The following is a 514,031-nucleotide window of genomic DNA, read 5'->3' as shown; positions in this document are numbered from 1 at the left end:
TTATTATTCCTGGTGTATTTATTTGTGTCCTGGACATAGTACAACAAAGAAATGGGTCCCCTAGGACTCAGAGCTGCAGAAGTCCAACTCACAGGCACCTTATCTGTGCTGGAAGAAGATGGGTGGACAAGATGGACCTCATTCTGTGAGTCCACCCGTGGGTGCCCACTTGCACCGTAGGCATCCAAGCTCCCATGTAGCCAAAAGAGATCAGATGGAGCCCAGGGGGTGATTCACCCCCTCTAAAATGCTTTTATTTGCTCTGCTTTATACCTTCTGAGAAGACCAAGGGTGTGGAGGACTGTGGACATAGAGCCTGTTTATACCAGCACGGAAGGGCAGCTGTTTATTAAAAGTTAATCAATTTTTATGTGCCCTCTGCAGACTCCACTTGCTGAACCAAACATTTGCAATGTGCTCCCCCTCTGTGAGCTGTAATTTTTAGCTGCAAAGACAAAATGAAAACCCACAGTGCAGCTTTAGATGGTCACACATCCATTTGTGTTTCAGACGGTCATCGGCACCTCATTTCTATCCCTGAAATCCCTGCACAGAGCTGAGTGAGCGTACAGCCCACCCCCACCTGCTGACCCACACCTTCGCGGTGAATCACTTTTTGCTACTTCAAACCCTTCCACGTTCTCCCTTGCTCCTTTCAATGTGGAAAGAAATGTAAAACAACAATGGGCTCAAAGCGCATTTCATTCCCGTTTGTGCCTCTTCAGCTGCTGGCATTTCCAAACTCACATTGTCAGAGCCTGTTACAAAGAAAGCATGACGCTGAGCTCTGTCTGGCAGGTCACCCCCGTGTGGGAGTTTATGAAATCTTACACTTGAGAAGTGTAAGATGTCCGTCCTAATTCCTTGAGACACCTCTGAGCCCGGCTTCCTTGGAAACAAGGCTGAGGTGATCGCATCCTGCCTGTGCCTGCATCTGTCTGTCTGCTCATCGTCCTGATTTTTAAGGAATAAAGTAATAACTGGCTGATAGCCATTGGGAGGCTTCAACCAAATGTTGTGAATTGCCCGGCCACAGGAGGATTTTTATAGTCCGTTAATTAGAGCCTTACGAAATGCCAGGGGACCCAATTAAGAGCTACAGCTCTGTAGGACATCAGGCTCCGGCGGCTCTGCTGATCACTGCCCACCTTGTTCACTTACATGGTTCATCACACTTTGTGGGCAAAGCTCACCACGCGTGGAGGCCTCGTATTCCCGTGTCATACTCAAGAAAAACCCGAGTTAACCCCAGCTATCTGACAGGCAAACCCAGGCAGTAGAGGGTGCCCAACTCACTCTCGTCTTGGGAAAGAGCCCCTGCACCTTTGGAAAGACCGTGCTCCAGCAAACGGCCTCCAAGCAGAGAATGGGGCCAAAATGTGGCTGCCCATATCCCCAGCAGTTGTCCCAAATGAAACTTGTCCCAACCAGAACAAGCACCCAGCCCAACAGGCAGCCCACACCAGGAAAAAGAAGAGGTTGGAGATCTCAGCATGCATGAGCCCAGTCTTGAACCCATTTTGGCATCTCCTGCCGAGGGCTTGGGGACCCACCGTGGCCTGCAGAGCTGCCAGATCTCAGACAGCAGTGCCTGGTCATGGTTTTAAGTTGAGAAATGCTGAACTGAGGACACAGAGCAACCCAGTGAGGGCACTGATGTGTTGGACAAGTCACATTCCTCTCTGAGCTCAAACACCCGCGACCACCCTACCCTGCCCATGACCTGCCCGTGTTGGCCCTACCCTCCTCTTCCAAAGCCTTCCCTATTTACGACGTTACCCTTCCCTTTCCATCCTCTTCTCAGCTTCTCTTCCACTGCATTACCCTTTCCCTATTTGGTTCTCGTTTCTCCTCGGCGTGCCCACGATATGCCAACACTAACTCCTTGATCTTTCGCAGTGACTAACGCTTCCGTTTTGCCAACCGTTGTGAATCACCCCGGCTGGTTCAGCACATATCCGTGGAACTGGCACACATCATTATTCCCGGGCGCAAAGTTAGATGAAGGAATTGCGTCCCCTCGGGTTGCTTTTCTAGTTGCCGTTTTTGGCTACAGGATCACCCGGAATGTGCATGCGAAAAATATGGTAGCCAGCGTGTTGTGGGTGTGTTACAGTTTTCAGTAATTTTATCAGCATGATTTCTGTATCTTTCCATCTGTGAAGCAAGATGCCCTTGGCTTATATATCTGTAATCCTCTCTGCTAAGATTTTAGAAGCTTGGAAGTGGTCTCCTTCGACAATGCAGGAAAGCCAAGTTCAAGATCTGCTGTCGCGAGACAAAGTCCACCTTGGCTGACCCCTCACCTGTAGGAGACCCTGGAGTCCCACCTCCTCAGAAAGTCCTCTTTTGGGGTTCATACAAAGCACCTGCTTTTTGGGTTAATTCGCTATGGAAACAGAGTTGGATCCTAAAGGCTGAAATGTCTTTGACCTTGGACAACCATTGGGAAGCAAGAGGGAAGACTCCACACAGCGCGGATAAGTAGTGAGGGCACTTCTCTTGTAACATTTTGCCAATAACAGTCTTGTAGATATGGAAGCCAAATGTTTAACTAATTTATTAATTAACTAATTAACTAAGTTTCATTCGGGGATGCAAAGCTAAAGCCACCGTTGCTGTAGGTAGCATTTATGGTCCATTGCCGGTTCCGACTGCTCTGCTTGTTACGGCAGCCCAGGTCTTCCTGTTTCCAACGCCCAACTTCAGCTGCTCAGAACTTTTGCCAAACAGTAGTTGTTTGGACAGGAATTTTCTGGGACAAATGTCTCTCTCCAGCTGAGATTTTGTGTAAAGTTTCGGATGAAACAGCTCTGTGGTTTTCAGGAATGAGGGGAGAAAAAAAAAAAAAAAAAAAACCATGTTGGTTGGGTGGATTAAAAGGCATTTTGGAGCGCCAAAAAATGTGGGATGATCAGGGAGATACCCATCCCGGGAAAATCCACCTGAAGGTGCTCAGGTGGAGCATTTGCCTTTGAAAAATCTGGGTTTTTTCCTTGTGTTCAAGGAGATTTATGGCAACTTTGCAGGCATGATCTAAGAATGCTTTGCCCTGCAGGACTGTATCTCAGCCTTCCACAGCTCCTGAAAGTGAAGAGCACAGGTTTCTGCTGCTGCTCCTGCAGCATGCAGGACATGTTGGGAGTAGAGGAGCTCGGGAGGACTTTTTGGCCAGTGCCAAGGATGAGATGGGCAAGAGCTGACACGAATAGCAGGAGCCTGTCTGCCTCTGCCCAAGGCACCACGGATGGGTGAGGTACGTGTCTCTGATACAGCAGGAACAATGGGATGGAGGAGGAAAGGAGACCAGGAGAAAGGAAACAGTTTTGACAGAGTCTGGTGTCATCCTGATTGCTTCTGGCGTTCCCAGCTTGGGGCAGTCTGTCCTCTGGTGTGCTGTGCAGGCTGCAGGCAGATGCTGCTTGTATTGCTGCAGGAAAGACCCCTGTGAATGGCAGAAAAATTGGAAGCTGTGATTACAAGCACTCAGTGTACACATTGCATCATTTTCATTCCAAATTATCCTGATCTGACAAGTGCTAGGGATAATAACGAAGAGCTAATGCAGACATTCTGGCAAAGAGCACCGCACGGTTTCAGCCGGTGCTCGGGGCTGAAGACCTCAGCTTTCGGTCTTCTCTGGAAGAGTAACTCAACCCCAGCCAAGTTTCATGAGTCAGGGCTTCAGGCGGTGTCAGTCGGCTGGCTCGAGCTCCAGGCTTGGCCCTGTGATCCGATGGAAATTGAAATGTGATGGAAATTGAAATGTGATGGAAATTGAAATGCGATGGGAATCAAAACGCAATGGGAATCAAAATGCAATGGAAATCGAAATGCAATGGAAATCAAAATGCAATGGGAACTGAAATACAATGGAAATCAAAATGCAACACCCATGTTTCATGAAGCTAAACATGACAAAGGGGGAGCAAAACCTGACGATCAGAAGCAAGCACTCCACAAGAGCCTGACATTTCCAAACCGGCGCGGCATTTTGCTTAACACACCAGCGAGGCATCAAATGGGATTAATCAGCGCTCTCGGTGACTGCGGAGGAAGCTGGAGCTGCTTCCAGCGAGGGGTCAGAATCGCCAGCGAGGACAAGGAGAAAGGGCAGAGCCACAGCTTCTGATGTCGGGCACGTTCAAAGCGTTGCCTGCGGATCGCTGCGGGAAAGTCGCGGCTGTGCCGACAAAGCGCAGCCTTGTTTCATCTCCTCGGAACACCAGGCGTGTTTCTTCCCCTGAAATGTCCACGCTTCCAGCACGATGTGGTCTTTCGACCTTTTGCTATCACCGATTGAATCTGAATTCTGAAAGGAGAGGGGGGAAAAAAAGAAGAAAATGTCATGTGGAAGTGAAAGTAGCGAATATTAGCATGTTCCATGCCAAAGCTGGCTGCATTTCAGAGGTAAGATTAAATGTTTATGATTGTGTTCAGCCCCTCAGGACAGCTGGGTTATGCCTAGGACAAACTGGGAGATGAACATTTCCTGAAGAGCAAGCTTTATTTACTTCATCAGGGGAGGAGGAAAGGAGAAATCAGAGCGAAGAGTCATGAAACAAACAAACCAGATACAACGTGAAATGCCTCTGAGTAGAGCCTGAGATAGAGCTGAAACCTCCCCAAAGTGCTGGCACCCTTAAAGCCAACACTGACGATCCCAAGGGATGTTCCCACAAAAGTTCACCCCCATCTCTCCAGTGGCAGCTCGTGAAAGACCTTGGGAGGGGACATGCACCTCGTTGGCCCTTCCCAAACACTCAATTAACCTGTTATTGATGTTATTTTATTAACACAAATGTTAAAAATGTTTAATTCGTGTGTGCCCTGAAAGGATTCTCTGGAGTCCCAGACAGCCAGACCGGGTCACTCGGTGGCCAGGAAGCACAGGGCCTCGGGGTGTGGGGTCCCCTAAAATGTGACCTGCTGAGAGAGGGATGCACGCCAGCTGAATTTGGGCAATAAAAGTGTTTTATTAGGAGCTCAAATCTCAGCTGGTGAGAAAAGCTGCAGATTCCAGATGGTGATTCAAAGTGCCCAAATTTGCAACTCAGCTAGCTGGAGGTTTTCATGCCGGGATCCTGATCCCTCACCTGACCATGAAGGTGGGGTCAGCGGCTCTGACTGCATCCTCCTCCCTGGATATTTCCTGGCCGTACAGGAAATAAATGTCTATTTTTTGAAGGAAGGCATCAATCTGGGGGTGTTTCCTGGGCAGAGGTTTAAAGCTGTGGCAATGACGGAGGTGATCCAGCTTTAAAAACGTCTCCGCTCACCAGCACAGCTTTTTATTTTTATTTATCTATTACCCCACAGTTCCTTGGAGCAGACTCAGCTCCTTCTTCTGCTTATTTTTAGTTGCAAACTAGAGCAGTGAGGGAGAAATTGGTGTGAGCTGAGCATGCGTCTGTCATCGCTCGCTGTCACAACACCAGGGGCACCACGTCCGTCCTGTGCCTTGCACCCAGTGCTGTCCCCAGCGATTACATCCCACTTGTCTTAAAAAAAAAATATATATATTTTTTTAAAATAGAGAAATAAAACAGAGGAAAAAAAAAAACAGAGGTCCACCACACTGATGGGCTGATGCTGGCTGCAGCTGGCTGTTGGCATCAGGACACCCAGACCCTGCCCAAAGCAAGGCAAGGTCCCCCCTGGAACCAATCTCCTCTGATGTGTGGTATTGGGGTGATTCATGTTTATAGGAAAATTTCAACCCCATCCCTTTCCAGCTCAGCCTAATGCTCCTCTACATCTTCCTCACTACATTACTTACTGATCTGTTCCCAGCTCCAGAAGATCCTAGTAAAAAGGTGATGGATGCATGGCCAGAAGGCATCGGACCAGGAGGGGATGCGCTGACTCCTTCCCTCTCCTGCACCACAGTATTTTTCCACGGAGAGGGTTTTGGGGTAAAAAAGAAGCACTCTAGCAAATGTATTTAAGAGTGACACTTTTCCATTCATGCCTGGGTTGGCAGGCAGGTGAGAAGGGAACTTCTGCTCTCATTGCTGAACGGGGGCACTGCAGAAGAGATGCAGCTTGTATTAATTTGCACAAAACCCTGCGTTTAATAGTTCTCCTAATTACATGCCAAGAGGCCAGAGCAGTCAATTCGCAGGGTTCCGTGGATTTCCACGCGCTTCCAACCTTTTGGCAAGAATGCCATCAAGTTTCATTAACGTAATTAATACTAATGGCAAAGGAAAAGCCTCCCATCATTTCACAGTCGTATTCTGGATGTGGGTCGAGATCACGATGCTGTAACCACAAGCAACAAATCAGAACTTGATAGATGGATTTGCCTTCTCTAGCAGCTGACGGTGACAGCCTTTAAATTTACTTGGAAGGAAGAATTGATGGCACAGAAAGCCGGCTTCGGAGGCTGACGGTTTTATTTCATGGAGAAGAGAGTTAATAAATCTTTATGCTGCTCTGATTAATGGTTCTGGAGTGTGTTTCTCTGGAGTCTTGGAAACATTCCTGAAAAGGAGCTGGTCAAGGAAGCGGGCAGCCCTCACAAATGAGGAGATTTGGGATAAATTCCTCACCCTAAAATCAGAGGGGTTGGGAACCACGGCGGGCTCGAGGGCACGGCTTGCGGACAGTGCTTGGAAAAGCTTTGGCCAATGTCTCTGCAACAAGCTCTGTTTCTCCTTGGTCATGTCACTTAGCTCGTACCAGTGGGTGTAGAAATGGCTCTGATAACTTGCCCTCTGCCAGCAGCACCTCTGCAGCCAGCTCAGCTCTTCTGCATCCGTCCTTAGGGGATTTTATTGCAATGGTTTGTTAATGAGCAGCCTTATCTGATGGCAAGGCGGCTCTGTTTCGGGTGGAGGGTGGCAGTAGACGTCCTTGTCCCTCTCAGGACATCGCTGCCACATTGCTGGCAAAGCCAGAGCCCCGTGATGCTGGGGATGTCCTGGGGGGACTGAGAGCCCTGAGGGAACCCCCCGGTGCTGCTTCATTTCGGGCATCGAGGTCCCGGTCAAGGCCCTCTGGAAATTCAGAAGTCAAAAATAAACCAGCCCAATGGTTCAGTTCAAATATTGTTTTATTAAAAACATACAGATTTTTTTTTTTCTTATAGAGGTGGTTAAAAACCAGTGTGAGAGCGAGTGGAGAAAGGCTTATTTGGGGCTCCGTGAATCATTTCATCCAGCCTGGAAGGAGGGCTTGCTTGAAGTGCCTGCAGCTTGCCACTCGACGCACCGTGGCGGAGAGACTCGTAGAGAAAAAAGTGAATTTGGAAAGAAGTTGAGGAAATCATCTCCTAGGGCTTTATTACAGGGAAATGTGCCCACCACAGAGTCCCTGTGCTTGTCCTGAGCCCAGCTGATCGCCCTGCCCCTGACCAGCGCACGCAAAACCCACGCTAAAAATATTGTGGCCAGGATGTGTGAGAGAGCAGAAACGCTGCTTCTGCTTCCCTGCGAGCTCTTTGCCTTTGGGATCCATTTGGATGTGATCATTCGGTGGGTTAGGGGGGCAGGAGAAGAGCTGGTTTCCTCCCAACCTATTTTTAGGATGAAAAGCTCCGTTTTGGCGAGCTGCTCCGCCGTCCTCGCCTGCTCCCGGGCTGCAGGGAGCAGCCACGGCACCCGAATAGGAGGGATTTCCCCCCCAAAGCTGTTAAAAAAAAAAAAAAAAAAAGCAAAGATGCAGGAAAAGCCGTAAATATTAAGGTTGGGAAGAGGCGGCATCGTCGCTGAGCGCCCGCTGAATATGGTGATGTGCAGCAACATAAAACCTGGAGGGCGATAGCCATCCGCCCCGACCTCCCGCCGGGCTCAGCTCTGAAATTCCAGCCAGCTGCTCCTCCCTCGTGCCAGGTAACAAAAAAAATAAATTAATTAAAAAAAAAAAAAAAAAAGCCCTTTTGGCAGACATCTTACGGAGCCTCACACGCTGTTCAAATCTGCTGAAGCCACCAGGGGAAGGATGCGCTTGGGCGAAAGTCCTCGGTGGTGGCACGGGGGGGAGGTGGAGGTGATCCTCTTGACTTTTTGGTGTCCTCTCCATCACACGAGCATCCCCTCCGACCTCTCGGTGTCCCCTCTGTCACAGAAGCATCCCCTCTGCCGAGCAGGGACGAGACTGGCAGCAGGGCTGGTGGCGTGCCAGTTGCCATGGAAATGCGGAGCAATGCGTGCTGGTTTTCCTGAACGGGGTGATGTACATCTCCCTGGAGGGGTGACACAGGGCAAAGAGGTGAAATCCAGAGGAGAGACAGCGACCCATCACCGTGCCACCTCCAGCAGCCACCCCATGAGGGGTCCCTGCCCCATCCCGTCTCACCATCCATCCCCCCGTGAAATCCATCACCAGCTTCAGGATGTGCTGCTGCTCCCTTTTCCATCTCCAAGGCCCAGCTGAGGGAAATTTGGGGTGGTTTATAAAGGAATAGCATCGTCCCCTGGTGTTTTCTTCAGTTTTGGTGGGGGTGGTTGAAAGGAATCGCAGAAGCAGCTTGCTGAATATTCAGGACCAGCAGCTCAGGTGGTGGAGACACCTTCTCTGGTGGGCAGCCAGCAGGTTCATCGCACACACCTCACGGGGCTGAGCACAGGCTGCCAAGGGCTTAAAAAGCAATTGGACAATGGAAAAAAATCACAAAGGATTTTTAAATACAGGTCTGATGCAGAAGAAGCAGGAGACAGGAATACCTGGGATGTGGGAGAAGACGCACAGAAATTATCCCTTTCCCTGCGTGTGGCATCACCACGAGCCACATTCAGTCCATCCCTTTGGAGAAATGATTTCCAGCCTCAGCTCTGTGCTGCCCAACTCCACTTCTGGGAAGCTGGGGTGGGGATGGAGCTCCCCAAGCCTCCCCCAGCTCCTTTCTGGCCATGGCAAGGCAGGGCAGGAGCAGGATGATTTGGGAGGAGGTGTTTTGCCTCCTCTCCACAGCACCTTCTCCCTCAAAAAGGGCTGGGAGTCCCAGCAGCATCCAGCCCCTTGCTGAAATCCCCCTGGAGCATAAGGGAGAACCCAGACCAAGCCCCCAAAGGCGAAAGCTGGGGGAGAAATGAGACAAAACCAAGAATTTGCACTTGATTTCCATGCTATAGCCCCGCTGGGCAGGGAGGCAGCTTGTCGCGATGATCTGTGTGTCGCGGGGGGGAGGCCAAAAAAAAAAGGTTGGGGTCCAGCTTGGAGGAAATGCCTGGGCGGACCAGCAGGCACCGGAGAGGAGCTCGCCAAGCGAACATTCTGGCAATGCCAGAGCAAAAGATCTGCTCCTTTTGGGGTCATGGGTGGCTGCCCCAAGGGTGCAGGCGGGGAGGGATGCTCGGATAGCAGCCGAACCCTTTCTCCTTGGGGCAATCGCCACGGCAAGGTGCACGCACGGAGCTCACAAAGTGGTTTCCAAACCTCTTCCACGCCAGGAGGGCTTCAGCAGAGGCTTCTGCAAGGAGCAGAGACAGCGAGGACCTGCAAATCGGGGGTGAAATCTGTTATCTGCCCGGGTGCCTCCGCAAGGCAGGAGGGGAGCTGGCGGCGGCGCATGGATTCCCTCCTGTCCCCGTGTGACGACACGGAGCGCCACAGGAAGGCTATCCCGTGTCCTCCCGGCCAAGGACCCTCCTGGGCACCGAGGAGCTGTGCCAGCAGCTGGCCCTGGAGCCTGGCTCCACTCCCAGTCACGTTTTCTCTTACCTCATGCGCTTCTCTGGAGCCCTTGCTGGCAGCGTCCCCTCCCCACGGCCGGAGCTGATGCTCCCCTCGCTCCTCAAGGGGAGCTGCATTCAGAGAGGGTCATTTAGAGACTGATTTACAAACACAAGAGGGGTTTTATTTCTCTCAAGCTAAGCAAAAAAGAAGGAGATGGTAGGGGAGACCGTACCCAAACCACCACAGCCACCCCTGGATGATTAGCAGGGCTCCCCCAGGCTCACATAAACAAGGCACCGTTGTTTCCCTGACGCAGACCACCACAATTTTAGGATCAGCTCTCCGCATGGAGAGAGGTTTCCTAGGGCTGCCCTCGCCCCGTGGTGGTGGCAGGGGACACGTGGGGCACGTCAGCCCTTGCTGCTGCCATCCCATAAAGGTGGCACAGGTTTTTCCACCTCCAGGAGAAAAGGGACTCGGGCTGACCGACGCATCCCCGGAGAGACACCCAGGGCAGGAGGAGGAGGACAGGAAGGACCCCGAGGTCCATCCCCGGGTTGGGTCCCACCAGCAGGCAGCTCATCTCCTGCACAGGAGGCTGTGGTTGTGCCCGGCAGCCACAGGCAGACTGTTTGAACCCATTTGTCGCTCTGGTCTCCGTGACGTCCTGAAGCCGTGAGTTTCGGTTTCACCAAGCCCTGCAGGGCTAAGCATTGCCTTTGGCCTGCCCCAAACCTGCATTGTGGCCATGGCACTGGACTTCCCCAGCTCCCAGAAGCCAGAAAACAATGAATAACCGTGTCCTGCTCACCATTTCCACCAGTGACAACATCCTGCCCCTCTCTCCATCCCCTCTTTCGTTTCCAGCCTGAACCTCGCAGCTTGTCCCCTGACACTCCCTGAATCACCAGCCCGGCTGAACGCCTCTTTGCACCTTTTCTCCGGAGATTTCAGCACATTTTACAGAGCAGCCAGCGTGGGGAAGCACTGCTAGACACATCTGGAAGTGCTCTGCCCGAGGTGAGGCACTGAGTCACGGCCCCAGCCAGGAATAGCGCTGCGCCCTTGCCGGGACCCCGCTTGGTGCCAAGGATGCTGTAGGTGATGCTCATGGACCACATCGACCTCCTCACCAGCTTCATTCTGCCCAGAAGTGGTGGGTTAGCTCCAAAACCACCTGTAATTATTGTCCCACACGTGTTTTGTGGTGGGCTCTGAATTGCCTGGAGAAAAAGTTCCCCTTTTTGGCCAAACCGCCCGTGCTCGATGCCGGCTGCCCAAAGCATCGCCGCTCTGCCGGGCTCGGCTCCGGATCAAAGTCACCCTTGGAAATTTGGAAACCTCCAAAATCAAAGCAGGACAAGCAGCAGCCTCCACAATCCCTTCAGTGGATGCTTCAGGACGCTCAGGGCACCGAGGCAGCAGTGGAAGGAGCCTCCCGAATCGCTGCTCCCACCAATTTCCATCCTCACAACGTCCCCTTTGGATGCGCCGGGGGGGGGGTTGCGGTGTGGATCTGCCCTCTCCCAGCCCAAATCCACACTGATTTTATTGGGGTGGCCAGGAGCCAAGAACCAGGAGGACGGGGACGCGGCGAGGGAGCTGGCCTCAGCGTTTGCCTTCTCGTTTTGGCAGCTCGCCCCCATGGCAGGAGAAGCCGGCGCAGCCAGGATCTGCTCCAAACGCAGGATGCCAGCAGAAATTGGGAAGGAGAAAAGGAAAGGGGGGGGGGGAAAGGAGGAAAGGGGGAGGTGAGGGAATCGCGAGCCCGGCACCTTTCACGCTTCTAGAAGGAACAAGAGCAACAAAAGGCATTCACGGGGAAAAAAATAGCAGAAGGCGAATCAGAGCCTGGGGAGATGTAAATCTGGAAGAACAGCAGCCCACGTTGGGAGGGGAGCCAGAGCCCGAGCGCTGGGGGAGAGCCGGATCCTGAGCATCCCCCTGGCCTTGGGGATGGTGACCTGAGGCCGGAGGAAGGCTCAAGCACATCTGGGTGCTTGCACGTGTGTGTGCACGGGTGTGGTGGTGAGAAAGGTGCAGGGGGGGGTGCAGGTGGGATATGGGGGGGATGTGCACGCACACGGGGAGGGTCAGGGCATAAATGCAGACACACAGACAGGCACGCAAAAATGAAATGCAGGCGCAGACAGGCGAAATGCAGGGCGCACACCGAGGCACGACCCGCTGCGGCCATGCCGTGCGCCCCCCCCCGCCCCTCCCCAAAGCCCCCGGGTGGCACCGCGGGGCCTGCGGCGATTTGGTAAAAATATCGCGATTATTAGGGGGAAAAAAAATAAATAAATAAATGGAGAGAAGGAGGAAGGAAAAAAAGGAAAAGAAAAAGGAAAAAAAAAAAAAAAAGATTAAAAAAAAAAGATAAAAAAATAATCTGGAGAAAAGGCGGAGGGAGGGGAGGGGGGGGGGAGGGAGGGGGCAGCAGCGTCACGGGAGAGATTTCCTTATTGGGGCTCCCTAGCCTACATCCTGAGTCCATATTTGGGCATTTACGTCACGGCAGCCTCGCTGGGGACTCCAGAAATGGCTGCGGCGGAAGGGTCGGAGCGGCCCCGCGGCAGCTATAAAGGGGGCGGCGGGGAGGGCGAGCCGGGAGTCCGCACGGGCTGCGCTGCTCCCACCGCCCCTGCCGCCCCAAGACCCCCGGGCACGGCTGCCCCAGCCCGTGGCCCCCCCGAACACACCGCCCCCGGCACCCCGGGTACCCCCCGAGGCACCCCGAGCATCCCCTGGATCCCCCCGAGCATCCCCTGGATCCCCCCGAGCATCCTCCAGATCCCCCTGAGCATCCTCTGGATCGCCCGAGCATCCTTGGCAAAAATCCGGGTACCCCACAGCATCCCCTGGATCCCCTCAAGCATCCTTTGGATCCCCCCCGAGCATCCTCTGGATCACCCCGAGCATCCCCTGGATCCCCCCGAGCATCCCCTGGATCCCCCCGAGCATCCCCTGGATCACCCCGAGCATCCCCTGGATCCCCCTGAGCATCCTCTGGATACCCCCAGGCATCCTCTGGATCCCCCTGAGCATCCTTTGGATCCCCCCAAGCATCCCCTGGATCCCCCCGATCACCCCTCGCACCACGCCGGGTACCCCTCAGCATCCCCCGGCTCACCAAAAGCATCCCCCGGATCGTCCTGAGCATCCTCTGCATCACTCCGGGTACCCCCGCAGCATTCCCTGGATCACCGCGTGAGCAGCCCTTGCACCACGCCGGGTACCCTGCATCATCCCCCGGATCACCCCGCAGCATCCTCCGGATCATCCTGAGCATCCCCTGGATCACCCCGAGCATCCCTTGGATCGCCCCGAGCATCTTTGGGACCACCCCGAGCATCCCCCGGAGCATCCTCGGGCTCGGCCCAAGCTCCCCCTTCCCCGAGCATCCCCCGGCTGCTTTCCTCCGACCCCGTGCCTCCCGGGGAGATGCTCAACGTGATGGATTTCTCCTGCCCGGACCCGCTGTACTCCAAGTACGAGGAGAGCTGCGAGATGAAAGCCGGGGAGCTGCAGGGTTTGGGGCAGCCCGAGCAGCAACTTCTGGCGGAGGCCGAATTTCTCGGAGGTAAGGGCAAGGGGGGAGAGCTGGGCAGGGATGCGGGACCCCTCTGGGCGCATCGTCCCCTCCTCTGCCCCCCAAATCTGTGGCTGGGGGTCCAGCAGTGCCCGGGGGGGGGTTGATGGGGGTCCTGCCGTGCAGGGAGGGGGTACAGGGATGGGGACCACGCGGTGACGCAGCTCCAGCACCCCGCTGTTCCCCCTCACCCCCCCCCTGCCCATCCCAGCCTCCTGCCATCCCTCTAACAACCGTCCCCTCCTCTGCGTCCCCCCCAGGTGAGCTGCTGGGCGCCCCGGTGAGCAGCGGGGCTGCGGATTATCCCCCCCAAGGCAGCCAGCCCTCCCCCTCGCTCAGCTACACCGGCAGCTTCTTCATCAAGGCGGTGCCGGAGCACCCCCAGGACCAGGAATCCCTCTTCAACCTGATGTCGGGGATCCTGGGCATCTCCCCCTTCGCCCCCACCGAGGGTCACCAAAGGCACCCGGACGCTCTCTACCCCTGCCCCGAGGTGTCCCCGAGCCAGCTGGAGCTCTACGCCGGCTGCCAGCCCGATATCAGCGGCCCCGTGCCGGCCCCCTTCGGCGAGCAGGGCTACGGCACCTTCCCCGCCGCCGAGGCCACGCACCCCCTGCAGCCCCAGCCCTCTTTGGGGAGCCCCTCGCAGTGCTTCTTCGAGCCCAAGCTCCTGGACACCAAGCAGGACATCAAGCTGCCCCCCGGCTCGCCGTCCCTGGAGAAGTTCAAAGCCTCCTGCGCCCAGTGGGATCCCGTGGCCCAACCCCAAACCTATTTGCCCGCTGGCTACCATTCCCCCGAGACCTTCCCGGCCGGGGAGAGCGGCCAGGCCATGTTCCACCCGCTGGGCTCCAAGATGGAAAACGTGCTGGCCGTCAGCTGCCAGTCGGAGCTCAGCAGCCTCGCAGAGGACCCCGGCTGCTTCCCCGGAGCCGCTTTGGGATTCGGCTGCGAGCCCGAAAACTTCCCAGCCCGCGGCGGCGACTTCGGCGACCCCAAGCTCCACAACCTCGCCCCTCAGCTCCTGCCGGATTTCGACTCCTCCTTGGCTCAGCCCGAAGTCCTGCCGGCTCTGCTGAGCTCCGGCGAGCTCCTCCACCCCCACCCCTCGCCCTCCGTCCCTCCTGCGGACTTTTTGGGCCACCCGGCCCCGGCCTCCATCCCCTCGCTGCTGCCCGCCGCCCCGCCGGCCTTAGCCGAGCCCAAAAAGAAGCCGCGGCGCACCAAGTGCTCTTCCAAATGCTTCTGCCCCAAACCCCACGAGAAAGCCTTCGCCTGCCCGGTGGAGAACTGCGTGCGGAGCTTCGCCCGCTCCGACGAGCTCAACCGGCACCTGCGCATCCACACGGGCCACAAACCCTTCCAGTGCCGCATCTGCCTGAGGAATTTCAGCCGCAGCGACCACCTCACCACCCACATCCGCACCCACACGGGCGAGAAGCCCTTCTCCTGCGACACCTGCGGCCGCCGCTTCGCCCGGAGCGACGAGAAGAAGCGGCACAGCAAAGTCCACCTGAAGCAGAAAGCGAGGACGGAGGAGAAGCTCAAAGGCTTGGGCTTCTTCTCGGTCGGGCTCTCCTTCGGGACGCTGTGAAGCCCCCGCGTTGAGCGCTGCGAGGCGGCGTTTTCCCAAAATTGGGACCCTCCCCCTGAGCATCCGGGGGACGAGCTGGGCTGGGAACACCCTGGGGTGGCCCTCGGAGAGGACGGCGAGCCGTGCCCGGCTGTGCCAGGAGGAGAGCGGCGCGGCGGAGAGGGCCGAGGAGGTGCTGGGCCACGCTCTGCACCCGTGCCAAAAGGTGCACGGAAAGGAATCGCCACTCGGATGTCCTACACCCACGGACAGCCCGGTTCTGGGCTGCCTTTGCAGCGCCCGGGCCGTGATTTTACCCCGCTCCTGGCGTGGAGTAAATGGTGTAAACGAGCACCTCTCCACCACCCCCCCCCCCGGGGACGGGACGCGGCCACCGCCTGCCGGTCACGGCAGGGGTCCCTTTGGAAAGGTTGATGTGGTTGTTGTTATGACGAATCTTTTCCTCTTTGTAAACAGGGGATATTAGAGAAGCGTGTCTATTTTTATAATTAAAGGTTTGTTTTGATCTGAGGCCTCGTTGAGCTCGCTCTCTGCCTGCCGAAACCGCGCGGTGCCCAGCGGCAGAGGGGATTTCTGCTGCGTTTTCACCTTTAGCTGCCAAAAGGTGCCCAAATAATTAGCAGGGAGGGAAAATCCATCAGCGGGGGAGCCTGTGGGCTTCATCCCTTACCCCAAGGCGGGCAGCTCGTCCCGGGAGAAGGGTCCTGTCCCCAAATGGAACGGGAAAAAGGCCCCCGAAAAGAGGACGGTGGCTCTGGGCTTGTTTTGCAAGGAGTGCCGGGGCCACGGATGCTGGGCAGCCCTGGGCAGCAGCCAAATCCTGCTCCTGGAGGGATTTGTCCTACTTGGAGCCCCGGAGCCAGCTCAGACTCAGGTCCCCAGCCCGCCAGGTCCCCGCGGCTGGGGTGGGATGAAGGGAAGGAGGCACGGACATGGTGGGGGTGTCGGGGTGAGCAGCGGGGTGGAAGCGTCCCCTCGGCTCCAGCGGGGCTTGGGCAAAGGGGGAACAAAGAGAAATCCCAGGAGAAACCGGGAAAAATGCAGCCCAGCAAAAAAACCTCTTTGGAGCTCAGGGCTTGAGGTTGTTTTCCTGCCCTCTCCCAGGCCAGAAAAGCAGGGATCTGTCCCCAAAACACCCTGGGGAGGAGAACCTGCAGCCACGCACCACGGGTGGGAGATGGGGAAGGGACAGGGCTTGGGGTCCCCCGGGGCTGCCTCCAGGGCTGGGATGGGGCCAGACGTGCTGGAAGGGGCCAGAGGGAAACCTGGAGGAGGGGGAGTTCCTAAATATCCCCCCAGACCTGGCCCTGAGAGTGTTTTTGCCATAGGATCAGAGCTCTGATGGCACCAACTGCAGTGCCACACCAGGGGGGGGACACACACCACGTCCCCCCAGCTGCCAGTTTTGCTTTAACAACGCTCAGCACCCCCAATCTCCCCCAAATTCACACCAAAACCTGCGGTGAGGAATCCCACCCTTCTCCTCTGCTGCCATCGAACCTGCAAGCCCCGTGGGATGCAGAGGGCCCTGGGCACCAGGAAAAAAATGCATTTTTCTTGGGGAATAAAATAACAAGAACCTTCCACACCATGCAAGATACACGAGGCCGTGATTAACCCCAAAGTGCATCTGTTGTTGATGCTGGCCCCAAAAGCTCTGTGAGGGCAGAGCTCCAGCCGGAGCACCCCAAACCCCAGGGCTGCCTGGGGATGGGGACAGCCACTTGTCCCCCCAGCTGGCAACACCCTGGTCCCTGCCATCTCCACCTGCATCCAAAGCCACGTCCCCACCAGAGATGATGAAATATTTTGGTGATGGGCGGCTCCAGCACCAGGGACCACGCAGGGGTGCTTGGGGACAGGATCGGGACCGAGCTGAGGTGCTCAGGGGACACCTCAGGACCCCACTGGGGGACAAGATGAGATGTTTGGGGACCGGATCATGACCAAGCTGAGGTGCTCAGGGACCAGACCACGACCACGGTGAGGATCAGGACCAAGCTGAGGAGTTCGGGGACCAGCTGGGGACTGGAGCGGGGTGTTTGGGGACTGGTTCAGGATGAAACCAAGGACCTAGCCAAGGCGCTCAGAGCTGGGGATCACCCTGTGGTGTTTGGGAACCTGGCTCAGCACCACACCGAGGTTCTCAGGTTCTGGATCAGAACCAAGCCAGGGACCAAGCCCTGGAGCTCGGGGACCAGACCAGGACCGGGACCGGGTGGGGAAGGAGCCGCGCGGGTGCCCACGCCTGGAGGGGATGCTCCGGGGTGATGCCAAGCAGGAGCTGCCAGGGGCAAGGGCATGGATTTGGGGGGCACAGGAGGGGAATGGCAGGCAGGGGGGGCGCAGGATGAGGCCGCATGGCAGCGGCAAGGCCCGGCGGAGCTTCGTGGGGAGACAGGCAGAGGGAGCTGTGCGGGAGGAAAGCGGCAGCGAGGAGCGGTCCGGGCTCAGGCTGCAAAGGAGAAGGAGGAGGAGGAGGAGGAGGAGGAGGAGGAGGAGGAGGAGGAGGAGGAGGAGGAGGCTGCCAGCGCTCGCCCTCCCCTCCTTCCCTCTCCCTCCATCCCTCCATCCATCCCTCTCCCTCCCTCCATCCCTCTCCCTCCCTCCCTCCTTCCACCCTTCGCCATGCGCAGCCCCCCCTGAGCCCCGCAGCGCCCCGGGGGTGCCCAGCATCCCCTCTCCCCACCCCGGCGGGGGCCTTCAGCCTCTACCCACCTCCTCCTCCTCCTCCCTCCGGCCTCCCCCCTCCTCCCGCAGCCCTCCCCCTTCCCTTCTGCCCTTCCCCAGGGCTCTCCATGGAGCTGCCGGCCGCAGGGAGCCGGCTGCTGCCCGAGGGGCCGGGAGCCCTCAGCTCTCCTCCCACCGCCCCGACCAAGCCCTGAAGCCTCCTCCTTTGTGCACCGGGGCGGGTGGGAGCTCTCGGAGCCCCCCCTTCCCTTCCTCTGCTCCCCCCCGGAGGCTCGGTGGGGACGGGGAAGCGGCGGAGATGCTGCCCTGGCCGCAGGAGCGAGGAGCAGGTAGGAGGGATGCTGATCCCTGGGGGGCTGCCGCCGGTTTTGGGGACAAAGCTGATGCCATGGGGGGGCAAAAGGGGACCCGCTGTGCCCTGATCCGGGGGGGCCCGGCTGCCCTGCACCCCCCCGTGCTGTCACTGCAGCCCCAGCTGGGGAAGGATGGGGACCGGCACCCTCCTTCCCCGCCGCTCCCCCCTGGAGCCTGCTGATAATTCCGTATTTTATTTAATTTAATTTAATTTTATTTTATTGGGAGGGAGGTGGGAATTTTTATTTTTTATTTTTTTATTAAAAAAAAAAAAAAGCCAAACAATGCGAAGAAAGGATCCATGATGGATCGGAGGTAGCAGCCCAGGGATGGGTTTTGCTGCTGCTGCTGCAATCTCCCGGTGGCCACGAGCGCTGCCGGGCTCGGGATGCTGCGGGCTTGTAGGGCGGCCACGGCGGCATCAAACCCTAAATCCTGGTCCCTAGTGAGGGGAAGGAACCAGGAGAGGTTTTTTGGAGCTAGGGCTTTACCCAGGACGAGGGGCGAGGCGCTGTGGGCATCGCACCCGCCTGGGTCGCATCCTGCCCTGGCTTAGGGCTGGAAAATCCCGAGCGAGGCAAATCGGGGACCCCGGGAGATGCGGGCAGGGATCCAGGCCTCAAATATCAGCAGCACGATGCCGTGGCCCTACGGCCCTACAGCAGAAAAGCGCTTTATCATCCCCCCACGGCACCCGATGGAAACCCAGAGCTCCCGGCCCTGCTTTGTGCTGCCGGCGCTGAGCCAGGAGGGGTGAAGGGGAGAGGATGGATGCGTTTTGTAACTACCCCAAAATACAAACCCGGCCAGCAGACGGCTTCGGGAGCAGCCAGGCAGCCCCGTAAATCCACCCAGCACATCTGTGTTCTTTTTTTATTAGTATTCTCCGCATGGATTTCTTTCCCTTAGTAATTTTTCCCTAAAAAAAAAGGGTTTTGAGGTGTGCGCTGAGCCCCGGGGGATATGGGTGGCTCTGAGCCTCCTGGGCGGAGGAGGGATCAGTGGTGATTTAGCCCTCTTGAAGGTCCGTGGTTTTTGGGGTGCAAAGGGGCTCAGAGGGGTTTTAGGGTGCAGGGAATTGCCCTCTTGCAGAGGGGTGAGCCAAGGCTGCTCCCACCCATGGGTGCCCTCGGTGCTCTGGGGTGGGGAACAGCCACGGCGTCTCTTTTGGGGCAGAAACGTGGGTGTTTTTTTGTGTTGTTTTTTTTTTTTTTTCAAGCTGGAATCCCGTGCCCGGCCAGCGGCTTGATGCACGGAGCCAGCCTAAAATAATTAAACCAAATTCCTCGAGAGAGGAGGAGGAGATAGCTGGGTGCTCCCGGCCCTGCGCGGGAAACATCACGGTTTCCTCTGGCCTGCCCTGTTCCCCAAGGGTTTTGCTTCCCCCGATACCTTGTAGGGTTTGTGAGGAGGGGATAAAACAGGTCCCCATGGAAACACGGCGTGGGGAAGCCAGCTTGTCCTCTGCAGCTCCACAGCTCGGGGGTCCCACAGCCCTGGGGTCAAAAAAAAATCATGAGGAGCAGGATCCTGATGTGGAGCCACGAGGTGACCCCAGTTGGCCCCTGGAGATGTCTCATTCCTACACCACCTCCCTGGGGACATCTTGGGGCTTTGTGGCCAAGCCCCCATGGGTTTGGGTTGGTCTGGGAGGACCAGGAGGGAAGGAGGAGCAGGAGGGAAGAGGTGGACAGCCCAGCACCCATGGGGTGATCCCATCACAGCCACGGGAATTAGGAGGAGCCACAGCTGAATTAGGAGGAATTTCTTTTCAGATAGAGTTGTCGGGTGTAGGGATGGGGTGACAGGGAGGTGGTGGAGTCCCCGTCCCTGGGGGTGTTCAAGGAAGGTTTGGACGTGGTGCCTGGGGGACGTGGTTCAGTGGTGACAGTGGTGGTAGGGGTTGGTTGGGCCAGATGATCCTGGAGGGTTTTTCCAGGCTTAATTATTCGGGGATTCCATGACGTGGGCTATCAGGACTGGGTCACCCTTTGCTGGGAGGAGGTGGGATCCAACCACGGGGATGCTCCTTGGGCTGGAGACCCCTGGCACCACAGAGGCCCCTTGCATGGTCTTTGTGCAGGAAAGCGCACAGGACACCCCTCTGCAGCAAGCCCAGGGCTGATGGGCAGAGATTCCCCATGGGTTGTCCACCTTCCCTATGGCTGGGAACCTCCCTAAGGACTGTGCACCTCCCAAATTGTTGTGGGCCACCCCAAAGGGCCATGGATCTTCCCAACAAGAGTTGTGGATCTTCCCAAGGGTTGTAGACCTTCCCAAGGGGTGTGGATCTTCCCAAGGTCTGTGGATCTTCCCAAGGGTTGTGGATCTTCCCAAGGGTCATGGATCTTTCCCAAGGTCTGTGGATCTTCCCACGGGTTGTAGATCTTCCCAAGGGTTGTAGATCTTCCCAAGGGTTGTGGATCTTCCCAAGGGTTTTGGACCTTCCCAAGGGTTGTGGACCTTCCCAAGGGTTGTGGACCTTCCCAACAACAGTTGTGGATCTCCCCAATTGTTGTGGACCTTCCCAAGGCTTTCAGACCTTTCCCAAGAGGAGGCTGATCACGTCCCCAAGGCTTGTGGGTCTTCCCAAAGGTTGTGCCAAGAAGAAGGACCAGGGAAGGACTTTTTGGGGCCTGGCCATCCCCGTGTCACTAACCCCCCTCTCTCTTCCAGCGCCCAGCACCACCCGATGCTGACGCCCCCCCCAGGACTTGCCGGACCCCTTCTCCCACCCCAGGGCTCCCACCCCACCATGTCCCAGCGGAGTTGTGGCCCCACCATCCGGGCTTCCCCCACCCATCCTACGCGCCTCCCGTCCGTCTGCCCCGCGCCATGAGCGGGGCCGCACGGTTCCCCTGCGTCGGGGCGCGTAGCTGAGGGATGGCCTCGCTGGACCTTCCCTACCGGTGTCCGCGGTGCGGGGAGCACAAACGTTTCCGCAGCCTCTCCTCGCTGCGGGCTCACCTGGAGTACAACCACACCTACGAGACCCTCTACGTCCTCTCCAAGACCAACAGCATCTGCGATGCCGCCGTCTTCCCCCTGGCCGCCGACGGGGCGCTGCTGACGCCGGCCGCCCGGCGGGACTACTTTGAGAGCACCTCCTTCCAAGGCAAGGAGCAGCGCTTCTCCTGCGACCTCGTCCCCGCCGAGGAGCTGGAACCGGCCCCGTCCTCCTCCCCCTCGCCCCGCTATGTCCACGAGATCGAAATCCCCCTGACCGAGATCTTCACCCGGGGCAAAGCCGTGGCGCCGGCCCCCACGCCGCCGGCCGCGATGGACGCTGCCTACGAGGAAGGGCTGGCCCGGCTGAAAATCCGCGCCTTCGAGAAGCTGGAGGTGGACAAGCGGCTGGAGAAGCTGACGGAGGAGGTGGAGCAGAAGATCGCCTCGCAGGTCGGCCGGCTCCAGGTGGAGCTGGACCGCAAGAGCTCGGAGCTGGAGAAAGCCAAGCAGGAGAGCCTGCGGCTCAGCCGCGAGAAGCAGGAGCTGGAGGACCGGGCGTCCGAGCTGTCCCGCCAGGTGGACGTCAGCGTGGAGATGCTGGCCTCCCTCAAGCAGGACCTGGTGCAGAAGGAGCAGGAGCTCACCCGCAAGCAGCAGTGAGTCCTTTGTTCCTCCTTCTTGCAGTGGGGTGGGGGGACATAAACCCCGGGGATGAGCCCGATGCTGTCACCAAACCCTTTTGCGCAAGCCCCTTGGCATCATCACTCGTCATGGTTTGCTTCTTATCCCACTTACACTTGAGCTCCTCCGTGTCCGTGACCAAGCTGCCACGGCACGTCAGGCCACCCCAGAGCCACCAGTGACCCATGGCATGGCCAAGCTGGGGATGCTCATGGCCATCAGGCTGAGGAACAGGGTGCTGGTGGATCTAAATCTCCCTAGAGAAGCCCTCCTACCCATCCACCATCCCCATAAATCCCCCAACTCCTCCGGGGACAGACCATGAGCTGGCAGCAGGCTGGGGCTCACAGAAGCCCCTGTGAAAAGCAGGGTTAAAAAAGGAATTCATAGCAAAATAATAATAATAATAATAATGTGTTGCCATTTTTACGATTCTCCACGCCCCTCCCAGCTTAAATTAATATTTCCAGTCAGGCTTCATCACAAGGTGTGGAGGTTGCAGGCTAAATCTGCACCCAGCCCCTGTGCCTGGTGACACCCAAGAGCCGTGGCCGGTGATGTTTGTTCCCTGCAGCCATGGGCACGGGGAGGTTTATGGCACCTCGGCTCCGTTGGCTTTGCCAGGGGAGTTTTTCCACTCGGTCCACGGGAATGAGAGAGGCAGGAGATAACCATCAGCATCCCCTTACGCTGCTGGCCGCGTGCCAGCGCCCCATTTGCCTTCCAAATCTCAGGGATCCCTCGCCGGGAGCCTTCCCAAATTATTACCGGCGAGCTCCCCCTGCAAATGGCAGGTTTGGGGGCAATTAGTTGGTAATTAAAGGGCAGTAATAACCGACAGCATGAATGGCATCGCTGTGGGCTGCCTCCTCCTCCCTCTCCTTCCCCTTTGCACTCCAGGGCATGCGTGCAGCCGGGTGTGCAAGGCTGGGTGTGCACAGGGCAGGAGCACAGAGCTGTGGTTGTGCAGCTGTCAGTGTGAGGGTGGTTTTGTGAGTGTGTATCCATGTGTGCACCATCATCTGTGCATTTATGGCGGGGGGATTTCGGGGAGCCATCGGTGTGCACGCAGCTGGGTGTGTCTGGGTGTGCGTGTTCACGGGTGTGCACGCTGTGTGTGTGTGTGTACCAGGCTGCTTTTTCTTTCTTTCTTTTTTTTTTTTTTTTTTGCGTTTCCATGGTGCTTTGGCACGTAAGAGCGGCTCTGCACGTGGGTGTGATGCTCCTGTGGGTGGGCGTGGGGTGCGTGTGCCTGGGTGTGCAAGCGTGCGGTCGTGGGACGGGCGCGTTTGCAGGGTTGCATGCCCCATGCACGTGTTTATGGGACACACGTGCTCATGGGGCTGTGAAGGCTGAGTGTGCCTGTGCGTATCCACACGCATTTTTGGGGAATCGGATGAAGTCAGCAGTGGTGTGCGTGCCTGGGTTCACGCACGTGTGGGGTGAGAGCAGGTCACCGTGCACGCTGCGTGTCGGGGACAACATCGCGGTGCCTCAGCACAGCAAACCCCTTGCCAGGACGCATCCAGAGGCTCAAGGCTCTGAACTGTTAATTAATACATTAATGAAGGAGCTGAAGGTGATATGGGATATGGAGCTGAGTGGGGTTTAAGCGTTCAGGCTGTCCTTGGGTTCATTCCCTTAAATCTGCCCCTCTGTAATCCTTCAGCATCATCGTCCTCCTCCCTCTGCTCTGCCATGCCCGGGGGCCTCACCCCAGTCCTGGTAGCGAGGGTGCCTTCTAGAAAAGGTGCTGGAGACACCATCCCCACCAAAAATAAGTGGCTGCATCCATCCTGCGTCCCCATTGTTCCCAAATGTGGAACCATCCGGGCTGGGAGACCCCCCAAAACGAGGCTGATGATGGACTGGGGATGCGCACGAGCATCCCTGCCCAGCTGCCACCTCTCCCTGTCCCACCTCCGCGCAGGGAGGTGCTGCAGATCGACCAGTTCCTGAAGGAGACGGCCGCCCGCGAGGCCAACGCCAAGGTGCGCCTCCAGCACTTCATCGAGGAGCTGCTGGACCGGGCGGACCGCGCCGAGAAGCAGCTCCAGATCATCAGCAGCAGCTGCGGCACCACCCCGAACGGCAGCCTGGGTCGCTGCGGCACGCCGGGCGCCAAGGCCATCGGCCGACCGGTACCGGCACGGGCACAGGCACGGGCACCCCACATATTTGGGAGCGAGAGCTCGCGTGGTTTCTGGGGTGGCTGCAAAAGGGTTGAGCGGGGACGCGGGGACACCGTTTTGGGACGTGGGTGACGCTGGCGAGGGGGTTCCCAAAGGGTCTTGGTTGGTGTCCGGGTGCCACGCGGTGGGTGAGGTGCGGGGGTGATGCTGGGGGTGTAATTCTGCATCCCGTGTGGGTATGGCCCGAAATATCAGTGGTGATGGGGGATGTCTACCTGCATTCCCCACATCCAATGGGTTTCTCCACGTTGGCTCCTCACATCCCCTCTCCCCACAGAGAGAGCGGCACCCAGGACCAGGGCCGGCCGTGCACGGCCCCTACGCCATCCCCAACCAGCGCTCCTCCTCCAGCACCGGGTGAGTGTGCCCATTTGGGATTTTAACGGGACGGGAGGCACCCACGGGAAGGAGATTCCTGTGGCAGGGCCTGAGGTTGGACACCTCCATCCCCCCAGGGCCTCGAGCAGGGCGAAAGCGGTGTCGCAGAGCTCGGGCTGCTACGACAGCGACAGCGCGGAGCCGTGCCCCACCGACGACACCGCCGACGGGCACCCCTACGCGGCGCGGGACGGCGGCCGGGGCTCGGGGCTGCGGCGCCAGGCCATCCAAAATTGGCACCGCCGGCCCTACCGCAACAGCACCGAGGGCGAGGAGGGAGACGTCTCCGATGTAGGGTCCCGAACCACCGAGTCGGAGGCTGAAGGTTGGGACCCGGAGGTGCCCGGCATCGCCGCGTCCCGGCACCCCGGTAGCTGCAGGCTGACTGGTGAGACCATTCTGGGGGGATCAAGGATGGGGAGGGAGTGAGGTGGGGGACAGGGATGCCACCACCGTGGTGCGTGGAGGTTTTGGGTTGCCTTTTTCCTTTCCCCCGTCTCCGAAAGGAGCATCCCTTCCCCGGCTTGCTGGCGGTGCTGACGGCACACGTCCCACAGCCAGGTCCGAGGGGGCTATGTGCAAGGGGGGCCGGCTGGAGAGGGGCAGCCCCGGGCACTCCAGCGAGGTGATCAGCCCCGAGATCCTCAAGATGAGGGCAGCACTCTTCTGCATCTTCACCTACCTGGACACCAAGACCCTGCTGCGGGCGGCCGAGGTGTGCAAGGACTGGAAATTCGTGGCCCGGCACCCGGCCGTGTGGACGCGGGTGCTGCTGGAGAACGCCAGGGTCTCCTCCAAGGTACGGGGACAGGGGTGAGGGCACACACACACGGATTCACTCCTGCACGTGCATTTTCACATCATTCTGGCTATGTTTGTGCATGAAAAAAAAAAGGATTGTGTGTGTGTGCGTGTGCGGTGGGGTGTGCACAGCCCTGCCCCAGATAGCCAAGGCTGGGTGGCACGGGACATCACTCAAAGTCCCCCCCCCCCAGTGACAGCCACCCCTGTCCCCCAGTTCCTGGCCATGCTGTCCCAGTGGTGCACCCAGATGCACTCCCTCACCCTCCAAAACCTCAAGCCACGCCAGCGGGGGAAGAAGGAGAGCAAGGAGGACTACATGAAGAGCACGCGGTGAGTCCCCGCGGCACCGGGCACCCCCCCCAGCACCCTCCCAGGGATGGTGATGCTCCACGAGCACCGATGACCCGTTTCCACTCATGGCCTTTCATCACCCCCCCTGGCTCCTGCCGTGGGTTTTGGGACCCGGCATCCAACCCCAAGGGGATCTAACCCATCGGGGGTGGTTGCAGGGAGCGTGAGCAGGGTTCCCCGTGCCTGATCCTGCCTCCGTTCCCCGCAGGGGCTGCCTGGAAGCGGGGCTGGAGTCCCTGCTGAAGGCCACGGGCAGCAACCTGCTCATCCTCCGCATCTCGCACTGCCCCAACGTGCTGACCGACCGCTCGCTCTGGCTGGCCAGCTGCTACTGCCGGGCCCTGCAGGCCGTCACCTACAGGTAAGGGCAGCTCGTGGGGAACATCTTTGGGACCCCTCTGGTGCCCGTCACCATCCCCTGTGTCCCCAAGGAGCAATTCAAGCTCTTCTTGCAAGCTTCATCCTCTTCTGGCGTGTTCCCAAGTTGGCGTTTCCCTTGCTGGCCCGTTTCCAGCTGGAAGTGTGTCTGGGGTTTTGGTGCAGGGATGCTGCTTGATGTTAGAGAAGGGCAAAGGAGGAGAGGGGCACCAAAACAGGGTCCCGGTGGGGTTCTGCCTGCCTGTCACTGCCTGCTGAGGGCTCCTAGTCGGGAGCAGAGCCCTCAGGGTCCCCCCGTGCTGGATACAAGGACTGGTGTGCTAGGGAATCACCAAAACCCACCGTGAATACCCAAGGGCAAGGACACGAACCCTGGGACCGTGCCCAGGTCCTGGAGGAGCTCAGGGGCTGCTCCTGCACCTTGGCCACCTCCCGAGGAGGCTCTGCCTCCTGTGGAGACAGGATTTAGTTTTCCTATCCACTTAGGGAGGATCTTTGCTCCATTTTACTCCACTGCCTCCTGTAGGAACCACTCAGGCTCAGCACCCCACATCACCTTCAGGCACTGGGTCTCCTCATCCCACATAGGATGGAGAGACTCTTGGGTTGGGCAAGTGTGCCCGGGGCAACCCCACAAGTTGTACCAAGTTCTTGGCTGCTGCGGGGACCCCACACTGCGAGGACTCGGCCACCAGCCCTTCGAGGGCACATGGCCAACCTGTGACTCTGACTCATGCCCAATTAACCCAGCGCACGCCCAGGGGGCTCTCGGCAAGCACCTTCAGTGCAGATGTGTGAAACGGTCACGATAACACCCCCTCGCTTATTTTTAGGCTCGCCTGAAGTTTCGAAGTAGGTCATTTGGAGTTAGGAAGCCTCAGCCCTCAGCAGGGATCAGTGCAGGGACGTGGCTGGAGACCTCAGCACGAGCTGGTGGCCTCGGGACAGCGATCCCTGACATCGCTGCTGCGCTGCTTTGCTTCAGGGAGCCACGGGTGTCAGTGGGAGCACCCCTGAGCCCGTGGCATGGCACAAATACCGGGTGGGGAGGTATTTGTGAAACCATCCCAGTGGGATCTGCAGGGGCGTAATGTTTGCCCTGCATGGGCAGTCCCAGTTCAACCCCTTGCGCCCATCCAAGCACCTGAGCACCACGCGGCTGATGTGCCACCTTGTTTTGGAAGACTTCAGCCTTCAACCTCGCCTTCCACCATCAGCCTCACCTCCAAATCCAGCCTCAGCCTCACCTCGCCTTCTATTTTTCTAGATATTACGTGTCTGTAAGCCCAGTTCCTGATGGAAATGCCTTCAGCCTCCTTAAATGTGTGGGTGGTGGTTCCTGGGCGAGCTGCAGGCTGTATGCAGTGGGAGCAGCCCCCCACATGTCCCCTGTGTCATTCCAGGAGCTCTACGGACCCCGTGGGTCATGAAGTCATCTGGGCCCTCGGAGCAGGCTGCAGGGACATCATCTCCCTCCAGGTCGCACCTCTGCACCCATGGTAAGGGTCCTGCTGAGGCTGGAAGGAGCCAGGCTGAGCACGGGGGCTGGAAGGAAGTCGGGTCTCAGGTCCACATTTTCTTGTGGGATCCCTGGGAGCTGGATCCTGGGGGACCAGGAGCTCAGCCCCATCCCTGGCTGCAAAAAAAAAGGGAGATGCTGGGTGTGGGAACCTCCCTGCCAGCCAGGAATGCCTCTGGGGAGACTGCCAGACCCCAAATGGGGTCTGTGATAGCTCTGGTGGTGACACTGAACATGACTTATGGCACTGAACATGACATTTATCCCTGATGACTTATTTCTTCCCTGGGGAACACCTCAAGTGGCATGTAGGCTTCTCCACCTGCTGCTAGTTCGATCGCTGCAGGCAACAGAGCTCGGACCTCCAAAGGGGAAGGATCTGGGGCAGAGGGACTCCGCTGAGTGCATGTTCCTGCTCTGCCCTGGTTGTAGGAACTCCTGGCTCCTGAACTGTCCCGGTTGTAGGATCTCCTGGTTCCTGCTCAGCCCAGGGTAGCTGCTCCGATGGAGACATCTGCCCTGGGGCCACCTCCTGCCAGCGTGGCCACGCCACCCGCAGGGACGCTCGTGGTGGGAGGTGAGCTTTTCTGCCAGCCCTCCCCAGCTCTTCTTTCTTCTTCTTCTTCTCCCCAGCCAGCAGCCAACGCGTTTCAGCAACCGCTGCCTTCAGATGATCGGCCGGTGCTGGCCTCACCTGCGGGCGCTGGGCATCGGAGGGGCAGGCTGTGGTGTCCAGGGACTGGCCTCCTTAGGTAGGTGCTTCTCCTCCCAGGGGACAGGGAGAAGGACCCTTGGGTGATCTCAGGGCATGAATCCACCCCACGGATCCCCGAGGACCACGGGTGGATGCTGCTCCTCCTTGCCCCAACCCTTCTTCCCACCATCCCGGTGGTGTTGGATGTCCCCATCCCTTCCTGGGGCTGCTGACCGTGGGCTCTTTGTCCTTCCAGCCCGAAACTGCATGAGGCTGCAGGTCCTGGAGCTGGACCACGTGGCGGAGATCAACCAGGAGGTGGCAGCTGAGATGTGTCGCGAGGGGCTGAAGGGGCTGGAGATGCTGGTGCTGACCTCCACGCCGGTCACCCCCAAAGCCCTGCTGCACTTCAACAGTGAGTAGTCACTGGGTCATAACATCATCCGCTGACCAAAATGCCACCACAAATCCATAAAGCAGACCGTTCCAGCCAGTCCCACCAGCAGGAACACGCCACCGACACCACAAGGTGCTGGGACCTCTTGTAGACCACCATCCTCCCTGTGGAAGGCTTGGTCACCAAGAGTGGGTCTCCTCCGTCATCAGGATGAGGTTTTCCCAAATATTGAAGCTGTGAGGGGCACAGGATGGGTTGTAGGGCCAATCCCAGCCGTAGGGAGGCTGTTCCCACCAGTTATGGGGTGTCTCTGCCCCCAGGTGTGTGCCGGAACCTGAAGTCCATCGTCGTGCAGGTGGGCATCGTGGACTACTTCAAGGAGCCCCACAGCCCTGAGGCCAAGAAGATGTTTGAAGAAATGGTGAACAAGCTCCAGGTAAGGGGTGATGGTCCCGGGTCACCCAGTGAAAAACATTTTGGCTCTCTGGGGGACATCCTGAAGATTTACTCTGGTTCGGACCCAAGTCCCAAAGGCTAAAACAAGATCTAGCATGCTGCAGTTCCTTCCCACTGCCTTAATCCTTCTGCTGCTCTGCAAGTTTGTCCCTCGAGGACAGGAAAGGGCTGTTAATTCCACCCCCCCAGCACAACTTAAGATCCTATCTCTGTAAAATCAGTTAAAATCGACCCATAAAAGGAGAAATGGGGGTAATTTCAGTTACACGGTGCTGCAGAACTTGGTTTGTGATGCTCGGCAAGGTCTGGGCTGTCCTGGGTCTGGGCAAGGTCTCCAAAGCAGATGTCTCCACCCATGCCCAAGGGAAAAAAAGAGGAAAAAGAGAGGTTCTTCCACTTCTCTTCATCCTCTGGTTGCCTTCATCCTGCAGAGGGCTGGGCACAAGGTGAAACGCCTGTGGGATGCAGGGCAGGAGGTGCGGATGGAGGCCCACCAGCACACCCAGATGGGGCCACACGTCTCATATGGCTCCTGCACTGCTTATCCCTGGCACAGGAGCACCAGGGGGCAGAGACCCAGACCCACATCCACCCCTGAGCTCGGGGACACCTTGAGAGGAGTTTTGGAGTCCCCCTCCTTGCCCACCACCACGCAAATGGCTCCCTGTTGATGTCGCCTGCCCCTAAGTATCGCTGCCCCCTGGAGAAGGTGCCTTAAACCAAGCAGAACCCAACCCCAGAGCTGGCTTCAGGGGCGTTGAGGCAGTCCCACAAGGGACCCAAATCCCCACGGGGTGTGGGTGGTGGGGTGGCACCAGGGCAGACCCCTTCCCATGGCTAGGACACGAGGTCTTCTCCCCTTTTCCCTCACCGGCCCCTTAGGGGCGGCGGGGCCTGCCACATCCCACCCCAACCCCGCTCCCTGCTCCTCCTCCAGGCCCTGAGGAAAAGACCCGGCTTCTCCAAGATCTTACACATCAAGGTGGAAGGAGGCTGCTAGACCTTCAGGGACCCACCAAGCACATTCCCTCACCCGCCCGGCGGAGCCTGAGGCCCCGCACAACCGAACCCAAGCCCGCCGCGCTCCTGGAGCCCGGAGACGCCGGCCACATGCACAAAAAAAAAATAATAATAAAACCCAAAACTCTCCAGGCCTTAGTGAGCAGCCTGTGCTCGCCCCGTGGCCGGCTCCATGGCCGTGTGGCGGGCCAGAAGGTGCTACTTAGGGGAATTTTTCAGCTGCCCAAAGGGGCAGGCCCGTGCTGTTTCCCCGGAGGGAAGACGGCTTCGAACCCCGCGGCTGCTCATCGCCAAGGATCCTTGTTTGGGGAATGTCTTTTTCTTTTGAACTCTTTTTTTGTTTTGAGGGGGGGTTATTTATTTTGTTTTTGGTTTTATTTTGGCCTTTTGTTGGTGTGGGAGCTGAGGATGGCTCAGGCCACCACCCCCTTGGGCCCTTCACAGAGCGCCGGGCCCCGTGGGTCACCCCCAGACCATCCTGTCCCCTCCGTGGGCTGGTGGAGGAGGGCTGGGTCCGTCCTCTGCTCGCTTTCATCACATTTCTGTGACAGAAAACCCAAAGTTGGGTCAACGCTGCCCAGAAACCAGCAGCCACGACAGCACAAGCACAGCACAGCTGCGTCTGGAGGACACCAGGAGAAGGCTGCTCGTCCAGAGGCCTCCAGCCTCGTGCCCCCTGCACCCAGCCCTCCCTGCCAAGGCAATAAACCAGCCCCAATGTCCTCGCCCACCAGGATACAGGGGTCATGCTCCCATCCCCACCAGTGCTGACCACCCACCCGAGCTCCTTCTGGAGCCAGTTGTCCTGCGTGGAGAGAGGGACTGGCACAGGACACCCAAATCTGTCCTCTCCTCACCATCCCCAGCAGCCTGAAGGAGAAACCCAGGCCAAATCAACCCCAAATCCAAAGCAGCTGGAGGAAGCACCAGCCCAACTGCCCTGGTAGAGCCCCTATCTCCATCCACCGCTTCTTTTCTAGCTCTGCTTTTGTTCTTCTGGCTCTCTCCTTCCTGCAATGGCATCAGCCCCCAAACCCCCTTCTTTTTTCCAAAGGAGAAGGTTCTTGAAAGGCTTCCAGCAGGGTCAAGCATCTCCATCCTCAGCCCTAAGAGAAGACCCCAGGGGACCCCCGTCACAGCACTGCCCACAGCAGGGACCCGGTGCCCTTATCCACGGCCCCAACCAGGTGTGCTTGGACCCCACGCCTTATGCCGAGAGGAGCCAACTGGGAAGAGCAGATTTGGGAAGGATTTGTCTTCTTCTGGGCCACCGTTGAAGGTTTTGGTGCCTGTTGGCCAACGGGGCAACCCATGGTGCATGCGGGGCTGAGACGAGCCGGCTCTTCCCAAGCATCTCCCCTTCCTCCAGCCCTACCAGGGTGCTGGGCTGCCACCGAGCATCCCCTTGGGATGGAGGAGACCGCAGGCCCATCCCAGTACCGCCTTCCCTATCCACACCACTGACCTCAGCCAGGAGCTCCGACCACGCTGGAAACCCATGGGGACCCCAACGGAAAGCACCCAAATCACCGAGGCCGACGGCGGGGTGGAGGCAACTCCTGGTTCTCCGACCCCATAAGACCATTTCGTCCCCTCCTCATCCCATCTCCGCTCTCTCCTCCGAAGCAGGGTAGGGTCGTGTGCCTTTTTTTTGGCCATAACCCCCGACGTGAAGCACCTCCACCCCCCCGCTGACTCCCCGTGCGCACTGAGTGCGGGATCCCCAAAAATTGCCTGCGAGAAACCACCACGTCCTGGGGACAAGCTCCCACCATGGGTTACCTCCACCCCGGAGAGGCTGGGACACGCAGAAACGGGGGCACAAGGAGCGAGGGGTGCCCCCACCAGCAAAAAAAAAAAAAAAAAACACCCATCAAAGCCACAGCCCCCGGCCCCGTGTGCCGCTGTTGTCACCATCCCACAAGCGTGGTGGCCCTGGTGGGGACGTCCCCATGGGAAACGGCGCAGAGACTTGTGAAATTCCCTTCAAAGAAACAAAGTAAGTATTTATTTCTATTAAAAAAAAAAAAAAAGAAGGAAAAAAAAAAAAGAGGTTTTAAAGGAAAATTATATATTCAGCATGTTTATACACTCTATGCTTAAAGACTATCGTGTCGGAGAGTCGTGGCCTGAGGCTGAAGGTGGCTGCCCCGATGTGCTGCTGGACCCTGCTGGCTCCTGGAGGCTGTGGGAATGGGGCTGGGGAGAGGCTGGGGAGATGTTGAGGACTTGGAGAGACCTTCGGTGCCCACCTGAGTGGCTGCTGGTGTTGCCGGTGCACATTTTGGCTTGTGGACATGGTGCTGTGGGGCATCGTTGGGTGGTTTGGCTTTGTGTGACATCCCTGTTCCCCAAATCGGTGCTTCGGTGCGTCACCGGGACCACACCAAACCAGCTGCCTCCCCTCGGGGCACTCCCCAAAAGTCCAATTTCTGGCTTGGCAAAGCCCCTTTTTTTACAAAATCCCATGAGGACACGAGGCCTTGAGTGGGTTCAAGGCTCTGAAGATGGAACGTGAGGGGTTTTTTTTCCCCTTTTTCTTTTCAATGCCTGGGCTTGGACACATCCCTTCCTCCTCCTCCTCCTCTTCCTCAGCCAGGGATGAAGGCATCTGCCATGGAGTGACGTGGGCTTGGTGGTAATGAGAGCCCTGCATCCCCGCAGCCCTCCCGGGGGCTCCTAATTGCTGAGTTGTTAATGGCAACAAGCTCATTAACGGCGTCTCGGTGATGGTTTCCCTGCTGGCTCCCAGTCCCACGGGCACGGTGCCACCGGGTGCCCCGCAGCCCCCATCACCCACCCTCTTTTTCCCCCCATGGGTGCTCAGTGACGCTTCTCTCGGTCATGGGGCTTCAGCCCCAATCCCTCTGGAAACGATGGAGACCAAAAATCCCAAATCCCCCGGGAACACCCCAAAACCACGCGGCGCTTTAGGGTGCCGGCAGGGAAGGGACTGCTGTAGCGTGAGCTCAACCCCATACCAGACCCTAGAGAAGCCCCACTGGGGCTCTGCGATGACAATCCCCAGCCAAAGCTCCAGGGGCGAGCAGCTTTCTTTTGGGGTTGTGGTGGCTTCCCACAGGACCCGTTTTGGGGGATTTCTTCCTTTTCTAGCGAGCTTGCCCAAAGTTGTCCCATGGCCAACGTTAGCAGCGTTCCCCTTCTCTTGAACCCCGGTGCTGGGCAGGGGCATCAAGAGGAATAACACCAGCAAAAGCCAGCTCGGGGGCCAAACTCACCCCAAATCCATGTTTTTTTCTGCCTCCCTCCCTCGTCTGTTGGGGTTTTTTTCTCCAGGAGAGGAGAAAAGCCCCCTGTTGGCTCCATCCAAGGAGGATTTCGATTTATCCAGCAAGCGAGGCGGATGGCAAGGGAAAAATATCCCAAATGTCACCATGGGGTCACAGCCCCGGCTGCCACCCAAGGCACGGGCAAGGCCAGGTCTTACACAGCCGAAAGGCTCTGAATTAGGTTCAAAAGAACAAAAAACAAGCAAAATATGTGAAAAATGTTGATAAAGGCTCTTAGGCTCTTCTCAGAGCAGACAATGAGAGGTTTCCCTCGGCTCTAAGAGGAGCCACGATGAAGCCAGCCCCAACTGGGAGCTGGCACGTGGCTCCAGCCTCTCCTTTTGGGTTGAAAACCTGCAGGTTCGGGTGGAGCAAAAGCGGTTGGGAATTGGTGCCAAATGACAACATGCTTTAAAAAATAATAATAATAATAAAATAAAAAAGCGGGGAGCAGGGTGATTTCAGCAGCTGGAAATGGTTTGTTGCAACCAAAGCGTGGTGTAGGGTGAGGGGGGCGATGCTCGGCCGGCCCTGCCAGCGGGAGGAGAAGCTGCTGCAAACCCCTCGGTGCTGCACAGCAGCAAGGAGAGGGGAAATAAAAAAAAAAAAAAAAAAAAAGCAGGAAAATCAAACGGGATTTTCTGAGCCAGCCTCCAGGACCCAGCCCCGAGGGGGCAGGATCCGGGCTGGGGCCGGGGCCAAGCGGGTGCAATGGTTGGGGGGCGGGCGGGGTGGCTGTGGGGTCAGCACACATTTGCTTCGAGATAATCAGCGGACGGACGGATGGACAGACAGACGGGCTCCCCGAGGGACAGACACACGTCCCCCATGGCAATCGTTGCCCTACAACGCTTCTCTTGGTGCCTGCTCCAGCAGAAGCTCAGCCCCGAGGCGCTCTGTACAGTGACCCCCTCCCCTCTTCCCAAAAGGTATCGAGTTTGCCTCCTCAGTTATTTTTTTAAACACTCTCGATAAATCTAGCTCTATTTTAGTCTCTCGCAGCGATGTGCCAGTGTCTGGAGAACCAAACGTCCCCTTTTCCCCCCGCCCCCCGATGCTAAACTGGGTCCCCGAGGCTGGAGGTGCCGGAGGAAAGGGGGGGGCGGCTCCGGGGTCCCCCCTGGTTTTAGCACTTTGGTTGGTACTATCACCTGTAGACGCACTTTGATGTTGTTGCTTTGAAACTTTGCCGAGTGTAAACAATGTGTATTTAAAGAATTATAAAAAAGAAAGAAAAAAAAAAAAGTGTGTAAAGAGCTATTTTATGACCTGGTGTTGAATAAAGACTCTGGAGAGCGAGGTGGGGTTTTTGCTCGCCCCGGGGCTACCCGAAACCCAGGGCAGAGGATGTATCCCCAAGTCCAGCACCAAACCAGTGCGACCAGTTGCTGCTCCAGGCTAACTGGAAGCAGCCCTCATGCTCTCACTTCCCTCTCCTGAAGAAGAGAGCTCAAACCCAAACCCAACTGCCAGGGGCAGAGGCTGAAAACAGCCAAACTTCTCACGAAGGAGAAGTTTTCAGCAGCAGCCACATGTGGGGCAGTTTGCAGGGATGTTAGAACCACCCCCAAATCCACACCGTGCCCAGATCCTGTTTTTACCCCTCCTGGCCTGACAGCAGAGGTGTTTTCTCTAAAAAGCGTTGATGTTTTAACACCCAGAGTAAGGAATGGCAGGAGGGTTTTTACAGAAAGGCTGCAACTGCCCCCATTTTTGCAGTACGACCGCTCACATGCTGCCCAGAGCAGGTAACAAATAGGAGGACGCAAGGAGAAATGTCCCCGAGCGGTATCGATGGGGAAAATGGGAAAAAAAAATGCTTAAAAGGTACTCCAAGCTTAAGATACCACCCTGTAGAATGAAGCAAGCGGCAAAGAGAAAGCCACCACAGCCCGCCATGGGTTTCCATTCTTTTATTGAGCCTGGGTTCAAACCCCCAGCAGCAAGACGTATAAATACAAAGAAACCCCCAGGCGTGCTCGCTGCGCTGCCTGCCAGCAGCGAGGAGGGCTCTGCCCGGCACAGCTTCCACGGGGCGAGCCTCGGGGGATCAGTGCTGTGTAGGAAATGTTGGGGCAGGGCACCTCGCGGGAGGCTGCCACCGCCGCCAAGATTTGACTCTAATTAAACGAGGCCAGTGGTTGCCTGTGAGCCCTCCGAGTGACCATCTGGTGAAGGGGCTGTTAATTAAGCTAGAAATCAACTCGTTTCCCATCCACGCGCTCAGGAAGAGCCCCGGCCGCGTCAGGAAGCCCACAGGGAGTGGGGTTCAGTGGTTATGGGGCCTCCCTCGGCCCCGGCCCCGGCCCCCGGGTGGGGCATCCACGGTGGAGCGCGGGTTTTTGATGGTCTCATCGACGGACACGATGAGGCAGGCGGCCTCGGAGGCGGCCGTCAGCGCGTTGATGCGCACGATGGCCGGCTCCCACACGCAGGCCTCGAAGTTGTCGGCGATGTCCTCGTTGTTGACGTCCACGCCGTACCACATGCCGCCCTGGCAGGAGAGAGAAAAAGAGGAAAAGGTCTGGTTATAGGGTGAATCGGTTCAGGGTCTGCAGTCTGAGAAGTGAGGGCATGAAAACACTCAAGGAGACAAAGATTGGACCTTGCTTTACAAAGGAGGGGGGAAATCTGAGGAGAACACACGGAAAAAAGGCTCAGCTGGCTTCCAACAGCAGCAGCAAAGCCTCACAGAGCAGGAAACTTGCTCCATTTCACAAAGAAGCTGTCAAACACTTCACAACCGACTTCCACCTCGCTGTTGTCTCATCCCCTTACCCACCAGTCATCCGCAGCGTGACGCCACAGCAACGTGGCTGCTGCTAAGAGGCACGAGCAGCAAACCCAGCCCCAGCTGCCTGAATTAGGACCTCACGTGCACACACACCACAAGATCTGAAGTGATGGCAAGTAATCAGGGCCTGCAGTCCGCAGCTCCTCTGGAAAACACACCGCCGAGCCAACTTCCCCACTAATTATTTTCATGTTTAATATAGAAGCCTCCCTCCTGACAACCGATGCATTTTTAAACGAGCAAATCACAACTCCCAGCTCCAAAAAAGTCGCCCGACAGCTGCGATCAAAGGGAAAACAGATCATTTCCCTTTATAGCAACCTGCCGCAAGCCCGCACCGCGTCTGAAAACAAAACGCAGCGTTTCATCAAAAGGGGACACGAGCCCAGCGGAAACGTAGCGGAATTAAGAGTGGTTCTGCCCGAGGGCAGGCACCCACCTGTGCGTGTTTGGCTCGCAGCTTGTTCAGGATGTTGGTGGCATCGAAGCCGGCGTTGTCACAGAGCTGGCGGGGAATGATCTCAAGGGCTTTAGCGTAAGCTCCTATCAGCAGCTGCTGCTTGCCCGGAATGGTCCTGGAGTAGTCGCGGAGGTATTTGGAGAGCTCCATCTCTATCGCGCCACCGCCGGCAACCACCGAGTCGTTCTGGAAGAGAAGGGGAAAAGAGGTGATGCTCGCACTCCTGTCCCAAAAACGCAGGCACTCGGGGCCCAGGGGAAGCCCCCAGCTGGGAAAATCACACTTCAGGAACAGGTTGAGACCCTCAAGTGGCCCCTGCCCCATCCCGTGGAGCTGTCCCAGGAGGGGATGGCAGACCACAGCCTCCCTCGTGCTGCACAAGTGTCCCTCGTTTTCGTGAAGCCTTCAGAACTGAAGATATTTGCAGCAGCACTCGGCAGCCAAGTCCTCCTACCAGCTATTTTTTCCCCCTCCCTATCTGCTTCGGTAGAGAGAGATCGGGATGTTCTTTCTAAAGCCAGAACAGTTTCAAACGTGTTGACATGCTTCCTTCCACGGGCGCTCAGCCTCACAGGAAAAAAAAAAACACCACACATGACCACGTTATCATGCACAACCCAGGAACAGCTGCAATTCGGGAACACAGGACCAGGAGCCCTGCAAGCACAGCACAGCCCCACGCACCTCAGACCCCCCTCTTCACACAGGGGGGTGGTTACCAACGCTCACCCCTCTGAGAATTCACCGAGACAGGGAGGAATGGGCTTGTAACAGATGAAATTCAGGCAGAAAAATCAACCTTGCTACTCACATCCACTTCAGAACTACCCAGCACACCCCACAGCCTGCTCCCTGGCAGGGTGAAGGTGTTGAAAGACCAGGCAGCAACCCAGCGAGGACAATTAAGTTAAAAACTAAAGAGGAGACAAAGCCAGGAGTGCCTGGAAAGCAGCTGGCAACGCTGCAGAGGAGGCAGCAATCGAGTTATTCAGTCAGACACCGCTCGTCTGCACACTCAGCCTACAGGCTGGAGCTCCTGGGTTCAGTAGGAGAGACCTCAGCTGGTGCTGGGGGGTGTGAGAAGGCTGCTGAAGGCGTTACGGCTGTGCCAGGGCCTGTCCCAGCCCAGGGAGGTAACCCCGAGCTCCTTACCTTGATGGCTCTCCGCACTATCATGATGGCATCGTGCAGGGACCGTTCCGTCTCCTCCATGAACTGCTCGGCGCCTCCTCGCAGGATTATCGTGCACGTCTTGGCTTTCGGGCAGCCCGTGAAGAGGTTATACCTGCCAAAAGCACAACACGGCAATGGTTGAGGCAAACAAAAAGGGCAGGGCTGCTCCTCGGCAGGCTTAGCACCAACACGACACAGCACGAGGACGGAGAAGCTCTTTTTATTCACGAGTGACACGCCTGCTGACCCCGGGAAATCTGCTTTCTGCTGCTAAGGGCTTTGCGCTAAACCGGCGCTCTCATTTTCACTCGGCAGGAGCACAGCAGATGTTAGGAGGCAGCCCCAAAGAGGATTTCTCCTCTAGCAACGGGAAGAACCCCACTGCAGCTTCACAGCTTCATTTACGGAGTGAAGTGGCACCGTGGGACACCAGGCGATGCCACCACCAGGCCCAGGAGGCGCAGCTTTAAGTCTGAATGAAACACCACCAGGCCTCCTACACTGCACCAGGGGAAAGATAGTTAAGAAGCATAAAAGAGAGGTAAAATAAGCCTTAAAAAAGAGTTTACTGCTGCTCCTCAGCCTCACACAAAGCAGTAACGATGCAGCCTTGTTTTCAGCATCTCCCAGAGCATCTCACACCTGCCACCACTCACACCCTCACTTTTCCAGCTAATATTGGAGCGTTTGCACAGGGCTCCAGGCTCACAGCCGGCACATTTACCTATCTCCTCCGATCTGAGTCTCCTCGAAGAGCTCGCATCGGCCCAGCACGTCGTCTGCCAGGGCGTTCACGCTGGTCTGAATGGATCCGCCGCAGGCCTGCACGGGAGGAAGATAAGCGTGGTGTTACCAGCACTGACAAACAAGACAAATTTGCCCAGCAGGCTACCGCTCTTCTGAGACAGCCCAGCCTTTTAGCTGATGCAGAACCACCCCGCAGGTCAGATTCAAGAAAAAACACGATCTACTTTCCTCCCATCTCGAGTATCTAGGCAGGCTACCAGCAAGAGAAGTGATCCTCGACAGCAAAATGAGATTATGCCTCTTCTAAGTGCTGACTCACGGGCTCTGGAGTCCAGCAGCTACACAAAGGCAGCTCAGAGAAACCCACTCACAACAGAACGGGCAAGGAGCAGGGAAAATAAACTTCTAGCAATGCAGTGCGCAGCACCTAATATGGTGTAACACCAGGGAAATTAAAAGCAGCACATCTGCAACCAGTTTGTGATCGGTCACTCCACCAAGGAACAGCTTTGTCAGTATGCTACAACTTCACACCGTGACCATTTCCTCAACGAAACCACGCGATTTTTGTTTTAAATCTTCATGTTTAGTCACTGAATGAGCCCTGTTTTGGGAATGGCATGACCAGCCTGGCACTATTCAAGCTAAATTCCGAATCTTTACCCCAGGAACAAGGCAGCTCACCATCATGGTTCTCTTGAGATCTTCCTCCGGGACACGGCCAGCACAGAACATGTCTCTGTCCGCGAAGTACTGAGTAGCCACGTCGCCGATGGGAAGCTTGGACAGGACGACTTTGGCTCCCGACTTGTGGATTTTGTCTAGCTTGTCGTACAAAATGTTCCATTCGGCGTCCACGATGGCCTGGTAGTCCTGGCAGGGAGGAGAGAAACGGCCAGCAGTGGTGTTAGAGAGGATTAAACACAGCCCACTGCACCCGGGCTCTTCTAAAGCAAAGGCAGCAGTGACGCTGCTCCGTGTGGCCGTGGCAGCCAAGTGCTTCCCAAGACTCAGAGGCAATTTTAGGTCGCTTCATCTTATGACGAAGAAGCACATCTGTTAAAATACTGCCGGCAGCAGAGCCAAGTAGATAAAGGGGTTGCGTGACCTGAAGAAAAGGTAGCTACAGCTTGAGAGAGAGAACACGAGGAGGAGGAAGGGATTATACTGATGTCAGAGGTGTTTATAGAGCCGTGCAAGGACACTGGGGCGAAGAAATTCAGCGTTCTCTCAGAAAGGAAAAACAGACTTGGAGAAACTCCGTGCTTTAGCAGCGTGCCCGTGCTTGACAAGCCTTACACACGAGCCTGCCGCGTTCCAGCTCAGTGAAGCAGAGCCACGGGCAGCTAGGAGAGCTTCTGACAGCACACAGCAACACCACACACAGCCGCTGAGTGCAACGGGAAGAGTCACGTTCACCGAAACAGAGAGGAGAGCTTCAAGGAAACAACTCCTGACACCACAGCAGGGCCAAGACCCAAAACACAAAGCACACAGATTTTTAGACACTGCAATCATGCAGGAGCCAAGCACAGGCAGCACTTTCCAACGTGGTCGCTCTCTGCCACCTCGTTTCTTAAGGTTATTTATTTATTTCCACGAGTTGGAAAGAGATCTACTGCCTGAACAGCTACCTCGTTGGCTTAAATACACGCAGGCTTTTTCCACATGTAAAGTGCCACTTAATTAAGACTTCCCTGGGAGGCCACTCGTTCAGCATAAAGAAGTCACCACCCAGCTGTAACTGAGAGCAGAAAGGTGCCCTAAAACCTCTGAAATTTAAGGTCTGTTACACTTCCCCCAGCACAGGCAGCAGGGACTCTCAGGAGGATGCAGGCAGAGCAGCCAGCTCCCTGCCATTTGCCCCGAGGCAGGAGAGGCTCCCCCCTTTCAGCTCTTACCTCCACCGTGTTCACTCTGACTTCGGCGTTGTCCTTCTCCGCTTTGAGCTCCAGCTCCACGTTCAGCAGGGCGATTTTGGGAGCCTGGTACTTCTTGGGCTGCATCTCAAACCCGGCGTAGGAAAACGTCTTCTTAAAGGCAACTCCGGCCACCAGCTGCGAGTCCTTGAGGAGAGGGAGTTTTGTGAGGCTCAGCCTCCCAAGGTTTTCTCTGCGGGGTTAATTACCCCCCCGGGAGACTCCCTGCTTCTCAGCCCTCATTTACAAAGCGCTCACCAACAGCTGTCTCCTTTGATTAACCCACTTTTAAAGCAAATAAGCAGCAAATATTTTCCTCTCTCTGTTCACAACACCAGCTTCTGTCGTTTCCTTCCCATCCCTCAAGACACTGCAGCAGGAGATGCTACACACAATCTCCAGATCAAGGGATGGAGCAATCTGTTCTCCCTCTGATGTCTTTCCCATTTCTGCCCTTTGAAGACAGACACTTCTCATCCGCAGCCCCACACCTCTTTTTTTTTCTTCCCCTGTTTTGTTTCTACAAGCTCCACCACCATCCCTAGGACTGCTCTGCAGCAGGACTACCCTGCCCAACACTGCCCCCTGCAGTGAACTTCTCGACTTGGTGGCTAGGAGAGAAATTGGCACTAAATTTCCTGCCCCACGGGCATCAAGTCTCACTGCAGACTCAGCTCTGCCCAGGGAGCATCCATCATTTCACCCTCCTCAGCCAGGAAAAGCTCAGATTTTCCGTGCTAGCTGACAGGGCGAGGTGACCAGGATCCACCACGAGCCAGCCCCAAAAAGCAGCGTGCTAAGTTATCTGCCCCAGCCACAGCCACCTCTCCAAGGAGTTTAAAAGGTGAATACAAGGGCAAAATGATACCGAGCAGGTGGAGCTGCTTCTATCCAGACAGGGAGGCTCCCCCCTGCCCAGGGAGGCAATTTCTGCAAGCCCCAGAATACCACTAGGCCCAGACACCAGGAAAACAGTTGCTGAAACATCCCTAATTCAGGTGTCTCGGCAAGATAATGGGGTATTTTTGTTTTCTCTCAATGAAAATGCTCGTGCAAAGCGTTTACAGACAGCAACAGCCACAGAATAATGATTCAGTGACTGTGGCAGGCTTTCCTCTCCAGCAGGAGCAGCCCAAGAAGCAGGCCGAACCTCACAGGGGCTGCAGTCACTGCCCCCTACCCTCCAAGGCAGGTTCCCAGAGCACTTACTTCCAGAGCCCCTCCTTGCACCTTCTTTATCCCGATCATTTTGAGCTGCAGCAAGTCGTCCAGCATCATGACAGCATCCACCACCATCTTGGAAAAAAAGTCCTTGCTCTGGGAGATCAGCTTGGAGCTCAGGGCTGTGGCTGCACACTTCTCCAGCAGGCTTCTCTGCTCGCTGCAGGGGAGGAAAAGACAAAGCCTTGTTGCTGATTTCCTTTCACAAAACCCCAAAACATGTATGACAGACCCACTCAAAGGGACAAGGATCAACTCCTGGCCACGGATGGGGAAAGCAGGGCATGTGGAAGCCAAAAGAGACTTGTAAATCCTAAACTCAGACCTGTACCAGTGGGGCTGGCTGGCTTTTAGATACCACATGCCCAAACAGAATAGAGGGGCTCGAGCACCCTCGTCTTCATCCCAAGGTGGTATGGAGTTTGGGACACCTTCAGAGGGATTCAGGTTCTCCGAGCGTTACCTCGGGTAACATAAGCTGTGACAGAGTTCTGCTCTGACAGAAATTCCACTGAAGGTGCTAGGAAGGTCTAATCAAGTAGATAAAAGCATAAAATGCAGGGAGAAAATCATCTCTAGCATTATCATCTCATTTCAGTAATTATTTCATTAACGTTCTCAGCCGTTTCCCTTCATGTACTCGGCAGCTAAGAAGGGATTTGATTTTAAGGGAAGCACCGAGCATTTAACACTGCCAGCGATTCCACCAGACGCTACAAGTCTCCGCTGTCACTTGACAGAAGAAATGAGGCCACTTATTTTGGTACCCAGCCTCCTCCAAGTGCTCAGGAAAACACTGCCCCACTTTGCTGCAGCAGCAACCCAAGCGAGAGCACAGCCCCTTCCCTGCAGGAGCAGGAAATTCCAAGAGCTCAAGAAAAACCCCAGTGTGGGGCCACAGCTGCTCGTCCCGACCTCAAGAGCTCAGCCAAAGCCCCAGCAGGAGGCAGCAAAGCCTCGCAGCCACCAAGCGAAGCCCAGCTCCACAAGCAGGTCACCCACCAGGGAAACTTACTCTTTATCTTCCTTCTTGACGGAGACAGCGATGTCTTTGATCTTGTTCACAGCCTGCCAAAACACAAGCCAACAGCTGGATTAACGATTCCTGCCTGTGAGCCGAGCAGATCTCCAACTTCTCTTTGTGTTTTATGCCAGCTTTTATCCCTTCCTTCAATGTAACCCAAGTTTCAAGCACTTCACAGCTGTAAGAAACCCAGCAAGTGTAAGAGAAAGGGGAGAGGCTCCAAGCTGCACTGCTGCTTTCAGCAGAGATCTGGGAAACCCCATCCACACACACACACACACACACCAGACAACCAGCACATACAGCTAAAAACGTTTATACACAACCTCAGCCCATGCTCTGAGCAGAACTCTCAGACTCCACCTGCTGTAGTATTTGCTGTTTTAATGGCTAGAAGCTTAATGAGGTCATTAAGAGGCTTCTTCCTTTTCAAACCATAGAAATAACAGCTTTAAAGAACTCTGGTGGGATTTTGAACCGTTATCTTTGCACTTTTAAGAGCCTCCAAACCCAGTTCTCAAATCCAGCCAGGCATTACAACCGAGGGAGTTAACCCCCAGAGAAGGCTCAGCCTGACTGACTGATTTGCTTCACGAGACGTAAGGTGTACAAGGAGCAGCAGAGATCTGAAAGTGAATTTTCCCACTTATTCATCCCTCCTTGGAGAAAAAACAGAGGAACAGCGCCCCAGAGGCACGGGCTGGCAATAACAGCTCAGTGATACCAGAGAACAGCTGACGCTTGCAGCGAGACACCAGGAGATGGCTACTGACACCCCCACTCGGCTCCACCACTGGCTTTGGCTTGGAAAAAGGATTTTATTTCATTCCCCTCCTCCCCAGAAAAGGCTGCTCCCCCCAGATGGGCTGGCAGAGCATGCAGTGCTGCCTCACCAGCTGCGTGGCGGTGCGGAAGGCACGGATGATGATCTGAGGGTGGAGGCCTTCCTCCACGTAGGGCTTCACCTGCTTCAGGAACTCGGCAGCGAGCAGCGTGACGGACGTGGTGCCGTCGCCAACCTGCACAGACAGAGATTTTGCGTCACCGCCTGCAGAGTGGCTTCCCGAGGGCTTCTCTGCTCACAGGTTTGCAGCTGGATTCTTTGGTTATCGTGAAGCACTGGGTTCAGACTCTGCCCCATTTGAGGGCACGGTGACACCTCCCACCTCCCAGTTACCCCTGCTCACCAGATGGGATCTTGGCACTTCAAAATTCCCACCCCTCTCCCCACCTCTGGCTGAAACAGCACACGGGATTCCGAAGTTATCACAAGAACAAAAGCACCAGTAAAGAAACCAGGCTAAAAGTCAGCACTCCACGATCAAACCCCCCGAATTAACACCACGTGCACACCGGTGCCACCAGGCACACCGCGGGGTCACCCTCCTACCTCGGCATCCTGAGACTTGGCGATGTCCACCAACGTCTTCGCAGCCGGGTGGACAACGTCCAGGAGCTTCAGGATGGTGGCGCCGTCGTTAGAGATGGTGGCTTTGCCTGTAATGGATTTAAACGAGGAAATTAAACTCAAATGCCCCAAATACAGCCCTCAGCACCACAAAACGGCCGTGTCAGCTTAAGCAGAGCTTTGCAGACCTCAAAGACCTCAAAAAACACCAACCAGCCAGTCCCATCACTGTGAATTTTGTCAAGTCGAAACCACCACAGGCTCTAACCCCAAACTGCCATTTAAAATTATTTCTTTCAGCCAAATTACTGCATTGTTTCCTCTCTGCCATGTGATCTGCAATGCAGTCACCACGATATTTTAACACAGCCATGAGCTGGCTGACAAGGACAGCTCCGGGCCCCTCCCTGTGACAGAGGAGAGCCCAGGACAGCTGTTGCATGGAACATCAGCAGGAAAAATGCCACATTGACAGTGCCCTTTTAGCCCAATTCTGGGGCAAATTAAATGTAGTTTGTCGAAGTGCTGAACAAGTCTCCGCATCAGTTAAGGGAGAGGCTTTAAATTCATCTCCCTCTACTTCTGAATAGTCATGGTAGATTAAAAGAAACACACAGAGATATCCTAGTCTGATACTCACATAAAGAAAGAGGCTAGAAATAAACCATATTATCCACTGAGCAAATTTAAAATTAAATTTAAATAATATTGAAATTTCAAGTGATGTTTTTAAATACAATCATTATAGTTTGCATTTGTAAGAAGTATTAAAAGGGTTCTAAGACCTTACAGTAACAGGGATTTAAAAAACAACACTCTTTTAGTGAATTGAAACAAGTCTTTTCGGAGGGGTGAGTCTCATCCGTAATCACACAAAAATAAACCCAGTAGCATCCACTGACCTCATCCACACTCGCTCTGTGAAACCAAGAGCTAAGTAACCCCACGCAAATTATGAGCCTCATTATAAAAATAACGGGATGGGGGAGTGAGAGAGGAAGTCAGGGATACCTGAGGACCATGTTTGGGACACACAGCTCCTCCTTCCTGCCACGGATGTGCATCGAGTCACCCTAAGCGTGGATCTCAGCAGCTTCCCAACAGAAGCAGAGCTGCCTGAACCCCAGCAGCAGGCAGCTGGGACGCCTGCACCAGCTGAGGCCAGAACCAAGGCACCAAACTGAGCCCTGAGGCAGGAGCTGCACCTCTGTGCTGCGAGCTGAGCTCAGCACGGGGCAGGGAAGCTGAATTCTGCACAAATGCTTACGTTAGTTTAAAAAATATGAATTAAATCATGTTACAGAACAGCCATTAGCTGCAGGAGGAGCCTCGCCAAGGCTGCTTACCCCGGTCATCCACGATGAGCTTGTCCATGCCCCGCGGCCCCAGCGTGGTGCGCACGGCCTCGGCGATCACCTGGCAGGCATTGATGTTGCTGACGAGCTGCGGGATCCCCTGCGAGGTGTCGGTGCCCTCCTTCAGCAGGATAACCGGTGTTGGCTGCGGGGAGAACAACACGGCAGGGCTGGTACTCCCCTCTCAGTGCTCTGGGGCAGCCCAGCACGATCCCACTGCACAACGAGGCCAAGGACAAAACCTGCAGACCCCTCAAACCCCTCTGCCCAAAGTACCAGCCACTCAGCTTTTAATTTTAACCACACTGCTCCAAAGCAAGGCTCAAAGTCCTTCCATGGGATAACAGCAATCACTGAGCCAGCAGGATGTTTGGCACAGCAGAACCACAGAATTATTAGGGTTGGAAAAGCCTCAAAGATCATCTGGTCCAACCACCCCCTGCCACCACTGTCACCCACTGAACCATGTCCCCAAGCACCTTCCCTCAAACACCCCCAGGGATGGGGACACCACCACCTCCCTGTCACCCCATCCCCATCCCTGACCACTCTTTCTGACAGAAACGTCTCATTTCCCACCCAAACCTCCCCTAACACAACTTGAGGCCATTCCCTCAGTCCTACCACAGTTACCTGTGAGCAGAGGCCGACCCCCAGCTCCCCACAGCTCCCTTCAGGCAGTAGCAGAGAGCAATGGGGTCTGCCCTGAGCCTCCCCTTCCCCAGCCCAAACCCCAAACCAGTTCCCTCAGCCACTCCTCATATATTTTGTGTCCCAGGCCCTTCTCCAGCTTCATAGCCCTGCTCTGGACATGCTCTAGTGCCCTGACGTCATTCTTGTACTAACAGCCCTTTCCCTGTCACATCTCAAGCCGCAGCCCATGCGACCAAAAGGAGAACAACTGGATAGCAATGTATGCAGAGAGAACGTGGTGAATGAACACAAAGCGTTCACAAAGCGACCACACCTGCCTGATGTCAAACGTGGGGAGAGGTCTCTGAAACACAGGCAGGGCCTAGAGGGCATCCAAGCCCCCAGCAGGCCCCTCGCTGTGCTCCACAAAGGGAACCGGGCGTGTTGTGCAGGCACAGCCCGCGTCTGTCACCCCCAGCTTTAAAACACCTTGAGGGCAGGACGACCACCACCAGGGGTGAAGATCCGAGGGCTGGGAGCGCCACAGCCCGCCCCACACCAAGGCCACCGTGTGGGGGCCGGATCCCAACGGGGAGCAAACCCCGCACCCCCTGCTGGGACTACAACTCCCAGCAGGCCCCGCGGCCGCCCCCCAACCCCTCAAACCCGGGCCTAGCCCCCGGCCCGCCGCCCGCCCGCTCCCCCCGGCCCGGCCGCGGCGCCATCCGCGGGCCCAAAGCGCGATGGATCCCGCCGCATCCCCTCCTGCGATGGTCCCCGAAGGGCGGCGGGGGCCGGGCGAGGCAGCGGCGAGGCGGATGGCGGAGGATGGGGACGGATGGCGGCGGATGGCGCTCACCATCATCCCTGCGGCGCTCCTCGCGGCGGCTCCCGGCTGCGGCAGGCCCCGCGCCCCACAATGCCCCGCGCGTTGCTAGGCAACCACTTCCGGCCGCGCTCGCTGGTCCTGGAGGCCAGAGCGGGCCCCGTCGGGGGGGGTGCCCTTCTATCCCCCGGTGACCATAGAGACGGGTGGGGGTCACTATTTCGCAGGGGGCGCGGCCCCCGACGAGCAGCGCGCGGGTATGGATCTTTATTTGGCAGGCCCGCTGGAGGACCGCCCCCCCCGCTCCCTTCTCGGCCCCTCAGGAGATTGACAGCGGCGCCGCCCAATGGGAAGGCGAGGCGGGGGCGGAGCGGCCAATGGGAGCGGCGCGGGGGCGAGGGGGGCGGGGCCGGGCGCAGCCATGCTCCGCCGCTCGCTGTGGCTCTGCCTCTGCCTCTGCTCCTGCCCGGCCCGCGGTGAGCGGCCCCGGGGACCCCCGGGGACCCCCAGGGACACCCCCGGAGAACACCGGAGACCCCCGGGAACCCTCAGGGACCCTCGGGTTCAGGCCCAAGCGCTGCCGGAGGGTGCAGGGCCCGCCCGGCCCAGCGCCCCTCAGCTCCCCTCAGTGCCCCTCAGAGCCCCTCAGGGTCCCCCAGCCCCCCTCAGCCCCCCTTACCCCCCCTCAGAGCCCCTCAGCTCTCCTCAGAGCCCCTCAGGGCCCCCCAACTCCCCTCAGGGCTTCTTATCTCCCCTCAGACCCCCTTAGCCCCGCTCAGGGCCCCTCAAATCCCTCAGCTCCCTTCAGGGCCTCTCAGCCCCCCTCAGAGCTCCCCAGCCCCCCCCAGGGCCCCTCAGGGCTTCTCAGCCCCTCAGGGCCCCTCAGCTCCCCTCATTCCCCCTCAGTGCCTTTCAGGACTCCTCAGCCCCCCTCAGGGCCCCTCAAATCCCTCAGACCCCCTTAGCACCCCTTAGAGTCCATTAGCTCCCCTCAGCCCCTTCCCAGGTCCTTTTTTATTATTTTATTATTATTATTATTATTATTATTATTTTAATTAATTTTTCTATTTTTTGTTGGGGAGTTTTGTGTTTTCCCTCAGCCTCTCACCGCCTGCTCTCCCCCACCCCGCAGGCCTGCGCATCCACGAGTACCTGTACTTCCAAGTGCTGAGCCCTGGCGACATCCGCTACATCTTCACGGCCACGCCGGCCAAGGATTTCGGCGGGGTGTTTGTAAGTACGGCCATAAACCCACATCCCCTCCTGACATTTCACCACGGGGACGTTTGTAAGGATGGGAATAAACACAGATCCCATCCTGATGTTTCACTGTGGGGCCCCCACCTTGACGTTTTGCCACTTCAGGGCCCCCGATATCATTTTTTTATGGAAAACGAGCAAATTTAGCAAATTTCTTCTCCATAAACCTTCTCCTGGCAGCCCTAAAGCCCCCCCGGGGCGCATCCCACGGGGGGCAGCGGGACAGAGAGGGGCGGGGGCAGCAAATTTCGTGCTCAGCCCCGCTCAGCCCTGCCTGTCTTGCCCTCGGAGAACACAAGGTACGACCAGATCCACCTGGTCCCAGCGGATCCCCCCGAAGCCTGCGGAGAGCTGAACAATGGAGTCTTCATCCAGGACCAGATCGCTTTGGTGGAGCGGGGGTAGGTCCGCGCTGCGGGAGCTGCTTTTGGGGGGTGGGGGGGGGGACCTCGAGGCAGGATTGGAGCCGCTCGTGGGGCGGTTTGTGGCAGTGCCACGGCACGGAAAGGTGCTGCCACCACCCCCAGCTTCTCTCTGGGACCTTCCCCACATGTGGAAAAGAAGGGAGGATGCTTTCAGCCCCGAGTGTTTCACGTGGCAGCTCTTAGAAAGCAGTTGGAAAAAGCTGTATTTTTTTTTTCTCTTAGGAAAAAGTGGCCCAACAGCAACATTTGGGCAGCCACATCCTTAAATATGAACGCAGGGAGGTCTATTTTTATTTATTCGAGTCTGATTTACTCAAAGAGGCGTTGGGAGAGGCACGGTGACAGGGAGATGGATCCTTTTGTGGGTATCTCCAGCGCTTTGTGCCTCAGTGGTGCCTCTGCTGGCTGCAGAGGCTGAACCCGAGGCAGATACCCACAAATCTCCCAGCTTTGCTCCCCAAAAGCCCTCAGTTGGGACAAAATATTCCTGATCCCGTGCCCCAGGGGCTGCTCGTTCCTCTCGAAGACGCGCGTGATCCAGGAGCACGGAGGGCGGGCGGTGATCATCGCGGACAACGCCTACGATAACGACAGCTTCTACATCGAGATGATCCAGGACAGCACCAGGAGGACGGCCGACATCCCCGCGCTTTTCCTCCTGGGCAGGGACGGGTAGGTGCCTCGGGGGGGCTTCTCCTCAGCCCCAATCTCACGGGAAGGGCCGAGAAAATCCCGTTCCTGCTAAAAAGGGAGCTCCCGGCGTCCTACCAAGCTTTGAGCCGGATTTTTGGTGGATTTTGTCTAATTTAACCAAATTTCTGAGCCGGCCAGAGGTCTGTGCTCACCCCGGGGCTCCGTTTTCCCCTCCCCACGTCGCTTTTATCCTCGCAGCTACATGATCAGGCGCTCGCTGGAGCAGCACGGGCTCCCCTGGGCCGTCATCTCCATCCCCGTCAACGTCACCAGCATCCCGACCTACGAGATGATGCAGCCCCCCTGGACCTTCTGGTAGCAGCGGACTGAGGACTTGGTTTTTTTGGGGGGGAATCCCTGGATTTCACCCCCCCGCGGACCTGTTCTCCCAAAATCCCAGCCCCACGGGGGAGATCTTCGTGCTGGCGTGGAGCTGGGCAAAACCCCAGCGCCCGAGGTGGGGCCTCGAGCAACCGAACAACCTTTGTAGGGACTTTTTGGGAGGGAGGGGACGGCCCGGTGCCTCCCCAGGAAGGTTTTAAGGATGCCAACGGGAGTTTGTGGTGCTGATTCGGGGGGGATGCAGCATTACAACCCGAAGGGGAGGGGAGGGAGGTGGATACGGGCTCGCCCATCCCCTGTGTATTTTTGGCTGAGCTAATGAAGTCTGGACAAGTTTTAGAGAGAGGGGAGTTTCTCTTTTTTTTTTAGCTGCGGATAAAAGAACGATTTCATCCCTTTTTTTTTCCCCCAGTACCCTTCCCAAGCTGCCTCCTGCCGCTGCGGCAGGGCTCGTGGCTGCCCTCACACCTCACCCTGCCCCCCCAAAATCCTAAACCCCATCCTTTTTGTACCTGCTGTCCCCCCAGTTCCCACATAACCGCAAAGACGCAGCCCTGGGGCTCACCAGGCTCAGTTTATTACCAACACTGAAGGGCCCGGGGGGGCCACCCGAGGCTGGGGACAAGCAGAGGGGCGCGGGGCTGGCAGGGATGGTCGTGGCAGAGGTAACCAGCTCCCCCCAAACACCCCTGGAAGGGAACGGGCTGGAAAAACAGCTCCAAAAACAAACAGGGTGGGGGGAAAAAAATAACCCCGGGTGCTTCCCAGCCTCGCTGTGAAACCCCAAACATTTTCTGGGCTCTGGGAGGGGGGATTTGCTTGCACGACCCAGCCTGTGGCAGCTGCAGCCCTCCCTAAACAGCCCAGCAAGGAAAGCTAGGGCTGAGGGAGGGAGGATTGATGGCCCACCCCCACGGATTTGGGTGTCTGAGCCACCCCGAGGCATTTTTGCCCCACTTTTCAACCCGTTTCACCCCTCAGTTGCTGCTGACCGAGCTCAAGGCGTGGAACGGAGCGCGCAGAAAGCCCCCAGCCCCTCGGCGTGTTAATACAGACATTAAATAATTCCCCTCGTGCACGCACACCCACACACTCACACTCCCCTCATCCCTGCGGGGTGGGAAACGACACCCCCACGGCCCCAAGAGCCCCTCCAGCTGCCCCTACAACCACCACTCGGCCCCAAGAGGTACCGGGATGAGGCAGGGGGCTGCTGGCTCGCCCCCGATCCTCGCAGGGAGGACGGGGACGGCCTCACATGCACGCACACACAGCACGAGGGCAGGTGGAAGCGGGGCCTGCCTCCTGCTCCCTCACTGCCCTGCTCCGACACAGCTCCACGCCCCCCGACCCCACAACACAACCCTGTTTTTGAATAGTTAAAGCTGCAGCCCTCCGGGAGGACCCTTTCCTCTCGCCCGTCCCTTTTCCTCTCGCTCACACGTCGGTCATCTCGTCCTCCAGCTCGGCGTCGTCCGTCTCCCCTTCGCCTTCCTCCTCCTCGTCCGACGTCGCGTCGGGGTCGTCGGCTTGCGCCAGGCACTTGGGACACGAGCAGGTGAACAGGTAGTTCTCCCTGGGAGAGGGGAGAGGAAGGAAAAAAAAGAGGGAGGGAGGTGAGAGGGGCACAGATCTGACGAGGCAGGGGGCTAAAACAGGTGGCACTCGTGGGTTTGGGGCTGCTGGGATGGGGTTGGGGGGTGTCTGCCCCCTACCTGAGTATCTTGTTGCGGCTGTGTCTGCTCCGCTCCCTCTGACAGCAGTCCAGGTAGCTGATGCAGATTTCCTGCCAGCAAAAAGAAAAAGGGCCGGGCTGAGAACCGCCCCAAAAGCCTCGTGGAAACGCGGGGTCAAGCGGCAACTCCGTGGAGTAAGGCTGAAATTCACCCCAGCCAGGGAACCGTCCCGTGACGGGACAAATAAAGAGGTACAGGGCTGGGGTTTGGGGTTTGGGGTGAAGGTAGGGAACCACCGGGTTCGCCCGCACGCCTCTGCCTCACCTCTCCTGCTTCGATGTCCTCCAGAGCCGTCAGATGCAGGAGGAAATTGTTGTCTGGGAAGGACGTCTCGGCGTTGGGGATGCAGCTGTGGTTACCTGGGGGGGATGAACGCCAGTCAGGGCTCCTCCAGACAAAGGGAACATCCAGGACCCCAAAACAGGCAGCGGGGCTTGTGCCAGCCATCCCATGTGGCCCAGGAGCACGTTTCGCTAGCCAAACCCTGCTTTTTTGGCTACTAAGCAGTGCCTCCAACAGGGAGGGCCACAGCTGGGCTAAGGACACGACGCTGTGGCCACCCCACCCGCACGGGGGACACGCTGGGGGCTAGGAAAAGGTGACTCGGGCCAGCAGGGCGCAACCCTCCCCTGGCTGCCAGCTCCTCCCGCAGCCCCTCTCTTACTTACAGCAGCTCTGCAGCACGTAGAGACCCGATCCCTCGCAGTTGAGGAACTCTCCCGATTCTGCAGCAGAGTAAGAATAACGTTAAGAGTGGGTTAAGGCCTTGTGGGGGCTGCTCTGGCTCTGCCACGCACGCAGCACGAGGAGAAAACCCCCAGCCAGCTCCAATTTGTGGCAAGCAGGGAGAAATTTCTTCCCTCTGCACTTCCACACGGCCTTTACTTGTTGTTTTTTCCCTTTCCCCTTTAGTTAAATCGTTTAATAATAGTTTTTCCTTAATAATTCTTCATTCCCGTTAATTAACTCATCCTTATCTCAGCCAAATGAACAGCACAGGCAGGTCTTTGAGTGTTTTGAGTGTTTTTTCCAAACGGGATCCCTCGGCTGAGCCTTCCTTTTCGAGCCCTCACCCTTCTCGATGTCCTTGTAGAGCTGGTCGATGAAGGCGTCCAGCTCCTCTCGCTGCAGCATGGGGAGATCCAGCGCGTCGCAGGCGTGCACCCACTGGCTCAGGGAGCTGTCGGGAAGCAGAAAAACACCACTACAGCCCCACAGCGCTGCGGGGGCACGGTGGGACCCCATATGGGGTGGTCTAAGGGTTAAATTCGTGTTTCGAGCAGCCACGGTCTGGCAGAGGGACACTAAAAGGTTGGACGGAGCCGAAATGAAGGGCTGCTTTTAATTTTCCCTCCCCCCAGCCCCACTCCTCACATCCAAACCCAGAAATTACTGAGGTCGATGCAGATTTGCAGGCTGTGCACCCCCTCCGTGCCCCGTTTTCGCAGCCCTGCAACAAGCACCCAGGAAAGCCTCGTTACCTGGTTCCTATGCCTTGGCCGTTGGTCCCAACAAGGGCAAAGAGGGATCGAAAGCCTTCTGGGGTGAACCACTGCAGAAGGGAGGTGAGAAATCAGCTGAGGCCAGGCCAGTGGCTGCAGCACCTCGCCCTGCACGTACCCCAAACCCCACAGGGAGCTTTAGGGGCAGCGAGAAAGGGGCAGAGTCCCAGGGCAGACGTGACCCAGGGGAACTGGCACCCAAAAAAAGGTCCTGCCACGCTCCTGGGTTAGGAGCAGGTGACTCAACTCACCCTGCTGAGATGCTCATCGTAAAGGGCTTCGGTGAAGAGCAAGCGCAGCAGCTCCAGCTGGCCCTGGCAGAACATGGAAACACCTTTAGGGTGCATCAACACCACAGGGAGTCAGCCCCAGGCTGAGAGCTCAACCCAGCGCAGGGCAGGAGGCTCAGGAGCCAGGCTCCTCATCCTTCCCTGCAAGGCTGGAGGGTTGACGCCCTTAAAGCAGCAAGAAACTGCTCATTTTAGCAGCAAAACCACCTGCTGAGGAGACAGCAGCTCAATATCATCACCCTGTCCCGTTCCCAGAGCTGAAGCAGTCCCACAACAGAAGGGCCAGCAGGTTTTTGCTGCAGCATCCCAACCCCAAAGCCCTCTAAGCGACCTCCTTCCTCTTTGCCACAGGCACAGGCAGGTTGGAGGGCTCCCAGCACTCGACGCACCCACGTCCTGCCAGGCTCTTACCTTAAATTTGTCCCCCAGCAGTTTGTGAGCGATCTCCTCCTCCTCGTTTGCTGTCTTACTGCAGAACTGCGAGAAGGCCTTGATCCACCAGTCCTTGTCCTTAGCCTGAAAAGGGAATCGAGCAAAGAAACTGCATCAAAACCACTTTCTTCCCCTGCCAAGAGAACTGGGGGGAGAAAACGAGCCCCACTGAACTCAGAGGTGTCCAGCCTGCTTTTCTGTCCAGCCACCAGAAGCAGTTGCATGGCAGGAGTTTACTGCCAGCGAAAGCATTGAGAAAGCCAGGCCAAAGAAGCAGAGCCAAAGGAAAGGTTCCATCCTGCCTAATTAATTTGGGATGGAAAAAAAAAAATATCTGCCTGGCTCAGGACACTGAAGCCTCCTCTGCTGCCTGCTCTGTCTACAACCAGGGATCTCTAGACATTGAAATCTCTTCAAGAAGGAAAGCGCTCTGCCAAAAAGAGATCAGTCCCTGGAAGTAAAAGCCACAGCAGGAGAAAGAAACCTCACACCAGCAGCCGTGGAGTCAAAGGACAGCCGTACCTGTTTGACAGTGGCGACCATCCGGGCCATCAGCATGATGCTGGAAGTCTCCGGTGGATAATGCATGTTTCTGGAGAGGAACAGAGAAGGAAGATGAGATCAGTGCTGGTACGGAAAGAAAAATCCAGAGGGAGGCAGGGGCAGCTGCTATCTCTGTGCTCAGGCCTGAGCTCATCACCAAAGCGGCCAGCCCAGGGAGAGAAGCCTGCACCCACCTGGGAGTCCAGAGGATACAAATAATCCCCTACAACTCCGCTAAACCAGAGCCCAGGGAATAGCCCTGGTCCCGTGGAAACCCAAAGGCTGCACAAGAGCTGGAGTTTGTGACCAGGTTTGGGGCAGGGATGTCACTTCTTCCCCCTCTGTGCCCATTTTGTCACTTGCAAGCAGGGACGGCAATTTATGGACGTGCAGGAGTTCTGTGAGGCGGATCTCCAAGCAGCTGGAGATGTGGCAGGCATGCTCTAAAACTGCAGGAGCGAGCAATGTGCAGCTCAGGGCTTTGTAGCCCTTTGCTAGATGAAAAATAAGAACTGCTCAGCCCGTGTCCAAACCCACAGCCACCCCATGCAGGGATGCAAAGCGAGAACGGTCTTTGGCACTGCTCCCAAGTTAGTGTCACCCAGCCTGTGACACTAGAGCCACCACCTCTGCCCGTGGAGCACCAGGCAGGTCGATCCCCTACCTCCATGCCTCCTGCAGCTTGTTGAGGGGGTGCGTGGGGTCGTCACGGGACGGGCCGAGGCAGAGGACCTGGTGGTACTGCTCCAAAGCGGCCTGCCTGCATTCAGCACTGCAGTACGTCACCTAGAGCGAGGGGCACAGCGCCCGGCGTCGGCTACAGCAGCAGGAAAAGGGCTCCTGGGCCCCGCTGTGTCCCCTCCCTGACCGGTCTCTGAGCCCCAGCTCTTTAGCGATGCGGAAAGGGGAAAGGCAGGAACCCATTTTGGAGCAAAAAGCTTTACTGAGGGCCTGGCCAGATGCTATAAAGGACTCAGCGACCCCAGGCAGGCCACGATCCCTCTCGGTAACCCCATACCTGGCAGCGGGGACACTGCTGGTGCAGGTCTTTCCGGATGCTGCACTGCTCCGGGTGAGGCAGCACCAGGGAGCTCTTCCCCAGCAGCCGCTGGGCGTTCTCCTCCGCCGTCTCCAAAGCCCGCAGGCAGTGATCGCAGGCTGGAGGGGAGAAAACACAACCAGACACGCAGTGAGACGTGTGTTTAAGGGCTGTATGATGCACACCACAAGCATCCTCATTTTGCTGATCAGCTCAGCAGGCAGCGCGGTCTACGCAGGGCAAGGCTCGGCTTGTGTACAAACCCCATTTTTGCATTTCTTTTCTCCAAGTCGCACTATATCATCTCCTTAGACCCAAAAGCACCAGCCCAGCAGTGCAGTTTAAGCCACGTACACTAAAAAAGTTTAAAAACCTTGCTTTTCCAACCAGTGCCCTGTGTTTTCACACCTCCAGAGCACTCCGGCATCCTTGCGGGCTCTACCTTGTGCTGGGGAAATGAGGATTGTCACCCAAACCACACAAAATTTGGGGTCCTCACCCCCTCGGTGGCATGGGGTAATGGGGATTGTCACCCAAACCACCCAAAAATCGGGGTCCTCACCCTTTGGTGGCACGTGGTGCTTTTTTTTTCCAGCTCGAAGGCTGGGCATTTATCCCCTCACACCATTCGCAAGATAAAACACCAGCAGTGCCACACGCCTGGCGGTGCCAAAACCAACCCGAAACCCCTTCCTTTGGAAAAAAAAAATAGCAATTTGTCGATAAACCTTCGCCTTCGCCTCACCTCGGTAGTTGTACAGCGCGTTCCAGAGGAACTGGGAGGCCACCACCGGCCGCTCCACGAAGACGGTCTCCCCTTTGCGGATGCTCCTGGTGGCGAACAAGCCTTTCCCCTGCGAGGGAAGAAAACGTGGTTCAGGGGAGCAGAGAAAAGGGGCCACACACCCCAAAGCGAACCCCAAGTTTTGAGCTTTTCACCCCAAAACCGAGCCCGCCCGAGCACGGCGCTGCCTGAGGCGAGGCGGGGAGCCACCCCCCTGAGGCGGCGCCGGGGCTTCTCCCCCTTTACCAGCGGGGATCCGCCAGGGCTGTGGTGGCAGCGGGGGGCTCAAGGGACCGAAGGAGGAGAGCTGAGGGACAGGGGGAAGGCAGGACGCCCCTCGGGCCGGCCTCACCTTGGCGCTGCTGATGAACCGAGCCTCAGCCGCGGCCCCGGGCTGGGCTCCAGCCGGGGAGCCGCACACGTCCCCCGCCGCGGCGGCCATCTTCGGGCGGCGACTTCCCCGCTCTGACCCGCCGGGGGCGGGAAGCGCTTCCTCCTCCTCCTCCTCTTTCATTTTTTTTCTCCTCCTCCTCTTTTTTTTCTTCTCCTCCTCTTTTTTCCTTCTCTTCACCGCCCTCACCCCCCTCAGCCCCTTGGCCGAAGGGCGGGCGGGCGGGGGCTAGCCGCCATCTTAGCCCTCCCCTCACCTCGCCGCCACCCTGGTCCCCTCCAAAAAACACCAAAAAACACCTCCAAAAATCCTCCAAACGGGGCCTCCACCGTCAGCCGGGAGCGTGACTGGCTCTCCGCTATAAATTAGTGTTTTATTTTAACCACCCTGACGGGGAGGGACAGCCCCTGTCAGGCGAGAAGGCGCTGTGCCCCTCACGGTGTGAGGAGACACGTCCCGCTGCCCTCAAAACCGGCCCAGCCTTCTGCAAAATAAACACAAAATTTACACACGTTAACATGCGACTTTGCTTTCCCCAGCCTGGCTGTCTGCAAACGCCTAAAATCAATGAAAACAGAGAGTTCAGTTGTATTTAATCAGACTTTAATTCATGCCGGCGCTGACAGAACCCGCTTGACTCAGCCCCACTCCTTGATCGCGGGTTTGGGAACGGGGCATGGTTTCTTTGGGGAGCTTTGGGTTTTTTTTTCGCTGTCACTAGGTGTCACTGTCGTCTTGTGGTTCTCCTCCAAGTGCTTAAAATCGTTTTAGTTTTTCTTTCCTGCGAGCCCCTGTTGGGAGCGCTGCTAAGCCGTGCCCGCAGTCCTGCAACAAGGACTGGGGCGCAGGTGAATAAATGCTACCTCAGGACTGATATTTTACTTGCATCTTCACACTAACAGCAAAAAGAGTAGCCATTAATGTAATAATAGCGCCATGTGTCCTCTTTTTGTAAGGTTTCAGTGGAAAGTCATAGTGTAGGAGCATCAGCTTGAGCCACGACCCAACCATTTCTGCCCATGCTATCCCAATGTGGCATTTCTTATTATAAATGCAGTCCCAATTCTGCAGGAACTGGACAAAAAATATCTACTTTCAACCTTAGCGTGGGCTATCAATTTCCAATCTAAAAATAAAAAAATGGGAGGGAGGATGGAAATACATGTGAGTTTTTTGTTTTAATAAATTTCACATTAAAATTAGAGTGGTTGGAAATGTTTCCCCCCTGCTTTCTGGCACTTACAAGTTAAATTTCAGCTGATCTGTTTAAAAGCTGTCCTTGCTCAACTCAAGCCGAGGTCAGTGCACAGGTTTACCAGCAAACACAGACGTGTGTGAGGGGGAAATGCTTGTGTTTGTATTGGCATTTTGGGAAGGAAAATGGGTCAGAGGAAACCACATTGTGATGGCTTCTGCTGCTTGAAAGCTGCTGTTACTTTTTGACAACAGGAGTCTTGTCAGGGGGTTTCCATTTTTTATTTATTTTTTAACCAATTTCCTGGGAAACACAGAAAACCAAGCACAACAGAAAGGATGGATAGCCCATCTTCAGCAGCTGCAGGGCAAAAAGCCACCAAGGCATCGCTGCCCACCTCAAAACCAAGGTGATGCCAGACACTGCCATCCCCACCCAGTCCCATTTCTTTTTTAAAACACGCTATTTTTATTAAGAAACAAAGCAAATAAATAACACTTAACAAGAAAAAAAAAAAAAAAAAAGATATTTCTATAAATAATAAAAGAGTAAAGTGATATACAGTGTTGGGGGTCAGGAGGAGGCACAATGAATTATCCTGAGCTCGCGGCACCCTGGGACTGCAAGGTGACAGCCAGAGCGCTTAGCTGCTGCTGGTGTGGACCCAAAGAATTACTAAAACAGACAGGAAAGCCCAAATAATTGTTTATCACCAGCCCCTCGGAGCCCTTCCACCCACCACACAGCAGCACGGGGTTGCAGATGTGCTCGCCAAGCGCTCCAGGTGCTGCTTCCCCCAGCACCGTGGTGTGTAACGAGGAGAGCAGAGAGCAGCCGCCGTCTGGGCCGGGATCAGCACATCTGGCCGAGGGGCAGGGGGCCGTCTGAAGCAGCAGAGGTGTTGGAAAGCTGTGGTTTTGTAACAGCCCCCGATCCCCACACCTCAGCAAGCCGGGGAGCGCCTTGTTCCCTGCTGCGGCAGCGTGCACGCACCGTGGGGAAGGAAGGCAGCGTTGGAAAGCTGAGAGACCCACGGGGGGTTTGGGAAGGCAAAATGAAGGCAAAAATACAGCAAGGCACAAGATAGGAGGCACTTCTGCTCCAGGGGCAGGCCCAGACCCTGTTCATCATACTGCAAGGATAATATATGAACAGAAATACGAATAAAGATACTATGGGTGGGAGCAAAGGACTTTACAGCTTTTGCTTTTTTTTTTTTGTTGTGATCTCAGTATCAAACATGGGAATCCAGATATCCAGGAGAAACGACCAGGGCTGGTTCTCCTCCCAGCGTGGGTTTCCCCTCTTAGGAGCACACGGTCACCTGCAACACCCTGTGTGCAAATGCCTTCACAGACACCACCCGATCGTCACCCCAGCCTCTCTTAACGGGAACTGTTTGTGCTCCTTGGCACTTCAACAGCAAACGAGATCACACACACGCCTTGCCACAACCGTGGCACCAGCATTGCAGCTGGCCTGGTGATGAGCCCCAGGAACGATGGGGTCTCTGCACTTCGGGGGGGGGGCAAGCTGCATTTCTCTCAGACTGAGAGATTTAAGTCTAGCTTGGACCAAACAAGCACAAAATTGCTTGTACCTCCCATCGGGCAGGCACATCTGCAAAAAAACAAGTGGCAGCTGAATCCCACCAGCTGCTCAAAGCTCAACGTCCACTGTGTCCTCCTCGTGGTCCTTGGTGTCCGTCGTGTCGGCGGAGGCGGGCTGCATCACCCCAAACTGTGCCAGCTTCGCCTTCTTCTGCTCCATGCTCTGCTTCCTCCATTTGATCCTCCGGTTCTGGAACCAGACCTTCACCTAGCAGGGAAACGGCACAAGAGCTCAGCACGAGGTTTTCAGAAATACACAGGGGAGAGCAGAAAAAACTTTAGATCCAGTGTCACGCGAGGATTTCTACTGCAATAAATTGTCTCTGGAGGATCTTAACAATCTACATTAGTCCTCCCCAGCTCGAACTCCCGAGCAAACAGCTTCGTGCGCCTAAATGTTTTTGTTCTTAACAAAAATAAGTAATAAAAAGGATCGTCCCCAGCTGCCCCGTCTCTTACCTGCGTCTCCGTGAGATGCAGAGTTGCGGCCAGGTCGACCCGCTCCGTGCCCACCATGTATTGCTGCTTGAGGAACTCCTGCTCCAGCCGCTCCAGCTGCTCTGGTTTGAAGACCGTGCGGACCCTCTTCATCTTGCAGGGACCCCCGGACCTCCAGGGCCCAGCGGGGCCCAGGGGATCGGTCCCTACACAGTGAGACAACTCCAGACCTGCAAAAAACGGGGATGGAAGCGATTTGCATGGTCCAGGCCATTCCTCCAGCCCTGTGTATGTGCCATGCCCAGCTTGCTTTTGCTCCAGCTGAAACCCTGCAGCACACTGCACCGAAGGGGATCACGAGGAAGTAGCACTAAAAGCAAAGCAGAAATGTCCCCACAGACAGATACAACCTAGAACAGCCCTGGACACGCAGCCAGACCCAAAGAAATCAGGCAGCACTCAATATGAGCGGGGTTTGACCCTTTTACAGGATCCCTGTAACATTATAAAGTCCATCTTTAGGAGCTGCACAGAGAGCTGCTCTCAGAGCAGGTCCTCACCTCCTCATCCCCATCTCTCAGCAGGGTGAAGGAGCCACAACTTTCCTCATCTGCAGAGGCATCAGTGGGATTTCTTTGCGTCTAGCACGGCCCCCAGCCTAGTTGTGGCCTGACGATAACAATAATTACCTAATTAACACACAATACAGCCCCGCCACCGCAGGATCTGCTGGCACCAGCCTCAGAGCAGCGCTGCTTTTGGTCCTAAATCTCATCCCGATCCTGACTCCCACACATCCCCATGAACAGGAGCGTGGCTGTGACCCCCAGCCCTGTCCCCCAAGGACCTCCCGTGAGCCAGATGTCCCCAGTGTCACCCCTAGGACTGCAGAGACCTCGGTCAAGGACTGAGCAAAGGGGGCAGCAGCTGTCAAGGTAGGAAACTTCACATCCAGGGTGCTGGAGTTATGGCACACACATTACTGGGGGCTTTGCAAAGAAGGGTGTAAAGCATTGAGGGATGGTCAAGTCCCTGAGATGCTGGATCGGGGACCTCTGCTCCTCCTCGGAGCCCCAGAAAGGCTCCAGGCAGTGGGACCTGCACACACAGGTGAGCCAACGGTGCCAGAACACCCCCAGGTATCAAAATAAACTCATAAAGGTGCTAAGAACCTGGTAAGCTACATCTGATGCTACAGGAAAATCTGTCCTGCCAACACTCGGGCACACTTTAAGGATGAGAACCCACTTTTAAAGCCAAGCGTGTGCAGGATCAGGGCAGTAACACTCAAATCTGTGTTTTTTGAAACCTCAGCCCCCAAATAAAGAGACCTGGTGGGGATATTGGCTCTGCTCTGAGCAGGAGCTGGGTTTGGCAGCCCGTGGGCAGCATCACCGGGGTGCAGCAACACCAGCTTCAGAGGTGTAACAGGTCTTGGAAAGCCAACAACTCCTTTGTCTTTCAGGGTCATGCTGTACAGAACGACGCTGACTCCTCTCCTGTAATGACTGACACGTTCCCCAGCCACAAACGGGCACCTTGACCTCGTTCATCTCATTAATTGATTAATTGGCAGTAAGTTCTGTGTCTGTGTAAGGATTTGTGCCAGCTCAACAACCCCAACTGCACTTAGGATATTTTCAGAGTTCAAATAATTTCACTGGTCACACTTTTTCCCTATTTTGGTACTTGGGATAGCAGTGAGTGTGACTTCAAGCACGAAATACTTTGTGGAAATAGTTTTACAAACTGCTCAGCTATATTTTCATATTTGTATATGTAACATAATTAACTATATTTCTATATCTGTATATTTGATAGAATACATCGAGTAACACACACAGCTATAAAGATGCCGCCTGGTAAAAGAAACATTATGTTAAATAGTTAGGCTAAGAAGTTAAAAGAAAGATCCAGATAGCAAATGCTTTTGGTGTCTGAATATCGTAGCTGTCAGGATCAGGCTAGAGGTCCCAGTACAGGTAAAACTCTGCTTGGCTGCAGGTTTTGCCTGTGCAATATAGGATCATGCCCTGAATGATGAAAATTTCAAGAAAAAGAAGGGGGCAGCTATCCTGCAGAGAGGCACTGCCTGTAAATTAACCGATTCTGGCCCAAAACTTGCCACTCTCCTCCCTGAGCACACCGCGTGGTGTTAGCATCATCCATAACCACAGCATAAATTTACCCACAGCCATCAATAGCAACAAAATTTTCCTCGGGTGCTCTGGCACTAGGAACACAACCAGTTGTGGGGACCAGGTGCTGCAAGACTTCAGCCAGTGGCCCCAAAATGGTCCCAAAACGATCCCAAAACGGTCCCAAAGTGGTACCAAAGTGGTCCCAAAGCCCAAGGCGGCTGCAGGAGAAGCAGGACCCGGGGCTTTGGGGAGCACAGCAGGGCACCAAGCATTGTGCTGCCGTTTTTAGTGGGTGGAAAGGGAAAAAAAAAATCATTTCCATCAACTGAAGCAGCCCTGGAATGGGGCTAGGGGTAGCCAAGGGGACTGTCCCCTGCCCCAAAGCGACCGGGAGGGACTAAATCCCACCGGGGGCTGGCTTCACCCCACTCAGTTATTGTCGGGGGTCACACGGCTGATAATTACTGAGTGAGAAGGGGGGAAAATAATTATTAGGGATTTTTTCCTCTCCCCCCTTTCTTTACTCCAGCCCAGCCCTTTTAACCCGGGGGTCAGCCGAGGGGCTGCAGGCGATGAAACCGCGGCCGCAATTTTGGCAAAAGGGCAATTTGGGGGCCAACCACCCCCCCGAAAAGGGGCTGGGGAGCAGGGAACCCCCCCCCCCAGACCCTCTCGGATCCCCTCTCACCTGCGCCGCTGCCTCCCCAGCTCCAGCCCCAGCCCCAACCCCAACCCCAACCCCAAGCCCCCGGCAGCGCCCCCGGCCCCGGCCAGCGCGGGGGCTGCGGGCAGGGGGCGGCGGGGCCGGGCCGGGGGGGGGCGGCGAGGATCGCTTCGATGTGGAAGGGGGTCCCGGGGGTCTTGGGGGGCGGCATGGCCCGAGCTCCTTGCCGGCAGCCGGCCCGAGGGGTTTATATGGGGCGGCGGGGAAGGGGCGCGCTCCCGTATGCAAAACGGGGGGCGGGGGGCTGCCCCACAACGCCGGACACCCCCCCTCCGTCTGGGCTCAACGCCCCCCAAAGCTCTCCTCCCTCAGTAACACCCCCCCCCAAAATCCCTCCTCCTGAAATAACAGCCTCCCCAATAGCCCTGATCCCGAAATAACACCCCCCAAAATCCCTCCTCCCGAAATAGCAGCCCCCCCAATAGCCCTGATTCCCAAATAACAGCCCCCAAAACCCCTTCTCCCCAAATAATCGCCCCCCAAAACTCCTCCTCCCGAAATAACAGCCCCCCCAACCTCTCCTTTTGAAATAACACCCCCCCGACACCCCTTCTCCCCAAATAATCACCCCCCAAAACCCCTTCTCCCGAAATAACACCCACCCTAAAACCCTAAAACATCTCCTCCCGAAATAACACCCCCCTAAAAACATCTCCTCCCAAAATAACAGCCCCCCAAAAAAACTCCTTTCTAAGTAAACCCCCCGAAACCCCTCTTCACAAAATAACAGCCCCCCAAAACCCCTCCTTCCAGAATAACACCCCCCCAAAACCCCTCCTCCCCAAATAACAGCTCTCTGACCACCCTCTGACTGAAATAACGCCCCCCAAAATCCCTCCTTCCATACTAACCCTCCCCGACACCCCTCGTTCCAAAATCTCACCCCAAAAACACCCTCCCCTTTGAAATTATCCCCCCAACACCCCACCTTCCATCATACCAGCACCCTTTTTCACCCCTTTTTCTCCACCAGCACCCCTCCTTCCACCGCCACCCACCCCATTCCCCACGGACACCCCACAGACACGGTCCCCGTCCCACCCCTCGCCCCGTGGCACCCCAAATCCGCACCCACACGTGTCGGTGGAGCATCACCCCCTGCACACCAGGCTGGGGGGGGTGTTTGGGGCTGTGCACCCCCCTGGGACACGGGAAAACCATCTTTGAACAGTGGTGTGACCGTGTTTTGGGGTCTGGTGTGGGTGGCACCCCCGTATGACACCCCCGGAGCCGATGGAAACCCGCAGCCGGTGCGGATGCCTCCACGAGCACAGGATTCCCACCCAAAATTCATTTTCTGGTGCACAAACGCAGAGAAATCCCCAGAACTGAGCGATCGGGTTATAAACAGGGAGCCAAAATCCCCCATAATAATAACCCAGCACCAAACATCTCCGTGTGCTCAGCCCGCAGCAAACCCTGCCCCAAACAGGGGATCCCTGCAGGTTGCTCACGCTTTGAACTTTCTTTTCATCGCCCAAGCCAGGGAAAACAGACCTCCCCAGAAAGGAGCAGCTCGGTGTTTTGAGCAATTGGGGCATTTCAAGGCAATTTTGGGGCTGCCTCAGCATGATTCCCCTGCTGGCGTGGCAGCACCCCGGCGATGGCTACCGGGAGGGACAAAGGAATCCCTCAGGTTTGCCTTTGAAACACTTTTTTTTTGTTGTTGTTGTTGTTTTTTTTCCTTTTTCCTGCCCGTTTTAGCATCCTGCCTTCCACGGCAGCTCCGAAACGGGTGAATAAATACAGCTGCTGCTTTATGGCCCCCTGTCCAAACACGCGGCCCCTAATTGAAATCACACCTCCAAAGCTGGGCGAGCGCCGAAACCTCTCCCCCCAAACCCCCCCCCAAAAAAAAGCACCCCCAAGGAAAAGGTGCGAGGGATTTGTCCAGGTTGAAACGTGGATCCAAACGCGCTCATCCACCACTTTTCCTGCCCATTTTTTATATCAGGAGGCTGTGAAATCCCTTAATTATTATTATTATTATTTAATTATTATTATTTTTTCTCTTTCTAGGGAGCCAGCAGCGCCACAATTTTGCTCGCCGTGGGAAGAGAGGGGAGAGAGGCGGCGGCCGTCGACGTTTCTGCCCTGCAGGTGTTGGGATGGGCAGAGGGGGGGAGGCAGGACAGACCCCAAAAAAAGGAGCTCCCATTAGCGCTGTGTGCTCAGCTTAATGCATTCCGCTTAAAAAGCTGGAGATTTTCACCCGCTGGTAACGACTTGGGAAATGTAGCACCCAGCAGCCAGGCCGAGCAGGTTGAGCCTCCCCGGCACCCCCCCGCCATCCTCAGGACCTTCTGCAGGGTGAGATGAAAGGACAGACCCTGATCCCCTTTTATTTATTTTTTGATTTTTGGGGGTGTTTTCTTCCTTTTTTTTTTTTTTTTTCCTTTTTTTTTTCCTTTTTTTTTTTTTCCAAGAGCGCAGAAAATCAAAGGGGAGGGGGAGCTCCTGAAGGAAGGAGAGGGGGGGGGGGGGGGGGAAAAATCCCAACAACAAAACAACAACAAGAAATAAAAAAAAAAAAGCCCCCAGCCCTTTGTAAACATCCCCCCTGAGCAAAGGGAAGGGGGTGAAAAGCATTTCCTGATAACTCCATTAAAGAATGAGGCTGCATTAACATTCCAAGTACCTCGACAAGAGATGAAAGTGGGGAACTTGAGCTCAGCCTCTCCTTGCTCCAGATGTTATTATGGGCTCCCTGAAAGGTTTTTTTATTTCTTTTTTTTTGCGCAGAGACAAAGATGTTGCCTACTTCAAACGGGGCTAATTGATGCTAATGACTATCAGATAGAGTGGGGGCCCTCGTTCCCCCCTGCCAAGGGGAAAGAGAGAGCGCATTTTACAATCCCCCCATAGAAAACGCCCCACTCTTCAAACCGGCTCGCTGCTTTGGGGGATTTTTTGTCTCTCCTCGGCTGCTGCTTTCTCTCCTCCTCCTCTCCCAACTCGTTTTTTTTTTTTTTTTTTATGTCCCCCCCCCATCCCCTTTCTCCCTGGCACCCCGCCGCTCTCGCTTGTTGGCCCATGAGAAATTTCGCACCTCGCCTCTGCCGGGCACCCTGCTCGAGCCTCGAGCCTTCCCGGTGGGCGAAATTTCCCCCAAACCCACAGCAGCCCCATGTGAAAACGTGAGCGAGGTTCGGGGCATTCGTAATCCTACATCGAGGGGGAGAAAATCGTCCCGAGCATCCTCTGGGGCAGGGCCTGGCTGGGAGAAGAGGAGCTCGTGATTTTTGCTTTAAAACACACAAAATCGGCTTCGAAACGGAGTGCTGAGCGCCAGCTTTACCCCCGTGCTGGATTTTTGCAGCTGTGATCCCCTCCAGGATCCCCCAAAAAAGCAAATATCCCGGATAGGGACGCGGTGATGCCCGCAGAAAGGCGGTGGGGAATGTCCCCAAACGGGGGACCCTTGGAGCTGGTGGCTCCCCCATCCCAAAACGGATCCCCGTGGGGAAAGGGGAGCTGGCCTTCATCCACGCTGCACAAATAACCGAGGGATTGGTCCAGTCCTGACAAAAATCTAGAGAAGTTCCTCGGGCCGGGTGCTATTTGCACCGTGCATCACCAGGGGTGGCTGCTGGCTGCGGGGCAAAGCTGCTCGCCCCCCAGTTTGCTCCACTGGCCACTGGCCGGGTTGTGAGAGCCCCATGAAAGCAGCAGAAACCGAGCCTACAAAAAGGGGATGCTCCTTTTTTTGGGGGGGTGGGAGGCAAAGGGCAGCATCCTCCTGCCCCAGACAGGCAATCCACAACCCAGCCGGCCCGCAGACGCTGGCCCCGGCGGCATTGTCAGGTTAATTTGGGGTAATGGGCTGCAAAGCACCTCAGCCCCATCCAGCTCTCATTAGCACTTGATAATGTCAAGCATCCTGAGGAATTGCTTCTCCCCGAGCCTCTCCCCGGGGGCTTTCCGTGCTCCGGCACCGGGCTGCAGCAGGTCCTGTCCCCCCAAAAAATGAGGGGTAGAGTAAATCTTGCCCCAAAATTGCGGGATACTGCCCCAAATTGCGGGTTCTGCCCCAAAAAGCTGTGGGATGGAGCCCTGGGGGGCTGCAGCAGGCTGGCTGCTGAGTGTCGGGGGGACCCCAAAACGCTCGCCACAACTCGCCACCAGCTCGCCACGGAGCTGCGAGGGCGAGGAGCATCCCCAAGCCCCGAATTCCGAATTAATTGGGAATTAGGAAACCGAGGCAGCCCTGGGACAGTCCCGAGCTCGCCATCAGCCCGCTGCTCCCTTCAATTATCTTCTCTCCCCTCCATTGTTCTCTCCTAATGAGGAGGCTAATGACCAAAGGATGGTTCATAAGTGGTTCCCAGACTCTCCTTGCCCAGGGCAAACACCGGCCACAATAGGATCACAAATTGTAGGGAGAAGCCCCGGCTGATCACATCAGAAACGGTGCGGGGATTTATCTCTCGGCCTTAACAATAACAGTATGTTCTTAATCGCCTCTCCAAAGGGACAGCTAGCGGGGGATCTGCCCGGCCTCATCATTAAAAGCTGGCAGCATCTTTGCTAGCGCTGCCCCTTTGTTCGTCTTGCATTATCCCGATGCTCCGGCCCCGTTAATTCCCCTCCATCTTATTAAATCAAGAGAGAGGGAGCGGGGGCAGGATGGGGGCGGCGCGGGGGTCGCATCCCTGCTGGGATGCTTCGGCACTCCGGGGGCACCTCATCCGCCTGCCAGTCCCAAATCTCCCACGTTTCCCCTATTTCTTCCATCCCACCCCATCGGGACGGACCTGATTGAATGCAAGCGAGTTTTATAATAAAATCACCCCCCCCCAAAAAAAAAAAACGTTCCCCGTGAACCATTTGCAGAGGGTGGGGATGTCGCCGCGCATCGAGGGCTGTGCCCATGTCACCTTGCCTGAGCAGGGGGTGGGAAGGGGAGAAAACCCCAAAGATTGGTACCAGGGAGCCCCCAGGAGCTGTTTAAGTGGTCCCTGCACTGAGCTCTGCTCTGCAGAAGGAAAAATGGGGGGGTCAAAATAATTAGGATAGAAAGTTGTTCTCCTGAAAGCCAAAGAGGGGTTGCCCACATCAGAATCCTCCTGGGAATGTCCCCACAAATTGCCCCGGGATCCTCCTTGCAGGGGAATTCGGGCTCGGGGCTCTGTACCCATTCCCATGACCAACGGTGCAGTTTTCTTCAATTTTTTATTTTATTTTTTTTGTTTTTCTCTTTTCCCCAGCTGCTCGTCTCACCAAAACAAACCAAAGAGGTTCTCGGAGCCCTGTGGCACGGAGCAGAGCGAAGCAGGGGACGGAGCTGCTCCGGATCAGGGCCAGTGGCACCAGCAGCCGCCCCATGGCAAACCCAGCCGGTTCCCTTAGGACTGCGACCCCTAAACTCAGAGATTTGGGATCCTACGGCTGCGTTTCCAGGCAGGTCACCCCATTTTCACCCTATTTTCTTGCACCAGCCGGGTGCTGATTGCCAGCTGGGGGTGTAACACCAAGAGCCCCTCGGTCAGTGCCACCCAAGCAGGGCCAGGTGACCCAAGGCATCACCAAAGGGTGAATTCACCCCATAAGGCTGCGAAACATGGGATGTGGTGGTGTTTCCTCTCCCCCGAGCAGGTGGAGCTGCTGGCAGCCTCGGGAAGCTTTATTTGATGTTTCAATCGGGAATTAAAGGGGAGGGAGAAGCGGGGGAAATGCTCCCTGACCATTTAACAAGATTACACGACGAGACGGAGCCGGGAAACGTGCACGGCCGACCCCGCTGCCCCGTGACTCGAGCCTCTGCTGCTGGCCCCAGCACCCCGACCCCTCCACAGCATGCCATAATCCCATTTAGCAAAAAGAGAGGGTGAGGGGACAGCCAGAGGAGGAGAAAGGGGCTGGTGACACAAATGTGCCTGGGAAAGTGCCCGGGACGCAGGGATCTGGTGGCTGGTGGCAGCTCCAGCACCCCGCTAACTCCATGTCCTGAGCAAACCTGGCCCTACAAACAGATCGGGGCCGTCGCGGTGTGCCCAGCAGGAATAATCCTAGCAGGAAGGACAGCGGGGGGCACGGGGAGCCGCAGGGCTGCAGCCCCACCCCGATGATCCCTTCTGCTATCTCTCCGTCCATCTCCCACCCCGTCTCATTGAGCCAGCCACCCCTTTGCACCTATTTATCTGCGGCCACCCCTTCATCCAGCCCCGACGTCCCTCCATCCCTCTGTCCCCGTGCAGAGCCTGCTCCTCTGGGCAAATAAATCCAGTGACTGAAAACCAGCTAAACAACCTTTTTTTTTTTTTTTCATATTTTTTTTTTCCAGATGGGTGAAAGAACAGCAGGACGGTGCACAGGCTTGGGAAAGGACTGCTGGGCTGCAGGGATCAGGACCCTCGGGGGACACAAGGAGCCCAAGGCTCTCTCCCAGGTGATTTTATCCAGCCCCAAACCTTGTCAAGCTCTCGGGGCATTTGGAAAACTCAATCAAGCCCGTTACTTTTAATTAAAGCCCTTTCCCCAGTCGGATGCTGCCGGAGCTGCAGGGACATCGCCTGGCACAGGGACGGGTCCCCAAATGGCCCGATCCTGCCCGATACCGAGCACCGCCAGCTCCCAGGGGATTAAAGGTGTCCTGAGAACAACTTAACTCTCTCAATCAGCTCGACCCCTGGCCGGGTGATATTAAAACTCCCCCGTGAGCCCCGTTGTCTCGGGGATGATTGCAATAAACCCACCGGCACGCCAGATTAGCGGGTCAAACCCGCCCGGCGCGCCCCATCAGACATGTGAAGACATTAGCACAGTTTGGGCTCTTTGAGCCACGCCGGCTAATCCCGGCCCTAAAAACGGCCAGAACAAAGGGCAGCTTCCTCGTCACGTCGTCCCCTTCTCCCTGCATCATCCCCTTCTCTCCTTGCCTCGTCTCCTCTCCGTTTCTCACCTGCCAGCAGAAAATCTTTACCTGGGTCCCATCCTTAGCAGGGATTGGGGGCCCTATTTCCCTTTTCCACTACCTATGTCCCTGGTAGTCTCTTCCCTTACATCCTTGCAGGGGATTCAGCTTTGGCTCATCATTTTCCCCGTTTTTCCCCAATTTTCCTGGCTCCTGTGGAGAGCAGGATCCCATGGCTGCAGCCCCGAGCCCCCGCTCGATGCGAGCTGTAGGCAGAGCGGGGGCATTACGAGGGAACTCTGCTGGCAGGAAAGACAAACTGCGGGACAGAAGGGGTCTGCAAAGGTCCTGAGCGATTTTAAGAGCCAAAGGAGGCATCTGAGCACCCCGGTACCTTTGGGACGAGCCCAGGTAAGGGGGCTGACAGTGGGTGGGGTGTGTGGGATGCCCCCGGCCCTCCAGAACATGCTCCCAAGCACAAACCCCATTCACACCCCCCTTATTCCACCAAAGACGACCCCAGACGCAAACCCTATACCCGCCAAGGCTTAACCAGCCACCCCACAGCCGGGCGACGACTCCCAGCCCCACGGGGGACCCCATAAACCACAACCACTTCCTCCTCCGACCCCGGCCTCACATAAATAATTTATTTTCGCCCTGCAAAAATAACCGCTGCCCGGCGGGTACCCAACACGCTTCTTCCCACCGTGTGACACAAGGGACAAAACCCCCCTAAGGGGACATCTTAGGGGCATTTTGCCCCAGTCCGTGCAAAGGGGGCCGTAGGGGGGTCCCGGGGGTCCTCGGCCCCATCTGGGAAGTCCCGATCCTCCTCGCCGCCGGGGCTCTGCGAGTCGGGGCTCCTCTGTGGGGTGGCCAGGCCCATCCTGGCCAGTTTGGCTTGCTGCTGCTCCAGGCTTTGCTTCCTCCACTTGATCCGGCGGTTCTGGAACCAGACCTTCACCTGGGGAGGGGACGCCGAGCTTGGTGCTCCAACCTGCCTTCGCCACGGACCAGCGGCCAAAAGCAGTGCCCCCCGGGCCCTAAACAGCTTCCTGGACCCTACACATCTTCCCCCGAGCACCCGGGGCCTATATGGTCTCCCCCTGAGCCCTATATGGCTTCCCCTGAGTGCCTGGGCCCTATATGGCTTCCCCTGAGTACCTGGGCCCTATATGGCTTCCCCTGAGTACCTGGACCCTATATGGCTCTCCCTGAGTGCCTGAGCCACACACCGCTTCCCCTGAGCCCTATATGGCTCCCCCCGAGTGCCTGGGCCCTATACAGCTTCCCTGAGTGCCTGGGCCTCACACAGCTCCCCCTGAGTGTCCGGGCCCTATATGGCTCCCCTTGAGCCCTATATGGCTCTGCCCAAGTGCCTGGGCCCTATATGGCTCCCCCTGAGTGCCTGGGCCCTATACGGCTCCCCCTGAGCCCTATATGGCTCCCCCTGAGTGCCTGGGCCCTATATGGCTCCCCCCAAGTGCCTGGGCCCCACACAGCTCCCCCTGATTGTCCAGGCCTTATACGGGTCCCCCTGAGCCCTATATGGCTCCTCCTGAGTACCTGGGCTATATAGGGTTCCCCCCAAGTGCCTGGGCCCTGTACAGCTCCCCACAAGTGCCTGGACCCTACACAGACCCTGGCTGTCCAGTACTGCCATCCCCTGCCACGCTCTGTCCCCGGGGTGACAAAAAGCCATCCCCCAGCAGCTGATCCCACCCCGAAGAGCCGAACCCTACCAGCGGGGGGGAAAAAACCCCAAATCCTTCAATCCACCATCAAGCCAACCCCTCTGGGTATCCGCGCTGCGCCTCATTCCCCCACCCCTTCCCCCAAAAAACCCTTTCCACGGGAATTTTGGCAATTTTGGAGCCTGATCGAGGACATTTAGGGTCTGTTAGAGCCCGGCCCTATTACCTGCTCCTCGGTGAGTTGTAGGGTGGAGGCGAGCAGCCCCCGTTGGGCGCCCACCAGGTATTGCTGCCGCGCAAACTCCTGCTCCAGCCGGGCCAGCTGCTCGCTGCTGAAGGTGGTCCGCACCCGCTTGGCCTTGGCCTTGAGGATGGGCAAGCAGCACTTGGACAGGAGGAAGCCTGGGGAAGGGGGTGGAAAGGTTGAGGAATGGGGTTTTGGGTTTTTTTTTAGGGTTTGTGGGGGAGATCCTGGAGGGTGCCCCCTCAGAGCGAGGGGATGCCATGGGAGGCAGGAGGGGAGCTCCCCAAGGGGGTCTCTCCATATAAGAGTGGAAAGGGGTCTCTCCAAATGTCCCCAACCCCCATTTTTTAGGGGATCTTCTCACCCTCCCCCATTTTTTAGGGGATCTTCTCACCCTCCCCCATTTTTTAGGGGATCTTCTCCCCGCCCCCCATTTTTACAGGATCTCCTCGCACCCCAATTCCTCCTCAACACCCCTAGAAGAGAAAAAAGGAGCTCCCCCAAAAAGAAACGACCCCAAAGGGGAATGCGGGCAGGGGTCCCCAAAGGGATGAGGAAGGAGGTGGCTGTTTGGGAACCCCCCCACAGCCACCCCACAGCCCCCCCAAAATATGGGGGGGGTCAGACCCTACCTGTGGCCCCCAGGCGAGCTGCCCAGGCTGGGGGGGGTCCGCAGCAGGCGGCGCAGAGCGGCCGGGGAGGGGTTGTGGGGTCGGGAATGGGGTCCCGAAGTGGTCCCCAGGGGGGTAGAAGCGGGTTTGGGGTCAGGGTTGGGTTTGGGGTCGGGGGGGGTGAGGCTCGTCCCAGTAGGGCTGCGATGGTGAAAGCCTGGCCGGGCTGGGAGGGGGGCGATGGGGTTGGGGGCGGCATGGCGGGGGCGGCTGGGGCTGCACTGCCAGCCTTTATAGGGCCGGGGGGGTAGGGGATGGGGTGGGACGGGATGGGTGGGATGCAATGGGATGGGATGGGATGGGACCGCCCCGGGACACCCCCCTGAGGCCGCCCCCACTGGGTTTGTGCCCCCTTTGCCCTGCTTTGGGATGAGAGATTTGTGGGGGGGACACCCCAAAGCCACCAGAGCTGCCCCCCCAGGACACTAGAGGTGTATATAGGGGAAATTTTGGCCACCCTCATGCCACCCAGCTGTCTGCACCCCCTATTTTTTTTTTTGGGGTGGGCACAGCCATGCCCAGACCCTCCAGGTGAAGGGACACGACCGGGGACCCCAGGGGATGCGGTGGCAGAGGTGGGTGCCCCCCTAAATCCCCCCCCCCAATCCCGGCAGGGCCCCGCTGATGGGATTCAGATGGTCATTAGGGTCTGAGATCCTTAAACCCCAGCGGCTTTCCCTAATGAGCTGGGAAAAGTCACACCTCGGGCCCAGCCCGGCGGGGGAGCTGGGCCCGGTCAAAGGACGCCACTGGGTTTATGGGGGAGGAAATGGGGTGCGGGGGGAGCTGTGGGGCCAGGACCCACATCTGTGGGGTGTTTGGAGCCTCCCCCCCTTTGCTCGGTGTTCCCAAGGGAGCCGGGATCTTGCTCTGGGATTAACGGGGGCATCGCTGTGGCACGGAGGAAGAAATATTTTGGGGTATTTTGGGGGGCTCTGAGCATCGCGGAGCAGCCCGGGATCAGCGGCTGTATGGGGTGGGGACTGTGGGGATGGGATCACGGCTCTGTATGGGGCTGGGGATCGTGGGGATGGGATCACGGCTCTGTATGGGGCTGGGGATGGGATCAAGGCTCTGTATGGGGCTGAGAATGGGATCATGGCTCCGTATGGGGTTCGGGACCATGGGGATGGGATCATGGCTCCGTATGGGGCTGGGGACATCGGGGATGGGATCACGGCTCTCTATGGGGCTGGGGACCATCTCAGCTCCTTATGGGGCTGGGGATGGGATCACGGCTCCTTATGGGGCTGGGGACCGTGGGTATGGGATCACAACTCTGTATGGGGCTGGCTGCTGAAGGCTCCCTGGGTGTTTTATAAGAAAAAAACCCAAAACACACCACGAAGCCACGATCCCCAACTTGCCCCACAGACACCACCCCACAGCCCCTGTGTCCGGGGGCAAATAAAATCCCTGGGGGGGGGGGCAGAGATGAAAGGGCGGCAGATTTGGCCTTATTAGTTCTTAATTATGGCCTTAAAAGGGCCGAGATAAAAAGGCACCTCAGCGAGGTGCGTGTTTGGTTATGGGGTGCTCTCCCTTTTATTTATTCCCTTTTATTGATTCCCTTTTATTGATTCCCTTTTATTTATGCCCTTTTTCCTCCCTCTCCTGGCGGAGCTGTGTGATGGCACTGAGCAAACACCCCCGGCCCTAAAAACCGGGGGTCCCCGACCCCAAAAGCATCCGTGGGGGTGGGATGCGGGTGACAAGGGACCCAAATGGGGACACCGCAGGGTTTTGGGGTGGCAGCTGGGAAAATCCTGCCCCGGAGAGAAGGAGGGGAGGCTTTTAGGGCTTTTTTTGGGGTCCTCCTTCAATGGGGTCTGGACGCAGGAATGTGAGCAGGACCGGGGCATTGCACCTGGCTGATCCTAAGCCCCAAGGCCCCGTTGTGGGATTGGGGGGGAAGCTCCTGAGCTAATTAATATCAATGCAGGTCATTAGCCCCAACCCGGCTGTCTGGGCACGGTGTGGATTGCCCCGTCTGCCCATCGGGATTGGGGCCTCCAACATCACCCCCCTCCCGCATAGGGGACACCACAGTGGCCCTGCTGGGGGCTGGGGACACCCCAATTTTTAGGGGAAAGCGGTGTTTTAACCAACGCAGCTGAAATTCCCATAAAAAGCAGAGGAGAGCCGGGGTGCCCGAGGAGCTCTGCTTGCGGTGACAAACCAGGATGTTTGAAAAGTGGGAAGAAAACCCTTTTTTTTTTAATATATAAAAAAGTTCCAATGGGATCTCCTTGCCCAGGAGCCCTGGAAGGTGAAAAACCCAGGGAGAGGGAGGTGTTCCTGCAAGAGAAATCATCCCGAGCTAGGATGGGGGCTAAAATATGGGGGGAAATCAATGGGGGAGACGAATCTCGCTCAGGGCACGGTGTCGGGGCCCCCGGCATCAGGGTCGTTTGTCCATAATCCCCCTCAATTTGTATTTCAGGGCTTTTGTGGGGTTGGTGGCTCAGGGTAAGTTAGTGGGCATCCCATTTAAAGGATATCCCAGTTAGTGGGCATCCCAGTTAGTGGGTATCCCAGTTAGTGGATATCCCAGTTAGTGGATATCCCAGTTAGTGGGCATCCCAGTTAATGAGCATCCCAATTAGTGGGATTCCAGTTAGGGAACATCCTGATGAGTGAGCATCCCAGTTAGCGGGGATCTTAGTTACTGGGGATCCCAGTTAGTTCGGGATCCTGGTTAGTGAGCATCCCAATTAGCGGGGTCCCAGTTAGTGGGGATCCCAGTTAGCGGGGTCCCAGTTCGCAGTAGGGCCGGGGCCGTTCCCCCACTGTCCACCAGAGGCCACTGCGACACCGCGCTGCGACACCGGGCGGCGACACGGGGCGACACGGAGGGGGGGGGGGGACACCCAGCGGGGCTGGGACACCCTGGGGTGGGACATCCCGGGAGGGGACATACTGGGATGGGACCTTAGGATGGGACACAGTGGGATGGGACACAATGGGGTGGGACACAATGGGGTGGGACACCCCAAGGCCAGGTATTTTCTCCCAGGACACTGCCTGGCTAGAGGGGGTCCCAGTGGTGGGTGCCACCCCGCGCACCGCAGCCACCCAAGGGTGACCCGAGGAGGGTGGCTGGGGCACCCAGGGGTGCTGTCCCCCAGCGTGGCTGCTTTAGGGGCACAAATGGGGATTCTGCCCCTTCCCTGGGGCTGGAGCCGGCCCCAGAGCCCACCCTAAGCTCACAAACCCTATGGGGACAGTGCCCACAGCACCCCACACGGTAGCCAAATTGAGCCCGTCACTAGCCAGGACAGCACCAGGGCTGCTGCCGGCTCCAAAAAAAAACCCCAACCAGCCCTAAAAAGGGGCACATCCTTGTGGGGTGACATCAATTCGGGACCGTGGGCTGGTGGCGGGGCGCCTTCCTCCATCTGCGGGTTATGGGATATTGGGGCACAAAGCAGTGCGAGACGCTTGGGATCCTGCTGTTTATTCCCTGCTGGGGTCTTTACGCATTGGGGTCCCCTCTGTGCTGCGACCCCAAAAGACGAAGGGCTGGTTCCCACCCCCTCCATCTGCCCGGGAAGTCAAAAGCGGGGTCACTGCCGGCCCCGGAGGCGCTTCTGGAATTGATGGCGAGGGATTGTCACCGTCCTTTTGTCAACACAAGGGCGAGCGAGCGCCCCGGCCCCGCGGCCCCCCGCTAATCCCCCGCTGCGCTCGGCGGTGGCGCGTCCCCGGGGCGGGTAAGCCGGCGGGCGAAGGGCGGCATCGCTAACGGGGGATTGCCCTTCTCCCACCCTAATCCTCGGCCGAGAATGGGGTTTTCGGCTCCGGTCCCGCATGATGAGCTATTGATTGACTGCTGGGAAGGGGAGCGATGGAAGGAGATTGCTCCTCTCGCTCCCCGCTTTCCCCCCACACACACCGTGAACGTTTCGGGGTCCTTCGGGAGGTTTTTGGGACCGCTGAAGGGTTTTGGGGTCACCCCCGCGGTTTTTTGGGTCTTGTCTTTTGGGATGTGGCAGAGAACCCCCTCCGTGCCGTGCCTCACCCCGACGGGGACAAGGACACCGAGGCAGCAGCAGCTCCGGAAAGGTCAACCCCAGCCGCGCTGCGCCGCAAAACCAGAATAATCAAACAGAATTATTTCTCCCATTTCCCTTCCCCAGATTAACGATAAACCCTCCATCCCCTCCCGGCCCCGATAACGCCTCGAATTTCCCTCGCAGGCCTGGGAATGCCATTTCCAGGCGGCGCGGGGCCCTCCAGGTCCCCTCCCTGTCAGCCTTTGATAGTTTTTTTCTCTCTCTTATTTTTTTTTTTTTTCACGGCCTTTTTTTTTTTTTTTTTGATTTTTTTTTTTCCCCCTTTCGGTTCGAAACTGGAAATGCCCCCGGAGCTACAAACAATGCACAATGCAGCAAAATCATATTTTAGTCAAAATAGGCAGCCGGCGCTCGCAGCCAACTTTCAAATTAGCATTTTGAGGGCAAATATGCAGACAATTTGAGATAATGAGGCCTGATTATTCAATCCAATGAATGTTAAATAGGGAGCGAGGGCGCCCGCGCCTTATCTCCCCCGCTTTCGATTTATTTTATTTTATTTTATTTTTAATCGTTCCACATTTGAACTCTTTATTTGTCTTAGCTCCAGCCCCCCCCCAACCCGCCCCCATGCCCCGGGGGGCTTTTTGCAGCCGGGTTTTGCGAGCGGGGACTTTTATTTGCGGCCCTATAGCAGGGGACACTTTGCAGGGTCCCCAAAATTCGGCCCCATAGGGGTCTGCAGGGTGCCCTGGCCATCTGTCCCCAAAATTTGGGGTGTTTTGGGTGTGATTTCCAGGGCAGCAGGGCTATGGGAGGGATGCGCACCCGTGGGCAGGGGATTTGGGGTGCTCCCTGCCCCTGGATGGAGATTTGGGGTCCTCCCCAACACACCTCTTGCCCCCATTAATCCCAGGACGGATTAATTAAGTTTAATTCACCTAAATGCAATTTCTTTGCCCCTCCGCAGTGGGGACACCCCACGTGGTGACCCCGGTGTCCCCATGGGACGAGCAGCACCCGTCACCCTGATTTTTCCAGCAGCTTTCCCAGCTCTGGGGATGGAATAATAATAATTAAAAAAAAATTACACCGATTCAGGGGTAATTAAAAACCTCTTTATGCCCCAAATTTGAAGGCAGCAGGATTTTTTTTTTTATTATTATTATTATTTAAAGATGAATAAATGAGAGCTACAAACCGGGCAGGGCAGGGGTTTGGGGGGGGGCACAAACACAATTACGGGGCAATGACAGCGGAGGGGGCGCAGCGAGGGGAGAGATAATCAGCGGGAGGGGGGAAAAAAAGAGGGGAAAAACAATCAAAGGAAGGAAAAATAAAAGGCAGATGCTGCGCAGGGATAAGAGGCGGCGGCGGAGCGGGGCCGGGCACCGGCACCGGAGGTATAATTGGATTTCGGTTCGTCTCGGCGGCGATAAGAAATTCCCTGAAAAAGGAAAAAGAAAAAAAAAAATCTATTTTTTTTTTTGTTGTTGTTGTTGTCCCTGTTGCGAGCATATTTTAGTGGGAAATTTGCATGGGGGCCAGGGCAGGGAGAAAAATAAGTGCGAGGAGAGGGGGGGATGTGGCCGAGCGGAACGGCGATGGGGCCGATAGAGCAGGGCCCCGTCCCCGTCCCGCTGACCCGTGCCACCGCCGCCAGCCTTATCTCGGTGCCATCGGTGCCCTGGCCCCGAGGGGCTGCGATCGCCCCGAGATAACGCCCCAAAAGCCCCGACCAGCACGGTGTGCCAGCCCCAGCACGGTTTTTTGGCGTGACCTTGCTTGAGGGGCCCGGGGAGAGGCGGATTTTGCCGTGCAGTGAGGTTATTAGGCTCGCCGGGGAAGGTTTTTAATTGCTTATTAGGAACGGGGCTGGGCGCGCTGTCCCGTTTGCTGCGTGGGAAATGGCTCCGGGTGTTTGGAGGAAATAGGGAAGCGGTGCAGGGCATGGTGGCCACCGGGTGCTGCTGCCAACAGGGCTGTGTCCAAGGGCACGGAGCTGCGGAGGTTTTGCACCGCTCCCTCTGCTGGGTGTGGGGTTTTGGGGTGCTCCCGCTGCAAACGGTGCACGCTCGCACAAGCACGTGCATGCACAGGCAAGCAGGGGCATGCTTGCACAAGCAAGTGCATGCACACGCATTAACGGGCATGCCTGTGCGTGCACACACTTGTACGTGCATGCACACACTTGTACGTGCATGCACAAGCACAGACGTGTATGCACACACAAGCAGGTGCAAGCTAGCGCAAGAAACTGCATGCTCACACATGTCCATGCATGCACAAAAGTGCATGTTTGCACACAGACAAGCAGGTGCATGCTCACACAAGCAAGTGCAAGAACACGCTTACCTATTCATGCCAACTCATGCCAATGCATGTGCACGCACACACAAGCAGGATGCACACACACACACGGCTGTGCATGCACACCCATTCCCGTGCAAGCACACACGTGCAAATGCAAGGAGGTAGATGCTCACACACACCTGTGCATGCACACACAAGCACACACACCCATGCATGCACACACACAAATGCATATGCATACCCACACATAGCCATGCATGCACACATGTGCATGCACACACATGCACGCCCATGCCTGTGCATGCCCACGAGTGCACACACAAGCAAGAGCATGCTCACACACGCCAGTGCATTCACACACACCCCTGTGCCCACACATGCACACACATCCATGCATGCACGCACATGTGCATGCATTCACATGCACACCCATGCATGCACACACAAGCAGGTGCATGCTCACACGTGCTCCCACATGTGTGCCCATGGCCGTGCACGCACAGACGTGCACACACATATGCACACACGTGCACACACACACGCACACCGTGCAGCAGGCACGAGCAGGGGGAGCGCTACCAGCAGCAGCCCCGGGGTGCAGTGTGGGGCTTGGGGTGAATGGGCGTGGGTTTGGCGCTGTGGGCGTGGCCTATGGGAAAATGGGCGTGGCTTAGGGGTGTGTGGGCGTGGCTTTGGGCACGAACGGGCGTGGTTTAGGGGGTGAATGGATGTTGGCTTGGCGATGTGGGCGTGGCTTATGGGGGAGTGGGCGTGGTTTGAGCCAATGGGTGGTGTGGAGGGTGTGGCTTGGACATTGTGGGCGTGGCTTGGGGCAATGATGGGCGTGGTTTAGGGGTGAACGAGGGTGGGTTTGGCGGTGTGGGCGTGGCCTGGGAAGAACGGGCGTGTCCTAGGGAAGGACTGGGCGTGGCTTAGGGGTGAATATGCGTGGTTTGGTGATGTGGGCGTGGCCTAGGGAAGAATGGGCGTGGCTTGGGGATGAATGAAGATTGTTTTAGCGATATGGGCGTGGCTTAAGGATGAATGGGCGTGGTTTAGGGATGAACGGGCGTGGTTTTGGAGATATGGGCGTGGTCTAGGAAAGAACGAGCGTGGCTTAGGGGTGAGTGGGCGTGGCTTTGACCATGTGGGCGTGGCCTCGGGGCTCCGGAGCGCGCTTAATTGGCATGGGCGGGGCTGTGGGCGGGGCTCAGGGCGGCTCCCGCTGCGGCCCGGCTGCGGCAGCAGCAGCGGGGGGCTGGGGGGGGCGGCTCGGGGCCCGGCCGGGGCGAGCCGGGTCGCGTTATCCCGAGCCCAACCGAGCCGAGCCGGACCATGGCCCTGCTGCGAGCCGCCCCCTTGCCCACCGAGCCTGCACCCTGCTGGCTGCCCACCCACGTCCAGGTGACGGTGGTGCGGGCCCGGGGACTGCGCTGCAAGGGCGGCGGCAGCACCAGCACCACCACCAGCAGCACCACCAGCACCAGCAGCAGCAGCAATAGCAGCCCAGCAGCGGGTCCCGGCGATGTGTACGCCGTGCTGGAGCTGGGCCGGCAGCGGCACCGCACGGCGGTGGCGGAGCGGAGCGGGGGCAGCGCCGAGTGGCAGGAGGAGGGCTGCGCCCTGGAGCTGCCCCCCGAGCTCGGCTCGCCCCCCGTCCTCACCATCACCCTGCTGCAGAGAGCCCTGCTGGGTGCCGACCGATTCCTGGGGCGCTGCAGCCTGGCACTGCCCTGCCCGGCCCCCCCCGGGCGAGTGGCGGAGCTGGGGTGAGTGGGGGAGATGGGGGGGGGGGCACCCTAGGGTGGGGGGAGGTTGGGGTGTTGGAGGGTTTGGGTAGGGTGACCCACCCGCAAAGGGGTTGGATAGGGAGGTGGAGGGGTCCTGGGTGAGTCCTGAGTGTGTGTGGGGGATGTGGGGTCCAAAATGGGGGTGGGAGGTAAGGGGGGGTCACTGGGTGTGTGTTGGCCCCAAAATGGGGGTGGGAGACACAGGGGGGTCGCCAGGTCCGTGTGGGTCCCAAAATGGGGGGTAGAGGCAATGGGGTGTCACGGGGTCTGTGTGTGCCCCCAAAAGTGGCTTGCAGGCAATGAGGTATCACCGGGTCCCTGTGTGTCCCCAAAAAGGGACGGCAGGCAATGAGGGGTTGTGGGGTCCCTGTGTGTCCCCAAAAAGGGGATTGTGGGCAATGAGGGATTGCAGGGTTCGTGCATGGCCCTGGAAAGGTGTTGCAGGGAGTAGGGTGTCATAGGGTCTGTGTGTGCCCCCAAAATGTGATTGCAGTTAATGAGGTGTCACCAGGCCCATGTGTGACACTCGAAAGGTGTCACAGGGGGTAGGGTGTCAAAGGGTTTGCGTGTGCCCCCAAAAGGGGATTGCAGGAGGTGGGGTGTCACAGGGTCCATGTGAGCTCCCCAGAGGGCCATCACAGGGCATAGGGTGCTATGGGGTCCCTGTGTGCCCCAAAAGGGGATTGCAGTTAATGAGGTGTTATGGGGTCCATGGGAGCACCCAGAAGGATTTCATAGGGGATAAGGAGTCCCAGGGCTCCCCATCACCCCAAATGGAGTCCCAGGGCTGCAAATACCCCAGGATCCCTCCTCCCCCAGGAATTGGGGTGCCACAAGCCCCCCCCAGGAGGCTGTAGCATGGATCCACGCGGGGTCTGGTGGCTTTACACCCCCTGGGGACATCTCACTGCCACATCCCAGTTTATCCCAGTGCAGTTCCCCATCCCGTGGTCCTGCTCCCAGCCCCATTAGGCGCTGCCTCCAGCAGGGATCCCCCTGCGGGGGGAGGACTCGCTGTCCTTCCTCCTCCCCCTCCTCCTCCTCCTCCTCCTCCCAGAAGGGTTTAAAAACAGCCCGGCGTTCCCCAGCTTTCTGCCAGGCAGCGGGGAGGCAGGAATGCGGATGAAATTCCTTCGGGGAAGGAACTTTCTGAGCCTGGCCCCACGCACACCCGGCTCCTCCGTGCCCCCAAACCCGAGGAATTTGGCTGGGAGGGCACCGAGCGTGCAACGGGGTCGCGAGCGCTTTCCTGCAGCTTGTTGGTGTCTACAACCCACTCTGGCTAGCCCTAAAATGGGAGAAAACGGGACAATTTGCATTTACTTTGCTTTTATTCGCGGGCGGTGCCGGGAAGAAGCCGGGCCTGGCTCCCTCAGCTCGGCCCTAATTCAAACCAGCGCCGCGGCCCTGTGAGGAGAGGGGCCTGTGGCGGTCCCAGCAGGGTTTATGGGGTCTGTGGCGATCCCAAGAGGGTTTTAAGGAGTCTGTGGCAATCCCAGGAGGGGTTTATAGGGCTTGTGGCAAAGGTCTGGGCATCAGGGACCGCTGCTCTGTGGGGCAATGTCCGCCCCGGCCAGACCCTGTGGGCCTTGGGGTGCGAGGCCTTGAGGCACAGGGCTGGGGGTGCCTTGTTTTTTTTTATTTATTTTTATTTTTTGCTGTTTGTCTCCCTCCCTTCCTGTAGCTCTGCTTGCATCAGGAGAACTGACTTCCCCTCGCAGGAGCTCTCGAGGCCTTTTTAGCTTCACCCGGGGCCTCCGGGATGGGGGCGAGCATAGGAAACATTGGGGGGGCTCTCAGGCTGCACCCATGGCATCTCCATTCACGTTAACCCCCCAAAGTGGAGTTTGGACATCAAAAACATTTGGGTTTTGGGCAAATATTACTAAAAATATCTCTTTGCTGTCGGCCTCGCTGTAAGGCGGATGGTTTGCAGGCTGCTGCGTGTTTTTCACAGGGGGAACCAACTTGTGACACCTCACCCAGCCCCGTCACCAACAGCTTGTTTAGGAGGAAGTTTTTAGCTTTTTTTAAAATTAAAAAAAAAAGGCAAAATGAGCCCAGGCTCCCCACCTCCATACGCAGGCTGTGCCATGCAGATAACCCTGGTGGGGACAAGGTGGGGAAGTGGCAGGGAGGGAGCTGGTGTTACCATGCTGGTGAATGCTGTGGGGCTGAGCCCTGCTCCTGCCTCTTGTCCCCTGCACATTTCCCCTTTTTCTGCAGCATTTGAGGCATGGGGAGCTCCCTCAGTGCCCCTTTAGTTTTAGGATCCCATCTGCAGCCCTTGCTCCGAGGCACGAAACTGCTGCGGGCTTGAAAAGGTCCCAAAAACGAGGAGAAAAAATAATAAAAAAAAAAAATACAAAACACAACAAACCAAAACAGGCCTTGATTGTCAGCGTGTTGACCTTGCTCTCGTTTCACTGCTGAGTTTTGTTGGGTGGAAACTTTCCCGGTGGTGATTTTTATTATTTTTTTTCTCCTTGTTTTCAGCCCGATGGAAAAAGTGCCGTCAAACTTGGACCCGTGGCTCGGAGCGGGGCCGGCGTCCGGTGGCATTTAGGAGCTGCCTGGTTCAGCCCTGAACGTCCCTGTTGTGTCTGGGGGAAAAATCCGCTCCTGGAGCCGCCCAGGAGCAGCCCCAGGGCTCCCGTGGCCTTTTTGGGTATCCCAGGGCTTAAACCAGGCTCCACGGCTCAGGGCTGGCGGCACAGCCGTGGTGCAGAGCATCGTTCCTCACTTCTGACTTGTGCTTTTATTTTTAACCCTCTTGGTCAACAGGGCCCATCCCAGAGCTTTTTTTTTCCCTGTGTTGATTGCCGTGGCTGGTTTTTGTGTTGGGGGTAAGGACGGAGCCCTGCTGTTGTGGAAACACGTGGATGCTGGGGGTGTCAAAGAGCAAAATTTAGGGTTTTACAGTGCCAGGTCCCGTTAGCATCCTTGCTCCATCCCTGCCCGGAGCCGTGGTGCAAAGTCAGCCGTGGAAATGTCCCTCGTGGAAGCAGCCTGAGGCCAGGGGCACAAATCCTTGGTGCCGTGCCATTCCTCTGGGTGCTGACCCTTCCTAGCTGTAGCCCTTGGGGATGCTGCCCTGAACTCGGTGTGGCCCTGGGGAGCTGGAGGAGACCTCCAGGAGGTCACATCACCCTGCCCACGGCCGTGACGGGGACCTTGGAGGGGTGAGGAGCATCCTTGGGACGAAGGGATTGTCCCCAAATCCCTGCGGGGCTCCCTGGCTGGCTGTTGGGCCTTCCCCAGCTGGTGGTTATGCCCTTGGAGAGGGTTCAGGAGGTGAAAAATATTGAATTGGGTTCTTGGGGGAGGCTGAGAGCGATGGGGAGCACCTCAGATGCTGTGGGCTGTGACGAAACCCCCCTTTTGGGGCTGGAAAGGCAGCCCTGAGGGGTCATTGCATCCCCGTGGCATGGCCAGGAAATGCTGTGCTGTGTCGAAACCCCGTGGGCAGGGGCAGGAGAGGTTGGTCCTGATGAAACGCAGCTCGGGGTGCTCCATGCACCACCCGTGGCCGTGAGGATCGGCTTCCTTGGCCAGGGCTTTGCAGCTCGGGGCTCGGCAAGGGCTCAGGGTTTGGGATTTCTCCCAGCCTTTGCTCCTGCAGGTTGTTGTGAGCCTCATGCCTCCGGGTGCTTGGTTCTGGGAGCCCTTCCCCGTGGGTTTACAGGAAAAACGAGCTGCTCCTGCCCACCCCTGCCTTCATTTCCACCTCCTTCTCCGTGCCCCAGAATCTGCAGCTGCACCGGGGGAGCCTGCCCAGCAGCTCCTCGCTTTGGGATCCCGCAGAATCATCTCAGGGCTCTTTTTTTTTCCTCTTCTTGGTGCTTTTGGGGTCCTAATCCCTCCTGCCTGGCTTGTCGGGGCGTCTGCAGGCAGGGAGGATGCAAACCTTGGAAGCTCCGGAGCGTACGCAGATGAATTTAGCTGCGGATCCCGCTTGCTGCCTGCAGCTCTCACCCTCTCCTCTCCATTCATAAATGTTTCACGCTCCTTTTTACGGCTCCTTCAACCTTCCCTCCCCTCCTCTTCCTCCCTGCCCAGCCTGCGCCGGGCTGGGGGAAGTCTCTGAGTTTTTCAGCATAAATTGGTGCGTTTTGGAGTTGTGCCTGGTTGCTCCCCTGCTGGTGCTGCTGGTAGCTCCTGTCCATCCCTGCTCTCTGTCCCGCTCCCTTCTCCAGCTCCTGAACGTGGCAGGAATGGATTTGGGGCCACCCCAGAAACCCCAAAACCAAGGGGAGGTGGTGAGGATGCTCAGGAGCTGGCTGGGACAGACCTCGTGCTGAGGTTACGTGCCGGGCTGGGCTTGTTGGAGCCGGACCCACAGGAGGAGCAGGGCAGAGCCACCTCGTTAGCGTGCCTAATTACCTGCCCAGCAGTTTGCTGCAGCTTCTTTCCGAGCTCTCGGAGGAACTCCTGGAGAGATGGACGTCCCCTGCCTTCCCCATCCACGGGGGGGATCATTTTGGGTTTGTTTGGGTTTGTTTTCCATCTGCGCTCGCGGGGATCACCTCGCAAATCAAAAAACCAACACGAAACAAACCAAGAGGGAACAAACCGACAGGGAACGAAGCTACCCAGCAAAAAGTTTCCCTGCACCCCTGGGGGAAGCTGCGTTGAAAACACAGACCCAGGCGGGGAGCCCAAATTCCCTGGGTCGTTTCCCACCCTCTGCTTCCCCTCTGGGCCCCGCGAGCTTCCTCCCTGTGGATCCTCGGGAGAAGGAGCCCTTTCTGCAGATGTTTGGGGTTTTCCCCTGGATCTCCCCTTCTGCCCCCCAGCCCTACAGGGCTCTGGGCTGCCCCCAGCCCTGTCTGTGTCGCTAATTAAAGACGTGGGGCTCCTCTGGCAGCAGGGCTGACCTTGGTGCAGGGATGATTCAGCAGTAAATGATGGGCTGGTGCGGCCGGGGATGAGGCTCTGGCTCCGTGCTGGGCTGTCTGGCTCCATCCTACAGCTCGGGCAGCCGAGCCCTGTGGGGCAGGAGCACCTCAAATCACTTCGAGGCAAATTTCAGCCACCCCAAATGAGCTTTGGGGAGGAGGCCGGCTGCTGGAGAGCTGCAGGAACGCCCTGTCCGTGCGTCCTTCCCTGCCTGCAGCCCCGAACGTGAGGTCTCCGAGCGATTTGGCCACCCGAGGAGGCTCTCAGGATCCTGCTGCTGGGACCAGTCCAGCAGCGAGACTGGGACACCACTGCTGAAGGTACCTGGGGTGTGTGGGAGGGCTTTCAGATCAGGAATTTGGGATGGCCAAGCTGCTGGTGTGGTGCTGAAGGAGTCGTGGAAGGGACGAGGGACGGGAAGCCTGGGCTCGTTCTCCCCTGGGATCCCCCCTGCGTGATTATTTCCATTAAGGCTTGGCTCCGTGCCCCCCGAGCCATCTTGGCAGCTGGGGAACAGCCCGATGCAGACAGGTACCTCTCAAACCCAAACTCATTTTCTCCCTGATGGATTTGGGAGCACCCGAGCTCCTTCCCCTTTGGGTTTGGGTACCCAACGAGGTGTTTTTAGGAGCGCCACCCTCACTGGGTGCTCCCCGTGCCTCCTGTAAGCAATCACCCGTGGCCTGATGGAGCTTCCCCAGCCGTGGGGACAGCAGGCTTCGTGTGACATTTATCTGCTGGCTGCGAGGAGGGAAATGCTGCTCCGTGCCCCACTGCTTTACAGCTGCTTTTATCCGGGTCACTCATTTACAGGAGCGGGGAGGGCACGGGCCAGGCGCTGACCCCGAGCGCAGCATCCTCGGTGTGGCCACCTGCCCCCCTTCACCACCAGCTCCTCCGCTCCCTTTCCACGCCAGGAGTTTGTTTTTTTTCCTTTTTTCTTTTTTTATTTTTCCCCTTTGCTCAGCACTTTCCAAGCCAGGAGGCTGCTGGGTGGGGAGGAGGGAGGATGGGGGCAGCTCGTGCCTTTCGTGGGCAGCGCGCTGCTCTCCGCGCCTCCCGCTCGGCTCCGATCGATCCCAGCGGCAGCAAAGAGCCCCTGGGCTCTCCTCCCCGATCCTCCCCGCTCTCCTTTTCGCCTCTCGCTGCTCTCCTTGGCGGAGGTGAGTGGGAGGAGAGAGAAAGAGAGAGAGAGGATCCTCGGCACGGGGAAGGTTTCTGGCTGTGCCGCAGCAGCGCGCTGACCTACATGAGCGCACAGCGATCCCGGAGCAGGAGGAGGGAACCTCGTGCATCCGGAGAGCTCCACGGGGCCCCCAGCTGCTTCCCCTTTCTGGGGCATCTGCAGGGAGCCAGTTCTCCCTTTGTGGTTTCCTCTGCTGGGCCCTTCCTTCCCCTGCGCCACCCGAGGGGTAAATGCGCCCTGTGGGTCCGGGGAACTCGTGCCCAGGCGCAGGGCACGAGGGAAGGAGCGGGCTGGGGTGCTGAGCGTGCCTCTCCAGCCCTCTCTCAGCCCCTTTTAGGTACAGACAGGCTTTGGGGAGGATTAAAAACCCCAAAACAACCTCAATGTGAAAGGATTCGATCCTCCCAGAGGCTCAGGGTGCCACTCACTGAGAGCCCTGCCCCAAAATGCCGCTTCGCCCTCGCCGAGGCGCGTTCCCGACCGGCTGCTGGTTGGCTCTCGGCAGCCCAAAATAGCTCCGTGGTCCTGTGCCAGTGTAAGCAGAGGTTTTCCTTGAGCTGATGGCTTTTTTTTTTTTCTTTTTTTGAAGCAGGTTTAAGGCTTGTTCTTTTAAAGGCGTCGCCGGCGAGCACCCAAATGAGGTTTAATGACTGCAGCATTAAAAGGGACGCACGGGGGATGCGGCGCAGGGCTTCTCGGGCTGTTTCATCTCATCCTCCTCGCCTCTCCTCGCCTTCACCCACCCAGATTTTCTCTCTCGCTCCTTTATTTTTTTTTCCACGGGGTGATGTAAGGTATAAAAATGCCTCTCGGGATGTTTCCCGTCCGATGAGTCAGCCTCACATCACTCATCCCCCCCCCCCCCTAAACCTCTCCCAGGTTTGGCTGCGGGCTCCGTGCGCCTTCCTGCAGCCCTGGCTGTTCCCAAGCCTCAGCTTTCGGTGCTGAAAACCTGAAATCGGGCATTTTGTGGGGGTGGAAGGGGTGAGCTTTGGGGCAGAGCTTTGGGCTCGGGGAGGATTTCAGCCCGTGAAGTGTTGGTGCTCCTCGCTGCCTCCTGATTTGGGAATTCAGGAACTTCTCGTGCTTTGAATTTCCTCCTCAACCCCGGTGATTTCAGCAGGGTCCCGCCCGTCCCCGTGGCTTCACATTTTCCTGCCCTGGCTTTTCCTTTCCAGTCAACGCCAAGGATGGAAAACTCAGCGGGGATTTTCAGCTGCTGGGACGTCGCTAGGACGGGCTCAACGCACCTCTTAGAGATTTCCTCCAGCTCCCGGAGGACCCTGCAAATCCCCCGGGCTGGGTTTTGGGGCCAGCAAAGCCGCGGCCGTCTCACCCTCCTCTGCCTGGGGTGGTTTGGGAGGAAATCTTTGTGGGGACAAACCCAGGGCCGACCCGGTCTCGTTGCCTTCCTGCAGCCCTGTGATAAGTGGCGGGGGTGTTATCAGGTCCCTGTCCCACTTCTCGTGGCCTCGGGGCACACGGGGGATGCCCTGGGTGCGGAGAGCGGCCTGTGAGATAGGTACAAGCCTTCTGGCTCCACTTTGGGCTTCTGGCTGCCTCATTTTTGGTGGAATTTCTGCAGAATTGGGGCATTGGGGGCCATTACAGAAATATAAATATTTTATATATAAACCAACAGACGGCTGGGTGTGTTGCACCCTCCATCACCGACCCCTGGAGTAACACGGTGTCAGCGCCGACCCCGAACAGAAGGATTTGTTCTGAGTCACTGCCTTTACGCACCAAAAAGCAGGATAAAACTGTCTTTTTTTTTTAAATATGGGCTCACAGCAGCCTCCCAGCCGGCAGAGGAGAACTCAGGCACTGGTCACATCCTCCTGAGACGCACAGGGGGTGCCTGATGTTGTTGTGGGGACGGTGGCAGAGCTCTGCTGCCCTACAACACCCCCGTGCTGGGGTTTGCAGCACTGGAAAGTGATGGAAACCCCTTTCCTTTCCTTTTTTCCCCGTCCCCAGGTGGCACAAGCTCCACTCCAAGGCTGGGAAGAAGGAGAAGGAGCGTGGCGAGGTGGAAGTGAGCGTGCAGTTCACGCGCAGCAGCCTGACGGCCAGCATGTTCGACCTGTCCGCCAAGGACAAACCACGCTCGCCCTTCGGCAAGCTGAAGGACAAGATGAAAGGCAAGAAGAAATACGACCTGGAGTCGGCCTCTGCCATCATCCCCAGCAGCGTGGGCGCCCTCGACGTGGAGGATGACTTCGACGTCGGGGCCAAGAAGTCCAAAATCAAAGGTTTCCTGAAGAGCAAGCTGCGCAAATCGTCCCTGACGCAGTCCAACACCTCGCTGGGCTCCGACAGCACCATCTCCTCGGCCAGCCTGGGCCCGGCTGCAAACGAGGGAACCAAATCCCCCAGCAGACACAGCAGCCTGTCCACGGAGCGCTCTGGTAAGAGGATCAGGGCTTTAAATCCCTCTCCCAGCCTTTTTTCCCTTTTTTTTTTTTTGTTGCTGTTGCGGCTTTTCCTGCAAACCTGGTCACTAATTCCTTCCCCAAGGAGCAGCGTCCTGCACGAGCACTCCAAGACCTTCTCCGTGCTTGCTAAAATGAGGGAAAACACCCCAATTTTTGCTTTTAATGCCAAGCCTGTGTGCAGACAGCCGTGCTCCGGGGCTGCTTTGCGCTGCTGCGTGCTCACCACGAGCCCGCGTGCCGCCAACCCTATAGGCAACAGGTTGTAGGGGTTGTGTGGGGCCATTTCTCCCCTGCCACCCCAAAACTGGTCGCAAACACCAGCTCGTGGCAGAGATCCTCGAGGAGGGAAGCTGCACGGTGCTGCCTAACGAGGTGCTGGTGGCCGGGGGGTGAAGCAGTGACCGGGTGCTGGTAATTAAAGCAATCCCAGCTCTTGGCGCTGGGAGGGAGGCGATTTGCAAACAAACAAGGCCCTTGTAGTGAATTAATTCTCGCTGTCCCTTGAAAATGAAGCGTAATTAAAGGGCTTAATGGGCTGGAGACGGGCAGTTCCCGGATGGGGTGGGAGTCCCGGGGTGCTGGGGGACCTCCTGGGCACGGCTGGAGCCAGCTCAAGCACCGGGCTGGTGCCGTGGTGAGGGACACAAGGAGCACAGAGCGGCTGAGCATCACCAAACGCGATTTCTCGGGGAGTTTCTGGAGTCTGCTGAGCTTTTGGCAGCAGCTGCTGGAGGGAGAAGCCGGCGCTGCACCGAGCTGACTCGTGCTGCTCAGAGCTCGGGGGCTCGGCGGCTTTAATTCAAGGCAAACTCTCCAACCACACTGAGGCACGAGCCCTGTGAGGAGCTTTTGGATGGCTTCTCGCATTTATTATAGATCTCGGATCGTCTCAGAAAAGGATTTTGTCTTGCAAAGACGTGTGTCTGGATCGGGAGGGGGAGGTGATGTGCGTGTGTGTGTCGTGTAGCTTGTGCAGCCTCATGCTCGGGACCTGTGCTTTGTGTTTCCAGCAATTGGCAGAGCCTGGGAGGGAGAAAAACCAGTATAATTTTACAAATCTCATCAGTGTTTAAGTAGCAGATAAGGCTTTTCGTGCCCTTTACACGGGGCCTCACCTATTCTGTGTTTTTCCCCCCCACTGCAGTGAGGGATTTCTTGCCGTCCCCGAGGCTGACCCACAAGAGGGCCTTCAGCGACGACGTCTCCCAGGTCAGCCCGGTCCTGGAGCCGAAAATCATCCAAAACCTGAAGCCAAAGAGCGACCCTGTGTCCCGCTCCTCCCTCTGCATCAACGGCAGCCACGTTTACGGCGACGAGCCTGCCCTGCACAGCCCCACGCCTGCCCCACGCAGCTCCGCGCCGCTACCCGTGCCCGGCGGCCCCAGGAGGTCAGAGGAAGGGTTTGGCTTCGTCCCCCTGCACCCAGAGCCCCCCGAGGCGCCCTGGGGGGGCTTCGAGAGGACGCAGCCGAGAGATGAGCCTCGATTCATCCCGTCTCCTCCCAGCTTAGTGCTTCAGGAAGAGCTGAAGGTGTCCACCAAAGCCGTGACCCTCAGCAACCACCTGGGCAGGGCCAGGATGGAGGAGAGCGGCCGCTCGGAGAGCAAACCCACCCAGGCTGCGGCCCCCATGGTGTCGTCGGCGGAGACGAGGCAGGAGAAGCAGCTGGAAGAATCAAGGAAGGACGAGAAAAAACCCAAAGGGGGCTTCTTCCACCACGGGGGCACCAAGAGCGACACGGGGGGCAGAGGCCAGGGAGAGAAAACGAGAGGCTCGCCCGCGGCAGGCGATGAGAAGGGCAGGGCCGGCGGCTGGTTCGCGTCCAAGGAGCCCAAAGAGAGCCCCCAGAAACCCAGGTCAGTGCCACGGGGGTGTCGGTGCCCGGGCTGGGTGGGATCTGCCTGTCCCGGGCTCATGGCTGTGCTGGGAAATGCTCTCCAGCACCGCTGGGGGATCAGTTCCCCCGGCTCAGGTGGGATCGTGGCGGTGGGGATGCTCCCTTGGCACTGCGCCTCTCAAAGGGGGGGATTTTTAGCTCGATTCTGTGCCACAGAGCAGCTCCGTGTGGCCTGGTTGGGGAAGAGGAGGTGAATCCCTCTGCAGCGTGGTTGTGCCAGGCATTTCCATGGCCTCAGAGGCCCCCCCTGTTCCCTTTTAACTACCTCAAAACCTCCCTAGCACCCCGAGCAGGACGTGGGACGCAGCAACATGCAATCACTTTTTTACTGACATTCCACCCCCTCTGCATCGCTGCTCTGGCCCGGGCTGCAGTACTTTGTTCATCAGAGATAATTAATTAATATTTCTCAAGTAACTAACCCCGACGCTGCTCTTTCCTCTTCCTATCCTCCCCCCCAAGCCTTCCCTGCTCCCAACCGCAAATCTCCGGCTGTTCTCCCTCCACGTGGTGATTCCTCCCGCGCTGATGAAGCTCAGCCCCTGCTCGCGGCGCAGGCGAGGTGGTGCCCGTGCCCTTTTGGTGCTGGCTTTGTCACCAAAAAGCCCACGTTTGTCCCCAAAAATCCCCAGCAGCTGAGTAGGGACCTGGGGGCTGACCGAGGGCACGGTGCCCTGGGGTTAAAAGCAGCCGGAGGAAATCAGCAGCTGCTGGAATCCAGAGGGCTGCTGCGTTACCGGGATTTTCTGCGGGTTTGCTTCTGGGTGAGGCCAAACGAAGCTGGTCTCTGGGGAAGGACAGCGTCTTACTGCTCAGGATTGCTTTATTTTATTTATTTTTGACTTCCAGCTGAGCTGAAGCTTCGCCTAGGCTCGGTTTGCCGTGGCGTGCACCAAGCTCAGCTTTGCAGCTGCCTCTTCTCGGGCATGATCAGGACCCCATCCCCAAGGGGATGTCTCGTAAGGAGAAACTCCTCCAGCTGCAGGTTTTGCTCCCCAAAATAGGAACCCCTCCGGAGCAGCACGGGCTGGAGGGAACAGATTCCCAGGGGCCCCTTCTGGGATGTCCCCGAGCATCCGAGCGGGCTCTAATTGCGCCCGGCAATTTCCAGGTGGGGAGTAACGAGCTTAAAGCGTGGCAGGAAAATTCTCTGGTGGAGAACGGCTCATCCTTGGTCATCAATGGAGAACAGATCAGCTCCTTTTAGGAAAAACTCTCATTTTTTCTGCTTTGTTTTTTTCTTTTTTTCCCGTCCTCACACTGGGTGACCTCGCGGGCCGTGAGGTTGGAGCCGAAGCTGTTGGAAGATTTATTTGGTGCTGGCGGTGCTGGGGCGAGCACAGGGGTCGATGCCGTCTGTATTTCAATAATCAAACCCGTGTTCTCTCTCAGGCGTGCGGTGGAAGAGCTGCCAGGGCTTCTCCGTGGGTGTTTTGTAGGCGTCCCATTTGCATCTGGAGGAGAAGCCAGCCGGCCACTCATTTACCAGGGCAACTTCTGCACCCGGAGACGGATTAACCTTTGCTTCGTAGGGAGAAGCATCCCCTGAATCGAGCAGTTTTATGCCTTAACTTTGAGTTATCTGCAGCAGGGATTTTATTTTATTTTATTTTTTTCCCTCCCACTCTCCTGACCTGCAAACCTCAGCTCTGCAGCTCTTGCAGCCTCCTCGGTGCCCTCGGCTTGGTCAAATTTCCCCTGCAGCGGGACGTGGGGGAGAGAGCATCAGAAGCCGTCGTGTTTGCGAGATGGAAAAACCTCACCCTGTAATTAGCAAAAAGCTCTAATTAGAAATTAGAAAGAAACCTTCCAGCTCAGGTTCAAATCAGCCTGCAGCGAGGACGGGTCCGGCACGGAGCTGCCTGCTCTGCAAAACCCCTCGGGGTTGTTTTGGGGAAGTTTTCTGCTCTGGGCTGTTCTTGTCCACCGCGTTTTCACCCAGGCTCTCTAAGCCCTGGTGTCCGAAGGGCTTTGATATCAGCTTGGATGGAAGTGGGAGGAGAGAGGGAGGCCTGAATTAAACGAAAAAAGGCAGTTCGTTGGGTGTTTGTTGTGTTTTAGGGTTGCGGTGGCCAGGAGTTGTATGTGAGGAAGAAGCTCAGCAGGGTTATTTCGGGCAAGACACAATCGGTTTGAAGATTTTTCAGCCTTTCCCACAATGTTATCGGAGCTCCACAGGTCCCGCTTCCTGCGGCCTGGGTCGGGATGATAAAATGGGGCCGCATCTTGTGCCGGGCAATAGGCAGAGAGAGAAGTTGAACTCCTTTTTTTATATATAATAAAATATATATTTTTATATATTTTTTTATATAAATCATCAGCGTTTGTGGATGAGAACCCTTTCCTTCTGCTTTCATGGGAGGAAAATGCGAAATTGCTCCCCGCCTTGGTTGTCACTCCTCTTTTCCATAGTCAGCAGAGGCCAAAAATTGACTCGAGTTCTTCGCTCCTCATCAAGTGCTCCTAAAAAATGATTTGATGATGATGATGATGATGATGATGATTTCATTTCTGAAATGCTGGGAATTGGAGGAAGGTTTTGGGGCAGCACCAGAACCAGGGCACCGCAGATCCCGGCAGGAGCCCCCAGGGTTGCATCTCAGCTCTTCCGTGTCTGCACGAGCTGCCCAGCTCCTCCTGCTCTTCGATGCGAATTTGTGCCTGTGGTTTTGGGGGCAAATCTGGAGATTTCGTCTCCATTTTCAGCAGCATGAGGGGCCACATTCCGAAGAACACATCCATTCATCCATCCTAGCCACCAAAACCCTGTCCCCAAATACTGGGGGGGCACCCGTGTGCCTGAGGGGCTTGGAAATCCTGGCCCCGGGTGATGGGGCACAGCTCTCCACAGCCCCACGGAGGGATTTTTCCATCCCACCTTCAGCACAGCTCTTAACTTCGCTAGATTCGAGCCCTGCCCTGCCCCAAACCTGCTTTTTTTTTTTTTCAGCCCAAGCCTGGTTTTTCTTTATCTGCAGGGCGCAGCCACCACCCCTCCTGCTTGTGGTGCACCGAGCCTCAAACCCAGGCTGCGAGCCGCGGGGGGAGATCCTGCACCGAGCGAGCTGCTTCCAGGAGCCTTTCCATCAGGCGGTTGCTCAGCAATATTTTCTTTTCCCTTTTTTTTTTTTTTTAAATTCTGGGAGGCTAAAATGCGCTGGGGAAGCGCTGCCAACCAAATAAACGAGGGCAGCAAGGTACCCGCTATTTATTTTGGCTGGCGGAGCTGGGGATGGGAGGAGGAGGAGGAGGAGGAGGGTGAGTCAGCAGAGATCTGCTGCGAGCGGAGGTTTCCCTCTAGAGGAGCGTGCCGTGCTGCCAGCCTCCTTCCTCCCAGAGAAGCAGGGTTTCTGTAGGATTTCTGTAGGATTTCTGCAGGATTTTTGTGGGATTTCTGCTCCTGGGGAGCGTGGATCTGCTGCCAGGACCTGGCCAGTAACCAGAGTGGGGAGGTTGATGCTGGTTACTGGTGTAACTGGTGTGTTGGAGAGCCTTGCTTGGTGGGCACCAGCAGTGGAAATCCCTCTTTGGTAGGGGGTTTTGGGGGAGGGATGTTCACCAGGAGAATAAAAAATAAATAAAAGGAAGGAAACGCGGGCTCCTGCCGCAGATGGAGGCTGTTGGAGGATACCGTGAGCCTCTGGAGAGCCTGAATTTGAGGGAGATCAGAGGAAAAGGTGAATTTACAGCGAGTGATGAAGGAGCCCGTGGCTAACGTGTGCCCAGCTGAGGGGCTGGGATGGCAAACACCAAACTGAGAGAATTTGGGGCAGCTCGGTGGCCCTATCTCCCTGTGCAGCACCTGGCACGCTGCCTCGTGGCCTTGGTGTGGCTTGGGGACGGGCACCACTGCTGCTCAGTGACAGCAGGAGAGGGCACCCACGAGCTGTCTGTGCCCGCAGCGCTGCGGGAGATGCTGCTTTTGAGTGGAAATGAAGGTTTTTTGGGGGGCTTTTTGGTGCCTGGATGATTGGTTCTGCTCAGCAGTAGCTGGCGGAGTGTCTGGTGCGTGCCAGAGTTGGTTTGGCCGTGTGCATGCGGGCAGATGCCCTTCAAATGCCATCTCCGAGCTCAGAACCTTAAACAAGGGAGGAAGGAGGAGTTGTCGGGGTGTTTTGGGGGCTTGCAGCGGGGCTTTGGAGCTGCCAGAAGAGGAGCAGGGGGTCCCTTAGCCCTGCTGCGGTGGGCGCAGGTCCTGGCGCACCACGCATCGCTCGCGGACGGAGGCGCAGAGCTTCCAGGACACCACAAAATGTTAGCATTTGCCTCAAGGTGGCATTTTTGTGCTTTGAAATATTTCTTTTGTGTGTGTGTGCGTGTCAAAACCATCCACAATGAGCGAAAATAGCTGCCCGAGCCACTTTGCCGTTGAGCAGGGCGCTGACAGTGAGGCAGGATGATGCCATGATGGGCCTGGGCTGCACGTGCCCTGTGCACGTTGGCAGAACAATTCCTTTATAAAACCTCATTATTTATCCTCAATTAAACTTCGGTGGGCCACATCGATGTCCACATTTCTCCCAAGCCATGAGTTGGGCCTCTCTGAGGCTCCACGGGGAAAAGGGGCCGGTGTGGAGCTGCCCAAGGGGGCAGACCCACAGCAGCTCCCCCAGCTCGTGGTGCTGAGCCCCGTGGAGCTGGTGCCTGCCCGTCCTACCTGCACGAGCAGCCGGCGCTCACGGCCTCTTCTCTCATCCCTGCGCTGTTCCTCGCTGGCTGGGTTGTTGCAGCAGAGCCTGGGGAGGGCTGGGGTCAGGGTCACCTCCACCTGCCTGCGAGGTTTTGGCTGGAGAAACCTCCCTAGAGCCCCCAGATTGCAATCCTCGAGGACTGGTGGCTGAAAACCAGAGAAGAAAACCGCGTTTAGCCCCCCTCTAATAACTCCCCTACGCGCGTGCGTGCAGCCCTGTCGCGGCACTAACCAGGAGGACCCTTTTGTCTTCCCTCCACAGCCTGGAAGTGTCTCCTCAGGTAGAAACCAGCTCAGCTGCTCCCGCTCCTCCTTTTCCTCCCCGCTCGTTTCCTCCTCCCGCCGCCGCTCGCATGCCGCCCGCTCACCTCCCTCCCGCTGCAGGAGCCGGCCAGCCTGGCTGCTTGTCCCCTGCCAACCCCTTCCTCAGCTCCCTGCAGAGCAACCCCTTCTTTGAGGACCTCGTGGCGGAGCAGGTACTAAATTCTCCTTCACCTACTCGCTTTTTCTCTAGCTCCCCGCCTGGGCCGCCTGCTTCAACAGAGGTCGCTGCTGGCAGCTTGGGTTCCTCTGCGGATTGCAGCCCCCCTGCCTCCCTCCGCCTCCCGGACCCGCTGAGGGATCCTCCAGCCCCAAACGTTGGCGTCCCCGTGCCCGAAACCGCTCCCCCGCCGCACGGAGACCTTCCTCCTCCGGCCGAGCAAGCCGCCAGCGCTCCTCTTCCTCCTCCTCCTCCTCTTCCTCCTCTCTCCGAGTGGGACGCCACCTTCGAGGCTTTTGCCAGCAGCAGGCTCAACCCGGAGGCGAAGGAGGAAAACCTCTCGGCTCCAGCGTTGGCGGAGGGCATCGCCTTCATCGATGATCCCGAGGGGATGAGCCCCGCGGGCGGATCGGCCGAGAAGGGGGCGAAGGCGTTGGAGAAGCCGCAGGTCGGCGGCGAGGTGGCCCCGGCGCTGATGCCTTGGACGAATTTCTCCGGGTTGGACGTGGGGGCCAACCTGGTGAGCACCACGCAGGAGGCGACGGTGATAGAGGACGTGCTGAGCCCCGTGTCCGCCGGCTCCGGGGGGAGGAGGAGGAAGAGCAGCACGCCGATGGTTTGGGCGCCGGCGTTCTCCCCGGGAAAGGAGGCTTCGGCGGGACGAAGCGCCGAAAAACGCGACGGGGAGGGCGAGGAGAAAAACGAGGAGGAAAGCTCGAGTTTGGGGGAGAACGGCTGGATGACCATCGCCACCGAAACCGCTTCCGAGCCCTCGGAGAGCACCCGCAGCATCGGCCAGGAGAGCGCCTTCGGGCAGCGGCCGTTCCTCGCCGAAGGCGCCTCAGAAGCGAAAAGCGCCCCCGGCGCCGCCGCTTGCGTCCTGCCCAGGAGCAAATTCCCCCCCGAAACCTCCTCCCAAACGCTGCCGGGGGGCAACGTGGCCGCCGTGCCCCCGCGGGTGCTCCCGGAGGGGGCTCTGAGACGCTTCCCCGAGCCGGGAAGGGATCCCCAAGGTCCCCCGGGGGGCCGGGAGGAGATGTTTGACATCAGGACCTCGGTGTACCGGCTGCAGGCGAGCATGAGGCTGGAGGCCGGCGAGGGCCGCTTGAGGCTCAGCTCCGACGTCCACGAGAGGCGCCTGGTCCTGTCCCCGTGGCCGGCTGTGCGAGGGGAGCAGGAGGAAATCGTGGTGCCCAGCTCGGATGCGTCGCCCCCAGAGCCTCCCCCCAAACCTCCCAGGTGGTTCGCGGCCGCGGGGGGCAGAGGGGATGAAGAGGAAGAGGAGGAGGAGGAGGGGTGTGAGATGAAGGGGAGGCAGCAGGGCGGCGAGGGAGGTGCTGAGGGTCTGCAGGGGGACGTGGAGCTGCCCCCGAGCGGCGAGACGTCCGTCCTGGCACCTCCCAACACGGCTGCACCCGGAGCTGCCACCGCTGAGGCTGCTCCCGAGATCCCAGCCCCCGGGGACGCCTCTCTGGGGACAGAGCCGTCGGAGATGAGCGGGGAGGATGCGGCCGAGCAGTTTGAGACGTGCCCGTCGAAGCTCTCCCTGGGGAGCTGGAGCCAGCCAGCTTCATCCCCTCAATCCCCGGGGCCGGGAAATGATGCTGAGTTGGAAACAGCCCCCGAGCAGCAGCAGTTCCCCCAGGAGCTGAGTGTTTCGGGACTCACCCCGTCTTCCAGGCTGGATTCGGGCCAGTCTGAAGCTTTCTGGACGGCCGTGGAGGAGCAGGAGGCAGCGGGCTGGCCCCAAAGGTTAGCGCCTGGGCACAGCCCACCCCAAGCCGAGCTGGAGCTGGCGGTAGGGCACGGTGCGGGGCGGCGCGGGCAGGCTCGGGGCCGGCCATCCGAGCTCCAGCGCTCATCCGACAGCAGGATGGACTTCAAGAAGGCTGATTTCTGGAAGGCAGATGGAGCAGAGGAGAGGAATGAGCGGGATGCTTCAGTGCCGGGCAATCCCTTTGTCCCGGCAGCCAGCCCCATCGCCCCGAGCAACCCTTTTGTGGAAAAACCACCAGAACCCCTCCCCGTGCGAGCCGTGCCGCCCGAAAAGCTCGGCCAAGGCTTCGGCTTCCCCCAGCTCCCCGAGGAAACCCTGCAGCCCACTAACCTCCCCGGGGAGCCTCCTTCCCTGCATGCCAGCCAGCCCTTGGCCTTCTCCACCCCTTTCCTCGTGGCTGCCACTAACCCCGAGCCGTTCCATTTCCCCTCCCCTGCCGCCAGCAGCCGCGCAGCAGCAGCCCAGCCCTGCCCTTGGCTGCAGTCCGGTGACACGCCAGCTTCAGCCCTCGTGGTTTTGCCCAGGGAGACACAGCCAGCTGAGAAGCCTTTTTGCCAGCAGACGACCAGGTGAGCACTCCGGGGAAGGCGAAGGGTTTGTGTTTCTGGTCGAGGTGTGACCCCAGCTCGCTGTCGGCAGCTCCCGGACACCACGGAGGTGCCCTCCGTCTCCTTCCCCTCCTGATCCATACCTGTGGTCCCCAAGAGCTCTGCCCAAACCCTCAGCTCTCTCGGATTTCGGTGGGGAACAGCCACAGCTCTCCCCTCTTCGCCCTAATCCGGAGCAAAAGGTTTGGCGCGGCCGAGCTCTGCCCCAGCTGGACGTGCAGCCACAAATTGCATCTGCATTTTGCTCGGTGCTGATTTTGGCTCCATCATCTCCCCCCTGCTTGCAAAGCGTGGCTGCCAGGAGAGCTTCCAGCTGGCCCAGCTCTCGTGAGCTCCTTCGTGGCATGTGCACGGCTCCTGCCCCTTCCGTTCATTCAGCTTTGGTCCCTTTTTTCCTTTTTAAACCACCTCCAGGTACTACAAACTTCTCTCCGTAGCCAAAATAAACATGAGTTTCGCCGGGGGGGTGGCAAAATGCCCTTCCCCACTCCCCTCTGCCAAGGTGCCCACCGGTAAGGAACCAAGCAGGGCTTAGCCATGGGGCTACTGGGAGGAAAGAAAGCTTTCTTCCTCCTCCCAGGTCTTTTGCTGGTAGAAAAGCTGTGAAGTGGAGAAAGGTGCTGAGTTTAGGGCACGGAGGCTTTGCTCTGTGTCCTGTATTTCTTCTGGCTTCCCTGGTGGCCCTTCCTCAGGTCCTTCTGGGCAGGAGGAGGTTGGCCCAGGCTCTTTCTGCCCAGAGCACCAAGGGTCAGGTTCCCTGTGCTGGGAAACTCTTACGGTTCACACGGGGACCTGGTTCTCCTGGAAGTGATTTGATCAACTTGACAGAAGGCAAGTGGAGCTTTTTGGGGCTGCTGAAGTGATAAAATCCCTTCTGGCCCAAGAATAATGTGGGAAATGTTCCTGGGGAGGGAGAGGACAGGAGGATGGGGACGGTAGAACCTACCTGAGCTCCACTCCTGCAGGAGGATCCCTCCTTGGCGTGGGGTTGGTGTGCAGAATGATGCTGGGAGCAAAGACCAGCAAGAGATGGGGCTGATAAGTGATTTTTTTTTTCTTTATCGAGGCCAGGTCCTTGAATACTTAACTGGATCATTCATTCTCTGTCCGATCGCCTTGTTCAAAACCTGCAGGCAGCGGATCCGCAGAGTTCTGTGAGCATTTCATGGAAAGAGAAGTGTCCTGCCAGCCCTACGGGGAGAGGAGTCAATAAGGTGTGCTCCCAGCCACCTTTCAGCACCCTGTGCAGCCACTCGAGGGAAGAAAGGGGGATCTGAAGAGGTCCTCATCCTTTCGGTGCTGGCTTCTGTCACCTTACGTGTCTCAGAAGTCCTTGAGCATCTCCGGGCTGGTTCCTCTGCCTGTAGAGGTGGGGATGGCGTGGATTTTTGGTGTTATGGTTCAAGGAGCTTGGAAGAGTTATCGGGGTCTCTGCGGGAGGCTCTGAGTGCGTTACGGGGCTGGGGAGATGAGCCTGGTTTTGGGGAGAGGTGGGCTCCTCGTGGTGGCACTGGCTTTTCCCAAAAGGGTCTATTAGCACGGTCGAGACGTGCAGAAGTAATGTATGGCACAAAGGAGGTGGAAGGACGAAGGAAAGCTTCAAACCTGGAGCAGGCAGAAGGACCATGACGAGTGGCAGACGTTGTTGTCTTAAAAGGACCCTTCAGGTTCACCCATGTGCCAGTTTTGGCAACCTGAATGCAATTCCTGTTTTTTTTTCTATCCCTTTCCTTCTGTAACCCCTGTCTGCAGGGAGCTCTGGCCCTGGGGTGCGGCAGCAGCGTACACAAGGAGAATCGGACCATTTTCCTTGGATTTGTCCTTTGTTGCCTTGTTGGCTGTGAGGAGCATTTTAATGGGCAGATAAAGGACTTAATTCCTAAGCTGCTGCAGGGAAATCCCCCCAGGCTTCGTTTGCGCTCGGCAGCGACCTTGGGAGCCGTGCTGCGACCCAGCGAGGCTCGCAGGGAGAGGGGCTGGGGTCGTGCTGCCTTCATCTTGAGCTGTCTCACCTCAAAGGCGTGAATTTTCATCTTCTTTATGGTCACCTGGAGGCACGGCAGTGGATTCGCAGCTGGAAACGGGTCCCACATCTCAGCAGGCCCAGTGGGACGTCGGATGGAGCCGTGAAGTGACCCTCTGACTGCTGCTGGCAGTGCCCTGGTGCCCGGCCCCATGAATCAGGCTTCTCCTGGCCAAGAACGGGATCATTTTATTTTTATTTTTAGTGTTTTTCAGCCCTGCAGAAGTTCCTGCATTCCCACTGGCAACAGGAGCGAGAGCTGCCCAAGACCAGCCCCTGCTACCAAAGCCCATCCCGGTTACCCCGCTGCCACCCCAGGGCTGGGGCTGGTTTTCTTTTTGCCGAGTGGCCTTCGAGTTTGGGGCAAAAGAAGACACATTTAGGGCTTAGAAATGGTTCCGGTGTCTGACTGCCAGCAGGCTTTTTCTTACAGGCGTGCCTCCTGCTTCTGCAGCCCTGCTCCGTGGTTCAAGCAAGCAAAATCATTTCTTCTGGATTATTTTTTTTTAAAGGACTGTGTAGGAACGTCTTTCAGGATTTGTTCCTGGCCCTTGGTCCTCTCTGGTTCACCCTCACCCATCTCGTGTGGTAACAAAAGGACGCAGCCAGCTGCTGGGGGGCATCGTGCTGCTTGCAGTTGGGGTGAAAGGAGTGAAGGCAGGGCACTGGGTGCTCGAGGCTGGCGTGTGGAATGGTGATTTCCCCAGCCCTGATGCTTCAGTGGGCTCCCACCCAGGTTTGTGGGATCCCTCTCTGGCTTTTCGAGCTGTGTGGGACCTGTCTGTGCAGCTGGACAGCTCTGACAGCTCTGACGAGGGGTTGTAATGGCTTGTTGGAGCCTGGCGGTGTTACTGCTGCTAGAAAATGGGTGACAGGAGGCATCGCCGCGGTTGGAGAGCACGTTTGATGCGAGGAGAACTCCCTGGCAGCACGATGGGGACGTTGTGTGGCACATCCTGACCTGCCACAGCCCACAAGGCCCAAGGACACCAGCCCTGGGGACTCGGGGCCGAAGCCTGACGTGATGCCACCTCCGTCCTGGCCTCAGCTGCCCCACGACAGGGCTGAAAGCTGCCTGCTCTGCTTTGGAAGCTGAAATCAAGCACAGCCGGGCACCCACAGCACAAGCTGGGCTGGAGAGGCGTCTGTCAGCCCGGCTGGCAGCTCGCACGATAACCGTGGGTGTTCTTCTGCCTCCCACGCCTCGTCCCACCGACGCCTGAGGTCCCTGTTTGTGAAGACAGGCTGTGCTTCGCCTGCCTCGCTCGAGAGCTGAGGCCCTGTGAGCACAACGCCCCCCTTCCCCTGCAGTATTGTTGGGATTTTAACCCCCCCTTGTAGGCTTTCTGCTGCACCTGAGGAGTGCGGAGGCTTCCTGGAGGTCCTGGGTAGGATTTAAGATCTTTTTAAGACCTTTTTATCCCGAGTAGTGTGCACGGGTCTGTCTGTTGCTTGCAGGAAGGTGCCGTCAGGTCACTTCTCTTTCCATCGTGCTGAAAAGCAACACGCTGCACTCAATCTTCTGGATGGAGAGTGAAGCAAAAATGAAAGAAAACGTAGTGAAGCCTGGCTGTTGGGCTGGGGCAGTGCAGGAATTGACGCACTGTGGTTCAGGACCATGTTTTTGTGGAACCTGGGTTAAGTTTCCCTGGGCTGTGCCAATATCTGGCTGCCTGGAGCTTCAGCCTGGGGCTCCTTGTCCGTGCAGGTCCCATCTTGGGGTGGAAACGGTGCTGGGGAGCGCCGTGGGCTCTGCAGGGCGCTGGCTCCTCTCCCCTGGGAGCAGGCGAGCTTCGAGCAACGCACACGTAGGTGATTTAACTGCTTGGAGGTGACCAAATTTGCTCAGTGGGTCCCATCCCCCTTAAAACCCTTAGGGACAGCCAGCAGCGTTGCTCCCCAGCTTGCCAGGGTGCTAAATATGAAAGAAAGGATGCTAAAATCCTCCTTTTTCCACTCAGCCCTCACCCGGTGAAGCCCATCAGCGCTGTGGTGCAGGAGGAGAAGAAGCAGCAGCAGCACAAGTCCAGCCTGACGCAGGCTCTGAGCAACGGCCTGGAGAAGCTGAAGACGGTCACCACGGGCAGCATCCAGCCCCTGGCCCCGTCGTCTCACCCGGAGAAAGCCGACCCCAAGAAGTTAAAGGTAGGAACAAAGTGCTCAGCTGCTCCGCGTGCCTTCTTTCAGCCCTTAATTCCCTTCTCGTGCCATCAGCCAGGCCGGCTGCTGGGGGATTGGGGAAGGAGGAAGCCCCCGAGCAGCGAATGCCAGGCTCATGGGGTCAGTTGTGCCCCTGCCCTTAGCTTTTTGTTGTTTTTTGAGGTTTGAAATTGTCTCGGGGGAAACCCTTTTAAATGTTTCACTCGGTGGGAGCGCTCTGTGAGGCTGTATGGGCCTGGATGTCCGGGCAGTTGTTCCATGTTCCACCTCCTGTGGTTTTTGGGCAAGCAGTGGCATGTTTTTAGCTGTTTTTAGACCACGAGACGTGGTAGCTTACCCACTCAGATTTGGAAACGAGGCAAATACAGGAAAAACTGACCTTGTTGGGGGCTGCAGCACCTTGCCAAGGCTGAAGGGAGCGGTGGTTTTGACTTTCTGACCCTTCCTCTTGGTTTCTGCCGCAGGATCCCGGCGTGCTGGACCAGTCGGCCAGGTATTACCACCTGACCCACGACGAACTCATCCAGCTCCTGCTGCAGAGGGAGAAGGAGCTGAGCAAGAAGGAGGAGCACATCCAGGAACTGGAGAACTACATTGACCAGCTGCTGGTGCGCATCATGGAGCAGTCTCCCACCCTCCTCCAGATCCCCCTGGGAGGGGAAACCAAGACCAAGTAACCTCCTCGCGGAGCCCAGCAGCCCTTGCCTCGAGCACCTCCGCAATAACCGCGCTGCAAACGTCCCCGCACTCCCCCCCCTCCTCTTGCAAGAGGGCTTCTGCTCGCAGAGTGTAGCAGGAAAGGCGCTCTGCTTCACCCAGCTCCTGGGAGCTGTAGGGTGGGAGGCTGTCCTCCACCCTATGGGGAGGAGCGGAGCCCTCCTGAGGTCCCTGCCCTCGTGGCACCTTCTCAGGCGCTCGTCCTGCCGATGCTTTCAGTGGTCCAGGGACGCTGAGAGAGCTGGAAACCACCTCGCCCTCGTCGTGTCATGCTGCTGCTGCTCTCCCGCCTACGCTCGTCCGCGGTCCCTTCTCTGAACTGGTGTGCTCTGGCTGGGGGAGTGGTAAACCGGGGAAGAAATCGGGGTGAAAAAACTGGGGGAGGGTCTAGGAGCGCGTCGCCGTGCCCTGAGTGCGCTCAGCAGGGCAGCCAGGGCGAGGGGCTGCTGCTGGGTGCCTCTTCCCCTTCCTGCCCCCTATGTTGTACCCCGAAATGAAGGGTGTCTGAGCAGCCAGCTCCTCCGTGGCAGTACCTGGGGGTATTGGAGGTGGTGAAACAGCAGTGCTGGAGTCAGAGGCTGTGAAGAACTCGATCCCACGTTGCTGCCTGGTCGGGTGCTGCGCTGGTTCCTTCGCTTCCTGCCGCAGTCGTGGTGCAGCTCAGAATAGGTTTGGGAGAAGGATCGTGCACCATCAGTGCTGGGGGAGAGCTCCTCGCACACCGCCCGGCCCTCCACCTGTGTGCACAAACCACGGGTGAGATTTAGGATCAGTATGAACCCCCCCAAATCCTGCGTCTGCAGGAATTGCTTTCCACCGGCTGCCTCCCCGCCATCCACTTGGCGTTGTCGTTAACACTCCAGGCTAATCAACACCCTAAGGACCAGAGCTGGTGTGCAAAGGCTGCCCTGGTGTGCACAGGCTGCCCTGCCACCCCCGTGCATGACATCCCCGCAGCCGCCCGACACACGCCAGCACATGCTGTGACAGCTAATCGATGCAAAATCACCTTCCAGCCAGTATTCGTCCCAAAGCAGCTAGAGTTATATCACATTTACGCGCCCAGGGGAGCTTGGGCCCACCCGTAGACGTCCTAGGCCAGCTCTCTCGGGAGCTGGGTGCTTCTTGCTAGCTCGGAGTGGCCGTGGAGAGGCTCCCTGAACGCCTGGTGTAGTAGCTGTAGGTGGTGACGGTCTGAGGCTGGCGAGCAGCGCTCCTGGCAGCGCCTTCTGGTTTGGAGATGCTGGGGAAGGGCACCGAAAAGAGGTGCTGCTCCCCCTCTGCTTGTGTTTTGGAGGATCAGCGCGTGTGGGACTTGAGCTGTCTCCACGTGCAGGGCATCTTTTCTCTTCCGTAGATCTTAAAAAGTTCCTGGATTTTTTTTTTTTTAACTTCATATTCTTCTTTTTTTTTTTCCTTACTTGTTTCCATGTATACCAGGACTGAAAAATGGTGCCTTTCGCAAAAGAACAATGGCAGTTTCCTACAAAAAAAAAAAAGGCTCTGAGATCTGATTTCCAGCTCAGCGCAACGTGGCTCGGCCACCTTTTTGCCTGCTAATTCGAACGAGGTGAATTTATTCCTAAAAGCAGTCAGCAGAGCCCTCCTGTCCCCAGGGGAGATGCAGACACCAAGGGATGATGCTGAGGGTAGGGCATGGCAGGTATTACAAGACAAAATTCAGCTGCGTGAAGACAGGACTGGGTCGTGCTCGCAGCCTGAGGCTGTTGGAAGTGGGAGGCATCAGCTTAAAGGGGATTTGGGAAGTCCTCTGGGGTTTTGCACCTCTCTAGCTGCATCTTTCTCTTCCTCTGCGTGTCTCAGATGCAGGGAGTTGTGTTTCTGGTGTAAGATGTGAGGTCTTAAGGGAAGGGGTTTTGCTCTCGTTATATGGAGAGCTAAAAAAGAAGCTTCTCTTTGCCTTTATAATCAAAATCTCCCATGGCCTGGGAGCAAGGTTCCCTTTCTGGGTGCCCGTGTCCTGTAGAAAAGCCTTCGCTTTCACCTGGAACCAGCAGGGAGGAGCTGTGGGCAGCTGGAGCAGCATCAGGAGAGCTGCGCAGGGCAGGGAGAAGGGGCAGGGATGCTGAAAAGTAAAAGCTCACAGCAAAGGGACGTTGTTAGGGGACAGAAAATTAATTAGGGCAGAAATCCTGCAGTGTCCACGCTGGTGCTCCCCAGGGTAACACCCGGGGCTCTTGCTCTGTGCTGAAAGGAGCAGGAAAAAGGATTTTAGGGAGGTCGCCTGGGCCAGCCGCAGCCTTTCACTGGTTCGGTTCCAGACACAGCCATAGCAATAACTCCGTGTTTTGCCTTTTGCATCCTGCTCTGTCCTTCTTTTTTTCCCCGCACCCAAGCTGTTTCCACGGGTTTTCTGCAGGGTTTGCTCTCACCTGCTCTGTTCTGTCAGCCCCACAGCTGGGCGCCTTGCTTATAAAGAAGCCGAGCGATCCGTTTTTGTGTCTGCTGCCCCTTCGGGCCCGGAGTTTGGGCCAGAAGAGCAGCCGAGGCGAGTCCTTCAACTGGAACAAACCCCAAGGGACGTGGGTACCGAGGTGTCACGTAGGCCCAGCCTCACGACTCGTCTGTGAAGAAACAGCCACATGTCTTATGTTACGAACGTGGGGTGAAGAAACATCCCAAAACAGCCGAGGGAAGTGTCGGGGTTCGGGGAGTTGTTGATTTTTCCCCCCGTGCTTCGTGTACGTGGGAAGCGGGTTCTGTGTGTCTCATGTTTTAATAGTCGCCACCGATGTTTATAAAGAGCTTGTTATTTACGTTTTAAGCACTTTAAAGGAGAAAAAAAAAAATAATAAAAGTTGTTCAAGCTGTTCCTAGATACTTCTGATTTATTGACAACAGCGTCTGTGCTGATAGCACTTGGACAGTGAGTGACATTTCTCTGTTTATTTTCTGAAGGAGGAGGCTGGTGCCCAACTTCTCCGGCAGCTTTTCCACTCCCGGGAGCATCATTAGCAGTCCCGCAGCACCCGCTGCCGCGCGTGGCTCTCCAAATGTTGGGTGTAAGCCCCTGGTACCTTTATTTGGTGTGCCCTGCTCACGGGAGTGCAGGATTTTTACCTGAAGTGCTTGTTTCTTCTCTCTGTGCAGCAGACGGGGCTCAGCAGAGGGCCCAGACCTTTGCCTTCAGCTCCTCTGCCCTAATCCCAGGCACCTGTTGTACCTCTCAGCTGTTTTCCTTCTCCAAGGCCTGCTTTTTTCCTTCGTTCACACCCTTTCCTTTAAAAAAAAAAAGAAGAAAAAGCCTTTAAGCTTCACTAAATGACTTTGTGGTACCAGACAGAAGAGTTTCGTGAGCTCTAATCCTGGTTTGTTTTTCATCCAGCCAGACCGTGGGCCCAGCACCTGCCCGGGGGGCTGACGTTAGCCCCGAGAGCTGGGGGGAAATGTTCAGCACGCTGCCGAGCGGGATCAGGGCACTGACCCGTGACCCCTCCGAAAGCCGACCCTAAATAAAGGCAGCCCCAAATTCCGGGGCTGGTCGGGCTGGCCGCAAGGGGTGGAGCAGTAAGTAGAAGGCAGGATCTGGCGAGGAAGAAAAGAAAAAGGATTTGAAGACTTCAGTCCCGTTAAAGCTGAGGGGATTGGAAGCTTCCACGCGCCGATTCGGGGCTAAGGCAAAACGGATCCTGTCCCTGGGGGAAGAGCTGGCGGCGTTTGTTGTTCGGAGCCTGAGTTTTGCAGCCCGCCGCAAGTTTTGTCTTCGAAATCTGGCTTTACAGATGGAAGCCGACAAGAAATGTTCCTGCGACTTTCTCCCGGAGCCAGCAGGCAGCCCGGCTCTGCACCCAGCTGTCACGGGCGGGGTGGCTGTCGGAGCCCCCCCTCCCCAAAATCTCTCTCTTTTTGCTTTCCAGCTCTGTTTGCTCCGTGGCAGAGGGCTTCGTCGCGTGTTCGTGTGTCCCCTAAAGCAGGAAGAAATGTCAATGTTGACTTAACAGCCGCTGATCTGGGGAAGCAAATCCTCCCCCCCCCTTCCCTCTCCTTCCCCAAACCAGTGAAACGCGAGTTGTCAGTCTAAAGGGATCTGGTTAGATTGATATCAGCCAAAGAATTGATATTCTTTCTGGTATTTAACCAAAAAAGTGATAGTCTTATGTCACTCCAAATGTGGTTTGAGATAAACAGATTCTCTCCCCTCTGTTGTTATAAAACATTCAGTGTGTCAACATTAGGGATTGTATCAATTATCTGGCTCTGGCTGCGATGGGAGGGAGGGGGATTTCCCTGGTATAGAGGCTGAGAGATTTGGGTTGCCATCCATCTTCGTTGCGGAGCCCCAGTGATTTTCCTTTCCTGCTGATTTTTACTTCTGGGAAGCACGGAATAAAACCTTTAGAAAAAAGAAGAGTCGTGTTATAAGATACCAGTCATAGCCACGGGATTTTTTCCTCTTTTTTTGCCTTTTCAGACAGTGTTAGGGCTCCAAGCAGCGTTAGACCCTGCCTAAAAGAAAACAAGCCCTAATTACACGCTGTTCTCTGGGATTAGGACTGATACCGCATCGCGAGGAGAGGGTAAGAAGGGCAGCAGGGTCCTGCGGGGTCAAAATGAGGTTTAAGCCACGCGAAACCCTGTCCTGGGTGCACAGCTGGGCCAGCAGGCAGCGAGTGCTTGCTGCAGCACAGTTTAATTAGGGGAAGCAAACCATTAACTCTGAGGACAAGGTACAAGGGCAGCACTGGGGACGTGGCCGTCAGCAGAATTTGTTGTGGGACCAGGTCTTTGCCCATCATCTGTCCGTTCCTGGGGGTGGTGTTTTTGTGTTTTCACACAGCAACGCAGAAAAAGGCAAAAAGGGAGGCGGTGGGGGAGGTCGGCAGCCTGCAACTGCATCAGGCTCGTTGTGGGGGCAGAGCCCGGTGCCCAAATTGATCGTGGAGTCTCCTTCCCTGGAGATATTTGAAAGATTTTGGGACACAGGCCTGGGTACTGCTCTAGGGGACCATGCCTGAGCAATGATTTGGACCTGATGACCTCCAGATGTCCCTTCCAACCTCAGCCGGTCTGGGGTTCTGTGAAGGAATGGGTCAGACAGTATCTGTAATGAAAAAGGAACAAGAAATGAGAAAATGCCCTTCTCTGTTCCACTCTGATCCTTTCTCGTGCTGGTACAGAGGGTAGGTGCCCTTTGGGGTGCTGTTTTGGGCTGTGTATCCCAGTTTCTGCTCCTGCTGTGGATTAAGGCTCGGGTAAAGCCAGGTTCACCCCTTCCCTTCCCACATAAACTCAGTGACACCATGGGGCTCCCTCAAACAAACATGGCCAAGGGGCTGTGGGCACAAAGAGAGGCCAGACAGAGCAGTGATGAGACATCACGGGGCCTCAGGGCTGGCAGGAGCTTCAGCAGAGCCCCTGACCCACCGTACGGCCAGCTGTGAGGGTTTATACGACTCGGTATTGCTGTGGGATATCACCCTTGTGACAGGCACGGCGCTGGGTCCCTGTTCTGCCCGGAGCTGCAAGAGAGATTGGAGATTTAGTGAAAGGGATCGGTGCCAAATTAGCCTAAAAAATGGAAAATGAAACTGGTTTTGGAGGTGAAAAGAGAGCAGCCACGACCATGAAGCAGAGCAGCAGCATCCCCACAGCAAAACCTTCTGCTGCTTTTCCCTTTATAGCTAAATCAATAAATAAACTCAGGGATATTGTTTAATTTCTCTTTTGCTGCAAATCCTGTTTCTGACCTGCTCTGTAATCTGCGGCTGCACCGAGCCTTCCTCTTATACCCTGACCGCATTCCCTGCTTCATCTGCATCTTCGGGGTCGCCGCCGGCTCCCTGCTCTTCCTCCGAGAATTGCTTCTAATCCTCCAAACAATTTCAGCGGCATTTGAAGGGCCGGGCGTTTCTGATGCCACTAATCTAGAGAAGAGGATTCCGGAGACTGCTTCGTGCGCACCCCTTCTGCTCCCAGCCCCACACGAACCTCGCCTTTATCTCCCCAAATCGTAATACCGATGAAGCCGATAAGTAAGCCTGCATCAGGGTAAACTTATTACTCGCAGGTTTCCCATTCTTTACTTTTAATCATATATTTTAGAGGTCAATAGCAATTGTTAGGCTCCCATCAAAGCACGGATATTATTTTCCGAGGGATACGATGAAACCTGAGGGTTTTTTTTCCAGAGGCTTTTGAGCTTGCACCTTGCTTTGTGCAATTATTTTCCCAATTTCGGAGTTAAGGCGGGTGCCTGCTATCCACGTCACGTTCCTGGGCATCCTCTGTCATACTGTGGCTGCTGTGCATTTGGGTGTAAATAACACTTTGGGGTGAAATTTGGGAGAATTGGGCTGAAATGTGAGGTGTGTGTACTTTTGGGGAAGGAAAAACGTAATTCTGTCAGGCGGGCGCGGGGTGTTGCCTCAGGCTGGTTGCTAAATCCAACAGTTCTCCCTCAAAAAAGGAGAAGAGGGGAGAAGGACTGAAATATCCTTATCCTGTGCGTGGCCCTTGGCGCACTGCTCCCCCCAACCAGTTCTGACTGGGCAAACTGGGACCTCTCCAGTATGAAAGGTGTGGGGCGGACATCTGAAGGGTTTATGCCACAGCTGCTTCACCACAACCCCTCAGCTGTTCCTCAGCACCTCACACTGCCCAAAAACCCACGTCTTTTTTAATGGTTTTAATGGCACTTTGCGAGCGCCACAGCTGAGGGGAGTCCGCTCCGAGCACCCCCCCCCCCCCCCCCTCAGGGCTCCCCTCAGCTTCCCGCCCAAACCCCGCGCCCCGCCGCGGACTACAACTCCCATGCTGCCCCGCGCCGCCGCGAAGCCCGGCGGTAGTGGAAGGGAGGGGGGTGGAGGGAACTACATTTCCCATCGTGCCTCGCGGGGGCTGCGGTGGGCCGCAGCCAATCAGAGCGGCGCCGCCGCAAGGGGCGGGCCCGGCGGCGGGGGAGGCTGTTTAAAGTGGCGCCCGCAGCGCGCGAAGGGAATGGCGGAGCCGGCGGACTACCCCCCCTTCCAGCTGGGGAAGCCCCGCTTCGAGCAGGTACCGGTACCGGCACCGGGCGGCGGCGGCAGCGGGGCGGGCGCGGCGGCGGCGCGAGCGGACCCTCACGGTGCCCCCCCCACCCCCCTTCTGGGGGGCAGAGCCCCCTCCTCTCCCCTTTTGGCTTCAAGCTGCGCGCTGATTGGTCAGCGCCCCGTCTCCCATTGGCTGGCGCCGCTGTCGCTCAGAGCCGCGGCGCCCCGCCCCTTGGCAGGCGGTGATTGGCTCGTCCCGCCGTGCCCCTGTGGCGAGGGGGGGTGGGCGCGCGCTTGGGGGCCCCGAGGTCGCGGGTTCGAGACCCGGGTGGGGACGGAGGGGGGAATAGGGGCGGGGGTCCCTCGGTGTCACCCTTTTGGTGTCACCCTCCTGTCCCCACATCGTGGTCCCATGTCCCCAAACACGGTGCTGCGAGGCTGGGCCCGGCCCCGGTAGGGCTGGCTGAGAGCCCAAGGTTGTGTGGAGGTGATGGGCAAAACGGTGCCCGGAACCACCCCCCCCCGCCGGTGTGAGGCGATTAATCTGTTAAAATAATAAAAACATGAAGTGTGAGGGAAATGTGGAGGTTTTTTAGTTATTTATGGATGAATTCTGCCAGGAAAGGGGTTTCTGTGAGGGGTGGTCAGGCCTGTGTGGGGTTTTGGGGGGTCGTTGGGGAGCTGCGCCAGCGGGATCCTGTGGGGCTTGGGGGTGTTTCAGCCACCCCAAATCCTGTGGGATAAAAGGCCTTAAAACCCCCCTGTGCCTGTAAAGGTGGCGATGAGGAAAGCTGGGGCGGGTTTTGGGGCAGTTTGGCTCCCACACGCCCCAAAGCTGCCGCTCCTGAGGTACCCTCAGCCCCCCCACCATGGTGCAGCTCACGCCTGGCTTTTGTGGGGCCGTGTTAGGGTCTGCCAAGGCTTCTGATAAGGTTTCCAAACCCACACAACCCATTGTACGTGTTCCCAATTCCTCCCCGGAGCGGGGCGAGGCTGCCACGAGAAGGAAGGAGGCATTGCGGTTCCTGAACTGTTCGCTAATATGTGTCCCATCCCTACCCCATGCTTTTGGGGAGCTCTCCAAGGGGACTTCCACCCCACTATCCACCCCAAATCTGCACAGGACCGCACTTTGCCAACCCTCTGACTCACTAATTGCAGATCCCAAAGCTCGGCTTGACCAAAGCCACCCGTTTGGGTGGTGAAATAGAAGTCCTGTTGCTGTTTTCATGTGTGGGGCCAGGTCTGCGTGCCTGTCCCGGCCACCTTGCCTTTGGGATCTCCCTTGGGTGCGGGACAGGAGGTGGTGCAGGGACCCCATGGGAGCCACGAACACTCTGCACAAACCCAAGGGATGCTCAGGCTGGGGAGACGGAGCTTTGTAATAAGGAGAAGAGGAGGAGGAGGAGGAGACACTACTCCCTTCTAGACACCACAGATGATTCGAGGCACACTTGGCAGCGCGTCAGGCACCGAGCCGGTGCATTCTGTTCATTAAGGAGCGACTGTCACTTGTAGCAACATTTAGAAAATGTTTCGAGGGCTATGGCAGGATGCTAATGATCGCCTTCGAGCGGAGCTGGCCTCTCTCCCCAACCACCACGCCGGGGGGGACGTGGCCACAACGCATCCAGGCCGCCCGGTTTGGGGTCTGGCAGCTTTGTGGGGTCACGGAGCAGGAGAAAGAGGTCAAATCTGCCCCCGTTTGGGTCCCTGACTGCAACATCCCGACCCATCCTTGGGGCGAGCTGGTGTTTATTTCCCCACGGGGAACCTTGGTCTCCAGGGCTGCGAGCTGGTGCTGGGGAAGAATGCCCCTGTGAGACGCAGGGTAGCTGTGCGAGGCAGCTTTGTCCTCACGAGGGTAAAAAAACAAACATAAAAAAAGCAGGGAATTTGCCTCAGAGAGCAAATTCGGTGTTCTGGGATTGTGGTTGTGTGGAGAGGAGGTGATTTCCTTCCCTCGCTGCGATCCAGAGCCCTGGTTCGGGGCTGGAGGAGCATTTAGGGCAGCTGATGGCAGGCACACATCCCCAGCGTCGCCCTGGCACTTGTTTCCCCTTCTCCCACCTCTTGCTTTGCAGCTCGCTTGTTTTTCCTGCTCTTCAGGCAAGTCGCATCTGTCGAGTCACATTTTTGGTTGCTTTGCTGGGAGCAGCTTTTGCCTCCCAAGGGAAGCAGGTTATTTTTAGGTGAAAGAAGAAATGAGGACATTAGGCTTGAGAACGTGTGAGAAGGGCTTAGTTTTCTGACAAGTCATTTTAATTTGTTAATCGTACTCTTTTTTTTTTCTTTTTTCCTTTTTTTTAAAGAAGGGATTTGCTAAGTGCTCCCTCTCTTTGAGCCAAAACATCAAACGCAAGCTCCCAAAGCTCCAGGGTCTCTGCCTACAGCCCAGGGCTCCTGCTTCTGCCCAGCAAATTAAATGCATCCTCCAGCAGAAGAGCTGAGGAAACCTTTCCAGCAGAGCTCTGCATAAGGTTCGGGCTCAGTGGTTCACCAAACAGCAGTGTTAACTGCTGCAGGCAGGTCGTGCAAGCTAAACTTTGGGGTTTTTATTGGGGTCAGCCCCCTAAAAAGCATCACGAGGCTGTCCTGGCTGCTGCAGGGAGGGCTGCAAGGTGCGCAGAGAGAGGTGAGCTGATTTCCAGGCTGAGGTGAGCGTCCTCGACAAGTCACCCGGGTGTCATCCTTGTTGCAAAGCGGATCTGAGATCTTTTAGGGGAAGGAGAGGGAAGTGAAGAGGAGTAAACTGGTGGCACTGCGATGTCAGCGGCGCTGCGCTGATCTCGGAAACATCTCGTTAAGGGTGTCGGTGCTGAAGATCATCCCCTCCTACTCTCCCTGTTCAGGCAGCGGGAGGAACCAGGGCTGTGCTATAACACCGTGAAGTTACACAGAAATTCCCGCTCCGGCTTCCCAGTTTGAAGTTATTTTCCACTGAAGATGAACGAGAGCACCACGACAGAGAAGGGATTTTCCTACAAGGCTACAGGAGGACATTTCAGGCTGGTTTGTGGCTGTTGTAGAGGAGAAGAGGAAGTGCAGCCACCTTTGGGTTTGGTGTTTGGCTGCTGACCTCGTAGGATCTGCCAAAAAAAGCCTTCCACGGGCTCTTCTACACCTCTTTCAACCAGGGCTGGAGTTTTGAGAGGGAGTTGGCTTCTCTGCGCCCTGTGCTGCAAGGTGTAAACCCTGCCGGGTGCCTGGCACCCCAAACCTCTTTGTTGGGAACCCCTGTACCTCGTGGATTGGGTTGGGTTGGGCAGCTGAAAGCTTTTCCTAGCGTTTGGGAATCGTGTAGGGCTAAAACAGCCCAGGAGCACACTGCTGGCCACGAGACAAGTCCACGAGCTGCAGTGCCAGCCGTGAGGAGGTGAAAATGAAGATTCGCCTCTTTGCCTTGGGGCTGAGGACATCTAAACCCTTGCCTGCTGCTGCAGGTGAAGATGCAGGGACAGATTCTGGGCCCTTAAATACCCTAAAGTCAGCGTTGGGGTGTTGTAGGGCTCCATAGCTTAAGCCTGGATCTGTAATTGGGGTGGATCATAAATGTGCATGCAGTTTCACAGCCGAACCTTGCCTGCACGCAGCTGCTCGGTGGCTTGTATTTTATAACATGTATTTTCTTTGCTTTAGCTTAAATCTCCTCCTAATTAATTTAAAGCTGACCTAAGCCTGAATTTTAGCTAGAAAAAGAAAAAAAAAAAACAAGTCTGCATGCCGTTTGCTCTGGCTTAATTAAATCCCTTTGACGATCACTCTGTAATTAAGTGAGTAAAGGTGTGCGCGTCCCCCCTTTTTCCAGCGCGGGGTTTTGAGGAATGCCCCCTTCTTTAAAGGCAGGTGAATAAGGAGTGCTTCCTGGTGGTCACTGACCCTTCTCTCCAAATTTCTAGAGCCTGCAGGGAGCGTTTTGCTTCTTCTAGCCTTCGTCCTGGACTCAGCTGGATCCTGCAGCACAGCGACTGAACGGAGCCGGGGCCGTACCGCGCTGCCGTGCCGTGGCAGGGAATTAATATTCCCAGAACTTCATTTTGCGTGCAGGCTGGTGAGAAGCGCTACCGAAATAGCCCCGATTAATCACAGGAAATTTGCGTTATGCAGTTTTTTTTTCCTCCCAGTGACAGTTTACTACAGCAGATGTTGCAGGAATAAAGTGGCAAGCGAGGCGCTGGGGGTAGCCAGGAGCTGAAGGTCAAGCTTCTGCGAGCTCTGTCCCTGGAAATAATCCTGTTGAGAAGCAATAATCCCAAATTGTTGAAGTCTGGGGCTGCTTGGTTGAAGTGTGAAGCGTGGAGGGAACGGAAATCCCCTGCTGTGCCTCGTGGGATGAAGGAAAAAGGGTCAGGTAGGGGAGGGGAAAGGAAGCAGTCCCTGGATGATTCAAAGCTGAAGGAGGCACGGCAGAGCAGGGAGTGACACGGAGAGCTCTGGCATGCAAATAAAGTCAAATTCCCTCTTCTTAGACCTTGCAGTAATTAATGAGCAAGTGTTTGCCAGAGCCTGGTGCCAGGTTGTAGCTGGGGGGAGAAGGGTGAGCCGTGGCTTGGCAGGACTAGCAGGGTGCTCCTTGGTGAAGACCTACAGGGATTTGTGATCCTCACCACGGGCAGGGATGTGCCACAGCAGCTGGGTTTCCCTTCCATGTCCTGCTCCCAGCTCGCAGCAGCAGCATTTTGCTGAGATAATTCTGTTACAAACCAGCAAACTGGGGCTGCTTCCCGCATCCTAACACCCCTCAACTAACAGAGCTTAAAAAGCAGGCACGTGCTCGTTAGCAGTGGCAGAACTTCAAGAAGTTGCAGAAGAAAAGTGTGACAGCCGGGAACTGCAATCCTCTGCTTCTCCTGACATCAGGTTCTCATTTTTCCCAAGGCTGGGGCTTTGGGTGAGGCATCCCTGCTGCAGAAGCCCCAGGAGGCATGGCAGTGTCTGCTCTTCTCTAGCTTTACACTAAACGTTGAACAGATTTTTAAAAATAATAACTAGAAAAGAATAAGAAAATTATTTCTGTGATACATCTCTGAATTTATTTCTTCCAAGTGTTTTAAACCACCTTGCTTTCTTTGTAGGGGCTTCTCCTTTCCCCTTAGCTGAGCCTGAAAGTCCCGTAAGGAGGCTGAGCAGTCGGTGATCCCGATCGCTGAGACGAGCTGAGTGCAGCAAAGAGCAGCGACACGCAGAGGATTTGCCTGCTGTAGGAATTTAATCAGGGAGGTGAATGCTTTCCAAGCTGAAGGAGTTTTGACATGGTCTTATTAACTCCTCCTGGCTTCTATTTATGATTAAATTCGATGCTGCCATCGCGGGAAGGCAGGGAGCAAGCAGGCAGCGTCAAACATCAGCGTGTCCCTGCAGGTTAAGGTGCTTTTTTTGGGCTTTTTTCCTCCCCAAGTGAAGTGTTGGGATTGTGACAGAGCCCTCCTTGTGCGCGCATGTGAGGGGGAGAAGCAGCAAAGTGCTTTTTACACCAATTAAATCCTTTTTTTTTTTTTGATTAACAGAGCTGCTCTTTAAAATCTTGGCCCGGACGTGGGAGTAGCTGAGGTTTAACGCAGCAACGCCTCCTTGGAAGGAACTGGGATGAGAGACAGCGGGGCGAGACGTCTGTAAATACCTCACCCTTTGCATTTTTGGGGGCCGTGGAGCCCCCAGACCTGGTGGGGACACCACAGGGCCCCTCTCCAGCAGGGTGCCCAGCCCCACGTCCCGGCGGCTGCTGCAGCTCCCCCAGGAGGAGCCCCCCAAGCTCTGGGCAGCCTCTGCCAGGGCTCCGGCACCCCTGGGCCCAGCAGTGCTGCCTGAGGGGCAGGGGGAGCCTTTGGGGCATCCCTCCCTGCTGGTCCTGCTGGTTGGGGTCAGGAGAACAGGGCTGGGAGGGCTTGCCTTGAATTGCCACGCTGGAGATTTAACCTCAGTGGTTACACAACTCAGGAGGAAAGGGGAGGCTGCAGGTGCTCAGTCGGGTCTTGTTGCCTGCCCTAGGACAGGCTCCACCTCAGCAGGGCTCTTTTTGCATCCCCGGAGGTTAGAGGTGTTCCCGGGAGCTGGTTTCTGCCTCGTGCTCAGCCCGGGGAAGAAGCACCTCTGCCAGGAGGGTAACACAACTTTCCTTCTGGAGGAAGACACACAAAGCCAAGCAGGAGCCTGCAGTGGGAAGACGGGAGGAAAAGGTGCTTCTCTGGCCTCCTGGGACTTGAAAGATCTTGAAGTCTGGGGCTTTTCTGGAGTCTGTGTGCTCACAGGCAGGACTGGTGGCTGTAAGCATTTAAAGGAACTCTCAGCAGCTCCGTGTGATGGTGCTGGGTGCTTTATTCTCCAGTTTTCTTGCTCAGGACCTGGCTGTGCCATCCGTGGCCCCACTCAAGTAGCCCTTCCCTTGCCCCTGGACTTGTCTGACACAGAGCAGCCTGCTTCAGGCACCACCTGGAGACGGCTCCCTCATTTTGGGGTGAGACCGGAGGCTTTTGGGGCTCCCCGGTGAGACCACAGAGCGCAGGACGAGCAGCGGGAGAGGGGAGAGGACCCGTGGCAGCACGAAGGGAGCACCGGGCAGCGGTGATTGCAGGGCACTGGCACCCGCAGAGGTTTTTGTGCTGAAAAATCCCAGCAAGGTAGCGAAATGCCAAGCTCAAAAAGCTGGAAAGTACCAGAATTAGCGTTAATTAAATCAACGCTAATTAAAAACCACTAGGCTTTTTTTTTTTTTTTTTTTCCTTTTTCCTGAAGTTCCCTGAAGCTGTTTGTGCTCAGTCGCAGGTTTTTTTTTTCTATTTTTTTTTAGTGCAGGACATGATTTTAGTGCAGGGATTTGTCTCCCCGCGGCTGTCGTGCAGAGGCATCCCGAAGCCCAGGCTCAGCACCGGTCTCTCGCCCTCCCCTTTTCTCTGTGATTCCAGATTCAGCAGCTGTTTTGCTTCGGAGCACGTTTCCCATTCATTTTTTACCCTTTATCAGCTTTATTCCACTTGGTCATCAGTTCTTCTTCTCCCTAGGCTGTGAGGGTGTTGGGAGCAGGGAGCATTGCCCGACACGAGCGTGGCGGGGTTGAAGATAGGTTTTTTTTCCTCTCATTCTATAAAAACCCTACCAATTATTTTGTTCTGTGTGGTGTCTGCAACGTCTGAGCGTACTGCAGGTTGGGAACGTGTTTAATTGGATTCTCTCCAAGCACGCAAATAGGAAGGAGCCCAAACCTTCAAGCTTTGGTTGTTTTGAAAATCGTGAAGGTTCACAGTTCGTCTTTTTACTCCGTGTTCGTGCAGGCTGGCGCCGTGAAACCCAGCCCTGATTTAGCACCTGGACAGTCCTGTAATGAACTAAAGGCATGGAAGTGGCTTTTTGCTCAGTCCCATCTCTCACCTGGCTCGTGAGGAGTGGGGTGAGGAGGAGACCCCAGGGGCTGGGGCTTCCTTCAGCAGCATCGAGCCGGAGCCTTGCCCCTTCCAGCCCTCCTGTCGTTATAGCAAACAGCTTTTCTGCCATTGCTTTTCAGCTTCAGCATAGTTATGCGGAGGAAATAAGTTATTTTTTGCACAGCAGATGAAAGGCAGTTTGTCACTGAACACATCTTGTTTGTTCTTCTCTTCCAGACTTCGTTTTATGGCAGATTCAGGCACTTCTTGGACATCATCGATCCGCGCACTCTCTTTGTCACTGAGGTAAGGTGTACGCCCCTTGCTTCCCAAAAAACACTCTTTATTGGGCAGGTTTGGATTAAAACCAATTTCTCCTGTGAGCAGCAGTGGTAAGGAAGCCAGGTTTCCAGTGGGTTTGTGTCTCGTGGCTGATTGATTGCCTGGCCAAGCCCTAACAGGGCTGAGCAGCAGCTTGCTGTATTAGCCCCTGGTGAATCCACACAGCTGATCTGACCCAGTGCCAGATGCAGGAAAAATTCCCACAAATTTGAATGGAAAAAAAAAAATAGGTGAGTAGAGGAGAGAGCAAACCCTAACGCTTCGTGGAGGACGTGAGCTGGGTGGGCACAAGCCACAGATTTTCAGTGGCTGCTCAAGAAGACCTTTTCTGAGCAAGGTGTAGTAGTTTTTCCTTAGTTATTATCCTGTTTTTAACAAGCTTTAGAGTCCCTGGCCTGTTTATTTTTCTTTTAGTGTGGCCCAGCATTATTGAATTCCTCCACTTTCGTGAAATCATGAATTAATTGTAAGAAATCCCCTAGAAGACCTATTTCTGCTGGTGGTTTTAAATCCTGCCTGACGGCCAGATTTTTTTTCTTTTTTTTTTTTCTCTCTCTCTTTTTATTTTGCCTGTTTCTCAGAACACTGGGAGCTGATCTGTCCACTACAGTCATTGATGGACTGAGTCCAGTTCCTTACACACTAGAGAGAGGAGGAAGAGATCTGCTGTAACTTTAAACAATTCTTATTTTTCCCCAAATCAGCTAGCTTTTTTTTTTTTTCTTTCCAAAAACACAAGGCTAAAATGTGCTGTGCAGTTCTGAGTATCTTTTGGAGAGCTGCAGACAGTAAAACAGCTGTTTTTACGCCACCAGACTCACGATTATACTTCCATTTGTAAAAGCACAGGTTCAGATCAAATAGAAAATCAGCTTTCAAAAGCCACCATCCTTGACACAGAGCTCAGCGTGGGGAGGTGGCCTCTTTGAAAAGAACATTGTGACTCAAGAAAGATGCTGCTAGCCCTCATGTGTCTTGAAGTGAATGAATAAAAATCCCAACCTGAGGATCCAGGGTACTTTGCAGATTCTAGAGCTATTATTTAGGGAGGATGTGAGCACAAAGGTCAGAATCCAAACCAATTAACTGCACGTTGAAGGCTTGGTGCTGCTGTTACCTTAGCAGAAACTTCGTGTTAAGAGCAACTAAGTGTGTGGTGGAGGTGTGAGAGCGTGGGAATCCTGCACTGTGCACTTGTGGTGAGGCAGAGGCTGTTGGGTGTAACTTGTGAGCCTCCTCTCGCCCTTCTCATGCTTTTGATTCTGAAATGCAGAAGCTGATGCAAAAAGCCTGCACCAGGAGGTCTCATGGAGGAGAGATTCTGCTGGTGGGATAAAAGATGCAGGTGATTCTGCTCACCTTTCTCCTGGCCATCTTTTTGGTGTATTGTATTATACATTTTTATTTTATTTTCTTGTTCTCTTTTTGGAGGAAAGTTCTGTTGGGTGGAGATAATCCATCTCTTCTGCTTGGATAAATTTCTCTTAGTTTAGGAATGTTTTATGTGTAATAAAACCCCATTCTCAATAATTCTCAATAATCCTCATTCTCAAATCTCCATTTAAATCTATCACATGTTTATTATTATTATTATTATTAAGGTGGCTAACCCACTACACCCAAACCAAGACCAAACTCTTGGTTTTTACAATGCCATGAATACAGAAAAAATACAGAATTCTCAAACCTACCTCTTGTGTGTCCCCAAAGTGGGGAGATACATTTGAACTTGACTGAGTTAGTGCTTCTGTTTCTTGCATTTACACTTTAGGTTGAAGAAAATCTCACGTGTTCCCATTTGGGATGGATTTTACGCTGTGGTTGTGGCAGTATGATGAAAAAGTTTAAGTAGTTTGAGCACTGGAACTCAGTCTGGTCTCGCTGTGTACCCCAAACCCGTAACTCTGTCAGTGTTTCACTGTCAGTTCTGCTCCCAGAATGAAAACAGCTTGGTTAGGATCCCGGCAGGCTACCGTTTTCTCATGGTTTCACAAGAAATCATCAATTTCTTACTTTCAAAGGGCTGAATCTCGTCTGCATTTGAGGGCAATTACCTCACTCCTGCTGCTTGCTCAGTGTAGAGGATGTCTTGAATTTGGGTAAGCCATCTGCGAGTTGGATAACTGCTCTGGACTTAAAGGAGATGATCCCTCCTTTAGCTCAGCTGCGTGGTTTTCAACCTTCCCACTGTTCCCTTGTCAAACTGTTGGAAGTTTCTGAAGGGGTTGGTGAGGTTGCAGGTGAAGGGCCATCAGGTGGCATCATTTAATTTTTCCAGAGACTCTGTTGACACAATTCTTCTGAAGAAGGCGAGATGTAAGAAAAAAAAAGAGGAAAATCCTGGAAATTCAAGCAGTTCTGGACCCCAAACAGAACCCCAACAAACACGAGAGGTTTGGTTTCCTTCTCTGGGATCTAAACCTCACGGCTTTGACATCCGTGGTCTTCAGGAATGGCTTGGTGGCTGCCCAAGGAAGGGAATACCCTTGTCCCTTTCCCTTGGGGGTCTGAATTAATAACAGAAACTCTTCAGGAGACCTTCTGCCGTGCATTTTGTGAGCCCTTCCTCCCCGGGGAAGCATCTTGGCCAAGCAGATGCCAACACCTGGGGGCTCGGGGGGCACCTCCCCGAACAGAAAGCTGCGTGGCTGGGCTCTGCGGATCCGAGCTGGCGCTTCGAAACGCTTCGCGTGCGTACGCGCGGAGCTGAGAGCTGTTTGGTTTCACTCGAGAACCGAAGTGGCAAATTAAAAATCTAAAAGGGTTTGATGAACCAGCAGCCGCTGACGGAGAGCTCCTTCCCCTGACAGATGGCTGCATCGCTCAGGCCCGGGCTTCTCGGGGAACAAATCAATTGCTGTTTGTCTTGGAGGAGCTCGCTGGCAAATGGGGGGAAAAAAAAAAGTAGCTAAATGAGTCTCTAATGAGAAGGGAGGTTAATCCCGTGGAAAAGGCTGGGGAATGTAATAATATATATATATTTTTCCTGTGTCCTTTTTTTTAATTGCTGCACGTTGCATCATCGCATCCTACTGGTGGCTGTGCTCTGGGGAAGGAGACAGCGATTCCGCGGAGTGGGAGCAACCCAGCACGGCGATATCAAGTATAATTAGTCTCAATGACAGTCCTCTCTTACTCATTTATTCCTTTTTAATAAAGCAAATTCTGAACTCGGTTAAGAACTTCCTCGTCTTTTAGAGGTTCTTAAGCATTCATCCTCAAGGGATGCGTGCCAGATATTGGAGTATTGAAGTCTGAACTCACAAAAAGCACGTGCTTGTGCGGGGTAGGGGCAGCTGAACACCGGTTTCTTTGGGTTTATATTTAGGGGTTTCTGGTAGAACAATATCTGTAACTCACCTACCAATTCCACTTGGCTTTCTGACTGCATAGGATGTTGCAACGAGGCACCGAGCTTGTGTCAGCATGGCCTGCGCTCCCTGAAGAGGAGTTTTTGCGTGCTAATCCATCTCGTGGCTAGCTTTCTCATCATTTCTAAATCATTTATTTTGCAGCTGCAAAGTTGCAGGCGTTTCCAACCAGCAGAAAATGTGTCACTGCAGAGGTCAGGCCCCGCCAGGCCCGTTGCTGAGACCACGAGAAACCCCTGGGTGGGTGCGACGCCTGCTTCCCAAACGTGTGAGGCTCAAACGATTGGAGAAGTGCTTTTAATTGCTCCGTAATTAGGGTCCATCGGGAGAAGCAGTAGGGCCCGGCAGGTATTTTTACAAGGCTAACTTATCCCATCTGACATCAGCCCGGACAGACTGTTAACGCTCTGCGGGAAGCTCTTGGTGGGGAAAGCTGGGGATCTGATAACGATGCAGAGCAAAAGTGAAAGGAGGATGAATCCGAGCTGCGTCTTATCTGCTTTTCCTTGATCTCATTGTTCAGAGCATACATCTACAGAGCGCCGAGCATCTTGCATTCCCATATTTGGGTTTAAAATGGAAGCAGGATTAGATGTATGTTATTTATACGAACGATACCTTCTTACTCAGCAGATTGACTGTCTGTGTTTATTCAGTGTCACATCTGCTGGCTCTACTTGAACAAAAAGTTTCTGGCTCCTGTTGTCTGTCACTGTAGATCCAATACAATAGGGCCAGCTGGAGTCAAGTCTGCCGTATGTATCATCCCCAGAGCAGTGAGACGGAGCCGGGAGCTGCTGAGCCGCCGATGGCAGAGCACAGCTGGATTCCCAAATCCCGCCTTGAGTTTGTGGTGCCGGTGGCCAGGAGCCTCTTCCTTTGCATCGAGTGCCAGGAGAGTCGTGGCTGGTGGGATCCTGAGCTCGCAGGTAGGCTGTGGTCAGCGTGGGGCTGGCACCAGCACCAGCACTGATCGAGCAGAGCGAGGCTCAAGGTGTCCCAGCGAGCCCTGTCCCATCACTGGGTCGTGTCTTAAAAGGCTGGAGTGCGAAGCCCGACGCTTTCTCTCTCTCTGTTGATTCTGTAACAGCAATGTTGTAGTGCTTCTGGCATAATGACTGTTATTCTGGTCTCTCTGTGCACATATGGGGTTCTGGAGGCAGCTCTGAGCCATGTGTAGGCATCAGCTGAGCTCCAAGAGGAGAGGAGGCGCCGAGCTGGGAGACGGAATCGGCGTGCCCTCGCGCACAGGGGGCAAGGTGGAAAAAAAACAGGAGAAGAGCTCTCGTGCTGGAAGGAGGTGCCTGATACGAATATATACATTTACACACGTGTGCAGTCTTCTGTAGGACTCAATGTGGTTGTCCTCTACCTCACCAGAGCGCTGAAGCCACGAGGGATTTGGGGATGCCACCGACGGATCGCTGGTGGTGGCCATCAGCTCGGCATGGTGGAGGCTAAGGTCCTGCTGGCATCTTCGGGTTTGTTCTTTCTCCTCCTTTCTTTGGAGCACCAAACCGAGCCCCTAGTAATGTGATCCTTCAGCAACTCTTTCTACAAAGACCGATTCTTCTCCTGATGGAGTTCTGCAAGCGTGTTTTGGGCAGGGACCTGCCCCGAGTCAAGGCAGGTTATATTTGTTCTTTGCTCTGAAGCCTTGGGGTTACAGCTAAGTTATTTAGCCAGCCTGAGCCAAGGACTGGTTTTTGGCAGCCAACTTCAGTCAGTGGCTGAAGTGAAGCCCAGTGCACACTTATTAGGGACCTGAGCTTTAGCTCATAGTTTTTTGGGGGCTGTGTTCCTATGAGGCTGAGCCCTTCTGCCACGAGGTGCTGTGCTGAGCTCGGTGGATCCCTGGCACCGCTTCTGGGCTGGGGTTTGTGAGAACACTCCCCGGGTGCAGATGGTCCGTCTCGCACCCTATTGTGCGAGCTGAGACCCCGTAATCCACCACTAGAAGTGCTCTAGGTTTTTACCAGGAGAGGGGTATGAAGGAAATGATACACCCGAGTAAAAAAACTGTGGTTGCACTTCTTTTTTTTTTGAAGCGATGCTGTAAAAATCCCAGTAACACTTCTTCCTACAGATATCAGTAGAAGAAGCGAGCAACAATAAATATTGAAATGGTGGCGTGACCTCGTGGGCAGACCTCGTTTTCCCCTCGTTAAAAGGGAGAAGCAGTGTCATCCCAGACACTACCAACTCTCTTAATAACGATTTCTCGTGCTAAAAGCCAGGGAGTGGAGCTGCCTGGCATCTTGAGCTGCTGCACGCAGAAAAGTTCCCGGGTTTTTGTTGCCGTTGGGTTTTGTCGCTGCTGTTTTTTTTTTTTTTTTGGAGGCTTTAGTTAAAATGAGCATGGTTGGCTTTTCTAGAGGGGGAACGAGGCAACCGTGCGTTTTTCCCTAACAAAACTTTGAGGCTGAGTTGTCTGCTGAAAGCATCTGCAGACCTCAGGGCTGCGTGAAAGGCAGCTCCTTAACGGGGTCCTTGCGTTTAACGGTTTTCCTCGCTTTCTGCCCCAATTTTTTGTAAGCCTCGGGAGCCGTCAGCAGCGTTGGCCTGGGACTTTTCTCTGAGAAAGTTCCCCTCTTCCCCCCACTGAGCTGAAAGGAGAAATTCACGAAAAGTGCGATTTTTTAAAAAGCAAAATCGGGCTTTTTTGTTTGCTGTTTGTTACCACACCAAACAAGATGGGATCTGGCCAGGGTTGTTATAGTAACTACTAAGATTTCCTCAAGAGAAGGAGGAGAAAAAAAAAATAAAATAAAAAAATAGAACACAGACCCATTCATCTCTTGCTTCCAGTTTTTCATTCAGAGTTACACGCTGTTCTGTGTGGATAATTTGCAAGGCACACAGTGGAGGTAATTTCAGCGGCAGAAAACTGCACGGATAATGAGCCCAAATGGCTCTCCAGAATGTTGTGCTGGCATCGCCGGTTGATTTCCCAGCTTCGGAGGCGAGGAGGGTTGTCTTCCCTAGCTCTGCAGGCGTTAGGCAGTCAGGTGTCCCTGGCTTTTCACCTCTGGATTATCGGAATACCTGAAATCCTACAGGCAATTATGTTTTATTGGTGTTCGGGCGTGGTGTTGGCTTTTCCTACGTGAGCTAATATGGGATAACAACCATGGGGCTGATAAGATAAGGAGCTACCAAGGACTAGAAGAGGCTAACGTCCTGTTGTGGCCTTGGATAACTGTTGCTCATACTACAAATAGCCTAAAAATCCTATTTATTTTTCATGGTACTCCTTTGCTTCGCAGTTTCGTGGTGACCATCCCGTGCTTTTACCTCTAGAGGGTCATTTCCAGCTCCCAAGGACCTGGCCAAAATCTGGGCAAGCCCAGAAGTGCTCAACCACTTGGTTGTGCCATTGGATCTCATCCCAGGTGCTCGTTTCTCAAGGCCAGCTCTTCTTCTTGTACAAGATCCCCATCCTTCTACAAGAATAACGCATCCTGGGGAGATGCCATCCTAATTCGTAACCCTTCCTTTCTGCCCAGAGTCAAGCACTTGGCTGAAATCCTTAAAGAGGGGGGCTGAGGGTTGGGACACAAGCGATGGCTGCTGCATGCAGCGTGGCCGTTCAGTCTCCTTGGATGCTTCTAGGGGATTCTGAACAAGCAGCTGGGAGAGAAATGCCCCAAATGTGGCTGGATCCACAGGAACCTCATCTGCCGTGGCTGAAGGCAGGGGGAGGTTGGGAAGCTGCTTGGGGAGACCTGGTTCCTGCTTGCCTTGTTCTTGATTTTTCCCCGTACATCTGCGTATGGCTGCTGTTGGAGAAAGTTTGAGTTAGGTGGCTGCTTCTTTGCCAATAATGAAGCTTTTATATTTAAAATCATTCTCTGTTTCTTGGAGCGAGGGTTTCCACTCTTTTTTTAGGTGAAATGGGTGACTGCCGGGACTTGGAAGAAGACTTTGAAACACCGTCCAGATTTGGTCTTGGCTGTCTTTGCTGGACATCCTTTGAGCTCTCCGTGAGACCTGGAGTCCCTCGGGGTGGTCGATGAGTATGCTACACGTCGAGGATGATGCCAGGATCTGAGTGGATCCGTGTTCTGCCTGCTCAGAGCAGCCCAGGCTGCTCCTGAAGCCCTGGGCACGTGGTGTGGTGGAGGGTGAGGACAACCAGCAGCCTGGTGGGGCATCTCAGGCACAAAGCGTGGGACAGGCTCAGTCAGAGGGAGCCTGCTCAGGCTGAAAACACAGAAATCGGGCAGAAAACGGGAAAACTGGCACTTGTTGTGTGTGTAGTGACACCGGAGAACCTCGGGAGGTAGCACTGATCTTGGTGTCAGCACTCAAACCTATGAGCCTCATCTCCAAGGCCAAGAACAGGTAGGAATGAACTCTGTAGGAGCATGAAGTGCAAGGGCTGGACACGTGTGATGCTGAGGATGCGAGCTCAGCCCGTGTGAAAACAACCACAGGTCCAGGGGCAACGCTCTCACCTTGGGACGTGAAGGAATCGCCGCTTTTCCATCGTGTGCCGGGAGTTTTAAAGACAGCAGTCGCTCATGAGTCGCCGTTTTCAGGCTGGCATCACTGCTGGTGCTTCCAAGGGAACCACAAAGGAGTCTTTGAAGTTCGGATGAAAGGCAGAGCAGGAGTCTCCTGCAGCACGGTGGCACGTACGGAGCCGGAGGATGCTCGCCTTGCGCCGTGGCACCGCTGTGCCGAAACCAGGGGGCTTCAGGGGAGCTGCAGTCCGGCTGCACGCTGCTAAATATGCCAGGGGACACCTCCTAAATACAAAACGGGTATTGGAGAAGGTGCCAAAACAACAGGCAGCGCAGAAACATCAAACCGGAGGCGGTGTTATTCATCTGGGTGACAGATAACCTGCAGGAGTCCTTTGAAAACGCTCGGCTGAGTGATTTGTTTGGCTTCAGATATCTGGGAGGCACTGTTCGGCGATCTGGTGCCTTCTGCAGGCTTGGATGAGCAGATTTAACCCCACCAAAGCAGCTCTTTGTGCCCTGCCTTGCTCCTCTGTAGCTTGGAGTAAAGAAGCTCTACTTGTCTGCCCTGTGGCTTTTCACTTCAAGAGCTCTATATATGTAAAGGATTGAAAAAAAATAAAATAGATGCTTAGACATGGTTTTATATGAATTTGTACAAACTTATTCATCCCTCTGGAGACAGGTGCTGGGTGAGGGCAGGGAGCAAAGCAGCTGCTGTGTCGAGGGCTTTCCCTCTCGATATCACCAGGAAATCTTCATCTGAGAGTTTATGTGGAGTAATATCCATTTAGTAGCTAGGGTAAAGTGGACACGTTAGGGCATAATGTAAAACAACCCATCCATTTTCTGCCTTCAAGTGAGACCTCATTCTGCTCCGAGACTTATCAGGTCTCAGTGAAGACCGTCAGGTTTGTATGATGCCCTCTGCAGAGGCATTGCAAAGGGGACTTCTTATATTTTCTCTATTTTCTCCTTTTTCCCTTTTTTTTTTCCCTCTTCCTCTATGCTACATATATGGTTAGATATCAAACAGCAAGGCTGTGCCAACCAATGAAGCAAATGTCCACGCATCTCTTCTCTTTTATATCATGTGTAAATCTATGAAAGGACCCATCATAAAGTGCTTTTTATGAAAGGAGATAGGATTTTATAACTCGAGTCTGTTGCAACCCATGCTTCTTGTGCTTGCAGAGTCGCCTGAAGGAAGCTGTGCAGCTGCTGGAGGATTACAAGCATGGGACTTTGCCCCCGGGAGTCACCAACAAAGAGGTGAGAGGAAAAAGCCTTTCTTACGTTTCTACTGCTTCGTGTAGCCTGAAAACGGGCGAACGAGGTGGTGCTTCAAGCTGCATCTGCAGTGAATGCACTGCTGCAGAATGATTTGGGTGTTTCCACTGGAAAAATCCCATTTTGGCTCTCTTGAGCTGATTGCTGCCTGCTCCGGTGGTTCTTCGGGTCCTTTGCAGCTCAACTGCCGGCATGTTGGAGTGAATTTGGGTCGTTTGGGTGTAAATGTTGCTGAACAGAAAGGACAGCAAGGGGTCTGCAAAATGAGCATACAAAAATTGTAGTTAGAACAAGTCAAATTTTGGGCTTTCCGACTTGCACGATTGTTGACTGCCTTTGGCCAACGCTACTGCTTCCCTTCCCCTTGCAAAATGGGCTTGCAGAATTAAAGAAAATAAATAAATAAATAAATAAATGTAGATTTCATTTTAAACGAGGGAAACATCGTGGTCAGGTTTGTAGGTTCTTGCACCTGCAGCGTTGATGCATCAACACTTTCTCCTTCTGTGCTCCTGTTGGTTGTGATAATTACCATTTCTTCACTGGAATAACTTGTTTGGGCTATGCATAACCCTGTGGATATCCTCACGTTGTAGGTTATACATTCAGTTGGGACAGAGGCGTGGGTTAGACTTGCTCAAGCTGCAAAAACCACGCTGATGCAAAGATCTTAGCCTGGTTTAGATGGCTGCTGAGAAAAGGGTCGTTTTTGGTAAAACCTGGTTCTGCTTTGGGACAGAGGGATGGGTTGGGTGGTTGCTCCATGACCCCGTCAGTCCCTATTTTCTGAACATTTATCAAATCTTTATGAACACGTAGAACTTGTGAAAGCACGGGTAAGTATTGCAGAGGAGCCAGACCCCTTTCTGAACCTTTTTTCTTGCAAATGCAGGTATTTTATATCTCATAATCTTTTCCTTATTCATCCACGTGTGCACACCTGAGCACAGCACCAAGCCAGGGGCTTTACTGCAGCGTGTGTTTGTGCATCTAGCACAAAAAACTTGAGCCCTACGTTGTGTAGTGTAACACAGAGCTGCACGGACTGGCAGGCAGGAGCTGTACGAAGCGGCCACAGCAAAGGACCCGTGCACCTCCCGTGCAGACAGTGATGGAAACGGTGCTGTGCTCCTGTCCCACAGCTCAAATAACCCCTTTATTTCTTCTCATGCTCATGTGTAATAGCTTATTCTCATGAAAGACGACTGTAGCAGATAGATGAAAAAAGAAAAAAGACATTTGAATTCATTCTGAATCATCTCTACGTATGCGGTAGGTGCTGTTTTGGGGAAAAGGCATGGCTTGAACAAAAAATAAACAGGAGATATCCCCTCCCTGTGCAGCGTGTGGCACAAGGCATCGCTCTCCTGGCCTTTGGATAGCACTGCCTGCATTCACCCGTAATCTGATGGTAAGAAAAAAGCAACCAGGACTGAGGGAAGCAGCAAAGCAAAGAATGATGCAGCAGCAGATGACTCAGTTCCCATCTGCCTCCAGGCAGATGAAGTGAAGTCATTTGCTGAGGCAAACCGCGCAGACTTTTGACCTACATTTTGGGTCTGCGTAGTGACAAGCCCAGAGTTCATTCAGAACTGCACTGAGGGAGAGCAAGCAGAAGCCTCACGTTTCTTGTTTCCTCCAGTCAGGGCAGCGTAAGCAGGAGGCGAAGCCTAATATGCAAGCCGGAGGGTTTCAAGTGGAAAATAAAGGTGTGGGGCAGAGGAGGAAAGAGAAAATGATGCCAGAAATGTCTTTCCTAGACAAATGTTAGCACAGCAGTTGAAAAAAAATAATATTTTTTGTAGTAAAATCTCGACATGGTTTGCTTTGATCGCGGTGTCGATTATATTGGAGGGGTTTAAAGAGCTTCTGCTGACTGGGATAAAGTAGCTGTCCCAAGAGGAGCCTGGCACAGGATTGCAGCACATGCTTGTTGCTGTGTTTTACTGTTTTTTGCAGCGTTAATTAAAGAAAACCGCAGGGAAAGGTGAGCAAGGCGTGGGTAGATCCCAGCGAGGCTGAGAAACTGGAACGTGCGCTTCTGGTGTCGAAACAGCTCCGACAGGGGTCAGCTGGAAGGACCTGAAGGGGATGAGGGCTTGGTGTGGCTTTCAGGCTCTGCTGCTCCTCTGGGCACACCCAAAAAACCTCAGCCCTGCATGTCTGAGTGCTCTTCTCCTCCTCAGCACGCTTTCGGGTGGCTTGAACAAGCTACTTGCATGCGAAAGCAAGGGAAAATCCTCAAAATCTGGCTGTAGGTCATCGTTGGTGAGACAATAATTGTAGCTAAAGGGGTGGAATATCTCCCTCCTCTCGAGCAGAGCCACCAGTTTGGAAATAAACCCTTCCTGGAGGCACCCGCTGGTTTCTATCTCAGAGGCTGGAGGGGAGCTGGAAGCGTGCCGGTGCTGAGCTGAGTAGGAGAGTGCCAGATATACACAGCTGGACGAGTCTCATTAATTCCTGGTGCCTTTGCAGAACACACCATGTGCTGGCTGATCGCTCCGGGGGAGGGGAAACACCTCGTTTGCATGGATTTCACCCCAGATTTCCCCCTTGGGAACCAAAGGTGCTCGGAGAGTCCTATTTTGCTTTCAAGCTCAATTCTACCATTTCTGTGGCTTCTCCGTGTAGCACAAGCTGCAGGATGGGCTCGGGCATCAGGGCATTAAGAGCTGTTTCAGGCTGATTTGGGAAATTAGCCCATTTTGCGATGGGTGGCTCATGTCCATGAGCTGAGGTTGGAATAAAAGAGGGAGCCACCTGGTTTTACATGACCGGGTAGGTCTCGCACACCTCTGGGGCACTGGTGGAGTTGCCACGAGAGGTAACTCAATTCTTTTGACTGAAAGGTTATTTAGTTAGTTATTCAAACCCTTTTGGACTGAACAGAGCTAGTCACCTGGTGTTTGTTGGAGGCAGGGAGAACGTACTTGGGTACCTGCTTGGCTCACCTAACGTCGTGATGTGGTTGCGTCTGATGGATGCTGATTCCCAATTTTAGGTGCACGGTCAAAAAGGCTGGGCAGAAATTCACGAGAAGCTCAAGAGAGGATCTTTATCTTCTTTACCAACTTTATCTTCTTTGTTTAAGAGCTCCTCTCTGGATTTTGGTTGCTGCAGCCCCTTAGAGGTGGAATCTCTACCCTTATAATGCGCTCTGCGTGCACGGACTGGGTAGACGAGGTGTCCAAATGGGCTGCCGGGCTTCAGAATCATCATTAAAATCATAATCACCTTGGGAGCCTTTAAGATAAGGCTTTGGGCTGAGTTTTCATGTATTAGCTTCCTGAACAACCCACCAGCCCCCCTCGAATATCAGCTTTGAGATGGAGAAGACGAGTTGTTTTGACAGAGCCGCTTCGCTAATCTCCCGACTGATCCGCTTCGGTGGTGCGGCGCGTTTGACAGTGTTCAAACTCCTTTTTTTTTCCCCTCATTCAGAAACTCATGGTTCTCAGGGAGGATGGCAGGCAGTAGCTGAAAGCATAACAACAGCTCAGCACAATCCCTATTGCTTGCTGAAATGGTTTTACTGCATGAGGAATGGAAAATGTAGAAGCCTAAAGCTATGTAACGCCAAGCGTCTCCTCAACGCTTATCTTCTTGACAGGGCTCTTGTAGGACTAGGCTTTCTCTTCGGCACTTCCAGAGCAGGTTTTTCAAAATGAGCTGAAGTGGAACATTTATGGACCATCTACAGGGGAAAAAAAATCCCCGAAGAGCCATAATCTGACTTTGCTCCACTTCCCCGTGGCCATCTCTAAGCCAGATTCCAGACGAAACGCGGCTTCGCTCCAGTTCTCCGTGAAGGCACCACCACTCCCAGCTTGGCTGCTTCCAGGTCAGATCTCAGATCCCAGGGTCCCAGATCCCAGGATCCCAGAGCCACCCGAGCAGGGTGCTCAGCCCCACGTCCCGGTGGCTGCTGAGCTCTCCAAGGAGGAGCCCCCCGAGCTCTCTGGGCAGCCTAAAATCCCGCAGCTCTTGCGCTCCCTCTTGAACTGGAGTGATTTCACCCCTTGGGAACGTGACCATTAACTCAGGGTGGTAAAAACCTATTTCTCGGGCATCATTAGCAAAAATGAAGAATCAATGTCTGAACTGTCGATAGCTGCCAGACTGCTGATGGCTTTTTATTGAGGGAAAACAGAGCTTTTCTTCCATATTAGCAAAATGTTCCTTAAAAGATGACTTTTGCCCTGGCTGCTCTCTGCTATGCCCTCAGCAGAACGGAGGCCGAGTAGCTGCCTGATGATTATTTAGTCAGTGCTGGGTACTTGGGCAAGAAGACACGCTGCAAACTCCTCCTCCTCAGCTCAGCTTATTTACCCAACTTTTTCTCTGATCGCTTGACAGCCGGGCTTGGTTTTCCTTAGCTAGGTGGCTGGGTTCTAACTTCTGCTTATTAAAATCCCATCAACCAAAACCATTCTGAGTAGTGGCAATACCCCACGCTGTAATTAAGCCTCCTCCCTGACAGGCTCTTATGACTTCATGCTTTTTCTCTTAAAAACATATATATTTTTGGTAATGCCACCATTTGGAGTGTATTTCTGTTCTTTTGGTCGTTTGGGTTAGATATTTCATCCAGATGGTGAGAACTGTAAAACATGCAGGGAGAACAAATTCCCTGGAGGCTTTGGGGAGGTTTGGTCTTCTGCTGGGGGGTTTGGGAGTGCTGCGTGGCTCTGTGTTGGATGTTTGGATCCCAAGTGTTTGATGGAAGAGGCAGCTGTTCCTCGTACCGGAATGAGAACCTTCCAATGCGAAGAATTCTTCTGTCTAGAAATCAAAAATCCTGCTCGGAAAACTTCAGGAGTACTCACGGGTTTAGTAAATTTCTGTTTTTTTTTTGTTTTTTTTTTGGTTCTGTTTGGCAACCACGTGTATCAATGCCTTTTGTTCAGCTCCTTCTGCAGGAGTCAGGAGCGCTGGGAGGGCTGGCACGTCCCCGCTGCTGCCCCCTGCTAGCCCACTTCTCCTCCTTCGGATGGGACCAGCTGAGAAAGCAGTAGGATCCACAAAGAGGGCAAGAAGGGAGGTTTGTGGGCTTTGTGTTAAGGGGAGAAACCACTTCAGTTGTCCTGCCTTGCCCAGCCTGTAGGTACCGCTGTGTCAGTGCTCTCCTCTCAGGGTTTCTTCATCTCCCCGCGACGTTCTCCAGCGCTTGGTGCTCCTCGTTAGGTGAGCTCTCATTACACTTGAGTGACCTTTTGAGCCTGCTTTCCTTACAGCCCGGAGGGAGCAGGATGTGTTAAGAGGCCGCTGCTGCAAGCTGGTTTCAGTGCTGCTTTCCACCAGCAGCTGACGGGGCTGGCAGGATCCGGCCCCTCGCACGGAGCTCCGGTGGCTGGTGCGATCTGCGAGTGGGTAGGTGAAAATGACACACACAAGTGCACCGGGAGCCAATTTGCAGCAGAAGGTATAGACTGTAACATATCCAATTCTAAACAGGGCAGGCAATTCCCCCAACTGCCTCCTGGAGGGAATCTCCGCTGGAGTAAAAAGGTTTCATTGGAGGGAGTGCTCTCTCCTCTAAAAACAGTGGCTGTCAAATATCAGCCCGATAAACACGGGTGAAGAGCCACCGAGCTTAAAAGGGGGACGTTTTCTCCAGCCCAGGAGCGTCGGTGCTGAGGTTTATCCTCAAAACCAAAAGGCTGTACCAACTGCAGGCATAATGATGTGGCTTTTGTCCTTTATCCTCAGGCTTCTTTCGCTAATTTGTAGGATTGCATCTGTGTCCTCTGTGTGTGTGAGTCCCTTTCCCAACCTGTCCAACAGACCAGCACAGATTGGAAGAACAGATTGATGCTGGCATGTCAGCAGTGGTAAAAGTTAAGAGAAGCAGCACTCGGCGGCTATCAGAGAAAGAGGGATTTAAATCATGCCTGGTTTATGACACAGCTGCTTTTCACTGCGTGCTGATCGCGCTTGGTGCTGGGGGAAGGAGCACAGTGAAGCCCTGGGAAGGGTTGGCAAACACGGGCTGTGGGCAAAGGTGTTCTGGCACAGCAGAGCACCAGCTGCAGGTCTGCATCAGTGCTGGGGAGATTTTCTTACGAGCTGCTTCTGCTCGTTTCTTCTCGCTTTCTCCCCAGAATGCCCTATGCTTTCGTTTTCATTGCTAAAATTCCCTGCAATAGCGTCTATGCTTGAGATACTCTGCTAGCAAGCCCAGCAAAACGAGTCCTTTCTGTTGTGCACTGAGCCCTGAGGTCTCTTCTGCCTTTAAATTGGTGCAGAAAGAGCTGCCGAGCTGCTTCGAAGTCTGTGCTAATGCAGGTCGGTATTTGGTGTGATACCAGGCTGGGTCCAGCTAGGATCAGAGCCCTGATTTGCCCCATTTGTAGTCACGTAGCACTCTGTCCTAAAAACCTGTGTTAACCAGAAGCTGGAATCCAGTCTGAGAGATACAGCGACGAAGATTTGCCATCCTCCTCCACCTCCCCGTGTCCCTTTGGTCCTGGTCTGCGGCTGCGCCCCAGCTTTTCCCCTTGGTCCTGCCAGCAGAGAGAGGCAAAGAGCCACAGAAGAGCGCCGTGCCAGCAGGAGCCTCGGAGGGTGCTGCTTGTGCAAGGAACCAGGGCTCCCAAGTGCGAGCGGTGCTTCTTTCCTGCAAGATCTTCATTTGTTTCCCGTCAGCACAGCACCAATAAGAGGTTGAAAACTTGTGCCATTAATTAACGCAGCCCTTGTGCTGCTGCTCGTCTCGTGGAGATGACTTTATCTTTCACTGCCCCCCCCCAGCAGAGGCAGCACCTATTGAATTTCTTGTTCCCTGAACTTTATCCGCAAACTGCTACGGGTTTGTTCTGTGCCCAGAATATTGCAAGGGAAAGTGCGATGCCATGGCAGCGTGAGCTGCTCTGAGGCAGCACTGCCATGTCTCTGCCTCCTCTCCTCCTGGCCATGTGTTCCCACCTCCTTGCTCGCTTGCACTGGCACAGCTGGTTCAGAGAGCTGATCTTAATAAAAACTAAAGCTCCCTTCCCCCCCCCCACACCCTCCCAAAATGCTTCATTTGGCGAGTTGAGCAGCTCCCAATGTTTTCTGTCTGCTCTGCGTGAATGCTGTGTGCCTAGAAGAGGGAGGCACGGAGGGGCTGTGGGTGCCACTACCACGCATCAGCTCCAGCTGCTGGGGGTCAGGCAAGTCTGTGATGGAGGTAGGACACGGATCTGAGTTTCTTAAGACCAGAATTAAACATCCTGAGCTCTGGATCGTTTGCTACAAATCCTCGTAGCTCTGAGACACCAGAGATTTAGATTTTGATCCATCCACACCTTCCTCTTTGTCTGCCATCAGATCACGGGCTGATTTGGGGGGACCTCAGGGCATAGGTCCCAAGATTTGCGGCAGGAAACCTCCTTGTTCATTTATGCATATGTTTATTTATGCAGACACGTTAAGATGCATAAAAATATATTTGTTAGAAATCAAGATAACAGCGAGACAGCAATATTACGTGATTTTTACCCTTAGCAACTCTGGTCTGAAAGCTTCAGCATAAGGGGGATGTTCAGAGGGGGGAAAAAAAAAACAACAAACCACCCCAAACTGAATGATCTGTAGTGAGAGGAAAGATGCAGCTTTCTGAAATGGTCCCTTGGAGACAGACACTCGCTATTCTCCAGCCAGCCCCTTCCTGCGAGCGTTGGCGGAGCATGAACTGTGGTGTGTCAGTTGTGACTTCTCACTCCTCAGCCTTTCCAAATGCAGCTTTGGCAACTTGCTGTTTTGAAACTGTTTCATTTCTTCCCCATTAGTATCAGTGAAGTGAAAAGAGGCTCACCAGCTTAATGGGCATATATTTATTACTGTGTTCTTCCCTCAATCATGTTAGCAGCGGGAAGAGCTGCTCACGCTGTCCCAGACCCAGCAGAGAACAATGAATCTATCAGAGGCTAAACAGCATCCCTTTTGCAGAATAATAGCTTTTCTTAACAGTGTTGATGAAGAGCGAAGAGGTCCATTTGCAGTAAACTGTACTTTTTTTTCCCCTCTGGTCTCTTGCAGGATACAATAAAGTGCAGATAGATCGGCTGCCCTGCTGCTCCTTGTCTCTGCGAGCGAGCAGCCTGCTCGGTGCTCCAAGGACAGGGCTTGGACCTTCTCTTTTCTGCGGTCTAAATGTTCTCTGTGGCCTGGTTTAAGCTGGCTCAAACATTTAGGGCATCATTTTCAGACTATCCGAGGGCAGCAGGCACCTGGGGAGCTCGTGCTGGAGGTTAATGCCCATTAAATAAACTGTTGTAAATTCTACCCCTGATGCTCTTATGCAGTTGCAAGCTGGCTTTGCTTCGTCTCATCATTTGAGGATTAGGAGAGTTTATCTCAATTCACATCTAGATTACAAATCAGATTAGATTTGCAAGCTCCATATGGCCAAACTAAGCTGAAACGAATCTGATATCGAGCAACCTAGCTGCATTAGCAAGCCTGCTTCCCAAAGCTGTGCTTTAAACCATGTAATGGCATCCAAGTCCTTCCCCACCCCTGGTGTAAGCGATGCTTTTCTGTGAGTGCTGCTTCTTCTGTTTAAATCTTTCCAGTAGAATGCTGTAAGGATTAATTAGTTAATGTTTATCGAGTGCTGCAAAGCTGCAAAGTGTTATTTAAGTGCTATCTTTTTTTATCGGTTAGGACTCGATTCTGTTTCCACCTACACTGGGTTTGTATCTGTGTAAATCTGTGTATTTCGTGGGAATTGCTCACGGTTTCCGATCCGGTTCCCAATGCCTGCGGTGCAGGCAGGTGTCTCAGCCTCAACTCCTGCATTTTCTCCAAGGTTTTGTGGCTCTGCAGACGGGCAGCAGCTCCTGGCGTTGGGACTTATCGGTGCTTAGGATGGGGAAGGAGATTTCCAGTGGCATCCAAGGGTGGTAGCTTCTGGTGCCTCTTTTTGCTGATTTATTTCAGTGCCAGGTGCAGGAAATGTGCTGATACACGTTGTGATTTATCCGTGTGTAGATACACTTTGTGATTTATCCCATGCATGTGTTATTTGAGCTTTGTCCCCTTAAAGCTAAAACCTTCCTAAGGTAAATACCGTCAGGAGTGGGGCCTTGAAGGGTCCCTTGGTGAGAGCTCCTCTTGAAGAGCAAGTGCAGGCAGTGGGTTATGTTATTCTGTTTTTCATGTTTATTAATAAAGCCAGACATCAGATTGCCATAAATCTTAGCATCAGCACCAGGTTTGCAGACGTTTCAGCCACGTCAAAAGCAGAGCCAAAAGGTCTGGGATTCCAGCACCGTAAACGCGTACATTTACAGCCCTAACCGAGTGCTTGGGCTGGAGATGGTGCTGTGCGTTTGTCTCTGTGTAAAATATCACTTTGCAAGAAGTGGGAATGTGGGTTTTAGGACTGGAGCTGGAGAGAAGTGGGAGAAAGCCATGCAAAGCGTGAGTGATTGCTCTCATGGGAAAGGGAGTAGGGGTGGGGAGCAGAATGGAGCAGCACAGGTTTTAGCAAGAGGTGCTGCACCCAACTGCCTCAGCTTTGGCACTGGTATTTGGGTTAATGAAATACTGAAAATAGGTGTTTCCTTTCTTTTAACAGCAGAGAGGTTCTGGGGATGCATTCTGGAATGGACTGACCACCATAAATGCTTTTAATAATTAGGAAGGCAATAGGAAAAAATGTGGTGCTGGAAACAAGGATGATGTGTTGGAGAGTGCAATGCAGCGGGCACTTGGGAGGTCTCCATCTGTAACAAAAACTTAAGAAAACAATAAAATCTGTCAGTATCTTAGTGAAATACAAGGGAAATGATGTCAGTGAGAACACCTCTTGTTTGGAATGGAGCTCATATTTCAGAGAGTGGGGCTTCAGTGGTGGGGCCGTGGGTGGCTGTTCCTCTCCAGCTGTATGTGCTACAGACGTGACTTTCTTCCCAAAAGCACTGCAAGAAGCAGTGGAAATGGAAGCAGCAGAAACAAATGGAAATGTCCCACAGCACCACTGGCCAAAAGGCTTGTGTAAGTTTACCAGTGTGTTTAACTTTGCAGGGAAGGTAAAGGTGAGCTGACCTCGTACTGGAGCTGCTGATGAGCGATCCTGTCTCAAACTGGTGGCCCTGCTGAAAGACTGGATCTGCTCGATTATATTTGTGGGAAATCTGTTTGGAAAAGCTGTAGCAATGAAGCCTGGGTTTTCTAAACGTTATAACCTAAAATCTCCAGCTTTTGTCAGGCTCCTGCTGGAATCCAAAAGGTGCTGTATTTTTGCAAGCCGTTCTGATGTTGGTACAAGCTGCAGGTGCTTGGTGCTTCGGGGTGTTTTACATTTTGGGCCAATCTGAGCTGGAAGTCATCGTGTAGGGTCCATCCTGAAGTCAGTGGAGGGAAGCAAGCGCTGCTGGGGGTGAGAGGAGCTGCCCGATTTCTGCCTGCTGACACAAAGAGCATCCAAAGGATGTGCTGCAGGAAATTTTTAGGATGTTGTAGATGTCTGTTAGAGGGGGTGAGTCTCACCCCTGGCGTCTTATTCTGACCATATGACTACCAGTTAAGGGATGTAGGATGAAGTAAAATTTACTCAGTCACTACTACTAGTAACATGATGCCCAACCCAGGACTTTGGACTGAACTATTCCTCAGTGAACTCTGCATGTACACTAAGTTAGGCCTTTTGTACCATAATTTCTTTCTTTTTTTTTTTTTTTCCCTGGTTTCATGTCATTTAAACAATTGGGATCGGTGAAAATCACCTCTGGTTTTGGAGGCTGTCCCTCACGTCAAGGCAGCTCGCTGTAGTTCAGCTTTGCTGCATCACATGTTCTGGTCCCGACGCCCAATATTTGGAAATCAGCGTGGGACGGATAATCTGAGCTTTGCCTTAATAAAATCTGCAGCTCCAGGAGTGTGAAATTTCTGGCACTTTGTGACGGGGGTGCCAGCTCCAGCCCGTTAACCTCGTTAAAATGAGACCCTGTGGGTGCAGACAGGGCCTGATGGAGGGATGCAAGCTTCCCTGCTGGAGCAAAGCAGGACCAGCGGATTTGAGAGGGAGCTCTGCCTCTGCCCGAGGGACAAAACAACCCTTTTCAGAGGAATTCTTCTACTTTGCCTTCTCTGGGGAAATCCTGCAAGGTGCAGTGAGTGAAGGTGCAGTTTAACGCAGGTAGGCCGCTTTGTTTTGCGGCCCTTAGGCCGCTGTGGTTTCCCTGGCACATAGGCCCATCGAACTCCTCGTTAGCTCTTCGAAAATAGCTGTGCCTTGTCACGAAAGTGTGATTAATCGGGAAGGGATTTTGTTTTTCTGCATAGGGTTACTGCTGACATGGCATTGCTCTAGGATTTCAGATCGCCGGCTGCCTACTGCCGCGCTGTGCAGCTGAAGGAGGGGAGCGTTGGAGCAGCTTCTGCGGGTTCCTGGCACAAATCTCACAATCTCACGGACTGCAGGGAGGCCTTTCTGGCACCACGGCGCTGGTGTGGACCTTTTGGAGCCCTCCTGACCTCAGCCTGTGGGGTCCGAGCTCGCAGAGGAGCAGTTGGACAAGGTCCAGCCTCGGGCAGAGGTGGCTGCTCGTTTTAGCAGTGCTGGAGCCTGCTGCAATCGAGGGTGAACAGTTTGCAAGCACAGCTTTCTGACCTAAGTGAAACTTGCACTGTAGAGAGGGGAAAAAAAATCCTGTCTTTCAGTCCAGGACCATGAAATTTCCCTGCTTTTGATAAGAAGATAGTTAATTTCTTAATAGCTGGTACCCTGCATGCTGTTTTTGTAGTGGCAGGTGTTAGCTAATAGATTTGGGCTGGCTATAGTCTTTAAATAAATACTTTTTTGAAAGCTGTGTCTAAGCTGCGATTTTGGTGCTAAGTAAGGAATGCTAATGAACGTCCTGTCAACCAAAGACCACATCTCTCCCCCAAGAGTTGTTCCCCTCTTTATTTCCTTTCCGCAGCTTTGGATCTCTTCAGGTGATGGCAGTCTTTGATGCCCTTCCTTCAACCCCACAAGCACAAAACATTTCTGTGTAACTGAGCTCAGTTCCTGAGTTCATGCCTTTTAAAGCTGTAGGTGGTGAACAAAGAGGTGCGAATCCCTTCCTTGAAAAATGACAGAAAAAGCAGAACCCTGGGAAGGATGGATGGAAACCTCGTCAGTGAGTTCAGCATCCTAAAATGCTGGTGCTGGGAATATTTTTGTGAATGGTCCTGCAGTTCTTCATGGCTGTAAAGGATGTCTCCATGAAGCAGAAGCTAATTCATCCTGCTGGCAGCTTCCACTGGCCACAGGCTGGAGCAATTTGTCCTTTGCTGCCTGCTCCAACTCTCCTACACCCTCATCCTTGGGGTTTTTGGTGTAAATCCGTGTGTGAGCAGGTTTGTTTCTTGCCTCTGAATTAGAAAGGTGGCAAAATCCCTGTGTAGCTTTGAGTCAGTAATATAGACTAAGATGTAAAGGAGGAACATCTGCTAGAGGAGACCCACCCTGTGCAGGCTATATTTAGAGATGATGGACCCAATTCTGACATAAACTGAGCAGAAATCTGGAGCTGTTCCACCTGCTCCCGTGAAGATGCTGTGGATTCATGCTGGTGTAAATGAGCTCAAAACCTGGCTGCTTCTCGAAGATGGCCGGAGAGAGCGTGAATGAAATCCCCAGCAAAACCAGAGCCTTGCTCTCAGAAACGAGCTCCCCAGCTGGCAAGACTCCTTGGAGTACTGGAGCTATTGAAAGATGCTGCAGGCAGAAAATGAATTAGAGGATAAAGAAGTGAAAATGAGCTGGCAGAATCTTTAGGTGACTCATCAGGTGCATCTTGTAAAGTCTCTTTCTGAGAAGTAATGAAATCACATGTTCTAACAATATTTGCACTGCAGCAGGAAAATGCATAAATATTGGGATCAATTAATGAAATTAGATAACTTGACCAAAAAAGCCATAGCGCTGGCTCAGAAACCATCCCTCTTCCTTTTTGCTGGTCTTGGTGCTTGCAGTCGGAGAGGAAAATCTCGTGGCTTGGTTTCACAGCTCGGATGCACGAGACCTGAGCAGCCCCAGGGTGGCTGGGACCCCCTGAGCAGGCACCTGCAGCATGCTCGTCCCCTAAAAACCCTCAAAAACCCTCGAGCTGGTGGGTGACACGTGGGGGGAAAGCCCTGGTGATGCCTTGGCACATGGCCTCCCACCCTTTGGATTTTGGGGTTAATGAGGGCAGATCCAGCTGTGCGCCTGCCAAGCGCAACGATTACCTCGTTGCGTTTTCATCTGTAAAATGAAGAATAGCGATTTTTTCCTCAAAAAGGGAGGTTTTCCCCAGGAAAGAGCCCCGGGGATGCGTGCATCAGCCCGTGACATTTAGCTGCTCCAGTAACTCATCGCACGCGGTGGCGTTGGGCACGGAGTTCCAGCTCTGGAGCGAGAGCTGGATTTAGAGCAAAATCAGTGGATTTGGAGCTGGTATCAGTGGGTCAACTTGTGCCGTGTAAAGCCAAATAATTACCTGACTCCAGCAGCATTTCCATGGCTTCTTATCTGGGGAAGGAGCGAGTCAGTGTTTAGGTGAAGGGGAACGGCAGAGCTGTGCTTAATTTATGCTGTAATGATAATGAAATCCAAGTGTGAGTGCCTGGACTGCAGAATGAGCCCGCAGCGCTCGGGTAGGTAAGCTGGTGGGTAGTCAGACAAACACGAGCTCTCCGAGCGAAAAGAGCTATCACTATCTTCGGATTTATCAACAGCAAGAGCAGAAATCATCAGGTTAGCCTACCCTGGGTTTGGCACCCGTACAACTGTTGTTGGAATAATTTGTCTGCTTTCTGGCGGCCTCGATTCAAGAGGATGTTGACAAATTGGAAAGATGTAAAAGAGCCACGAGGGTGGCTAAGAGATTGGCAAATGTGCCTTGCCAAGGAAACAGCCAGTCTCCTGGCTCTGCCGTTTTCTTTTTTTTTTTCTTTTTTTTTCTTGAAGCGAAGGTTACAGGGGGGATTTAGCAGCTCTGAGTACCTGTGTGAAGAACAAAAATAGACGGCACTGAAGGCTGTCAGACAGAGGTGCAGCACAGGCTGGTGGCTGGGAGACAAAGCCAGACCTTAGCTGCAAAGGTAGAACAGTTTTTTAATAGCAAAGGCAATTTAACTCTTGGGAGTCGCATTTTATTTGTCTGTCTCTAGAAATGTATACATCAAAATGGAGATTTTTATTTTTTTTCCAGATTTATCATTTGCATTTAAGCCGTGCAGAGCGTGCCAGGTGTCTCTTGGTCCCCTTCTCATCAGCTGGATCCGCATCTCCTGTCCAGCTTCTGTTATTTCTCCTGTATTTCTTCTGTTATTTCTCGTGGATCTCTGCTGTCCGAGCCAGATTTTGGGGTGTTTTGTGGCTGCTGACTTGCAATCAGTAAATAACAGTAGGCACCCGCGAGAGCTTTAAATGAGATTTTTTCCCCTTTAGGAGTATTTTTCTGCAAAAGCGTTTCCCCTGTAAAAAAAAAAAATAAAAATATAAAACTCGTGTTGGCTTGCTCTGAATCCAGAGCTTATGTGAAGAGATGCTTGGTTTTATTTCCCCGCATTGCTTCCTCCACCTTTGTTCCCCGGCAAGCTCTGGTTTCCGCAGGAAGCTCCTTCAGGGGAGGGCTGGGCTAAATTTACCTTGGGATCCACACACAGCAGAGTTTCAAAGATAATTCCTGATCTGTAAAGCCTGTGGTTGTTCTTTCTCATATTCAGTACACGAAAAAATAACTTCTCTGCCTGATATCCTGCCGGCCACATGAACTGGAAGGAGCTGGGTCTGTGTAAAAGCTTTAAATATGAGTGTGAGGTCCGGGAGGATGCAGAAAATGAACGCAGCAGCTGCACGATGAATATTTGGGGGTTGGCGTGAGCCTCGGGACGGGGAAAGCTCTCGCTGCTGCTTTTCTCAATGTCACTTTCTCTTTTGTTTTTCTAGCTGTGGGCCGCTCAAAAAATAAAGCAGGTAATGCTCTTTTTTATTTTATATTTCCTTCCCGTTGCTGCTTTTTCCCTTTTTGCTGAGTGATGCTGTCCTCCCTCCGTCGGTGACTCTGCCAGTTGCTGTTCTGCCTTGCCACAGACATGTAAATGCAGCGAGCACTGTTTGCCACCCAAGAGTCTGAATTTTTTTTTTCTTTTTTTTTTCTTGTGCTTTGTATTTATATATTTTGATGTCTTCATTTTCTCCTCCCTGTCTTGTCAAGAGATTTCTTGTCTCCAGCCTTTCAGAAATAGTTTGGCAGCTCTTCGGTGAGGCTCGTGGCTGCGCGGCGCCTCCCTCAGCCGCGCTCCCAGATCACGGAGGGACGGGGGCTTTTGTCCCCTGCCCCTTAATGCAGCCTCCTTGTAAAATTTGTTTTTTTTTCTTTTTTTAAAAAAAAGACAAGTGGGCCAGGTGAGTTTTATTGTTGCTCATCGGCAGACCAGAATTAGGATGTCCATGGAGGCTGGGCTGCCCATGGCACACGAGGATTTTGTTTGGGTGACCCTCACGATGCCCACCATGCCAGCAGGCTTTGCTCCAAGCCTGGACGCATTCTGAAGCAACATTTCTGTATTTGAAACTAAATTATTTCCTTATCAATTTGTAGTTTATGCTAAATTGCTTAAGGAGATGGGAAGGCAGCAGCAGGAGGAGGCCTCGGGACAGTGGGTGCCTCCAGCAGAGCCGCGGGCACAGCGAGGCTGGTGGCATCCTCGGGAGCTCACCTGTGGTTTCTGTTCTTTCACCGTGGCTGTTTGCTGACTGTTTTGCAGGCCATCATCCACCCCGACACAAACGAGACCATCTTCATGCCTTTCAGAATGTCAGGTAGAGTACAGCCCAACCAGGCACTCATTAATTTCACTGGGACTTGGTACAAAATGCTATCGGTTTCCCCTCTGGTTTTGCAGTGCATCTTTCATGTGTTTAGCTAGGACCAGAAAATAACCCAAATGCCTAAATCCCGTAGAAATCAAGGTGAGTTAGGATCCTAAATACCCACATGAGATCTAATGCTCAGAGTTTTCCTCTCCTTAGCAGGTTCATGTCCTTTCTAGCATCCACCCGGTAGCATCATTTTAGCTTTGCAATGCTGAAGCCTGCTGCCCAGCCAGCAGCGTGGTGTTTTTACCCTCCAGGATCGAGCAGGGTGAGCCCTGTTTCTCCATGTGCACAACAAAACAGAGCATTTCAGATGGAAGGGACCCACAAATACCTCTGAGACCAACTTCCCAACCGCTGCAGGGCTGCCAAAAAGTTAAAGCGTATTTATGGGGGCAGCATCCAAACGCCTCAAACACCGACAGGCGCTGGGCACAGCCACCCCTCTAGGAAGGCTGTGCCAGTGCTTGACCACCCTCACGGTTAAGAAATTTTTCCTAATACCCAGTCTGATCCTCCCCTGGTGCGGCTTCTATTTTTAAAAATAAACACTGAAAACTAAATGTACGCAATAGCTGCACCAGCGGGAAGCCCGGGAAGGATCAGCTGTGTTTGTTCCTGGCTTAGGCGGCTGCTTAATCATTAAATCCTCACCTCCTCCTTCCCCTTTTGGGGTGTCCCTTTGCAGCACTAGGATCTGCAGCTACTTCTGCTGTGTGCTGGGGTCACTGCTCGCAGGAGGGTGCGGGTGCACCTTGGTCCTTTTTGGTCCTTTCCCAAAGGGACGGAGAGCATCCTCCTTAATAGCACCTGCTCCCTATTTCCGAGGGGAAAAATATTGGGGCTGATGGGTTTTGAGGAGATGTGCAGGGAAGAAAAGCCAGGACCCACTCCTCTGCTGCCTTGTTCTGTACTTTTGGAAAAATCTTTCATCCTCTCGGGTCGTTGCCCTTCCTAACTTAAGTTGGACCCGTGAGGCTTAATTCAGTGATGTTGGGGAAATGCTGAGACCTTCTGGTGGAATTCATAGAGATAAATTATATTTAGCACAAAAATTGGCAGTCCTAGCAGGGGAAAAACGTGAAGCGTTTGATTTTTGTGGTGCTCAATGAGATTTGGGGTGAAGCCTTCTCCGTAACAGAGAGCTTTAACTTCTACCTATGATTAAAATTGCCCACATCTCCTCCACTCCTGAGCGTGTAAATGTGCTTTCTTCAGGGTCTTTATACCCTGTTCCTTTTTCAAGTGACCCAGAAATAAACGAGCTCCCCTGCTGGGAAGTTGTTATCGGAGAGATAAGAGAGGGAGGACCCACCATGGTCCTGCTTCTGAATGTACGTTGGCACCCCTGAAGTGCTCACACTATGTGCTGGCACACACTGGGTAAGTTTTAGGGTCTAGATGAGGCTTTATAAGTTTCAGGGAAACTCTTAGACCCCGACCCAAGAAAAAAAAAAGAGGATGGGAAGAATTAGAAAGCACCTGGGGTCTGCTCGTGTTGATGCTCGCTGCTGACATCTCCGTGCCCGCGGTGGCGCGGGCTGGTAGACGCGAGAGCAGGCTGCCGTGCCAGGTGTGACTTGTACCCTAAAATGGTAGAGCTGCTAGATTTCTGAGGTGTGATGTTTTTCCAGCCCCAAACCACCTATTAAAATGCATGCCTCTCTCTTTTTGTCGTTTTTTTTTTTTAATAGGTTACATTCCCTTCGGAACGCCCATCGTAAGTACTTCAGCAGCCCTCCCCGCTTTGCTTGCGAGTAACAGGAAATGCATTTTTTAGCACCCGCACACAATTCCCTGAACTCTGCCGTGCTGCCTCGCCGCAGCTTCACACCTTTCCCCTCGCACGCTCACGAGGGCTTGGTGCTGCAAAACGTGCCCCGTGGCCACAGCTCGGGCTCCTTCTCTACCTCCCACCGCTCCTGCTTGTCTCCAGCTCCGTGCTTCCCTTTTGGAAAGGGAAGACCAGGATGAGCTCATTGCCTGCAACTTCTGCAACTCCGTGGATTCATCTTTGGAGGCGTTGTGGGTTTTTTGTTGTTGTTGTTTTGATTTTTTTTTTTCCTTTCCCCCATTATTATTTGCATGTTTTTTCAAGTCGCTTCCCGGCCCTGAGAAACGCGGGGAGCTGCAGCGCGGCGAGGCCGGCGCCGTGTCTCCTCGTCTCGATTAATTAAAGCTGCCAGTGCTTTACGTGGGGTTACTGCTGAGGGCGTTTGTGGTTGGTACTTGTTATTGAGAAATCTTTAAGCGTTTGGGTGCTCTTGACAGCCAGAACGGAGATAATCCTCTGCTCCTCCTGCTGAAACCCCAGCTCATCTTCAGAGCCGTAGCTATTAATTAACCTCCTCTTGTGAACGGGCCAGCTGGGGCGCAGAGTTTTGCCCCAAACCACCCAAATTGATGCCAGAAGGCTGAACGAACGAAGCCTGCTCTGGGCAGCCTCCAGCTCTTCTCCCAGCCTACAAGGTCAAGTGCATTAAAACAGTCGAAGGAGCGAAATCTGCTAAATTTCCTCTTCCTAAACCCAGGGGACGGTGGCACGAAGCTCTCTGAAAGGCAGCGATCCCTCCCCGACCGGTGGTAGCAGGGTGGCTGGAAGCTGGAGGCAGAGCCCAGCCCTGCTGGTACTATTTGTTGTCGTGCGTAACGTCGCGGCGGTAACTTTGTAGGGGGCATTTTGAAAGAAAAGGTTAAACAAAAATGAGTTAACGATCAAATTGACAATGAAATCGGCCCCAATCCAGAGCTGTCAGAGGAGCCGAGAGCTGTCAGATGAGCCCAATTTCGCTAGCTGTAAAGGATAAACTGGAACCTCTTGTCATTTAAAAAAAAAAAAAAAAAAAAAAAAAAGGAAAAAAAGAAAACCAAACGTTTCAAATGTTAAAATTAAAATGTAACATTTATGCCAATCGATCTGTGAAATTTAGTGACAAAATTGGCAGCCTGCTCTAGCATAAAAACAGTTTGAGTCTTGCATTTAGCATAGGGGGATGGGATTTCCTCAAGAGAGGCTCGGTGTGCCTGCGGCGAGCTCTCGCGTGGGATCTGCGCCGGTGAAGCCGTGGCGGCGTGCTGCTGCTCCGGGGCTACCTGCCCCGCTGTGTTGGGGTCACTTAAACCACCCCAAAACCACAACGGGATCGGGTTCTGCATTACCAGGCTCGATACGCAGCGCAGCCTCTTTCCGTGGGGGTTTTGTCCTCCCCACCCTATAGCTAATGCAAAATAATTCCGTACGGTTCAGCTCGTTGTGGGAGAGATTAAGGTCTGGCCAAGAATCATCGCTTCTCTTCTGGCTTGAGCAGCCCTGATGCCTCCAAATCCCGTGGCTCTGTGTTCTCTGCCCCTATCGGTCCCCTGGGCAGAGGGACCCGGCTCAGAGAGCTGCCATCGTTGGTTTTTTTTTTTAAGGCCTCTGTCCTTTCGTGGCTCAGCCCCTGAAGGGCTGCGAGGGCACGGCGGGACTGGAGCGAGCAGGACGGGGTGTTTGTAAGGACCACTTTGTCTCTGCCCACCTGGATTTCAGCCCACGAGGCACAAAACCAAGCAGCTCACATTATTTGTCTCCACGGCAGGGCAGCTGCTGGGCACCCTTTTACTCTCCCTGTGTTTCCCCCCACCTTGGTTTGGGTTCGCAGCCCAGGAGGAGGCATTCACCCAAAGAAGAGGCTCTTCTGCGCTTAGGAAACCCAGCCCGGGACCCTTGGGGCACATCGTTTCCCCCAGCCATTTAAAACCAGAGCAGAACCCTTCGTTTTTTCTCTCTTTTTGCCTTTTTGAAGTGCCAGCACAGCCGGCCCCTTGGCCAGGTTCGCGTTTTTTGGCTGCTCTCCGACAGCTCCCGGCCCAGCACCCGGCTCCAGCGCCTGCGGTTCCAAACAACCCCGGCCCCAAAAAGCCTGAAGGAATTTGCAACCCAGCTCCTTTGTCCTCTGAGAGGCAGACGGGAGGCTCGGGAGGCCTCGCTGCCACTTGGAAACGCTTGGAGAAGTCCCACGTGTCCATCGCAGGCGCCTGACGAGGAGGCAGGGCACGGGGCTCGATTTTGGGAGCCTGAAACCAAACGTGCAAAGAGCCAGCAGACCTCCAGGAAGCGCCTGCAGCCCTGGCTTGGCAGCCACAGAGGGCTGTTCACACCTGATAGGCAATTAAATTTTGTAGTCGGTACTTTTCTGGTGTTTAGAACCTTTTTTTTTTTTTTTTCCCCCTGTATATTTTGTTTTCCTTCTTAGTTATTTTTTCCCCTGACAGTAATTAAAAGTGAAACTGTACATTTCTTGACAGACTCTTGCACATATGGAGAGTTTGCATTTAAACGTGCCTCTTTCAGTCATACAGATTTTGGGTGCGCTCTTTATTTATTTATTTTCCCTTCCCTTCTCTTCCTCTCGCTCCCAGCCTCCGGCTGACAATGCGGGAGCCGCTGGCCGCCTTCCCTCTCCTCCGAAGCCTCATTAACCCGACGACTTTTGGGGCGAGCATCGGTCCCGGGGCCGAGGAGGTTCAGCCCCTGTTGGATTCGCTCGGCTCCGACCGGCGGCTCCGTAATTAAGGACGAGATCCCCAGCTCGAACGGGAGCAGCAAATTAGTGGCAACTCGCACGGCTTGGCCTTCAGCCAGCCCACCGAGGAGCGGCAACTTCCAGAAAGGCTGGAGGAGGAAAAGCTGGAGGAGGAGGAGGAGGAGGAGGGAGGCAAGAAGATGTAAATGAAATCGGGCCTCCCAACCTGGTAGCCTTTGGTTTGTTGTTGTTTTTCTTTCATGTTGGTTAATGTAGAAGTTGCCTCCTCTTCAATTGCTGCTGCTGTAGATGTGCAGAGGCAGCTCGAGCTCGTCCCGCTGCTCCCCGTGCCACGACAGGGAAGTTTTCTGTCTTCTGGGCTCCTGCAGGAGCAAACCTAAAGAAAACGGTGCCGAAGACAGAGAGTGAGTGACCTCGGAGCCGTCTTGCCCAGGTTTGTGGATGCCTCGGAGGTGTTTGAGCATCCTGAAAGTCAACGCGTTTGGAGCTGAAAGGAGCCGTTCGGTCCTCAGACCCTTCACAAAGCTGCAAGTGTGGTTTTGTACCGTGAAGACCATCGTCAGAAGCTATTGGGCAAGGCTCAAGAAGGGAGAAAATGATGGTGTTAGGAAGAATCACTTCTTGGCTCTTTGTTACCCAAGGACTCACCTTCTTGTCCCTCTTGGTTGGGTTCCTTGCTGGGAGCCCTTCAGCTTTCATTTTCCTCTTCCTCCTCTTCTTCTTTCCTCTCCTTCAGCTTCATAGACTCGAAGAGGAAAAGTTGGCGTCAGAGGAGGTAGGAAGGAGCCTGGCAGCCCCGCGCTGTCTGTTCGAGGTGGGATGTGCCCGTACGGTATTTTGAGACATCTCCGGGCTGCTCCCAGGACCATATGGGCAGCGCACACGTGGCTGCGCTCAGATGCTGCTCCGGGTGACTTCCCAAAGCCTGCGGCACCTCGCGTCGCAATCACAAAATCATCTGGGTTGGAAGAGGCCTCGCCAGATGTGCGGGGCCAGGCTGCCTCGAGCCGTCGTCAGCCGCAGCTCGGAGCCCAGGCAGGAGTTTTCGCAGCTCCCCAGCATGCCACATCAACAATTCCCTTCTCTTCAAACAAAATTCAGGGCTCCCAAACAGGAGCACATGTGCTTCCAGGTGGCACTCCTGTCTTCAGATGTTCAGCTCTCATCCCTTCCCTGTGCTTGAAACAGAGAATGTGCCAAAGGAAAATAGAAAAAAAAAAAAAAAAAAAAAAGGAAAAAAAAAACCTTGACTGCCAATACTAGCAATTTTGAACTCTTGCATTCCTGCAACTTTTGGGTTGTACTCCAGAAATGCTTGGATAAAATCGATTGTTTACTTTTAGTGAACTCATCTTTGGACATTTTGTGCTGCCAGGCTCTTAGAGGTGTGTTGCAAGCAATTAATTGAAGTCGTAGAGCTTTCAGCAGCAGCTGTGTTACCCAGTTTCCCCACTGGAAAATTGAGAGACGATGGGCTGAAGGGGAAAAGAGAGGGCAGTGTCCTAAATCCATTCCCTTTTAGCCTTTATCACTTTTTTTTATGGAATGGGCACTTTTAGAAGAACTGGAGGCATGGCTCTATTCCCTCACCTAATTTCTCTTGGTTTGTACTCTGGCCACTCACCATGAAATGAATTCATAAATGAAGGCAACTTCTTAAAGTCGATAAAAATACATGTGCTGCTTTCGTGCCTACCAGAGCACCAACAACCCCAAACCAACCATAATTTTACTAACATGAAAATCTCTTCTCTTGCAGGTTGTTGGTCTTCTCCTACCCAACCAGACGCTGGCATCCACTGTGTTTTGGCAGGTAACGCTCATTTGCTTCCATGCACAGGATGGGTGGAGAGTGTAATGAAAGGGAAAGCAGCCTCTGGCTTTGTTAAGAGGAAGGTGATGAGGCTGGATGTGATCACGGAAGGGTTTGGCAGCTCTGGAGTGGGCTGTGAGCAAAGGGTTGGGTCTGCTTTGTCATGCCCATGGAGATGTAACTAAGTGTAAGGGGAGGAAGTGTGCACATGAATGAGTTATAACCACAGTAAACGCCCCAATTAAGTAATATTTCAGCACTAACTGGAAAAAAAAAAAATCTTATTTTCATTTTTAGTTGCAAATGCCTTTTTATTATCTAGTGTAACCGCCAGTAGAGAATTACACAGCTAGGAAATGTCAAAACATAACAGGATCTGCCTCGGATGTCAGAAAGACTGCACAACTGAGAATATGTAGGTGCATCCCAGCAACTCATGATTTGGTGCATTTAGCTCTGAGTTCATGTCTCTGGAAGGCAATTTGCCCTCTTGGCTTTAGGCTAGGAAGACGGAAAGAGTTGACTTTGGGTAGGTTGGCGATCTGGAGACAGCTACTGCAAGGTGTCTTGAAACTGGCTCAGGTTGGGAGCTCCTGCTCCCCCATCTCTCTGCAGCTGGTCCAAAAGCAGTCAGGGGAAGCCTTCAGCTTTAAAAGGAGGGGGGATCCTTTTAAAACTAGACAGAATATTTCCAACACAAAATCGAAACAAGCCCACTCGAGAGGGAGGTGACAGCAGGCCAGCCGGTGAGTGTAGTGTGCCTGAGACACCGGGGTTTTATGGACGGGTCTCAACTCTTCCAGCTCGTAGCCTGCTGGACCCAGTATCAAACCAGATAGCCCCAAATTGTATTGATGTTTTGGAGGTCCTTCCATGAATTTCTTCTTTTCTTGCTTCAGTAATATCACAAGCATCAAACTCCTGAGCCAGAGAACATCCAAATTTAGCTTCTAAATTGCTCCGTACCACGATCTTGAAATTTGTTTTCAGATCTACTTGTTTAGTTTCGGGAACCAGAGCTTGTGCACGTGCTTCTGTATGGGTGCAGAGCTGGTGAAAACTGCGTGCGTTGGTTTTTCTGTCTTGCTTTGAAGGGCATCAGACCAGCACTGGTGCGTGCACAAGCCTTCGAAAAGATGTGGCAAGTCCCAGGCAGGCCCAAACGAAGACGTCGCTCCCGTGTTCGTAGATCTTATTTTCGTGAAGTTATATTTATCTCTTTCTCTTTTTGTTTCCCCTTCAGTGGTTGAATCAGAGCCACAATGCATGCGTCAACTATGCAAACCGCAACGCGACAAAGGTGAGGAGACCCAACATATGCAGCGCGTGCTGCACGTTAGCTCTGTTTTGACACGGAAACATAAGTCTTGTCTCTTTGCTGTTAATAGAAACTGCGGAGTAGGCACTGTGACGAATTTATAGATTGCCCATTCTCCTGAATACACACTTCCATTTTAAACTTCAGCTCTAAATGGCAGGAGGATCTCAAAGGCACTCAAGGCTCACGAGCGATGCTCAACGCCTTCGTGCTTAATATATAGTCTTAACTGGTATGAAATGGTTTAATTTGATACGTAAATGAACACGAAGGGAGATGATGTCTATTTGGGTGTTTGGATAGCAAAAGAAGGGGCCATGATCACATTTTTGTGTCGTAAGGGCTTCCTACATGTCCCTAGCAGTGCTCCCATGAATGGTGCTGTGGACGTGGTGGTGGCGTTCCTGCTCTCTTCCTGTTACTGCAATGTCGATCATCTCTTGTTGGGATGTGGGACATCAAGACAAGAAGCTAAAATGGAAGGAATCCAACTCGTTGAGATAACATTTCGAGGACAAATATTTTATGCAGAGAGTTTGGGGTTCACCACTAGTGATTAGAATGCCAATTTATTCTTCTTTTTTCTTTTTTTTCCTTTTTTTTTTTTTTTTGTTTTACCATTTGTTGAATTCCATTCACATACTTCCTTTGAGCTGCTGCTATTATAATTTTCTGATGCCAATTAATTTTCCGTTCCCTTTACCCTTGCTCATGAGGTCAGAATGTTCCTTGCTTTTGCCGCTGCTAGACGACAGACCATGTGTCACCGAACAATATGACAAAACGAAACCTGTCTCTGGTTTAAAACAAATACAAAAAAAAAAAAAATCAAGAGCTTGGTTGTATTTTAATAACCAGAAGTTTGTTTATTGAAAATATGTTTTGTTTTTCTTTCCAAAGCCTTCTCCGACGTCCAAGTTCATCCAGGGCTACTTGGGAGCTGTCATAAGTGCTGTCTCAATAGCAGTGGGTAACGCTTTGTATCTGTATCTTTCCCTACTCCTAACTGCTCCCTTACAGTAGTACTGCAGTGCTTGTGAGATGTTTCTTTGAATTGCCAAGCATGTTTATATTTTAATTGACAGAATTCAGTCCAAATAACAAGAAAATATTTTAACCGTGAGATGTCCCTGTCCGTGCATGCCCAAACTTTTCAGCAGAAGGAGACTTCTACCAGTGATTGCTTCCAGCATGTCCTGCTCTGTGCTCTGCTTGTGTCCCAGCACCGTGCCTTTGCTGCTGGGTGACTCAAATTATCCACGTGTGCATTAAATCTGGTGAATGAGCCTAGTCTAAGTCAAAATGCCAGCCTGAGTGACCCTGAGGCTGCAGGGTGGCAGTGTGAGAGCTGCTGTGCTGAGCTTTTTGGAGGTGGTCCCCTGGGGGCTCCGCACCTTGAGCTAAAGGAGCAGCAGTGCTCCAGGTGACGTCTTTTACCTGTGGGCAGCGTTCAAGCTGGAGCCTGGTGTTGGAGTCACAGCTAAAGTAATCTGCATTAGAGGAGCTTTTAAATGATAACATTGCTAAAATCCTGGGCTGGGGGCGTCATCCTCAGAATTGCGGTGTGATGCTCCGGGACCACGAGGTCACGTCTTTGGCAGCTAATTCCCAAGGAGGCAGGTGCATTTTTAGGAGCAACTTCAACAAGTTTTTTCTTTGGTGGCTTTTCATATAAGCCTCTGAAGTGTATGTTTGTGTTTCCTGCTGGAACATTAAAGATCCCATGGCAAGCTTTTAGTTCACCCCCCCATTTCTCCAGGCGTTCTTTCCCAAACAGGCTGAGCCATGGGAAGAGTCAGCACTCAGCCTGCTCACCACCCTGCTTGTAGCCACATTTCCTAATGTACCCTGGGGAAGAGGCTGCATGGGCTTGTTCAGATTTCTTTACAAGGTGCAGTTCGTAAAGTCATAAAGAGTGGCTTGGGTTGGAGGGGACCTCAGAGCCCCTCCAGCACCGTGCCATGGGCAGGGCCCCCTGTCCCCAAGCCCAGGTTGCCCCCAGCCCCATCCAGCCTGGCCTTGGGCACTGCCAGGGATAGGGAGTAAAGGATTTCTTCCCTCCATCCATTATAAAACTATTCTCTTTCATTTTAAAACTGTCACCCCTTTTTCTTCTCTAGAGCAAGCTGGGGATCAATAACAGAATTACGGAGGCAGGAGCTTTACCAGATACTCTTCTTCCTGATAGTTTTCCATATTTCTGGCTTGTCTTGCTCGCTGGCTGCTGCTCTGCTCCCCTACCAGAATTAACCCAGCCCCGTGTGGTGACCAGCCTGGCGTTGATGTGAGCTCCCACACTTCCTAACCTCGTATGGATGCGTGCACACCAGCAGCTCTCCGTGAGCTGTTCCCTGCTGTAGCACAGGAGAGCTTCCCTATCCCTTCTGGTCCTTACTTCAGGACTTTTCCCACCTTGTGAATTCACTAAAGCAAAATTCTCCAGCTTGATGTGCTGCTGCTGCTCACCACCTCCCTCCAGCCACCGGCAAGCACAGCTGCAGCAGAGGGATGGTAACAGATCATTTCCCCTTGTTGGCATTAATTCCTCTCCGTTTTGGCAACAGGAGCAGATAGAGGGCAGGAGACATGGAGAAGTGATGTTGGCAGTTTTGTCACCCCGAGGAGCTGACAGGCTTTGGTAAGGAAGCCACTGTCCCGTGGTGGGACGGCTGATGCAGCTTTCTGATATCCCTGCTCCCTCCTGTGCTGCCTGCAGAGGAGCTGAAGCAGAAAGATAGATCTACAGTGCAAAGGGGGCTTTGTGGGACCACCAGTGGTGGTGGGAGAAACCCATTCCCTGAAGAAGTGTGAAAACCAAGACCTGGGGATCACGAAAGTTGTTGCAAGCCAGCAGCGACCTGCTGGAACTGCAGGGTGGCTGTCACCACCGGTGACAAGCACGAGGGTGGCTCGTCAGGCTGCTGATACCACGCCACGATGGGCACACCGAGCTGGACTGCCACGGGGGTGCCAGAATTTTGTACACGCTGGCACAGCAGCTGTTTGGAGCTCTGAGGGGCAAAAGTTTTGTTGTAGGGGGCTGCAGCCCTCCGAAACCCACTGATGTGGCCAGGAAACAGCAGGGTTCAGCGGGTTTTAGGGATGCTTCCTCCTTGCTGGAGTTTGGAGGAGTTTTGTGTCTGTTGGATTAAGCTCTGGCACTTCAGGTGTGCTCGCTGGGGACCCTTGTAAAGCCAAGGTGAAGCCAGCCCACCCCGCTGTCCCCGTGCAGAGGAGCACGAGCTGCTGCTGTGAAGCCCTGCCGATCCCTGTTGCATCCTCAAATCCCCACACAGAGCAGCTTAGAGAAAATCCTGCAGGCAGGGAGTGATTTTTTTATGTTGTAAATATCTGGATTAATAACCGGCGTCTCCTCGAGCAGTTTTCTTTTTTTCTTTTTTTGTCTTTTAATGATGATGACAAATAATTTAGCGCTCGCCTCAAGTTTCATTACGCTGGGTTCTGAAGGCCTCAAGCCCTCATTAACTGATCTCTGCTGTCAGTTAGCAGCAGATCACCTCCCAGTGTGAGCCTATTAGGACCAGATGACCTGAAAACAAGTGCCACTGCCTCCAGTGGTCTGCTGAGCCCCGGTATTAATTAAAGCGAGCCCCTTCCATGTTTGCAGTTGGCAAGCGACGCAGGGAAAAGGCTGGTGGAGTGACAGAGCAGGCGAGTTGTGAGCGTGCCTCCCATCAGCTTAACCCTCTGTGGCTTCATCCCGAGCGAGGGACAAACAAATGGCTTCCTCACGGGGAGGGAAGAGCAGATTTTGGCTTTTCTCTTCTCGCAATTAAACTAGGAGCCTCGGCGAATCTTTGCAAATAACCTGATTATTCTCCCATTTCCAAGAGGGGGTAATTGCTGTCACGGAGAAGCAGCACGGACCCAGCTCTGGGTCTGGGTCCCCTGCTTTGCAGACCTTCAGGATGAGATTTTAAAGGAATTAATGTGCTTTTTTAAGTATTCCTTTTCAATATTCGTCAGTATTTATTTTTTTAATATTTTTTCTCCTTTTTTCCCCTACTCCCAACCCGGTTCACAGTTCAGCTTTGGGTAAAGAAACCTCTTACCAGGATTGCGTTTCTCCTCCAGCATGGTACCAGCTGAAGTGATCACTTGTAAGGAGGTTGGAGAGGACATCAGGAGGAGAAACCTTCAGAGTGGCTGCAGGTAGAGAGGTGGAGGAGCCGATGCAGCAGATTTCCTCCACCTCTCACCCCCTTGCTCTTCACACAGGGCACTTGCACCCCGTTTTCTGAAGGCACCACGTCTGCAGACAGCTCTCACCACTCCTGGCGTCTCAGCGCCGTGTTTTTGGGACTCCCTATAGTTTGTGATTTCTGGTTACCCTTAGGTAACCTAGATCTGTGCTCCTCCTCCTGCGATTTTGGTTTATTTTTATCGTGTTCTCCATGCACCAGCCTCCCTCCTGCCTTTTGTTTTGATCGTTCCAGATTTACAGCTCTTCTGAACACGGAGTGGTAATTGTTGTTTTTTGTTTTTTTAAACAATTGAGTGGATTCCTGGGATTAGGCCTTGGTTTCTGATAGCTGGCTGCTGTTCCTGATGCACAATTACCACCAGCTGGTTTTCCCGAGGAAGGCAAGCAAAGGCAGAGAGCAGGAATAAGAGCTGAGAAAGACCAAGAGTATTTTCATTTTTTCCCCCAAATATTCTAGCGCCAAGAACTCCACTAATCAGAGGGTTTGTAATTACACAGAAAATCCTTCCAGCAGGGAGAGACACGCACACTCTCTGCTAATTCTGTCAAGCTTTTAAGAGGTTAAAAAAGGCTCCATAATCAAACCCAACTTGATTATTAATGCTGTTGGTAACTTTTTGTGTAGTTTATGTTTCTTAGTTTCTGATCCAGACTTGATTTGCCCTTTTGTTGCTCATCCTTTTTTGCTTCTGCCTCAGCTGTTTGGCATTGGGGCCTTCAAGTCTGACTTCAGCCCGAGGTGCTTCCTGCAGCTGCAGTTAAATGCATGCAAATCAAACCCCGTCAGGCCAAGAGCTGATCAGAGTGCTCTGCCTGCTGGGATGTCACTGGTGGAGAGAGCTGCAGGTTGGGGACCACGAGACCACGGTGGTGAGTCGCTGGGTTTCTCGCTTTCCCACTGTTTTCCCTGTTTTGGAGCAGAGCTTTGTGCATCAGGTTTTTAACTTCAGTGGTTGCAGCCTCAGCTTCTGCCGAGAGCACCCTGGAGATGCCACGTGCATCGTTGTCCTCTCCTGTCCACAGGATGGGCCAGTTCTCCCCAGATAAAAAGGGAAATACAAGCATGTATGTGAGCTTGGGTACCTCCAGACTGGAGGGACAGAGGTTTGCCCCATCACAGAAGCAGCCAGGCTCCCTCCTTCAAATATTCTGGCTTTTGGGATGCTTCAGATTGTTCATCTGCGGGCTCAGTAGGTGAGTGCTGCTTGGCTTTGGGCAAAAAACTGATGGTTTAAGCGAACCTGAGGCTGCAAGGAGCTGAGCCAAGGTGCAGGTTGTCCTTCCAGCCTCTCCTGCCTGCCTGCTGAAGGCCCCTCTTGCAGCAAGAAATCCCTCCTGTCCTTGCAGATATCTTGTAGGTCATCCCGGGGCAACCTTCTCCTGTACAGAAGCCTCGGTGAGGTTATTTCTGAGAAAATACAACTCGTTTGTTGGAAAAGAAGCAGCAGCTTCCTGCAGAGGTGTCTGCACGAGGATGCCCTGCTGTCTGCCCGTGCTGCACGTCTAAATCTGGACAAAAAACAAACCAGAGCTGGTGGATGTGTGGAGCTGCTTGCAGTCTGAGCTCTGCACAGCTTCTGTCACCCCTGGAAATAAGGCTTTTGGGGCCTCTCGGAGTTTCTGTAGGGTTTCTGCTTGGCTTCTGGTTTCTTGAAACGTGGTCGTTTGTCCTGGAGGTTTTTTTATTGTAGTTCCACGGGGTTCGTGGGTTATGATTCGTGCAGGAATCTCGGCTGCAGTCAGCACGGGTTGAGCACAGAGGTTGTGCAAAACGTAGATTTGTTAACTTTACGTTTAGCTGTAAAAAAAAACCAACAACAACCAAAAAAACCCACAACGGTGCAGGAGTCTAACCAGCAAAGCCCAGTGTGTGTCTGAGAGACTGAAGCAGAGTTTGCTTTAAGACAAATGGACATTGCAAAAATGATATTTTCAATCCAGGCTGTCTTTTTTTTCCACCCCAGCAAAAGCATCTTGTAAAATCAAAGCGTGCTTTGTCTTAGAAACACCCCTTACAACCCAGGACATTCTCGCAGCCACGTGGGATTTCAGCAGGGAGATTTATTTACCTTCTCCTGAGGAAGCTGAGAGGTGAAGACTGCTCGGGCCTAAGACTGTAGCTGTAAAATAATATCAGCGTTGTGCTGCTTGCGTCGCAGCCAGCTTTTGGCAATACCTGGCCCCGTGGCTCAGCGAGCTGTGTAGCTGCTGTTCACAGGGGATAGGTGTGCTTCGAAGTGCAGGCTTAAAAATCTGCCACCGGGGAGTGAGAATAACAAAAAAATGACATTTAAATACTGCAGCTCTGTCCTTAAAAAGATAAAAATAAATAAAGCTTGAGGACAGGGCATTTATCCAAAGCTAGAGGAGAACCTAAGACATTAAGGAGATAAATCAGAGTGGGGCTGGCTCGTTGCACTCGGAAAACTCAAGAGCAGAAAAAAAACAGCATCTTAACCTCGTGTCCTCGTTCAGGGAGGGCAGGAACACTTGTTGGACCTAGGAGGTGCTCGGGCTGCTCTGCACATCTCTGCCTGGGACCGGGTGTAGCGGTCCAAAGCCCTCTTGTGCCGGTGCCGTAGCTGGCTGCCCGCTCTCCCTCCTCCCCGTGGCACCGAGCTCACACACACACACCACACACCATTTTTCGCTCTCCTCTCCAGGTGAAGGCGCCCCTGTGGATTTTTCTAATCCCAGCTCCCTCTTCCCGATAATTGTTTGTGAGCCCGCGCGGCGCGGCTGCATCGACAGCCCGCGGCTCCGCTGTGATGCCCGTAATCAGCTCGGGAGCCTCCCACTGCCCGGGGGCTGCTTTGGGGTGGGAGAGGGACCCGGAGGGAAGGGAGCAGGGTTGGGGCACCCTTGGGGATCAATCTTTATGGGGAGCTTGTGAGCGCAGGTATCGACTGCGTGGCTTTATTTAACGAAGCTCAGGCAGCTTTTACACCAAACTTTATCACCCGCTCCCCCACCTGATATCCCCCCCTTGCTCCCGATTCCCCCATAAAGATTCATCCCCAAGGGTGCCGCCGTCCTCCCCTTTCTTCCCCATCATCTGCCACATCCAATTTCTCTCCTTATCCCTGTTAATCCTTCTCCTGCTCCTACCTCTCCTGCATTCTCACCTCTTTCTCCAAACCGTGCCATTTTCACCCATCAAAGCGCCCAGCTCGCTGCCCTTCTGCCTTCATTTTGGGTCTGACCAACCTCACCTCCTTCCCTGCTCTTTTGCTCCTCTCCACGTTCTCCCTCCACCCGGTTCCTTATTGCTTTCCCTTCCCTGTGCTCCTCCGTTCTGTTCTCCTTGCCTTGGTAAAGCTCCAGTTGGTAAGCGGCCCAGTTTCCCATCTCTCTGCCTCCATCTTCACCTCTCAGCCCTAATGAATGATTTTTTTTTCCTTCCTTCTCCTAATGCTCTTTTCTTTAGTTCGGCTGGATGGGGCTCATCAGATCCAATTAGTGCCGTGGTGTTTTAATTCAGCAATCTGGTGATTTGGGGGCTGAAGGATAAGCTCCCTATGAGCCTTTCCCTCCTTCCCCAGTGTCTCGAAGTCACTGGGACCAGTTCGTGCTCTGGTGTTCCCTTTCTGCCCAAAAGCTGCTGAAACCTGGGAAAGTCGAAGCCCTTAAATCAGCAGAGACCTAACCAACGTGGTGAGTGGAGCGTGGAGAGCTGCCCAGCAGCATCCACCTTGTGTGTGGCCTCCTGTTTTATAAATATTGTCAAAATTAAGTGAAATAATTTCTTTGCAAGCGAACCGCTGATGCATTCACCACCATGGAACTGGTTTGAGAGCAGTGGGGTCGGATCTCCGTCAAGTGGCTCAGTAGTTGCCAGCCTTAGGCAGGCAAATCCCATTTCTCAGGCTTCAAAAATACTTAGAGAGGGAAAAAAAGTTAATTTTTAGTTAATTTTCAAAGTAAAAAGTTTTTTTTTTTTTCTGTCACGTGGTTTTCATGCTTTTTAAATTCATGTCCTAGGGGGTATGAAGTCAGAACTTTTGAGGATGGGAAGGGAAAGAAAAGGAAAGGGAAATGATGGGTGATTATTACGCACCCAACAGCACCAGCAGCATGCAGCCCTGGTTTTGTGGAGCAGGATTTCAGCAGCAACCGTGCTGTAACAGCCCCAAAACTGAGCTTTCCCCTGCTTGTCAGGATGCTCCATCAACCAAAATGAGCAAAGGCTTTGTTGAAAGAACCCCCAAAGGAAAAAAAAAAAAAAAGGCAATTTAAAAGAGCTGGATCTGTCCCCTAGTCTGGGCTGCAGCCTGGGAATATCCTGAACCAGTTCTGCACTGAAATTGTGATTTAAAATGCATCGTCTTGCCAGAAATTAGACATCGCCAGCGTGGAGATCTTCATCCGATAAGGCAGCAGAGCTGAATGGGCACCGCTGGGGGGGGGGTTAATTTGAGCTCACGTCAATATCTATCTTGGGAGGGGAATAAACACCCTGAAAAAGGCACATTTCCATGGGCTGGGCTGCAAAGGGAGCCCATCTGGAGGCACCACGGCTGCTCTGCTGAATCCCACCTGACGCCGCGACGTGTCTGCGCAGCGCCAGCGCGGTGGCTCCCGGAGCTGTGACTCAGGCTGTAGGCAGCGTGGTGATAATAATCCTCCCGCGGCTGTTTTTCTCAGCTCCCGGGATGAATTTGACTCCGTAGTCGGTGTTCTTGGGCCAGCCCCTTAGGAATTAAAGCCCCCTTTTAGCCCTGCCTGTCGCTGGTGGAGGGCTGGGATCGGGGGGCACCCGCCCGTGGCTGGGTGCTGCCATCCCCTTGGTGACCTGCAGGAAGGGGACCACGGGTTGGCCAAAATCATCTTAAAAGTGTTAAAAACAAAGCCTTATCACTCTCCTAAATGCAGTCCTCGTGTTGGGGGTTTGGGAGACGGGGTTTCAACCCGCAGCAAGGTTGAATTTCATATTTGCAGCGGGGTGGCTGGCTGAGGAGCTCCCAGGCTGTTTCCAGAGCTGCTGCTCTTCCACTCCCTGTTCGAATCCTTCCATCGAACCCACAAGCAGAGGCTGGAAACCCAAGGAAATTTGGGATCCACAGAGATTAGCTGTCTCCGGGCTATAAATACCCGAATCCACGGGGCAGCACCAGCGACGCCAGCTGAGAACTGTTGTAGCTTTGCTTTTCCAGGCACGTTTTTTGGGCTGGTGTCTGGAAGCATTTAGATTCTGCAAATCTCCCAGTACTCGGGAAATGTAAGAAAATAGCATTCGGTCAGTTTTGAGTGGGAAGAAGAAGGAGACAAAACCCTTATTCGTGCCGGGAATAAGAAGAAACACCGCAGGGATGCTCCTCTCTTGGGATCAGCCAACGTGGCTGAGGATGGGAGGAAAGGATCCCTTTGGGGTCTTGGTGGAGGCCTTGTGGGGTTCTGGAAATGCTCCATGGGTGTTGAAAACCAGAAATGTGCTTATGCAGGGCTTGCCCAGCAGTTGTGCTTCTCCACATCTTCCTCGCAGCCTACAAAGAGACGAGATGCGCTGCGGATGCATGTATAATGTAGCAGCTTGCAAAATATGTTCTCCCATGCTTGGCTTTTTTTTTTTTTTTTTTTTTTTTAAAAAAAAAAAAAGCCCCCAAATCACTATTTGCTGGCAGGTTTTTGGCTTTGGCTGATTTTTTTTTTTTTTTTTTTTTTTTTTTGAGTTTTTGCTGCATTTTTGGCTGAAAACGTTTTGGCCAGGCACTGCGAGCAACTTCCATTTTCGGCCGAAAATTCCCACACTCGGGGGCCGTTGGGTTTCGGTTTTGTTTTTCGGCTGAGAGAGAATAAATATTGAGGGTGGGGGGAGTGATCTGAAGGCAGAATAGGTTCCTCGCGAGTAGGTCCGTTTAGTTAATGACCCCGTTTCTGGGGCTGGTTTAATGAATAACCCCATTTCTGCTGGAAGCAAACGCTGGTGGAGGTTCTCCAATTATCGCCGATGCCCAACGGCAGGGCTGCGAAGGCAGGGAGTCTCCTCCGCGCTGCCTGCAGCACGTCTGCCGTGCCTTGCATCCCCGCAAAACCATAGAAATCTGCATTATTCAAGCGCTGGAGGAGGCAACAAAAAAAAAGATCTGCGGTTACAATGAGCTGCCTCCCTTCTCTTGCCTCTTCATAGCTCCGTTATGGCCCAAATGCTCGCGTTGGAGGGAGGTGTGGGGGTTTTTCGTGGCCCCACAAAGAGGGATGAGTTGTGTTGGGGCAACCACCACCAGGGATGTGCATTTTTTTGGGGGTTAGGACCCCCCAGCTCCAGCGATTTTGTGCTAGGAGGGAAAGCCAGCAAGGAGCAGCTGGGAAAACGCTGCAGGAAGGGGTGAAAACGCAGCGAGGGGCATTCCCCTAAGGGCGTCGCAGGGGGTTGTAGCCTGATTTTTGGCTGGAAATGGCTTAAATTTCATCAAGGGTTGAGCCCAAAGCAACAAAAACCTGTGGCACCGGGGGTTTAGTCCTCAAGAGGAGCATGGAGAGAGACCCCAATGTGTCACTGCAAAGGGTGCTTGTGTTGTCTGCAAGTTGTGGCTTCTGTCCCGTTCCTGTTGGCTAAATGTTGCCCTTTCTCTGTGTTATTTTTTCTCTTCAAAGGTGGGCCTTAATGTTCTGGTGCAGAGAGCGAACAAGTTTACCCCCGCCACGCGTCTCTTGATCCAGAGGTTTGTGCCATTCCCTGCTGTCGGTAAGAAATGCTGCCTTTTTTCTGTATTCACCTCACCCTACGCCAGCACAAAGCACCAAAACATGTCCTGGGCTCCTGCCTCTCCGCTGTGCCCTCGTGGGGATGGCCAGGATGCTGCTGAGCCACAGGAAAACTCAGCCCAGAGGCGGTGTGGCAGCTTGCAAAGCCCCATCTGGCTGCACTTTCCTCTTCCAGGCAGCTGAAATAACCACCATGGGCTTTTTAAAATTATTTTTCCCGCAGAAATGGAGTGAAATGCTCCTGCTCTGAATGCACGGATTTCTAAGATCCACTGATTTAAACAAAAAAGACCGATGTGCATGGAGAATTCGGGCTGCTGCGGGCTTGTTAGGGCACAAAATTATGGTCTGTGGTTTGTCAGGGGACTGCCAGTGTTTGGGGACACACGGGGGACTCAGGCTTTGCTAAATCCAGTGGCTGCAACATTCCGCAAATTGTGAGTTGGTTTCGTTGGGAAGAAATCTTCAGTGGTGTCAGGGTTATTTTACATCTATATCTACATCTCTCTATATATTTTTATATATAGATATATTTTAATACATTTTTAATATATTATTTTATATCTATATATTTTATTTTCCATAAAGACAGTGCAAACACTTTTTTGTCCAAGCACAGAGGAAACCAGTTGCCCAAGGGTTTTGGTCCCGGGTGCAGGTCCCTTCTCAAACTCCTTAATCCCAAACTTCCCTTTGAGCTTTTCCCTTTGCAGTCCAAGTTCTCAGAGCTTCTTCCAAGCGTGACCGAGTCGCCTCCTCTGGTCCTTCAGCTCCTTTTTTTTGCACAGAGCCCATTGCTCTGCCCCTCCTGCCTGCAGTTCCCAGGTTTTGGGGCCTTTTTTTCCTCTTTTCCTGCCAGAAAACCAGCTGCTTGCCCTTCGTGCAGAGCAGGGACAACAGGGATTAGGGTCTCAGTTGCATTTCTGAGCACTCAGCTTTAACACAGGTCATTTGTGGATGTTGCTGTTGCTTCCCCAGAGCCTATTTTCAGAGCTTTTCAGCTTCCTTTTGCTTTTTGGAGCCAGGAGGGCACCGGAGGTGAGCACCAGCCCCGAGAGGCTGCTCAGGGGCTGGGTTGGAGGCAGAGATGCACGCGGGAAGCCTTCACCTCCGGGCTCTTCTGTTTGTGTCCCAAGGTGTCGGGAGCAGGAGGTTACGCCTTTGTCAGCATTGATTGAGGGCCCGTAATTAATTTGTTTAGCCCGTAATTAATTCTCCCGTTCTTCTTTTATTTGTGTACTGTCATGCTTCATTATGTGCCAGGACATCAGGAATCCTCCTACTAATTGCTGTTTTGCGGCTCCGAAAGCTGCAAGTCGCTGCTTTGCAGACCTGGACAAACTGTTTAATTAAGGACGTGCCTTCCCCTTGCTTCTGGGCTGCCAGCCCTCAGCAGAAGGGCAGGATTTAACATTTTCTACGCAAAAAGCCAGGAGCTGGTGCTAGCCTCTTGCTCCACCACCGTGCACAGCATCGAGCAGATTCCCCTTGCATCTTCCTTCCTCCCTCTCCCCATCCCACTGACCTGGGCTGAGATGCTCTTGGCAGCTTGTCCACTTCCTCAGGGCCCTGAAACTGCTGTTCTCACCCAGCAAACCAAGCAGAAATGCTGCTTCCAGTACATATTTAACAAACCTGCACACGGGGCAGCCCGTGGAGGTGGCCAAAGCTCCGTGTGTGCAGCTGGGTTGGCACAAAAGGCTTTGTGCTCGCCGTCGGCCACCCCAGCACATCATCTCTTCACCAGGAGGGTTTTTTGGGGCAGGGGGGGCAAATCTGGAGGAATTTCACCAGGAAGGAGCATTGTGGCGGTGTGTTCTGGAGCCTGGCTGCTCCCAGGGCTGAGCAAGCAGGAGCTGGAACCTTTTTCAGGCTCCAAAACCCCCCAAAGGTACCCAAAACCCCCAAAGTTGCTTCCCAGGCCTGCTCTAGAGGAGGTTACAGCTGGTGGAACGATGCCCCTCGGAGGGAAGGGAGGCGAGGAGGAGGAGGCTTTTCTTCTCCTGGGAAACATTTCTGTGGTTTGGTTATTTTTTATTTTTGTTCTGTTTTAAATGGGGTTAAATCTGTGAAATGTGTTGCTGAGGCTGTGCACATGGGCATGTCTGAGCCCCCTGGTTTAGAAATCCGTACAGAGAGAGTTCAGCAGTGGATTGCTTTGTACCCAAATCCAGTTTCAAGTAAGTGCTTTCCCAAGAGTAGTTTCTATGCTGTGTTACCATTTTTTCCCCCCAAATTCTGAAAATCAAATTGTCTACGCGTGTATTTGTGCATTTCCCATTTCCCTTTGTGTCTGACACCTTCAGAGAGCCCAAGTTTACCTGCAGCAAGATTTCTTCCTTTCTGTGTGTGTGTTACTGAAACAAATCAGGGTTGTCTCAAACAAACATGCTGGAATCGGGTCTTGAGTTTGGGATGCAGACAACGAAGCCCTAGATATAAAGATTCAGAGACACATTTTGGCGTCTGGTGAGCATCACCAGATGTTTTGGGTCTGGAAACATCACCCCGAACCTCACAACCTGTGTGGCACAGAGCATCGCTGCTGGCACGGTTTGGCTGCCAGCTACAAGTCCAGGGCATGGCAGTGTTTAAAAAAAAAAAAAAAGAAAAAGAAAAAAAAAAGGGACTAAACTTGCTTTAATGAAATGCTTGTTTTGTTTTTTTTATCACAGGGAGTTTGATAGATGGGAAGAGTGGTCCAGTAGTTAGAATATTAAAGAGAGAGACAGAGTGTGCGTGTGTGTATGTTCCTCTTATTCTGGAGTGTAAGGAGCATTTGTCACCACAAATCATCCTTGATTGCAGGGAGCTGCGTTCGTATAGGGCTCACCCACCCACCACCCGCAAAAAATTAGACATTTGTTATATGACATGAATTGAGATTAATTAGCGAATATTAACCCGTCAAGCAGCACAGAAGCACATTTTTGGAAGCAGCGGTACCGCAGCAACAGTGGGCTTGCAGTAGTTCTGGGTGGAAAAACAAAACGTGTTGGGGAGGGGGGGGGGGGGGGGGTTGCTGGAAAATGCCAGTTTTTATCAGAAACAAAAGTTTTGCAGGAACGAGCAGCTCCTCTTCGGAAAATTTTAAGAATTTCCTGCAGGGATTTGGAGACCTGTGTGAGGATCCTGGAGGAGAGCTGCTCTCGGGGAGGATGTTTGTGAAGCACGAGCCCCACACGGAGCTCTAGGAGCAGGATTTGGGGTGATTTTGAGAAGGCAGCAGTGCAAAAAGCTGGGAAAAAGGAGATTTTAGGGGAAGGGAACCAGATCTGTCCCCACCTGAGCCTCAGGTGCGGGGTTGTGATTTCTCAGCAGCCAGCTCGATGGCTCCAAAAGAGGCGGCGATGTCCTTCCTCCCCTCCCAAAGAGGAATTATCCCCTTTTTTTGCAAGGTGACTGCACTGCATCAGCCCTGAAGTGCCCATTGGGGGTTCTCAGAGCCCGTCCATGGCAGACAGCAGGGCTGGGGGAATCGGGGATGCTGCAGGGGGACTCAGCCAGGGCTCCCCTGGGAGCATCACGAGGTTTGGGTTTGGGCTGCCCTCACCCTATGGAGTTACAGCAGCTGAAGTGAGCTTGGGCAGCCCGCACGGGGCTTTTGTCCCTGTTAGGAAAGGTGTTATTAAGCAAACAACCACAGCTCCAGCTCTGGAGTAAGTCCACAGAGCCACTTTCCCCCTAAAACATGGAAGATGAGGGCACACAGGCAGCAGAAGCACTCTTAACAGGGTACGGATCCCTAAAAGCAACCCAACCTTGTCTCTTTTGATTCAAAGAAAATTTCTGCCCTCCTCAGAGCTCAGACCTAAGCTGTCCTTCGTAGCTCAGTGGAATCCCTTGCCATTTATTTCCATCACACCTGCTGAAATTCATTATTTCCAAAGAGTTTGCCCACTTTGTTTGCCCACAGACCTGGTTTGGCCTGGAGGATCAAAACATCAGGCGGAGAAATGCTGCAATTTCTTTGTGTCAACGTGTTTCTGATCGTGGCGAATAAAAGGAGATGATTATTATGCACGCTTCAGAATCACATCTCACTCTCAGTACCAGAGTGAGTCCTTGACTTTAAGAAACTTCTTGGCAGACGGATGAAATCAAAGCTGAAGGGATGTCGTGGAGAACAGAAGCTTGCCATTTGGTATTGACCAGGGCTGCACTGCTAATCATCATGCTTTTCTCATCCTCAGCTAGTGCCAATATCTGCAATGTTGTCCTGATGAGGCACACGGAGCTGGAGGAAGGAATCGATGTCCTGGACAGCAACGGAAACATCGTTGGGTCTTCCAGAATCGCTGCAAAACACGTAGGTACCTGTGGTGCACCTGGGGAACGCTTACACGAGCACCTACACAGCTCCCACAGCTGTAGGAGCTGATGGCTTGAAAGAGCTGGAAATAGGTGAGCTGTATGTATCACGCACGAAGAATTAAGCAGCAGAATTTAGTGCCTCTGTGTAGCCACGCGTGCAGCAGGGTAGCCCCAGAGCTGAGCGTGCTGGTGGGCACGAGCGTGGTGGCTGGTGTCCTGCTTTGAGAGGGAGCAGGCTGACATCAGGAAGATCCTCTGCCACCCCGCTGCATTCACAGCCTTCAGATTTCTTTGTGGAAACTTGTAAGCGGTTCATGTCGAACGCGAAGCAAAGATAACTTACACCTTTTTCTAAATGAGGAAGACTTCATTTTCGAGCTGAGGAGCTGTTTAACCCTTGCCATGGTAAAGCTGCGTTACCGACTGCCAACCCGAGCTCTGTGAGGGTAGCCAGATGTTTTTATCCTCGTGCTAACACCTGGTTTGTTTTCCCCTGTAACCTTCTCCGCTCCGCCATCTGCTTGCAATTATTCCCCTTTTCTTCCCTCCTTACATAGTTTTGTCTTCTGAGCATCATCTGATTGTCTGAGGCATGTTGTTTCCAAGTGGGCTTTAATCTGAAATGTAAAGCATGTACAGAAGCACACGCCCAGGCAGAGGAGTTAATAATATAATGCTTGGCATTTCTCTCGCTCCTTCTGTCCAAGGCTCTTAAGGCACTTCATAGACAGCAATTAATGTACAGATTTACAGTCTTCAGCGAGAAATGGGAGATCTCTAATATTTCTCCATATTGATGTTTAACAGGGAGCTTAAAACAATCTGTTGAAGGGCTCAGAGATACTTGTTGGAGCCAGTTTTCCTCACTTAACATCGCTGGCTTCACGACCCCGCTTCCCCTCTCCATCCTAATGGTCTAGGGGAAGACAGACAACACGGAACATAAGTATTAAAACTGAAGGGACTGATTTAAGTGGAGTTCAGGCATCAGACTTGTGAGGACTTTTGCTCAGATGTCATCTTGTCCTGACGCATCTTCCTGAGTCGCACAGCGCTGGGTTCTGTAGCGTAAAATTTGGCAGATCCTTGGCGTTAGATCTGTGCCTCTCCAAAATCTCCTCTTCCTTTGGAAGGATTGGGTGCCCCCAAGCCTGGTCGGATGTGTACGTTTCAGCTTTCCCATCCCAAACCTGTGGTAACCTCTGCCCAAGGCTGGCAAAGCCCCACGCACGGGCGCAGTGCTTGGGGCATCCCAAGGGGATGCTGCCAAAAGTGGTTGGAAGAGGTAAGTGAAGGAGGCACAGTGATGTTTATACGCTTTCTAGAGCCCTGATGATGATGTTTAGGTGGTTTATAAGTGTCACGCTGCCAGGCTGTTCTGTTTGGTGCTTCCTGGTGAATCTTGCCAGGCAGAAAGCACCCAGAGAGGGACGCCGATAGCTCTGCAGTTGGGCATCCTCCTGCAAAAGGGAGCCCAGCTTGTTATGGTGCTTTTCAGTAAACCGCTGCGGGTTAAGGTAGAGAAACTAGTCTTGGATCAAACAATTAGGTACTACATTGAAATTGAAACTCATTTAAAGGAGAAGAGATTGAGGCTGCTGCTTAACCTGAGCCGAGATATTTCTCCTTGCAGCATCTGCCAGGCAGCACCAACATCTTCATGTGGGAATACCACAAGGTGGCTGAGCGCTTTTGGTCCCATACAGTAACATCAGAGAAGCTATTAGCTGCACGGCCCTACTCCCTGCATTCATCTCTCTGTTTCTTCCACTGGATTTATAACCACCCATCATTCGTAGCAACAGAGCAAAAATCAGCTCTGTACAGAGCTGACAGCAGAGTTGAAGATGGGTGTTGATACATTTGTTCACATACACAACACAAGAAAATGGGATTGGTTTTAAATGTCTTGGGTCTGTTTGTTTGTTTTTCCTTTCCAGGCACTGCTTGAAACGGCCCTGACAAGAGTGGTCCTGCCGATGCCTATACTGGTTCTACCTCCAATTATTATGTCCATACTGGAAAAGTAAGTGGTGGGTACTCTGTAGGGGGGTGTTTTTCAAGGGGAAGGGAGAAAAGATCCTCAGCAAGGATTATAATATGGTATTTCTTAGAATTTGTTCATCACAGACATTTTTGGGCTTATTCAGCTGTTCATGTTCCAGCATTTTTGGCCATTGTAGGCTGGTAAAGTGTTACATTGATGTGGTTATTTTAAATCATCTTTCTGAGCCTCCAGCAGTTTGCATAACTGTGTTGTGTGGGGCAGCATGAGCCCAAACTCTCTGAATTCAGTGGGAAAGGGTTCAGAAGCTCTCGGTCCTGCGTGCAGCAAACACTGGGGCTGCCACGTGGGGTCAGAGGAAAGGTGCTCAGGCAGCGCTGGGGACCAAGTGCTGCGTCCTGGCCACTGCGGGGCTCATTTATGCCTTGTCTGAACTCACTTCTGCTCTCTTGCAATAACCCCCTGAGGCCCGGAGGCATTGCAGGGTAAAAAAAAATCATTTTGTTTGCTTTAAACTCATCTTTGATCAAGCTTCTTCCTTCACCTCACGTTGCAGGGGACTTCAAATAGGAGGTTTCTATTCACCACCTCCATTTCATTCATGACCACAGGACCTCTGCTGGGTTTTCCTCCCTCCCTCCTGCCTGTCTCCAGCTCTGGCTAACTCCAGGCTGTGCCAGAGCATAGAGGCAGAGCTCAACCCATCACAGCTTTCTGCAGAAATTTGCTTTCCCATCCCTGTTTAGGACAGGATCTCTCCTGCTCGATGTCGCCACGGAGCACCGGTGCTAGGAGCGTGGGTAGGGTTATTATTTCCAACCTAACCATCTCCTCTCACGTTTCTTACTAACAAAAAGCCCCAACAACCTGCCCTGACCTTTGGATGTTCTCCCCGCCTTGCTTGCCAACACCTCCGCTTTTAATTCTGCCCAGAGATGTTCAGAGCCCAGCTGTTTTGTCCTTTGGGGCTCCTCTTTAGGATCTGCCTTCCTGTCCCATCCCATCCCATCCCATGGAGGCTCATGGCCCGTGCTGGGGTGGGGATCACCTTGCCTTGGTTTGGAGACTGATTAGTGCATTGAAAGATGGGGGTGCTAAAGGGCTTGCTGCCTTTGTCCCGACAGCCAAGCTGGAAGCACTCTTTAAACAAATTTGTTGATAATGGCTGCTCTAAAGCACTCCACTGACAAAGTAAATAGCAATTAGCACGATTAGGGATTGACCCATAGCTTTGGTTAGCCTTGTGTGCCCTTGTAGAAACACCCCTGGGCAGTTTTCTCTCCTTAACGGAAGGCTGGGTCCGCTTCTGTAAATCCTGAGTTTGATTTTTAGCACCCAGATTTTAAAAGATTTTTATTGTCTGCACCCCTGCAGCACTCAGAGGCTCACACCAGGACCAGTCCTTCCCGTGACCTGGGTGTGGGGAGAAAGACAGCAACAAAAGCTCTGTTTTGGAAACTCTGAAGTGAGTTTTCAGCCCTTCCTGGCCAACACATTCTGGCTTTTTTTTCCTCTTTTTTTCCTCTTTTTCCCAAGGGACCGTGGTGGCTCCCTGCAGCAGGGCACAGTCTTGTAGCTGGAGACCCTCAGGGACCGGGCGCAGATTCCAGCCCTGCTGATTTTTGTGCAGAGCGTTTGATTTCCTCTTCGTACTCCTCCTTAACACAAGCTGCATCCGTGCTGCAGCCTTTCCTGCTCCCACACCCTGCGTCACCAACACGTGTCAGTGCAGCCTGCGATCCCCCAGCCTGTGATCTACCCACAGGATCCACTGGGGACCAGCTCACGAGTGACCATGCCTTTCCTGGGGCTTGTGCAAGTCATGCACAAGAGCAGGGGCTGTCGCTTCTCTTCCTACCTCAGCGTGTGCACAGCTGCCCTACTCCAAATTCAGATGCCTGATTCCAGCCTTTATAAAAGGACAAACTTCTCTCCCTGCCATTCACGGATCTCTGCTGCTCCATTTATCATGAACAGACAAAAATCTTTATGCGCAAAGCCTCAAAGTTTCATAGAAACCCGGTCAAAGAATGATCATCTCCAACAGGAGACATCAAGGACCATCACGGACCACAACCTTAAATAAAACTAATAGCAGGACTTGCTTTGCTCTCGGGCATCATCACCTCCTGCACTGACACCGTGTGGGTTACCAAAGGCACCTGTGCTTTGGGCAAGACTTACTGAAACTGAGATTATCTGTCAAGCTAAAATGTGATTGTCTATATTATTATAAATGAGATTATCTGTCAAGCTAAAATGTGGACCTAGACGAGGTTCTCTTCCAAAAGTCGTCGCTTTATCTGATGGATTTCATCCAGGTGTGCAAGAGGATGGCTTCCTTCTCACCGCCCCTGAATGATACAAGATGTGTGGGCACTGATTTTTGCCTAAATTCTACGCAGAGCTTTGTGGCTACGGTTTTATTTCCCTTTATATGTCTTTGGATTCCTGGAAGTATGAGTGAGAAACAACAGGGAGAGGTTTTGGAGTGTAGATTGGCCACACAGAGGTTGTGGGGTGTGAAAGCATCCACCTGGCATGGAAGGTGTCCCTTCCCATGTCCGAGGGGTTTGCAGTCCAGGCGTTGATTCTCAGATCTTTTAAATGAAGTCAGAGGTGAAACCTCATGCTGGAAAAAAAAAAAAAAAAAAAAGGAGCATTTGGTGAAAAGTTTAACTTTTTTAACGTAGTAAAACTTTAATTAGACTTTTTATTGGGGGTCACGCCCAGGCTTGTATCATCAGTTTATTTACAGAAGTCCTTGCGGTGCCCATAGATGGGAACGACAGGAGTGACCGTGCTGCAGCTGCCTGGGGGTCTCACACCACCCCAGGACCAAGCCGCCTTCTCCCAGCAGCAGTTTTTGAATCCAAAGCTGCTCCCTCCTTTTTGTCTCGGCGTTCAGAAAGTTTATTTTAAGTGGCCAGTTCCTGGTCGTCGTCTTTCCACTTGGATCCAGGTCTTTCCTCTCTCTCAGCCATCTCTCCATCTGCATGTTTTAACTCCCCCAGCTGCCTCTCTCGTCTCTTGTGCCATTTTTTTCAGCTCTCTTGGCTTCTCTCATCTCTTTGCCTGCTGTGTATTTTAACTCCCGGGGCCGCCTTCTCTGCTCTCCAAGTAATTCAATGTTACCTCCCACTGCCGAGCGCCGCAGCGCTCCATTCTTTCCCCATGTTTCATGCATTTCCTGCTGCTTGGACGCTCTGTTGAGGCAGCTAACATATAGAATCGATGTTTATTTTGAGACTGCATATGCCACGCGGGGAACACGGTGTCAGTTATTCTGTGCAGATGTATTCTCGTTTAAGTTTTATAAATAATATCTGTGCTGGCAACTTTAATAGGGAGAAATAGTGGTTTCACGTTGTCTGCAAGATGGAGAAGAGTCATCTGTGGGATCGCAGGTCGGCTGACTTCAGATCAGAAAGGAAAAGTTTGTTAGTACCCCGGTGTCACAGAGATGTGGGGACAACTGCATCTACTGCGTTAAGGTGGATTCCTTGCACTTCAAACGTTTTCCTTTATTCATACGCTTCTGTGAATCCTTTTATGTGATGGGATTTGAGAACCTGCACGGGTTTCTCCCAGAAAGGACCAGTAATGGGGCCATCACCCAAGGCATCTCCTGTAGTCTTTGTCAGGCTTCTGACTCCTTGCAGAACTGGAGCCCAGCACGCACAGTCTGTGTGCAGAGCATCCAGATCTGTGCACGTCCAGCCTTGGGTTCCCCTGAGCTCTGTGGTAGGAAAACCAAAATTTGGTGCAATTTGGTTCATGTGCTCAGGACAAGGGATGGACAAGCAGACCGCAGCTCAGCCCACCAGCAACGTCTGCCACGGACACTTTGAGGCACTGGAGATAGAAGAACGTGAGTCCTTCTCTTCCTTGTCTCCTTATCCTAAAGCCTCTCCTCCACCTCTCAGTACAGGCAACCTCAAAGGGTCTGAAGCACAGAAGATGGCCTGAGGATGGCCTCCAGGAGCTCACGTATGTCAGGCTAGACAAGAGCAGTCCCCAGAGCTGCTGTGCAGAGCTTATAGGGTGAGATAAAGCTGGAGCTGTTGGGAATGGGCAGAAGAGATGTGTCCCTGAAAGAGGAACGCTTCTACACCTCCTTCACCACCACATCACCCTGATCTTGAGGCTTGCAGAGCTGCTAGCACCACAGCATCCTCACACGGCAGCTGTCAGGGCTGTTTTCCTCTAAATCTCATCAAATTAGGGACGTTCCCAGGCTGGATCAATTTGCAGAGCTGCTCGGGCATAGCTAAGCCAGACTAAAGTGGGAAAAATGGATTGTCTTGAGGGATACTTCGTGCTTGGACCATGGCTCAATGGTGCTGGCTTTCTTAGCCTTAAACCACGTTTTTCACTGCAGAAATGAGAGTGAAGTAGGATGTCCTGGACCTCGTGCTCATGGCCTTTTGCTGGAGATATCACCCTTTAGATCTGCATGCCGAAGGTTTCCTACAGGTGCTCTTCTTCCTCTTTCAAGTGCAAAGTCTCTCCATCCAGCTAAACCCTCAGTGAAGTTTGTTTGAACCAAACAGTTGCCAGCAGTGACACCTTAAACTGCCGTGGCTGTTTCCAAAGTAAACATTGAAACTGCTCCTTTAATTATGTCAATCAAGCAAAAAAAAAAAAAAAAAATCCCCCAACATCTCTCCCTTTGCATCTGCTGTGTCCCCTGGAGCAGGCTCCCAGTCCCTAGCTGGAGCAGGAGATGCTCTTGAGCGTGGACAAAGCCCTGGTGGCCCGGAGTGGCAGGCAGAGCCCTGGGTTGTTAGAGGAGCCCTGTTTTCCTGAAATGACCCCAAATGAGTGAGAAAAGCTCAAACACCCTCTGCAGAGAGCAGCAAAGGTCTCTCTGAAGCACGACGTGGCACGGTGCCGGCTCTGGCAGGTTCTGAGCACAGCAGGGATTTGGGGTGCACCGCCTGGGCTGGGACAGTCCCCCCAAATTTTGTGGTGGTGTCAGATGGGTCACTGAGCCTCGGATGCTTCGGGATACCCAGAGCCTCAGCCTCCTGTGCTTTTCTTACCCCGCCGGCATCCTCGGCGTCTTGCAGTGTATGCATTAGCTCTGAACCTGTTTATACCAAACACTACAGCAACCCCACAGAATCTGTCAGCTGGGAGACTTTGGTTAACTCCTGTCATATTTAGTTTAGCATCTGACACCTCCTTCTAGACAAATACAGCTCTGGTTCACTGAACCTGATAACTCCTTTTTAGTACAGCGACTGACTTCCATATGGAATAAATTACAGTACCTCTTGAAAAACGCCAGAGGCAGCTGCCAAATTATGCAAAATTTAAACCACTAATGAACAATGTGATGAAAGTTGAATGAAGGTGTATTTACAAGAGCTACAACACACTGTCTCTGCGGAGCAGATGTACTGTCTGTACAAGCATGCGTGTGTCTGGGTCTGTACCTACGTACACGCACGCTCATGCATATTGAAGTTACCCGTGAGGGCTCGCTGGTTTCGGTACCTCCGTTCACACTGAGTGCTACCTGGGATCAGTAAGCCAGAAGCTCCCCGGTACGTTGCTGCCTTTTTTCTGTCCACCAGGCAAATTTTACGGAAGGAAATTGCAGAAAGAAGAAGCGTTTGGGGGCTCGGAAGGGGGTTAAAGAAACAAATCTTTTTAAAAAAAAGGAGAAGAGAGAGGCGTGGAGGGAAGTTATCACAAAAATAGACCTCCTGTTTTCATCCAAAGGCAAGTGCATAAACGAATTGGCTTCTAAAGCAGGAACAATAGATCCTATTACTGTGTCTGTGCAGATTTCCAACCTGACACCTTCTCTTGGTGCAGACTTCAGGCTCTTGGTGTTTCATCCGAGTGCCAAGGTTTGGTTCAGCAGAGCCTTGCCAACCCCGTCCCGCGTACAGGGCAGCACGTAAAGCTGCTGGTCTTGTCCAAGAACAGCTTCGTGTGCTTTTGCACCACGAAGGCAATATTCATTCTTGTAAATATATATAATATTCACCCTTGTGAATATAGCAATCAGCTAAAGGAGATGCCAGGGACAAAACTGGGCTGTCAGGAGGATCTAAAGGTCCAGAGCTTCATGCTCTAGGCAGAGCACAAAGGACAACGCTGTAAAATAATTCCCTGAACAAATTAGTATTAATTTTATTGATTTTTAATCTGCTATAATACCCTGCAATGAAACCATCAGGAAACATCAATCACTTCTTGGGGGGAAGGTTGAAAAGAGGGGGCTCTGATTGCATTTGGCAGCTACCAAAACGCAGCAAGCAATAATTTAGCTTAATATCCTTCTGAGATCTGTGTCGAGAGCAACGATCCTAGGGACGGAAGAAAAGTGACCTCCCAACTAATTATGAGTCATTTATTCTGAACTACGCGAATTTTAGAATCCGAATCCCAATTAAGACATTACACTACATGTGTTAATTAGTCCCCTCTCCTTTTTAAATCAAGCCATAACTCTTCTTAATTAGGAGGTTAGCCATTGTAATTTGAACTGGCCTGGGTCTGAAGCACTTTTGGAAATCACACCTGGGGGCTGTGCCGGGGATCACTTTAAATTGGTTGAGTTTTTACTTGGGTGATTATAAGGTCCCCAACAGGGCAGTAATTAAAGAGGGTGCAGCTTCCAAACCGAGGTGTCAGGGTGGCACAAGCAGTGATGTCTTGCTTCTAAACTGCTCTCCGGGGAGGCTTGGAGGAGGCTGGTTTTAGGATTTTCTCTCTTGGATCACGGCAGCTTTAGCAGAAGAACAAATCATGTCCAGCAGTTGTCCGTCTGCGTCCCAGGGACTCGTTATCACAACTCATTGCTGCCAATTCCCAAAATGTCTCATTTACAGAACCGTAGCTGGTGAATGCAGGTAGAGCATGGAGCAAGGGAGGGAGCGGGTACCTCCCCGGCTCACACAAACACTTTTGGACTTCAGCAGGAGTCTTTTGGTTTAGATCATGTTCTATTCAAAGCAAAGTAGCCAAGTACTGGAGAAGAGAAGCCTGGCTTTCACAAATCAATAGGATTGATTGTCTCATTAGCTTATTAGGGAGCAGTTGAGACATTGGAGGAGTTACATCAGATCTTGTTTTCCTTCCCCATTTTCCCCAAGCCCTTTTACGACGAAGACAGCTTTCAGCAAGCGTTGCTAGCAAAGGGCACGGAGTCTGAGTGTTCAGACACACAGACAACCTACGGCAGGGTAACAAGTTCCCACACATCAGCTGCTCCGTTAGAATTCATCAGGTGCGTGCCTGCAGGAATCTGGTATCCTGCATGGGCTGCAGGCACAGGCTGCACAGCGAGATGCACCTGCAAGGAAATGTTTGTGTGTGTGTTTGTGTGTGTGTGTGCCAGACAGCTCGGATCCCAGGCTAGCAGCATGTCCTGGTGTGGGAAGGGCTGTTTGCTTTGATTTTGTGTTCTCATCCCAGTGGAAGGGCGTTAACTAGCAGATTTCTGCCCACGTTTGATGGCCCTGAGGCATCAGCATCCTCAGGGATGGTCAGAGGAGGTACGGACACTGGGACCAAAGGACTAAGGCGATAGCTGATGACCCAGTGGCAGATCTGGCTGCCCCTCTACATTCTTAATATGCACTGAATATTCAAGCAGAAATCACCATCTACTTTTCTTGTTTCCATTTCCATGGATTGGTAGAAAAAAGTTAATGACGGGTGTCATTTTGGTGCAGAGAGCTTCCGACCAAACTCCTCAATAATTATATTTTACTCCCTAACGTTTGTAAGCTGTCTGCAGTCCTGTGTCCTGGAATATACTTAAAATGCCATCTTCTATTAACAAGATGCTGTCATTCAGTGTTAATTGCCTCGGAAGGGTCACTTAATGGGTCATTATCAGAACCTGACCTTGCAGGTAGCTTCACGAGTTTGCTGTTAACAAGGTTTGAACTCAGACACATCCCCTGGGGACAGCCGGTGTTAAAGCATCCTTATCACCCACTCAGAAGTTTCATGTTGAACAGATTAAGGCGTTGTCAAGTTTGCTACTCTCTTACCCCATTAACGAAGCCTTTCTGTGTGGTGCAGCTGACAAAGTTCCCGATGTCTCTCAGGAGCCTGATTTCCTTCTGCTCGCTGACAGCCTTGAAGCAAGCAGCACCTGTGTGTGGCCAGATCACCCCGTGTGCAGTTTACTCACGTGTGATGTGGTTTGAAACGGGGGGAGCATGCGTGAAGTGGTCCTGTTTAATATGGGAAAGTAAGAATTTGTGTAACCCCAGCAGGGGCAGAAGCTCGGTGCAGGACTCGGGATCTTTATGGGTGAAGGCCTTCTCCTCAGCTGGGACGACCCATGAGGAGGAATCTGCATCAGTTATGGGGAAGGCTGGTGGGTCTGGTCCATGAAATGGTCTAACAGAGCTTTTCCTTTCCAGGACGTCCCTCCTGAGGTCCCGTCCCCGGATGATTCTCCCCGTGCAAAGCCTTGTGTGCCTCGCGGCCTTCGGCCTGGCCCTCCCCTTGGCCATCAGCCTCTTCCCGCAGATGTCCGAGGTCAGTACCTGTCTGGTCCCTGTAGTGGGATGTCACGGAAAGCCTTACCAGTGCTTGTTTTGCCCTCTGGATAATGGTCTCATGTCTCCAAATCACTTTTGATGAAGTTGGGTGCTGTCCCTTCCACTTGACGAGTCGCTGCCCAGGTGATGGCTGTGTTGGTCCCTCCTGTTAGCGCATGCTACAGCACAGATTAACAGCACGTGGCTTTGCCCCAGCTTCTACCAGTTTTTGGGTCATGTGGTGGGATGTACTTTCCAAGAGGAATCCTCATTCCACCCAGCAAAATCCCCATTCCACACACCTTTCAAAGACAAGGGGGTACAATGTGTGCTCCTCCTTTCCATCTGTTGTACCCCTCCATGGTGATCTGCTTCTCCTGTAGGGAGATGTTTGGACTGCAAAGCGATCAAAGCACCAGGGAGCAGTGGGGCAAGCAGGCTGGAGCATTTTGGGGAGTGTATGAGGCTAATTTTATGCATGCTTGGTGTCTGAGATGCACCTCGGGCATCACTGTGGGTGTTTGGTTCCTCTTCCAATGGTTCCAAGTATATCCCATTACACAGAGACATCACTGGGACACAGGTTTGACGTGGATGTGCATCCCCAGAGCTTCTTTGAGGGTTCCTGGCTGCTTGTCTTCTAGACTGGCTCCAGGAAAACACAACCTCAGGGGCAAAGCTTCTCCCCACATTGCAGCCTCCACTACAGTCTTGGCGTTTTGGAGTAACGTTTACTCTGAGCCTGGGTGGTTTTCAGGGGAAAAAAATACAAAGCACTTCCCTGGATGGGTACTGCATCTCGTGGGCAGGAAAATGCAAGAGGAGCAGGTAGGATGGGAGTTTTGAAAGGGAAGCCATCAGAGGAAAACTACGCCAAGGAAACAGGCAGAAGGGCTAATGAAATGAAATCACTTGTACCTAAATCGGCTGAGCAAATTGTGAAGGTGTATTTTTTGTGAGTCACTAATTTTGACTCTTCGGTGTTTGGAGCTTGTAGATTTGCAGAGTATAAAATTGTAGATTTACTGATAGGGTCACTTACAAAGGGGTAAAACCTCTGTCAAACCAAGCAAAGGACTTTCCTAAAGTTCTTTTTGTTTCATGTAGAATGCTCAATCAGGGATGGGTATCGCAGTCTCTATCACAGTCTCTACTAGTTATTTCCCTTTTTTTTTTTGTCTGGATGGGTTTATCCACAACTTCTAGCCAGGGAATCTTGTTGTACACTTGTCTGCAAGACTGAGAAACGTTACCAATTTTCTGTTGTTCTTCTAGCTGTTTACAGACTGAGATAAAACTGTCCTTTAATTTTCTGTGTTAGAAACAGAGTGTGTCTGAATCTTGGAGTCTCTTGCTAAAAGACATGTTTTCTGCTGCTTTAATGATTCGTGTGGCTCTTTCTTAAACTTTTTCTAATTAGTCAACATCCTATTTGGAGCATTTCCACGAGAACCAGACGTGGTATTCCAGTAAGGAATTGCATTAAGTTCCAGTTACAGGAGCAATGTGATTTGCCTGCTTCTGCTTGGGTTCACACATCCACAGAGCACGTCAGTCGTTTTGGCATGACCTCAACCACGGCTCCTTGTCCATCAGTTATTTGCCAGGATCCCAAGTTCTGCTCAGAGGTTTTGGTTATGAAGGAACGAGAAGTATTTCCAGGCCTAGCACCTGTTTGAGGAATGTGTCTTTTACCCCAAAGGCAGCATTGACACCGTTCCCCCAAAATGATGTCCCATACATTCATTGCTTCCAGAGGCAGCTTCGTTATTGACCACAGTACAACGCACGTTGACTTCCTTTGCACAGATGGCCATGTGAGCTAAAGGCCTCTGGATCTTGGGCTCTTGATTGTTTACCACTTTCTCAGTCTTTGTGTCATCTCTAACCTTTATCAGCAGTCACTGAGAAGGGAGAAAGCATACACTGATGACGCATGTTTCGTAGTATTGGCCAAACCAAACCTTTCTTTCAACACAGACAGGAATCTGACCCTCCAATTCTCTTTCGAAATGTGTTCTTAATACATTTTCAGTATTTTTGTAAGCACTATTTAACACCCGATTCTTTCAAATAGTAAGTGCCAGCTAAGGTCAGTGGGAACGAAAGTTTTAGGACCTGTATCCGAGGCATTCAGAGGTCGTTGAGCTCTAAAAATATTCATTGTCATAGTTTCCTTATCTAATAATGAAGCTCTCAAGGTCTTTCTACCTTCTCTATTATAGTCTGAACTTCGTGGGTGACAGATCCTCTATAACGTGTCGTATCTGATATTGCTGCTTGCAAAATTGTGTTGATGCTAACAGCTGAATGAATTCTAGACCACAAGAAAAATTAAGGTCTCTCTTCCTTCAGAGGATATACAAATTGCAGGCATCAGTCAATACTGAAAACCATACAGCATCGCTTGAGAATGACCTTCTAAAAGCAGATGAAATGTTATCCGCAGTGTAAACATGAATCAGCGCTGATTAGTAGATCAAACAGAATGACGTGCTCCCTGCCCACGCATCGTGTCAGCGAAGAGACACCATTACAGCTGGTGGTGAGGCTCATCACCCACTGAGGGCTCGTCTTTGCTCAGCTGGCGTGAGCTCCACTCGCACAGCTGGACCTCGGACCTCTTGACACCAAGGAGTCAGGTTTATCCGAAGCAGCCCAGGCTGCTCAGCCTCCCAGTTGGCTCTTCATTCATTATAAATGTGTGTGAGTGTGTAAGGGTGTTCCTCCCATTCATCGGTCTCATTGAGACACCCTCAGCGGCTTTGGGGATGCTCAGGTGAGCAGAGCAAGAGATTTACCTGAAACAATCTTTCAAGGGTCACTTATTCACAATCCTGGAAATGAAATCTGAGTTTTCTTGCAGAGAGGATTTCTCAGAATGTGTGGCTTCTTGGCTACTCATTAATGGTCCATCAGTTCACCAGGTAACGAAGTTAAGTCTTTGAACCTCTCACTTTCTGTAGGTATATACGTGTGTATGTGTACGTGTGTGTGTTTGCTTTCCCTTATAACTGCAGCAGGTGAAGCAGCCAGGAGCATAACACAGCAGAGATGATGCTGTTGTAATGAGCTCTACCCAGGGAGTAAATTATTAACGACAAGATGTAATAGGCGTGTTCTGTTCCAAAAATATGATTATGGTCTGAGCAGCAACCCTTACAGGAATTGTAAATGAGCCAAATTCTGCCCTTAATCACACATTCACAGTCCTTTTTCTTTAGTCAGAGAGCAAACACAGAAGCTGATGTGTTATTGAGCTCTTGTTGTAGCATGGGAGCTTTTGATCCTCTCTGCAAAAGGGGCTTTTGAGCATGTTTCAAACTTAAGAGTTAGTTTTCAAGCAGAATTGAAGCCGTATGATATATTTAATAAGTGTCCCATATCAATGCAGCCATTTTATCATGTGTCAGCTAAATGCCCCTTCCCTCTCTTGCCAAATACCTTCTTCTGGAGCGGCAGCCCCTGTGGGTTTGCTGCCACTCGCATCTGGGGAGCAACCTCGGACCAGCGTGGTCCTGTTCTGGTTACGTGGTGCCTTGGCATTGGTGACCCAGTTAAATGGCTGGTCTCAACCAGGTCAGATTCTGCTTCCAAGTACCCCAGATGTAGCTGCTTCGCTTCGTCCTGCTTTAAAGTAGCATAAGAGGAATCAAAATTCAGCTCTGCTTGCATACAGAAACATCAGCATCAGCTAAATGAAAATTGTGGAGCTGAGCAGCCTTCACGCCCTGGGAAAAATAATGCATCCTGACTTACTTTCAGGTCTAACCAAGACCTCAAATCTTCCTTCAGTTTGTACAGATGGAATCCCCTGTGCTGCCTGCCATGGTGCTCCAGAATTAGAGCTTTTTTTTCTAGGTGTTATGGTTTTTTAAGATCACCTTATAAAAATAAAACCTGAGTGTGAACCATAAAGACAGGTCCTTGAGCTAGAGCACACTTCAGGCACCGAGAACTACACTTTTCATCCCAGCACAGTGTTAACTCCAGTAGCCAAATACATCAATATGCATTAAATAATTCACTTCTGTTAAGTTTGGGAGAAACGTGTAGTTAATGCATTTAGCCCACAACCTCAAACTGCCTCCCATGCCCCCCGGGGAATCTCTTTTCTAGCCGCCTATCCTACAGCATCCCCACTGACAACTCCTACTCAGCTATGCACTGCCAATAGAAACAGCTGTGACAGTTCCAAACTGAAAATGGGACTTGTGCAAATGAAATTCAGTGTAGCAGCAAAAGAAATAACCATGGGGTTGCTCCACCGATTTTCTTCCCTTTGGGCTCTGCTCACCCGGATCATTCCTTTCTCAGCCCCCGAGAGGATGCTCTTGAGCTTCCAGAGGGCTGCAGACCCACAGGAGCTTGCCTTAAACCATGGTCCACGTGTTGGGTCACGCTGCTAAAAGAAGGATAAAGCCAGGTGAGAAATGGAGACGAGGCAAGGGCTGAGAAACCCTTCCACTAGGAAGGGTTATCCACATTTATAATGCACGTGCCCTCACCAGAGGTTAAGTTTAAAGGGCTTTGATGGCTGGTTGGGGCTCAACAAGCCATCTTCTGGAATTAGGCTGGTTGCAGCTGAAAGCCTTTTCTTCAAAATAATCTTCCTTTTGGATCTCCAGGACAAGGGGAATAAACAGCCTAAAATCCAAGGCTGAGCTATTGTTTTCCAATCTGTTTTAGCCTTCATCTTGTTGGCAGGCTGCTTTAGAAAAGCAAAAGGTTAATGAGCCAATGTGCAGTGGGATTATTGCAGTAAAGATGACAGTGAACCAGTAATTACTAATTAGATGCAGTTTAACAGGAGGAACAAGTGAAATCTCCTCTTCACCAACTGTCAATAATTAGCAGATTTGGTGAGGTTGAAATGTGTCCACAGTTAAAAGGCTGATTTTTTAATGAAATGGCACTTGACAAAAGAGCTGTATGGAGGTCACAGCCATAGCCCTCGAGACGCTTCCCTATACCATACTTAGGAGGGAAATCAGATGCAAGACAGCAGGGGGTCCCCATGAAACCATTTCTCCCTTGGGATTGCATTGCGCAGGGGGAGGGGAGCCGGAGGGATTCTCTGCAGTAATTTTGTCCAACTTGGACGAGAAGCAAAGGAAAGGATTTGCCAGCTGCCACGGGGGAAAAGAAAAAAAAAAATAAAATAAAAAAAATCTTTGAGAAGTGAGAAGTTCTGTGGGGTTTCTTTGCTTTGGGGTCTGAGGAACCGTTCCCTGAGGGTCCGGCAGGCTGGGCGTGCTGCTGGCCAAAGCCCACCACGGGTGGAGGATGCTCTTGGAAGGAAGGAGGTTGATCTTGGAGAAGAAGCCGTGAGGTCCTTAAGGACTGGCAGGAGGCTAGGAGCTCGGCTCTGTGTGTCTGCCAACGACTGCAGAGGATTCAAGCCGTACCCTGCGGCTTCGGTTCCATGCTGCCACGCAGATGATGCTCCATTGTCGCCTTCTGAAGTGTTCAGAAGTTCCTCGGAGGTTTCTCTCCGTGCTCTGTCCATCCCAGTGAAGGATCCAGTGACACAGGCGTGAGTAGCTTCATTTTCCCGGTGAGCTATACACGTGGAGGTGGTTGTTGGAGCCCGTTGGTGCCCGTTGCAAGTTGCTAGCTTGTCTTTTCAAAGAAATAAGAGCCTACAGGAGTCACAAAGCAGGTTTCTGCTCATAAACCCAGCAGGGTTTACAGGTATACAAGCTACACAGTGACCCGTGGTGGCCAGCCTGGGTTGTCTTGGGTCTGTTTTGGCTTCCAAGCTGATGCTGGGGGTATCATTCCTACAATCTGCTCCCGATGAGCAATAAATCCTCCCTCTTTTTTTGGGGGAAGAGGTCAGCCATACGGCTGGATGCTGGGCTCTGTCAGGGAGGCTGTGCTCTGCTCCCTGTTGTTGTTATGTAGCCCTGCGTGTCCCATGGTCAGAGACCATTTGCAAGCATTCAGGGAGTCGTGGTGTGTTAGCTCTAGTCTGGGAGCTCTGGTTTATTTTGATTTGTGACTCTTGGGGCTTATCTGAGCTGATTTTTGGCGTTATGAGGCCATAGCCTTAATCTTGCACTGCAGAAGAGCCGTGTCTTCCCGCGGCACGACACAGCCATGCCTCTGCTGAGCAGTGGAAAGCAAAAATCTCTCCAGAATTTGCTTTAATAGTCAGAGACTGGTGTAGATGAAGCAAGGAGTACATCTGTCCTCCTGGGGCAGCCTGCCTTTGCTGTCAGCGTGGGCATGGACCTGAAATCTGGAGGTGGAAGTGGCCGTCACCAACTCACAAATGATTCCCTGCCTCCAGCCAAACCACAACCATGGCCATGAATCTTCACCAGAGCAGCATGAAGCACGGTGGGACCCCATACTCAGTTGTGCCTTGTCTCAGCTGGTGCAGAGCTGGGACCTTCACAGCACCACACAAGTCCTCCCCCGTGCATCCCAAGAAGGCGACGTGCCATGTCTGCAACCTGCTGAGCCCCAAAAGCAGCCACTGGCCTGAGGGTGAGCACTAGAAGTGAACTCGAGGCTAAACAGCCAGTTTTTGGGAAAGTTTCGATATCCCTTGGCTTGGAGCAGGAGCACTTTTACCATTTGCTTCTCTGATGTCTGCATCCCTTCTCTGCTCCCCCCGAGCCCTCTCCTATTGAGAGCGTGTATTCCCAGCTTAGCCCTCCTCGTGTAATAGCCCTCCATGGTGTAAATTCACAAGTCAGAGTGGCAGCAGGGCTTTTGGGGGAGCTCGGGTCACGCAGGCAAGCTGGAAGGACACAGCCTGAAACGTGTCTTAAAGCCTGTTCTCCAGCACGTCTCCCACTGAAGGTGTTCCTAAATGCTTGGAGGCTTCAAGGTTAGTTGGCCTCCCCTCCCAGCCGTGCTTTAGCCGGAGCTGCTGAGCCATCACCTGCGCTTCTACAAACAAACAAACCCAGAGGAGCCCAGATTCCACGACCACAACATCCTTTTCCTGCCCCCTTGCTCCCAACTCCCAGCAAAAAACCCCAAATTCACAGGATGGTGGCTGAGATTGGAAGAAACCTCGGGATCCACCTGGTCCAGCGCCCTGCTCGAGCTGGGACTCTGAAAAAGGGATGCTGAGGATAAATTCTCATCATTATAACTCCCCATCTCTTCTGTTTGATGCTGCTTTCTTTATTATTTTTTTTCTTTTTAGGGACTGTAGCAGGGGGAGACACGCGGTGTAGTGGTTTCCTTCTACACTTGTCCGGCTGGCTGCACTTCCAGCTGCACACCTGATCCTTGCTCAGATCAAATCTTCTTCCTCCCTTATCCCTCCCTGCACCTCTCTTTAGCAGGAGGAAGAAGATTTGATCTGAGCAGGGCTGAAACTTTGGGATGAGCACAGGAAGAGGAAGGATCCGGTCTCCAGGCGCATCAGCTCCAGCAGCCCTTTGAACGCCCGTAGGAGACGTTTCAGTGCTGGGATTTACAACATTTACAACCCCTCGGCCTGTTTGCACCTCGTGGTGTAATTATGAGGCTCGGTGACATCCCTCACCTGGGGAAGGTCAGGAGTGAGCAGGGCTCTGATTGATCCCGAGCCGCTGTCTTTGTTCTCCCTTGTCCGAGGGGCTTTGATTTGTGACGGGGCCGATTCCTGGAGCGGCCCTTTTGTTTCCCAGCCAAGCTTTGGAGCTAAAGGTGCTGCAAACCTGTCAGGGGCCAGCCCTAAAACCACGACCTGGACCAGCAGGGCTCGGAGCGAGCTGTTATTTGTGGTCACTGGAGGTGGGCGTGGGAGAAAGGACCCCTTTGTACTGCCCAGGGGCTTCAACGGCACCGTCGGATGGGATCTGGTTTCATGTTTATATCTCTGTCCCTGGGATACAGGTTCAAGTATGTAAACTATCTGTCCTGCAAGCACAGGCTCCTGCAGGTGTGTGGGTGCTAGTGGGCATAAAAAAACATTCCTGACACCATCTCTTTTGAGGAGTCTTCACCTCCTGATGGCTATAAGCCATTAGGAGTCAAAAGAAAGAGCTGACATCCGACAACTCCGGATAAACAGCTAAACATTAACCCTTCAAGTGGCTGGAAAAACACACTTAAAAGGCTCTTTGTGGAAAGAAGCCATTTTTTTTTTCCAGGCCTGTTAATTGCTGTCTTTCTTCGGGACACCTTTCAGCAGCACCTACTGTAAACAGAGCGGCTCCTGCGAAGCTCTTCCCTGGGATTCCTGCCCTTGGTGGCAGTCCTAAGAAGCACAAGGCTGAAAATCCTACAAGATCATCCAGTCCAATCTCCCCCTGCTCTCCTCCTGCCTTGTGAAACCCTCTGAGCTCCCACAGGGCTCTGGTTTTGCTCGTTTTCTCCCGTTTCGCTCGTTTTTTCCCTTTCTTTCTGCCAGCCCACCCCAATAATTTGTTCCCTTTCTTGTTCAGCTTCTGTGTTTGGTCCGAGTGGGTTCATCCCCGGCTCTTCCCTGCCTGTTGCCTGCCTTATCCCTGTTCTCAGCGTTATCTAAGTGCTTCCTGCGTGCCCTCAGACACTTGTTTTAGCTCCTCTAAAGCTCCGATCACTCCAAGTGAGACATCAAGGATACGAGCGAAGGAAGGCAGCCAGTTGTCCAGACTTGCCTGCTGTAAGCATGCTCGGTTACTGCAGAGAACGAGCTATTAATCACATTTCCCCCGTATATATAATTATCTCTAATTGCTTTTTAAATCATTCGGGTCCAACAGCCTGTTTCTCATTGAGGCTGTTGGTCCTTCGAGGGAAGGAAATGCGTCAGAGGCTTTGGGGTCCCGAGGAACTTGCTCAGCTTCTTTAAAGCAGCAAGGCCCTCCCAAAACCCTGCAGCACCCATCGTGGTCCTTCTTAATTCCTAGGGAATCGCAGGGCTTGATGCTCTCACCGGGCAGCAGCAAATGGTGGCAGAAGTGCTTGAGGGACAATGACGAGAAGGGACCGAATTGCTCCGTGCCATCAAAAGGAAACTCGCTGCATTTATCACTCCCAAAAGCAGGATTTTGTTTCTTCCAGAAGAGGGGAGGCAACTCAAACTCTCTTTAGAAAGACCTGCTGTTCTGGCAAGGCACTGTGACTTGAGCTAGCCCTAAACTCTGCAGTTTTGGGGTGTTCTCAGGATTATATTTCGGATGGCTCTTGGGTTCATCAGTTGCCTTGAATGTTCCCCGACAAAGTCTGAGTCCTGTAAGGAGAAACTTCTTCCCTGGGCCAGGCAGAAGTTTATTTTGCTTTATTTGCGTGGACTGAATGCCCTACGGAGTCAGTCTGGGGAGGATGGCCTCTTTTTTGGGGGATTGGCCTCTCCTTACCCTATGGACAGCCGACCCGTGGACAGAACCCGTGCTGCTGCTGTGGTACCAGCCTCTGGGACCCACCTTGGGAGCAGCTCCTGCAGAAATTCGGGTAGAGAGTTCACCTGGTGAGCATTTACCCTACACACGAGGAGACCTTCATCTCCATCAGAAAGGACAAGAGGCATTTTATCTCTTCACCGTAAGGAAGATGCGTCGTGCCTTTGTCTTGGCTTCTCTCTCCGGCTCAGAAAGAACTTTTTTTTGGGGTCTTGCTACTTAAAACTTGATGGTTTCGAAACCTTTGCTCATTTGTTTTAATACTTGGGATTTCGGGTGCTGTAAGCAGCACTCTCCTTCCCCAGAAGACCAAAACCCCCCAGTTTGGCAGGGACTTGGAGGTGGGGTCATTCAGGGGACTGAAATGCCCCCAAAGCCACATTTTCCTTCCTTCCCTTCCGATTACTGTGTTGTTTTTTTAATGCAGAAGCGATGCATATTAGTTTTCTTCCGAGGAGCTGTGACACACTCATTTGCAACTCCGTGCGCATGCAGCTGCGTGCTCGCAGATCCGCGGAGCTGAAGATAAAAACTCCCCGGGATAAAGGTGCTATCCCATAACCGACTCATAAATCCTGCAAACCATCCCGTTCTGCTTCGGGGCAGGGTCAGTTCTTCCCGTTGAAGGCGAGGGCGGTGACATCCTGAGCCTTGTAGCTGTCTCAGAAGCAATTGCACGTCTCCATCCAAGCAGCTGTTGAGCACGAGGAATATTCCTGCTCGGCGCCGCGCGGAAACCTGATGGCACCCGAGGTGCCGCTGACACTTGGCGTTTCGTGCTCTGCTAAAAGCAGTGACGTGTTCAGGGGACGGTGCAGAGGTGTCGGCAGATGTGATAGAGTGTGAAGAGCTTGTGGCACCGGCACCGGCGCTGACATACTTTATACCTAACAGATGTCGTGGCAGGGGACGCGGGGGGACGCGTTGCGACCCTTTCCAGTCGGGGCTGAAAAGAGCCTCTGCAGGCAGCAGGATTTGGCTGCTGGTGGTCACAGCATCCCTGAAAGAAACCAGAGAAGCTTTCTGAAATTGATAGCCCTCAAGAGCCAAGCCAGCACGGCCAAATACTCCAGTTTGCCTCCTCCTTATTGCTTCAAGGAGGGTAAAGAAGAGAGAAAATGAATCCCAAGCGGTTGCCTTCCCCATGGACAGTCAGGAGAGCTTGTGCTAGCTCTGGAGTGGCCACGGGGCCTTTCGTTTCCACCCTGCACATCAGTTTAAGCCTGGTTTGCTGCAGAGCCATGACGCAGCCCTAAAAACACGCTGTGTGCAAACAGGGCTCTGGGTGCAGCCTCTGTACCTCGCGGGGAGCTGCCGGTGCCCACCTGCCAGGCACAGCTCGAGGGGCTCCAGATTTGTATCCGAAAAAAAATAAATAAGCCTTGCAAGTTGCACGGCTTGCCTCATTGTTCCTAACTTTACATAGCTCCATGTGTGAATCCACCTACATGGCACTGACAAGGGTGGTGCAAATCGAATGCACTCCCGAGCTGCTCGTCTGCTTTGTTCAGCTTTGTCTGCTGCTGCCTTGCTTTGACAAAGCCGGCGAGCAAGAGAGGAAAACTTCGGTGGGCAGAGACCAAACCTGCTCAACCCTGAGTGCAATTGAGTTGTACTTACAGTCGTTGAGCTGTATTTACAGTCGTTGAGCTGTATTTACAGTTGTGGAGTTGCACTTACAGTTTTTGAGCTTCATTTACAGTCGATGAGTTTTATTTAAAGTCGTTGAGCTGTATTTACAGTTACTGAGTTTTATTTGCAGTTGTTGAGCTGTATTTATGGTTGTTGAGCTGTATTGACAATGGTTTAGTTGTAGCTACAGTCACTGAGCCCTATTTGCAGTCATTTACTTGTTTTTACAGCCCGAGGCTACTCCGATGCCTGGGTGGAGGCAGTGCCTGACTTCTTTAGAAGCAGCAGGCTCACACTAACACTGATGCTTACAGGAATACATCACAAACATTCACCTTTTTTCCTAAATAGACGGGTTCAGAGCACCAGAGGCTTGCTCTATTTCAGCTCCCAGCCCTTGTTGGCTTCTCCACCCAAAGCATCTTCTGGTGGGGTCTCCCCTGCTCGGTGCCTCCACGCCAGCAGCCGCGCAGCTCCCTTTGATCCCTGCCTTTTTGGGGCCCAGCCCTGCCACCCCTGGGTCAGCTTTCAGCTGGGATGGGGACGGGGATGGTGCCAAACCCACGGCCAGGCTCCTGCACCAAGGTGGGGCCGGATCCAGACACATTTTGGCCCATGGGGACCCAACTGCTGACCCCAGCTGCATCCGTCCCAGCTCTGCTGCAGTTTCCTTGGTATCCCAGCCAGCATCAGGGGTGCAAAGGGAGCCGAATAGCTTGTTTCCGTGCTTTTGAGGAAAACATTTGGACTAGAGATGATTTTTTTTTTTCTTCCCAAAGCTGTGAATGTTTCTGTAAAAGAGGGGAGCCTAAAAGACTCGAGGGAAACAAAAAATGAATTTTCTAATCGACTCCGTTTGATTTGTGTTATTAATTTCAAGGAAAAGCTAACAAAAATGTTTGCTTCAAAATCCTTTTTCCCCTGGATTGTGAGTTAGCCAGCAAACTGAGTCTGGGTTACTGACACAGTTATTTATTGCTGTGCACATCAGTCACGAGTCAGCCGGTGTGTCCAGCTAGGAAGACTTTAAAGTGCTCAGGAAGAGCTTTAGCATCAGTGTTGCAAACAATAAATTTAAGTAAAGGAGAAGGACTTAACAAAGAGGTTATTTAATAATCTTTGAAGGCTTTAATGGGGTCGAAACTTCTGGCAGGGGAGAGCTCCTTGGTGCAGCAGATCAATAAATGCCAAGGTGGAAGGGAGAGTTTGGACAAATGCAAAGCAGGTGGCTGCTGTAACAGGGTGCCGAGGCCTTGAAGCTGGCCTAGAAAACTTCTGAAAAACATCTTCCGTGGTTTTTTGGGGGTGAGATGGGTCATTTCCCAAATCTCTCACCTTGGGTTGACCATAGGTCTGTGGCGTTTCCAAGTGGTGCTCCTTGGCAAACGCCGATTTCCTCAACTTTATCCTTAGAAAGGGGGTCCATGTGGAGTGCTTCATTGTTTGACAGCTGGAAGAAGTTTTGGGAAGAGTTTCTTTTTAAGGAAAACCTTACGGTCTTTAACTTATTCTTTATACATTTTTTTAATTTTGGGAAGCCTTGTAAAACTGAGCACAGGTTCCAGCAGAGATTTGTGATTTTGGTCCTAGCATCATTCTTTCAGGTGCTGTCAATTAAAAGAAGAAAAGAAGCTCCAAAATATCTGAAAGAAGAATATTTAGACAATTTTACTGCGGAAACAAAACCTCCAAATCCTAATCAGGCTGGTTTTGACCCCGAGGAAGCACATTAAGGCAGCTCGATGAGGTTCTGCCTCTCGGCTAGGTGGCCGTGCGGCGGCGGTGGCTTGCCGTGAGGCGCCACGAAGGAGCTCGGTGTTTTCACACCGTGGCTGCACCGAGCCACAAGCGGAGGTGTCTGGTGGCCATGGAGCAGCTCCCCTGCCCCAGGAACCCCACAACATTTTTCCCCATGTCTTCAGACAGCTGATGCTGTGCCCCAGGCTCTCTTGGGTGGCCCAGCACCACCAAGCAGCAGCCGCTCGGTGCCTTCATTTACAACGTCCTTTGCTTGGCATCACCTCGACCCCTGCCCTGCTGCTTGGTGGAGGACAGAGGGTGGCTGGCAGGGTCTGCAGAGCCCCCCAGGGCCCCCAACCCACCACCAGGGCTCCCCGGCAGCCCCACAGAGGCAGCAGGAGACGCGGTGACCAGGCTGCTCATCCCTTCCCCCTCCTCGCGGTGCAGCATCCGTCGGGCCGCATGACCCTCCCCCTACCCAAATTGGCTGCTTTCTTCCTTCTTCTCTCCCCCCTCCCCTCCTCTTTTTGGCTGAGTGATGAGCTGTATGCCAAATCCATCTGCTCCTGTCTCCCCTAGCTGCCTTCCATATCGTCGCAGGATCCCTGGCAGAGCGCCTAGACCTATCTCTCTCCCTGCGCTCGTCGGAGCACATTCCTTTCTACACCTTTTCCCGAGCTGGGATAGAAATGAGTATCAACCCCAAACAAAAAGCATCTGCTTTCTGCCTGCTTCTGCCTCACCGGCCGCGCATGTACGTTACACCCGTGTCAGCAGCGAATGCAAAACACACACAGCCCCCCACCTCGCAGCCCCGCATCCAGCATGGGCTTGAGGGAACTTCGGGCGCCGGGAGCCTGCCTCGCGCTCGCTCCCTCGCCGTCTCCGCAGCACCAGCTGTGACCACCGCACCATTTGTTCCTCCAGCCCACGCCAGCACTCGGAGCCAGTTCTTTATCACCCCAATTAGCCTTGTCTGTGCTGATGAGAGGAGAGAGGCTCCCACTGCAAGGCAGAGACGGGGAGGAAGGCGGGGGGAAGAGGAATCACGCGCGGCGGGCGCCGCGAGAGGCGATTCCCTTCCCGGCGGCTTTGTTCCCCCGGTGGGGATGGGTTGCACCAGGTCAGGGGTGCCACCAAAACACCGTTGCAGCACCTGGGTGATGCTGGTTTAGAAACAGTCTTCTGGAGGGGCCTGGAGGTCAGGGGACACCGTTTTTGTTCTTGGTTATCTGCTAGAGGAGCTCCCGGGCGCTGCGATGCTCCACGGCTGGCAGCAGCCCCTTCCCGTGCCACTCTTCTGGTTGCACCTTGGCCGTGTCCCCAGCGAGGATCTCCTTGCTCCTATACAAAGCTTTCAGGAGCCCCCGGGGGATGCAGCCATTCCCCTTCTCCTGCTCTCTCATCACAGCATCTCCCACGCTGGTATCTCAGGATAGCAGCGGTCAACGCTGGTGTTCATGCAGCCGTCAGCCTGAAAGCCCGTTTTTTCCCCAAAACCAGCCCCTTCTCAGCACCCTCCAGCAGTGGTGTTTATACACCAGGGTTCCCTGCGTGCTGTTGGTGAACCCATGTCCCTCTTGGACTTGTCTTCTCCTGGTGTCATTGCTGAAGACCCATTTCTCTTGGGGACCTCGGTGCTGTCCTGCCACAGCCAGGAAGGGGATCCATCCCTGGACCCAGCACAAGAAGATCTTCCTCATTAGGAGGAAGAGGAAGGGCACAACTCAAACCCAATCCCATGGTGGGTGCTCGGTTTGGAAGGACGTAATTCCCCCTATGGGGTGGGACGGGTCCCATCACGTAATATGGACCTGTTCCTCAGAGCACCCTCTGTGACAGCCCTGCCCTATTCGAGGGGTTCCCGGCACGGCCACGACCAAGAAGGACCCTGCCAGGGGTCATCTTTGAAGCACAGAAACAAGAAACTGGGGTCTCCAGATCCGTTGCACGATGCCGTGTCCAGGTCTAGGGTGCTGGGCAGCTGGACCAGCAGTCTGCACCAGAACAGGTGAATTTACAGTTTCTATACAAAAATCCTGATGGATCTAAAGGATTTATCGGGACATGCAAGGTCAACCTCAGTATCTGTCACCCACCACCTGAACACATCTCCTCATTCTTCTGTGTTCAATTTCACAGGGTCCGTCCCTCCTGGGCTCGCCTCCTTGGTGGGGATGCTCCAGGGTTTTCATATCTTTGCATCTGCCTTAATAAATTCAACCAAAAATGGATCTGTGGTTTGCTCTGGTCCAACCAGTCACCCTCCCGTGAATTTATTTCTCATCTTCCCAGGCTTTAGCAAGAGGCTTGGTGCACCCCGTAACACTCACCCCAAAGCCCACGACCGGTTTTATCTCCTTTGGACATCTTTAAAAGGGTCCCTGACCGCGTGGACTTCTCCCACCAGGCATCCTTTCCCTTGTCGCTCTGCCCTGACCCCACAACCTGTCCCTGAGCTCCCACCTCGATCCTGCCCTCCTAGGGCCATCCCATCCAGCCCTCAGCGCAGAGCCTGGCCGTGATGGAGGGGCTCACATATGCTCTAGAAGGAGGCTGTTCCCCTCCTAGACCCCCAGGAAAAAAAAGTCGAGAAGCCCTACGAGCATTTCTCTCATCTCTCTCCTTCCACCGAGACAGGAAGGAGACTCCTGGCTCCTTCTTAAAAAACCCTTGATGGGTTTTGCCTGAGTTGTGCTCGAAGCTTCCCACCGTGCCTTCCCCAAACATTTGGTACTTTGCTCCCTCCCTCTCGGATGCTCTTCCCGCTGTTCAGCTGGAGTCGCGCTCGCTGCTTTTTTGAGTTGTGTCCCAAGAGAGCACGAACGCAACATCCCTCCTCCTCTCCTCGCCGCAGCCTCTTGCAAGCACGGAGGTGCCTCTCCTGAACTCCTCTCTCCTCCCCTTGACATCCCCAACTCTCTCTACGAGCTGCACCACGTCCCCAATCCCCGCCGACGCCGCCATCCAGCCCCTTGGGTTGGGTCAACCCAACCCAAGCGCGTTGACCGGCGCCGGGTCGTTTCTCCAGCTCCTCTCCACGCCTCCACGTCTAGAAGCTTTTCTCTCCCTATCTGGAGGAAGAAAAGGAAAAACAACGGGCAGAAAAGCTGCGTCAGAGCCGGGCAGACCGGAGTTAATCCTCCCTCAAAATGGATCCCCGGGTGCCGGTGCGCGCGCGAGTCGCCTCCCCTCTACCTTTGCCGGGTGCTCTCCCAGCACAATGCTTCACTTTGTGGTGCAGCACAGAAAGAAATGGTGAAGTTGCTAATAATGGCACTAAAAGAAAATATGCTACATCTGTTATGGATAGCAGTACAAAATTAGCTGATCACACCTCTGACACCCAAGATGTCTTCACTTAAAATACTCGTTGGCTTACTTTACATAATTTGCTGATTATATTTAAAAGAAATACAATTTTGCAATTACTGTTCTTTCTGGTGTGCTATCTATGCATCATTTTCTTTTTATGTTTATATATTTCTCCTTCATTAGTGCAGTCTGAAGGGTGATTAGATCCCTTCAAACATTTTACAGAGGTTAAACGTTGATTAAGATTTAATTATTACTGTAAATAGCTTGGAATGACATATGGTGCAAAAACCTGACATATGTGCATTTGAATAAATGAAGTGCTATTTCCCATGATGCTCCAGTAGCTGTTTAACAGCTTTGCTGAAGGGTTATGTTGCACCTCATGTTAAGATTGCTTTGATGTTATATTTTGTTGGGTTTTTGCAGCTGAAAGCTAAGAACAGTTTTTCCAGTTTTTAAAAACATTGAATATTTTAAATACCTAAATTGTTTTGCACAAATTTTTGCTAATTTGTCTAACTAGGTTAAACATTTTCAAAAGCATCTCGATTTTAACGTGGGCTCCTCAGCATTGTGTCAGCGGCGGCACCCAGGCGACGGCGAGGATTTCCAAAAGTCTGGTCCCGCGCCCGGCCCCGGCCCGCTCGGGCACGGGGAGCACCCGAATCCCCGGCGGGGACGCGGTGGCTGGGCGAGAGCTCAGCACTGGAAGCTGGAAAGCTTCGTGCAGATCTGGCTGGAGGAAAAAAAAATAAAAAAAACATAAAAAAAAAAAAATAGGCGAGGGCTGGTGCTTTTGCGGAGACAGAAAAAGGAGCAGGGACAAAACAGTTTCTAAATTGTCGGAGCGCTTCCCGGAGACGCCGAGCGTGGTGTCTCGGATGCTCGAGGCAAGTGGCTGCTGGGGGAGCAGCGGTGGTGGGTGTCAGGAGGAAGGGTGCAGGGGCACCACGCTGGGGTTTAGGTGCTGTGTCCCCCCCCGGGGCAGAGCTGGCTGGGATCTGCTGTCCCCTGTACCCTCCGGGCCACCGGGTGCCGGCTGCAGCGCCGGGGCTGGATCCGCTCCTGCACGGCGCAAGGGATCCGCCTGGGAGAAGGGGAATGGTGCACGGGGATCCCCCGAGGAGCTCTGTAATTATCTGGGGACTGAGGCAGAGAGTGGGCATCGCTTCTTGTGATTCATCTCCATCAACCCAGGGGTGTTTGGAGGCTCAAAGTACAGGACTTCGTGTCCTGAAGGGCGCGGAAAGGCAGAAATGACGCACCAAGTAGTGGCACGCTCTCTCTTTCTCCATCCTTCACCCACATTTACAGCTCGGAGTGACTCCAGAAGGCCGGACTGCGGCCACAAAACCCCTCATATTTGGGACACGGCCCTGCTGAGCACAGCAGCTGTGACCTCTCCTCTTTGTTTCCGCAGATCGAGACGGCCCGGCTGGAGCCGGAGATCGCGATGGCCACCGCCAGCAAGACCGTGGTCTACAACAAGGGGCTGTAAGTGGGAGCTGCTCGGCCTCCCGGCCCAGGAGAGCTGGGGAGGGCCGGGGGAAGCTCGAGATCACTCCTGGGATAAAAACACAGCAAGGAGACGAGACGAGCCTAGAGCTCAGCGCTAGGAAGGCGCTGCCCCTCCCGGAGACCGGGGAGCGAACTAACACCTGGGGAGAACTGACACCTCACACCACTCGGGAAGATTAACACTGAAATCGTTTTAACCTAGCCACAGGAGCAGCAGCGAGCGATCGCATTCAAACACTTTTAGAGAACTAGCTAAGGAATAATCCCTGACCTTTTAGCACTGCATGGAGGGAAGTTTCCGGGACGTTTACCTGGCTGTACCTAACCACACGAGAGTAGGCTTCACCGAGCAAATCCTGTTCCCAATGCGAATTAAACCCCGGCACTGATGCTGCACAGAAGTAACTCCGCAGAGCCCAGAGGGTGCATGAGTTTCGAGTGCTTGATAGGGTGTTTGAGAAGTGTCCTGTACCAATTTCGTGGCCGTCCTGCCCCGGTGATCGTGCACAAAAGCAGCGCCGGTGCTGAGCCCTGGGGAGCTTGGTGAGCACCGGCACCTGCTGCACCCACGGGATTTGGTGTGCCGTGAGGGGTCGAGGGGCTGGAAAGCCAACGTGCCCTGCGTGGGAAGGGATTTCCCAGCGAAAATGTGCTTAATTCCTGCTTTTCTTGGCACAGAGGTAACGGATGGGGTTTGTCCCACCTAGTGCAGGCGCTCTGCAGGTAAGGCAGTCGATCCAAGCCACCTGGGTGCAGCTCTGTGAGGGGTTCCTGATGCCACAGCCCCGGGCAGAGGGGCTAACTGCACCCTGCAGGTGTCTGTCCGTCTGTCCATCTCGCTCTTTGGCTGCTCCACGTTGAGCTGCTTCAAGTCAGGTGGGACAAACCCCCAGCAGGGCATCAAATCCCTCTCCCCTGTGCATGAACGTGGCTTTGGGGCTCTTCCTGGGTACGGGAGCCACGTCCCACATGGGTGCCTGGCCCCACAGCCCAGCAAAACTCCCCTGGCCACTCTTGGTTGTTTTTTTGGGGGCTGTAATTTGGCTTTCCAGTATCTTTTGCCCGAGGGCAAACCCCAAAGCAACTCCCTGAGGGTCAGAGGGGTGGATTTGGGTGGATTTTTGGTCTCCTGGCCCGTTGCAGGGATGGAGGCGTGTTGGTGATGGCACAGCCGAACACGCAGGTCACCGTCGTGCCGATGCCTCCTTGTTGGGGCTGGGGGGGACCTGGGGAGGGTGGGGAGGGGGTTTGGGGGGAAAACCAAATTGCCACTGACACCGAATGTACGCACAAGGATGTGGTGCAATGTTTGGGGCTGGGAGGGCTCAGCCCCCGTTTGCTGCTCTCGCTGGAGCTGCACCAGGCTGAGCCGGAGCCCGGCTGCCAGCCCAGCTCCCGTTTTGTCCCTGACACTGGTGGGGACGCAGAGCTCGTGGAGCTCTCTGCATTTCCACCGGGGTAAAGGACAGCTGGAGCTGACCCAGCAGAGTTCTTCCAGTGCACTAGATGAGATGAATGTATGCTCAGCACCAAGCGAGGCCACCCCTGGGGTCCCTACAGGGTTTTGGGGGGGCTGGAGCGATGGCACAGCTGCTGATCCCCATGCAAAACCAGCTGCTGAGCAGCACCCTGGGGAGCACTTTCCCCAAACCAAATATTTGGGGAAGCGTCTCCTGCCCTCCCGCATCACCCTGCGATCCCGCTGCGGAGGGGTCACCCCAAAAACGGGACCGTGCTGGGTGCGGGGAGGCGCAGAGCGCCCTGGGGTGCTGCGGGATGTGCCCGAAGCGGGGATGGAGCTGGTCTTAAACACACACCGGGGGCTGGCGGCGTAGCTGAGCCCAGAGCCGAGCTCCCCACAAGCCCCCAGGGTGGGTTTTGTGCCCGAGCCATTCCGCTGAGATGCTGCGAAGCTTTTTTATCTGGGGCTTTGGGTTGTTTGTTTGTTTGTTTTTTGAGGGGGGGGGTGCGACGGAGCCTTCACTTTGTAGTGGGGTGGTTTCTGAGGGGTGGAGCGAGGAGGGAGCCGCTGATTTGCTTTTTGCACCGTAATTACTGATCAAAGATTTGGTGGCTGTGAACTCCGCTACCTGCCGGGCCTGCAGATGGAGTGAGTAATTTGCAGCGCGCACGGCTAATTACGGAGCCGCGCGGGGAAATAGCCGCGGCCCCGCTCGCTGCACTCCTTTCAGAGAGACACCAGGGGAAAAAAAAAAGCACGAACCGAGCGGGTTTTGCTTAGGAAAGGAGCCGGTTCCTGGTTTGTGAGAGGGGAAGGGGCGCACGGGGGGTTTTTCCCTGGGCACATTTCACCTGCGGAGCGTTTCGGCTCGCCGCGGAGCTCATTAGCGGAGGGCGCACAACGAGGCGCACAAGGAGGGCTGCGCTGCTTTGGGTTTCCTGCTCCCCCCTGCTCTGCGAGTCAGGAGGGCCGGGTTCTGTGCCAGAGGTGTTTGTGGGGTGAGGGCCGTGCTGGGGGGGCTGCAGGCCCCCAAAATGATGTGGGATTTGAGGGCGCCGTGCGTCCGGCTGTGTGCGCACCCGGGAGAGCAGCGGAGCTGGAACCCAACGCGGGGCTCGGGTCTCCCCTCTGCTGCCCTTCCCCGAGTGTCCCCCCCGGGTTGTCCCCTCACCTGGGGAGCAGGACAAGGTGTGTGGATGAGGAGCACGTTTGGGGAGCAGCAGAGAGGCAGCATCCCCCCAGCACAAGGGCACCGGGACACGAAAACAGCAGGGCCGTTCGGCACTGCCCGGCCCCTGGCCACGCACCGGACCCCAAATCCCCAAATCCCCAAATCCCCAAATCCAAGGCTGGGATGCTCTGCAGCAGGACCCTCTGGAGCCACACGGGGTGCCCAGTGCCACTTTTGGGAACTGCTGTGCTCGTCCTTGGGGCACCCCACACGGCTGCTGGCAGGGTTGGTGCTTGGGGCTGTGTTTGGGAGGTGGGCTCAGCGTCGTGCTCAGCTCCCGGTGCCGTCTGAGGAGGGGAAAAGCACGGCACTGGGGAAGTGGCAGCACATTAGGACTGTTTATTAGGACAGCAGATCGTGCCAAAAAGGAATACACACAACAGCTAATGATAACATTATGCACACTCACTTAATAGCTAATTAATCTCTCCGACTTTCCTAATGTACAAAAGGAGCCTTCGGTTTGTGAGAACAACCCAACCATTTGCATTTATTATTTCCTATAATTGGGGAAGTGGAAGAAATGGGAAGGAAAAAAAAAAAAAACACAACACCCCCCACACACATCAAGTTGTTCACCTCAGCAGATAATAATAATGAGATGATCATCTCCTGTAGTATTTAATTAGAAATGTCGCAGTTAATTGATTTCTTGGATATGTTAATTAAGAAATAATGAGGACCAGGTTGCAGCAAAAGGTGCCAGCGAGGAGTTTAAGGTTCCCTCCTGGAAGGGGTGACTGGGGGCTGCTCCCCGAGCCCGCTGGGGACAGCCAGGGGACGGCCACGGGGCTCTGGTGCTGGTGCCCTGGAGCCTGCAGTGGGAAATGGGAAATGGCTCGGCCCTGCTCTCCTCCTAGAGCTGTGGTCATCAAACACCAGCTCTGAGCTCTGCCAGCCTCATCGCTTGGGATTTCCCTACCTGGGGACGTGGGGGACGAGCGGCAGCACCCGGCACCGCAGCCACCCCACTAATCGCCCGCGTCCCATGCACGCCCGCTGCCCGAACCTATTTTATTTTTTGGTGCTCCTGGCTGCTTCTCCCCTTTTTTCAGTTTCTCTGCTTCCCCTCACTCGCAGCTCCTTTGCTTTTTGATGCCTTGCTGGTTATTTTTGGCTCTCCATCCCCACGTGCGGCGAGGCAAGGGCAGGTGGCCGCGGTGCCGGGGCAGGGGGCCACGCAGCGCCCGCAGCCCTCGGGTGGCACCAGCACCTCGTGCCAGAGCCTCGAAATCAGCTCCTGGCACCGTCGGGTACCCGCAGCCTGGCACCTCCCCGCGTTTTGGGAGCCGTCCCCTTTGCCCATGGGGTTTTTTTTTGTCGGTGGGGCTGCCTCGTGTCGGCTCCTCCGCCCCGCAGCCCGCGGGCATCGCCGCCCGGCCACGTCTTCCAGCCGCTGCCGCGCGCACCCGGCCCCCGGGGGGGGGGCCTCTTTTTAACCTTCTCGATGGATTTCTCGACCGCCACACTTTATGTTAACACTTCTCCGTGTCTGGAATTAAAAATCTTTAAAGACCTCGCCGCCTCTCGCCGGCGTCCTTGCTGCGTGGGGGCCAGGCGGGGAGGAACGGAGGGGGCTGCGGGACCCGTGGGGCTGTGCCACCAGGTGCAGGCCTTCAAACTCCTTGAAAACACGAGAAACACCCCAAATTCTCATCATTTTGCTTGGCTGGGGGGGGCTGCTCCAAGGACAGGGCTCTTCCCTGCAGGTGGGGAGAGGGCTGTCCCATCCCAAAGAGCAGCAATTTTTATCCTATATATATATGTGTGTGTGTATATATGATATTTGTATATAGCAAATAGTATTTATATGGACTTGTATATATCATATATACACAGATTTGTATATATATAATATATAATGCTTATATTTGCCTATTATATCTAGAAAATTATTATAAACATCCATCCCCCAGACCCCGGTGGGTTGCAGGAGGGTGCCCAACCCTTATCCCTCACCCCAAATCCTTCTGTGCTGGGGGTCCACGAGTGCCCAGAGCTGGGGGGGGGTCCCCGGGTAACCCCCAGCACCCCGTTTCCCATCGGACCGGGGCATTCCTGCTCGCTCTGGGGCTGCCTCTCCCTCGACATTCAATCCCTGACGCAGGTGTGAGGGGGCTGCCAGCCCCGAAGCCGCCGCATACCTGGCATACCTGCGGCCCCCCCGGCGACGGCGCGGCCCCCACCGGGAGCTGCCCCCTTCTCCTGCTGCTTTCCCACCACCGTCCTCACCCCACGGCGATGCCACCACCGTGGGGACACCACCCGTGGCCGGTGACGCCGGCGTCCCGGTGGCCACGTCCTCGTGGGGTGCTCCTGGGGTGGGCGAGGGGGGCGGCGGAGGCAAGGAGCCGCGGTTGGAGCGCATTTTGGCTTTTTTTATTTCCACGCAGTTAACACACACGCTACAGCTGCTGACTACCTACGACGGGTGAACGCACGCACACGGGCACAAAAAAAAAAAATAAAAGAGAATAAATTAAAACGAAACGGTGTAAAAACGGAACGGAACGAGGAAAAAAAAAAAAAACAAAAAACAAAAAAACACAAGAAAACGACGACAGAGGAAGGAGGAGGGGGGAGAGGGAGGCCAAAAAAAAAAAAAAAAAAGAACAAACGAACAAAAAAAAACAGGGCTGGGCACATTGAGCTTCTAGGTAGGACGTTTTGAGTCGAGCTCACGGCTGACGGGCGGCTTCCAGCGCGGAGGAGGATGCGCGGTCGCGTCCTGGGGCGCGGGGCCCTGGCAGCCTCCTCTTCCTCCTCCTCGGCTCAGGCGGGGGCTTCCCAAAAAGCGCCCCCGAGGGATGCCCCGGGCACTGCGGGCGGCGGGGGGGAACGGGGTGCGGGGCCCCCGGAGGACCGGCGGCAGCGGCGGCGGTGGCTTGGGCGCTGGCGTCCCTAGAGTTCGCGTGGCGGTGCCGCCGCGCGTGTCCCCCCTTCGTCCCCCGGGTTCCTCTCCATGGTGGCTGCACCAGGAGCCTGTCCCTGCCTTAGTCGTTGGAGGTGACGTCGATGTCTTCTCCGCTCGACTGCTTGGTGGCGAGGCGCCATCGGTTGATGTGGTGGGAGCCTTTCTTCTTCTGGTCCGAGTCCGGCCCTTCCTCCTCCAGCTTCTGCCGTTTGTATTTCGTCCGCCGGTTCTGGAACCACACTTTCACCTGGGGGAGAGCGAGGAGAGGACAGGCAATCTCCTGTGAGTTCCCAGTGAGTTCCCATTTCTCCATTTTCCCCCCAAGAGTGGCCACAAAGAGGTCCCAGCCCTGCCTCAGTTTCCCTTCCCCTGCTGCGCTTCGCAGGATGGGAGCGGGTGCCCAGCACCCTGCTGCCGTGGGTGTCCCCGATGGCCACCTGGAGGTCACAAAGAGCTGTCCCCACACATCATGCCCTGGGGTTGGGGTGGCACCACCAGCTCCCGGCCCTACTTCATCTCCAGGCACAGCCCGACCAAGCCCCTCACCTCTCCAGGCCAATAAAATGGGGCAATAACGGGCATTTTGGGGCCGAGCCCATCACGCGGCTCCATCGCTTTGCACCCCTCGTGCGCAAAAGCCCGAGGGCAGGCTCTGAGGCTCTCAAAGACTGCAAACAACCGGGGGCTAACCTAGAGGATAAATTCACAGCATTTAGGTGCGAGGAAAGGTTTTCCACCACCAGGCTGCCCCAGCAGCCTGCAGAGGCTGCGGCATCTCCGTGCTCGGGGGCAGCTCCTGCGACGGACGCGGCACCACTTGGGGCGCCGAGAGCAGCCAGGAATTTGGCGGTGCAGGGAGCTGCTGGCGGTGCTGTGGGGTGCTGTGGGGTGTTGTAGGATGCTGAGCAGTGCTGTAGGATGCTGAGCAGTGCTGCGGGATGCTGCCCAGCCTCGCGGGCCCTGGCAGGACACTAGGTGCCGCTGCTCGGCCGCCGATGCCAGCCCCGCGACGCAGCGGGTGGGAGCCATCACCTGCAGCGGCCACGTCCCGGATCGTGCCCCCCTTCAGCCCCATTCCTCGGGCTCTGCTCCCAGCCCGTGCTCGCCTCCTGCTCCGGGGGGTTTCTCAGCAGGCCAAGGTCGTCCCTCAGCCCCTGATTCCCAGGGGAGCGAAGCCCTCCGGGGGCTCAGGGGGCCGCTCGGTGGCTCCGAGGCGCGCTCGTTGCACCGAACCAGCTGCTTTATGGCACCGCCGCCTGTTGTAACCCCGGCCAGGACTCAAACCATTTGCTTTCCCCGCTTTGGGGCATTTCTCAAACAATACCGAGCTGGCGCCTTTCATTCACCAACCGCGGAGCACTTTGCAAACTTTAATTAAAGCTCCCGGCCCTCTGGGAGCGGGGAAGTTGCCTTATCCCTGGGGTAGAGCGGGCGAAACCGAGGTATAAAGCGATCAAGCTGCTTGGCTGAGGCTCTGTGGCAATCAGAGCTGGGGGCGAGGCATCTCCCACATCCTCCCGAGCGCTGTTCAGCTCAAAGGACCCCATCCTGATGCTGTCTCACCCGAAGTGGCTGCAGGATTGGGGGAGTTTCCTGGCTGCGTGGAGCCACAGCACCTTGGTTTTGGGGTCCTTGGCCCCAAAAGCTGTAACGGGAGCAGTATGAGACCCCCACAGCGTGACACCCCCCGCAATGTGAGGGGGTCCCAGACGTTACCACCACCGGGTGATGACATCCACCCAAAAATCCCGCTCTCCCTTGGGGTTTTCTCCCAGCCCTGCTTGCACGAGGCCGACAGCACCCACAGAGGCAGCTCTGTGCCAAGGTGAGGCTGTCCCCAACCCTTCGGGCCGGCCGCGTGTCCCCAGCAGCTCCAGGATGGGAGCGATGCTGTGGGTGTAAGCACGAGGCTCCAGCAGCAGCCTTTCAGCTGGAGGAGCTCTGCAGCAGCCGCGACCCAGGGACCAGCCCTGCTGCCACCCCCTCGTGCCGTGCTGTCACCTGCAGGGTCCCCAGCTGGGACCCCGATGGCGCAGGCAGTGCTGCTCCCACCGGAGCGCAGCGCACGAAGCCCCCGGTGCGATGCCACAGAGCCCCAGCCAGGCTACGCCACCTTTTCTTTTAAAAAACACCCCAAAACTCGGGAGTTTGCTTTAGTGAGACACAAAGGTTGGGAAGGGAGCACCCCAAAAGCGATTGCCCTTTCTTGGCACCTTGCTGCTCCTGGCTCGTGTCCCAGACAGGACAGGGGAGCTGCGCTGTGCACCCCTACAAGGCAGGAGCCATCTGATGGGGACGGTCCCCAGCTGCCACCTTGTCCCATTTGGAGGCCCTCAGGCTCCCACTGCCTCCCCTACCCCATTTTTCCAGCCTCCAGGTGTCCTGCCGTGGGGACATCACTCTGCTGCGGTATGAATCCGAGCCGGGGAGAGCGGACGGCCCACGGTACGGAGCTGTCGGGGGGCTCCAAATTTCCCCCAGGAGCTGCAGCCCCAGCTGGGCGCACAGAACCCAGCCCACCCACCTGCCCTGCACCGCAGCCCGGCTGCTCTCCGGGTTTATCTGCGTCCCATCTTTCTCCTCCCGTAACTTCCAGGCATCCGCTGGCACTGCACGGTCACGGGGCCGCTCTGTCAATGATTACTGGCACCGCTGCGGCCCATGGGGGCTGGGGGCAGCCAGCCCTGCAAGCAGGACACCAGAAGGGCTTGTGGGGTCACACACGGCATGGCCACAATCACCCCACACCTCGCAGCTGGGCAGGAGCCCGGTGCTTCGGGCAGGGGACCCCGCGGGGGGTGTCCCCCGGCGCTCTCTCCACGTGCTGCCGGGGATGGAGAGGCTCAGCCTGCGGCGTGCAGAATTTTGCACGAGGCCTCGCTGCGCAAAATCCACTCTGCAAAGCCATTTCCCAACCCGTGGGCCAGCGAAACCGGGTAACCGAGGCGGCCTGGTGCCACCAACGATGGGCACGGCACCGTCACCGCCTGCGCCGCCCCGCCTGGCACGCCCCAGTCCCCGTGTCCCGTCCTGTCCCACGCCGCCCGGCACACGCAAACGCCGTCTCCCCGTGTTGCACCAGCCCCACACACGCACGTCCCACGCGTCCCATGGGCCCGGGTACGTGGCACACGCTGTCCCCACGCCTCTGCGTCATCCCGGCACGCGGCCGGCTCCTCTTGCGCCGTGCCCCCCCCGGCGTCATCCCACTACACCCCTATATTTGCCGCTGACGCTTCCTTTTCTCCAAAACCCCCTTTTTTTCGTGTTATTATTATTTTTTTTTCCTGTCGTCCCAGGCCAAGGCAGCACCTTGGTGGGAGGAGGGCTGGGAAGGGGTTAATCACCTGTCCCCACCGCTCCCCCCATGGCCCAAGGCGGTTCCTGCTTTGGGGAGGACGCTGGTACCCTTTTCACCTCCCCCTGGGGCTGCTCCAGGTGTTGCTCCCCGGCTGGACCCGGCTCAGCACCACCGAGCTGCCCTTTGCAGGGGAAAAGAGGCTGAAAAAGAGGAGTCCAGGCCCAGCAGCCCCCCAGCCCCTGTGCACTGCTCCAAAATAAAAAAAAAAAACTCATCCACTCACCCACACACCGCTTGGGACACGGGACGGGGCACCGGCCACGGGTGGAGGCACGCCTGGGGCGATGCCACCGCATGGCACGGAGCACGGCGGGGGATTTTAGAGGGGTTTGTGGGGCTCAGCATCCCCTGCACGTGCCCTGAAGCAAGGAGGTGACAGCAGCAGGGTCACAGGACATAAAATATGTTGGGTAACCACCAGCAGCCCCTGGCTGCCTCTCCCCCAATCCAGCCCTGCTCAGTCAGTGCCCGGTCCCACATCACACGGCTGGGTTATTTCCCTCTGGGTAATTAATAGAGTATTTAAAATGCCTCTATATAACGTATATTTATCCACATAAATATATCTAAACAATATCTAATATGGGGATATATTTTAAGGCACAAAGCTGGCGGGGAGGAGGTTTCCCTGCAGCGCCCTGGTCCCGGGGCCGAGGCTCCCCCCGTGCACAAGGACCTGGCGGTGCCGCAGCTTCCCCGGAGCGAGGAGATACAGAACTACAAAGCAGGCTGCACTGTGTAAAAAATACATATAGATATTGCCTCTCGCTGCGATTCTGTTTCTGCAGGCGGATTTAGAGACAGATACCTCTGCTTTCTCCCAAGAAATTGCCTTTCGGCTCGGGGCAATGGTGCAAAATGCGAGGGGCTCTGAGCGCCCCCGGGCACCCCGCAGCTGCCCTTCCCGCCCAGGCAAGCTGCTGGTTGTTCTTTGACCTTTCAGCTTTTTTTTTTTCTTTTCTTTTCTTTTTCTTTGCACCGTTTTCAGCCCCGAGAAGTGGCCGAAGCAGCAAAGAAAGGCGAGAGGGGATGGAGCCGGGGTGCCAGCTCCTGCCATGCCCTGCTTCGGGGCTGCATCCCCCAAACACGGTGCCCTTATGGGGCTCGATCCATCCTCCCGGCTGCCTGCTTTTGGTTAAATCTCCTTGTGCTGTGGCCGCCTGCTGTCCCCGTTACAGGGAATTTTCCCTGCTAACTTCCCTCTCACGGGGCTGCATTTGCAGGTTTTGCTCGCGCCGAAGCCGGCGGAGCCTGGGCGAGGACAAGGCAGCGGCTGCGAGGAACTCCCACGGCTCTGCCTTTAGTTTGCAATGGAATGGATAGATTTTATTTTCCATTAAATTGAATACGGAAAACAAGCCAAATTAACAGCCAGAATTTGGCAGACACTCTCCTCGTTGACTCCATCGCTGGATATTAGGAGAGGCAGCGTGCCTTCGCCCGGGGTTTTGGGAGCAGTGTACCCAGCGTGCGGGGCTGCTCGGCCCCAATCCCCCTCTTTTCCCCTAGCACCATACACTTTTCCTTTCACCTTCACCCCCCTTCCTCATCTCCTACACTGAGGGCCAAATGCCTGTGCGATGTCTTTCCTAAAATCCGAAAGCTGCAGCTGAAAGAAGCCCTGGGAGCGCGCACCCTTCGCGGGCACGTTTCTTTGCACCGTCCTGAGTCTGCCCAAAGACCCCAAAACTGGGCCAGGTTAAGACAGATTTTTGCAGCTCTCTGCCAGAGGGGTGACACCGCTTCTGCTTTGGTCACCAGATTTTTAAAAACATATTTTGCACGCAGCAAAACACCCGAGCAAACAAGGAACAACACTGGAAAACGACTCCGACTCGAGAGCGCGGGGGGAAACCTGCGTCCCTACCCGAGCCCCAGCCCCAGCTGCAGGGGATCTTGATCCGAAACACTGCTCAGCCAACAGCAGCAGCTCCCCACCACCGAAAAAAAGCCCGACCTGACCCCAAAAAAACCTGCGCAGCTCCAGCACAATTTCCGTGCACGATTCCTGGAGACAGGAACCGGGATTTCGCCCGGCCCCGAGCGCTTTCGGCGCGGAGCTGCTGCCGGCCGTGCCGTGCCGTGCCGTGCCGTACCTGGGTCTCGGAGAGGCTGAGGCTGCTGGCCAGCTGCTTGCGCTCGGCGCCCACCACGTAGTGGTTCTTCTCGAAGGCCCTCTCCAGCCGCAGGAGCTGGGACGGCGAGAAGGCGGTGCGGATGCGCTTGGGTTTGCGGGCGAAGGGCCCGTGCAGGAGCAGGCTCTCCTGGGACACCTCGCTCCCTGCGGGCAGAGCGGCAGAGTCAGACCCCGTGGAGGCACCCCTGGCACCGTGTGGGATGGGGTCTTTTGGGATCTGGGGTCTGGGGGAAGGTAGGGAAGGGTGGGAGCCCCCCCCCGCACCGCGGTGATCCCGCCCGGCTTGTTGTCTCCTTCCCGGCTGGGCACGGGGCAGAGCGGGAGGGGAAGGGGGAGACAGAGGAAAAGGGGAGAGAGAAAAGGCACGGAGAGAGCTGGGGAAGAAAGAGAGCAGGGAGAGGATTGAGGCGAGGGGGGAAAGAAGAGGGGAAGGAGAAAGAAGGACTAAGAGATGAGAGAGGAGGCTGAGCAAATGGGAAAGTCAGGATGAAAAGACAAGAGGGGAAAGAAAGGGGAGAAAGTGAGAGATGACAAGGGAAAAATTGAGAGAAAAAAAGAGAAAGGAAAATGAAAGGGGTAAAAAGAGAGAAAGAGAAAGAAGGAAGGAAAAGGAGAGAATGGGGAAAGAAAAAGAGACAGAAAGAAAAGGAAAAAAGATAAAGTAAAATAAATTTGAAAAGGCAAAGAAAAAAAAAAGAAAATACAGAAAGATGGAAAGACTGAAAGGCAGAAAGACAGACAGACAGAAAGAAAAAATAAAGAGAAAGGGAAAGAAAGAAAGAAAGAAAAAAGTGAGGGGGGTGGAACTGGGTGATCTGTAAGGTCCCTTCCAACCCAAAGCATTCTGTGACAGACAGAAGGAAAAATGCTACGGGAGAGAAGTGAGAGAGGGAACGAGACTGAGGCTGAGGGAAAGTCAGAAAGAAAGAGAGAAAGGGAAAAATCAGGCAGAAAAAGAGGAAGGAAACGAAAGAGGAAGGAAAGAGGGAGAAAAAGAAAGAAAAAAGAAAGAAAGAAAGAAAGAAAGAAAGAAAGAAAGAAAGAAAGAAAGAAAGAAAGAAAGAAAGAAAGAAAGAAAGAAAGAAAGGAAATTAAAAAAAATTAAAGAAGGAAAAGAAAAGGAAAAAAAGGGAAAAAAAAGGAAAAAAAAAAAAAGAAAAAAGGGAAAAAAGTGGAAAAAAAGGGAAAAAAGAGAAAAAAAGAGGAAAAAAATGAAAAAATGAATAAAGCAAAGGAAACATGAGAAAGAAAAAGGATTAGAGGACCAGGCAGCGAGATGGACGGCCGGACAGGCACGGCAGAGCCCCGCGGGGCCGGCAGCACCGGGGGAGCCGCTGCGGGCACTGCGGGGCCGCACCGGGAGCTGCAGCCGCCGGCGGGGCTCGGGCTGGAAAATGGGGAATGGGGATGGGAGGAGAGGGAAAGGAGGGGAGAGGAAAGGAAAAAAATGGAAAGGAAAGAAGAGAAAGGAAAGGAAAGGAAAGGAAAGGAAAGGAAAGGAAAGGAAAGGAAAGGAAAGGAAAGGAAAGGAAAGGAAAGGAAAGGAAAGGAAAGGAAAGGAAAGGAAAGGAAAGGAAAGGAAAGGAAAGGAAAGGAAAGGAAAGGAAAGGAAAGGAAAGGAAAGGAAAGGAAAGGAAAGGAAAGGAAAGGAAAGGAAAGGAAAGGAAAGGAAAGGAAAGGAAAGGAAAAAGAGATAGGACACAGCGAACGTGAAGAAGAAAGGAAGAGGGAGTTAGGAAAAGACAGAAGGAGAATAAAGAGGAAGGCAGGCAGAGAAAAGTGAGCGATTAGGAAAGAAGGATTTTTTTAAAAAAATTGAGAAAGAAATTAAGAACAAAAATAACAGAAGAGAAAGAAAAAGAAACAGGGAAAGAAAACAACAGGGAAAGAAAGAAACAGAAAGAAACAGAGAAGAGAGAAAGAAGAAAGAGAGAATGAAAGAAAGAGGGAAAGAAAGGGAGAGAGAAAGGGAAAGAGAAAGAGAGAAAGAGAAGGGGAAAGAGAAAGAAAGAAAGAAAGAAAAAGAAAGAAAGAAAGAAAGAAAGAAGAAAGAAAGAAAGAAAGAAAGAAAGAAAGAAAGAAAGAAAGAAAGAAAGAAAGAAAGAAAGAAAGAAAGAAAGAAAGAAAGAAAGAAAGAAATGGAAAGAAGGAAAGGAGGAAAGAGAAACAAATAGAGAAAGAAAGTGAGTAAGAAAAAAAAAAAAAAAACAAAACCAGAAAGACAGGGAGGAGAGAAAGAGGGAAAGAAGGAAAGCAAGACGGAAAGAAAGAAGGCAAAAGAAGGCCGGCAAAGCAAGACAAGCAAGCGCTCGGCCCGAGGGCAGCAGCTCCCCGCTCCCCGCTCCCCGCTCCCAGCCCCGACCGCCCGCGCTGCGCCCCCAGCCCCGGGGGGCTCCGGGCCCGGCCGCGCCCCGCGGCGCAGCAACAGGTGGGGGCCGGAGGCGCTTGGCGGGGCTCCCCGGGACCCCCTGAACCCCCCCAGGTCCCCTCCATCCCCTCCCCAAAACCCCCAATCCCCCCCCGGCTCCGCGCTCACCTTGGAAGCGGTGCCCGAAGAAGCGGTTGCGCAGCACCCAGGGGTAGAAGTTGAGGGGGTCGCGGTGCTGCGGCCCGAAAAAGGGGTGCGGGGGGGGCAGCGGCGGGGGTCCCACGGGCAGAGCCGGGTGCCCCACGGCCTCGGGGAAAACGAGCTCGGCGCTGCCGTACAGGGCCCGGCCGGCGGCGGCTGCAGCCCCCTGGAAGCCCCCCGGGAAGGAGTCGGCGGCGGGGCCGGGGCCGGGGTAGGGGAGGGCGGCGGGGGGGCGCAGGGGCTCGTCGGGGCTCAGCGGGGTGTCCTTGGCCACCAGGGACTCGATGGTGAAGCAGCGCTTGGCGGACGGCTGGAACATGGTTTGCGCCTGGGGGGGCCGGAGCGGGGCCGGTCCTGCGGGTGCGCGCCCGGCTGCGTGTGCGTGTGCGCGCGTGTGTGTGTGTGGGGTGTGTGTGGGGTGTGTGTGTGCAAGAAACCTCCCCCCCGGGTACACGCGCGCACACACGCGCGCACATGCACACACGCACATGCACACACGCGCGCACACCACCCCCCCACACCCCCCTCGCCGCCCACCCGCGGGCTGCCGGCAGCCCCCGCACCCTACACCCTAAATCCCGCACCCTACACCCCGCACCCTACACCCTAAACCCTAAATCCCTCACCCTACACCCCGCACCTTACACCCTCCACCCTAAATCCCGCACCCTACACCCCAAATCCCTCACCCTACACCCTAAATCCCGCACCCTACACCCCAAATCCCGCACCCTACACCCCTCACCCCGCACCCAGCACCCCCTCACCCCCGCACCCCGCAGCCCCGCAGCCCCCAGCCCGGCTCGCCCTACAAATACAGCCGGTACCTGGGGCGGCCCGCCCGCCTGGGCGGCCTCACCTGCGGGGCTTGGGGGGGCTGCGGCTGGGGCTGGGGCCGGGGCCGGCGGCGGGGAGGCGGGGGGGGGGGGGGGGGAAGGTTGGAAGGAAAGGGGGGGGGGGGGAGGCAGAGAGCGCCTGAAAAACCGGCCTGGAGCCGCCGCCGGCGAGCCCACAAGTTGGGGGAGCGGGGCTGGGGATGGCCGGGGGGGTCCCCGCCCCCCCCTCTCCTCCTTTCCCCTGAGCCCCCCCCTCCCCAGCTCTCCGCAGCCCCTCGGTGCCCGGCTGCAGCCCCGCGGGTCCCGGTGGGGTGGGGGGGGGTTAAAGGAAGGGGTGGGTGGGAAGGTGAAGCCCCCCCCCCAGACCCCAGCGCCGCCCCCCCTGCCCGTCCGCGCCCCCCCACCACCACCCACCCCCCCCGGCTCCCAGCCGCCGGCAGCGGCGGACAAAAGCTCTTCCCACGGGTCCGATCCTGCGCGGGGAATAAAAACAGCGTGAAAAACATTAAAAAAAAATTAAAAAAATAAAAATAATATTTCTAAAACCCGTCCGCTTCATGCAAGTGATCCCCCTCCCCAAGGCTGCTGGGGGGGGGTGGTTTGGGGGGGGCGATGCGCAGCCCCCTCGGCGGGCCCGTCCCGAGTTCACTCCGCAGTTTGGCTCTGCTTCGGCGCGGAGGAGGGGGCTGCCTCCCTCCCGCACAAAGGGGGCTGAAAGTCTATTTTCCACTTGGCTGGGCCGAAATGCTCCTCGCCGGCCCCCGCGGGTCCCCCGCTGCCCCCCACCTCCCCCCAGACCACGTCCTCCCCCCCCCACCACCTCCCCAGGTCCTGCGCCCACCCGCGGGACCCGGCAGGATGGGAGCGGGACGCAGCCGGCGGTGCGCAGCCTTGGCGACGCCGCAGCGCTCGGCCCCGCTTGTTGAGTTTGTTTTATTTTTATTATTTTATTTTTTTATATATATTTTTTTCGCCTCCGAGGAGGCGAAAAGAGAGGGAGAAGAAAAAAAAAAAAAAAAAAAAAAAACCGTCTCGGCGTTTTTAAATAGATATTTGTGGAGAAACGGGGAACGGGAAGGAGCGCGCGGCTGGGGCTGCCGGCTGGGAGCGCAGCGGGTGCGGAGCGGGGCGCACCTGGAGGGAAGGGAGAAGGGGAAGGGGAAAGGGGAAAGGGGAAAAGGGGAAAAGGGGAAAGGAAAAACGGGAAGGGAAAAAGGAGAAGGGAAGGGGAAGGGGAAAAGGGGAAGGGGAGGGGAAAAGGGGAAAGGAAAGGGGAAAGGAAAGGGGAAAAGGGGAAGGGAAGGGGAAGGGGAAAAGGGAAAAGGGGAAAAGGGGAAAGGGAAAGGGAAAAATGGGAAGGGAAAAAGGAGAAGGGAAGGGGAAGGGGAAAAGGGGAAGGGAAGGGAAGGGAAGGGAAGGGAAGGGAAGGGAAGGGAAGGGAAGGGAAGGGAAGGGAAGGGAAGGGAAGGGAAGGGAAGGGAAGGGAAGGGAAGGGAAGGGAAGGGAAGGGAAGGGAAGGGAAGGGAAGGGAAGGGAAGGGAAGGGAAGGGAAGGGAAGGGAAGGGAAGGGAAGGGAAGGGAAGGGAAGGGAAGGGAAGGGAAGGGAAGGGAAGGGAAGGGAAGGGAAGGACACGGGGACAGCGCTCGGTTCGGATGCCGTGCGCCGGATTCGCAGCGTTTCATTCCATGCAGCTCCGCTCCGCTCCGTGCCGCCCCATTCCCATTCCCATTCCCTCCCCCCGGTTCCCTCCCGGCCCCCCCCGTTCCCTGCCCCTTTGGGGCTGCGGGACAGCGGCCACGGGTGCGGGGGGTGCGGCGGGGCCGGGATTTCGTTTGGGGCCGCCCCAAAGCCCCCCGAGCATCCCCTGTGGGACGAAGCCCCCCCCCCGCGGCCGGAGGCGACCCCCGCCGGCAGCACCTCCCCTGCGCACCCCTCTCCGGGGCACATTTTGGGGGGAGTTGCTTCGCTTTGGGGACCCCCCCGAGTGCCATTAAATCATTAAAATGATTTTATTTTTTTTATATCTTATTTTCTCCCCCGGATCTCTTGCATCCCCCTGGCCGGGGCGGGGGGGTTCTCCCTGCATCCCCCTGCAGGGTGGGTGCCAGGAGATCCCCATGGGGTGCCCGGCTGGGGGGAGCAGAGGATGGTGGGGAGGGGGCTTCGCCTTCAACGAAAGGGGCTCCGGGGGGGGCCGCTGTGGCACGGGGACCGGGCGGGGGGCGCGCAGGGGGTCCTTGCCCCCCAGGCCGGGGGGTGCCACCGGGGCAGAGCGGGGGCTTCTCCCCGGCCAAACGGTGTCGCGGCGGCTTCCCGGGGAGCAAACGAAAGAGGGAGGAAGAAGAGGGAGAGGAGGACGGGATGGGCACCAAAATCCAGCCCTGGGGTGGGGGGGGTGGGGGCAGCCCCCCGTGGTGCTGGGGGGTGGGTGGGGGGAAAACAGGGTCCGATCCGGCACGGTGCCGGCGGGTGCGAGCCGTGTGTGTGTCCCCCCCCCCGTTAATCTGTAACAGCAGCGAGGGCAGGAGGTGGAAAATCAGGGCCCGAGCCCCAGAGCGTGGCCACGGGCACAGCTGGCCGGGATGTTAAAAGTTGACCAGACTTCAAAGTGCTGCTTCATTTCCTCCTCCTCCTCCTCTTCCTCCTCCTCACTGCCCCACCTGCCAGGGCAGAGCTGCAGCCCCTTCCTCCTCAGCCTTTTTTTTTTATTTTTTTTTTAATATTATTATTATTTTAATTGATTTCATTTGGTTCAGGGATGTGCTGGAGGGGAATACGCCTCCCCCGAGCAACCCCTTGGGCTTCGGGGGGGAATTTATCTCACCTCCCCGAGCCTTCCCCTGGTAAGGGGGCTCTGTCGGCTGGTCCGCTGATGGATGGAGAGAGGGATGGAGGGAGAGATGGAGAGATAGAAGGATGGAGGGATGCACATCACACAGGAACGGTGGAGATGGTTGTAGATCCATGCACTGGCACGGATAGGTGGGAAGTAGATTTGGTTCACAGTCTCGGGCTGATATGGAGAGAGGATCCCACCACGTAGCCCGGGGAGGGGAAGCCCCCCCAGGTCACACAGCTGCACATTAGGGGCTGGAAGGGATCCGTCCTGCAGGGACAGATGCTGCTGGCTCCTCACCCAGCAACAGGATGGGCACGGCTGTTTGCAGGGGCTGCATCCAAAAAAAAAAAAAGCAGGAGCCCTGTGCCGACACCGGCTCTGCTGCAATGGGCACAATCTAATCCAACCCCAACCTAATCCAGCTGGGAGGAGAGGTGGGAAAAGCACAAAAGCCAAAAACTTGCACCAAATGGTGAGACCGGATCCCTCGAGCCCTCGTAGTGCCCAGGCTCCTGCGCTGGAGGCTCTCTGAGGTGGGGTATCCCGATGGAAATGCAGCCACGTGCCATTAAAGTGAATTTTGCGCTTGCAAAGCAACCGGAATTTTGCACCCAGCTCTTTGCATTGACACCCCCAGCTCCTGAAAGGATCAGGGCACATCTCACAGCATCTACAGAGGATGGTGCAGGTGCCCATAATCCTGCCCAGACCTTCCCAAAACCTGCAGCCCCTCCACTGCAGGTGGCAATGCCCCCGCCAGGCATGGTCCCAGCACAACCGCCCCAGCCCTGGGGCTGCAGGGTCGGCTTCCACCCAGCAGAGCTGGGGCTTTCTGGGGCTTTTTTGATTTTATGACTCCTTAGAAAAAGCCCCAAATCTGACACGGGGAATAATCAGCTTCCTGAGGAAGAAATAATCAGCTTTTTCTTCATCAGAGCTCCTAGAAATTGAGCTTGGAGCCTGTCACAGCCCAGACACCAGGCAGAAAAGCAGTGCTTTGGAGGAAAAACTGACCCAGAATGTGATTTTTTTTGGTGCCCAGGGCTCCCTACAAGCATAGCCCATGAAACAGGTAAGGTTTTGGGGATGGGGTCTCCGTGTGTAGATGCCACATCAGTGCACACAGGTTTTTGGAGGGGTTGTGACTGGGCATTAGGGAGAATTTCTTCACGGAGAGGTGGTCGGGCACCCGATGGGCTGTCCTGGGTGATGGGGTTCCCTTCTCCTGCCAGCCTGGGGGGGTGAAGGCAGGCAGGGGACATCATCACACCAAGGAGCTGGAGGATGGAAATTCGAGGTGAGACCCAGCTCGAGGTGGGATTCTGCAGGTAGGAGCCGCCCCCTGGCTCAGCACCCCAGCACCCAGGGGTGCAGCAGCAGGGGGTGCATGGTTCTGCTGCACACCCCGTTGCAAACTGCCCTAATCCCTGCCCTGGACCCTAAAAATCTCCCCAAAACCTGTGGTGGGAAGCTCTGGGAAGCTCTGGGTATAGCACGGGGATTCCTGGTGACTTCTCTCAGCACTCGTGCCACCGGCAGCAAGCAGAAGGGCTCAGCCAGGCTGCCTGCACCACCCCACTGGTTTTGGGGTGGAAGCTTGGTTTCCCAGCTTACACCCCACAGCACGGCTCACCCCAGGGCTGTAGGGTGCTGCCCTTAAAGGAAAAACTTTGTCACCTATTGCAGGCTCAGCACTGCAGCAAAATTCCATCTCTCTGAGCCATGCACCTCCTTCGGGTTGTACCACAGCTTGAACCCCACACCATGTCCCAGAGAAAACCCCAAAAGCCCCCAGTGATGGGGAAGGCACCATCCCACGAGGGATTGCTCCATGGCAGGGCAGGGAAACTGCAGGGGAAGATGCGATGGCATCAGTGCACTGCTCGGATGGTGGGACAGACCCCAAAACCCCGCGGGGACCGTGCTGTGTTGTCGCAGTGGAGATCTGCAGACTTGGCTCCCGCTCACCTCCCCAACATAATGTTAAATGGCTTCAAGACGGTTTATCAGCCACTTACATATGTTGCTTATAGACGCCAAACTTATTAACACAATAAAACTGCTGCTCAGAAGCCTTCCTGCTTCTTTTGCTGACGGAGAGCGTCGGCATCGGGAGCACCTAGCCGCCTCGTACGGAGACACACGGGGTTGCCTTTAAATGGCACCGAGGAATAAAAAATCCACAGAGCTCCCGTGGCCCTCTCCAAGCACCTCCAGCTCTCCACAGCCTCAGATCCAAGGGCAGGGAGTGGGCACGCTGCAAATGGGAGGCACTGGGCACGTCCCAGTTTTCTGGGTGCCGTGGGGCTCCCCAAAAAAGCGCACTGCTGCTCGCCCTTGTGCAGGGGACGTGCCTCCAGGAGGAGCTGGTGCCGTGGGTGCTCGGTGCTGGCGGTGCACGGAGCACCAAAGCATCCAGCCTGCCGCCCGCTTCCCTCGGCGAGTGGTCGGAGGGGACCCCGGGTGATTCATGTGTTTATTTTCCCGGGTGCCATATGAAAGGCAACCCCGTGTGTTTCCATACGAGGCGGCTAGGTGCTTCCAACACTGACATTCTCCACGAGAAAAATAGGCAGGAAGGCTTCTGAGCAGCAGTTTTATTGTGTTAATAAGTTTGGCGTCTATAAGCAACATATGTAAATGACTGATATACTGTCTTGATGCCATTTAACATTATGTTGCGGAGGTGAGCGGGAGCCAAGTCTGCAGCATTTCGACTAATATGCACGGAGCTGCCAATTTTTTTAATTTTTTTTTTCTTTTCTTTTCTTTTAATATATTTTTCAATTTTTAAACAAGTTAGCAATCTGCCCGCGCCAAAATAATGACTCGGACCCTTCCGTCTCCATCGCTGTTTCCTGGAAGATGGGTAAATATTGTGCTCGTTCCTCCCTCCTGGCAGCTCGAGTCCCAGAACTACGGTGCTGGGATGGAAACCCTGGGCTTTGAGGGATGCAGGGAACAAAATCTCTTGTGGGTTGACCCACCCATGGCTCAGGTGCTCTGCGGGATGGGGTGCTCAATGCCTTCTTTGCCTCAGTCTTTAGCGGCAATACCGGATGTTCTCTGGATACCCAGTACCCTGAGCTGGTGGAAGGGGATGGGGAGCAGGATGTGGCCCTCATTATCCATGAAGAACTGGTTGGTGACCTACTACGGCACTTAGATGTGCACAAGTCGATGGGGCCAGATGGGATCCACCCAAGGGTACTGAGGGAACTGGCAGAGGAGCTGGCCAAGCCACTGTCCATCATTTATCAACAGTCCTGGCTATCAGGGGAGGTCCCAATCGACTGGCGGCTAGCAAACGTGACGCCCATCTACAAGAAGGGCCGGAGGGCAGACCCAGGAAACTACAGGCCTGTCAGTTTGACCTCAGTGCCAGGAAAGCTCATGGAGCAGATCCTCCTGAGAGTCATCATGCAGCACTTGAAGGGGAAGCAGGCGATCAGGCCCAGTCAGCATGGCTTTATGAAAGGCAGGTCATGCCTGACGAACCTGATCTCCTTCTATGACAGAGTGACGCGCTGGGTGGATGAGGGAAAGGCTGTGGATGTGGTCTACCTTGACTTCAGCAAGGCTTTTGACACCGTCTCCCACAGCATTCTCCTCAAGAAACTGGCTGCTCTTGGCTTGGACTGGCGCACGCTTCGTTGGGTTAGAAACTGGCTGGATAGCCGGGCCCAAAGAGTCGTGGTGAATGGAGCCAAGTCCAGTTGGAGGCCAGTCACTAGTGGCGTCCCCCAGGGCTCGGTGCTGGGGCCGGTCCTCTTTAATATCTTCATCGATGATCTGGACGAGGGCATCGAGTGCACCCTCAGTAAGTTCGCAGATGACACCAAGTTAGGTGCGTGTGTCGATCTGCTTGAGGGTAGGAAAGCTCTGCAGGAGGATCTGGATAGGCTGGACCGATGGGCTGAGGTCAACTGCATGAAGTTTAACAAGGCCAAGTGCCGGGTCCTGCACCTGGGGCGCAATAACCCCAAGCAGAGCTACAGGCTGGGAGAGGAATGGTTGGAAAGCTGCCAGGCAGAGAAGGACCTGGGAGTGATGGTGGACAGTCGGCTGAATATGAGCCAGCAGTGTGCTCAGGTGGCCAAGAAGGCCAACGGCATCCTGGCTTGTATTAGGAACAGCGTGACCAGCAGGGCTAGGGAGGTGATCGTCCCCCTGTACTCAGCTCTGGTGAGGCCGCACCTCGAGTACTGTGTTCAGTTTTGGGCCCCTCGCTACAAGAAGGACATCGAGGTGCTTGAGCGGGTGCAGAGAAGGGCGACGAAGCTGGTGAGGGGCCTGGAGAACAAGTCCTACGAGGAGCGGCTGAGGGAGCTGGGCTTGTTCAGCCTGGAGAAGAGGAGGCTCAGGGGTGACCTTATTGCTCTTTACAGATACCTTAAAGGAGGCTGTAGAGAGGTGGGGGTTGGCCTGTTCTCCCACGTGCCTGGTGACAGGACGAGGGGGAATGGGCTTAAGTTGAGCCAGGGGAGTTTTAGGTTAGATGTTAGGAAGAACTTCTTTACAGAAAGGGTTGTGAGGCATTGGAACAGGCTGCCCAGGGAAGTGGTGGAGTCACCATCCCTGGAAGTCTTCAAAAGACGCTTAGATGTACAGCTTAGGGATATGGTTTAGTGGAGGGCTGTTAGCGTTAGGTTGGAGGTTGGACTCGATGACCTTGAGGTCTCTTCCAACCTAGAAAATTCTGTGATTCTGTGATTCTGGGTTATGGAGTTTCTTGCATTGGGGCAGCTCCTGTGGGCACCCGGCTGCCCCAAATCCCCCTTGGGGTGAGCCCCGGGGGACGTCTCTTTCCAAGCAGGGGTGTCTCTGAGGCTGTGCTGCTCTGCCAGACCCCAAAATCACATTTCCAGCTCCTTTCCATCCTCCCCATCGCCACAAAAGGGGGCGAGGAAAGAGTGGAGCCGCTCCGCGAGGCTGCCAAGCGCAGCCCTGGCTGGCGGCGGTGGAGGTGCCAATGTCTCCGCGCTTCCCCCTTCCCCGGCGGGGGAAAAAAAAAAAAAAAAAGACAAGGGGAAAAAAAAAAAAAAACGCAGTTAGTTTCTCCCTCTCGCAAGTAATTTTCAGTTAATTTATGTTGAATCAATGGTTCCTTGCAGTCATATGGATGGCAGGCTCCCAGCCATTATTAGTGTAAACAGATTTGTGAGCAGTATATTTAGCTGCTCCATATTGCTTTTAGGAAATGTGCGCATTTCAATGGTGTATACTCGCAGAGGGCCATACCCTGCCACTGCTCTGCAGGTGGGGACGGTGCTGTTCCGAGGTGCTCAGCAGCCACCCGTGCTCACCCGCTGCCCCAGAGCTTCCTCTTCCTCGGGAGGAAGCCTCGAGCTGGCCTCTGGGTTGTGGTCGCCCTTCGAGGCAGCAGGGATATGGGTTCCTGCACGCCCGATCTATGTTTCGTCTGCAAAAAATGGCAAAATCGGGGTTTTTGGTGGTGGGGGCGGGCTGGGCTCTGTCCTGTGGGTTGGAGAACGGATCCAGCTCACGGGTGTGGTGGTGATGGAGTGTGGTCTGAGGGTGCCCCTGTGTGGGTGTCCCTTGGTTTGGGTGTCCCCTGGTTTGGGTGTCCCTTGGCGTGGGTGCCCTTTGGTGTGGGTGCCCATCATTGTTTCGGTGCTGTGGGGTGCCCCCTGCTCCCCAAAGCCCCATGAAAACTCCCGAACCTACAAGAGGGATGAGCAGAGCTCCACTGGGGGTGAATCCCCAAGGATCAGGTGCCCAGGGGGGTCCTGACCAGGTCCCCGTGGTGCTGGACCACACCAGGACCCAGGTGGCACCGGCAGCCAGCAAAACCACGGCCACGTCCCCGCCGTGCTGGGAGGGACCTGGGCCCCTTCCCCCTGCTGAGCAGCTGATAGAAGAGAAGTTGTTTTGATGCCGAATTCCAGAAAAGTGACAAATCTCCGGAGCTTTGGGCCAAGATGTAAAACACGCTAAAAAAGAAATCCCCAGATTTATACCGAGTGGCGCTGGATGGGTGTAAAAAAACCCAGAGCGAGCGCAGCCTGCGAGGAGCCCTCCAAGTCCCGCGGGACGGATCCTGCCGCGCATCCTCCTGTGCCCAACCTCCACCGGGGGACCCTCCCTTGGTGGTGGCAGGATCAGGCCCTTCCCCACCTCCCCAAAACCTCGCTCCCAGCGACCCCAACAGCCCGGCAGCCCCGCACGTGCCGGGGAAAGGAGGCAGGGAGCGTGGGCGCAAGACTCGAGGGCAGGATGCGGCCCCGGGGCTTTGCTATTTTAATTTTCCCTGCCGGCTTGCCCGCGTGCACAGCCAGAGCCAGCCCGAAATAGCAGGCGCGAGCGCGCTGGCACGGGCGCAGCGAGTGGAAGTGCATTGGCAGCCGGGCTCGGCGCGGCAGCGGTGAAAGGATTTGGGCATCGCCTCTCCATGGCTACCCGGGCCCGGGAGAAGTATGCCGGGCTCGGGGGGAGGGTGCCGGCTCCTTTCAGCTCGGAGAAAGCCGCGACATCAGGGCTCTGTTGTTGGATGTCACAATCTCCCTCCCCAGAGCGTGAAAAATCAATTAGGAAGAATTAGTGACATGGCGAGGCTGCGAGCGGGCGCGGCGCGGGGAGAACTGCAGGCGCCGTCCTGCACGCTCACCGGGGCAAAGCCAGCGGTGTGCCAACAGGACCGGCCTTTACGACCCCAAAACACACTGCCCGGGCACCCAGGGGTGCCCCGTGGAGCGGGTGCCCCATGGTTTTGTGCTGCCTTGGTGCTCCCGGCCTCGGTTTCCCCGTCTGAGCAATGGGCTGAGCGCGGGGCCGTGCCTGCGGGGCTGGAAGGGTTCATCGGGAGCGGAACTCGCTCCGTGCTGCTGCTTTCCTCTTCCCTCCTCTTTCTGTGTGTGTGTGTATATATATAAATAAGGCCAAAAAAAATAAAAAAAATCCCAAACTCTGATTAAAATCCCCCTTTTTTTTATTCACCTGCCCATCTTTCCTCTGTCTCCATCTCCCATTCTATCCAAACTCATAATTAATCGCTCAAGGCAAAAGTAATGAATGTTAATTGGCCATCTGTACAAAGACTAATTAAAATCTACCATGCTGGGGATTAAAACATACCTATAGCAACTGCCTGAATTGAGAATGAGACAGAGGAGAGATTGAGAAAACAGCTGAAAGGCTTGTGCAAAACGCAATCTTGCTTAGGTGTGAGATGAGTTGCAACTCGGAGATCTGAGATGCTTTATTATTAAAAAAAAAAAAAAAAAAAGGGGGTGGGGAAGAAACTTCGCTGCTCGGAGCTGATCCCGGAGATATTTTAATGGGAATAAAGGCCGCGGGAGATTTCAAAGGCGGAGCGACACCCTTTGGACCCCAACATTTAGGGTTTGGTTTGGATGCGAACAATAGCCGCCCCTCTCCCCCCGTCCGCAGCAGCTCACGCGCCAGGAGAAAATGTTGCTGGTGTTTTCGGCTTTTTTAGGGCTTCTGGGTTTGAAGGGACCTCTCCGGGCACCGGGAGGCTGTGAGGATGCTCCAGCCCCACTCGGGACATGGGACCCAGGTCCCACGCTTCATGGTGGGGAGCAAAAAAAAACCCCCCTGGGAATTTTAAGAGCTTCAAATCCAGCGTGGGCATCACCACCCGGCCAAACAACCTCTCCCTGTCCCCGGGGCCGTGCAGGCAGTGTTGTGGGGTCTCCCCCATGCCCCCCACCCCAAAGAAGCATTAATAGGGTGACGGCGGAGCATCGTGCTGCGGCTCAGCTCTGCTCCTGGCCCCTTCTTTGTGCTAAACCCTGCGCTTTGCAGGCCGGCCACCTCTTTGTTGCGATGCGGCTGGAGGGTCTGGGAGCTGGAATAGCGTGGCACAAATAACCCCACACTAATTATTCGCACATCAGCTCGACCCCGCTCGCTGCAGCCCCTCCGAGCCCCCGGTGACACAGGGTAAAAGGGAACGGGGCTCTGGGGTGAGCTCCGAGCCTGGATCTGTCCCACTCGGTCCCCTCCAGGGCTGGTGGCACGGCTGGAGGTGGCACGAGGTGGCCGGGAGGTGCTGGGGTTGCTCCAAGGATGGGGGCACCCATGGGTGCTGGGTGGGCGATGGGAGAGGGGCAGGGAGGAAGGCTGGGTGTGGGCGCAGGGCAGCTCCGGCAGGTGCAAAATGCCATTTTTTTTAGTCTAAAATATTAAAAAAAAGTGCTTCTCCTCCAGCCCAGCTGCGGTGAGCTTGTGCCAGGAATCACCACCAGGAATCAGCGCCCTGCAGCTCCTCCAGTTCATTCCCCTGGGGACGGGGCTGTCCCCTTTTCCTTGGGGACCCCAAGCACCCGCTCCCACCCCCGTAGGGTGACCCAATTTTTCTCCCAGCCCCCACATTTTCCCCTTTCCTTGCGGGAACATCTGCCCTCATCCCCAGAAACGTCCCAGAGCTCCGACACATCCATCCCAGGGGCTGGCTTTTGGGGTGGCGGCGGGGATTTGGGGACAGAGGGGGGGCTGACGGGTTTCCCCCCCGTGCCGCCGCCAGCCCCGCTCCCCTGCGCGCTGCGGGAAGCGCCCGGGCTCGGCTCTGCTCTTGTTTTCTCAGATTGGGTTGTGTTTACTCCCAACACGAGTGACCGCCGTGGCCCTATTACGGGAGCGGCTGACAGCTCGGCTGACAAGTGTGCTCGCGGCAGGAATGTGAATGCGGCTCCGCCGGGAAAGGCTTTGGAGCAGGGAGGGCTTCGAAGCCCGCCGGGGTTTGAACCTTCCCCCCAAACAGCGTGGGGATGGAGGAGGAGGATGGAAAGGGGACGGGGAGCAGCCAGCAGTGGGGTTGGGGGCCGGGCTGGTTGGTGTCGCCGTCTCCATGTGTGGGGAGCGAGGTTCGAAATGCGCCCGGGTTGCATCGCGCATGGGCTGGCGACAAACGGGGCAAATCTGCAGAAAAATAGGGAAAAGCTTCCCGTTCCTGGCTGCCCTTCCCTATCAGGGTGCTGTCGGGGACCCCTGTGGTGCTGTGGTGAGTTTTGGGGTGTGGGGGAGCACCGGGAACGCTGCTGGAGCCATGGATCGGGTGCTGATCCCAGCTCAGCGCCAGCCCGACGAGCCCAGATGCTCTGACCGTGCGGGATGAAGACGGTTTAATTAATCACAGATCATTTCTGCAGTGGCCCCCCCCCATTAACCTCCATCGCCGACTAAATACTAACTCCTTAAAGGCACTCGGGGTCGGCGGGAACAGGACATTTTACCAGCAAACCCACTGCTCTTTGGCTCTAAACCGGGTTAATTTGTCATCTCCCCTTGCCTAACCCAGGGGTCCCTCGTTACACATTAAAGGGCTGCTCTTTGGGGGGGGCTCAGCCAGCCTGGAGCTGCTCCTGGTTGGTGTTAAGGGCACCAAAAGCAGGGGGGAAGCACGGGGGGGACGTGAATAAAATTGGGATGGGGACCTGGCCATGGGTTGGCCTTCCTGAGGCTCATGCCAAGCTTGCCTTCGGAGGAGGATTGCCCCAAATCCTCCGAGATGATATTCCAGAGGGGTTTGGGGAGGATCAGAGGGGTTTTGTGGCACTGTCGGGGGTTTTTGGTGCCACAGAGGGGTTTGGGGCTTTGCTGGGGGCAGAGGTGCTGAGGGGCTGCTAGGTCTGGGTTGTGTGAGGTGTGGTGTGAAGGACTCGCTGGAGACAGGCTGCCAGCTCAGCAGGGAGGTGCTTCATGTTGTAACCCCCTCGGGGCTCGGTGAACATCCCCAAAATCCCAGGAACAAACCCCAAAACCCCCCTGCGGAGCTCGCGAGGAGAGACAAGGGGCTCTGGACCAGCGGGCTGCCTGCCTGGGGGGCACCCTCCAAGTAACCACACACCCTCTATGGGGTCTGGGGGGGAAACGTGGGCACCTCCAGGCCCTTTTTCTCCCGGGATCACCTCTCCTAGGAGCTCAAAGCTCCTTTACCTTTGGCCCCGTGGCCAGAGGCAGCTGCTGGTTTGCAAGCGGGCACCCGGTGTCCCCCGGGCAGGGCCGTGCTCAGCACTTGTGTGCCCAGCAGCCGGGACAATGAAGGTCTCCCCTCTGCTGAAAAACCTTTAATAAGGGCCAGGGGGACCTGGCCACAGCCTCCCGACCCCCTGAGCCCAGGGGCAGCCCGGGTCAGCGGCAGGGCTGGGGGAGGTGGCGGGGTGCGCTCCGTTTTTAATTTGGGAGGCTTTGCGGAGCGGTGGCGGGGCTTTGCGGGGGATTTAGGAGGCTTGCCCTCGCCGCCGTGCCAGGGACCCGGTGACACACATGGAAACGAAACCCCATGCGGTGACTTTGGCTCCTTTCATAACCCAGTTCCCCGAATTTCACCCCCTGCCACCGGCACAAAGGCGGCAGTGTCTGCTGGCACGGGAGGGGGCTGGGACCCCTGGGCAGGTCACCGGTGCACGTTTCCCCTTTTCCTGGCCCGAAGTGCCATCGAGACCATCTCAGGGGCTTTCTGTAATGCTTTAATTCGGATCTCACAGCGGGAGGCGTCTGCTCCAGCCTCGTCCCCACTGTTTGCCAGGGCTCCCCCCTGCACCGCATCGCCCCTGGTGAACTTCCAACCCGGAGAGGAAAAGCTCTGTAGCAGAAAAGGGCCTGGCACTGGTGGCTGCGGTGCCCCCAGCAGCAGGTTTGATTTCTTTCATGTTAAATAAGCTCAGAGGAACCAAAAGGGACGGGGCTGTCCCATGGGAGCCCCTGCAGGGCTGTGCCAGGGCTGTGGGGACAGGGACAGCGGGGCTCGAGGACCCTGCCTGGGGATGCCACCACCCCAGGGAAGGTCCAGGGTTGGGATGGGAAGGGAAAAGCAGAGGGAAAAGGGAAAAATAAAAAGGAAAGGAAGGGGTAAAGTGGCCTGAGCGGTGCCTCGCTGCACCAGGCAGTGCGGGAGGCAGAGCTGCTGGAGGAGCCCCGGTGCTAGGCAGGGTCTGGGGCTCCCCATCTGCACATCCTCACCTCTGGCTGAACAGAGGAGAATTTGGGGATCACAAAGCTGCACCGCCACCGTGCTTGTCCGTAGGAGAGCACCCCCAGGTCAGGCTGTCCCTGTGGGCTCTGCTTTGTGGGGCAAGCCAAATCTGGTAAATGGGATTTACCAGAATTACCTGGGAAATCGGCAGAGCTGGAAACTTCTTTTTTTTTTTTTCCCTCTCCTAAGTGAGCTCCTGGCACCGTCCCACGGCTCCGGGATGTGGAGCCTTAAGAAAACCCACGGTGGTTGTTGCAAGGCTGTTGTGCTTGGCCATGGAGAGTCAGGAGGGGAGCCTCAGCTCTGCCTCCTCCTGCTCCATCCCCTCCAAGCCCGCTGCTCCTCCAGGCCCTGAGCCCTTAGGGGATGAGCTTGGGGCTCCCCACAGCCTCCTTACAGCACTCACCCCCCCTCGTCCTGTGGCTGCTCTGCTCCCTGCCCGTTACCCGGTCTCGGTACGCCCTCAGCTGGTCACAGAAAATGATTAAAAAAAAGGAAAAGGAGAAAAATATTTCCTATCATTTTGCCTTTGCGCCTTGCAGCACCCTTGGGTGTGGGGACGCCAGCTGGGGATGCTCCGAGAGCATCGCTGGCACCACACGTCCCCAGGGGCTGTGGGGTGGTGCTGAGCACCCACGCACACATTTAGTAGGTCCGAGGGGATGGAAATGGGGACATCTGGTCCGAGGGGATGGGATCGGGAGAGTTGGGGACCTCTGGTCCCATCCAGGCACAGCGTGTCTGCGCCCCGCGCCGGGGCTCAGATGGCCACTGGCACGCTGAGCATTTGGGAAGGAGAGGCTTGGGAAGCACCCGGGGACACAGCCCCTAGCCTATTTGCACTAGGTTAAGCACCCACATTTAGGCAAATGTCCAAAATCTAGGTAAAAAAGCTAAAAACGTCTCTCAAAGGAGAGGTTTTGGTTGGGGAAATGTCTGATTTTAAATGGCCTGTGTGGTGCCACAGCCCCCACGTAGATGCTCTAAGGTGACACAGAGATTTGCTGCTGGAGGGTGGTCAGGCCCCAACCCAGCACACACAACCCCAAAATAATCCTCCCCTTTGGGCCCCCTCAATTTTACTGAATCTCACCCCAAAAAGCCCATCGGGACCTCCCAGCCCGTTCCCACCAAGCTGTCCCCCAGCTCCACCTGCAGTTTGGGGCGCCTTCCACCTCCTCTGGGGGGGTCTCCCTCCTCCTGCAGCCCAGAACCCATAAGAGCAGGATTTGGGATACCCAGCCGTGATCACCGGCGCCACTCATTGCAGGGAAGCAGATCCCAAAAGGACCCAGCCTCTGCCCATAAACTGGCTGGGACAGGGCCCACCCAGCTGCAGGGTGAGGGGTGATTTTCAGCCCTCTGGGAAAGGAGGCGAGCCCGGGACCCCCTGACCCCTGAGAGGACAGCAGCAGGTCCTTCTGGGCTCCCCAAAAACATGCAAAAGCATCAGGCCCCAAACCCAGAAGAAGAGGTATAGGAAGCAGAGGGATTTTTGCTAATAACTAACTTAATAGGGACACAGGGAAGAGGAAACCAAGAGGCAGACTAGCTCTGGAGAAGGCTTTTTTTGAGCTTGACGGAATTAAGTGAACGTGGAGTTAATGGAAAAGGCTTTTTTGATGGAATTAAGTGACCACGGAGCTCAGGAAATCACCTGGAGGTGGCAGAGCAGGACCCAGAGGGACAGGCGTGGTGCCTTGCTGGACAATGACCATGACCTGAGCCAGGCTCCCTGCTCCCACCCTCCCCAGAGCGCACCCACTTTGAACACACAGCAGAAAGACCAGAGCAGACAGGAAACTTTTAATGACTGGAGACGGAGGGAGACAGAAAAATAATCTCGGAATAAAAGGCTGCAAGAACAGGGTGGCAGAAGGTTGCTGTCACGGAGCTGGGAGGGACACTGGGTGTTTCTGGGTGCCAGCCTCGCCGGCAGCACTGTGCTTGTCCCACCTCTGGCACTACAAGAAGTGGGCTTAAGCCTTATGGAACTTGGAAAAATGAGGCTAAAAGCCCACAAATAACTAAAAGAACAACCTGGAAGAGGCTCAAGCCCCAGCCCCAGCCCCAAGAAAACAGGAAAAATTCAGGGCAGTGATCAAACCCTCGCCCAGGGCTGTGCTTGTGCCAGCTGGAGCCCCAGGCAGGCACCCCGGTGTTCGCATCTCCTGCGCAGGCAGCTCCCTCTCCTGGCAGCTCCCTGCCTGCAAGCAGCACCGGGAGAGGCTCAGCTCTGCTCCCAAACCCTCCGGGCTGTGCAGAGAGCCCCCGAGCTGCGGGAGGGTTTCTGGAGAGATGGCAGAGAGCCAGGGGTGATGACCTCCTCCTCTTACTTCTCTGAAATACGACAGCAAAGCACGCAGGCGAGGGGCCAGGTGAGAGCAGCTCAGATGTCGTAGAAGTCCACGTGGGCGCCGGAGCTGAAGGCGTCCTCCTCCAGGAGCTTCAGGAGCTTCTGGGCCGACACGGAGCAGTCAATGAGCTGCCCGCTCTCCTGCAGGCTCTGGAAATGCCGCCGCATCTCGGGGTCTCCGGTCTTCGTGCGGGCCAAGAGCTGCATGTCCGTGTCCAGAGGACCTGGGGAATCAAAGCAGAAGAAATCACAAACTCTGGTGCCCGTTTTCCTTCTGCACCCGGAGGAATATCTCCTTCTATTAAAGCCAGCAACAATTCACGAGCCCCTTTCTCACCCGGGGCGTAGTTGAGCACGCGGACGTCGGGCTCCTCCAGCGCCAGCACCTGGAACATCATGTCCCGGGCAGCTTTCCCGCTGCAGTACAGGGCCCAGTTCTTGAAGGGCTTTAGGGCGCAGAGGGAGGAGATGTTCACCACCGTCCTGCTCGAGCCGGGGCGCTTCCCGAAGGCCTGCAGGGCGGCCGTGGTGAGGCAAAGCGCCGAGGTGACGTTGAAGGCGAAGTAGGTGTTGATTTCAGCCGGGTCGGTGAGGTCGAGGAAGGATTTGGAGATGTCTCCCAGGGAGCCTGGGAACGAAGGACAAATGAGCCTGCAGTAGGCTAAATATGGCCCAAACACCATCCATTTTTGCACCCCCATTTCCACAAGCAACACCCCAATGGGGACAAACATCAGGCAGCTTTGCTGGTCCAAGTTTTCCTCCTTAGATCAGGATCTCCTGGCAGAGCAAGGAGCTCGGCACGGCTCTGCTCACGTTTTTGGGTCACCCACGGGCAGCACCACGGGACAAGGACCTGCCCTGCCTGAACAAACAGCTCCCAACCTTTGGCCTCAAGCGCAACACCCCACAGGGCACCATGCACTCTGTATTTTGATCTTTCTGGACCAAGTCGGGGGAAGACCTGAGGTCCTGCTCCTGCAGCGCTGTCACCTGCTGGAATGGTTGGCCTTATCCCAGAAATAATGGGGGAAAAGTGGCCCTAAAGCCAGCAGGCTTTGGCCCTAAAGCCAAAGCAGGGTCTGAAGGTTTTCTGGAGGACAGAGCTTGAGGAGCAGGGCTGGAGGAAGGTGGGGGGCTGCAGGAGAAGGGCAGGAGGCTGCAGGATGAGGCTGGGGGGCTGCAGGACGAGGCCGGGGGGCTGCAGGAGCCTCAGCAGCAGCAGAGCACGGAGCTCCTGTGCCACATCCCGACAAGGAGCAGTCCCGGCGCTGCTGCCCCAACTCCCCGGCCCCATTCACAAGAAGCCCCCGGCAATCCCCCCGCGCCCACCCCCTCCGTGAGGAGCCCCGCTCCCGGTTGTTACCGGCGTTGTTAACGACGAGCAAAGGGCCGGGCGGCGCCGAGGGCAGCAGCTCCCGCAGCGCCTCCACCGCCTTCCGCAGCCCCTGCTGGGTGCTCAGCTCGGCGGCCACGCACTCCACCCGCAGCCCGGAGGCGGCGGAGCCCCGCAGCTCGGTCGCCAGCTGGGCCAGCGGCGCCTCGGTGCGGGCCAGCAGCACCAGCAGCGAGCCCCGGCCCAGCCGCGGGGCCAGCAGCCGGGCCAGGCTGCGCCCGAAGCCCCGCGAGGCCCCCGTAAGCACGCAGGAGGCCGCGGGCCAGCGCTGCGGTTCCGCTCCCGGCCCCATTCCCGGCCCCATTCCCGGCCCTATTCCCGATCCCGTTCCCGATCCCATTCCCGGCCCCATTCCCGGCCCCGGCTCCATCGCGGCGCGCCACGGCGGGGGGCGTGGCTTAGCGCCCCCGCGCCGTCACGCGCCCCATTCATGCCCCCGTGACGTCACGCGCCCCATTCATGCCCCCACCGCCCCTCAATGGGCGCTCCGCCAGCCCCAGCTCCCATTGGCTGCCCCCGCCCCTCGCCCCGCCCCCAGGTGGGCGTGGCCAGGGCTCGACCCTACTCCCGCCGCGCCCCCGCCCCGCGGGGCTTCCCCTGCGCCTTTTGGCCCCAAATCGGGGTTTTGGGCCCCATAGCAGTTTATTTTATTTTATTTTATTTTATTTTATTTTATTTTATTTTATTTTATTTTATTTTATTTTATTTTATTTTATTTTATTTTTTTATTTTATTTTATTTTATTTTATTTTATTTTATTTTATTTTAATTTCATTTTTTCCCCGATATAACTATTTCCCCAATATATATTTTTTCACCCAATACCAGTTTTATTTTCCCCTACATAATTTTATTTTTCCTCATTATCTTTTTTTTCCATATATATATATATTTTGCCCAGGATCATGTTTATTTTTTTCTGGACTTATTTTTTCCCCCAATATATTTTTTTTTACTTTTTTTTCCCTTATATTTGCTTGGTTATTTTTCCCCCAATATATATATATATATATATATTTTACCTCTATTTGAGTTCTTTTTTGCCTGATATTTTTTTTCCCCAGTGCTGCTCTTGTGCCAGTAACCCCTATCCAGACCTCCCCCACCCAGCGCTCCCCCTCCATGCGCTGTTGCCATCTCAGCCTCTGCACATCTTTGTGCTCGGTGGTCAGGGGTCTGCCGTTAAGAGGGGTTGGTTCTTTGCAAATCCTGGTGTTGATTCTGCCAGAGACCCCTGGGCACACTGCGGTGAGCCCAGCATCACCCCTGGAGCTGCTGCAGGGCCTGGGGCACCTCTGCTGCAAGGAGAGGCCAAGAGAGCTGGGGCTGCTCGGCCTGGGGACAAGGAGGGCAGGGGGATCCTGTCCATGTCCAGGCCCAGCCCAGAGCCCTGAATGCTCCCCCTGCCCCTCAGGCAGCACTGCTGGGCCCAGGGGTGCTGGAGCCCTGGCACAGGCTGCCCAGAGCTTGGGGGGCTCCTCCTTGGGGAGCTGCAGCAGCCACCCCGACGTGGGGCTGGGCACCTTGCTGGGGGACCCTGCCCACCTCAGCCACACTGAGATCCTGGGACTAGGTGACAACACTGTTGTCTGATCCCAGAGAGTCCTAAAGCCCTTTGTAAATGAATATTTTAGTGCGTGAGGATGCAGCCAGCTTTCCAAGAGGGCTGTTGGAAGTGGGGCCCGGTGGGCGAGGAGCTAGCTGGTGGCTGGTTCCAGTCTCACAGCTCTCACATCCTGAGCACAGATGGCCCCCGCGGTGCCTGAGCAGGTAACGAAGCGGAGTTTCTCTCCATTAAGCAGTCACAGCTGCTGCTGAAACCCTCGCGCGTTCTAATAAAGCATTAAAAATTCATGGCGTGGCAAAAGCCCAAGAGCGATATTTGTTTTGCTAAAGCAAATCTTACACGTTCGGCAAAATTAAGATCGTCAGCAAGAAGTAAGACAGTGAACGCGTAGCTTTGTCACGAGCAGCTTCTTGATGGCAGAACTTGCCTTGGTGGGTGCCAGTTCCCCCCTTTCTGCCTGGTGGTGCCGATGCCCTGCACCCATCCCATTTCTCGTCCCCATTCCCAAGGCTAGCTGGAAATGAGCAACATTTTAATGGAGTTTTCTTCCAGTGGTTCACTTCTCCCTTCTGAGCTGTTACCAGCCCCCAATGAATTTGTGTAGAATTGGGGGTGAGGGTTTGGGAAGCCAGCAGAAGCTGCCCGCGTTAATCCACACTAAAAACAAGAAATCAGAGAGAGGGAGGAAACTGCTGACCTACGGATCTGCAACTGGCCAGCAGGGCTGTGGAGGAATTACAGATCCGTGAGGTGCCTCCTGAGCTTTGATTCTCTCCCTGTGCTCCCTGGTGGACAAGGATGTCCCTCGAGCCCTGGGGACGTCCTGCTGCCACTGCTCTGCCAGCCACATCACTTAGGGAGCGGGACACCGCACGGTGCTGGGTGCCTGCCTCGTCCCTGGGTGGGTGGATGTGGTGTCTGGGACTTCTCCCCTGCTCCACCAGTGCCTGTGGCATCCCTCCTTTAGCTGCTGCACACATATTTTCCTTGCGTTGCAGCCAAATCCCATCCCTGACTGATGGGGACACTTGTGCTTGGGTCTGATCGCCCGTGCGGGGAGGCCTGGGGGTGCTCAGCACTCCCTGGTCCCAAATTCCACCTGAGGTGAGAGCTGGGAGTTTAGCCATGCCCTTTAGTCCTGCAGATCCTCCTCAAATATCTGCTGGGTTTCAACGTGGCACAATGATGCTGACTGTGCCTATTCCACTTCTCCTGGAGAACACTCAGCCCTAAGCATCACTCAGCAATTTCAGGGCCTGCTGCAGTCTCATTTTTTTTTTTGTGCTCAGGGACAAGGAGGCACCGGCTCTCTTTGCTTCTCCTTCCAAGCACCCTGACGTGCTGCTGCCAGAGCCCTGCGGGATGAAAGGCGATGGATGGGGTTCTGCAGGGGTAGGGAGCCTCATATCGGGGGATCTAGGCTACGTCCTAAAAATCCCAAATCAAATTAAATCCCAAATTAAATCCCCAAAGCATTTTTATTTTTATTTTTATTTTTATTTTTATTTTTATTTTTATTTTTATTTTTATTTTTATTTTTATTTTTATTTTTATTTTTATTTTTCTACTTCTATTTCTATTTCTACTTCTATTTCTACTTCTATTTCTCTTTCTATTTCTATTTTTTTAAATATTTTTTATTTTTTAATTTTTATTTTATTATTTTTATTTCTGACTTTTCCCGGCTGCCTTTTATCCCTGTGGGTATTTTTTTTGCAGCTTGCTAGTTCCTCTCCTCACCCACTACCCAAACCCAGCCGTAAATCCGCAGGGACGATTCACAAACAGAGACTTTCCCCGTGGAGGGAGGACTCCAGAAACGGCAGCTCCAAAAATTAAAATTAGTGCTGGAAAAGGGCAAGGGGCAGCACACAGTTTTAGGTTTTTAGGTGCGGGAGGACGAGCGGAGTGATGCAGACAGGTCGCACGGAGCAGGATCAGCTCCGGTTGCGCAGCTCTGCTGGCTACAAGGATGCATCCAGGGTGGAGGAAAGGTGGGTGCGGGCTTTCCTGAACCCCGTGGCCCACAAAATCACCCACGTTCCCCAGCTTTTGGGCTTCCCTTGCGGCTCGGGGTGCAGTCGAGGGACAGGACGCTAGGTGTCAGCGGCATTTCCAAGCTGGGGCTGCAGGAGGGGAGCGGGGCGAAGGACTGGGGAGGTGGCTGGGGCTGGGGGTGGAAACACAACCGAGCTGTTCGAGGTGGCTCCTGGTGTCTTATCAGAATTGTCCAGACTGCCCATTGTTTGGAGATACGCCTATAGGGTTTGAGGATTTGTCTCGAGAAGCTGCCCGAGCTGCTCAGCTTCTGCAGCACGGCTCCTGTTGGCATTGGGATATCGCGTCCCTGTGTGGCCGCAGTGCTCTGGGCAGCTTCTGCGGGGTGTAACGGGGCTCGGGCAAAGGCAGGAGAGGCCCTGGGTGGGTTTTACCCACCCCGAGGGAAACCCACCCGGAGGGAAACCCACCCTGGGATCGCTGGAGCTGGCCCCTGGAGCAGCCGCCGCCGTAGCGCTGCCAGGGCTCCCCCGTGCTGGAGAGGAAACGCGAAATTCCTCCAGCAAAGGACTTTGAACAATAGCTTTCAGGAAGAGCCCTGGGTATTTCTGCCCGTCGTTACCACCCAAGAAGGGCAGGGCTGCGAGTCACACAAGGTGGCCCTGGCTGCGGCCGTCATTTCGGGGGAGATTTCCATGACTACGGCCGGGGCAGCTGGAAGGGAGGGCTGTGGTTTCGCTCCTGAGCTCTGCTTCTTGTTCTGGTAGCCCAGAAGCCCCCAAGCTGGGGGATCCCCTGGTGTTCACGCAGGCCCTGCTCAGCATCTGGCTCTGTGAGCTCCTAAAGAGGCTCAGAGCTGCTCTGAGCTGCAGGTCTGCCCCCTCGCCCTCAAGTCCTGGCTGGGTGAAGCCACCCCATGCTCTGCTTGTGGGTTTTGGCAGGAATTTAGGTACCCCAGTGCGGCTTGCCGAGAGGTTTTCACCCCAGCATTGCCCCCGGAGATCCCCGTCCCTGTCTTTAACTAAACCAGAAAGTCAGTTTTGAAAAACTGTCCACAACTTTGGAAAGCCAGAGCTCAGTTCGGACCCCAAGGCTGAAACTCATGAAGTCCACCTTGCTACCATTTCAGTCTCTCTTCTATTAATTTCCTGTATTCATAAGGAAAAGCACGACAGCACGCAGGAGAAAGCAGGAATCAGAATCAGAAGCACCGAGTCCCAAGCAGGGGCTTGGGGAAAGAGCACTGCAATATCAGAGAGGCTTCAAAATTTATTTCAGCGTTGGCAGGTCTTGATGGGAAGCAGAGCAGGACTTCAAGCACAGCGAGAGCGGTGGCTGGAAGACTGGGATTTATCCCCTATAAACACGGCCTGGGAAACTGAATTATCTTGGGGTCACGGCTTCGTGCAGACAGACACGGATGGGGACGACAAAGCCAGCTCTGGGCAGGGGCACCTGCCTGAAGGCACCGAGAACCGGGGTGGGAGCACGGCCCCGAGCCTCCGAACCCCCCGGCTGGCTGCTGTGGGTGGCAGCACAGTGTGTGGGATGGTGGCGGAGGGTGCAGAGCCAGCCACGGCCCTTCCCAAAGCAGCAGCTGCTGAAAGGCTTCTGCTGCCCTCCAGCTCCCCGTGGCCGGGCACGGCCGCGTTTCCTCTGCGCGGGGCGGTTTCGGCGGGGTGAAGCCGCGGTGGGAGGCGGAATGAGACGGGGGCAGCTCTCGGGGCTGCGGGGCTTCGTTCCCAAGAGGTTGGAGAGGGGCTAAAGGTCGGTGCTGGGGAAGGAAAGCAGGCTGCTGCACGCCCAGGGTAAACAGGAGGGGCTGGCCGAGCGCACGGGGCTCGCCCGCGGCGCCTCGAGGGTTGGTTTCCGTCGTTTCTGCTGGTTTAGAAAAACCAGGAGGATTTTCTGGGGGAGTTTCATGCGCTGGGGTGGGAGGAGGTGAATGGTGATGCACAGCCCGGCTGCAAATGAGGTGATGGTGAAGGGGTTTGGGAAAGGCAGGAGGGAGAGGTGGGAGCAGGAGGAGGCTGGGGGCCAGCAGGAGAAGCCAGGGCAGCAGCCGGGGCTCTGGGAGAGCAGCGAGGGTTGAAGCTGCGTGGTGCTGTGGAAATGGAAGGACGCTGCTTAAAAAGAGGGGATGAGAGATTAGGGATGGGGAAACCGGGGAGCTGGCAGGTTGTGGGGGACTGCCAGTGACCTAGCATCAGGGAAGGGACCAGCCCGCAGGGATGGTTTGAGTTCCCAACGTTGCAGGCGGCTATTTCATCCCGCACTGTGCCTTGTTCCTTCCCGTTTTTATTCATGGATCAGTTTTCCAGCCCTCTTATTTCACGGTGAAACGTTTTCCTGAATGACACCGACGAGACCAAAAGAAGATGAGCCCACGGAGCATTTCTTGAACGTGTCAAACTCCTCCAAAGGTTGGGTCCGAAGGCCGTGGAAGTGAGAGGAAGGGACGGGACAAGCAGTGAGAGGGGGACACCAGCAGGGACACGGAGACGCCGGGAGCTGTTGGAAGCAGTTCAGCAAAATAACAGCACAGGCTGAAAACCCAGGGACCACCAAAGCAAGCACAATGAGAAAGAGATCACTGGGATTTAAAAAAAATAATAAATAAATAAAATAAATGAAAGAAATTCTGTCAGTGGGATCCATCTAGTGAAATGTCAGAATTACAATCGAGAGTAGAACTGGAAAAATGCTAAAGGGAGGTCAGGGATTAAAAGGGATTTTTGCAAGCTCTGTCTGGCTGATGCCTGCCCCATAAAAACAATGCACCTACCGATATGGAACTTTGTTAGCTGGAAATTAAGGGAACATAAAAGAGCTCCTGTCAGCCAGCATTGTTTTTAGGGAAATAGAATCTGTCAGGCAAGTGATACCATTTTCTAATGGGCTTATGAGCTTGTAACAGACATCTTTGATGCGTTTGTGTTGGTTCTGCATGATGATTTGATTAATAAATTAGAACAATACAAATGCAGAATGCTTGTGTCAGTGACTGGCAAGGATAAATAAACGTCTCGGGGACGGGCTTTCAAATGACACAACGTTTGTGTGGCAACAAATAATAAGGGCAAACCCCAGACACGCCGTGTCAATAAGCAATGAAAATTCATCTGAAGGTGCCCAGATGCCCCGAGTCCAGGGACGAAGAATGGGGCTTTTTTTTGTGCAGAATGGAAACTTTTATCCCAGATGGCAGTGACCTGAGGAGAACTGAAGGTGATGGTGGGTGAAGAGCTGAACATCAGCCTTGGCGTTCACATTTCACCACAGATTTGGAAGCCACTTGATGCATAAAAAATCTATGGTTAGTGATCTTCAGGAGGTCCCCCTATGAGATAAAAATATCCCTCTCCTTCCCCATTTTCCATGAATAATTATGAATCTATGGAAATATTTTCGGTGCTTTCCTCTTGAGAAAAAACGTGAAGTTTTGCTGGTAAATTAATGTATACTTTTATTTACTTTAACTCCATTTAAAACCAAACATTTGTTTTTAGGCAGTGTTACCGTGCCTCAAAGTATCTTCCCATGTTCGTCTGTGGAGGTTAATGCTCTGTTTTTCTCCAGGATTTTTTTTTTTCTGCTGGTACAGGACCATGAGACTGAAGTTAACAAAGGAGTAAATGTCAGAGCTGGGTGACAAATCGATCTCTAAGTTCCCAGCTCCAGGCTCAAAGCCCTTGTAGGGGTCTGGTGGACCAAGCAGTGCGCTCAGAACAGAAAACCAGACCCTGCAGAGCGCGGTGTTTGTGGTGGCACCATCACCTGGTTGAGCATTCAGGATCAGAGCTGGCTTTGGTGTCCTTCCTAGCAGCTCTCATGCTGTAACCAAAACCATTAAGCGCCACCGCCAGCCGCTCGCTCAGCCTCTGGTGTTTAATCCTGTTTCTGAGGCTCGGTGAAGACAATGCACTATTTACCACTGCCTTCAGGAACATTGGCTCAGAACCGTACTAATTTGAGCAAAAACAGTAATCTCCTTAGCTGCTAGCAGCGGTAGGTGGTGGTGTCTGTGGGTTTCACACCGGAGCTGGGCACATATCGCATACCGAGCAGCGCATTATATATTTCCTGAAGCCACAGGCAGCTCATCTCAGTGGTCTGAAGTCCAGAGTGGTTTGAATCCCAGCCCATCTCCTGGCTCTGCTTTGCCACGGGGGGCTGCACCTGCGAGGAGGGGTGCTGGAAGCATCGGGCTCCCAGCACGCCGGCGAGGAGGAGAGCCCAGCTCGCCCTTGCGGAGCAGCCGGCGGAGGCAGGCGCAAAATGCACAGCGCTCCCCTCCCGTCGGATCCCGAACCAGCCCTGGGGGAATGCTGCGTCGTCTGCTGGGCTCAGAAATTGCCCAATTGCTATTTTTATCTGCCTCCATTATCTCGCTGACGTGTCTCTTTTGCTTCTGGTCCTCGGGAAGCTTCTATCGGATCTCCATGGTGACTGCCATCCGAGGACAGATTTCCTCACTGGTGTTAACACATCCGAAGCGACATCCATCTGGTCTCGCACGACACCGTGTTTGGCAGCCGTAGGCATGATATTCAAGAGCTGCTGAACTTCGTATGAGCTAACAAAGTTTCTGTCGGGCTTTCCTTGCCCCTCTTGTATCGCTACAGTCACGCACGGATAGCGATTTGGGAAGTTCTTCTGTCACCCTCTCATTTGATTCAGGGGATGATGCAGAGATATTCAGACCAGCAGCGCTCAGCCTCTTAGGAAGCCACAGCGAGGGAAGCCAGAGGCGTGCTCTTACAATTAACTCCGTTTATTTATATCTCAGAGCACGAAACAACAAAAGCAAACGCAGAAACCCCCGGCAGCATGTGTAGCCTGTCCTTCCTGCTCTTCACCCCATTACACGTCACAGCTCCCCGCTGTGCCTCTCGCAGACCACGGGATCTCCTGGCACCCAACGCAGTGCCAGCACAGAGCTGGGATAACGCATAGTTTTCAGACACCAAATAATAATAATAATAAATGATAACTGGCCATTTTAGGAGAGATTAGTGGCGGGAGCCACAGCGAGCTCTCGAGGAGACCTTGACACCCACGGCTGTTTTTGGAGGCTGGCAGCGCTGTCTGTAGGAAGCTCTGTGGTGTCCTTGGGTGAAGGCACCTCTGGGGCTGCTCTGGGTGTCTTCGCCTTCCCCAGGGCCATAGCAGGGGCTCTGCAATGGGGTGGGAGGGGGATGAGGTTAGTTTGGACTGGGGTCCTGCTGGGCACATCCCTAGGAAGGGGCTAAGCTGGGGACAGTCTCATGGGGAAGATGGCAGAGGGCACACAGCGCTGCAAGGGAGGGCTCTTTTTTGGGGGAGAATGGCGTGGTGGCTGAACCTCTTGGGGCACTGCACAGGGATGTTCCTATGGGGGTGTCCTCTCACTGGGGACATGAAGGGAACCTCCCTTTGTGGTGACAGTGGGGCCACAGCCATGGCGCTGGCTACCCTCGAGGGTATATGGCATAGGTTTAATATGCCCGATATGGCATAGGTTTAATGCTGTGGGGCTGTGACCCCTCAAGGGGGGATGTCACTGACATGGGCTTGTGTCCCTTCAAGGGTATATGGCACAAGGGACACTGCCATGGGGCTGCATCCCCTCATGGAGGCTGTCACTGCTGTGGGGCTGTGTCCCCTCATGGGGAAGACATGGGGTCGCAGCCAGGGGCCTATGTCCTCTCATGGAAGATGTCACTGCCACAGGTTTCTGACTTATCATTGGGGATGTTATGGGGTCACTGTTGTGGGCTTGCATCCCTTTAAGGACACATGGACACTGCCACAGAGCTGTGTCCCCTCATGGAGGATGTCACTGCTATGGGTTTGTGACCCCTCATGGAGGGTGACACATGGGGTCGCTGCCATGGGGCTGTGTCCCCTCATGGAGAGTATCACTGCTGTGGGGCTGTGTCCCCTCACAGGGGGGATGACACATGGGGTCTCTGCCATGGGGCTGCGTCCCCTCATGGTGGATATCACTGCCATGGGGCTGCATCCCCTCATGGAGACTGTCACTGCCATGGGGCTGCGTCCCCTGATGGAGGATATCACTGCTGTGGGGTTGTGTCCCCTCATGGGGGATATTCCTGCCATGGGGCTGTGTCCTCTCACGGGGGATATCAATGTGGTGGGGCTGTGTCCCCTCATGGAGGCTGTCACTGCTGTGGGGCTGTGTCTCCTCACTGGAGATGTCACTGCCATGGGGCTGTCCCCTCACAAGGGATGACACATGGGGTCTCTGCCATGGGGCTGTGTCCCTTCATGGAGGATATCACTGCCGTGGGGCTGTGTCCCCTCATGGAGCATGTCGCTGCTATGGATTTGTGACCCCTCATGGAGGATGTTACTGCTGTGGGGCTGCGTCCCCTCATGGAGGACATCACTGCCATGGGGCTGTGTCCCCTCATGGAGGCTGTCACTGGTGTGGGGTTGTGTCCCCTCACGGGGGATGTCACTGCTGTGGGTTTGTGACCCCTCATGGAGAATGTTACTGCTGTGGGGTTGTGTCCCCTCACTGGAGATGTCACTGCCATGGAGCTGCGTCCCCTGACGGAGCCTGTCACCGCCGTGGTGCTGCATCCCCTCACGCCCACCTCCCCCTCCCGCAGCCACCTCCCCACCATCCTCCCCCTTTTTCCCCTCCCTGCTCCCGGCCATCCCCTCTCCCTCCGGGGGCCGGCCCCGGGGCTCTCCCCGCCCCGCTCGGGGCCGGGCTCCCGGCAGCGGCTCCCCGGCAGGCCCCGGCTCAGCCCCGGGCTCCCCGCACTACAACTCCCGGCGTGCCCGAAGCCAGGGCTCGGCCGAAGGGGAGCAGGGAGGGCCGGCAGGTAGTAGGGGAGGCTCAGCCCGGCTCGGCTGGGCTCGCTGTGTGCCCTCCGGAGCCTTCCCCCTGCTCCTCCTCCTCCTCCTCCTCCTCCTCCTCCTCCTCCTCCATGGAGCGGGGGAAGATGGCGGAGCTGGAGAGCCTGGAGACGGCGGCGGAGCACGAAAGGATCCTGCGGGAGATCGAGAGCACCGACACGGCCTGCATCGGCCCCACGCTCAGGTATGGGGCTCGTGGGGACACCCACAAGGCTCGGGGGGCACCCACGGGGTTTGGGGAGCACCCACGGGGCTGGATTGGGGCACCCCGGGGTGCTCCCCCCGTGGGCAGGTGCCTGCTGCCCGAGGCTCCAAGGGGATGGCCCCGGCGCTGGAGGCGGTGTGAGGAGGAAGGGGATTCCTTTCTGCAAGGGAAAAGCCCTCCAGAAAGGAGAGAAACCCCCAAAATCGCTGGATTTGGGGGCGTGGGAGGTGCAGGAGGTGATTGGGGTGAGGCTTGGCTCACCACCTGCCTGCTGCCCCTCTTGGTTCTCCGATTTCTCCTTTGCCACCTTTGGGTGCTGCCTCCTGTCCCTGCGCTGCTTTTCTCCTCGCCGTGCACAGCTGTGGTGTGAGGATGCGTTGGGTGTTGGACCACTTCTCCTCTCCTTCTCGGGGCCTGCGTCCTTCCAGCTCGTCCCCGGGTGACAATAAGGAGCTGTCACCCATCCCGTGGTGGCACCTGTAGGACGGGCAGGACACAGGAGGAGAAGGACCCACGAGGGTTTTGCTGCCCTCATTTTTTTTTTTTTTCCCCCAGCACTTGTCAAAGTTATTCCTCAACCCCTTGTCCGCCCTTCACAAAAACCGTGACTAATTGCGGAGCGGGCACAATTACGGTCCTGATGAGGATGTGAGTTAATGCTTCTGCTTGCTTAATGGCTCCTTTGTTCTCCCCTTAAACATCTTTTTTTCCAGCGGTTCTTGTGGTGTCCGTCAGCTGGCAGACCCCGCTGCCGAGCTCTCCTGTCCGAGCAGTGCAGGTGAAGGCAGCCACCCGCCCCACAGCTCCGTCCCTCAGCTTTTCTTCTCCCTCCTGCTCCTGCCCGTGGCTCTGGGTCTGCTCCTCGACCCCATACGTGTTCCCTTGACGTGCCCTTTAGGGTTTTGCAGCAGGAGTTTCTGCTGCGTTGTTAATTGGGAAGACGTGCGAGCTGGCTGTGCCACCGAACCCTGCTTTCTCAGGAGGAACCGTCTGATGTATTTATTTTTAATCGTGATATTTGAGGTGAATTCTGCCCGTTTGAGGGCTGTTCTTGCCAGGCAGGTGCCATGCTGGTAGTGTCGTGGTCCCGATAGAAGCCACGGGCTCGATTCAGCAAACTGCAAACACCTCCTGCCCCCGTTTAAAGTGGAGGAAGTTCCCCGGGGAACTTCACGTGAAAACCAAAACGCGTTAACTCATAACGCCGGGCACAAATGTGTTCGTTATCTGCTGGGAGGTTAACGATGCAGACGGGCAGAGCTGTTTATAGCTCGCTGTAAGGGTTTCACCTTCATCTTTTGCTTTCTCTCTATCAGCCCAGGAGCTGCTGAGCTTGCAATCACGGCGCCAGGTGGGAGTGTTTAGGTACAAACAGCTCTCCAGCCCCCTGTCCCATCCCTTCCACAGCAGCCCTTCCTTTCTTTTCAGTGTTTGAGCTTTACAGAGTCATGGTTTTAAATGACTCAGGTGGCTTCCTTTAGAAATCAACGGGTTTAAGCTGTCTGCCTTGCCCTGATGCTCCAGTGCAGGCAGAAAGTTCAAGGCAAAGCTTTTTGTGCGTGGATCAATAGGATGCTGGGTTCATCTTGCTGGAAGGGCTGCCTCTTTGTTTATTTTTTTCTGACTTTGCAGTTTTATTTCTGAAGTCCTGCAAACCCTTTAAAGGTAAAGTGAGCGGCGGTAGCTTTAGTTAAAAAAAAAAAAAAAAAAAAAAAAAAACAAAACTGAAAGAACTGGTTAGAATGGCTGGGAACTGCCAGGATTACGTGTGGGTGGCTCTTCTTGCTCAGTTTCACAGAGCTAAGCACAGTTAGTCTTGTTCCTTAATATTAAAGGTTGATGTGGAGGCTTTATATTTATCTTTGCATAGCCACAGAAGGAACACTAATGAGCATCCGGGGCGAAGCAAGGTTTGTCCTTCGCTGCGTTAACTTCAGCAGTGGCACTTCATCAGGAGGACTTATCTACACGAGCAGAAATGCTGCCTGCTCCAAGGATTTCTCGAGTTTAAACTGAAGCAGCTCGGGGTAAACACGATGTGCTGGAGAATCTGGGAATGTGGATGATGGAAACTTGGAAAAAAAAATTAAAAGAAAAGGTGACTCACTGCTGGGAAGCATCATGGAAGAAGTGTGTCTCAGGAGCCGGGCTGGCTTCCCTTCTAGGAACAGAGATCCCAAAACATGGTTCAGAAATAGGCTGTGCTGCTGGGCTCCTACCTCCAGCACCAGCTTTTTTTGCAGAATTGCAGTGTTTTCAGGGTCTGACACAGCAGAGCTAGGTACCACGATTGCAGCTGGCCCCGTGTTGTAGGGGCACGGCGCTCGGTGCTGAGTTGGTATCATCAGAGGGTGGCCGAGGGGTTAAGATGGTAAAGTGAAGGTCCAGCTAATTCATCTGTCTGGGTGGGTTCGTGTCCCACCCATCAGGGAGAGCTTTCTGTTAGGGGAAAAAAAATAAAATAAAAAAAAATCAAGTGTAGTAATTCTCACCCTGGGGCGGGGGAAGGCCGCGATGCCTTCTTGAAGTCCCTTCCAGCCCCGTTTTTTTTTTTTTTTTTTTCCTTTTTTTTCTGCTGTTTTCTTTCTGTGATTCTGGGAGTCAGCAGGATGGGCCGGGCCTCCATTGTGCGAGGCGCTGTGCAGATGTGGGACAGAGCTCTGCCCCTCTCCTAAATATAAAACGGGAGACGGGGGCACGCGAGGGAGCGTTGCGACAGCGCTGGGCTGTGTGACGAGCGGGGCCCGGCTCGTGGCCTGCTGCGCTGGGGGCTCTCAATATAAAAATATTTAATTTCTATTTTCTATATGCGTATTGATTCCTACCTGACAGCCGACGTCGCTGTGTGCGAAGGAGGGCGCCGAGCAAGTTGAGCGAGGCTCTGTGGGGACCCCCTCGGGTCCGCGATGCTCCTGGAATCCCAATAATGCATTTCAGGATGTCTTTCCTGCTATTCAGCCCCTACTAATTATATCCATTGCTCCTAATTCCACTTCCTTCTGCTGTTCTAATTCCGCTTTTATTTTTTATTTTTTTCCCCCCTTTTTGTTACGCTCCTTGATTTTTGCAGAGTATTTTTGGATCTCCTCTCTCCAGGTTTCTAAGAATCCCGTAAATCTGTGGGGTCAGGTAACCTTCGAGGGAAAAGGAAACCTGCTGGCCTAAAAGCTCCTCTGGACCGAGCTGTGACTTCAGAGCACTCTAATTATCCTTACACCCAATTGACCCATGAGGTTTGTTGCTCTTCAGCGAGCTTTTTGTCCCCTTGGTATGCTTTTTTGGGGACAGGGAGCTAGTTTTTTGTCCCCTTGGTATATTTTTTTAGGGACAGGGAGCTAGAGCTGGACCTCTAACTTCTCCCGAGCCCAAGTGAAATGCCCAAACTCCAGCTCTTTTTTCTGTGCTCTGCTCCCAGCTCATAAATGAATGACTCAGGCTGGGGCAGGGTTATTCTCCACGACAGCCCCTGCACGTGGGCCGTGCGGCGTCACTCGCTTCTCCCCGTGAGCCCTCGTGGTTGTATGACTTGCTAATCATTTCGCATTTTTTTTTTCTCAGTTTCAGCCTGCGAATATTTTGCTGTCACTTCCCCTGCTACTCCGCAGTGTCCTTTAGCAGCAGATGTCACCTCACGGTTCGAATGCACGCTTGGATTTTTCAAGCGACTTCTTCATCTGCTTTGCAGTTTGCGCGGCTCGAGCTTTTTAAATCAGCCACTGCTCAAAATGCCGTGCCTTCCTCGCTCTCAAGCTGCGTTTGCAGCTTTTTTGAAAGCGGGGAAGGATTTTTAAGCAGTGTTTGATAAATTAAAGCAAAAACCCCTCCGGCCGCGCAGACGTAGCTACGGCGTTCCTGCCGCCTCCTCAGCGCTTTCGATGCGGATAAAATTCTGTCTGTGCTCTCCAGGGTAGTCTCCTGTTCATACACCGAGCAGCTCTCTTCTCCTCAGCATCAGAGCAGGATTTATTACTTAATGCAGAGCTGTTTTCTTGGGATTTCAGTCGCTGGAAGCTGTGGATCGTGCTCCTCCTTGCTCCGCCTGCACCTTTGTACTGGAGGCTGCTGCAGTGGGAGCTGCTGGGAGGGACCGAGGTTTGCAAGGGATTGTTCTCCGGGGCTGCCTGATCTCAGGAGTTGTTACCCTGCCAGCTCTTGTGTCATCTGCAAATTATATCATCGGGCTCCATTTTTTTTTTTTTTTTTTTTGTTTCCTTTTTAGATAGATATTTACTTTCTGGATTGTTCCTCGGTGGTTGCGATTTTTATCGGTTACGGTAGGGCTTGTACTTACCTGAACCCCTTCAGCAAGCTGACAAACGTTAGATCTCGAGCAGCAATTAGTCGTTGCCTGCGTGCTTTGGTGCAGAGCTCTACTTTTTACCAGGAGCTGGGTATCTGGCTGCTAATTGTGCTTGTTCGGGGAGATTACGGACTTGTTTAACCTAAGAATGAAACCGAGCCCACTTGATAGGGTGTAGTTTCTCCTAAGCAGCTCTTGGCGGAGATTAAAGCAGGGCTGTAATTAGGCTCCATTCTCTTAATCCTTTATCGAGTTTTCCACGACTGTGTTTGGGATTAGCGTTGTCCCGACTGACCCAGAGCTGCCTGGCCGACCCTTTTCTCACCCCAGCAGCTTGCCGCCTTCACCCCGCTGCCTGCATCCACCCTGTGCCATGGTCCTGCTTCAACACCAGAGCCAGAGGCTCCTTTTGGAGCTTTCTGGGCCTCCTGATTCAAAGGGATCACAAATATTATTTTCTGGGAGCAAGGAAAGTAGCCCCTGAGTGCTGCTGGCTGCGCACCGAGGCACCCTACAAATTTTGGGGGTGCACCGAGCTCCCCTCTCGCTGCTCCAGGCTGGAGCCTTGTTTTGCAGGACAAATAGCAGCAGCTTGCCGGGGTCCTGGCTCTGTCACGGCCCTGTGCTATCCCATTTTTTGGTGCAGAGCTCTGGAAACGGGGGCTTGGCTCTCACGGACAGGGCCAGGCAGGTGCTGGGTCCCTCCGAGCGCCCAGCGCCTCCTCAGCTGGGAGGTGTGTGGAAGGGAACCTGACCAGCAGTGGGGCTGGGTGGAAAAAAGGACCAAGCTACGTGAAAACCTTAGCTTAGGAGCTTAAAAAAAAGCTTAGGAGAGCTGGATGCCTTCGTCCAGCCCTGCCCTGCCCTCCTGTGCTGTGAAAATGGGCACGGAGCCAGCAGGTGAGAGCTGGGTGCTTCCTGGGGCTGCCACAAGTGACCTCCCCTGTCTTTCTTTTCCTCCTCCCAGGTGTCAGCATGGCTCAGGTGGGTGCTGAAACGTTGCCCTCCCCTTTCCCTCTTTATGATTTCAGCTGGATCACTTCACCCCAGCTTCATCTCGGGCTCATTTTATGGCATCCCAGTGCCCAGAGCGGCACGACGGCTGGGTGCTGAGTCCAGGGGCCAGCTCTGCTGTTCAATATCTGACATCCACAGCTTGGCTTGCCCTCTGCGAGCTGCTTTAGTCCCTCGCCTGGCAGAAAAGTGCTCGGCTGGGGAGTGGAGCTGCTTTACGGGGGGTTGGCAGGGAGCAGGAGCAGCCAGCCTTCGGGGCTGGGTGCTGGGCAGGACGGGCAGCCGGGCTGGTCCTCGCCTGCTGCCGTGGGTGAGACGAGGATAAGGCTCTGCGTCGCAGATGTGAAGCCAGGGGCAGCGACAGGCGTTGGGTTTAGGAGCTTCCCAAGGAATATTTCAGCAGGGAGGCGTGAAGAGGGCACGGTGGGCGTCCTCCTGCTCGCGCTACCGACTGTTGCGCTGTCCTCCAGCCACAGGGCAGGCTGGAGCAGGGCTGGGATCTCCTACACGTGCTGGGACCAGCCACCAAGCACCCCATCGAGGTCCTGGGATGGGTAAGAACTGAAGAGCACTTGAAAACCACGCACAAAATCAGTTTTTTTAAAAAAAATAACATCTCTGTGCTACCTGCGGTGATGCCAAGGGCCGGCTGCCGGCGAGGGAGCGCGGCGGAGAAGCGGCGCGGCACAGCCCGTCCAGACACTAACTGCTGGCCGCAGAGCTTGCTGAGGAAGCTGCTTGTGACAACTGTAAATTGCCTGCTAATAAAAGCCTCGCAGGATCTTTTGAAGCATCTTTCAGCCCGTTCTCCTGCCACCCAGACAGGGAAACTGCAATCTCCTGCAAACGAGCCTGTGCCGCTGCTCATATGCACTTAATTAAGTGTCTTTTAAAAGGCAGCTCGTTGCAGTGCTGCTTGAATTATATTAGTGTTCCCTTCTGGTCAGGCTGGTGCTCTTCAGCTTTGTGTTTTCTGCTGTGGAGAGGAAAAAAATAATAACCAGCGAGGGCTCCTGTGAAGTAATTCAGCACCAGCACTCACGGTCCATCGGGAGACGGACGGCCAGCCCTGCCCGGAGGTGTGCTTCATTTCTCCATGCCAGCTTTTAGGAATCCTTCATCCAGCAAGCCCTGCCTGGAGGTATGCTTCACTTCACGCTGCCAGCTTTTAGGAACACTTCCTCGCTTGCAGCATTAAGGTGCTGGAAGCCACTTTGGGATGGTGAATCCCCGTAATTGTGTAACCCTTCTTATTTCAGTCCGCGCCCCGGTGCAGGCTGCAGGGAACAGCTCGCAGGAATGCACTGCCTGATTATTTATAGCTTGCGTTTTCTTCCTTTTTTCTCCCAGAAGTACATTCCTTTCTGGAGTTTAATGAATCACTGTCAAAGGACAGATTACCGAGTGCCTGTTCCTGTTCCGGGGGCTGTGGAAGTGTGTCTGGGCTCTTGGAGCTCTCCGAGTTTTTCTGCTCGCCCCCCAGGCGCCTTTGATGCCTGGCAGCGGTGTTGTGAGGTCATGAGCTAAAGGGAGAGATTTCCCTGCTATCATTAGGGAAAAGCAGCCGTAGGAGCCTGTGCTGCTGCTTCTGGAGCTGTCCCTGCGTGAATTTGCAGCGTTTCCTTGGAGCTGGCAGCTGCCTTGTGGTGTCTACCTGCTCTGTCCCCTCTGTCGTGCTCCTCCCAGTTCCACTTTCAGTGGTTTGAAGCTTTTTTTAAATAAAATATCCATTTATTCCATGGATGCAGAAGCCTAACAATATGTGTTTTGTGATTGCCTCTGCCCAGAGGAGAGCAGACAGCCTCTGAGGGGGGGAAAAAAAAAAAAACAAACCATGAAATGACTGGGATTGCTTAACCCGGAGAAGACAAAGCGGGCGTGTAATTCATCTTCAGATACAGACCAGACTGTTGAAATGATGAAGAAGAGCTTTTCTATTAAGTAAAAGCTCCAGAATTGCTGTATGTTATTCTTACAGCATTGCTGCCTGTTCCTGAGGTCTGGGCCCCAGCTGCAGCAGTGGGGGTTTGGGATGAACGGAGGGGATTGCTCTGGGATGGATAGCGAAGAAAATCTTGCGCCTGTTCGTGCCGGTCACATCAAAGGCTCTTCTTGTTCCTTGTTTTGTCTCTGAGGGTGGTGAGGAGGGGGTGCTGATCAAACTGCACGCAGAGCAAGCACAGGCACGTGCATTTAGTTTCTTGCAGTTTGCTTGTGAGCTTCTGCCGATCTCGTCCCCACAGCTCGGTCTCATGGCTCAGCCAGCTATTGCTCTAACGTTTAAACGTTTCAAGGTGATGAATTCTGCAGCTTACTTGCGTGTTGTGCACTTCGTGAGGGTTTCAGATTGTTTTCTGCTAGGACAAGGCCTGAGCTGTCACGAAGGATCATGAAAAATCGTCGGTCAGTTGTTGCCTTTTTTTGTTTTCCCTTCTTTTCCCTGTCTTTTTTTTGTTTTTCAAGCTGGAAGCTCTGAATCAATTCAGTCAATTTTCCTGCTAGCACTGCTCTGAATCGCTCAGGATCCCCGTTCCTTTTCCTGGTGTCTTTTCTCGTGGAGCTCTCACCTTTTTGCAGCGACGCTGGTAAGATGAGAGCTGCACGTAGAAATAAAGCTGCAGATTCAGTTCTTGAGCTGGATTAAGCAGCACGGTGATGTTTTAGGCTATGCCACCCGAAGAAGCTGTTCCCTTCTTCCTCCATCGCACACTTACAAATTTGCTAACATTTTTTTTAAGGAAGCCTTTTCCTGCTCTGCAATGGGCTGGCATCTCCACGTGCTGCAGGAATTGGTGTCCCGTTTTCCATCCTTCCCTTCTCTCGCAGTAACAGCCACACCAGCACCGGGTTCTTGCTGATCCCGTGTCCGTGGCTTGGCAATTTTGTGTGTTTGTGAGCAAACACAACTGCTCATTTTGCTCTGCTGGGCTTAATATCTTCTGTGAACACCTCAGTCTGTGGCTGCAGGAGAGGTTTTGGTGCAGAAACTCCTTAGACCCACAGCCAAGCATTTTGCCAGCTGTTCCACGCTGGGTTTGTTTCCCCAAAGAGCTCCCAACCCCTCGCCTCCCTCTGACGTTTGAATAAGCTAGAAGCTTTCATAGATTAAGAAATCAGCTTTTAAGAGGTCCTTTTCTTTTTGCATAGCTTATTTTGCCATTGTATTTGTGCTCTTTAATTTTGCAGAGCTGGAAAATTTTTCTCTTATTCCTTGAAAATCTGCTGCTGAGGGGGGTGCGTGTGTACGTGAGCGTTTGAAGCCTTTATTCATCGCTGGTGTACTGCTGGCTTGGAGCATATAAATACATCTTTTAAGCAGTTACCTTGCCACCCCCGAGCTCGTAATACTTCGAGCTGTTCCTTTTTAATTTCCTTTTTCACGCTGTTTCTCTGTGCCTGTAAGAGTTTTCCTCCTGCTCCCACAGGGGTGCGGGGTTTGGGGCTCCACGGGGCTGCATCACAGATCCTGAACGCTTCAGAGGCTGGGAGCTGAGGCACCTTCTGGAGCTGTCCTGCCTCAAACCCAACAATTTGGGAACCTGAAGCCTTAGCTGTGGGGCATCTCGTCTGCGTGAGGGTGCCAGCAGCGTCTCTGTGAGGCTGGTTTTGCTCCCAAGCGCGTGGCACTCGAGGTGTTCCCAGCAGGTACGTGCCTGAACTCCTGGGGATGGCTCCTTCTGCTCTCACTGGGTTCAAGGAGCCTCCGGGATGGTTTTTCAGCCAGAGCAGCTCCTCCAGCTGGCTTTTTGGCTCTCCTTCTTTTCTGAGAGCTCGTTGGAGGCAGCGAGCTGGCTGGGTTATTTGTGGGGTGCTCCCCGCTCCGATGCGAGGATGCTCTGTGCTCCTGTCTGCTGGAATTTCCTCCCTCCCCTTCCAAATTGGTTAATTAGCACAGATCATTAGCTCTGCTGTGGGGTTGGCCTTAGGGCTGGCAATTTGCTCGGGCAAACACGCTGCTTTGTGCTCCTCCAGTCACTCAGAGCCAAAGGGGCTGGGCAGCAGGCGAGCAAATCCTCGTTTCTGCTGCTTCTCGGGGTGGTTATTGGCACCAGCTGGGGGTGAGGCTGTGTTTTGGGGTTAAAACCCCAAAAGCCCGGTGCTTTTGGGGTTTTAAACTGCGTGCAGCAGTGAAGGAAAGGTGAATATCTGCAGAAGTGGCTGCACTCTTCCTGAAATCCGTGTGCTTTAGCAACCTGTTACTGGAAGTTTTACAATTTTTTAATACTTTGCTTCTGGCCTGGGCTCTAGCGGGTGGTGAAGCTGCTGGTGCTGTTCCTGGTGCCAGTGGGGAGAATGAAATGAAGCCTGGGAGCATTGTGCATGGGGAGAGGCTCTTAACAGGGCTTCAGACCGTGGGGGACAGAAGTCACCTCAAGCCCAGACGTCCCCACAGTCGCTGCTTTGCTCCCCGTGCCAAAAGGGAGCTGCAATATCCTCGTCCTCTTCTCTGTTCCTCTCCCTGAACCTGCTGATGGTTCACGTGCAGCCCAGAGGAGCTCTTTGCCCTTTTCTGATCAGGATTAATTCCTTGCCTCTCTTCCTGCACTAAATAAAGCCCCGAACATCGCTGCACCTCGTGGGACGTGGGGCTGAGGATGCTGCTGAGCTCTGTGTGGCTTTCTGAGCTCAGGCAGGGCTCTTGGAGCCAGCACAGCAAGTCTCCTCCTTAAAATCAGCCCGTGAGGTTCAGAGACGTGCCAGGTCTTCCATAAAAGGTTTCAGAGAAGCGGTGCTTTGCTTTTTTTAACATTTCTTTCGCCGTTCAAGGGGAACGGAAAGGGAAAAGCTGCCTGTCAGGAGCGTTTTTTTTCCCTTCTCTGCTGAGTCACGACGACTTCCAGGGTAAGGTAGGCGCCTGGGAGCACGGAGGCAGCGTTTTGGCCGGTGCACGGAGCTGTGGACTTTGCTTTCAGGCTGATGTCTCAAAGCTCAAACGCAAGAGCAGCGCTGATGGGAGCGGTGAGATGAGGAAGGGAATGAATCTGGGCAGAGGCAGCGATGCCAAAATCGAGCCAGGGTCCCAGATTTTTTTTTTCTTAATTGATAAGAAGCAGAGGTTGCTTGATTTCTTGGGTGTGAGCTTCCGTGGTAGGTGTAATCCTCTAGAACGTGGTGCCTGTTTAAAGGAAGATCTTTTTATTATTTTATTATATCCTTAGTATTGCCTTTGTTAAGCTAGCTTCCTTCCTGCGTTGTCAGAAACTAGAAAGCATAAAGACCACTTGAGCCATCTTCCTGATCCATTTCTTTCTTCCTCTCTCTGCTTAGGAGAGCCTCAGACCCCAGAGGATTAAAACCTGAATTTGCTAGAGGAGCAGAGCCCCAGGGAAGGCTGGCAGAGGTGTCGGTGCCCTCCTCAGCTGGCCTTTTCCTGCCAGCATCGTGTGCTGCTTCACCTGTGAGCTCGTGGCTTTGAGGTCCCGAGTGAATTTACCCGTGGCTGCTGCTCGGAAACCCCTCGTGGGGCTTTCCTGGGTAAGACGTTGCTGTAGGGAGAAGTTTCTACTTCGTGCTCAGCTTCTTTGGTAAGGAGCTGGGCCCTGGATTAAGGCTTTGAGCTCACAGGCTGCCTTGCTAATCGTGTGTTAAGGGCGGGTGGAGGTCTGCTCGCCGTGAATTCCTTGTGTCAATGGGTCTTCTGGACCCATTTCTTTCACAAATCAGAGAGATTTCTTTTTCCCTTTCATCAAAACGACGGACCCCTGCAGAGTCAGGGTCCCCCCCGGTGTTTTGTGCCTCTGCATCCTTCTGAAGCAGTGGAAGAAGATGCAGTTGGTAGGGGGTGTCCGTGGGGTGCCTTGCAGCTCTGCCTCCCAACACAGCTTCTCGTCAGGTGGCTCACCCGTCCTCTGCCTCCTCGTGCTGCTTTTCTTCCCTAAAAGGTTCATAAAGGTGGGAGAAGCTTCACAGCTTGGAGTCAGGACTCAGATTTGATGTCAAGCGCTGTTGCTTCTGCTTGCATCTCGCAGCCCAGCACCTCTGGGGGGGTCTTTGGGCTGTAGGAGGTCGCAGGGACCCGAAGAGGCTTTTTGGGGCTGGCAGAGCAATGAACCCCAAGGGCTTGAATGCTCCTTACACCGAAATGCAGGAGCTCAACTTGCTCGTGCTGGGGACGTGCTGCTTGTGTTACTGATCTCCTTCTGCTGCGCTGCCCTGGGTGCTCGGAGAAACGGTCACCTCTAGGTGGGATCCATCCGAAATGCTGGATGTCATTGCCCTTCCTTTGCATTTAAGTGCTAGAAAAACCCCAATCAGAGCTTTCCGAGATCCTGCCCTCTCATGCAGGGCCGTAGGAAACATCTCTTTAGGAAGCAAAGCAAGAGCAAAGCCAGGCGGGGGGATTATCTTGGTTATCACTCCTGCAGCACAGCCAGACCGCTGCCAGGCGTGGCTTTCAGCAGGGTTCCTCTGGCCCTCCGAGCTGGAAATGCTTCAGGAAGAAAGGGATGTTTACGGTCTGGATGCTGATTTTTGGAGTTGGCTGATTTGCCCCAGACTTTAGGGATTTTGGTTCAGGTGTGGGTTTGTCTCGTGGTCGCTGGAGGTCTGCATGGCAGGCTCCGGTGACCAAAAATGCTGCCTGCTAGCACCCGGCTGGTGGAATAAAAATAAGATAATAAATGAATGACACAAATGTTCTGGGGATGAGCCAAAGCAGGTTTGTAATACTTACATGTGGATGGTTCATCCGGGTCTGCCTCTTGCTGCCCGCTAGCAGCACTTGTAGTGAAATCATATTAAGAACAAGATTTTGGTTCTGAATTTATAAATTGACAAAAAAAACCTCACAAAAAGTCACAACAGAAACCCAACAAACAACAAAAAACCCCAAACAAAACCACAAACTCCGGTGGTTTTTCCTATTTGCTCTGCAGCGTGCTGCTCCTGCTGCTTTTCTCCTTGGTTCGGGAGCAGCAGCGAAAAGTGCCCGGCCCTTGCTGGGGCCGTGCCACGAATTGCTGCGTGCCAGGCGGGCCCTGCGAGCACTTTGTTCTGGAGAGGATTCCAAAATAGGCGCTGGAAGGGAACCCGGTAGGTGGCACATCCACAGGAGGCAGTGAATACGCCAGGAGGTTTGTGGTTTTTTTCTTTTTTTTTTTTTTTTTTTTTTTTCTAAAAGCTTCGGACACTGTTGTAGATCACCGTGGAAAGTGAACTCTTTTGCAATAAGTAGGGGGAATAATAGGGGAAAATAAAAAACCAAAACCCAAAAAACAACACAAACCAAACACAGTCCTTTCATGGACCTGCTGCACTTAATCATTATTTGTCCCACTTCCTTATTTCTAGTTTTTAAACTAAATACGTGCAAGTCCGAAGCAAATAACAAAATATTCTTTCCTGGGAAAGTTGATGTAATTAATTCCTCTCTGATTCTCCCAAATAATTGAGATCCCTGTGAAATAACAAAGCACTGCTTCATTTCAAGCTTATTTTCCTTAAAAAGAGCTGTTTTGGAGAGACGGGGATGAGGCCAAATGCACTTTGGGCTCGTTTCTTCTGTCCTTGAACTGATCCGTGCCTCGTCCCGAACAGGATCTCACTCGTGCGGGTGGGGAGAATTCCTGCAATTCCCTTTTTCCTGAGCATTTTTGGTGCTGATGGTCAGAGCTGTCTGGTACAGATCCGTTTGAAGTCCAGGATGCTCGTTGGCATGTGAGGTTATTGGGCAGCGCTCCCATTTTGACGGGAAGCTATAAATGATGGAAATAAGAGACAATTTGGTTAGCAGGGCAAAATATGAGGGACGTAGCTGCTGCAGAGCCTGTATGCAGCCGAGTAGCATAAATCTTTAATCGTTAAGAGGCAATAATAACACAGCCAGCTTTAATTACACGTGTGGCTGAAGCTGCAGAGCAAGGGTCGGACGCGGCGGCGGGGAGAGAAAAATAAATGGAAGCTGGAAATCAAAGCAGGAAGCGCAAAATGAGATCGCGTTTGGCTCAAGCCAAGTGACTCTTACTGGAAAAATAACTCGTCCTTGCTGAGCGTTTGCCTGTGCGCACAGAAATGAAGCTCCCTGTCGAGGGGAGAGAAAATAATCCCAAACCAGGAGCTGTGATGGGAGCCGAGCCGATGGGGTCCTGCCAGCGGGGAGGAACGGTGGCGGCACGGAGCGGGTCGTGCCTTGTGTGTAAGGGCAGCAGGAGGATGCAGCTGAGATGTCAGCGGTGCCTTCTCATCGTGTTTCGAGACGGGCAGAGGATCGTGGCCCTGTTTGTGCCACCAGGCTTTCCACAAGGTGAGCAAATCAGGGAATGGGAACCACCCCCAGAGGATGAAAAGTCCGAGCCCTTCGCCGCTGGCTGACCGTGGTGATGCTCAAAGTGCAGAGAAATGCTGGCAGACATCCCTTGTGCTTCCACGTCCCGACAGAGGTGTTTCTGCTGAGTTCTGTGCTGAAATTCAGCCTGGTGAAGGCGGCTGTAGGGACAGCAGCACGGCCACCGGGCAGGTGAAGCTAAATAGGAAGCTACAAGTGGGCTGACACTGCTCTCCGTACTGAATTGCCCCCAGCATGGTTTCTTACATGCTTTTATCTATGCAAAATACACCCGTGAAGTTGAACACGAATGTGTTTTGCCCAAAGGAGGTTTCTTATTCCTATTGGAGTGGAAAATATTCACCCGAGTTCCCAGTCTGAAGAGGAGATCGCCGTCTTCTGCAGCGTGGCTTAACCGTGAGTTGCGTTATGGTGCTGTAAGGAGCAGTCCTGCAGTGGCTAGCTCAAAAAGCAGGGTGTGCCCGGCCTCCTGCATCATCTGTGTGGCATGTAGGAGTGGTTTCACAGGTGGTTTCTCACGCCTGGTATCTGTGACACGTTCTGGGGGCCCCGTTTCCTCCCATCGGTGTGCAGCTGCTGAATAAACCGACAGCCTGCAGCACTCTTATCTCTGCAGGTGATGAAAATCACATTATTTCCTGGGCGAAACAGCAAAAAACAAGAGTCAGGGCAGCATTAAATACCTCAAGGCGATTCTTCAGCTGTTGCTTGTGAAGATATTTTTCCCCCATATGATTTTAGGGCTGCAGGATGTCCGATAACACCCCTGCAGCCCGAAACTCTCCTCGTCTAAGAGCGGTGCAGCGGACGGAGACCGTGCAGGTGCTGCAGCCTGGCCATGTCTTTGGGGAAAAAGGACCGGGGCTGTCCCCGGGGTGCTGCTGCCACATCTCCTGTGAGATCTCCTCATCTTGCTGTGACCGGCGAGAGGGTTTTTGTGCGCTGCCCATCTGCTTGCAGAGAGACAAGGGGAGCGCGTGGTGACCGCTCTCACGCGTGAGCAATGGGAGCTGCTTCACGGTGGCCATCGACAGAAAACACATCTGCCCCGGTTCTGCTTCACTGCCCTGTTGCCCGGGGATGACTTCCTTCACTAAGAGGCGTGTTTGTATTAATTATTTATTAATTATTCATTTTTTTTTGGCTGTTTCTTGCAGTACGTCTCCATAAAGGGGGTGTTTGCGTCCAGTCCTTCAGCTGCTGTTGCCACTGCGGGGTTGGGTTTTGCGGTTTTCCATCAGCAAGCATCCAAAGCTTTCGAGCTATTTATTTTTTTTTTGTAACCCGTGTTTGCTCAGAGAAGGTGTAACACGAGGAACTTCTCACCAGTGTGCAACTGGCCGGGGTTTTCGGGAGGAGCTGGCTGTCTGGATGGGAAGGGATGTGACAAACAGGCGGGCTCCCTGCAGAAGCAGATGAATGAACATCACGAGAAGCCCAGGGTTAAGTTTAAGTGCCTCGAGGGCTTTGCTGGGCTCACTGGTGAGCAAACAAGGGCTTGGCAACCCCGGGGGATGAAGCCCAGCCTGTGCTTGGGGCTGTCGGGGCTCCTTGCCATCTGAAACCAGTTGGGGTGACACCGCCAGGACAAAAACCTTGGGGCTGGTGGCGGGATGATTTAAGCTGGGCTGCTCTTGGATTTTCTTTTCATTTTTCCACCACACTTCCATCGTTAGGATAAGGAGGCACTCCAAGAGCTTCCCGGGTGCTGGTGGGGTGTTTCCTCTGCTGTTAGGAGGATTTGGACACGGGCAGAGCTGTTCAGTTCTGGCACCCTGCCCCCCCTCTCCTATAACACGTATGGTTTTCTGTGCTTGGGGTGCTAAACCTCTGTGCTTTTGGTCCCTGCTGCAAGCCTTGCGTGTGAATACCTCTACTCCCTGTCTCTGATTCACACGAGGTCTGCCCAGGTCTGTGCGTGCACGCCTGGATGTTTTGGCCTCTCTCTGCAGGTGCTGAGGAGCCTGACCCCGCTGTTGGCTCAGCGCCGTGATTTCCCACGTGGGAAAGCCGCAGCCCCCGGTGCCTGTCCCTGAACTCCTCCCCGTCCCCGTTCTCAGGCTGGAGAGCCATTTTTTTTTTCACTCTTTGGACCTTCCGCTGCTCTTTAATGAGCTCTTGGCATGCTTTCGTGAGTCTCCTGAACTCAGGATGTATTTTTAGAGCCCCTTGTGCTCCAAGCCGTGCGATGATCGTCGCTCAGCCCTGAGCTTCCCTCTCCGGACCAGCTGCAAGCCGCCGATCCCCAGAGCGATTATTCCACGCAGAGACCAGGATTTGGACTTCTTTTGTTGTTTTTTTTCCCCAAGTGGGATGGAGAAGGGAGCTGGGAAAGGCTGGGGAGCTGGTTGGAGATGAACAAAAAAAATCTGGGAGCCCCCAGCGAGAGGGGGACGCGAGAGGGACGAGCCCGAGCGAGCAGAGGAGGTGGAACTCATAAATAGTCGATTGTCCTGATCTAATCAGGAGCCCTATTTTTACACATCCTGTGCTCTGTGTATGTTATTTTCTTCCTTTTTAAATCGAAAGAGCTCGCTGCTGTGTTTTTTTTTTTCTTTTTTTTTTTTTTTTTTTTTCCCTTGCCTGCTTCCCAAACAGGAAAAGCCAGGGCTTTTATTTTTTCCTCCCGAGGAAGAATTCTAAACTGCTGCTGAATGACAGGGCTATTTTGACAAGGCAGAGGTGTAAATAGACGGGAGGCCGGGCTGGGCTCTTTTCATCTTGACGTGGGACAGGGCTTCGAGAAGCCTCTTCTGCAGGACACGGCTCGGGAAGGCGCGGGGGCTGCTGCTTGCCTCCAGTGCTGGGCTGGCTCCGTGGTGAAGCATTTCCAAATTGATTTTCCTGGGGGAAATATCCAGGGGTAGGAGGGCTGGCTTGCTGCAGAAGCCAAACAAAAGTCCTGCTGGGCTGTGAGGGTGCTCCTGGCAGTGGTTCTGCTGTTGGGTATGGCCCTGAGAGCATCCTAAAAATGATGCTGCAAGGAAACAAGGCCCTGTTGTCCTCCAGCACCCTTTGCCTTCCACTTTCTCTGGCTGAAACCCTGATACAGCTTCAATAAATACATATAATATAAATATATTATATATATATTATATTTATATATAATATAAATATAATAAAATACAACCACGGAAGCACCTTGTGCCCACGGTATTTCAGGTGCTTGCCGTGGAGGAGCCTCGGAGCGGCTCCATCCGCTGTGGGAATTGCCAGGCTGTTCCGTATTGTGGTCATAAAATGGATCAGCCGGTCCCAAAAACCCTTCCTGGCCTGGAAATGCCTGGATCCCTCGATAACCACGGGGTAGAGAGCAGATTTCAGCGCCCAGCACCACACAGGACCCATCACAGCGGCCGGCCCTGCCGGCATGGCACCGGGACGGAGGCGAGAGCTTCGTGCCTGATCCCTTTGTGCTCCCCGCGTGTGTTTTCTCCTCCTCAGCTTTCCCGTCGGGGACGCCGAGGTCCTTTTGAAGCACGTTGGCTCGAGGCCTGAGCCACTGCACGTTGCCTTTTTAAAATTCCTTCTGCGCTATCAGCTGGCCGCAGCGTCCTTCCCTTCCTGCCCTCAGCCGCTTTGTTCTTGAGCGTCTCACCGAGCTGGAAGACTCTCTAGGAACCCTTGAGAGAGGTGCTGATCCCATCATTTGGGGCTGTAAGCGTTCATTTTTTTTGCTAAGAACAAAAAGCTGAAGCAAACGGAGCTGCTTGCATTGGAAGAAATCCTGCAGCTGCCCCAGCTCGGCACGAGGTGCTCGTGTGTCCCCGTGCTGCGGTGCTTTGCACGTGCTGGGTTTGGGACCCCACGCTGGCAATTTAATGTTTTTCCCCCCTTGTTTGGTGCAGCCCTTGGGTTGCAAACTGCAACTCTGCAGTGCTGGAGGCAGCTCGGGCTCGTTGCTTGTACAGGAGAGGCCTTGGGGAGCTTGTGCTGCTGGAGCCGCCCTGAACTCTTGGATTTTCTGGAGCAAACTTGAAGTAAATTTCCTAAAGCCTTTGAAGGTCTGGAAAAGGTTTATTAAGTCTGTCTTTGCTGTGTGTTGAATGCCCGTGCTGGTTGCTTCCTCTGCTGCGTCTTCATCTTTAATTGCTGCAGGAAGGTATTGTCCTGCCTCCCTGCTCCCCATCTCTCTTGGAGTTCTCATAAAGTGTTTTTTGGTTGTCCTATTAGAAACAGACGTGGTGTAAGAAGGGTGAATGTCCACGTGCGAGTTAAGGAATGAAAAGTGGAGCTGCTTCACGTGGCTCCCACATCAATTTAAAATGCTTGCTGTCGATGTGCTGATGGTGGTGCCTGTTTTGGAGGAGGCTGAGGTCGGTCCCTGCAGGAGGGCTGTGCCGCAGCCCCACGAAGGGCAGTTTTGCTGGATCTGCTGCTGGAAGAGCACCTGTAAATCCTCCTTTGCAGCAAGCCTCCTGGAGAGGACGCTTTAGGCTCTTATTTTTCCTTTAAATGCTGCTTCAGCTCGGGGTCTGCTCCTCGCAGACAGCCCGGACAGATCTCGCCCAGCGCTGCCGATGTTGCTGCCCCTGCTTGGACCAAAGCACGACAACATTCACCACCCTTTCCCCACTGTGCTTCCCTTGGCAGCCTTATAATCATATATTTTTTTTTAAGTATAAAGGAACCATTGATTTATCTCTGCTGACCTTTGCACGATGCAGACTGTAAATTCCCCACCGAAGGCCGTGGCCTTTGCTTGAGCTCGAGTACGGCTTCGAGGCGGGATTAGGCATCGGTGGAAAAGGGCTGGGATGGAAAGTTTGTCTTCCCTCTCGGTTCCTTATTACAAATGATTACTCTTCCTGCTTGTAACATCAGGAATCTGCCTTGCTTTGGCTCCCAGGTGGGCTGTGTCCTGCAGCAAAATGCTGCCTGCAGTGACACAGCGAATGGTCGGGACGGCACAAGGTACTGTGCTCCTTTATTTTCTTCTTCAAGCCAAACAGATGGCACTCCTTAGGTCACTCGTAGGGTTCATTTAGGCCTTAAGTCGGGGTTTCTGAATCGGTTTCAGCCTGTCCTTTCTCTTCCAGTTCATCAAATAGGTCCCTTGCATCAGTAATGCCACCAGGCCAGCGTTAAGCAGCAAAGCAACGCCGTTAGGATCGTGCCAGCAGCATCATCCGGGGACGGAAACTCAAAGCAGGTCGCTGTGAGCCTCTGCTGGTACTGCCTGGTCTTCGGGGGCTGATTTTTGTAGAATCATCAAGGTTGGAAAAGGCCTCCCAGGTCGTCTGGTTGTGCTGCAGGTGGTGGCTGCGTGGGTCTGGGTCCCCCTGGTTCCTGAACTGTCCCCGTGTGTGGCCGTCACCTGCGTTCCCCGCTCCTCGATGAGCGCACTGCTGGAGCAAGAATTTAATCCATTTATTGAGCAAGAGCCCACAGAGCAGGCCCCGTTGTGGTGAAGCCAATTTGTCCGTGCGGGTTTTTGTTTTGGCTTGCACAAGCTGCTTTCTTTTCCTGCCCGTCCCGGCTGATGGATGGCTCTGGAGATGAATGTCTGCGGTGGTCCCCGTCCGCCGCTCGGAACAAGCCCGCTTTGTGGCTTTGGTTTGAACTTTCAGCATGGATTTTTAATTAAGCTGTAACACAGAAAGCTGTCTAGGCTAATAGCAGCGGATGTAAATCTGAGGTGGAAGCTCCGAGTATGCTTTTGAGTCTAGTGCTTCTCGCTAAATCCTCTTAAATAACTAGCAAATACTTGGTTTTTGGGTACACGGCACAAGCAGAAACACATCCCAGATGTTTTTTGAAACCTGGTATGTTGTTAGAACAAATTCAGATCACTTTTTTATATCTATTTTTTTTAATTTCCCCTTTCTGTAGCCACTTCAGGCTGGTAACTGCAAAATCAGGAGGTGCTCTGGGGCAGGAGGTGTCCGGGGGCTGATCCCGGCCGCCTGCAGCCGGCGTTTTGGGGACGAGGACGCTTGAGGTGACCTGGTGCCGTGGCCTTGGCTCGGTTTTGCTGAGCCTCTGGTGCTGAGCCTGGTCCTTGAGCTGGTTCCTTGCTCCTGTCCTGGTGCTGGTGCCTCCTCGCTGCAGCTCCTGGGGGCTCAGGGAGGATTTCCAAGACCACAAAAAGGGCTGTGTCTGTAAATCCAAGCAGCACGATCACTTCTGCTTCACTGCTTGGGTGCAGGAGTAAAAAAAAAGCTAGGAAATGGTTATTCCCATGTGTTAGTGTGCCATATATTGGCCGTCCGCTTTTCCTTTAGGGTTTAGACCTGATCTTGACCATCTCCTCTGAATCTGACCTGGCAATGTGAAAATTTAGGGTTTCCTTTGGTGCCATCAAGTGGCAAAATGCAGTAGTGGTGCCTGGTGGAGGTGATGAGGGATAGCAGAGGCTGCGAGCAGGAAACATCCCTCCTGCTTGAGGGTGCAGGGAGATCACAGGGGATGTGTCTTTGTATGGGAAGGACGAGATCTAGGGATGGCAGGGATAATTTCTCATCCACAGAGAGGCTGTGGAGGGTGTAACGGGTTTCCTTCTGTTTCCATCTGATTCCTGGCCTTCTCATTAATCTCAGGCACTTATATGCTTACATCATTTGCTCCTAAACATGCTCTAAACACTTAATTAATTTATTTTATGAAGCTTTGATGAGCTGCTCAGGTATGTTGGTGCACGCCCAGCGAGTGGATGTGCTGAGAAACACAGACTGAACCTGACTTTCCTTTGGCAGCAGCTGCCTCGAGCGAGTCCATCACATTTTAGCCCATAAAAGACATCCCCTGTTCTGTACCTTTCTCTTTCCACTCTATTAAATATTAAATTACCTTCACAGACAGAAGCAGAGCCCGTTTGATTGCTTCCTGCTCTGTGCCAGGACCTGCCTCACGTATCACCCTGCTGAGGGATGGAGGTTTGTCACCACTTCACTTCATGTTTGCTGCTTCGTGGACCAAACCCTTGATGTTTTTCAGTCCCAGTTTTCTCATTTGAGTCCGTATTTGTATACCGAATCCTGAGGACGGTATTTTTCCAGGAGAGCATCAGCAAGGAGTTAATACTGTGACAAATCCTTTTTTTCTTAAGCCTGAGCTGTGGAGGCGGCTGAGCTGTCTCGATAGGGGTAAAACGAGAACTTCAAAAGGGGAAAAAGAATCACCTGGAAGCAGACGCACAAGGCTGAAGCCCCAGAGGTGCTATTTATGCACATTGCAAAGCTAGGTAGGAGAAAAACACTGCTCCAGAAGCCTGCCCAGCCTCCCAGAGAGGCACAGCAGCAGCTCCTTCAGGAGATTGTAAGTGATGTACCCTGTGCTGCTTGTGGTAGTCACGTATGAGCTCCTTCCCTTCAAAAACAGGTAAGAGGTTCAGGATCTTCCTGCGCCAGAGCTGCTCCGTTTACAGGGGATGAGCAGCACCATCAGCCTGTCCAGTCCCAGCGTTGTGGGCTGCTGGGTTGGGCAGGCTGCTGGTTTTTGAGCTGGGCCAGGATGGGAAGAGCAGGGCGTGCGCTGAGAGGCACGGTCCTCTGACAGCCCGTGCTTTTTCCTGTGTGGCTCAGGATTAGTTAAATGTTGTCAGTCACCAAATGGGATTTTTGGACAACTGGCTTCTTTCTTTCAGAGCACTTCTTGGCTTTGTGCATTAGGAATATTTGAAGGACAGAACGCCTTTGCTGTCTTTAGTTTGTAGAAAAAACCTGCTGCTGCTCTGTCTTTACAGCCCTTCAGCCCAGGCGTGCGTGCTGGGCTGTGTGCTGTGCTGCATCCCCCCCTGGTGCGGATGCCGTGACAGTCTGAGAGCGTTTGACCTCTCGAGGAGACTGATAATGAGGGGCTGCGTGTCCTTCAGCCACGGCCAGATCTGCTCAGGGTTCTGATAAGCACAGCTCGTGAAGGCTGTGCTGCAGAGGCAGTGCTGCAGGCACGCTGCCTCGCTCTTGCCACTACCCTCTGGGTGCTGCAGACCTCCAAAAGGAGAGGTAGGCTGGGTGGCTGGGGACCTCTAACCTTGTAAAGCATCATAATTAAAAAAAATAATAATAAATCCATGCCCAGAACGTGGCTGTTGGGTTTATGCAGCCCTGAGCTGCACGATGTGCTCGCCCATCACAGCCCCAAAACTCAGCCCCTCGTTTAGGTGCCTGCCACCCCCTGAGGGTAAATGTTCCCCAGCTGGGGCGAGGGGATTGAAACCTCAGCGCCCTTCTGAGGGAAAGAGAAAGTTGCTCGTGGCAATTAGAAGGTAGAAGTGGCAATTAGAAGTATAGAGAGTGCAAAATGTGTTGTGTTGTAAAGCTATTTTGAAAAATGTTCGTGTGTTGCTCGGATAAATTCCCGTAACGCTTGCAGTGATGCGTCCCAAACAGCTCCTGAGCTGCAGGAAACGTCTCTGCTCTTCCACCGAGTGCTGCTGCTGAGGCTCTGGGGGGTGCTGAGCTGCAGGTACCTCTCTCCATTTCTCACAGCACAGGGGAAACGCTCAAGCACCAGATCCCAGGACTCTGCGCAGAGACAGCTGTGGGGTTAGAGTTGTTTTTACCTCCTGGGGTCCTGCTGGGGCAGCTTTTCCCTCTCTCCTGGCCTTTCTGTAAGTAGAAATAAATTCCCAATGGCACGGATATATTTTAACTGCTCAATCTTTTTCCCTGCCAGAGGGTAACAGCCCTTAATTTGCTGGCCCTGTCCCTTGCCTCCCCCTGCAGCTGGTGGGGTGCAGTGTGGGGAGTGAAAGCAGCCTGTGCCTGCTGGCAGCAGAGGTCAGCGTTATCAGCTGTTGATAAATACTCAATTCACTGGCTTCAAAAACAGATGCTTAATCCCAATACGTAGCTTTTATGTAGGAACTGACATCCCAAACCTTAGCTTTGGCTTTCTTCAGCAGCTTGTGCTTCGATCCAGGTGTTAATCCCGATCAGCATGCTGTAGGCTTTGCTTACAGAGATGAAAAAAGGATTTTTTTTTTTTTTAAGGCCCTTGAAGAGCATTGTTTCTGTTCCTGAAGGGCATGGTTTTCCACAGGGTTAAGTAAAAGCCTTGTCTTGTCGGATGGCTTTACAGAATCACAGAATCCAGCTTTACCTGCACGATGGAAGAGAAGGGAAAGGAGACTTTCTTGCCAGTTACGCCTGCTGCCTTCCCTGGATCAGATCTGCAGGGTGTGCTTTGGGTAGCACTGAGCTTTGCTTGGCTACAGCTCTGCTTATCTGTTAGGGTTGGATATCAGAGAGGAGCTCAAAGACCTAAATGCAGCCCTTTTCACCTTTACCCACAGAAAGGAAGCCAGAGATGCTTTTTTTTTCATTTTCCTGCTGCTGTTTTGGGACTGCCACTGGTGCACCTTGCCTCCCTGGTGGGATTGCAGCCCTTCTGCACTGTATTGGCTTCCCCTTCTCCCTAGCTCAGAGCTGCCAGCCCCTCGGTGATCCTGCTTTGGGTGCCGCCAGGTTCCTGCAGGACCACCAGGAAGCCTCTGGTGGTGTGACAAAGCTGGGCAGTACCCCTTCATCACCCAGAAACGTTTTGAAATTTATTTATGAAATCCCTTTGCTTTCTTTCAGCCCTTTACTCGAGTTTGTAAAAGCACAAACCAGCTAACAAAAACTGTAAGTTTGCTTTCAGGATAAAACCTCCAATTCCACGAAGCGGTCTAGTATATCGTGGAGAAGACCCCACAGTTTCTTTTGGGGGTGCTTGTGGTTGTGTGCAGCACCCCAAGAGAGTTGGGGCAGCCTGAGGTCTGCTCAGGCTCATCCTTATCTCCCCTCCCGTGCTTCGGGGCTGGTCCCCTGTGCTAGCAGAGCCACCGCCTGCCCACATCCCCTAGCAGCGCCCTCCCAGATTGAATGGCACGGCTTTCAAATGGCCAAAAAAAACCCCAAAAACCCAAACCAGGTTTAATTAGCATTAAAACTGGGATAATGAACTTCCTTAAATAGAGAAAAGCAACTGAAAGAAAGCAATCAAGCTGGATAAAATCCACAAACGTGGCCTTGTAGGGTGTAAAGGGCAGCAGCAGAGCTGGGTCGAGACCTTCTAATTTCTGCTGTGTGGGGCAGCAAATGGTGCCCGGCCCCTGAGGACCCCGGGGACCCCTTTTCCATCACCATATTTTGGACCTGGGGGCCCTGTCTCAGGACAGGCAGTGCCACACTTCCCTCCTTGTGAATGGAAATCTATTTCAGTGTGTGCTTAGCTCAATTGAAGCCCAAACAAGCACAGACTTCACTTCTCGCTGTGATTTTGTAAAACAAATGCAGACCAAATGTTTCTCTCTGAGGCAATGGGGACGGCTTATTTCGGTGCGTGGCTGAGAGCTCCCTGCTCTGGCAGCTATGTGGGACTGCTGCTGGGGCTGGTTTAGCTCCTCGTCTCTCCCTTGCTAAGAGGAAAAAATAATCATTCATTTGCAGTGATCAAGCAAGATTGATGTATGCCACCAGGTCACTGGCACCTATAAAAATCATGACATGAGCAGGTACCTCGTTAAAGACCGACCCCTCTGCCTTGCTTAGCTTTTATGTGCAGAAGTCTCATTTTCCTAATTTTCTCAGGGCTATCACACTTAAAGGGATGGAGAATCACATCCTTAGGTCATGTGCTGTAAAGCACCACTGTTGGCTGACTTCTTTTTTCCCCCTCCCCAAAAATCTTTGGTTCATGTTGGAAACTGTCCCTATACGGAATGGGTTGCTTCGTTGCCAGATAAGAAAAAGCCCAACCTTAAGTTCGCTGAAATTAATTGTAATTAGTAATTAGTTGAAATGGGGAAATGCCCTCCTGATTAGTGAGCCTTCCTGGGCAGCCTGGGCTCGTTATTGCAAGCACCAGCCTAGGAAATCAGCGCTGGGGCAGCCTGCTGCTGTGTTACGCTGCCTCCCTCCTGCACGGGAGCTGCTGTACGGGCTGGAGGATTTGGGGTTTTGGGAAGGGACCTACACGGCTCAGAGTCCAAGTGTCTGACCACTGCAGGGCCGACCAGAAGTTAAAGCGTGCTCTCGAGGGCATCGTTATGGGGAGAGGAGGACTTTTGGTGGCCAAAAAGCAGAAGCAGTCTGGGATAAACCACTTGTGTTTGCTGCCCACGAGCTGCATTGCTGTTTAATCAAGTCTTACTGCATTTCCTCGAGTGCTTACTGTTCAAATGACAAGCCCTGGTGGTGTCGGCATCCCGTGGCTGTTTTTACAGGGAAGCATTTAATGATAGCATCTTTAATGTACTCTGTTCTATCGTACTAACCTTCCCCTCAATCAGATTAATTAAGATTTTCTCCTCCTTTGCCAAGCTCTTTGTGTTTTGTTTGCTAGCAGCGTTATGGACAGGAGGAGAAGCGACCTGGTTCGCGGTCCCAAATTTTTGATGCCTTCCTACGGTGAGGTTCAAGCTTCCTTGGCTTCTGCTTGCCCTCGGGGTTGGAAGCGCTCCGATTTCTGGCACCGCCGTGCCTTGTTGTGTGGCCACAGGCGTTGCACTTAATTCTTCCATGCCTGCAATTTGGCAGCATGCAAAATGTGCACGGTGCTTCCCTTCAGGGGGAAATTGAGACAGATCGGAGTTCGCAAGGTATTCTGATAGCTTCTGATAAAAGGTAGTGTTTAAGGGTTATGCAGCTGGTTTAGGTTCTTGTTTTGATGTGTACATGATTGCAGAAGTATTCTGGTGATCTCAAAATAAATACAAATGTTTGGAGAGATCCTTTGTAACGTTGTGCTTCCAGGAACACTGCTCTGGAGGTGCCTCTGCAGACAGGAACGGAGGCTGCCCTCCTCCCTTCAGCACGGTGAGGTCTTGTGCAAGCGTGATCATAGTTCATGATCACTATTCCCAACCTGTTCTTGGTAACCCCACTATTCAGGTTTCAGTAGCCTGAGCAAACTTTCCTCTCGCTGATCCTGTGTCTGGCTTCGAGTCTGACAAAAACCCGCTGCAGTCGGAGTCGGGAGCGCTCGTCAGCGTGAAATACGTGGCCGCAGCCTCCCTGTGTGCTGAGTTCAACTCCAGGCCTTCCAGATAATGAAGCTGGAATGGCTTTGGGTCGCCTGGGTGCTGCAGGGCTCATGCCGCATGGTTTGACAGCTGCTGTGCTGCGTTTTGGGGCTGCTCTGCTGCGTTTTGGGGCTGCTGAGCTGCAGTGCAGTTCAGCCCTCGCGACACAGGGTGGCGGTGCCAATTTAAAAGTCTGGTGGCCCAAAACCAGGGATGGTCTCGGGTTTGGTTTGCCCTCGTCGGAGCCGTGGTGCTCTGGTGGCTCTGAATGACCTTGTTCTGTGTCTGTTTCTCCCCAAGCTTTTCCCCTCCTATCACCCAGATGGCGTTTGTGCAAGAGCTGCTGAGAAAGCCCCCGGGGAGGATTGCTGCTGGGGAGCCCCCTGAATTTCTGGCAGTGGTTAACGCACCCTCGTGCTTGGTATACACGACTTCACATCCTTCAATCCCTGGTTTTGATCTTCCTCTTGACTTAAATCTGCTCTAGATGCTGCTGGCAGAGCACCCCCAGGCAAGGACTAGCTGACCACGTACTGGTACGGCCTGAACTTTGCTGCTTCGGGGGAGCGTGGGTGGGGTGGCTCGTTTCAGCCAAGCCCAGCCACAGCAGCAATCTCATTTCCCAAATGTTCTCTTGGATGCCCATCTCCCTCTGGCTTCCCTGTCATCCTGGCCTGTCTGTGTCACCCGGAGCTGTCACGTCTCCATCCACACCTTGCCCTAAAGCCCTTTCAGGCTTCACGCCAGATCAGGAACAAAATGTTTTTGATGTCTCATGGTAATCTTAATTCCCCGTACCTGGGGACAGCCTTTGGGCACCTAGGGGCCATTTTTGTTGCTGGTTTGGCTTTGGTAAGGTTGGTTTTGATGTTGACAGAGGTCAACAGAGGTCCTTGCAGTTCTTGGCCTGGTGCTGCCTGTTCTGTTTCGTGTCTGCTGCATTCAGCTCTTGTCAGCACATCTTGCATGGGTCGTGTTTAATTTGTGCTGCTGTTGGCTAAATCGGAGCCTGACAGGGAACTCAGAGCGTGCTTTCTCCTTGCTCCTCCATCTCTTCCAGCACTGCTGACCCCACGGCCTTTTTATTTTGCCATCCCCTGCAGCTGGATGGCTCGCAGGCCTCTGCTTGGGACCGAGCAGTGCTCTCCCCTCCGGCCCCATCCCATAGCCTGCAGCTCTCTCCAGGATGAAAACGTGGCAGGAGAAGAGCCCCTACAGGCTTACAGGAGCAGCTGGACTCAGCTAAGTCAGGGTCATTCATCAGGCTGTGGCCACACAGCCCGGAGGAGCTGGAGAACATCTACACGATCTCTCTCAAGCCTAAATCTATCTGGCTGGGAAAGGCTGAGCCAGCCTGTGCAAATCAGCACTGTGCAAGAATTACTGACAGAAGGGCCTCCCACTGCTTTTTTTTCATCTGTTTGTGGTGGTCACTCGAAGCAATCCTCCTTGTAAGCCTTTTTGTAGGGCTGGGGAGAGTCTGAGTGACTGACTCCCTCTGTAGGAAACCAGCGGGATGCCTGGTTCAGGGAAAAAAATATATTATAGGATGGTGTTTATGCAAGGTTTAAGGGGGCTGATTTTATGGCTGTGTGCTGTTCTTTAGCTGAATTATAGGATGTCTGTAGGCAAGTCGTTGGGTACTTGTGATATCCACCTCTGTGTGGCTCTTCCTCGTGTTAGAATTGTTATGTGACCCTAATTAACCAAGGACATAAGTGCCTGAAGTACTGGAGGTGATGTGCTTTCACTCTGGGAAATTACTTCCCAGTGTTTGGACGTCTTCTGATATTTTGTTGTAGTGATCTGTTATCGTTGAGGCACGAATATGTGCCATGAATATATGCCAGAATAAGCAGAACTACATCTTCTGGCTCCTTGTTGCTTCCCTCCCAAGCGTTTAAAGCCTAATATTAGCTTCTTTTCCTCCAGCTGAGACCCAGGGATTGTAGCTGTGTGCACAAAGAAACTGCAGGAAACCTGAGGCTCACAACAGCCCCCAAAATGGGACAGGTTTTGTGCTCAGCTCCCTGTCACCACAGGAGGTGGGATGAGAAGGGGAAGGGACGCCTGCAGCAGTTACCAGCCCACTTTGGTGGTGCCTCTCTTATGGTCCTTGTTGCAAGATATTACAGTAGTGGTGCTAATCCTGGAATCATTAGGTTGAGCACCTGGTCCAAGTATCCCCCTACAACCAATATTACCCACTAAATAATGTCCCTAAGATGGCCTTAAGCAAGTTTAAAGCTGTCCGTGATGCCTCTGGGTTCCATCTCTAAGGGTACCTGGGCTTGGACATCTTCCTAATGTATTTGACAAAGCTGTGGGACTCTCAGAGGTGTTGAGTTCCTACAAATCCCATGAAGGCAGATGCTCCAGGGGAGCAGAAGAGCCTACAGGTGAACAGATTTTGTGCCTTGCCTGCTGCTGGAAATGGCATGGGCAGTGTAAAAGCTCTTCTCAGAGTTGCTGTGTTTGGGAAGAAGAGGAAGAAGTAAAACAGAATGAAGGGCAGGACCCTGGTGTGAGAGGTGCTGCGGGATTCCCTTGCTACCCCGTGTCTGGAAGATCACAGAATCATGAAGGTTGGAAGAGACCTTCAAGATCAGCTGAACAGTCTTTAAAAACAAATCGTTCTTAAGTGGCAAAATGCAGGAAGACCTCAGACTTGTGGAAACAAAACCAGAAGCAAACCAGACTTCGTTCATCAGTGCTTTGTGCAGGAACTGTGAACTGCAGGGCTGCTGCTGCTGTTAGAGGCATTAGAGGAAGTAAAAAGAATGGAAAAAAAAGAGTTACCTGAACAAATCAGTCTTCATTTCTGGTTGCTGTCTTGCAATTATGAGTACTGACCTCCTTGAGGAGCAGAAGCTAGCATCGTGTAGATGTAATGGTTGGCGTGGCGTTGGGCACGGTCACTCCTGTAATTTGGGCTCTTGCTGCCTGGGGGGTTGCTCCTGGCATTTAGGTAGGAAAGGAATAAAATGTTCAAGTTGGTTCACATCCTTCTTCTTTTCCCCTGGGAGCTGTCCTATCTGGACCTTTAGAGGGAGATTTTTCTTTGTCTCCTAGATTTCACATTAAACTATTTTATGGGGCTTGAAAGGATATAGCCATTACAATACCAGAGTGATTTGAAGTGTTTATATATATGTGTGTATATATATATTTACATATATTATTATATTATTTATATATATTATTATACATATATGTGTGTATATATATATTTGGGTAAAGAAAAGGCATGGCATTGGTGACTGACCACTTGGTGGAAAACACTCCCAGAATTGCAGACTACCTGAGCTTGGCAAGGATCTCTGGAGATTTTCTAGTCCTGTCCCTTGCTCAAGCAGTGTCACCCAGGGCGGGTTGCTCAGGACCGTGTCCAGGTGGGTTTTAGGGGTCTTCAGGGATGGAGACACCTGAACATCTATAGGGAAACCTATTTCAGTGTTTCAGCACCATCATAGTAACAGCTCTGTGCATGCTTTTAATTTAAAAAAAAAAAAACACAAATCTTCAGTGGAATTTCTTGTGTGTTTTTGCTCTCGGTGCCTCTTGTCTGGCCACTGGGCACCACTGGGAAGAGTCTGGCCCTGCCTTTCCTGCCACCCATCAGATGTGTGCTCTCCAGAGGCTCCACGTGGCTGTCGAAGAGGTGACCTTCATTGTCCCCAGCACCAGCTCCGGGGGACACACCACTGCACGTGGTCATCGTCATCGCGTTGCACAATATTTGAGCCAGCAGCGTCTGCTCTGTTCTCCTTGGGGTTAGCTGTGGAGCTCTGTTGGGTGAGGAGAAGACTGGACGCACCCTTTTACGTGGCAAGATGTATTCCAGTGTGTGCTCTGTGACACATCTGTATGTCACAGGCTGTGAATTTTCACTCTTGTGCCTATGTTGAGCAAGACAACACGTCTGGGTAGGGTACGTAGCGCTGAGCAGGGGCCAGCTTGGAAGCATCCAGCTGGAGAGGGAAAATCCACGGCTTCCCTGCTGGTGTCTGCCACGGGCTCTGGAAGCACGCAGACAAGTGCTGTGCCTCTGGTCTGTGCTGAATTCATTTGGTTTGGGATTGCAGTCATCGTGCTGTCGGGCTTTTCTGCCCTCCCTGCACGAAGCAGCTCCTTGGTACCTGATATGGGTGATACGGGTGTGGGTGGTTCTTTAAAAATATATCTATTTATGGGATGTACTTGCGTCTAGTAATTAAATTGCTTCTCAATCTTCCTTCTGAATAAGCCAGGTGGAGAGGTCTCAAAGCATCATGCCGTGTCCAAGGCACTTTTTCTAGCCAGTGATCTTCTGTAGTCACCTTTAGGCATGTTCCGGGACTCGTGCCCCTCTGGGATTTGCACGTTCACTGCTCTGGAGCTGGTATTTCCATCGTGTGAGTTCCCAAATAAAGGTAACCCACCGTGCAGCGGGTTAAGATCTGCTTTCCCCCTTCAGAAGTCATCAGAGCGAGAATCAGCCGGAGCTGGAGCTTCGTGCCCCGTTACGAGCAGCACATCTGATGGCCATCTCCTCCCCGACCCCGAGCACGTCCCCTCGGCCCAGCCTCAGCCTGCTCGAGGCTCGACGTGCCGCAACGCCGCCGCGGGCGCAGCACAAGGGAGGTTGGAACATTTGTGGTGGCTCGGAGTCCACATCCTCCGCTGCTTGTGGCTTTGTGTCTGCCCCCTGATTTCGACACTTCTCCCAACAATAGTACATGTGGTGGAAACGTTGGGGGACTTCCTGCGAGCGAGCGCGACGAGGGTGTATCGTTAGATTTCCTCCTCTCCAAATTGTGTTGTTTACAGGCGCTGTAAGGATGATTCATCTCCCTCTTAATGTCAACCAGCTTGGACGGGGCGAAATTTATCTTGCTGGGTTCTCGCTAGCATTCCTACCCTACACATGGTGCGAATCAAGTGTCCTCCCAACTTGAAAGAGCTTGAGAGAGCCGGGCCTGCTGACGCATCGCTTTTGTTCTTGGGGGAATTGTTTCCATTGTGCTCGCAGAAGAAGGAGGGAGGTCGAAAGCTCTGCTCGTGGCCAGTTCTCTCCATCTTCGCCTCAGCTGGGGGCGTTCGTGCTTGCTCTGGCTGCTCTGCCTTGCCTGGCTTGGGGTCGCTCCTTACGCTTCCTGGCTCGTCTGGAGGCTGAGCGCTAATTTGTTCAAGCTCTCCCTCTCCGTGTCTTTTATCGTCTGAGAGTCGTTCTTTAATAGGGACATTATAGCCGAGTTGTTCCATTATATTTTTCAATTAGGGTAATTATTCCTCGTTTCCTTCGGAGTCTTGCTGGCACAGAACAGCTATATCCTACCCCGGAGACGGCTGTGGCTTTATGGTGGCTCCGTTTTTCCACTAACGTATAGTCCCAAAGTCTTTGTTGTCAGAAATGAACGCTCAAGGAGGCTTTAGAGCATTTTATAACCAAAGACCTGATCTTGTACAAATGAAGGAAATGGGAATTTGTCTGTTGCCGTCAGTGAAAGTGGAGTTGGGTTCTTTGAAGTCCTAAAAAAAAAAAAACCACAACAAAAGGCTTTCCTACCCGGAGCCAGAGACACCATTTCTTCCAGCTTCGGGACGTCGTACAGCGTTGGCTAAGGTCAGGTGCTTTCCAAACAGCTTCAGCTATTCAGCTCAGACCCTATTAAAAATAAAAAAAGGTGGGGGGGAGCTACAGGGAACCTCAAGAAGCTGCTCATCATCTCCCTGTCTGAGGAGGTCCAGGAGCAAATGTGTCCGACCTGTCCCCGCTGGACGTTTTTCTGACTTGTTCTTAGAAATGATGACTTTAACGAGGTCCTATAGCATGCCTAGATATTTGGTTTTGGTTTTCTGCCACTCGTGCAGTTAGAAAGCTTTGTCTAATGTTTAACCTAATTCTCCTGGGCAATTTAAGCCCATTACTATTGCTCCTCTCTCCAATAGGCAGAAATATTTTCGTGGGAATGTCAGCCTGGGCCTCCTCTGGTAGTTGTACATCCCAAACACTGCTGCCTCTTAATCCAGCTTCCCTCCCCGAGGATGTTGCTGTTACTGCCTCATGTCCTCCAGATGAGTTTGCCAGAGGAGGCATCTCTAGTTAGAAAGAGGACGGGCTTTCGCTTGCAGCCCTGCAGCTCAGAAGTGAGCAGCTGAGATCCGTGGGGAAGGAGGGGTTTGCTCACCCCAAACTCAGCCTTTGAGTCCCAGAACCTCAACCCTGGATGCCAGGGGTTTAAGGCAGGGTTAGTGCCTCCTGTACGGAGCTCTCTAGAGGGGTTTCAGCTCAGCAAGGCTAACTAAGCTTGTTCTGGTTTTATTATACATATATTTTTATTTAGGTCTCGGGCACTAACAGATACACCCTGAGCACCGGGTGTGGGGTCTGCTCTCAAAGCTGCCAGACCTTAGGCTGCTGTTTCACGTCTGTATTTAGGCAGCCAAATCCTACATGTTCCCTAATCTGCGAGCTGCACGTGAGTTTTAGGAAGCAATTGTTGTAAATGAGAGAGAGCCTCTTGCTCAGCCTGCGCTGATGGGAGAAACGGGCAGCAAGATGCTCACCTCTGGCAGAAGCTGTGCGAGGTTTCCTCCTGGGAGCCACTTGTGTGATTAATCTGGTTTGATTACGCTGATATAAGTTAAAGAAACTTTTCAGGCTTCTTTTCTAAAGCACCTTCACTCCCGCAGGGTGCTGGTGGGGCAGGAGAGGCTGCAGCAGGAGGGCAGGAGTGTTAACGGGACCGGAGCAGGAGCTTTCCCCTGGCAGAGCTGCATGCAGAGCTGCTGCTGCAAGCTGGGAACGTCTCAACACGATAAAGTGGCAGTGGAGGGCTCCTTCATCTCCTGCCTGTGAGTTTATTCAGGCCTTGGGTTGACCTGGCACACTCCTCTGTGAGCCGAGAGGGGCTGGAGCTGGCCCTGCTGAGCACCACCAGCCTCCAGGCTGCCCGTGCCAAGAGCTGTTTGTACTCGGTGCCTCCTGAGGTAGAGCTGAGGCTGCTTTTGGGCATCAAGGATCAGGTGTGAGTTCACCAGCACGGCTGCCCTGGTCCTTTGGAGAAGTGCTGGTGCGAGTGTGGATGTTCTCCATCACCCTGCTGTCGATTCGAGTGCGCCTTGTATGGTTTTCTAATGCAGTGCTTTTAATATCGGGCACGTCTCGGGGATTTGTTGTGCCTCTGCTGGATGTTATGACAACACCGCTTCACAGCAGAAACGAGGGCCCGAGTCCTAGAGCCAAGAATGCACGCACACAACCAAAATCGCCTTGTTTAAACAATGCATAAGACAACAAAATGAACTTTGTTAGCAGGGGGAAGAAAACTTTTATTGGGCAATAACACAGCAAGCATAGACATTAACATTTTTCTGTGGTAATCTAATCTGCTTTTATAGATGTAATGACTCAAATGCTAATCCTGTAAAGTTTATTTAAAAAAAAAAAAAAAGATATTTTGTTATCAGTAACTTTATTTGTGGATGCTTTGGAAGCATGCCTCTCATCCTCATTGTCGAGTGTCTCCCTTTCCTGTGCTGCTGGTAGGGTAAATAACCAGCGGGAGGCCAGCGGCATCCAGTCGACAGAACGTGCTTTTCTCCAGAATCCTCTTCCTGGTGATGGAGATGGCCTTCATCTCGCCAAGCTTTGGGCGTGGGATGTGGCCAAACTGCCATCGTTTTTGTGTGCACGGCTTTTAGCGTGATAAATAGCTTCCACATGGAGGGGTGAGAGGGAATTAGAAGGGGAGGGGATAACTTGCACCTGCACCGCACGCTGGCACGGCCGTGGATGTGCAGCAGGACTAGCAAGGTGCTCCCAGTGTCTCAGTTCTTGCTGCTGGGCTCTGATTTATCCCAAATGAGATGGCGTTCAGCCCAGTAGTGGCTTTTTAGGGTGGTTTGTGCCTCGTACCTTGTCCCAGGGCCTGGGTCTGCAAGCTTCTCAGCACTGTGTGGATGATGGGAGTCAGTAGGATCTTCTGTTCCATGAACACAGTGGCTGATCTCAGGTGTGAATAGACGTTATGTGTGATGCCATAGGCCATACCTAAAATACATTTTCCAAAAGACAAGGTTTTTGCATGTTAATAATACCCCTACTTTGCTCCCATACAATGATTTTTGTCTGCTTTTCTGATCTTCCACCCACTTACTGCCTGGCACCTGCCCTGCTCTTTTGCCATGGTGGCTTCCTGGGCACATCAGTGCTGGCTGCCTCTCTGTCTGCCTGATAAAGCTTGTTATTAATTCGGCGTGTCCTCATTCTGCTTGTCCTTCAAATCAAAGCTCAATTCTTTCAGCTCTTCTTCCCAGGCCAATAAATAAGGTGCCGTGCTGGTGACTGCCATCCTGCAGAAGCCCCTTCTTCCCTCTGGTCCTGTTCTACCCCTGCTGCTGCTTTCGCCTTTCTTCGATCTCTGCCTCGTGTGCACTTTCACCCATGTTCACCTTTGCAGCTTCTGGTCGTGCTCCCAGTCTCTCGAGGTCTTTGGCTGCTGCTTTCCAGCAGGCTCGTGGCCGCCCTCGCTTCGGCGCTACCACCGTATTTCGAAAGTACAGCTTGTATTATACTTTCCAATTTACTAATAAAACCGCTGAAGAAAACCAGGCTCGGAAGAAATTCATGTGGAAGCACTGTTGAAAAGCCCCTTCTGGTTGAGCCCAGTCATTGACAAGCAACTTCGCCTTCAGAATGGTTTTTGAGTGGGTTGCGCGTGTGGTTTATGGTAATTTCTGCACAGTGCTCTGAGGGCTACAGCTGCCAGGGCTGTGCCTTGCCCAAATCAAGGTGCACATGGGCAGCTCCCCCTGCTATCAAACCGGTTATCCTGTCAGATAATAGTGGTGCTTTTCAGATTTGCTTTGTTCCCTACTCCAGGACCTTGCCATAATGGGATATTGCTAATAGTTTGATGAATTTTACAGTGATTGAAAGGGTTTTGGTTGTAGACTGAAAATAGGGTTAAGGGGTAAAATTCATTGTGGGTCTAGATAGGAAAAATGCACGTGGGAATGCTTCCTAAACTACAATATGAAAGGTATTTATGATTAAATGTTTCATACTTTACCAAAAAAAGAAAAGAAAAAGGAATTGCTTCTTCCTCCATATTCATGATATAAATGTGAGCCTATGGGGGTGATAAGGGAAAACAGTGGATTTAATCTCCATTTAACTACCAGAATTAAAGCCAGAAGTGGATTCCCCACTTGATCTTTAGCTGAAATACCCTGGGTGCAGCCCAGTGAGTGGGATTTTGGCTGAGTTTTTTGGGTGCTGTGGCTGTGCACAGACCTCGTGCCGCATGAGGCTTCAGGCCGTGCTGCTAGGCGGTATGGAGCAGGTATTAGTCCTGCAAACTTTCCTTGACCTCTTTTCTGTGGAGTTGTTGCACCACTCTTGCTTCTTTTTCTGCATTGCTCAGTAGTTAATTTGTTTATTATAAAAGTTAGAATAAGATTAAACAAACTGCTAATGCTTTTATGTAGCTTAATGAGAAGAAAATGTTTCTGAGGGACTAAAACCACTACAGAAGTTTAAAGGGGGGTGGAAATTGAAGTCCACAGCAGACTCAGGAATTTGTTCCATTTATTAATTGAAAACAAAAGCGAGTCACTTCTGTTCCACTGTCCCCAGAATGTCCTCCTTGCATTGTTCCAGATCTCTTTCATTTTGCCCCCAGAGATTTCCCTCCTCTGTACTTTCAGCTGAATTTATTTAGGTTACTTTTTGAGTCCCTGTCCTACAGGCAACGGGTTGGGGATGAAGCTGCAGGATCAGCCTCGTGGCTGCTCCTTCTGAACTGCCTCAAGTCCTTTTCTTCACCGGCTGAGCGGGAGACGGAGGAAGGCCCTGCAGAGCCCGTTCCTAAAGATTTCCTACCATTAATTTATATACATTCAATAATTTGAAGCTTCTTGGGTGTTCCTCCAGCATGTATGTGGTGTCTGGCCTACAAAGTGTTTTGGGGAGCGGGTTTGTAGCTGAGCTTCATGGGGTCCCAGGACATGGGGGCAGGCAGGGCCCCCGTCCCCACAGCTTCCCAGAGCTCGGGCTGGGCCTGCGGCCTCCAGGCCTGCCCCTCATCGCTTTTACAGTCCCCTCTTAGGCATTATTCCCCAAATCTCTGCTTTTTTCCCCACAATTTGGGGGATCCCTGCCTGTGGCGTGCTGGGCTTTTTGCTGTGGGGCGGGTGGGTTGCCCCCATTTTGGGGACGGGCCCTGCAGGACGGGCACCCCGGCCTCGTGGAGGCATTGCCTGTGAGAGCTTTCCTGGAAAGATTTTTCCAGTTGACCTTTTGCAAAAACAACAGCAAAAAAAAAACTGGTGTGGATTTTTAATGAATGCAGGAATTGTGAAACTTGAACAATACAATCCAAGAACTTTTAAAAGTCCTCTTAATGGTTTTGTTTAGCGAGCGTATTTGAAAAATGTAAACCAGACAGATCTGTCAATGAGCGTCGTCTTCAGTCAGAGAGTTACGGCCTGCTCGGCTCTGAGATAAGTGCCTGTGGGACAGGCCCCTCGTCCTCAGACTTTTTTAATCAAAAGGCTTTTTTTTTTTTGTGGGGGAGGCTCGTTACTGAAGCGATGTGACCAGCAATTTTTTATATCAGAGAAAAAAAAAAGCAGCCTCAAGGTTCGTTTTCTGTAGCGTTGTCACAAGGCCTCGTTTATTCGTGACCAAAAGGACAAATAGCCCAAACCTATTCCCCTTTTAATTCTTCTTCTCCTTGCTTTGTGTTTTGTGTTGTGTGCCCTTGTGATTGTTACTGGGTACGAACACACATAGGGCAGATCTCTTTTTGTAGGAACTTGTTTGTGGATCACCTAATGGCTGTGGATTTGGTAGCTGCTTCAGGACAATTAACTGAAGATCCCGATCTGGCTATAATTAGCGTTTGAATTGTAAAAGATGTTTTTAGGAGCAAAGCCTTGGTGCAGGACAGCCTTCCAAAGGTGCTGCCATGACTATGGGAGCTTCAGAAGTGGACTTCTACTAGGGCTGGGGAACCAGAAATGGTGGCTTTAGGGTCTGGGACCTCAGGGGTGGTGTGGAGTGGTTTGTCCTTGCACTGAGACCTGCGTTGTTTCCTTTGAGAGTAGTCACCACCTAGTCCCTGTGCCCTGCGTGTGTGATGATGCTCGATACAGAGCACAAACCTGGCATCCTACTGGTTAGGAGCTGACATCGGTGGAGGCACGGCCCTTCTCTCTGGGACTCGCTTGGCTGTCACCCTTTATTCCCATCTTCTAAGAGAGGATGGGAGTGCAGGATGCTGGCTTTACGTTGAAGAGAGGTTTGTGTGTGTACAGGAGACCTCAAAAGGCAGCCTACAGAGTTTAAATATAAGCTTAGGGCTGACCCAGAGATGGGTTTTGTATTGCTGCCTGTCACCAGCTTTTTTTTTTTTTTGACCCCAGAGTTTGGCTTCGGGGTGGGAATGGCTTCAGTCATGGGACCTTTGTGACTTAGGCTGGCCAAGTGAAAAGGAAATTTCGCCTAGAGTTTGTAAGTCTTTAAGTCATTTATTTATTTTTTTTTCCCGAAGAGAGATGCCTTTGTAAATTCTGGCAGTATTTTTTCATGCAAACACATTTATATGACACCCATAATTACTGTTAAACTTGTGCTTGAATGAAAGCACCACTCATCTAGCTGCATTTGGTTGTTATATATGAATTGTGCTCTCCGAGTTTAACTTCTGAGAGCATAGAGAGGTGCCTCTGAGCTTCCCGAGCCATGCTGTGGAGGGGCTGTGCAGCGCTAGATGGCACTCTGCCTCCAGCTTTCATGGTCACCAGCAAAACTGCTTTCTGCACAGAAAACCCGCTAGCATCATACTGTGGAGGCATTGATAAAACTTTAGGAAGTTGATTTTTTCACCTCTGTTCCAAGGTAGAAGCCGGTTGGTGCTGCAGGAGGCAGTGCTGTCACCTGTGCTCCTGGTGACTTTTTTTTTTTTTTACATTGAGTTTTAAACAGGCTTACGAGGATTTGGCATTTTTGTCTTTTCTCTGAGAATGGATTACTGAAGTTGTATAATTGGAATTGCTTCACTTATACAACTGGGCAGGGTTAACGAATGGTCATTCAATACTTTTCCTCCAGCTTTAGTCCTGTCACAGTATTTTTTTGTATAACGTTGAGACTGTTGTGGATTGCAGAGTTGGGATTCCCCAACGTGACCTGCAGGCACAGATCTCACCTGAAGGTCGCATCAGGTGCAAAATGTTGAGTGGGATTCATCTAGTGGTGGTTCTTTCTGAGGTATGACTTGTGCTGCTGCAAAGGGTGAATGTTTTTTGTTTATTTGTTTCTTACACCTGGCTACAGCTGTGTCATTCCCCACCTTTCATCTCTAATTGCTGTGTGGAGCCCGGCGTGTAATTATTTCACCCTTACTTTTTGAAGCAGTACAACCTCGGGTTTCATAAAGCTCGCTGTGCACTTTGTTTTTCATACTAGAGAGAATTTGGGTCTATCAGTTAGCATTGCTCCTCGAAATAATAAAACTTCACAGCTCAAAATCTGAGAATACAATACAGAAAACCTCCTGAACAACTCCCAGAACCCTACACCCCATTTCAGGTGTGACGTTGTCCCTCTGCTTTCTGCACTAACGTGAGGCTTGTGCCATGGTCCCTTCCCCTGCGGACAGGAGAGCTGCACTCTAGGCGGCATCACAAAACTTGTGGAAATAATCTTTGCTGGACAGTGAGCATTGGTAATGCACAGAGTGAAAAATGTTAGGACACGACAATTCAAACTTCTCTTCCCAGTTGGGTGGAATTTAACAAAACAAGAAGGATAACTTTATTTCTTTTTCCCTGAATTTAACAGTGGTTTTGCTTGGTGGTCCCAAAGGCTGCCTGGTACCTGCAGCATGCACAGCGTGCACGTGCCTTGTGTTGGGGTATTCCCATCGGTTTGGGTGGCTTTCAGTTTTGTTGGGCTTTCAGCAGCAGGGCTAACTGTGCTGTTCAAATTTGGAGGTAGGAAAGGGGGTGGATTTTGGAAGTTGTAGAGCTGATAGTTCTCCATTGCAGCTTTTCCCCATGAATCCTGAAGAACACCCAGAGAATACTGCATACAATAGCACATAGTGGTCAGAGGTGGCTAAGCTCAAAGCTAGAGCACAGAAACTTCATCTTAGAGGATTCTGACCTTGTCTGGCCACGTTGTGATCTCTGAGGGAACATCGAGCTGGTGTTTGACAAGTTTGGGGATGGGGAGTAAGGCTGGAATAGAAGGATTTTCAAACCTGACTTTGGTGGCTGGCAAGTAAAAGGTTTTCTTTTGGTTTTTAGAAGTTGTATTCTGGATATTTCTTTCAAGTAATTATGCTAATGGGTATTGGAACCCTGACTCACGGTGGCATCTTCTTTTTAGGTCTGTTTATGATGGAGAGGAGCACGGTCGGTTCATGGAGAAATTGGAAGCACGGATCAGAAATCATGATCGGGAGATTGAGAAAATGTGCAACTTCCATTACCAGGGCTTTGTGGACTCCATCACGGAGCTGCTGAAAGTTAGGGGAGAAGCTCAAAAACTGAAGGTAAGAGAAAGCCACCTGAATCCCATGGCTCTAGGTTGGACAAGGAGACCTCTAGAGGTCCCCGACAACCTCAGCCATTCTGTGATTGACCAAAAGAATGTCTCCTTTTGTCCAGAGCATCTTTCCTCCGTCTGGGAAAAACAAAAACAAACCCCAGCAATCTTCATTGTTTCTTCCTGTAACGATCGGTTGGTCATTTAGAGTTCAACAATTATTTTGGCAAACTGGAATGCTGTGGTACATTAACTTTAATCTTCCTTGTGATTCTGTCTGTTCTGCATTAGGAAACACATGCTTCTCCTGGTGCACCTTAGACCAATTTCTTATGCAAAAAATAAGCTCTACAGGCTGAAGCACGTCTGCTATAGCAGCATCTACTCCTGTGCCCCTGTATGACACAAAATTCTTGTTACAGATAGCATTGCATCAGAGTCAGAGCTACGAAAAGACCTGATGCAGAGCTGAGGTTAGTCAGGAGATGTCTGCCCAGCGTTGGCAAGTGAGATATTTAAAAAGCAAATGGACATCAGAGCATTCTAAGGTATTCAGAGTAAGCAGGAACAGAAATGAAAAATAAGTCATCAGTAGATGGTGAAACATTGTTTGTACAAACACAGAGCTTGATTCCTTTTCTGTGGCATCTCCAGGTGTGGTTGGCTTAGCTAGAAAATAAAATGGCTAGAGCCAGGAATGGAGAAGGCAAAATAGTTATGGCTAGGGATGGATTTTCTAAATGTTGTGGCTCTTGAAGACGTGCAAAAAGATCAGAGAAAGGTGGGTTTTTACGTATTTTTTGAAAGAACGTGCTCAGCGTTGTGTGGAAAAAGTCTAGAGGTGCAGGGGTCAAGTGGGCTTGCAGTTTAGGCTTGGCTGGTGTGCCTTAAAATATGAATATCACACAATTTGGGGCATATGAGAAAGCTTAGCAGGGACTTAATGAGCCTCAGAGGTTGGAGAGCCTCCTTCTTTCTCCTGCAGAAGTTAGAACAGGGGCAGAGAAAGATGATGTGTTTGCCTCTTCCATTCTTTTCTGCAGCACCAAGGTGTGACCTTGATTTAAAAACCGAAATCAACTTCCTGGAACAATCACTTAGTGAAGGGGATTGAGTTTGGGTGGCACTCAAAAAGGAGAATTCTGTCTCTGGAGACCAGCACAAGTCTTCCTGTGGAGTTTGACCCATTGAGAAGGACCTTTTTGGGCAGGAGCACCTTTCCAGGGGTGTTCCCTGACACCAGAAGCACCCTGAGTATCACAACGACATTTTCCACCAAGAGAATTCATCCAGCGGTTGATTGCAGGATGAGGCCATTGGAAATACCATGAAAGAAGATTTTTAAAGCCATTGTTTCTAGCCAAGAATTACACATTGTTTGTTTGCAAAGGCTCGTTGCTGTTTCCCATTCTCCAAACAGCTACTTTGTTGGTGGCGCACTGTGAAGTCCATCTCTACCCTCAGGATCTCTCTTGATTTCCATTACTATGTGATCTATAAAACGGCACATGGGAAAAATATACACAGAAGCTTATTTGAGAAACATTGAGCCCTCTTTGTAAGGCTTTCCCCGGGGAATCATCCATGGGTCCAGTGGCGAGAGCGTGTTTTGTTCCAGCTATTCATTCTGTATTTGATCTCGCTCTTTTTCTCAATAGCACTGCTCTTTGAACGTACGTACAGCCAGCTAGGAAACAAACGCCCGCCGTGTTGCATCTCCAGGATGTATCTGCAGCCGTGTGCTTTTAGCTTTTGGGCATCCTCTGTAATGTCACACTTGCAGAAATATCAACGTTCGTTGTTTTAAGAGTGCGGGCTGTGAGCTAGATGCATTGCATCCCCTCCCTGATGTGTACCACAGCTGCTGTCTTCTCTTTTCATTGCAGTGCTGCATCTCAGGTGGCCCCAAGGCAGGCAAAACCCTGATCAGGACTGTTGTGGTCAGCCTTTCTGCTCTCCTTTCTGCTCCTCTTGGCCTGCCAAGGGCTAGCTCTGAATTAACTGGGAGCTTGAGCTTTTAGCTCTGCAGGTGAGCTCCTCCGCAGTGCATTTCTGCACTAGGAAGCTTCGTGTTGCTTTCCAAGGATGCTGGGTCACTGCTTGGGAATCAGTATATGAGTTTAAAAATAAAAATAAGGGAAGTTAGTTGGGAACACATAGGGCACATTTTCAAAAAGGCATCTATCTTATTTTGGGTGATAATTTTTTATTAAACCAAAACTTCTGGATTTCCTTACTCTTTTTTTTTTTTTTAACTACGACTTCACTAAGGCAGTCCTCTTTACTTTTAACCACTTACGTGGTTTCGAAGGAAAACCTTTTTGCTTTGCTTTTTTACATGTTGTATGTCATATCTTCTACTACACAACAACTTTCATCCTCATGAGGAAGTCAGCTTTTGGATACTGACTCTCCTCAGTCCCAGTTCCCCTCCCACTGGGTCTTGCAAGCCGTGTACCAGTCCAGTTCCTCCATCTTAGAAAGGTTCCAGTGGAATTTAAGAGCAAAGATAAATTATGCATTAGGATGGTTCAACTTGGGAAACATGACTGGAGGTGTGAAAGGGAACAGATCCCAGAGACACAGGGCTGGTGCCAACCTCAGCCAGCTCTGGAGGGTCAATTTAAGGAAGTTCTGCTTCAGCTGTGTCGTTCCTGATAGATTTTTGTCTGACCTAATGGTAGTCCTCCCTCTGAGTAGTCCTGCCCTTCCTTCTCGAGGAAACCCAAGTTGTGTGGTTAAAAACGTTTTTTTTTTAGGTCTACAACGTTTTGACCTACCAGGCACAACAGAGATCATCCCTTCTTGTTTCTGCAGCAGTCTCCTGTAACTTGGAGACTGCAGGATGGTTCTTTTCTGGTCTTGTCTGTAAGATAAGTAGCCCCAGTCCTTCCTAGTAGGTTGTGCTTTCTGGGCATCTCACTGCTTTCACTTTGCTACTGTGAAGTCTTTCCAGTTGGTGGCTTCCTTCTTATTTTTTTTATTTTTATTTTTTTATTTTTCATTATAACAGCATGGTTTTTGAACTGGAGCAGGCAATCAGTCACCAGCGAAATGTTGTAGAAGGGTTGTTTCAGGGGTGCTGTACAATTCTGTCCGTGCACACTCATCTGATGCTCGCTGTGTAGCAGCACAGCTCGGACTGATTTTCAGTTTGACTCACTCTGCTCGCTGGGCCCTTTCTCAGAGCTGCTGCCCAGTTGGCCTGTTTTATGCAGCCGATTACCTCTGCCTGAGCTGAGTGCTCCACACCTGCCACTACTGAACAGCAATTAAAAAAAGGCTCTTCTTGGAGAAACCATCTGCGAGTCCAATCTTCTCTCCTAGCGTTCACGGTACTGCTGTGCTCAGCCGTAAAATCTACGAAGTTAAGAGTCAGGGAAAAAGAAAATGAATGGGGAGCAATCTTTATTGCTTACAGCACTCAGATTAAGGCGGATCTAATAAAACAGAGGCAGGTGGTGTGAAGCAAAGGGAAGCTCACCTTCCCTCTGTGAACCCAGGCGGTGGCTGTGACCTAAAAACGCAGCGGCCGTGCAGTGGGGACCCGCAGGGGTTGGATAAAGGAAGAGAAGGTGGCTGTGGTGGTGGGTAACTAGCCCGGTCCTTGGCTGCTCCCTCCAGATTTGGAAGTTCAGAGCTGACTGGAAGGATTGCTCCGCAGTAATCCAGGAAAAGGACGTGGAAAGCCAGGGTAGGCGGGGGTTGGAAGCGGGGATGCAGCCGCGTGGGGTCAGACCGCTGCCCTTCGCATCCATTCCCGGGATTCCTCGCCAGCGCCCTTTGCTCTCCTCTCTCATCACTCTGACACTCTCTAAACGATAGCAGAGCGCCTTCTGAAAGCCCCCAAACAAAAACCCTGCTCAGTACCACATGTTCCACACGCAGATGAATGAACTAACAACTTGAGCATCCCCTGAGCCCCTTCCGTGATCCCCTCGTCTCGTCCTCCACATGTGCCCACCTGTTCTCAGCCCCCCCTTGCCGGGCGTCTGTCTTAGATTATCAAATCTCCTCGTCTGAACAGCTTCGGTGTGCCTGCAGAGGATCTCTATAAATAATCACCTATTTCTTCTCGCTGTGTGGATGTAGATCTCGAGAACAAACCGAAGCACAACCCCCTGCCTCCCAAAAACTGTGTGCCAGGGCAGAAAACGTCCTTACGTTTGGCCTTAGCTGGGATTGATGTGTAATTTTAACAGAAGACTAGTGCAGCCTTGGCATCGTTTTAGGAGCGGTTTTGAATTACCCTACATGGGTTCCTTTTTCCTGGTGGGATTTTCAGGATATAAGAAAATAAAATAATCTTTGGAAGAGATGCTCCGCTCCTGCTCGTAAAATCTCAATACATCATAAAGGAAATGAGCAGTTTTTGCGCGGGGCAGGCAGCCAGGAGAGCCCAAGCTACTGCAGAAGGGGGAGCAATGTGATGCAGATGCTGGAGTGAAATTGTGTGCGGGGAGGTGGTGGGATGACTCCTCCGCATCCCTCGTGGTAAGCTCAGCACCAGCACGGCCGGCGTTAAGCACAAAAGGAGAGGGCCACGAGGCAGGATGGCTTTGCTCGTTGAAGCAGCACCAAGCTCTCCATGTGAGACCTCCTGCTGAAATTTGGACCGGTTTGGAGCAGCGTTATTCCTCAATATCTTCCAGCAGTTGGCAGGGAACAGATTGGATCCTGAATCAGTTTTATTCCTATTAATGCAAAACTTCCCTCCTCTCCGAAACGTTTGCCTTGTGGGGTGCTGAAAAAAAGAGAAGGGATGGCTGTTATCTTCTGGACCCACCTTGAAACTTCTTGTGCTTTGGCTGTGCTGCCACTCCATGCACCGTCCGTGTTCTGGTGGGTATTTGGAGAATAATTTTCATGGACACCTTCGCTGGTGATGAATTTGTTCAAAATTCCCGGCTGCTGTAGGTGGTGGCAGCCGGGGGCTGTGCAGTACCTGCTGCCAGCTGGTGGCTGTCTGAAAGCTTTCACAGGGAGAAATCAGGACAAGTTGGTAGCATTTACCGAGTCTCTTACTGGAAACAGAGCTCTTAATTTGGTTTGTGGGATCTTGTGCTCCTGAGTATACTCTGAGAGCTCCTTATCACAATTCCTGCAGTTGTCTTATCTCTCTTACCAATTTTTGTGTGTCGAACGAACAGAACTCCCCAAAACACACCTGAACTGCTTCATAAACCTTGCTGATGCCCCTTGAAGTCCGGCAGCAGTTTCCACACTCCAGCAGGTCCGAGCAGAACGAGAAACCTCCGAGACATCTTACAAGGATGAGGCTGGAAATTGAAATTCCCAACTTGAATGGCTATAAAAAGAGAATTTTATGGGGGGGGGGCAAAGTAGTTTTATGACATGTTAGTCTTGCACTGACATGAGGCACCTGAACTCTGCGCAGTTATTCTCTGGTGGTATTTATCTTTATAATTGGCTGTTTTTGTTAAAGACCTGAAGGTGGGCATGTTTACTTGACCGTTTGTGTATTTTTCAGCCATCCCAGCTGGTCTCTCTAAGATGCTATCTCTGTTTACAAACCTCCTCCTGTCTGAACTTGAACGAGTATTCAGAAGAATTCCCAAAGTCATCTTTCTGCTTGTTGTCTAAATAACGTGTGAGCTGCTTATTTTCTGGCCTGATGAGTTTGAAATGCAGCTTTGTTCTCTGGGGTTTCACCGAGACAGATGATGCACAGGTCTTAAGGGGCTGAAGTGCTGGGATCTTGTTCATCCAGGGAAGCTGCGGGCTTGCAGAGTGGGAGATGTTTGAACTGAGCCCTAGCTTGATAGGGTAACACAGAAAGATGGTTGAGTAAAGAAAATAAGTGATCATTTAATATAAACCAATAAATAAAGATATGGGAGCCGGGAGGAGGCATCTGGTGGGAGATGCGTGTGAAGGTTTATAAGGAAATGTTTGAGCTTCATAGGTAAAGCCCCTACTGAAGACTTTTTTTTGGTCCTTGCTGTGATATTAATGAGTTAAAGGCTAATTAGAACCTATTTGGTGTTGGGTAAGGGAGATTTCTTTCCAGGAGGTGATTTCTGTCCTTACAGAAAATAGTGTTTAAGAGACTAGTGTTTTATGTAAGTGTTTTAATAGTGTTTTATGTAAGTGTCACTTACATAAAATAGTGTTTAAGAGGAGAACTATCATGTACAAGACTTGGTCCATTGGTACTGCAGCTTTTTGGGGTGGCTGTGCCAACACTGTTGGCTCCTGTTGCCTTCTGCTTTTCTTCAGTAACAGGGAAGAAAATTCTTTTATGGATCCTGATCGGTTAATAAGCTGTTCCATGCCATGCAGGAGAATACTGTGCAAAAAGCAACGTGAGGGTGTTTGTGTGCAGTTATTCCGTGTGAAAAGCATTGTCCTGACTCACGTGCAGATGTGCTCTTTCTCTTTTCCCCCAACACCCCGCAGAACCAAGTGACGGACACCAACCGAAAGCTGCAGAACGAAGGGAAAGAAGTAAGTGCTGCATCTGCTTCTTGTCCTTCTTGCTTGGCCGTGCTGTGGCCGTGCTTGCTGGTGGCAAATCACACCGGGCATCAGTAAGTGCTGAGCGTTGCTGCTGGTGTTCCTGGTGCTGGTGTCAAGGTGGGCATTGATCCTCTCCAGTCTCTCTCATCTCATCGTGAGGAGTAAGTTGTGGGAGCGTTGGGCAGTGATTTTTCTCTTTTTACTGCGTGTGGATTGAAAGCTAGTGGAAAGGAAACCCTTGGATCAGCAATAATTGAGCTGTGGGCTCGCTCCTTCAGCCCTGAGTGGCATAGATGGGATCAGCAGTGGCAATGCGAGCTGGAGACTCTGCCCTGCTCCGTGCTGCAGCGTGGCAGCAGTTAAAGCCGGCGTGGTTTTTGAGCCCCAGGGGTAGAGGCATCAAGGCATGGGGAAAGGAAATGATTGAACGTCCCTTGGGTGCGATGTGCCTCTGACCACACTCATTCCTCTGTCCTTCCATCGTAATGTTGGCGGGCTGGAGGGACTGGAGAGGTGGGTGATGGCTGGGCATTGCGCGAGGGCGCTGATGTCTGAAGCTTTTTGAGTGCCTCAGAGATCTGAGAGAGCTTCCAGGGATGGTCCTGTTCCCCTCTTTTCCCTGTCCTCCTGTTGAATTGCCTTCTCTACCCGCATTTCATACGAATCTTCTGCTCTTTGCACCTTTTGTTTTCCTCCTGAACTGCCCTCCCAGACAGCCAGGCTGCATTTCGCTGTGAGGGCACGCAGGCAGCAGCAGCTCAGGGAGCTGCACTGCATTTGAAAAACAAAGGAGAAAATACCACGCTGGACTGTGTCAGACCAATTATTCTATTACAGATCAAAGATACAAATGCCCTGTGGGGAGGAGGTGATGCAGCTTCTCCCCTGAACCAAATCGACATGCTTCTCTGTTACCTTGAGCAGAAAATTCATCTCTCGAGATAGAATAGCTGAGGATTTCAAAAGGATTTCACAAACTCAGTCAGGTCCTGTGGAGCCAAGTCAGTGCTCTAGAGGACAGAACTGTGACCTGCCCCTCTGAAGGAGCAGAACTAAGGAAGTTTTGGTGGCAGATCCTTGTTTTGCCACTGTCCAGATGCACAGGTTTTTCTGTTGGAGACTGAGCTTTATTTTAAGGCTCACGGTTGGTTTGGGATGTAAAGAATTCCCCTGGGAGCGAGCTGCCACATCCTGCTCTTTAGAGGGGCTCAAAAAGAGAAACTTGGAAAGGGAAGCATGGAAGAGATGAAAAAAAAAATAATGGGAAGGGGGAAATCATTTCTGGAATTCACAGGACGTGCTGCAAGGCTGGTATTCTGGTGGCTTTGGTTTTGCTGTTTGCTTGCTTGAAATTAGCCGAGGGAATGCTTCTGCTGTTTGATTAAACCACCCCAAGCCGCCTGCGCTCCCAATTCCAGCGAAGCTGCGCAATGCTCAGGGAGCTCTCCCGTTATCAGAGTAGGCTTTGTTGTCAGCCTCCCTTTTGCATGTTCATGACAAGTGCCAGGTAGTTTGTATCCTCTCTGCTCTCTGTTTACTATTCTTGGTGAGACTTTTTTCTTTTTTTTCCCCCCCAAAGCTGATAATAGCAATGGAAGAGCTGAAGCAGTGCCGATTACAACAGAGAAATATTTCAGCGACGGTCGATAAGCTAACGCTGTGTCTTCCTGGTGAGGATCTGCAATTGCTCTTTGTTTGTACAGCTGTTTATTTTAATTCAGATCTCTTTGCTTTATGCTTCCATCTCAATGCTCGTGTGTTTTCCTTCTCTTTCCAGTCCTGGAGATGTACAGCAAACTGCGAGAGCAAATGAAATCGAAAAGGTAAACTTTGTATAGACTGATGTTGCTATTGGAAGAGTTGAAAAGCACCCCTTCGGTGCTAATTAAATGAAACAACGAGGTTCTCAAAACTTAGGAATTCAGAATCATCCTTTCCGAGTTAACTTGTGTGATTTCTGGCTGGTATCTTCAGAGAGCGGCTCGGCCTCCAGTGGTACAGAGAAGTGGGATTGCAGCAGGCTCTAATCTTGTGCTAGGCTTTCTAATTAAGGTGGACGTTCATTTTTTTTTTTTCCAAGGATGCTCGCTGTTATGGTGGGTGTTCCAAATCAATGTATGACTCGGTACCTGTGTGTTATTAACTAAATATCATATTTTGGATGCCGTAATACAAAAACTGATCTGAGAGAAGCCACTGAATATGAATGGAAGACAAAGACCTGAGAAACGTTATGCAGCGTGGTAGGAGAAGCTGGTGAGAAGGCACACGGCTTATTTTGGGATCGAAATAATCATTTGGAAGAGTGAGCTGAACCAAAATGACTTTGTGGCTCAGAAATCACGAGCCAGAAATCCAGGGTTTTTCCCACCCTGCATCTGTTGCGATGCTGAAGAATTAAACCGTGGCCCAGGATATTCACATGGTCCTGGGGGCTGGTTTGTTTAAGCAGTTTGGAGGCGCGCTGTAGCCCCCGGGGGTGGCAAATTGGGCAAAGAGCAGCTGCCTGGAGGAGGTCAGCGGAAAAGGCGGTGGGCTCCAGCTGAATGCCACGCGGGGAGCGCAGTCAGATCCAGTGCCTGCTCTGTGCCTGCCATCCATCATGTAAACAATACAGAAGAAACCAGATGTTTCGAACAAGGCGATAACTAATTGGCTGGGCGTCATTTTACACCTCCCCTCCTGCCTCCGCTGATCCCTGTGGTCCTCGGTCCCCAGGAGCCTTGGGTAAACAGATAAACATGAGTCGTGGAAGCGGGGCTGGCCAGAGAGGTTACAGGGAGCGTAGTTAGCTCTTCACACAGCTCTCCCTTTGCTTCTCTGCGTGGTTCAGTGCAGAGTAGGAGGCTATAGCTCCTCCAACTGCTTTTCTTCTGTGTATGGGAACAGCGAGGGGCTTACCCGTTGACAGATGTGGGGTGGGGAGCTTGAGCTGATCACAGTGCTGTGAACTTTTGAAGGGAATCCACATGCTGCTCGATTCCCTCGTTCTGGGTAGTGTTTCCAGGGTCTGCTTCTGAGAACTGCATCTTTTTTTTCTTCCCTTTATTGGACTGGTTCATTTTGAAACAAATAGAAGTTGAAAGCCACATTTAAGAAATATTTGAACCCTTGGCTTTTTTTTTTTTTTTTTTCCCCCCCTCCTCTTCTTTCTTTGTCTGGATTTGATGGCTTCATTCACCAAACACAGCACAACACATTAAATATTTCTGTGTCTGCACCCGGTCTCACTTAGCCATCATTTCATGATGGCCAGCGAGGGGCTCGGTTACGTGTATGAGTCCCAGGTTTGGAGTGCCCAACCTCGGTTTTGCATTCTGGGTGAGTAAGCTCAGCTCTTCCAAGGTAGACTGAACGAGTTACGTGCTGTCTGCTGCGTGATGTTCACAAAATGAATGGGAGCGTTTGCCAAACGCAGAATCTGTGACCATTAACTGGAACCGGGGAGCTCAGCGCGGTCCAAACCCAGAGGAGTGACCGTGCTACCAGCAGAGAGCAGAGATGCGGGGGAACCTTTCATCTTCCATTGTCCAGAACTTAAGGAAATGACAGAAAGAACTTTTTTTTTCTTTTTTTCTTCTCAAGCGTCTGGGACACACAAGGCTGCTCGTTGGAAAGTGATGAGAAAAATCCCTCTGCCAGAGCCTGGGAGAAAGGATGCAGATAGCTGTGTGTGGGAGCCTGTCAGGGAGCAAGTCGTGAATCCTGCTGACAAATGAATGCCAGGGCTCAGACGCGGCGTGGAGGCTGTGTGCCTTCGGGGGGCCTCCCATTTTTGGGGCCTCCGAAGGGATCTGTCTGACTTACCCGTGGGTCACTTGGTCTCCAGCAGTAGAAATGTGAATAGTTCGTCCTGCTCGTGGCCGAGAAGCTTCTGTAGGGCTGTGCCCTTCCAAGGCTATTTCCAGAAGGAAAAAAAAAGTTAGTTTTGAACCTGTAGTTTATTAAAATGCCCCATTCCCAGTTGGGAAGTGTTCCTGTTTCACTGCTGCAGTGGTCCCTGCAGGGTGGCCGATAACAGGCGTTCAAAAATCAGACTGGATCTCAAAACTCAGGCTCGTGCAGAGGTTTGGGGCATCGCCCAGCTGGTGGTGGGGAGCCTCGTGGTGCCAGGCTCGCAGCTATCGTGGCTCTGCACGGCTGCACTTCGCTCTGCCCCCGCGTGTCCCGGGCTTTGTTTTCAGCAGGCAGTCGGGGACCCCAGCAATGAGCGCCCGCTGTTCCTGCAAGCCAACTTTTAGCTTCTTCTAGCTCAACAAACAACGTCCTGAAACCCAGCAAACCCCCCAACGTGTGTTTATTCCTCCGGTTTAATTTCTGGCTCTCTCTGCGTGCTCGGAAGTTTCCCTCCGGAGAGGATTGTGTTTTATTGTACGTTGCTTTTCGTACCTCACCGGGGCACAAACGCTGACCGGGTTACGGGGTTAATCCGCTTAACTTCTGGTGTTCTTAGCAGGGCAGGCAGCTCTGGGTTAAAATAACTTCCCCGTGGACCTGCCCGGAGTTTAGGCAAGAATTATTTTGAATGGGGATTTGAGCGTCAGGTTGCACGGTGCTTAGGACTAGACGCTGTTTCCCACCCTAACCTTCAAGGTGTAAGTGGTGTGGATGGGATTAACAGCGAGTAGAGTCAGCTCGAGATGCCTTAATTCACCCCAGAGGGGACCGTGACCCTGTGGGGTGGCAGGCTTCTGCCATGTGCTGCTTGCTGAAACCCTGTGAGCAAAACCTGCTCAGGGGGAAGCCGATTGAGGTCTGAGAAGGCTCTTGGGTTTTGCACAGCACCGCAGTGCCACACAGGAGGGCCCCTGTGGGACATAATCTAGTGAGTAGGCACATGGGCACCCTCTTCCCAAAGGGGAAAGACTGAAGGCATTTGAGAAAAATGGTCTGAACAGTTTCCCATTTAGTTTCCCATTTAGCATCTGCTCAGCCCTTTTTAAAATGACCCATCACCGCGCTTCGTTCTGCCCATGGCTTTTGTGCAAAAAGGTAAGGGAAATGCGTGGTGCCTTCCCTAAGGCCATTGGGCACGACTGAGATGTAAAAGCAGGCATCCTGGAGAAAGGACGGAGCGTTGGGGTTCTTGCAGTTTTAAGGCTTCATCTTAAATTGTTAAGGTCCATTCCTTTATAGCAGGGAAATTGTTTTTTTGTCATCGCTGCAAAGCTCACGGGCACCAGTGGTCCCACAGGAGCTGCAGAAGAAGTGTCCTTTGGTCCCGTTACCAGGCTCGTGTTGGGATTGTTTTCACCTCTATCTAAATAAAAAGGTACCTAGGGGTGGGAAGTGTTTCTCAGTGGTGCTTAGCAGCTTTTGCAGAGCTGGGAGGCAGGTGGGGTCTGGCTGCTCCTGCCACAAGAAATCCGAGCGCTCTCATAGCCTGGGTACCTCAAACAGAATAACGAGTAGCCATGCGAGCAGCACGTTCTGGCACGTGTTGGATGGCAGTGTGTCAGCCCGTGGCATATCATTTATCCTCATTTCCATCCTACTGTTTTATGGGATCTCACTGTTAGGGGCTGCCCAGTCCTTTTGGCGACAGAGGTGAGGCTGCTGCAGCCCTGGGCCCGAGCAGTACGAGGTGAGAGCGCACACGTGGACACCTCACACAGCACATACATCGACACAGCTGGCTGCACGGGTCAGGCACGTGCCCCATACCTCACCCAGTAACTCCCCTGCTCCGTGGGGTGCTCCAGAGACACCCCATGCCCCCTTTGGGGTGGTCTTGGGGACCCCAGAGCCTGGGGCAGCAGAGCAGGCACGTGGGTAAGAGCTGCACTGGCTCAGCTGGGCCCTGTCTGTGCAGCAGGACTGTCCCCACAGCGTACCTCTGCTTCTCTGTTTGGAAAAGAAAATAGAGCTTTTATGGCTTTTATGGTGCCAAGATCTATATTCCTTCGAACAGAGCTGAAATTCTTAGATCTATTGAATTATTGACGCGTAGTGCACATTTTTGAGTGGAATTGGGGTGGAAATAGCTGTTTTTTTTAATTATTTATTTATTTTTATTATTTTTTTTTAATTTCTGCATCTGCTTTGCCTGCTTTCCCCAGACACTACCCTGCGCTGAAGACCCTGGAGCACCTCGAGCACACCTACCTGCCCCAGGTGAGCCACTACCGCTTCTGCAAGATCATGGTGGATAACATCCCAAAGCTGCGCGAGGAGATAAAGGAAGTTTCCATGTCAGACCTCAAGGATTTCCTGGAGAGTATCCGTAAGCACTCCGACAAGATTGGGGAGACGGCAATGAAACAGGTAAGGACCCGCTCTGTTTGGAGGAGGGGAAGCTGCTCTGGAAGGAGTTTCACAGTCACGTTGAGTCTTTTCAATGCCAAGGCAGTAAAAAGGCTTCACAGCAACTTGAAGGTGAAGAAGTTTTTGTTCTGTAATTGCTGCTGGAGCTTATTTTCTAATTTTTGTCCCACTGAGAAATGGCAGATCGTTTCTGTCGTCTTCTCCCACCTGTGCTTTGCTGTGGGAGGTGCAGGGGCTGTGGATTCCTGTTCTCCACTCAGCAGAACCAGCGTTTGTGCTGCCCTGGGGAGGACTGGAAGAGCTGGGGGTGACTGGAAGAGCTGGGGGTACCGGTGCTGACTTCCCAGGGTCAAAGCAAAGCCACAGAAGCACCCATCCTGTGACTGCAAATCGATTTCCATTTTTTAACATCTTAAACTCATTCTCAGATGTTGGGCAGGCTTCTGTTGTGGCTTGTACTTGCCTAGCAGTTGAAGTCTGTAAAAGATGAACCCGATGAATTGAACGTAGCCGTGCTTGTGTTAAAGTGGAATCGCCTTTTCTCAGACTTCTTTAATATTCTAGTTGTGAGTTCCAGTACGGTTTTTCTTATCACATCTGGAGAGCATTGCTCATAGTGTCTGTGAAAACGAACTTTTTGATGAGACTCAAATCCACCAGTAATGAAATGTTACCTCAAGATGCACTTCCTCTGATAGCGACTGACTGATCGGGGTGGCTGATTTGTGGGAAAGATTCTTCCCATAACTTTTCACAAGGTGATATATAACTTGCAAATACTGTCCTTTCTGTAAAATGTACTAGCTCGAGGATTTCCATTAACTGATTTCATTTACAGTGTCTACTGCCTTGTTGTCTTCTCAATCTCCCTCTAGTATTTTGGGAAAGCAAACCCCTACATTACATAACAGAGCTCTGAGGATATGCCGTTCTGTTTCTTACAGTTTAGCAAACCTTTTTTTTAATTGTTGCATAGATCAGATAAGGTTCTGTGAATCTGCTGGAAAGGTCTGGTGATCCGGGCATCCTGTCCTTGTGGCATCCCAACGCCTGGGATGGCTCCAGGCATTACTCTGCTGAATTTACCTGAGCCAATGGTTTCCAGAACAGCTGTTTACCAAAAATAAAATAAAATAGAAAAAAGTCCATCATGGCAGCCAAACTTTTAAACGGATTATTCTTTGGTTTCAGTGTCTCTGGATGGAAAGGAATAAGTTCAGTTTGTCTCTTAGTGCCCAATTAGTGCAGCAAATGAGCTACTTGAACTAAATAAATAATTCTTTATATCCTGGTAAGGATATTCACCAATGACAGAGACAGAAGAGGACGCAGATGTGTCCTCTCTTTGTATTTCCAGTTCTGTCACTGACACTGGGAGGGTGAGACTGGGGAGCTGAACCTCACAGGCCCGTGGCTGGTGGCTTTGGGCAGGGAGAACCTGCGGGGAGAGGTCACAGATGGTCATCATGGCTAAAAATCATGGCTGAACGTCCAGTTTTGAGAAATTTATCATTTAAAAAACCAGCAGGAGGCTTGAAGTAAGGGAATATTTTCAGTGAAAACCTTCGCTGCTAACATTTTCAGCTTTCCCTAAGTTGGTTATTTGTTCTCCAGCTGGAGATGGCCTCTCGGCTAGGGCTGTGGCCCCTTCTTGGACCTCAGGTTAAACGTCTGTCCCTGCTCCTCTCCATTGTTTTCCACTTACAGACCCGCAGAAGTCCTTCTTCTTTCACCATCTGCTGAGTTCCAGCCATTTTGGACCTTAAGGAATTCTAAAGCGAGGTCTGATGGTGATGATTTTTCCTTTTCTTTGCTGATGCTGCCAGCATCTCTGTGATCAGAGCTACAGCCTCTGAATGTATCTAACAAAAATATTGACGTGGAAAAGGTGTTTTTTTTGTCTTTCATGTAGATGCTAATGAAACACAAAGTAAGTTGGGCTCTTGTGAGGAGCATTGCAAAACATCTTGATGTTTCTAGCATCATCTGGCAAATGTTTTCAGTCTCTCCCACGTCCCAGTTTACTTCTCTTGGGTGAGCGCCGGGTGCAGGCTCCATCAGGGCTTTCCTTCGCCCTCCGTGGACCGCGGCTGTCTCTGAGGGAGGGCTCGCCAGCTCCTCAGCAGGACACGTGTGCCGTTCCCACCCAGCAGCCTGGAAAGGAAGGTAAATTCGCCACAAAAAATTGCAAACGCAGGGCTGGAAGCGCTGCTGGAATTTGAGCACCGTGCTAGGTTTATCCCCGCCGAAAGCCTCGCGGGCGGCTCGAAGCGGTGAGGAGCTGAAGCTTCCCGAGCCTCCCGTCGCGTGGGGTCACTTCACGGCGTCGTGCTGAAAGCGAAGGGCAGGGCTCCCTCTGCCAGAAATCCCAATATCACTTCTTGCATCACCGGGCCTTTCTCCTCGGTCTGCTGGCCGTGATTGATAGCCGCTCTGGAGCGGAGCGGAGCTGGCAGGAGGCCTGGGAGAGCCGGGGAGCTGCGATTGGCAGCTGAACGCATTCGGTTTAAATTAGCATCATATAAATTCTTTTAAAATTGTTTGATTTCACCAGCGGGAACGGGATCGGGGCTGATACAATGGGGAAAGGAAATCGTGTTTTTGTAACGTTACAAATCTGAGGCTGATGATGACAAGAGCTGAAAATTTCATTTTGTGATAATCAGAATGAGCTGTCTCGGAGTGCTCGGAGCCACGGCTGCGTTTCTGGCCGGCAGTCAAGGATGCGGGGAGTTCGCTGGCCCCTCTCTTGGACGGGAAAGCCGCCGTGGGGTGAAGTCAAGTGAGACGGTCCCGGGGTCAGCCGTACGCGGGGAGCAGTGCGCCGAGAAACCCTATATCCTCCGAGCACAAACGATGAGTTCTCATCAGCTCCTTTCCTCGTTTTTTTTTTTTTTTTTTTTTTCCAGCCTGAGTTTTATTACCTGTGGTTCTGGGGGGATCTGCTTTGTTCCAGCCCTTGTGCTTAATTACACGGCTCTGGAGCAGATGGAAGGAGCTCCGCGGATTTGAACTCGTTTTGGACTTTGGCCCTGTGAACCTGTGTGTGCGTGTTTTGTTTTGGTTGTTCTGTTTTGTTTTGTTTTTTTTTTTTAAAGATCCAAGTTCTGGGCTTTGCCAGGAATGAATTACATCTTATTAACACTTGCTGATATCCGGAATGTGGCTTTATTATCTAGCTTAATGGCTGAAATATGCAAGGCATGTGGAAGAGGTCACTTCAGATGGTGCCGTATCGAGGGTAAGCCCTGAACGCTGCTACGCAGGGGGCCAAGAATAACCAATCCAAAAGCCATTATCGGATAAAGTTTGTCAGGACAGCCAAAACGCTCAGCATGCCTTTCAAATAGATGGAGGCAACCCAGCATTTTTTTTATAGCCTCGCTAGGATGCGCTCTCAGAGCTGCTGTTTAAGAGGTGGCGATGCAGGACAAGCTTCAAAAGGGCTTGGTGTGCCAGCCGTGCTTTTGTCAGGGGCTGTTTGCTCTTCTGGGCAACAGGAATTGGAGTCCGTGTCACTTTTAAGGTCACTTTTAAGCAGTATAAGGTGAGGTTTCTGTAGGTGTATTTCCCTGTAGTGGCAATAATACCAAGAAAAATACCAACTCAGCAATGTGAGCCTATGCACAGGCTTAAAAATGAGGCAAAAAACTTCACAGTGATGTGCGTAACTGATGCTAAATGTTAAAAAAATGTGAATCTCCTCCTGTAGGAATGCAGTCCTCACCTCCAGCTGAGGATGATGAAGGTGCTGTGCACCTCCTCTGCTCTGTACCGTGGGCTTTTGTGTCTCCAAACTGGCTGGGTGTGGATGGTTAAACAGCATGCGGGGCTGTGCAGGTGTCCTGTACTGATGTGCCTGCTGTGTAGGAACATTCAGTAGCACAGGGTAACGTGCAGCTGGCCTTATAAATTAAAAATGTGTGGAGGAAGAGGAGCTTTTAGTTTCATCTCTCACTGCTGGGGATGGCAGCTGCTAAAGGGCATTCCCTGTGACCGCAGGGATGTCGGTGCTGCAGCGTTAGGTGTGCCTGGATGCACGCTGAGCTCTGACCTCGAGATGCCTGATGATTGCTTTGGGGATGCAGGTTTCGTGGCAGGGTTTGCTCTGTGCTGCTGGTGGTTCTGGCGGTTGTAACTGAACCTTCACGTGCGTTTTGGTGGCAAGTCCTCAGAATCTGCTGTTTTTTTTTTTTTTTAACACTTCCTAATTCTGAATACACAAAAATTCACTCAGAATTTTGAATGCATAAGAGTACGGGATAAAAATGCTCCCCTGTCATTTTGGTAAGGATTAAATGGAAAGGTTGCATTTTTTTTAAAAGCAGCTGCTCTGCACAGTGGCTGTGGGAGGAAAAAGGGGATGCACTCAGCTTGTTGGCACGTGGAGCCTGGCTCCTTGGTTGCTCCAAGTGCATTTCCAAGCACTTCCCTTACCTTTGGGTCCCAGCAGGGGGTTTTACAATGACAGATTCCTTCCTGCCCAGCAGTTTTGCATCTCTGCCACTATAAGTTAACCTCCTTTAGGACAGCAGTGGCTAAGAGGGGTTCTGTGGGCGGTGTGGAGCTGAGGGATCAGCGATTCCTGGCCTTGGAGGACACGAGGGACAGCAGGAGGATGTGATACAGCTTCCACCTGGTGGCACGTGCCGCGGAAAGGCGTGAGAAGGACGAAGGGGAGGTAGGTGGAATGGAAAACAGGGAAAACAGGGCAGAGCTTGGCCTGTACAGGTCACCCAGCACCAAAAACACACCTTGGTGGTGCAGCTTCACCAGCACAGCGTTCCCAAAAGAGGAGGTGATGCTGGTGGCACGTGTCCCCCAGGGCAGGGTGCTGTGGTCCCCCGGAGGGACGGAGATCCCCAGCTGCTCCCTGCCCTGCGGGTTGCCCCGCTGCAGGTTGTTTTAGCAGTAGCCAGAAACCCGAGGGAGCTTTGTCAGGCAGCTCGTGTGAGCTGCTGGTGATAAGCAGAGACGTGGCATGCGGCGATTTCAGCCTTGTTGGGAAATCCTGGCCGTGCTGGAAATGCAAACACATGCACGCCACCCCCAGCCACGGCAGCGGAGCGCTTCCCCGCGCGGCGGGGGGACAGAAGGACATTTTCTCAGCCTCCAGATACCGCCTGGTGGCCTTTTGATGGCCCAAAAAGAAAAAAAAAAGCTTGCAAATGCAGCTTGTGCAGTGTTCTTAATTATCCCCATCTCTGGAAGCTGGGAGCTTTACGTAATCTCCCGCGGCGCATATGGGAGTCGTTTGTGCCCTGTGTGCAGCGTTTGGAGCAAAGGGGATTTCACTGCGTGGGGAGCCACCTTCTGCTGGGTGTTGGTCCCCTGGCACAGCCCACGCTCCCCCAAAGGTCTCGTGTGCTTGAAATTGAGGCTCCCCTGCCTCCTGGGCTGGGTCCACCAGATCCAAACCCGAGGTTTCTCGTGCTGCTCGGAAGCTCCCCGTATTTGCCTGCCCCTTGGGGCTGGTGTTTCCGTGCAGGCTCCCAAAAGCACCCTGAGAGCTGAGTCTCCGGCCCTTGAGAGCGGTGCCTCTTGCGCCAAGGGTTTTTCTTAACGAAAAAGAAAAAAAGTAAAATAAAGTAGTTTAATAAAAGCCAGGGAAATTTATAGCCCCGGCTGCTGGAAGGGAGCCTCCTGCAGAGGTCAGGCTGCTGGCTGGGAGCGGGGTGGCTCTGTACACAGCGGCAGTGGGGATGAGCAGATAGCCTTTTCCCCTCCTGGGCAGGTTTGTAAAGCAGAAACTTATTTTCTAGCAAAATTGTGTAACGAGACTTTCCTAATCTTGGCTGCTATTGCTTGTCTACTCGTCGGATTAAAGTATTACGAAAGGAAATGTGTCTTCGAGGGCCGTTTGGATTAGAAGGTTGGTGACCTCAGCTTGCAGGTTTGGGGGAAGAAGCTCATAAAACGGACAAAGTGGGTGAAGTGGGCGAAGCAGCAGGGAACGGGGAGGCTTTGGTGTCGGGGAGAAATGATTAACGCTGATTAAACCTGCGTGAGCTCTGAGATGCTTTCAAGTGCCTTCATAATTTCTTTCTTTTTTTTTTGTTAGAAGCTTCTAACGTTGTGTGTTCATACCCATCCTCAATCCCTGCACCCCAAGAAAGAGACGGATAAATAGGATCGAATCCTCTGAGCTGTTCATCCCCAGCATCTCCTGCTTAACCTCTTTGGGAACTTAAGAGTCGAGTCGACCACTAAAAAGGTTTTTATTTTGCCCTAGGTTAGAATTGCAGCCATGTCTTTAATAACTGACTAGGGCCTGACACTGAAAGCTTTTTTCTTAGCACGTTGAGCACCACCTGGATGCTGACTGAACGAATCACTTGACACTTGTCACTGAATTTGAAAGCTTTTTAAGTAAAATCCTGGGGAAGTTGTGCCGCCCCCTGCTGCATTCGCCAACCAACCCCGCCTGCTCTTTTCTTGAATTAGAGGCGATCTTAAGGTTTTTTGGGAGATGAAACGTGCTCTTTGTGGACAACTGGAGACTCCTGGAAGCAAGCTGCCAGCTGCCTCGGGTTGTCCCTGCTCCTTGTAGGATGGGGAGCAGGGCGCAGGGGTAAGGAGGGGGCTTGGGAGCTGTCGGGCTGCCCGCACGTGCACCCTGTGCTCCTGTGGGACCCCAAGGAGATGTCTCACGGCCAGCAGCACACATGGGCCACGGTGGAGAGGTGGTGGTAGGGATATTTGTGGATGTAAGCACGTTTCTGTTCCCTGGTGTGCTTTGTTTGAGGTCCTGGTGCTTCCTCGTGCATAATTGGAGTGCAAATGTGCTTCTTATCATACAAGCACTTCTCGTTCTAACATCTCCTGCCTTTCCGCGGGAGGTTCCCCTGTTTACTTAAGAGGAATTCTCTGCCTTCAAGTCTCCCTTTAAAATTTATACCCTATAGGAGCTTTATTAATAACCGGGTATTCCTCGGAATTCTTTTTCTGCCCTCAAAAATGAAACTGCTAAATCATGGCCCTTTTTTCTTTCACCACGTGTGTGACTAACGGCCACAGGGACCGCGCCTGCGCCGTGGACGTGGCTGCCTCGTAAAACCCAAAGCTTAACTCCAGGGCAGCCGTGTGCTGGACCGGCTTTTCGTGTGGTTGCCTTTTTAGACCGTGTCAAACGCTTGAAATCCAGAGATTATTCTTGAAATTCATCCTTTATCTTCCAGCTGTTAGGAGACCTGGTACAACACACAGGGCTTGGGAGAGCGGTGCCAAGCCGTGAGCAGCTCCTGCTCCTTCTTTGGAGCCTGTTAGTAACCCGTTAGTAACTGCTTTTATATTTTTTGCACTGTAGCTGGGAAAAGAGGTGCCGTTAAACTTTTCTGCTCACCCCGACCTGCAGGCATTCGGCGCTGTAATTCTCACTGATCTTGCCTGGTTTTAATTACGCAGCCCGAGAGCTGCTCCAAGGGAGGCACTGCCTGGTGCACCGGTGGCCTGTGGCCGTGCCAGCTTTGGAGGTAGCATTTAGATGGTTTGGGCTCATTGTAACGTAGCTTCTAATAAACCTTCTAACTTAACCAATTTTTCCTTTTTTTTTTTTTTTTTTTTTTTTTTTAATTCCTCGAGTGGTTTCGGTGACGGATTCCTGCACGGCGTGGTTGGATGGCTCTGCACTTGCTGCGGCTGCTGAGCGCTCGGCTGTGTGCTCATGGCAGGGGAGCCCAGGGAGTTTGGGAGCCTGGGCACTCTTGGGGTTCGTGTACGTTCCCCGAGCTGCTTCCAGAGGTGTAAAACCTGTCCTCACGACACCATTCCCAAATCCAAGCCACCGCCTTTCAATGCCTGGACCGTGACCTGTCCGCAAGCGATGGGGAAGGGAAGGGGTCGTACAGAACGATGTCAGCTCACCGGGGGGTTCAGGTATCTTGCTAATGAGACAAAATCACATTTGTAGGGCTGTATTTGGAGGGTGGAGGTCCAAGCTGAGCTCTCAGGGAGAGGCCTGGAGGCTGTGCGGTGCGGCGTGCCCTCTGGGTGACACTCCCGTACAAATTGCAAACGGGTGTACGCAGAAATCACCGAGCGAAATCCTTCAGCAACCCAAGATTTCCTTCAGTTCTATTTTTTTTCTTTTTTTTCCCCTTTTTCTTTTTAAATCCGAAGTTCTGCTGACAGGCTCAGGTCATTTAAGCCTCTCCACATATTCTTCTAATTCGCATCTACAGCAAATGTAGACCAGCTTTCGGTCGTGGATAAAAACGCACCGAAGTTACTGCAGGACAGATCGGCTTTGTTTCTCTCCCCGTCTCCTCCCGAGCTGGACAGGTTCAGGTGGGTGGATGAGGAAAGGATGCCTCGAGCACAGCGCTGCGTTTGTTTGACTCCAGGAGCCTCCAGCACTGCGATTTGGGTCGTCACCGCAGCCACGGAGCCTGATCGTGGCTCCGTTGAAGTATTTCAAAGGGTTTCTTTCTGTGAGATATCAAAATCTCTCCTGTAACACAGGAATACCTGGACAATATGTAACTGGTGTAGTGCTTTCGCCCTGCAGGATGAATTTGTGGAAAATGTGGTGGGTAAACGGTCTCCTTGCACCAGAAGGAATGAAATGCAAAGATGTAACACGATTAATTCTGCTTTCGTCCCTCTAGACTGGGAGGATGAAGGGGAGGCTGTGGTTTTCTTTCCCTTTGCCAGTTTGAAGGTGTTTTAGACAGGGAAAGCAGCTTCCCAAATCCCCAGGCGTCAAAACTGCAGCATGCCCTGTTGGTGGCACGGGCCGAGGACACAAGGCACCGCTGACCGCACAGAGAACCTCTCCCCGTGGCTTTTAAACAGGTGCTGCAAGGAGGATCCCGGTTTAATTGCCACGTCCTGGGGGAAATAACACAGTAAAGGGCACACAGAACTGCAGCAGGAAATCTGCTCGGCTGCTGGTAGCTGTCTGAAGGGAGGCTTTGATGCGAGTGAATGCCCTTTTGCTGCTCGCTCTCTTCATTTTGCAGGGCAGTGCCACTCTGAAGGATGTCACGGCTGTGCAGCGGCCAGGGAGGCTCTGATTTTGATGCTACTGATGGGTTTGAGGGGGTTTGCTAACTTCCATCAGTGGAAGATGCAGCCCACGGTAGCTTTTTTTGAAATTTCCTGCTGTGAGTAGCTATTTATGCACAGGATAGGTAGAAACAAATCCTGCCAGGGCTCATTAAAAAAAGCTTGTGGTGATGCTGGGTGATGCTCACTGAAGCAGCTGCTTGCCCAAGCACCTGGACATGATGCAGAGATGCTGTTTGTAGGGCTGGGGGCAGCTGTGCTGGTGTGGCAGCAGGGACGTGGCCTTAAAATAAGAAATAAGAGCTGCAGCACGTGGTGCTAAAATAGGGGTGCAGCAGCTTTGGCACCTTTTCCCGCTCGCTGGTGAATTTTTCCTCGTGTGCAGCTGGAGCTGCCTCAAAAGTAACGTGCAAAAGGGCTGAGGACGGGTAGAAATAAGTAATAAAAAGCAATTAAAAAATCCACCTGTTCATTTTTGTGGACTTGGAAGCCTGAAACTTCAGAGGAAAAGTGAGGGCTGCTGGCGGGGGCTGCTTTCAGCGCCGGCCGCTGCACTTCCAATGTTTTAGACCCAGTTTTTGGCCTGAACACGCAAACCGATTGCAGCTCTGAACGCTTGAGAGGCTGAGGACTGAATTCCTTGGCTTAGCCATGACTTTAACACGGAGAAAGCACCGCGTTGCCTCCCTCTGTTGCCTCCGGGGCTGCCTCTGCACACCCAGCGAGGCGCCGTGGGGAGCTGCTGATGCTCTCGGCTGCTCCATGCCCACGGACTTGGGTCGGAGCAGGAAGCCCAACGCAGAAACTCCAGCCAGGGAGTGACAAACAGGTGCTCCGTGCACAGTCTGACCCCGCTTCTTCCTCCCTAATTCCTTCTGGGGTAATTTTGCTTAGTTATATCTTTTGGCTCCCGATAGGAACAGTTTGAAAGCTGCTTCGGAAGGAGCTGACAGTGCAGCAGGAGAGCCAGAGCCTCCGTGCACGGCTTTCTCTTGCTTCCAGTTCTGTCGAAATCCTCATCAAAGCTAACTTGCTGTATTTCCCAACCCTTCCCTATCTCCTTAGCCCTTTCCCTGACCTGGCAGACAGCGGCAGTGCCGTGGGGAGCCTTGTGGGGAGCCTCATGGTTCCCCAGGTCGGTGCCATCTGGGATTCGAGACCAGGAGCTCCCGGCCCTGCCGCTTACGAGGTGCAAACATCCCGACCCTCTTAGCCTTCCAGGGGTTCCTGGCGGATGCCAATGCTCCTTTTCCCTTGCTAACCTTTCTCAGCCCCTCGTCCCGCTGCTCGCCTTGCTGCTAACCCGTAAAACAAGCGCCCTGGGAGTCCTCCCCCCGAGCAGACGGCAGGCTAAACAAACACCCCGTCCCGCAGCCTGGAGGAGCCTTGTTTTCAGCTCTGACCCCGCAACCTTTCCTCTGGTTGGCAGCGTGCTGGCGTTGACAGTTCGGGCGGTTCAGCCAGAGTTGAAAGATAATTGCTGGAGGAGCAGCGGCCGGGATGGTATGTGTTATTCAGCAGGACCCCCTTGAGGCGAAGCTTTGAATCTGGTGCGCGTTTCAAAGCCTGCGTTAAACTTGATGTGATACTGATTAAAACGGAGGGCTGCAGGGTGAACTGGCAGGGCCCCACGGCTGCCTCTGCCAAGTGACACGCGAAGAAACGTCTCCGAAGAAGCAGCGGAGGGCTCGAGGACTTGTCTCAGCAGAATCGGGCTCTGCAAAGGGGGGGAAACCTTTTTGGGGCGCTCCTCCTGCACGGCACGGGCGCTCGCAGGTCCTGTGCGAGCCCTCCGCTCATCTGGGATTTTCATCTAACCCCTTCTTATTTCCAAACCCATATGGAAATAATAGTGCTCCCCCCTCCTGCCCCGTCGTGTCCTTCAGCTTGGAGTTTCCCCGGAGCAGATGTAAAAAAGCAAGGGGAGAAAGGAGGGCAGGGACGGCCCCACAGGAGCCACGGGATGAGCCTGCCAGCCCCAGGAGGTGCAACGTGCTCCCAATGGTACCAGAAGGAAGGTGCCCAGCCCTACCACAGCTCCCTCTGGTTCCCTATCTCACTGAGGCTGAGGTTTGATACAGCGTGGTTAATCAATTTATTTATTTTTTAATCCGTGCATCTCAGTAGGGCTTAATAACAAAGTTTGGAAGCTTCCTCCGAGATGTGCAGGAGGAAGCTTCCAAATTAATCTCGTTTTAGAGGTGATCCCAAGGCAATCCAGGGCATTCCCGTGGGCCACGCTTCGCTGTGCCTTAGGTGCAGAACTGGAAAGAAACCGTGAGTCCCAATTTATTCCCATTCCTGCTGTTTTACATCTCCTTCATGAGCGCAGCACGTCCCGGGCAGCTCCTGCCAGCTCAACTCCTGCCAGTGCTTGAGCAGAAGCAGTAGCAGAGGGCAGCGCCTTCCTGTGCCCCAGGCGAATTTTGGGAAGGGTTTAGGAAGCGAATGCAGGAGGAACATTGACAGCAGGAGGATGGAGAAGAAGAGCCAAGAGAAGGAACGCGCCAGGACACGTTTCTCATGCAGGTGCTTCTGCCACGCAGCGGGCGCTTGACGCAGCTTGATGCAGGCAGGCTGTGATGAGAAAAGCACCCCCAGCTTTTGGGCAGCTTCTGCTGCTGCGTGCAAGGAAGCAGGACGGAGATGTGCACGTGGATGTTGGTGCTTAAAGGGTTTCCTAAATCAGAGAGACCGGGCGAGTTGGTTCCCATTATCCTTCTGGTGCCGTTGTGTGCAGGTGACAGCGGTCGGCTCCCTTTCCAGCTGCCTTTTTCCACTTGTGCACGGATTTACATATGCCAGCTTTCTTTGTTTGCCCATTAAAAACAAACAAACAGAAGAGCCTTCCTTCTTGGAGCATCTCCTGCTCCAGGGTTTTTTCTTTTTCAGCTTCGAACAGCTTTTTGGAGCTGGTTGAGCCATCCCCTCTGGCGTTCAGCGTCAGCATTTCCAGTCGCCGACAGAAACGCTTTCCAGGAGGAGCACACGTGGAGCCTTCGGTGTTTCCTCGGGGCTGTCAGCATTGCCAGCGCCTTGTCCTTGGGTATTTATGCTGATTACAGCTTTGGTTGTTTTGTGTTCCTGATTATAAGCATCTTTGTCACTCTTCTTCAGGAGAGCATTAGCGAGAGGCTTTGGGAAGGCCCAGATTACCCAAACGAGGGACACCAGCAGTGAAAACCAATTTTTACCGCATCAGCTGTGTCGGAGTTGTATAAGATCGGGGTGTGTACAGCAGCTGAGCAGGCACGCTAAGTGGAACCACATTTATTCTTCATTTTGCTGTCCCTCCTGGTGATCTTCCCCCTGCCAGGCCACTCTTGCGTTGGCCAACGCATCTGTGAATTTCGTGCCTTCTGCTGCCTTCTCCTTTTTGGTGCTCTTTCGCCTTCTTTCCAGCACAATCTCGTTTCACTTTTTGCTCTCCTTTTTGCTGCTTTGCCTGCTGTGTGTCTTCCTGGCCATGCTTCATTCAAACTTTCAGATTTCAACAAGCAGATTTCTGCCTCCGTGCCCTCGCTGAGCTGCTCAGCTGCTCCCATTCACGCCCCCAGCCCCGCAGCACCGGGCGGCTGGGCACCGAGGGGGGATTAACTGGAGCTGGGGGGCTGTGAGCACCACATTTGAGCTCTCCCCATGCTGCTGCTGTTCCCTATCAGCTCCTCCGAGGGCTTACCAGAAGGATTTAGCAGCAGGACGCTGGCAGGCCGAGGGCTGGAGATGCTTTTTGTTACTGGGAGTATTTTTTTCCTTATAAACTCCTGGCGAGGGGAGCGACGCGAGTGGATCCTTGAAACATTAGCGAGCAGATTTGTAGGGAAAGGGAATTCATATCCTCCGGATCAAAGAAATTTGTTGTGTTTTAATTTCGTGCATTTACAAGTTCAAATGGTTTCTAAATGTCGTCTCCTTGCGCCGTTTCTGCTAGCAGCGAGCGGGACTGGTTTTAATAAGCCTTCATTTGCAACAAAGCTGGCAGGAACGTCTTCTCCTTTCCTGCGGGGTTGGTGGCATCGCCTTGAAGCCAGCTCTGGCCTAGGGAGCTTGAATTAACCCCTGGGTATCCGACGGGCTTGTACCCACGCCAGGCGTGTAATACCTAGAAGCACTTGGCACAGCCCAGGAGAAATCTGGTTTAGTTCTTGAGAGCCCAATATTTGACATGCAATTAAAAGGCTATGAGCTTTGCTAGCTCTTATAAATTTCTTTTGCAAGTGCGCCTGTTAAAGTCCGGCTTTATTAGCCACCTGTGCACGCTTTATTTTTTAAGGAGGGGCGCTGGCCCTGTAAACCTGCCTGTTTAAAAATTTAATGGATCAGATGTTATTGAAGTGTCTTTACGGCGCTGCGCTGTTGTTGCAGCTGCAGCTTTGATAGCTTCTAGTTGCAGCTACTGCAGGGCTGCTCCGGTGCGTGTGTGGGAGGCGAGTGTGCACACACAAACCTGATTTGTGATACTCCCACTGAGGCATCTGCCAGGAAAAGCTGGACAGGGCACGGTGTTAAGGGCAAGAAGCTGCTCCCTGAGCTTCAGAAGCTGTATGGAAACGCCTTTTCTATGGAAAAGGGGGTCGAAGCAGCCCCTCACCCTTCACAGAGTCTGTTTTCAGATGTCTTGTAGCTTGCAACCGAGCCTCCAAAGTGCTGCAGCTCCATTTATTGCAAGGAAACTTCAGCTGAGACGGTGTGCAGGGAGCGTTTGGATTGGAAGGGACGTCCAGGAAGGCCTCTTGTCCAAGCTTCTGCTCAAAACAGGTCAGACACAGATGCCATGCCGCGTTTCTCAGGATTTTTGTGGGCATCCTCCAAGGATGGAGACCCCAGAATTTCTGGGAAACCCACTGCTTGACTGTTCTCACTGTGAAGAAGCCTTTTGCTACATACCATAACTGCTCTTGTGTAGTTCATGGCTCAATTTGAAGTCCTCCTCCACTGTGCACCCCTGGAGAGCCTGGCTGCATCTCGGTGACCTGCCTGGAGGGACTGAGGGTGACCATGAGGTTCCCCTAAACCTTTTTGCAGGCTGCCAAGCCCGTGCTCCAGTCCCTGGCCGTGCTGGTGGCCTCCACCTGATGCACGTGGTCAGTGCTAGCATTATCCCAGGGTTTTTTTTTTTAATCCAGGTATGTTCTAAGGGTGCTGAGGTCCTTGGGACCTGGCAAACGGCTCCTCGTGGTGACGTTCCCAAGGGCTGCACCATGCAACTGCTCCTGCGGGCTCTGAGTCCCCAGCCAGAGGATGCTCAGGCTTTTAGTCTGTGTTTTCTCTCTTCTTGGTGGGATCTCTTTGGGGACTTTTGGCGACTCTCCCGCGGAGGGATGGTGGGGCTTACGGGGGGAGCACGTGGCCCAGGTCTGGCTCTAGAAATCTCCTGATATATCTGAATATATAAATGAGTTCAGGGTATATCATATATACAGTATTCTGGACATATAAATATATAAATATATAAATATATAAATATATAAATATATAAATATATAAATATATAAATCCCTGACGTGTGGGAGCGCTCCCAGGTGTCCTGAGGCACTCGAGCTGATTCCGAAACCTCGTGTGGGACCACGGCCACAGGCTGGACAGCACTGGGGCGACCTCATAAGCGTGTTTTTTGTTATAGGGCCCTGTTCTGCATCGCCCTCAGCTGCCCTGCATGGTGACACCTCGCCCTGCTCTCAGCCATCGTCTCCCAGATGCAATCCTCTCCTTTTCCAAACAATAAAGGCATGACGAGTTCCCTGTTCCCATCGACCCAACCTTTTTGTCTTTTCAGAGCGTGGTGGCCCCTGGCTAAATAGGGCTGTTACTCTTAGCCATGACTCCCCACTTTGGTTCAGAAATGCTAAATGGCTTTTTTTTTTGGGTGCTTTTCTCCAAAAAGGCAGATTCTGGGTGTCGCGCTCGCTCTTCTTCCTGCACCAGCAACAAAACCCGCTCGTGTGATGCGGCTTTTAAATCCTAATCATTTCCTCCTAGGCAGAGACCTTACGTGTACTGAGCATCAACCAGCCTGGAGAAAATTAGCTTTTCTGCCTTATAAACCCCTGTGAATCGTTGTTGCTGATAGAAATGTTGACAGACCCCCTTGCTCGGCGGTCTGCGTGGTGCCACTGGAATGAAATGTCAATAGTCTGCGCATGGGTGGGACAGCTTGTGTACAGCTGAGCCTCGCAGCCTTTATCACAAACAAACAACCCTTTGGAATCCAGCCACGATTTTCAGTTTTGAAAAAAAAAAAGGGATTTATTTGCTTTTCTCCCTTTTAAGCCAAATCCTCGCCGTGTACTGCTTCCTGGACTCTCTGATTTCTGATTGACGTAAAAAAAAAGCAAAACAAACAAAATAAAATAAAAAAAAAAAAAAGCCCTGTGTAGATTAAGCTGCTGAAATGCCCTGAAGGCATTGTTTATAGGTCTATGCTCTTTCGTTGCTGAGGGAAAGTGAGTCCTTTAATGCCTTCCATATTTCACAAATCTCTCCGGCTCGGATGCGAAGCGCTGTGGCATTTGAAGATGCTTTCTGCTGCTTTTAGGGAGAGGCCGAACGAAACGGGGGCAGACGGGGCTGTGATTCTGCCTCTCCAGGTAAAGTTGGACGTGTCTGAGAGGTTCAAGACCAGCGCTGCTGGAAGCTGAAGGCCGTAGAGCTGCGGGGTGATGGAGAGCAGCCTGTAGAGGAGCCGAGCTCCGGGAGGAGCTTTTGGTGAGAAGGACCCAGCTCTGCAGGCTCGGAGGAGACCAACTATTTCTGAAGCAGCACAAAGATGGTCTGGGATGGTCTGGTTCTGGTTCATCTTCTGGTTCCTCTTCACCTTCTGAAGTTCTTCTGCCCTGTGCAGGTCGCTGGTGCTGCAGCCACAGCCTTCCACCTCCGTGGGCGAGGAGGAAACCGGGGCGGTGATGGAGCTTCTGGCTGCGGTTGTCGTTCTCGGTGTTGCCCCGTGAGCGGGGACTTCTTGGTCACCTCAATCCCATACCTCGAAGTCCTCTGTGGTGCTGGAGCATGGAGCAGAACTCGTGTTCCTGCCCCGCTCTGTGTGATTTCCAAGCGAACGGTGGTTGGAGGTGAATTGTTGGCCTTCTGCAGGGAGCCTCAGGAACGACACCCTGTGGGTTACCAACTTCTGTAAGGAGTTGGTAAGGAGTTGGTCCTTCTTCTCTTGTAAGGAGACCTCTCCTTGCGTGGGTATTTAGTGTCCCGCAGCTGAAATGCTCTTCTGGATCAGTGGGCTTCCTCGCTGGTGTCCCTTGTCCTTCCTCCTTGTGAGGGACACAGCACGTTGTGTGGCCAGGGGGCTGGGATGGCACAGAGCTGCTGGGGACGGCCAGGGGGCTTTTGGGGCTTCACTAACCCCAAGGAACATTTGGGCTTTGCTGGTTTTGGGTTGGAAAAACGATGGAGAACTGCAAACATTGACCCGATTGCCTCTTCCCTTCCTCTGATTATCGGATGCTGTCTGTAGGGCATGTAAGGGAGCGGTTGTGGGCTCGTCTTGCAGATGACAAAATTAATCCAGCGTTGCTTCCTTTGTCCATCTGCCTAATTCTCTTTATAAAGGCTTCAGTTGGCAGCAAGGGGGATTGGGATTTGTACACAGGGAAGCCTGGTACGTAGCAGCAGAGTTGCAGGCGTTTAATGGCACAGGTTTGAAGGAGGTGGAGGTAGCTCCTCATGCCCCATTGACTCTAACAGAGCTTAAGATGTGATTTATGGCATTAACATCTGACATTTTTGTTTCCTGTTTAACCTAAGGGTTCTTTACACACCGGAGGACAGGGGAAGAGTCAGAAGGGAAATGACAGGTGATAAATTTTACATTTTTAACGATGACTTCGGTACAGATGCACTGGTTTTGCTGTTCCAGCTTTCTTTGCTGTAGGAACGCTGAAGAAGAATTCCTTAAAGGCTAAGGATGGCTTTGGTGTGGTTCCCCTTGATGAGGGAATTGTGTGCTTTGCTTCTTGGGGTCACTGCTTTCCCTCCAGGCATTGCTGGGGCACCAGAGGGAGCAGAAGGTAACTCCACACACGAACCAAATGCTCCTTTGGTCATGTTCTGTCACGGCCAGTAAATAAGCAGTGATTTCTGCTCTCATTTAGGATTCCAGAGACACTCGGGAAGGGATGGATGGATGCGTTAACGTGTCCGTAACATCCCTGAGGTTAACGCTGGTGATGGAGGCTAAATAAGGATTTAAGTAAGAGCCTGCTGACGGTTCTTATCTGCCAGAACTGCAGTTATTCTGCAGCTCCAAAACAAGAAAGGCAACTCGGGCATTAAAATTACATCCATCACCTGCAATATTTATGTGTGGGGATGGATGGACTCCTGGTGGAACTTCCTTCGGTGCGGTTGTCACGTAAGAGCTGCTGCACAGAGCCTTGACCTGAGGAACCCGTCGATTGAGGTGCTTTCTCCGTGCTGTTTTTCTTTGCACGACAAACATCTTTTATGAAACACACTTTAGTGTTGCACTAAGGGTAGAAATGATCCAAGCGAGAAGTATTCAACTTCACGGCAGTCTTTCAGCTTGAGTCTAAACGCTGTAAATTTTTCAAGTTTCGGGGAACTTCCAGTCCACTTCCAAAAAAAAAAGTTATTTTTAACAGTGACCACTTTATGGTATTAAAGGGTGAAGATTTGGGGAAAGGCGGCGCGTAGGGGTATGGCTGGGACTGAGGCTGAGATGGATGAAATGTTGAAATGGCAGCTTGGGGAGAGGGGTTTGTGATAATTGCCTTTTTGGAATTCCAGGTTTCTGTGTAATTCTGCGTAAATCTGACAAGTCCAGCCTTGTAACATCCCATACCTGCTCAGTGGATGGGGTTGTAGGGACAGGAGAGGTGAGGCGTTGCACGGCCGATTGCCACTCTTGCCGTTGGCCTGGGTCCTACATAAAATCCCTTTGAAATAAAGAAATCCTTTTTGGCTGATTTGCCTCGAGCAGAAGCCACGGAGCGGCCCGGAGTTGCTGTACCCACTGAGGGGTCATTTCCGATTATTAACGCTCCTCGTCAAGAAATTCGGGATTTCCATCAGTCCTAATGACCTCGTAACGGTTTCTTCTTGCGTTCTAGAAATCACCAGCCTGAAATCCCCTTTATTTAAGAATTCCACCCGGGTAAATGTGACTCGTACAGGTGTTGCTAAAGCAGGAGGAGCCCACGGCCTCGGCGTTGGTGAGGGGCTCGGGGTTGTTTTCACCAGAGAGAGCTTTGCTGTTTTTTTTCCCAGGCTGGAAAAGAGCGATTTGATGGATGAGTTCTGCCTGGAGAACGTGTCTGCAGCACAGCAAGCAAACAGTTCCTCCCGCAGATGAGGAAAAAGGCTGCTGGAAAGCTTCAAGGTCCGTGCAGGCCGTTAGCGAGCATCCAGCGGCCGTGGCGCAGCAGGAGAAGGTGGCGGGGTTTTTCCTTCGGGGTGAGAACCAGATCTGCTCATCAGACCCCATTCCTCGGTTGGTTTTACGCAGGTAGCCAGATGCTGATTGCTGTTGATCCCGTAAAACCTTGATCAAACAGCTGGAAGCAATTGCAAGTCCATGTTCTTTTGTTTAACGAGACAAAGCCTATTGTGTGCCGTAGCAGCGCGTGAAAGATGGTTTCGGCTGTTCCGTACCGAGGGACAAAGGGCTGAGCGCTGCGCTTGAAAAATTACTTTCCCAGACAAAAGAACAAACCCCTGAAACAAATGTGAAGTGTAAGTTGAAATTGTGCCCTGCTATGCGGGGGGACAGAGCGTCCCGTGTTTCGCTGACAGCGTTTGCGTCCAGCGGGGAGCGCTCACGTAGGTACATGGGCTGCTGCTTCTCTGAAGTGTTTGTGGTGCTGGAGCCATCCTTTTAATGCCCGCTTGAAAGGTGGGCTCCAGGCTCAGAGGTGCCACAGAGCTCTTGCTAAGGGTTTAGGGCGAGTTGCAGCGTGCTGAGAATGAGCAGGGAGTTTCTCTTCCTTCTGAGCCGGGAGCAGAGCAAACGCCGATCAGAGAAGCTTTCCGTTTGCTTAGCCACCTTTTGGAGCTCTTAAAAAGGAGTAGGAGCAAAACCCAAAAAGCTTGGTTGTATTTCTGCCCTTTTTCTTGTCCTTTCTCCCTCGCACAACGCTGCTTTGCTTGCGGGAGTTGCCGCACACATCTGCAGGATTCACCTCTTCCTGCGTGCGAAATATTTTGGGGCTCATTGCATCCTTCCCAAAGCTCTTGTTTTTACCACGATTCATCTTTAAGTGGATCTCCTAGTTCTTGCTGGCCTTCCCCTGTCCTGTGGACAGCTCAGACCTACGTGTGCACATGGAGGCAGGATCAGAGAGGTGCCTGGGCAACTGTTTTCCAAGCTCCATCAGCAGGATGCCCTTTCTCAGTGGCATGAGATGTGCTGGGCAGGGCGTAGCGCCGTGCTGTGCCTGCTTTGGAGGGGACAGAGTGAGTACGGGGCTCTGGAGCCATCCATGTAACCTTGGTCACCTGTAGCACTGAGCCCCAGTGCTGATTTTTTATACATTTATCCCTGAGAAACCCATCTGGGTCCCTGCTCTGCCACAGGCAGCCCGCACTTGGCGGGCTCGATGGCTGGCACAACTGCTCGGTTCTTCGCTTCGGAGCACATTGGAGGCTCAGAAAAATCACCATTTCACCAGAAATTCTCATTTGCAGCTGAGAATTTCACTGCAGGAGGAGAGGAAGGGTGGTAATGAAACCGAGCTGTCAGGACTTTGCTATGGATGGGCTTGCATAAAAGCGGGGCTGTGCGCCTGCCACTGTGCGTTATTCATTTGGTGTGTGCACGCCCTTGGTTTTTGAAGGGCAGAGCTGCACTTCCAGCCTTTTTTTGCTCCCTTGCTCTGACTTTCCTAGTCCCAGCGCTTGACAGGCTGATCTGAGGCTTGAGCTCTTGGAAACCACTTCAATGGGCCCTGGGAGCTATAAAGATTATCTAAGTAGGGGCCCAAGGAGCTCTCAAACTTGGAGCAATCAATCCCGTATGTACCGTTTCACCAGAGATGGAGGACTAAAGGCTTCTCAGCCTGAACCAAACCCTTTTTTTTTTTTAACCATTTTTTCTTTTAAGTCAAGGGCAGAGCCGAGGGGCTGGGAATGGAAAGCGCCGAGAGCTGGAGGCCAGCATGGGCTTTGCGTAAGAGCCAGGAGAGATCTGAGGAGCGTGATGGCCTTGCTGGTAGCTCTTGATTTTACACGTCTGATGGTCAGTTCTTATCTTGGTTTCTCTTCCCCTCCCCTCCAGCTTGCTTCTCCGTCATCTTCCCAGACTTCCCAAGGCCTGGCCTTGGCTCCGGTCGCTTTGGATGTTACAAAACCAGGGAACGACCATGCCAAACGAGGCCAGAGGTCCCTTAATTGCCACTTCCACCAGCCATGAGCTTCGCATTAAGATAAGCTGCAGGAACTGTCGTTATTTATATTAAAATAACAATTTTCTGCCCACTTATTTGGAGCTCTTAACTGCAGGGACGACACGGAGCGACGAGGGAGGGGAGGTCTCGCTGCTAAGCCGGTGCTTGGGCACGTGTGGGAGCAAGTGGCACGGGGTCTTGTGCTGGGCACAGAGCCCAAATTCCCCAATAAAAGGGCTTCTGTGTATGTCCAAGGGATGAATTCCAAGGGATGAGTGATGGGTACCCAAGGAAAGTCTCTGAAGCAGAAGGCAGCAGCAGTGTGTGCTGGATGCTGGGGGACCTACGGGCTGCTGGTTGCATCTCGTGCTGCTCACACACCAAAACCTATGAGCCACGGGACTGAAATCCTTTAGAAACCGTCTGGCTAGCTCCGACACTCTCCAGATTCCTCGTTTATTTTGCTTTCTTTCCCATCTATTAATCCCATTAGAGCCTGGCGCTTCGTTTCTGAAGTAGGTGATTTCATCTCCCTCCTGGCTTCCCCTCGCTTTGCCGTGCCTCGTGTATCTCTTCTGGCATCTCCGGGGCTGTAACTCATCGATCCCAGCGTTTTGAAGGCTGACTGCTTTCCCACTGAATGCTGAAGATGAAAAAAAAAAGCCCGTAGGATCATTTGTATACCAATCAGTCTCAAACCGGGGTTCCTAATTGGCGAGGGGCAGCCTCTCGTAGTGCCCAGGTAAATCTGCTCGGGCTGCTCCGCGTGCAGCCGTGTGTCAGTGCGTTAATTTCTTGGATTTGGGGAGCCCTAATCCGTGGAAAAATAAACTAATGAATGTCTTTTTATTTTACACCCCCTCACCCTTCCCCCGTCTCTCTCTCTCTCCCATAAATTAGAAACATTCACTTTTGGGGGAATTTTTTTTTTTTTTTTTTTTGCAGAGTTAAAGGCGAAATTATGGCATTTCTTATGGCATTTATTATCTTGAATTTCCATGACTAGTTAATTTTGACTGTGTGTGGGTGGCTAAATAATCCTTCTGTTTCCGAAATCTTCCTGAGGAATTTTTTTTTTTTTTTTTTTTTTTTTCTTTTCCTGCAGCCAGACGGATGCCCGCTGCGGGAAGCTGAAATGGTGACCCCCAACCCTCTGTGCTGACCCCAATCCTCTGCGCTGGTGGCAGCGAAGGCAGCACCGGGTGGTTCCGTAAAGGGTTTTGCAAAGGGTTTTGCATTTCCAGGGTGCTGATCCTCAGCAGGGCTGCTTCCCAGCTCCCTCTTCCAGCCAGTATCTCTCCAGGGCCCCGATTTGTGCCCACCACACCATTTCTGTAGGGTTCAGGCTTCTGCAAACGTTTGTGACTTTTGGCATCTCCTCTGCCCGAGCTACGGGGACGCCTTCCCTGCAAGGCGCTTTGGAATCACTTCTGCTTGTAGGTGTCTGCTCAACTCTTCCCAATTCCTCTCTCTCAGTGATTTATTTTAACTCTCAAATCTGCAGCACCTCGGACCCTGCGGGGAGCTGTCGGGGATCGCTCTGCTCTCCAGCGCGCAGGCACGACGATGGCTCGGTGGCAGGACAGCCCCGCAGCTCCAGCCTGGCCGGGAAGCACAGTTTTGCTTCTTCCCTTCCCAGGACAAAGGTTTGGAGGGAGGGAAGAGGTGACCAAGCATGAGCTTGACCCCTGGCTATCGGGCAGGGGCTGTGGAGGTGGCTGGAAGGAGGCTGGGGGACCGCGGCCACCCAGGCAGCATCCCGAGAGCGTCAGCTGGAGGGGGGCTCGGCGTGCTCGGCGGCTGCCTTCGGAGGCAGCTCCAAGCCGCCCCATTTTTTTTATCCTTAAATAAGGGGGTGGGAAGGAGAATGACATCCTCTATTTGGGATTTCGTTCTGGCTGCTCCCGGGGCTGGGGCTGAAACAATAGCACCCGGGAAGGCTTCTCCCTTCTGCGCGGTCCTTTTGAAAGCTGAGGCTTTTAGGAGTTTAACGTTATGAATACCTTGGGCTCAGTGGCATATGCAGAACAAATGTGAATCAAACACAAAAATAATTCCTTCAAGAATTTTATTTATTGATGTGGTAGCGCAATACTACACTGTTTACAATAGAGAGTTAAGTGGGATTTTGGGTTTGCTGGGAAGTTGACAGCTTGCGGTCCCAAGCAAAATTTCTGCCTTTTGTGGGATGAAAGAATAAAAGCTATGTTCTTGAAATGGTTATTTATAAATGATTTGAAAGTTTGTTCCCTTTCCAGGCGGGGGAGAGCCTGCCAGGATTGCGGTTACTGCAATGGTGAAATTTTGGATGTGAAAAAAATCACAGAAGTCTGTTTGCATTAGAATAACAAGATAAAGAACCTTGTGGAGGCTTGCGGGGACTCAAATGAAATGCAGTTGTGAACAGATTTCTCTCGTTCCCTTTCTCACGGGTAAAGCGTCGGGAGGCGAAGGGGGCTCTCGAACCCAGCCTCGGAGCAGGGGAACCTCAGCGAGGGCCGGGGGCTGTGTGGGGGCTCCAACAGAGCTCAGCCACGCATTTGGGGACGGGTGGGAGCCACCAGCAGGGAACTGGAGCAGGGAAAACCTGCAGAAAGCACCAGCCCCGTCCCCTTGTGCTGCTGCTGAGCTTCTGCAGCCACTGAAGCTTCATCTCTGCGGGTTTGTGGGGTTTTATCTCCTCTCCCTTCCTCGGTCACCCTCTGTATTCGCTCACCGTCCCCCAGGCTGCTTGGCCGTGCTCGGGGCGCTTCGTGCAGCGCTGGCACTCGGGGGCCGGGGATGAGATCCGTGGCCAAAGGGAGATGATAAACAAGCCGTGGGTTTTTTCCTACTGTCTGATGCTTTTGGCATAGCAGACCTGCGAGTTTGGTGCAGAACCAGGCGGCTGGGCGGTGGTTGCTGCCTCCTCCAAAAGACCAAGCACGGCGAAGAAATTGCACGGCAGGAAAGCGGGGAGCACCGCTGCCACATCCAAATAGGGCCCCAACCCCCCGGGGTGTGCCCTTCTGCTCAGCCACCAGAAATCCCAGGACCAGTGACACGAACCCGTGAACCCACAGCCCCGCTTTCTGCTCGTGGTGCAGAGCAGGAGAACAAAAGCCAGGGTTTGTGTGAGCCCCGATGAGCGAGAGATGCTCCGTGATAATGTGGACACGTTGGGTGGATGCCAAATGTCTTCGCGCTGAGTAAACCCCGTGGAAAAGGGTAAAAGGGTGGTGTGGGGTGGTGCTTTATGGAGCAGTTTGGTGGCGAGGAACGGTTTTAGAGGCAGCGTTTTGATCGTGCCCAGCTACTGAAGGAGCAGGTGGCCTGCTCCAGATGCTCGGGCTGCACGAGACGAAGCTTTTCTCTCAGGTGAATTCCTCTGGCGTTTAGCCCCTGCCACGCACTAATTCTTCAAGGTGCTGTGGTTTGCGTCCACAAAGCCGACAGCCGAGGGTGCGTCCCGCAGGATGGGAATGCACTTGCTGTGCGGCACAGATCCTTGCCCAAGATAGTGCAGAACAACCAAATCCCATCGCCCGGGGCAGGATTTTCACCGGGTTTTGGAGCCAGCGGGAGGAAAGGTGGTCAGAGGCTTTGGCCAGGGTGGAGAGGTCACGGTGCAGGATCGCTGCCCGTGGTGTTTTTTTTTTTTTTCTAGAGTTGGTAGTTCTGTCCTCTTCGAGGGTGGTAGGATTATTGGGAGGTTTGCTCAGAGGTGGCTCTCGGAAGGCTCAGTTGGTTTCAAGAGCAGGTTCATGGGGTGGATAAAGGCCAAAAGGACAGCGTCTCGCCCCCTGGCTCATGGTGCATGTGGGCAGCCGGTGGCACAGAGCCCCAGGAGGTGACCTGGCGTGCTGGCATGGTGACATTATCCTTCCCGGGAGGCTCAGCAGGTCAAAGGGGACACGTGGTGGCCCTACTTCCCGAGGGGACCCTTTTTTCTGCTCACATCAGTGTTTCAGTGTGGGCTGAGCCCCCTTTGTCCCCGGTGCCCATCGGGGTTTAGCAGGATCCCGAAGATACCCCAAAAAGCAGAGCTGCCAGCTGCTGCCCACCCTGCCTGCTCGCTTGCTGCTGCTTCCCTTCAGACTTTTTCCTTGCATCTGTTTCACTGCAAGCCCCGAGACTCCTATAAAACAGCCCGAAATGGGGAAAACACCAGGTGAGACGAGGGAAGGGTCGGGATTGGGTCCTGCGTGTGCCACTGCCCTCTCCTGGGGAGCTCTTTGCTGCTCGGCAGCGTGCTGGGATGGCTCGAATCTCACTCCACTTGCTACCAAATATGATATTCCTCATCTCCTTGCTCCCAGCAGCAGCATGACCCATGCCCAGACGACCTGATGGCAGCATCAGTGAGGGGCAGCGCCGGCATCCGCGCCCCCTGCCCTGCTCTGCGGTGCCCAACCTGCCGCCCCCGCAGCGGGAGCCTCCTTTCCTCTCCTTCCTCTCCTTCCTCCTCCTCCTGGCGGGTGCTGGCAGCTCCCAGCAGACAAACCAAGGGCTGTAGGGCTCGAGGAACGGGCATCCAGCAACCCCGGGCAGCAACACCCACACTTTGGGGACCCCGTGGCCCTGCTGCCTCTCCGAGGGGCACGACGGAGCAGCTCCGGGCGGGCAGCGCGGCTGCGGAGGGGCACGGGCTCGGCTGGAGTTGTGCAAGCACGCAGTCGTGTCCGATGCCAACTATTTGTTTACTTCTCCCCAGATCTAACATAATGAGTTTGTTTACGAGGCCTCGGATCGGCCAGAAGGAACCCATCTGATTATTTGTAGGACTTAATCTCCAAACCATTGCTTATACAACAGAATGACCTGGGTAGCTTTTTTCATCCCGACTTCTTCTTTCTTTTCCTTTTTCCTTTATTTTTTTTTTCTCTTTTTATTTTTCTTCTTTTCCTTAAAAGAAAAAAAACAAAACAAAACTTTAGTCTTCCAGTCCCAAAGAATAATTGCATTGTCTCACCAGTTGTTGTTGACTCGTTCTAAATTCTTGCGGATTGTTCCAGGCGTGTAATTTGTGGCAATTCTCCATGTCTGCGGTGGGCACGGGGAGGCATTAGGACACGTGTGGGCACTGGCAAGGAGGTGAGCAACCTGCAGATAGGGCAGCAGCCTGGGCAAGGCTTGGAGAACAGAGCTCTGAGCAGGTCTAAGGGCAAGAAGCAGCTGGGAACAGGGGTTTTGGTGCTGGTTTTTCCCCATTTTAAAGGCTGGAGTGCGTAACTGAACTGAAAAAAACTGTTTCCTGTGGTTTTTGTTGCTTGTCATGGTGTTGGATAATATCTGAAAATAGCTGGTTATTGTTTGTACAGGGAAGTATTGGATAAGTTAAGAGATAACACTCGGGATGTGCTGTGTGCAGTAACTGCTGCCTTAGCTCCCATCACTTCTTACCTCTACCCGACTGTGCCCAGTGCTGGATGCTCCAAGAGAACATCCAAAATCCTTATAAAAATCAGGTTCAGCACAGTCCTCCTGCATTCTGGAGGGCTTTTGAGCCCTGATGTTCTCCTGCCTCCCAGATTGCCTCTGTGCACTGGGTTTCCCAGTCATCCACACCTACCCGAAATCCTTTTAAAATTATTTTTAGACTCAGTTTTATGTGATGGGGATACCTGCAGCGTGTCACCTGCTGACGTGTCATTGTATATTGCTATTTCTCCCATCTGTAAGGAATCTGAAGCCTCTAATCTGAAGCTTAGTGGAGATCTACCCTTGAGTTTTGGGGGTAGAAGGGTTGTTTTAACTCTTACAATATTAACCTGTGTGCCTTTTCTGCACTAGGACTGGACTTTTTGTATGTCCTTGACCATCTCAGTTCTTACTACAGCTAGAGCCAAGCGTCGCCAGTATTACTAGATCCATGTAACAAGGCAATAATCACCCTTCGGTTCTGGTTCTTGTTCTGGTTTCGCTCTTCGTGGGAGGAAGCCGGAGCGCCGATCTTTGGCCTTTTTATCAAGTTCCTTCCCCTGCTTCTTGTTTATTTCCCTTCGCTTTGTTTTGTTTGTTAATGTTTGCCTCTCGCAGCTGCCTCTTAAATGCACAGCTCCGGCGAGCTTCTCTAAGCCTTTAAATTCCTAATTGGTGGCAGGGCTGAGCTGCTATAAACCATTGTTCTGGGGGAGCTGGCCGGGGGCCCGACGGCAGTGCAAAAATTGACTTCAGAGCAGTTGAGATTATTGAGAGAGACTTCCCTGGTATTTCTGCAATGAGAGCACTGTTTGCTTGGGTTTGCTTAGGTGACGGGGGGAATCGAGACGAACGCTCCCGCCCGGCTCCCGGAAGGTTTCTGTTCTCATCCTGCAAGGTTATAAACCAGAAATATTCGGCGAGCCTGGGGAAAAAAAAAAATGTAGTCTGGGTTTATTGCAGTCTGTGCCGATTCAGCAGGGTGGGAGGTGAGTGAAGGTGCCTGCTGGAAGGCTTCAAGGTGCCTTCGTCCAGCCCCAGCTACTGAGGTGGGATGGGGACAGCCCCGTCCTGGGCACTTTGACTTTGTCCCCACCAGAACAGGGAAAATGATGGGATGGGGAAGGTGAGGGCGGTGATGTTGAGCCAGATTAGCTATATGGACATGGCTTGGCTGCTCCAGCTCCTTTTTTAGGAGCTGTTGTCTGTTTCTAATAATCACTTATTGCATAACTTTAAATGTTTTCCTGTTTTGATGTCTATTAAAATTATAAATTACAGAAACCGACCTGGCACAGCAGCCTGTGCACAGAGCACAGGCCTATTTCCAGCTTTCAGTTACATAACTGTACACATTTATAGGTAGAATCGTTCAGTCCTGCTGGGCTCCTGTGTCCTGGGTAGGATTTGCCAAGGAGAAGTGAGGAGAGGTGGCAGACAGGGGAACGAGGAGTTTGTCTGCAGGAGGGGAAAGGTCGAGCAAAGACTGCAGAAAGGAGGCCAGAACAGAAGAAACCACGGTGGAGCAAAGTAAAATAAGAGAGCAGGAAGGCTGCCTGATGTTTTTCGGAAGCTGTTGCCAAACCCCAGTGTCTGTATCTCTCTTGGCGAGCAGCAGCCGTATCTGTGTTATAAATGAAAAACATCTCCGCTGTCACTGGGTTTGTCTTGGAAGAGCAGCCCAAAAGGTTTGTTACGGTACCTGGGGTGTTGCACCCTGCTGCTTCTGATGACTTTTAGTAGCTCAGACCTTTTACCTCCGCCTTGGATAGCAACTTTATCCCCTGCTTTCCTGGGAATTTTAACCATCCTATTCCTTTTTTTTTCCCCACCCTGTCTTTGCACCACTTTTTTCTTGCATCTTATCCCTTTTAAAGTTCTTATTGCGGACTTGCAGCAAGAACTCAATTTCTTGGCATCTAAACTATATCCAAGAACCCTCTTGGAGCGGGACCAGGCAGGTGGGAAGGGTTGCTGCAGAAATGTCTGTACGACTTGCTGTAGAGGTGTCTTTGCATTTTTTTGTCACCGTCTTTCTCTGCCAGGCTCTCAACGAAGCAGATGCAGGGAGCTCGCCCTGTTCTCCCACTGGCTCTGGAGTGGGGCCGTACCCTTCGGCACAGGAGAGTAGTTTCCTAACACCTCTAGCTACATCTGCAGGGCCCCAGGCTCTGAGCAGGTTTGTGGAGGGTCAAGAACCACAGAAATGATGCAGAACCTCTTCAGATTTTGGATCGAAAATGGTGAGAGCACAAAGATTGTCGTAGAGGAGACCTGCAGCCAGGCACGGTGCTGCTCAGAGCATCCTGCTGCTCGTCGGCTCCCAACCTGTAACCTCCGTGCTGTTGTAATCCTGCTGAGGGGGACTTGTGGCTTGGGCATTTACTGGGGACCTGGTGTGTGGGTGATGACAGCTGCAGGGGACTGTCACTGGAGGGGCTTTCGGATGTTAAAACAGCTTTGACAAGAATGTGCGGCCAGAGAAAAAGGCCCTCGCGTCCTCCTGCAGCCTTGTTGCTCAGCGTTTATCCTTTTTAGGACTCCAAAAGGATAAAAAAAGAAGCTGTTCATTTAATTTCCTTCCTTTGAAGAGCCAAAAACAACAGTGTAAAACCAGACACATGTCAGGAAAGAAGTCTTTTCAACCCCTCGCCCCCCTCTAGGAAAGACGTGATTGTTGACATTTTCCTTTGGGTTTCTGCTGTTAACCTAGCTAATCCTAAACAAGAGCAAAATTAGCAAATTAACCTCGGGACATGTTGTACACATGTCTCCCCAATGGGGAAAGAGAAGTCATTCTCTGCAGAAGTGCTATTTTTAAGAGCAGCACGCGGAGTGACACAGCTGCGGACAAGTCGCTCTTTGCTCGCTGCTGTGGGCGAGCTGGCAGCGATAAGCTGTCAGGAGGCACATGGGAAGTTCTCCGTCGAGTCTTCCCGAGGGTTTTTACTGACTGCCTTGGCTTTTTCTGGCCTTGGGCGACCTGCTTTGGGATGCTGCAGCTCCCCCGTGGCAGTGCCAGCCCTTGCCAGCCTCCTGGGTGCGCCGGTGGCCGCCTTCAAACGTTGCTGCTGCAAGGAGGTGGCGTTGTCCTTCCCCTTCCACTCTTCTCCTGGCGTTGGGGCAGAGCCAGCTCAATATAAAAATTATTTTCTGTCTGTTTTGGGGACTTGGAAGTGATGGGAGAGAGAATAAAGCAGCACATGACCACAGAATCCCACCAGGAATAAACGGGGGAGGAGGGATTGCAGTAATTAGTGGCCTTAAAGAATGATGTTGAGGCTCGGTTCGATCGCAGCACATTTTTTGAGATCTCAGAGAGAAAAGAAAAGCCTGTAATAGTCTTTCCCTCTTGGCCAGGTATAAAGGGGAACGTAGGGTTGTGTTAGCAACACCCGCTTCTGCGGCGTTCAAGCCAAACTCTGCGCTTGGTCTCCCAGTGAAATTAATTATATTTAATCTTGCAAATTTGAAAGCAAGAATTGAGCCTGTGCTTACGGTAGGGTTTCACCGTCACCGTGAGGTTTTCATAAGAGGTCTGATGCTCACAGGGGTCCTTGCAGCGAGCAGTGGCCGAGCTCCTAGACCGTGGGAAGCAGGGTGGGACAGGGGGGTCTTTGGGAAGGCTGGGCACTGTAACTGGAGGGATTTTTGGATTTTAAATCAGCTTTGACAGGGATGTCTGCGCCTTTCTGCTCTTCTTTGAAGCTTTTTAGCTTGCTGGTGCCTCCTTAGGCGTTCGACCTGCGGCTGCTGCCCCCACACACTTGTGACTTCAGACACAACCCTTCCAACACCATCGGCGTGCAGAAGCTGGAAGGCCCTGGCATGGGAAAACAGAGTAAAAAAAAAATTAATGAGTAAAAAAAAATTAATCTGCCATCAATTCAGCCTTTACAGAAGTCGCTTTTACAGAATAAGTAGCTGGTGTTCTGAGCGCAAGCTCCTTTCTGAAAAGGAGCCACCACTGTCCAAAAATCAAATGAATGTCTGAATCATACAGGATAAACTGGAAATAGTTCAGCTGAACAAATAATGCCTCTATATAAAATGGAGTGCAATAACACGCAGAGGATTGGAAAAACATGCCAGCTACCAAGAAAAATACTACTGCATCCATATTAATTTTTCATTTTCAGTGAGAAGAGAAACCATAAGTCACCGTTAAATTTGTATTTCAAAACTTTATATTCTTTTTAATGTCCTGATACAGCAAACCATGACTGTTTAGGAAAGTGCTCCGGCATGCTTAAGTCACCTTTAGGGGAAATTAGGCACATGCTTAAAGCTGAGCTTGCTCCTAACGCAGTGCTGATTCGGAGTTCCAGCCTCCCAAATTACTGAGGCTTGCTGGAAAATAGCTTAATTTTGGCATTCGAATGAAATTTTGTTTTAGAAAACAGTGAGAGCAGCAGAAATATTTCCACTGTGTTCTGAAAATATGGACGGATATTGTTTTATAGAGAGCTTTTATTGCATTGTCTGCAGCCTGAGAAAGTCCAGAGCAGAGAAATCCCAAATAAGTAATAGTGATGGAGCTCAGCAGCAGTCGGATTTTTATAATTCTTCGTGTCAGTCTGAATGTAATATACAGAGTGCACGCAGTGTGAGTTTAAAAACAAGGTCCCTTGCAGCTTTAAATAATTATTTGAAATAATAAGAGAAAAAAGAGGATGTTTTTCTTCATTCCTGCTTGCTCCGTGCACGTTTGCTTTCCCTGGGAGGGCAGCAGCCGTCGGGTGCCGGGCGCGTTGCAGAGCACAAGGCTCTCTCTCTGCTCTTCTTGCCCAAGATTAAAGTATTCGAGTGGCCCTGGTGTGGCTGTTCTTTCTTATTCCCCACTTGAAAAACCAAACGACTTCTCTGTAACAGGGAGGTGTTTACAGGAACGCTGCATGGGAGGCTGCGGGGCTCTCCTTTGGGCTGGCAGAAGGCGCAAAGCCCCGGCGGCTGCGAAGGAGTTGGGAGCAGGGAGAGCCTCGAGCTCCTCTCCTTGAGAACTGAGACGTTAGGGAACTGTGGAGGAGCTTTGAGGGGAAGGGAAATACGAGAAGTTCTGGTATTTGGGGAGGGGAGAGAAGTGTTTAGTGGATGGGATTAACGGGTTGCGTTGTGCCGAGCTCCCTAGGTCTGCCAGAAGGAGCCCGCTGGCAGCATGGGGGGCAGAGGCAGAGCTGCTGGATGCTGGCAGCAGCCGGGTCTCCTGCTGCCCCAAATTCCCTCCTGCTGCCCCAAATTCCCTCCTGCCTCTCTGCCTGCCTGGGGGCTGGCAGCTCGAGGCCCCGTGCTGCTGGGATGTGCTGCGGGGAGCGGCCAACCTGCAGATTCCCATCTGCTTTGGGAGAGCTGCTGGCACTGGTAACGTCCCCCTGGGTCATTGTCCCTGCCTCTCCCAGGGGCTCTCCGAGGGGTTTCTGTCAGGAAGGATGTTGGAGGATGGCCCTAGGGGGTCAAACAAGCAAGAAGGGAGGAATAAAGCTTCTGGGCAGCCCATCCTCGCAGCTTAGGGCAGAGATTCCCAGGGAGTCCACGTGGGAGAGAAAATACGATGGAGGAGCTCTGCCTTTTGTTTTGGGGAGAGCACCAGCCACCTGGTATTTTTTTGTATTTTTGTATTCCTATTTATTTTTATGAGCAGTGTTGGGGCTGAGTTTTGCCTCTGCCTTTGAGCTGGGATGACGGAGGAATCGCTGTCCCGTGGAATGCCAGAGCTGAGATCCTGGCTTCGTCGTGCCGTTACGGGGTTGTTTACCAGCCCCAAATGTCAGGGTTTTGCTCGCTGTTCCCACAGCCTCCGCCGCCGCTGGCTATGAAGTGATGAGAGAGACAGTAGCCTGGATGCGAGCGAGCAGCAAGGTGTTTAGCAGATTTTTGGCTCCCCGCTCCCTTTGAGGCTGCTTTGGCTGCCTTTTTTAGTCAAAAGGTTTGCGGCTTTTGTTTTGCCTTTTTTTTTTTTTTTTTTTGTTTAAGCTGTCAGGCCATTCCAGGCGTTTGTCTCGACTCACTTTGACGTTGCTACCGCTCGTAAATGTTCCCGTGCTTGCCACCACTCAGGAGCTCGGGATTTAGAGGGGCCGGCCGCGTTTCCTCGCTCCGCACCCAGCCAGCGCGTGGGCAGCTGCGTGCTCTGCGTCTTTTCATGGGACGACCGGCGAGGGAAGGAGGCAAACAGGAGACAGAGTGTCCCCTGAAATATCAGGCATCTCTGCTCCTCTCAGCTTTGCCAGCACCAGCGAGAGGTGCAGCGGCTCCGCTCTTGTGTCGCCGAGCTCCCCGACCTAGGAGGAAATCCTAAAAGGATTTTCTGGTGGAGTTGGGGGGGAGTTTGGGCATCCGAGCTTTCATCCTGAAGGCTTCAGGAGAGCTCTGCACGGCCCCAGTTTATCTCTAAACTTCCAGTTTCAGCCAATCTAAAAAAGACCAGAGGGTGTTGTCAAGGATGGCCAGGAGCGCAGTGGGACGCGGCGCGGTGTGGGCGCGGAGCAGAGGGCAGCAGCTGCACCCTGTTGCATCTCTAATTTTGGGAGTTTTTGGGGTTTCTGCACAGAAACCCAGGCAAAATGGAGTCAGCGAGCTCTGGGGGTTCTCTCGTTTGTGTGCGCCGAGGAAAGAGCCTCTCTCTGCCTGCTGTGTGGCTCTCATGTGCAGCAGCTTCTGGGAAGGCGGAGATGAGAAAGCTGCCGTCCAACAGCTACATCAGCTTGCAATAAATTTTTATTCCTCCTCCTATTTCTCACTTCTGAAGTTGGGAACAAACACAAGTCCGTATAAATTATGTTCCTAAAGGAGACTTAACTTCCTCCTTTGCTATTTATAGGCGGCTCTTTCTTCATGCATATGGATAGCAGCTTGATGTGCTCATCTTCAGTAGCTTCTGTTTGATCTCGGGGGTGCTCCTTGTGCATCTTCAAGGAGCACGGCTGAATAATTTATCCACTCAAGTCTCCACACAGAGAGTTTAAAGTGATTTCGGGAGTATTTCAGGTTCCTTTGTGTAAGATGCTTCACGAGGTCAGCCGCAGGGCTGCAGGGCAGCCTGGAGCTACCTGCTTGTGGTTTATTTTCAAGGGGTATTAAAAATCAGCCGATGGTGGAAGGGTAAGAAAAATCCTATTTGTATTGGAGCCAATTGGGAATGTTGACTTCTGACTTCAAGGTGTGCTTCCCTGTGCCATGCTTTGAGGCCAGTTTGGGAAGATCTGTTATCCCCAGTGTGCTTCACCCTTCTGTATCCATCGGTACGGCCTGAGGACTTGTCAGACCTTGTTTTTTTTTTTTTTGTTAACTGACCAAAACCAAACCAAATCTGCTTTGAGTCTTCGCATCCACAGTGGCTGAAGCGAAGCGACCTCGCGGCCACGGGTCAGCTCAGCTGCAGCCGGCTCCTTCAGGGCTTAGCTCGGACCAGAAAAAGATGCAGCAAAGCGTGAACACACTGTTTGTTGGACTTGAACAGAAGCACTACTTTTGGGTGACTCTGGCTCTGTTTGTAACTGATGTAGAAGTATTTTAGTAGGAAGGGGTCGGGCTGTCCAGAGGGAAACACCTCTCCTGCAACGAAGGAAGCTCCAGCCCTAATTTACCTGCTATCTGCTGCTTCTGTCCCAGGGGAAATCTGCTGTTTCCTTGCCATAAACTGGTTGTTTTCACAGCGCACTCGAGGTGAGGTGAACCCAAACCCGGTGCTGCAGGAGGAGAAACCTCTCCCCGGGGTCAGGGAAGGAGCCGGCGGCGCTGGCTGTCGGATCTTTGCGCTGACAGCTGGAAGTGGAGCAGCTTGGATCCCTTCCTGGAGCCTCCTTACGTGTCCAGCCAAAGGGTCAAGCCCGTAACACCCCATTAGCGTGGTTGGGAAGGTTTGTGAACTGCTTCCCTCCCCAACAACTGCTATTATCACCTCGCAGGCATTAAAACTTCCCCACGCTGCTCGGTTTTACCCGGGCTGAACTCTTGCAGGAGGGATTGGTTCGCTTCCTGTGCTAGGGGAGGTCTCCTGATGATCGCTCTGTCAGCTCGGAGGTGGTTTTAGGATTGGGAGCTTTTCTGGGTTATTATGGAGATTTTTTCAAGAAGACAGATACTTCTGTCAGCAGTTGTAGCGCTGGCTTCCAGGCTGCATTTGGGAAACGCTCCTTTCTTTGTTCAAATAGCATCAGGACCTGGGAGCACTGAGAGGCTCGGAGCATCTGATGTGCAGCCAGCCAGCAAAGCCCTGGGTGTTCTTCTGTTCAACACGTGTGCACAAATTGGTTATAAAATTCCCCCAAATCTGGTGAATGGAAGGCCTTTTTTTAGCAGAAGCCTTATCTGTGCCTTAATGTCTAGGGAAAAAGGCTTGCTCTGGAGTGTCTTGCCTTGGACTCCTGTATTTCAGGAAAGGTTCTGCGTGTGGCATCATTGCAAACAGAGAACGAGCTCAAAATTTTATTTCTTCAGCTGAGTTCCCTGGTGGAGAAGACAGTTCTTGAGTAGATCAGGTGCTTGGGGGGTTGGTTTCTTTCCTTAAGACGGTTCCCAAGTTGTGTGGTCGAGTAGGTTATGGCACTTCTGTGTGTTTCTGAGGTGAACGCTGTGCTTGGGAGAAGTGGATTCCCTCTAATCCAATCCATGGAGCTAAATTAGTTCTTTACTGCCAGCGGTGCACGGGTTTGGGATGGGTTTGAGTAGGTTTCGAGGCTGCTGGCAAGATGAGGGGTGACGGAGCTCTGACTGCAGTAACAAGGCTGCTCTGGAGACCGGAGCCGTGCTTGGAGGAGCCCCCACGTGCTCTCCGAGGGCATCTCCGAGGGCTGAGATGCCTCAGCGTGGTTCTGGGTGAGCTCATTTGCTTCTGTAACTTCTCAGTTTTCATAGCTCATAGAGTGCATCCCTGAGAAGGGGAGTAAGAACTTGAGCGGTTTGATCCCAAATTGAAACATTTTGCAGAGCCTAATTACACAGAGTCATGATTTTTACGTAAAACCCTGTCCCAGGCCTTCAAACAGCTTTTTAAATACCAGCTTCAGTGGAGAGCCGTGCCTAATCACCCCTTGAAAGAAGCAGAGAGCGATGGGTGTTGAAAGGCAGCGGCTCGAGCTTGGCGAGGGGATCCAGCGACCACAAGTGTTGAAATTTGCACGGAACACGAGGAGGGCTTTGATCAAAACACAGCCCAAACTTCCACAGCTTGGGACGCGACCAAGAGCACTAAGCTAGCAGCAGTGGAAGAAGGTTTTGGAGAGACTTCAGAGGTTCCAACGGCAGCGTTGCAGCCTGTAATCTCAGTAGAAAACGGGCTTGATGTAATTAACAGCACAGCAATGCAATCCGTGTCAGGACAGTCCCTTCCCTCTCCTTCTGAGAACCTCTGGGCTCTTTCTGTCCTTTAGTCAGCAGCGTTTCATCCAAATCCAGCCATACCTTGAACGCAGAAGAGGAAGGAGGTGAGATGTGGCCAAGGGAACGTGGAAGGGATTTTGGCCTGAGCTCTCCGGATGGAAGATCTCGACGCGTGCCTTGGTTTCGCTACAAAGGATGGGGTGGAAATGGAGCTACAGAACTTATGGGGGGGAAGTATTTTGTTTAAAAATAAATAATAACAACAAAAAAAGGATTTTTTAGCTGCACCAATGGCTGGTTTAGGTCATTGGAAGATGTGGGTGCGTAAATATGATGATCCAGTCTTGATTATAATTTTTTAGGTTCTCAAATTAAGGTAGTGTGGCTTTTTGAGGCTCGATGACATTTGCCCCCATGTTAGGCAATCTACAGCACGATTTCTGAACTGTCAGCAAGTCTTCCTGGACTCTCAGGCCCTTTGACCTCCTGTTACCCTTCTATTTAATGTTAGTTAATCCATTATTTCAGTGGACGGTAAATGGGATTAGCAGTGGATGAATGCTGGAAGAATGAGTGGTTGTTAAAAAAAATAATTTTATTCTTGAGCCTGGGACAGGGCATGTGAAGGTGGAGATGCAGCCAGGATTGGGCCACTGCATGGGGAGAGAAGACTGTCCTGAAGCTGAAGCAGGAGGCAGGAGATGGAGGGCAGCCCTCTGCTGAGCACATCTCCTAGACAGAGGGGCTGTGGCCTCAGCGGCTGGCAGCAAACGGGGACGGTCCTGCTGGATTGCCCTGGGCAGAGCTTCTGGGGAAGTTTTCTCCTGGTGGGTTTTTGTGGCTGCATGGCTATGAAATGCCTTTGCACCCTTGGCTAAGAAGTGCTTCGTGCCACTTTGCTGACTGAGATAGAAGAGAAGTGAGCGTGGGGTGCGGTGACTCCAACCCCACGTGCCTCGCTTGAGGAGGTGGTGGAGTGGTTCCCCCCCGCAATGTTTTAACAGGTTTGAGGGTATAAAAAATCATTCTTGTAATTGGCCTTCACAATTCTGAAACACATTCAGGATTGTAGTCTCTAAAATGTTAATGTTTAGACCCAAGCCTGGCTGTTACATACTCGTGGTCGTGCTGTGCCCGCTGATTCAGGAGGAGCACACCCTGTGCAATCAGTGAGTTCTCCACGTGATCTCTGTGCTATTGCAGAGAGGCACATTTAATTAATACTGAGACAATTATCTTGACAAGTAAGTCAGACTCGGAACAATAACATTTTCCCAGTTACTGTGTGGTAGCCAGATGCTAATGCAGACTGCTATTAAGGGCTTGGCTTGCTGCTCTTGAGGTTACTGGCAGGTAATCAGTGTATTTTTCCCATTTGGAGGTTTGGATTTCAGTGTTCTGGGAGTTAGGCCCACTGGGATGTCCAGTCGATGTTTCAGTGTGAATGGAAGAGCGTTTTGTTCCTGCTAGGAAATATTTCTCCCTCTTGCCAAATACCAGGATGCAAATAGAAATCTACGTGCTACGGGGGTCGGGCTGGCGACAGAGCAGAAGCTAAACCAGGGAGGGAGCTCTCCAGAACTGAACGTAGACACTCAGGATTTGGTAAAAACACGCTGTGTTGGTAACCTCGTCGCAGTCTTCCACAATTGCTGGTGCTTTTGGTTGCCTCCCCCCTGTGTACAAGCCAACAGCCCTTGCCAGTGGTGATCTACAGCGGGTTCAGTAGGTGGATCTGCTGTGCTTGAGGCTTTGTGCTGCCCAAAACCAAAAGTAATGAGTTGCAAATGGTGAAGGAGGTCTTGCCCTGCCAACATCCCTCATCCTGTGTGTGCGTTGCAGCTCACATATTAAGGTTTTTTTCCTGTTTTGGCCCTTGCTCATGTGGACCTAATGAAGGTTGCAGCATTGCATCGGTGAAGGCAGAAAGTGTTGTTGGAGCAGATCCATGTTGCAAATGGGAAAGCCAAAGGAAACGAATCGAGCTCCAGAGATGTTTCAGGGATTATGGATGGTGGTGCAGTGTAGTGAGAGTTAGCCATGGTCATCAGCAGGAGCTGGGTGCAGAACCTGATGGATGGAGGAGTGGGGAAAGAGCCCAGTCCAGCCCCTGGTGTGGCCATGAAGATCTGAGCAGCAGAGGCCCAAACTTCTTGGGGACGGACTGAAGGTGGGCTGTGGGCTGGAGAACAGCCGTGCTCCTGGTGCTGATGGCTCTGTGGGACATGGGTTTGAAGCTCAGTTGGCCCAGGGGAGCTGAGCAGGAACAGACAGGCTGCTTTCACGTCCAACCTCTAAGCTGTTTGCCTCAGCAGGTTGGTGGGAGCCTGGTGTGAAGCCTCCTGTCAGTGTCTGGTTTATTTTGTCGTGCCAGGTCTGTGGTGACACCAGATCTATGGTGACACCAGGTCTGTGGTGACACCAGATCCGCGGTGACACCAGCTCTGTGGTGACACCAGGTTTGTGGTGACACCAGATCCGCGGTGACACCAGGTCCATGGTGACACCAGGTCTGTGGTGACACGAGGTCTGTGGTGACACCAGCTCTGTGGCGACACTAGGTCCATGGTGACACCAGGTCTGTGGTGACACAAGCTTTGTGGTGACACCAGCTGTGTGGTGACACCAGGCCGTGTGTGTCCTGCCGTGCTCGGCGCCCTCCATCAGGCCTCACAACTCCGTTGCCTGCCTCCCTGCGGGCCTTCTTCCCTCCTGTCAGCCCTGCCCATCCACTACATCTCCATCCACCATCTGTGTTATGGGGTGGCCATGGGGCCGCTGTAGGGCTCGGCCTGCAGATGCTGTAGGGCTTTGAGAGCCCCCTGCCACCTGCGAGCTCCTCGGGAGCCGGGCTCCCGGTGGAGGTGGGCCTCTGTCCCAGATGGTGGATCTGGTTTAAATAAAGGCAGTGGAAAATACCCAGTGTTCCCCTGAGCTTGCGAAACGAGAGCAAAGTGCAGCGTTGGTGTTTTCTTTTTTTTTTTTTTTTTTGCCTTTTGCTCCTTTTCGTCCTCCTTTCCCCCTTCCCTAAATTCAGGATTTTAATGCGGGGCTTTGCCACGAGTCAGAATCGAGGTATTGGGGAGGCGGCCTTCAACACACCGAAGTATTTTTCCATTTGTTAGATTAACCCTGAAGTTTTAGGAAAAGGGGGGTGGGCGGAGGCCTGGAATAATCTATCTTTTGCTGTGCACAAATTAGTGCTGGCGGGAGGAGGGAAATGCTTGACTGGAGCACTACAAAGCCGACTGGAGCAGCCTGGGGAGGGCAGGCGGGGAGCCGCTGCTGGGGAGGTTTCGACCTCCGGCCCACGTACCCGAGCTTTGAGATCAGGATCCCACTGCTGAGTGCACAGATTAAGTCACGAAGGCTGCTTTATAATCCATTTAAGAACTGGGTTTGAATAAAATGCCCAATTTCTGTCCCACTGACTCATGGCTGCCCTAATGGGATGGGTATGTCTGAACATGGGCAGTGCTGAGGAGCACTTAAGTGAAAGCACCAAGAATCGTTTTGAGCAGCAAATCTTGGGAATCACTTGTCCACATCTGCTGTGATCTCCATTTTCCTGGTGATAAAGCTGTGTGGATGCTACTTTGGATTCCTGAGTGTCTTAAGGCAACCGAATCTTTGGCCTCCAGCTTTGAGGGAAATCAGTTGATGGAAGTGATGCCACCTCTAAGGAGCTGATGCTACGCGAGTTTCTGCTTTTTGAGCACTTAACACGTAAGCTGAGAGCTCACAGGTCCTCAGCTGAGGTTTCACAGGGTTTTTTTTAAAGGCTTGATATCTTCAGAAAACTTAATGTGATGTACGGGACAACATAGGGCTCGGGAACAAGTCCTCTTAGCAGCAAGTGCCTCCTGGCCCAGGAAAGCAGCCACCTCCTGGGCAAATTCCCTGCCTGTAGGAGAAGAGGCTGCAGAGAGCTTGAACAGGCCGATATGAGCCAGTAGGTGAGTTTAGGAACCTGAAGGCACAGCCTGTCAGGGATTTTGTTGTAGCTGTAAGGTTGTTCACAACAACAGCCCCTGCCTGGGCTGTTAGCAAACGGTTCTCTCCCCATTTCTTCCTCTCAGGTGCTCCAGGATGGCTGGGTAACTACACAACCAGACTGCAATCTCTGTGGAAATCCAAAAAGACTTGGGGTCTAGATGATAGGAAATCAGATGAAATGTGGTCACAAGCCATTTTTGGGGTTTTGTTACAAAATTGTGTCTGGCAGAGCAGCCTTTGGTAGTGTAGCTTGTGAAAAAATTGGCAGCTCTGTCAGCTACAGGTCACTCTGTTTGCCATTTGGTGTATGTTTTGTGGCTAGCTGGTTTTTCCTTCCTTTTCTCCCCCCTTGACTTTGTGCTTTAAATCAAAGCTCCCAACGACTGTGGTCACAGGGTTTGGGGGAGCAAGTGAAATAAAACGGACCCCTCCGTCTCGCCCCTGAGGATTGGGCTGAGTGATTGCAATTCATCCATCTCTCCTTGTTCAGTGCTGTCTGGAGAAAAACTGTGCCTCTAAATTCACCAAAATGTGAACAAAACGTCCGGTTAAAGACTCAAGACTTTCATAGCAGAGCGCAAGGGTAAAGTACCGTATATCAAAGGGTTCTGCACATTTGTTTTCTCCAGCAGGAATCGGGGTGTTTGCTTGTTAGAAAAGGTCAGAGCAGTCACTGCAGCAGCATTTCCCTGCGTTCTGCTCTGCTTTACTCATTTTACATAGCAGTAGGTGCACGTTTAGAGATGAAAGGCAACCTTTTCTGGCTACTGGGACTGTGAAGCCACAAGCAGTTTCACCTCCTCTTTCTGGATGTTGCTTCATCAATGCCATTTCCTATACACGTGTTTTGAAAAAGAAGTGAAATCCTACCACGCTGACCTTAAACTAACACAGCTTCACAGGGTTTTGCCTAAAAGAAGAATGTGAGCTGTCTGGGGTTGTAATAGCGGATATTGATTGTTTGAATAGGCTTTGTTAGGATTGTGATAATGCTGTGGGTAGTAACATGAGCACGAGGTCTGGGATGGACAGGAGGTCGCTGTGTTCCTCCTACTTACCCGTGGCTGATGCTTATTCCACTTAATGTGCAACACTTGTGTAAGTTGCACATTAATTTACACATGGGTGAGTTACCTCACCGATGTGCAGATGTTAGATCACACCTATTATTGCTTCCACTAGTGAGGAAGAATAACCTATAAGTATTAATAATAATCTATCTACACAGCGAGCTTCAGTTCAGGAGACAAAAAAGACCCTGGGAACACCAGCGTTCAGGAGCTGAAGGCAGCGATGCTGACAGAGACGTGTGCTACTGCAGGGATCAGTGTGAGCAGGGATCCAGCAATCTGTGCAGGATGCGACCCTTTGTGGAGCTCTTTGGACCCAGTTCCTTCACGTCGGTGCCTCTCAGATGGGAGCTGCATCAGCAGGGCCGGGTGGAATGGGCAGAGCAGCTGCAGACATCACTTGGGAGGCTGCTAATAAAATTCATTAAAAATTGCAATTTAAAAAGCAAAAAAAACAAACACCACAGGTGGTGAGACACTAGGGTTTCATACTCTGGATATTTGAAGAATAGCATTTGGAGCAGAGACCTGCGGTGTGTGCAGTTATCTGCATTGACGTGATGGAGTTTGATCCCCAAATTCAGATCAAACTCGCAGATAGCAGTGTCAGGCAGTGGAAGAGCAGAGTAACTTGAAGGGAAGTCATAGAAATCAAGCACTTTTCTTTGGCCTAGGGGTTTTAATTGTGCTTTTGACTTCCACACGCTTTTCTGTTTTCCCTGTTAGACCCTTCCTTGCCCCAAACTGATTTGATAAGAGCTCTGATAACTCGCTGTACACAAATGAAGCTCGATGTGTTTAATGTCCCTGTATCTAACCGTGCCTTGCCACCAATAACCAGTACCAAAGTTTTTATCGTCTCTGCATCCAGAGGTGTTTTACATGACCCAGAAATCGAAGAAATTGTCTGTTGGCCCCTAACGACCTGCTCATTGGTTTGGTTTGGGTCTTCCTAAATTGCCACTTGGATGTTGGTTTGCTGGCTGGCAGCGGGTACAGGGTAAGGAGGGTTGGGCACGAGCTGGGCTGAGAAGCAGCCTGGGGAAACACAAACCTTCAGGAGTGTAAAAGGTGAACGTTGCTCCCGTCAGATTCAGAAATTCTGGCTACAGCCGGCAGTAATGCCTTCTGTAGGTACATCCTAGGTTGCTGGGCATATTAGGGTGCCTCTTTCCATTTTAGCTCGATTTTTGGGATCTTGGGAAAACCCTGAAAGTGCATTCATTTGTTCTGCAGTAGGCTTTGAGGTCCTGAAGACCTGAAGGGTTTCAGAGGTCCTCAGGGTCCCATCGAGCCTCCCTTTGCTGCGTCTGCCCCGTTTCTGCAGAATAACTTAGTCCTCAGCCCTCGGACCGCGTGGGGCAGGTTTCCAGGGCAAGGTTTTGTACTCCAGAGGCTTTGCTGTAAAGATGAAAGAACCCCTTGCAGAGAGGTAAGCTCGCTCCAGAGAGCCCTGCGCTTAATAAATGCCTTTTAGTGCTGTTGCTAAAGGTTTTATTTATTGGCTGTGAGGCTGAAGCTACTGATGGTGGTGTAGCCCGGTGAGCGGGGAATGAGGATAATTACCAGGAAACTATTATGTGGCCTTGAGCAAAACTGCTCTCCCTTCTTGGCCGGTTGTGCTGCAGATCTCGCAAGGAGACCTCATTCCTCACCGTGGCTGAAAGGGGGAAGTGGCAGAGGGAGTGTTTTCCTGGCTGGAGGCTGAGCACCAGCGTGTGTCCACAGGGCTCATATGTGGGACCTGGATGCATCTCGGAGGCCCTTCTGGACCTTGAGTCTGTTATTTTTTTTTTTTTTTAATTATTTTTTCTAGCAAACCATGGTGAATATTAATTGTAGAGACTCCTGTCTGGTAACGTTGCCCAGGATGTGGTTTATTCGGCACGTTGTGCAGCGCCTGCTTATTGCTTCTGTAACACAACAGCAAAACACGTAACCAAAAAAAGCGATGCAAAAACCCCACGGAGCTGAACTCCTTCACAAATGTACCTTTTCCACACCCATGCGTGTCTGCAGCCTCTCAGCTTGCCAGTTGTGTGTGCATTGCACCCTTCGGCCTGCCTTGCACCTCTGCTCTGGTTCCTCCTGTGCTTTATTCCAGGTGTGTGGATGCCTTCAGGCTCCTCTCACAACTTTCCTGCTGGTGGTGATGTTTCCTCTGGCAGGTTTGGGACCTCGTGTGTTGTCCTGGGGTGCTGAGAGGTAGTGCAAGGAGTACCTGGGAGCCCCACCAACAAGCAATGAGATGTGGCAAATGTTTTCAAGGGACTGAACGAGACATTGGAATAACTCACTGGTACTTGGTGTATTCAGTGTCTCAGAAGAGCACAAAGAATTTAATGAAAACAAACAAACAAAAAGCCAAAACCAACAAGCACACGCACACAACCCCCTGCTCGGACTGCAGGATCTGTTTCAGATGAATATCTGAGTTCTTCGACGGGGTAAAGTTCTTGGTTTATTAATCACATTTCATTAAAGCTGCAACTCCAAAACAGAAGTCTGATCTGGTAGATGCTTCTTGTCTTCTATGACTTCATTTGTAGCTGCAGCTGGGAGACTTTTTATGGTGTATTAGCATGCTGACATCTTTTCTTGCTCTTCTTTCATGGCATTTGGGAGGATTACTCCATTTTGTTTACTCTTACGGAGAATTTTGGAGGTGCACTCGGAGTTTGTGGTCTCATGGCTTTCTACTGGGTCAGCTTTAAAAAATCAAAGCAGCACCCCTCCTCCTTCAAACTACCCCAAAATCTTCAACTGAAATACATTCCTGCAAAGTCGTGATTAGGAATTATGGTCTAATTGACCATAGTCAAGATCTAGACCTCTATTTTAGCCTCACAACCAATATAAGACTGACTTAAGAGTGCTTGATTTTGTCCAGCAGGTTTTCTTCTCCTTCTCCTCCTTTTCCTTTTTTTTGTTTTCTTTTTAATTTTAGGTGGTAACTTTTAAAAGTACGTACGCTTATTACTAAAAACGGTGGTAGAAAAATAATCCGCTTGCCATTTTAGGAGGAGAAATATATGAGGGTGTAGAGATAGGATTCAATAAAAACTTTGACGGCTGTCCAGGACACAAGGAAGGCTTCATTTCTTTGAAGATGTGGAAAATTACAGTTCAGCTGGAAAACCTCAGTGAAAACCAATTGGAAATTATTGTTTATCAAAAACGCTGACCAAATGTGAACTTCAGGTCAGGTCGCTGGGTGGCAGCTGCCGAAAGCCACGCGGTGGGGTTAGTTGTAGAATGGGTTGAGTTAGAGGCATCGCCTTAGCCTGATGTTGGTGGGGGCTTTGTTTGTGTCATGGAAATACGGAGGAATGTGCATGTTGGTTTTGATGTGTAAAGTATGTGCTCAACGCGTGCCTGAGAGCCTGGGAAAATCGTCCAGCCTTAACATAAAGCAGAGGTGCGTGATTTGGGCACGTCTTAGAAACCGAAGATACAGAAGGAATTGGGGTGAGCAGGGAAAATTAAAATTGATTCCTGCTCTCCCAGTGTGTACCCTTCCCTCCAGATCTTTAGCTGTCTGAAAACCGGGAGCGCTTTTAAAAAAAATATTGATTGTAAGTGCAATTACATTTTTATGGTTATTCTGTTCTTTAATGATGAGTGCAGACTTGTCCAATTCCCATGTTCAAGTTGGTCTGGAATCTCTTGAGGCTGAACAAAACGTTTACATGTGTTTTCTGTTGGACTTAGGCATGGCATTCCTCAGTCCTGGTATGTCTCCTGTATAATAGTTTAGGAATACCAAGTTCGTGTTCAACCTCTATTTCCGTAATTAAATGCTTTGTTGTGATGGCTTCTCAGCTGCTCACTTTATTGTAATGAAGAAAGAACCAGAACAGCCTTCCTCCTGCAGAGCAGCAGTCTCTCTGTTATCGTGTGGGATGGATATGAAGCTCTTTTGGTCAGGTATTGGTCTTAAACATCTCACTTCTGATGACTTTGTCAGTGGATCTGTTTTTAGTCAGGTATAATCACCCCAACAGTGTTGAAGAACACGGCAGATAAGTTGGTAAGAGCTGCCCAAAGACTTGGTGGGCTGTTTTTACAGGTCTACAAAGGAAGGGGGTGAGGGTAGAGGCACTGGAACTAGAGAAATGCTACCGGGTGTCCCTGGGAGATGCCTCCAGGTTTGCAGAGTATCAAGGTAGGATGCAGTAAAAAAATCTGATGTTGAAATCATTTCCAGCAGACCTCAGGAGATGAGCTTTCTCGTGGTCAAAATCCACATGGGAACAGAGGGACCTGACTTTTTTCTCTGACAAAAGAAAGGGAATTGCTTGGGGTGTTCCCTTCTGAGTAAGATTTTATTTCATCTTGTGACCATTTATAGTGGTCTGTCCTCCCCAGCTGCTGCATCTTACAAGAAGCAGTTTTTACATGAAGGAAAAAACAATTCTTCAGGTGAGCCATGTCATGAGTGTTATGGAGGGTCCTCAGGGCAAGCGTTAATTGTATTTCACTTCTATAATGCTAGAGTTATTCATGGTTTTGCTGTACAAAGGTGATATGGCTTGAGCCTTCTTTAGGGTTAGAAAACAGGATTTACAGAACAGTGCTCAAGGAACATCTTTGTCAAAGAAGACAGTTGCACCTTCTGCTTCTCTGGCTCTCTGTCAGAAAAGTTGGATGGTAGCTGCTGTTTTCATAAAGCAGCCAAAGGTTTGATAACGTGCAACGGTGAAGGTCAAAGCTGGGTAAATGCACCCTGGCGGCATGGGAGTGGAGGAAATGAGCTACTGGAACAATCCAGCGAGATCTGTGGTGGACATTGCATCATCCCAGGAAAACCCTTAAAATGACTCATTTTGTATAAAAGCTTTATGTTCCAGTCCAACCACAAGTACTGACCTTGGAGCAGGTATTAATTAGCGGATGACTCCTCGTCTGCCTTGTTCAAGGTGTCAGACTGCCTGACTACGGTGATCTCTTAAAACTTGATGCCTATAGGAGTAATAGATTCATACTTCGTGTTTTTCTTCTTGTGGCAAAGACCAAATGAAAAAAAAAAAAGAAGAGTTTAAAGAAAAAATAAGTTGAGCGCAGCTCAGGGAGCCAAGGACTTTGTTCTGATTTTGACTCTGATAACACTCGCTGGGTGGCCTTGGGCAAGTTATTAATCCTCAGGAACCACAGTTTGCCAATTTGTCCGATCTGGATAACTTCACTCGCCTAATAGGACGTGTTTTTAACATGCCGTTAATGTAAACGTGTAATAATTATCAGCTTCTTATGACTACTCTGTTTATGACGAAGGAGAATATTTGTATTTAGAGCGGATGCCCATTTTCCAGACCTACTTCATTTAACTCCTGGGAGATGTTTTGACTCTTCAAAAGAGGATTTTTCTTGACTTGGGGCCACCGCTGTGGTACTCTGTCCCGCCAAGTTCAATGTTCTTCTGGATAGAATAAAATGTGTTTATGGATTTTGATGAAACTTGGAAATTCTTGGATTGTTAATCTTGCCGTTTTACGGGAAAATGAATCAAGTTCTGACTCACGGAGGAGGACTGACCTTGGGGCAGAGGGGAGCGTTGTGCACACCCCAGCTTGGGTTACCAGGAAAGGATTTCTTTGGTCATCTGTGGCATCTGTGTATTCTTGTTGATTTATTACCATTGCCTGGTATCAAGTGGTGCAGGAAAGGATGTGACATGGTTTTGGTGCCCCTCTCTCTGTTTTTACTCCTTGTTAATGCATATAAAAAAAATCTAAAAAATCTAAAAGGTCACCAAACCAAACCCTAATGGTGCACAGTGGGTGGTAGTCTTCTCTAGATGTTTCCTCAAGGTAGAGAATCAAGTCAAGGTCCAATGCTGATAATTTTCTCATCCCATAGGCTTTCAAATTCTGGCATTTCTGCAATACCAGTTGAATGTTTTTGAGTATTTCCTAACGCAGCTCCTAGGAAAAAGCCCTTCCTTGCTCCTCTGTTTGGGTCTGTGTGCCGTGTTCATCTTGGGGCAATCCGTAGATGTGTGCTAAAGGATCTCCGTGTTCCCTGCAGAGCCTGGCAGCCCCTTTTGTCCCTTCTAACCTTCAACCACTGAAGCTGTGCTCAGCCCCAGCTGCTTTCCCCATCAGGTTGTGCTGTGCTCTCATCTCTGGGGGCTTTGAGCTCAAGGCTGCCCATTCCTTCAGCTTCTCCTGGTCTTTTGAGTCCCAGGCTGGTATTTCACCTTTCCATTCCCTCCTAACCTTTAGATGTTTCCCAGTGCATCCCCATGCCCTGTCCATCCAGGTTTATTAACTACAGATGTAATTTTCCATCTTACCCAAGACTTTAAATTCCCTCCAAGTTTGTAGCCTTCAGTTGGCCAACACCTCAACGGGGTGCCGCAGGCAGGCTTTGGTGCCCCGTACTTCCACTCCTCGTGGCTTTTTGTTTCCTGTCTGCTTGCTCCGTCTTCTGTGCTTTGTTGTTGTTTCCTCTCTTTTAATGTGTGTTTCCTTCATTTCCTAAGGATTGCAGATACAATCAGTGGAAAATAATTGCCAAGATATTCTTCAGTCTTCTGCTCTCTCCAAATATTAAGGTACTTTGCACTTGATATGCCTGTCCTTTTAATAACTCTTTGATAATAACACTACCTAATTTCAAGTCTACCTCTGGCTTTCTTTGGAATACTTGCTCTGATTTTTGTGGCACTAACCTGCAAATCTGGGTGCCTTGGCTGAGCACTTGGAGCTCACTAACTTCTGCAGTAGTAGAAGAAATCAGTCAAGTTCTGCCTCCCATTGGAAAAAAAAACAAATTTTCCGGTGTGGTCATCTGCTGTGGTCTGCCAGACCCATTTCTCACCAGCTTTCTGGACATCAGAACTAAACCCAATATATTAGGAGATGTTATAACGACATTTCCACGCTCATACACCTACCTTGTGCTATCTACTGAATGAAAAAAGGCTGACTGTGCTGCCTGCTGTTTCTCTTCTGGTGGCAATGCAAGAGGATGAATGTTCTGCATGCCTGTGGTAGGCTTCCCTCATTTAGCAGTGCAGAACTGAGGTCTTACTGAGCAAATTTTCTTGCAGTTCTGCATTTTGGTGAGGTGGGGTTGGGGAAATACACCCCTTCCTTCTCCTTTGGAATATTTTACTCTCTCTGTGCTTAAAAAAAGAAACTGACGATAATTTCAACCGGCCATTGATTTCTTCACATATCCTCTTGCTTCCCATGTCACTTATCTATACGTCCTAACACCAGATTTTTGTTTGTTGGCCTCAGTTTTTCTGTTTATTCCATTTGTCATGTTCCTTTTTTTTCCTGCCTTTATAGCTTCCTTAGCTTCCATCTGAGCCAGGTTGCCTTTTAACTAGTGTGGCCGCCTTTTTCAGTTGTGGCGTTGTGGCTTTTTGAGCATCTAGTTAAAATGTTCTTAAACAATTTTCAATTAGTCTTCATATTTTTCTGATTACATTCCTTTTCCCAACTGATTTGGCTCGTAATTGTTTTCAGCTTGGTGAAACTGGCCCTTATAAAAGTGTGTGTATATATGTGTGTATGTATACATGTGTGTGTGTGCTATTGGTAGTGATAATGGGTTTTATTCTTCATTGAATTTTTTCTTTGTTGGCGTATAAACGTGTGTCGTGGTGACTTGCATTTTAGCTATCAAAAATAAGTGGGATAAAACACATCTGCCTATTAAAAAACTCACGTTGGCTCTATTTCGAAATGGAGACTAGCAGGCGGGTGCTGGCTTTGGGGTTTGTTGGCATGAAGCAAATGGTGCTTTCCTAGCCACGTGGCATAATCTGCAGCCCTTCGATGTCTGAACAACCCCAGAGGTCGGTGCCTGCTTTGCTTGGGAGTGATTTAAGGAAATAAGTGCTGACTTCACACCAGCTTCGGGAGTGGCGCTGTCTGCATCGGAGTGGTGTGCCCAAGGGCCCAGGAGGACAGGAGAAGGCAGCGTTGAGCCCTGCAAACCTGGTGGAAGAGGAGGAAAGGACAGCTTGTGGTCGTACCTCTCACCCCAACCCATCACTGCCTGCGGTGGGAAGGTGGAAATCTCATGTGAATGACACAGAGAAGTGAAGGAAAGCACGAGGTACTGCAGAGGGTCAGCGCAGCATGGCTGGAGGCTGGTGGGAGTCAAGGAATGGTCACTTGGAGGTCTTTTTCTGTTCCCTTCATGGCAACGTGAAACCAAACAGGGCATGGATAAAACTTGCAGAGGAGCAAACAGTAGAGGGAGGAAAACCAGGGTTCAACAGCACCATGTGGCAGGAGGGCAGGTGGAGCTCTTGGGCTCCTCTTCCACCAACACAGCCTTGGTGAGAGGTCCTGCACTGGCAACGAGCGTCTTTCCAGAGCCTTGCATGACAGATAACGCCTTGGTTGGATCGAGTCAGCAGCACGGGGACTCGTTCAGAGGCTCTGATGGGAGGGACCATCCCAGATTACCCCTCGGATGACCTTTTGCTTGAGCTGGATGGAAGTGATCAGCACTGCGAATGTAAATGATCAGCAGTTGGGCTCCATCTGCAGCTGGTTAATTACCCGTTCACACAATATGTTGTTAGGGGTCATCTGTTTCCAGTTTCATCATAAACAGAAGTAAATGTTGAGAACATATTTTTCTACATCCAGTTTCACTTGTTGTGGATACTTGAAATAGTTTGCAACCCACATCTTTTGGTTTTTGAGGAGGGCTTTTGGCCAGAGAACCCTGCGACCATTTGAGATTTTTTTTTTAAAAAGTGCCCCGGAGGTTGCATTGTAGGGACTTTCCTTATGCAAAACATAAAAGTGCTGTTTTTTCAAATTATAACCATATTTTTCATTAAAATCAGTTGGAGTCCCAATAAACAATCGACTCCGAAAATTTTCCAAATGTTTGCTGCAGTGCTGTTTCTATTTTTAATTATTTTTTAAAAACGTGTTTTTCTTAAAATTGCAGCCTGGCTTATAATTTAAAGAAGCGATCTAGTAAATCAGAAAAAATGCGCAAGTATATGGCTTTTTATTGCACTATAATTAAAACCTACTGGAGATTCCAACGTGAGGATACTTGTGTAGGAGCATCCGATGATTCCTTCCATTTGGCTTATCATGGGAACTTTCTTTTTGTTGCCGACTCTCCTCAAAGATCCCTCCAGTGTGTTTATACATTTGTTTTATATAAATTGAGGGCTGTGTACACGTAGAGACGCCAGAAGCTCTGCGAAGTAGCTGTGAGGCACAGAAGTGCCTGGTTCATAGACACCAAGGCACGGTTTCCACACTGCAGCAGTCTTTGGTCGTTTTTAGTTCTTATTCACAGTTTTATTCGGTGTCTGGCTACCTAGTACAAGATTTGTTTGCTGTCCTAAGAGGAAACAACCAAACAAAGCAACAAAACAAACCTAACAAACAAACCAACAGAACAAATAACTCTAGTTTTGGTTCAGTTGTCCTACCTGCTGTCATATAAAGTAAGTAAAGATCTCTTTGCAAGATACATAGGGTTATTTTTGCTGTTGAAATCTACTCGTAGCCAGAGATAGAGGAGTACTAGACCATATTCTGGCACTGTTTCTGTAAAATCCCAAGCGTCTGAGGGAAATCCTCCTTTCCAGAAAGCACCAGGCCCTGGGGGAACGCCATGGAGATATAGGAGGGCTGTTGATAGCCTCCCAGCTGCAAAATAATATGCTGAGAGGAGATGGCAGACTGTAATTTGGAGTTCACCCATCTTTTTTGTGCCACAGGCTTTGCCACCGATCGATCCTGCATCACCTCATGAAGGCCATGCAGGCCGTTGGCGCTGGGCAGGCCGGCGGCCTAGACCGCAGCTTTCCTGCAGGCAGGGTGCCTGGGTCTGAGGGTTTGAGCAGGACTTGCTGCTTGTTGGGGGTCAGTCTGAGACAGAGCCTTTGGATTTGGGCTTTTTTTTCATATTTGTGAACCTTCTCAAAGCCGCTGGTGGATAGAGGCCTTGTCTCTGTGCACAGGGCTTTCTTTGGGGGTTCGGATCACGGCGGGCACCCTAGCAGTCGCTGTGCTTTGGTTGGGCTCCACCGAGTCCAAGGTCATTTTTTTTTGTGGGAATGGTTTGAAAATGACCTAAAAACTCTCTTTTCTTTGGAGACGGTCTGATTCTGAATCGTTACTTGTAGTTGGAAGGGAGTCAGCACGTGGCAGTGCAGCAGCTGCCCCGCGCCTTTAGCACCGCTCACGTCCCAGCTGAGCCCAGGTTGCCTTAAACAATGTCAGGACACTGTCAGTGGGAGGAAAGGAAAAGGAGTTTTTTCTTGTCAGCCGAAGGAGGTCTGTGCACTTTGGATGAAGGAACTTTTTGTATGGTGGCTCTCCCACCTGTTGCATTGCTATGGCACTGGTTTCCTATAGATAGCACTTAGGTAAATAACACATTTCTTACTCCTAGGAACAGACTCTCCTGAATAACTAGGTTGTATTTGCTGCCTGGTCATCAGCTCAGAAGGGCTAAACTTGGGAGACACTGGCAATAGTTCCTAGTTCCTCTGTGGTCGACCCAATTTTGTCTCCCAGCCTCTGCAGTTTCCACAGGCCTCTTGGGGATCCAGCTGCTCTGCTCAGCAGGTGCAACACTTGCGGATAAGGATGTGAAATTTCTGCTGGATGTTAACATGTTTTCTTCTTTCTGAAGCACACGAATGGCAAAGCAGGATCCTGGGTCTGAGTCCTCAGCTGGATGCAACATTTCAGCTTGAGTTTAGGTCTCTTTGCTGGAGAGCGACAGCTTTAATCTACTCAGTAAGAATCTGCAATTATTAACAATATTTATTACCCCAGGAATGGGTGAGGGTCCGGTGCAATCGGTGTTGGATTTCTGGGAAGGACCAAGCAGTCTTTGTGAGCAGAAGTTTTTTGGGTCAGTTTAAGTACACGATGCGTGACTTCCATACCTCGAAGCTTGCTGATGGCCAGGAGGTCTGCAGGAATTTGCTGTGGTCTTCTTGGAGTCTTCCTACCCCCTGGGTTTAAATAAAGGATCCTCATTGCTGAAGTACCACTGGTGCCCATTGCTTTAGCCTGGCTGCCTCTGGCTATAAATGTATCAGGGGAGTTTTGCTGTTGTCCACTCCGTTAAGAGGACAATTGCTTTTCTTTGCTGATCCTGCTAAGCAGCGTTATCTTCCTCCTGGCTCTCTAAGTCCTGGGCATTGAGACTTCTCAGAAGACCTCCCACAAGGATGGCTGTTGTGTCAGAGCCACTGAAGGGCCTTTCTTGGTGGCTCCATTCAGAAGATGAATGGTCTTCTGAAGTTTCTGTGAGCAAGAGTTGGGTGACTTCTCAGACTCTGCCTTAACTTCTTTCCCCTTTCAGCCTATGTTTCTTTTATTGTTTGTCCTCTAAAGCCTTTATGCTGGACAGTCTTGACAGAATTAGGAGTGAAATCTCTGCCGGAAGCCCTACAGAAGAATAGAGATCCATTTTGCTTAGAGGGCCATGGGAGGAACCTGAGCTGGCTGCTGGGATGAGATTGGTATCTCTCTCACCACATCTTCATTACTTGTTGCTGAGTTCTTAATCACGCTTTGCTGAGGAGACTAAACAATTTCCTAAGAGCATCATGATGCTCTATACCCGTTTCACATTTTTGCTGTTTACTTCTGTAGAGGATAAGCATCCATCAAGAGAACGAGAATTTGTCATTGTGTTATGAAAAAGGGCAGTAGCATTGTTAAAGCCCAATGGGAACACTCTGGTACTAAGAGCCTCCAGGGATAAATGCAAATTTATACTGGCTTTTTAGACAGACATAGCCCAGAAGTCCCTTTTAAATCAGGAGATGGAAAGATGTTTTATCTTTGGTAACTCTTTCCAGAAGACCTACAAAGCCAGTCCATGAGCCACGGCTCTGTTACTGGGGCTAGCATCTATAGTCACTTCTTTTCTCTGGCTTGGTGGTGGAGCTGGAGAGTTGGACTTGAAGGATGTGGGTACCGGGATCCTTTAGTTAGTAGGACTGGGCATTTTGAATGGTAGTCACCACCTTTACTGGAGGGAGGAGGGATGAAAAGAGGTTTTTGTGCTGCTGTTGGAGAAGCAGATTGGTCCCAGATATGGTGGCTTTAGGATTGTGGGAAAAGAGGCTTTGTTTATGGCAGAAGCAAACTGTAGGGAGTTGCTTCATGGGTCATCCCATGAAAGCTTGGCTTGGGGCATGGGAACGGTTTTGGTTATGGACCAGATATAATGGCCCCCCACTGCGTGGCAGCTCCTGCTTCAAGATCTGTTCTTAATCCAGACCCACGAACTTGTTTACCAAAGGCAGTCGCAGCTTGGGTTCAACAGAGGATGCTGCCCTGTAGAGGCCGAATATCCAATCGAGCTTCTATCCCTATTTGCCTACAGCTAGGCAAATGTCAGCACCGAAACTTCCCTGTGAAGAGGATCGAGCTGTGTTGACCATATTATCCTTGTAAATTAGTCCTTTTCCAAGTAGTCTCTCCAGAAGAGGATATTCCAGTATGTACTGGGATGTTAACTTACCGTCCTTGTGTTGGGTTTCCCAAAATCCTGGGACAAAGGGATGATGCTCAGCCGTTCCTGCTGAGGGAGGCTGCTGTAGTTTAGGGGGCTGTGGGTGCATCCCGTGGCCCTCTTTCTTCTGGCATTCACTTAGCTATCGAGCCACTTCTTTACCCAGCTCTGCTCAGGTCTTTCCCCAATTCTTTCAGAACAAAATTCCCTTGTGCTCACAGACGTTGCATCATTTCCTCAGCCCCTCCTGATGAAGACCCGTGTCCTTTCCCTCCTTGGAGAAAGCAGTGCTTATCCTGGAGCTCTGCTTCTCTTCCTGACCTACAACTACCATACCTGTTTTTTTTTTCCCTCTCCCCTAGACCCAGCCTGCTGATGTGTGATGTGTGGGTTCACTTAGCACCACTTTAACTTTCCATTTGTTCGCAGCATCTCTCTCTCAAAAATAGTGCTTTTTTTTTTGATTTTTTTTTCTGAGGCCAGGCAGTAGCCCTGGTCAGCAAAACGTGCTTTAAATTGGGCTGCAGCTCTTACCCTGCAGGAGAGTTTATTGATAACTTCCCACAGTAGCACCTCATAAGCACGAGGGCTCTCCTTTTCCTTCTGTTTCAAATTTAGCACGCTGGAAGGGAAGTTTCCTCCCCCATTAGGAGAGCAGCCAAGTTCCTTTTCGCACGTAGCGTTGCAGCATCTCTCAAGGTTGGTTTTAAAGCCTCGGCTGGCGGGAGGTGGTCGTGGCTCCAGGTCGGGAGGGCCCCGAATCTCTGCAGCATGGAAAACGCAGAAACTCACGTTATTTTAAAGGTCTTGCTTGGTGTGATCAGGTCTTTGAGTTCCTTTATAACGACTTGGTGTTTCCAGTTGCACAAGAGCTGGCCCCTGTTACTTTTTGGGGTTGTGGTGGGAGTGTTTTGCTGGTGCCCTCATATGGGGCTGGCCGTGGGGCCGAATTGTCAGGCAGAAGAGCTTTCTTTGAGATGCTTTAGGTAAAGGTTGTTGTTACGGTTCTGAGGAAGCTTTTCTTTTTCAGATGTGAATGTTTCCCCAGGGACTAGACCGGTGGGTGAGTGGGTGCCTGCAGCCCAGCACGGTGTTCTTGGGAAAGGTCCAACCTCAAAACAACGTGGTTAGAGAGGCTTTTATCATCTCATCTGTAAATATAGTACCAGGGAGCGAGGGAGAGTCCCGTTTTCTGAAAAAAAAAAAAAAAAAAAAAAAAAAAAAAAGCATCATCCTGTAGGTGAGCAGGCAGGCTCATTTCTTTCTTTCTCCCTTTCATCCCCACCAACTGAAAAAATGTTCACATTTTGCATTCTTCTGTGCGTAGGTAACTGCCTGGAAAAGTCCTGACTTCTTGGAAGTCAAGGCTGATATTTTTTTTTTCTTTTTTTTTTTTTTTTTTCCTTTATTTCATTATAATGTTTTACCCTGAATTGTGAAAGACTTGGACTTCCTCATCTGAGGGGTCAGAAACGTCTGGTACTTGTAATCTAAACATGCTCATCCACTCGTCTCTGCCCAGGAGACAAATCCATCTCGGTAATGGTTCAATGCTTTGTGTCAGGCCCTTGCTCTGGTGGGAAGGTGATTGCTGGCTCCCCTTCCTGGTGCTCACCATCGTGCATCGTAGCCTGCAGACTCCACGATGCTTTTTCCTTCAGTGCAACTTTTGTTTTAGCAGCACAGACTCACGGTTCAATAAATCATCAAGCTAATGCCAAGAAAAATGTCTGAAAGCAGTGTGGGGCTCTCAGAAGCGGTCATGAGGTCATTAATTCGAGTTACTCCTCGCTCTGGTGGCAGCATCCTGGATCAAGGTAGCGGTCGTGCAGGTCCCTGGCGGGGGTTTGAGGTGGGTGGTGGGGAAGGGAGGACGTGCCTGGCCAGGGCTGGGGAGCTGTGTCAACCATATCATGGTCATGGGCCCCTGGCACCCAAGGGAGCACCTTTTGCTCACTGAACTAGGAGGTAGCACAGAAAATGAGAGGTTCTGGAGACCTCAAAGTCGCCTCTTGCAGCCCCAAGGATGTTACGAGGTAAGAGCTGGTGTCTCTGCCTGCCCTGCTCCTGTCCCCACCACCCGTGCCTTCTTACGTGTGATGTTCCAGGTCAGCTCAGCCAGAAGATGTGTTGCTGGTGATGGCAGTGCTCCCAAAGAGAAGCACCTTGAATCTGAGCTCTGGAAGACCCAGCTTGCTCATTGGCAGCACGGATCCTGTCCGGATGCTGTAAATATAAATAAGTGCTTGGGTTTTGGGTCCTGGAGCATCAAGAAGTGTTTGAAGCCTACAGAACAGCATGAATTACCTTTCCCTTCCTCTTTCCTCACTCTCTTGAAGATTAAATGAACCATCTCTTTACTTTTCTTTCCTCCCTGGAAGCAAGATGAGAACCCCAGCTTGGTTTATAAGGTGGGCTTGGAAAGTTTCTAGTTCATATGTAAAGTGCTTTCATCTTAAATGAGCGTATGTGGAAGGCTGCTCGGGGTGCATGTTATAACTCAAGGCAGAAAGCATCAGCCAGTCTTTCTAGGCGTATTTCTGTGGCATGATGCTAACTTTTATAACGTGTTTTTAAAGCATTGCTGGAAAAAGGAAAAGAAGCAGACGTTTTACTAGCTGCACGCTAGGTTAACTGTGGGCTGAGCAGTGCTTCAATTAGCGGAGCAGTGAGTGAAGTCAGTGGCTGTGTCCTCTGCGACTTGGACGGAGTCGGAGTCTTTCACTTAATCATTTATAACTAATTGCAGGAGCTCTACAAAGTCAACGCAGATCTTGGGAGCGTGCTTCTACCGAGCAAGAAACGAGGAGCACATTTTGCTGTTCAGCGTCTTGCACCGCAACTGTGCTCAGACTCGCGTTTTTTCACTCGTGTCAGACATGTCAGCCTGCTTCGGGAGCTGGAGCTGTGTCGTTAGCTCTTTGGCTCGTTAGTGGGTGGTGATGCATCAAGCAGGGACGACTGACTTCAATTTCCAGGTTGGTTTGCGAGCCACCCTCTTCTGTGACTGCAGCAAAGCTGTGATGTGGCTCGTAAAGTAGTTAAAACACGGACCGAGGTGTGTATAAACCACCTAGTGCAAGGCTGACAAAGCTGCTGAGGTTTCTCCTGTGCTTCTGAAGCACCCGCTGGCCATCATCTCGAATGAGAATGCAAACAGGGACCGGGACTTGAACACAACCACGGATCTGGCCCTCCAGTGACCTGCAAGGCTTTGAAGGAAGCTCTATTGAATATTTCTATTTCTATTGAAGTATCTCCAAAGCATTTGAAGAATAACAGCACTAAGGGCTTGGGAGATGGGAGGATCTCTCTTTTCCACTTTACTTGGAAAGGGAAAAAAAGGCGCTTTGGAATTTATTTGCAGGATGAGGAGGTTCCCAGATCCTTGAAGACTTTCTGATTATTTACAGCCGCCCTCTCTGGGGCTCTTCTAGCAGGGTCTCTACCGGTCTGTGCTAGGACTGAAGAAGGAAGGTTTTGGTTCTTTGGGTTCATGTCACAGTAGATGAAGCAGTGGTCCTAAATCCCACTTTAGCAGGCAATCCGTGTAGCCATCAAGTCAACGTAAGTCACTGGTGTTTGTGCAGAGCAGAGGGGTTACGTGAACAGTGCAGCCAGGGGCTAGAAGGGGTGGCTCAGAAATGCAGATGTAAATTTGTTCCACTCTGTTCTTACAGAATATTAATTTTAGTTATCCCCCAAAGTTTGCTCTTGTCACGCTGTGGTTGTCCATGAAGTTGTGCCTTCCTCTGCAGACCATTTAAGGGCACCGTAGGGGTATATTGATAATCAGAAAATTAACAGAAAAGGTTTTTTTAGATGTGATTCTTCCTTGCATCCACCCTTGGGAGCTCTTGGGCACCGCAGTCCTGTCTGCACACAGGTGAGGAGGGCGTAACAACGCGGAAAGGTTTCTCCCTGGGTTTTGGAGGGGTTTCCTGCAGTTCTACCTCCCATCATTTTTCCTCCCCAGCTGCCCTCTGATTGCATAAAGAAGATTCCAGCTCTGTGGTTCTGAGATGAACTTCTGAGCCTGCTTTGGGCCAGAGGAATGGGTATGTCTGCAGCAATACCCAGCAGCTAAGATGTCTTCTCCTCTCTTCTCCCAGTAAGAAATGAAGTTCAAATGACTGGGCATGGCTCAGAAATGGAGCTGAGCTCCGATGCTTCGCTTTCCTTTGCACAGAGCTCCAGCCAGCAACTTCGTGGCTGCCTCTTCCTTCTGGAAGATGTTTGAAGCACAGATAGGAGCACATTAACGCATTTGCCAGTCCTGTCTTGTAAAAATGCATGGAGAATCTCAGATGGGTACAGAAGAGCACCTGAGGCTGAGGGCAGACGTCACCGGCACGGCGTGGGGCCATGGGAGCCCGGGGCCGTGTTGCCTTCCTGCAGGTCCAAGTCTGGAGGATCACAGCTCCTTAGGGCACGCTGCCCCGGCACCCGCAGGAGCTTTATCTGGGCATTGAGATGCTGGTGAGACCAGTGGGAGTGCTGGGCAGGTGACGCTGACAGATCCGACGAGCTGGAAATGAGCTGTAGGCTCGGCATTTACTGCAGTGCTTAAGGCCGCACCGCAAACTCGTGGGCCATGGAGCTTTTGGAAAGGGAAACATGTGCTGGCAGCGTTGTTTTTCCATTTGATCTGTGCCCCTGTGTTGCAACTGGGGACACGCTCCTGCCCCGTGCGAGCTGGTGTTGTTGATGTTCCTATAAAAACGCTGGTGGCCACGCTGTCATCCTCTCCCGCCCCGACCGGCCCCGCGGAGTCGCTCAGACCCATGTGCAGACCAGATTGGTCCTGTGCCGAGGAACATTTCTTAGGGCCTTCTGAGGCCACGGAGTCCCTGCAGGAGAAGGCGGCCAAACCCACTGGGAGCTGGCTCGGTGCAGAACCAGAAAAAAAATGAGTCCCCACCGCTCCGGTCACCAACCCCGGCCGGCTCCGCGGTGCAAAACTTCACCGATGCTGGAGGAAAAGAAGGACGGTCAGTTGTGCTGCCTTCTGGTGCTGTTCTCCTCCACCCGACACGTTGCCTGGGATGCAGAGTTAAGTTTTGTTCCCCACCCGTGTCCCTCGTGGAGAGCTCTCCCTCCTGCCGGCTTGGCTCGGGACGGTGCCGGTGACGCACGGAGCTCGCCGGGGGGGTCCCGCTCACACCTTGTGAAAAGCAGGTGCAGCCCCGTTAACTCCAGGTGGAGGCAGAACAGCTGAAACCAGATTGAATTCCGTGCTTCAGCTGCCCTTTCTAATCTCGTATCGGGGCTAGATGGAAAAAAACTCCCCCAAAACAACTTTTTCACCCCGTTTATCATCACCAGGTGGAGTTACCCCCAAAAGCAATGGGTCGATGGACCCGCACGTGGCCGAGGCACAAACCCCAGCACCAGACGGGTGCCAGTTGGTGGAGGGGACTAAGAGAAGACCTCCCAGCTCAACGGAGAGGCACTTTTTTTTTTTTTAAAGGGTATATAAATCAAAATTGGAAGGGGCTGGAGGGAAGGTGTGAGATTTTTCTTGTGTTTTTTTTCAAGAGTTACGTTTTTTATCCTTAATAGATTTATAATATGCAGGTCCCTTTATTTGTTTCTATAAAATTAACTAGTAAATTTAAAATGGAAAAAAGCTAGTAATAGGAACCAGGCTATCTTTGCCAATGCTGAAATGTTGCTATATTTATGGAAGGTAGACAAGGGCATTTTTCCTTCTGCCAGGTTTTATGCTGGAGTGCCACATGTTGGAGGGTTATAAAACTTTTACTAACGAGAAGTTGGAGGAATGCTAACTTTCTAATTGCACTTTTTTGTCCAGGCTGCTGTTTATTTTGGTCTTTTAAAAAAATGTGATTGTAATTTTGAAGTCTGCAAGTTTTAAACGTAGGCAAGCAGTGCCTAGTAATGTGGGAAGGATATGGGACCTGGTGGTCAGAGAAAGGGCTTGGGAGAGCTGGTAGCCAGCGTTCCCGTCTCTTGCTCTACTGAAGCTGATTCTGACACCATGGAAAAACTCCTCAGTGTTTGAACCCTGCAAATTTCAGCAGTCCGGGCCCAGTCAATGGGATTTCTGTCATTTGTGTGTCTGTTGAGCAAGGATTTCTTTACCACTTCCCCAAAGGGACAGCGTGCTCCTGCTGGAGAGCTCTGCCTGAACGCTGAGTCGTGCCTACGACTTCAGATACTCTTGGCCTTAAGGTCTCTCAAAAAGCAGGTTGCTGGGTGACTGTAATTAAATAAAGTGGATTAGTTCACTGTAAATGGTCAAAAGAGGGATTAAAGTGCAGAAGAGCTTTGTGGAAACTTCTGGGAGTCGCTTGGTGTGTGAGGGATTAAGCTGCTTTGTGCAGAGATGGGTAGTTTCCCATTCCAGATAATTTAAATGTGTCTTTCCCTCCCTCTCTTCTTTTTTTCTCATTGTCATTATTATTTTTTTTGTGCTATTACTTCCATGCTGTTGGAAGTGTGGCAATGTTGGAAGTTTGAAATTTCATTCTTTAAATCTAAACCATCATAAAGTGCCTTATGAGGATATGAAATAACGCCCTGGAAACTGGGCGTTTTCTTCTCCTTCTTGAATATTTGTAAAAAATGGATTTGAGGGGGGAAAAGCAGGATTAGGGCTTTGAAAAATGCCTTCAGGTTGGGCTCCTCTCTCTTCTACCACATGTTCCTCTGAAGGAAATTTGTCACCAAAGCGCGCTGCTGATTTATAAACCCCGATGATGACTTCAATGAATTCAGCTGAAATTCAACAGAAAGCCCTTTTCCAACGCTGTGTCTGCCGGCAAGATGGGCTCATGCAATACATCACGTCGTCTTTGACAGGTACTTTGGCCCAAAGTTGCAATCCAGAATAGTGGATTATTATAATCCTTGTGAAGGTATCGTAATGAAAGCAACCTGCTTGGAAAGCACGTGGCACTTGTGATATCGTTAATGCTGCCGGCGGATATTAAGACCCCGGCTCCCATTTAGGGGTCCCCGCGTAGAGATTTCGGAGGGGGAGCTTAGCGCACAGCTTTCAAGATGTCTAGATCTGAAAAACCCCTCCTGGCCTGATGAAAGCGATACGGCTGCATTATGGTGATTGCACACAGGGTGAGATTGCAGGCTTCCGGGCTAGCAGAGTATTCTGTTACAATAAATTTCTCTATCAGCGGTCGGGTGATCACTTTTGAGCAGCCACAGGCTTACCACGGCTCCTCTTTCTCTTTGTGCTCTACTGGTAGTGAGTAATTGCAATGTAAAGGCACAGCATGCAAAATTAAAACATTATTCTATGGGATATGCATTTAATTTGCGTAAAAGCTTTATGCAGGATCATGCTTTCTGAATTTATAAGCAGGGTTTATGAAATAATACGTAACAGGACCCGAAGATGCATATTGGGACCTAATGCATGGCAGGGCCGAGCTTTTCCGCCGGTGGCTTTTTAGCAGGGGTGTCAGGGCCGGGCACGTTTGGAGGGGGAGAAAGAGGCTTCAAACAACCAAAACAACGGCGTGCCACAAGGGATGCTGCTGCGGCACGTCCGTTTGGATGAGCTGGAGGCGCTGGGGGTTGGAATGGCTGCGTATATTGTCTCTTATGAAACAAGCAGCAGAGAGCCAGCTGTAACACCCTCCCGTCTGCCAGCTGTGGCCGAGCCCTTGTTTGAGATGGAAATGTCAACGTTATTGAGGTCGAAGGCTCCCCTGCGGGATTGTTTTCATGGTTGGACCAACCAGGATGGATATTCCTAGCGAGCTGGTGGCGTCACGCTGCACCGGTGGTGCTGCTGACCAGGCCAGTGGCTTGGAAAATAAAACTGAACGGAATAAAATAGGTGGGGTGCTGCCCATTGCCTGGATACGTCTGATTTACCCTCATCTCTGTTGGCATGGAAGAAAACCCTGATAGGGGTGGGATCCTGGCTCCGCGAGGGCAATGGGTAGAGTTTGCTTTGAGTTTAACGGGGCCAGGGTTGTGGCTGTGTGGGCTGAGCTCGCGTAGGTTTTTGGTCGTGTTGTCCTGGGATCCTCTCGAGCAGTTGAACGGGAGGTGAGCTGCGGGGAGAGGGAAGGGAGGTAAAGAAAATACGAGGCTATATAACAGTTCTTTCATGTCTTCGTTTCTGGCTCTTGTCGTGCACAAAAATGAACGGGATTATGGCTGAGAGGGAAGCGTTGGCTTTGAGACGTTCTCTGCAGTTTCCCCATTAGCCTTTAGAGGGCAGTTCATGTCCAGTAAATAACAGATTTAGGGACTTGAGTGATTTCTCTGAGTTTTGAAAGCTCAGTCAGCGAATATGGAGTATTTTTTAATGTGAAATTTTAATAAATTCTCCAATAACTGCTCGTGCTTTAAAAAACAAATGTTTTGTCAACCTAAAGAAGCAAGGTGAGATCAAGTTTTGGTTTATATACAACTGTTTGCAGCCTTCCTAGTTTAAATGCTAAAAATTGTGATGGGAGCAAATGTTATTTATTGAGCTTGGGACAAAAGTCTTGGGAATGCACTATGGTAGAGGAGAATTATCTCATATCTGGGCTAGAAAGTTTTTTAAGTTAAAAACAAACACACAAAGTGTTGTTAGAGTTTGGTGACTGGGGTTTATCGACAATAATGCTGTGTGATGAATATGTAACTCCCCAAATCTCGTCTCCAAATCCCCAAGCCTCGTGCCCAGCAGTCGTATCCCTGGCGAACAACTCCTTGGTAAGAAGTAGTTTATCAACAGGAAATTTCAGCGCAAATTTAGCAGTGTCAAAGGAATCTGGCTGAAACGAAGGCAGCCAAATGAAATATAAGCTCTTCTGTAAAGTGATCTTCAGTGAAACTTTTCATATGGGATTAAATACCCCGTATAGTCAACATGCTTGGAGAAGCAGCAGCTATTTAATTCCGATTAATTAAAACCAGAAATAACACAATAATGTTCTTCTTTCTTCTACTACTACCCTAAAGCTCATGGATCACGGAGAAGATGATTATTCTTGAAAAAGCCATTTAGCTCTTAACAAGAAAAGGGCTGAGCCACAAAGACTAGCTTTTGACATCTGTTTTGCGGGTTTCTCATCAAAAAAACCATAGGGGTTATTCCTAAACAGAATGAAGTATTCTTTGTTGCAAGAAGGACTTTGCTTTGTGCGTGTTTAATCTTCTGGAGGTGGAGGTACTGGTGCTGTCTGCATCCCCCAAGAGATATGAACAAGCTCATAGGGCATTTCTCTCCATTTTTGGGTTCATTCTTTAACTCCTGTGGTTCTTACCCGGTCTTTCGGTGCATTGGTACGTAGCTCTGAAATTAGCCTTGTATGCTGAAGCTGATGGCACTTTGAGTGAGCCCCTTCAGCTTCCTACTGCAAAAACATTTCTCTGTCATAAAGAACTAAACAAAACCAACAGTCAACAACCAAGGAAATACCCCAAACCAGCACAGGAAGGCTCTCAAGATACCCGTTAATCCAACAGGTTCTTCCCAGGCGTGGTTGGCATTACAGAGCCCATCCGTAGCATGCGTTCATCAGACGTGTCCTTGAGCCTGTGGTGATGGAGACCTCTCCGTTAGGCCGTCCCTTGGTGTTTTTCTGTCCTTATCCTTCCTGGTACGCCTAAACTTAACATCCTGGTGCGATGCACTGCATGGGCAGGGCACAGAGCTCAGCACCCGTACGGCCCCATGAACGTGCCTTTGGCTGCATCGCAGAGCAGATGAGTCCTCGGTGCTGGTGGCATTACCTGGAGCCACCGCCACGAGCAAGGTGTCTGTCTTACAGAGGGGCATTGGAAGAGAAGATCCGTGCCTTGGCTTGAGCTGGTGGAAGGCTGATCCCTGCTTTGATGCCCTTGAAGTTCAGCCCCTGCTATCCCAGCTTGTCCTGAGTACGGCCGAGGATTGTTTCTGTCTGCGGATCTGCTCTGCAGATCTTCCCAGATCTCATTTAAGAGACTTACAAGCTCTCTTGCTTCAAAGCCCAGAGATGTTTTGTCCAGGACTCAGGGCTCGGGGCTTTGTCCCTTTATTCCGATGGGTCTTTGTGTGTTCCGGGGTAATCGGGACCATCTAAGATAGGTGCTTTGAACACTACCGGCTTCTCAGAACCTTGAAAAAACCCAAACCAGGCCGATAAATGGAAACAAAAGCAGAATCTTGAAAGGAAACTTATCTCCACAACGCCTAGCAAGGCCCAGAGAGAGGGTGTGTGAAACAGCAGTGCGACAACTCCCACAGAGAACAGAAGAAAGGAGTTTAATCAGAGACCAAGATATGGGGGCTAGCACTCCTCCAGCTGTACAACTTCTCGAGGGTCAGCGTGGTCAAGATAAGTGCAGAGCAGAGATCCAGGACCTGATGAGCCCTTGTTCTCCTTCCCTTCCCATTGCTAACCCATAAGATGACGATGTCGGGCAGTGTTTCTCAGTATACCGGCAGCTTCAAATGGCCAGGAAAAACGAGAGTAGAAACACTGAGATGCTTCAGTGCTTACGCAGCCCTTTTGGTTTGTCCCAGTGTCACCCTCCAGAACCTGGAGGGTGAGAGCCATCTGCTTTCACTTCTGGCCAGGGGATTTTGTATGAAGGCGATCGGAACCATTGGAAAAGGGATTTTCAATTGCTGGGACGAGTTGAGCGGGGCCCTGGATCCGCAGCAAGCTGTCGGGGCTGGGCACCCGTTAACCAAAGCCGAGCTGCGGAGCTGTCAGGGCCACGGGCTTCGATGTGCTTGAAATACCTTGTACAACAGCGGTCCTCCTCCTGCTTTTAGGCTGCTTATCCAATTTTCAGCTTCTCCCCTCGGTGTAAACGTGATAAACACACTTTTTAATCGCATAACCGAGCTACTTTTGATGCCTGCGTGCCGCTATCTTGTTCTGGAGGCTAGATCACACAGAAGCCTAAATCAACACTTTGCTCCATAAAGGACTTCCAAAAAAATGGCTTTCTGTCTTTTATTGTGCAGCTGACCTGGAGGACTCACCTGCTTGAGTCCTTTTATCAAGGCTAATGTGATAAACTTCTTCTTACAGCTCCTGGGAGAGGAGAGCGCTCAAGTCTCCACCGCTCCTTTCCCCGAGTGCCGTACTGCAGGAGCTTCCCCAAAGCACTCTAGAGGCTCAACAGTCTTCGTATAAAATGCTGAATTAACCAAGCTACTCTCTACAATGAACTCCAAGGATATAAATGATGCTGACCTTGCCTCACGGATAAGGAAAAGGAGCCAGAGTGTGGGGACGAGGATAAACCCCTGGGTCAAAGCAAAAGCAAAGGGAGAATTGCTCGCCCACGCTTGCACGCTCGATGCTGAAAATTTGTATTTGTGCAAACCTTGCACAAATATTGTCAGGAGGTGGTTAGCACGGGGAGGGCTGAGGGCTGAGAATTATTTTTAGGGAAGGAGGAGAGGTGGAAGGTTGAAGCAAAGGCTGTGCAGGGCGGTGGGGGAGTGCAAGCTCCTTGAATGCTGCATTTTCAGAGTTATTTTTCTAATGGCCAAGCAGTGAGTTAAAAAAAAAAAAAAATCATGTTTTTGGGCCTCATTTCCTGTGCTGATGGTGAACTTTGTCAGACAAACCTCTGACAAATTGTTTTCTCTGATAACCAGTTAACACCAAGAAAGCAGATAGGCAAAAACTCTTATCATCTTGACAAGCGACTGGGTTTTAGTTAAAACTGAAAACAGAAGCTGTGTCAGCGTGTTGAGTTTACACCTTGCAATAATAATACATGCTTTTATCTGATCTGAGGGGGATTTTATAACTTTCAAATGGATCTTTGGCCGGGAGCCAGCCGTACTGTCATTTTTTATTAACTTTCTTTTTTTCTTCCCCCGTAGCCAGTCTGCTTTTTGTAATATTGTTGAAGGAATATGTAGCCCATTCCTGGGGATATTGTGAAACGATATTTTAAAGTTCCGTGTCTCAGCCCATTAGAGGGGTCTATAAAACAATCACAGCAGCGAATGTGCAGTAACTAATCAAAACCACCAAAGCTAACCACAGCGGTGCTTCAATCCCTTTTAAATAATAAAACCTCTTCTGCCGTGCCTTATCTACTGTCTCATCAGGAAGGGGCTAATTAGATTCTTCTCAAAAGTAAATATTGTCAGTTCATCGCTGGGTGGAGGTGACGGGAGGTAAGACGCGCTCGCTGTCAACATTGGCAAACCGAGGCAGAAAACAAGACAAAGTTGTAAAAACCCTATAAAAAGCTGCTTGAGTTTTAAAGGAGCTCGCTCCCGTGTAGGTGGTATCAAACCCTTCCCTTGCGGGGAAGGCAGAGCCTGGGGGGGACACGGGGTGGGATTTGGGGCTGTGGGTAAGGCAGCTCCTGGAGTTTGGGGCCACCACGTCTCACATCTCCTGTAGCACGGCCGGGCCGTGGGCTTGGTCCCTTGTGGTGGCTTTCTTGTACTGCGATGCCTTCTGGGTGTGAATTCCCTCTCCGAAGCTCACAGCAGCATTTTTGGGATGCACTGGCAAATATTGAGGGCTGGTATTTAGGGCTTTTGTATGGCAGGCTTGAAGGTAAGCCCCCCACAGCCACGTAACGAAAGGTTGGGCACGTGGTGGAGTGGGCGTGCAGGCGGTGTAAAAGTTAATGGCTTGGGGGAACATAGCTAATAATAATAAAAAAGAAGTGCTTTCCCCCCTGCTCTTTTGATCCTCTGTTAAAAAAGGGACGGCAGTAGGAAGATCAACGTTTCCAGTTGAGTTTGGCCAACAAAACCTACCAGCTTCTCCTCTGAGGGATCCCACGCCAAGGGGCAGCCCCAGGTCCTCGTCCTGGCCCTTGAAGGCTGCAGGGGGAAGGCTGTAGCCAGAGCCAGGACCGTGCTGCTCTTTGGGGACTGGGATTTCGGCACGTGGGCATGCAATTCTCGCTGGGCTTGGGGCAGGTTTCAGCTCCGTGTTATTGCCGAACCCAACGTTGGCTACGAACAGGCGTTGGGTTTCTTCACTTTCCTTTTTATTGTCACGTTAAGCGGAGAGCCGAGAGATTGATAGTCTCGTATAATGGAGGTAATTTTACAGAATAATACAAAAATGCACTTGCTTTCATGTAAACCACACCAAAAGGTAAGGGGATTTTTTTTTTTTTTGTTTTATTTTTGTCCCTCGAGGGCTTTTCTCCTCCCCCATAGCCCCGGGTTCCTCCATTTTCAGAGGGCACGCTGGAGTGTCGCCTCTGCTTTGATGTGGTTTCTAAAGTGTGCCTCTTCATTGGGCTCCCTACAGATGCCTTTATGTGAAACAGAACATTAAAATCCAAATGTGCCTGCTCCGCAGGTCGTTTTTCATCCTTTATGGGCGACGTCAAATATATTGCAGGGTTGTTCTGCTGCACCCCCGGCCCAGGAGGGAGAGGGCTCGGGAGGTGCGGGGAACGAGACGGGGGTGGGAGCGGGGGGTTCCTTGGCGGCTAAGCCCAAATTTCTCCCGAGTTGCTTCCTCTGGGCCTCTCCCCAGCTCTCTCTTTCTCTCCAGGTGAAACCGAAACCTCGGTGACTTCACCCAAGCCCGCCGAAGTTAAAGCAAATTTGATATTTCTCACTTCTAGGTCACTTCAGTCCATATTGTTTCCTGCCAGGAGTGGGGGAAGGGGGGAAATGCCCTGCTGTTAATGGAAAAGCAATTACTGCTTTTTTTTTTTTTTCTGGCACGTCCATCGTGTCCCTCCAGCATCACACCTAGGTTATGGCTCTGCCTCGAGCACCGCCGCTCGCCGGTAGCCTGCAGGCTGCTCGCTGAACAGAACGGGCTGCTGGGGGCTCTTTGGGTGAAGCCAGCTCAGCCTTCAGGATGAAAATTGCTGGGAAACCTTTTCTTATTTATATATATTTTTTCCAAATTCCTAGAAGTAAGTTGCCTTTGATAGGCTGGAAGGCTTTGAAGGCATCGGGAGTGTCTCTCCGGCTGCTTTTTGTGCACCTCTAGGAGGTGTGGGTCACGCACTTTTACTTTCCCATTAGGTCCCAGGACTTTAAATCAGGTCAAAATGCTTCTCTTGATCAATTTTTGTTCACGAACCAAATTAAAACTCTGCAAAATGCAACGTGTGGTGTTTGAATGTGGATGCTGAACTCTAGGTCTAGAGCAAAAGCTCTTCCTAGGACAGGTTTTCTTGACTTTGGGGTTTTGATTTGGATTTTTTACTGGTCAATAGATGCTACCCTGAACTTGTGTGCATCGCTGGAGGAATGCAGTCATACCTCTTGCTTAAAAAGGGTTCAGAAAGAGACTGGGGAGCAAGCTGATGTGCCTTTTGGGGACATCTGCCGGGCCTTCAATTAGGCAAATTCTGCATCCAGCCTAAAACGCTGCAAGTTGCATGCTCAGGGCTGAGACAGCGAGTTCAGAGCTAACGGCAGCATCCTTCTGAGTGTTAGCCCGGATTTGTCTTCTCCCACGGCCACTTCTCCTTCTGTGATCTTGCTACGCCCTGTTTAATGATCCGTGTGAAGTTCAATGTTTTATGTAAAACTTTGCGTTTTCCCATTCTTTCATTTCTTCTCTTGCTAAAGGAAAAAAGATTACATAAATTTAGGAGATTTTAATGAGTACAGCGGGCTGGCTTTTGGTGCAGTTTGCAGTGGATTCAGTGTTATAACTCCATTACGCTTCAGTTGAGTAACTTATGTCATAACTGGGTGTATCTGAGAGGAGAATCGGGCCTCGGATCTCTTTGTTGTGTGGGCTTCAGAAGGACCAAGCGCTTACTCCCCTTTTTGAAGTCCTAATTCTCTTTATATGGTGTCGCAACGTCTTTCTATAGAGTTGTGCTTCTGAAGTTAGAGATTTCTAATGCAAAAAACACCCCTTTTCCCCAACTGCTTCAAGTAATGACGTTGCTAGCAAAATTAGGATTGAGCAGTGTTAACGCAGGCCTTTTCCTGTGGCTTTCTTGCAGAAATCCCTATTGTTGAGGCTCATCCCTTAAGAGATCTCTTTAATATGCCTGCTTGGTAGTCCCGTTGCTTCTCTTCGAAGTGTTTGTAGTAAATTCAGCGCTACTACAGCTTTGCAACCACTAGAGGTCAAGATTGCGCTATTGCACGCCAAGGGCTGTAACGCATCGCTCCCTCGCTCCTTATCCTGCCGTAGCCGTGGCCAGTGTCAGATTAAAAGCTGTAATTTTATTATCAATCGCCATGTTTGGCAATTAAGCCGAAGCCCATCGGACGTGCAGGCGCGCGGAATGGGAAGGAGACTTTGCCTTACGGAGCGGTGGAGCCCAGTGGGTTTTGCAAGGCTGGAGATATCCGCGCCGGGCTTGTTTTTAATATTCTTCAGATCTAGGAGCTGCACAAGTTATCTGGCTCTGGGGTGTTTCTTCCAAGGGAGGGATTCAAAAGAGAGCTGAGCTGAGAGCGGCTGTCAAAATAAAACTCACTCATAAATTCTTTTTGTGGGCTATTAATACTTTTAAGTGTTTACACGGAAATCATTTTGAAGGTTTGTGCTCTAGATAGAGACTTCTACTTCATGCTCTTCAGGTAGTAAAAGTAATTAGTGCTTTTTTTTGGGTTCCTTGCTTCTGATCTCTGCTCCTTCATGGTTGTTTGCATTGCCCAAATTGCATCTGAGCTGGTAGAACTTGGTGCGCGTACGTGCCCTCGCTATTGCCATCCCTTTGTATCCTTGAAAACGTAGCCCACTTGAATTAGATTTTCTACCCCCTTTCTTCTTTCATCACACTGTTGCAAAACCAGCACATCATCTAAGGGCCTAGTGTTTTGTCCAAGGTGGTTTCGCTGACACCAGTATCTGCAGTACAGCTTCTGGAATTTCGTCTCCCTTCTGAAGTCGGGCAGGGCACGAGCCCTCTTTGTTTCTTGTTGTATGGGAGCAATGAAATGCTTGGATGCAGGTTTGGTTAGAATTGTAAGGGTATCGGTAAAAATACAGTTCATAGTAATAACTGAAAATAATGTATTTGCTCATTCTTTTTCAAAAAAGAAACTCGTGCTATCCAAAGGAACTTTTTCAGGGGGAAATCTGGATGATTTCCATACATCTTTCTTCGCATATATATAAAATTATAGCAAAACATGGGAGAGTTTCTATAAATCGCGTGTATGTATCTGTATAGATTTCAGGTTTTTTAGTTCCTAGCTAGAGCAGAGCACAAGCTCCCATGTGCAGAACCACTGCGTTTGCTGGCCTGGCCTTTTCCCCGTGTCTGGGACACGATTTGGCACTTGGAGCGCGAGCCGCGGCTCTGCGCCATTCCCCCTTCCTGCACTCGGGTTTGAAGCTCGCGTTCAACCCTCGGACAACTGGGGCTAAGCAATTTGTCCCGTCAAATCTTGTGCTCGGTAACAATGAGTGGGTTTTTGCAGCGGGTCTCATGCACCAACCTCTGCTGCAAACAAAGCTCGCAGCGGGCCGAGGGAGCCGCACCGCGTCCTCGCGTTGTGCGCGGTGAATCGCGGGCGCTGCTCCCAGCGAGGGCATTTTTTGCTCGAATACCTTTTACAGATCGTTCTGTAAATCAGCAGCGTACAATTAAGATCTCCTGGGGTACCACAAAAATGCTTTCAGGAACCTCTGGGGTCCAGATGTGGAATGTTTTGTGCTGACACGGGTTGAAAAGAGGAACAAATCCAACGGTTAAGTACGTCCTTTAATTTAGCCTGTGACAGTCACCACATGGCCTATGGGCTAATATTTCTGCATCTGTGCTGTAAATAGATCAATATGGCAGTATGATGGGTTTGGCGTTTTGATTTGTGAAGAGTCAGAATATTGTTTGTATTGTTGCATAATCCCTGGAATGGTTTTGAAATTAATCTTCTGTTTCTCTGGAATATCTGGGTTAGGAAAAACACAACACTTCGAAGTTCCATTAAGTGTGTGTTTTATTTTGTCTCATTTGTCGTATTTCATGACTGATTGCATCTTTTGGCTGAAAAATAAATAGGGGGATGCTATCATAAAACTTGAAATCTGCTTTTTTTCTAGGCACAGCAGCAAAGAAACCTGGACAATATTGTATCACAGCATCCCAGGATAAGCGGGGGAAAAAAGTCCAAGAAAGAAGTCTGCGCAAGCTCAGATTTGGAGGTAAAGACCACTAGCCCCATGTCTGAGCAGGATTCGGGTATCCTGGATGTTGAAGATGAGGATGAGGATGAAGAGGTAACTGTATACCATCAAACCCAGGAGAGGGACAGCTCGGGGGTGATCAGTAGGGTCTCAGTGCTTGCACCTAGCTCAGCATTTTGTGTCCCCAGGCAGCGCAGAGATGCGGAGGAGGCTGCAGAGCACGGGTGCCTTTCAGTATTGGGTCATTTGTCTGAATTCTGTGATTCTATTTGTTTTGCACTGCTGTCCTTACCCTTGTTAGCAGACTCAGCAGAGATGCCACACGTGACAGGAGAGCAGAATGGCCCCTGAGTTCTGTCCTGCAGCTCCCCCGCTGCCTTTCTGTGGCCTTTTCTTACTTGGGGATGAATTTTGATTTCTATCCTGAAGTCTTCATTTACAAGAAGATAAATTCCTGCGTAGGGCACGAGATGTTTGGTCTCATCTGTGAGCGTGTGTCTTGCAGCAGAGGCGCACTTGAGAAGATTTGTGTTGGGATGGGTTTTTTTTAGATGCAATTACAATTCCTTGCTGTGTTTCTGTTGTTGTTTCCTTGGGCTGGCATTTCATTTATGCAGCAATTTCTGATGCCTCTGCAGTCGCTGCAGGATGCCCGTACCTTTCATGGTTACATGTGAAGCATCTCTGTGACCACTTTGGTTCTTCTTTCCTCCTGAGCTGGAGGGTAATGGATGTTGTGGAACATCTTGGATTCGTGCTGCTTGAAATGCAGGAGTCTGTCCCTCTGTTTCAGGAGAGGCAGTGCAAAGATACTGGCAGGGAATGTGGGCCACGAGGTGCTGAGCTTTTTGCTGCCTTCTCCCAACGTCAGGAGAACGACGTTCTCAGCCACAACCCATAACTGTGTCAGTCCGTGTGCGTTGCCCTGAGCCAAGAGGATGAAGAACAAGCTTCAAATGTTTGCAGTGGCGTGGATTTCCCAAGTGGTTCTGTGCCTTGTTCCCAGAGGTTTGATTCTGTTCCTTCCTCTTCATCTCTGTGGCACTTCCACGGCAGACACGGAGGTGGCCACTTGCTCACAGGGACCCGGTGGTGGAGCACTGCTCAGCCCCTGCTCTGAAACCCCTGGGCTGTGGGATTTCCCCTGCCTCAGAAGGGAAATAGAGCCAAAGAAAAACGAGGGGAAAAGGCACGGTTTTGGCAAAGAAGCACTGATTTGGTTGTCCTGGACCTCGGTGGTGACAGTTCCGTCCCGCGCTAAAAATCTCCCACTCGCTGTGGGTGCTCGGAAGCAGGATCTGTGTGAAAGGTGGTACTTGGCACGTGCCAGGCTTCAGCCCCACTAGCCCAGAGAGGCAAGATATTAAGGAGGGAAGGTCTTCGAGTCATAATTTGTATGGCACGGCTGGGAGAAGCCTCCTGACTAACGGAGTGGAGCTACCTCGTGTCCGTGCCGAGGACATCTCATCTCGTGGTGTGGGGCAAACCAGGCTGCCAGCAAGCAAACAGGCTGGGTGTGGGTGGGATGGGGCAACCAGTGGGCTACCAGCAGGGGCTACTGGGGGGCTACCAGCCCGGAGAGCCCCGGTGGCAGCAGGGCTGGAGCTGCTGTCCGTGGTGATGAAACGGGACGGGCGGCAGCAGCGCCGTGAGCCCGCTCGGCTCCGGCAGGGCTGCGGTGCCTGCAGAGCCACCAGCACGGACACCCGGCTCCTCCCCAGGTTCTTAACCCCCTGGGGTCGTCTCCTCCTGGCAAAGAAAGTAGTTTGTTTGTTTGTTTGTTTGATTATTTTTTTATTTGAGTACAAACGGGTCTCTGGAAGCGGAGCCCTAAATCTCGCGTGGTGTGCCTGGGGGTGGCACCCGGCTGCTCGCCCCCTTCCCTGACCCCACAGGCAGGGTGAGGGGCAAAAAAAAAGCTGATCTGAAGGGCAAAAAGCAGAGAGCTCGTGGCTCAACTATAAAGACAGTTTAATAAGCAAAAGGAAGAAAAAAACCCTACAAATGAGGCAAAGGTGATCGCTGACCACGTCCCACCAACAGATGGGTGCGCAGGCAGTCTCCAAGCAATGGCCACTTTTTTGGGGGTAAAAAAAAAAACCCCACACACCTCCTCCCTTCCCTCGTTTCGTTTGAGCATGATGTTCTGGGGTAGGGAACATCTCTCTGGGCAGTTAAGTAAAATGAAGTAGAAGAAGTAAAATTAACTCCATCCCAGCCCAAACGAATATAGGGGTAAAATCCTAACGCCAGGTGTAAAATCCTAACGCCAGGTTCTTTGGTAGGGTTTCTCCGTGGCGGCAGCCCAGTGTCAGTATTGCTGATATTTACACCCAGCTTTCCATCTTCTAGCATGACCCCTTCTCCTGCTTATCTCTGTGTAGTGACAGAAGCAGAGTTAGAATAAAGTTAAGGCAAAGTTGGAGGCTCTGAAGTTAATCCCAGTTGCCTGAAATTGTTCGTGGTAGGTGTCCTGAACCGCGTCCTGTTCCCTGCCCAGCCATGCTCTGAGCCTGGAGGGACACAGCTGCTGCAAGTGGGCACGTGTTGCTTGCCGTGCTTTGCCCCTCACCCTTTTTCTTCTCAAGAAAACGTGGAATAATAGTGATAGGAAAACCCAGAGAAAGCAAAGACAGCGCCTTGGAGAATGAGGTCAGCAGCCAAGTAAAGACACGAGCCCGAAGCATCCGAAGAGCACACTGGTGGCTTTTGCTCCTGACCTGACACAGCCAAATATCCCAGCTGCAGGTTTGGGTTTGGAAGACGGTCAGTGATGGCTGGGGAGGGAAGGACGAAGGGTGCATGCACCTACAGCTATCCAGGGCTGAAAATGGGATAAACCTCGAAGCGTTTCTGATTAAGGTTTTGGCAGGAGAGCTCCCAATCCTGGTCCCTAGGCCAGCCAACTCTGGAAAAAGTGGGTTTAATACAATATTTTTTTTCCCTTTAGGAAATATCAGAGGCCCTTCAGCAGGCTGTGGTAAGGAGTTCTCCACCTGGGGTGGATGAGCTCTTGTAGGGATCTCACAGCTCCTCACGCATCCGGCGCCATCCCTCCCTTCGTGCAGCAGAATTCAGAGGAAAAGGCTTGAAAGGGACAAAAAGCAAAAGAGTTCTGCTTATACGGTTAAAAGCATCGTTATGCAGATCCTTCTCTCTCTCGGGGTAGCTCAGGGAAGCTCTGCCAGCTACGTTCAGGAGGAGCAATCGGAGGCGTGGTGCTCGGCTCTGTGCCAGGTCTGCATTTTGGAGGCGTCGCAGCCCAGACGTGGCCCACGCGAGCGCAGGCACCCCGCGGGGTGGGAGCTGCCACCGTGATCAGAGCAAGAGCGTGGGCAGAGCTGGAGAGTGAGCGGGGAGAAGACTCAAACTGAGTTTTTATGAAAGTCAGGAGGCAGAAGGAGGATCAGCGTCTCACACTGAGCAGCTCCACGGGCTGTTCTGTCTGTGCCAGCCGCTCCCTTTGTAGTAAAAAGCGTCCAGAAAACTACAAAGCTCGTCCAGATTCTTCTCATTTCCAGTGCCTTTCCCTTTGTGATCCTGGTGAGTGCATCAGGACAAACTCGCCTGCATTCTCATGTCTTCTGGTCCCCCAAAAGGCTGGCCAGGTGTCCGTGAAGTGGTCGGGTAGAAGTGGACTCCCTGGTGCTCCTCTGGGGGAGAGGGGAGACTTTAAGGACGGACATCGAGCTGCAGAATAACAGCCCCTGGCCTCCTATTGAAGAGCAAATCAACAAACTCCAGACGGTTTTCTGTTCAGAGAGGGAGTCTGGCACTGAGGACTTCAGCAGGTGCGAGGTGTAGCCAAAACTCGTCATGCTCCTGGCTTTCTTCCAGGTGGCCCTGGCTGCAGGAATCGGTTGTAATTCTCGCGGTGAACGTCCTCGATCTCTTCCCAAGTTTTGGGAGCTAGAACAGGGACCCCGGAGAGTTCCCTTGCCGTTCCCTGATAAATGGCTGTGTTAGGTGCCATCAGCCGCCAGCTTCTGTTTGCTTCCACGAGTCATTGCACAAAAAAACACGTCTTGGACACGGAGACAAACCTTTCTATTTCCAGACAGAGCTGTCTGCCTGCTGTCTATAACGTCAGCCCGGGTGAGATCAGTCTGCAGGGCGCTGTGGCTGCTTCCAATGTTACACAGTCTGAGCATCCTTTGGACCACGCAAAGACGTTCAGTTTTTCCCTACGGTTAGGACGTGGCAAGCACTGGGTCAGAGGACACCGAGGCCACGCAGCGTGTAGCAGAGCTAAACCACAGCTGGTTCTGGGCAGCAAGGGATCAAAAAGCTTCCAAGCTGCCAGTAGCCAGAGATGAGGAGAGGTTTGTTGAAGGTGCACAGAAGCAACGTTTCCTTCTGCAGTTAAGGTTTGCTGTTTAAGGTGAGCAGACACTTTCTGCACTGAAAAAAACTGTGGGTATCGTGTGCAGGGACCCAACCTGCTAAATATCCTTGGCTGGGCTTGCAGCTTTGTGGCTGCACCCCTGAACCCTTGTGCTTGAGTCAGTGGTTCATCACTGAATGATCCATCAGACAGTTCATAAACACTTCTCTTGGGTTCCTTCTACACGTATTCAGGTCTGGATTCTCCTTTCCTTACTGAAAGAAGAGCAAATCTGTGTGTTGGTGTCGTGTCTTTACAGCAAAAAGTAACAAGGATCAGAGATTCCCACCCTTGTACCACACCTTCGTGTAAAGCCAGACCAGAGCATCCCTCACCTCAGACTCGCGTTGATGTCGGCTGCAGATGAGCACTGAAAACGTGGCTTGAATGGGTTAAACTTGCTACAGTCAGCGTTTAACCCAAATGAAAGAGTTCTTGCAGAAAGAGAGGGTTTGGCTGTTTACAGAGACTGACAGGTCTGCCTGAGCTCCCAGCACCGGGAACGTGCTGGATGCAGAGTTTGGGAGTGAGGTTTGTGGAGCTGATGTTTGCGGAACGGGAAAATTCTGGACAAGATGAATAAATCCTTTGTTCTGCAAATTAAAAGGGAAAAGAAAAAAAAAAAAAAAAGATGAGGCAGAAGCGGAGATGTCAGGGGAGCAATCAGTTCTGTTGTTGAGGGGGCTTCTAGTTCCCATCGCCGAGTTTCCAAAATCAAAGGTTTGTTTATTTATTTATTTATTTTTTTTTGAATGCTGGTAACACAGCGTTGGCTAGGAAAACAAAATCACTGCTGAAGGAGACGTGCTCAGTCTGGACGATGAGATATGTCCATGTCCCATGTTCTGTACATTTTAGGGCTGCTTTTCCTTAAGAATTGCACTGTAGGTTTGTGCTCTGCAAAATCTTAGCACAGGCTTTGCTCTCGGGTGCGTGTCCAGGCTTTGCGCATCCGCCTCTGATGGCTCTCTGACTGGATGAGCAATTATTGATGTCTCAGATATTAACTCTGCAGAAGAGTCCAGCGTATTTTATTTTTTCGTGAGCGTGTGTGTGGGCTTAAAAGTTTTTGCAGAAGATCAGAGGCTGTGCAAATGTTGCAGTCTGCTTTGAAAGAATTTCTCTGGGGGAGTAGGCTCCGTTTTTGGCAATACCCTGATTTCACAAATCTTTATCAAAAATATTTCTCCTGTGGACCTTGTTCAACTAGTGCCCCGAATCCAAGAGGAGCGAAAACGTTTGATCCTGAATTCAAATTCGCAGGAAAATATCTGCTTTGATGGTGTTGTGAAGGGATGACAGACTGCTCCTCCCTCACAAGAGCCCAGGGTGGACTTGGGGCCAGCTTCCCCACGCTGCTGGTGGTCACCAGAGGATGGCTGGGTGAGCGTGTACCGGTGCTTCTCTGCCTGCTTTGGCCATCTCTAGTGTTGCCATCAAGGATTTGTGAGCCAGAGGTGTTTTACAGACTGGGGACCAGTTCATTTAATGCTGTAGGAGTGCCCCAAGGCGCAGCCTGCATCCCGAGGAGTCCCCACGCTAGCAAAGCCCTGGTCTGGGAGCTCTTTAGGGAGCGTTGGAAGGCCTGGGAGGCTCTAAATGGAAAAGAAACAAGCAGGAAGATGTGATAAAATCGGAATTAACACAATAAAAGTGCTGCCTAGCGTTTGCAGTTGTCAAATAGAGTTTTCTTTAAAAAAGGCAAAAGCAGGAGCTGGTGGTGAGACGGGCGCTCGGTGCTCTGCTGGGCCCAGGTTCAGCTGCAGCCCTGCTGGGGCTGTTCAAGAGGCAGGTTCTGCTTGGGAAGGGTTATTTGGGCAATGCCAGCCTTGTCCCCTGCTCGGGAACCTTCCCAGTTCCCAGGAAGCCAACTTCCCAGCTGTAAGAGCCGCTCAGGAGGCGCGATGGAGGGCTTCGTGCCCGGGAGGCAAGGGAAGCCCAGCAAGACGTGAGCCAAACCCCAATAAAGCTGGTGGCTGCCTTGTCCCCAGTGAGCCAGCACACTGCTTCCCCTCCCTGCCCTCCTGTGTCACCACCGCTCGGGAACTGTGCAGTTTTGGGGTCTGGGAGTGATGCTGGTGGTGTCCCCGTGCCCCTTCACCATCAGTTAGCCTCATTTCAGCTCTTAGCAGGATCCTACACAGCGTTTCTTTGCACAGAGGGGATTCCTTAACAGTGCCACTCTGACATTGTACAGGAGGCTTTTTAAGAAAATCCCTGGCTTTCCCTTTCCAGCCCATAACTCCTGCACTCCCCTGCTTGGAGCCATTGCTTTAGATGAGGACCGCTCGCCCCGGGCGCTTCGGGCAGCGTTGCTTGCGGCTTGCACGTCCTCATCCAGCTCGAAACTTCTCTGCTTCATCCTACCTCCTTCGTAGCAGAAATGCCTCTTAAGCGTAATTAAAAATAAACATGTTTCCCAGGCCTGTCCATTGGTCCCTTTCATCTTTCTCCCCTTTTTTCCACCGCATGTCAACAGAACACTCCTCTCCTCTCTGGATTTTGGGGGAGAAGGAGGTTTGCTTTAGCTTTATGCCGTGGCCAACAAGCTTAATGTTCTGTTGGCTTGAACAGCTCCAAAGGACACGAGCTTCTTGTATGCAAATTTTTCCTCTGATCTTCCTCTCCCCCTCCCTCCCTCCATCCCACCCTTCAAAAATTCACTTCCTTGTCCCTCTGCAAGACTCACTGTTGCTGTTGAAAGGCGGTGGAGTCTGTGTGGCTTCTTCTTTTTTTTTTTTTTTTTTTTTAAGAAAAGAAAATAAAAAGAAAAAAGAATTTGTGTTTTTAAAGAAATCAAACTAGAAATGTAGAAAATATATAAATATATATTTGTCATGTTGCATAGGTACCAGAATAGCTTGTGCCAGGATGTTTGACTTGTATTTAAGCCTGTGGTCCAAGTGAAATCTCTGCTGAGCTGACTAACGGTGCAATGCGATTTCCTAGGGAAGTGGAATCAGAGCAAGAGTGAAGTGAATATTTTCTACTATCAGAAACTTTAAAAAATACACAGATTTGTAGACAGACAGCAATAATGACTAGTTGTTACATCCCTGAAATCTCAGTGCCTCTGTCAGCCATGCACACCTTTGGGGTGCGCGTAGCTCCCCGTGATGCATCGCACTTGCTCTTTGCTTTAAGGTTTCATGCTGACCTCCTGCTGTCTTTCAGGTGCCTGGGGCCCAGGATCTGGTGGACTTCTCGCCTGTGTACCGATGCCTGCACATCTACTCCGTCCTGGTAAGTGAATCCGTGCTGCGTGTGAGCCTGGGGCTGACATTTGGGATTAAATAAGAGGTTGGAGAGCTGCTCCTCGTGTTGCTGCTGCCTGGAAGGAAGTGGTTGTGAACCGTGTGTGAATGTGCACCGAGCTAGGAAGTGTCTTACCTGGTGTGGAAAGGAGGCCAGTGCCTGCAGAGCTGGATTGATTCGGGTAAAAACCACACAGTTACTTCATACAGGCCACAGAAATATGAAGGGATGTTTGCTGCAGCTATTGCAGGCCTCGGGTTTCTGACAGGCCAAATGCATATTTCTTGGTCACACAGTTTTCCTGGAAGAGTTCTCCTTTGACCACAGAAACTTCGTTGTTTGGTGCAAATGGAGGAGTTGGGGAGAGAAAATGATTTTAAATATGTTGCTTTGTCACCCTTGAAACACTGTTGGAGAGGGCCAGATGTGCTCCTCTCCTACCCAATCTGCAGTTTCACTGTGTCACTTCCAGTTTCCCTGATATTTAGGCTCTTTCTCTGTTGCGTGCACAGGAAAATATGGTTAAACTGAAGGTTTTGTGTTTGGTTGCTGGCCGTGCAGTGCCGTGCTAGAAAGTGCTCGCTCTGAGCATTGCCACAGTCTCGGGAACTTGTCAGGAGAGCTTCCAGCACTGCGGACACTAATTCTCCCAAGAATTACAAATACATTTTCACATTTCTGTTTATTTGCTCGAAACAAGGGCAGACCAGATGGCCTTTTGTAGCTTACACTTCAACTTTTAATTTCTAAGATGCCCTCAGCTTACGAGTCTTGCAGCCTGCAAGTCTACCAACTGAGGGAACCTGTGCTCTCCGTGTCTTCTCCCCAACGTGGGCAATGACGTCTGCTGCAGAGAGCAAGCTTTCAGAGAGCTCCGCTCCTGCGGTTGAGCAATCTGAAGCCCAGGCAGTACATGAAAGGAGTACTCTGTTAGCAGCTTTCCTCCCTTTCCACAGCGGAGCCAGGCTTGAGAGAGAATTGTTTTTTAAGGCACTTCTAAAGCCGGGCTCTCCAGCAATACATACGAATGAATTTGCAAAAGGAAAAGAATTGTCATAAAAAACATTTCTGTAAAATCTTTTTGTGCCCTCATCTGTTAATAATTATGTCATTTGGCTACGTTGCCGTGATCTTTTGGTGGAATGAAAAAGTTAACCTCCCCAAAATGTGTTACTCTGTTTATCTTGGACAAAACCTCCTGCTCAGAAACGGCGCTGGAAGCCCGGTTCAGGGAGTGTGCTAATTGAAGATTACAACTGGGCTGAAATGCTTTGTGGATTTCAAAGTGTCACTTTATTTGGAGAAACTTCAGTGAAGAATATGTCTAACGAAAACAGGCTCAGAAATCCTATTTGTGTAGCTTACGTGCAGTTTTTTTACTGCAGGGTTATATGGCTGCCTATTTATGCGTAGAGCTCTTATGGGAAGGATGAGGAGTTCTCGCTGATGGGTACAGCAGTTGTTTTGTGCGGTGGAAATTGTCTTTTTTCTGCAGTTTTTTGGGCTCGGGGCTTGGAGGAGCACTGGGTTTTGTTGTTCTGTTGCTTTGCTTTTCTGCCTTGGATAGCAGTTGGCTGTGTAGTCCTCCCAGGTATTTTAGGGACGAGCTGCTTCCAGAAACCAGGCTTCATGGCCAGTGCTTTGCAGGAGAGGGTTTCATGCCGGGGGGTCCCCATCCCCTGTCCTGTGCCGAGATCACTCGATCTTTCTGCTCCTACTCTCTCTCCTTTTTCAGTCAAAAGCCCCACTAATGAGGAAAAAAATAAAAAAAAGCAGAGCTCTGAAGGTGTGTTGGGAAGACAGGAGCAAGAGACGAAGGCAACTAACCCTAGAAAAGGCTCCTGAAAAGAGCTCTGCCCTCTTTCTGACCCGTGATTGAATCCCGCGCTGGCTTTCTAGGCCCAACCGGAGTTGAACAATGTCAAAGATCCAGCAAACGTCGAGGGAAACGGCCACATCAGTGTCAGGCGGAAGGATCATAATGTAATAGTTACCAAAAAATCCTAATATTTGTCATTTACAATAGCGTTATCTAAATGCTTGGCCTGCAGTTAAAAAGGCCCACGTTGAATAAACATTGAGATATTTATTATTTTTAGTGAAATCGACCTTCCAGTCACCTCGGTTTTATGGCTGTGCTGCTTATAAATTCCCAAAGGATTATTTGAAAAATCCTACTCATATCTGCCAGCCTTATCAGCAGGGCAGAAGTTCACATATTGTAACACGAGGTCAGCCTTCGGTCATGGTCTTACAGACGGGGCCAGGCACCTGTAAATCCTTCCTTCAGCAACCAAGGCGAAGTACAATATCAAACAGGCAAGGAGACTTTTCCAGGAAGCGCTGAACTTTCTCAGGAAGGGCAGAGGAGGGGGAAAGAAAGTGAACAAGGGTCAGGCGGTGGTTAATTGAGAGCCGGGCCTTGGCGCGGCCGCGGCAGCGGGAGGACAGGCCCCGATGGGATGCTTTATGGGACTATTCATCGGCGATTCCTTTTCGTGTGGGAAATGGCCCGGCTGGCGGTGTCTTGAGGAACAAATGGGCGTAGGTGAGGCTTGGAATCTTTGCGGGGATGGAACAAAACGTCGCAAACATCCCAAGTGTGGCTGCGTGCGCGCCGGCCTTGCAGTTGTAGGTCGGGATAAGCAAACAAGGCCGCCGTGGGGAATAGCTGTGAGCTCCCCTTATGACTTCGGTGTAAGCCAGTTGGGTTTATGTCCCCTAATGACAGGTCCTTACCCTGATGGTGGTTTCTACATGGGACAAACATGCTCTGAATTGCATGAAAAAAGGCTTTTTGGGTGACCAATGTGGTTTCAAGTTGGCATAAATCTGTAGACATTGGCGTTTCAGTGGGCATCCTGGTGAAAATACAGTAGAAAAACATATCCTACCCCTTTCCCAGGGGGGTAAAAAGCTGGATCCAAGGCTACAGGGATTGTTCAGAAGCCAGGAGCATCGTGTGAAGGAGTAAGAGGGGGAGGCAGCTCCCCGGTGCCTGTCCTGGGCTCCTTGGTCACTTGGCCAAAGTTGGGGTCTGGTTTTAGGGTGTCCTAAATGCCGAAACCCGCCTGGTTTCTGTTCAACAGCAATGTGCTATTTAAGGGCATGCATCTCGAGTGTGGTTAGGCTGCTGGGCTGTTGGTATCAGGTACACCTTTTCTTTGAGTTAATGGAGAAGTTTGTTGAGAATGGTAATATTATTATATAAAGAAGAAACAAGAATATTTCAGTGGAGCGATTTTCCCATTGACATTTTTATCTTTTATGTTGTCTTTGACCAAAGTCTATGTAATGCTCAAGTTGCTTTGATCGATCTCCAAAATAAATTAGCAAAGGTGAGGTTTGGGCCAGCTGGTTTATCTGCCGGAGCATCTGAACAGCTGTTGGGAGCCTTGTATTTCAAGGCCAAGACATGGAATTGCTTTGCTTTACACAACATAAAATGAAAAGCAGTTTTTGTTTCATGTTTCCCGTAAGCTGCAGCAAGTCAGAAAGCGAACAGTGAACGAAGAGCAGAAGGGAATTAAAAACAAACAAACAAACAAATAAAAAAAGTTAAAAAAAAAAAAAAAAAAAAGGTGGAATGGTTTGCACACAGGGCGCTCCCAAGCAGTGGTTTCTGAAGCAGATGACAGTGATTTAAGTCCCTTAAGCTCCTGCTTCAGCCAGCGCTGTTGGTGCTCAGGGTTTGTCTTAGCTAGGTGGTGTGTGTTGTTTTTTGTTTTTTGTTTTTTTTTTTTAAAGCTTTATGCTAATTGGTTACCAATTACTTTGAGGTTCTTAACATGTTCGTGAAGACACTGGTATTGACACTCCCAGCTCTTTGATCCGAGCTACAAAGGGGTCATTTTAGGGTAAAGAACAAGTGTCCAAGAAAAACCCCACCACCAACAGCAAAAAAAGAGCAGATTCTGCTGTAAATACCGACTTAAAAATGTAGCTGCCTCCTAGCCGATGAAGTATTTCTGGAGAATCCCAGAGCTGGATAATTTAGATAAATAGCAGTTGACAGGTATTTACTATAAATTTGTCATATCTTGCCACTGACGTTTTTATCAGCTATATTGCTTCTACCCAAAGCCTCCCTGACCCTAAAGCTGCTTTGATGCAGAGAAATACATTAAGAGAGGTAAGAAAAATGCGAAACAAGTGAAAAACAAACCAAACCTCTATTAAAAATAATCAATGTATAAAGTCTGTGAGCTGCCCGCATTAAAACACAGACGTTGTGCTTAGGCTGTGTGCACTCGCTAAGTTTTGGCTTGCCTGTTTTGGTGATGAACGTGAGTTTTTTTTTAATATCTTGGTATTTCTCTTAGCTCTGCGGAGCCAGCACGGCCTTGGGAGGAGAAGCCAGGGCTTTCTTTTGCTGATCACTAAAATTGATCGCTGCATTTTGACTGAAGAATCCGTGCCGGGGTTGGTAAGCCCAGAAGAGCCCTCATTTCTAGGGGACTCGTTGGGCTGACCGGGGGAAACGCCGCGCCGTCCGGCGGCGCACCTGAAGGGGGAGATGCCATAAATGCAGCGTATCGTCGCTCTCCTTCCAGCCCCGTGCTCTTGGATGGCGTTTTTTATTCCTCTGAGAAGCGTGCTAGCCCTCCCCTTGCTGACTTTGTGGTCTCATAAATCCCGGGCTGGTTGCTCCTCTGCTTGCCCCCGATCTGAGCGCTTGCGGTCGGGGCCCCGAAGCCCACCCTGGCCGGGGGGGGCTGTGGCGTGCGCACCGAGATGTTTGCTCTTTGTTAGCCCTGCCGAACAATTGAGGTTGTTCTTTCAAGGGGAGAGAAAGTCTCTTAGAGGAACCACAACTTCAATAATAAGAACGACCCAGCCCTCTCTCACACATGAATGCAGCTCTTTTTTCTCTTTGTAAGGCGAGTTGTTGCTTTTATTTGATACTGAAACACGAACCCTACCGTGGAAAGGCTGTGGCTTATTTCTATTTTGGAGATCGGGGTTGTAAAGTTTTTCCTTCTGTGTCCTTGGGAACTTAAACAGTTTAAACTTTTCTTTTGTAAGGATGGGGGGGGGGGGGTGGGAGTGGAAAAAATTTCCTTCTCGAAATCTCTGGTAACTCCTTGTTCATCTCAGACACTTTGCAGATTGTCCCATCGCTCTGTCCTGGCATATCTCACTGTCTGCTGACTTGGCTGACCCACTGGTGCCTGGTGGAGTTAGATAGCTATAAACACAGCACTGAGATCATAGGGAAAGGCTGAGGGTGAGACACTTTGTGCACCGCATTGATAAGGACACAGGAAAAGCCATTAGAGTGAACTGGTGTCAGTGACCTGTGATAACCATTCTGTACTACGTGCTAATGGACCCCGGGTAGTGTGTCTGTCTGTAGTGGCAATAGATTTAACTTTTGTAATTGTCATATTGCTCTTTTAACCCCGTGACCTTATTACCCATGAGAAAACCACTTGGCTTCGATCAAAGAAGCAGCAAAGAAATCAGTGTTCATTCTAAGCTGCCTAGATATGATCACAGGCAGCCTTGATTCTTAAAATATTCAGCTAGGAAAACAGACATGTTAGGGGGAGGAAAAAAAATAAAATGCTCCGTTTACTACAATAGCCCGGATGCAGACTTCTTGTCACCTGAGGTTACAGCAGCCGTGCTTTCCCAGGGCTTTGCAGGGCTTTGCTGACAACGTTCTGGTATTTTAGGTTTCAAACTGATTTAATTCGGGTTCGCCCCATCCCAGTCCAGCCTCAGCAGCCTCGGAGGGGTTGGCTCTGTTAGTCCTGAGCGTGGTGAATATGTGATGTGCTCGGTATTTTGTTGAATTGAGGAGGGATGGGTGGGAGCTCGGGGTCTCTGCTCCAACCTCCTGCTCGGTGTGGGCACCTCGGAGGTCAGGCCAGGCTGCTCGGGGATTTATCTTGAAAACCTGCAAGGACCAAGACTGCCAGATCTTTGTGGGGATCTTATTCAAGTCCACGACCTCCTTGTAGGTAATAGGGCAGCTGTTGGGTCCCCCCGAGGCAGTCACTCCTCCAATTCCTCCCCAAGTGGGGCAAGTGCTCCGGCCCCAACCATCTTGGTGGCCTCCACTGAACTCGCCCCAGTTCATCCGTGGCTTTCCTGAATTTGGGAGGCCCAAACCTGGATGCAGTGTGTAGATAGGCTCTGAACAAGTGCTGCGTAGAGGGGGATAATCATTTTCCTCAATCTCCTGGCCGGGCTCCTGTTAATACAGCCCGGGAGGCTGTTGGCTGCCTCTGCTGCCAGGGCAGGCGGCTGGCCCGCGTTCAGCTCCTCCTGCCAAGGCTCTTGGTCCTCATCCACAGCGCTGCTCCCCAGGCAGCCCGTCCCTCCTCTGAGCTGCTGAGAGAGCTTCTGCCTTCCCAGGTGTGGGACGTGGCATTGGTCTTCAGGTATTTCCACCAGGCTCCTGCAGATGGTGGCCCTGCTCTTGGTTGCGTTGACGTCTGCCCCCCAGGTTGGTGTTATTGGCGCAAGTGGTCGTGGATGTGCTCCGTTTTCTCCTCCATGTCGCTGGTAAAGATGCTGCCCTGCCCTGGTTCTCTGCTTGTTACCAGCTCCCACATGAGGTACGTCTCTAATCACGACCCTCTGAACCCGAACACGCAGCCAATTGCTCATCGAGACCGACACATCCAAACCTGGACACGAGAATCTTGTGGAAGACCACATCAAAAGTCCCGCTGAAGTCAAAGGATGTGATAGCTACAGCTTTCCCCTTGTCCATAAATGCCGTCATGCTCTTGCAGGATTCAGTCATTGCCATCATAGCTCCTTTGGTGAAACCCATGTTGTAATCCCCAGCCACCTTCTCCTTCGTGTCCCTGGCAGTGGGGTCCAGGAGGACTTGTCCCATTCTTCTCCCAAGGACCAAAGTCGAGCTGAGTGCGCTGTGTTTCCTCAGATCATCGTTTCAGCCTTCCTTTCGACATTTACCTTTCCCAGTTGTTATGGCAAGGCTTTTTTTTTCCATGTTGTTTTAAGATGTGCCTTTGATTGTAGGAAGTTCTGAGCTCAGGACTGATTTTGTTGTGCAGCGCTCGTCTTAGCAGTGCAGAATTCAGGCCAGCTGGAGGATCCTGAACTCCAACACCGCTGTCTGTATTACGTGAGGGAAGGCTCTCGCTGAAGATTTGCTCCATTTCCTGGTGTTGGGACTCAGCAGGGTCCCAGGAGCGTTTGGAACAAGCCCCAGCTACCTCGGAGAGCTTCGTGGTGGAGTCAAGAAGCGGCAGTATCTCAAAAATAACAAGTGATAGATGATGGAAGTGTGCTAATTTGCAAAGAACGTCCCTCAATTTAACACAAAGAGAAATCTCTAACAAGCATTTCCATTAAATCTCAGCCTCCAGCCTCGTAATAGCCTCATAATTTAGACTGGGAGAGCTTCCTGGAGACCTTTGGTCCCACACGCTGCTCGGGGCTAAGCCTGAAGCTGCGTGGGGTATCTCAGAGCCACGTCCCGCTGAGCTTTGGGGACCTCCAGGGACGGAGACTCCCCAGCCCCTCCGGGTCCCTGTTCTGGTGTCCGACCACCCTGACTGTGATTTTTCCCCCGTTATTAAAATGAATGTTAATTTTTCTGCATTTTCCCTGTTGCCTTTCCTTTTGCCGTGCCTTTCCAAGAGGAATCTGGCTGCATGCACCCCGACACCCTGCATGCGGTGCTCCCTCACCCTTCTCCTTTCTAAACTGCACAAACCCAATTTCTTTGACCTTTTTCTCCCGTGTGGTTGTGCTCCAGCTCCTGTAAATATCTCGGTGGCCACTGCTGGCCTTGCCTCGATGTGTTGTGTGCCTGTAGCCCTCCAGCTGCTCTTTTACAACACCCTTTTACCCTTTCCTTGCAGCTGGACACCTCTCCAACGGGCTGATACTGACAGTAAATATTTGGGACTTATTTTTGCTTCCGAAGGGAAGAAAACGCGCACACGCCCTCCAAACAAAGGAAAAATAATGGTGTTTTGTGTCCTAGCAGTGCCAGCTCGTAGTGACACGTGAAAGATGTTGCGACATAGCACCAGACCCAAATGTGACCCTGGGGAATCCGATGCTGTTTCCCTCCAGCGTTGGAGCAATGTTGGGAAAATGTTCCTGTCCCCAATATTTGAGGCACTGGGAAGGTCCTGCATGAGGACTGCTGAGCTGCTCACGTTAGGGGAGCTGTGTGTTTCCTCCATAAATGAACGCCGGGGGAATTATCATGTGTTGACCAGAAACTTCACATATATACTTTTTTAAGCAGGCTGAGCGTTTGTGGGGGAAGGGGGCTGTAAAATAGTAAGCCACCACCACGCTTTATGCATCTCGCAGCCCGGCTCGGCGCACAGCTGTGGGTTGCTGTTTTCCTGCTCTGTATGTTGTTTCTCATCTTAAAGGCCTATATGCAGCGTCTCTGGGAAATGATTGCCATCCTGTTTTCAATAAACCCCCCCTTTTATTTTTTTTTTTCTTCTTACGAAGGGTCTCGAGCTGGCTGGACGTGAATTCTCAACCTGTTTACAAATATTTGCGCAGGAAAGGGCGAGCAGTGTTCAGGCCGGGCTGGTGACGCATGTGCCCACTGTTTCAGTCCTTTGTTCAGGAAAATGTGGAAACGAGGCCGGGCCCCTGCCATGAACAAACGCTGCCGTTGCCTTCCAGGAGCCGCTCGCTGCAGGGCGGCCGTGGCCGAGCCCCGGGGAGATGAGAAGCACGGGGAGATGAGAAGCACGGGGAGATGAGAAGCACGGCGAGATGAGAAGCATGCAGTCCACAATCCGAAGGCAGAAGGTGCTTCAGCCCCAAAATCAACCTGCAGCTTTGGCCGAGCAGTGATGGGAAAGCCCCGATTTGGTGCACAAAGGCAGGGATGTGAGCAGGGTGTAGGGAGGTGAGCGCTGCCCTCAGAGCTCCCTGAGTCCCTCGGAAGGAGAGGTTTGGCTGCTGAGGAAGGTGGCTCAGCTCTTTTAGTGCCTGAAGCCGCTACCTGGAGCTCTGGGAGACTTTAGGATCTTCTAGACTTTCTCCTTTGAGACTGAATTTGCCACTGAGCAACCTCCAATAGCTGTTAGGAGAGCAGGGGTTTGTCTGTAGCCTTTAAATCTTCTCTGACTTCCAACCTCCTGCTTGTCTCAAGCCTTTGTGACCCAGCAAAAGTGGTTGTCGCATGGCTTTGGGATCCTACAGGGTGAACACTGTTAGGAGTAATGCAGCCTGAAAAGCTGGGCCTGTTCCCTGTAGGAATTGCTTCAAATCTTAACCAAAGGGTACGCGCAGAGCTAAATACCGAGCTTTTTATTGCAGCAATAACTTAGGCATGCCACAGAGAGGCTTTCCTACAGCTGCTGCTGGGCAGGAAGCCTCATCCCCTTGCTGCCTGTAGACCCCACAACTAAAGGGGTGCACGGGAAAATGGGGGCTGGCCGACTGAGCCATTTTCTGCACACCTTTTATGAATTAATCCGCGTGGGTTTAGGTGGGCAGAGCCGGGAGCTGGTCAAAACAGAGGTCGTGCTGGTTCGCTGCTGGCTGGGAGCACGGCATCCCCCGTGCCTGTCCGAATTCGGTCTGTGCAGGTCGGTACCTTAAAAAATTGCAGCTAGGCATCAGATGGGGAGAGCTGGAGGCAGCTGCTGGCACACGATGTCCTTCCCATCCCAGATCTACGAAATAGGGAACCTGCTCCCCCCTTGCTGGCACTTGGACCGTGATGCCCTGCGTTAGGCTTTCCCCTGTTCATGTTTTTCTGTCCTCCTCGACCATTCCCCAGCTGGAAGAACAAAAAGGCAGATTTAATTTCCCAACCCCAACGCTTTGTGGAAGGCTCCTAGCAACGAGCAGCGTCCTTCCAGCTGGGTACAACATGCACGACGGGGGAGGTTTTGCTCCTTCCCGAGTTTGTGCCTGAGTTGGGTGCCTCCCTATTTATTTAGTGACTTTTCTTCCTTGCTGGTCTCTGCAATCAGTGCAAAACCCGGGCTGTCAGTGGTGCTCTCCTCTGGCAGGAGGCACGTAGCTTAAAACAAACTGGTGAGCAGGCAAGGAAAGGATGGCTGAGGCTTGTTGCAGATTGCAAGCTTCTCGTTAGCTTTTGCCTCCTCCTCCTCTACCTTGCCCTTCCCTTGGCTCCTTCGCCTCCCCCTGGACCTGCACTTCAGTTTTTTTCTTAAGGGCTCCTTCTGTGCCGCTCGTGATTGATTTATTTATTTTCTAATTGATGGGAGCACTGACAAGAGTTGATTAGTTGTGGGGATGCATCCTTCCTTGCAAAGCTTGTGACCAATTTCCTTCCTTCCTCGAGACCAGGGTGAGCTTTCTTCTATTTGCCTCCCAGAGGTTTCGTGTGCCGTGGCCTTGCATGGAAGACTCCGTGGGCTTGTCCTGAATGTGGTGGTTTTTTTTGTGGCAGCTCATTCATTATAAAGTTTTAATGAATTTTAAGGACGTTATGAAAGAGGAGCGTGTGGTTAAGGAATGCTCTCGGCTCCTTTTTGCCCTGGAAGCTCGGGGCCGTGCTGTTCTGTGCAGAGGGGCTGGATGGAAAGCGAGCATCTGAAAAAAAAAAAAAAAGGCACGTCCCCCTGCGCTTAACCTTGCAGGTCACCTGGAACAGGAGGAGATGGCCAAAAATGCAACCTGAAAATGTTTAGCCGCCGCTGTGTATAATGAGGAAATATCTGCCTACATCATCGCTTTGTAACTTTTGAAAAGTATGACTTAAAAAAGGAGAGGGGGGGGGAGAGGGAGAGAGGGAGCCGCGACGCCGCATTTTCCAGAATGAAAAACACAGGCTACTTGTTCAGTCAATTCAGTTTAGGTCAAATGTAGTTATGAAAAACAGATGATTGCTGGTGATCAGGCTGTACTTTGACAAATATCCCATTGTTTGAGCGCTCGGCGATTTCTTCAGAGCGTTACCCGGTGCGGGGCTGGGCCCTTGCCTTCCTCCAGCTCGGAGCCTGGCGGCACGCGGAGGGCTGGGTGCTGCAGGCCAAAGGTGTTGGCTTCTCGGGAGGAGGGATGGCATGAAAAAAAAACACTCAGTGCAAAATGGACGTGGTTTCCACTGCAGGTATTAAAATACGAGCTCACTGGGGGCCTTCAGAAATATTTGGGATGATTCTTTCCGTGTCTGCCTTGCCTCCTGTGCTGCAGAATAAAGATTGATTTGGTGGGTGCTAATATTTGTCTGGGAGAAGCTCCTTGGTGTTAGCTGGGGTACCTTAGCCCCGTGTAGCTTTGTTATTTATTCTTTTATGGTTTTCCCCTACAAAATACTCGCCTGTCATTGAGGTTTCACAGGCAGGGCTGGTTAAAGCAGAGGACGCATGTGTCCTGGGGCAAGTCTGTCCTGGTGAAAGACCTGCTGGGTCTTGGGCTCCTCTGCTTCCTCGCTGAGTGATGGTGCTGTGTGGCTGCCAAGTGGCTCTGGAAAGGGGGCTCTACTTAATCAAAAAATTGCCAAAATTGCTTATTTTGGGCATTTCAAAATTCCTAAGGTTGAGAGGCAGTAGGGACAGATGTGTACTACAAGACTGATTTTGTCAGAGAGGTTACGTGAGTTCCCATGGGAATGTTTAGCAGTTTGTAGGATCTTTGTAGGATCCTGTAGGAAGTTGTAGGATCTTTCCTGAAGTCAATATCCATCCGCTGGGGAATCTGACAGCTTTTGGGATGCGAGGGGCTAATCCTGGGTAACGAAGTTGGACAACTCAGGAGGCAAACTTCTCTTTCTGTGCCTCGTGGTGTCTTTGTGTGCCTCGTACCAAGCAAGCAGAAGCTCATCGTCCGTGCCTCGAGGTGGTTTGTGACCCAGCACAGACCAGTTTGTGTCCGTGGGCATACTGGGGAGAAGATCCGTGGTGGATCGGAGCAGGTGGATCAGGTGGGTGTGCTCGGGAGGGGCATGCAGATGACTGGAAAGTCGAAAAGCAGGAATCAGACTGATACAGAAAAGCCATTTTGTGCTAAGAGAAGGTCTCCTGCGTGCCGGTCCTTGGAAAGCTTACAGGAAATATTCCATTAGCCGCTGGGAAGGCCAAAGGTCTCTATTTGTGTATGGTCCTGGGCACTGGCATAGCTTTTAGAAACGTACACTGTTACGTGATGTATTTTGTCATCCGAAAACACAATCAAAGCTATTAAAAATATGGAGAAATGGTTTTTGTTTGACTGCTTATCAGCGTCACCGGTCTTCTGGGTACGAACGTGCGTTGGATCCTTTGTTGTGCTGCTACCACTCAGAGATAAACTTTAGACTATTAATCACCGGCGAAGATTAGGCTCTCCAACAAATCTTAATTTGTGCATGTTGCTTTCTGCTCCTTTTGAGCAGTATTAACTCCAAGGAACTGTGAAGGCTCGAGCTGTCATCCCAGAAAAGTTTAATGTCCTTCTCGCCTTTTACAGCTCAGTGCGCTCGGCGCTTCACTTCATTTGTCAGGCACAGCAACTCCAAATTTGGAGCCCTCCTTCTTCCTAGCTATTAAAAACTACAATTTTTAAGATCAGGCAAGGCCCCCAGGGGAAATATTTTAAAGTATTGGAGTCTTTCTGCGCGTTCTTTCTGGATGAACGTATTTATTCTTAATAATTGAGGATCGATTTGATGCACACAGAAATACGGCTCGAAAAGTTTGGCCACGTGTCCAGTGCTTGGGCATGCAAAGCAACTCTTCAGCTAGGGTGATGCGATGTTCAATAGCACGTTGGGCTGGGGCAACAGCCTTCTGTTTGGTGTGGTTTCAGGGAAAGCTGCGGTCCCCAGTCCTGGCGAAATGGGAGGACAAAACAAATGACACTTGTGTAGCAGAAGCTGAAAGCCTCGCGCTGCCAAGCTCTCGTTAAATGAAGCCGGCAGCTCTGAACTGATGACTGAGCAGTAGCAAATCCGCTCTATTTTTCTACTGCTACTAAATGGAAAAGAAAATACGTCTCTGGTTGACATTTCAACCTATTAAAATGTGATGGAAGTGGGATTTGCATCTTGCGTGGCTTGGAAGATTTACTATGGCCGCTTGTCTGTCACATTAGGAGAACTCACTTCACCCTGAAAATCCCCAAATTTCACAAAAATCCTTGCCCTGAGCTGGGTGCAGCTTCCTACCTGCCCTCAGCTCCCCTCGAGGCTCAGCTGCAGTCGCCTGCACAGGGCAGGAGCAGAGCTTCTTGGAGGAGAGCAACCTTTGTGTGTAGGGAGCTTTGTTCTCCCTTTCTTCATTGGTGCACTCAATCTGAGCATGTAGCCTCAGTCCTTCCAGTTCTTCCCCCCGGATTTTGATGAGCAGCAAAGTTTCTGGGGTACGATGTTAAACCTTTCATCGGCGGCTGGACCCGGGCTTGCATTTGGGGAGAGACGGGGGGTTTTTGGTGGTGGAATTCCTTCCAGAATTGCACTTTGCAGCCCGGCAGACCCCTGCAAAGGCTCTGCTGCCTGCAGAAATAAACTTTATTGGGGGGAGAGAAAGATCCACCGCGCAGATAGAGCCGTGCTGCTGCCTTTGTCCTGCGGTTTCAGGGGGAGGTTTGCTGCGTGCTCGGCCCCGTCTGCCTTTGAAGATAAGAGCACCCCAGGCTCAGCGACCCCAGCTCTGGGCAAGTCGCTTCTTCCAGCTCTGTCAGGCAAGTGGGTTTTTTTTGGAACAGAAAATGTGGAAGTGTAATCGCCCTTTTCCTTTAGTTTTTAAAGACTTGGTCTGTTCCGATCTGTAACCTCTGTTTGCCATGAAGCTCTGACACAAGGAGCCACGGGCACTGCGAGTTTACGTGGGCACCGACAGCTCTTGGGCAAACTGATGGAAAAAAAAATCCATCCAGGGCTATTAAATAAAAATGATGCCGCTTCTGGCTCGGGCCATCCCCGCGCTGGAAGCTGAGAGCTGCTGCTGGAAAAGCCGGACTGTGCTCACCCAGGAGTTTGGAGCAGGTTTTTCCCCCGGCGCTAGGGGCAGGATGCTTGGCCGGGGCTGTGCTGGGCTCTGCCACCACGCAGCACTTGCACGTGCAGGTTTTGGAAACTGGGAAGTTCCTGCTGGCTAAATTCAGTTGTTTTTTTTTTTGTAGTTCCCCCTGAAAAACTGCCTCTGCGTGAGCCCCATGCAGGCAGGACACGGCTCCGGGCAGCTCTCAGGCACGAGAGCTCCGGGCTCTGGTGATGCCAAAGCTTTGTGAGACATCAAGATTTCTGTGCTTTTATTTAATTTAATTTTATTTATTTTATTTTATTTATTTTATTTTATTTTATTTTATTTTATTTTATTTTATTTTATTTTATTTTATTTTATTTTATTTTATTTTATTTTATTTTATTTTATTTTATTTTATTTTATTATTTTATATTTTATTAATGAGCTTGAAATACTTCTAGCTGCTGTTCAGAACTGAGGCTACCGCTCTTTTAAACCTGGGAATTTCTGAATATTCCCAGTTACGCCGGTGTAGGTAAACACGAGGGAGGTGAAAGAACTTGGGGCATTTGACAAAATATTTCTTTCCTGGACTGAGCACTTAAAGTGCACTTTATCCTCATTTTGATGCCTTTTTCCCCTGCAGTTAGAAGGGTTCGAAATACCTACTTATTTTCAGTGAAAGCTTAGGGAGCTGTGCAGCACTCTTGATTCCAGCTTCTGAGCTTTGAGGCAAAATATTTGAGACCTGGGTTAAAATCTTGAGAGTGGGGCTAGCAGCAGGAACAGCTCGCCCGGGATTTTGAGCGAAGCAGGGATGGGGATTACCTGCCCCCTTCCGCCACGCTGAAGCTGAACAGTTTGGGTGTCTCTGTGCTTTTCTTGGTTTCTCTTTTCAGAATTTAAAGCAAGTTTTTAATTCTTTTTAATTCCCATCATTCTTTTTAATTCCCATCATTCTTTTTAATTCCCATCACGTTGCCTGGTTGTTTTCTGTAGCCTCGGTGATGGTTTCCCCGTCCTAGGAAAATGGGAACCCATGATCGTGACCAAAGCTGAGATTTAGATGAAACTTTGGATTTCTCCTTCTGGCCCCTACCTCATCTAGGTTACCTGGGGAGAGGGGGAAGCGTTGGGTTTTGCTCTACCATGTGGCACCAGCATTTGGGAGCGTTGGCTGGGGAGCTGATGTGCTCTGGGCTCTGGTTCTCTGGGTCCACCTCCGTTTCTCAATTCTCTGATCTTTACCTGGGAAGCCAGCGTTTTGCTCCCCTCTGTACCCCACAGGCCCTAAAAATTCAACCTTATCACCACGTCAAAACGTTCCTCCTGTTGGGAAGCAGCTCTCAGAGGCCGAAGGGGGGCTGAATTGGCCCCAGGAGCACTCGGCTGCGGTTTCCCTCCCCTTGGACTCTCCCAAACACATCCCCACGAGCGGCCTCGGCCCGGGAGCTCCTCCGGGGCTGCCCCTTTGGCCAGCGCAGCCGGCTGCCTGTGCTCCCGGGTCAGAGGTTGGGAAAAGCAGTAGTCAATTAAAGCTTTATTAGACGGAGCTAGCAGCGCTCTGAAAGGAGCCCGCCAAGCTCCGGCCGCTAATAAAGGCTCTTTGTTAAGGTATTTAATAAATTAACACTCGGCAGCGGGCGGCCGGGGAAGGGCGATTACAAAAGCCAGGCTCGTTAATCAGCCTGTTTACCCTCATCAAACGAGCGGCTCCGTAATCTTCAGCCACCAGATTTTTTGGGAGCTGTGCGAGGCCGGGACGGAAGCGCCTCAGCGGGTCACGCCTGGGCCACGGTGTGGGGCACGCGCCAAGACAAACAGGGACGAGCGGGGCCTCTGATGAGGGCCACGGGGCAATAACGGGGTTGTGCCATCGTGGGGATCCCCCGGGCACCGCTACGCCTCGTCCCTGCCCCCTCGTCCCCATAATCTGCTTTAGTGATGCGTTTTTATCCAGCCCTCCTGCCCAGCCGTTCCCAGGCTTGAACATTAGAGGGCATCTCCTGCTCACGCTTCTTTATTTTTTATTTTATTTTTATTTTATTATTTTGTTTTGTTTTAGCGCAGCCTAATCTACAGGGCTGTCTTTAAAAAGCAAACAGAGCGTTTGACCTGCTGTGCAAATTAGCCATATGGCGAAGTGTAATATCCCGCTGACCCTCATTACCGTGCGGTATGAAAAGCTCTCCCCTTTTCACAGGCGAGCATATTAAAGCGGCCTTTTCAGCATTTTCCTCCATATAAACCTGTCTTCACTCCCCTGGCCGAGCAGTTAAAAGGCAGCTCCAGCTGCAGCCAGAAGGGTGAAATTAAAGGCTTTGCCCTCCTCGAAATGGAAAAATAGATCTCGCTTCCTAGCGGCAGGGCTGGGGAACAATACGCTGGGGTAATGGCCTGCTTTCCTGCGAGGAAGGAGCCCAGCTCCTTTGAGACAGAGATGTCCACCTCGCAGCGAGGGGAAAAAGGGGGATCCCACCCTGATGCCTGCATGGTTAACTGCCTCGTGGCCGGGCTGGGGGAGCACCGAGAGCCGTGCCAGGCCCCGCTTCCAGCACTTGTACTGGGGAAATCTCCTCCGCTTTGCTGCAAAACTTGAAAGGATCCCAGCGCATCTTCGCCCCGGAGAGAGGAAAGGGAGTGCTGGAGCTCCTTCTGGGTTGGCTTTCTGCTTGTGCAGCTCTCGATGTTTCTCAGAGTTTCTTTCAGCTGCCTGGCTGAGGACGGAGGCACGAGGAGCGCTTTGCTCCTCCGGTGTGGCCTGCAGCCGCGCTGCTTGGCCCTCCTTCGCAGTGCTCCGTCTCAGTTTTTAAGGACTTGAATTAAAGTCCACGAAGTCAGTCTGTTCCTATCGGCATGGCAAGCCCCAAAACATCAAATTTGCTTTGTGCTAATTCACCTGACACACTGAAGCCTGGGCTTTACCCATTTACAGAAGAAATGGGTTATGTTCCTCCATCTTGGGTAGCAGATGGAGGCAGGGCCTGGTAGGGCCAAGGCCAAATCCTGCCGGCGCTGGGCCGGTCAGAAGGAAACATCTCCATGTGCATGCCCACAGCCCTTTTGCTCATCAGAAGAAGCTCACAGCACAACAAGATGTTGGCCAGCAAATGGATCCAGCCAGGAGACATCAGGATGAGGGAACGGTGGCCAGGCCGTGGCCGATGGTCGCTGGGCCTCGCAGGGAGAGGCTCGCCTCCAACGTGGCGCTCGCCCTCTCTTCCCCCCACGCGATTTTCTGGTTAGCTTTATCGCTTTGTTTTCGGCACCGAGGTGGTGTTTACAGTAAACAGGCAGTTCCATCGGGCTGAGCAAGGGCCTCCTTTTTGATCCTGATTCAGCAAGGCGCTTACATGCTCGCTTTGGAGCACCTGCGTGCGTACCCGGCTGTCTCTGTAGAGTTCGTCGGGAGTGTTTATGTTTTTAAAGTTAAGCATCTGCTTAGCAGTTGGACTTCTTTGTGTTTCATTAGTGGCTACTCCTGTTCTCTTGTTCTGAGAGATCCTTCTGGCTTGTTAAATGGATTTTTCCAAGCTCATTTTTTTTTGTGTGTCTTATTTCTAACTAGCCTACAAACTTCTGCTGGGTTCAAGTGCCAACCGATTGTTTCTCCTTAAAACAAACTGCCTGTTTTAGGTAATTTGGAGGCAAAAGGTGGTTGCTTTGTAAGATTTTAGAAGTTATGTGCTGCTTTTGACAAAGTATGTCACCTCCAAAGGGCTGTCGTGAGTTGTTGACCCATCGGGACGGGGGTTGTACGTGTGGGTCTGATCCTGTGTGTGCCCACGAAACTCTGGGGTACAAGAGGGGAGTAGCAGTGAGATCCGGGTTTGATCGAGTGTCCCTTCAGCATTGATCTGATGCCAGGCATTGTTTGGCACTTTACACAAATTAAAATGAAACACTAGCTACAGGGGCCGTTTCAGCCAGGTGAGGGGTGACAAATCACAGCGCCCTTGCTCAGTGACGCAGAGGGGAAAAAATATACTGTTATGTGCTGAAATGAGACTGGGGTTGGCTGAATCGTGAATATAATCCTCAAAATGGGAGTTCTACAACAATTCTAGCCCTTGCTCCTCAGAGGACGTGACACATCAGAAATGGCTGGTGACCAGGATGTTTGGCGACTAGGCTGGGAAATAAGCCATGTATAAAAATACCTGGAGACTTCAAAATCTCCACGAAGTCCAAAATCTTCAAAATCTCTCTAGCCCAATCTCCTGCTCGGAGCAAGTCACCTGTGAGTTCTGACCAGGGTTCTCAGGACCTTATCCAGTCTGGTCTTGAAGATCTCCAGGGATGGGGACTGCAAAACCTCTCTGGGAGGTAAAAAAGGTTTGCTGTAAAAAAAGGTTTTTGTTAAAACCAGTCAAATATGTCTCTGTTTCATTTGTGCCCACTGTGTCTCTTACTGTGCACCACCATGAACAGCCAGCCTGGCTCCATCTTCTCGGTGACCTCCTTGTAGATATCGGAAGGCTGCTATGAGATCTCCACATGTTTCTGGCTGCTTTTGCAGCAGGGACACACTGCTGGTTCAGGTTCAGTTTGCTGTGTCCCAAAACTTAGGGACCTTACCCACAGCAGTGCTCTTAAAGCAGCTGTGCTCGGGCTGTGTTGCTGTAAGAGGCTCCAGGGATCTTCCTTTCCCAGGTGTGTGACTTGGCATTGCCTTGTTGAATTTCATCATGTTCTTGTTGGCTTGTTCCTCCAGCCTGTTGAGACCCCTGCCCTCGAGCATATTGACTTTATCCCCAGTCTGGTTTCATCTAGAAAGCAGTTGAGGCCATGTCCATGGCCTCCTGCAGGTAATTCAAGATGCCAAGGAAGGCAGGTCCCAGAACCCCCATTGTGGTTCTCCACTTGTTAGAGGCCTCCATGTAGAGCGTGACCCATTAACCACAACCTTCAGGCCCCCGCCATCCAACCAGGTATTTACCCATTGAGCTGATCCGTCATTCAAGATGATGTCTTGGATACACTGATTTGGATTTTGGGAGCTCCACATTTAATTCTCCTTGTGAACAAGGAGAAAAGTAAAACACTGAGCTGCTTCTCAGGAAACCTTAGTGCAACCCCTTGAGGTGCCTGGAGAGGAGTAGAGCTGCTGATCTCTGGCTCACTGTGCTTTTGTGAGATGCTGTGGAAGTCTCTTTTAAAAGCAGGAGAATTCCCAAACCATGTGACTGAGAATTTTTGTGGACCCAAGTCAAAGGAGGATGAACAGCCCGTGAAGGCCAGAGATAAATCTAAGAGAAGTCCAGATCATGCAGTAGCAAGTACTAATACATTACTAAATCTAGGTGGATCATGGGTTGAAGATTCTCGCCAAAAAGACAACCAGAGTCATCGCTGGCTGTGTGCTTAAACCAGAGCTACAGTGCTGAGAGTGGCGTGGTTCACGCTCCTCGGTGGATTTGAAGGTTGGCCTGAGTGAATGGGGAGCTGTTTCTGCTCGTCTTGTGTATGTGGTTACCTGGTGTCCATACGCTGAACTAATACAACTTGGGTTTGTCAAGGCAGGAATCTGCTTGGCGTATAGATTTGGTGTGTTCTCACACATCACCTTGCTTACTTGGTAATGGCATTTTTGGGGAATTTTTGGGGAATGTTGCCAGGGCACAGCCAGTGATGTCCCTGTGGGAGGGATGGGTTATCGGCGGCACGTATTGCCCAGTTGTACACAGCTGGTAAATTTGCATTGCATTAAGTACTTGGAGTGGATTTCTGCTTCCAAGCTAGCAGAAGTTTATTAACCCAGAATACGTCTACATGTTCTGAATCAAAAAAGTCCCATTTTACTGGGCATTTTAATTATTTTTTTGAGGACAATAGCAGAATAAAGCTTAGAGCATGCTTTTCCCATGTAATTCACAACTAGATTTGCTTTCAGCTCTCTGCCGCTCCTGTGTTATGAAACTTTTTGTCTTTTTTTCAGCTGTTGTTTTTGCATTCTTGTGATTATATTCTGTTTTCCCTTATGTTGGAGCTCATCTACGATCTTAATTATCTGCCTCTCATTGCCAACTCTGTGAACTCTGCAGCTAATTTGAGAAGGAAAATTTTGCCTGGTAATTTTAAAAATATGAGGCATTATTGAGGGTTTTTCCTGGACCGGTGATTAGAACAAAAGTCTAGTTTGGAAGTGTAGCTTTGGACTCTTCCCGCTTGCTTAAATAGAGAGAATGAAAAGTGGGGGAAACCTGTTGTAATTAAAACTAAATGAGTAAATGAGAAAAGGACCTCCTTCTCTGCTCCCCAGCATGATTTCCTTACAGTTTGGATTGAGTTTACACGAAGCAGAGCCTCTCTAATGATCTGTGTTAGCCGTGTCTCGTTTCTGTAGAAGTTCCCTGGTGAATTTGGGAGTCAGAGAGGCTGGGGCTGGGACCTGCTCCCTGCAGCAAACAGCCCTCCGTGTGCCACGTGCTGCGTGAGATCTGCGTGTGCCTCACGGGTTTCCTTCCGGAAGAAAAACATGTTGCAGGTGCAGCAAGAAAAAATAGCTACTTTTAAGAGAAAAGGGAAAAGAAATAAAAGAAGTTGGGTTGTTTCCCATTGAGGGGACATGGCAGGCAGGAATTTGACATGTACACGCACAGATCTGTGCTTATGGACTCACATGGTTCAGCTTGGTTCAGGTGCTTTTAGCGAAGCATTGGCTGATGAAGGCAGTGTTGGGCTCAAGTACGGTGCCATGCTGAAACACTCGGGAGATTTGGGGAATAAATCTTTTATTCTGGCAGTTCCCTGCCTGGGCAGATGGTGGTGGACCTGCCCACGCTTCTGGTGGCTGCTACCAGGGGCTGAGCCCGGCTGAGCAGCCTGGTGATGCTCTCAGCCACCTCTCCCGATACCTTGCGTACAGCATGCAGGTCCCAAGCCTTGTCTTTGAAAACTGGAGGTAATGACAGGATTGGTTAAATGTGGGAAAAACCGCCAGGCCTGAGGCTGTGAGAGGAGAATTGGATCAAAGTGTAACTACTCCGTGGTGTTTCCAGATGAGTAGTCTATAAAACATGGGGTCTTGTAGTCTGTTCTGGGTATTTTTTTGGTGTGGTTTCTTTCTGTTTGTTTGGTTTTTTGTTTGTTTGGTTCTTTTTTTTTTCTTCTGCTTTTTTTTTTTTTTTTTTTTTTTTTTTTTTTTACCCAGAGGAAAATGATATTAAAATAGAGTGCATAGAAGAGGAATAATATTATCTGAAGACCTGATAAGTTGTATTGTCCTAAGTAGGTCAAATGTGGGAAACTGGGTGGTCTAGCTCAAACTGCCACCAAGGGGAAGAAAGACTTCCCGTTCTTGAGAAAATGTAATACATGAGCGATGAAAAGGTCTAGGGGGATGATGGAGGAATGCGCTTAAGAGAAAAGGATGAAATAGTGGACAAGAAAAATGTGAATAGTGTCAAGAGAGATTTTTGGGAGGAGAAGTTCTTCTTTGGAACAGGCTCTCAAGAGAGAGTCCCTCATTCTTGGGCCATTCAGAAAAGGCTGAAGAAGGAAAAGGCAGGGAACAGTGCATTGGACGGGAGAGGGCTTTGGTCAAATTGGCAGGTCTCGGGGCCATAAATTTTAGGGAAATTGTTAAAGTGTGAATATGGCCTACATTTTTTGGGAATGCTTTCAAAGGGCTTTGCTGTTCCTTCTCCTCTATAGCCATTTGTGGGGTTGGAACAAGGCAGACCTGGCATCCAAAGCCTCCCAGGCACCCTGTGGGGCTGAAGGGCCTTCTCAACGAGGGGGAGGCAGGTTTGTAGGGAATCCTTCATACGATATCTCCAGCCCAGCTCAGATCACTCTTGCTTCTAGTGTCTGTGGAAAACTTCTCCTGATAAACTGCAATCCAAATTAATTTAATGTTTGGAGAATGTGACTATAAAATCGGTTCAAATGCCTCGCTTTCCTCAAGCCACCAGTAAAACAGGGACATAAATCATTTTCAAAAAATATCGCCTTGTGGTGTGTCCTTGGTGACTGAGGAGCCGAAAAGTGGGGTCGGTGGGTTCAGCTCTGAGCCTGGGGGGACACATACATGACCCCACCTGGGGACTTCTGCCTCTCCCACCACCTGGTGACGGCCTGAGGAGAATTTGGTCACGCCATGAGGAGAATTTCGTCACGCCACGGGGAGAAGTTTTGTCACGAGGTGAACAGGCCCCGGGGGAGGCCTTGTGGTGTTGGGGGAGGACGTCAGGGCCGTGCTGGAAGCAGAGCCCCATGAGGGTTGACTTGTTGGCCTTCCAAAAGAAATGTGTGACAAGGGTGGGGTGAGCAGGGAGGAACTCTGCTCGCTGCCATTAGAAAGCTCACTCAGAGGGAAGAGGGAAAGTGATTTCAGCTGAACTGAATTGCTGTGGCGTAGTCCTAGCAGAAAGCTTCAAAATCTGGTGCTAAAATAGCTGATTGGTTTCAGACCGGCCTTCTGCTCCTGATGAACTGCTTTCCGAGCTTCCAGTAAGTCCAGGAGGTCTTGCGTAGCTTGGGGAGATGGCAGCTTATGCATGTTCAGTAATGAGGAGTTAATTACTTGCTGACTGCCATGAGATGTTGCGTAAAGTCACTCATGGTGGCTGGCGTGAGCGGCCCTCAGCGGTGCTCAGGGCGACCTTCTGTGGGCTCCTGGTGCTGGACATTAAGGGATTAGGGGTTAAGGGGAAAAAAGGACTCTGGTTTTGAGTTCACATCACAAGTTTACCAGCAGTGGGCTGCCCTAAATTAGCAAGTAGCCTCAATCCAGAGTTGCAGCGATGCTACCAGAGAGGAGTTGCTGCCATGCTCAGGATGGAGATGACCAGGGTTCTTCTCCCACTTGTGTAGGGTTTGAGAGGTGAGGCAGAACAAGATTTAATTAATATCTAAAGTCAGCACACCTTGTGTGCAGGTCCTCAAAGGAGGCTGCTGCTTAGCTTGCTAGAAATTGTAGCGATCCTCCTCATTCTGGGTTTAATCTGTAAATCGCTGACTTCTGGCTCGCGGCCCTTCCCTTTCTAGGGGGAAGTAGAAGAAAGGCCAACTTTTGAGAAAATCAGGAAGACATGCAGCATGGTATGGGAAAAGCTGGTTCCCAGATTTTCTGAAAAGCTTTCAGTTTAAAATGTCAGATTGCTTGTAAATTCAAGCTGGTGCTTAACCTGATTGCTGGAGAAAGGCTCTGCTCTGTACCCAGTATGGAGTTGTCCCTTACTGGGGTTTTGACCCCAGTGATATTGGGATGGATGTGCCCTGTGTGGGCTGGGGATTGCTCTCCCCGTGCACCAGCTGTGCTCTGTGTCGATATTCCCCCCAATATCCAGCTACATTAAAAACTACAGCTCAGAGGTAGTAGAAATGCATATAATGTGTGTTTTTGGTTAAATTTTAGCACCACTGAGGACAGCAGTCCCAGGTGGTGTAGCTGCTGGGCAGACCAGCGAGGCAAAATTTGTGCTTAAGCCTCAAGCTCTGAACTGTGGAAGAAAAGGAGCAAGTTGGGCTAAAACCCTGCAAAGGCTAATAGCAGAAATTTTCAAAGTCCCCTTTAGCTGAGGGCTTTTTAAGGCAGCCTGGTTGTATAATGACAGAGGAGCTGGAGAATCGTTCAGTTGGCATGGGATTTTCTTATTTATTTATTTATTTTCTTGGTAGAAGAGGTTGATGTCTGGGGCCTTTCTCGGGCAGGTGATATTTGTTGTTGTGTTTTGTTTGTTTTGTGAATTCCAAATGAGATTTTGGCTCCTACCAGTTCAAAGCAAGGCTTTGTCCCTTCTCTGAAGTGTTTATAATCCAATTTCAGACATAAAACAGGGCGGGCGTGGGGGAGGGAGGAACAGGCAGGGATAAAACAGCGAGGTTTTACATAGCCTAGGGGACCTGGGCGGTAGGCGGACGTCTGAACGGTTCAGCAGGTAGATGGCATTTGAGGATCCTCTCGGTTGCTTTGCCGTGCCTGGGCGGGGATGCTCAGATGCAGCTCGGGTTGGTAAAACCAAACCACCTACAAAGGAACAGCTTCAACCACCAGCCACGAGGCCGGGCCCCCTCTGCCCTGCTGGGTGTAGGTGGGCAGTGCTCGTGGAGGGGAGCTTGGGTGTTCGGGTTTTGGGAGTAACCGGCTCTCATCTGGAGCCTCAGACCCCATGCGGGGTGAGGCACGGTAAAAATGGGAGAGGAAGAGCTCAAAAAAACATTTACTTTTTTCTTCATATGCTGACTACTCTAATAAAATTGATACTACCCACACAAGTATGTTTCTGTTAAATTCTCTGACGTGTGGGGCTTTGCATCATTCTGCACCTGGAAGCCAGGGCTAGAATTTCTGCCACTCCTTCTGGCATTGTTTGTCCCCTCTTTATATTTTCTGCAGTAGAAATCTGGTTGTTTCACTGTCCCCATGGTTAAGTAAATCTGATGTTTGTCTGTGTTATGGTTTGGTAAAGAAGTGGGTTGATATTGGCACCAATTAATACTGGCACCATATGCGAAATATGCCCAGTGATACTGGAAAATGGATCCAGAAATGCTCACTAGATACTCAGGTACCTGGACACTTGTTTTTTTTCACTCAGTGTTTACTGTAAAATTCTTCTTCGTCAGGTATGTGGATCATTTAGCAGGAAAATGTTACACAGGTATGCAGGAGGAAAGTGTGATTCGCATCTTTGATGCGGTGTGTTTTATGTGTAATTCAACGATTAATGCGAAGGCTGCCTAATTGAATTCGTCTGCTCTGTTTTCCAGGGTGCCCGAGAAACCTTTGAGAACTACTACAGGAAGCAGAGAAGAAAACAAGCCAGATTGGTCCTGCAGCCTCCTTCCAACATGGTACGATCGTCCCCTGCCTTCAGTGGTCAGGGCTGCTCTGCCTAATAAAGGAGCTGAGGGTTGTCTCTGTGCACATTGTTCCTTGTGGGTGGTCTCTTATTTGTTTCCCTTTTTGCTGTCCTTCTTTGTTTTAATTTTTGCTCACTTTTTTCTTTTCTTTTTCAGCATGAAACTTTAGATGGCTACAGGAAGTATTTTAATCAAATTGTAGGGTAGGTATCCTTTTTTATACACACGCTTGCTAAATATGTGTGCACTGTGTTGTTGAGTAGCCCAGAAAGAAAGAGAGAGGAGGAAATATTGATTTTTTTTTGACAGCCCTTCAAGGGAGCCCAACCAGGAAAAGAGCTTGGTGAACTTTGCTGTGTCGCTGGTGTGAGCGCTGAGGAACCTGTCAGCTCTTGCACCAGCAAGCACATTTCTGGGAATTTGAGGGAAAATAGGCTCTGTGGACTATGTGCAGCTACTTGCCCCACTAATGAGGTGAATAGGCCCTCTGCCTTAATTATTCTTTAATATTTGATAATTATTTTCTTATTTTCGTGCTAAAGGAGGTGATTCTCAAGTGACTGTTTTGCCTCTGTTCCTATGAACTTATTGCAGTCAAATTTGACACAAGTCATCCAAAACCAACTGAGGTCTCAGTGGAGACAACCTAAGACCATTGATCTAGAAAAAAGAGGGTACAAGGTTGAAATTTCTTCAGGAAAGACTGATGATAATCATTTCAGCTTGTAATTGTGACCCTTGTGAGCTCAGTGTGTGCTGCCGACCTCCTAACACAGCTTCAGGTTCCTGGGCTGGGTTTTCCCTACGAAACACAGCTGAGGTTTTGTGCAGTAGTGTTTAATATGTTTTTTTGTGACGCTCGCTCCCTGAAACATGCTGCTGCTTTTTGAGCAGCCTGTTTGATAAATGGGCACTGGAGTGAACTGATTGCCTCTAAATGGTTGGGAGCGCGCGGTGTCTCGGGGCGCGAGGGAGTGTTTTCCCTGCAGTGAAGGTGTTTTCCCTGCAGTTAACCAATTGTAACACGATTGCTGCTGGCTGGGGCAGAGTTTAATCAGCGGTTCTTGTTCAAATAACAGGGTGGAGAAGTTCTGCCTTTGTGTATACACAGAGATGCAGCACCAGGAATAACTAGACTTTGGCTCACTTCTATAACGCAGCGAAACATCTTAGAAAATAGCGTGTTGTTAAAAATAGGCGAAGAAAATATTGAGTGTTGTCTATATTTGGAACAAATACTGCACATCTGAGCTTGCTCTGGAGATTTGTGCATGTGCAAATTCTGCACGTCCCTCACATACAGTGTTTGCAGATCTCCCCTTATGTCTCGAAACCTGTAACTTTTGATAACAGTGCCATTTTCTCCTCTCCGCTAGGTTTTTTGTAGTTGAAGATCACATCTTGCATACAACGCAGGGCTTGGTAAATAGAGCCTATATTGATGAGCTGTGGGAGATGGCGTTATCAAAAACCATTGCAGCGCTAAGGACGCATTCAGTAAGTAAAAGCCCCAGATTGTTCAGCTGTTGCTTGAGTTTGGCTTGACATGCTGGAAATACTGGCTTTTACAGTAGTTTTCTTTGTTTTGCCTCTTTGCCAATGACTCTTTTTTAAACAATAGAGGGAAGATACACTGCTATTTCCCCAAAAGGTTTCTTCGGCTTTTTTGGACTCCTGATGCACTGCACTTTCCTTCTGCCAAGCTTGCAATATTTTGGGGGACTGCAAATAAGAAAGCAGTGGTTCAGTATTTTCCGTTACTCGGCTCCTCACTTTTGCAAAGCACCAGCAGAGGGAGTTGGTTTGTCCTGGAATACTGGGGAAAAAAGTGTCGGTATTTGGCACGCTCAACCATGACCCTGTTAGATATTCCTTTAAAATTAATGGCAGTGAATGGATTGCTATCAAACTATAAATCATTGTGCTCGAAAAGACACTAACTAGCTTTTTTATTCTTTAATCCTGAAAGACATTTGGAAAAATTACTTATCACTTTGGTATTTTTCTGCTTAAGCAAAGAAAAAAAAATATAAAAAAATAATAATAATAACAAAAAACAAAGCCAACTGCAAAAAATGTACAGTTCTCCTCCAGTTTTGCATGACCTGATATCATGTTGCACTGTTTCAGCTGGGAACACTTGAGTGTTTTGCTGTTTCATAGCTTACTGAAAAGTCACCCTATTGGTTAACGGGATGAAAAAATTGCGTTTGGCCATAAAAGAAAAACTGTTAATGACTTTCCCTAAGTCTCTTTTCAAATTGTTGGGACATTTTCTCCGGAAAAACAAAATACTAAATCATCGAAATCCCATTGTTGCTCCTGGGACGGCAGCGCCATCTGAAAGCAAGAGGATGCTGCGGGGTCGTGGTGTTGCAGGCGTGCAGCTAACGTGCATGGGATGCCCGTGGTACCCGAGCAGTACAGTGTCGCTGTTGCCCGCCCAGATAAACTTACAATTTCTACGTGGAGGCACAATGTACTGCTTCCTCAAACCACGCTGAGTTTTACATTTACGTGCCCTTGACCTTGGCTTTACCGGGGCAGGTGGGAGTGCTGTGGGCTACAGACCAAGGGTTTGTGGGGTGAGCAATCACTGGGGCTTCCCAGGAAGCTGTGTTTTTGTATGGCACAGCACTTCGGGCAACTGGAATGCCACCTCCTTCCTCTAAGGCTTCCATCTTACAGAAGGGGATGAGCACAGAGGTATAGTTTATTTTTTAGAAGAATTTTCTGCTGGCACAATAGCCACGAGAGGAAAACGAGCACAAACATTATGTTTGTCAGTTTTACCAGCTTCGTTGCCATGAGCAGTTGTTTGAAGTGATGCCAGACTTACAGCACAAAGTGGCCGCCAGATTTTTTTTTTCCAGTAATCATACAATTTGCCACAATTTCTCAATGCTGTCCTTGTGGTCACCACTGACATCTCTACAGACCAGTGCCGTCCATCCCATGTGGCTGTTGAGACTGGATGGAAGGCCGTCAGCTGGTGAGGCTGTTCCACTTCTTCCCACTCCGCCAAACTTGTGCCTGGATTTTCTTCCTTGCTGTAGACCGGGACATCTTTTATCACTTCTGATAGCTTTAGGGCATTATCTTTCTTTCTGACTTTCTTTTTTGGACAGTGGAATGGAAAATGTGTCTCTTCCAGTCTTTCACATTGATTAATGGAGTCATTCCTCCTTGAGTTTCCAGTGAACTTTAAATCTCAGTTTCTTTTTCCAGCATATGATCACTGATTCTATATTTGGTCAGAGTCTGTCTGAAACTTTGCATATTTCAGCATATTTCAGTGAGGTTTTCTGCTGGTGTGCAGATAGGGTACGACTTGTGGGTGATGTAAGGTGTCTCCGGGGTGATGCTCAGGGCTGTCGCGGGGGGTGCAGTGGTGTCTTTTGAGCTTCAAGCAGTGTCCTGACCCGCAATAAATACTCGTGCTGTAGCTCGGACTGTTAATGTTGCTGAAACATAGGCATGCAACGTGTTTTTCCTCAGCCTGAACTTTCCACTTAGCAATGCAGCCTTCACGTGGGGCTTGGGGATGCCTCCCTGCAATGCTTCATTACCGTTAGACACAACACACTAAATATTACATGAGGTGCTGCTGTCTTCTTGGCATGACAGTGCGCTGATTTGCTTCATCTCCTCTCGCTTCCCCAGCAGCTCCTGGGTAATCTTAGAAACACTTCAGGTATCTCTAGAGCAACCGAGATCCTTATTCATCATGGAGAGCCTCAAGAGCAGTGCGTTACAAGGAGAGATACCCTTATCAGCGTGCCTTCCCCTGCCCTGTAAGACGTTAAGGCATGGGCTGCATGATAAAAGCAGCTGATCCTAAGAGTGAATGGTGTGTCTACGTATTATCGCTTGAGCGATAACTCAGGAGGACTGAGGGCAGTATTTTCCTGCGTGCTGTGGTTAAAAACGTGTTTTTATTTCCCCCTTATTTGCAGTCCTATTGCTCGGACCCGAGCCTGGTGTTAGACTTGAAGAACCTCATCGTCCTCTTTGCAGACACACTCCAGGTAGGTGGCTGTGGTCTGGCAATCTCAGCGCCCACTGGCAGCCCACGGGCTGGTCTGCTCCGCAGGCAAGGACCAAGAATCAGCTGCCGTGCTGAGCACCCACGCTGAGCACAGCCCAGCTTGTCGGGGAACTAAGCCTTTAATCTCCCTTGGTGCTACTGCCTCAGTAAATCATCCCCTAAATCCTTCTGCCTTCGCTGTGCACGTTTGCAGTTGTACTGGGGGAGAATTTGCTCACGTGCTCCCTGTTAAGTGCAGAAAATGCTGTTCAGCGCCCTGCTGGTGACTTCTTCTTATCTGATGTAGTCACTCTCTTCCTCTGCTCCACTGCAGGGATATGGCTTCCCAGTGAACCAGCTCTTTGACATGCTGCTGGAGATCCAAGACCAGTATAGTGAAACCCTGCTGAAGAAATGGACAGGAGTTTTCAGGTATGAAGTAGTTTAAGCAAACTCGTGAGACGTACCTTACAAAGTAGTTTTAAGCAATAAATAAAAATCTTACATTAAAAAAGAGACTAGCAAGTTCATGCCTAAATTTTGGGCAGTGGTAGACTTCAGTCTGGGCTCTCCTTGGACCCGGGAAAGCCCGTTACAGTTGTGGGGATCATGCGTGCAGTAAGATTTGTGCAGTAAATCCATGCACTCCAGAGGTTTAACATCTTAGAGAGGTAAGGTTTTAGTTTCATTACTGAGCCCACTCGACAGTCAGTAGGTGAATGGATGCAAAAAGCATGTGCTGCAACTTTTTGGGGTCACATTTTAGACTGGCATGTATTTATGAAGAGCCTTTTAACTAGCAGATCTGAAAAATTGTGCTTGGTCTGTCTTCACAGAGCATTGGCTTTTGTGGTGAAGAGATCAGTGATGTTTCTGTTTGCAGGAAGGGTTTCTGTAGCTGCATTTCTAACTTTTTTTCTTTTCCAGAAATATACTTGATTCAGATAACTACAGTCCCATCCCGGTGACAAATGAAGAGATGTATAAGAAAATAGTTGGACAGTTCCCATTCCAGGATGCAGAACTTGAAAAGGTAAACTTAAAGGAGGAAACCAGCATGGCACGTCTCCTGATGCACTAAAACCCCACACCTTGTTTGCTGGCATGGAGAACTAAAAATTAAAAGGTCAAAAACCCACAAAACCAAACAAACAAAAAGAGAAAAGAACAAATATACTTTCCATGTGTTGCATTTCTTCTGGCATGGGGGAGGAATACCTCATCAATTTTGTTTTCAGATCACAATGTACTATTGCAGTTCGGCATCGCTTGCAGTAGATGGGGGAGAGACAAAAAATCTGCTTCCATTGGTATTTTAGTCCCATTTTATGAACCATGCTATTGACCTTTTTTTTTTGTTGTTGTTTTAATCTAATAGTTAAAAAAGAAAAGACATCAGCCCAACAGAAAACAGAAGGTGGTATATCTTGGCTTTTGTAAAAGTGCGTGCTTGCAAAACCCAACAGTGTAGCCAAATTTGACCTAGCCAGTGTCCCTTAAAAGCATGCTTGGCCTTGTGCTCCACATCTGGCAGCCAGCGAGCTGCGAGCCTGGCGAACTTAATTATGACTGGGAGGGCTTTCGATCCAAGTCAAGTGTTTAGATTTCAGAAAGTCTGTGTCCTTCCCTAAAACTGTGTCATGGGATCCAGGTTCTTACTGTTAGGCTCTGCAGCTCCCAGCCGTGTCTGTGCTGTGGGTAAAAGCTGGCTCGTAAAAATTTGGTTCAAGGGAGAGGACATCTGTTTCATCTGGGCTTTTGGTGTGGTAAGCAAGTGCTCACCTTGGGCAGTGCCTGGGGAGGTGACCAAGCAAAACGCCTTGCACGTGGTGGGAAATAAAGGAGTTCTCTGACAGGGTTTTGTCATATGAGTAAGGGAGTTGGGAAAGGGAACGAGAGGAGCTTTGTGCTGCCTGCTCCCTTCTAGCTACAAGTCTCCTTCCAGCCCATTTCAGACTCCAAATCCCTTATGCACCCATGTGCCATTTGTAAGTGATTATCTGGTCTTTCACTTGGCTGAAATGTTTATATAATATACAATAAATGCTGGCTTGTTGTTTCATTGCTGGACTTAGCTAAATATTAGAATTAATTTGGCTGCTTGGAACATGTTGCTGGAAAGCAGTCGTCACTCCGGGCTGGCTGTGAGAGCGATTCTCCCTCTTAAAGATCTGCTCTTTGACTTCAATTCTCTCCTGTATTTTACAGCAACCATTTCCAAAGAAGTTCCCCTTTTCTGAGTTTGTGCCTAAAGTTTACAATCAGATTAAGGAATTCATCTACGCCTGTCTGAAGTTTTCAGAAGACCTTCACCTGAGGTATGGGACGATTGTGCTACCGGCTGTGATATGGAAGTTTTGTTGGCACTGAACGATCTCAGCATGGTTAAAATATGAATTCTCTTCCTAAACCACCCATGCCACTCAGTTGCTTGGATATACGTTGTCCAGGCTGGAGGTGGCTGCTGCTCTCCTTGGAGCGGTGGCATCTTTTTTGTACAAAGGGCTGGCTAAGTCTTAAAATAAATACATAGATAAATAAATAGATAGATAAATAAATAAATAAATAAATAAATAAATAAAAAGCCTCATGCTAGGTCAATAAAGTAAGAGAGGGCCTTTCCCTCTGAGACATTTCTGAGTCACTCATATTGAACGGATGAATCTGGTTGTCCCAAGGAAGATCAGGTCGGCGCCTGGCACCTTGTCTGCAGCTGCCTCGTGGCTTCCCCAGCCTGTCCCTCCAGGAGCATGTTGGTGACAAAACTCAAGGTTTTAATTTGCCCTCTCTGTTAGTGAATGTTGGCTTCTGGTTTGGGGGTTGTGATTGTTCTTATTTCCCACGGGAGATTATCGATAAATCAGATTATTTGTAGATATTTGTGGATTTTTTTTAAGCCTCAAAAATATTTTGTTTATCATCCTTTCTGCATCCCAAGGCTCCCACATGCTGGTTTTGCTTCTGTGTGTGCGGAAGACAGCTATATTAGCCAGGAACTGCAAGTTGCTGCTCTCTTTTTACACCCAGTAATGTTTTTACCTTGGTAGAAGTATATAAATAAATATCGAGAGCCTTCTCCCCTCTGACTGTTGGTAGAGCTGCACCAGGCTGTACGTGGGGTTTTGCCTCCCTGGGCAGCCTCCAGACCTGACAACAAATACTGCCCCCGTGCTATTGTGAAGCTAGGGCTGTAATTTAGGGACTCACCAGATATTTTGGTGCCTACACAAGGCTCTTTGAGGTTTCAATCTCTTCTTTGGGAGAGGGGTGGTAATTTTGAGAGCTTCTTTCTCTCCATCCTCTCCGGGACGTGGCAGCTGTTAGCTGGCATGGAAGCACGGGACTTTTTTCCCCCCTCTTCAGCCTCAGCCTTTCACTGGTGGCAGGTTGTTCTCTTCGGTGCCTCCCAAGGCTCTTAACCCACGGGTCACCATGAAATGTCTCGGTTTCTGAAGCCGCCGGAATGGTCCGATTTCACACGGCTGCTGGTTTCACCGAGCCCCTCCGTTGGCACTTCCCTTGTGACTTTTGTGCCCTTCACCATTACGGAGGTGATTGGGTTTGTCAGGGAATGGCAGAAAAGTGTTCCCTTGGGGCCCTGCTCTGGGGTCCCCCCGGACAAGTTATTAAAATTCCTTTCGACATTGGATTTTCCAGCCCTTTTCGAGGAGTGGTTTGGGGCTGGGGGAGGGGAGCCGAGCTCTTGGCTTTTCTAGCCAAACATTTGGAATATTTCTCTGAAAACCCCTGTTGACACTTTCTTCATTTCACCCTGACAGCTTGAATTAGGTTTTATTAGGAAGCTTGGCTACAAAGCCGGCAGCAAGTTTTCTTTCTCTTCTCTTTCTTGTTCTTCTTTGGTTGTCATTTACCTTGCACCCTGGAGTGATTGGGGTCAGCCCGTCAGTCACGGGAGGCCTGAAGGTCATGACTACTGCCATGGGATATGGGACATCAGCTGTCACCAGCCCAGACAGTTTGCTTAACTACTCCGCGGTCTTTTCCTGAAGAACAGAGCCCATGGCAGAAAAACGGAGCTCGTGTTTTTTTCTAATTATTATTTTAAACCAGCTCCCTGTGTTTGTTGGACAGGAGCGTTCTCCTTTATGCTGATACGCTTCTGAGACTTGTTTTGCTTTTTGAAGTATTTGAAGACAATTTGGAGCTCACCGCACATTTACGGGGGTTGCGAATTCTTTTGGTTTGGCTCTATTAATTTGATTAGGGGAAAGAAAACCTCCTTTATCCTGTCAACAGTTCTCCCGTCGGTAAAAAGCGCGTCTTGGAGCCCAGTGAGGAGACGGCTTTAAAAGCATCCACTTGCTGGAAGGCTTCCACCGCTTCCAGTGGAATTTCCCATTTTAAAGATTGGGGATATCTTCGGCAACCAGCGGCTGGAAGTGGGAGATGTCAGCTCTAATCTACCAGGACTCTGATTGTTTCTCTCCCGAACAAAGCAGCAGTCCCGAAAGCACTTAGGGTACAATTCTGAAAGTGCTGAGAATAACTTAGCTAATAAAGTTGTTAATAATACAATTAGAGGCTTGAATACCGCTTTAGGAGAGGGGGGATGAATGTGAGCTCTTCAGCAGCTCGTGTGGCTGCATCTGTGCTGGCTGTGCTGGGATGGTGCTGGATGAAATGGGGCAAATATTCAGAGTGAGCAGTCTCTGTGAGAAGTATTGCTCGTTTGGGGGGTTTGCTTTCTTTTTGCTTATTGAGAACAGAAATCTGGCTTTTCTGTTGAACCCAGAATTGTCCTCTTGGAGATACCAGCATCGCCTCGGCTCGGGGGCTGCTCTTGTTGCCACCTCATTGCACCTTTTCTCTCGAAACAAGGGGCACGCTCCAGTGCGTGGTCAAATCCCTCTCTGGATATGATCAGGTGTTTTCCAAGGAGCGTTCCTGATTTTTTTTTTCTTGGTGTGTGGGGACCTCCTGGGAGATGTCAGATCTTTCTGCTCCGCTGGCACCCAACTGCAGGGATTGCCTGGCTGCTCCCCCCAGCATAAAACTGCAATTCAGACTTTATTTTCTAGCTGATGTGGCCAACTAACAAAATGATAGCAGGAAGCCTGGGGAAGCAGTACTTGTGCCCAGAGAAAACTCAGTTAGAAGTGCTTTGAAGAGGTAAATGCAGCTTGGAAGTGCTAAGTAGTGTTATTAAGCCCTGCTTGTCTGTGCCCTGGAGGCTTGCAGGCTGAGATGTCGCTGCCGATTCCTGCGAGTGAAGTCAGGGATGGAAACAAAGCCTCCAGAGAGAGGTGAGAGCTGACAATGCCCAAAACCACTCGTTTTTCATCTCCTGGTAAGGCAGCGTCCAGAACAACCAACTGGCCACCGCGCTCTGCACCCCTGGGAGTGGTAGCACATCCTGCCACCAGCTTCTCCTTCAACCTCGGCCCATCGCAGCCTCCTGCGCTTCCCAAATCGTCAGGGACAGGCTTTGTGAGTCCCCAGTTCCCTGATTTCCCAGTACAGATTTTTTTTTTGGCCCCTTGTGAGCTGGGGGGCTTTAAAGTTCCCCCTCAACACCTCCTTGCTGTTCTCCAGCTCGTTCCCACCCTGTGCTGGCAGCACCAAGTGCCACGAGGTCCCCTTGTGCCATGTCCTTTAAGTCTCTCGTGCCTTTTTACCATCTGTGGATCATCACGGTGTTAGGTTTTATTATCCTTGCTAGATTTAACCGTGCTATTGTCTGGTGGAGGGGACCGGGGACAATCTGGGTTTCTCTTCCCCCCACATTCTGCTCCACCCTTTCAAAAACCCCAAAGCATCACCTCGGACCTCGCATCACAGAGGAGCCCTGGGATTGGGGATGTGATGTGGGCTATCCCTGACCACCACAGGCTCTTCCCTGCTAACCAGGAGCAAAATAAACTCCTGGGGATTGTTGATGATGATCTAGAAGAGATCCCCACTAAGACTTGGGCTGGTGACATTGAGTTTAGGATCCAGAAGCTGGATCCCACCGAGCTGCTGTTCCTGCTTTGACAGTGGGCAGTGGGCAGCAGGAGCAGGGCTTGAAAAGCAGCCTTCTAAACATCAGAGAAAGGGAAATAGTAAGGAAACTAGAAAATAGAAAAGGAAATAAGTAAGGTTTGGGTGCTGCTGGCCCTGGGCTGGGCTCAGTGTGCCTGGTCTGACATTAAACACACGCAGGATTTTGGAGCCGTGTGCCCTGCTCCGGGGGCACCCCCAGCGGCAACGCCCCCAGCTCGGCGCTGGCGGTGGGGTAACTGAAGGTTTGCTTTTGTTTCTCCTCTTGATCCCTGCTTTGTAATCTGGCCCATTTGTCAGGTAGAACAGGATAAGGAGCAAAAGGTCACGGGGTTGATTTACCGGGAGCCTGAAAGTTATTAATGTTTCTCAGCCTTTGCAGTTGGAAATTTTCTTTGCCGTCAGCTGCCTGTCACTGCGCTGCCAGAGATAAAGCCCCGTTGTGTCAGGGCTAATGCAGGGCCAACGACAGATCAAAGGAGCCTGCGTCGGGGCCGGCTTCCAAACCCTCCTTCAAAAAGCAGAGGTTGCACCTTGCCGTTTGGAGGGGCAAGGCGGCGTCCCTGCAGCAAAAAGCAGCGAGGCAAACCCCTGCATTGAGCAATCCTGCCGTTGCAATTGCCTGGCAAAGGCCACGAGTACGTTACAATCTGATTTAGTTGAGAAATTAATAAATAAATAAAAAAGGCAAGCAAAGTTGTTTCATTTCTCTCCCCAGCCTGGTGCGGGTTTTGATCGGAATTTGGAAAATTTCAGCTTTGTGCAAGGAGGAGCAGCTCGGCTGAAGGTGTTCATGCTAACACCGTGGGTGACTCTTCCCCTGGTGTCACCCCTGGACCTTTCAGGGATGTAGGTTTGCCCCATTAGTCTGCCTTTACATCCTAAAATACCAGAAATTTAGGTCTTTTTATGCATGTTTTGGCATCAGTATGTCGGTGCCCGTGGGTGATGTACAGATGATCAGGCAAAAGCCACCCAAGGGTCGGAGAGCAGACCAGGTGGTGAGGTCTCCGTGATTCTTTTTTTGCCTTGAGATAAAGCATTTTGCAAATCCCTCTTTAATTTCTCCTTTCCAGCTCCACGGAAGTTGATGATATGATTAGAAAATCGACGAATCTGCTGCTGACCCGAACGCTGAGCAACTGTTTACAGAATGTCATCAAGAGGAAAAACGTAGGGCTGACAGAGGTAAGACTCGGAGCCGAGCACACCAATTTCCAGGGCAGGGGACAAGAGTGGGGTTTGCTCCCTTGGAGCTCACTCCAGCACCTTTTAGAGGTGCTGGTTTGGAGCATTTCTGTGAAATATTTGGTTGGAGAATGAAAAAGAAGCTAGGCAGCAGTGCTGTGCAAAGCAAGAAAAGCTTTATACATATGGAAGGAGAAATCTTTTTTCTGCTGTTACTAGAATCACCCCCTTTTTGGATTTTTGTAACATATATCTGGGTTGAAGTGGCAGGAAAGAGGACTTCAGGGGGTGTTGGGGTGGTTTTAACGCCAGAGCTGTGAGAGGATAGGGACTGGTCTCCACCTAAAGATGTTCGAGGCAGTTCCAGCACATTTATATATGCAGCATGAACTCTGTATTGGCATTTTCTTTTCAAGATTGGTACTTTTCTGTGCGCAAAGCCAGATTTCTGTAAAGTCATGGAAGTCACAACTGTTTGGGAAGGTGTGGGGTACCCAGGCCAGGTTGGATCCCTTAGTGGGACCTCTGTGTGCTGTTGGGAACCGAGCAGGTATTAGTACAGCTGCAGATCTTTAATTAACAGTGCTGTAGGAACAGGTAACGTTCTCTGGACACCATAAATACCCCATATGGGGGAGTTTCAGAGAGTTCAGTGCATTATGGCTGTCTGTAGTTGCACAGGGTGCATCCTCAGACCTTTATCTCTGGAATCTCTCTGCTCCCTGGGGGCAAATTCCTCCTCGGTCCTGCTCGTCCAGGGGCTCCCTCCACAAAGAGGAATGCGACGCTGTGCCTTGCACTGTCCATCCCCCAAATGCTCCTTTTGCTGCTGCTGCTGCAAACAGTGGCCACCGTGGGATTGAGGGCGAACTGGGTGACTCCTTTTAGCTGCTTTTGCCCAATTTGGATGGCGTGGACATGTACGGTACGTGGAGGTGATGCCTTGCTTTGGGCTGAGAGTGGCTTCTTCATCTGTGTCGGAGGCAAGGAGGGTTTTTGTGAGAAAATAGGATTTGGACTCGATGATCCGTATGGGTCCCTTCCAACCCGGGATATTCTGTGATTCTGTGACTCTGGTGTTCATCTCTGAATCTCTCCTCATACTTATAGAGTTTCACCCTCTTCTTCCCTACCACTTGCCAAGGTACAATTAACCTTCTCCCTGCGTTGTCCCTTCCATATTTGTTTCTAATTTAATCAAAGAAAATATACTTTGAGCCTTTTTATTCCCTCCTGCCTCTTTTCTTTGCGTAACCATTGACTTGTTTGTCCAACTGGAAGCACGCTGTGATTTTCCTCCAAGCTTCTCAAATCCTTCCCTATTTAGACAAGATGAGACACAGACGTGGCTGCGTGGAGCACTGGAATTGGAGGGCAATTTGGAGAGTCACAGATCGTATGAAGGCATAGGCATGGTGTCAAAAGTGACTTCAAAAGATATTTAAGTCCCTAGCACAACTATTGCTCCCCAGATTTAATTTTATTACACAAAGCAACACTATCTGTTCCTGGGTGCTCCAGTTTCTTCTTCCAAGCCATGGGTAAGGTACTGCAAGACCGTGTACCAACCATCATGGTCTGTTAACCTCTTTAATTAATTTTTCATAAACGTGCACTTGGAATGGGAAGGAATTGATCTAGCAGGGCGTAGTGGCACACGCTGCTAAAGATGCCAAGACCAACCTGTGAATTCCTAATTACATGAAATGAGATGCAGCATCTCCACCTGGTAGCCTGAATTAACCACCAGGGACTGCTCTCAAGAGCTGAAAAAACTGAATTGCAGAAACCAGAGCTCCGGCTGCAGGAGATGTCAGTCTCAGTGTGCAGCAAGCTTTCAGCTGAGCAGCAGATTTTCCTTTTCTCTGCGTTTTCAACGACCTTGACACCCCTTAACAAAAGGGCAGGGAAAGACGATACTGTTTTTTCTGGTTTTCATTTGAATACTCAAGCAAGAAGGTGTTACCCCTCCGAGTTCACGAGAAAATGGGAACTTGAAGGAAGCGGGGTGGGAGCAGGAAAGCTCATAACCAGCGGTGGAAGAGGATCAAAGCAGGGCCTCCGAGTCTGATGGCTGATCTGAACCAATAAATGGTGGTGACCAGAGAAGAGGGTTAGGAGGAATTTCACACAGTTGGAAATATTTAATATTTAATTAAGTTGAAACTATAGGAAAATACATCACGATTGTGACGTAAGGGCTGACATAAGGAAAAGCAAATAAATGAGGACTTTTCAGAAGGCAAAACATCAAGAACAGAATTAACCCAAGGAATTCAGAAATGAGAAGCCCTCCTAGTTATGTGTGTAATGCTTTCCAGGGACCAAGTACAAAACAGGAGGATTTCAGAAAGATTGTAATTTGATTTTGTAAAGGAAAAAGCTGGCTGAAATCACAGAAGCACTGGCTGGAAGTGACTTACAGAGGTCTCTAGTCTGACCTTCTGCTGCGTTATTGCCAAACCTGGGTCACGTCAGCTCTGTCTTTCTCTACCTGACTTGATTTTTCCAAGACGTAGGTCCCACAGCTTCTTTGGGCACTCCGCTGCAATTCTTAACAACTCTTTTTGTTCCTAATATCCCAGCTGAGCCTCCCAGTCTGTGGCCATTGCCCCGTCTTATGCCACCTGGCACCAGCGCGAGCTGGGTGCTGTAATCTCTGCAGCATTACTGCAGTCTTGGTGTGTACGCAACACTCAGGTCGGTGCTTCAACATGAAAGGATCAAAGAGGCAAAAAGAAAAGGAACAATGCTCCGCCTGGCACGGCACTGCCTATTTCCATCTCATTCAGAAACAACTGATTTGTGTTTCAAAATAATTTCTTTAGAAGAGGTAACTGCAGACTACCACACCATACCCCGGCAATTAAATTATGTCAATCCGGAGCATTGTAATGCCTCCTCTGTCTGCAAGAGCAGGGTTTTGGCACGATATCTGAGCTAGATGTTTTTTGGAAGGGTTTCGCTACGGCTTATGTTACACCTTGAAAATATTCACGGCGGTCTGCACAGAAGAAAAGGTACCTGCTTAAGGAATTAGCGATGTGTTTGGCTTCCAAGTCAGCGATCCTTGAGTGGGAGCTGGGATTGTTTTCCTCTGGATTACAAACCTTTACGCTGATTGACTTCGGCAGAGTCTTTTGCTCTGCAGTTGCCTTTAAAGCCCCAAAGCAGCGCCACGGGAAGGCAGCTGAGAAGACAGCATTAAGAAAATTGCAGATAATGGTGGGTGCGATAACCAAGGAGGTACCAGGGCAGGATCTGCTGTTCACCACACCACCCTTGGAGAAGCAAAACCTTGTGGTGGCTTTGTTGAAAGCCTTGGGGTGATGTTGGTAGGTGTCACTCAAGGCACGGGTTGGTTAGGGTTCACGAGCAGACGGGATACCTGTGATTTGGCATGGCACCTCTTTGTAAGCCTGTTGCGTTTGAGCTGTGCTGAAACCAGAGCTGACTGACAGCTGAATGTAGGAAAGTCATGAAAAAAAAAAGCTTTTGTGATACGAGTGGCTGTCATGGGAAATGCTTTTTTTCAAAAAAAAAAATTATCTTTTATTTAAGTCTCTGCTGTTGTTAAAGGAGGAGAGCCTTTGAGTGTGGAGCAAAGCTTAGTGTGTTTGCACAGCGTCAGCTTTTCATGCCAGAAGTTCTTAGAAATTGGCACCCAGCAGCCTGGCACCTCCCTGGCTTCGGGAGCACCTTTCCTGAAGACTTCTTTTTCTCTTTTTTTTAACCTTTGCAGCTTGTACAGATCATTATAAACACGACCCATTTGGAAAAATCGTGCAAGTTCCTAGAGGAATTCATAACCAATATCACCAACGTACTTCCAGAGACTGTCCACACTACGAAACTTTATGGGACCACGACTTTTAAGGTGAGAACGTCTGTAAATGGCTCCTCTGGGGAGCTGCTGTTGGTTTTTGGGTTCAGAGGATCTGTTTTCAAACCAGGTGCGTGGATGCGTGGACGGAAGGAGCTGAGCTGAGCTGAAAGGTAATTTTGGCATACCCTGGGAACTGTATGCCATCAAACGAGCTTTTTGGGCTTGTCCTTCAGAGCAGCTCTACGCTTTGCTTCTGTCGAGATCGGGAGCCTTTGTAGCCCTAATTTACAGGCTGTGACTGCAACACTTATTATCTGCAGGATTAAGCAGCTTTTAAACAAAAGCCTGATTTTTTTTTTTTTTAAATGAACTTCGTTTTGCTGTTTGATCTCCATACAGCATTGCATACATCTGGCCATGAACACAAGCTCTCTCCTTTCACCCGAGAGAATAGATCTTCAGAAATTAAATTTTTGCCTCTTTCCATCTTTTAGTGTTGTTAAATACTAAAAGGAGTGGAAATGCTAAAATTCAGGTCCGAAAGAAAGTGCTGGAATTTCTCAGTCTTTAAATCTTCAAATCCTAACCCTAGAGGATCCTCCTCAGATACTTTACATGAAGTCCTAAGACTATAACTGGTCATTGTGGGGCATCTGCATTGTGCCCAGTGCCCAGAGAGCAGGAGACAGGATCAGTGCCAAGGACTCCAGCAATGGCAGGGAATTGATTAGGTGAGGTTTGCCCTTGGGATAACTCAGCAGGAGATGAAAGCCCCACGACCCCAGGGAATTCCCTTCCTCATCCCATCCAGCAACATCTTTTCCTGCTTGACCTGAGGATAACTTTTCCTATCCTTGTTCTGGCAGGGAAGCTCTGGGCTTCCAGAAGATCTGGCAGCACAAGTCCCACCAACACGAGCTATCCCGAGGCTGTTGCAACCATGTAGTTCCCTCCAGACCCTGTCCTGTGCTACTTTAGGGCTAAGTTTCGGGCCAGTGCATCCTGTAGCTCAGGGAGCACCTGTGCAGAGGCGTGGTATGGAGTCTCCATCCCATACAATATCACCTTCTTTCACAGGATGCCCGCCACGCTGCTGAGGAAGAGATTTACACCAACCTGAACCAGAAGATCGACCAGTTCTTGCAGCTGGCAGATTACGACTGGATGGCCATGGAGCCGGGCAGCAAGGCCAGTGACTACCTGGTCGACCTCATTGGCTTTCTGCGCAGCACGTTTGCCGTGTTCACGCACCTCCCGGTAAGCGACCACCCAAATTTGCTTTCTTTTTCTATCCAAGGAGCACACGGACACCTGACGGTGCTGCTGAAAGTGATGGTTGCTCAAGCCTCATGGAGTGAGATAGAAATGGGGCCTTACACAAAGCGTCAAGTGTTATGAAATAGCAAATCTATTTTTAAAGTGAGCTATTTCATGTGTTAGCACAAGTCAGGCTTCGGCGAGAGTCTCCCCAAATATGTCTGATTATTTGTGAATCTACTTACGTGAGAATGAGGGAAAGAAACCTCCCAGTCCACCAGCAGAGGTAGGATCACAACTCACTCCCACCTATATTTTAGAGACGTTAACTTTCAGCTTAACAGACATTCCACGATTATTTTGAGAGGTCCCAGCAGAAGGGTGTGCATGACTTGAGCTGCAGATACGTTTCCAACTGTTTGTCCAATGCCGTACATCAAAATATTGCTCTGCGTCGTAAGGCAGCATATGTTTCTTTCTTTTCTCTGCTGTCTAAAATATGCCTGTGTTTATGCTGTTACTGCGATCAAAAATGTCTTTTATGTTGTGTTTTTTTTTGCACTTGGCTGAGTAGTGTCCCCTCGAGTAGGAAAAATGTAACCATCAGGGAGTTCATTTTTGCTCAGACAGCTTTTTTTGCTTTTAAACAAGATTTGTTCTGAGCTGTCTGGATATATACTTAGGAGTCTCTTCAATCAGCAGGTATGTTGAAATAGCAAATCTTCTGAACACTGTATTTGTCCTAAAAGCAATTTCACATCTTTCTTCTTCACTGGCCTGCTATTTATTTGTTGTTACTGGATGCCCAGGATTATAGAGTAATGGCACACAGCGTGGGCACCTTTTTATTGGCTTGGCTATGAACGGGAAGAGAAGGCTGATAATACACAAGGACACTTCTTAGCTTCATTCTGCTGGTTTGTGTCTTGGTGATTGCACCATTGGAAGGGATGTTTAAGCCCTCCAGAGCTGTTCCAGGAGGTGTCACAGCCCCAAAACTTCAGCAGTACCTCGCAGATTCTTCCACATAGTTCATGTCCTTGGCCTTCTCCATCATGGCAGCAGGATTCGGTAGCTGATGGAAACGAGCTCTGCTTAAAAGTGGTTGGAGAAGCCACCAAAAGAGAAATGAAAGCGGCTTTTCCCAGTGTTTTTATAGGGATATTTATATGGCAAATTAACACTGAAGGTCTCAGGAATGATTGCAGAATACCTGCTTGTTCACCCCACACACGCACGTGTGCCACCGTCCATCCTTGGTCCATCCTTCCCCTGCAGAGAGGTGAAGAAAAAAGCCCGCTGATGCTTTTTTTTTGTCCCCCAACGCAGAACAATTTGGGGAGGGTGAGCTCCCAGCACCGCAGCGTGGCTGACGGGAGGGATGAGGATAGGGAGAGGAGCCCGCGATGATTTATGAGACGGGCCTGGAGTGATTTATCTTCCTTAAACATTAACGTTTCCATTCTGAACTCATCAAAATTGTTTCGGAGACCGGGAGGGCAGCAAATCAGCCGGGATGGCTCCAAGCAGCCTTTCTGTTCCGCAGCTGCACCGAAAGCACCCAGTGGGTGAGGAGGCTGCTGGCCACGGTGGAGGAGCCAGGTAACGTGCTGGGGCTGCTCAGAAGCTCTCCTCGGAGCATCACACGGCACTGAGCCTGCCTCCAGCCCTCAGACAGGGCAGGCAGCTTAATCAGAGGCTGAGGTCTAATTTGTGAAGCTGTAGATCAGGGTTAAACGGCTGCTAGGAGAGAGAAGTCTGGGATTTGGGGTATTTTGGGGTTCCTGCCTTGAGAGGAGTGTTACGGAGACGAATCCTTTGCACTTTGCTGGCTGGTCCTTGATGAGTCAGGAAGAACCAAAGGCAAGGTACCCAGCTCCCTCGGTGATCCCTTCTCGTGAGGCTCAAGGGTCTTTTCCCGGCAACTTCTTTAGAAGCACTTTAAAACCTGAGTGCATTTCGGAGTGATTTGTAGGGGACGAGGCGTGGGAAAGCCCCCGTCTGTCTACAAGAACAGAAAAATGAAGGCGATGTTTGTGAAAGCGCCGAGTGTACGGGATGTGCTTCCTCTGGGGGAGGAAGGAGTGAGAGGGCTTGGAGAGGGAAAGGAAGCATCTCCAGAAAGCACGGATTGTCAGTCCTTGTGGGACGGCCAGTGGCAAGGTAGGGCCTTTAATATACTGCTGACCTACATCCAGCCCCAAATGCACCACAACATTACAACCTAAAGGAGCTGCTGTCCTGTTTGAGGAGTTTGCAGCCTGTTCCTGCTATAAAATACAAGATTTCCACACTTGGGTAGCTTACAGGGAGAGGGAAGGGACTGCTGTGTCTGTCCCTGGGGAGTGGAGCATCTTCTCATTCCTGGAAGTGGTCTGTGCTCAACGCCTGCCCCTCTGATCCCTTGGCTTCTGCTGCTTTGGGTGCCTTCGTGCTCCGAATTTCTGCCATTAAACCAAATCGAAGAGCTCCCTGCTGGCGGGTGACCTTGCAGCAGGTTTTTAGGAGAAGGAGAGCGGCAGGCTGAGGAGATGACTAAGTGGCAGGAGGCGAGCTGCTCGGCGGCCCTTTGTCACGACAGTAATTACCCCGAAAACAAAACCCTTCACCTGCTGATCAAAGAAACTCGGCCCGGGCATGTCGGCGGTTCCCCGTGCTAAAATTACAGCAACAAAAAGCTCTGTCCTGTAATATAACAGAGCCGAAAGCCCTGATCCTGCAAAAATGCAGGCGGTTGCTTAACTTGACGTGTGAGTAATCCCATTGTGTTGGCCGGGGCTGCTCGTGGGCAGGAAACTTCCCCGGGGTCAAGGCTCGGAGAGCGCAGCGGGGCCCAGCAAACGGCCTTGGAGGGTCCGGCTGTGCCCGGGCAGCATTTTGGAGAGGCTCGGGGACAGGAGAGGAGGGGAGGCGAGGTGCTGAGCGAGCAAAAAGCTCCGGCTGTGTCCCTTTGGGGGATACAGGACCAAATCCTTCCTGGATTTATTTTGGGGAGGGGTGAACACCCCTGGCTAAAGCTGCTCCTGGCTCGTGGGGTGGCACCGAGCATCCCCTCCTCCTTCAGTGTCCAGGCAGGAGGTGCAAATCCTAATTTTTCCCCTTAGAGCATCGGAGGAGCTGATTTTTTTCCCTTCCAGCTGCAGGGAAGAAGCATTTGCAGCATCTCCTTCTGCTTGCCCGTGCCAGGGGGGCGGCGGTCGTTCCCAAAACCAGCAGAAAATGCCTCAGCCCGGGAGTCCCCAGAACCTTTTGGCTTTTTTTGCAGCTTCGCTTGGGGACGGCCAGCCCAGGGGAAAGGGGGTGAAAAGTTCATGGTGAAGTTAACGGGGCTTTGGTGCATGCCGCCGCCGCTGCTGCTCGGGCTTTTCATGGTGGTTTATAGCCACAATTCGAAAATGCTCCGCTAAGTGCCCCAAATGTCTCAAAGCAAATAACATGCTGGTGGAAATAAAAGCAGAATTAACATTTGGCTTCGAGGCTGCCCTCTTCCTGCGTTAACCAGGGAGGGTTGGTTACGGCCGCTGCTGCTCTGCTTATTAATATGGGATGCTCAGGCCTCCTTTAAAAGAAAATATCTTTTTTTTCCCCCCCCCCTTAATGTTAAAGAAAACAACGTTTTGCTGGGTTTTCAGAGGGCCGCGGCCTCCAAAAAATGAACATTTTCGGCATCGCACTTTTAAAAAAGAATGACTGAAAAAGCCTTTTGTCTCTGATGGCTGATTGTTGTTTTTATTTCTTGTTAGACAAGTTAATGTAAATCGCATTGACAGGGCTACTCCAAACACACTGATTTGTTGACATTAAGCTTTTCAAAGATGGAGGGTTGTGTCAACACCTACAGTGAACTGTCAGGTTAACAAAGCAAGGATGTTTTCCTGGGGGAGGGGAGCGGGGCAGGGGGGAAGGGGTGTGTTTTGTTTTTATTTTAAGTTTCCTTTAATCCTCTGTTAGTCTTGTATCTTGATAACCTCCTTTGGAAGGTAATCAGGGCAGGTCAAGAGGTGATGGTGACCCGGGAAGGGGAAGCAATCTTTCAGCGATCGAACAAACTCCAACCTCCGCCAGCCCGAGCAGTTCAGCGGGAACTCTCTGCGGAGGGTTTTTTTTTTTTTTTTTCCTCTTTTTCCCCCCCCTTTTGTGCTTATTTTTGCCAGATGGCAGGCACAGATTTCAGCTGGAACTGCGCAAACGCTGCGGACGCTCTGCCTGGAACATTTTGCCTTATTCACCATATTGGCATCTCTTCCCGGTTGCAAATAAATACGCTGGCCCCAGCGGGTTTTGCATTGGTGGAAAGAGCTTTAAAAGTGTTTATTTTCTTTTTAAAGAGAACAGTTACCTATGTTTTTCTTTTAAAAGCCAAATCCTGCGTAATATGTGAAAGGGCAAAGACGTGCATGGAGGTAAAAACGCACCGCAAGCCCGAGCTCCGTACCAGCCTTGACCACACGGGGAGAGAGGGTCATTTATTTCACTGAGTGGAAAATAACTGTCAGGAAAACGTGGTACGAGCACCAAAAACACGTACTTTAGGTCTGCACGAATCCAGCCTGTGCTTAGGCAACACCCCCTTGCCCTTGGAGGAGCCGAGCGAGTTGTGCAGACATCTGCGGACACTGGGGTTGGAGGTGTGCCCGTGGGCATCTTTTGTGCCCATTTCACAGGCGGCAAAGCCGAGGCAGGGGGCTGGTGGCTTGCCCCAGGTGGCACGGCGCTTTTTAATATCAGGGCCAGCAGCAAAAGTGGCACTCGGGGCGCTTGGTGACTCGTTCCTGCCGCAGCTCCTGCCTCGGTCGGAGCGGTGAGGGGTTGGAGGCGCCCGGTGGGTGTGCAGCTCGCTGCCTGGCTCGCTGTTGCTTTGCTCTCTTCTGCACTTGACCTAAATTCCCTGTGTTGTCCTCTGTAGGGGGATGTAGATGTCCACTCTACAATGTCGGTGAGTACACGGCGCTGTGTCGGGCGCGTGCCGGCTGCTCTGCTCGCACCTCCAGCGTTAGAGGGTGAGTTGAACCAGAAGAGGTCGTGGCTCTCGAAAGGGAGGAAAGGCAAATAATGAACGTTGGGTGGAAGTTTGTCCCTTCCTCTGCTGCCCACGCAGGTTTTCTTTCGGTTTCTGAGATAAAGCAGTAGAACAAATAGGCTGGGATAGCGGGTTTCCTTGCACACAAGCGTGCCGTTGCAGTAGCATTGATCAATCGCTGCTTTTAGGACCACGTCCCATTTAACTACCTCCTTTTATCCCCCATGCATCCCTAAATGTGCGAGGAATTAGGGGCAGTGCCTGCTATTAGGGAAAGCACGATGGGATTTGCAACCTCTACTTGAAAGAGAAAAGACCTTTGTAAATCCCCCCGTGCGCCCTGGGTTCTGTTCAGCATATATCTCCCTTTCGAGCTGACAGCCTCTGTTGCCCCGTGGGGATTTCCCTCCTGGTCTAAGTGCTCCGACCCGATGCTGGGACTGCTAAACCTTCCCTCTGGCACTATTGTTCGAATATTATTTTTCCGGAGAGCAGCGTGGGCTCTTGGACGCTGCTATCGCCCCGTTTGGATTAGGGCAATTAGCACAAAAGACAGCCGAGCAGACCTTTAGGACCTGCCTTCTGGTTCAACGAATGCCTCTGATTGTTGTCGTTTCTGCTTGGTTCGTGTGCGGGAGGAAAGCTCAGGCATTTTTTTTTTCCCCGGGGCAGATGGCAAAGCGCTCTCGAGCTGCCGTGTTGTGCCTGTTCCCGTGTCCGCGAGCCGTGGCACGTGCCCACGAGCGCCTCGTGCTCGTCGACACGAGGCGGCTCGCTGCAGTTGTGTGCTGTGAGACCCAACCTGTGCTGTGGTGGAGCTCCCAGCTTCTGCTTCTGCGCCTCCAAGCCCTGCTCTTTGCTCGAGCTGCCTGCCGGTGTGTCGCGGCGTGGTTGGGTGCGTGCGCCTGGAAACCGAGCATGGCCGAGCCTCGAGTCTTTATGGGCTGCAGGCACCTGGGGGGCTCTGAGTCAGCATCGAGGTCTCAAATCAACGCCAATTTCTGGAAAGAAGGAGCCTGCTGAAAGCAAGCCGAGGCCAGATGCCACCAAAGCTGCGACTTGGATCCCGCCTCGCGGGGCAGGGATGCGTCGTGCTCGCTGGCGGTGTCCTGGTGTCCTGCTTTGGCAGGGGGCTGGGACCCAACAACCTCTTGAGGTCCCTTCCAACCCCTCCAATTCTGTGATTCTGTGGTTCTGTGACCCCATCCCTCCGTGTCCACCAGTTTCCAGGGGCGATGCTGAGCGTCACCGTGTGCTGGTGGCCTTGGGGCGTACCGCAAGAGGGACGGATGCACAAAGTAGCGTTGCCTCTGGCTTCCCAAGACTTCCAACAATTTAGAAGCCAGATGTATTTATTTCTTTAATTGAATCCAGTGCCTAGACAGCTATGGAGTCAGCTTCCTATGGAGAGGGGTGCATTAGTTTCATTAAGGTAAATCAATGAAAAGTAATACCTGGAGGTCCCCTGGAAAGGGTCAGGAATGGAGTAATCCCTTTATATGGTGGGACTTTGCTGGACTGCTCTGAGTTGGTTTTGTTTCTAACGGCAACAGATTCTAATTTTCCTTTTAACCCCTCTAATTTTTTGTTCTCCTGGTAGTTTGTATTAATTGGTGGAAATAAATCACCGATCCGTCTGTCTAGGAGGGATTTAAAAATAAAGATCTGCTCGCAGCAAGTAGCAGCACAAAGAAGCAATTGTAGCAGCGTTTAAAAAGTCTGGTGGGAAGCGGTTGTGGCTGATCCTAGAAGGGTCTTGGTGTAGTAGATACAGACAAAAAACAGATAATAATAAAAAAAAAAAGTGATTTGCCTGGGATGCAGACATGGATGGGACTGAGAGCAGTGTCCAAAATCCTTTGTGCGCTTCCTCTGCTCTCCAGAGATAATCCTACCCTCTCGAAGGGTTGCTCGGACCAGTTTACCCTAAAGGTTGGGCAAAATGCCCTTAAAATGAGCGTGCCCTGCTCAGGAGAAGACGAGGTTACGGCTGGAGCAGCACTGCACGGCTGTGTGGTCCTGTGCTGCCTGCCTGGCTGTGGGCTGGTGGCTGCGAGTTACCTTCCTCCTCTTCTCAAGCGTCTCTGAAATCCTAAATATTTCCAAAAATGAAGGGCTCGAAGCACGAACCAAAGGTTGCTTTAGAGCAAGGAGCAAAAGCGCTCAAATACGGTGGATTTAGCTTTGTTGGCTGGGGAGAAGGCTGACCTCTGATTAACCCAGGAGCGCTAGTTAACTAGAATCCGGGTAAGCCAAGTTATCTTGTAATTACATGGTTTCTTGTACGCTTTCAGCACTTTGAAAATTAATTGAAGCTAAAATGCCCAGTCCCATAAATCCTTTAAACCAGGGTGTGCACGCTTACCTAGGAATTGCTTCCCTTTGTGTAGTCACCTTGGCGTGTTTGGCTTTGATTTTTATTTTACAAACTTAAGAGTTATAAAGCTATTTTATGCTTACTTTTGCGTGCACATACATACACAAAGACTCAGATGTGTGGTACGGGGAATTTGGCAGTCGAAAATCCATCCTCGGCGGGAGGAATTCGAACACGCCTGCTGCTTCCTGCACCGGAGCCCAGCGCAGAGCTTCCAGCAGCCCCAGCAGAAGTTAAAGTATGTTTTTTTCCCTTTAGGCTCAAATTTAAGTGAAACAATAGACTTTGCAATTACACGCTTTCCTCTGGTTTCATGCACTGGCAACCTGAAGTCTTGAAGGCTCCTCTTAAGCAGCGAGGGTGCAGAGGAATGCTGATTTACGCCCATCTGCTGCAGAAGCCCCCAGGTGTCTTGCGTGGCCTCACCTCGGCAGCAGAACAACTGAAGGAGCCCGATCTCCTCTTCACCTCTCCTCTGGGATCCCCGGGACTGAATTTGCCCGGAGAAATATCAGGAATTTGTGCGGAATATTTGGAGCTGAGCACGGCTGAGCGCTCGAGCAGGCTAGGATGGTGGCAATGGCACACAGAGAGGCACCCACCATGCGTCCTGCAGCCCAGGTTAGGTATGGCACAAGAAAGGAAGCAAAGCGTTTATAAATACAGAACCTTCTGGGTTTCTCATGATTGCTCTGGTCTTCCTTCATCACATTTCATGAATGGCAATAAATAAGGAGAAGCTGGTGTGCTGATAAGAAACCCCAAACCAACCGCGAGTTACCAGTCTTTTTTTGCAGTTTTCATTTTCTTCTCTCCATTTCTCAACTAGAACACGTAAATATTGGAAATGGAAATTTCGTGTAGGGTTTAGCTGCTGGAAAAACACAAAAACAGCCGAAGTTTCACGCGCTTCTTGGGTCGGTCACTGCTCCTCAATCATCCGCTCTGATCGCCCAGCTTGGAAACAAAAACCTTCCCAATTGGGTTGGAAGTGGCGTGGTGTTTTTTTTTTTTTGTTGTTTTGAGCTCATCTTTTTTTTTTTCCAGTCTGCTCAACATCTGGGGCTTAAGTCATGTAGGCGTTCTGCTTCCAGCAGGCAGCCGTACGTCACGGCAAGCACGCCGACCCCTCCGCTGGGCATCGTGGCGAGCGGGGATCTACCCGGGCGTGGGGTCTGCATGGATCATGAGAAACCCTTCGTGCCAAAGGGCTCTGCGGCGAGGAGGAGCACAGCCTCCTGTTCTCCAGGCCTCGAGATCTTTCACCTTTTATTTATAACACGGCCACTAGGAGTATATTGCGAAGACGAAGCAAGAGCACTCTCTCTTTTTAAGTCTTCCCGCTGCCGTAATTGGCAGATGCTTTGCCCTGATAAATCAGCAGAAACGAGCGTGGTTCTAGCTCTTCGTACGTTAGGGAGAAAATGCAAAATCTGTGTTTAATCAACTTTTTGTTTCCAAAATGGCAGCTGCTTTGTATTTAATGGAAAATCAGACTCTTCCCAATGGAAAGAATGTTATTCCCAAAGCGAATACAAAAGAAAATAAAAGCCACAAAAGAGGAGGATGAAATATGTCATTTATTTTTTCTCGTTCGTTCCAGTTTTGCTCTCTGATAATTGTCGGGCCACGGCTCTGGTTTGTGTCAAGTAACTCAGAGTCTCACCCCGTGGACATGGGGACCAGGAGAGCCTCGCCGAGCGCTCGGAGGGCTGCGTGGCGCAAAGAGGACCGAGAAAAATTACGGCTACTTCTCGCGTGCATATAAAGAGACTCATTAAACACAGGTTATTTATGGGTTTAAATTTGTTTATTTATGGGTTTAATTCCGCTGCGGAGGTGCCTCCGTCGTTAGGGCTTCATATTTTTCCTTGGCACCTCTTGGTGCGGGATCTCAGTGTCCTTTTGTGGAGGTGAAGGAGCCCTCCTTTGGGGAGCCTGTCCCCGTGGCTGCAGGGAGTTCATCTCATCTACAGCCCCGTTCCTTCTCGGTCTGCTGCTCGAGCCTGCTTGCAGCAGTGTTAAGGCTGAAACACATTAAAACATTAAAAAAAAATTAGTTTTTGGGGAGGTTGCCAAGCTGACACTGTGGCAAGCCGAAAGTCCCGGTTTTGTACGATGCAGTTTAGGGCTCCCTCCCGTCATGACATGGAGATAACTTCTGGGGGAAGGAGCAGTGATTTGAGCTGTCGTGACGTGCTCTGTCTGTAAGTTTTGGGTTTTGCTGGAGTTTTTCTAGCTGCTTCCATGCCGAGCTCTCCATCTCCCCGCCTCGTGGTGCCGTTTCTCATCGCAGCAAGGCCAGGTGGGCGTTTGCAGCGCAGCACGTAGCATGACGGAGCGTTCAGAGAGCAGATAGAGGAGGTAAATGTGACTTCCTAATCTGTAATTGTTTAAAAAAGAGGGTCACGGAAAGCAGGAGGCAGGTTTGGAGCGGGAGCTTGTTGCCACAGGGCGCTGCCAAGCCACCAGCCCACTGGGAGAACTGGGAGCAGATCCGTACGCAAATACTGAGAGCATCTACAGGTAAACCAAGTAGGCTGATGAGTTCAAAGCACGTAATTACTGGCTTTTCTCGAAGCTCGATGCCATCATGTGTCAGTTTTCCCACCCGTGTGCAGCTGAAGGTCCCTGCACAGCTCTCTGAACCATCTCCAGACAGAGCTGGGTGCTCCGACAGCGCCGCTCATTTCTGGTGCGCCAGGCTCTGTGCACAACAATTCCCATCCTAGACTTTTAAAAAGATGTTAATTAAAAATATCTTGCCGTGCATTTTTAAGAAAAAGCCCCGGGTCTCAGAATCCCTTATTTCCGTGTGTTTTCTGCATACGCACACCTAGCAGCTCCCTGGCTGAGGCTGTGCTGCCGAGCTGCCCGGGGAAGGGCCTCTGCCTGCTCCCTGCCTCCGCAGCGCTTCAAAGCCTCTGCCCTGCGGTCACCGCCACAGCTGCGGCCCGAGGTACTTCCCTTCCCCGCCCGCTGCCCTTCCTCCTATTTATTTATTTTCCTATTTAAAAAAAAAAAAAATAAAGTGGACGGCGCTCGTTGGCTCTGACAGCACAGCTAAAGCGCGCGGGGGGGGGGAAAGAGCTGATGTCTCCGTGCGTGCCCGTGCCTTTATCCCGGATTGGTTAAAGAAGAGGAAAAAAGAGAAAAAACAATATATATGAGCCCGATGTGCTGCTCTGTGTGGGAGCCTCGGGTCTCCCCCAACCCCATTCCAAACAGCCCCAAGCTGTTGGCTTGGGCATCTTCCCCAAACCAAGCTCCTGGGACTTTTTTTCATTGGCACCTGAAGGGTTTTGCGTCGAACCGCGGTGCTCAGTGTAACCGGCTGCCCGGTTTGCTTTGCTCCTGGTGAAGATAATCGCTGGATTTGCTTTTTTTCCCCCACAGCCCAGCACGGTGGCCGGCCAGGTCGGTGGTAGCCACGGCTTTTGGCTCCTCGGGTGCTTGCAGGGGGAGCAGATCTTTGCCTGAGGCCAATTTTACTTGAAGCTCTGCTCCTTGGCACCGCTTTAAGGGTCTTGTGGGTTCACTCAGCTGAATCTGAGACTTTCTGGCGAAAAGGTGTCTCGTGTTTCTGGTGAAAAGGTGTCTCTGTTAGGTGATAGGGACGAGTGAAGTGATGGGGAGACAAAAAATCCCGGTTTCCATCAGAAGAGGCTTTGGCAGTGTCTTGGTGGTGACGTTCAGCTTCAACCTCCTGACCTGCTGATGGCAACGAAGCTTCTCCCACAAGCCACTAAATCTTTCCGGGTTTAAACTCCTGAATGGACCTGGGGGCTCTGTATGGGACCTTGTTGGCACTAGGGGCCCGGTTGTGCTTTGAGACCCAAAATACCCCCTTCACAGAAGCACGTGGGCAGCCTTCTTTCTTCTTTTCTTCTCCTTTTGCAAGTTTGGCCACCAGAAAACCTCTGCTTTTATCTCCCCAAGTAGCATGAAGGACCTGATGGAGGACCAAGGCGCATCCCCTTCCCCGGCAGGCGTTGCTCCGTGCTCAGAGCCCCAAGCTCTGCTCACCTCCTCCTGCTCCTGGTGCTTGGGGTTCCTTGGTTGTTTTTTTTCTGTTTTCCTTGTTTTTTTTTGGTTTTCCTTGGCCAGTTCCAAACCCGGAGAGGCTGCATCTTGGTGCCAGTCGCCTTCAGCCAAGCCCACGGTCGACACAGAAGCCTCAACGCGTTGCTCCTGGGGTGACTTTATGGGACAGGAGATTAAATACAGGGCTCGGCGGTGCCTGCAGTCAGCCAGCAGCCCCTGACCCCCTCACATCCATCCCCTCGTGCCCCACACGGCCACACTAACTTTGATTCTTCGGGGTTACACTAAGTGTGAGCTCTGCTCTGGGCCATATTCCTTCAGCCCTTGGCTCTCCCCTCGGCACCATCAGATGCATCCCTCGCTCCTGGCCCTCTTCATCCTGGGCACAGTCATTTTTATTTGCAAGGCGTTGGGTGCAGACCCGCGACAACAACAACAAAAAAAAGACGATAAATATTGGGTCAGAATTGAGGATGGATTTCTGTGGGGTTAACAGCAGCTTTTCCATTTGCTTGTTAAGTAAACTTCTTGGAACTGCAAAAGTACTCAACGTACGTTTGTTTTGACATTTTGTGAAGTGTTAAATGTATCTGGATGTGGGTCTGGGATTTCTTTTTGCCATCTCCAGTGAGTGCCGAACGATTTTGCCTTTAAAAAACAACGAGAAGAACAACTCCGGGTGCTGTTAAGAAGAACCTGGTAGATCGGGATGCCAATGAAGCTCTCCTCTCCGTGTCAGCAGGGCTGATTTACGGATTTTGCCACAGTTTGGTGAGGTTTGGAGCTCCGGTGCTGCCGATAGAAGGGGCAGTCCAGAGGTGTCAGGGGGGCGCTGGGGCACGAGGAAATCGCTTCTGCCTCTGGGGATCTTGCAGCATCTGAGATCTTCATCCATGCCTGTGCAGAAGGTGTCTGCTGGCCTTATTCTCAAGGGGTGACAGGCTCCAGGTTTGTTCTGGTCTGAGCTTTGTCCTGTACCAGCTCCTCCCTCCGTCAGGTACCCAACAGATCTCCAAGCACGGTCACTCATCGGGATAACTCGATTTATCCAACCGCGATTTCTGTGCCCCCAGCTCCTGGTGGTGAGGAGCTGCCTGGTGGCAACTGTTCAGGTCGAACCAATAAAAAGTTAAAAGCAGGGAGAACACAAGAACAAGGACAAGATAGTCAGTAAATAATCCAGAAAAGGGACTTCGCCTTTCTGCCGTCGTTTCTTAGAGGTTTGACGTTGCTGAATGCTTCCTCATCTATAACAGCATCGCTTGCCGCCTCTGTGAAATATTCTGCCAGTGTTGCATTAAGACTTGGAAAAGACAAGAAATTCAGTGTTAAAATTACTGGGATGAGCTGTGTTTATAACCAAGCAGACGCTTAGTATCAAGGGTTTCATTTTTCCCCCCGTTTTCTGTTGTCTGAAGCGTGCGGACTTGCAAGTCTCGGTGTAGTTACCCAAAGCAGTCTTGACGCTTGGTGCAGATTAAAAAGAAATTCTGCTGTTAATAATAATAATAATAAAAAAAGGAAACTCTGAGACCCTTTGAAACCTGTCAGGCTTTGTTTTTCATGGAAACCTTGCATTAATTCGTTGGCGGGTTGGTGGGAGCGCTCTCGGTGCTACGAGCGGACCTTTGTGCGCATTTTGACGGCCGCGTTGCACAAAACTTTGGACGAGGGAAAAACGAGAGGCACCGGCAGGTCCTCGCTTGGCAGAAGCAGAGGTGCTGAGGGCACTGCTCTGGGGCCCCCCGGGTCTCCTGGGGGCCGGGGGCTGATGCCAGCTTGCTCGGCAGCGGTAGGTGCGTGCCGGGGAGCCCCTGCGCCCCGCAGCGAGGTAGGTAGCGGCAGCCCGGTCCTGATTGCACGCTAAGATTAATGGGTATTTATTTTAACAACCATTCCGTTTCAGTAGCTTTTAATGAGTCCTTTGATAGCGAGTTCCTTAATTAACAAGGCAGCCTTTCAGCTCTGCCCTTCCCTAATTGTTAACATATTTGCTGTTTTCAAACAAGCGCGCTACCGTCAGCGGTGCCGGCTCCGCGCTGACCTTCCCCACCGTGGCTGCTCTGCCCCCTGGGAACCCCAAGGGTTTCGGCTGCTGCCCGAGGATGAAATGCAGCTGAAATGAGATGATTTCATGGCTGATTTCCTGCAGCGTGATTGACTCCGCAGGGCTCGGTGGGGTCCGAGGAGAGTTGCCTATGCCAATGCGCTCCAGTAGGCGCCGCCTGGCTTACCTCTGCGGGAGGGCATCAAAGAGGTTTGGCTCCGTTCTTTGGCACGGCCACAAGTGGCCTCTTTGGATCTGACACCCCTGTGCCTGGAGAAACCCCCTGGGGGAGGACAGCGTCACCTTCAGAGGTGTTGTGAAAACCCCAGCTGCAAATTGCACCAAAGGCAATGGGCAGAGGGATTCCTAGGAGGAATAACAGAGAGATTCTCGTCGAGAAACAAACCCAAAGTTATTCCTTGCGTGCTCAGGAGGAGAATTGCTTCGTTTTGCTGGCCACTGGACCGTGTTTAAGACGGTGTCTTGGCCGCTGAGCTCTGCAGACTTTCACCCCAAACCCAGGCCTTCCCCGTGCAAACCCAGCTCAACTTTGGTGAGGTTTGCAAAGGTCTCGAGTGAACTGCTGATGCTGTGGAAGTTTTCCTGAATTCACTTCGTGTGATTCGGAGCTCTTTGGTTTTCTGCTGAGTTTGTAAATGACCTTCAAGGTGTGATTTTTTTCCCCTTCCCTGCTCTGGGCAGCCTGTGCCAGGGCTCTGGCACCCACCCGGCCCAGCAGTGCTGCCTGAAGACGTGCTTCAGGTTCTGGTTGCATCCTTCCTCTGGCTTTCTCTCCAAATCTCATCTTGCATTTCAGATAAAGCCTTCCTGAGCGTGGGGCACCAGTGCACCGAGGAAGCTGAAGCATTTCTGAACTGCCTGCGGGCTGAGCTCATTTTGCAGCGTGCTGTGGAGCAGGATCAGGACGCAGCCCTGCGACTTCTTAGGATGCCAGCATGGGAAGAGCCTTTGGGAGTGCCAGCGGTTGCACCACAGGCTTGCAAAAGCCGTGGTGGAAATTAGCAGGGCTCTGAGCCCTCCCTGCTGCGTGCGGTGGCTCCTCCAACCCGCAGCAGGAGCGCGGGGTTTTCGAGGAGCGACCTCTGGAGCTGACAGCCCCCTGCTGCGTCCTGCTCGCCGAAATCTCCACGCCGAGGCACATGTCCCGGCACCGCCGATGCGGGTGGGGCCGTTAATGATTTCGGAGGCTTGGTGGAAAACACGTCAATCAGGGGCTCGGCTCGCCGCCGTCGGGGAGCGCAGCGCGGCGGCGTCCCGCGGTGAAGCCGGGCTTGGCCTCGCGGCGCCGGCGGCGCTGCCGTCCTGCTCGCAGCCCTGGCGCCGTGGGAAAGCTGCAAAGTGAACCAGAAAAAAAAAAAAAAAAGAAAAGAAAAAGGAGACTACGAAGTAAATCTGTATGGTAAATACGTGCCAAAGAATCTGGGGAGGAAGAACCGCAGGCACCAGGGCTGCCCAGGTGGGAAGTGGCTCTGCAGAAAGGGACATGGTGGACACCGAGGTGAACGTGAAGCAGCAACGTGCTCTTGGGCCAAGAAGGCTGGTGGTGTGCTGGGCTGTGTCACACAAAGCATCGCCAGCAAGAGGAGGGAGGTGATGCTGCTTCTGTGCTCAAAACTGGTGGAGCTACACCTGCAGTGCTGGGCCCCCAGTGCCAGAGAGCCCTGGGCACACTGGGGCGAGTCCAGCATCACCCCCTGAGCTGCTGCAGGGCCTGGGGCACCTCTGCTGCGAGGAGAGGCGGAGAGAGCTGGGGCTGCTCGGCTTGGGGACGAGGAGGGTTTGGGATCCTGTCCGAGGAGGGTTTGGGATCCCCTCCGTGCCCGCCAAGCCCCGCAGGGAGGTGCGGAGAGGCCGGAGCCAGGCTCTGCTCAGCGGTGCCCAGGGCCAGGCCCAGAGTGTTTCTGGGGAAATGTTCCAAAACTGATGGTTGTCTGCAGCTGCTGGTCTTACAAGGAGCTGCTGTAGCTGGCATCTGTGTCATCGGGCATCTCTGTATTTATAAATGAAAAAAATAAGAATGCTGGGAAGGTTTTAAACCTCTGTGCACAGGGAGGGAGACGCTGATCAGGGGAGGCGGTCGTCCCCCGTGGAGCTTCTTGCACCTTCCTGTCTCTAGCCAGACGTTCAGCACGATGACTTCAACCCCTGTGGCACCTTCAGACCTTCTAGGAGTAAATAAAAGGAAAGCTGGATTAGTGCTTACAAGGCAAAAAAACTGTCTTTCATATACTTTTATCTTTCATCCCCTAATTTTGAGCGTAAGCTGTCAACCATCTGTATGTTCCTAAAGCTGAGATTAAAGGCCAACTCTTTTTTAAAAACAGAGCGGGTTTTAGGTGCTTAAACCCGAAGAATAATGGAAATAAAAGGGGGGATTCTCGGCTGTCAGGAGAAGATTCGGCTTCAGCGTTTTCAAAGGCGCAGTGCACGTTTGCACCTGAAGAAGGTTTTGGGCCCGGCCAAATCCCACGTGAAAAGGAAGGAGCAGGGGGCGGCCGTGCCAGCAGCTGCTCCCGTTGGATTCCCTTCGCCCTCCCTGCAACGAGGCGCCGTGGAAAAAAACTGGCAAAGAATTTCATAAAACACCGCTGCAGGAACCTGCAAGCCGCTTTCGCCGGGAAGGCTCGGCCGAGTTTGTTGTGCTGTCAAGCCGTGATGATTAAATTACTTTTCCCTCCCGTCCTCCTTGCGTTTGGCTTATTAACTTGACGTTTCATCTCAATTATTTGCTCTTCTTCACGCCCTCCCAGTGTCGCTTGTCACTCACTCTTTATTCGGGCAAGCCCGGCTAGCCGGAGGAATGCGTGCACCGGAGCAGGCGTGTTTGCAGGCGTAGGTAACCCTTTAGGCACCTCCGTGGTGCTGATCCCACCCTTGCTGGGTGTACGAGAAGGGTTTTCCCCTAAGATTTTTCTCAGCGAGGCAGCAAACCTTCCCAGGGGTCTTCCTTTTGACTTCACCCGTGGGGGTTTGTGCTCCGAGGGTTGCAGCCTGTGCCCAAAGCCACGCTGATGGGCGAGCACGCGGCGCTTGGCTTTTTGGATGCTTTTCCAAGCAGGAACTGAGAAGGAGAAATCCCCTTCAGACCTGAGTTGTGCAGCTCAAGAAGTCTCAAGCTGGCTGGGGAACAGCTATGGAAGAGCACGTCGAGAGGAAGGCGTTTACAGGAGCCAACCCCACGTCCTCACCGGGGGGTTTCACGCTGGCAGAGCTCTCCTGAAGTGCTGCTGGGCTCCGCTTCCAGACTTTTGAGGATGTTGTGCCTGGGTACCCCCAAAGCATCAAAGCATGGCCGTGATGCTGCCTCCAAAGCTCAGCCCTGGGCCCTGCAACTTTTTAGAGTGGCTCCTCACCCTGTAGGTGACTCCTGAAGCTGGGACAGAATTGGGAAGCGAGTCCTGGTGCACAAGGAGGGACGAGAGGGCTTAGCGTGCCCTGCGCCCCATGCCCAGCATGTGTTCAGGTCGCAGAGTTCATCAGCTTTGCTTTCTCATCCTCTCCTTCCCATCTGGACCAGGGCTGAGCTGCTCAATAAAGCATCACAACTCCCTGAGCACAACAAAACCTGCAGTGTCTGTTGGGAGTAATGAAGACAAATCGCAGCCGGCTACCAGCGTGCTCCCCACCGCGCCTGGGGATGAGGAATGGGCACGAGCAGCGTTTTAAATAACCAAATATGTCAGAACAACACAAGTAAATGACGGAGAGCAACGACCTGTGGCTCTGCTAAACTTTACGGTTGCCATGTTTCATCTTAATTTTAGTGCAGGTGTTTGGTTTGGGGTGAGTAATGAACGCTCCTGGAGCCTGGGAGCGGCAGTAAACAATGGAGATGAAGTACCCTGCCCTCCAACGCAGGGCTACGCTTTTTTTTTTCATAATAAAAAATGATTTTTTCCTACTGCTGAAGATGGATGTTGCCTGTAGATCCGAAACAACTTTGTGAAGCTGGTAAGAGCGCTTCCGAGTTCGTGGATCAAAACTGTGCTCACCTGTCCGAGCTGCCGCAATGAAACCTGCGCTGGTCCTCAGCTGGAGCACCGCGTGAAACCCCCTCGTTAATCCCAGCTGAAATTTATAAGATGCTCGTAAAAACCTGTGGGATCTCCTCGGCCACTCCTGGTTTCCACGAAGGCGTGTGAGATTCTTTTGTGTGTATTTGGAGGCGTGATGTCCGGCTGAAGTGTGGCTCTTTTCCTGGCAGCTCCGCTTCCCAAAATTGTTGTCGGACGCTTACAGACCTGAGGGCAGGATGGTCTGGGCAGCGTTGGCCGAAGGGCTCGTGTGAGTCTGCTCCCAGCCAAAATATTTGTGCTTTTTGTGTATTTAACGTACGTTGCACACCCACACTGCATACAGAAGCAGGTTACAATATTTTATCTGCCACAACTTTTGTACTCGAGCAACGAGGGATGTCGTCGGAGTAATTGTAAATGAGGGGAGAGATGCAGGTAGTTTGGACAAAACTCTGCCACGTGTTTTGGAAGCTTATCACTTCGATTTGGTGGTGATTTGGGAAACCTGCGGTGCTCACAGAAAGGACCTTTCCACCTCTGTCTCCATGGGGCATCTCAAGACATTCAGGGGTCCGCTGGGCCTTACGGAGGACCTCTGTGACCATGCCCATCGCTCTCCTCTCTTCTGCTGCTGATGCTTCAGCCAGGTCGGTGCACGGGGACGTGAGCTCAGCAACCTGCCTGTGGCCTTTCTAAAGAGCTGGTGGTTTCTGAGCACCCTCCTGTCTTTCGAGTCTTCCCACCATCATCTTTCCTTCACATCCTTCTTCGGACATCGTAACTCCCCTGGGACATCCCAGGCTTCACGTGTGCAGGTTCAGTTCTGTCCTCTACTCTCGAAGCCCGTGCCACTTTATTCATGCATCGTGGCCAGCTTTGCTTTCCAGTAAAACCCTTTTTGTAAAAAAAATAAGGTTTTCTGCATGCCAAATGATGCCTTCAGGGCCAACGGCATCAGGTTTGGCCAAGCTGATGGATTGAAGCGGGTCTGTGCAGAGCTGTTCATGGGAGCCGGCGTGCACCAAAATCTGCACAGCGAGCAGCTCTGCTGGGCGACGAGGATGAGGAAGATGAGGAAGATGATGAGGAAGAGGCATTTTTGCTTGCCCAGAACCTGCTGTTCAAATAAAGGTTGCTTGGCCTTTCAGGTCCCATTAGCTGTACACTGAATCACCTGCAGAAGGTGATTTCTCTCCCCGGACACGGTGCCTTCCCTCGGCGTGCTGATTTTGCAGCTTGTCGTGTTCCTGTCTGAAGCCTTACTGCTCGAAATTAAATCCTAATTAAATAGCATCCTAATTAAATAGCTGCTGGGGATTGCTCTTCTCCTGCTCTGTGATTGTTTTGTGATGGGGAAGTGGGAGGCTCAGCCAGGGTAACTCCTCTTGCCACGGACTGCTCTTGTGATTCACAGCTTGAGATCGCCTCTGTTCCTCAAAAGTGAAACGTCACGGCTGTAGGCCACAGGAAACGTTTTTAAAAATAAATATTTACTGACAATACTCTCAGTTTTCGTAGTAGCTGAAGCTAATGACTGCTTGTGCTTTCCTAGTAAATGTAAGGTTTCAAGGAACTTAAATAGTTGATACAAAAAAGGCGTCAAACATTTGCAAAAGATTAAGTTATTTGGTAAAAATAAGAGGAACAAAATCCTGAGAGCAACAAAACCAGTGTTAAATTATTACAATCGGTATTAATTCTGACATGTTTCTTCACCTGTAGCCTTCCAGCAGGAAATAGGCGCCTTCCTTTTGTCTGTACAGATGCTGGAAATGCAGGTAAAGCAGTTCGCACTAACGAGGAAGACGATAAAACACGAACCAGAGGAATTAGCTCTCCGGCAAGAGAGAAACCTCAAAAGCAGACGAGGGGGGCAGGTCCCCGGTGGTGCAGGACCCGCTCAGCACCAGCCTGCTTCGTGCTCTGAAGCTCTCTTAGGAGCAGTCCTTACAGGCAGCAGATAACGCCGGCGGTCAGAGCTCGTGTCCCTCACCGTGCAAAGCCTGGTGAAGGAGCAGAGGCCACCCTGCTCCCACGTGCTCGAGGCTATAAAACAACCCTTTTTTTTTTTTTTGAGGCCCCTAAAGTGCCCCTGCTGTTGTGGAACACGCGTAGGTGCTGGGTTAGCTGCAGGCTGGAGCTTTGAGTTGTCATTGCCCCCACAATTTTATCAACGAGGTAACTTCAGGCAGACGATGCAAGAAGTCAGATAAAATCGGGCACGTTGCCTTGTCCATGGTAGGATGCTGTAATGAGAGCTGCCTAGAGCTCTAAACACCCCGAGGCTTTCCTGGATTTGAGCTGCTCCTGGGCACTCCCCATCTTCCAAGGTCTGCCCCTGCTACTAGAGGTTGGACTTGATGATCTTGAGGTCTCTTCCAACCTAGAAATTCTGTGATTTTGTGATTCTGCTAGCAGCGTGGTCCCAAAAGGGGATTGATTCCCTTCAAAGACGATGGCTGCAAGAGCAAGACCTGAAAGCTGATGGGATGTGTTAAAAAAGGGCGGACTGGAGAGTCCCGGTCCAGGTCCAAGGAGCTTCTTTTCCCTGTCGTGCTCAGTGGCCTTAACACTCCTGCCTTTTGTCTTGCAGGGGAAGGTGGCGCAGACCGCCTGCATGTCGGCGTGCAAGCACTTGTCCACCTCGCTGATGCAGCTGCTGCTGGAAGCCGAAGTGCGGCAGCTGACGCTGGGCGCCTTGCAGCAGTTCAACCTGGACGTGGAGGAATGCGAACGTAAGATTCAGGCCCATTTCCCATTTCCCATTTCCCATTTTTTTTGCTTTACCCACTCGTACGTCAGGACCCGAGCCAGGGCAGTGCTGTCAGAGCCCGCTGGTGCTGTCCAGGAGGACATCTGGCAGTACCTTCAGGACACAAGCAGCCTGGCAAATTCTCAGAGATCAAAGCTTTGCTGCTCCTTTTTCTCCTAAATGCTGCATTGACGCTTTCCAGATCATCCCTGCTTTTGGGGTATTTTTGAGTATTTTAAAAATACGAGCAGTTAGAGTGGGTAAACCATGGGGAGGGCTAACAGAAATCAGTCCACTTACAATGGCTGTTTCAGAAAACAATAACTGGCTTGTGTTCTTAAGGAGCTCTGGTCCTCTCCCGACCTCAGCTGTTTGTCTTCCCTATCTGCTGCAGGGAGTTTTTCCCCAAAAAAAGCCTGCCCTTTTTGCAAAGTCACTGTTACGGGAAAGAGACGCCGTGTAAGCAAACTGGCTGAATCTATTTGGAGGTGTGCATGCGAGCATCGCAGGTGCCAACAACGTGGCTTGAGCTCAACCCTGCTCATTTCGGGTCACCTAGCTAACACCTGAGCGAGCTCTGAAATCCTGAGATTTCTCTCAGGTTGCTCATTCCCCTGCTGGCTGTAGGTGTTAACAAAATGCAGAACACAACTGACAGAATGCCTCACTTCTTCCTATTTTTACAATTTAATCCAAAGCAGGGCTAGCGCAGCTCTGGACAGGAACCTCCCTCCCTGATGGGTCTGTTTTTAAATACATATTGAAGCTCAGAAAGGGGGCCAGTCCGTACCAGAAGTGATTTTTTTTTCTAAGAGCAGCAGCACTGTGCAGTCCTTCGGTCCTGGTGTGCAGCTCTGCGATGTCCCCCTGCACCTCCGGGTGTGGGAGGCTCTTGCAGGATGTTTGTGGAAGGCAGACGTACAAATAGGGTTAAAAAAGATGATGTTTGGACAAATGAGTAACCACAGAGAGATGAGGGAATGGCAGTGGTGTCCCCATGATGACTGGGAGCTGGGCAGGTGCTGGATGCACTTGATCCTGTGCTGTGTGTAGGGCCGGGTCCTTTATTTTTGAGACAGCAGCCATCACTTTGAGCTGTTTTTTGCCTCTTTGCCAGGTTTTAGCCACATGGCATTTAAAATCTGGTGTATTGTGTTCCACGGCTGCTTGCAAAAATATCACGGGGCCAGAGGCCATGGAGAATGCTGAGCTGGGTCGGATGCAAGCGATATTTTAATTTTAGAGCAGAGGACGATTTTTTAGGGAAGTTTTTTCCAAATACCCACCTTTTTGGCTTTGTTTTGGTATGGAGATTGGGGTTTTCCCTGCTCAGATCGGGCCATCTCCTTTTGCTAATTCATCGCAACCTTTGCTGGGGATCCTTGGAGAAGGATCGGTGTTTAATGAATCAGATCCAAAGTTTGCAGCTACATCACTCGTCTCGATGCGAGCAGGACCTTATTTTTCTTGCACGAGTGCCTTCAACCCGAAGTTCTGGCTGCCTAATTTGTGTCCCATCAGCGTGTCGGGGCTGCACCGGCAGCAGCTGCGTTCTCAATCTGTGTCCGCACAGGGACGGTCTGCGGTGCCGAGAATAATAGGAAGCATTTGTCATCAGTAATAGCTTCCTTCTTTTTCTTTTGGCTGCAAACAGACTTGTGACCCTGCAGTTTTCCGCCCCACCGGTAACTTGGGTCACTAAGCAGCACCTCTTCCCTGAGAGCCCCCGGCGCTGGGTAAAACGGATGCCATTTAATATCGGCTTTAAGAGCCTGATTCCTTAAATTCCACGCGAGCTGGAGCAATTGTTCGGCGAGGAGCACTCAGACACTGAAGAGCAGGTGCCGCCAACCTGAGCAGCCGGGACGCGACCCGCTCCACCCGAGGTGCGTCGCAGGCGGGGACTGGAGACAGATGCCACGGCTGTAACCTTCCTATCCATCACTGTCACCCCGCTGCTGGCCGCAGAACGGGAAGCCCAGACAAAGTCTTTTCTTCCTTTTCGGGGGCAGGAATGCACCCGGGTGGCTTTGCTGACACCAGGAATGATTTTTGACTTCTGGTTTTGAGAAGCAGCGCATCGAGATTTGGCTTTCCAGAAAAAAAATAAAACGATCCACGGAGCAGACTGTTCTATTCAGAAAATGTGTTTCCATTTTCAAGGGTCTTTATTCATTTGTTTTCCAATTTGCGGGTGCCAATCCCGTTGCCCTTATGACATTAGTTGTGTATGTGGCTTTTTATGCCTCTGCCTCCAGCCCCCTTCGTCTCCCCAGACGCCCCGGCCTTACCTAGTTTAGCAGCTTTATCACGTACTTATCTTATTTAACTAGGGTTTTATAGCTGTTCTTATCATATTTAAATAGCATTTTATAGCCGTTCCGAGCACGTCCAGCGAGTTCTCTGGTATGGAAACTGGGCTTCGGTATTTCAGTCCCGGAGTTTATTAGGCTTTTCTCTAAGTTGATTGTGAACACCAAGAGTGTAAGCAAGTTAAGAGAGTGCTGAGAGAAGTTAATGAAAATTTAGTTGTGGATTAGGCATGGTTTGAAGGCGATGCAGATAATTTATTCTATATTGGAGCAGATATAATACACATTAGAAGAAAACGTGTTTCTGTACACGACAGATAGTAATTGCAGAGGTGAAAATGGTGATGGTTTAAGCTTAAGCCAAGACACTGGTAAATTAATTCTCGAGACTCATGGGTTCATAAAATAGTTTCTGATTTTTGGATTTGCTGTCCCATCAGCGTAACGAAGGAGAATGGCTGCAAAAGCGAGCCTCAGGCTATGGTTTGGCTCCAGACACAGGCAAGCCCGGGTGGTGCTGAGGAGGAGCACAAGCTCGTGCGGGGACCCCTTGCCCACACAATAAATCCGTCCTCTGGAGCAATGTACTCAGCAGTTTTTGGATAGCATTTTGCACATTCAAAGCACTGCACGCACAGTTTATTCATTTTATAACCTTCAGAAAGACAGTTTTTGGAGAAGTGGGGAGAAGTAGTAAATTAAATAAACGCGAGGAGCCAAATCCCACATTTCTCGGTCGTGTGAGTAGTCCCATATACGTCAGCAGCATTTCAGTGTGAAAGAGGCAAGGAAAAACGAAGCTGCAAGGTTGTAAAAATCCGATTAGGCTGGCTATGATGAGAGAAACGTGTGAAAAATGAGAACCGTTTTCCTGTGGCATTATTCCCCCGGGGAAGCTGTGGAAACCCCGTTGCAGGAGGTTCCTGTTGGACAAAGCACTCGAGGAGCTGCAGAGCAGCGCTCCTGCAGGTTGGGGTGCCGGTGTGCTTTTTTTTCCAGGAAAAAGCTTTTGCCCAAGATGTGCGTTCGAGGTTTGAAAGCCTTTTGGTGCAGCTTTACGAGTGATGTATGCGTATGGACGGCACGGCTCGAGTCCAGGAAAGTGCAAAAGTCATTTTAAATTGTTTTCTGCTGGCCAGGTATTACTTGGAGCTCTTGTTATTATTGCTTGGCTTTATATAGCTCCTTTTATGCAGTTAAGAAAGATTCTCTCACCTCTGATTTAAACATAGAGTGGAATAAGGCACAGAGGTTAAATGAGTTGTCCAGAAAGACACAGTAGGACACGTCTAATTATGTCTCAATTTAGGAGCGAGTTCTGGCTCCAGCCCAACGAGCCAACTTGAAAGGAGGGAGAAAAAAAAAGCAACTCTGGAGGAAAAAAAAAAACAAAACACAAAACTAACACCGATATTTCTGTAAACTTGTACATAGAAGAGGGGATGCTTTTTTTTTCAGAATAGAAATTTCCTTTTTAAAAGGGCTTTGCTGTCTTCCAGTATAACATCCATAACCCAAGATTTAACCGTGCTTTTTGTAATGGCTCCGTGCCTCTTCACCTCGGTTCCATACTCGGCTCTTTTGGGGACCTCCTGGTGCTGGTGTTTCTTTTTCCACATCTCCCAAAACTCAGAGGTAGTGGGAATCAAACGTAACGACCCAGATTTGGAGATTGCAACAGAAAGGGGGAAAAATAGCAAGGCGGCTGCTCTCGCTTGTACAAAAGTGTTTCACATCTATATAACTAATTCCAGCGGTGGTTGAGGCAGATTGTTTTTACAATACTTAGATCATAAAATAAGCAGTTCCATAATCTCCAAAGCCTTTTAACTGCTGCTTTATAAGAAATTAAAAGCGCCGTAAAATTATATTTAAAATTTCATTAAACTCCAAATTTTTGTTCAGCCCACTCATGGGTGTAGTCAAGAAGAAGCCCAGATGTCTCAGCCAGTTTGAGGAATACTGAACCAAACTCGAGAGCACGCCAGAATGTGCCTATAAGGGTCCCAGCGCAGCTGTTTACCACCTCATTTTTGGCTGCGTTGTCTGGCTCCAAAAAGTTTCTCACGCGGAAATCCCGGTATTTGTTCAGGGCTCCGGCGTTTGCCCACGATGCTGTGGGCAGTCCTCTCGTGGCGAGCACTGCCAGGGTTACAAGAGCTGCCTGCTCCTCTTTAGGCCGAAAATATCGAAATATCGTGCATTGGCATGCCTGGGGCTAGAGGTGAGCTCGGCTTTTCTGAGGACAAATTCCCCAGTTTGGGGATTCTCGCTGGGATCTGCCCTGCCACAACGCACCAGCCAAAGCTTGAGCAAGTTTGTGTTTTGGGGGAGAAAAGGGGACGTTGCAGTGAACAGATGGAGAGGTTCGAGGCAATCCCACCAGCAGACAAATCTCCACGGCACTATTCTCTTCAGGTTAGTTTGCCACCTGTCCTGCAGAGCCTGAAGGCAATATCCTCTAAGCCAGGAGTTTCCAACCTTTGTTTCCAAAGGAACATCCTTGTTTTCTCCACCGATCCCTGGGAACTCACAGACCGGGCCTTTTCCAGGCCTTCCAGGTACTGGCGGTACCTGCGAGCTGCCCGGTTCCCTGGCAGGACGGGAGGAGCAAATCTCCTCCTTCCCCACCTCATCACCATTAATTAATTCCGGTAGTGCTCTCTTCATTGCCCTCAGATGACCTTTCTTAGAGGCTGCAAAGTACTCGTGGTGGCCTAGAAGGTGACCCCTGGTGAATTAATGTGCATGGGGGAGAAGCACAAAACTCCTCAGCTGAGATCTCTCCACTTAGCTGCTGATGGGAGGTGTTTGGACAAGGCTCCCTGCTTGAGCACGGTACTCAAGTGATGTTTGCTCGTCTGGTTTGAGCAAACCTTGGGAGTCTGCTTGCTGTCAGAGGGAAGTGGACTTCTCTGGGACTTCTGCTTTCCTACACCATCTCTCACCATCACCCGATTTCTGCCTTACGTTCTCCGTTCATCTGTCCTATAATCCATCACTTCGTCTCCTTCAGCATTTTTAAGGATGCTTACTGATACTTTCCCATAATTAAAGTCCTTTGCAACTCACTTTAGGAAGAGAGGATGCCTCTGTCCACACCTATTTAAAGGAGATGTTGAAGGTATGACCTGGATCCCTGCAAATCCCCACCCTTCACTTCTCTTTTGAGCAAATGTAATGGGCCTCTCAGCGGGGCTGCCTGTGCATTGGACTTTAAAAAAACTAGAATTGTTTAAAATTTATGGAAAGAAACTAACAATGAGTTCAAAACCCCATTTACTTAATGCAGCTGGATTTTATCTCCTTGCAGGCTGAACTAGATCAGATGTTTTCAGGTTTGTTCTGCTATAGCAAAGACAGATGACGTTTTTACCAGCTGTCCCCTCTACCACTTTCCCCTTAACATTCAGTAAAAATACTTCTTTGGTTTCAAGACCAAACTATATCAATTGCTTTAGTTGAGGCAGTTTTCACAGCTCACTGTTTAACCACACTGTCCCCAAGCTTTGCACCCCCTTTCCCTTCCCCACCCAGCACAGACACCCACCCTATTGGCACTTGTCAACCTTTGCAGCTCAAATAAGCTAAAGGTGAGCGGTACTCAGCCCACTTTTCCTAGTATTGGTACTTTAGTGAAGCTCAGAACTTCGCATCTGGTAAGAAACATCCACTGCACGCCTTGGGTCTTGGGTTTGGGAAGCTGTGTAGATCTGTAGCTTGATTCTGTAGACCTGTCCTATAGATTAGCAGATGCCAACGTTCATTGCGCACATTTCACACAATTTCATCTGAAAATATCCATCTTTGTTCTTGAAAACATCTGGTGACCCAGTAACGAGGAGTTTCTCTCTGGTGCTGAGGATGTTCCTCCCATCAGAGCTCCTGGACCAGCCCTCTCTAGGCACTGATGGAACTCCAGGCCCGTCGTTGTTCCACCAGAGGAGCAAATGCCAGTGATAGAGTCTTTTTATGTAAGTTGACGCTATTCAGTATATTTTGGATGACTTTTGGATGAGCTTTGCTAATGTGGCTATTAATGGGGAACAATACCAAAGCAGGGCTGTATGGGAATGGTGTGGGTGGAGGTATAGCTCATACAAGCTCAGCAGAAGTTGTGCAGAGAACAGTATGACTTCTGCCAGGATGACCTTCCTTCTGCTCCTCTTACCAATTTCCTACCTATCACTGCCTTCATTTTTGCCTTGTGAGCTTCTCCAGAGTCCATGGAAACATTTTTTTCAGCTTGAGTATCCTCAAGGTGCCATTTTGTGCCTCTGGGTGAGGAGCAAGATGTCCTGTTGTTTGCCTTGTTGATGGTCTTCCAAGAGTTTGTCTAAGGACAATGGCTTTAAGACCTAGGTTATTCATCAGGGAAGATGGATGTGGTTGTTTCACCTAATACAAAAACTTGTTCTTGAGAGATGCAACCACAAGTGGATATTTCGGATTCCCCTCATGAGGAGCTGCTATAACCTAGATCCTGAAGGTCTGCCATCATAAACTCTGGTGGTGTCATGTAATTTAAAGAAAATGTTGCCTCAAAATGATCTTCTGAGGAATAAATTAGCCAGGTGTGTGTATTTTAACCACACAATATGTGTAAGATCCTGTCCCTATGCGTATAGCCGTGAACAGTTTACAGAAAGAGATTCCTCCGATTCTGTGTAATTAATTTACAGTGGATGTCTCTTTTTCTTGTGTGCGTTTGAACTCTTTATTCTTTGTTCATTGTAAAGGGCTTAACGGTTCCTGTGCCTTGATTCTTTCATTGGTGAAATGTTTTGGAAGAGAGGTTAGAGTCCCTCTGTGACCTGCCCTGGGTGGCCCAAGCCTGTAGACCTTGCAAAGACATTACTTTTTTGGCCTGAACACAAGTCTCTCAAACCTTTAGCCTGGCTAAATGCTTTGTACAAACAGGCGCATACTGATCTGCTCTATTCTCTTGTAATTTTCTGCTCAAGGGGCTGTACTGTAGGTGGCTTGCAATGTTTGCCACTTGCCTCGGTAGTGGAGAAAGTACAATAAATGAATCCGACAGTACCGAGGCCAGCACTGTGCTTGGTTGTTCTGAGAAAATTATCCTGAAATCTGGTTGAAGAGATTAAAACCAAGAAGAACTGGCTGTGTCTTTCCTCTAAAGCTCTGTTCTCCTCTTTGTTTCTTTTTTTCTTTAAGACATTGTTCATTTCTCCTTCCAAAATAAGTTTGTGGCATTGGTATGTAAAATGTGACCTATGATTACAGAAGGTACGGCTGTTTTTGTAACAACCATGGGGTGAAGCATTGCATTCATTCCTCTTCTGGCTCCTTACAGTCAATTGCTGTAGCAGCTTTCTTGTAGCACATAAGCCGTATTCTTGATCTAATTTCTCCTGTAATACAAGGAATATGATCTCATATGTCATTTCACTTCTTGGGTATCAAGTGCGTTGTTAATACCGCAGAGACTCCAATCCATTCTTTTTATGGGAATTACTGTTCAAGCAAATGTTGGTCCATAAAGAGCGTGTTCAATGTGCTACCATTGTCGTAATGTGCAGTGTTAAAGGGCAATATTACTCCATAACTCCCCTGGTGTTGCTCCCCAAAGGTTGCTTAGCAGGAGACAGCAGAGGCTGAGCTGCCGACTAGCAGCCACGGCTCGGGATCAAATCCGTCTTGGATTGCCCGTGAGCAGATGACAATAGTGACAAATTCATGAGTCTTGTGAAAACATTCAAGACTCTTTCACAGGCCTTTTCTCATGAGCATTTGAAATTCATGCTTTCGGGAAGATCTTAAATTTCACAACTCCATGTGTGCTTCTAAATAGATTCCTAGCAGCTGTGAAACCCTTCCATCTAAAATAGAAAGTTCTTTTCAATGCAGGCCTTTCAGGGTTGCTCTTTTCCAGTGTTGCTTAAAATATAATTAGTAACATGATGTGACCCCGTCTTCAGAGTGTAGGACCTAACAGCTCAGGCAGCGCGTTGGTACATCAACATAGGGACATCAGTGGCTCGGAGCAGCCCGGGGCAGGTTCACCTCACAAGGAGCAGCTCAAAGGCCATTTCACACATCTACAAGTTTTTAGCTTCTCAGGTACGTGCTTTTTCAACGTGGGGGTGTTTTAGGCTTGATGTGGCTGTGGGGATAATTTTTCCAGATGAGACAGCGAATGTGTAAAGATGATTTATCTCTTGCAGATCAGATTCAGGAAGCTTGTGTTAGCCCTGCCTTGCGTGTGTGTGTGCTGGTTCAGGCAAGCTACACTCCAGTTCTGTAGCAAATGTATAGTAAGACAACTATGCAGTTACAATTAATTAAAACAGCTTTTGAGGGTTAATTGTGAATTCACTTTGGACTATTTGCAGCCTAAATATCGCAGTAGTGGTCAGTGAAACCGGCTGGGAGCTGAGCAGCTCCTGTCTATGTCTGGTCCCATCCCCTGCAAAAGTGACAAGAAGTCCATAGACACAACAGTGGATGGGTTCTCCTGGCTTTGATTCCTGCTTTTTCTTTTCAAAATCTAAATGTTAACATACTTTTTCCATTTTTTTTTGTTATTATCTGTTTCTAATGGAAGCACTGCATACAAATAATGACTAAAGCCATGTTTGTTAGCCAGCGTTTAGATTTTGCAACAAAACAACTTTGCTTTGACTTCGCAAAGAGAAGCAGTCTTCTGTTTTATTGTCCTGCAGCAGTTGTCACTTGAGTGATCGCTGCGAAGATGAGTGATCGTTTCAGTCGTGGAGCTCTTCTGGCATCTGCACACATTAAAAAGCAAAGCTGTGAATGTCTGAAAAGTGGCTGCTGTGCCCCTGCAGCTGTCTGTATTGAAGGATGTTCTCCATCCCAAGATTTTAATGGAAGGTGGAGCCAGCAGGCCAACAAATAACCCCTCTCCGATTTCCAAAAGTAAGGCAGTTAAGGAGCAGGTCTGAATCCCAACTTTCTAATTCATTGCTCTGTTCTTGTTAAAGCTGTGGGGGCTGCTTATATGACTGGGCTGTTATAAGAGGTCTTTAAAAAGAGGTCTGTAGTGATTTTTTGCCTTCTTTTGTGTCGTTTGCTTGAAAATGAGGTAACTTTTGAAAGAAGCATTCAAGAAATGGCTTGAAATGGCTTAGGGTATAAGGACAGGGCAAACTATGTCCACTAGTACCTTTGTGCAGTCATGGAGACAGAAGGGAAAATCCTCCTTTCTTACTGCCGTGCCTTCCTTATTCCTTAGTTTTACGGAAATTCTGGAGGCTTTGGAGGATTCCTGTATGGTGAAAACCAGAATAGTTGAGCAATAGTAGACTTTGACGTTACGCAATGAAGAAATACGTAGGTTGTTATATATTTCCCTTCTCTTGTTCTTTTCTGCCATCACGCTCTGCTGCATCTCGTGAAAACTCTCCATTCCAGCATGCAACATCTTCAGAGTCTGCAGGAGCAGCAAAACTCTGCCAAGGGTGGAAACTCCCTCTTGAGTCTTTCATGATGTTGAGTTGTGGCTTCACAAATTAGGTCCCCTTGGTGATGAAAAGTTGCATGGAGCGCACAGATAAAGCCATTATTTCTGTAGCTAAAGAGGGTGAAAACGAAGTGAAGTTGGGCAAAATCAACCTTGGACGCATCTTCAAAAGGCGCACTTGAATATGTGCAGTCATTGGCTTCATGAGTGCTACCAAGTAAAAGCTGTTAAATGGCATGGAAGAACTAAGGTCCTCTAACATGTATTTGTTAAAGTCCCCCTTGGTGGCTTTAGACTTGGTTTAAATAATGAATTAGAAGACAAATAAATGACTTAAGTATGAAATTTTGGCCAGATTACATTGGAAGGAGGTAAATGTGGCCTTGGAAATATTCTCTTTGCTTTAGAAGACAATGTTATTCAGTTGTCAGATGTCTTCATCCAAAATAAATAAATATGCCGCATAATGGCCGCGATTCTTCCCATTTCGGGTGACTGTATGCTGGCAATAGCACCCCATACCAGATAATGCAAATAATCTGCTGCCGAATAATTAATGATGCGGCTGGGCATATTTTTTTGATGAATGCTTATGGAGCCTGGTGACAGGCGTGAAATTAGAAAATTCCTTCAGCGCCCTAAAATATAAATAGCTTTCGGAACTGAAAAGAGTTTCACAGCTGAAGATTTTATTGTGTTGAGAGGAAAAACTTTTCCACCCCCATCCCCCCCTTTCTTCTCTGCGAGTTGTTTGTCCATTCACAAAACAAATACTCTGAAGCCCAGTACGGCTCATGGGAATAAATTTCAGGTCGAATTAGTACAGTTTCCTTGCTGTCAGGACGGTGGAATTAATGGTGTTTTGATGACACGAATTTTGAAGGGCGAACAAAGAAGCTGAAGGGAGGGAGACATGACTCCTTAGAAGTGCGGTCCTCCTCTCCCCCAGCCTCTCTTGTCTTCCCTGTCATCCGTCTGCCAATCTCCCTGTCCATGGTTAGTTAAAGGCGCTTTTTATCCTCTTTTCTTTCCCACAGAGTTTGCCAGATCCGGCCCAGTGCCTGGGTTCCAAGGGGACACGCTGCAGTTGGCCTTCATCGACTTGAGACAAGTAAGTCTTTGTGTTTTTGTTTTTTGTTTTTCTTTTAAGATGTGTGACTGAAGACCATCAGGTCTTAAGGAAAGGGAGAGGAGGGGAAACGGCGTTGGTGATTTACGCCAGAGACCTATATTTCCCCCCTCCCAGGCGCTCCCCCGCCTCCCCGCGCTCGAAGCCACCTCCTTGTTCAGCGCTCCGGGGTCCTGGAGATGGTGGAGGTGAAAAGGGCTGGTGGTATGGGGCCAGAAAGAAAGCCTGACCCGGGCCGATGGGGCCATTGTGCTCCCCGTTGGCTTCTGCGGCCATGGCAAAAAGATAACTCGGCGACTCCGCCGGCCGACGCGAAGCAGGTGTTGCAAACAGAGAGAGCACTGATGCAGAGACCGCCTGCCTCGAGCACTTTTGTTCACAGATAATGCCCGGAGGGGCGTTTTGCGAGGGCGAAGGAATTTGCATTCCCGTTTGTGTGTGGGGAGGGTGTGCGCCGGGGCGCGTTTCTGTCTGTCTTTGGCCCTGCTCCCCCGCCCCGGTCCCCTCTTCGCAGATGGTCCCCAATGACAAAGTGGCTGTTGGAGAAGATGACCGCGCTCCACCCATCGGTGCCCACCTCTCCAGGGGCCCCATTAGAGCCAACTTGACCGTAGCAGGTACTGAGGCATTCGTAGGGCTTGGCAAGCCAGTTGAGGGAAAGGGGCCATGCTAGCGAGTCATTTGTTAGGGGTGGAAATGGGCATTATTGATACACTAGGCTGGGGGGAAAAAGTGAGGTGGTCCTGTCATCTCTTGGCACCGAAGATGGATGGGTTGGATAGAAAGTCTGAATGAAGTAAGACTCAATGACTGATGCTTCTCTCCTATTAAAACAATCTTTTTTTGTCTGTTAAACCCCCCTGGCTTTGTCCCTCCTGCCATCATGATGCAGTGCCTCTTGTTTTCAGGGTTGACGTAGTTTGCATTCTGAAAACTTTCGGGTGCCGAGGGTATTTCTTAAATCTGCATAATCCCTTGTATCGATGATCTCCTTACCACTGTGACTCTGATTCATGCTGGAGCCGCTTTTAACCCGTAAGGGTTTTGAGAACTTCTCTGCATCCAATTGATGTGCAGGGCAATCTGTCATGCAATGACACTTCTGCAGAGCAGCAATAAGTTTAATAACGCCGAGACGCCGAGTGGTCGCCTTGTGTACTCGGACCCGTGAGCAGCTGCCAAATCTCTTTGCAGAATGGTCAAAACAGCTCCATGGAAAAGGTGTGTGGTATCAGCGCTACGTGTTGACACTTTTATCTTCATTAGCTTCTTGGCACTTTATTGACTGCACTACGCAATGCACTTGCAACCTCCTGGGTATAAGGAAATGTGGAGGCTTTTTGGGTCTTTTCCAAGCACGAAGACATGAATGCAGGGATTTTGAAGAGGAAAGCTGTGGCTTTTTGAAGAATGAAATGCCTTAAAAATGCTCTGTGAGGTTCAGCTGCTCTGAGCCAGTGCATTAGCAGGAGACAGGGATATGTGAAATGTTTGTATGGTTCATAGCTGCAAAACGCAGCCAAATGAATTCAGCGTGAGTGAGGAGAAGGCTGAACAGTAGCCCTCGACAATTCGTCCTCCTCTGTCAAATGTTCTTTGTACAGAACATTTTCTTCTTTGTTTTGGAAGGCAGTCCCACCTTTTCCTTGCATTCGAAAATAATGGCTTTTCTTAATGTTGCACGGACAAAAGGGAAATGCTTTGGCCTGTTGAGTGTCAGGTGAGAACAGGCAGTCCTAGATCTTCCTCTGGATGGCAAATATTGCACAGAAAATGGACAACATCTTGTTGCACCGAGCAGAGCAGAGTAGTCCACTGATCACTGGTTTATTGAGGTTAGCAACCACATTAAAAGACGAAAGAGATGATGCCCTGATCCCGTGACTCATGATGTGCCCTCAGACTTTGTGTGAAGTTCCCTTGGCTGCTCTGGGGCTGTCACAAGCCAAACGTTTCCACCACCATAGCACTTCTTGTCGGATCAAGGCTCCAGCTGCCCGGCCTGGGAGCTGGAGAGAGCTGGAAGGGTGGATGGATGAAAGTAGAGCAAAGAAGGGTCTTCTTTTTTTTTTTTTTCTTTGATTTACTTTTAATTTGTTCTTTTTAGGCGTGGCGTTCTTTCTCGTTCAAGCCACTGAATGTTAACGCCGTGTTGACATGAAGTGATGGACGGGGAAAAGTTACCACCTGAAAGCGTTTGTGTTTCTGGCTGTTTTCCTTTGCCTGGGAAGGAACTCCTGCACGCCTGGTGAGAGGGTGTTCCCAACCTGAAATCCAGACAGACTTTTCAAAAGGTTAAAAGTAATTTTGGGTTTATGTTACAGGTAGCTTTATGCCTACCTTGGAGCTGTCCTGTCAATTAGTGTGGTTTTGCATGAGCAGGCAGAAGCAGTCAAGCTTCGCTCTGGAGGGAGGAAAAAATGACTGGGCAAAAAATGCACAAAGTAGGGAGATTAAAGAGATTTCCCCCTCCCTTCCCAGCGTATTTCAGTACTGGCAACCTTGAGCTGCTAAAAAGCAATTCTAGATAAGAGAAAAAATTCAAAGCCTTGTGGGATTAAGTTACTTTAAAACCTAAATTAATTCTTAGAACAATAAAATGTAAAATGGTAGAAGAATGCAGCGACTGGCTTTGGCTCTCAAATACGGATCTGTGTAATGGGAAGTAGACTTATTAAAATGTCGTTGTCTAGGAGCACCAGACTTCTTCCTTGCTCGGTGCAGCAGATTCAAGTGTAAGATCCCTCTGCACAAAGAAAACCTTGATTCTCCCGGTGTGCTCGAGGAAGTTGGGAGAAATCTCATCACGGCGTGGTAAAGAGGAGAAGAGTCAAGCCCAGAGAATCAAAATTACAATTCTGAGCAGACGGTAATTTAAAAAGTGACTCTTCTTCCCATCCTGGGACAATTCTCAATCCATAAATGCCTTTAATGAAGTGATAAAGCAAACCAAGTTGCATCTCAAATCCCTTTGTAAGAGCCCTTTTATAACAAGTGTCTGACGGTGCTACTCAAACATTTAGGGCTTTGCAAGGAAGCAATAGTTACTTTTTCCCTTCAAGTTCAAACTTTGCTCACATGTGCTCCTTGCTGTATGTTGGAAATCTGAAATAAATTTGGTTCCATAAATAAGCTTGCTAAAATACGAAAGGCGCCTCGATAATCTGCTCGGCCGCATCTTGCTTTCAAAAGTGACTCGAGCGCTGGGCTCCAAATCCCGCTGCAGGTCCCAGTGCCACTGAGGAGCTCCAGGGGACTTCGGATCAGCCCGAGCCTGCACATGCAATAAGTTCACTGTGCTCTCCGCAGCTTCTGGCCAGCTGGAAGTGTTTTAGCTTTTCATTTTCATGGGTTTATTATAAGCAAGATGGTTGAAGAGGAAGGTTTTATATTTGTCTGTGAAGTCGCTGCAATCCTCAGCCATGCTGATCTCTCCTAGAAGCCAGATCGACACTCGTGGCTGCCCGCCAAGGAAAATCTGTCTCCAGCACTCGAAGAATTTCACTTCTGGGCTCTAGCGAGGGAATGTCTTAGCTGGATTAGAGCTCCTTACTGGAGGCCTCTCCGTCTGTCCAGCGGATTATAAATCCTGTGTGTCGAATTTCCACTGGAAGTGCAAACTTTCCGCATCAAGGGCGATTTGGAGAAGGGCAGCCAGGAGCCCTTCTTTCTGGAGGCTCCCGGGTGTGCGAGGGATGAGGGCCGTGAGGTTCCCCTCTTCTACTCCATCGTTTTCGCTGTTTTGCTTGCTGGTTGTAACTGGACGGTGCTTACGAATTTGCGCATCAGCTTTTCAAGCGCCGTCGGTGAGGTAAGATAGGCAAACACTATCTTCGGGTGTGGAACAGCTGTTCTGCTTACCGCCTGTCAAATAGCAAACATTTTATGTGTTCTTTTTACTGTGTTTGAAAGCCAGTTGTGGTTACTGTGGGTTTGTGTTGGACGCCGGCCAGCTGCGTAATGAGAGGTCTCCGTCTGATGCATTAATTTTTCCTCTGATAGAGATGCTTAATAAAAGAGCGTTCCCCTCAAGAACAGAATTCCCTTCTGTCCCTGTGCTGTGCCCCATTTGTCTTCCCCTCACACAAATCTTTTCCGCATTGTTCTCATAGTTACTGGAGGGTTTTTTTCTCGTTGAGAAGACGTGAAATAAAAAGTTAGGCAGGAACGTTGAGCCTTACGAAATGTGCACTTGTTCTGTCTTAATTTCCCCCAGCGATTTCTCAGTCTTCTGGCCCACTTTGGCCACATTTGGTTGGTGGACTTCAAAGGTACAACTCCCCTGGAAATTTCTGTGAAAATATGAGCCAGGATATTGGAGGAAAGCTGCAGGGTGACCTCATCCCTTAGACATCAGAGAATTCACCGCATAGCTCAGGCTTGAGAGAGACCACGGCGAGATCTGGGTTTCTTGGTTCTGCACTCGGTTTTAAGGAACTGCAAGAGTGAACGTTGCATTGAGAGATAAAGTAATGCTGGTATTTGTGGATATCTAGCTTAGCCTCAACCATCAGATGATAAATGAGGTTCTTAAGACTCAGTTTAACTTGGTTGTTGGCTGATTTAAAGGTGCTGGAAGCTCAGACTTGTTCAAGGTGAGTGTGTATTGAGGGAGGTGTAGTTTTGTCTTCTGCTCCTGCATGGTCCACGGCTTCAGCATCCAGTCCCGAGCACGGTGGCTGAGGGAAAGCCCTTGTAAATTTGGGCTGAAGGGCCAAGACTAGATGAGTATGTGCCTTGGGATGACACTACAAGGCTCTGGCCACCTCTCTACTCTTTTAATGGTAGGAGGATGGAGACAGTCTCTCCAAGAGTTTCAAGGCAGCACCCAGGCCAGCATGCGGGTTTGTTCCCATTAGGCAGGAAACCCTGGGTTGTTTTGTTGTTTTGTTGTTGTTGTTGTTGTTGTTTTTTTTTTAAAAAAACTTATTTTTATATTTTGCAATTAGATGTGGTTTTCCTGCCCTGTGAAGTCTAAGGAGATAGCTGAAGAGCAAGACATTGGGTGAACCTCGGAGCCAGCCCCGAGCCTGCCGAGATAGGGACTGCCGGTCCCACGAGAGTGCAGTGGTGTGGAGAGGAGTTCGTTAGGTGTCAAACTGGTTTGGCTGAGCTTTCCCCATTTGTTTTGCTGGTAGATGCAATGGAAGTTGGAAATCGTATTAGAGGGAGGATCAATTAAGCGAAACATCTCTCTCTCCTTCACATGTACTCGCTTGCGGCTTTGAAGCGCGGGTTTCTGTCGTAAGAGGAGTTGCAGACGGAGTAGCTGCGGCTTTAATCGCTGGATGCAGCAAGGCAGAGATGAAGGGGTGACTCACTGGTTTCATCTAATCTGCTTCCTTGACAATTGCTTTTTTTCCATCTCCAAAGCGTTCTGGAGGCTGCCGACCGCCTGGCCCACTACCTCGCCCGTCTTTGTCCTTGCCGCTTGCCTGGTTCACACAAACGCCCGTCGCACTGCTCTGGTTGGGGACTGCATCGTGGGGGATTTACACCCTAATTTTCTGAGCAGCACTCTTCTACATTTTGGTTTCTGGTCACCTTTAGTGCCTAAAGCCCTTTTACCAACCCTCAGGTAGAAGAAAACATCTGCATTTTACAGCTCACTTAACGTACACTTTCTCCTCTCCTTTTAACTGTACTCTCTCTCGTATTTTGTCCTTCCTTAATAGCACTTGCTTTAATTATTTAACCCTTGCTCCGTGGCCTCAGCACCCTGTTCTCTCCAGCTCAGCTCTCTTCTGGCTCTCGGGAGCCATCCTGCGTGTGCCCTGCCTGGAGCTGCCTTCCCAGCGGTGTCAAGCGAGATGTTGGGTTCCATTAATCTTTCATTGCAAATGTCATCTCGTTCCTGTGCAGTAAGGAAACGAGGTGTGAAGACACATGTTCCAGTTGCAGCCTTAATTCTTAATTACCCGTCGGTGATGGGTTCGAGCTAGTTTTATCATTACCCTTAAATACAGGTTTTTTGCTGTTAAGATCATATCTCTAGGCTGTTAATTACTTTTGCTGCTCCTCTCCGAATTCCCTCCACAGATTGGTATCTGCAGATAATGCATCAACCATTATTAATCACGTTCATTACGGCAGTGCCTACAGGCCAACTCAGAACTGCCCATTTTGCTGGTTCTTGTGCAAACACGACGAACTGCTCAGCCTAAACAGATGAGGGAGAGACCAGAAGGGGCAGGCTAAATGCGTCTGACTTGGAGCCGAACACACTGTTGCTGATTAAATAGTATTTTGTTTAGTAATACCCATGGCTGTGATAAATGCTTTTCGAGGCATCCAGCAGCCATAGCCACATCAGCTTCTCAGAAGTGGAGATCTCATCGCCTTCGTCCTCTGTCACACCTCTCTCCTTACACAGACTCAAATTAGGCTGGTTTTTCCGAATGCCAAATTGCCTGTGGAAACCAATTTCAAAACTGTAGCCTGCTGTTAATTTATGGTGGACCTCAGTGCTGCCCAGGCTGCTTCAGCATCATGCTGAGTTTCCTCTCAAAAGTTATCTGCATGGGGTAATAAAATGATATTGTTAACAAAATAAGGCTTGCGCACCAGCTTCATCTCTCAAGAAATGCCAGGGTTTGTTTCCCAAATCCGTATTTGAAATGAAATTGTTTGGTTGTGAAAATGTTTGCTGTAATCACTCGGTGGAAAGAAGCAGTTTGCGTGCAGTCACTGATTTATTAAGGCCCATTTAAAACCTTGTGAATTCAACATACTCGTCTTGTATGAGTCGCATGCTCTCTGCAAGGTGGAGCTGGCCAGGTCCTTCAGTTCAGGTTGTCTGGAAGCCTGAGAGATGAAAGAAACCTGCTATGGTGAGAATGTAGAACGTGTCTCACCTGTGGGCAAGGTGTAACCAGGAGCCCATAGCTTCAGCCCCTAAATTTTGGAATTCACATGAGCACATGGCATCTCTTGCTGTATCACTGCTTGCACTCCAAATCCCTTTCCATTTCCATTCGTCAAGGTGTTGGGGTGTTTGTGCCCATCCCTCCTTGTCCTCATATCTCCCTTACCCTAGGAAACTTGGAAGAGGTGAAGAAACAGAAAGATAAGATGAATGGGATGACTCAAAAACCCAAAAGCTAACAAACAAACCCCCGCAGATGTTTCGCGATGGGCCTTTTTTCTTTAATCTCGCTCTGTGCTGTGATCCTTCTTCCTGGCTCTCAGCACCATCCACTTTAACCTCTGCTGCTAGCACCCTGGGGAGCAAAGTGCTGTCTCTTTTCTGGTAACCTTGATTAAAATCTCTCTCGGTGCAGTTAGGACACATCTAAGAAGAAAGGAGACGGTTCGTAAGCTGTGGTGCTACCTCCTAGAGCTCCAGCAGGCATCAGGAAGGCTGATCCACACGGGGACCCATCACAGGTGACACAGAGGCATTTCTTTGTCCACTCTGGTCCATCCCGGTGTGCGTGGCCATGGAGATGTGCTCAGACCTGGATATTTGGGCAGGGGAACTGTGCGGGAATCCCCTGGGCTGCAGCTAACCCGCTGCAAGAGGACCGGGGAGGACATTCCAGTGGCTTGGCCAAACCGCTGTTTTTCTTGCTTGTTAGGCTCAGGGTATGGTTTTTTTTTTTCTTTTTTTTAGTGCCTAAAACCCAGCAGTATTTGAAAAGGGCACATTAAGTAATTCATTTATTTTTGAATCCGTGTTAAATGCCTGACTCACAAAGGAAGGCTGGTTCAACGTTTGTGCTGAAAATCCAGGCTGCTGCTCGCTGGGCTCTGCAGAGGGGGAATGTGGAGAGGGAAAGACGCACAAAGGCATGAGCTCAGAGCGGATTTAGAGCCTTAACTCTGATTTTTCTTGCTTTGGTGAGTTTCAGCTAGTCTTAGTGTTACTTTAAACATACCCTTTTGTAGTTCAATTATATTAAAATCACACAGATCCCTCGGCCGTTCGGCTGCTCCAGCTCCGTCAGAATCCATCACTCTTGATCCAGGAAGGATGTATTGGCATGCTGAGGAATTAAAGAGCCTGGATGCTCCCCAGAGCCTTCAAACATAAAATCAAGAGTGCAAACATATTCTGTTAGCACTTCTCTTACGCGGAAAGCACTGCCTGGCTTTCTTTCGTTGCTGCGTGGCAATGGAAATTGTGGGGTCTGTCGACACTTCGCGGAGTGGAACAATAAAAACAAAAACAAACAAAAAGCAATCAAATCCTCTTTCACGCCGAGATTCTTGGGCTAGGCAGAAGAAAGAAGAGGAGGAAATGCGAATTTTTAAGGAGGGGGATGCGTTTTGATAGGTCCTGGTTGCGTATGAAATTCCTCGGGCTGCCGTGTGAACAGAACACCTGGCTGGTTTGGACGTCCAGCTCCTGCTGAAATCAGTGGGTGCTGGGGTAGGACTTGCTCGTCCTTACCTTAGTTGGTGTGCTGGGTTGACTTTTGGGGTTTACTCGGGGTTGAGTGGGCTTTTCCTGCCACCCCCACGGCTGAGGTTTGGTCTCTGTGCTCTCCCGTCCTCCCAGTGCTGCTGCGTGGCTCTGCTGATGTTAGCAGTGAAATTACATTTTCTTTCCAAGCCTGTATCCTGAGAACAACTCAGTGAAACATTACGGGATCACTCACCATTCCTTTCTCTTCTTTTCACGTCTATTTTGTTTTAGCAAACAGTGCAGCCACTCAGATGGGACTCCACGAAAAACCTCAGCCAAAGGGGACTTTGCACCAGAGCAGGAGCTCGTGGTTGGGTTTTATTCCTCTAACACAACTATAGATCTGCCTCCCTCGGCTCTGCCACCCTCAGCCCTGTCTGCTGATGGCCCCAAACCCTGCAGCAGGTTGCTGTTGCTTTGGGCATCTGCTGTGGGCCATAAGGAGCTGCAAGAGGAGGGGTCTCCTCCTGCCGTGCCCTCTAATTGCAGGAGGCTGGGAGGCAGCCATCCGAGCAGGGAAGCGGACACCGCTCGGCTTATAGGGCCCGCTGTCACCTTTAACCTGCTGATTGAGGTAGGGATTGATGGGGAACGGAGAGGGTTAGAGGTGGGTGCCCTTAACCTCGAGATCCTTGCCTGTGAAACCGAATCCGCTCCGGCGATCGGTGCGTGCTCGCGAGCTCTCACCCCTGAGCCGGAGAGGAAGGGCTGTGCCGCCTGGATGGAAATGCCATCCATAAAGAAGCCTTTATTGGGCTGCCTTTCATGACATCCTAGCCTCACCTTGTGCAGGTTTTTTCTTTCATTTTCCCTTTTTTTTTCTTCTTTTTTCTTTTTTTTTTTTTTTCTGAGTGCTCCTGTTGCTGCTGGGAGCCTGGCTCGGCGGCTGGGTGTCCCCGCAGCGCATCGGCTGCGTCTCGGTGGGTGGCACAGGGAAACAGGATCCCCTTGCACCCGTGTAATTCTTCTCCTTGGGATCTCTCGAGCTGGGTCGCTGGGCTGTGGTTTCAGAGCAAGGCAACGTTAGCTCCTGGAATAATTCACTGCCAGTGAGCTGGCCTCTTTTGGAAATAACACAAATCAAAAGCCATCGGTGCTGTGGTGAGCACAGGGGGAAAGTTTGCACCACAAGCCCACTGGTGCCCTTATCCATTAAGATGACAATTGCAAAAGCCATTGTTTGAAGAGATGTTGGTTCCCTAATCCTGCAGGAATGAGCTGTTAATTGCCTCCTAATCAGCCGGTCCCAAGCACTCTGCTGGCAGACTCCCCCATTGATTTTCCCATTTGATTTAAGGAGTGCAGGTATTGAGTGGTGCTGCACGCCTGGATTAAGAGGTTAATAAATGAGATAAGGTTTGTGGGGACAGGCAGGAGACCGATGTGTGAGGGCCTGGTGATGGAAAGAAGGCAGAGGATGGAGAATTCATCCTCTGCAAGCTTCCAGCAGAGAGCTGGTGCAGGGCTGACACCAGCCCTGGAGCATCCAGCGAGGAGGAGCCGTGTCCTCCAGCTGCTCTCACAGCTGGGATCTGAGGATTCGGCTTCAAGCTGGCTTTAACGCCGTGTTTCAGCCAACAGTTCACTCGTGGAGCTCGGTTACTCGAAGTTACCACAGCTCATCTTGTGCGAAACCATCAGCCCTCCGCATTTGTCATCTTTATTGATGAATTGACAGCAAGGTGGCACTATACAGCAAGGAACATCCTGGGATGATTTATTGCAACTCTTCTATTAGCTCCCCCCCTGTCCCACGAGAGAAATAATCCTTTCCATGCCCGTCCTTTCTGTTGGTCCCAGGGCATGTCTGCTTGTAAATACAGTGCAGGAGATGTTGCTGTTGGATGTCTGCTTGGGTTATTTCCCAGGTTGGTGCTGGTAAGTTGATCCAATGGTAGTGGGGATCTTGTGCTCTTACTCTGAATTGGCACATCACCGAAAATGGCATCAGCTGCCTCTGCTTGGGACCTGAGCTCCTCGGTTGTGTGGCTGCTGGATGGTTTGTTAGACGTATGTCGACGGCTGCTGGAGTGACAAAATCGAGTTTTGAGGCAATGGCTCAAATTTAACAGAATTTAGGAATTCACAAACCTAACAGAAGGAGAGGAAGACGAGGCGGGTTTTGTTCTAGCCCATAGCTGGTTGTGTTCCAGGTGTGTGTGCTGATGCAGCTTCAGTCCCTGTGCAATGTACCCACACGATGTCAGGGAGCCAGGAGGAGGGAACAAGGTCTCCAAAAGCTGCGTTTCACACCCAATGTTAAAAAAAAAACACCACCAGTGAACAAACCAGACATACCCTCGGCTGACTTTCTAGCTTTGCATTCCTACCCCTAAGTAAAATGAACACTTAATCCTGGAAACAAAACAAACTTCACCGAAGCACCGGAGGCTTAACAAGCATTAGAAATCCGGCGTGTGATTTTCATGAAATATCAGAATAAGTGCGCTTATTATTTCCTGGTTTTAATACAGAGCCAAAACAACAACGTGTGACCTCCCAGGCGGTCTGTGGGACCAGCAGCGTGCTGAGGGAGCTCGGCGTGCTGGTTGTGCAGGGAGGAAGGGAGCAATTAGGCTAATGGCCTTTAATTGATAAAGATTGAATTGGCCTGGCCACCAGAGGAGTGGCAGCTCTCTGCTGCGGGGCTTGGAGGAGCAGCCCGAGTGTGAAACCGCTCTAACACATGCACAGATTTTACACCTAAACTTTTTAAAGAACAGCTATGAAGCCTGAACGAAGTGAGGACAGGTTCGTTTGGGACCAGGGAGAACATTTGAACTTTCAGGACTGCCCAGGAGGTGCAGAAGAGGGCAAACGAGGGTGAGAGGCTTAGCACGTCTTGGTACGTGGCATTGTAGATGTCCCACCGAGGAGTTTCTGCTTTGCAGGGCAGTCTGAGTTGGCTGTGTGCTGTAACAGTTCCTAGAGCATCACTTTTTACACACGAGATGAGAGGTTTGGCCCTCTAACAACCCCCTTTTGTTGGGAGGGACCTCGCAGGGCTTCCCCTTTCTCCGCTGAGAGGGGACAGCACGTCTCCAAGGGCTGCTGAGGCTCCAGCTGAAGTGAACTTTCCCTCTGGAAACGGCTGTGCCTCGCAGAAAAGCAAGGAAACAAGGATCTCACTTGGCTCTGCCGAGGTTAAGCGATGGAAGAGCCCTGAAGCCTCCTCCCCTGCCTCCCACTCCCATGCAGTGGGAAGATGTGGTGCCTTTTGGGTCTTGTATCTACGACACCTCCTACAAGAGGCCCTTCCGATGCACACAGGGTGGCTCTTGTCGAAAAAAAACATGTTTATTAGAGCGGTTTCGAACCTCTGTCTCCTGTGCACCGAAAAGCAGACACGTCTGGTTGTTTCCCACAGGGGGTTACGAGCGAGGTGGTTTCCACCCCATCCGTCTGCGCCTGCAGACAGGTAAATCCCGAAAGTGGAGGAAGGGGAGGGGGAAGGATGTAACCTCAGACAGCATTTATTTTATTTAGCCGTGATCGGTTCGCTTGGCGCCTGTTATTTCTGGATGCCTGAACACCTTCTCAGGCACCGTGTCTGCCTCCGAGGTGCTGCTGGGCTGTGCCAGGCAGGATTTTGCTGCGGAGACCCATCGCCAGCTGCCGGTGTTTTCGCACAGCTCTCCGGGCTAATCCCTTGCTCCTTCGAACAATCCGAGCTGCGTGACTGCATGCTTCGAACCTCACCAAGTGCAGCGCTTCTCCAGGTCGTGCGCTCATGCATATTCATCTCTCCAGCCGGCTTCTCCTTCAGTCAGTTAAATCCTGCCTCTCCGGCGTGCCCTGCCGAAGGGAGTTCCCTCGGGGATGTGCTTTAGTGTAACAGCGAGCTGGCGTCAAGGCTCGTGGATCGATACTGTGCATGCTTTCAGTGTTTAAATTACCACCATGGTCTGTTGGTCTTGGCTTAGGCGAAAGAATCCCGGTGATGAAATGACATTCGATCCGGAGTTTGCCAGATAGTGTAAACAAGCACATGAGTTGGACCGGATAGGCATGGTAATTGCAGAGCGAGGCTGAATGGATCCATTAAAAATCAGCTTCAGGGAGCTGCATCATCCTTTTATGATGGTTACGAAGAAAGGACCAAAAATAAACGCAGTAGTTGGAGCTGGAGAACAGGGGAGCCACCAAATCTGGTCTGAACTCTGTGTTGCTGCACTTGTGGTGCGTGGGTCCGGGTGCTCCTTCCGCGCTTCGTAGTGCAGGAGGGCTGTGGTTACGTGGGGTTACACAGCTGCTGCTGTCAGGAACCTCACGCTGCAGAAAACGGGTAGGGTTTTGTGTCCTCTCGTTCCAGGATTCAAGCCTCTTGCTGATTCCATCAGTCAGGAAAAGCATCCGCCTCCTTCCTTCTCCAGAGCAGGTTGGACACTTTGCAGAGGGCAGGGGTAAACTTTCCGCTTGCTGTCACCATTCTGCTGCTTCGGAGCCACGTGAGCACCAGAAATGCTGCAATTTGGAGAGGCAGCCCCTGGGAAAAAGCCACAAATGGCTTTAAATTTGGCAGGGTCTGCCAGAGGAGCGACGGGGAGATGCTGGTACTCGTTCCCCCGTAGCCACTCGTGGTGGTCGAGAACAGCATTGCCCCGGGGAGAAAGGTTTTCAGGAGACGTTTGAGTTGTTCTGACTGAAGCTTGGAAATCCAGCTGTAAGAGTATCTTCACAATTTCGGGGGCTGTGGACCAGCCCTGACATACAACAAGAAAATTATTCTGTAATACTAGCTGCTGGCTGGCCCGGCTTTGTGGCCCGTCTTGCGCTTCGTGGGTAATCTGTTGGGATAGCTGGAGCTGGATGCGGTACATCACCGAGAGCCTTCCTCTTGCTGGAGCAAACCCCGAGTCCCTGAAATGGGATAATTCAGCTCGGTGAACCGATTCTTAGTTTTTTGGCTGCTGGCTCTGCTGGCTGGCTGGTCAGAGCCCGGGCCGTGGCTCGGTCTGATCAGGCACCGAGGTTGCGGAGCTTTCACTTTGGGCACATACTTGGGGGTTTTGTGTCTTTTGGGGTGAGACCTCTTGTGAGCAGCAGATTCATTTCTGTGTTTTTTGTAGTTTCACACAAATACCTGGTTCTGGCTCTAGGTGGGCTCTGGGGTTGTCTGGCAGCTCCTGGCATTGGAAATTCAGCTTCTCCTGGCTGGAGCCTGGGTCTCTGAACTCTGTTAAAATATGGGTGTGCTTAGAGCATGGGCTGGAGCACCCTGATGTGCTGAAATCTTTAAGAAAAAAAAAAAAAAAAAACACAAAACACACAACAAAAGCCTGGCTTTTGTACTATGTGGTGTCAGCCAGGAAGGAGCAGTAGGTGTGTACCCTGCAGAGGCTCACCTGGCATCTCCCCATCCCCCTGCTCGCAGCAGGCCAAGTGGAAGAGTAAATACTCCTCCAACCTAATCACATTAAATGTTCCAGAGTGTAATACCTTAATTTGGTTGCTGACATGAGGGCTGATGGGGAAATGATGTGCTAATCAGGAATGACAGCGCTGCTAGATAGGAATCTTTTGTTTCCAAGATTAAGCGAACCCGGCGAGGAGCCTGGTGGGGTGTGCGCGCTCCACGCTGACTCAGAGCACAAAGCCTCGCGTGCAGGCTGAGCCTTCCTGCCCTGGGACTGCCTGGTGCTCTCAAAAACCTCTGCCCAGCCTCTGGGAGATGCAGCCCCAAAAGGTCAGAGGCATCGCGGTGTGGAGGCGCCGCGATTGCGCCGTGAAGATTTCCAAAAAAACAAACAAAAAACAAACAAACAAACAAAAAAAAAACACAAATCGTGGTTTATTTTCTGTGACAGCTTGGAAGCGACGTGCACCGAGCCCGTTAGTGCTCGGTTTCTCTTTAATGTCTAAAATCTGGAGGGGGGTGGGAATCCTTCCTGGAATGCACACCCTGCGCACGACCGCTTTGCAAAACTGTTTGAAAACAATTGCTTCTGCAGGAGTAGGAGCTAATTTGAACAGCCAGTTCTGTCCTTGAGATTTACATTCCGGGATGCCAGAGGAAAATAGCACGCAGGAATTTGCTTCGTGTTTGAGGTTAGTTTGAAAGGAGTCCGGCACTTTTATTGAGGGTGGTTTTATATAGCAGCTCTCAGTGGAAACAGTTTGTCTTTTATATTTTTAGGTTAAGGGATTTCTTGAAGGTCAAACTGAGTTCACACCGTTTTCTCTTCTGCCCTGATGGAGGTAGGCATTATTATTTTAAACGACTCGGGTACAAACTTGGTGTGTGACCTCCCGGGTAAGTTATTCTGTTTAGCTGTAAAAGCAGGTTGATAAAATAAATATGCACACGTCCTTGCCCGGTTTGTGGCAATTGCTGCTTCCATTTCACCCCCTCGAACGGGTGGAAATTTTCCATGAGCGTCACTTGGCATCTCAGCTGAGGTGGTTCGTTGCCTTACAAGGAGCATTGCTCACAGCCTTAATTGCAGATTTCATTAATTAGGGCACTTAATGATCCTGTCCAGGCACTCGCAGCTTTCTCCGATGGGCTGCAGGAAGGATGCGTCACTCGTGACTGCTCTGTCACTCCCTTGGGCTCCTCCTCACATGCTTTGCACATGCTCTGCTTTCGGTATCCACGCACCAGTGATGTTCCCTGCATCCTCGAGGAGGATTTTGGTCCATGCCTCGCAGGGCAGCGTGGTTTTGGGAACATCTGTGCCCCACTGCCAGCCTGCCAGGGGGAAAATGCCCCAGGCTGAGAGGCAAAATCTGGTCTGAGCCCAGCTTTGCACACACAGACTGGAGAGAGATGCTCCTGATGGAAAGCAGAGGAACCTCCCAGCACAAATTACTTCCCAGGAGTGTATTTTTCTTACAGGTTATCCTCTAACATTGCCTGTGATGAGAATATTCTGCTTTAGTAAAGAGGTAGTACAGCAAGTATGTGTCTGTAAGGATAAATAGATGTGAAGTTAATACCTTTTCCAAGCAGAAAAGGTGACGTAATGGGCTGCAGAAGTAAAACTTTATTTAGTTGTTCTCTCATTCAATCACGTTTATGCTCTAAATAGTGGGAAAAGACACAGAACCCACTGCAATGCAATCCACCCCAGCAGAGCTCCCCGCTCGCTGCGTGCTGTGCTCAGGCAGCGAGCAGCATCCCTCGCTTGGTTCCAGCACATTAACAGCAACGTGTGGAGCCGTCGGTGGTGGCTTGGAGGTGTCCAACCCCTTCAGCAGCTCAGCTCATTAGGCAAGGCCAGGAGAAAAATCAGCGTAGGGGTGGGAGAAGGGGAAATGGAAGAGCCGGAGGCAGCACGGCCTGTGCGGTGCTGTAACGGGCTGAGTTCTGGCATTGCTGTGTTACACACGTTGTGGGGTCAGGGAGCTCATTTACTGCCTCTCTGGTGGGATTTGGAGATGTCCCCAGCAGGCTGCAGCAGCAGCACCAGGTGGGTGGCACCTGTCCCCTCTGAAACCTCCCCAGCCATGTCCCAGCGCCGTGCTGGGGAGGTACCGCCCTGGTGGTCGCATCTCAGCTGAGGTTAAATTCAAGTGGTAATTCCAGATACCTCTATTTTCCGTTTTCAGAGCGGAGTTGGAGTTTTTAATGCTTTGTCCTAATGGATTGACTTGCCAGCAGGATGACTTAAAGGATCAAACACCTCCAGGGAGCTGGAGGATTGCAGCCGTGCAGTGTCCACGGGGCAGGGCTGCTCCAGGAGTCCTCCTCCCAGGCCCTCTGGAGATGTCTGCAGGAAGCATTTCTGAGCCTGCCCTGGCCACTTACGGTGAGGCTTCGCTGCTTTGCTTTTCACAGCATCCTCCCTCTGGCCAGAGTGCAGGATCCGGCCCTTCTCCTCTACCTTTCTGTTCCCCATCGGACGCTGTGGCACAGCCGTGGTGCTCTGTGGGTGCAGCTGGCCACGCAGCTACCAGCAGGATTTGCAGGACACTGCTTTTTGTGGTAGTGGAAGCTCTGTCTCCATCTTCTTGCTTTCTTTTCAGCCCTTTTTACTCAAATCCAGCTCTAGGTGCCACCAGGTTTTTGTTGGTATTTCTCAGCATTTGGTGCTTGCGCTGTCTGAACGCATTTCTTCTCTTCTGCTCTGCTCAGAGACCAACTTCTGGGTCCCTGCGGGCTGCGTAGCCCCACTGACTGCAGCAGCAGGACCCCAAACAAAGGCTGTTTGTTTTCATTTTCTCATTTCTCCCCTCTCAGCCCACCGGTTTGCAGATCCGTGTCTCTGATCCGATGCTTTGCTCACTGCTTGGCTGCCCTCGAGGACCCAGCAGTTCTCGGGAAGGGCAGCCTCGTGCTCAGCAGTTCTGCTGGGATTTCTGACGTTCTGGTTCGACCTGAATTATTGGCTGACGTTGTATTGATTGACTTGATTTTAAACGAGCATCACACGTGCAGTGCCTGCAATTTACTCTGCAAGCTGGGTTTCATTTCGAACATGAGCCTCAAGCTCGGCGGCAGCGTTCGGGCTCGGGGTCGGGATGAGGTGGTGCAGTGAGCTATGCAGAAAGTGAGTCTGGGATTAAATTTGGGGTTGCTGATGTCTTGTTAAAGGCTACTTTGAAGGACACAGGCAAAATGTTTCCACAGACCAATCTACAAGGCTACACTCGGTAGGTCCCAAGGCTGGAAAGTTCATTTTTATCTTCATATTGTATCTCTTTGCAGAGTTTATATAATTTGATTTGCTTTTCCCTTACATAAGCACATCGTTACTGTTTGAACCAGAACCTAACCCTCGTCCTGCAGTGGAACATACACGAGGGACCCCTAGCAAGAGCATCACAGCCCCGAGCACGAGCAGCCTGGCCCCTGGTAGCTGTTGGCTGTGGGAGAGGCAGGACTGCAGGTTTCGGGTGGGCATTTTCTCCTTTGTAAAGTCCCGAGGAATTTGGTGCTAGGGAATAAGATTGATGGTGGACATTGAGTCTTTCCTTGAAGACAGGGAGCTTGGACAGACCAAGTTGGATATTTTTCAAATGAAGCCAGTGACGAGGTTGACAGAGTTGGATGAAGTTGCTCAGGGCCTGGCCCAGGGGCTTCCCAACCTCCCTGGACCCCTTTTACTGCATTTCTACAACACAGTCACGGGGAAATGCTTATTTTTTATTTTTTTCCCCTTGTGTTTCATTGTGATCTCTCTTGTTGCAGCCTGTGCCATTGCCTCTCCTCCATTTGCTGGTGTCCTCCGAGAGCTCTCTGGTTCTTTTTTGGCTCCAGCTGCCCTTGAGGATTGTAGGTACCAATAACCATTAACCCCATAACCCTCAGCTTGCAGCGTGGGATAGTGTAAGAACCAGTCCTGAAGATAGAAATGTGTTGGTTTTGTTTGTTTGTTTTTTAAGGAAAATGAAATTAGTGTAAAGCTGAAAGAATTAGAAAATTCGTTTTTGGGCAGAACCCTTCCCCAGATGTTACAGTAGAGCGGGATTCAACTGCCCTTGGCTTTTTTAGGTTATTTTGAGGGTTTGTGTTTGCTGTGATTTAAAAAGATTTGCTAAAACATTGCAGCCCTGCTGGCTGGCCAGCTTTTCCCTGCTTGGGGCGCTGAGCGTCTCTGTGTTTCAGGATGAACCTCCGCAGGCTAAAAACCTGACAATTGAATTGCCAGCGCCTCAGACGATTCCCTTCCTAAAGCAGAGGCTGCCCAGCCCCTGGCATCTTCCCTTGGAGGCTCTGAAACTCTTCCCAAATGTGACCCGGGTCCCTGTCAGCCCTGCTGGGGCGGATGGGGGCGGTTTTCCTGTTTGGGGGGGCTGGAGGCTGACTCACGGCGCAGGAAAGTCCCCGCTGTTGGAGTCCCAGGAGCTGTGAGGCCGAGCACAGCACCAGCCCCGAGGCTTTGCCAAAAGCCACTAATGGGATCCAGCTTCTGGGGTCGGGGACCGAGCTGGTGCGGACCGGCCCAGGGGCTGCAGGCTGCACCCTCGCTTGCTGGCGCGTGGTCCTGGCCCCCGTCCCCCTGCCTCAGTTTCCTCATCTCCCCCGTGGAAAAAGCTTTGAGAGACGTGGACGTTGAGAAGGAGCCAAATAGTAAAGGGAAAACAGTTTTTATTCCCTTTCTGGCAAGGGAGCTGGCCTCCGTGCAGACTCACCCGATCTGAAGCTCCTCTTTAAAAAAAAAATATAATAATTTAAATTTAGGATAGAAAAGGGTCATTTTTAGCTATTTATGGCCAACACCTAGCAGTCCTTCGTGCACCGCTGGTGTGATAGGTGGTTTGCAAGGAGCTGGGAGGACACGATCACTGCTCCTGTCAGCTTAGCCTAAATGGAAAACAGGCAGCTGGTGGCTGGAGGCTGGCTGCGACAGCAACCTAAGTGATGGAGCCCTGAAATTCAGCACAGATCTTGGTAATTCCATTGCTTTTATTTGGATTTTTCTTCATCTATTTTCCTCTGTCTGCCTCGGCAGTGTTTTGTGCGAGTTATTGAAGATGTTTGTGGCTAGCCCTGTAACTAATGAGCCGCCTGCATCCAGCCTTACATAAACTTGTCAAAACATTCAAGTCCAACGGGCTCCTGCTCCCTCTTCTCAAAATTCACCAAGGCCCCACGTTACAGGCTGTAGCAGCTAATAACCTACAAATGGGATTTGGGTTTTGAAGCAGATTATGCTGAGCTGATTTTTTTTTTTTTTAATTTATTTTGTAAGTGGCAGGGCTGCAGCTGGGTCTTCGGAGGAAATCAAGTAGCTGATTGCAGGAGGGGTGGCTCAAATCTGTCTCGGCCGCTCGTGTCCCTCTGCGGCACGTGGTTCCCATGTGGTCAGGCTGTTTCTGCTTCGTGCCTTCCTTCTTTGCTGTTTGGCAGAGGGTTTCAGCTCCCCGTGCAGGTGAGCTGGCACCGCTGCTAAGCCTCAATCCTGCTCCGAGCAGCCTGGCCATCGGCATGGGCACCAAGCACAAGCTCTGCCCTCCAGCACTCGTGGGTCCCCAGAGGGCTCCAGCAGCTGGGACTGATCCCGTGCTGATCCCCTGCACAGCCTGGAGCCCAGAGAAAGGCTCCTGTTGAGTGCAGAGCCTCAGCAGAGCTTGACAGTGAAACATCGAGTTTTGTGCTCGCTGCCTGCCGCCCTTCTGGCTTTCAAACGAAAGGAGGAAAGTCACAGCAGTGTTTTGCTCTGAGACCTAAAGGGCAGCCGGACCAGGCTGCGTTCCAGAGAAATGAACAACCTTGGAAATTATACGTTGAAAATACTTGAAAAATAGGGATGGGTTTGTGTGTTTGTTGGGAAGATGAAGTGTCCCACCCCGCCTCCTCTTGCTTTATACTCCATTTTCGCTCTCCCGTGGCTCCGGCACTGAAGAACTTTACTGTGTTTGCAGGGTTTATATAACGCACACACTCATTCCCATGTGGGCTAGAGCCTTTAACGACATGTTTTGGTCAGTTTTACAGTCGTTACGGTGACATAATAAAATTTGTCGAGACCCTATTAAAGTGTGTTTTCCAATTGCCCTTCGCCCCGTGGAGGTGCGAACAGCGTCCTTGCGAAGCGCAGCTCGATGCTGAAACGAGAGCAGTTTCCTTCTGGTAGAAATGTTCCTGAAGCTTAAAATATTTTTTGATGGTGTCCTAAAGAAGCAGGGTAGCATGTTAAAACCCAGCTCATTCGGTTCGCTCTTTAAAGCTGCAGCTTCTGCCTTAAAAAATAAATGAATAAAAGCAGGCTCGTGTCATCCTTATGCTTTCGGTGGCCTCGATGCCCTTTTTTTCCCCCGGCTTCATCGCCAAGGGAGCTCCAGCCCGAATCAGGAACGTGTTTCCAAAGGCGTGGATGCTAATGCGAGCTGCAAGCGCTGCTTCATGCCCTTCTTTCCCAGGGATTTACTGAAAAAGGCTGCAAAAAGAAGCACAGCGAAAGCAGAGCCTACGTTGCTGTGCTTGTTGCTGGCAGTGCTGTCTGCTCTTGGTCTTCCCTGCTGGTTCAGAGCCTCGGTGTGCTCTGCCAACACCTCTTAGCTTGCCTGTTTCTCTCGGAGGGTTAAATACCTACACCTTTGCTTAAGCCGTCCGGTTATCCGATAGGACAACGTTCCCGGGGGACCGGAGCTCTGTCTCATCAATTCTGCTTCAGCAAAGACGGTTTTACTTGACACCTAATCAAACCATACTCACTCGCTGCCGCTACGACTCCGAACTGTCATCTCAGAGTTGTGTGATTTTTCACGAGCGCGGTGCCAGTGGAGTTGAGGAGACTGTGGTTTGGTTATAGCTCGGGGCTAAACTAAGCCAGATGTTATGGCCTTTATTTGAAGTCATTAGCTCTTCGCCAGTTGGTCCGCGCGCATTCCTTTCATTGCTGGAGCGCTTTCCTTTTCTGAGAATATCGCCTTCTGCAGGGAATCCTGGTCGTTGTTAATAAACTACTTCTGGGCATTTCAGGAAAAATTAAGTAAAGATGTAATTTACAGAAAACAAACAACGTTCTGGCTGAATTCCCACCGTGGATAAAGAGACAGGAGACCTGCAGCAACCCCAGAACACGCAGTATGGCCAAGAAGCAAAAGAAATATCAAAGAAACCTTCCTCAACCTTGTTTTCAAGAGGGTTTCATCTGGGATAATTGGAAGGAGGACGGAGGGGAATTTCCATAGATAATTTTTGGAGCTGGGAGGCTCGAAGTTGTGCTTTGCCAGTTGATCTGGACAATATTGGGCAACTTCTGTGCTTGGTTTTTCCACAGCTGTTGAATGGGCATGTTGCACCTAACGAGGAACTTGAGGCTTTATTCAAGCTCGTTAGCTGGTTTCTAGTTCTTAGAAAAAAGGCAACGGAGAACTCCACCGCAGTGTGCAATGACAGTGGAATACCATAATGAGACCAGGCTTTGCCAACCAGCAGATTTTAATTTCATGATAAATATCAAAACGCTTTAATTTATATTTTTTTTCTCTTGCAAGCAAAGAGCTGTGAGCTTCAGCATTGCTCCAAATGTGCAATAATTGCTGAAGAAGCTCCTTGTAGGAGCTCAGCTGCTAACCATGAGAATTCAAAGCGTGAAGTGTGGTCATCAGTTCCTACCCTTTTTTTTTTTACTATTTTATTTTGTTGCAGTTTAGACCATTTCTGAAAACAAAAGCCGTTGCCCAAGATGCTGCTATCTTGCCCTTTGAATTTTGTTTGGAAACGTAATGAGTTAAAACTTGCTGCATTTTCACGTGCCTCCTTAGTTTGTCTTAGTGCTGCACTTCTCCAAAGTTCGTTTTAATTGTTTAATAATCTCTATGACACTCATGATGAGTGACAATAGAATTAAGTCGGAGGAACTGCACCTCTCAGGAATTTGGCTGCAGAAGCTACCTGCGTTTCCCACAGCTGAAACCTTACCTCATTTTACTAGTATTTGGTTGCCTGGCTAAGGATAAGCCAGAAATAAAAAGTTGAGCAACAGCTCTGGTTTTAGCAAAACGGGTCGATGAAATAAAAGATGGAATTTGAGGCAGATCAGTCATTTCCTCCATGCTGTCCAGGCGAGCACCAGGATGTCCCTGTTTTGAATTAGCTTTTCGGAACAAACAGCACCCTACAACACTGGTCGCGTGATCTGTGCTCATAGCCTCCATCACGTCTGTCCGTGCTGGGCCAGTTGTGTCGGTTCCTTCTTTAAAAAGGGTCAAAACGTTTTTTTTATACGTACATAAATGAGTAAAACATGGTTCTTGGTTGAATTTGTCACCCTTGGTCAAAACCGAAGAAGTTGGTAGGAGGCTGGGTTGGTAGTGGAGGTGCCCCGCTGAACTCGGCAGGTTCAGGGAGCCAGGATTTACTCCCGTGCAGTTAAATCCTAAGGACCACTAAGCTGGGTTTGAGCTTTCAGAAGATAAATGAGCCTTGTCCTCTGGTGAGATGAGTTACTTCCAGTAATAAACTTTGCCTGATTGGGTACTGAATTTGCAAAATAATTATAACTATTTCCATCCCAGCTTTCATTCCAAAGTGTCTCAGACCATTAAAAGAACAAATTAAACTTCAGAGAGCCTCGTCCACGAGGGAGGTGAAGCTCTGTGCTGGTTTTACAGCCTAGGAGCTCCCGTGGAAGCACTGCTGCAGGTAGGGCAGCTCTCCATCCAGCTCCTCCATCCCAGTCCCCACCGCCCAGCTCCTGGTCCAGGCGGGCACGCTGCTGGTTGCAGCCACGGCTCTCTTGGCAGGTACAAATGGCTTTTGTGTGCTAGATGCTAATGCATGCAAATTAAGGTTTCTCTTCACCTGGAAGGACAGCTTAACCCCACGCAGCAGGGCTGAGTTGCAGGGTTGGTTTCGAGCCCCGCTGTAATTCCGTAGCCTTTGCCTGACTCGGATGTTGGGCATGGATTTAGGTCCCGGAGTTGAGGTGTGAGGCCATGCTTTGTTGGCAGGCCGGAGCTGTAACCTGATTAATCTGAACAGGTAAAAAGTAAAACGATCCATCAGCAGCACAACTGGCAGCGCGGCCCGTCGAGTAGTGAATTTTTCATCAGGGGGCCATTAGAGAGGAGGTGTACGTTACTGAGGGTGGTAGAAAGAGGAGAAACGGAGCCAGGCTTTCATCCGGAGGGATATTGCCTAACCAGCGAGGAATCCTTTCATCAATAAATTATGAGAAGAATGGGAGAGTTTCGAAAGATCGGCCTGTTAACGTGCTCTCATCCGGCAGATTTTGGGAACATTAGATTTTGGCCTGGGATGCCTCGCGGGAGCCGAGCGGCGACGGCGCGCGGCGCCTGCGCACCTCCTCCGGTGGGATCGGCAGGGCACCCCGCATCCATCAGCGGGGAGGAGAGGAGGCAAACGCGGTGTGGCTGCTAAGCCTCTGTATTGAATAACGAGGGGGGAAAAAAGAAAAAAAAAAAAAAAAAAAAAGCAGCAGGCATCCTTTGTTCCTTCACCTGGCTGCCGGCCACGCCACTCGGCGGAGCCTCCCCTGGAAGGGTGGCCGTGGCGGGGCCCACATCTGCTCCGCTTTCCGACAGCTTCTGCTTGGTGCCGGTGGGGAACCCCAGCCCCTCGCATGTGTGACGGCTGCCGAGCCCACCTCTCCGAGGAGCAGACGGGTTTTGATCCGTCTTGGAGTGACCGAAACACGTTTGGAGAGGCAGGGGTTGGAGCGCTTGTTTCAGCAGGATTTCAAACGTTCGTGTCTTCAATTTATTGCAACCTCTGTTTGACTCGGAGCATAACAAAAGGCACTTTTAGCGCCCTTAGGGGAAGGTTTCAGGGTGCTCTGCGGATAGTTGATGATCCATTGAGCAAGAGCTTCTGCTTGCTGCAGGGACCAGCTCCTCGGCCGGGCTGGCACGCCGGGGAGGGGAGGTGGTGATTGCCTGCGGTGGAGCAAAGCGGCTCCTCGAGGAATTGTACCTACGCATCCCCGTCCCTCCTTCCTTGCTCTAACGAAGGAGCCATGCTCCCTTCTTTGTGCGAGCTGGCACGAGAACAAGAAATAAGTTATAACAGAAAGCAAAAGAATTCGGAGCCGTGATCGAACTCCCGCAGTGTTTACGGGGTGGAAACTTACCCAGAAATGCAGTTTTCCAAATGCCTCTGACTGTCAAAGTTTTTTTGTTGCTGGCTTCTTACTAATTCGGAGTGAGAAGCTCTGCACCAGCTTCCCAGAGCGAGGCAGTCGGGTGCTCCTCTCTGTGCAGCATCTGCCAAGTGCTGAAGGTTTTCCTCTGCCTGGGGTGCAATTTTTGTCTTCTCGGTGCTACTGCTAATTAGTGCCCAACGAGCATATGGAGGGCTTGGCTCCCAGAGTTTTGAGTGCCTTGTATTGTACCCATGCTGGGTGCTGAATGGGTGTTTGCACCCTCACACCCTACAGAGCAGCTCTTTGTGAACTTCCAGACCCTGTTCTATGGCTGTATATTGTGTACGCATGTAAAATCCCTACGGGGAGAGTTATCACACAGTAGTTGTGGGAGAATATGCCCCACAAAGCCAATTTGCCTTCACCCACCTGTCTGAAGGCCATAAATAGCAAGTTTTCTGAAGATGAGGTGGCTTTTCCCAGGAGAGAAGATACCTCAGATCCCTCCACGGAGAATCTGCTCTCAGTTTGGATGTTGGCGAAGAACTGACGTCTTGGAGACTTGCTAATAATTTATATTTTTCCAAAGCAATCAGCCCTTGGGGGACAGCAAGGTGAAGATTTCCAACCTAGAGGAGTTGGCGTCAGCCTGGAGCAGGCTGCAAATTCAGGGTTGTATCCCGGGAGAAGAGGCAGGAGGTGCTGGCATTCTTCAGTGTTTCGACTGGCAGTTTTTGCCTTATTTTGATCCTTGCCACTGAAGCCTGCCTATTCCAGTAATTGATGCTACAGGAATTGGTGATTAATATCCCTGTGTCCTTTCCTTCATGAGGAGGTAGATTTCTCTACCATATGCCAGCTGATTTTACCGATCTTTAAATTCCAGGGGAATCCCACGTCTGCTAACACCTCCAAATCAGAAAACTTAGATGGGAAATAACTTGGAACTGAATGAATCTTTGTCACTTCACCTTTGTCTTGTGTTTCACGTGGGAATATCCAAGACCCCGTTGTAGAGTGGTGTTGATGAACGTGGCTGTATGGACTGTCCCTGGCACAAGGCATTTTGGTAGGAGGTCTCTAAATGACATGATGTGTGGTCTCTGGGTGCTTTGGCCATCCAATTTCTTACAAACACAGGGAAACGGGGACGTTTTCATGGCTCGTGACTGAACCACAGACCTGCTCTGTCGCCTTGGCCATGGGAAGAATGGCATTGAAACCTTAGTTTACCCACCTCAAAGGATGAGTGTGTAACCACGTCCTCCTAAAAGCAGACCAAATGCACAGAGAAGAGTTTTATCCCAATCACATTAGGGGTGTAAAGCTGTAACTGTTTCCCTTCATACTGTAATGAATCCTCTTCCAGAGAAGCTGCTGGTTTTCTGTTGCAGGCTGTGTAGGGCTGAATCGATTCGGGAGAAGTTTGTGAGGGTCCCTGGGTGCTCAGCACGATGTATTTGTGAAACTTTGACCCGTGAGGTGTAACAGCAGCACGAGGATGTAAAGTTGAAGGCAATACCAGAGGCACGTCCTCAGCGCTGTCCTTTTGGAGCAAGAGTTTAACAGGCTCAGAAAACCAATGGGCACGTTAGGGCGAAGGAAAGGAGGAAGCCAGAGATCTCGTATCAAAACAAATCCTGCCTGGAAGGTGCTTCCAACTGTTAGGATGGCTGCCAAGCTCGTCTTCGGAGCTCCCCACTGCCAAAATTCCCGCGAGGGCCCATCGGGGATTTATCAGATCAGCCAGGAAGCCGAGCAGCCTCGGTCCTCCTAGCACTGAGCTCGGTGTGGTGCCTCCGAGGGAAGGCGGGCACACAGCTGCCTGCAGGAGGGGAGAGCCTGGCACTATTGAGGAGCCAAAAAGCGGTGCCAAAATATTTTGGCTGAGGTGAGGGACAAATTCCCACCTTTACAGAGTGGCTGTGCTGCCAGCTGATGGGCAGCACCTTTGGTACCACTCGCAAGCTGCTGCAGTGCCCACAGGAAAGTGCCCCTGCGTTGCACCAAGGTAGTAACCCATCCTCTGAAATCTTTAAGCTTGGCTTTTGGCTTTGTATTTGGGGACATCAAATACGCAGTGCTTTCGTAGCAACACATGAGCCGGAACAAACAGCGGTGGTGGCGATTCGTGGAGCATCCAAGGGTCCCCGTGGGGTTATTTCTGCGTGGTGGGCTCCTCCCTGCAGCGCTGAGAAGCTGCTTTCAGCGTTTGGCAGTGGAAGTGGTGCTAGAAAGGCTTAAATCAGACAAGGAGAGAAGTTGATATCCAGAGCTCGCACATGGCAGTGTGCAAATTGAGTAGTGGGCTCTGCACGGTGCATTTCTTTCCAGTCTCACTGCTACTGCAGTTCTCTATCTGTTGGTGTGGCTTGAAAAGGTATAAAATGAAGGGAGAAGCAGTGAGGCATCATTTGGGGCAGTACAATTATTTCCCTTTCTTGCTGGTGGTCATAAGAGCAAGGACGGTGTTAGAATGCATAAAAACTGGGCTGGAAAATGCCTCTTCAAGCAGTTATGCAAAATAAGCAAACACAAAGCTTGGGGGGCGCCTTTTATTTCGCTTTCTTTCCTGAGATGACCCGAGTAAAAATTCATCGGGGTTACAGCTCACGTGCGCAGGCAGCATCACCGGCACATGGTGAACTGTGGGTTGGAAGTGACAGCGAGCATCTTGAGGCAGGAATTTCTTACCTCAGCGCTGGCAGCAGTGCAGGTGCTCGCTGATGCTGCGATGATAAGAGCTGGAGAGCTGAACCGGGAGAGAGAAAAGGTGGGGGTGGCAGGCGCTGACCTGAGAGAGAGGGGGCAGAGGGTTGGGCGAAGGCTGGTAAGAAAACTGCTGCAAAAAAAAAAAAAAAAAGGAAATGGAAATAGCCTGGCACATGATGGGTATCTAGTGTTTAGAGGAGAAAACTTGTTTGTGGGAGCAGGGACCTGTGAGCAACGTTTCCTGCTCATGGTGCCAGCAGTCATGCCCTCGCAGCAGGGGTGAAGCTCAGGGGTCTCACATTTGCCACCGCCCGTGGTTCCGGGAGGTGCCTGGTGCATTTTTTTACACCTCTAAACAAGCTGCGTGTTCCAGTGTAAAAAAAAAAAAATAAAAATTACATACGCCCTTGTGCTCAGATTGCAACTGATTAAAAATACAGTTATTACTCACCCGATTTTATCGAGACTTTCCATATCCTAAAGGGCCTTACACGGGCTCCAGATACCATCACCTGAACTGCAGTTGAAGAGGCATGATCTTAGCACTATTTAATTTTGATGAACCCTATTTTCTTGTTTTGAGATGTCAGCTCACAGGCGCATGCCTCAGCCGTCAACTCGCTTGTCAGTACTGTGCTGTTTGGAGTCTGCCCGAGAAGAAAAACAAGATCATGAAAGATGGAGAGCAATAAGCAGTTGAGAGATGCATAACAAAGTGGGTCGTGCTTGCCCGTGTCCGCTCTGAATTGCTCTGGGATCCGGTCAGATCATGTTCAAGCCAACCCAGAGGTTTTGACAGCTCAGAAACACTCAGCGAGCTTTATCAGCCAAAGATTTTTAGATGAAGTCTGGGCTCCACAGTGGTCTGATGCCAGCAACCAGAATAATTAGTGTTTCTACTGCTGCCAGCTCTGAGGTTTTTTTTTTTTTTTCTTATTTAATATGATAAATGGTGACAGGACCCTTCTGTCTTTGCCATACTGAAGTGGGAAAAATAATCCTGGCTGTAGAGCTGCATTAAGTGGTGGGCTTAGCTCAGATGTGGAGGCTGTAGCAGCAGGTAGACCCTCAAACCAGCCCCCAGCGAGCTCCTGGGGAGGAGGAGACTTGCCTTGGTTCTTCTGGCCTTGCTCATACAGCTTTGGTTGATCTCTTGTGAATTACTGTGCTGGGTACATAAGTAATTACATGGAGCCCTGGTCGGCTGGAGCTCAGATTAATTAAATCGGGATTACTCTGCTTTTACCTACCCCTTTAAACAAGCACGCGTGCTGGCCCAGTGTCCCACACTGCCTTCCTGGCCATGTGTTGCAGCAGAAAAACTGCAACTGCTGTCCAGGGAACTGGGCAAAATGCGAGAAATGCTCTTCTAGAAAAGCTGAAGATGTGTTACTGTCTGCTGAGAGGTGGGCAAAGCTTTGTCCTATCTGGAGCCTGGACTAGAGTGTGCATCAAACTGCTGAACAGTAGCTGGTAACTAAGAAAAAAATCCAATTTTTTAATAATGCAATGTTTTTGACTATGCATTTGCCACCCAGGCCCTTTCTGTGCATTGTTGCCTTCTTTGACATGTTTCTATCCACTAACATCTCTGCAGTAGCAACTTACTGTTGGACACAACATGAGGTGCAGCGGTGCCGTGCCTCGGAGATGGTCACTTGCACCCTCTCTGCTGGTTAACATTGTCTGAAACAGACAAGGCAAAGATGGTGAAGCACTTGGCTATGGCAAAATGCTGCTTTAAAAACATGCCCCAGCACTTGAAAATCATAAACGAGGCACTTCTGTGTTGGTAACTCACCACCCAACGGGCAATGATTAGGAAATAGCTGTCAGAGAAGAGCCCCTTGTTGGCTTTCTGCTGGTGAGCAGAGGTGGTTCCCATGCGAAGCTGAAGCCCTTCAGAGGTGGTACAGGTTGTTGGCACAGAGTGCTCACAGCTTTTCGGGGCTGAGCTGTAGGTTTGGGTTTTGCTTGCTGCTTTTCTCTTTGTCCAGCAGTGCTTCGTGGGCCTGCAAGCGGGCGGGCAAAGAGCAAAATTAACGGAACGTGTTCTGTGTGTTTTCTTTAATAAATTTACAAAACCATACAAATTCCCCTTCGTGTGCTCAGGGAATGGAAGTTTTTTCTTTTTTTTTCTTTTTTTTTTTTTTTCTTTCCTCTGACTGTCAGTCCCGACTGGATGCCTTTGCAAAAGTTTTTCTTGAAAAAAATCAGAAAATCAATTCCGACCATTGCCTCTTCATGCCGAGAGCACTTCCATTAATATCAGATGGGAAAGTCAGGCCAAACACTGGAAGTGGATAGAGTTTGAATTTGAAGGAAGGTTTTGTGTATGAAACTGAGAAATGCTTCCCGGTCTGACACCAGTGATTGATTGCAGTTCTGCTGAAGATTAGCCAGACGTTTTAAGCACCGCAATTATTCATGTTTTCATAGTTAGATGCTATATTTAAACTGTGTCTAACAATGTATGTACACTGGGTTATGCTGCTGCACAGACCCCGCTCCTGAGTGGGGAAGGAAAATGTGATTTTTTCTTTTAATTATTTTATTTTTCCAGATACGTTTTGTGCCATGTGTGCTCTCTAACGTAGCTAACCCAACGAACACATGATGTCAATTATGGCTGCGCTGCCCTTGGCACCGGCACCTTTGCAAGGATGGGAGGCGAGAGATGTCCAGTGAGCAAAGGTGGGGTCGGGGGCCCTCGATCTTCTGGGTGCAATTCTCTGGGTGCAGAAATGCTCCCGGGAATGGTGGCAACTCCCAGGACCTCACAGGGACATTCAGGCCAGATGACTCGGTGTTTGTGCAGCGTTTTGATACTAACAGGTTGGGAGTGGTTATGGAGTAAAGTGGGCAGAAACCTGAGAAAGCAGCCAGTTATGTCATTTCTGGTGATTTCTAGATCGGTGAGTAGATAATAAGGAAAGTTCCTTAGCCTCCTCTTCAGAAAAGCAGCTAAGCCAACCTTTTTTTTTCCTGTGCAATTGTGCTCTTGAATGGCACATTCTGAACAGCAGCTCGCATAGTGATCTTCAGCCAAACCCCTTTCTCAATTTCCACGTGAAAGAAAGAAAGACTGCCTTGCGAGCTGAAAAAATGCCATGTTTCAAAATGCTTTTGAGTCTTTGGATGAACAGCACTGTCTTAATAGTGAGCGATGCTCCTGACAAGCTCTCACTCTCTACAGGGCTGATTTTCCCACCAGTGGGATTGAGCAAGCTCTGGGTCACCAACTCAAAAGGCAGCGAGTGCTTGTCCTGAAGATTTTGTAGCCTAAAGTGGTGGGTTTTGGTCTCTGGACAACCTCTAAGGGGACCATAAAAGGTAACCAAGCAAGGCAAGGCTATTGCCAGTAAGCTTCAATTAATTATTCGAGAGTCTGCTTCTCTCTGCTGAATTTTTGGAGCTCAGCAGATCAGAGAGGTTGAAGCTGCCTGACGTAAAGGGAGAGGATGAGAAAGGCTGGGAAACCTGGTGGAAAACCCAGTTTTGTGATGAGTGAAAGTTTAGTGCTGAGAGATACTGGTCTTCAGATTTTTGGGAGCATTTGTCATGTGCTGCTAGTTTAGATTTGCAGTTTCTTAGCTGTAGCAGAGCTCTCAGTCAACATGTAAATTCCTACCGTTTCCACTAAAGAGTACTATTTACCACTTTTCCATTACTTTCCAGAACCTTGATAATTCTGAGGACAAACCTGAAAAATAGTAGATGATGCTGCTGACATTGTATATGGCTAATGCATGGAATAGTGACCTGACTTGCCATTAAAGGGTTATTTTGTTGTGCTCGTGGTCTTCACTGTCAGTGAAATTTCTTGATGGAGTTGATAGTGTAATTGAGAACAGGTGATTTTTTTAATATATAAATATATATGGGTATGTATTGAATGTTTTTATTCCATTTTTGGGTGATTTATAACTTTAGAGTGTTACAGCTGTTTAGACTATATAAAAGTTTGGCTTCGCATGTGCTCGCCTCCCATATGTTACAGTATTAATAATCCTCTGCCTTACTAAGCGTAATCCATTTTTCCCCCAAAAAACAATGCTATCCAGACAGCAAGCCACGCAAAACAGTTGTCAGGTGTCCGAGAGCCGTGTCCTATCACTGCAGTTGAAGTTATGCTCAAAAAGACAGTTCACCAGCAGAGATGAAGTGGCAGAGCTGCCCGTCCCACAGCAAATGTCTCAGCTCTATTAGGACAAAGGTCATTAAGCCACAGCAACTTGCTTGGTGTCACACACCCATCCTTCTCAGGAATTCCTCTGTGTCTGCGTTAATACCCTCTGTCACAGGAATTGCCTCGTGCTTTACATCTCCCTTCCCTGGGAAAAAGAAATAATGCAGCATAATGTGGCAGTGCCCTACAATAGCCACAGGCTCGAGCCTGCCGTGAGCGTTCAAACGTCCGTTTTGCTCACTATTCACTATGGCTTGTCAAAAGAAATCTCTTGAAAAGAAGCAAACAGATATTGTAGAGCCTGTCATGTCAGCCTGTCAAAGGCGACAGGGCAGGAGCAGAGCAGAGCTGGCAGTGTGTGGCCACAAGGAAGCAAGTGCGTTTCTGTTGGCCATTTATTACTGGTCTTGAAAGGAGCTTTGAGCCTACCTTAATGCAAGCCATTGTGCAACCGCAGATTAATAATTTCCTATTTAAATAGGGTTTTGTGACCTACGGTTACAGGTAACAGGATCAGGACTGCCTAGCTGTTTGCAGAGGATAACATTTTGCTTTACCATGCTTTCTAAAATCAATTTAACCTCCCCTTAATGGCATCACTAAAGACCAAAATCTTCCATGTAAGGCATGAATACGGACAGCAGGACGGCAAACAACTTGCCGCGACTCCAGCCGGACGGGCTTTCCATGGAGAAGGACTAATCCCATTGCAGGTTGTGGAAGATTAGCAGTTGAGGCTGCAATTCAAGCAGCGTGACCTTACACTCATTTTACACTGCCCATTAACCAGGAGAAGATGCTCTTCATCTTCTTTGCCAGTGCCAAACCCAATTCCTATATTTTTTTCTCCTAAATCTTACCAGTGTGCTGGCTCAAAGCTTAATGCGGCCCTGCAGTGCTGGCAGCAGTGGGAGGTGGTACGTCGTTTTCTTAGGGAAACCTCAGGTTCACGTGCTGTTGGGCTCTGTGAAGTGAATAGCTGTAATTTATGATGCTGAGAGCCACCATGCTCATGATTTCAAAATGCAGCATATGTTAGGCTTGGAAAGTTGCTTTTGTTCGTGCAATTAAGCACCACATAAATATCTGACAGATGAGGTGCTCCAGGCTCACTGAGTTATGGCTGCGGCTTGTAGAAATCAGTCCAGCAGGCAGAGATATACTATTATTTTCTATGCTAGGAAGGCGGAGGATTTATATTTCTCTGTTTCTTGAAGCTACTGTGTAATCCCAGGAACGCTTCGTGTTTAAGGTTAAGGTTTAGTTCTGGGCAACCTGCTAAGAAATGTGAATTGTTACAGTGAACTCTACTTGGCCTTTCAGCTTTGTTGACAGAAATTTACTCCACATAGACAAAAGGGGAAAGGAAAAAAAAAAAAAAAAAAAAAAAAAGAAGCAGGTGAGGTCATTTGGAGTTGAAACAAGCCTGAAGCGTGGGCGTTCAGGAGCGAAGCTGTGCCGAGCCCGCCAACGGCCTTATCTAACACGGGGCAGCTTCTGGACTCCCCTGCAGGCTCCCACTACCAAAACCTTTGCCACTGAAACCCTATACAGTGTCTGCATCCATGTCACTTGAATAAAAGATTACTGTCACGCTTAGAAAAGGGATAATAAAAATAAAGCCAAGTGCATGCAGGTGGAGTCCTGCAGCCAGGCCTTGTCAGCCAGCTGTTGGTGCCTTAACTACCAGAGCATGGCTGCCTTGGCCACAACAGAGACATGGGGTCGCCTGGCTGTCCCTGCCAAGCCTTGTCACCTCCTCATGAGACAGGGGCACCCTTGGGAGCTGGGGGTGGCTGTGGGGACAGACGGCATGGTGCAGGGAGCCCTGCGGCCTGCCCCACACCATAGCCGCCTCTGCCTTCCCTCCATGACAAGAGGGCCAAAGCGTGATGGCCGAAACCCTCTCGTTGTGCACAGAGGATGAGGGGAAGCAAAAAAGTCCCAGATGAGACCTTGGCACCTGCCCAAAGCCATGGGGCCCCTGCTGAGTGGGTGTCAGGACGGGTGGGCGATGCTTGGCCTAGGTCGGGTGGGAGGTGAACAGCAGCATTGCCCGTGTGTGAATGTGCTGCACGCGCAGTGAGAATGGGGAGGTTTATGTAAAAATAAAGTTGTAAAAGCTTCCTGCTGAAATGTCACTGCTTTTTATGTATTGTAAAATATTCTGTAAAAATAAAGCAGGGTTTAAGCGATTTGATCCAAGCCCCGTAAACTTCACTTGAGGGCTCTAATGATAAACTGCCGAGGAGGCTGGGATTTTGTGGTTTGTCATTAAAGTTCGTAGATGAAAATGTGGTTTAGTGCTGCATGGCTGTATTTCAAACCCTTATCTGTGCAAGAGGTTCATCCGAATTTATAACAAATATGGCAAACAAGCTATTCGGCATCGTGTTCAGCAGCCGTGCTTCCTCCTGGGAGCGTGCTGAGCTTCTGCGTGACCCTTTCCTGGGAACGGATTTTTTATTTCCTTTGCCAGCAAAAGCTTGTGAAACCGCCCCATAACGGTGGCTGAATAAATGATGGTGGGAAAGCTCGGTGCAAGCTATGGGTGCATCTTCTTTTTGCTTTGGTGCTCCTGCATCCACCTGAGGTCTGCTTTGTAGGGTGTCCTCATCCAGAGATGGGACCCAAAGTCTCGGTGTCTTTATGTGCCTGGGACACACGGTGCGGATGCTCACTGCTTTTCTGTTGTCTTTACGTGGTTACTCAAGAAGGAGTGTGAAAGGAGAGAAGTTTCCATACTTTTGGCACTACCAGGCATCTCCACCTGCCTCAATCTGCTCTGAATTGCTTGTAGGGCAAAATAATTGCCCAGATAATCTTTAGTTTTTCTTTCACGTTTCACACTGTGTTGAGTGCCTGATGGAGAGACCTTGTTTCATACTGAAGGAGGAGGTTTCAGTTATGTTTTCAGGTTTCTTTAAAACAGAAAAAAAAATAGGCTCGGTGTCTTTTGGAGACACCTGTAAGATTTTATTATTTCAGCACTGAGAGCCTGTTGTGTTCTGTATGAAGGTCTCTCCCGAGGTGCTCACAAGAAGCAGATAACTGTCCTTCAAGCTGTTCACATCCTGTCTTTGTTATTGCAGCCATCGTCCCACTGGGCTCTGGGATGTGCAGGTTCTCGTGCAAACCTCAGCCATCCTGTAAACCTCAGCTACTAAATTCAAAAGCTTTGGGTGGCTGCCACTTGCTGCTACCATGTCCCTTTTTGGTTTTACCCTTGCATTTAAGGTACTGAGTGAACAGCTGGCTTAACCACAGAAAGCAGGTCTAGGAGGGATGTGGAGGACAAAAGATACTCATCACTATACTGAAGGTATTTGCAACAGTCTTTTATCGCCCTTTTCTTGAAAATAACACCGCAGTGACGGCATGGCTTGGGCTCTCCCACACAGCCTGTCCTAGTGCTTCACTTCTCTGTACTGCTAGCATTTTTTTTTTCTACTGTTGAGCATCGGTGTCCTTGGTTTTAATTTAAGCGTGTTGTTCCCTGGTCCTTCATGGAGTGGATATATTTATCCTCTGTCTCTGTATAGCTGGTTTTTGCATTTGCAACAGCTGTTGCCTCCCTTCCTCTCCTTCACGAGGCTGATCAGTGCCAATTCCTCATGTGCTGTGTTTTCTACATCTGATCGCTCCCGGTGCTGTCCCCTGAATGCTCTCCAATTGATCCCCATCCCTTGTGCATCTCAGTGTCCAAAACTGGATGCATTACATCAGCCGAGGAAGATGCAAGAACAACTCCATGTGTCTCGCAGGCCTTTTGCTCACCGTGGCATAACGCGGACAACTTGCTTTTAATCTGGGGGTCATTAAGCTCATTACAGAGATTCTTCCTACAAACCCTTTGTGAATGGTGTAAGTTTTTGCATGGATGTGGACTGCTTGCATATGGGGTTGCAAACACACTCCTTACACTTCCCTGTGTACCACGATGCCCATGGAAAGTCCTTTGGGTGCTGATGAATGTTTATTTATGCTCTGCCAAAGGTGTGTTGTACGTGAGCCTTGGTGCAGGTGCAGAGTCCTTTACCTGTTCCCTTCTGGCAGCTCAGGAATATGTTCTTCTCCTTTTTGTGTTGGGTTAAAGAGGAACTAAGTACAATCTCCCTCAGGCAAGGATTTCCCTGTATTTGCACCCTTTGCTCTTCACAGGGACCAGTGTTCCTCAGCCTTGTCTGAGCAGGAATCACAGCAGTTGCAGAGCTGACACCTTGTTAAAGCACAAATGCTGCCTTTAGCTGTCTCCTCTTTGGACAAATTTTAAAAATCCTACTTTTCTGTCTCGGTTAGGGACCTTTAAGCACTGGGATGCGTGTACAAGTTGCAGTGCTCGTTGGAGCTCAGCCCTGAGCTCCTGTTGGAGCATCCAGCTGCAGCATGATCCGGGAGATTTTTCCAAGGCCGCTGGGCCAGCAGCAGGAGAAGAGTTGAGCTGGTCCTACTATTAAAGTGATAAATAAGATTTTAGCATGTCCCCTTTTTCCACAGAGCAGTGGGACCCATCCCTGCCTTTGTTATTTAGTGTCTGAAACAATCAAGCAGGGAAAAAAAAAAAGAAAAAAAAAAAAGACAACTCATACTTCTGTTTTTTTCCAAGTTAAAAATGCTGTGGCTTTAGTTCTCCTGCTGGTTTTGGCCGGTGTTGGGTACAATTTGTTGGACACTTCTCTCTTCCCCATCCTCCCCCCGCGATAACGCTCTGCTCAGCCCTCTCTGAGTGGCCACAGCTCTTCTGAACCCCAGAAAGAGAAATAAATTGTGCATAAACAAATGCAGTGCATATGAATTCCCCTTGGAAACCAGCCTGCCTGTTTTATAATTAATGCTGCTATTGTTCTCCTCTTTTTGTATATTTAGATGGTCTTTTTGTTTAAAGTTGATTACTTGCTGCTCTTTGAGCATCTCTCCGGGGAGGGGAATGATGATATTTCAACAGCAGATCAGTCGCAATATGTACTAAATAAACAGACTTGCTAAAAACATCATAAAGGCCCCTTTGTCCTGACAGATAGCAAAAGGGGAAGAAAAAAAAAAAAAAACAACCTCCAAAAGTATGCTGGTGAGTGTAACTTATCTATTAGATCTCCTATTGCCGCAATTGTACCGGAAAGTGTCCTAAATTAAACACTTCCACCCTTCGCTGGTCACCTGAAATGTCACCCTGGCTTTAAAGGCTTAGCAGATTGTATCGTATCAGTATTCCCAGTAGCAGCCAAACCTGTGCTTGTGTAAGGTCTCCTTGTTAACACACCGTTTGCGAGCTTATGGCAAACAGCAGAATAATAGGTTGCACATGCTATCGATTAAATGACAGTTTTCCTTCCTAGCAAAATTGATCTTGGCTCTGGATTTAGCAGTCCCCATCCCCAGCTGTGAGTTTGTTCAGTTATCTCATTTTAATGATCAAGTTTCCATTTCTTCTGCGAAAGTAATTTATATTTCCGAGGCTTAGGAGGGGGAGAGGAAAGGGGAATGAGCACCCAGCGATGCATCGGAAACCTGTCAGCCATGGGGGAAGGCTGAGCAGTCCTCACTCGCCCTGGATCTGTCCCCGATGGGAGGAGATCAGAAAATTCAGGTCCCGATTTTGGGGTGCCCATGGGGTGTTGGCAAGGCGTTTTAATACCTGGGTCCCCAAAGGAAGAGATGAGTGGGGTCAGCTGGGAATTATTTGATTGTGTCAGGCGATGGCACTTCCACCAGGGAAGCATATCCAATATTTGGGCTGCTGAGGAGCAATCTGCATTTATTGTTAACCATGGGGTGAACCAATATTGTGACTGACTGCAGAAATCTTGCATCCAGTCGGACGCACAGCTTTATGCTGATTCTTTTCGGAACTGAAGTTCAACGCTAGGTTAATTGCTTTTGGTCTGTAGTTATCTCCAGAACATCCTATCAATGTTATATTATCAAGAAATAAACTCAGAAGAAAATTTAAGACATCTGTATGGCCAAAAATATTGGGTATGAAATCATAGCAAAATCTCCTTGGCAAAAGAGGCCATTAAAACGAGATTAGTTTTTGTAAACAACGTCCCGATGTGTTTTGAAATGCTTTGTTAGACTGTGCAGGAGGAAAGTGGCTGAGTTAGACGGGGAGGGAATCGTTGGCTAAGGCTGCGGCAGAGGATCCCAGGCCACATCACCATGCATTAGCCCGAAACAAGTTGAAATTCGTGTGAAAGCAGCCATAAAAGTCCGGAGCTGAGCTCGTGCCACCAGGCCTGGCGTAGCTGGTGAGGTTCAGACCTCTTTTTCCCCGAAAAGCTCGTGGATTTAAATGCAGGATTGGTGTCCTCGGGCTGTGGCATCGTGCAAACCATCACGCTGCGGTGTTCGGTGGGCTCAGAGTGATTATGCTGATCTTGTTCTCAATCCCTGTGTTTCTCTCCAGGCTTCCTGGACGTGAAGGATTTTTCTTTGACAGCAAAAGCCCTGCCTTAACCTCCTCTCTAACCGAGTTATCTACTCAGTTTACTTAGCAGCATGTGGAATTGCCGCAAACAAGTTGTTGATGCGGAGACTGAGCTTTGAATTGTAATGCAGAACAGAAGGGGAAAGTGCTGTAGAAAGATATTAGGAGCTGAGGCCCTGCGAAACCAGAAATGATCGTGGTCCTTTTCTTGGTGGTGAAAGGATGAACGAGCTGAAAACCCGTAGAAAAACATAAGGGAAGAAAAAGCCATTCGGTTCTGCTTCTCCTTCTGTCCCGTCAAGTGGGAACAAGGTAATGAAATTAAAGACTCTTAAACTGAAAAGGGATGGGAACTTGAATCACAGAAAGTTCCCTTTTTTTTTAATACACAGCAATTCCCTGCCACAGTAAATCAAAGCTGATGTGGCTGAATTTAAAACATAGGCTGACTAACGCTTCCAAAGACAAGTTCAGAAGAGTATACCAGGAAAAACGAGGCTGCGATGCTAATGCAAAATGTGCTTTCTTCCCAGGTGTTGTGGTTTTCTGTTTATTTGTTTTTTAAGGAATCCAGAGTTTGCAGGATTCCGCTCAGAACCCCAGTTATTTTGGGAATGTGGATTTAGAGGCAGAGACTGCAACGTGTCTGAGACACCAGGGACACTCGGGCTCCTGCTCTTTGCAAATTCAGAGCAGCTTGGTGTGCACAGACGTGAACTGAGGGGCCTTACTTTGAGAGCACTAACTCTGAAATTTGTAATTATCTCTCATTGCTCTGTGTGTGCTGGATGCTGGGGTAAAGTCCCCTTAATTGTCCCTGGTGTCTGTGTGGGCTGTGAGTATGAAGTTTCCTACCCGTCGGGGTGCTGTGCCTTGTGCCCTCTGCGTAACTCCCCTTTCAGGCGATATTCAGAGATAACTGGGAGAACAATTAATAAATGGCATTGCATAGAATTACACGAGCCATGCAACAGAAAAATGCATTACTTACTGCCCTGCCAGCCGCCGTCGCCCGCCCCGATCTGTCTCGTGGCCGTAACCTCCGAGGAACACTCAGCTTACAGCTCGTGCCTCGCCGGGGTCAGATCCAGTGTTGAAATAGTATTAGGTACCAAAGGCAATCTGAAATCATGCTCGTCTGGGTGAACCCTGATAAAATCAAGGGAGCTCAGGGCGCAGACCTCTCTCCTCCTGCAGCCCTTCCCGTCAGCCTGCTGCGAGGGGACCTCATCTCCCAACGTATTCACCTCGAGAGCCTCAAGAGTGATAAAGTGATGTAAATATATTTAATTTTAGGAAGTTTAAGGATGGCTTCAGGCTCGATGTGTTGGGAAATGTGTCAAATTGTTAGCCAGAACATCGTTTTGTCTCTGTGCCTCAGTTGTGTATCGTCATGTGGGTGCTAATTCTGCACCTTAACTCTGTTCTACCTAAACCTTCAACATTTTGGATGGCTGTAGGGTGGCTGTAGCAGAGAGGTGAGCCTCACGGTGTGTTCACACAGCCTCTGCTGGATGTGGCTGATGTTTTGGTCGTGGTGCAGACTCAGCAGCTACACACTTACCCCTTCCAACTCAGCTCTTGTTTCTATCCTCGCCTATGGGGAGTTTGTGTTGGTGTTGCTCGGTGGTGGAGAGCCCGTCTGCACCAGTTTGCTTTATCCCAGTGTTGGAAAAGTGTTGAATCACCTGGGGAAAAGATGGAATTTAGTTACAGAATTTAGTTACAGTCCCAAAGGAGACGGGGAAGAGATGGTTGGTGCAAATCAGGGTGCCTAGATGTTATTACCAGGTGAAGTAATCCCCCTGGGGAAATGGAAACCACGTTATTTGATGTGCTTGGGTGCTCTTTTTCTGGCGAAAATGGGGTGAAATGTACTGAAAGCCCTCTGTTCATCAAGAGAGGAGACCAGAAGAGCTGGATTTATCCATCCCCCGACTCTTCTGAAGAAAGCCAGGTGTGATAAACGATTCCCGGATCGGCTCCGCCGTAACGAGCACTGTAAATACCAGGTGAGCTTCCAGCACCGATGAGTGTGCTTGGAGGAACAGCTCGTAACCCGCTCGGCTGGGAAAACAGCTTAGGTCATGGTCGGTGCTTTCCAGGCGTTGGTGGAGGGACGGTGCTGCTGCTGCTCTGCGCTCCCAGCAGCGAGAAGTCGGCCGCCAGCATCCGTGGTGCTGCCCCACCGCTCCTTCCCTGGCCCTTGCAAGAAGCCGTGCCTAATGAAGCACACAGGATTTGTTGACTTTTTTGTTCCAGAAGGCTGCTTTTAACAATAGTTGTTCAAGATTTGGATGGAAATACCATTTTTTTCCCCTAATTCTCACCGTTTCAGGCTCTGTGGAGGTCCTGACCGTGGCTTAACCAGCACTCTGGAGGAATTTGGTAGCTACCAAAAATGCAGATGCTTTTCTGGGGGCATTCCTGCCACTGCTCTGAGTGCAGCAAAGTGTTTCTGCAGGCCGAGGAGAGTGCTTGGAAGGTATTTCCACAGAAAATTGCAAAACTAAATCAACTCTGCATGCTGGTAGCTCTATTATGATGAAATGCATTGAACCAAAAAGTTCAATGTTCTTGGAAGCTTTTCTTGTGGTCAGTGCCAGAGATTTCTGATTAATAAGGAAAACGGGATAGCTTCCTCCCCCTGGAAGGTGCCGTGCTAAGGAGTGAAGCAATAGGGGTGAGGAAAAGCCCCGAGGATTTCCCTTCATTGAGGGCCCTGTGGAAATGAAGTGTTGCCTGCATGGGGTGTGCTGGGGAGGAAAGGAAAGGGAAGGAAAGGAAAGGGAAGGGAAGGGAAGGGAAGGGAAGGGAAGGGAAGGGAAGGGAAGGGAAGGGAAGGGAAGGGAAGGGAAGGGAAGGGAAGGGAAGGGAAGGGAAGGGAAGGGAAGGGAAGGGAAGGGAAGGGAAGGAAAGGAAAGGAAAGGAAAGGAAAGGAAAGGAAAGGAAAGGAAAGGAAAGGAAAGGAAAGGAAAGGAAAGGAAAGGAAAGGAAAGGAAAGGAAAGGAAAGGAAAGGAAAGGAAAGGAAAGGAAAGGAAAGGAAAGGAAAGGAAAGGAAAGGAAAGGAAAGGAAAGGAAAGGAAAGGAAAGGAAAATTGCACGTTTGTAGTTAAAAATTGCAAAATTAAAAAATTACAAAAATTACAAATGCAGAAAGGAAGAAGGAAAGGAAAAATTAAAAGAAAAAGGTAAAAGGGTGTCTGCAAGTGGATCTGGGCCAGAGGACATAATGGTAGCAAAAGAAATCTGTAAGAAAGAATTAAATGTGCATATGCAAAAAAAAAAAAAAAAAGAAAAAAAAAGAAGAAGTAGGGGGTAGTGGGTTCATAAAGGCAGTGGGAGCTTTCTTGGAGAAGAGGTTGTTTTGACGCCCTCTGGACGATGCAGGGTTGGTTTGCCGAGCATCTTTTCCACACCTGATAACTGGCTGGAGCCGGGGAAACACCACCCTGCTGCGCACAGCATCGCTCCCAAGTCAGGTGTCTTTGGCTCGTCCTTGCTGGGGTTCTTTGGTGTCTCACCTGAGCTGTTCTCCTGCACGGTCCTTGTCTCCTTTCCCTGGCCATCTGCTCCGAGTAAACACACGGAGGAGTGAGGGCAAGAGGCTGCCAGCAGCCCGGTGCCCCCGACATCGAGCCCTGCCTAACGGAGGGGTTCTGTGGGCTTTGTGGAGAGCAGAAGCGTGCCCGAAGGCCTTTTGATGCTACACAGACACTGACACGGGCACATCTCTGCCTTCTGACCGTCCTGTCCCCCTGCCAGCTAAATCCGATCACCCTCGTCTCGAGTATTATGTTTTTTTTTTTCCTTTTTATAAATGCAGTTTGATAATGAAACAGAAACACATGTCGTTTTTTTTCTTCCCCCCCAGTTCCCCCCCAAATACCACGTTAATTTAAAAAAGGCCGTTTTCATTAGACGCTATATACACAAGGGCTACAGATTACAAATGCAGAAAATTAAATTGTAAACTCTGCAGCGGGGCCTTGGGGGGGAGTAATGGGAGCCGCCGAGCCTCCCCTCTGCCCTGCCTCCAGCGGGCTGCTCCAGCGAGCGCGGGCGGAGGAAGACTACCTCCTTTCAGCCTCCATAAACCACAAAGGATGGGTCAGATCCTTATCGGCCTGAAATTATGCTCATAACTCCGGGCTCGCTCACTTTCCCAGAGTTTAAATGACTTTTGTGCACGGATCCGAAATGAATGAGGGATTTTTTTCTGTCTTTTTTTTTTTTTTTTTTTTCCCCCCCTGCTGCTTGTTCCAAGTTTAAAAAAAAAAATTAAAAAATGTCAGATTAATCTCATTTCTGATCCTAGATCTTAATTAATATTAATTATTGCAATAAATCTGTCTCCGTTGGATCCCTTCAGTGGCTGCAGTGCATGGCTGTGGCTGTGGCAACAGGTCCTGGTGCAGCAGCATCCTCCCCGCTGCTCTTAATGAAATCCTTGCTGCTTCCTTAGCCCCCGGGGAACGGCCTGTGGTTCGTCTCCCGTTACAGGTGGTGTTCACCCACTCTGCGGCTGCTGTCTCCTGGCACAAGCTCTGTAACCCTCCCTTGTCACCTTTTTTTGCTAAAATCCTGAGCTGAAAACCTTCCGTGCCCTTCACTTCTTGCTCGCTCCCTGCGCTTACAGCTTCACGCCTTGTCTCTCCATCTCCCGATCCTTTTATTTGCGTCTTTTGGGATGCCCCTTTGCAAGAGGGATGCTGAGTTACACATAAACTTTGCCTGGGATATTTGTTATACGTAATACAGGATATAATCCAACATATAATAGGATCCTATACATAACGTGATCCTTTCCAAAGGAAAACAAGACCCAGGCAATCGTGTCGCCTGCCAGTTCTGTCTGGGCCTTTCGCCCTCCCCTCTGCTCCTCCCAACACTTGCTGAAGACGCTGAAGGAGTGCGCTGAGACTTCACCGAGGGTGAATTGTTATTAAATTACGAGATTTGTTGAAATCGCCAGCAGGATGGACGAGAAGGGAAGCCCAGCAAGCGTCTGGGCTGTGCCCAGAGCTTGGTTACACCAGGAGAACCCCCCGAGAGGAGGGCTGTACGGGTGGGACGAGGTTCAAACCAGGCTGGTTCATCCTTGTATCCAAATCAATTGTTCACAAGACACAAACTTAGCAAATGCCACGCTTGGTTAATTCGGTGCACACTGAAACACTTGGCCAGGGCTATGGGTGAGCCACTGGCTGACTCTGGAAATGACCCGACCTTTAAGTCCCTCTCGGCCCAATTATTTTTTTTTATAAAAAGGAATTGCTGATGTTCAACATCTCGGAAACTGCGGGCTGGTTATTCCTGGGCTTTGTGTGCTCGTCTGTGCTTCCCGGAGTGTTTTAGGGCTTAGCTCTCCCCCCGTAGCATCGCACTAGGTGTGATAATGACCACACCACAACATTTCCCACAGCTCCTTCGTACCCTTGGCAGCTCCATCGCAGCCCTGTGTTCGCCACGGCAGCGCTGACGGCCTGGAGGCAGAGAGGAGCCGAGTGCCATCACCTCGAGCTGCGGTTTATCGATTGCTGGTTACGAACTCGGGCTGAATAATTCAAAGAGCAGACAGCCCCGTGGCTCAGCTCTGCTTGGGCAGCCCTAGCTTGTACCATAATTAATTTAAATTCTGGTTTTTTTTTGTCTTAATAATTCACTTGGCCTCTTGAATCAGGTTGTTCTTAGCTGTTCGTGCTGGTGGAGGGCAGGACGGCACGCGGGGCTCGAGAGTTTGGGCACCATGTCCCCAGCGCTGGCAGCCACCGTGCCACCAGAGGTTTCCAAGCACAAATCCCTGTGGGTTTCCATCGCAGCAGGATTGCAGATGCCTCATCACAGCCTGCAGAAGAGGGATTTTTCCCCCCGTTGGTGCTCTGTGCAGACTGCCAGCACCTCCAGGCTCTGCGCGCGGGGATGCTGCAGCTCCAGCCGTGCTGCGCCGTCACCACCAGGTCACTTTGGGTGAGCAAGAAACCTGCCATAGAGCTACAGAAGCGCCTTTGGCACTGATAAAACTCCCTGCGTGATGAATTTACGTGCTTTAGGGCTGAACCCCACAGGCAGACACAGCCTGGAGAGTTTTGTCTGAGCCGTTCTGCACATTCGCTCCCAGGGGATGTTAAAAAGGCGGCGATAAGCGGTGCCGTATTTAACACTGCACACGTATGCAGGACAAGAGGAGTAGAATATCAAATGCCCGAGGTTCTCCGTGCAGCTAAAAGGCAGCATTGTTTTCCCTCTTGCACATCCCAGCATCTTTTTACTTCTGCTTTAGGCAGTAGATGAAGCCTGTGAGCACGCAGATGATGAATAACCCATATGATTCCCATCTCAGCTGCAGCATCTTTCTGAATCATTCTTCCTTCCCAATCTACAATGATTTTTATTCTTTTTTTTTCAGAGCAATTGCATTTTTTCGGAGTGTTTTCGTAAAGTGCTTGCTTGGCTGCTTTCCTGGAGGCCTTGCTGGGTCGGTATCGGTGGCAGAGGCACGGCTCAGCCATCGCTGGGGCGCGCAGGTCACGGACCCCCCGACTTGGCCGTCTGAATAAGTGATGAGAAGTCATGAAAAATTTGTAGTAGAGCACAAGGCAAGTTCAACGCGTGTCACGAGCTTGCTTGGCTTTTATTTATTTTTAATTTTTCTTTAGTTTTGAGTCTGCGGTCTTAACTTATTCATGCTTCTGGGCCCTCCAGCAAATGAGCCCTCCTGAAAAAGGAAGGAGCGTCAAGCCGTAGCCCGTGCTCCCGGGGGGGAAATCTCAAAGCAAGAGGAAGAAACGTGGAAGAAAACATTAAGGCAGGAATGACAAATGAGGCTCGGAGAGACGCTTGTTAGCAGCAAAGAGACGAGCAGCAGAATATAAACAGGAATTTCTTGGTGGAGGGCTGAAGTTTCAAAGGTGAGAGAAGCGCCGAACACCTCGACTTCTCCTGGGGCCGGGCAGACTGCAGCTCCTGTAGGTGAGGAGGAATTGAGAGCTGGATCCTGCTCTTCATGTATGATTTACAGCAAGCCTCCCGGGAGCCGGCAACTGCAGACTCTGGGCCGGTTCTCCAAAAATACGAAGTTCACCAAAGGGTGAGAGCAATCCTGCTGAGTGGAAATTGTAGTATCGCTGGCAATTTGAAATGAAACCCTGCATGCAGTTGCCTCTGGGGATGTGCGAGTAATTCTATCCCGTGTGGAGCAAGAGATGGGAATAGGTTGGGTGTAGAGACAGCCAGGCCGACTCTTCCTCCTAACTGTAAATTTTCGGGTTGAATAAGAGGCCTCTCTGTGTTTTCGGTTGCAACGTGCTTAGGTCCCATTCCTTCCCTTTGTCTGAATTTATCGATATTCATCTATCGCCTCTGATAGGGTCGCTCAGTCATCCTCTGCTTGTGCTGAATGCCCCGCTGGTGATTTATTTCCTTCCATAAGGATGGTGTCTGCATTCCTTCCTCTTCCTTTCCCCAATTCCTTTTCTTATTACCACTCAGGGCTTTCTCTGCGGGCAGCCTTCTGCTGCAGGTGCAGCTGTCCCAGCTGTAGGTGGGAGTTTTGGGGGCACCAGCCACCTCCTGCAATAGTTTGCTGGCTGAGGCCACTGTCCTAATCTGCAGAGGGAGGCACCCAAACCTGGTGAAATCATCTTCGAGCTGACCAGACCTCTTCAGATGTACCCAGGAGCAGAATTTCTTTCTTTCAGGACTCGAAGCGATCTCACAAAGCAATGGACCTGGAAGCAGGACGCGTTGTGCAGGTGTTTTCTGCATCGCCACCGTCCCTGCGCCCAGCAGTTTGGATGTGTCCTGGGGACAACGTGTGGCTCTTGCACAGCTCGCAGCATCAGAGGACTGGAAGGACAGCTGTGGTGACACCAAACGTTCCTCCAGGATGCGTGTGGCGAAGCAAAGTTAACGTTTGTTCTCTCCTTTTTCTCGGCGAGGAAAAGCTTTGATTACCCTGCTAGGTGTGGAGCCGAGTTTCTTGTTTCGATTTGCTTTCCAGGCCTGTCGAGAATTGCCTGGTCAGCTCCACGGCAGTGATTCACTGACAAAATGTTCTCCATCTTCTTTGTCAAGCCCTCGGCAGCCGTGGGGTTGGATGGAAGGGAGGATGACTGCGGGGCTGAGCTGGCAAACCGAGCCCTGGGACTGCTCATGGCCAGGGCTGGTCCAGGAGAGCTCCCAGCTCCGTCACACCTCTGCCTGCTCCGTGGGGTCCCCTCGCTGTAAATGGCTCCTCTCACACCATCGTGGGCCCTGATGTTTGCAGAAATACTCTTGGTTGGAGTTGTGCTAAGTAGGTTTTTGTGTGTATCCAAATCGAAGCTTCAGTGGGGCTTGGTTTGGGGATTTGTGCAGGGGAGCAGCGCTCAGAAGGGCAGCTGAGATGGGGATGATCTCAAAATACGCCCAGGTTTCACCAACTTAAAGCCATGTAGAAGGGGTTAGGCCAGCAGGGAGCAGGTGCTAATTACTGCTAGTGCTGCTGTGCTTGATGGAGGCGATGCATTGTCATCATCGTGGAGCAGAAGGGGGAAACGATACATCAGAAGGAAAGGCAGCGATTTGCTTCAGGATTAAAACTTCCCTGGAGTTTGGGGAAGTCACATCCCTTCATTGCATCAGTGCAGAACGGCAAGACCACATTTCTGGTCAAAAAAAAAAAGAGGAATTTGCCCAGTGGAAAGTTCATTCGTGTGCGTGTGCCCGCTGTTTGCACAACCCAGGATTCATTCTCTTTTACAGCTTTGGCCCTGGCTTTTGCTGCTCACCACCTTGGCTCCCTTTTCTTCCTCACAGCCTCCACCGTGGCTGCAGCGTTAGGCTTGCTTTCTTATTTATTTAAATATATTTCTTTTTTGTAGCTAACAATGACCTCAGCTGTTTGTTCAAGGAGTTCATAACCCCACACAAGTTTTACGACGACGAGAAGGAAATTTGCAAGAAGCCCTTTGGTTCCGAGTATCTGGCATTGATCTGCTGGGGTTCTGCTTTATGTTCCTATCAAACAACAATGAAATAGGAAGAAAGGAGAAAGTAAACAGCTCGGAGTAAATAAAGACAAACCCGTGTCATTCCACCCTTCCCCAAATACTGCCATCCAACCACAGGAAACGGCGAGCAGACGGCTTGGCCCAGCTCCGTGCTCCCCGGCCGTCTGGCCGCGCACATGTGCAGGATAACGGTGCGGAAATAAGTGAATGAGGCAGCAAAACAGCGAAGGAAACGCGCCTACCTACGTGGAAACCCTGACGTCTAAGAGAGCTTGAGAAAAAGAAAAGCTTTGAATAGAAGGAAATGGAGCGGCGCGGTGTCGTACAATGCCCACACGCGGCCGAGCCCCCTCTGTGTGTAGCAGAAAGGGGATGCCCGGCTTGGGAGTGGGGCTGCGCTTCTGGATTTGAAGCCGTGCTTGCTTTGGGTTTGACCCTACCGAAGCTGTGTGAGCTGGCCAGATTCGTGAGGGTCTTGCAGCTTTTGGAAGGTTTTCACTGCCTGTGGCCGCGCTGGAGTAGGTGAGAGTTAATGGAGCCTTCAGACGGCAGAGCGAAGGCTTGGTGCCGAAACCTGAGCAGCAATTCCCCGAGCAGAAGCAGGTTCAGGGCAGGATCATCCCTCTGCTCTGGCCAAGGAAATCGCTCTGCCTTCACCCTCTTTTCATGCTTCGTTTCTGCTGAACTCGGTGATCTGAGCACGGGGCAGCTTCGAGCTGTTCCCTACAGAGCTGCTCCCTCTTGGCTGGCCCAGTTCAGGCAGGGCGCCGTGCCCAGCTCTCGCCTCCTCTCCCCGCAAATTGCTTTCTAATGCGTCGATAACACTGTGTGCACACCATAAAACATCACTTCCCTGCGTTTGGACCTTGCATGTCAAGGTGATTTCGCGGCAGCGGCGAGCAGATTGCCTCCTTTCTCCCCTGGTCAGCTTATCCCAGCTCTTGGCATCTGAAATCTGGCTTTGTTTACACCTTTCCAGGGCCCTGACAATAAGCGCAAGGCCATCCAGAGGTTAGTGTGACACCGTGCAAGGAAAGGCCTTTGCTTTGTTTTCAGATTCCTCCCGAGGTTTTGTTTTAGCTGCAACAAATAGCCATAAATCCTGCCGCTGCTGCCCGTGCCCGGCGGAGCCCCGCGCTGCCCCGCTGCAGAGCAAAGCGAGCGGATGCAGGATCGGGGCAAAAACTCACCATTTTCTCCAAAGAAGATGTTTTCTGCAAAAAAAGGAGAGACGTAGCTGACCACATTATAGGACAGACCTTACCTAGGTTTGAATTTCAAGTCCTTCTCTTTACACTCTTTCTGGAAACAGGTTTTTGGGGGAAGCCTGGGGGTCCGGTGGATGGGGTTGTGGGGCACGCAGCTGCCCAAAAAGCATCGAGTCGCCCACCTCTGCCAGGTGCAGCCCAGCGATTTCGTGGCCTTGGGGTTTAAAATCTGCTTTGTCCTGGAGGTGCTGAGGGGAGTGGAAGCAGCATCCAAAGGGTGGCGTCCATTCGATCGAAAAAGACACTCTGGTACAGCCGAGATGGAAATAAAAGGTGTAATAATGGATTTTAATCAGGGTTTCGTTTTTCGCGGTAATTTATTAGTCTCTAGAAGCCGAAGAAGTACAATTTTTCACTTAAGCAGGGCGTTACCAAGCTCACTGATTTCTAACCTTCTGCAAAGTTATTTTATTTCTGTGTTTGCTTTTAGCCAAATGTTTCCTACCAGTCTTGTCCTCACAGCTGTTTTAAATATCCATTTGCTTGTGCGTCTGTCTCTCTGTAGAATACTCTAAATGGCTCTAAATGGCTCTCGCTGTTTTCCAAACAGTATTTCAGACTCTGGAAATCCATATCCCGCAGCCTTATAAAAATAGTTCTAATAAAGCCACCCAAATTGCCAGCTCCTTCCGTGGGCCAAATTAGTTTTGCAGGTGACGCCACTGAACAGGGGAACGCCTCGCGCCCGTGCGGGGACGTCCCTGGCAGCCGGGGCGTCTTGCAAAGCGCTGCTTAAACCTGAGCAAACCCTCCAGGTGGGTCGGAGGGAGCTGGCAGCACCCAAGCCAGGGCACCCCCAGCCCTGGGCAGAGATCCCAGTGTCACCAGTTCCTTGTGTTTTGGTGCTGAGTTGCTCCATCGGACGCCTTTGCTCTGGGCAGGCTCCCCCAGGATGCGTTGGGGTCGGTCTTCTCCTGGCAGGTTGGTGCAGGAACCAGGGCAGGGAGGAGCAACGAGGACAGCAGACTGGGACAAAGGGGCATTATTTTGGGTGAAAATGTTTTCTTAGCACTGCAGAATGAGCAGCTCGTGTCCCCACCTCTGCTGCCAGCTGTTACCGGGCTGTTTCACTGAGAGGACCACGGTGAGGAAATGATGAGAAGCACAGAACTGCCCGCCGTGCCCCCACTGTGGGTCCCTCCCAAATCCCCTTCTCTTCCTGCATTCCTCGGACCATCCAAAATGTTTCCCCTCCTGCAGAGGTCTTACTTGGGGCTGGTTGTTCCATTAGGATGGGGTTCTGGAGGGGATGGCAAAGCCGTGGCTCTCCTGTTCCGGACCTCGTTAGCAGGGTGTGTAGGCTGGAAGGATTCACTGCAAGGTGGGATAAGTTTGGAGAGGAGCTCTGAATGTCCATTTCCAACCTCACAAGCAGAATAAAACCATCAGGCTGGCACAGCAGCATCTCCACCACCAGCCTGGGCCATGTGTGGGTACTGCAACACCCACAGCCACATCCTTACCCTCGCTCTTCCCGCAGGTGGTGGGTCTGGGAAGCAAGAAAGCCCAATCCTTTTTGTTTCCAAACAGAAAAAAATAATAAATAATTAAAAAAAAAGGCCCAGGTCTGAGCCTGCCTCCTGCAAAGCCAGGCAAGGGCACCGCAGTGTGTTTTCTGTTTACAGTAGAGCTTAAAGAAATAAGCATCAGTTACATAGGGGAAAAATGAGAACGCACTCAAATTGGACCCCAGGGCAAGGCTCGCCGGGAACAATAGATCCTGTCCTTTCTGCTGAACAGAAACGCCGAGGATAAGGAGGAAGTTTTCATGAAAAGCAGAGGCTACGTTAGTTTAGTTCTGAGCGAATGTTAAAAAAAAAAAAGGGGGAAAAAAGAAGGTATTTCAAGCACTTGAACTTGAGCGGCGGCTCCGTTTGGCTGCCCAGACGCTCTCCTCCCGACCCCGGCCGCATGAATCTCCGCTGACAGCGCGGGTGCTGAGCCGTGGTGCTGTGCCTCGAGCTCCCTTAGCCACGGGATGGATCGGGGCTGCCCCTGCCTCCCGTCACAGCGTGTGCTTAAAATAAATGGCCAAGGGGGCAGCCAGAGTTTAGGAGGCCGTGGCCCCGAGGGAGCCTTCCTCCCGCGCTGCCCGCTGGCGTGCCCGCCACCAGGCTCGGCCCTTTCTGCTTTTTTACCCTTTCCTGGGTGTTGTGAGCATCCCGGGGCCGCCTGGTGTGGCTTTTGGTGTTTGTATTTACGTGAGGAACCGTGCGGATGAGGCCGTGGATTCTCGCTGAGCCTCTCCAAAAAGTCACCTCCGGGCAGGAGCCGCTCGCTCCAGCTCACCGCGCGCACAGGGGGCGGCGAGGAGGGGGCTGCTCTTTTCTCCCCCTTTTTCCCTTCCCCGTGTCCTGCCACACGTGAGGCCGGCTCCCAGCCCCACGGCCTTTTTCCGTGTCTCATTCCCTCTCCCCCCAAATTTATAGCCACGTTGCGCCGTAACGTTTAATCAAAGGGTACGTGACCGCGCGCTGCGGCGCGGGGTACAAGTTCAGCGCAAGGTGAATCTTGTCTGAGATAATCTGAAAGTTCACTCGGAGGTGAAGGCAGCGGCGGCTTCGCACAGACCGCCTGGGGTTAGTGAGAGGTCGCTTGTTGTTTTTTTTTTTTTTTTTTTTTTTTTTCTTCCTTTTTTTTTTTTTTTTTTTTTTTCCTGTCCCCTTTTTCACGCGTAAACAAAAGAAAAATGCAACTTGCAAGGGACTTGGCATCAGCTGAGCGGCAGGAAGGATGATTGTGGTGAGCTTCAGTGCCCGCCGAGTGCCAGCCCCTGGCTGTGGGGCCGAGGGAAAGAGATCTCAGTGCCTTTAGGGACCGGGACAGCGGGGTTGTTCGCGTGTCATACCGGGGAAAGGAAGGACCCTGAGTGCTGTGCTCAGCAGGACATCGCCGTCCTGCGTGGCTCTGCTCCTGGCTGCTGTCCCTGTGCCCCGTGTGGGACATTCCCCATGGGGAACAACACACCATGCCCCTTAGCAGGGTGTTTGGGCATCCCGTCCCGGCTTCGGGGTCTGGACTGAGCTAAAAAAATGTCCTGGTTGTTTTCTGGGCAGACACCGTGATGCTGCACGTCTGCACCTGCCTTTGGTGCTGAGCCCTCGGCGGATGGGGAGAGGGACCCGCTGCTGGTCCAGCACCTTGGGGCTGCCTGCAGCAGCTCTGTACGGTGATGAGGGATGCTCGCCCCAAGAAAAATGCCTCTTTGCGGGATTTTTTCCCCCTCGGAGGTTGTAGGGTCGCTGATGGAGGTGGTTCATACACGGGCTGATTGGGAGGACCGCTGCTTTGTGCCCTCTCCACCAGCTTCTGTGCCTTCAGGGGTTTCTGTGGGTCCTGATATCAGAGAGCATTTGCCCCGTTGTTTCTTAACACTTTTATCCAGAGCAGCCCCTTTTGCACCACAGATCAGGCAGGGCAAATCCGAGAAATCCACGAGGCTGAGCTTCCCCGAGCTGGGTTTCCTCGTAAATCCTCGTTTTCCAACCCTCACCTCCTTTTTGCTGATGCAGCCCCGCTCTGTGCCGGAGCGGGCTGGAAAGGCAGCCAGGGGCCGGGGCTGTCAGCTGGGAGCTGCAGGTGCTGCAGCAGCTCCGCCAGCACCTTGGCTCCTCCAGGCTGCAGGAAAAATGCGAGGCATGAGGCAGGGAGGGGGGAAGACCCCTCCGAAAGATGCTTTTTTAATTTTTTTTCTCCTCTTTTCCGACCTTGGGTAATGTGCGTGTTCACTTTCTATTATTTCCTTGCACTTTGGCTCAATCCGCTTCCTTTCCCACCCAGGCTGCAGAGGCAGGGAAGGTGATGCTGTACACGAGGGCTCCGTGCTCTCATCTCTCGACACGGAGCATGGGTTTTTTCTTACCAATACCAAAACCAGTTCCTCTTCCCCGTTCAGTAACAGCTTCAGAAGTGCCTTTTTGCCCTCCTCGCTTCTAAGAACTGCTATCTGTGCCGTGACAACCTCGAGAAGTCGAGCCGAGCACTTTCCAAGCCCCGTGCCCTAAATTCAGCCCCCGTAGCCGCAGACGCCGACCCCAAGCACCCATGTGGGACTTTTCAGCCGAGCTCCATCCACGGAAGGGCTCTGAAACCAGCAAGGAGGTACCAGAGGGATGCTTCTGGAGGAGACATCCCTGCTTCGGCAGTGAATCCCTCTTTGTGGCTGGTAAATGGGAACTCAAAGTGCTATTCAATAGCGTCCCTCGAGAGCGGGCTCCCCAGACTCTTTCATTTCTTTTGGCCGCTGCCCAGTATTGTCTCTTTGTCTTACGCGGGTTGTAGGATCTGGAGGGTAGAACCCCTCTGATCTCCTCTGCGCGGAAAGCACCATGCGAAGCTGTGAACCTGCAGGAAGAAATTTGATGAGCATAAATAATTATTTTCCTGAGTGCAAATGGGCTAATGAATCCCGCGTGGCCGAGTTCCCTTGTGTTCTTCTTCGCCATTCATCAAAATCCCCCATCTAGGCACTTATCGCTGAAACCAACTGATTTTGTCCTGAAAACGCCAGCGTTTTCGTACCGACCATTTCTGGCGCTTTGTTTTTTTTTTTTTTTATAAAACTGGCGTCGCACGGTGCTTTGCCACGGCTGGAGAAACTCGGGATTTCCCTAGAATTCAGCTTTCCCTGCGGGCAAAGCTCCAGCTGGTGACTAAGGCCACAAGCGTGCATCGTCGGAGCTGGTGGAAGCAGAAACGAAGCCGGCGGGGACTTTCCAGGAGCCCTCGAGATTGTCACCGTGCCGTGACGCCCTAATCCGCCGCCTCCCCACCCTCCGCTCCTCTGCTGCTTTGCATCAGTTCTCTTGAAGTCCAACGGTGTTTTGTGGCTCCTTCGTGTGGTTTGGGGTTGGGCTGAGAAAACCATTTTAAGCCCTAAAGGGATTTTTTTAATATAATTTTTTTTTTTAATTTTATTTTTTTTGCCGTGTGCGCAGAGCTGAGCTCGTATCAGAAACTCAGCACCTTTGGGGTAACGTTGCCATGTGTTTGTAAGCTTTTAATGAGGCTTTTGGAAGAAATATCTTCTAAAAAAGCAGAAAAGTCAAACGATGCAATTGCACCATTCCTTCAAAGCCGGTGGAAAGCCAGAGGTTTTCCTCCTAATAGCCAGGGAACATTTGCAGATGGAAAACCAGAAGACCTTTGTGCACGCACGGGGCGAGCTTTCTGGAGACCTTCCCCTGGAAATCCGATGTAAGAAATGCAAACCTATAAACAGGCAATAATACGGATCCGAAAATAATCCAGACTGGCCAAATTAAGGCTTTGTCAGTCTCAAACCTCCCTGTTACATACTGTCCCTGCTGCCATAAATCTTCCTGGATTCTTCTCGTGCTTGTTTTTTTTTTTTTTTTTTTTTCCAAGAACTGCTTCACTTCTACAGATATAAGAAAGCAGAAGAGGGAAAAATAGAATTGCTGCCTTGACTTGCAAAATAAACCCAGTTAAGATGGGAGACGAGGAGCATGGCACTGGTTTTCCTGCCTTTAGCCTGAGAGCTGAGGAGGAAGGATCTGGAGGGGACCTGAAGGACCCCTCGCTCAAGGTGCCCTCAATTCTTAGAGAAAATCTTAGTTTCCAGTGAAATCACCGAGAGATCTCCTCCTGCTTTCATTTAGGCCACGGTTTTGCCCTCCCTGTCTCTCCCAAGCTGACGAGCAAACATCATGTTCCAATTCCTGGTGCCTTTTCTTCTTCGCGAAGCTATTGTCCAAACCCCCGTCTCCCCACGGGTTAGCGTATTTCTTTCTCTTTCAGTATTCCTTTCCCACGAGGCGTAATTGAAACCTCCCCAAAATAAATTATTTTGAATGCAGTTGTCTGTGTGGCTGCCGATGTTGGAAACTCCTTGGGCTTTTTGTGCCCGGTAACAATTCCCCTCTTGGTGCCGGTAGGGGCTGCTCGGCCGGTGGTGGGGATGGACAAGCTTAGGGGTGGGCAAACTGGGGCTGGCACCGGGCTGGATCTAGGATTTTCTCCTGCTTTTGCACCCAGGAGTCTCCCCTGGGTGTTTGCTGGTCCCTAGGGAATGGCCTCGACCCTTTGTTCGGGTGGGATTTGGGGTGGTGATGGGGTGGGACCCGGGGGCTGCCTTGCGCCGAGCCTCTCGTGGTCGCCTCTATCAATGGGGTTGTGGTGACGAGCCACCGAAAGGAGGTTTCTAAAGACAAGTTCTGGGAAGGTTTTTATGTGAATGGTGTGATTTCTTGCAAACTGAAACTCGGCTGCTTTGTAGGTGGCAGGTCAAGGCGGTTTGTTCCGCTCGCTGCCCACAGCCACGTACCGGGGAAGAGCACCAGGCTTGGAGGTTGTAAGGGCCGGGAGGGGACGTGCTGACAGAGCTTTGCAGGGCTGAGTTCAGCTGGGTTCTGGAAATATTCGCTCCTTCTCACCCCAGAAAGCAAGAGCTGCTGGTTGTGGGCATGGGCTGGTGGCAGGTTTCGGGGCAGGACTTCTGCCTCCAGCTGGGAACCCCAAAATGTTCTCTTAATCTCTCTCTGCCAGCTCTTCTCTGTCCCCAGCACCCAGGAGACATAAATTTGTGTTTTGTGTGTGGCAGAGCCACTTCTTCCGTGCTGCTTTCCTGGGCATTGATCTGAATCCCTGCAAAAACCCACGCCAAGGAAAATCTCACGCACCCGTTGCTGGCACCACCTCGACCCCGACTCCTGCCCGAAGATGCATCAGGTTAACCCCGGTTCCTTTAGCTCGGTTCGCTGGGAGAAATCCGGGCTAATTGCCTTTCAGGTTGTTCAAACAGGTTGCCAGATGGGCCAGCTAATGGTCACGAGTCGTCCTTCCCTTTTCATCCCCCGGTGCGTGTGTGCACGCGTGCTGATGGCGTTTGCTTTGGGTTTTTCCTGGCAGGAGGAGCTCTGCAGAGCACCTTGTGAGCCCCGAGCATCACAGAAAGCTGCAGTTCCTGGTGGAGAGAAGTGGATGTGTGCTTGGGGAGAAATGGATTAAAAGGGTATGAGCAGCAGGCATGTGAGAGTTCCCCCAAACCGGGCTTCTTACAGGGAGATTTGGTGCTTTATCAGTTGTTTCCTATCAGCCTTCGCGCCTTCTCAGGTGGAGGAGATGCTCTGATGGCAGAGGAGAATCCTTTTCAGACCATCTTGCTGCTCTCTCTTGTCACTGAGAGTAAATATTGCAGGGGATAAGAGGAGAAGGGATGTTTGTTTCTGGGATGCTGCATTTTTACTCTATTAAGGGCATCAAGCTGGCGTTTGTAGACCTTGAAATAAAACAAGAGTTCATTTTTGGGATGGGGTTGGTTTTCCTTTCACCACCTGGTTACTGCCTCTCCATGAAACTCCTGTGCCAGCTCACCTCTGGAAGTGTTTTTTTTTTATAGATAAGGACATTTTGTGCATGAATTTGGCCCTGCAGAGCCAGGATGCTGACAAGCAACGGGGCTGGGGTACATTTTGCACAACCCAGCCGTGAGAGCAGAGGCTGCGATAGCACAGCTGACCCACACAGAGCCCAAAGGCATTTCTCTTTCACAACCGCGTCCCTTCAGCGGGGATTGAAGAAAACAAAACGTTTGCCTGCCAATTTGGTTTCCATTCCTGGCTGACCTGCAGGCTGCCCTCGTGGCTTGGAGCAGCTCTGCTCTTGGACGGGTGCTCTTTACTTCTAATTCTGACGCTTTGCTTCGTGCTGCAGTGGCTGTAGCATCGTGTCCTGTGGCGAGGCGATGCTGTCCTGGGAAGCTCTTCCCTCCGTGTTTGCTGTTTAGGGGGCAGTTGCTCTCCTCTTCCAGCAGCTTTCCCCATGAGCCCGGAGCATTTGGTGCATCTCAAGTGGCAAGTTCCCTGCAGGTCAGAAGCGTTTGGCTGCAAATCCCTGTTTGTGGATGCTCAGGGGGGTGCTGCACCATCAGTTCGTAAGAAGAAAAAGAAATAAAAAGAGCCTGGTGTTGCATGAGGCCAGGGAATTCAGGAATTTTCACCTGTCCTGGAATAACACCCGGCCTTTGTGTCTTGGGCTTGTGGAAGGGGAAGAGGTGGGGACAGGTCCTCAGGGCCAGAAGGGTCCCATGTCTCGAGTCAACCCTGCAGCATCCTCTCGACCTCTCTGGAGATAGGACAAGTCTTTATCACCTTGCTTTTAACCTTGGAAGGCGTGGATCTCCCCTTCCTGCCATCTCCATGCACTCTGGCCACCAGGCATCACCTCCCAGCTCTGTGCAGAGCCCACGGTGACTCTGGCACAAGCGTGACGTGCCGGTGTTTGCTCTATCCTCATCCCAGGGGCGCTGGCAAAGCTTCCAAACTGTGCTTTGAACCAGCTTGGATTCACATTACATTATTTCTGGCTTGGCTGAAAGAAGTTTATCCAGATTCAGTGCTGCTGTCTCCTGTCAGACAGAGCACGCTGCCCCTCTCCGCTCTGCACCCGGGGGAGAAGCGTGCAGAGCCCCCGCTGTGCCCCAAATCCCTTGGCCACCAGCGCGTCCTTTCCCTGTAGGTGACGTGAAAAACATGCCTTTGTTTTGAAAAAAATACCTCTTTCTTTCGAGAGTTTGAGCCGGTGATATAGAAGGGAAGTGAAAAGGAAGCATTTTTTGAGGGGGAACTGCGGGAGGTGAGCAGAAGGTGCTTTTCTGCCCCCGCCACGGGCAGTTTGTGGCAGGAGCTCCTTCCCAGCTCAGGTCCTTCATTCCCTTGGGTCCCCAGGGACAGCAGGGCTGGGTTTTGGTGCACCTTTGTGTCCTTGCCACCCTGCTCGGTGGCGATGGGGACGTGAGCGAGCACCTGGGCTTGGTTTCCTCTTGGTTTCGGAGGCACAAAGTGTGTGTGCCGGGGCGCTGGGAGGGCGTTCCCGGCGCAGCTGTGTTGCTTGTGGTTTTCTGTATGTGTCTGCGCGTGTATAAAAACAGATTTTTTTCCACTACCTTTCTTTTGGAGCCCTACTCGAGCCGTTCTCCTCTTTTAGAAATACGTTCTTGAACACGGACACCTCTTGTGGAAAATGTGCTCCCCGGGCAGCCGCGTGGGTGCAGCCGGCCCCGAGCACGTCCGCAGCTCTCAGGGCACTTCCCCGTAGCACAGCACAAGCTCCTTTTTCTTTCTTCCCCTCTTCTTTTCCTTTCCCCCAGCGTACGTGCTGTCGACTTTGATTTATAGCCTCGAAAAGCAGACTCTGGTTTGAAGAATTAATGATATTTGCATATTTTATTTGGAATCTCCCCTGGAAGGCCACTGCTGCCCAGCGCCACCGTGCAGCCACTTTTTCCTTTCCTTTTTCTTTTTCTTTTTTTTTTTTTTTTTTCTCGGTGTCGTTCAGATTTAGCAGCAGAGGTGAAAAGTTGAAACGGTAAAACCCATAAAACCGCATTTATGTGACAGATAAATCGTTTTGAGACAGCTCTCCCCGAGCCGTGCAGGCTTCCTCCTGCAGGACCTCTCTCCCCCCCAGCCCCAGCCCGCTTCTGCCGCGCGCCTTGCGGCTGAGCCCTGCAAGCACCAGGGGTGCTGAGCTCGGCCCCGAGCATCCTCAGTCCTGTCTTGCCAGCAAAATTGATGCAGGCCAACAGCTGTAACACCCTCGGGCTATCCGTCAGTGTCAGCAGCCGGCTCGCGGGAGCATGGCTCTCTGGACACACGGGGAAGATGCAGCCTGGGTGGGTTTGGGTTTAGGATGGTGATTATTTACTGGGTTTCTGGGTTTCTGTGCTTTCTTTTCATTCTTTTAGCTCTTTGTGCACTTGGAGATACTGAACTGGGTGAAAAATGAGATGAGGATAAAACATCTTCCCCCATCACCCCATCAGGGCAATGCCAGGGTGAGCAAAGGCGCCGTGCCCCCAGCGCAGGCAGGTCCCAGCGGTGTGGGTGACGTGGCTCAGCTTGACCCTGCTGGTGATATGCTCCAGCACCCAAACGTGGCACGGGGAGAAGAGGGCACCTGCTGGAATTTGCAGCCTCATCCGTGGTGGCTGCGTTGCTTCAACCCAGCCCCAGGAGCTGGCCTGGAAGCGGAGATGAAGCCCAGCCCTGCTCCACCACGGCTCGTCCCTGGGCCGTGCGCCATCCCGGCCACTTGTCACCAGGCTCAGTGGGATCAGCAAACCTCAGCTCGGGCTCCTGAGCTGGGGAGCAAGCTGTGCTAGATGTCTGTTTGTTCCACTTCTGCCTTACACTACCCCAGTGCTAAATTTCTGTCTTTCAGAGATGTGCACGAGAGGTTTGTGCAAGCCCTTCCCTCAACCATCCTCTGCTCCTGTAGAGCTCCCCAAGCCTCTGCTGTGCCCCCGCTGCCTCCCCATACTGTTTATAACAGCTCCTCAGGCTGCTTTATTCAAATCTTCCCATAGCCCACTTCTAATCTTTCTCTTTTTCTTTCTTTTTTTTGTTTTTTTTTTTGGTCCCTTTCTTCTGGGACTTTATTTCTAACCCCCATGAGCTGCTACCTGGTCCCTGGACGGTCCAGCCATGCACTTTCTGCAGAAATAACTTGTGATTCCTTGCCCGTGGCTTGCTAAGGGCACGTTCAGCCCCCAGACTGCCAACGAGAGGACTCGGATGGGCTGGGGGAAGGCATTGAGCCCGTACAGCCCTTCCCAGAGCAGCAAACAAACCCGACAGAAGAGCTTTGGCCCCGCTGCGCCGTGTGAAAGGCGCACGTGAAATCCTATCCCGGGCTGGGGCTTTAAGGTGCCCTTTGGAAGAAAAACTCCCCGCCGATGATGTTCAGCCCCGGTTTGTAGTTGGCACAAAGGGCCCCAGATCTGACCTGCCGCACAAAGCCACGCGGGACCGGGGGCTGGAAAAGCCCTCTTGAGGTCCCGGCTAATCCGTCCCCCCCGCCAGCGCGGGGGATTGTTCCCGACAGCTTGTTTTCTTTGCTCTGACCTACATAGTCAAAAAGAATCTTGTTGCCCATTTTTGTTTGGGACCTCGAGGTCTTCGAGGAGCCAAATCCCCGTCTTTGCAGGGCGGGCTGTGTTGTTAAACAGTGCGGGAGCCTCCAGGAACACCATGGAGACGGGGGCACAATGAGCCCTCTATGGCCCTCGCCTCGCCTGGGGACGGAATAGCGGGGCCCTTCTCCTCGGGGTGGGCACCAGGACGCCCAGCCACGGGAGATGAAGATGTCCCCGTTTTTGGCAGCCTGTCCTGCAATAGAGCAGTCACAGCAGCTCTCCGGGGCGGAAGGTTTGAGGATGGGGAGGAAACCCAGCAGCTCCTAATGAACATGTTTTGTACGGCTGGGACGCGCGCGGTGCCCGCCCGTGCGGCTAAGGCGTCCTCCGCTGTGCCCCCGTGGGGGAAAAGCGGTGGCAGGGTGGGGAGGCAAGTCCTGAGTCCTCTCGGATAGATTTGGGAGCTCGCCCTGGGCTTTTGCTGCCCTTGGAAGTGCCGATAAGGGAGGCAGCGAGGAGGAGAGCGTGGTGCGGAGCATCCTGGTGAGGGATTAGGGCAGGGGCAGGGGGACACCCAGGGGACTTTTGGCTCATTCCCCACCCAAACCAGCTCGGGGAGGGCTGTGGGTGTCTGTGCCTGCTGCGTTCAGGTTTGCTTTGTGGAGACGGACAGCTTCAGGTGTGGATTTTGAGGGCTGGAGCAGGGTTACCACAGGACTTGCCTCTACCTCCTGCCTGCCCCGCGGCAGTCCGGGACGGCAGCGGTTCCTCTAATGAATGTCTGGAAACCACCTGGGTCTCCTTCGGTGGCTGAGTTCACCTCAGATAAACCACCGAGCTCCTCGATGTGTCCTTGGGGAGCTGCAGTCACTGGGGACGTGTACAGAGCACTTGGAAGATGCTAGGAAAGGGAGCGGGTGGGGTGAGAAATCCTCGTGGCACCGTCTGAATGCAGCTGCTGGTTATATGGGGACAAAAAAAAAAAATGTGGTGACTTCAAGCACAGAGGTGCTCTCCTTCTGAAGCACTTCAGGGTGCTCGGGCTCTTTTTCTGGCTCTGCCACCGACCTCCTGGGGGTGTCTCAGCCCTCATGCACATCCTTTGTGCCTCCGTTTCTTCCCCAAAACAGCGATAGTGCAGCAGGCTTTATGGCTAGGAGATAATTGCTGCTGAACACGGCTTTTTTGGTTAACGCCACCTGCCCAGGCTCTTTGCCAGGCTCCCGATAAACCACCTGCTCGCTCGCCAGCTCTTTAAAATCCGTTTGTTTTTCTTTCCCTGCCTCTGCTGCAGCTCCTGGATCTGTTCATCCAGTGGGACTGGTCGACGTACCTGGCTGACTACGGGCAACCCACGTGCAAGTACCTCCGGGTGAACCCCACCACAGCCCTCGTCCTGCTGGAAAAGTGAGTGCGGGCCCGGGCACCCCGGGATATTTCCAGCCCCATTTTGCTCTATTTTGTGGTTCTGTGGAAAAAAACACATGCTAAAAGCCCAGCTGTGGGACAGGGACAGTGTCTCCAGGTGGCCGTGCGCTCCAAGGCTTGCTCTTAGGGAGGACAGGACCCCTGCCAAGGGTAAATCTGATCCCCAGGAGTGTGTGTGCAAGCAAAGCTTTTGCAGGGCATCAGCCCAAGCCCTGGGGCTGTGCTGAGGACCAGCAGATCTGTGGGATCAGCTCCACGGGATTTCTGCAGAGGTGTGGGATCCATCCCAGAGCACAGCGGGGAGGGTGGTGGCGGTGCTACGAGCCTGTGAGCGATAACAGGCACTCACCGAATGCACGCCCTGGAGCACCTGGGGTCAAAAACTCCAGGTTTGGAAGTTCTCAGCCCAAACAGTGCACTCAGGCAGGGAATCAGAGGCTGGCTTCAGTCCCAAAGAGTGGGATTCACTTCCCTTGTAACCCTCCAGCACGTAAAAGCAGAGACAGGAGCCACCAGGCCACTTGTCCTGCCCGTGGAAGGAGGTGGCCAAGTGTCACTTTCTCTGGTAGAAAGCCAGAGAGCTTCTCAGATAGAAAAGGCCTGATAGAAAATCTTACTGCTTATCTGGTAGAAAAGCAACCTGCCACAGATAATAATTAATAATCCAAGCAGCTTTTGCCATGGCCACTCCATCGGTAGGTCTCACATGCTTGCAGTTAGATTTGTCCAGGTTTAACATGAAATCAGATCCTTGGGCTGAATTCGAGCTGGTTTTTTGGACTACCTCTCTTTCTCTGTTGCATGTATTGGAGAAGATCACCAGTTCAGAGTTGGATTTAAACCTTTAGAAGGCTGAACTTGGTGGCTTCGAAGCTTTGTAGCTGCATCTGTCTGCAGGCCACGTAACTGCCCCATCTCCTCTCCCACAGATGAGAGCAGCCACTTTCACAGCAACTCACGGCATCCAAGTGATACCAGTCTCGTCCACAGGGACAAAAATGAAATAATTGGTGTGTGTAAAGCACTTTTAGACATTACAGCGTTATTTTTTATATGCGTTTATATGTGCTGTGCAAGGTGTTGTATTATTTGCAACATGTTTGCAACCCCACGTCCGTGATGGAAAAGCGTGCAGTATATTCAGAGCTAGCAATAAAATAAAATAAATTTTATAAAAAAAGAAAGTTTGGGCATGAAGCAGGCAGAATAACCTAACCAGAGGGCTGGATACAGGCAGCCAGCTGGGGCTGCAGCAGCGAGGTGTGAGCGCAGAGCAGGAAGGCAGGGCCGTACCCCTGGCTCCGCTCTCATCCCCCATTCCCTTGCCATCACCCCAGGTAGCACTGGATCGTGCTCTCAGCAGTGTCATTAAAAGGCCACAAGCCCCAGCTCGGCTTGCCAGCCTTTTCCTAGAAAAAAAAACTCATTTTAAGGGTGACCAGGTGCAGCCCCTTTGCTTCCCACCCCCAGCCCCGCTGCAGTCACCACCTCGGCACCTGCATGCCCACGGCGCAGCATCCCCGGCACTGCCCGCCTGCTGCTCCAGGCTCTTCCCTCTCCCTGGTCGGACTCCAAACCTTTTGGGGAGCCTCCGACCATCGCCCCCAGGTCTCTGCACAGAGCCAGCCGCCAGCTTTAGGCACATCCCCTCCTGTCCCCACGTCGGGAGCAGCTCCCCGGCCCCCTCCGCACGTAGCTGAGCTTTGCCGCCAGGGCGCCGTGAAATTCTGATCCGCTCATGCATTTTTTTTTTTTTTTTTTTTAACTTGTTCTCATGATTATCTCTTTTCCTAATCACACATCTCTCGTAGGATATCACGAGTGTAAGTATGCTGCTTGCTTGGGCTTTTACCCTCACCTCGCAGTGACTTTATTGTTTGGTTTAAATGGAGCACTAAATGATCTAAATGCAAGCTGCCTTTGAAACGGTTCCCTCCGGTAACTCTATCGGCTCAAATGCACTAATTAGAACTAAAAGAGGAGCTTTTACTGCGTTGCTTTTTTTTTTTTTTTCTTTCTTATAGATTAATTTAAACAAAGCTTGGCTCTATTTAAGGCGGTGTTTGTTGACAGGGGTGGGGACAGCATTGAGCTCTCTCTTTCCCTTCCTCTTACTTCTAATTCTGGGGCCAACACACAGGGACCACGTTATAAAACCGGGCTCGCTTCTCCTAGGGCTCTGCAGGCACACGCTTAAAGGAATAAAAGTGTCAATCCTCCACGGAGCTGCTGGAAAACACTGCCTCTCTGTTTCCAACCTGATACTCTTGGCGTCGGGATGCACAGCTCTATCTGGGGCCGTGCCTTCCAGCTCCTGAAAGCCCAGGCGCTTCCTATGGCCCAGGGCTGGAAAAGAAAGGAGAAATAAATTCGTCACCCCAATCCCAACGCCGATTCAGGGTGGCATGGGATAAGCCTGGCTGGTGGAAGGGTGTTTCTCCATCCAGACCCGCTTCTGTGACCCCAAACCTCTGCAGTAACACGAGTGGGAGCCTCGCGTGCTGACACCCTCACCCAGAGAAACACCCTTTGGACCTACAGCTCCAGGGTTCACCTGCACCATTCCTGACAGGCACGGGCTTGCTCTGTGAACACCCCGAGCCTGCAGGGAGGTAGTGAGCACCCTGAGCCCTGAGCAAATACCCTTCACTTCAGTCCTGCTCCCTTCATTTCAGTCCTGCTCCCTGCCAGCAGGGCTAGCGCAGCTCCTGCGCAGGGTGGGTTGGCACTTGGCAGTTCTGTCACCCTTCCCGTTATAGAGAGGAGCCATCCCTCCTGGTGTGCATACATGGGATATTTGGGAGCAGGAGGGGAATGCCCGCTGCACCCACTGGGAAGCACACCCCCTTAGTTTTTCCAGGATTTGATGTTCTGCAGGCAAGTTAATTCGCTAAGGAAATCCAGCTTCGTGCTCCACATCCACATGATGCCCGGAGATACCTCCTGTCCCTGCCAGGCACTCAGACACAGCGGGTTCAGGAGGGGCTCAGTGCACTGATAACAGCCCTACGTGCTCCAGCTTCGGTGCTGTGCACCCCGATGCAGTTGCTTTATCCCTGCAGCTCCATCCCAGTCATCCAAACCCCCCTCGGCAGGAAGCACGCCCAAAAGGTTCCTCGCGCACAGCCCCGGCGCTTTGTTCCAAGCATTTCGTGGAAATAAATCTACATCTGAGCGGCTCCCCCGAGCTTTTATCCCAGGATAAAAGCTTTCTTCCGAGGATAAAAGCTGCCCGGGATGAGGGCTGTAAGGCGGAGGATGCTCTGCTGTGAATTCCCCTCGCATTACCTGTGGGTATTACCGAGGCAGAACCTCGGTGCTTTTTGCTGCGAGCTCCCTGCGGCAGGCAGTGATGGATGGCCCTGGGTGGAGGTTTCCCAAGGTACAAGGTTTGCTTGCAGCACGTCTGATGTCCCTGCGTAACCTGTGAAATAGGAACAGAGCTCCCAGCCCTCTCAGGAAGGTGCTTTGAGGAGCTGCAGGGGGAATCGATGTCCTGCGTGAGGCTGGGTGTTTCCTAAATTCCTGGCACTGCAGCACCTCTGACCTGGTTGATCCGAAACCCTGCTTCCTGGCAGCACGGCTGCTGCCTGGTTCCTGCAGCGGAGCAGCTGGCGACCTGCTTTGGTTAAAAAAAAAAAAAAGAGAGAGAGAAAGAAAGAAAAAAAAAGTACTTATTTTGCTGAAGAAAATTGCTCCAAGCTATCTTGTTACTGTTGGGCAAGCAGCTCGGCTGTAATCCTGTGTCTTTGGGCACTTACAACGTTAGCAAATTAGCCTCTGGGATAAGGTTGTTATCCTTATTTTCAGTTCCAAGCTGGATGTTTTTTGGAACATTTCAGAGTTCCCTTTGGCTCTTTTTAGGGAGACTGAAGCATGAAAAATCTTAGATTTTTTTTTTAATCGGTTACATGAGTTTGAAGGGTTTTTTTTGTGCTCAGCTGACTCGAGCCCCTTTTTGATAAACCGCCAGCTCTCCAGGGACTGCCATCTCCGTGTCCCGATCACCTTAAGGCTTCACTTAGGTACCCCTAGCCGAAAACACAGCCTTATGCGACTCGTCCAAAGCCATCTGCCTTTGCCAGATCTGATTCACCGAGAAAATCGTTTACAAATTGTGGTGTTACAAAGAGCAGTGCCAGCGCTCAGCCAGCGGCTTGGATGTCGGGAGCCTGCTGCTGCCTTCGGGCTCTGCTGCTGCTCGGGTGAACGGCTGACCCTCGCAGGGTGGTTTCACTTCCCAGCACATGCCCTGCCTGCACAAAGCTCCTGCTTGAACTGCGTAATGAGATGTTTTTCCCCCAAAAAACATGCATCTGTGAATGCCAGCGTGCATGAGTCCCGAGCTTTGCATGCCGGAGAGAAATGGAGCTGCACCGGCTTCGCCTCCTGGGCGCATCCCACCGCCGGCTGCTCTGTTCTCTGCCTCTTCAATCTTGGGGGCCTTGTGGAGACCAGTGTGCTACTTTGGGTATTGGATGTAATTAAAAAAACCCACACAAATCTCAAGAAGATTTGTAAATTAGTGCTGGGTGCCTTCCTCTAAGGCTGTGTCGTGCGTAAAGTTCGCAGCTCTTTGTTTCAAAACTTGACGGCTGCCCCCAGAGCTGCATCTCTTGGCCGCATGCAATGCACCTTTTCAGATCAGAATTGCAAACGATGTGGATTTTATGCTATTTTAGTTCATTTCCTGACCCTCCTAATATTCCAGCACTGTCATTTGCCACGTAATGAGATGGAAAGGGAGGACGAGAGGCATTAGGGACTCGGGGTTGTCACAGCGCTTGGCTTTAGGGGCAGGTACCCTGCAGTGACGTGGGCTGGGACCGACAGGGTTGAAACCAAAAATACAAACCATGCAAAGCTTTCCCCGGCTCGGTGTGCCCATCTTTACACAAAACCTGGGGCTAGACCCCGTGGGTGCAGTCACCTCCAAGCAGGGGAACTTCTCCGGCGTTTCGCTCGCGGGGCTTGGCGCGGCGCCGCGCGTGCCGTAACCCGACTGTTTCTGCTCTGCGCAGGATGCGAGACACGAGCAGGAAGAACAACGTTTTCGCCCAGTTTCGGAAGAACGAGCGGGACAAGCAGAAGCTGATCGACACCGTGGCCAAGCAGCTCCGCAGCCTCATCAACAGCCATCACTCCTGAGGGCCGCGGCCGCCCGCCACCGCACTCCGGGACCCGCGCCGCGCCGGTCCCTGCACCGCAGCCTTCCACACGCCTGGACTTGGGATCCTTGTTCAAAGAGAATATAAATGTATTTTTTTATTCGCCTGTATAGAATCCATGAGACCTACCCTCCTGACAAAACGTTCCTCGCTAAGCAACCCCGGGGAAGAGAGGCAGCGCTGCCTGTGCTGGGGCAGCGAGGGTGCCGGCAGGAGTCTCCGTTACAAGCTCCTATTTTCAGGGGGTTGTAAAGGGACGGTAAAGCCCGAAAGAGAAGTTCACACCCAGACTATGTTTTTTTTTTTCGTTTTTTTTTTTTTTTTTTTGTAAGCCAAATTCAAAGAATTGGTTTGACTTCCTTTTGTTAAGTTATTCAGTTGCAGAACAAGCGAAAACAAAACAAAAAAATATATATATAGGGAGGAGTCGCGGTTTCAGGTTCTTCTCGTGGGCTCCGGTGAAAGGAGCACGCATTAGAAAGAGGGTCACTCGCTTGCCAACGTGAGGATTGGGTTTATGGAGGGAGAGAGGCAAAGTGATCCCCCAGCCTCTCGCCTCCTCCTCCTGTAGGGGCTGATGCCCACCCCGGTTTCAGGTGGCTTGCAGGGAGCCGTATCCCGTTCCCGTGGGGCTGTAAGGGAGCAGATGCACCCTGAGCTCTGCCTCTAGGACCTGCCGCTGCCTTTTGGACCCGCACTGAATGTAAAAGGGCTTCAGGTTGGATAGATGGGAAGAGGGGGAGCCTGTGGGGTGCCCTGCGGGGTTGGGATGGCACCAGGGTGCTGCTGCTGTGTCCAGCACGGTGCCAGGAGGGAAACCCGCTGGGGTTGCAGGCAGATTGGGCTCCCCGGTGTGTGGGGTGATCTTGGAGCTTAGCTCTTCCTCTCCCTGCACCTTTTATCCATGCTGGTTCCCCATCTCCCCTCTCCTGCTGCCCTGGTGCCATGTCCCTCCACTTCCCATGCGCTCTCTGGCTCGGATCAGCCTCACAAGCTCCCCAGGGTGACAAACGGGAGCCTCCTGGGTGTCCCCAAAGCTCTGGCAGTGGGAGGTGACCCCAGAGCAGCACCACAGCGCCCAGCACCCCGGCTCTGAAGTGCCTGGGGGCAAAACTCTCCTCTTTGCTCCGGAGGTGCCCGTACATCAGGGCAGCCTCAGAGGGCCCCGGTGCTGCCATCAGCAGGGCGCTAAGCCCGGGGTTCAGGTTACAGAGAGGGGAATTCTGCCCTTATCTTTTCATTACCTTTTGGACTCCAATTAGTGCAGGTGAAAGCTCAGCCAGGCAGTTTCCCCCCCTACAGATCCACAATGCTGCAGAGAATTAAAAGGCTCTGGGCACGAGATGGCCCCGGCGGGGCTGCTCCAGCAGGGGCATGGACAACGCAGGCTTTGTAACGTTTGCATGCGTTGGGTCTGCAGCTCTCCAACCTCTCCTGGAAGCTGGGGAAAGGTTTTGTAGCCCTCAGTGAGTGGTGCAGAGCTCCCAGGTCGGGGTTTGCAGGGTGGCAGCTGCACTTTCTCAAGGAGTTTGGTCTTTTTGCTTCCTGCCCACGAGCACGGTTCGCTTGGTGGCTGCCGCTCCAGCTCTGGATGCACGAAGGGCGTGGGGCTTTATCTTCCCTCCTGGTTCCTCAGCAACACTTCTTCTGTTTTCTTTTCGATAAGGGTACGCGTTACTTAACCCTGAGAGCAAACAGGCACGTTGCAAGCGATGAACTCCTGGGGCTGTTGTCCCGTCACAGCCATCTCCACCCGCCAGGACCGGTGGATTATTTTCGTGAACGGGAGGGAAGAGCAAATGCTGGACCTTAATTTCACGACTCCTTTCTTTCTGGAGGGGGGATCAGAGGGGATTTTTGTCTTAACGCCTCTTTGAAGCACGTGCGGGAAGGCTGGAGGAAAAGGGAGCAGCTCAGTGTGGCCAGAAAGGGATCAGGCTTCACCTTGGGGGCTTCACACTGCGTGGGAGCTCCGGGTGGCCCCAAGCTCTGCCCTGGCATCCCAAATCCTTCACAGCTGAGAAAGGGAAGAGGGAGAGCTCCCAGCCCTCCAGCTGAGCCACATCCCACAGCTTGCAGGACCTCGGGGCGCTCTGTCCTTCCTCCCCATCACCCGGTGGTGCCGATGTGGTGAGAGGCGCAGGGACAGGAGTGCGAGGTGGTTCCAGCACCAGCCCTGCCTCAGCCTTTTCCACAGAGCTCTCCAGAGGCCAGAGCTAGCAAGAAAAACCCAAACACGAGGCGGTGGCAGGAGCAATGGGGGAGCTTCCATCCACGGGGCACTTGCGCCAAGGGCCCTTCAGCGGTAACAAGCACTTTAAAAAACTCTTCGCAATCACAAGCTGCTACAGATGCTGGCAACAGCGTGAGCGAGCATCAGCGAGCATGACAAATAAGGCACTCCGGCATTTCCAGTTTTTATTAGGGGGAGGATAGGCTGTCAAACACAATTTTTAATCGCATTTGTCAGCCGCCGACTTCGCCGCCGGGCGAGGCGGTGCCGCTGCAGCGCTGATGGTTTTCCTTCCCCGCGTGGCCGCTGCGGGACGCGGCCAGGAGCAGCACCGGGAAAAGCTCCCGCTGCTGGCTCCAAAATCCAGGGTTTTTTTTTCCCCAAGGAGTGGCTCCAGCATCGCGTTGTGCAAGGCAGCTCTGGGGCCTGCACGCAAAGGCCGGAGCCGCCGGGGCTCGGAGCGAGACCTCGATTTGGGGCTGGGACTCGCTTCTGGGAAAGCCCAGCCCGGCCACGGAGAGATGCAGGGAGTTTCTGATTTCGGGAGGTCAAGCACCTAACCGCAAGTCACATAACGGAGATGAAAAATGGAAATTCGGGGCTCTGGTCCTAATTAACTTTTTGTTCCGAGAGATGCAGTTCCATCCCTTCGAAATAAAAATTAATCTTTTAAACAGATTGCTTAAAGAGCCCTGGAAGACGTTTCAAATCCCCTCTAAATCTCCTGCTAATGACTGGTATCCTCCGATACGGATGGTATTGCTTACGAGGGAAGGGTTGTTGCTAGAAATTTATAACGTGGGGGGAGGCAGGGGCAGACCCCGCTGCTGCAACCGTGGCTTTGCAACCCCTGGAGCCAACAATGCTGCTATTAACACCCCGTGTACATACCTTGCTCATCCCTTAGGGTTTTTCTTTTTTTTTTTTTTTTTAAGCAGTGGCTGTAGAAAAGACCGGGTTAGCCTCCCTCTCCAGCCCAGCCTGGCAAACGGATTTCGGCACCAGTGGGAAAAAAAAAAAAAAAAAAAAAAAAAAGAAAATCGTTAAAAAAAAAAGAAAAATCATTGAAAAAATATATCAAAAGCTTGCCTTGTGCGTGCAGCCTGTGCGTCGCAGGAAGGGTTTTTTTTTTGCCTTCTCCAAGGCACGAAGCTGGAGCACTGAATGAAGGGGATGGCCTTGGGGCGGGCGAGGGAGAACGGGACATTTTCCGTTTTCTTTTCCTAGGGCTGGGGTCGGGGTCCGAAGCTCTTGGCAGTTTTTGCACTTTGTTCTAAATCCGGCCACGAGCCCGGGCTCAATGGGGAGCAGCTGCCCCGGGGGGGGGGCTGCGGCGTTTTGGGGTGGCTGCTTCGTGCCCCTGGGATGGAGACAGGAGCAGCCTGGCCGTGTGGGAGCTTTGGGCCCTTTTTCCCACCTGTGTCCCCTTTTTTGGTGCCCCCATTGGCATCAGCTCTTTCATCTCATCCCCACCCCGAGCAGAGGAATCCTTGTCCCTGGTTTCCTACCTCTCTCTCGCACCTCGGTGTGGTTTTCCCTTTAGGTCTGGTTTGGTGCTTTTTGGAGCATCGCCTGGTTTGCAGCACCCAGCGCCCACCCTGCTGCATGTTCAGGGTGTCTGTGCCCCATTTCCTACAGCCTCGGGGGGGGGCAGAAGCCCTGTACACCCCCCAAATGCACCCAAATGCAACTTCTCCATGGGGAGGCTGAAGGGCATGCGACCTGAAAATAAATCTCGGCGCAAACAAGTTCAGGATGGACCCGTCTGTGTCTGTGCGGCGAGCTGGGTGAGTTGTGCGTTCGAGGGAAGAGATTTGGGGCAGGATTCGCCCCAAAAACACCAGCTGAGGGGTGCTGGGGATGAGTCCTGGGGGCAGGTCGGTTCCCGTCACCTCCCAGGTTGCTGCTGCTGCTCTTTTTGCCTTGCCATCCCCCTCCTGCCCCCGCGGCCGCTCCTCCGGGTCGGGGGGCAGCACCCCAATTTCTGTAGGGTCCTGCGTGTGCCTCCCTTGGGAATCCCACCATCATTTCGGGAGGAGCCCCCTCCTGAATCTCCATCCTCCCACCCCAACCCCTCGGTGCCCACTGGCTGCTTGCGTTGCCTTTAAACATCTCGGAGGTGGGGGGGGGGGGGAAGAGCGTGAGTTTGTAAACTAACGATGTGGTGAAAACAGCTTTTTTTGCACAAGTCGTTGCACAATAAGGGGAAAAATTAGTACATTAGGTTTAACTTTAAAGGGAACTTTTTTTTTTTTTTTTTTTTTTCTCTTTTCGTTTTTCCTTACAACTCACTAGCGGAGCTACTGATTAAAAAAAAAAAAACAACAACAACGAGAAAAAGACGGACTGGTTAAAAAATAAAAAATAAAAATGGACTGCATGGTTTACAGGTTCAATCGCGTTAGAAATTAGCATGTTGATTCCGACTGTACATTTATCCTATTGTAACTGCCATTAAACAATACAGCATTTAACTGTTTGCCTAAGTGCCTGTGCTCGCTCTGGCTCTGTGCACACCACTTTGCCTTGCTCTCTCTGGCTGCATCCAGAAAAAAAAAAAATCCCAAATCCTGTAAAAGATGGAATTCAACACCCCCTTTTGTGCAGCCAGCAAAGGTTTGAGACCGGCCTGGTTTTAGGGTCTGTCCTGGGAAATCCACCCCCGAAGGAGCGCCGGCTCCCATACCCTGCGTCGCGTTGGCATGCCGGGGGCTCAGGCCAATTTTTGCCTAATTCAGTGGCTGTTTTAATTGGCCTCCACCATAAACAACCATGATTAAACCCAAGCCTCGCGCTGAATAAGTAGCCGCCTTCCAGGAATGCGTCTTCTGCTCTCATTGATTGCATCTCCGGCTGCAGATGGGGAAAGTAATCCTGAGCAGGAATTAAGATTTGGAGGGCAGAGCAGAGATAATAGGCACTTCATCAAGGCGGAGGGGGATTGCATTAGGCTTCTATGGGAAACCTTTTCTTCCCGCTCCCATTGCATATTTTCTTTCATGGTATTTATCATCCTTTGCAATTCCGTGATTATATTAGCTTTTTTTTTTTTTTTTTTTCTTTTTTCTGGCCCTAACCGCGTTGGGGTATTGGATTCCCCAAATGCCTCCCAGCCCTGGCACCAAACGTGCAGGGGGGCTTGGGTTTCTGCGAGACATTTGCCTTGGTGCCGCGCGGCACGCTGAGGAGGAAATTAAAGGGATACAAAATCAACGTGACGCGCACTAATTAAAAACTGTCGAACTGGGAAATCTCAGCGGGGAGCTACCCGGAGGAGCAGCCTCAGCCGGGGCACCTCGAGCACCCCGAGCACCCCGAGCCGGGGCAATCCGGGGGTGCTGCCCCCATAGGGGCGATGGGGAGGGTGATGGAAGGGCTCGGGAGGACGGTGGAGGAGGAGAAGATTTGGGGGACTCCCTGCTGGAAAGCAGCAGCTGTGTAAAAGGAGCCGGGGCTGCCTGGGGGCTGCTGCGATTGTGTTCCGCAAATTCCTCGAAAACCCTTTTTTAATCCGTTTATCCCGTCTGGCCTCCGTCGTGTCCTGTGGCAGGGAGTCCTGCGTGTGAATTCGGTGCAGCGTGGAGGAGAAGCCCTCCCCGGTGCTCCTTTTTACCTAAACCTCTGCCGAGAGCATTCACACGTGCACACAGGGATAAAAAGCACCCCAAAACAGCCCCATGTCTGCTGCCACGGGGATGCTCCATGAAAAGTGCCTGGGTCAAACACTTTGATTTTATTTTCTGTCCTCTTGGCCTGGCCGGACTGGATTTGTGCTGCTCCAGGCTCAGGTCTGTGTAGAGGGGACTCAGCCCCAGCAGGGGAACTGGAGATGCCCCAGAGCACCCAGAGGTGGCCCAGCACCGCAGGGCTCAGCAGAAGGCGGTGGGCAGAGGGCTCCTTGGACCATCCTGGCTGTCGGAGCGCTGTGCTACAGCCCCAGGTACATTTTGGGGGGCAGGAGGGATGCTGCAGCACATGGAGATGTCGCACCAAGCACCCAGTGCTCCTCCGTGGCCAGACCTCATCTGTCCCTGTGCCACCAGGACCTTTGCTCTGGGTCACTGGGTAGGTGCAGGGAGCGTGCTGCGTGCCCTTGGATTGCTCCTTTTGGCTGTCTCTGTCCTGCTTTTCTCATCTTTACAGCGGGAGAGGGGTGGCTCTCCTTTTGGCATCCGCAGGCTGCAGACACCAGGAGAAGCAGCTCCGGCACAGCCCTGACATGCTGGGACCCCACAGCCTGCTCCGGGGGAGTGGGTCCCCTGCTCAAAACCCATGGATGCTCAGTCTGTGCCGGATTCCTTGGGGAACACCAGAAAAAAAAAAAAAAAAACCACAAAACCATGCCAGGGAGGTTGAAGATTCACACTGGTGAGTGTCCTGTACGTGGGATGTGAGGAAATAGCAGCCCCCCAGCTTGCTGGGGTCTCATTTCTGTCCTTTCCCTGCCCCGTGGCAGCTCCACTGCTGGGTGCTGCAGCTAAAGCTGCCTGAAGGAGGAAAAACCCACGGGCTCCAGACAGGCTGATCTGACAGCTCCGCTTTCCTGCAACCTCAGCCAACCTCCTCAAGGAAGGAGGTGAAGAGGTAAACCAAGGTGAAGGCAAGAAGGGACAGAGACAGAAGGAAATAAATGCTCAGACGTATCTGCTGAGAAGGATCTGTCTTTCCTGCCTTGATGAAAACGGGGAGGAAAAAAAATTCCCTGCTTGTGGTTGCTTGTGGGTTTGGGATTCAGCTCCTGGGAGAACTGCAGCAAAGGGCAACAAGGAAGAAAACCTTGGTGATAACTAAACTCCAAGTCTGGGTGGAGGCTGGAGGCAGCTGGGGGAGGCAAAACCTTCCCAAGCAACCTTCCCAAGACCAGTGGAGGGCCAGATAAAGGTGGCCCTGACGTCCCTTCATCTTCACTGGCTCCTGACCCAGGTTGGAGGTAGGTGTCCACCCTCGAGCTGCCCCAAATGGGAATGAGTGAAGCGTTTTTGCCTGGGGACACCCACAAAGGCCACCCAGCATCTCACCTCTTGGGTGCTTGGGATCCTCCAGCCTGTGCCCTGCTGGTGTTTACGTGTGGCCAATTTGCCCTCGCTTCTGTATCAGCTCCTGTTCTTCACCAGAGAAATCTCACTCCCTTCCCACCTGGGCTTTTCCCTGCCTAGCACAGCCCAGCAGCTCCCTGTATTTGTTCCTCTCCACTTTCTGTCTGCATTTCCCATCCCTTTTCCAACCCAACCCTCTCCTCCTTCTACAGGGTGAACCAAAAATGTGTGCGCGCCAAAGGGGTGCCCAGGACGGGAAGGCGCAGGGGCATCAAAAAGTATCCCCAGACACCACGGTCCCCAAAATTGCTTTGTTGTAAGCAGTGAGCAGCACATCCAGGTCCTTCCCTTGGCTGGTCCCTCAGATCTGAAGGGCTTTGCACCAGCAGATGCCATCCTTCTGCCTTCGTGCTGCTCCCTGTGCAGCTCTCCCCAACCGGCATCGCCACCGTCCCTGCTGGTGCTGTGGTGCTGAGGGCTTGCCAGATTTCTCCTGGCATGGGTCAAAGGCAGCTCTGGCAGGATGGAGATCTCCTGAGGTGGATGAGAGAATGTGTACAGCTTTGGCAGCCTTCCTCCAACCTCCAAGAGTGAGCAGGGGGTGGGCAGGGGGACCCCCAGGACTCGGAGCTTGCAGGGTGGCGAGCTTAAAGGCAAAAAGGAGGAGAAAATTTGGTAGGAGCTGCTGGCATCCTGTGCCTGGAGAGGTGGAGGAGGCTGCAGAGCAAAGAAATGGTCTGAGGAGGGAGAGGAGCAGACAGCCCGGGTGGTAGTGGGGGAGCAGCCTGGGGAGGGGCTGAGCCTCTCCTGGCAGGGGAATGGGCGAGGGCCAGGAGCACGAGCACCGAGCGTTACGGGCAGGGCAAGAAACGTGGGCAGGGAGAGGTGGGAGGTGGAGCAACCGGATTTGGGGTGTGAAACTGGGGCATGGGGTGAGTAACACGGCTTAGGAGACAATGCTGAGAGAGGGGAAGGATGCTGACGGCGGCTGGCAAGGAGGGCGAGGGTGTGGGAGCACCGCGTGGGACCACTGGATGGAAGCAGGACTTTTCTGCTTTCCTCCTCGGTGCACCCCAGGGTTTTGTCCGAGTGCCTGGTGGCGCATCCGATCCCCAGGAGGGCCCAGGCAGCCTTCCTCCCGGTGACAGCCTCTTCATCTTCGCCGCGAGCCGGGATTATGAGGCCCACGTGGCTTCGCGGCCCTGCTAATTGCATTCTGCGGGGCAGTAATTGAATGAGGGCTCACGAGAGCCATGGATCAAAGGCAGGCACCCATCAATATCTGCCTGCCCCACAATCCGATTAGCGGGGAGAAGGCATCAATCACGGCTGCCCCTCCCTGACCCAGCAATACTTAATGCAGGTACGGCGCCTGGGCCAGCGTCGGGGAAATCGGATTTGCTCACGAAAGGTTGAGCAACGCCGTGGATGAAAAATTATTGCGAGGCCGAGGCTCCTCGGCGGTCATTCATCTCCGCGCCGCGCGCCGTGGGACGGAGGGGCTGCCCGAGCCGGGTTTTGGGAGATGATCGCTCAACGTCACCGAGACGTGTGAAGTGTTAAAGACCCCCCGGCGGGGCACGGGGCGGTCGTTTGTATTCATTAGCCGCCCCGCTGCAGATGTGGGCTTGCTCTTGGAGGGGGCGCGGGGACGTGCGCTCGCCGTCCGCGTCCTCGCCTGCAGCCCTGGGTGGCGTGGTGGGACCCGGCTGCTTCTCCTTTGGTGGCCTGGGCGTTTGTTGCATGGGGTTTCGTCTGCTGAAGGTGATCCTGGTCCCTCTCCAGTCCCTCTCCTGCAACAAACCCACGCTGCTGGGACCACGCAGACTGTAGGGGATGCTCTGCGCCCCCCTCCAACCGTTTGAAGCTCTGCTGATGTTTCTCCATCACGAGGTGCAAAAGCCCTGGATAAATGTGGCACTTGACTCTTTCCCCTGAAAATCTTTATCTCCAAGCTTTCACCCAGTCCTATCAGCCTCTTAACAAGCCAAAGCCATGTTTTGTTTTGTTTTGTTTTGTTTGTTTTTTTCCAGGGTAGAGCCTGGTGGCTGGCTAGTTTCTGGGTATGTTTCTGTGTCCATCTATCCAAGAAAGGAAGGCAAACAGCCCCCAGGCTGTCATATTTGGGTGTATCACCCCTACCTCCCTGTCTTACACTCTTCCACTTCCCCACAACATCAGGATTCAAATTAGAAGAAACCCACAGAGGAGGAGACCAAGAAATCCTTCCTGTCCTTAACATTGCCCGGGGATGGAGCCCCCCACGTGTGCTGGCTGTGGCTCCTGCAGCTCCCCCACCCGAAGCTGCAGCTTCCCCTGCTCACTGCAGCAAAACCTTTGGGGCTTTTTGAGGTCATGAAGTTTGCTTTGTAAGGGGGAAGATCACTGGGAACCTAATATTTATTCCCCAAATGCGCTTTTTGTAATAAAACTCTGCTGTACAATGGGCTATCCTGGCATTCCCCAGGGGTTGAGAGCTGAGCATAACTTTCTCTCTTCTGCTGTGTCCTTACCTGGCTTCTGGGAACCCTTTGGATATTTCATGGGGAGAATATTTTGTTCATCTCAGAGCAAGTGGCAGAGGGAGGGATGTCAACAGCGTTTACAGGCAGGAGATTGCAGCAGCACAGCGGGGTTTTGGGGTGCTCGTGCTGTCAGCAGCCCGTGGCACCCAGAAGTGGTGCCAGCAGCATCACGTCCCGGTGCCCTTCGCTGCCCCTGGGAAGCAGGAGCTTCGTTGGCATCACCCAGGAGAAGACAACTCTGCTCTCAGCTCAGTGGATGGGGTTGTAAAGCCAGCTCATTCCCCAGTGCAGGCTGGTCCACACCTAGCTCCTGGCATCCTTCCCTGCACATCCCAGCATCGAGAGCTCTGTGGTGCCCTGCGCAGGGAGAAAACCCACTCCAAGAAGTGGTTGTGAGGACGGTTCTGCATGCCCAGACCCCAGGAGAGGCAAAGTCGCAGCTTTCCTGCCTGGCTCTGGTGTTCCCTGACATCAGGAGATGTTTGTGAGCTTCGTCTGCAGCCCAGGACTCGTGTGCACGTGTGGTGGCACGCAGGGGTAGATGTGTATCTCGCCGGGGTTTGGCCCCGGGGCATTGGAAGGAGCGCATGAGGAGCACGGGCTTCACCGAAAAGCCAGCCTGGCTTTGGACACCGAGCACAGAATATGTCGGGGCTGGCCTTTTGGGGTTACTGGTGCAAGATCTCCCCACCACCGGCTTTGACTCCAGACCAAACCCTTCGTCCTAACCCAGGAAAACATCTCACACCTGCTCGAGCGCTTTCAAGCCTCTGGGATGCTTTCCCAGCTAGGGCTGCAGCGAGGGCCCCCGGGGCTACGTCTATCCCAGCAAATTAAACAGTTCCAGGCTTCAGACACCAATTATCCTCTCTGTTAAATTATTAGTGCTCGCCCAGGTAATTCTCAGGCACGGCTCGGGAGTTTGCGTGGCCCCGAACCCTTCCCAGCAGGCAGGTTGGATGCGGCTGCCCTGCTCTGGCAGGGAGGGGAGGGTAATTCAGTGGGCAAAGGCTTGTCCCTGGCCCATGGCCTCGGGGCTGGAGGACAGAGCCGGGCACGTCGGGCACGCCGCTGCAGCTGGAGCCTCCGTGCATGGTCAGCCAGGCTCTCCTTTACAGCTCCCGTCTCGAGTCTGGCTGCTCACCAAGCACGCCGCCGTGAATACCTAAGTGATGGTACTTAATTATGATTGCAAGCATTCGTATGAATTAACAGTAGCATTTTTTGTTGTTGTTGTTGTTGACCAAGATGCTGATTTTTGATGGGTTTGGCCGGGTCTGCAGCAGCTGGGGTTGTCGCAGGGAACGGACCAGCTCCTGGCAGCCAGGACACAAGGAGCCCTTCCTCTTCGACCTGCTGCCGAGATGCAGCCGGATCCTCTTGACCCCCTGGGAAGCTGCTTCCCCTCTGAAAATGCATCCTCTGCGTCTATGAACTGGCACCAGGGGAGTCTCCGTGGCCACCAAAAGCCACCTGAGCTTCTGGTTCCCCATCTCCTAGACCTGGTGCTTGCCTGGCCCCTCTGCTCTCCTGTCTGCCGGGGAGGTGGGCGAGATGTGCCCATGAGATTTCCACGAGGAACTGTCCTGGCATCTGGGGGACTGCCTCCTTCTCTGCTTTTTGGCTTACTCTGATTGTCTGCTTTTCTTTCACTCAATCTAGTGAACGATTTATTTTTATTTTTTTTTTTTTTTTTCCCCAAGAACTACTAGAAAGCAGTCGGTCCTTAACCCTGGAGTCACCCCGACGCCGTGTCGACACGGCGGCGGCTGAAGCACATCTCGCACCTTCTCAGACACACCTCAGTTGCTTGGCTCCCTTCTAAATATTTCTTCACCGCCGCTCTCCCCACCCTGCTGGGTGCACCCACGGAAAGCTGAGCCCATGTGCCATGCCCCAGCAGGACCGAGGGGACCTGGTGCTGAAGGAAACCGTTTTTCCTTGCCCAAAAACTTTTCCTTTGTAGAAAGAAGTTGCAAGGGAAGGTGTGAGCTTGATGCAGTCCCCATCTCCAGCTCCGTACCATTGAGATCTCTGGCCCCAAATCTGCTGGAAGGACGCAGGGTGGTTGGAGACAGCCCGGAGCTGGGCTGCGAGAGAGACCAGAGGGCTGGGAGCCACAGCCAAGGGAGGCAGATCAAAAGGCTCGCAGTTGT

At 51.9% G+C, this 514,031-nt stretch overlaps 12 protein-coding genes and 3 long non-coding RNA genes across 28 annotated transcripts in view; 8 read left to right on the top strand and 7 right to left on the bottom strand.

The window, feature by feature from the left end:
- The first annotated feature begins 12,838 nt into the window (after nt 1-12,838).
- On the top strand, nt 12,839-15,312 carry EGR4 (early growth response 4). The gene is made up of 2 exons (XM_084517717.1): nt 12,839-13,204; nt 13,474-15,312. Exons 1-2 carry the CDS (start codon nt 13,066-13,068, stop codon nt 14,805-14,807), a joined length of 1,473 nt encoding a protein of 490 aa, XP_084373843.1. The 5' UTR covers nt 12,839-13,065; the 3' UTR covers nt 14,808-15,312.
- A 1,978-nt stretch (nt 15,313-17,290) lies between these two features.
- Nucleotides 17,291-33,629, top strand: FBXO41 (F-box protein 41). The gene is made up of 13 exons (XM_084517736.1): nt 17,291-17,827; nt 20,529-21,457; nt 23,413-23,641; nt 23,952-24,031; nt 24,130-24,440; nt 24,610-24,851; nt 25,071-25,186; nt 25,416-25,568; nt 26,989-27,084; nt 27,738-27,856; nt 28,055-28,213; nt 28,516-28,631; nt 29,589-33,629. Exons 2-13 carry the CDS (start codon nt 20,736-20,738, stop codon nt 29,649-29,651), a joined length of 2,406 nt encoding a protein of 801 aa, XP_084373862.1. The 5' UTR covers nt 17,291-17,827; nt 20,529-20,735; the 3' UTR covers nt 29,652-33,629.
- A 1,230-nt stretch (nt 33,630-34,859) lies between these two features.
- CCT7 (chaperonin containing TCP1 subunit 7) lies at nt 34,860-46,750 on the bottom strand. The gene is made up of 12 exons (XM_084517737.1): nt 46,555-46,750; nt 45,054-45,207; nt 43,690-43,796; nt 43,193-43,318; nt 42,291-42,343; nt 41,264-41,435; nt 40,037-40,201; nt 38,820-39,008; nt 38,113-38,210; nt 37,368-37,500; nt 36,195-36,401; nt 34,860-35,455 (listed from the first exon to the last, which is right to left on the bottom strand). The coding sequence occupies exons 1-12, from the start codon at nt 46,558-46,560 to the stop codon at nt 35,231-35,233; spliced, it is 1,635 nt and encodes a 544-aa protein (XP_084373863.1). The 5' UTR covers nt 46,561-46,750; the 3' UTR covers nt 34,860-35,230.
- Nucleotides 46,751-46,918: 168 nt separating this feature from the next.
- On the top strand, nt 46,919-49,584 carry PRADC1 (protease associated domain containing 1). The gene is made up of 5 exons (XM_084517746.1): nt 46,919-46,997; nt 47,654-47,754; nt 48,073-48,182; nt 48,711-48,878; nt 49,098-49,584. The coding sequence occupies exons 1-5, from the start codon at nt 46,943-46,945 to the stop codon at nt 49,216-49,218; spliced, it is 555 nt and encodes a 184-aa protein (XP_084373872.1). The 5' UTR covers nt 46,919-46,942; the 3' UTR covers nt 49,219-49,584.
- A 212-nt stretch (nt 49,585-49,796) lies between these two features.
- SMYD5 (SMYD family member 5) lies at nt 49,797-56,099 on the bottom strand. The gene is made up of 13 exons (XM_084517738.1): nt 55,920-56,099; nt 55,529-55,637; nt 54,763-54,902; nt 54,409-54,530; nt 53,724-53,793; nt 53,181-53,285; nt 52,731-52,793; nt 52,459-52,529; nt 52,051-52,157; nt 51,646-51,702; nt 51,242-51,336; nt 50,957-51,027; nt 49,797-50,817 (listed from the first exon to the last, which is right to left on the bottom strand). The coding sequence occupies exons 1-13, from the start codon at nt 56,079-56,081 to the stop codon at nt 50,679-50,681; spliced, it is 1,311 nt and encodes a 436-aa protein (XP_084373864.1). The 5' UTR covers nt 56,082-56,099; the 3' UTR covers nt 49,797-50,678.
- A 1,336-nt stretch (nt 56,100-57,435) lies between these two features.
- LOC311436051 (homeobox protein not2-like) lies at nt 57,436-62,217 on the bottom strand (the record flags this gene model as incomplete). Its single annotated transcript, XM_084517745.1, has 3 exons — nt 57,436-58,971; nt 59,223-59,431; nt 62,031-62,217. The coding sequence occupies 3 exons, from the start codon at nt 62,215-62,217 to the stop codon at nt 58,813-58,815; spliced, it is 555 nt and encodes a 184-aa protein (XP_084373871.1). The 3' UTR covers nt 57,436-58,812.
- Nucleotides 62,218-69,667: 7,450 nt separating this feature from the next.
- Nucleotides 69,668-71,730, bottom strand: LOC311436755 (uncharacterized protein; the record flags this gene model as incomplete). Its single annotated transcript, XM_084519216.1, has 3 exons — nt 69,668-69,886; nt 70,843-71,018; nt 71,493-71,730. The coding sequence occupies 3 exons, from the start codon at nt 71,728-71,730 to the stop codon at nt 69,668-69,670; spliced, it is 633 nt and encodes a 210-aa protein (XP_084375342.1).
- A 7,377-nt stretch (nt 71,731-79,107) lies between these two features.
- On the top strand, nt 79,108-105,363 carry RAB11FIP5 (RAB11 family interacting protein 5). 2 transcript variants are annotated; one of them, XM_084517734.1, is made up of 6 exons: nt 79,108-79,629; nt 87,716-88,146; nt 89,318-90,029; nt 95,275-96,993; nt 101,611-101,794; nt 102,274-105,363. In XM_084517734.1, the coding sequence occupies exons 1-6, from the start codon at nt 79,196-79,198 to the stop codon at nt 102,484-102,486; spliced, it is 3,693 nt and encodes a 1,230-aa protein (XP_084373860.1). In that variant the 5' UTR covers nt 79,108-79,195; the 3' UTR covers nt 102,487-105,363. The 2 variants fall into 2 exon arrangements, with proteins under 2 accessions (XP_084373860.1, XP_084373859.1); XM_084517733.1 differs by having other exon boundaries at nt 95,275-97,587.
- On the bottom strand, nt 90,876-93,041 carry LOC311436053. The gene is made up of 2 exons (XR_014692576.1): nt 91,705-93,041; nt 90,876-91,615 (listed from the first exon to the last, which is right to left on the bottom strand). It is a non-coding gene; the product is annotated as an uncharacterized lncRNA (long non-coding RNA).
- A 3,918-nt stretch (nt 105,364-109,281) lies between the features above and the next one.
- SFXN5 (sideroflexin 5) lies at nt 109,282-193,550 on the top strand. Of its 6 annotated transcripts, none has more exons than XM_084517739.1 (14): nt 109,282-109,540; nt 117,111-117,179; nt 126,247-126,324; nt 141,254-141,280; nt 142,075-142,129; nt 143,878-143,903; nt 148,469-148,522; nt 149,766-149,822; nt 150,741-150,806; nt 160,660-160,750; nt 164,964-165,079; nt 167,025-167,110; nt 175,486-175,603; nt 193,048-193,550. In XM_084517739.1, the coding sequence occupies exons 1-14, from the start codon at nt 109,298-109,300 to the stop codon at nt 193,123-193,125; spliced, it is 1,164 nt and encodes a 387-aa protein (XP_084373865.1). In that variant the 5' UTR covers nt 109,282-109,297; the 3' UTR covers nt 193,126-193,550. The 6 variants fall into 6 exon arrangements, with proteins under 6 accessions (XP_084373865.1, XP_084373866.1, XP_084373868.1 ...); XM_084517740.1 differs by lacking the exon at nt 193,048-193,550 and adding an exon at nt 190,452-191,957 and having other exon boundaries at nt 109,404-109,540; XM_084517742.1 differs by lacking the exons at nt 175,486-175,603; nt 193,048-193,550 and adding exons at nt 167,836-167,889; nt 168,464-168,590 and having other exon boundaries at nt 109,404-109,540.
- Nucleotides 193,551-198,175: 4,625 nt separating this feature from the next.
- EMX1 (empty spiracles homeobox 1) lies at nt 198,176-207,716 on the bottom strand. Its single transcript, XM_084519023.1, has 3 exons — nt 206,787-207,716; nt 204,210-204,394; nt 198,176-198,999 (listed from the first exon to the last, which is right to left on the bottom strand). The coding sequence occupies exons 1-3, from the start codon at nt 207,307-207,309 to the stop codon at nt 198,832-198,834; spliced, it is 876 nt and encodes a 291-aa protein (XP_084375149.1). The 5' UTR covers nt 207,310-207,716; the 3' UTR covers nt 198,176-198,831.
- Nucleotides 207,717-223,239: 15,523 nt separating this feature from the next.
- On the bottom strand, nt 223,240-225,567 carry SPR (sepiapterin reductase). The gene is made up of 3 exons (XM_084517277.1): nt 225,178-225,567; nt 224,149-224,439; nt 223,240-224,035 (listed from the first exon to the last, which is right to left on the bottom strand). The coding sequence occupies exons 1-3, from the start codon at nt 225,557-225,559 to the stop codon at nt 223,845-223,847; spliced, it is 864 nt and encodes a 287-aa protein (XP_084373403.1). The 5' UTR covers nt 225,560-225,567; the 3' UTR covers nt 223,240-223,844.
- A 9,935-nt stretch (nt 225,568-235,502) lies between these two features.
- EXOC6B (exocyst complex component 6B) lies at nt 235,503-506,800 on the top strand. 8 transcript variants are annotated; one of them, XM_084517013.1, is made up of 24 exons: nt 235,503-235,826; nt 274,774-274,939; nt 281,353-281,400; nt 282,992-283,082; nt 283,190-283,235; nt 287,472-287,676; nt 334,302-334,373; nt 357,238-357,339; nt 364,880-364,948; nt 389,560-389,643; nt 389,809-389,855; nt 391,029-391,149; nt 393,609-393,680; nt 394,014-394,111; nt 394,607-394,712; nt 395,888-395,997; nt 400,756-400,867; nt 404,610-404,744; nt 405,771-405,950; nt 410,857-410,886; nt 426,069-426,210; nt 437,024-437,097; nt 496,780-496,892; nt 501,935-506,800. In XM_084517013.1, exons 1-24 carry the CDS (start codon nt 235,714-235,716, stop codon nt 502,059-502,061), a joined length of 2,463 nt encoding a protein of 820 aa, XP_084373139.1. In that variant the 5' UTR covers nt 235,503-235,713; the 3' UTR covers nt 502,062-506,800. The 8 variants fall into 8 exon arrangements, with proteins under 8 accessions (XP_084373139.1, XP_084373136.1, XP_084373141.1 ...); XM_084517010.1 differs by having other exon boundaries at nt 357,238-357,414; XM_084517015.1 differs by lacking the exon at nt 334,302-334,373 and having other exon boundaries at nt 235,504-235,826.
- On the top strand, nt 453,966-454,864 carry LOC311436682. The gene is made up of 3 exons (XR_014693027.1): nt 453,966-454,117; nt 454,210-454,360; nt 454,656-454,864. It is a non-coding gene; the product is annotated as an uncharacterized lncRNA (long non-coding RNA).
- Nucleotides 506,801-513,609: 6,809 nt separating the features above from the next.
- Nucleotides 513,610-514,031, top strand: part of LOC311435450 — a 4,697-nt gene continuing 4,275 nt past the window's right edge. Inside the window, exon 1 of the long non-coding RNA XR_014692135.1 lies at nt 513,610-514,031. This exon is cut by the window's right edge and continues 948 nt beyond it. This is a non-coding gene — a long non-coding RNA (uncharacterized lncRNA).

This window comes from Aythya ferina (genome assembly GCF_964211825.1).
Source record: "Aythya ferina genome assembly, chromosome: 4".
NCBI classification, from domain to species: Eukaryota; Metazoa; Chordata; class Aves; order Anseriformes; family Anatidae; genus Aythya; species Aythya ferina.
Note: the sequence above shows the minus strand (reverse complement) of the source record. Positions and strands in the feature narration are given on the sequence as shown.

Coding starts and splice junctions, on each gene's coding strand:
- EGR4 (XM_084517717.1), top strand. CDS start 13,066: ATGCTCAACGTGATGGATTTCTCCTGCCCGGACCCGCTGTACTCCAAG. Junction 13,205..13,473: donor GGAGGCCGAATTTCTCGGAG/GTAAGGGCAAGG, acceptor CGTCCCCCCCAG/GTGAGCTGCTGGGCGCCCCG.
- FBXO41 (XM_084517736.1), top strand. CDS start 20,736: ATGGCCTCGCTGGACCTTCCCTACCGGTGTCCGCGGTGCGGGGAGCAC. Junction 21,458..23,412: donor GAGCTCACCCGCAAGCAGCA/GTGAGTCCTTTG, acceptor ACCTCCGCGCAG/GGAGGTGCTGCAGATCGACC. Junction 27,085..27,737: donor GTCGCACCTCTGCACCCATG/GTAAGGGTCCTG, acceptor TCTTCTCCCCAG/CCAGCAGCCAACGCGTTTCA.
- CCT7 (XM_084517737.1), bottom strand. Junction 37,501..38,112: donor ACTCAGATCGGAGGAGATAG/GTAAATGTGCCG, acceptor TGCTTTTGGCAG/GTATAACCTCTTCACGGGCT. Junction 36,402..37,367: donor TAGTGCGGAGAGCCATCAAG/GTAAGGAGCTCG, acceptor CTTCTCTTCCAG/AACGACTCGGTGGTTGCCGG.
- PRADC1 (XM_084517746.1), top strand. CDS start 46,943: ATGCTCCGCCGCTCGCTGTGGCTCTGCCTCTGCCTCTGCTCCTGCCCG. Junction 46,998..47,653: donor CTGCTCCTGCCCGGCCCGCG/GTGAGCGGCCCC, acceptor CCCACCCCGCAG/GCCTGCGCATCCACGAGTAC. Junction 48,183..48,710: donor ATCGCTTTGGTGGAGCGGGG/GTAGGTCCGCGC, acceptor CCCGTGCCCCAG/GGGCTGCTCGTTCCTCTCGA.
- SMYD5 (XM_084517738.1), bottom strand. CDS start 56,081: ATGAAAGAGGAGGAGGAGGAGGAAGCGCTTCCCGCCCCCGGCGGGTCA. Junction 53,286..53,723: donor TGGTCGCCACTGTCAAACAG/GTACGGCTGTCC, acceptor TTCCCTTTTCAG/GCTAAGGACAAGGACTGGTG. Junction 51,337..51,645: donor CTACGTGCTGCAGAGCTGCT/GTAAGTAAGAGA, acceptor CATCCCCCCCAG/GTAACCACAGCTGCATCCCC.
- RAB11FIP5 (XM_084517733.1), top strand. CDS start 79,196: ATGGCCCTGCTGCGAGCCGCCCCCTTGCCCACCGAGCCTGCACCCTGC. Junction 90,030..95,274: donor GAGAGCCCCCAGAAACCCAG/GTCAGTGCCACG, acceptor CTTTTTCTCTAG/CTCCCCGCCTGGGCCGCCTG. Junction 101,795..102,273: donor CCGACCCCAAGAAGTTAAAG/GTAGGAACAAAG, acceptor TTTCTGCCGCAG/GATCCCGGCGTGCTGGACCA.
- SFXN5 (XM_084517739.1), top strand. CDS start 109,298: ATGCTGCCCCGCGCCGCCGCGAAGCCCGGCGGTAGTGGAAGGGAGGGG. Junction 109,541..117,110: donor GGAAGCCCCGCTTCGAGCAG/GTACCGGTACCG, acceptor CTTCTCTTCCAG/ACTTCGTTTTATGGCAGATT. Junction 167,111..175,485: donor ATTATGTCCATACTGGAAAA/GTAAGTGGTGGG, acceptor TTTCCTTTCCAG/GACGTCCCTCCTGAGGTCCC.
- EMX1 (XM_084519023.1), bottom strand. CDS start 207,309: ATGTGCGTGTGTGCATGTGCGCGCGTGTGTGCGCGCGTGTACCCGGGG. Junction 204,395..206,786: donor CTTCGGGCACCGCTTCCAAG/GTGAGCGCGGAG, acceptor CTCTGCCCGCAG/GGAGCGAGGTGTCCCAGGAG. Junction 199,000..204,209: donor TCAGCCTCTCCGAGACCCAG/GTACGGCACGGC, acceptor GCTCTCCCCCAG/GTGAAAGTGTGGTTCCAGAA.
- SPR (XM_084517277.1), bottom strand. CDS start 225,559: ATGGGGCCGGGAATGGGATCGGGAACGGGATCGGGAATAGGGCCGGGA. Junction 224,440..225,177: donor GCTCGTCGTTAACAACGCCG/GTAACAACCGGG, acceptor CTTCGTTCCCAG/GCTCCCTGGGAGACATCTCC. Junction 224,036..224,148: donor CGTGCTCAACTACGCCCCGG/GTGAGAAAGGGG, acceptor TTGATTCCCCAG/GTCCTCTGGACACGGACATG.
- EXOC6B (XM_084517010.1), top strand. CDS start 235,714: ATGGAGCGGGGGAAGATGGCGGAGCTGGAGAGCCTGGAGACGGCGGCG. Junction 334,374..357,237: donor TGCTCTCTCCAAATATTAAG/GTACTTTGCACT, acceptor CTTTTTTTCTAG/GCACAGCAGCAAAGAAACCT. Junction 437,098..496,779: donor CCTTCATCGACTTGAGACAA/GTAAGTCTTTGT, acceptor CCTCTGCTGCAG/CTCCTGGATCTGTTCATCCA.